This window comes from Myotis yumanensis, unplaced genomic scaffold (assembly GCF_028538775.1).
Source record: "Myotis yumanensis isolate MYYU_CA2020_CCGP unplaced genomic scaffold, mMyoYum1.0.hap1 SCAF_16, whole genome shotgun sequence".
Classification (NCBI taxonomy): Eukaryota; Metazoa; Chordata; class Mammalia; order Chiroptera; family Vespertilionidae; genus Myotis; species Myotis yumanensis.
The window spans coordinates 35,956,361-36,533,076 of NW_027223767.1; the positions used below are offsets into that span (position 1 = coordinate 35,956,361).

General features: G+C 45.7%; 4 protein-coding genes across 8 annotated transcripts in view; 2 read left to right on the plus strand and 2 right to left on the minus strand.

The window, feature by feature from the left end:
• Window positions 1-12,531: 12,531 nt before the first annotated feature.
• CACNG5 (calcium voltage-gated channel auxiliary subunit gamma 5) lies at window positions 12,532-40,572 on the minus strand. The gene is made up of 6 exons (XM_070394312.1): window positions 40,519-40,572; window positions 20,177-20,432; window positions 19,594-19,680; window positions 18,662-18,802; window positions 16,859-17,004; window positions 12,532-16,754 (listed from the first exon to the last, which is right to left on the minus strand). The coding sequence occupies exons 2-6, from the start codon at window positions 20,370-20,372 to the stop codon at window positions 16,497-16,499; spliced, it is 828 nt and encodes a 275-aa protein (XP_070250413.1). The 5' UTR covers window positions 20,373-20,432; window positions 40,519-40,572; the 3' UTR covers window positions 12,532-16,496.
• A 9,700-nt stretch (window positions 40,573-50,272) lies between these two features.
• Window positions 50,273-336,043, minus strand: PRKCA (protein kinase C alpha). Of its 2 annotated transcripts, XM_070393096.1 has the most exons (18): window positions 335,613-336,043; window positions 332,392-332,423; window positions 213,437-213,519; window positions 135,013-135,124; window positions 130,998-131,126; window positions 112,034-112,190; window positions 110,892-111,026; window positions 110,562-110,658; window positions 94,123-94,257; window positions 93,169-93,342; window positions 90,979-91,070; window positions 88,183-88,245; window positions 87,160-87,298; window positions 76,158-76,238; window positions 68,918-69,025; window positions 67,378-67,518; window positions 56,230-56,345; window positions 50,273-56,065 (listed from the first exon to the last, which is right to left on the minus strand). In XM_070393096.1, the coding sequence occupies exons 1-18, from the start codon at window positions 335,783-335,785 to the stop codon at window positions 56,035-56,037; spliced, it is 1,998 nt and encodes a 665-aa protein (XP_070249197.1). In that variant the 5' UTR covers window positions 335,786-336,043; the 3' UTR covers window positions 50,273-56,034. The 2 variants fall into 2 exon arrangements, with proteins under 2 accessions (XP_070249197.1, XP_070249196.1); XM_070393095.1 differs by having other exon boundaries at window positions 50,273-56,345.
• A 10,710-nt stretch (window positions 336,044-346,753) lies between these two features.
• APOH (apolipoprotein H) lies at window positions 346,754-377,259 on the plus strand. Its single transcript, XM_070393101.1, has 11 exons — window positions 346,754-346,922; window positions 348,611-348,718; window positions 355,862-355,919; window positions 366,432-366,535; window positions 366,909-367,085; window positions 368,705-368,801; window positions 370,066-370,142; window positions 370,253-370,441; window positions 373,483-373,662; window positions 375,318-375,515; window positions 377,116-377,259. The coding sequence occupies exons 4-11, from the start codon at window positions 366,472-366,474 to the stop codon at window positions 377,169-377,171; spliced, it is 1,038 nt and encodes a 345-aa protein (XP_070249202.1). The 5' UTR covers window positions 346,754-346,922; window positions 348,611-348,718; window positions 355,862-355,919; window positions 366,432-366,471; the 3' UTR covers window positions 377,172-377,259.
• An 11,402-nt stretch (window positions 377,260-388,661) lies between these two features.
• CEP112 (centrosomal protein 112) overlaps window positions 388,662-576,716 on the plus strand; it is a 296,853-nt gene continuing 108,798 nt past the window's right edge. Inside the window, exons 1-22 of one of the 4 annotated variants that reach the window (XM_070394174.1) lie at window positions 388,662-388,722; window positions 395,259-395,372; window positions 398,152-398,342; window positions 400,233-400,405; window positions 411,785-411,841; window positions 425,631-425,721; window positions 427,490-427,567; window positions 435,951-435,998; window positions 436,261-436,338; window positions 446,695-446,781; window positions 448,269-448,368; window positions 451,116-451,234; window positions 453,018-453,161; window positions 461,888-462,042; window positions 462,355-462,484; window positions 463,316-463,408; window positions 465,037-465,096; window positions 471,981-472,060; window positions 490,753-490,888; window positions 504,860-504,967; window positions 523,282-523,464; window positions 564,778-565,008. In XM_070394174.1, coding sequence (XP_070250275.1) covers window positions 395,267-395,372; window positions 398,152-398,342; window positions 400,233-400,405; window positions 411,785-411,841; window positions 425,631-425,721; window positions 427,490-427,567; window positions 435,951-435,998; window positions 436,261-436,338; window positions 446,695-446,781; window positions 448,269-448,368; window positions 451,116-451,234; window positions 453,018-453,161; window positions 461,888-462,042; window positions 462,355-462,484; window positions 463,316-463,408; window positions 465,037-465,096; window positions 471,981-472,060; window positions 490,753-490,888; window positions 504,860-504,967; window positions 523,282-523,464; window positions 564,778-565,008 — 2,448 coding nt within the window. In that variant the 5' untranslated portion in view covers window positions 388,662-388,722; window positions 395,259-395,266. The other 3 variants (XM_070394175.1, XM_070394176.1, XM_070394177.1) reach the window with 3 other exon arrangements.

Here is a 576,716-nt window from a genome sequence, read left to right on the forward strand (position 1 = left end):
TACTTCTTTTGTGTGTGACTTTGGACTTCCATTCACTGGATACAGCTGCAAAGATTTTTCTTTTAAGGGAAATGTATTTAAGTAAACAAGTAAGTTGGTCTATAGAAAAAACAGTTAATATTAATGTTACAAGTGGTACCGAGATGTGGCAGAAAACGTGGCATGCATATATGCACACACAGATCTATGTGAAGTTTGGGTGGTTTTATTCATTAATTTAGGGGGTAATTCTTTTCTCTCTCTGGTACCCATGGATGTTGGATGCCCGGAGTTCTCCCTGCTGCAGACTCCATTTATGCAGTTGCGGGATCTGGCCACTAGATGGGGCTTCTCCCTTTGTGTCTGAGCAGGCAGCCTTGCCAATAGCTCCGCACCACGTTTCTTGCTCAGAGTTATGCCACCATTTTCTGAACTTAATCCAAACCTTTATTATTAATAGATTCCACAAATGTTCCCCACCATTCAAGTCTCAACACAAATGTCACCTCCTCAGAGAGGCTGCCCCCATTCCCTCCCGCCTTCTCGCTGTCCTTGCACCTGAGCCTGTCTCAGGTGTGTGCGAAGTTGGTTACTGAGTTCCATCCCCAGCCCTGCCCACTGACAGGTAAATTCCCGAATGGCAGGGCCTCTGGTTAGAACAGCCCCTGGCACGCAGTCGGTACTCAATAAATATCATCCAATGGCTGAGTGACCCTTCGGTAAAAAAAACTTAGTTGAGCCCTGGCTAGTGTGTTGGGTTGGGTGTCGACCCGTGAACCAAAAGGTTGCTGGTTTGATTCTCGGTCAGGGCACATGCCCGAATTGCAGGCTCGATCCCCAGGAGTGGATGTGTAGGAGGCAGCTGACTGATGTTCTGCACTCACATCAATGTTTCTCTCTCTCTCTCGCTCTCTCTCTAAAAATCAATTTAAAAATCTTAAAAAAAAATAGTTGAAGGTGGCAGGCAATCATGGAAGGATGACAGGTGTTGGAGTCGGATAAACCTGACCTCCAATGTCAGGTTCCACCATCTTCTGGCCAAGTAAGCAGTTTGGATTCCCCAGGAGTCCCCCTTCTCGGGGACACAGTGGAGAAAATGGTCACGCCTGGGACAGGTCGTTCTGAAGATCAGGTGGGAGACAACTTATGTCCAGTGACGGGTCCAGCACCTGGCACATGGCTGGCACCTAACAAATGGGAGTGGTTCCCTGCCTTTTCCTGGGGATAATTCAGAATAAACACAAAATTCACCCTTTTCTCTGCTGTGTTCTCTGCGGTGTGCTCAGAAATAGATGACTCGCTTAGAACACCTGGCAGAGAAGAGCAGCCGCAGGCCCTTGGGAACGGGTCTCTGGCTTGAGCAGATGACATTTTAATGGAAAATGGTTCTCTAAAACGCTGTTCCTTTTCTCTCCCAAAACACCAAGTAATGTGTGCAATCAGTGTAACCTGGATGCCCAACCCTAACCTCCATCTCTTCTGTCCCTCCTGCCTCCTGCTTGCTGTCCTGGGCTCCTCTCCGGTCCTCAAACCCACAGCAGAGCCTTTGCACAGCTGGTCCCAGCCTGCAAACAATGGCTGGAGGCCTTTCCCCGGGGCACTCTTACTCATCAGGTGGGCTTGCTAGTAAATGCCACCTCCTCTGGGAAGCCTTCCCTGGTCACAGACCCTCCTGGATCAGCTGTATCCTTTAGGCCTCACTTGGATTTATTTCCTCCATGTCTAACTTTCCCATGATTTGTTGAGTGGGAACTTGTTAGGGGCCAATATGTGAAGGTTAAAGCTTTTTCGTTTTTAGCCACAGTCAGAGGATCCACGGCACCAAGACAGCTGCATCAAAACAGCAGCATGCAGTCAATGAAGGAAAAATACCACATGATCTCACTCATTCATGGATAATAAAGACCATTACAAACTTTTGAACAATAATAGATACAGAGGCAGAGCTGCCTCAAACTGATTGTCAAACTGCAGTGGGAAGGCCAGAGAGAGTTGGGGGACAGGAGGGAGGGGAGTAAGAGATCAACCGAAGGACTTGTATGCATGCATATAAGCATAACTAATGGACATAAGACACTGGGGGGTAAGGGAGGGTAGGGGTTTGTCAAGGGGGGGGGGGAAGGATACTTATGTAATACCCTTTGTAATACTTTAAGAGAAAAATTAAAAAAAAAAAAAAAAAGAAACTTAAAAAAAAAACAAAAAAAAAAAAAAAAAAACAGCAGCATGGATATGCTCTGCCAGAACCTTCCAGAACCTGCCTCTGTGTGCCAGGCGTTTCCATGCCAACCAGCTGGGGCCTGGTGAGGAGCACTTGCTTCCCGAAATGACCCCCCCCCCCCCCCGAGTTAATTACAGATGTGCCTCTATTAAGGCAGGAAACTTGCTTTAAAGTTGTAGTTTGCGAATTACAGCTGGATCCTGGCTGCTGAGAAATTCCTTCTCAATGACAGAAAGACCATAGGACCTGAGTGGTGCATTCTCAGATCCAAGGCTGGGAGCCAAAAAGGGACAGCCTGGGGCACTCACCCTCCTCTCCGCCTCCTGCCTTGCAGCCTCAGACCCGGGCTCACCCCCTGGGGGTGTCTGCCCGTCCTCTCCTCCTCCCTCTGTCACAGCCTCCCCTGTCCTCTTCATCTCTCAGTCCATCAGGGCGGGTGGAAGCTGTTGGAGGCAACTGCTAGGTTCTCCACACTGCCTTTCTCCTTGGCTGGAGAGGGTGGCATTTCAGAACATTTGCAATGCTTTGTGGCCAAAGAAGTGTCTCCCTAATGTTTGCAGCTTAATTATCCGCCTCCTGATTGCAGCGTCCTCCCAGCAGAACAAAGCTGCCTGCCTGCAGAAGCTGGGCATCCGGTGTGTGTGTGTGTGTGTGTGTGTGTGTGTGTGTCCCAGCTGTCCTTTTTTTTTTTTCTCTGCTAAAAATTTCCTGTCTGTTCAGGTAAATGCATTTGAACGGTGGTGGGCTTTGGTTCTTCTTTTTTTAAAGAAACTAATTTTAATCACCTTTGAATTGCTATCCCAACAGACTCCCCAGTGGTGGCTCCCCCAAGCCTGAACCGCAGGCCAGGAGTCCTTCCCGTCACCTCCCACTGTCCCCCGGAGGACACCAGGAACCCACGCAGGGGTCATCCATGCTCAGAGTGGATGGAGATTGTGACCTTTGGCCTAGGTGTGCCATGGAACTATTACCAGGACCCCAAGGGTGCCACTTAGCAAGAAAGTTTGGGAACCTCTAATTTAGAAAAAGATTCTTTGTTCTGGATTTGCAACTTTTCTGTACGTGTCAGATTGTTTCACAATAAAGCATGAAGCCCTGAGGTCCACTCATCGTCCTCACTCGGACTCCGTGTGGACAGGGGCGTCCCCTGCCTCCGAGGGCGTTGACACCGGCCAGGCGCTGCAGAAAGCTCCATAAACCCAGCAGCGCAGGCAGGGCTCGCGGCGGGCAAGTGGCCCTGAGGCTGCCGTCACCAGCATTCCCACGAGCGGGCGTGGGTCACTCAGAAGGAAATGCAGCCGAGGCAGCGTCCGAACCACGAAAGGAACCGACGGCTTCATTCTCTCCCAAGGCAATGCATTGAGGAGGAAAACAAGACATTGGCCACAAGAGGGCAGCATTGTTAGCTTTTTTTTCTTAGAAAATTGGGGCAGCCTTTGAAATGTGAAGGAAATAAAGCTGCTATGTGGGTGCACGTTCTAGGTTGCATGGACAAGGGCAGAATTTGATAAAGGGAGGAGGTAAAGGCAAGCCCTATTTCCAGGTACTGGCTGGCGAGGACTGGCTTAAGGGCTGCCGGCCCGGAAGGCACCTTCCCGGACAGGTTCATGGCATTTTCGTAACAAACAGACACACGACGCCCCCATCAAGGACAGGGCTGGCCTCCAGCTTGAGGCCCCGGAGTTTTGATCGATTCTGCCAATCACACTGAAAAGAGACATTTCAATCAAAGCGTGTACAGAGACCGGTGACCAGGAGGATGAAATGGCCCAGAAACACAGCGCCCACAGACTGGGAAAGGGGGATGGGCGTAGTTCCCTGGAGAAGAGGTGGCCCATCGGTGGGGACCCAGAATGACGCTCAGATGTGAGGCTGTGGAGCAGGGCTTATGTGGGGTGGTTCTTAAGGGCAGAGCAAAACCACTGGACCGAAGGGACTGGACGCGGAGACAGAACCGCGGGCAGCACAGAGCACCGGCTATGAGCTGTCCCACTCCAGAGCCACCTTGGGGGGGCGGTGTCCACATGAGGTTGGGGACACTGAGCACAGATGTTTGCACGTGAAATCGGTACCAGGCTGAGCTGCTCTCATTGAAGTGGGGTGGGGGCAGGGAGCTCCCCACCTTAGCCCATCGGTGAAAGGGACCCTAATCGGCCGCTTGAGTCCCTTGCCCACTCCTTGGGCAGATGGGGAGCCGGCTGCTGGGCAGGGGATGTGTTTTACGGCAGGTTCCCGAGGCTGCCTGCAAATCCTGTGGGCTGGGCTCACCCACAAGCACCCCCGGAAGAGGCCAGCAGCAATTACATAATCACAGCGACGCCCCGTGGCAGGCTGGGTTCCCAGGAAGCGCCATGAGAAGGAGCTGGGGTGCCCGCAGGAGGTGGGAGAGGGCCCTTGAGACCGCCCAGCACTGGGCAGAGGAGGCGCCCAGCTGTGGTCAGGCTCCACCTCTAGGGGGCGCTGGAGCCAGACCGGCCCTCCAGAGGCTGAATGGTTCGGTTACAGCCAGGCCTTCACATTCCCCAACGGAGCAGTCGTTGGATGTCCACTGGCCGGGGAAGGGCATGGCCATGGTCAGGTGGCCCTGCCGCTGAGGCAAGTCCCCAAGCAGAGGAGCTGATGGCTGAGGGTCTGCGCACAGCGCTCCCAGCAACAGTGACCGCGAGTCCTTCATTCAAGGGGGACCCTGAAGGTGCTCACAGGGTCCACCACCATTCTCCCCCTCCCCTCCCCCTCTCACTCCCCTCTTCTCCTCTTCCTCCTCATTCTCCTCCTCCTCCTCCTCTTCCTCCTCCTCCTCCTCCTCCTCCTCCTCCTCCTCCTCCTCCTCCTCCTCATCCTCCTCCTCCTCCTCACCACGACTCTGCTCACCTGTGAGCTTCTTAAGGCCAAAGGGACAAGATCTGGTCTCACCACCGCTGTCTTCATCCCCAGCTCCAGCCCAGAGCTTGGTTCTTGGGAAGGCCCTCAGGGGCCATGTGCCCCCCGGATGCATGCCACCCTTTATGTACAGCCTTTGTATAATGTTCTTATGACAAAGAACATCATGAATGCAGGTGATTACTTACACCTGATGGATGAGCTGGCGGGCAGAGCGGTGAAGCCACCTCTCGAGTCAGAGCGAGGAGCAGGCTGCTGCTGTGAGGAGCAGGCTGCGGCCTGGCGACCAGCTCTGTGCTGGAACCGCCCGCTCCTGAGCCTCTGGCCTCCCTGCCATGACCGGGGGTCCTCAGCCCCTTGCCAGGAAGGCAGCCTCTGCTTTAGCCTCAACCTTCCCCGCTCCCACCTGCTCTGTTTTCCTGCGAGAGCTCATGGCCCACACCTGGCCCCGGGCTGAGTGAAGCAGCGGCCAGGCCACGAGCAGGGAGACACGCAGCTCACTTGGGACAGAGCCGACTCTAAAAACCACGGTGCCGTGGGCGGGTACTTTGGCGTGAACTGTCTGTGGAGAGGTGGAGGAGGAGGTTGGGGACATAGTGGTCAGAGGAATATTCGGAGTAGCAAGGCAAAGAGCAAAGGGCAAAGGGCATAGGTTTTGGAGTTGTTCAAACCCAGGCTTTCATATCTACCCTTAGGTAAGCTACACCACCTCTCTTGGCCTCAGTTTGCTCATCTGTCCAATGGGAATAACAGCACTTCCTTCATTAGGTTGTTCTGAGGATTAAATGGAGTTCCATACGTAAAGGGCCTGGCACCGAAGAAATCTCAGTTCCCATCCTTGTCTTCTTTCCCAAGGAAACAAAGAGGTTCTGGGGGCTCACCTGGGGCCTCTTTCCTGTGCAGCATCCTGGAGAGAGGGGAGGAGGAAGAACCAGAGGAGCCGGAGCTGCGGCAGCCCTGGGTTGGGGGCGCAAAGATGCGCTGAAAGCTCAGCTTGAGCTACTGCATGGGAGTAATGATGGCTGCTATTTTTGCACACTCGTCTAATAACGTTAATTTGGTGACAGCCTGGTATTATAACATCCTCTCCCACACAGTGGTGTCTCTACTTCCCTCTTCACCGAATCCATTTGCATTTTTTCTTGTGGGTTTTGGGGCTCGGGAGTTGGTGGCTCACAGCCGAAGGGGGCCTCCTGGAAAGGCCCCTCTCCATGGGGGGCGGGGTAAGGGTGGGGGGCGCTCCTGGGCAATGCAGCCTTGGACGGGGACAGGGAACTCGCCCAGCCTCCCTGGGAATGGCCTTCCGGCCTTGCTCTGGGCCCCTCCACAAGATGGCAAAGAACTGGCCGTTCCTGAGCCATTTAACCAGGACAGACGCCACAGAGGAGACACTGTGTGACGTGGTTGTTTCATGGCCTTGGAGCCCAGGGAAAGCGCGGGGGCCAGAAAGAAGAATCACACGAATGCTCACGGCTTGGAGGTCTGTGTTGGACATGAAGCTGAGAACAAAGGGTGGCTTCTGAGTCAGGCCTGGCAACAGGTCACTGGGCTGTAACACGCATTGGCGACTGGGCAGGTCCACGCAACGGGGCATATGCAGCTGCGAATGGAGCGATGGCCGAGGGTCAGAAACCAGAGAGCGGGTGAGGGAGTTCCTCTGCCCGGCCGCATTCCGGCTCAGCAAAAAGCGAAGAGCGGTATTAGGACGTCAGCATTTGGCAACCACCAATGGAATAAGGGACCGAGGCCATGACCGTCGATGGCCACTCACCTCCCAATGGGAGGACAGCCAGAGGTTGCCTGCCTCCTAAGTTCAGATGGTGACACGAGGGAATGATTGTTCACATCTTACGTGTGTTCTTATTGGCACGGTGGTGTTTAAGGAGTCCTAGTGTTAGCAGATACACAGTAAAATATTTACGGAAGACATGATGTGGGGTTTGGGATCTGCTTCTGAATAATCGGGGAATGGACATGCATTCATCCCAGTTGAAACTGGGTGATGGGTGCAGGGTGGTCCGTGGGGGTGGGGACATGGGGGCCTCCATGCCTTGCCTGTGGGAGTAAAACCTGTAGCCTGCCTTCGGAGCAGCAACGAGCAGTGTTTGACCGAACAGCGTGCTCACATCCCGTGATGCTGGCACTCCCTCCTCGGTGGATCCCTCGGGAGTGGCCGCCGGTCTGGAAGGAGAGGCAGAAGGCAGTCTTGTAGCGTCGCCCTTTGTGAGCGGTGGGGACCTGGAGGCAACGTGGTCAGATCTGGGAGGTGAGCTCACAGCTCCGGCCTCTCGATCCTGTGCTCCTGGCGTCTGTCACTGGGATTTTCACCGGGATGTAGGCAAAAGGCAGTGGGTGTCCACCTTGGTGGCCTAGGCAGTGATTACCAGGTGTACCTGCCGGTTAATAATGCGGAGTTTGTCATCAAAGGAAACATGATAATTTCAAAAGAAATGTCAAAAGGGCTTTATTCAAAGTAATGTCCATCGCTAGCTACACATTTCCCCATCTTTCAGGTAATTTGTGGTTTTGAGGCAAACCATTCAGAGACCCAATTTTCCACTTCCTCGTACGTTTTGCAGTGCTGCTCAGAAAGTGCATGTGCCATCGATCGGAACGAGGGGTCATCTGCAGGAGCAGGTCTGGTGAATACGGCGGGTGGGTTACTACTTCCCAGGCAAGATCTTTTAAGGTGTCTTTAACTGGTGTTGAAGTGTGTGATGGTGCGTCATCATGAAGCAAAATTACTTTGCTGTGTCTTCTGGCCCATTCTGGTCGTTTCACGATCAAAGCCTGGTTCAAATTGACCTGGATGTTGTCTTTCACATCGAAATCATCACTTTTAAAGCGTTTAAACCAGCATTCACAAGTATGTTGAGATGGAGCATGTTCACCATAAGCTTCCTGAAGTATATTATAACTTTCAGCAGCACTTTTCTTCAAAATAAAGTAATGAATTATAACTTCCCGCAAATGCTCTTTTTTTGGCACAAAATTCGACATTTTTAAGCATAAAAATATCTATGATGTTAACACCTTCAGAAAATTTGACATATGAAGTTTTGAAGCTTGTCAATACAACAAAATAGCATACCTATCAAATCGCATATATAGCAACATATGTGTAACTCCATCTATTGAAAAAAATATGCATTATTAACTGATACACCTGGTAGGACTCATCACCTGGCCCCGCCCCCTGTTCCCCTGCCCACTTCCTGCCAATCACCTGGCCCCGCCCCCTGTTCCCCTGCCCACTTCCTGCCAATCACTTGGCCCTGCCCCCCTGTTCCCCTGCCCACTTCTGGCTGCTCAGGTGGCCCCTCCCCCTTGTCTGGCATGATCACTGGCCTTGCCCCCTTTGGGAGCTGGTGGAGCCGCCTGTGAGCTGGGCTGAGTTGAGGGGGAGGTGGGCTGAGGGTAGGGACCTCTGCTCCCCATCTCTGAGCCTCAGTTTTGGCATCTAGAATATGGGCACAACAACCCACTTGCTGGCTCCTGCCAACCCAGATGCTCCTGGAAGCAGAGGCCCAGGCTGGACGCATGGGTGGGAAGGCCTGGGCAGTAAGGGCGGGGATGTGGGGTGCCCTGCATCAACCTGTAGCCAGGGGCTTGGCAAGGCAGCCAGGAGGCCCTGAGCCACGAAGCCTGCACTTCCCACCGAGCAGCCTGCCCTGGTGTGCCCACTGCACTGTCCCTGCCGAGGAGCCCCCGGGCAGGGAGAGACAGGGCCGAGGCACAGACACAGAGATGAATCTCCCTGTGAGCCTTGCAGTGAGAGGTCTAGGGGGTCTCCTGTGCCGGGGGACAGGGCTCAGCTGTTCCCAGACCTGGTCAAAGCCCCCAAAGGAGGAACAAGCTAAGGTCTCTTTCCTGAAGCTGCTGCCCCGACGACTACAGACTGCCCGAGACAAACAGGAACGCGTGCTCTCCCCGTTCTGGGGCCAGAATGTGAAATCAGGGTGTTGGGGCTGTGGTCCCTCGAAGGGCTCCCCTCCCCAGGGAGGGTCCTTCCGGCCTATTCACTTTCTGGGGGCCCCTGGCCGTATCCCTTCAATCTCCACGTGACCCCATTTGCATCCTCCCGAGACTTCCCAGATGTACCGGTTAAGAATGTGGCTTTTTTCCAATAGATGGAGTAATAAGTGGTAGCAACAGCCAAACCAAAACAATATATTAGCATTAATGTAATTATTATTAATGGGCTAGCAGGGCAAATGTTGAGGACACTGTGACCATTTTCCTCCATCTTTTCCTTCTCCCAAGATCCAGGAAGAGAGTCCCCCGTTGTGTTTCTAGGGCCTCACTGAGGAGTCATGTGCAGTGTCTCCCCACAGGGACAGGTTGGAAGCGGTCAAGGGAGATAGTGAACCTGGGGACAGTCCCCATGCCACTTGGGCAAGAAGCGAGCCAGGAAGTGCAGTTGGCGGGTTCCCAGTGTGATGGAGACCAGAGTCCCTTGCAGGGCCCAAGGGGGGTGTAGAATGGGGCTTCTGAGGACAGTGGCCACCAGGAGTCGGGGCCCTGCCTCTGCCGGGACCCCAGGACCCACACTGCGCTGGGCTGTGGATCTCCAGGCATCTGCTAACCTATACCGTCCACTCCCCGGGGACTCCTGGGCAGCCCTTGGGGTCATTGAATTTCCACCCACCAGCTGAGCGTGGCTCACAGTTGGATTAATATGACTTAGGAGAACAAGGTGACATGTGTCGCATGTCCGTGTGGTGAAGGGGAAGTCATTCACACTCCGCATTGTTCTCTGCACCTCCCGCAGCGGCAGCACCGCAGCTCACACCCAGGCTGTCCCAGGAGGCGTTGTGTGGGACAAACATAAATACCCTTTCCCCTCCCCAGCCGATGGGCTTCCGTGTGGGGGTCTCACACCCCCAGACCTCAGTCTGTGTCTCTCTTCATCTGGCGACTCATAAAGTGGTGAGTGTGTTTCCCTGAGTCCTGGGAGCTCTTCTGGCAAATGATTGGACCTGAGGAGGGGAGTTGGACAGAGTTGTGAGTGATGGGGTGGGAGTGGGGGGCTTCTTCTGGTGACCGGCGTCTGAAGTGGGGGGAGGAGGGCAGTGTTGTGGGACTGAGCCCTTCAGCTGTGGCGTCTCCGCGAACTCTGGTTAGTGTGAGAATTGAATGGTAGGACACCCAACTGGCGTCACCGAGAATTGAGCATCACGAGCAGAGATGTGACACGAAGCCAGGACTAGCAAGCAGACAGCTTTCAGGGGAACAACACCTCACCATCCGTCCCATTACCGACACCTTTTCCTCCCATGGACACCTAGACGGGGGATGTCTCTGAGTGTGGAAGTGGGTGCTTTGGCCACGCTGGGCGTTAGAAATGAAGATGCTGACCGCGTTGAAACGGGACTGCCTGCCAGAACATTGCAATATGACCACCTGCATGGCCACGAGCGAGTCCCTAACCCTCCGTAGGTCTCAGTGTAGAGGATCAGGAGGGTTCAATGAGACAGTGCTTGCAGGGAACCTACTATGTGCCAAACACTTCCCATGCATGCTGGTGATGGTAACGTCTGGTGATGTCTCGATGCAAGACGGCACATCCATTCCCCCAAACCCGCAGCTGACCTTGCAGGACAGGCCATCCAGCCTGATCGTTCAGGGCACCGGGAATCGCTTCGGGTTTAATATGTGCTACTCACCCGGAGCCTTTTGTGGGGCTTAATTTAGGCTCTTTACCATTTTATTAAGAAAGGTCACTGAATCAGAAAAGGACTTTACACTTTGCATACATACTCCCCACCCCATGGATTCCAGCGTGTTCATTCGGATTTTATTGTATCTGAGATGGGGTGGGAGGCGGACGTGTGGATGTGGGTGGATTTAATATTACAATGGACCCAAAATCGTTCTGCAGAGAAGCCTGTAATACATGGTCTCTTTATTGCCTGATCAGAAACCTCCAGAGCCCTCAAGCCCTGTTCTTTTTATGCTCGCCGAGTGTGACATGAATTATTCAAAGACCAGTGGTGGAGATTGGTTTAAACTCTGCAGCCGGAGCCCTGAGACGGCAAGGTCATTGCTGAACATCCATCACGCCTACTCGGGGCCGGAAGCCCGTCCCTGGGCCCCGGCAGTGGGGCGAGAGCACGCCGACTCCAGAAAGCTGAGCGCTGCTGTCCTCCTTCGCAGGGGCAGGCTCTTGCTGCCCCCAGTGAAGACCAGCTCAGCAGGGAAAGGGCCCCAGAGAAAGAGGCTGGGCATGAGCCCATGGACTTGACAACTTGCCCGAGGCACAGCCTTGGTCTAGGAGGCCGAGTCTGTGGGGGCCGGGAGGTAGCAAGGAGGATGCCAGGGTCTGACGCACCCCTGGGTGCCCACCCAGCACTCTTTCCCCTTCTTTTCCTGCATTTTTGTTTGGGAAGCCACCTGACTTCCAACTCACCGCCTGAGCAGGGGCTTCAGCCCAGTCCCAAGGGATGGATCCTGGTAGATCTCACCCGGTGGTTCTCACCCTGGTAGCACCTTAGGGCCACATTGGGAGCTTTAAACAATTCCTGTGTCTGGAACCCAGTCCCTAGAGCAGCAGTTCTCAACCTGTGGGTCGCGACCCCTTTGGGGGTCGAACGACCCTTTCACAGGGGTCGCCTAAGACCATCCTGCATATCAGATATTTACATGACGATTCATAACAGTAGCAACATGACAGTTATGAAGTAGCAACGGAAATAATGTTACGGTTGGGTCACAACAGGAGGAACTGTATTTAAAGGGCCAGAAGGTTGAGAACCACTGGTCTAGAGCCAAGAGCATGGCACAGCCTTGACAGCACCTGCAAGCTCGTTGGAGAAATGCTCTTCGGCCCCCCCTGAGAACAAACTCAGGCTCTGGGCTGGGAGCACAGCTGACAAAGCCCATCTGATCTTTCACCCAAATTCCATTTTCTTTGGGTTATTGTCCAGGTGCTTCAGGTAAGAGGAAGGAGTTGGGGTGGTGGTGGCGGGGAGGGGGGGGCGAGGGGGGGGGGGGGAGGCAGGGAGTCCATCACTTGAACTCGGTTGGGTTTTGCCTGCAGAGTTGGAGACAGAACCTGGAGACAATGTTATCCAACGCCCTCATTATATGAATGAAAAAGTTAGGTCTCCAGGTCCTGGAGGGGCTACGACGGGCTTGGTGCACCACCCTCTACCCTCCGGGGACTGTCAAGCCTGCAGGCGGCGGCTGCGGAGCCTCACGGCGGCGGCTGTGCCCACACTCGCAGCTCAGGCTGGGTCCCCGCCTCTCTGGGCCTGAGCACGCGTGGCTGTGCTGACTCCCCTCTGCCCCACACTCTACACCAGTGGTTCTCAACCTTGGCTGCACATTAGAATCACCTGGGAATCTTTTTTTAAAATCCTGATTTCTGGGCCTCATCCTCCGGAAATTCTGTTTCTTTGTTATGGGGCGGGGCCACAATATTAGTAACACAGAAACAGAATTTCCGGAGGATGAGGCCCAGCAATCAGGATTTTAAGAAGATTCCCAGGTGATTCTAACGTGCAGCCAAGGTTGAGAACCGCTGCCCTACACCATCCCTGCAACAGGCAGAACCCACTTGTTCATCCACATCTGCACCCACTCAGGACGTGGAGTGTTTGTGTCCCACAGGCTAATTAACGTCCTAAGGGTCTTATTAGCATGTGAGAGGGTTGTCGGCTGAGCGTGGGATAAGAGTCAAGACTGGAGAGTGGCAATGGGCTCTGTGTACTCACGGAGCAGGTGGCCGCCAGAGGGGCAGCCTGAGGCCCAGGGCCCTGGGTGTGTAGGTACCGACCGTGCACTTCTTCAGCTGGAATGCCATGGCCCCTGCCCTCCTCTGTCCTTGATTCCTGTGTGGTGGTTAATTCTATGTGTCATCTTGGCAGGGCCTTGGTGCCCAGGTATTTGGTCAAACATTATCCTGGCTGTTTCTGTAAAGATGTTACTTTTGGGATGAGGTTAACACTGAAATCCGTGGACTGTGAGTAAAGCAGCTTGCCCTCCATAATGTGGTGGGCCTCACCCAGTCACTTGAAGGCCTGCATGGAACAAAGACTGACTTCCCCTGGGCAGACGGCCCTCAGACTTGAACTGGGAGTCTTCCCTGAGTCTCCAGTCCGCTGGCCTCCCCCGTAAGATCTTTTTCTCCCCCTAAGATTTTGGACTTGCCAAGCTCATCAGGTGAGCCAATTCCTTGAAATAAATCTCTCTATAGCACATCCTGTTGGTTCTGTTTCTCCGGAGCCCGGACACAACATGTTTACTTAGGGAGAAAGGAGAGTTACCCAAACACTGAGGAGGGGCCTCTCACCACGTGACTCTGGAACATCCCCACTAAACCGGGGACACGTGTGGATCTGCCTGTAACGCCTCCCTCAACTGGGTGCACAGCTGAAACAGACCCTTCCTCTGAAGGCCACCTCCTGGTGTTTGGGTGCTGAGGCCTCACCGGCTCACACCTGAGGCAGGAAGGAAGGTGCTGAGTTCCAGGTGGGAGGGAACCAACATCCTGATGGCTGGTAACCCTCAGTGGTTTTATTCCAAAAATTCATCAGACTTTGGTGTATGAGTCTCCCCTCCCACTTTTTGAGGGTGAAAGGAAAAGCACTCATCCATGTATTTTTTGAAGAGCTTAGGAAACAAAAGATCCGAAAGTGTACTGGGGAAGGGACCCTCATTCATGATCTCGGAGCTGAGTTTATATACTTTAATGGTTGATCAAATCCTCTTGATTGTGGAGAGGCGGCGAGTAGGGTCCCGCTCTGAGATGACGTCCTAGACCAGTGGTCGGCAAACTCATTAGTCAACAGAGCCAAATATCAACAGTGCAAGGATTGAAATTTCTTTTGAGAGCCAAATGTTTTAAACTTAAACTACATAGGTAGGTACATTGTTATTAACTTAATGAGGGTACTCCTAAGCTGGCCTTTGCTAAAAACGTCCTCAATCTGAGGGGTTGACCTCAGCGAATGTACCCCCACTTCTTCTAACGCCACTTCTTCAAAATAGACTCGCCCAGGCTGAAAACCGACTTCTGTGCATGGGCCACGAAGTTTCAATCGCACTGTACGTGCGCGCCTGCACGTGGTATTTTGTGGAAGAGTCACACTCAAGGGGCCAAAGAGCCACATGTGGCTCTCGAGCCGTGGTTTGCCGACCACTGTCCTAAACGGAAAGGCCACGGTGATGGCTGCACAGTGACTGAGGAGGCGCTCAGTTCCTAAGGTGAGCGTGAACTGCACGTTCCCAGGGTCAGAGCTGCTTCACTGAGCAGCTCAGCATCCAGGCCACGAAGGGCCCACCCTAAAGCTGGCACGGCCAACCATCATCTCCTCCCCGTGCACACAAACCAGCCTGGCGCAGTGACAGAGAAAGGGCGCTCGAGGGCGAGGAAAGTGTGTCCTGCGAGCTAATGCCACTGGCGAAAGCTGTAGGAGAGCATATCTGCACCCCGTCCGGCTGGGAAAAGCTACCTACTGGCCTCCAGGGACTCTCGCCGGTCCCTTGGGGGCAGGGAGAACTCGGTTTCCATGTTATTCCGTAAACAGTAGCCAAAGACCACAACAGCCATCACAGGTGCCAACGGAGGGAGAGTTGGGTTTAGAGTTACTACTGGTTCATAGGCAAGGGTTGAAGTCACACACGAGGGCAACCTGGGGCTTTCTCCAGGAAGCTGACTCGTGCGATCTGGGGGTGGGGTCTTTACAAAGAGGGGGTGTGGACACCACGCGTGCAGAGAAAAGACCACGGGAGGACATGGTCGAGCGGGTGGTCATCAGCAAGCCAACGGGGGCCTCAGACGAAGCCCGACCTGCTGACTCCTTGATCTCGGACTCCTGGCCTCTAGAACGTGAGAAGAGTGTATGCCCTTTGAGCCGCCCAGTCTGCGGCATTTTGTTACGGCAGCTGAGCAAAAAAACAAACAAAAAACAACAACAAAAACCCAAACCACTGCCCTTTGGAAGGCTGCACACGTCACGCGCACGTCTCTGTACACCTTCTCAGAGCCCACGAGGCGCCACCGTAGCCTTGTGCCCAGAAACAACGCCATCTCAGAGCGCGGAAGAGCGGAAAGCAGGCAGGGCAGAGACGCGCAGGCAGCCGGCAGCTTCACTAGTTAAAACCTCAGATCCAAGCCGCCTGGCTGAGACCCCCGAGAACCGAGGGGTGATGCCCGCAGAGGTGCTCCCACCGTGTTCCGCCCCGTGGGCTTCACGTCGGCGCTTCCCACGTCCTAGCCCAGGTTTCCTACCAGGAATATGGGCATCATGCCACCTTGCCTTCTGGAGGCATCTATATGCCTACACAGGTCCCCTACCCAGGAAGGAGACCCTCTGTTAGGGTTCGACGGGCAACCCCCCAATGTTCCCGGACATCCTCAGGAGAGACGCTGGAGAGTCCCAGCCTGGCTTGTTCAGACTCAAAATGCACCAGCTGTCAGCAAATGCAGCTCCAAGTCCCACGCAGCCTCCTCGCAAGCTGCCTTCTGCGGGTGGTACAGACATCTGTCCCCATGATTCGATTTTAGGGCCTTGGGCTGGAAATGAGGCCCATGTGAGCAGGGGCAGTATCCCCAGGGCCTGAAACAGCACCTGGGAATATTCACTCGGACCAGCAAAATTCTCATCATCAGAGTCACTTCTTGGGGTTAAGGCATGAAAGACCCCTGTTGAGTATGTCACGGAGGGGCCATACATAGTAAGACATCACCAGCCGTTAACACCTCTTTGTGACTTCCTCAGAGTGGCCTCAGAGCGCCCTCAGCCCCTGGGGACCAAGATGGGCAGCTGGGTTCTGGTGGGAGGAGGAGTCACAGTCTGTGGGCAGAGAGAGAGGGGACAGCACAGACCGGTGTGTTGTATGGAGGGACATGGGTGACAAAAAGAATAAAAGATTTCACAAGGACCAGCCAGACCTCCCCATCAGTCACCTTTTGTCAGATGGGCCAGATCATGGATGTGAGGGCCAGGCCCACTGGCAGACACACGTCCAGCTGGGGGTGTGGAAGGAGCTTGGCGTCCCAGAGCTGGCCTTGGCCTGGGGCCATGAAGTTGGGTGTGCAGGGATGAGTACACGGCTAGACACCCACCTGCCCCAGGAAAGGGGAGAGCGGCTGGAGTGATTGGCACTCAGGAGGCGGGGCTACACCCATGCCCTCTGCCAATCCGCTTGCCCGCTGGCTCCAGACTCCTGACACCACTGGGGGGTGGGGGGGGGGCAGTTAGAGACATTGTGGGGGAAGCAGGGAGACAACATGGTCATGTGACAACAGCAAAGCGTGGGGGCGGCCTTGGCCTGTCCACCACGGGCTGGGCCCAGGGAACACAGGCCAGCAGGGGCGAGCCCGGGAGAGGCTGTCTGACCGTCCACGGTCCCGGCGGGGGGTAGCGGGGGTGGGGAGACGGGGTCAGGGGAGGGGGGGTAGGCAGTGGGCTCAGCAGGGCGAGGACGACATCTGGTCGTAGTCGGGGCACTTGAGCAAGGCTGGGTAGTTGCTGTTCATCTGCAGCGAGGCGTCGCTGGAGATGTCGGAGGGGCTGCGGCCCCGGACCCAGGCGTCTGGGTGCAGGAACTGGCCCGAGTAGTCGGAGCAGTTGCTCAGACGCGGGCGGTAGAAGCCGGGGTGAGGCCTGTACATGTCCTCGGCGGTGTACCTCTTCATGAACAGGTACACGGACATCACGCCCGCGCTCTGCAGAGAGAGGGAGCAGAGGAGAGCTCACCGCTGGGGGCCTGGCGCCCACCGGCCTGCACGGGCAGTGCCCCGCTCCCCACCCAGCCTGCGGGGGGCGTTACCTCCGTTAAGAGGAAGGAGATGGCAGCGAAGGCGAAGGACCAGCCGTACTTGTAGCTGAAGTAGGTGTCCGCGTCCTTGGTCCTGTTGAGCATCTCGTCGTTGATGCTGGAGATGTAGAGCACCAGGCCCACCACCAGAGAGAGGCCTGGTGCAGGCGGGTGTTCAGAGAAGGGCCACCGGGTGCGGATGGGGCACCCGCCTCCCCTGGGGCTCAGGACGAAAGCCCGAAAGCCCGGGCCTTGCGGCGACAATGCGCTCATTCTGGAGGTCAGAGGGAGCAGGCGCTCTCCTCCGAGACCCTGTCCAGAGCTGCAGGAAGACAGCTCCCGCCCTGTTTTGTTTGAGAGTTGGTTTTGGGTGGTGAACACACAATACAATACACAGATGGCAGATTATGGAATTGCAGCCCTGAAACCTGTGTAATTTCATGAACCAATGTCACCCCAACAAATTCAAATAATAATAAGAAAGAAAGAAAACAAGCGCCCTGGCCGGCCGCCCCCCGAGCCGTGGTAAGCCCGAGGGTTCTCACCCCACCTGCCCGCTAGGATCCCCTGTCAGACGATGCCTGACCCGCCCCCGGACATTCTGAGTCGCCTGTGGGCGAGGGCGTCTTCACAGCTCCCCGGGGACCTCATGTGAAGGATGGGCGAGAACCACTGAGCCAGCAGGTGGCTTTTGCTAAACTGAGGAATAAGATAGGCCCCTTGAGAGAGGCAGCAGCCTCCGGTTCCTGTCTCCAGCCGGGAGGAACATCATGGAGGAGACCAAGTGGCTCACGGTCTGCCCAGCCCACCTGCCCCCTGGGTGTGGCCTGTTGAGATCGCTGGGCAGAGAGGCAAGGGGAGTGTGTCCAGATTCTGGCCATCGTTAAGTCGGCGGGGCCCAAGCTCCCGGTGCCGTTGTGCCAATGACGGCCTCAGGCACCGGTCCCATCAGTTAGTGACTGTAATCGAATCAGAACATAACTAATTGCTCTGTTTTGAGCTATTCAGGTTTAATTCCATTTATGTGATTAAACTAGGGCCTCTTGAAGGATGACTGTTCAAGGAAAATCAATGATTCAAGACTTCCTTGGCACTTAACTTGTGTTTGCATCACTGGGGGCCCAGGGGACCCTGTCCATCGCTATCGTCAAAACAACTTCCTGTGGCCCGGTTCTCATCCCTCAGCCCGGTTCCCTTCCCTCAGCCCGGTTCCCATCCCTCAGCCCGGTTCCCATCCCTCAGCCCGGTTCCCTTCCCTCAGCCCGTTTCCAATCCCTCAGCCCGGTTCCCATCCCTCAGCCCAGTTCTCATCCCTCAGCCCAGTTCCCATCCCTCAGCCCGGTTCCCATCCCTCAGCCCAGTTCCAATCCCTCAGCCCGGTTCCCTTCCCTCAGCCCGGTTCTCATCCCTCAGCCCAGTTCTAATCCCTCAGCCCAGTTCCCTTCCCTCAGCCCGGTTCTCATCCCTCAGCCCAGTTCCCATCCCTCAGCCCGGTTCCCATCCCTCAGCCCAGTTCCCATCCCTCAGCCCGCTGCTGAAACATCCCAGGTGCCTCAGAGCTACAGGGTAGCCTTAACTATCGCCAGGTTCATAAGAAAGGGAAAGAGCGTCACCCGGGTCCCTGCCTCTGGACGAGGGGGCAGTACCACCCTGCCGAGGGTGGCTGAGCTCTCTTCAGGTGCCTGATAAAGATGTGCTGGATGGATGGACAGACGGGCAGAGGAATGAATGGCTTCTCAGATGGAAGGATGGACTTCCCAGAGCAGAGCTCTGTGGGAGTCAGAAGCCCACGGTGCACGAAAACAGCACACTTACCCGAGAGGATGAAGAAGATGCCGGAGACAAAGGCCAGGATGGTCCTGTGGGGACGGATGTGCCCGATGTTGCTCAGGATAAACCCAATGAACATGAAGAAGAGACTGACCAGAGGGAACGGTGTGGCCGAGCGAATCATTTCTAATGGAGGGGACAAGAGGCCTCCGTCAGCCCCAGGGGCCTTCCTCGATGCCTACCCTTCTCAGGCGAGGCTTCCTGGCAGTGTCTGCCAGCTGTCAGGTCCCCAGAGCTGCACCTACAGGTGCTCCCCGGCCTGCACCCCCTCCTGCGGTGGCCTGGGACCTCCCAGGGCTTTGTCCCTTAGCCCTTAGCCTGTGGAGTCTGTGCTAACCCAGGGGGAATTGTACTGCAAATGCACCCCTGAGTACTATGGTCTGAATGACTGTGTCCCCCAAATTCCTATGTGATGGCATCAGGAGGTGGGGCCTTTGGGAGGTGCTTAGGTCACGAGGGTGGAGCCCTCACAAAGGGGATTAGTGCCCTTAGAGAATGAGGCCCTACAGAGCTCCCTCACTCCTCCCTCCCGCCGTATGAGGACACAGCAAGAGGCCCCTCCAGAACGGGCCATGCTAGAGCCTTGATCGTGGACTCCTAGTCTCCAGACCCGAGAGAAAGACATCTGATGTTCATATGCTCCCTGGTCTGTGGGGTTTTGCTCTAGCAGCCCAACCAGACCAAGATGCTGGGTACGGATGGCCTCTCACTCGCCTGGGTCACAGGACTGGGACATTTCCAACCCGTCACCACCCCTGGATCAATAATCGACAGTAAGTCCCGGGGAGCTCAGGCCAGCACCACCAGCTGAGTCTGAGGACGTTAGTTCCAAAGAAACAAGCGGTCACCCGTCCCTTCCCTCCGCCCTGCTCACTGCCCTGTCTGGCCAGGCCCAGGATGGAGTCTGAGGCACCTACTCAGAACGTTGACTGTGGACTCAGACGTCAGCTGGCTGTTCATGGGCATCACGTACTCTATGGTGAAGCAGCGTCCGCGCTCCTCACCTATGAAGACAAGGATCAGTCCTTCTGGAAGGTGGGTTTGAAGTATCGCCCACCCTGGAAACTGGTGGATGCAGCGACGTTAAATCAAGGGGACCCGGTCGCCTCCTGAACCTTCATTCCCTCATGTGCAGGGTGGGATCAGTAACCAGTCCTGCCTGGCAGTGCCATGGGCATGGAGATCAGTGAAGCCCTGGCTCAGGCACGGAGGGCACCTCTAGCCCTGAGCAGGGCCAGCCGCCCTCAGCCTGGAGGTGGAGCGGGGGGGAGGCATGGTCACAGTCACCTTTCCCGTGGGAGGGCCCAGGCCCCGGGAGACGAGAGGACTTGCTCAAGTGGACACTACATGCCAGGCTCCAGTCTGGGGTGGGTCCTGGTGGCCGCAGGGACAGGGCCCAGGTTCATGAGGATTGTCCAGGGGAACCGCCTCCTTCCAGCAGGGCCTCTCCCCCCAAGGTGGGGCAGGGGGCTCCTGGGCAGGCTCACCCTGTGCCCTTACCTGCGAGGAAGCAGACTCGCCACAGGCCCGAGTGCAGGGACATCCTGATCTCCGTGCTCTGGTTCTGGGGCAGGACCACGCCCTCCTCCAGGTACAGCCAGTAGTCGGTGCTGACGGCGATGCCCAGGAGGCCCAGGCCGCACACGGCAAAGACGCTGCTCAGCAGGGTCAGCGCCTTCCTCCCGCAGGCGCTCATCTTCCCGGACGGTCAGGTGGGCGGCCTGCAGCCGTGGTCCCGCCAGCAGGGGGGCAGGCTCTGGGGACAGGAGAGAGGCTGGGCACTCGGGCAGGAGCAGCCAGGGCTCCGGGGAGGCCACGATGAGGGGCTGTGGGAGGTAACTGAAGCGAACCCCACCTGGCTAACTGGTGAGTACAGACCACCAGGCCGGCCGGCTCTCTGGACACCAGGCCACTGGTCAGAGGTGCCACCCTCTTCCTCCCCCTGCCAGGAATTCACAGCTTTCTTGCCAGGCTACAAGGGGCCACCTTGTCCTCTGTGGGAGTCCCCCTGCTAGATAACGCTATTCATTCATTCATTCATTCATTCACCCAGTAATCCATGGTGCCCAACATGGGAGATAAAGAGACTGAACATGACGCTATCCTTGACCTTGAAGACGTCCCGCCTAGAAGGACCAAGGCACCCACAAAGCAGTGAGCATGCAGCTCGATGGGGGATCTGCCCGAGAGCCCAGGCCCAGGAGGAGGGGTGAGGGTGAGCTCTGCTGGGGGCTTCTCGTGTGGAGGACTCCGAGGGTCCCGTGCACCCTGGCAGAGCCGCGGCATCCGGAAGGGGAGCGGCCGCAGCCTTGGGAACAGGCAGAGGGCAGAGCAGGCTTCTGGGGAAGGGGCCTTCCTCCTGGGCTGCGATCAGTTGTAGTTCTAGGTCAACGGAAGTAAAGGAGCCACACCCCAGTCCAAGGTCAAGGGGCCTCCTGCACCCACCGCGTTAGGAGCCGTCTGACTCTTGCCTGCTCAGCACACAGTATCGGCAGGAGCCAGCTCTGAACCAGCCAGAGAGACGCGAAGGGTCTGTTCACGGTGAGCCACAAGCGCGTCTGCAGATCCCTGCCAGCGCCAGGCACTGGGCTTGGAGCTGGGAGACCCGAGGAATAGGGCAGATGGATGCTGACCACCGCCCCCCTCCCAGCCCCCGCTTTCCCCCACGGAGCCCACAGCCCAGTGCAGGGCTCTGATGGAGAATCACCAAGGAGTGCCCAGCAATCCCCACCTGGGCGCCCCTCCCAGCACCTGGTGCAGCTGGGCTTCCCGAGTGCTCCCAGTGACCCTGGTGTGCAGCCCGGGTGGAGAACGACTGGCCTTTGCTACTCGAAGTGTGAACCACAGACCACAGCATCACCTGGGAGCCTGTCAGAAATGCGGCCGCTCAGCCTCCCCCAACTTTGCAAATGGAATCCACGTCGTAACAAGATCCAGGTGAGTGTGTACCTGCTCAAGCCTGAGAACCGTCCCAAGCAACCGGTGGCAGGGAAGCCAGGACATGATGAGCCCAGAAGAGGGTCACCCAGGGGAGCTGGAGGGACAGGCAGAGGGTGGGGCCTGGCACTCGGCGCGCCTCGCCTAAGCGGCCGTGCTTGCAACATGGCCGAGGCGTCAACCCTTTGCAATAACGCACAGCCAGAAATGCTGAAACAGGACGTTAATGTGAATGTTCCGGTGAGTGTCAGGCCCCAGCACCTGTGCCGGGAGACGGAGACACCTGTGGTGACCCAGGGGTCCTACTCGGGGCTGAGGCACAGGTGGGTCCTGGCTGAGCCAGCGGGAAAGGGACAGAAGCCACGCTCACGTGGGAAGCGCTGCTCTAGGCTGTGAAGGATCTCACTGCACATTCACAGGCTAAAGCCTCGGAAAGTGCGTTTAGCTGCACTCCTTCCAGTGTTTTCCAAGCGTATCTGTCCACACAATGGCGCCTCGTCTGTGAACCCACCTTGGGAATGAGGCTCTCCCCCATGAAGAATGACAAGGCCTGCCCCGCCCCCCCCCCCCCGCCCCCCAGCTGCTGGGAGATGAAATGCCCCCCCCGCCCCCCAGCTGCTGGGAGATGAAATGGTGCAGCAGCCATGCCAGGGCTTTGGGAAGTCGCAGGCACGATGCTGGTGTAAGGACTGTTATTCAGCAGCGATGGGCAGATACTGCTAAGCTCGCGCTCCTGTAAGGCGGCCAGACCAGGGCTTCTGAAATATGACAGCTAGCGGCCGGCCGGAGCTGAACGTCGATTTTAATGATAATCTTGGCAGCGAGACAACAAAAACCCTGGGTCTTGCCGGCTTGGGAGGATGAAGGTGGAGAGGAGATTGGATCTGAATCTCCAAATGCAAGAAATAAAAGAAGCGGCCGGAGATGACCCACCGAGCTCTGTAACGGCCGAGCGTGAAGCCTGGAGGGAGCTTGGGACGAGGGGAACGTCCTTCCAGAGTGTGTGGCAAACTTACAGAACTCGGCCCTGAGTGAAAAATAACCACCCGATTCATTGCACACGTGTCATTATGCTTCTATCACAAAATCATATTTATTTACAAATAAATAATGTCAGGGCCTCACAACAGCCCCGTAGGTAGGTAGTGTTAGGCCCATTTTGTAAATCGGGAAACCAAGGCTCAGAGATGGTAAGTAGCCTACAGGACAGTCCCAGTGGGTGACAGGCTGTGGACTGAAACCGAGGTCTGGTTCCAAAGTCCATGCTCTGGCTCCACCGTCTCCCTCCTGAAGACATGCACCGTCCCAGAGGTGCTGGGGCGAAGCGAGTGGGTCACCAGGGGATCTAGAAACGAATGTGATGCAGTATTTGGAAGACTGTCTTTGTAAATGGCCACGTGCCACCTAAGGGCTGTTTCTTTCTTTTTGTTTTGTCAATCCTCATTGCTTTTCAGAGAGAGAGAGAAGAAGAGAGAGAGGGAGAAGGAGAGAGAGAGAGAGATGGAGAGAGAGAGAGAGACACATCGACTGGTTGCCTCCCGCAGGCACCCCCACTGGGGCAGGGAGTGGACCCGGAACCCAGGTATGTGCCCTTGACCGGGAATCGAACCTGAGACCCTCCAGTGCATAGGCCAACACTCTAACCACTGAGCAACACCGGCCAAAGCTAAGGGCTGTTTCTTGATCCCACTGGGCGTCCTCTGGGCAGTCCCCGGGCAGATCTCCTGCGCCTCCTGGAGGTGCTCTGACTCAGCATTCCCGATTCCGAATACCACCTTGCAGGGCAGGAAGATGGACATTTCTCCCAAACCGCATACAAGCACGTCCAGGTGCAGAGGGAAGAAGGACCGGAGGCCAGACAGCCAGGCGAATGGGGGGACAGAGTGTGAGCGGGTCATGTTTGGGTGCTAGTCCAATGCTTTCCCCCCGGGGCTGCGTGGAAAATCGTCAGGCAGCCGATGACGATGACCGGCCCGCCCCATTCTTAAAACACCGTTCGTCGCATCTTAGTTCATTGCCTTCCTGGCTTTCTTCCGATGTAACCGCATCGGTGCACCCCGTGTCTTCCGTTGGTGGGAGCAAGGACGGGGGTCCCCGGGGAGACGCCGACTGGTCTGGGATGAATTTCTAGTTCCCACGTCCCCAGGCGTCGGTCCAAGTCTTTGCTTTTACACAGTGGCTACTCTCCCCACGAACCCCATCCTCCCCCTACCAGGTTCACTTGAATCTTCTGACGGGAAGGCAGACTCTTTTATAAGCTGCTGCCACCAGGATAGATGTTTATGTTACACGTAATAATAAATGAATAAAGCCGGATGTAAAACCACGTCTCGCAGGAATCCAACTGGGGAAAAACTCATAAGCTGGGAAGAGATAAACCGAAGCGTGGACGGCGGACGCGTCCAGGTAATAAGGTTAAGTGTATTTGATTTTCTTTATCACTTTCCTGTGCTCGACAAAGCTGCTAGGAAAACGTATTATTTCTATACCCAGAGAGGAGCACAAAGACTAGAGTCATCAATTCACCACTCGCTGCCCTCGGGCGCGGGGCCCCAGCTAACCCCTGGGCGGGAGCTGCTGAAATGCGATGTTACCCTTTGGGGCGTGGGGCCCAGAAGCGGAAACATGGCAGCTTTGAGCCTTTTGCGATGATTACCCGGGTGCATTACCTCCGAGTGTTACCTTGTTAATTATCAGGAATTAACAGCTGCTAATTATCATCCGTGACTAGCAATTACGGGAAAATGTCTTGTGGAGAATTAAATCACAAACAGCACACTTCCCTGCCCAAGCCAGGAATGAAAGGACTTCAGTGACATGCTTAGGTGCTCAGTGACTGGTGAGGGTACCGGTGTGAGGGGGAGCCCAGCTACAGGACGGGACAGTAGTTTAATTGGAGAGAAGGAGAAGGTGGAAGGACAGTCCAACGCAGAACTCGGACCTCAGTTTGCTACCAACCCAGAGAAACCTGCTCCTGTGAGCTGGTCTAGGGACTCAGCATCAGCCTGGCCAGCTCCCAGCAGGACGACCGGCGACCGTCAGCCCCCAGTGGTCGTATGGCCCTGCCTGCTGTCCACCGTGCTGAATGCCATTGCATTCTCGTTGGCTAAAAAGGGACCACAGATTCCTTGCCATTCTCCCATTGAGAGGTGGGGTCCACGCACGTCCCCTCCCCTTCAGTCTAGGCAGGTTTGGGGCCGCTTCGACCAACAGCGTGCATTGAAATGCTGCCACGTGACTCCTGAGGATGGGTCATAAAAGGAGGTGCGGTTTCCGAATGCTTCTCTCCGGAGCTCCCTCACGGGGAACCCAGCCCCCATGTAGGAAGTCCGACTTCCCTGAGATTGCCGTGCCTTACAGCAGGGCTCTCAATCTCAGCCCCACTGACATCTGGGGCTGAACAGTCCTTTGTTGTGTGGGTGTCACGGGAGTGCAGGATGTCAGCAGTACTGCTGCCTCTGTCCACCGGCTGCTGGGAGCACCCCATCTATAATAAACAGAAATGTTCCTCTGGCTGCGAACACCGGCTTGGAGGCCATGCACAGGTGCTGTGGATGAAAGCCCAGCTGGGCGACCAGCCAACAGCCAGAATCAGCTGCCGGCCATGGGATCGAGCCATCCTGGACTTCCGGCCCAGTCGAGCCTTCGGATGATGGCAGCCCCAGCCAACATGTGATTGCACCTGCGTGAGAAACCCCAGCAAGAACTGCCTAGCTGAGCACTCCCAAAATTCCTGACCCACAAAATCATTTTTTTAAACGATTTAAAAAATATATTTTTATTGATTTCAGAGAGGAAGGGAGAGAGAGAGAGAGAGACAGAAACATCAATGATGAAAGAGAATCATTGATCGGTTGCCTCCTGCATGCCCCACACTGGGGATGGAGCTTGCAACCCAGGCATGTGCCCTGACTGGGAATCACACCAATGACCTCTGGGTGCATAGGTCGATGCTCAACCACTGAGCCATGCCGGCCGGGCCAGCATCCACATGCCCGTTCTGATACCCTCCCGGCCAAGTCACGTTATGATTACTCTTTTACACAGAGGAACCCGAGGATGAAGACATGGTGGCCACCCAGCTCCCAGCGGCAGGGAGTGGATCCGGCCCAGGCTCTGTGCTTCCCCTGCCTCCCGGGCAGCGATGGAGACCACCCCTGGCTTCCATTTCACTGACATTCAAAAACTCCTGCCTCCGCTCTTCCACAACGGGGAGGTGGGATTTTGATATTGAAAATTATCCTCCATCAAGGGCATACATGATGTAAAATATAACTAAATAAGGAGCCAGGAGACTATTCCATACATCTGCGAGTTTGAGCAACCATGTCTGTACCTTGAGCCTTCTGTCCTTCTGACCTGTGAAGCCCACCGATCCCTGCCCTGCTATCAGCCACGAATAGTACAGGTCACCCTCCCCTCTGCCCCGAGTCACACATCGGGGACACCCGCAGCCGGAGGCACGCAGCAGCAGATGTCCGCCCAGCCCCTGACACCAGCCCCACAGTGAGAGCAGCCGCCCCCAGTCCCACCCCAACACAGAAGGATTTTTATTCTGTAGCATTTGCTTTCGAAAAGGCAGAGCCGCACACTTCCTTCTTCCTCTCAGTCCCCTTTAAACACCGCAGCGCCGCCTTCAGTGACATGAAGTCTTAATCGCCGGCAATTAGAAGCCTCCCCTGCAGCTGCCTCTCCCGCTCCGCCTCCCGCAGCGCCCGCCCAGCCTGGACCAGCAGTGCCCCCGTGGCTCCGGGGGCCAGGAGAGCCGGCGAGAAATGGAAAACGACTTCCTACCGTGTGTCTCAATGCGTGGGCAGGAACAGTGTTCAGACCTGATCTGATTGTGGTGACTCGGGCCATCTATCAGATCCGGTGGGGAGAGCGGGCCCACGGCCCGTCCTTGCCTGGGACCCTGATTCGGGGTCTGCTGCTTCTCCATGTCCTTCTGTCTCCCCGGTTCCTGCCGGTTGATGTTTATTGGATCAGGAGGGCTCTGTGCCAAAAACGGTTCCAAGCAATTTACACGCATTAATTCACTGAATCCCTGAAACAACCCTCTGTGGGGGGCACTGTCAGTAAAGTGAGGACGGTACTGGTACCTTCTTCCAAGGGGGGTGAGGATTAAACGAACCAACACGTGTCACCAGCTTAAAATAGGGGCTCTGGCCTGGTGCACAGTGCATGCACACAGTCATCTTAACTGTGGTCATTATCTCTGCTTTACCGGTGGGGGGGTGTTCCCCACCATTTGGCCAAGGTCACCAGCTAGAAAGTGGGGCGGGGGGGGCGCTGGGCTTGGAACCCAGCAATCTGCCCCTTTCCCTGCGGAGCAGAACTGTTCCTTGTGCATCTCCTCCTGAGAAGTGGCAGTCGGTCCGACAGGGTGCTGAGCTCATCACTTGGAAACTCGCTTCCGGAGAGCGGAGATTCCTGACAGTCGAAGGGAAAACGCTGACCTAGTTCTGCTCAACCTCCGCAGCCTCTTGCTTGAGAGAAGAGGACTGAAGGCTTCGTGTGCTTGTCTGCTTGGCCCTTGGGTCACTCAGGGGGATGGACACACCAGGTACTTTTCACAGGAAACAGCGCGTGAGGAGGAGGCCTGGGAGGGAGGAGCGAGGAACCGAGCCTTCCCGCCGAACTCCCGCTGGACTCTGAGCTGGTCTTGGTTCTGCCCAAGCCACTCCTCCACGCTTGGAGTTGGTACTTGTGTTTCAAGAGAGATGTTTCTGTTGCTGCCCATCCTTCCTTCCGGGAGAAGGGATGGGGAGCCCGGGGAGGGACATGGGCCTGGCTTTGGAGGTGCCGCCTGGGAGGCGCTCCAGGCCAGCTGGGAGCCCTGCAGAGAGCACTCCCTCCCGAGAATCGCTGATACATAAGGACTGTGGGGAGCCGATCGATGGGGCCTGGCCAGGTTACAAAGCGGCGGATGTGCCTCTATAAATACCTCCTGCCTGCCCGTTCCCACCTCCAGCATATCCTGCCATAACTCAGGGCTCTAATGGTCCACAACACACGCCCAGGCCTCCCCTCTCTCCACCCCCGAACCCCTGCCCCTCTGAGCCCCGAGCCCTGGGCCAGACAGAGAGCTGGCCAGGAGGCTGTGGGTCCAGGAGCAACCGGGAATCAGACCGTGACCTCCTGCAGGTCGACGCTCAACCACGGAGCCACGCCAGCTGGGCTGCACCTCGTTGTAAAACCAGCTTGGATAACTGCCTCCCAGCTGAACAAGGCAGGTTTTCTAGTGTTAAACCACTCTGGCATGACTGGGATGAATGTTGCTTTTGTTGTGATATATAGTATCTCCCTATATAAAAGGCTAATATGCAAAGTGTCCCCTCGGGAGTTTGACCAGGAGACCAGTCGTTTGACTGCTTGCTATGACGTGCGCTGACCACCAGGGGGCAGCGCAGAACAAAGGAGGGCCTCAGCCAGCAGCCGGCAGCCGGGGAAGGAAGGCTCCGGCTGGCAGCCAGAAGGCCCCGATCGACCTGATCACCGGTCAGGCCGAGGGACCCTGTCTGTGCATGAATTTTGTGCACTGGGCCTCTAGCTATATACAAATTATAGGTCAATCTCGTTCACGAATATAAACACAAATGTCAGTTTAACATTCTATTGATGACACTTGTGTTTATGTTCATGAGTGAGATTGACCTATAAAGTTTTCCACTGTCCTGTTTAGTTTCATCATCAAGGTTATATCAGAACCACAATGAGATACCATCACACACATACCAGAATGGCTAAAAGGAAAGAGATCGACAATAGTAAGTGTTGACAAAGACTTGGAGCAACTGGAGCTCTCATACATTGCTGGAGGCAATGCAAAATGACACGACTGCTTTAGAAGGCAGTTTGCTGTTTCTTGTCAAGTTAAACAAACCCATGCAAACCCAGCCATCCCACTCTTAGGTGGGTTTCTAGCCTCCAAGAGGCGTCTCAGTGGCGACTTCTGGCCTCGCCAGGGCCCAAGGCCACATCCTCCTGTCCCTGGGCGAGCATGACCATTTCACGCTTGAGCTCCTATGGCCATATCTGGGTCCAGTACCTCCTGGTCCGCCTTGGTGGCAGTTCACCTGCTCAAGGCTCTGGGTTTGAGGAAAGACTTGCTTCAGTCTTTCTTAAGAGCCAGCTGTGGATTTTAAAACCTCCTTAAGTGTTGGTGGTTGAATGGGTGTGCATTAGCTGAGCTCACTCTGCTGCTGAATCTGGATGTGTCTAATGCAGTACCTACGTTTCAACCCTCCCTTTTCCTAGTGGTGATACCAAGAATCTCTAACGCCCCTCCCCCCAGCATTCTGGAGGGGGTGGGCAGGAAAGACTGCCTCTTTCTATGCTTCTGAATTTCCCAATGTGCCATAACCAGCACAGACTATTTCTCCAATGGGGGTGTGTGCACATATGTGTGTGTGTGTGCATGTATACACATTTATGAGCTCTAATTCAACAATTACAAAAGGTGACATATATCTATATCAAGCTTTTTGAAGCAGAGCAGCTTTAGGGAGAGGGAGGCTGCCGGTGAATTCCCTCTGCTCTCCTGGGATGGCCTCCCTGCTCCTTCCTGGGCAGACGCCAGCCTGCCCCAGGCTTTGGCCATGCTCTATTTTTATTTTCATTATTTAACTGTGTCCAATATACACGCTAAGTGGAGCGCTCGCTCCATAGCTTAATGGATGATGGCCCTCTGTCTGCAAAGATGCAAGTCACATGGAGCTCCGTAGGCTGTTAAGTGTGGGGGTGGGGGGTGTCCTCAGGGCCCCTGCCCCTGTCAATCTCAGTCCGAGGCAGAGAGGGCAGGCATGGGGCTGCCAAGGGGGGACACAGGAGTGAGTGAAGCCAGCGGCATTCAGGCCACTTGCAGTCTGCTCTCAGGAGCTGAGCGGCTCATGGGGCTGGAGGCGGGCTGTCGACTTGCTTTCTCACCCCAATTGGCTTGTTTACCCATTCACTGAACTCAGCTCCTGGCCGGACTGGCTGGGAGCTGTCCTGAGACCCGCCTCCTGGAGGACGAAGGGGTTTTATTCTTCTACCTCATCCTCTTTCTTAGACAGTCGATTCTAGACCTTCACAGTGACCTACACAGCATCTGTCCACTGACCCCACAAAGGTTGCATATCCAGGGCCTAGAAAACAATGGGGTGAGTCATCAGAAGCCCTTGCTGTTCGACTGCATTGACCTTGACCCTTGGCATTCACGATGCTTTACCTGGGGTCCTTTCATCCAGCCCAGGAGTGGCAAGACCCTATAGATGGCACGACCCTATGGATGGCACAACCCTATGGATGGCATGACCCTATGGATGGCACAACCCTATGGATGGCACGACCCTATGGATGGCACGGCCCTATGGATGGCAGGACCCCATGGATGGCATGACCCCATGTATGGCATGACCCTATGGATGGCACGGCCCCATGGATGGCACGGCCCTATGGATGGCACGACCCTATGGATGGCACGGCCCCATGGATGGCACGACCCCATGGATGGCACGACCCTATGGATGGCATGACCCTATGGATGGCATGACTCCATGGATGGCACGGCCCTATGGATGGCACGACCCTATGGATGGCACGACCCCATGGATGGCATGACCCTATGGATGGCACGACCCATTCTGCAAGTGAGAAACCGAGGCTGAGAGGCGTCCTGCCCAGGGAGCTGGGATGGGACCTGAACTTGTCTCCTGAGCAGAGTCCTGAGCCTGTTTCACCCCATTATCCCTACAGAGAGGCAGGTGCTTTCCCAGGTGCACCCCTGGGAACAGACTCCAGGGGGCCACTCAGCCAGGAAGTGTAATCCCCAGGTCTTGGGATCAGGGGGCACCCTGGGCTGATCTGTGCTGGATCTGCCCCTCCCCGGGGTAGGAGGCGAGGCGGGAGGGCTGCTGCTTTCTCTCTGCCTCCAGAGTGCAGGGCAGACTGCCCGCCTCCCTCCTTGGCTGCCTCCACCGTCCCTCCCCCGCACCCGCCCCTCCCGGCGTGTCCACAGGCCCATCAGGTGATGGTGTTCCTCATTCTTCCCACAACAACACATTCATCAGGAGGGAGACAGACCCTCCGCCCGGAGGGAAGGCAGAGGGAGCCGGGAAATCAATAACCGAGGATGATGCCTCTGTGCTGGGCCTCCTCGCACTGCTTCCCTCTGCAGAGGCAGGGCCGACGAAACAAATGTGGCTGCACTTTTTATTCTAATTGATCTTGAAGCGGGGTGAACCCAGCGGTGCCCCCTCATGGCTGCTGGCACTTGGCTTGACAACGGGCTCTCAATCAATGCGCACGGGGCCACCCATTAGCTGATGTGGGTACACGGGCTCCCCTCTGCACACAGCGCTGGGGCCTGACCAGCAGGGTCGGGGCAAAGGTCACCAACTTGGGGTGGGGGGTGTGGGAGAAGGTCAAAGGGGAAACCAGGGCCCCAACCACAGCTCCAACCTCTTGTCTCCTGTACACAAAGAGATTCCTACTTGCCTCGGGCTTAAATACCTTCAAAGCTGAGCTGAAACCCCAGGGGTGCAGACACATCAGCCAGTAGCACTTCAGTCTGAATTTACAGAGCCTTGTCCTCCCTGGGGATGTCACAGCACCTGTCTCGGGGACACGGCGAGGCGTGCATGAGGCGACTCTCGCACAGGTCCCAGCCCCCACCTGTGCTGTCACCAGCTGCTGTTCCAGCCTCGCTCTGGTGAGTGAGGTACACAGGGCTCAGCACAGCTCCTGGCACATGGCAGCTGTCCCCCTCCAGTTTCCGGAAGTGTGCTGAGGGAGGGGAGAAGGGGCACAGGGGTGCCTGGAAATCTGGAGCAATGTCCTGCAGGAAGGTTTCAGAGAGGGGCAGCGTGAGGGTGCCGAGGGCCAAGTGGGGCCCGGGCACCGCCATGCGCCTGCCACTGCGCTCGGCGCTGGGACTCGGGTGGAGGCCAAGCCCAGCCCCTGCCCTCAGCAAACCGCGTGCACAGGGGCTGAGCCCCCAGCTGGGCGCCCTCTCCTTCGTGAACTAGGGCAGCCAATGCCTGGTCCTCTGGAAGGGCGGGGCTGGCCTGGGTGTAACGTGCCTGGCAGCCCCGGAGCACCTGGCGTGCTCCTTCTGCAGAGAAGGCGAGGCTGGCAGAGGCATCTCGGGCCTCCGGGAGGAGAGGTGCAAGTGAAGGTCACCCAGCAGGGAGCAGCCAGCTATTTTGGGACCAAGTGAGATGCACACAGGAGTCACCTGCCTCCTAGGGCAAGGGCTGGGTGCCTGGATGTGTCACCCCGTGGGGAAGGCAGAGCTTCCTGCCTGCCGACACCTACTGCCCAGGAGCGCCATACGCGGTGGGGCCTCTGTCTGGAGGGGAGGCCGTGGTGGGTGGTGGAGTGCCAGGGGCAGTCGGGAGCCAGAACAGAGTGGGGCTCTGTGAGCCCCAAGCCTCTGACCCCGGAGGCTGGACGAAGAGGTCGGCAGCCTGGAGGGCAGAGCCCCTCGCTCAGGCTCTGGCTCTGCTACAACCAGCTGTGTGGTCTTGGACACGATGTTTAACTGCTCTGGGCCTCCATGGGCCCATAAAACACGGGTGACCATGGTTCAGAAGGTTTTTAGGAAACCTAAGTTTTGGTGAGAATGTGGGGAAATCGGTGCCGGGGTGTGAAAGGGTGCTGTGGGGAACAATTTGGTGGGGCCCTAATCAGTTACCCATACCACTACTACATGAGCCAGTGATTCTACTCCCAGGGATAAGCCTGAAAGACCTGGCAACAAGGGTTAAAACAAATACTCGTACTTGGATGTTCACAGCAGCATCATCTGTCATAGCCAGGAGGTGGAAATAGCACCAGTGCCTGCCCATTGACGGAAGAATGGAACACGTGTGGCACAGACACACAAGGGAATATGATTCAGCATCAAAAAGGAACGAAGTACCGATACGGGCTACAACGTGGTGAACCCGGAAAATACAAAAAAGTGAAGAAGCCCACAGGCTGTGATTCCAGTGATACGAAGTGCCCAACACAGGTAAACGCATCGAGACGGGAAGCAGATGCGTGGCTGCCAGGGCCGCAGCGAGGAAGGACTGGGGAGGGACTGCTCTCCCCTTGGGGTGAGGAACATGTCCAGGAACTAGAGCGGTGACGCTTGCACAACATCTGAATGTACCAAATGCCACTGAATTGTATACTGGATGATGGTTAAAATAGATTTTACGTTGTACTTTACCACAATCAAACCCCCAACAGATTGCATTTATTTATAGCAAAGAATATGATTCACCACAACTTAAGGAGTGCCTACAAACCATGTACTAGTATGCATGTAAGCAATTATGGGAGAGTTGGGAAGGCTGAGGCGGGGTGGGGAGGAGGGGACGGGGGGGGGCAGTTGGAGAAGTCTGGGTGTGAAGTGCTTGGACACAAAGGAACTGCTCAGTGAACTCCAGCTTCCCTCCCATCGGCTCCTCATGTTGGAGAGCTCGCCTCTGCGGACCACGCCCTTTCACACAGCACGTTGTTGTCCCCCACCCGAGAGGCAGGCGGGACCGGGGTTTAAGGGCTATGGTTTCTGCGCTCGGGCATGTGTGTGAGTCTATGTCAGGACGTCGTCCTCCATGAAGGGCTCATGGGAGTCCAGATGCCTGGAGCAGGGCCACCTCCTGCTGGACTGTGACCCGGGCAGCCTGGCCTCGAACTCTGGGGAGGCGAGGGGCCCCCGCCAGACAACCCCAACCACGCGAGCAGAGGCTTCCCTGAGCTCACACAGGGCCGCTCCTGGCCACTTCTTTTTCCTGCCAATTCATTTCCCAAACCTCCTGCCATAGCCAGGAGCTGCTTCAACATCAAGGAAATGAAAACAATAAGCAAAAAGGCTCATCAGAACTTGAGTCCCCTCCGAGCCTCTTCTCTCCCTGCCTGATGCCTGACTTCCGCCGGGGCCAGCCTTAGGGCGGCGCGGCGAAAGCTGGTTCCCTTGAGCATCAGAGAGGCCTGGTCTGCCACCTATCCACCACGTACTTATTTAGGCCTCCGAGCCTCAGTGTCCTCATCTGTGAAATGGGGATAACGCCTGCCACCCTCGTGTGGAAGTGCCAGGTATAACCCAGAAGCACAGAAGGGATGAAGCTGTCATTAGCCACCATCTTCTGGAAATGGCCCAAATCATTCTCTTTTCATTTGCCTGACACGTGGGACTCAAGACAGTACTTCAGAAAGTTACCCACGGTTGGATCCTCTGTCCCACTCACCCTGTGGCCTGTCAGCCCGCCCATGGCCCCTGCCCTTTCTCCAAGCTCTGCTCTCTCAGCCCCGGGAGTGGTCCCCACAGTCACACACAGCGGACCGGTGCAGAGGTGGACGCCTGACCTGAGCAGGTTCAACCACACTCCTCCCCCTGGGGAGGGCCCATGCTCTTCTTAAGATCAAGCCAACTGCTCGTTCCCGTGGCCTGCGGTCTGCCGAGGACGCCACCACAGGGCCCTGTGGCTGGAGAAGCTGTGAGAGACGGTTCCACCTCCTCTCGTCCTGATTCCAGGTTCTCATGAACTCGGACTTCGAGGCCCATCCTTGTGCTCCAGGACACGCCTGGGGCCTCTCTGATCAGCTCCCTCTTCTGCTTGAGCTGCGCTGAGCAGCAGGAGCTCCCAGGCGGTGGGCCCTGAGAGACCTGGGTTCGAATCTCACCTCTGCCACTTATTAACTGGGTGACTGGTTGGTTGCTCAGCCTCTCTGAGCCTCAGGCTTCTCATTTGTAAAGTTTCTTTTATTTGCCAAAAAACACCACCCAAAAACCCACTCACTAAAAAACCCCTCCGAACAATGCTATTATCATTTCCAGGTTACCAATAGGAAAGCTGAGAGAGAGAGAGCACAAGTAACTTGGTCACGGTCCCTGGCAGTAGGTGGTGACAGAAGTCCTCAAGGCCGGCCCACAGCCATCTTGCTGCCTGGCCTCGCCCTAGTGGCAGGACACTCCCAGCCCTGGAATCATTTTTATCTTTCACAGATGTCCTCTGCAGACCGCCCGCATCCCCTGTGGACCGTCAGTGATCCCTATGGACCACCAGTGTCCCCTGCAGACCGCCAGTGTCCCCTGCAGACCGCCAGCATAACCCCTTTGGCAGTGGATTGAGGGGCGCAGTAGGTGGGTGGGGGAGGGAGATTGGGGAGAAGGGTTTGAGGCTCCCCTGAAGCGCTCCAGGGAAGAGGCGCCCTCTTCTGGCCTTTGCTTGCTGTGCGATGAGACAGCCTTTGCTTTCTCGGGGAGACTTGGGTCCAGATTTACGCCCAGAGCCAGGGCCCGTCAAGCTCTAGAGCTGGGAGGGCTTCGGAGGCTGTGGCTGGACGCTCCCGACGGAAGGGGCTGTTTTAGTCCCTGAAGCACCCCTGAGCCTGGCACACAGTAGGAGCCCACGCTCCCATCCCCTCCTTTGTCTGCCAGGGGCCATTTGGATATTGATAACACCATTCACGGGCCACAGAAAATGATCAACTCAAAAATCAGCCTGCTCTATCTGGTCAAACATTTAATGAGCTCAGGGCCAGGCCACATGATTTCACGGGCCTCCCGGGGCCTGCGGGCCGGACGCTCCCCACCCCGGCCTGAGCAGATGGGAAAGAGTGCCCCGGGGAGGATGGGCCTTGCCCAGGGGTCTCCTGGCGCCCATCGTAGGCCAGGGTAACTCCTGAGGCAGCCCCCCAAGAAGATCCGCGCACAGGATGCTTTGCTGGGAGGTACAGAAGGAGGATCCACCCATTGGGCTCATCTTCAGGTGAATCAAAGATTCTGGCCCTGGGGACTTGGGCGGGGCCTGCCTGGCACAGGGAGAGGGCCTTGGGCACCCCATCATCCCATTAGATGGCAAACGTACAAGGACACACCAACGGGGCGGATACACACGCCTCCCGAGGGGCCTCAGCCGCTCTCCAGCACACACGACACACCCGTGTGCCGACAGCCCCGGGGACGTCCCTCCTGGGCGCTCCCAGCACTGCAGCCCGTCCCCAGGGCAGACTCCCGCACACGGGGGAAGGAAGGGGTTCGACTGGCCACGATCAAGGAGGTGTCTGCAGGTCTCAACTCACTGGGGTAACTTTTAAACCCACATTTCCAGTTGAGAACCTATTTCTGACGTGTATCGCTTGGAAAGTGAGAACCTGGCACTAGGTCCACTGACACCCCCTTCGAGTCTCAGGGGCTCAGGGGCCACAGGGTCTTGGTTCTGTCGGCCTCCCTGTCCTGCTCAAGCACATAGCGGTCTGTAGCTCTGCCCGCTCAGCTCCCAGGAGAGGCCGGGCCAGCCTCCTCAGACAGACGGGCAGGGAGGCAGTGACTGCAGAAGAGCGGTTCTTCCTCCTCGGCTCTGGGACCCAGAGAGGGAAGGGAGCGCTGAACTTCCCTTGACCTCCCGAGAGACTGGCCTTGAGCTCACCAGATGGCACTGTTGCCGCTCAGCGAGTAGATGCACAAATCCAGGACAGAGCCTGTGGCTGGGGGAAACGAGGGTGCTGCCCGCCCTCTAGCCTCCTGCTGGCACGAGTGTATGGAGAGGGAGGGAGGGATGGCACTGGCAGCATGAGATGGCACAGGGGGCATGAGAGATGGCACAGGCGGCATGAGAGATGGCACAGGGGGCATGAGAGATGGCACAGGCGGCATGAGAGATGGCACAGGCAGCATGAGAGATGGTACCGGCAGTATGAGAGATGGCACAGGGGGCATAAGAGATGGCACAGGCGGCATGAGAGATGGCACAGGTGGCATGGATGGCACAGGCGGCATGGATGGCACAGGCAGACAATACACCACTCCCATAAAGACCCTGTGAAAACCAAAGCCCAGAGAGGTTCTGTGACTAGTCCAGGTCACACACTGCCACTGAGCGACTGAGCTGGGACCTAACGTGCTTCTGAGTGGCTCCAAGTCCACAATTCGGGGGACGACAGTAGAGTGTGGGCGGCTCCACTTCATGTCCCACTGGTATCCCCCCAAGTGGCTTGGCCCTGTGCGCCTGGAAACAGACGTAAGGACAATGCCCACTTTACAGGACGCTGTGCGCACGTGTGGGGACACCTGGGATGGTGTCTGCACCTGGCGGGAGTGACCCTGCCTCCGGGAGAAAGCTGTGGCCTCCTGGTCACCTGATGGGGCTCTTCAAAGCCTGCTGGACTGTCCCCACCGGCCACACCCACACCCGCCTCCTGCTGGTGCCTCCTTCCTCCCCCGCTGCTGGGAGGCCCTTCCCCCAGGTCTGTGTGCGCCTCCCTCCCCTCCCGTCTCCCTCCCTCCTCCGTTCTCTGCTCAAATGTCACCTACAGAAAAGGCCCCTTTGCAAATGGCACCCACCCCCACCCGGCTTTTTCACGGTGCAGCCTCCTGTGCAGTTCCCTTCTTTCGAGTACTTATTGTTCACCTCCCGCTGGCGAATGCTTACTCCTCAGGGAAGAGCAATGGATTCTGTCTGTTTGGTTCATAGCTGCATTCCCGATGGTTCGCAGCATAGGTGACTTCACCCCCAGGGGACACTGGGCCTGTCTGGAGACATTTTCAGTTGTCGCAGTGGGAGGAGGGGTGCTGCTGACACCCCACAATGCATAGTCCAGCCCCCGCCCCAAAAGAATAATCCGGCCCCAAATGCCAACAGTGCCACAGTCGTGTGCCCTTTGCTCACCACAGTAGCCAGCACGTATACAGTAGGCGCTCATACACACTGTGAGGGAAGCACGAGGAGCTGTTGTCATGTTATCACTGTTATTATTTAAGAACGGATATGGGTGAGAATCATCTTTAAGAATGGTCGACAGTTGGGAGCTCATGGCCAGACGTGATACGGGTCTGAGCTCTGCCCTCAGCAGCACCAGGACGGGCCGCCACCTGCTCACTGCTGGGCCACCACGGGCCAGGACGAGTCCATTTTTTCAGGTCCCCCCACAGCTCCAGCCCGAGCTACACAGCCTGCCCCTCCCCTCCCACATAAAGCCTGCCTGCGGGCCCCCTGGGCAGGGCCTGTCAGTCCTCACCCCCACGACCCCCTGAGTGAGGACCCCCCCCTACACAGTCTTTTGGGGTGACCTCGGTGGCCCCTCACAGCCCAGGGAGCTACAGGTCCGAGGGAATTCGGGCGTTATTGCTCTTTTTGAGGACGGGGAGTGCAAGGGCTATGGGTGCTCAGGAAGGCACAGGTGCTGGAACCCCGCTGCACGGCTCAGCCCAGGCCTTTTGCTGACCTAACAAATCACACTGACAGCTGCCTCGGCCGGAGAACACCACCCACGGGCTCCTTTCAACTCCGCGTGGCCGCGGTCTACGGACGGGAGAGCAGCGCAGAAAGGAAGGATGCTTTGCTTTGGGCCTAGACAGCCTCCAGAAATAGGCTCTGAGGCCCCACCCGGCCACTGGACTGGAAGCCTCTGGAAGCTTCTATCAACACCTGCGCACTCAGCAGGCCACCCAGCCCACACTCCCAGCAGGAATTCCCACCCGAGGTTCACAGCTTTCCCCGCCTGCTGCCTGCCCCAGCCCCCCACGCGTTTCCTTCTCCCAGGGGCCTCCTTGGGCTCCCAGCTGGGCCCTTCTCTGTAAACTCGGAGGCTGGGAAAGTGCCCCTTTCCCGCTCTCCTGCCCTCCGCCCGCCCCTGAAAGCTTTTAAACAGGTCATCAGTGCTACGGTTTAGCAGCTGACATAACCGAGCACAAGGCCAGGAGCCGAGGGAACGAGTCTCTAATGGTGGAATATTGGGCAGCAGACGGCTAGGTTTGGGGGAACAGGATGATGCCCGGTGGGCAGGGGTTGTCCTGGGCTCCTGCAGTCACAGGCAGCTGGCCTCGATTCTGCCAGGGAAACAGGCTGACCCCAGACCCAGGATGAAATAAAACCGCACACTAGTGCCCCGTGACCACCTGGAAATGAGTGGGTAGGGGGATATAAGGGGTAGGCCCAGGCTGGAACCCTGCGGCAGAAATGCCAACTCCCCCAAAGGCAGGGCTTGGTGGAGACTGGGTTCCAAGTCGCCCACCCTCTTTCTCTGGGACTCCAAGCCCCACCCGTGAGCTACCCTGACAGACATTTCCACGCTCCTCCAGCCCTCAGGATGGCACGAGGGTCCTAGCCGCATGACCACCTCCCTCAAGTGCAATGTCGGAGTCAGGCCGGGGCAGGAGGAAGCAGAGACACCTGCCCTGGACACCCCCAGTGAGCCGGACACGACACCGTGTGCTTGCTGTCCACAACACCCCGGCCCCATGCTTCAGATGAGGTCACCAAGTCTCGCTGCTGGTGACCCAGCCGGGGTTGCAGCCTGCTTTCCACCACGACAGAAGGCCTGCCTGCAGCCAGGTGTGGGCGATTCAGCCGATTCCCCCCTCCGCCCTCCCCTCCCCCACCTCAGCCCCAGATCACAGGCCCGGACTCACAACCTTAGGATGGACCAGCTCTCACAAGCCTTGGCTGCCAGCTGGTGGGGCTGTGGGTGCAGCCCACCAGGATGCCAGGATCCTCACACACTGGACACGTGTGGACAGGGCGGCCTGGCTCCGCCCCGCCCCTCGGGGCACCCACTACCTTCCACATGTGAGACGGAGGCAGACGTTTGCGGTGGGGATGTCTCGGGCGTCACCCTTTCTAGGCACCCTAGGGACCTGGCCCTGAAACGGGATGTCCCCAGCCACCAAGTCAGCGGGAAAGCGAGGCACGGCGAGGGCGTCCCTGGCAGACTCCGGGCAGCAGGCTGGCTGTGGTGTCAGCAGAAAGATGCCACCAACCTGCCACCAAGTTGCCCGTGGTCCTGAGGTGTCCTGACCCCAGTACATCAGAGGAATCCAGGCCACAGTCACCCCTCGCCCACCTCCAGGGCGGTCTGGGATGTTCGCTCATCGAGCCCTGGGGTTTAGGGACGCGAGGGAGCGAGCCTGAGGCGGTCTGGAGGGTGGGCCCATGTGCGGTTCCCCAGATGGCGTGGGGCAGGTGCGGGCACACGGCAGGTGGAGGAAGTGTGACATGTGGGGACCCTGTCCTGAGACCTGCTCGCATGGGGCCACTGATAACCCAGTGCCAAGTGGGCGGATCCCTTCCCTTCTCTGAACATCGGCTTCTCCAACCATAAAAGGGGACAGGAGTGCCCAGCAGGCTCTAGGGGGTAGATGAGAGCGCGGCTGCACCCCACCCCGGAGCAGCACCTTGAGAGTGGCCAGGCTCAGAACACGGGCCTCTTCCCTCCCAGCCGGGTTCCCCAACTCTCAGCCCCAGAAAGTGACCATTTGATCATCAGTCCCAGCAAGTGATCGTCTGACTTCACTTACAAAATTCTACCGAACTGCATCTTCATCAAGGGCCAGATCAGGAGGAGGGCGAAGAGTCCGATCGAGTAACTAACACGGGGCTTCGGAGCCACTGGAGAAAGTAGCGCATCGGCCGCGGCTCCCCCTTGGCCGCCACCCCGGCTCGCCCGCGCGTCCCTCTCTGCTCCGTGGCCCCTGGCGGGGACCCTTATCTCCTGCCCAGCCGGACCCAGGCACCCGCCCCGTCCCCGCAGCCAGGCGGGAGGGGCGCGGGGTAGGGGGACGGCGGGGCGGTCGGACGGGCGGGCTGTGAATTCCACCTGCGTAGACAGCCCAGCTCAACAGGTGACGGGGGCGGAGGGGGGGGGTTGGGGAGGGGGGGGCAGGGCTGGCCCTCCCGCATCGCCGGTAATTCCTACAGCCCGGTTCAGCCCGCCCGGAGTCTGCCCTCAGCTTCGGAGTGGCAACAAGCACCGCCGGCGGCGTCGGCAAAGGGGCATCGCCACCTCCGCGCGCATCACTCGCACCCTCTTCCCTCCGCGCAGCCCCGGCCCGCACCGCGCGGGACCACCGGCCCCCGCCCAGGCTGCGCGGTGCAGGGGGAGCCGGGCGGCCGGCGCAGGGGACCGCGGAGCCTCCCGGTCTCCCCGGCTCCTACCTCGCTGGAGCGGCCGCGACCCGATTCTGGCGCCAGGCCCCCGCCGGTTCCGCGTCTCGGCGGGAGGGACCGCGCGAGGCTCCCCCGGCGCCCGTCCGGCCGGGTCCCCCGAACAGCTCCGCGCCCGCGACCGTGTCTGCAGCCGCCGCGCGCCAGCTGCGAACTCCGCGGGCGGTGGGCGGGCCGTGGGCGGGGCCTCCGGTCTCCGCGCCGCCGGCGACCGCGGGCTTTTGGACCCTGCGGAAGCGGGGCTCCCCGCCGCCCCCCCCCCCCCCCCCCCCCCGCCGCCCCCGGAGCTGAACACCGCTGGGGGAGGCGCCCGAGTGGGGTTGGCTCAGCCTTGGCTCCAACTTACCTTCCAATTCCAGCTGTTACTGCCACTGCTGCTTAATCATAACAACCGCCACCACAATGCCACCTAGTGTTTATCGAACACTTACTGAGCACGGGGCACTGTTCAGAGCGCTTTCCATGCATGAAGTCATTGGGCCCCCACAGCAACCCCATTTTGCAGACGGGGAAATGGAGGCACAGAGCAATGGCTGGTGCTGCAGGACACACAGCTGGGAAATGGCAGAGTCAGGATTGCCGCTCAGGTCTCTGCGGCTCCAGGAGCCGTTCTGTTGAAGCCTCACCATGTGTTCTGTCTGTGCGGTGTAAGCAAATGGCTCCTTAAAGGCAGGAGGCCTGCCACATAGTAGGTGTGCGGTTAACATTGTTGAATGAATGACTGTTGAATGAAAGCATTTCAGGTGAACCAACCAAAAAAAGAAAAAAGCGAACCCCCAAACCAAAAAACACACACAAAAAAACTGGTGAAGCTGAATCAGTGACATGAGAAGATGAAAAATGGGCATAGCAGCCAGGAGATGTATCGTCTCAAGGTCTGCATTTAATATTCCCAGCAAAGGCCAGGGACGCTGCCCTGGGATCCAGGTCAGCAGCCATGTCCTCAGGCAACAGCTGAGTGTGTTTGGGGGTGAGCAGACTGCCTGAGGGTGGGCATGAGGGAGCGGGCGGCTAGGGCAGTGGGCATCCTCCCTCGAGGGCTGATTGAGGGAAGTGAGATGCCCACCTGCTCCCCAGGCCCTCTTTGATCTGTGTGAGGCTGTTCTCCTGGGCAGGGGAGTAATGGACCCATTACCTGCGGAAGGCACCCTTTAAAAGGAAAATGGTTTCTAGGGGTGCTCACAGCGTCCTCCCCAGGCACTCTGCCCAGTGGCAAATGGGGAGGCCGCATGAGGTAGGTGGTTGAGAGAAAGGGAGTTGGGATTTGATGGACGAGGGCTTTCAACCTGATTCTGCTTCTGCCACACTGTGTGACCTTGGACAAGTTACTTAACCTCTCTGAGCTTCCGTTTCTTCCTCTACAACCAGGGCTGCCTTTATGGGCATGTGACCTGTGCACACAGCCCTGCTTTTAGAAAGGCGTTAAGCTTGGTTTCATGATCTGCTTTTGCCATCTTGAAATTTTAAATCATTTCTGAACAAGGTGCAGCATTTGCAGTTTGCACCGGACCCCACAATGTATGAAGCTGGTGTTGGTTATAACACCTACCTCACTGGGACACTTCATTGAGATGATGTCTAACCCAGGGGTCTCCACAGAAGTTGGTTTCCCGTTCTCTGATCTGGTCCTAAAGATGAATAGAAGTTTTCCAGGTAGAGAAAGGGCTGGGGAGGGTGTTTCAGGCAGAGGGGCCAGCATGGGCAAAGGTATGAGAATATGAAATTATATTCAGGGAAAGGCAAATGGTCCGGGGTAAGGTGGGGGTTGGAGAATGGAGATAAAACTGAAGAGACACATTGGGGTCAGAGCGAAAGCGTTTCTGGTTCTTTTAAAGAGTTTGGACCTCAGCTCTGAGGCCTGTGAGCAGAAAGCGCTAGGAAGGGGAGGCGGGTGGGCACTAAACATCAACCCACTTAGCCCACAGTTCGGCCTGGACTGGTTCAGGTAACGAGCCAGGCAGTGGACGGTGTGGGCAGGAGCCCTGCTTGGAGGCTGCCACTAGGGCGTGTTTGAAACCTTCCCTGTAGACATGATGGGAAAATGCTGTAGGTGTCAAAGCCGGCAGCTGCGCTCGGGGACTTGGGGACTCCGGGCCCGATGAATAATGGAATAGCCCTTCCTCCCTGGGTCTTTTCCTGTCCTTTCAATAATTCATGCATTCCACATTGGCTGAGAAGTTTCATAAAACCTCAGCTTTTGCTGAATCCCGGGCCAATCTGAGCAAATCGGATGGCTTCATGCATTAGGTCTTAATGAGGGACACACACACACGAGCACATCCAACTTTGCAAGATGTGCCTTGTGTTCAAGTGAAGGGAAATAGCCAGCTATGTCTCGGAGGGCACAGGTCCAGCCGGGCCCCCCTTGGAGGTGGAGGTGGGAGCTGCCCTGGGGGAACGGGTTGGTGGGGAAGGTCCACGTGACCTGCACCGCCCAGAAGAAACGGCATTTTGGTGCTGGGCTTCCTATGGGAGGAGCTCCCTCCTTGCCTATTGAAGTCAGGCTTGTCCGGAGGGTCTGCTTTTTGGCCAATATGAGCGGAAGGGACATGCGTCATTCGCAGGTGGAAGGTTTAGGAGCCACGGAGGTCGTTGTCACCCTATTTTCCCTGCCTCTGGGATTGTGGAGACAGGCGAGCAACCCTATGAGCTAGGACAGTGGTTGGCAAACTGCGGCCCCTTGATTGTGGCTAGTCCACAAAATACCATGTGCGGGGGTGCACGTACAGTGCGATCGAAACTTCGTGACTACACTCAAGGGGCCAAAGAGCCATCGCGAGCCACAGTTTGCCGACCACTGAGCTAGGACATTCCTGTTTCGTATTTCTAGGTGAGGAAATGGAGGTAGAAAGAAGTAATTTGCCCCAGAAATGGCCAAGTTATAGCACTCACTGGAGAGGGGCACGTTCAGGCTCCATCCGCATGGGCATCACTCATGCCTCGAGTGGGCACAGCCACCAGAATCTTCAGGCCAGGGCTCAGGACCCAGGTTCACAGGGTCTGGTCTTAGTGGGGAGCCAGGGGGCCACACACTCTGGATAACTGGGCGGACAGGAAGGCTGGGGCAACAGGGTCACTGGCCACGAGGTATCCAGGCCTCAAGGAAGACTGGACTTTAGGAAGCTAGAGAGAAGGAGCCACGGTCTTTCACCAAGGGAGGCGGGGCCACCAGGTGGTGTTTCCTGTCTGGCTGGTTGGCAGGGACCAGACGGTGGGTCTGTGCTTTGGGGTGGGTTAAACTCGCAGGTGAGATTGCTTACTCACCTGCTCTTCCCCGACTGTGGACTCAGTCCTGTACATTCCCTCTTTTCTCCTGGACTTGACCTTGCCGGTTGGGGAGGGGTCGACAGGGACACCAGCTCTACCTCACTGGTCCCATCACTCAGACCTCAGAACATCTGTCCCTTCCCATCACCTCTCAGGTCAGTCTGAGCTGTTTTCCATGCCACCAGCCGACGCCCCTCCTCCCCGCTACGTGCCTTGTCAGGCCTCCAGGTGCAGCCTGTTAACAACTGATTTCTTTTCTTCAATTAGAAGGTGCCCCTCCTCCTCAGAGTGAGAAACCTGGAGGTTTCACACGCTGTTGCTGTCTATGTCCCTGCGAGGTGACTGGGTGGCCGTTTGGATTCCCACTGGCCCTGATCCAAGCTGCCCTCCCTGCTCCCCTCTGACCAGCTGTTCAGCCTCTGCTCTGGTCATTTGTCCCCTTGGCAACGAGGTTATTGCTTATACAACAGTTCCAAGGGCAGGGAGCCCACCCACAGAATAAGACTCTCTCCATGCTGACCGCTGAGAAGTTGCAGGGTGTTCAAGAACATGACCCTGAAATGAAGGCACCGGATGGAGGGGGAAGAAAGGGACCATGGCAGGAAAGGTCTGAAGGTGGGTCAGGAAGAGGGCGCTCGACCCGGTCAGCACCTGGACAGCTCCCTGCAGGAGCAAGGAGCCTGATGCCTGGGTGAGGATCTTGGCAAAAGGTGATAGAGGCCCCACGGGCCTTCCATTGTCCTTGTTCTCTGCTGAACCCTATAAAAACTCTGTCTGGTGATTCAGGACGCAGGGAGACACCAGTCTCATCTGAAACGAGCCCATGCTGCTGTGGGCATGGATCGCAGCAGCTGAGGTGTGAATAGGTCAGGGGACACAGGACTTCCTTAGAGAACTTGCAGAACAGGACTCTGGTTGTAAGCTCAGCACCTTTCTTCATGGCGCCAAGGGAGGGCAGCTCAGCACACCTGCACCTAAGATCCAGTCAGGTGACTGGCTGCCTCCGGAGGGGCACCTGCAGTGTGGACATCAGTGGGCGGGGGGGGGGGGGGGGGGGGGAAGCTCCTATAATGAAGGCCAAGAGCCCTGGCCGGTGGTGGGGGGAGGTGGAGTGAGGAGAAAGGGAGGCCAGGAAATGGGAGCCCAGCTCCTCTTTCAGAACAAAGCCAGTAGGGCCTGGCTCCAGCCTCCCCCCGCCCCCCCCCACCCCCCACCCCATTACCTGGCTCCGGATGGAGATGACAGAAAATAGCGACTTACAGAGCCATTTCCTGGCTTTGAAGTTAATGAAAAAGGCTGGGGATGACAGGAGTGAGGGTGGTTTTCTCAGCAGCAGCGTGTAGGAAGGCAGCTGTGTGTGCCTCTGAGACAGATGTGCGCCCTCCGGCCACCACTGTCCTCCAGCCCTGGCTCAGCTGGAGAGGCCCCTGGGCTCCCCGACTGGGCTGGTAAGGCCCCCTCCCCCAGGCAGTGACTGCAGCTCGGGGACAGAGACAACCTTCAGAGGGACAGTCTGGCGGTGGGGATCAAAAGCATTGACACTGTTAGGACCCTTTGACCCAGCAACCCCGCTTCTATGGATCTAATGATCAGTCTTCATCACAGCCTTATTTGTGATGCCCAGAAATAGGAAACTCCCTAAATAGCTACTACTTGGGAGTCAATTAGGATAAGTTTGTTATACCCACAGGATGGGATACCATACAGCCATTAAAATCAGGTTTTCAATGTAAGGATACAGAAAGGTGCTCATAGTATGTAAATAGTATTAGTATTTATTATATCCTTCTATGTATTTATTAGAGAAATACATGAGAATTTGGACCCAGAAATACTTACATCATATAACCCACTTTGTGAAAAAATGAAATTATATACATAGACACACTGTGAAAAATCAAAAAGAGCAGGTGTGGCTCAGTTTGTTGGATCATTGTCCCGAATACTAAATGGTTGTGGGTTCAATTCCTGGTCAGAGGACATACGGGAAGGCAATCAATCAATGTTTTTCTCTCTCTCTTTCTTCCTCTCTCTCTCTCTCATCAATAAATAAAAATCAAAATAAAAAGAACTACAAGGAAATATACCAACATGTTCACAGTCACTAAACCCGGAAGAGAGATTATGATGATTGTGTTCTTCATACTTTTCGATATTGTTCGAAAGTTTTTATTTTTATTTTTTATTATGAACATATTTGGGAGAGCCGGTCCCAGAAGTCTGAGCACTGTTGCTTTTCCTGGGCTCTTGCAGGCCTTTCAGACCAAACCAAGGTCTGCAGATTCTTCGGAGCTTGGCATCAGGATGCGGAACTCCCTCTGGACACAACAAATCGGCCTCTCCCCAAACGAAGCAGCTCGGGTTATCTGAACGCCTCGAGCTTCTGGAAACCTTGATTAAGAAGGACAACCCCTCAGCTGTCACTCATAAAGATCATAGATTGGGCTCCTGTGGTTCCCTCCATCACTGCCATCGACTGCGGAATGTCCTGGCCGACTTGTCTGTTCCAGGAGGGAGCTTAGGTCAGCCTGTCTTTCCCACCCCTTTTCAGAACAGGGGTGATTAGGGGTGGCCCCCTGGGGTGAAAGGTCAGGGCTGTTTGCAGCTGGGGGCCCTCTGCACACCTGGAACTCATTTATCCACACTGGATTTGAGCATGTGCTCTGGAGTGGGCCTTCTCTATTATTCTGCAAATTCTTTCGAGTCTTAAGTTATTTTAAAATGAAAGGTTTTAGAACAAAAGAGAAGCTAAGATGCTAACATGGGCAGAAAAAAAAAGTCCAGCTCCCAGAGCTGCCTCAAATCCAGACGTTTCTGTGTTTATTGCAAACCAAGGAGCCCAAGCAGAACCAGCTCTTACACATGAGTCTCCGTCTGCACTTCCGGTTATTCCTTAGGGGACCCCCCACCCCCACTACTTGCTGTGTGAGCACATTTTAAAGACTTTTGTTAGTTTGTGCCAAATTGCCCTGTAGAGAGATGGTACCCATTTATATTCCCACCCTCAGTGCGTGAGCTTCCCCAGCGCTTGCCAAAATGGGTTTTAATCTTCAAACAAAGCTTAATCGTGGCCAAGTCGACAGGTAAAACATAGAGGTATCTCGTTGCTCTTTTTTCCTCCAGGAATTCTAAACTATTCTTTTGTGAGCCAAGTTGGATGACATCATCGGCTACTTACCTGGAGACTTGGCTTTAGCCAGCTGGTCGGTCACCTCCATGAAGTTGCATTTCAGTGTGATGCCCCTAACTCGGTAAAGATCACTAAAGAAAGGCCGCGTGAAAATGTATTCTTTTGCAACACCCCCTACGTCGTTGGGGACATCATTGCTCACATTGCTGTCTCTCTTCTAGGTAATGAAATCACATCCAAGAAATTTCTTCTGAAACGGAGTGCTAGGAACGGCGTTTTGTTCCCAGAGGAACGCATCTGCTTCCCTTTTACCACGGATGAGAGCCCTGTAACTGAGGATCACGATTCTCACCTTTTTTTGGCTGCCAGGAAATGCAAAGCCAAGTTTAAGGATCAGTGACAGCAATTCTGTTAACTCTCTCTCTCTCTCACACTCTCTCTCAATTCTTTCTTGTTAACTCTTGTGGGAAATATATTTATGTTTTTATGGTCTTCAGTCCTGACCTTCTATTTTTACTTTATAAATCACATGGAGTATTTTACTGGCAAACCACTCCAAATCCTGTGGAAAAAGGCAAAGGCTGAAATTTCTCATGTGATAAACTCTGGTAATTTTCATGTCCCTAATACCTAGACCAGAACTGGCAGCGAACACAGTGCTCACATCAATACCTGTTTAATACATGAATGAATGAATGCACTCCACAATGACCCACTAAGAAAGGCATTGACATCGAAAAGAAACACGAGCTACTAGCTGATCCAAGAGAGGGACAATGTTACCATGGAAAGCGGGGCTTCCGGAAGCAAGACAAAAGGAAGGAAGGACCCAGAGTCTCAAACATGCTCAGCCTTTCTATTTCTAAAAAATGACCCAGAAGGCCTTCAACTTTCTAGGCACCAAGATAACTCATCACCTAGTTGTTTAAAATAATGTAAAAGCAGGAAGCAACCTACGAGTCCCATAACCGGGGGATGAGCCACCGAAGTGTGGTGACCTGCTGAATGGGAAGTGGTGGCCATTTAGAATGTCCTGTATGCAGAGTTCTTCAGGACTGGAAGAAAAGTGTGTGCAATGACACTTCTCGAAACAGCAGGGCGAGAATTGCATCTCCATTCCGTGCCCCACCCCAGGCAATGTGCACAGAAGGCTGCTTTGTGAATATTTTGCTTCCTTTCAAATAAACTCAAATTGGAGACTTTAGGTTGAGCACTATGGGTAGAGCGTCTATGCAAGAATGCGATCCCCCGCTCAGAGGGGACATGCTTTCTGACGGTCACGCGTGTAGAGGCTTTTAGTAAGTCACATGTTTATAGCGTGTGCATGACCATGTCACGTTCCCTGCCTCAGAAGCTCAGCTTCGAGTCCCCACGGAGTTCGGTAAGAGGGTTTCACTACCCCATCATGAAAAGGTAACAAAATAATTAATAAAAATCAAGTGAAGTGAGCGAGGTACCAAGCGGTTTAAGCATGGCAGTGGGTATCTGGGAATGGGGGGCTTCCCCCCTTATCTATAGTGGCTACAAGAATCAGGTGTCATTTTTGTAAATTTTCTAAATTTCTCTCAAATGATCTAAAAGCATTCCCATAGTATCCTGCCCCAACCAAGCCCAATGGTGCCTCCCTAGGCTGCCCATTGCCAAAGACATTGGCCCTTTCACTTTGACAAGTTCTCTGGGCACTGGATGATGATACTGGCACCACCTGGCCAGCCCTCAACCCCCAAGCCCACCCCCACCTCTGCACCAAACATATTCTCCCTGGGGTTCACCTGCAGGCACATAGTTTCAATTGTTTTTGCCATCTTGGTGGGCTTCATGCCAGGGCTGTCCTGTGGTGAGAGGGTGGGCCCTGGGGCCAGACAGGCCTGCCTGCCCCTTGCTCCTTCCGCTGGGGCCTCTCAGGCAACAGTCAGCCCGGTGGGGGTGGCTGCAAAGGGACCTGCAGGTTCCGAGAATTGCGGTGCTATTTTTCTCTTCCACCCACACCCAGGCAGCTAAAAAAAAGTCAGGTGAAGGTAGGAGAGAGGGTTCCAGAAACAGTTCCAGGAGGGCATCTAGTCTCGCAGACATCAGAGTCAGCCAAGAGATGGGGTGGGTTTGAAGGAAGCCATTACGGGAGGAGGGCCCCAGGAGGGCCCCACCTCCCCGACCCAGGCTACCTCTTTGGTCTCCTGAGTGTGGCAAGGTCAAGAACATCAGAGAGACCTGGTGCCCAAGTCTCGCTGTGCTGCTGAGGAGTTATGTAACCGGAAGCCGTTAATGAACTTGGGCCTCAGTCTTCCCATCTGTAAGATGTGCACAGTGACTTCTATTCTGCAGAAGTGCCACGAGGATTACATGAGAGGATTATGTCAACATGATGCAACAGCTGTTGGATAAGGAAGACCCTCCCCTCCGCCTATTTACTGATTTCTGCCTGTGTGTGTCCTCCCCTTTCCATCCTGTCCTCCACCGGGCTGCAGCCCCAGCCTCCTCCTCCAGGGAGGCACCTGGTGTGGCCCACATCTCTGCTCTTCCAGGTGGCTCACCCAGGAATTGTTATTTGACCTCTCTGGACTCACCTTTCCTCTTCTGTAAAATGGGCACAGTAAGGAGGACCTACCTCGAGTGGTCACTGTGGACTTTAAATACATGCATGTAAAGTACCAGGAAAGTGCCTGGCATGCTCAGCAGTGTGTGTGTGTGTGTGTGTGTGTGTGTGTGCGTGTGCGCGCAGTATTCTGTTTTTTTGTGTTTTTTTTTTGTTTCTTTGCCATTTTCATCTGCTTCTGAGTCCTTGAGCCCACCACCGGCTCTTCTGTTTCTCTGGAACCATACTGTACTTTCCCCTCTCACGCCTAGAATAAGCCTCTCTGCAATATATTTATCGAATTAGCTTTTGGAAAAAAAAGAATCCTGGGGAGACATCCAGTTCTGCTTCCTCGGAGCCAAAAGCACTTCTCGCACCCTCCCTGCAGGCACGGCCTTGCTCCCTGTGGTGTGGACTCTCGGATGGGAACACGATGTGAAAACAGATAACCTTTGCCTGTGCCGTGCGCACCAGCATTTCAGCTGAACCGTGAGTCACTGTCAGAGCAGGCGAGGGGCCGGAGGGGAAGCTCGGGGCTTGCGCCACTCACTCCCGCCTGACGACAGGTGGCCACTGGCTGTAGATGCTGGGCCAACGGGCAGAGATGGGAACTTGGGTTTCCTGGGCACGAGCTCGGGAGAAGTCTTGGAGATCTGATCTTTAATTAATCCTGGTGCGTGCATCTGGTGTCCTTAATTAGTTGGTGATCACCTCGAGGGCACGGGCCGTGACACAGTAATGGTTCGGGTATCACCAATGATGCCAAGGAGACGAGGCACACTAAGGAATGATCATTATGTTTATTGATACACACTTAATAATGTATCTAACAAAGCATGTCATGCAAACAAAGGTTAGAGGTCATACGAATTGAGGAAAGCAATGCAGTAATTTGTACATTCATCTCGCCCGCTATAAACACAGCGCCATCAGGCAGCTGCTGGCCTACAGCTGTCCGTAGGTGCTAATACAGAAGAAAGAAAGCTCAACCTCCGCCTCTGTCTTCCTCCTTCACACGAACTGGGGGTCTTACGCGATGGTTTCCAATGAACACTTTACATGGCAGGTCCTCCACACACACACACACGATATTACGTAGCAAAAGCAATGATTTCAAATGTTTCTGACCATCTAGAAAAGTTATTCTGAGATACCCTAAGAGAAGGGATATGAGGTGAGTTTTTAGACCCTTTGGACCTAAAAGAATAACTGCCTTCATGGATGACTTCGCAGCGTCCACCGACCCCCTCGGGAAAAGAATCAGGTTCTCCCAGGAAGAGCGCCAACACACTGCGGACAACCCCAGGAAATGCCCACCCGAGCTACGCCGCAGCGGAGACGAAGACACCGCTGTCTAATCAGAAAGTGCGAAGCCAGCCTCCGTCTTGTTTTAGAAAAAAGGGTTCTTATAAAGTGGACTTGATACTTATTTTCTGAAAAGTGGGGCTCCGTCTACGCACATAGGAAAGGACTCTGCATGATGCCAGGGGGCGCCTGCTGCCGCCTCTTCCTTCTCAGGGATGCTGACGTGCTTCTGAGCTGCCCGGTGGGCAGCGTCCCCAGGGGACGTCTCTGAATTTCCACCGAGTGGGAGGGGCCTGGGGACCCCCGGGGACTGGAGACAGAGCTGAGGAGGCGCCCTCTCTCCCCGCCAAAGGGTGGTCACAGAGCCACGCTGAGCAAGGAGAGGGGCTCAGGGACCCCCGTGAGTGCTACCCTAGGGCTGCATCTGGAAGAGGGACAATAAAGCCATCTTTCCAGGGCCTACGAGTTCCTAGATCTTAGACAGCTGTCCCTCGTGTCTATTAAAAATACGGAGGGCGTCAGTCGGCCAAATGCTCCACCTGAACTTCCCGTCTTTCTGAGGAGGTCGCCGTACCCGACCAGCACTGGGAAACCGCCGAGGGAGCGCAGGTCGGGGCCGCCCCAGCTGACCGCCGCTGAGCCCTCCTACAGGGAGCGCGTGATGGGAATCTTATCAAATTGTCAGGGGTTTTACTTTAAAAACTCATTTTAAAAGAAGGCCGGAGTTATTAAAGTTTTCTATAAAAAAGTACAAAGAGCCCAGTATACCCAGTTGTTTTCCTGGAGTTAATTTCTCCCTTAAGGTTTAGAAAAAGGTCTTTGGGACCCGTGGGCCTTAGTGTAGGGGCATCGTAAGGCTGTTTGATGACCGAGTCCCACCTCTGGGGTTACTGACGGACACTTGCTCACGGACAGAGGCACAGGGAACCCTCCCAGAGTCCAGGACATCACAGAATTAACGGAACCGAGGTCACCATGACGACGGCCTTCATCCCTGCCTACCTCAGGGCACCTTCCCCGATGTTCTGCGTCTCCTCACAGCAGGAATAGACAGATCCCCAGACGGGAAAGGACGGACGTGTTTACGGTCGGCTGTACGTCACAAAATGTAACCCGGGGAACTCGAGGAGCATGTGTGTGAAATACTTCCCAGCACTCAGTCAGGCCAGGGCGCAGGCCCTCCACCCGTCCCTCTCCTCTGCAACCTGTCAGCCGTCGCTGCTCCCGCAGCCCTGGCGGTGCCTGGGAGGATGATGTCAGCGCCCACCGGTTTAGAGATCGCGATTATTTGGTGTGAACGGCACACACGAGAAACAGGTGACTCCATAAGACCCAAGTGAGACAATGACTGTCAGAGGGTGGTGACTTCCTGAGGCTTCTGAAAACGTAGGACTCCCGCTTTCTTCTCTCTTCAGCAGAGAAAACAAATCCCAGCAAAAACCCCTAAAAACAAAAACCCTCGAGTTTCCCTTGCAAAGTGGAATCAGGCGGGGACCACGGTTAGTTTTGGTGACTTCCCCACCCACCCTGGCTGCCGGCTGCCCTGTGCTTGACGATGGTGGGACCCGCTGGCTTCCAGGGCGGGTGGGTGGTTGGGGCTCAGCTGCTCCCACGCAGGGCGGGGCGGGGCTCTGGCAGCTGGTGAGGATGCTGCTGGCATTTGCGAGCTGCTTTGTGAGGCCGAGGCTACGTCCCTGGCAAGGGACTCGCTCTCAAGGACCAGCCGGCGGTGTTTCATCGGCACCAACGACCTTGATGGAAGCCCTGGAAACGGAACAGCTTCCCTCCCCGGGGCCCTCTCCTTCGCCTCCGTCGGCAAGCCTCCTTCCAGACACACCGAACCCGCTCTTCTCCCAACGCCTCACCCGCCTCCGCCTCCGCTGACCTCTCACCTCTCAGATCACCAGCAGGAGGCCCCCGTGGGTCTGCACCCTCACCCCAGCAGGTCCCACGCTCTGCTGGAGCTGAGCTCAGGGGTCACGTGCTGGCTGCATTCATCCTGGCCTTGCAGCGTCTCGGGTCGTTCCCAAAGAGCTCCCAACCTTCTGATTTTCCACCAAATCCCCATAAAAAGGCCTCATGAGGAAAGACAGGCAGCGGTACTGCACGAACTTGTGCCTGGTCAGGGGGATAGGAGAGGACTAGACGTGTTGACGAGCAGTCATTTATCAACCTCTGGAGTCAGTTCTTGCCTTGAGTGAACCTCCCGTGAACTCCAATGGCCGTGCTCCAGAGCCTTCCATTCAAACCAGACTCCTGGTGGCTTTCGCTGAGATGCCGAGAGAAGGGGCTGCAGCCCGCCGGTCGGCAGCCGCAGGGGGAGATCCAGCCCGGCTCAGCCGCCGTCCAAGAGAAACTACCGCAGGGCCTTGTGCCGGCCTTTCGGAGGCACGGCCGCTGCGTCCGGTGGAGGCTCAGATTCTGCTAGCTTCGGCCGGGGCCCTGGCGATTCGGGCTGGAACCTCCTAGGGCCCCCCATCACCTGTAAGGTCCTCCTCCTTCCAGCCCCCACCAGGCTGCTGGGCCTCTATTCGCACGATGCCTGCGAGCAGGCAGGTGCCATGGAATCTCATAGGCGCTGCGGCTGGCAGCTTTGGGATGGTCTCCACGTGCCTTATCTTCCCGCAGTGGCTGTCTGGGCTGCCGGAACCTTCCAAGCAGGAGTCTCTATCGGGATCCAGGACACAGCATCACACCGAGCAGGCTGGGTCGCGGGCAGCCTCCCTGCCCGTCCCCAAGCCTGCTGTCCCTCGGGCGGGCGGAGTGCCGGTCCGCAGATGGGGCCTTTTCTTTGAAAACGTCACAGGCTCGGAAAGCAGGCCAGCAGCTGGGAGGTGAGTGTGTTTCCTGGGGAAATCTGAGTGATTGGAAATGAGTCGCTGCTTCCGGAAAGCCGGAGCCCACGCGGGCTGAGCACAGGCGGGCAGCGTGGGCTCGTGGCTCAGGACAAGCGACGCCCAGTCCGAGGGCCTCTCCGGGGCCTTCCTCCCCTCAGCTCGGCGGGGCACCGTCTGTCGTGGCTCCGTTCTGGACACGAGGACGGGCTCTTTTGTTTCTTAGGCTCTTTCTATAAACTGGTCCCTTTTCTACCAGACCCAACGGAGGTGGGCCTGGCGAGGACGTGACCCCCACACGTGCACTGACCTGCAGGACCGCCGCTCTGAAGTCCACAGCCCATCCGAGGCGGCTGAGGAGTTGCCCTTCCCGGGGCTGACCTGCTCCCCACCCCGCTCGCTCCCTTCCTTCCCAGGACAGACGCCCCCCCCCTTCCCCGCTCAAAGCCCCTCAGTGGGCGTGTGTCCCACCAACATCAGGCAAACAGCGGAACCACTTCGAGGAGGCACAGCCTGGAGCTGCTCCTGGGAACCAGGAGAGACGCAGACCCTGGCAGGACGAGGTGGCTTCCATTCGGGATGTTCTTTCTGCCCAGAAGCCGGCTTCTTGAGGGCCTGGCCTGGGATGCTGCCCCCCACGGAGGGCTCCTGGCTGGTTCCAGGGCAGCTGGGGGGGCCCCTGCAGCCTCTGAAGGGGTCCGCTGGGAGCTCCAGGGACGGTCTGTCTCGGGGAGTCTGCACGTGAGGAGCAGGCGTGCGGTCCCTCCAGGGCACGAGGCGTCTGGTGTGGCCACGCACACGGATCGGCCGGGGCCCCCTCCCCCCTCCACGAGTCACACACAGCAACGCGGACTGGGGGGTGGGGGGGCTGTGATCACACCACCTCTGCTCGCACTGGAGTCCGACATCCCCACTTTCCCGGGAGGAAGAGGGACACAGCACCGCACAGAAGCTGGTGCAAGAAGCTAAGAGACAGTCTCTTCCCAAATATAATCCCCCAAAGCTTCCTTTTGCAGGTAGAATCAAATACATATATATATATAGCTAATTAATCAGGTAAAGTAGCCATTCATTTCTGAAATTAGATCTATGTTAAAAAATCAGTATGTCCGATACAGAGGCAATGCGCAGGGGGCACACGGGGTCGGGGAGGGGAGAGGAAGCAGGGCAGCAACGAATTTACTAAAACTTAATCACAGAAGCAGGTTAGAAACAAGAGCCTTCACGAGGATAGCACAATTTTCTCTTATGAAATTAGGGTAATACTCTCCTTATGCTGATACGCTTGTATCAGTGTATAGATTCGCTTGTGATGAAGGTTTATCAGACACATGCAGACTTCATTGCATGATGCATCTGCAAAACACAGGAAAACCCTTCTCGCAAGACAGCATCTCTGAGCGGATGCGCGGCCAGGTCTCCTGATTCTACAGCCTCAGGTGGGTCATTCAGCACGAGCCGGATGTGGGGGCCGAAGCCGGATTGTTTTTTATCCCTCAGGGGATGTCAGGGCCAGAGACGGGAGGGACCGAGTCTCAAGTCAACACTTTAAGTTACTGTACATCGTACTCCCCTACACGACACCGCAGCCTAGTCAATAAATAAATACAAAAGGGGCGGGGCGTACACTTCGCTCCCTAGGAAGCAGGCAGCAAAACATGGGTGTGCGTGGGGGTGCGGGGGGAGGAGGGTTGGCTAACAACACTGGTGCGTGGTGGTGTCGCGGATGGCACCCCGATCAGATCGCAGCGTAACCTCCCAGAGGTTAACACGGACGCGCACACGCACACGCACACGCACCGGCGTGTCCTGGATGGGAAGTGACGTCCTGTGCAAAGTCCTTAGAAGGTTTGGCCTCTTACAAAGAAATGCAGGCATCACGACGGGGAGCGACCGCGTGGGGACGAGACGACAGACCCACGGACACCCACCCGAGGCTTCCTTTCTCTCTTTTCTTAAAAAATCCGGTCACCGCCGGGCCGTGATGGCATTATGGCGGTCAGGGTCTGGGAACAGTGAGCTGGCAACGGGCGACTCTTTCCATGGAGAACCAAGGGCAGGTGCTCCGCGCCGGCCCACCCCCACCCGCCGGGCTCGCTCTCTGCTCTCTGGGTCCCCGTCTCCTTCCCAAGGCGCCTGGGTGGGGCCGTGTCCAGCCCACAGCTCTGGTTGGGGCGGGGGCAGGATTCTGATGGTGAGAACCGACAGACAGGACGGGGGAAAACGTATCAAATCGTACCAAAAAGGGGCAAGAGTCTGTTTGCTTTCCAGGGAGGGCTGCCCTACGCCGGAGGCAGCCTCCACATGACGGAACCGGACACTGAGCTCTGCGTTCTCTTCCTCTAAGATAAGGTTCTTGGTTGTAAGAGAAAGGCCCTGCACGGGAGGTCATGTTTGGACTAACAACCGTACGATCTTTCTGGCCTCCGTCTGGAACGAGAAACAAGGCCGCGGCCTTAAAGTGTCAGGTGAAGGATCATGTCCCACTGCGGGAGGGGCGTGGGGGAGGCGGGGGCAGGGGAGGCGTGTGTTCCGTGGGTGAGCTTCATACTGGGCTCTGTAAGATGGGGTGCACAAACTGGGGGTTGACATACGAGAACCCTTCGAAATCAGCCTGGTCGATGTTAGCGATGACCAGCTGGTCGGGAGGCGTTAGGACGGGCTGCCCGCGTGTGAAGAACTTGTCGAAGTTTTCTGCGCCTTTGCCACACTGCGGAGGAAGAGGAAAGGGGGGAGGTCAGTCGGCATGCGGAGCACGGAGCGTGGAGCACCCCGCGGGGAGGAGCCCCCGGGGTGTTGGGCAGGTTAGGCGGGAGAACTTGGAGGCTTGCAGGTCGCTGGGTTGAAAGCCAGGCACAGCCAACAAGAATGAGACTCGTTTGGGTGTACATCTTCATACCCCTCCCCCGCAGTGAACCCCTCGGCAGAAATGCGCTGTGGACAGTGAGGGGACCCCAAGGGGGCCGCTGCTTCATGTCCATCTTACAGAGCAAGCAGGGCCTGAGCATGGATAACACACACATACACACACACACACACACACACACACGCACGCACATGCACACACACGCACACACACGCGAGGCATCAGTCTTGGTTCCACGTGGAAGGCTGGGATGTGAATGGGGTACAGGCAGTGACCCCTGGACCTAGAGGTTGGGGTGACTGCTCCATATCTGGTTCTTTGCGACCGCGTTTGTAATAAAGTAAAGGCGCTGTGATTCGTGCCTTCCAACTGCTCAACCCCTAGGCCTGTCTCTAACCGGCACTGGGGGAGGGTGAAGGCATGTCGGACGGAACTGGTCCGCCAGCCCACGGGTGGACGTGGAGTTCGTGTGCAGGGGGGCCTCAGAGGGGTTTGCCCTGGCGCCCGGAGGGGGCAGAGCAAAGGCTGCTGACTGTCTGCGGGGATGTTCCTCTCCTCCAGGTCCCCCCCCGCCCCTCCCCCCAGTGCTCGGCAGACGGGGCTGCAGGCAGAGCCGCCCTGTGGAGGCTCTGAGACACATAGTGGCCATGGCAGCCCAGCCCCCAATGAGGCCAAGGGGTGTCCTCACTGTCCCCACCCCCCAGAGGGGCTGTGGGGGTTGAAGTCCCCAGGCCCCCGGGCGGCTCTGAGACAGGGAGCTGGGAGGTGCCCGGTGACCTGAACCACGACCCCCACACTCGTGAGGCCTTTTACCTGCGGGGCCATGGGCAATGGGGACAAACGCTGCATCAGCAGAGGCTGTAAACGACCCAGCATTCCCAGAGGATGGCTCTAGGGAAGCTGTGGGGGGTCCATCCCGTCCCCTCATCTGAGAAACGGGAGGAAGATGGGGCTCCCTGACTGGGTGGCGAGGAAGATGACATGTGGAGTTTCGCACACAGCCCGGCTTGTGGTGAGCGCATGGCACAGTCCAGGCCCGGGGCCACCCCTCTCGCCCTTTCCCACGTCTCTCCCATCTCCTAGAAGGCTGCCTGGGAATCTAGCCTCACTACGCTCTCCCCGCCTTCTTATCAGTGACAGAACCTGCGCCCAGGGACCCATCGCGGCAGAAGGCCGGCCATCCAGGCCAAGCCAGGCCTTCCTCACGGGGCTGGCGTTCCTTGGGGCTGGTTCTCGTTTTCACAAGTGACCACGTGCTCTTAACCGCGGAGAGTTCAGACCAGGGGCTGGTGCGTGGAAATGAGGGGCGTGTTGGTGGGAGAAAGGGGGCAGGTGGGTGGGAGATGAGGGGTTTGGGTGGGGGAGCTGTTCGGGGCCCTTCCAGCCCCTGCGGAGGCCATGCTAACTGCTAGTCCTGCTATCACGGGGTCTCCCTCCGTCTCCTTGCTCCCTGGAGGAACACTGAGCGCCTTCGGAATTAGGTCAGCGGGAGCAGAGTCTGCGGTCGGCACCTCCATACGCACAGGCCATTCTGAGCCACTCAGAGGCTCTCCCAGAAGAAGGGCACAACCATACCCCCCCGCCCCCCTGGACCCACCCTGCCTGGGGCACCCCATCCAGACATGCTGTTGTGATGACAGCTAGAGAAACAGCCCTCCTTCGGATGCTCCAGTGGTTCTCAACCAGGGACAACTTGGCACCCTACCTCCTTTCTGGGGTGACTGGGCAGTCTGAATTCGTTTTTGGTTATCAAGACTCAGGCAGGGGGTGCCTCTGGCATCTAGTGGGCAGAGGAAGGGGTGCTGTTAGACACCTGCAGTGCACAGGGAACCCCCTGCCAAGGATTGTTGGTCCAACTTGTCAACAGTGCTGATACCAAGATGGCGATGCCAGGCGGAGGCGGTCCTGAGCTCAGACAAGGAGATTAGGCAAGAACGGCCACCTGCGAGCAGAGAAGGGACAAGCCGCAGAAGCCCACGGCCCAGGTGCTGTCAGCAAGCGTTCCCGCCGCGGCAGAGCTGGCTTCAAGGAGAACGTCCTTTGGGAACCTGACTGATCGACACCATTCAAGTGAATCTGCTGGGGGTGCTCCCAGGGGCTGGGGCAGTGCTCCCGGAGGAGCAACCACTTGCATGTCTGTTGCTGTTCACGAACCAGGCAAAGATGGGCAAGAAGAACTCCTGGAACAATGGAAAAGAAGGCCAAGTCTCTAAAAGCAAGAGGGAGGCACGCGCAGTACGTGTCCCTCTGCTGGCCGGGGTCCCCCGTCTCGCTCCTGACTTGTGTGAAAAGAGCACGCGGCTCTGACCTTTCCCGCGAGGACCATCTTGGTAGCTGGGAGAACCCATCCTCTTCCAGCGGAAAGTTCCAAAGCCAGCGCTTAGCTGCCACAGAACAGGAAACGAGAAAAACCACCGGCTGGCATCGCTCAGTGGTTGGCCATTGACCCATGAACCAGGAGGTCATGGCTTGATTCCCGGTCAGGGCACATGCCTGGGTTGCAGGCTTGATCTCCAGTAGGGGACGTGCAGGAGGCAGCCGATCAATGATTCTCTCTCATCATTGCTGTCTCTCTCTCTCTCTGAAATCAACACACACACACACACACACGAAAACAACTAAAAGAAGAGCTCCTAAGATCTAAAAGGCGGCCCACGCTGAAGCCTGGGGAGGTGACGACGGTCCAGGGCATCAAGTTCTAAAGCTGTCGCCCAGAGCAGGGTGCTCCTGAGAGGGGGCCACATGCTGTCACACCGGGGCAGGAACCCCACTTCTGAAAGCCTCACGCCGGCCGCTGACCACGGCGCTAGGGGCAAGGATGAGCCCGGGCCAACCGGAGCTCTGCCCTGTGATCGCTGCCCACGGGAGTGTGCCCGCAGGTCTCAACGCTGCTCGCCACCGCAAATCGCCCCCTTTTCTTTCCAGGTCCGTCTCCGTGGACTTTTCCTGATCCGAGAGAGAGAAATAGGATGCCGGCAAATGGAAGCCTTTTGAAACCTGTTCCCTCAGGTGAGGACACCTGGGACGGGACACCTGAGCAGGATGGTGGAGGGCAACGATGAAGAACGAGCCTCTGGCTGTACCTAGCCCGCCCGCCCGGAGAAAGCCTGGAGAGCAGAGGCGGGATCTGAGGCCCGGAGGATCGAGGACACAGGAGGAACTGCTATTCTCAGGGGAGTCACACCAGAAAGACATCACGTTCTCCCACGGGGGGCGGGCGGGGGCGTGAGCACAGCTATTTTTACCAGAGGTTCCGCCCTGGGAGAAGCAGAGCTAGTTTTCCCACCTCAGAGGGGCTCTTCATGCCTGGAAAATCAGTCCTCCACAGCCCTGAAAAGTGGGGCCTGGGAACAGACACACTCTCTAATCCTATTGGAGAAGATCTTTAACTACCCGCTCTTCTTTTCTTTGTTTTCTTTAATCCTCACCCGCGGATATTTTTCCCATTGACTTCTAGAGAGTGGAAGGGAGGGAGGATAGGGAGGGCTCTGGGCTGCGATGCCCCACACAACTGATGGGTTCTCAGACGGAGGGGAGAGGCTGCGGGAGGCGGCCGGAGCTTGCCTGGGCCGGTGTGTGAGCCCAGAGGGCATCGGTGCTCACTGGGCCGCGTCTGACACCAAGGAGAAGTGGGGGTACAGTGGGGTGAAGCACCCACCAGAGTTCCAAAGCCCAGGGCAATGCTTTGGGGAACTCACTGCGCGGGTACCTTTGCAAAGGTCAGAGGAGGCTGTGAACGTCCACCCTCCACGCCCGCTGTGAGGATCCAAGGGGCTGAGGTGGGCGCCACCCTTTCTCAGTGACCGGGCGTGACACTGATGGGAGGCACCGCACGGACAGCAGGTGCCGGCGTGCAGAAGGTGTGTGATCACATGCGAGGCGAGAACGAGCACCGGGAATAATCCACCCCTCTTCCTTAGCTCTGGATTCGGGACATCACTTTTTTTGTTTTTTGTTTTGTCTTGACATTCCTACCTGTTTGGTCAAATCAGCCATTACTGAAACGAACCTAGGAGATGCCAGGCCTGGCAGAGCTGTGACAAAGCACAGAAAGATGCGACTCCGAGGGCATCTGGGAGCAAGACGCCCTGCCCAGGGCCCAGGTGGCACACGGCCCACTCGCCACCCTTTGCATTGTGTGTGAGGCCGTGGAGGTGGGCCCCTCGGCTCCGGGCCTCACCTGGGAGAGGCCACCGGGACTGAGCCACACGTGCTGGTCTCAATCCTGCCCTTTCCCTCGGTGCCCGGGCATGAGAGTGTAACCCAGGGTCACTGGCACGGGAACCAGGGGGTGTGTGAGTAGCATGAAAGACCGCCATTTCCAAGCAAATCCACACAAAACCCAGCAGAGCGGGAATAGCACGCAACCAACCGAGAGAAGAGGCGTGCAGCAACGGGAAGAAGAAAGGAGACTCATCAGGTGGGACCCTCGCTGACAATTATGAGGCAGCAGGATGTGCTTGGTCTTAGGGGAGCCGTACCCACATGTCAAGCCCCGCAGCCCTGACATGTGCCGGGTCCTAGCGCCGTGTGTTAGTAAGAACGCCGCCAACATCTGCGTGGCCCCTGCCTCCCAGCTGGGTGCTGTCTTCATTGGATTAAATAATCCGCCGCAGAGATGAGCGGACACAGTCTGCTCTGGGCCTCCTGGGAGGTCATGTCCACGCTACGGAGCCACCCAGGGAGGGCACTGGGCCACGGGGCAGCAGCCCGGTCTGCGCTCTTTTGGAAGGTCAGCATGCTCAGGGGAGGGTCTTCCGTGCACTGCCAACGCAAGCAGGTGCAGGCGCCGAGGGTTAAACGCGAGGTTAGTGCGCGCGTGGCGTCACCCGCGGGCTGGAGGTGTGCTCACCGAGGGCCTGGATGCCCACTGCAGCCAGTGTGTTTTGGTACAGAAAGTCTGGAGGATAAGAACGGACAGGGAGAGTGTTTGGAACACAGTCAGTGCCTGGCCCCGGAACCCCGGCATCGGAGCGGCGTGGACAGGATGCCACAAACCCGAGGGAGCCGGCGTGGAGACGCCTCTGAGGTCCACTGTCCTGGGAAAGCCGTAGGGTGTGAGCCAGGCTGCGTGGCACGGCCCCACGCAGGTGTAGGTGCACACGTACCACCTTCCGGAAGGTTACAGAACAGATGTGAACACTGGGGCTGGTGGCTGGGGAGGGGGAGACAGTGTCTTTTCGTTTTAGAGCCCTCTCCACTGCTGAGCTGTTTAGTTCACCACCTACAGCTAGTGTTTGGATAATGACTTTTTAAAAAGAGGGGGTTGGGACCTCCTTCATCTGTTGCCATGACCTGTGGCGAGAAAGATGAGCCAGGCTGTGGTTTCTCAGACGAAATTAAACGCTGTTCATCTCCCCCGTCGCCTCAGAGCTGCTCTCAGAAAGGCCAGTCCCGGTCCGGAGGCCGCGGTTTTGCTGATGGGTTTGCTGACAGACATGGGCTGTGAGCCACACGGTACATGAGTGGGTTCTCGTGGGTGCGAGAGCCACGTGTGTCTGAGGGCTGAGACCTCACTGACCCTGGGCTTGTCCTATGGAATGACAACATGCCCTCCATTTGGTCCTCCTTTACTATTATTATTTAAAAAATATTTTTACTGATTTCAGATAGGAAGGGAGAGGGAGAGAGAGAGAGAGAAACATCAGTGATGAGAGAGAATCATTGATCGCTGCCTCCTGCACGTCCTACACTGGGGATCGAGCCCACAACCCGGGCATGTGCCTGGGAATCAAACTGTGACCTCCTGGTTCATAGGTCGATGTTCACACATCAGCCCCGCCGGCCGGGCTGGCCTTCTCTTAACTAACGGCCAGCTCCGGCTGATCAGGCTCCTTTCCCAAGAAAGGCTGCTGCGGTGACCACTGCGTCGCAGCCTTTACTTCAGACACTGGGAGCCTGTCCGCTCGCACGACGCCAGGCACACAGGGCCCGCCGCTCCCATGGGAGCTCCTTGAGGCTTACAGACCTGCTGGCCTCTGTGGGTCTTTATTCTAAAGGCCACACTGCTCCCCGTGTCTCTTTCTAGTAGAAATGTCTCTGGGAGAGTAATTATCCAGGAAAAGGAAGCCTTCTTGCCTCTAATTAGCCAAGTAGAAGATGCTGTCGTAGGCTGGTCGAAGGCTTCCAGGCGCCCTCGGTGCGTCAGGATGTGGCTGAACCTCCGGCCCCGACGCCTGTGCGTGTTCCTACGGTGCCGGTAAAGCTTCCCGAGTCCCGGGACTCTCACCTTTAATTAGTGTCACGGCTGCTGGTTCCACGGAGAGGCCAGGACAATGCACCTCCCGCTGCCCGGGACCTGATTGGACACAGCCTAGGCTGCCTCCGTGTGATGGCTTGGACAGCCCCACGGGGGCACCCCACCGGGACAGGGGCAGGACATGGGCCTGGAGTGCCCTTCGTTTTAGGCACCAGATGTGAAGAGGCAGTAGGTTTGCCACTTACTCTCCAATGACTCAGAAAAACATATGCGTGCACACGTGTGCATGCGTGTGTGTGTGTGTGTGTGTCCCCTTCAGAAATTAAATATTCACCTTGCTTGAGTGACCTCTTTGTTAAACCTAAAAATAAAAAAGGCACCTTCCTCCGTGGGATCTTCTGATCGGGCCTGTTTTTGATGACTCTGCGTTTTTCGCTCAGAACATCAGCCAAATGCTGAGCGGACGGTCGGGTGCCTGTGGCAGAGGCTCCTCTGGGCTGGGTTCCTCGGAGGGAAATGAGAGCAGCTTGCTGTTGCCCTTTTCTATAACGAAGGAGAGTTCTGTGCGGCCTCATCTCCAGGAGGGCAGAACGGCTGTTTCTGTTCCTGCTTTTAATTTACAAAACCACCCAGGTCACAGCGATCACCCCCTCGCTCCTGAAAATCGCCTCCACCGTCACAAGTGCACGTGGGGGCCTTTCGGGGACATGGGCCTCCCCACAATGGGCCGCCGCGTGCAGGCTGTCCCTTCTGGCTGAGCCTTTCCCCACAGCCCCCAAGTGCCGGGGTGCGAGCTCCAGACCCGCCACACTCGGGGGAGATGCCACTGTCCCACACCTGACTCGGTCACTCTCCTCCCTCTGCTCCACCTTATGTGCGGCCTTAAAGAGAACCCAGGCCCTGGCTGGTGGCTCAGGCGGTTGCATGTCGTCCCATGCACAGGGAGGCGGCCAGCTCGATTCCTGGCCAGTGCACATGCCTGGGTTGCGGGCTCGGTCTTTGGTGAGGGGTGTGCAGGAGGCAGCTGATCAATGTTGCTCTCACATCTATGTTTCTCTCTCTCTCCATTCTTCCTCTCTTTCTCTCTAAAAATCAATTAAAAAACTATTTTACAAAAAAGAGAGAGAATCCAGGCCGCGGCCTCACTGAAAGTCCCGACCGTCACGTCACCGCGCCATGGAAAGTCCTGTCCGGAGCCTGCGGATGGATCCACTGCACATGTGTCCCTATCGGTGGGTCTCCGCCTTCCTGGGCCCTCAGGTCTCGTTTCAGCAATGTGACTGTGGTTGGCAGGAAGATGAAGAAAGACGGGGCACCGTGGGACCCCCGTTCCTCCGGATGAGCTCTGTGTGGTCGAGCGACAGAATCCTCTGCTCGCTTAGGGAAGTCAGGGATTTGGGGATCATCTTTCATTGGAGGTTCAAAAATAACAAATATACCAAACACCGACCCCCAGCGGCCCCCTGGGTAACGTGGGGTTGGGGTCTTACTGAGGCCTTTGCAGTACCCAAAGGCTCGAGCTCACGGGGAGCCAGGAGCGAGGTCCTTCATCCGCTCAGCCTCAGGGAAACTGAGTCGCCAGCGCTTGCTCCAAAAGCACGGGGCAAACTCCAAGACGGACGAGCTCCATCCGCCAGGGCTGCCGGCTGGACGCAGGAGAGGGGCTCTGGGAGGGGCTGGCTGCACGGGCTAAGTCAGCCTCTGGCCGCAGTGTGGCGGCGGATTGGTTTTTCCAGCAGCAACAGCGTGACTGGTATTGCCGCATCTTTGCAGGAACAAAACCGCCTGTATTTTCTCCGTAGCTCTTTGGACCTTTTAATGACAACATCGCAGGATAATAGCCTGTCTTCTCGGTCAGTTCTTTCTGCTGCCGTGTCCACCCAGTGCCCTCTGCAGCCGGGATGACACCTGTTCCCTCAGCTGCTGGGTCCACCACAGCACCCTCTGCAGCCAGGACGACACCTGTTGCCTCCGCTGCCGTGTCCACCCAGTGCATGCTGCAGCCGGGACAACACCTGGACTCAGGTGGCTCTCTCCTGTCGCTGGCGTGTGGTCTTTCTGCTCCAGGCACCACGAGGTCAGAGGTCAGCGTGGTGCTCCCTGCACCCGAGGCTCAGAGCCAACTCTGCCCGCTGAGCGCGCAGGGGGACGGAGCCGCCCAGGGACCAGCACTTTCCTCATCCACCGCTTGGTCCTCAACTGCTTTGGGACGAAGAGTTGGCTGCGCAGTCCTGCGGCCACTTCTCCTAACCCCACTGTGCTTTCCTCTCCCTAGCGGCTCCATCTCCACCCACCTGCATGCTGCTAGCTCCTTCCTTCTGCGCACAGGTCCCCTCGGGCTGCGGGCCCCTGGTGGGCTGCGGGCCTCTGCCCCAGGAATCCGGCTGTGAGCGCATGAGGTCTCTCTTCCTTCTGACCAGGGCTCTCGCTGAACAGGCCTTTCCCTCGAAGCCGTCAGTGTCAAGGTCTCGGCCGTGCTTGCTGCTCCTGCTGGTGAGTTCTGGGCCATCCTTCACAGCCATAGGTGACTGGCTTTTTATTTTAACTGGTTTTACAAACCAGACAGACAGCAGGGCCTCGGGAATAAACACACATACACACTCTGCCTGTGGCTCCACCGCCAGCGCCTAGGCCCAGTGATTCCCACGGCCCAGGGGCAACCTGCACTCCCGGCTGCCCCGCTACGTCAGGCTCTCGCTTCCCCGACGTCCGAGTCCAGGGCTGAGCACCCATGGAAGGGGGAAGCCCCTGCAAACCAGCACTCCCTTCTGAAAGCGGTGGGGACAGAGCTGTGTGTGAGAGGGGCTGGGCTGCGTCTCGGCTCGTTCTGGGAAGTGGGTTTTGCTGAACCCCTCGAGCCGGGGCAGCATGTCTCTACGTTGCTCCTGCAAGAACGAGGCTGCAGGTACCACGTCAGAGTGCATCTCTCAGGTTCCATGTCAGGAGGCTACGTAACGACGAAAGGGACAAAGGAAAATTCCCAACAGGGTTCTGTGGAGACGCCCCCAGCACCACTCATCACTGTCCTCTTCCCCCGCCCCCGTCAGACCAGGCTCTGTCGCCTGGAGCGCAGGGAGACGGGCTGAAGAGAAGGTGGGCGGCAGGTGCATCAGGCCTCCGCTGGAAAGATGATTCCGGAGAAAGGCAACTGACCTCATTAACGGTAGTGTTTCTTCAGTTCGTGCTAAAAATGCCTTCTCGCAATAAAACCCACGGGCTGACCACCCGCAGTTCTATTCTTGGAGTGGAGGACACGTAAGCACGTTCGGTGAGGAAGCCGAGTGCCCCCCAGTCAGTAACTCAGCCACCCGGGGGTCCCCTCTGCCTGTTCTGGGGCACCCCTCGGGAGGCAGATCTGGGCCGAACCAACCCAGGGACCGCTTCTGGAACCGACTGTGCAATAACTTCGCCTGTCTGCATCGCCGGCCGAGGCGCCGGCCGAGCTGCAGGCATGGACCCACCCGGCTTTCAGACATGGGTGCCGAGAACAGCCCTCTAGGAGGCACCGCCGCGCGGCAGGGGGGCGAGCGAGGAGGCTTGGAGGCAGTTTACCTCCAGAGATAGAAACATTCAGAAAGGCAAGAGCAGGCGCAGCTCACAGTCAGAGAGCTGGTGGTGGCAGCCCTCGAGGTGGAGCGATGGTGTGGTGGGTGAGGACACGGGTCCAGGAGCCAGAACAGAGTCTGAATCCTGGTTCTACCACCTGTCGGCTGTGTGTCCTCAGGCAAGTTACTCAGCCTCCCTGAGCCTCAGTTTCCTCAACTGTTATTGGGAGCGACAGTATCAACCTACAGCAGCGGTTCTCAACCTGTGGGTCGCGACCCCTTTGGCGGTCGAACGACCCTTTCACAGGGGCCGCCTAAGACCATCTTGCATATCAGATTTTTACATGACAATTCATAACAGTAGCAACATTACAGTTATGAAGCAGCAACGAAAATAATTTTATGGTTGGGTCACAACATGAGGAACTGTATTTAAAGGGCCAGAAGGTTGAGAACCACTGACCTACAGGGTTGTTGTGAGGGTTCAATGAATGACTCTGTAAAGCCCTCAGGACAGGGCCCAGTGTATAGTATTTGTTAAATAAATGAAGAGAGTGGGGCCCTATAGGAAGAGTCTGAATAAAGGTGGCGACACCAAACATGGTGGCTGACACCCACCCCCGGCAGCAGGGACAGCGGCCAAGCTGAGACCGGCGCCCAGGGCCTGGCAATGAGTTCTGCTCCGGGTGCCAGGCAAGTCTGGGACAACCGGACCCGCGGCGAAGTCCACCCAACACCTCTCAGCAAGGAACACGGACCATGAAATCCAAACCAAGCAGCCCTGCCCCGGCTCTCTAACGGTTCTGGGGGCACTCGGCCGTCGCCCCGTTGGAGTGCCTGGTGGACACAGGCTCTCCTCGCTGCCCGTCTGTCCTGACTCTCAAAGTCAGCAGGAATGCTGGTGGCCCAGACACAGAATGGAGGGCAAGGCAGGCACTGGCCTTCCCCCCTGCAGAACCCAGGGGTCACCGCCTTCCACTCTCCAGGGAAAGGGTGGGTGGGCCCCACAGGATTTGGGGAACCGGGGCCTGGGTGGGTGGGACCCACAGGATCTGGGGAACCGGGGCCCGGGTGGGTGGGATCCACAGGATCTGGGGAACCGGGCCCAGGAAGCGGCGGCGCCCTGACTCACCACTTTGGGCTTGAAGGGCGGCTGGATCTCCCTGTTCTCCAGCTTCTCCCAGTCGATCCTCCGGAAGAAGGCGTGTTCGCGCACGTCCCGCTCGCCCTCGGGCCCGCAGCCCAGCCGCTTGCCCGGGTGCTTGGTCATCAGCTGGAAGCAGGAGAGAGGATCTAATGCATAACGTGCGACTGCAGTTGATATTAATGTGTTGTACGACTTAAATGTGCCAAGAGAGAAGAATTAAGTGTTCTCTCTCCAAAGAAGAAAAACGAGTGACTCTGTGAGGTGATGGATGAGTTAGCGTGACTGTGGGGTTCCTTTCATAAGGTCCCGTCACCCCTCTGTGTTCCCGGGGATTAGCTCTAGGACCCCTCGTGGGTACCAAAACCCAAGGATGCTCATATAAAAGGCGTAGTATTTGCATATAACCTGCACACATCCTCCGGTATACTTTCAATTATCCCCAGGTTACTTATAACACCTGATACAATGCAAATGCCATCTAAATAGCAGTTATACTGTATTGTTGGGAATAATGACAAGAAAAAAAAGTCTGTCCATGTTCAGCACAGACACAGCCATCGTAGGCCTCCCTCCATGGGTACAGGTCAGCCACCATGTCACTTTTTGGGGGGAATATTTTCAATCTGTGGTTGGTTGAATCTACGGATACGGAACCGGTGGATATGAATGGCCAATGCATACATCTATCACGTCATCCTGTTGTTCACTTTAAATATATTACAATTTTATTTGTCTATTGTACCTCAATCAAATTGAAAAAGCAGAAAATTTCATTCACACGTTCCTCAAAACCCATGACCCAGAAGGCTCATGGCAGCCCCTCCCCAGAGAACAACCGACAGAGCGCCCGCCAGCAGAACGCGTACACAGAGGGTGGCACGTCCACTCGACGGAATACTGCGCGGCCGAGCGGAAGATGGGCTTCCACCACACGCAGCACCGTGGAGAGAGCTCACCATCGCAGTGTCAGGGGAAAAGCCAGGCCCAGGGCGCATCCATGGCAAGATCCGCGTGTGCAAAGTTCTAAACGGGCACAGTGAACGCACGCAGTGACGCGTGGGGGTGACTGCCGGGCGGGACAGGGGCAGCCCTCGAGGTGCTGGCACGCCTGTCCATTTTGTGACAATTTATTGGCCTGCACACTGATGATGGGCACCCTTTTCTACACGTGTATTACATCTCAAAAACAGAGGAATGGGCACAGCACTAACGGAGGTGTAGAGCAGAGGAGAACAAACATTTTCTAAGCGTCTGTGATCACTTCTGCTAAACTGTACCACAACTTCATGGGGAGTGGGGGGTGAGGGAATGGCGAACTAAAGCTACTGAATTTCCGGAGGTGTTGGGGTGTTAACCCGGGTCCCAGGCTTCGCGTTCCCCACCGCGCCCCGCAGGTCCCCAGGCCCTCGCCCGTGAAGGCGGGAGGCAGTGGCGGGGTCCCTGCGCCCTCTTGCTGGGGAGTCTGGGAAAGATCACCCGTCCACCCTTTTGGTCTGTGACCCTAAAAGGAACCCAGTGCACTCACTCCTTTGCAGATGGAGACGGCCTCCTTGGACAAGGATTTGGGGTAAGAAACGTTGTGCTCCATTATAGACTGAAAGAGTTCGTCCTCGTCCTCGCCGTCGAACGGAGGCTGTTCCGGAAAAGAGGAAGATGGAGAAATATTTAGGCAGGTCGTTGATGAAGGTGGCGCCCCAAGGGCCGCACTCGTGCGACACCGGGCCCCCCCAGGCTGCAGTCAGCCCAGATGCGTGCATGCGGGCTTCCTGGATCAGCTTTCATTTCCTCGCTCGCAGGTGGTATGCTTTCCCGTTTCCCTCTGCTCCTCTAACGATCTCTCCCTGGGCAACCCAAAACAATCTTTGAGAAAAGTGTTTCTGAGTAATGCTTTGATTTTTCAAATAAATGATAATTAACCCATTAATCTTGCAATTATGTGTTAAAATGGAATTATGACCCAGTAGGTTAGACGGCTGTGTGTTCCGAGGGTGGGGGTGGGGTGGAGGATGCTAATGCCTTTGGATTCCGAACATGGGCTGACGGGGACATCAGAACCCAGGCAAAGAGGACTTCCTTGGGTCCAGAATGCACATCAGGGCCCCTCTGACCCAACACAGAGCTGCCCCCCGTGTGGTGGCGGTGACAGGAGCTCAGCTTCCACCCGACACTTCCCATCTTTTTCGGGGGGTGGGGGGGTTTGCAGCTCCCTGTGGAGAGAGGGAGGCATGTGGCTCTGCGGAAGGCCCCGGCTTTAAAGCCAGGCAGACGTAAACCAGAATTCCAGCTCCACCTCCTCCTAGCTGGTTGTCCAGAGACAAGTGACTTGCCTCCTTAAGACATGGTTTTCCAATCTGCAAAATGGGTTCCCTGGTGAGTCTGTAAAGTGCCTGATATTGTGTCTTGTATCCAGTAAGAGCCCAGTGAAGGGTGCTTAGCGGCACTGGTGTTGTGACTCAGGTAGACGAGCTGTCGTTGGGGGCTGCTGGGGTCCTCGGGAGGAAGGGGGGGCCCAGGATGCCTCCAGCACGTCTTCAGTCCTGAGGTCAGCAAATCACCTGCCCTCTGGACAACCCACAGCACAAGGGGGCTTAGGGGAACCTGCTTACCGTCCCCTTTAACTTAGCCGTGAGCTCAGCACGCAAAAGGCAGACCAGGTCGGCCCTCGTGCAGGGAGTCCTATGTTTCATCTTTATGTTCCTTCTCGTTATAGGGAGGACTCCAGTCACTTTGGCTGACAGGGTTAGGGCTCAGATAATGACCAAGTCTGGCTTAAATTTAAATGAAACCATGGACCAAAAACAGCCGTGCGGTCCCTTCTCATCAAACATCTTCCCCCGAGTAAGAGAGTAGCTGAACGAAGCAGAGCGCTCCCCTAACCACCACTCACAAACCATCCCGAGCTGTTCATCTGGCCCCCACCTTCCTCCTCGGCCCCAAGCCCCGCCCTGAACAGGAGCTGGAAGCAAGGCCGGCACACGGGAGTCACACCCACAGAGGGAAGATGCCGAGCCTACAAAGGACCCCACTTTTGGACCAGGTATGGGGTGACTGCTGCCACTCATGCTTTTTTGGTGTGTGTGTCTAAAAATAGAAATAAATAGGCCCGTTTTCCGGTTGAAAGTGCCCAGTGTTACGAACGTCTAACTTGGGGAAGCGTGCAGGTGGGTGAGGAGAGCTGCCATCAGCCCGCCTGTGAGTGACTCAGAGCAGTGCGGGAGCAGTCTGCCCCACGCGAGGTTCCGTGGGCAGAAGTCCCATGGCCCTGGGATGCCCACCTGGCAAGCCCATTGGAGGCAGCCACCCCACTGGGCAGTGCAGGCAGCAGATGGTGGCCTGGGCCAGCAGGGGGAGGTGCTACTTCTATCGACAGAGCAGGGCAGGGCGGGTGGGGGTGAGGCTGTGGCTGCACCTGCAAGAGGGACAGTGGAGGCCAGTCCCACAGCCCATCCCACAGTCTTCTCGGCCCAATCTCACGCAGCCTACTTCTCCCGGCCGCCTGTTACATGACACCCACAGAACACCGCATCTTCCCTAAAAAGCAACCCCTACATGTGGCTGAGCTTGGGCCTAGGACAGTGGTCAGCAAACTGCGGCTCGCAAGCCACATGCGGCTCTTTGACCCCTTGAGTGTGGCTCTTCCACAAAATACCGACTTCTCCGCATGGGCCACGAAGTTTCAATTGCACTGTACGTGCACGCCCGCACGTGGTACAGTGGGGCCTTGACTTACGAGTTTAATTCGTTCCATGACGGAGCTCGTAACTCAAATTACTCGTATGTCAAATCAAAAAGTGAACGAGTGAGACACGTGATGCTGGGCTGATGTTGTGGCGTTCACTGTGACGTTCGCTCCGCCAGCTAGTGGTGGGGTATCTAAAGCTGGCTCGTAACCCGAATTTTAGCTCGCAACTCAAAGCAAAAAATTGGCCGAGAGACGGCTCATATCTCGAAAAACTCGTTAGTCGGGACACTCGTAAGTCAAGGCCCCACTGTATTTTGTGGTATTTTGTGGAAGAGCCACACTCAAGGGGCCAAAGAGCCGCATGTGGCTCTCGAGCCGCAGTTTGCCGACCACGGGCCTAGGAGATTTTCATAACTAAAACAAACATGGTGTGGTTTCTGTGGGGGCTGCGGCTTGCACACCTGCAGGGGTCCCACTTCCTCGAATTCGCTGTGAGTGGGTACCCTGCCATGTCCCAGGGCCCTGGAGGTGAGCAGGGCACAGGCTCTGCTCTGGATAACCAATCGACAACTCACACTGTGGCCCCTCAGGGCCGCTGGCCAGGACAAGCTACATCACTGTGGGTCTCAGAGCCGAGGGAAGATGGGGGCCTCGTGAGGTAATTGTTAGAACGTCAAGGTGGCGACAGCAGAGCACCAGCCCAGCTATGCAGGTGTCTTCTGAGCTTGGCCCATGCGACTGTGTAGGCCCGCCCGTGACGCTGGCCAGAGGTGGCCGGCTGGTACCTGGCTGGACAGCGACAGACAGCAGGGATTCAACCAGCCTCCTTGGGGACGTCAGCACCAGCGCAGGAACGTGGCAGGGCTGAGCCACAGATGAGCCGGGCCACAGGCCCAAGAGAAACTTCCTCCAAAGAGAATACGTGCCCTTGACTAGGAATCGAACCCAAGACCCTTTGGTCCAGGGCCGATGCTCTGTAACCTCCGAGTGAGGGCCACATATGCTAATTTGCTCTCAGGCGTTGAAGGCGGGGCAATGCTGAAAAGCTATACTTACTCATTTCCTTCCCAGACACGCCAGCCACGGAGCCTGGGGACACCGGGGGCAATGCGTGGCCCAGGGACTCAGGACATGACCGCTTGGGTATTGCTTCGTTCCCCTCTCCCTCGCATTCCCATGATTGTTTCTTAAATTTCTACAGATCTGGACTCGGTGTTTCTGGCTGAGCTAATGTCCTGGCTTGGGGGTGCCTTCCTTGGCAACAAATATGTAATTTGTGAATGTTAAACACACAAACGAGGGATGATGGATCCCTCTTTCCAAAATGATTCCGAAATCCCTCACCAGGAGGTGGTCACTGGTGACCGGGGTGGGGGTGGGGAGAACTCAAGGACAATCAGGTGGTGTCCTGGGATAAAGCACCGAGCACGGATCCGCCAGGGATGAAGGCGAGGCATGGAGGGCCCTGGCAGAGGGCAGAGCAGGAGGGCGGGGCCCTGGAGGAGGAACACCTGAGCGCCGGAGCCGCGCTGTGCTCACGAGAGCGCCAGGGAAACACCAGTTAGGCCTGTAAGTAATCGTATTTGTCAGGCAATCTGGGAACCGCAGGCAGACTCCGCGGCGTATGCTGAACGGCCCCCCAGGCTGCTGCCCATAAATAAAGCAAATGAGAAGGGAACTGCAAGGAAAGATTTTTCTGCTCATCGTCAGCTCTCTTGATTACAGAGGACAAATTTAGGCCACAATCCCACCAGCAACTTTATAATTAGTCTTACTTTTCAGTAACAGTGTGTATTCCCTTGGCTGGGTCTCCGAGTTCCGGCAGCTTTGGGGGGGTGGGTGTGGGCAATACACATGGAGCCTTTATTATCCTTTGGGCTGAGTCATAGGCCAGGAATATGTTGAAATTTGCATCGAGTCAGAGAGGAAAACTAAGAAGTGGTGGTGGTGGTGGGGGGGGTGGGGGCGGCGCTCTGGAATGAAAACACCGTGTTTGTGGCAGGAGCGGTGAAGGTCTAGGTCAGGGGTGGGGAATGTCCGTATAAGGTCTGCGAAATCACTTGGTCTGGCCCTGCCAAGGCATTAGGGTGAGGTAATTAATGTCTGACCAAACACAGCAGGCTGATTTTTAAGTTGATCCTTTTGTATGGCCCGAGAATGATGTTATAAACATCCGAATGGCCCTGGGCAGATAAAAGGGTCCCACCCCTGGCTTAGAGGGATAGTGGGGTGTCTGCCACTGGGCCTGAATGTGGGCTGCCTTGCGGCGCCATATTGAGTGTCATCATTTTCAACGGAGATTATGGAAACTTCCAGAGACCATCGAAGGCAGGTTGACTGAGAGACGGGATGGAAAACCATGAAAATGGGTCAGAATGTCTATGGAGCCGCTGGGAGTGGGAGGACCCTGTGCTCTCCGGGGGATGAGGAAGGACCAGTCTGCAGGTAAGGTGGGACCTCACAATGCACCCCAGAGGGGACCTCCCCGGGGGGAGCCAGCATTTCCCAGCTCTCCCTGCAGAGTGAAGACCCAGGAGGCCTGGAGGGGAAGGAAGACGGCCAATAAGGAGACAGCTCCGTTCATGTCCTGTAACGTGCCCTGGACCAGAGCCCATTTCCACCCTACGGTTTCCTTTGCTGGCATATGCGGACAGGCCTCTTCATGAAAGCAGACTGTGTGCTGGGCTGAGGGTCAGAACGTTTGACTGGGATCCAGGAAAGGGACTCAGGCCCTTGTGCTTTCAGGAGCAGCCCGGCTCCCAGGGGCCGAGAATCAGCCCAGTTTTACGGTCAAACTCCTAAAGGGGGAAGTTAACTTGAGGAGCAGGCGACGTGGGTTCTGCCAGCTGTTGTCTTGCTGACAGTTGTTCTGTATAACCTGCTTTTCTGTGTTTACAAATCAAAGTATTGGGCCTGAAACGAACATTATACTGGGGACAAAAACCTAAATAATACACAAACCGCTTTTTAAAATGTCAATCAAGTCTTACCATCCCTGAGAAATAATGACCACGTGAAGGCTGGTACCTTCTATCTTTTAATATCCAAAAGACTACTTTAGTATTAAGAGGTGTAAGATGCAATGAAAGAGACATAAAGGACCGATCACCAGTGGCCTCCCACCCTGAGTCTAAGCCAGTGGTCTGCAGTGGCCTTCCTGCACACACGGCCTGGTGCTCCCCTCCTCTCTGACCGAAGGCCTCCTCTCCTACTCCCTCTCCAGCCTCCCGACTCTGCTCCAACCACACTGGCGCTTCCCTTCCTTGGCTTAATAAACACGGCAACATAATCCCACCCCAGGGCCTTTGCACTTGCCATTCCAGTCCCTCTGCCTGGAGTGCTTTCCCCCAGAGATGCACACAGACAGACATTCCTCATTTCCTTCTTGTCTTAACTTTATTTGTACACAAGGCCCTCCTCGGCCACACTAGCTAAAATGTCAATCCTGCCCCAACACTGTGTTCTTGTCCTGCTTTGTTACTTTTCTTCTTAGCTTTTCAACTATTATATAGTCCTTTTTTTTTTAAACGTGTCTACTGTCTCTCTTTCTTTATACTGTAATCTTGATGAAGGTACAGGTCACGTTTGTCCATGGCTGTTACCATAGTAAGCGTGCGTTCAATAAGTATGTGTTGAATGAGTAAACGACCAAGTCCATGGATGTAACTTGTCAGAAAGGGTTGACTCCCTCCCCTATCCCCCTCGAAACAAAAATTTCTTCAGGGGTAATTTTGCTGCTCAACACAAGCATTTCTTTCCATTCTCTTACCTCGGGCTCTTAGCGACAGAGGGTCAAACTCTGTGTCACCAGTACTTGAATGTTGGCAACTATAAAAGCCGCCTCCACAGAACGGTTCTTAGGTATAATGGCAGAGACCTGGCAGATGCTCCCCGAACCTCCTTCTCCTGCCGAGCTCACAAGTACATGCCCCTCTCAGTCCTTCATCTCAGCGGGACTGTGTGGCCCGTGGGGTGCAGGCAGGAGTGACGAGTGCCACCTCTAGACCTGGCCCCTAGACGTTCCTGCCTCTGTCCTCCTGCTCTCTCCTCATTGGCCGGTTGAATAATGAGGAGTCAGTGGAAGAATTCAAGGCCCTAAAAGGTGGAACCAAGGGACGGAAGAAGCCTGGGTCCCTGAATCACCATGTGGATCTGAGTCCCCCTCCCCCACACCACGGAGGACTGTGCCAAGAATGTGAAAGAAGTTGCGCCGTGTGCTAAGCCGCTGAGGTTTTGAGGCAGCTTGTTAAAACGGTGAGTGTGACTTACTCCCATACAGACGTCGAGGCCATTATGTTAGAAGTGCCACGACAGCAGCAACGCACTCGGTTATCAGCTAGATGCACATTTCTAAGAGACCACATCTGCCTTTTCTTAGCTGGACGTCCAGCCTCATCGGACTTTTGCAGACGTTATAATGAGCTGCCGACGGTGAGATGAGCGGAGATGGGGAGGAGCCATGACACGTCTTCAGGGACAGCGGATACACATGGCAGCACCGGGTGATTTCTGCAGACAAGCCCGCAGGGACCTACCCAGCGCTGAGCCACTGAAAACTAGCCCTGGCCAGTTTGGCTCAGTGGATAGAGCCTGCAGACTGAAGTGTCCCAGGTTTGATTCCGGTCAAAGGCACATGCCCAGGTTGCAGGCTCAATCCCCAGTAGGGGGCGTGCAGGAGGCAGCCAATCAATGATTCTCTCTCATCATTGATGTTTCTATCTCTCTCTCCCTCTCCCTTCCTCTCTGAAATCAATACAAATATTAAAAAAAAAAAAAAAAAAAGAAAACTCACAGAGGCCATGTTGTCGTCAACGGGCAGGGGGCTTTGTGGATAAGGTGACAGCCGCCTGCCTATTCTCCAGGAGGAAGCTTTCAATTCAGGTTTTGTGATCGGAAGAGAATTTCTGTACAGACTGAATACAATCCACTCTCAAGGGGCGCTTCTCCACCTTTCATCCGGGTCGGGGAGCCAGCCCAGCCCTGTCCTGCCACACTGCCAGGTCCTGCTCTCTCGGCCCCCGCGGAGAAGAAGTGTTTGCATTGGATGGCGATAAACAAGCAAGAAAACACAGGGAAATGTTACCTGCCCAGCCAGCATTTCATATAACAGGACGCCATAGGCCCACCAGTCCACGGACTTCCCGTACGGCTGATAAGCGATTATCTGTGGGAAAACAAACACATCAATTACATTCGGTGGCAAATCAAAAAGCCTGCGTTCGGACAGGTGAGTCAGGCACGTTGGCATTCACACGGTTTGCAAATGAGGGGGTGATATATCTTTGATTTCTACACCCAGGGAAGAGCGCCCCTCAAATTGGGCATGCCAAGAACTGTCACCCCACGATTCACCGTCTCAAACCTATTTGGAACTTGTTTTCTGACTCCCCCCCTCAAAACGCCACAGCACTGTCTGAGGTCGATTTAATTATCCTCATTGGAGGAAAATATCTGGGCACTGAGGTGGATTTAATTTTTGGAAAAAGCAGAGGTCATTCAAAGCTTGAGTCTCATAAATAAGAGAACCAAATGAAGTAACAGAATTTCATTAAAATAAAGAAGATGATGATGATAATCATCATCATCATCATAAAAAAGAAAAAGAGGAGGAGGAATGACTGAAGTAAAATTTCTAGTTTTCCTGTGTTGCTCACAGAGGTACCATGATAGCTGCTGAATGACTGACGTTTCAAAATGCTTTAAAAGAGACATAAAATGTAATATCGGACCTTGTTCGATCTTGGTTCTAACCAACCGACTGTAAAAAAGAAAGTGGAAACATTTAAATGTGGTCTTGATACCAGGTGATCTTAAGGGGTTACTGTTGATATTGTTAGGCAGGATGAATGGTATGGTGCTTAGAGTGTCCTTTTTGGTTAGCCCGCTTGTTAAAACACTGGCTTTACTGCCTCACAGGCAGGCTTCGCACCTAACACAATCCCCAGGCCCAGGATCACCCCCCAGGATTCCAGGTGAAGACATACCAACAGGTACTCGGCAGGACCGTCCTGCCACTTTGTATACGAATTTGACTTAGAAATGTTCCAGGGCATTTTTAAACATATTTTTATTGATTTCAGAGAGGAAGGGAGAGGGAGAGAGATAGAAACATCGAAGATGAGAGAGAATCATTGATTGGCTGCCCCCTGCACGCCCCCTACTGGGGATCAAGTATGCAACCGGGGCACGTGCCCTTGACCAGAATTGAACCTGGATCCTCCAGTCCGCAGGCCGACACTCTATCCACTGAACCAAACCAGGTAGGGCCCAAGGTATTTTTTTTTAATATATATTTTATTGATTTTTTACAGAGAGGAAGGAAGAGGGATAGAGAGTTAGGAACATCGATGAGAGAGAAAGATCGATCAGCTGCCTCCTGCACACCCCCTACTGAGGATGTGCCTGCAACCAAGGTACATGCCCTTGACTGGAATCGAACCTGGGACCCTTCAGTCCGCAGGCCGACGCTCTATCCACTGAGCCAAACCAGTTAGGGCCCAAGGTATTTTTTAAAAATATATTTTTATTGATTTCAGAGAGGAATGGAGAGGAAGAGAGAGACAGAAACAGGGGCTCGGGCGGCAGACTTCCTGCAGCACGTGGGAGGCTGAACGTCAGCTGCCAGCACAGACCCAGCAGGGCAGCGGGCCTTCAGTGCACTGCTATCTGTCATCATGATCATTATGGTTATACTAACATGAGCCCACGGCTTGGGGGTGTGTCGGGATGTTATAAATGGCTGCCTGTCTTATAAAACTGATGAGAGGAATCATTGATTGGCTGCCTCCTGCACACCCCCTACTGGGGATCGAGCCTGAAACGCTGGCATGTGCCCTGACCAGGAATTGAACCGTGACCTCCTGGTTCACAGGTTGATGCTCAACCACTGAGTCACGCCTACTGGGCCCACGTATTTTTTTATTGGCCCACACTCCCTGCCTATCTGCCCATCCCTGTTGCTTTAAGGCAGCGCTGCCATTTCCCCCGATGGGATGAGAGGCACAGCCTGTGGCTCACTTCAGTGCAGGCGACGACAAGAGGGTCGGGTTTGGATTGGGTGTCTCTGTGGCTCATTCCTCGACAAGAAAATGACACACAAAGAGGCCCACAAGGAGGCCGTCACTGCTTTTTAAAATGGCATTTGTTCTTTTCTGAAAACTTGGAAAACACACACACGAAGCACTAAAAAACCCGGCCAAAATGAGTCTCTAGTCATTACCTAGTGACCCGAAATGATGTCCCTCCAGGGCCCTGACAGGAAACCCCTGGACCCCCGCCTGTCCTGGCCAAGTAGAAGCACAGAAACTGCCTTTGGGAGAATGAAAGTGCGCCCGCCGAGCACTTACCACCCGCCCGATGCTCTCCACGCGTTTTGTATAACCCGATGAGACAGCAATGACCGTTGTTCCCATTCCACAGGTGAGAAAACCGAGGGGTAAGCATTTGGGAGACTTGCCTGAAGCCCATCAGTTAACAGGTGGTGCTCAGAATAGCGACAAATTTGACTTAAAAATACGATTTGTGCCTTTCAAAGATATGTAGTCACTCCTACTGGGATTAACAAAATATTCATCAAAGGGCTTTGAGGATTAAAGAGATTTGAAATCATTATTTCACTTTAGTATCTATATTTGAAAACTACATGAATGAAATCTGTTCTTATAACTATATTAAAAGCAGTCCCTGTGATCTATTTTTAACAATCGGTGTTTTATTAGTAGTGTGTTTTTTTTTAATCTTCACCTGAGGATATGTTTATTGGTTTTAGAGAGAAGAGAAGGAGGGAAGAAGGGAAGTAGAGAGGGAGGGAGAGAGGGAGAGAGAGAGAGAAATATCGATGTGTGAGAGAAATATCAATTGGTTGCCTCCCACAACCTCGGTATGTGCCCTGACTGGGAATTGAACCGAAATATTTTGGTGTACAGGATGACACTCTAACCAGCTACTGTGGGAGGAGCCGGCCTCGGGCTCATCTGCCCCCATCGGGGCAGGTGTCTCTGGCACTTGTGGGCCAATGGAGGTTTCCAGCCAAGCCCGACGTGGGGGTGGGGAGCTGCCTGACGTCTGGAAACCCCAGGCAAGGGGCTGCCATGGCAATTTGGCTTCTCAGAGCAGAGGACCTCACGGAAGGAGAGGCTGGCTTGGCGAGAGGGGCTCAGGCGGCAGACTTCCTGCAGCACGTGGGAGGCTGAACGTCAGCTGCCAGCACAGACCCAGCAGGGCCGCGGGCCTTCAGTGTACTGCTATCTGTCATCATGATCATTATGGTTATACTAACATGAGCCCACGGCTTGGGGGTGTGTCGGATGTTATAAATGGCTGCCTGTCTTATAAAACTGAGCTATGCAGGAGCTTTCTCCCTGCCTGGGCGCAGGACCAGGAATGCAAGGGGCCGGGGGCAGCCTCGAGTCTCTTGCCCGGCCCAAGGCCCACAGTGGCGGGAAGACGGCGCTCTAAGGCCGTCCACCCTTCCCCCCTCGGCCGGGCTACACACTGGAAGGCCTCCCAGCCAGGATGGGGCTGTGAAAGCTTTCTGTTTTTTTAAAATATATTTTTATTGATTTCAGAGAGGAAGGGAGAGGGAGAGAGAGATAGAAACCTCAATGATGAGAGAGAATCATTGATTGGTTGCCTCCTGCACGCCCCACACTGGGGATTGAGCCCAAAACCTGGGCATATATCCTGACTAGGAATCCAACCATGACGTCCTGGTTCATAAGTTGATGCTCAACCAATGAGCCACACCAGTTCGACTGCAGAAGCTTTTTTCTTCTTCTTCTTTCTTTTAATTAAATCTTTATTGTTCAGATTATTACAGTTGCTCCTCTTTTTTCCCCCATAGCTCCCCTCCACCTGGTTCCCACCCCACCCCACCCTCTGCCCTTACCCCCACCCCTGTCCTCATGCATAGGTGTACGATTTTTGTCCAGTCTCTTCCTGCACCCCATACCCCTTTCCCCCCAAGAATTGTCAGTCCACTCCCTTTCTATGACCCTGATTCTATTATATTCACCAGTTTATTCTGTTCATTAGATTTTTTATTCACTTGATTTTTAGATTCACTTGTTGATAGATATGTATTTGTTGTTCATAATTTTTATCTTTACCTTTTTTTTCTTCCTCTTCTTAAAGAATACCTTTCAGCATTTCATATAATACTGGTTTGGTGGTGGTGAACTCCTTTAGCCTTTTCTTATCTGTGAAGCTCTTTATCTGACCTTCAATTCTGAATGATAGCTTTGCTGGGTAAAGTAATGTTGGTTGTAGGTTCTTGCTATTTATCACTTTGGATATTTCTTGCCACTCCCTTCTGGCCTGCATAGTTTCTGTTGAGAAATCAGCTGACAATCGTATGGCTACTCCCTTGTAGGTAACTGACTGTCTTTCTCTTGCTGCTTTTAAGATTCTCTCTTTGTCTTTTGCTCTTGGCATTTTAATTATGATGTGTCTTGGTGTGGTCCTCTTTGGATTCCTTTTGTTTGGGGTTCTCTGCGCTTCCTGGACTTGTAAGTCTATTTCTTTCACCAGGTAAGGGAAGTTTTCTATCATTATTTCTTCAAATAGGTTTTCAATATCTTGCTCTCTCTTCTTCTGGCACCCCCATAATTTGGATGTTGGTACACTTGAAGTTGTCCCAGAGGCTCCTCACACTATCTTCATATTTTTGGATTCTTTTTTCTTTTTGTTTTTCTGGTCGGGTGTTTTTTGCTTCTTCGTATTTCAAATCTTTGACTTGATTCTTGTGATCCTCTAGTCTGCTGTTGGAACTCTGTATAATATTCTTTATTTCAGTCAGTGTATGCTTAATTTCTAGTTGGTCCTTTTTCATATCCTCGAGGGTCTCACTAGATTTCTTGAGGGTCTCACTAAATTTATCGGTGGTTTCTAGAAAATTCTTGAAAAACCTTATAACTGTGGTTTTGAACTCTATATCCAGTAGTTTGCTTTCCTCCATTTCTGTCATTTGTGACCTGTTTCTTTGTCTCTGCTTTTTGGCTGCTTCCCTGTGTTGATAGAGTGGCTTTCTGTGCTAGGTGTTCTATAGGGCCCAGTGGCTCAGCCTCCCCAATTACCTGAGGTGGACACTCTTGGTGCACCCCTTTGTGGGCTTTGTGAACAGTCTTGTTGTAGTTAAGCCTTGATTGTTGTAGTTATCACTGGGAAGAATTGACCTCCAGGCCAATTGGCTGTGAGAATCAGCTGTGTCTATGGTGGGAGAACTTCTGTGCTGGAGACACCCTTATGGGGCAAGACTTGCTTCAGTGGGGATTTGGTGCTCACTGAGTCTGCCCCCTGAGTGTGTCCCTTATAGATCTGAGGAGTTGTAATCTGGATGGTCCCACTCTGACCACTGGGTACACTGGCTCTTGGATCTCTAAGGAGGTGCTAATTTAGCCTCTGCCTGAGGCTACCCAGCAGGAGCTACAGGGAGATTTGCAGATTCCTCTTCTTTGTTTGGGGTTTGGAGGTGCCCGGATGAGGCCCAGCTGGGAGGCAGTTAAAGAGCTGCGAGCAGACAACTGAGTATACGAGCTGATGGAGCTGATGCACTCGGCACAATTCCTTGAAAAGACCTGGGGAGAGTTACACAATTTAAGGGGGAACCCAAGGAAAAGCCTGTCCTCTGCCCTTTAAATATTTCTGGGTGGGTGAGCACCGCTTCATTTCTCTTGCGAAGCGGAGTCACTGGCTCGTGACCTTCATGGAGGAAACTGGCCTTTGACAGAAAGAGAGGCGCCTGTCGGTTTATCATCCTCTTTCTTCAATCAGTGCTTTCTTGGCTCGCGCCCTCGCGGGTGTGTGGGGCGTGTGGGGCCGTGATTCAGAGGCGTGGATCCCAGGGTGGCCGGAGCCGCCTGGCCTCTCTCCACCTCATTTCCCTGCTCTTCTCCGTCTGCCAAGTAATTTACTGCCTGGCTGCTTGGCTGCGGGCACCGCCTGAGTCTCTTTCTCATTTAACTTTTACTCCTTTTATCCTCTGTCCCTCTCTACAACCCTTTCCCCCACGGCCAGGAAAGGTCTCGGGATGCCAACCCTGGGGGCACCTTGGCTGTCTGGGGGACCCGGGGTGGTGTCCCGCCAACCTTCGGACACCCAGGGTCCCCAGCTGTCCTCTGCACTCCGTCCCCTGCCATGTGCCTCAGCCCCTGGCAGCCTTGGGAACCACCCTTCCAACAGCAGCTTCCAAGCCTGCAGCTCTGCTCCTGGTCTCCTGTGCCACAGCCGCACCTTGGCAGGCAGCATGCTGCATCTAGCGGTCCCAAAGGCATCTGCCTGCAGAGTGGGGCTCCAGATCCGGGGGCGGGGTTCCAGACTTGGGGGTGGAGCCTCAGACCCGGGGGCAGGGCTCGGCAAGGAAGGGGGCACAAGTTCTGCTGTGTGGAGCAGATAAGAAACAAATACCTCAGTGCATCAGCAGCTGATGAGTGCCTGGAAGGGATGCAGGACCATGGGGTCAGGGTGTGGGCGGGGCTGGAGGTTTGCAGTTTTAAACAGGATGGTCAGGAAAGGCGGCCTCCCCGAGGGGACATCTGAGCTGAGGCTGGAAGGAGGTGAGGGAGGGAGCCACGCGGACACCTAAGGTCAGGACATCCCAGGTGGACGCTACAGCCTCCTGGTTCTCTGCCTCTGTGTACACCTCTTGGTCTTCTCTTTCCCTCCCGTCCCTGATATGTGGCTCTTCCAGATGGGACCCTTGACCCTCCAGAAGAAAGGTCACAGCTGACGGTCCATTGGCTGAATCTTACCTGGAGGCCTTTCTCTTAATAGATACCAGAGTCAACTTGAACCATTAGGCAGATGTGACATAAAGATGCAGACTCCTGCAGCTGTCACGGGCAAGGCTGGGCTGGAAGGAGAGGTCGTCAGCTCTAAACTCATCCGGCCCCCACTCTCCCAGGGGTTTACACCTCTGCTCATGGCTGGCTGGCCACGGGGTGGCCAAGGTGCCTGCAGACTTCTCCTGGCCATTTCAGCCGTGTTGGAGGTGCCACCTCTTCCTGGCAAGGGGAATACTGTCTCGCCACGTCTCTAAACCCACGTGTCTCTAAACCCGGACAGTATTTCTAACTGCCCCCAGCCCCAGCCTCCTCCCAGGTCCCTTCTGGGCTCTCCTTTCCCGCCCAGCGTGCCCAGGCACTTAGGAGGCACTTGCTAAACACCCGACTAATGGATGCCACGTGAGGGAGAGGGACTTAGTGTTGCTGGTTCACCCTTGGCTTCTGAGGGACCTGCTTGGTCTTAACAGCTGCAGTGAGATCCCAAGTCACCGACCGCATTACAGGTGCCGGGGGCCGCCCCTGACTCAGGGCTCTGACTGCAGTTCAGGTGGAGGAATGTGCAACTTGGGTCACATCTGGAACTTGGCCACATGTGCAACTTGGCCTAAAGGATGTCAAAGAAAAGATGGGCTATCACATCTGAGCGCCCTGTCACTCCGGGAGTTTTCTCCTACTTCTGGAGATGGGGCAAACATCTGGAAAGACTCCATACATGGGCTCTGGGGCCAGACTGTCTTGGGCCCTAATCCCACCTTTGCATGTTACCAGCTGTGTGACCTCGGGCAGGTCACTTAACGCCTGCACATGCAGGAAATGTGACACGGCAGAAGACAGTCACTGCATCTCGGCTTACATCCTTCGTGTGTGGCCTAACGCCCCCTCCACAGGCTGCAAGGGAGCATTCCACGCGGCGCATTTTCAGAAAGCCTTGCTCCCGTCCCACGGGAGGGACACCGAGGTCCACCAGCCGGAGGCACATGCTCTTCCTGCTGCTTCTCTCTCTTCCGGAAAAGGGCGAGGGGAGGAACCAGAGTCTGGTCCGTGGCTGGGGGACAGCTGATTTGCAGCTGGCTCTCAGACACCCACATCACTAACTTCCCGGTGGGGGATGAAGTCCAGAGAGAGTGTCTGTGTGGCCTTGTCAAGGACTCTCACTGACCCGGAGAATTCTTTCCAGGTCAAAGCAAAGGGTAGACTTCAAGTTGGCTTCAGGAATCACTTGGGTTTTTATTGTTATTCTTTACCTGAGGTTATTTTTTCCATTGATTTTTACAGTGGAAGGGAGGAGAGAGAGAGAGAGAGAGAGAGAGAGACACATAGATCTGTTGGCCTCCCAGATGCGCCCTGATAAGGGCCGGGGATAGAACCTGAAACCCAGGTAGTCGCCCTTGCCCAGGAACTGGACCCGAGACCCTTCAGTGTGCGGCTGGTGCTCTAACCACTGAACACATGGGCATGGCCAGGAATTACTTTCTGATTAATGCTCCTTACTCGGGCGACCATCTCAACTCCAAAATCACACCTGTCCATGACCTTTTCCACGGTAGCTCCTCTCCCCGGTTGAGGAGATGCTATGGTACTAATCCATTTCAAGGTTTCTGAACAAACAGCCATAACTATTTAAGCCTCTGCTTTGCCTATTAAGGGAAATGCCATCTAAGATAATTATTTTGCCTCCACCTGACAGGACGATTTACACAGAGGACAGGAGAATGTTAACCTTTTACCCAATTCAGAAACCTCAACCCTAGATGGTCTTTCTCCACCCCACAGTGACCCCTGGGGGCCCTTGGGAGGAAAACGCTGGCCGGCCGAAGGGGAAACAACCTCCAGCCACTATTGACGGAGCTCCCAGAGCAGCACCGCTCGGTTCTCAATGAAGGCTGACTGGAACCTAAACCTATCTCGGTTCCTGCTCGTCTGCACGGGGCTCCCCCCCGCCTAAGCTGTAAGCACCCTGAGGTCAGGGCCCTCGTCTGATATCGCCCTGCACCCTGGTGGCACCGCTCGCCCAGGAAAGCATGCGCAGTGCTCTCTGAACACGTGACTCCCTGCGGTGTGAGCAGCATTTAGTGTGGTGGGCGTGCAAAGGTCTGGAGGCGGTCCAGGGGTGGACGCCTGACTCCAGCATCTCTTAGTAAGGAGGCCTCAGACCATTCCTGACCCTGCAGGCGCCTGCCCTGCAACCGGGGCCTGATGTTACGTCCCTTACAGGGCTGGGTATGGGATCGGGGGGAGAGTATGTAAGGTGTCTGACATGTAGTAGACACTCGATGAACAGCGGGCTGCTTTCTTTGTTCTTGCTTGCGCAGTGAGTGTAAGGAGAGGAATGAGGCTTGCGGAAACGGAGGGTACTTGGGCCAGCCCATGCTATCTACCGGGTATTACGAGGCCCAAAGTTGGTTTTCTGAGCATCCCCCTCTGAGGGTGTGTTCCCAGCATCCCTCTCTCTGAGGGCGCATTCCCAGCATCCCTCTCTCTGAGGGCACATTCCCAGCATCCCTCTCTCTCTAGGGCAGGGGTGGGCAAACTTTTTGACTCGAGGGCCACAGTGGGTTCTTAAACTGGACCGGAGGGCCGGAACAAAAGCATGGATGGAGTGTTTGTGTGAACTAATATAAATTCAAAGTAAACATTATTACATAAAAGGGTACGGTCTTTTTTTTTTAGTTTTATTCATTTCAAACGGGCCGGATCCGGCCCGCGGGCCGTAGTTTGCCCACGGCTGCTCTAGGGCAATGATGGCGAACCAATGACACGCGTGTCAGAGGTGACACGCGAACTCATTTTTTGGGTTGATTTTTCTTTGTTGAATGGCATTTAAATATATAAAATAAATATCAAAAATATAAATCTTTGTTTTACTATGGTTGCAAATATCAAAAAATTTCTATATGTGACACGGCACCAGAGTTAAGTTAGGGTTTTTCAAAATGCTGACACGCGGAGCTCAAAAGGTTCGCCATCACTGTTCTAGGGCGTAGGGTGTGTTCCCAGCATCCCTCTTTCTGAGGGCGTGTTCCCAGCATCCTTCTCTCTGCCAGGTGTCCTCAGGATCCCTCCGTCTGAAAGCTTGTTCCCAGGTTCCTAGCATGACATGGCCTGGGGGTGTGATGGGGGGGTATTTCTACTGTAAGATGTTGCTATTCATGTTTGAAAATAGGGCTATTTAAGCTCATGTTATGCCTGGGGATACTAATGTATGAGCTCTTTTGGGAGAAAAATCCCAATAAATTACTCATCAAGATAACATAATGCCTTTGCCCATGTAATTCAGAGTTTAAGTTTCTAAAAATATAGTCTAACTCTACGTTTCCACATGCTCTAGGAATATAACCAACAAGAAGCCCCTAACAAAGGAACATGCATCAGTTTCCCTTCTGGAATAATGGCTACTCCTGGGGGTTGACTAGGTGCCAAGCATCGTGTTAGGCACTGGAGCAATGCTGCACGGAGCTTATCCTTCTCCCAGCTCGCCCTGCGGAAACGGGTTCCGAGAGGGCAAGGAGCTGGCCCGAGGTCCCACAGCCTGTACATAAGAGTCAGGACGGAAGCTCACCGGGGTCTGACTTCTACGCTCATGTCCCTCCCACTGTCCCGACTGCCTCCGAGAGAAATACCGGGGACGCTATGTTGACTAAATACCACAAAGCCGTCACCAGCTGCCACGGACAGCCGAGGGCCGGCCTGACTCTGCACCACCCCCTTGCAGCTGCCGGGAAGCGACGGTCCGTCCACCCGAGGGCTGTGTGTGGGCAGAGCTGGCTGCACGGCCTGGGTACAGCCCAGGAAGAAAAGCACTCCACACGCAGCATCACGAAGACAAAGCAGCGCGGCCTCGGCTGTCGGCACACAAACCTCAGAGCCACTCTGCTCAGAGCCACACGGTGCGTCCGTCCCAGAATAAACACACGGTCAATGCCACATGCCCTTTAAGCACTAATCACTCCGATTTCACGAAAAAGCCAGGGCCGGAACCACCTTCTGACCCAGTTTTCCCACGAAGAACATGCTGACAAGCCAGAGCCCTCCTTCCCTGCCCAGCTTCTTAAGTTGTTTGGATCGTGACCACGAAACTGTGCAACTGGCTTACGCGTGCACATAGGAGAGCAAAGATCCAAACACGAGGCGTGCACTGACCAGGAGGCACGAGCGTGCGAGTCTCCACTTCCTGTTCTGCTGTGTAGTGCGTTCTGCCGTCACAGGCCCACACGGTGACTCGAGGACGGCTCCGCACCCCAGCAGGGAGCAGTGGCTGCAGTGTGAAGGCGCTGGTCTAGGAAACAGGAGAATGGGGGTCCCTACCTCCGGGGCGATGTAATCTGGGGTCCCACAGAAGGTTCTGGTCGTGACGCCGTCCATCATGTGCTCTTTGCACATCCCGAAGTCGGCGATCTTGATGTGCCCCTCCGAGTCCAGCATGACGTTGTCTAACTTCAGGTCCCTGCGGGGAAGGGCACAGCGTCAGCGCCCTGCCCACCGCGTGCGGAGCACGGTTCGCTCTGCAGCTACTGAGGCGCATATCTGACGAGCTGCCGCCTCAACGGAACATGAATTGTAAGTACCAGGGGAGTCGGGACCAGAAATTACTATTTTTTTTATCCCCAGAGCCTAATACATACAGTGCCCGGGACACAGCAAGTTCTTAATGGATGGGTGTTGAATGAACGACTAAATCACCGAACTGGTGAGTCCCCAACCATTGGCTGCACGAGGGAATCACCAGAGATTCCGAGTTAGCAGATCTGGGACAGGCCAGTTGTCCGATTTAGTTGCATCCCACGCAGAGGGGTCTGACCCAAAACCAGGTGTGCAGACCACAGGTACAGCACCACCCCATGGGTCCCACACGTGTCCCCTCTCCTGCCTCGGACCACAGGCCCTTTCCATCTCTCTCCACTCAATGCTGGAGGACATTCTTCTCCCTTTGGCACCAGACCTTCACGACAGCTGACAGCCGGAAGGATTTAACTCAGGAGCGTTTCCCTGGCCTCTCTCCCCCCTTCCCCATGTCCTCATCCATCTGAGTGTCTCACAGAAATCCTGTTTCCATGGCTCTCTGACCTCCCTCCCGCATCCAAGGCAGAGGCGGGAGCGGTCAGTGGAAAGAAAAGCATGTTTTCTTGTGGGAAGCAGAAAGGAGACGAAGATATGAGGTCCCGAGATCAGAAGGTGGTTCCAATCGCCCGGAGGGTCCCAGCAGGGGTCTGTTGCCTGGGGGGTCATGGACTCCACAAAGTCCCCATCCCAGAATTACACACCCACAGAGACCCAGGGGTCCAGCCAAATGCTCAACTGCACGGAGGGTGGGGGAGTTTCGCCACGCACCTATAAATGATTCCTCGTTTATGAAGGAAGAACAGTCCAATGGAAATCTCTGCTGCATAGAATCTGCGAGAGAAAAAGCTGGTCAGGCTCGTCTGGACTCCTGGGGACTTGGTCCCTGTCCCACCCAGTCCAGGCCCCGGGGAAGTGAGATTGTCAGAGATTAGCGTCGCCCCACACCTGCTCTTCCAGCGCCCCCCGCCCCCTTCCCTCTGCCGTTCATCGCTCCAACTGCCCCTACAGATGACACAGCTAATAAAACCAACAAGATGGGTTTAGGTCCTGCCCAGAAACAAGCACTTCTCATCTGGGGCAGGTGGACAGGTAACTTATAAGAGAATTTCCTAATACAATCTTTAATCAAAAACTTTTTAAAAATATATTTTTTATTTATTTCAGAGAGAGAGAGAGAAACATCAATGATGAGAGAGAATCATGGATCGGCTGCTTCCTGCACACCCTACTCTGAAGATTGAACTAGCAACCAACCGGGCATGCGCCCTGCCCGGGAATAGAACCCTGACCTCCCGGTTCCTGGGTTGACACTCAACCACTGAGCCACACCAGCTGGGCCCTAATACAATCTCTTAAAAAGTGGCTGTTAGTCCGGCTGGTATGACTTAGCGGTTGAGTGGCAACCCAGGAACCAGGAGGTCAGGGTTTGATTCCATTCAGGGCACATGCCTGGGTTGTGGGCTCAATCCCCAGTAGGGGGCGTGCAGGAGGCAGCCGACCCATGATTCTTTCTCATCATTGATGGTTCTCTCTTTCCCTCTCCCTTCCTTTCTCCGAAACCAATCAATATATATATATATTTTTTAAAAGAGTGGCTGTTAGACTGCTCTTTGCCAGAGCCGATTGGGACTGCAGCAGAGCCGATTTCCACGTTCCTCCTCGTGAACAGAATACATCAGTGTTAAACACACGGTTATTCCTGGAAGACGAAGCGGAGTGTGCGGTGAGCTCCTGAGCTGGATTCCTCACCCCCACCTCTACCCTGAGCGCCGGGATAAGTGGGGCACACGCCGTGACTCATGCCCGAGTTTACCCTTCTAAATAATTCATGATAGAAAGCAGCGGCTGCCGTCACTTCAGAATCATTCGTAGGTGCATGTCTAACACTCAGGATAAACGCTGAGCGATGTTTTAAATTGGTATCGTATTCAGGAATCTCTGAAGTCGGAGGAGCCACAGAACCGCCTGTGCGCACATCGACCCAGGAGGCCTAGGTGAGCACAGAGGTCTGCGTGAGCCGAGAAAACCCAACCACAAGGACCAAACCCCTCACCGGTGTGTGTGTGTGTGTGTGTGTTTGGGGGGGGGGGGAGACCACCTCTGAGGGCTGTTGGGAGAGGGGAGAGATCGGAGAGAAATAAGAGATGGATTATAGGCGGCTTGGACAATATTTTTCGGGCTTTTCCATCTTTTTAAAAATAAAACCTTCCTGGGAACACAAATACAATGAAAGGGGACTGGCCCTTTCTGTCACTTTATAACACAGGGTGGCTATTCCGCGCCATGCTCTTTAGCTCAGCTTCACTCGGCAATCCGAGCATGCTAAGGCTTTCTGACGGACAACACGAGCGAGGGGATAAGGGCAGGCGTTTCTGAAAATGGAAGAGAATGAAACCCGCCTTCACGTTTTCTACGCTTGCTAGTGGACTTCCCCCGCGGCCTGCGGCACCTTCCCCGGGGCAGGCCCTGCACACAGGCCAGCGTCTCTGACTCAACTCTCCCATGAACGTCAGCCAGAATCCCATGAACACGTGCAGACGGGCCCCCTCGGGACACACGCCACCGGCGTCCCCGTGGAGGGGAAGGAAGCACTGTGTGTTCAGCTTTGCTCCCCGGTGCTGCCTGGGACTTCCTGGCCCCGAGAAGGGGGATGGCTTCTCAGGCACCCACGCCTGCCTCTGGACGGAATTCTCTCCATCTTTCCCTGGAGCCGGTCTCTCTCCCACGTGGCTGATGCCCATCCCGGCATCCAAGGTGCGTCCCAATGAAACCTTCCAAACGGAGCTCCCGACTCTCCCCCCAAACCCCCTCCTCCTGGCTGGCTGCCCCCCCCCACCTAAAATGGGGCGTCATACGAAGAGGCTTCTCTCTGCTCACCCCCACAGTCGCCACGTCTGGTTCTCTTCCTCCAGAGACTTCTCAAACACACGAGTCCCTCCGAGTTGTTCTCTCTGCTCTCCATAGATTTCACCAGCCACACCGCCCTCCCATCTCCCCCTCCTAGTGGCCACACCAACCTTCCCATTCACCGGCCTGGCACCCACTGGGAGTGTCACCCCGAGTACCCCCTCCGCTGCCCCTCCACATCCTGAGCCTCTGGGACGGGCAATCCCCAGGATGCTCTTTCCTCACCCCCCGCTTTTTGGGGGTTTGCATGGTGTCCTGGGCCACCTTTAACATTATGGCAACTCTTAAATTGTTGAGTGAGTCCCCCCACTCCGGCCAGAGGGTGAGCTCCCAGGGCAGGGGCCGCTCACGCCTTCACCGTCCCGCTGCCTGGGGCATGGTGGGTGCGCATGACCACGAGTCCATTAACTGAGGGGCAGAGGGGCTGAGCCAACCAACAAGGGCGGACTCCGCCCACATCCCGACTTACAAGAAGCACGTAACCCTCTCCTTAGGACACACGGAGGTGGACCCCGCCAATAAACCTGCCCCCCCACCCCCGGAGGTGACAGCCCTCCCTCCCCTGAACTGGGCAGAGCCCACCTGCATCTCACCCAGTCAGGAGCTCCCAGCTGGGGCTGCTGTGTCTCAACTAAGGGACTTAAACAAAATACTCACACTGCTTGTGGCTCCTTAAATTTTCCTACTTGCTGGATGTGGTACATGAGGTCCCCGCCGTTGACGTATTCCATGACGAAGTACAGGCGATCCTGAAGGCCAAGTGCGACAGGTGAGCTGAGCAGGGGAGGGCGCCCCTCACGCTTCCCAGATCGGACGTGGCTTTCTCTTAGGGAAGCGTGGGCCAGGCTGACAGTCCGCTCAGGGCCGCCCTTCGACACGTCTCTTCCCAAGTGAAGAGTAAGTCACGGACCTACTGCGTGAGGGCCCTGGGGAGGTGGTCAGTACCTAACTCGGATGTCACGGCCCCTCTGGTCACGTACGCTCCCTGTGACAGTCATGGCCTCAAATGGTCTACCCTTTGCTCCCACACACAGAACACTGTGCTAAGTTAGGGGCGACTGAGGAATCCACAGGGGCCAATTATTTAGTTTCAACCAGTGTTTCTGCTTTGCACTGTCTAAGAGGCATGCGAGAGCAATGCAGTCATATGTTTAGCTGGGTGCTTCTGAACACAAACCCTGTGAGTCAGGTTGGGCGTATGCATTATAAATGCTCAACCACATTTACTGTGGGGGAGGGGACCGCACATGGGGAGGCAAATCAAAAGCACTCTGGCATCCATAATATGCCCGTGTGGTTCTGATGTCCTCTCTTACTGGAATGCTAAGCACTGGCCCCAGGAAGGGCACACATCATAGCACCAAATAAATGTGCATACGTATGAGGGCAGTGTGCTGGGACAGAGGGGAGACGGAGCGGGGGTCGCAGGGACAGCACGCCCAGCTGACAGCTGACCTCTGTTCCCTTCTAGAAAACATCGCCATTTCAGAGGTTATGAAACACTGAAGTGTTGCCCAGGGAAGGAGAAATGATGAAGCTGCTGCCACCAGGCAGGAAACGGCTCTGGGAGCTTCCTTCTCCAGCCTTGCCGTTATGAACTTTAATTTCATCTTTATTTCTCTGCTTTGTAGCGTTCTGGAGCCTAATCAGCGTAACCAGGGTTACAGGATCCGGGCTGGGATTCAAGACTCGGCTCTCTCTTCCTCGCACATTGTCTCTCTCTCCTCAGTGCTGCTCGGATGCTGCTGGGAGCGGGGAGCTGCCCGCCTGGGCCCTAGCGCGAGGTGGGCACAGGATGGCTGTGCCCAGCTCTGCACCCCACGTCTGATCTTGTGCGGCTGCACTGCCATTGTGAGATTTTAAAATCCATGAGCTTTAAGGGGGCGCCTCCCAACAGATTTTTAAAGGTAGACAGAAAACCGAAAGCCAATTTCTGGCTGAGGGAATTGTAACCACCACACAGTAACGTTACAGTGACGGATGATTGAGCCCTATCTTAGCGAGGAGAGCGGCTGAGCAGTGGGGATGCTGCCCTGGGTGCCACCTCTGAGTTCCTATTTCTTGCAGGCCACCTGCAAGCACCACGCCAGGGCCCGGGTCCCGCCACTAGCTGATTAGTGCTCCGGAATATTCTCTGTCCTCTGCCTAGTTCCACCATAGGACAGGGCTCAGCAAACTTTCTCCTTAAAGGGCCCGACAGTCAATACTGTAGGTTGTGTGCGTGTCTTGCCACTACCCAACCCTGCCTTCGTAGCAGGAAGGTGGCCACTGACGACGGTGACTGTCTGGGCCTGGCTGTGCACCAAGACACCTTCTCATGGCGCTGACACCTGAACTCCATCTACCTTTCACATGCCACGAAATGGAATTCTTATTGCTTCTTAAACCTTTCTTAGAGCTCATAGGCTGAAGAGCACAGGCCAGATTGCCCACCCCTGCTGTGTGCACTGAAGAGGAACACACTCTTTTACAAAACCGAGCCTCCGAAAGTCCCCAGGCAACGCTGGGCAGCTGGCTAGCTGGCCTGCTACCGAGCCAGCACTCTGAGTTATCTTACTGTTGCTCCATCTCGAAGTCCCAGCACATTGCCTGGCAGGAAGAAAACCTTTGATACAAACGTTTGCTGAATTAAATGGAACGAATGCCAACTCTCTAAGTAGGGCACCCCACCAGGAGGGGAGGCTCCGAACTGACCTCGGCACCAGGCGGAGGGGCTGTCCCCGGTCGCCTCTGCCGGGCAGAGCAGGCTCAGGGCTGAACTGTCTCCAACCTTCTCTGCAAAGTCACGTGGGTAGGACGGTGCGTGGGCTCGGGGCGGCCCGAGTGCTCGGTGTGCCGGGTCCTTACCACGGTCTGGAAGCAGGAGTGCAGCTGCGTCAGGAACGGGGGCTTGTCCAGCAGGGCCAGCACGCGTTTCTCCACCATGGTGCACTCCACGTCGTCGTCCTGGATCACCACGTCCTTCTTCAGGATTTTGATGGCGTAGAGCTCTTCTGTGCCCTTCCTGTCCGCCAGCATCACCTGAGAGCAGAGGAGGGGCCACCTGAGACCGGCCGGGGGCAGGGGGCAGCCAGGTCGGGAAGACAGTGCGTGCAACAGTGGAAGCGTGTGACGTGAAAGCATTCATAAAGTTCCACTTGATGTGCAAACTATGAAACATCGCAGGTCGCTGCCAATTAAATCCCTCCCGCACGCTGCCTTTTTTTTTTTAAGGCAGCCAGATTTGCACACTGTGCAGGCTGTCGCCACACGATGGCGCTGTTGCGGCTGCTAATAGGAACACACAACATTATCAGCGTTGGGGAGGGACTGTGCATTTCTCAGGGAGCATCCTGAGGGCAAAAAAGGGACTGACGTTCATAAGCTTCTCATGAGCCAGGAACCAAGACAAAGAAGCAGGCAGGGCAGCAATGAGTTCCTGCATGTAGGGTGAGATTTGGGGCCAGAACAGCCAAATGCGGACACACAGGCTGAAGACGCCCAGCTAGGTATCTCATAATGATTCCATTCACTTACTGAAAGTCAACGCTTCATTTTCAGGCGTGAAAGCTATTCACTCGGCCAACACCGTGGAGCACCCACTCTGCTCCGAGCACCGAGATGCACGGTGCCGCACGGCGACCCTCGGTCGCTGCTCGGATGCAGTTGTTTGTAATGAAATGAGGTGGGAAGCACCTGAGACGCAGGGACAGGGAGCAGGGGAAGCTGCAAGGCTGCTCCGGAAACGCCAGGAGGAAAGAGCCGACCCCAGCATGCGGGACGAAGGCCCGGCTGCGGCAGGGGCCGGGCCCTCCTTCTTACCTTTCCAAAACTCCCCTTCCCCAGCACCATGAGGAAATTGAAGTCGGTGAGCTTCACGCGGTCCAGGTTGTTGGAAAGCCTCCTGTCTGGCGAGGGGCCGTAGGCTCTGTTCCCAGCGGGGCCAAGCTTGGCTTTCTGAACAACAAGCAGACAGGGACACACAGTCAGACATTCCTTCCCCGGGAACAGACAGACAGGGAACACTGTAACCAGGCTTGGTGCCCCTGGGAGGTGGGAGGTGGGAGGTGGGAGGTGGGAGGGGGGAGGCGGTGAGAAGAGGGGCGAGGGGCCTGAGGAGACATACCTATTCCCACTCACTGGCTGTACTCACGCAAAAGGGCAACACTTGCCAAGCGCCCAGAAACCGCCCTGACCTATGCAGAGACAACTCTCTTGTTAACCAAGAACCAAGACAGGGGGCTCGGCCCAGAGCAGGCTGGGTCTCATCCTGGATATAAACGTAACGGCTGGGGAAGTGGGGGCTTCACACAGTTACCATGCGAGGAAAGGAATAAACTGTGTGCTGATGTTTTCCTTATTGGTAGATTTTCCAGCAGAAGGTTCCCCTGCAGAAGGAAACCATACCCCTGCCAAAAGGGAGACCACGTCCCCTGGAGAGGAACCTCCGTGGCAAGCTGTGGGGGTGATGTACTGCTCCTTTAAGAGGCACAGTAACACCCGGTGGGTGGGCTCAGTGGTTGAGCATCCACCCATAAACCAAGAGGTCACTGTTCGATTCCCGGCTACATGGGTTACATGCTTGGGTTGTGGGCTCGATCTCTGGTAGGGGGCCAGCAGGAGGCAGCCAATTGATGATTCTCTCTCATCATTGATGCTTCTATCTCTCTCTCCCTCCCACTTCCCCTCTGAAATCAATAAAAATATATTTTATAAAAAAAAACTGGTCTATATAGGGATCAAACCTCGTGGCCTGAATGCATGCTCAGAGGGGCTGAGCAGCCCAGTTAAGCAGAGATATTAAAACACGGGGGGAAAAAGTAGAAAACAACAACAACAAAACACGGGGGAAAAATGGGCCCTACTTTTCTGCTTTAAGGTCAAAAGCATTGAGTACAGCTGAACTCAACCCCTGTTGGCAGCGCACGTGGGAGGTGGGACTTAGGGGCTGCAGGGAACACGGGTGCTCTGTAACCACAGAGCCTGCGCTGCCATGACACATAGACCGGCCTCCCCTCCGACAAAGGAAGGAAGGCCATTTAAGACAGACTTGCCAGGAAAGCCAGGACTCGGGTCCCACCAGAGCCGCCCTCAACCTCAGGACCAGCCCGTCCTCCCGGCGGCTGCTCTGGGACCCGTCCCAAGTTGAGAGACCTTCTGGGTTGCGTCTAACTTTAAATGACTATCCGGGAAGTTCTAGTTTGAGAGGAGAATGCCGGCTAAGCACTCCATCATGCTCTTCTGATTTATAAAAAGAAAACGTTATCGGAAAGAGGCGCAAAGAGATGACGTGTATGCTATCAGGAGCGCCACCCGCAGCAACATCTGAAAAGACCCAAAGGCTGCAGACTCGCAGCTCCGGGTGCTCGAAGCAGCTGCGGAGCGTGCACACCTGTACTCAGGGGACACTGCGATGGGCCGGGCCAGGCCAGGCCAGGCCAGGGGTCCCGCCTCACCGGCATTCCCAACAGTCCCGCCTTCAACACTCTTCAACGCCAGGGCCGAGAAGGGGGGCACGTGGGCGGTGGGGGCGCCTCCACACTGAGACGGGCCTTTTTACCCAGGCAGATGGCGGCCGTAACAACCAGAGCTCTGGTTCCCACGGGGCGGAGAGAAAAGGCTGAGTTCTCACACAGGACGAGGAGACAGACGCTTGGCTGGGCTCTGCCTCTGACCGGAGCCCCTGTCACGCCCCTGCCCTCTGTCCCGGCCACGCCAGCTTCGCTCCTGCCGTGGGTCTTCGGTCATTCTTCCCGTCGGAGCCAGGATCCCCACAAAACCCAGGTCAAACCTTGCCTCTCAGTCTCCCCAGTGCCAGACCGGACCTGGACCTAAGCTACCAGGCCATCTTCTAAGGAACGGAAAAATCCTGGATTCTGAGTTGCTAACTCATGGCCAGTAAGCCATGCTGAGTTTTAGCCTAATTTTTAAAAAAGCATGCGAAATCTTCAGTAGTTGAAGTCATTTTATTTTACAGCACTATGTACCGTGGCTTCCGTTTTTCTTTTCTCTTTTAAAATGTCCTATGCCATTTTCATAAGCAGGGGGTTGTGGGGATGAGCAGTGTTCTCCCATCAGGAAACTCACTCCTTAATAACGGACACACACCTCCTCTTACACAAGAGCTTTTCCTGAAAAGTCACAACAGTCTGCCGCCATCGAAGGCGCTCCCACCTTAAAGGACTCCTGTGCTGCTGTTTCTGTAAAGCACATCACGACAAGTGAACCGGACGGCACCCCCTCCGCACCCCCCCCTGATTCTCGGAGGTGGGGTGGAGGCGTGCGGGTGCGTTTAAAGCCCACGTTTGGATTGCGAGAGGCTCTGCAGCTCACTGTGGGGGACTTTTCAAATTAAACGTGAGCGGTGGATGCGCCAAACTACAACGCCGGGTCGCTACGAGGGGTCGGATCTCGGGCGATGTTCGTTTTCTATTCAGTTGGGCCATTGTAACTGATGAGATGGGACTGTCTGTCTGACAGTAATGGCAATTCCAAATGGTTTCACTTAATACCATAGCTACTCTGCAACGCTGGGGTTTTGCATAATGACGATGTATTATCTGTGGGATGTGGGAAGACAGAATGAAGACCAGGGGAAAGTGTGGAGTCCTGTCACCAGCCGCTGATATGACAGCGCCCAAGAGAAAGAACTCTTCAGTAGGAACCTAACCCCAAAGATTCATTACCGTGAGAATGCAGAGACGAAGAATTCCAGGTCTCCCAGGGGTCCATCCTATGACCACAGAGCCTTTGGGTGACCCCCCGAAGAATGCCGGACTGTTCAACTCCATTCCACTATCCCTGCGTCCGTTCCTACCTATTCTGAGAATGTTTTCGGCAATGCTGTGTCCTCTTGCCTAATAGAAAACACGGCTAGGAAGAACGTATTGATCGAAGATGTCTGCAAAGTGTAGAGAGACGGACCGGGAACAATGGAAGCTTCTTTCTAAGATCCCGAGGGTGGACGGCCAACGGCGACCAACCACAGGAGCAGACGAATACTGTGGGTTTCTTCTAAACTTTTCTCCCTACAATGAAAATGCTCTGTGTTCAGGGCTCATCCCAAGAGCCCCAGCAATAGGACGTGGATGGCGTTTTGGTGCCGCTCCATGGGTAACAGAAACAGCGATGCCATGGACAACCCGGACCTCGGCACAGCGCCTTACATCTAAGGCAGCCGTTCACCTGCAGCCACGGCAGCGTTAGCTCAGGGAGTCACGTGGCTCCTGGAGCCGACAACCACAAAGGACCCGGGAGGTGTTTCAGTGGCTCCGTTAACAGAGTATAGCCGCGCCTGTGTATCTCTAACCGGCCATAAGTCCCGGGGCCTATGACCTCCTGCTTGGCCACCAGGCAACGGATTAAGATTCTGCTCCTTTACGGCCATCCTGGCCTCCTGGGGAGCACGCCTGGGTGAATAAAATGCCTGCTGGTCGCTGGCTAAGGTTTCATCTCCTGGAACACACCGAGCCTGCTTGTCGCCGAGGGCCTTCGCACTCCGTGCTTCCTCGGACCCGTGCACACCCAGGGCGTGCTCCCATCTCTGCTCGGGTGACGCTTTGAGCCTGAGCTTCCCCACCCGCCCTAGTCAGCGCAGCACCCTGTCCCCCCTCACGCTCTCCTCACGACCCGTTACATATTTCCCTTCCTCCCCCTACTGGGAGGCACGCAGGGTGCTCATCTGCGCTGTGCATGGATGTAGCGCCGGCGCCCAGCAGAGCGCCTGGGGCAGGGCCCTCAAACACTTTTAGAGCAAGTGGGAGAAGGGACACAGCGGAAGGCAGTCCCTTTTCATAGAAAGCGTTTTGAAAGGAAAAATGATTGCCCTTATGTAATTTCTACCACGACGCTGCTTTTTGTTATACGTAACAGATGCTCATTTTAGAAAACCTAACAGGCACGGATGAGGAAAAAGAGAAGACCGTTTTAAATAGCCATCATTTTATCTCCCAGATATCATCATCGTTACCATGTTGGTGGGTATTCTTCTCATTCTTGTTTTCATGTTTCCTTCTCTGACATAGGATAGTTATGTTGTGTGTGGCCCCTTTTCCCCTTCAGGGGACGTGGGCTTTTTATGTATGAGCACTCTTGTGACTGCACATGCCCCGCTGTGGGCTCCCTGCGGCTGACTGAACCACTCCCCTCCTGTTGGACAGCTCGCTTGTCCCCAGTTTTCCTGTTTTCGATCACACTGTTGTTGATGAACATGGACACCCTTGTCTCCCTGCACACCCCTGGTCTCCCCAGGACAGATTCCTGACGTGGAAACTCCGGGGCAAGAGGGGTCGGTGGTGCAAAGACTGGTGGACGAGGCCAGATCTCTTCTCCTGACCCTGCAGAGTCAAAGGGGGAAACCCCAAGGGTCGGCCTCACTCCTGAAGGCGGGACCTTGGTTCCTTTTGGGTCTCGTATCTAATCTCATGACTGGAAGTTCTAACAGGACTTCTCTTTCAGGCTGGGCGATCCAATCCACAGCTCTGACCTGGAGGCACGGGGCCCGGGGACAATGATGGCAAGACCTGTGTTTCCTCCTGGAGTGGGGTTCACAGGTGACCAGCACTTCATAGGGTGCATCCCTCATTCTCGCACCTGCCGGGGGAGGGGGGAGTTCCTCGGAACCAGACGGTCAGCATAGGAGGGTCCTTGGGAAGGTCGGACCTGCCTTTGGTGCAGGTGGAGACACGGAGGCCTAGAGAACTAGCTCCACTGCCTGCCACTGCACAGGGGCGTGGCTGTGCGGGGGGAGGAAGACCGGAGTGCGTGTCCTCTGTATCCGTCCTTGAAACAGGGCCGTGCATCTCTCTGCAGAGGACCGTGCCCCTGTGCGAAGAGCTGCTCCACCCGGGGTGTCGTCTTTAACCCACAGCACAGGGTGAGGGAGCTTTTAGTATCTGAGAGGAAGTTGGAGATAAGTTTACAGAGGAGGAGACTGAGGCCAGGGGGGCTCAGTGATGCGTCTAAACCAGCCCTCCTCCCTGGGCTCTGAATCCAGAACTCGGCTCTTTCAGTTCTGTGCTCGTTCTCCTGGCTAGAAGGTAGGTAAACATGAAAGGACAGGTAATAAATTTGGGGGGTTTTGCAAACCAAGCACTGTCCCTGTTGTCCCACGCGAACGAATGAGTGAAGGAGCGTGTCTATGTCCCAGTAAGACCTTAGATTACACAAACAGGCAGCAACCAGAATTTGCCCGGCGGACTCCAATTTGCCTACCCCGGCCCTAGGTCATGCCGGTTCTCCAGTGTATTCATCCTCATTTGCAATTAGATTTAAGTAAAACTTCTGTATTTCATTGCTAACTTATCAGAACAGCCCCAATTAAGAACCTGAAATGCACTCGAATTAAATTACGACCCAGTCTGCTCCATGAGGCGTGGTTTGCTGACGAGCCCCGGAAAAAGCTGCCTGCTGGCCAGACAGCACGGGGAGAGCAGCGCTTACTCAGTGGAGCAGGAACGGAAGGGAAACCACATTAAGTCATCTTCTTAATGAGAAAGAGTTCTATGGACACATCCATTTATGCCGTTGCCCCTGTGGAAACAAATTCACAGGAAGCCGGCGGGCCTCTGTTGTCATGGCAACCGAGCCACCCTCTGAGGAGAAAGGTGGAACCCGTGACATGTTGGTGCTTTGCCCGATGTGGAAATCAGAGTGCCTGGTTCTCTTGGACCGAGTATGATGCACCTCAACTGTCCAGCTGTGTAGTTTCCACCAGCCTCGTTTTCCCGTCGCCCGCAGAGCTGTCGGATGAACGCTGACACACGCCCTAGGCTGGCGGATTGTCATTAACATGCAGAAGCAGTGCGACCTGTCTCACCTGCTACATGGGTCCTAGGAAGCTGCCACCCCTAGTTCTGCCCAGTTGCTAAGAGTCTAGACTTACATGAGGATACAGAGACCAAAAAGACCCTATTTCTAAGTTTTCCATCTGCAAAAAGACGGCATTTTTCCTACCAGGGAGCTGAGTGCACATTCGTCTGATGGCGCCTTAGAAAGGCCTGAGTGAGCACGTTACCGTCAGAGGATTCTTGAAACTTAGTAGGTTTGGGATCCTATGTCCTTTCCCTGGAGGAATGCTCCCCGCTGGAACCAACACTGCGCAGGCTTGTGAACTGGCCGTGGCAGTATCAGAAGCCGCACGAACGCATCACAATCAACTGCCTTCCTGCCTGCCGACAGCGCTGCTCGGAACGGGGGAGTTCTCTGAACGAAGGACGAAGGACGCAGAATGGGTGTGAAATGTGCCGGAATAGCCTGCGGGAGCCGCCCAGACCTAGAGGAACCCTGATGGCTGGCCTTTTCAGCCCCCCAGAACCACAGGACAATTGGGGGCCCGAGGTAATGCCACCTCCACATCCATCAAAAGTAAAGAGACGCGGGCACAAGTTCACCGCCATCCTGCGTGCAGGCTTCCATGGGACCTTTCACTTGCAAATCTGTACTGCCCTCTTGTGGCATTTGTTTGCTGAACAGATTGCATGTGGAGAGGGATCTTCCAGCAGAACTGTGCCTAAGGGGACCGGTCTGGCCCACAGAGGTCAAGTTCCCATAAATGCTGCAAAACAGCACAAACCACGCAGAGCTTCCGTCCGCCCAGCGATCCCTTCACAGAGACGGCTCAAACCTCTCACGTGGCAGCTGGGCCTTTGCAGGAAGCCCACGGGTGTGGACTGATGCCACGGGTGTGTTTTAGGATCTCCAGGTGCTTTATTCCTAGAAAACAACCACCCCCCAACCAGACACATCTCTGTCTTCTGAATCTAACCATGGCCGGGCCCAGGCTGTGTAGGTCACGGGTACAAGAAGAGGAGAAGGGAGGCTCCGAGGTCTCCGGGGGCCCTGGAGGGGTCTGCGAGAGCCACGGGTTTATCTTTAAGGCAGAATCACAGAGCAATTTGAGAAATAATGAGAAATGATGATAGTCATATGAGGACAGAATTCAATAAAAAAGCCACCACCGGGGAAATTCAATTGGAGCTAAATGACCATGGAATGGCATCTCCTGAATTAAAAAGAAAGAAAAAAAAGCCATAACTGGCAATAAGGCCCAGGTCCCTGGGGACGGTTCCAGACACTTCTCTCTGCTTGTCCGCAGCCGCTGCAGGAGAGGTGGGCAGGACTGGGCACCTAGCCGAAGAGGTGCCCACAGAGAAAGATGATCCTCATATTTCTGCTCAATCACTCAAAGTAAGTTTTTTTTATAAATGTCTCTAATTGATGGCTGCAAGCGTTCTGAAAGCAGGGCCATGGCAATTACATTTAGCATAATCAAAATTTACATAATTGTTGATTTCATCCCATCTTCACTGAGTGTTTTGAAGCCACACCAGTTTTTTTAAAATGAGGAGCCTAATTATAGCTCAATGGGACACCTGCTTCCAGGCGGGTGGCAGCTGCATGGCTCTGGGCTGTTTCGGGGCCCCTGTGGCAGTGGGGTGACGGGGGAAGCTGGCGGGACGGGAGGGAGGTCAACTGCTGAAGTCGCAGTCCACCAGACGTGGCTGGAACTACGGTTGTGGTACGGTTGACTTGGCAGAGGCCTCAGTTTCCTCATCTGTAAAATGGACTGCAACTCCCTGCCTCCCCTGTGGGGAGCTTCTCCCCCTTACAGTGACGGGGGTGTAAGTGGAGCTCAGGAGCTGCTGCCAGCTCCTGAGAGAGATTGCTCCTCAGGGAAGCGGGCAGCGAGGAAGCAAAGGGACAGTAGGTAGGACCTCGCACAGATGAGACTGGGAGGGAGGTGCCCCCCTGCCCTGGCAAGAGGTCCTAGTGTTTGCTGTAAGGGTGGGTCTCCAGGGCGGCAGGGGATCATTGAGAAGGAGCTTTGGGGTGGGGGAGGGGTGGGGTGGAGGAGAGGGGACAGGATGTTCCCTGCCTTGGAAGTGGATGGGGGAGGATGTCAACAGGCAGAGGAAAAGCTAATGAAATTTAAAATAATTTAATTACTGTGCCCCTATGAGCACCTGCACACTGCTAGGGCCTGGGGGAACTGGGGCACAGAAGGAACACCCCTAATAGGACATGAGGCCATGCCCTGGCCTGTGTGCTCAGTTGGTTGGGCGTTGTCAGAAGGTTGCCGGTTCATTCCCGGTCAGGGCACAGTCCCAGGTTTCACCTGGTAGGGGGTGTGCAGGAGGCAGCCAATTGATGTTTCTCTCTCTCTCTTTCTCTCAAAAATCAATAAAGATGTTAAAAAAAAAAAGAAATAAAACCATGGCTGCCTCTCCTCCCCCCCCATCTCCCAAAGCCATCAGTTTTGTGCCAATCTGGCTGCCCACCCACACCACTGGCAAGAGTCAGGAAGACGTTTCTTTTCAGACGGACACCAGAGAGAAATGGTCCCTGGGGACCAGCCGTGACTGAGTACTGAGCGGGATGAAGGGTGGGTGTCGAACCAGAGGGAGCCGCACCCCTTCTCCCTTCTCCCTTGTGGCGTTCACATGCCCACACAGCTCCTCCCCCTCCAGGTGTGTTCCTTCTGCTCCTGGCCAGTCCGTGTGCTTGCTTTGGTTAATCAAGCAGCCGAGTCACCTGATCATTTCATACGTAGACGGCCATTATTCCACAAATGAGAATAAAGCCAAACCCACCGACCATGAACACTATTTGTAACGAAATTAGTCTTTCCCTGATGATTTAGGAGGCTCTGCAGTATCTCAAAGTTCCCGAGATGATGGTGAAACAGAAACTGCTCAGGCAGCTGGTGGACCAAACGCCAGGTAACCAGGTTTTGCCTTTCAGATTTACCTCTTTTTACCTTTCAACTCCTGTCTACAGTAACCCATCCTAACGTGATGACGTCACTTCCTCAGGGCCCAATGAGAGACAAGTAAGTTGAAGGCATCCTAACTGAGAATTCTCTATGAGCGGTCGTGGATTAATATCCTACAGGTTCATTTTCTGGGAGAAAACTCAGAGAGAAAGGCTGACTTTCTGAACCCAAATTCCACAGCCTGAAAGGGCCACAACCTCCCTGAGCCTGGACAGAGCGAAGATCAGAGACAAACCAATGACGTGTTGTACTCGGGAGGCTCTGACTACTCAGACAGGACTCGGGTCACCCTGTGGATTTCACATCCCTTGGAACAGGTGCGGATAGATCAGTGGTTCTCAACCTTCTGGCCCTTTAAATACAGTTCCTCATGTTGTGACCCCCAACCATAAAATTATTTTCGTTGCTACTTCATAACTGTGATGTTGCTACTGTTATGAATCGTCATGTACATTTCTGATATGCAGGATGGTCTTAGGCGACCCCTGTGAAAGGGTCGTTCGACCCCCAAAGGGGTTGCGACCCACAGGTTGAGAACCGCTGGGATAGATGGTCTTCCATTACGTCATGTAATTGTGGTCCTTTAAATCCATAATCACACATCTATTTATAATTTTTCTCAAAATAGGCTGTTTTATTCCAACCCCAAAGCTCTATTTTAGGCGAGATCTTAATCCATGTCGAGATTAAAGGGGACTAACAATAGCAGTGAAAACATCCTTGTTGGCATCTTGCTGTTGGAAAGAACCTTAGGGGAAATGCCATCTGGCATTGCTCTGGCCCCTTTCTGGCAGAAATGCCCTATATTCTTGAATACCTCCAGGTGTAGAGGACCCTGGACTGGCTGAGATGCCCTGAGAGATGCTTGGCATGGCTTGGGCCTCATTTGGGAGCCGGCGGTCTGAGGCCTCTGAGGCCTCTGTGGTCCGAGTCCTTGTGAATGCCACGCCCACCCGGCCAGGCATACTCTTTCCGCAGCCAGGCTGCATGGGCGTCTGGGGAGCTGGGGATACTAGGACCTGGACAAAGAACCTTGTCCTATTTCAGTTTGAGGTTTTGCTTCCAAGGCAGAACAGAAGTACAGAGATTAAAATCTCTCTCTCTTGCCCTGGCTGGTGTGGCTCAGTTGGGGGGTGGGGGGAGGAGGCGTTGTCCCGTGCATGGAAAGGTCAATGGTTAGATTCCTGGTCAGGACACATGCTCAGGTTGAAGGCTGGGTTCCCAGTAGGGGGCGTGCAGGAGGCAGCCAACAATGTTTCACTCTCACATCAATGTTCCTCAAAATCAATAAAAAATCTTTAAAAAAAAGAGAATTGGATGCATTTATTACCAAAAAATAAAAATCTTTCAACTGATGTGCATTTTATAGATCCCCCTCCCTGCCCTTAACATCACACAGTTTAGAAAGTAAATAAACTACTGAGGTATTACGAAAAAAAAAAAAAAAAAAAGGCAGAATCCATAGATTTTCTGTTTAGTGTTCAAAAGGTCATTGGCAAGTACTCAGTTTCCATAGTAACAGTAACAGCAGGCCTGATCAAATCAACAAATACCTACAATTTATCTGAAGGTCTCCAATAAGCTGATTAGATAAAGTCTTCAAAGCCAATGGAAGCTGTTGGAAAATCCAGTTTCCATAACGGTAAACAGAAAGATGCTTGCTGGCTCTTTCCACACATAACCTAGCGACAGTCTCCTCTATGTTAATTTAAATGTTTCAACTAGAATAGGAATGGGATCCTATTAGCTTGTTCATCAGCAATAGGGTCCGTCTCAAAATGTTTCTGTGGAGTAAGTAAAAGGAGACACGTATGTGACTGCAGACAACCTGCAGAGGCCATTGACTGGGAGGGTGGCCTTCCATCGAGTCGGGACCTCTCTCCCCTCCCACAGAGCAGCTCACGCTAATGGGCCATGAGCACCCATTGTATTCTGGCCTCTTTGGGTTTAGACCCCATGCGGTTCCGAATGGTCCCAATGGCGACAGTTACGATAAAGACAGAAAAAGGCTCTGTGTGCTTTTAGCTTATTTTGTTCCATTTTTTAAAAAATTGATCTAAAACAAATGATGACAAGGGTGAAGAGCCTGGCCCCCTGGCAGGAGGGAGGGTGTGCCTCACTGAAGGAAGCTGCTGACCTCCAGTGACTGTCAGCAACACGTGCAGCAGGCAAGCGTGCCCCGCCACCCTCCCCCACCCCCCAATGGTGGAGATGAATTCAAGTCCATTTGCAGCGAGAGAGGCATTGATAGACAAATCAGAAGCAGTCGTTGGGACGCTGGAGTAAAACGAGGGATTTCAGGTTTCATTGTGTTAAACACTGAGATAGGAAAAGTGAAGAAGAGAGGGGACTCCTGAGCGAGCCTCAGGTGCTGTGGCCCGAGGGCGCCAGGTAGGGCCATCAGCCCTTTGGCTCCATTTCTCTGCGGGAAGCAGGATGGGGGAAGGTCTGGGGGCCTGAGGAGGAAGGCTCTGCACCAGAGGAGAGAGGGGCAGAGGAGGGAACAGGACCTGGGGAGGGAGTGGCTGGGCTCCAAGGGAAGGGCCAACAAGTGGTCCTGCTACTCCCCTTGCCTTTCTCCTCCCCCAGGCCTTCTCCCATTTTCCTGATTCTAGGACAACCCCACGTCTGGAGGTAGATGTGGTCTAAACGGCCCGGGGGAAGGCTCAACTGGCTGATAAACACGACAGGGACATGCTCACGCTCGCCAACAACATGGACGCGGACACTAAGATCCTCTGGAGACGTTGGGAACAAGGAAAAGGCATGGCCAGACGATACCTTTCCTTCCACCTGGGAAGTGGGATGTCCACACTACCCGCTAGGCATAGCTCAAGAGGCGAATGGTCCAGATCCCAGATTTTATACAAGAGCAACGTGGAAACAACAGAGATTCTGAGCTTTCCGGTGAACACAATCGGAACAAATAACGGTGCCGTTTCTGTGGTTAACCTCTGGCTGCTGCTACCCTTACGCTGTGCCCTTTCTCCGTGTGGTTTATGTCAAATGCCTGTCAGATGTGCTCACTTTTGAGTCTCTACTGAGGACCCCAAAGCACTGCGTGGAGGCCAGTGCGGACGACTCCTCGGTGGGAGACTATCTACTCCCCTGACAACCGCCGAAACCCTGTTCTGTCCAGAGTAGCTGACCCATTGCCAGATACACAAAGTTCCCGATTCACAAACACATCATGTTCCAGAAACCCATCTAAATTTACATGGGGATCTATTTTCCCACAGAAACAATGTTATAAATGGTGGTAATGTTCTAATAGGCCTCGATTTCATAAAATGGCTCGACTTCAGGACAGAGAGCATGCCCATTTCTTAGAGCATACTTTCAAAATAAAAAAAAATATTTTTAGGGAAGCTTCAGAATTAAAAAAAGACACACACACACACACACACACACACACACCCCACCCTCTTTAACCCAGTTTCTGCAGTGAAACATTTTGATGATGATGATAAGAGCTAATGATTGTATATACGTTTGCTTTGAGGGCTTTTCTATTAACTAATTTAATCTTTTTAAAACACTACTACTGCCCTGGCCAGTGTGCTAAGTGGTTAGAGCGTTGGCCAGCGCACCAAAGTTCTTGGGTTCGATTCCTGGTCAAGGACACATACCTGAGTTGCAGGTTTGACCTCCGGCCCTAGTTGGGGTGTGTGAGGGAGGCAACCAACGGATGTGAGATGTGTCTCTCTCACATAGATGTTTCTCTTTTCTTCTCTTCCTCCTCCCTCCCTTCTCTTCCACTCTCTCTAAAAATCAATGGGAAAAATATCCTCCAGTGAGGATTAACAACAACAAAAAAAATCACAAACCAAAAACAAACAAACAAACCCACTCGACTATTAAGACAGCGCTGCTCATTATCCCCATTTACAGTGAAGCCACGTGCAGGGAGGTCAGATGGTTAACAAAGGGCAGGAGCCAGGATTTGACCCGAGTCCAGGGCTGAGCCAGGGGCTGGTAAACTGGCCCGCCGGCCACTCTGGTCTGCCGCCTGCTTTTGTAAATAAAGTTTTATTGGCACCTGGCCTTGTTTGTTTGCTTACATGTTGTCTGTGGCTGCTTTTGTGCTACAAAGGCAGAGCTGGGAGCTGCCACAGAGACCCCTACCTCATAAGTACTTACTCTTAACCTTAGGCCTGCAAAGCCTAAACCAGGGGTCCTCAAACTTTTTAAACAGGGGGCCAGTTCACTGTCCCTCAGACCGTTGGAGGGCCGGACTATAGTTTTAAAAAAACCTATGAACAAATTCCTATGCACACTGCACATATCTTATTTTGAAGCCAAAAAACAAAACGGGAACAAATACAATATTTGTATTTGCATGTGGCCCGCGGGCTGTAGTTTGAGGACCGCTGGCCTAAACTATTTATTACGTGACTTTTTACAGAGGTTTGCTGAGCAAGGGTTACACCATCCTGCAGCTGCCATGAAGGGAGGGCCGACCCTCCTCTCTGACTCTCGCACGCACCTCCCTGCAGGCAGTGGAGGCCTGGGACTGGAGGAAGCCCAGGCACCTGATGTCCTCGCCAGCGATGGGCAGGCCGGAGGACTGCTGACTGGCACAGGGCGCCTCATGCTCAAGCCTCAATCAGCTTCCTGCCTCATTTCCAAAAGGAATTGAAGCAGGGCCCACAGGAACCCGGCAGACAGGAGGGAGGGACTGCTTGCTTCCATTCATGGCTGAAACATTATTGAACAAAGAACAGATATGTATTTTACGTTTTTGACTCAGGGACCTCTTGTGCTTCATTTGAAGACGACCATGGAACAGGTTAAGGCCGCCGACGCACTGCCTGGGAGACAGCGGTCAAGGTCCTGGTCAGTTTTGCCTTCTGGGCGGATGAATGGCTCCCAGGGGATGATGCCTTACAGGGTAAGGTCATTTCCAGGCATCCCGGGAATTTCCCTGGCTCCTAAGAGCTTCACTCACTGATCATGCTGTTGGCCAGGATTTTTTAAAATCAACAACCAATTTGAAATTTTTTCCATGTTCTTATCAGATGAATACAAGCACAGTGGCAGAGTTATGACTGCTGGGGTGTTTTATTATTATTCTTTCTTCCATCAGACTGAATGACTTCAGATTTCTGGGGAAGGATTTGAAAACCACATTTCGGGAACTCTTTCTAGAAAACAGAGCTGGGCGTGCAAAGAATAAGCATGGCCCAGAGTAGTGATTTTCAGCTGGTGTGCCACAAAAAAGATTTTTTAAACATGTACTACCTGGCCATTTAGCTGGGGGCCCGGACCTCTTTCCCTTTAGATTGTCAAATAAAAAAAATGACAACAGCCAATACAATAGCTGTCCAATGTGAATGAATCCAAGTTATGCCTATTTTTTTTTTTTTTTTGGTCAGATCAGCAAAAGATAGAATATATTTTTTGGTGTGCCGCAGAACTTTAGTCACTAGCGTATGGGTGCCCTGAGATGGACAGGTTGAAAATCGCTGCCCTCGAGGAAGGATGCTGTTCAATGAGTGAGTCCTGCCCCTAGAAGGACCAGCTGCCAGGTGGTATTTCATTGATCTGACTCACCACTGACTTTTAAATGAAAACACATTGCACTCAGCTGAATGAAACTGCTACCAGAGGCTGGGAAAGTATCTATAAAAGAGTGGGTGGGGTGTGGGCGGACGGGTATGATGGAAAGCAAGTCTGTAATGCAGGTCCAGGGAGAGAGAGGAGCAGAGAGGGGAGGCTGGAGACAGTGGGAAGCGATCCAACTGTGACTGGGGCCTGAGCGGGAGGGCACGGGGTAAAGCCAGTCCCCCAACGTGCATCCTGAGGCCTCATGGCACCCCATTTGGGAGGGCTGGCTGTCCCCCAGCTTCTCAATAGTCTGGTCCTGGGGAAATGTTGCAACGGTCACGTTTACAAACCCCCACAAAAAGCCGCTGTCTGAGCAAACCTCTGCCTCGAGTGGGACCTGGACTTTCCCTGTAAATGCAGATGGCAGGTGTCGTAACATCCCGGGCGACTTTTGACACCATCACTCGGGGCTTCCTGCCCAGTCTCTCGCAGCGTGTTTTACAAACGCTCTAAGCAAACACGCTAACAGAATCCCAGCAGATTCTAGGAAGCACACGCTGAAAGACGATCAAAGGGAAAGCTGGGATGTGAGTTCGCACAGGCGCCCCGCCCCGTGCATGCCGCTCGGCGGACATAACCTTTCCCGTCTGGTGGGACTGGCCCGTGGCCGGTGCTCCACCGCAAAGGGCACGGCTCTCCCGGGAGGGAGGGCAGCCACCGGCAGGACGCGCACACACGGCCGCTAACCAGCCTCTGGGGAGAAACGAAACGCTGCACTCTTGGCCGCAAGCCCTCTGGTCTGTGTTGCTTTTTTTGAGTTTGGAACTCTGACCTTTATAAAAAACTGGACTCGCTGCCCAGAAAAACAGGAAGGCCACTCACCAGGAAGCCCTGGAATGAAGCACTGAAAGTGGGTTAACGTTTCTCCGCCAGCAAAGCGACGTCTCAGCCATCAACGCGGGTGCCCCCCTCGTGATGCCAGACACCGTTCCCCGCCGTGGTCCCCACCCGTGATCTCTAATGACCGCTCCACGGCGGGACAGCCAGTGAGGCTGTGTCGTCCCTCAGACGGGCCGGGCCGTGTGGCATTGGGGATGGGGCTCCTGTCCTCAGCTTGGGGTGGAGGAGGCAGTAGATAATCCAACAAGTGGAGAAAAAAGCAAACAGGAAAAGGGCTGTGCCTGGCATAGTTGCTTGAAGCTACCCCAACCCTAACGTGCATCCCTGTGTACCTCTGCTAGAAAACATTAGAAGGCAAACACAGATACCCAGTGGGGAGCAGAGAGAGCTGGTGGCCTTCCCCACAGATCTAGAGCCAACATGAAGATGCTGGCGAACCAATAGCCCACCAAAACACTCCCAAGTGAAGGCCACAGTGACCCCTGCCATCTGGAGGCACACAGCCCCTCCTCCTCACGGGAGCCCTGCCCGGCGCCCCAAGACGTGCAAACCAGTTTCTTATGCAGAGATCAGCCGTGTCCTCTTCCCAGGACATTTTGTTTCCATTCTCTAGACCAATGGTTCTCAACTGTCCTAATGCCGCGACCCTTTAATACAGTTCCTCATGTTGTGACCCAACCATAAAATGATTTTCGATGCTACTTCGTAACTGTAATTTTGCTACTGTTATGAATCGTCATGTAAATATCTGATATGCAGGATGTATTTAGGCGACCCCTGTGAAAGGGTCGTTTGACCCCCAAAGGGGTCGCGACCCACAGGTTGAGAACCGCTGCTCTAGATGCTAAGAGACACAGAAAGCCAACTGCCTGCAAAGGAAACGCGGATCAGGGAATATTCCTGGTTTCAAATGAAGAGAAGGAGCAGCATTTCAGCTGCTCTTTGCCTTTCCGCCGTGGGATGTGACCGCACCAGCCTGGCCCTGCCTGAAGCGAAGCTTTCTCAAGGAAAGGGGCCCCGGTGGGTGTGTGGGTGTCCGCACCTCGAACTTCTGCCTGAGCTCCGCGTTCCCCTCCTCGTCCCCTTCTGGAATGGGCACGTTGTAGTACTCCCCTTCTTCTTGGTTCAGCAGCTTGTACCTTTCAGAGATGGGAGGGAGAAGAGTCAGGCCCCAGGCTCAGCAACCCCTCTCCCTCACCTCGCGCCTGGCTGCTGCTGCAGGCATCCCGCGGGGAGGGGACAGCCAGGCAACCACACAGCCCCCCCGTCCTTTCAGACGGGAACCCGCTGGTTTCCAGATCTCTAAGTGCCCTGAGGTTCTGAGGCCACCAGCCCTGGGTGGACACAGACATCACCACCTGGGCTTCCTTACCATCCACTGGCCGGCATCTTCATCAGCTCCGAAACGCCGAAGGAAAGCGACCCCATGAAGTCATTCCTTGTCGTCCGGTCCCAGTCCCAGATTTCTATGGACAGCCGCCGGTCTTTATCGGAAGGTTTCAATTTGCTACAAATGAATAGACACACACACACACACGATTACCTTGATTGTGGTTTCCTGGGAGATACCCCATGCTCATGATCTGAGCTTGAGCTTAATGCAAGTATTAATCTCAATATTCAATTCTCTTCCTGTGACTCCCCACTGCCAACAAAGAACCAGCCTCCTGGCAAAACCAATGCTCTAGACTAGGGGTGAGCACAGGACAAATCCGGCCCACGGCTTGTTTTTGTAAATAAAGTTTTATTGGAACACAGCCATAACTGTTTGTTTACATATGGTCTATGGCTGCTTTGACTCTAGAACCGCAAAACTGTGTACCTGTAACAGAGACTGTATACCTGTAAAGTCTATGTTATTTACCATCCAGCCCTTTACAGAGCACAGCTTGCTGGCCTCTATTCTATACGATTGAGAGCTATCTTCTTGGCTGACCCCAGGTGAATGGCTCCCTGTGCTCTAGTCTACAAAGAGGACCGCTTGTCTGTGCCTTGTCATCCCTGACTTATTTATACCCCCTTTCCTCTACCTTCTCTATCTCTGACCCACTTTAAATGCTACCTCCTCCAAGAAGTCTTCCCTGCTTAAAGGTCAGGATGACCTTCCCATTTCGATGGCAATGGTGGCGTCGATGTTACTCATTTATTCCATGCTTCAAAAGTTATTATTCAGATTCTTACATCATACCTTGACCCTCACAAGATCCTTATGCTTTTATATCATCTGTAACGTAAGAAACTTTTTGTACAGAGTAGAGATTGATGATAATTCGGGGTCGGCATCATGAAACTCTTGGTAAACCAAGTTATTGACCATCAGACATGAGTGACGTGGTGGGGCCCCCCCCGCCCCCCCCCCCCCCGCCCCCCAGCAGCAGCCTGCGAAGCCTTCGGATTGAAGCCATGTTGAGCGACATCTATAACAAGCCCCCCTACAGGATCTCCAGCCACAAGGCGAGCGACTTTGTGGTGAGTAGGGAGGGCACTCGGTCAAGGAGGAAAGACAAAACTTACAACGTGAAGGACTCGTTCCACTGGGGGTTTAGTGTGGAGCGGATGGTTTTGGTTTTCTGTTTGCTTTCATTCTTGGGATCAGGAATGAGCTTGAGCTTCACGTACGGGTCTGAAAGTCCATTTGGATCCATGGGGATTAGATTTTTCGCATCTTGTACTGTGAAGGGAGAAAGAAGAAAGATGAAATGAGAGAGAGAGAGAGAGAGAGAGAGAGAGAGAGAGAGAGAACCGACCCCCACCCAGCAGGGAGTGGACAGGACAGCACGCGCTTGGCGGCTTGGTGGCCCTGCTTTCCAATCCTGCCTCCTTCACCAGGGAACCCCGCACGGAAACTCACCCTCACCAGCCTCTCTCCTCAGCTAGGGAAATGGACGGGGCATGTTTCCAGTGGCTTAGCGTTGTTGGGAGAATGAAATGAAATGAGGGGCTATGTGCTTCACACAGTTGGTGGTTTGGGAAACGAAGGAGGGAAAAGAGATTCACGCTGTGAGTGCCCACTCTGCCAAGCCGAGGAGGTGGGTGGTCTCCAGGGGACCTGGCTGCCTCCGGCTGCCTGTGAATGCCCCCACCCCAACCCCCCCGCAATCCCCCAGAACTCTGGCAGACGGCTTCTAATGCAATGCAGGAGCACCAGCCTCCTGCGACAGCAGCACAAGGATCACAGAAGGTTAAACACTGGAGCATAAAAGAAAGCTCCCCGACAAGGCCTGGGGATGAGCCATAGGCCCCTCCCTGCAATTAAGCACTGGGATGAATCAGAGCTGTTAAAAAGCACGAAAAGCCCGCATGCCGAGCGAGCGCTGAGCTGCATTCCAGACGGTCTCATAGGAACCGTCGAGGCTGCCAACAGCTCTTCTCCTCCTGGAACGAGTGTGGGTGCGGCTCTGCCATCAGCCCGCGCCGTGACAGTCACTTCAGGCCCATCTCTTCTGAATGGTGATGAGTTAAAATACCAACAGCATTGAAAGCTGCGGGCTTCCTATGGAGACGTTATCCTTCAAGCTGAACGTTTAAAGAGGTTATCAGTTCCCCATGTCACTGAAGTAGACGTGGGTCCAAATCCCCATTTCCAATTGCAGGGAGAACAGCGTGCTGAACACCTGAATCGGGATGGGCAGCGACCGACCCGAGGCCCCTCCTGCTCAGGACGCGGGGCCAGGCAGGCGGCCCGCGCTTGGGTTCTGGCTCTGCATTCCCGGGCGTATCACTCTGGGTGAGACGTTAGCCTCCCTGCACCTCCAGGGTCTTCCCCGGAAAACTGTCCCTCACTGATTATGCCGGTTCCACACACAAAGCGCTCAGGACAGTGACAGGCGCACAGCGAGAGCCCAATGACAATGACGACTATGATCAATGACGATGACGATCATCAGGTGTGAATCCACGTTCCTGGCACAGAACACAGCCGGAGGGACGCCCGGGACAGGCAGCGTATGCACTGGCAAGTAAACCCGTGAAGAGGAAATTTCCTAACGTGGTTGCGGCTGCACGGTGCCAGCACTGTGTTCAACCAAGCAGCAGCGTTGGCGGGTGTCCCCGGCAGGAGCAGGTGTGGGGAAGCTGGAAGAGGGGAGCTCGGGGGGGGGGGGGGGGGGGGAGGGGGGGGGCGGGGTGGGCAACACAAGCTTTGAAGTGGATGATCAAAAGGGCTAGAGGCAGGGGAGAGAAAGAAGGGCAATGCAATGGCAATGCAGTCAGAGGGGGTAAGGACGCTGCCCTCCCCTCCCCAACAGGTGCCGGCACTGGGTCCCCACCTCCATTGCACACTGGAAACAGCTGGGATGTTTCAGCGAATAGGGATGCCCTCCTGCTCCCGGCACCCAAGAGTCTCATTTAATTAGTCTGGGCTGAGGCCCAGGCATGAGCATCTGGTTGGCTTCCCAACTGAGTATCTCTAAGCGTGGTCCCTGGACTGGCATCACTGGCACCATTTGAGGATTCAGACCCTTATTCACGTTAAAAAAAAATCTACTCCCTTTTTAACATTCAAGAGTTAAAAACGCATCACTCAAAACTGACCACGGTGGTACACGGGAAACTGAGATTGTCTGCTATCCATCCAAAGTTACCAGGAAAATAAATACAACGAGAACACAACAGCCTTCCTTATTTCTGGCGGGGACAGCTGCCCGAGACCTGCTCTTGGTTACAAAGGGGGAACGTAACCAGGCTTCGAGTGTTAAGAAGATTCCAGCCCCAGAGAGAGTCTTTTTTCTAGATTGAAAGATGATTGAAAAGAGAATAACTTTCTCGCCGTGTCATTGAATGCTTTTTAATGTCAGGTCAGTACCTTCAGAAATGGTCTCAAGTCCGACCAACAGTCATCGCCCACTGGTGGCCCCGCCCCAATGGGGAAGTAGTTGGGGTGGGGCAGGGGGCTGCTCATTCTGAGGCAGTGAGGGTGTGGGGTGTTTCAGTCTATGAGCACCCGGGGCGGGGGGGGGGGGGGCAAGAATGGACACAGCGCCTCATTTCTTGGCTTTTATTTTCTATAAGAACCAAACTGCTTTGACCCACAGAATTAAGATAGAAAAAAAATCATAAACGATTGCGAATGAGACTTTTTTTGGTAAAGCTCTATTCTGCAGGTAGATGGTCTCTAAACGCAGCCGTAGAGAAGTGACGCAGGCCCCTTGCTCATTCAGCTGCCGCAGCCCTAACTGTGCTCCCAAAGGGGCTGGGCCCCACAGGGAAGGCAGGCAGGCAGGCAGGCAGGCGGGAGCGCGCTCCCCCCTCGTCCCTCAGCCTCCGTGAGGACACATCTGCGCTGGAGGAATCCGTCTGGGCTGGGCGGTGGAATTCGCAGTTTCAGAATGAAAGCCAGTTCTTGATTCCAGAACTTAAATAGGAATACAGAGCACGAACCATCTTACCATCTTTTGGGCAGAGTTGCCTGTTTTGAAATGATCAGCTGTCAAGCCTAGAAAAGCCAGCCTGGGTTGAAAGGTTATTTAACGTGCTGATAATATAAGGTATCATTCCTGGCCTAAATCCATTCAAACATCATGACGATTGGGAAACACCCTGAGGTGCCACCCAGATCCCTGATAGAGGGGGCGAGGCCAGCCCAGAGCACAGCATCACAGCTTTATGACAGTGTGCAGGCACCCATAGGCCCCGGCTTGAGGACCTTTGCTGTTTGCCCTGACAGCCCGGCCCTCCAAGGACTGAGAGCAAAGGGACAGCAGCTTCCTCCAGGCAACTCCTCCTGTGGCCGGGGAGGCGAGGAGGTCTGGGCGCTGGGGGAGGTCCTGGCAGCTGGACGGAGACCTGGCTGGGAGCTGCCCTTGGGTGGGAGGGGTGAGTAAGGTGCTCCGTCCAGGGCAACGGGGTGGGTACATGTTAGTGGCGCCCACTAGCGGCCAAGCTCAGTCTTGGAAAACTAAGGCTGCATGTTGCTATGTGAGGTGAGCGCTGGTCAGGATTCAATAAACCTGTCCACAGGGAGAAACAAAAGCTGCATTCTTCTCTCACAAACAAATGAGAACGGAGAGATTTTCAGTCCCAGCTCGAGCGACAGTGTGTCTGAGGCTCCCAAATACGGACAAGAGGCCAATCGCCCGTGTTCTCTGTTATTTTCATTAACAATCGTATCTGCATTTTAGGGACGCTCCCTCCCCTGGTCCACAGTCACCTGGTACGTGGTGGCACGACTTGGGAGCTGGCGTCGGCTCTGGCGGGTGGGTCGCTAGATACGTTAAATATTTAACTGCACGCAACCTCTCACATTTACTATTTATAGAACCCCAGAGACCCCACCCACACCTGTGAGGCCAGGCTCTTTGTTGGTAATTATTTTGAACCCACACTGCGTAGCACGGCACCTTGGCAGGCACTCAGTCACTGGCTGCAAAATTCACCCTCTCCAGGCCACCCTAGTCCTGTGCCTTTGGGGTCATGCTGCCATCCCCAGGTGCCTGGAGCACAGCTGTCCATCTGTCTCAGGGCTGCTGGCCCTTACAAGACCCATCTCCTCTGACCTTCCATCTACTGCCGGCCCAGCCCAGCCCAGCCCAGAGTGTCACCTCTATAGGCTGATAGCCACTTGGCAGTGGGGGCTGCGTCCCACTCCACACCTGGGTGTGGCGTGTCCTTCTCCTCCCCTAGCCGCCCTCCCACCCCGGCTCCAGGGTCAGCACAGGGTGAGGCAGAACCTCTGAGTGTCCCGTGGGTTCTTGTTTGGCTGAAAAGCGAGAGCAGACAGGAAAGCTTGCACACGGTTCATCTTTGGTTGCAGTACATAAAGCTTCCATGTGGAGGGACTGTCGGACAAGGAGAAACCTTGTGCTCTGGAGAAATGATCGCCGAGCCCACAAAGACTAAAGGACAGAGAACACGGCTCCAGCTTTCAGGAAAAACGTATCAGAAAGGGCAGTTTTCTCCTGGAGGAAAAAATCGCTGTGGAGAAATTCTCAGAATTTCAAGAATGAAATGCAAAGACGTCATCAACCACGAATGATTTTTGATGGGGTCACCACAGCCTGTGATTCTGTGAACAAACTGGGGCCTTGGTGCTGTTCAGTTGTTTGTTTGTTTTTTAAATATTTAAAAAATATTTTTATTGACTTCAGAAAGGGAGGAAGAGGGAGAGAGAGAGAGATAGAAATATCAGTGATGAGAGAGACTCATTGATTGGCTGCACATGCCCTGACTGGAATTAAACCATGACCTCCTGGTTCATAGGTCAATGCTCAACCACTGAGCCACACCGTCCAGGCAGTGCTGTTCAGTTTGATCCACTTGTTCTGGTTCTGCTATGCCAAGTCAGCTGACGCCGTCTGTGTTGATAAAACCCACAGAATTTTGGATTTGATGTCTTCCACACTGATACGCTATGATCCATACATCTGTAATATTTATTCCTTTTTGGCCAAAGACAAAGGCAGGAAGAATGAGATGTACTAAGAATACACCTGCTCAGCCATCCCCATCCCACTAGGCAGAATCCGTGCAAAGACCTGGGTTCAGGGACACCATCATCTCACACTTTGCACCTATCTGTGAATGTCCTGTTTCATTAGTGAGACTCACTGCTTGGTGCTAAGAATGTGTTTTCTGTCCCGGTAAATTCAGTGGCCAGTCACGTACCCAAAACCATAAGCCAGCAACGCTCCAACCCAAGTCCCATTGGGATAAAACTTATGAAAGAGAACTGAGAGGCAAGAAAGGGCAGCCCGGGGACCCTGGGAACAGATCGTTAATATTTCACCACTTTTTCTTTGACAGTTAGTGGAAAGTAAACATTTCTGCTAATGTTCCCTAAACCTGATGTTCTGAAAGGAAATCGAATCTGGGTGTGAGAGAAATAATAGTTTCTAGGTATTGAGAGACCGGTATGATTCTCCATACACAACATAGAAAGACTTTAAGAAATGTTTTTCTTACTAGAGGCCCGGTGCACGAAATTCGTGCATGGGTAGGGTCCCTAGGCCTGGCCAGCAATCAGGCCCGATTGGGGCCTTCTGGCTGCCGGCCAGGTCCTTCCATCCCTGGCTGCTGGCTGGGGCCTTCCTTCATTCCATGCCGCCCCCTGGTGGTCAGCGCACATCACAGCGAGCGATTGAACTCCCAGTCTCCCGGTCGAACTCCCGAGGGGACAATTTGCATATTAGGATTTTATATATGTATATATATATATATATATAATTATAAGACTAATAGATACACATATCATATAAAAATCTAAATACGAACCCATGTCACCCCAATAAATTCAATTTTAAAAATCTAAATGCATAAAGTACAAAGAAGAAAATTAAAATCACCCCCACTTCCGCTCTGAGTGAGAACCCCTGTTGGCATACTGGTGGTGTTTCCCGCCAGGCTCTCCACTCTGCATATATCTAGCTTGAAATACTTATTTTTTGTAGAGTTTATATCTATAAACACAATTTTTGAGGACTCAGTACTTTGTCTTACTGGGTCCACCTGTCACTTCTCAGATTTCCAAAGGAGAAGCCAAGGACCGGCCATGGGGAAGGGCTGCTCTTGGCACAGTGCGTCCTGAGGGCCCTGAGCCCTTGGATGAAGGACAAGAGGCAGGTCTGGAAGTAAGAACCTCGGGGTCGGTGGGATCTAAACGGATGCCATTGGCTCGGTGGGTGTGATCGCCATGCACGAGGGAATGGATGGGCGCCCACCTGGGTCCACAAAGACATGGTGACAATTTGCATATTAGGCTTGCACAACACCAAGCCATACGAGCCAGGGCTTGGGTGTGACACTTTTAATCCAGTGAGCTAACCAAAGTGCTTGCACAACACCAGGCCATGGGGCTAAGGCGCTCACTGTGACTCTCAATCTTTGATTTGACTCAGTACAAAGCATGCCTTTATAACATAACAAGGCATGCTATGAAAATATTTAAATGCCTAGCATCCCCTTATCCAGCTATATGATAATTGATTTAATCAACCCCTGTTGGGGGCCATCCAGCTGGCTTAAAATTCTTCACCTTCATTAATAACACAGCTGCCCTGGCCAGTTGGTTGGGTGTTATCCCAGGTACCAAAAGGTCACTGGTTGGATTCCCAGTCAGGGCACATGCCTAGGTTGCAGGTTGAATGGGAGGCAACCAATCTATGTATCTCTCTCACATAGATTTTGTTTCTCTCTCTCTCTTTTTCTCTCCATTCCTCTTTCTCCAAAATCAATAAAAGCATTAAATAAACAGCAACTGATCACATTCATGCATAAATAAATATTCACCCAAATTTCTGATTTTCCCCCCTCAGGGTACATTCTTATAAGTGGATCAAAGGGCACAAAATCATTCAAGATGCTTAACATATATTGGCAAACTATTCCCTCAAGCGTGTACCAAAGTCTTACCGAGGGTGTGGTGAGAAAAGTAAAAACTGACATTGTAATTTTGGCTTCTTTGATGACCTCTGAGGTTTAACTTGTTTTATATGGTTATTTGCCACCTGTCTTTCTTGGACTTACTCGCTCTTCCAGTTTCCTACAGGGTGTCAGCTGAGGAATTTTCTTACTGGCTCAGAAGAGCGCTTTAGAGGTAAATGAATGATAATGGCTCTTTGTCATATGCACTTAGATTTCATTTACTGCTTCCAGAAACACCGGCACTTACGTTTTTATACAGTTAAACCTGTCAAACATTTTTTAAAAGTTTCCTCCATTTATTTTAAGTTTAGAAAATCCTTGCCCTTTCTGGGATTTTTTTCTATTATTATTTTGTTTCTTTTCTATGTTTAACTTTTAAATCCATTTGGAATTTGTTTTGGTGTGCAGGGTGAGGCAAGATCGAATATCATTTTTTTCTTGCAAATGCTCAGACAACTTACCCGACGACTTTGGGGACTGAGCCCCCCCCTTCTCCACTGGACCCCGTGGCCTCTGCTTGTGTCTGTCAGGCCACAGTACACTTTGTGCCAGTTCCTGCAACAAGCCTGTGCTCCAATGTTCTCATTTCCAACAGGTTTGGAAATAGCCTTTTCCGCCCAGAGGCAATGCCACTCGGCTGCTTTGTTCTGCTCACCTGATAAATCTCTTTATACCTCTCTCTGTCATTATATATTACAAAATATCACTGTTTGCATTTCCAGTCAACCTGTTTGCTCAAATGGTCTCCTGTTCGTGTTTTATGGAGATGGTATATTCTCCCATTCTACAGAAGTTTATATGGAGTTTTCTCGAATCCCCTTTTGTAGTCTTTCACTCAGTAACCCATTTTCAAACACATTCTTCATGATATTCCCCTGCCCTTTATATATACACTAGAGGCCCAGTGCACAAAATTCGTGCATGGGTAGGTCCCTAGTGGCTGCCGGCTGCCTGCTGGGGCACCTCCCTTCCCCTGGCTGCCTGCCACTGCTGCTGCCGGCCCTGCCCCCTGTCAAACTCCCAGTGGAGGGGACAATTTGCATATTAGGCTTTTATTATATAGGATATTCATTCATGGGTCACATACTATGTGTATGTTTTCTTTGCTCATTTTTATTTAATTTTTATTATTAATTTTTAAAATATATTTTATTGATTTTTTACAGAGAGGAAGGGAGAGGAATAGAGTTAGAAACATCAATGAGAGAGAAACATCGATCAGCTGCCTCCTGCACACCCCCTACTGGGGATGTGCCCACAACCAAGGTACATGCCCTTGACCGGAATCGAACCTGGGACCCTTCAGTCCACGGGCTGGCGCTCTATCTACTGAGCCAAACCTGTTAGGGCTCTTTGCTCATTTTTAAATGAAGAAACCAAACGATGTTCCCATGGGCTCTGTCCACTGTCTACTTGGCTACTGGAGAACTTTCCTCAAATTAACCCGCACGCGCACTCCTGATCCAGTGTCACTGGGTCTTTGTGGACCCAGGTGGGCGCCCGTCCATTCCCTCGTGCATGGCAATCACACCCACCGAGCCAATGGCATCCGTTTAGATCCCACCGACCCCGAGGTTCTTACTTCCAGACCTGCCTCTTGTCCTCCATCCAAGGGCTCAGGGCCCTCAGGACACACTGTGCCAAGAGCGGCCCTTCCCCATGACCGGTTCTTGGCTTCTCCTTTGGAAACGACATTGTGCGGAATGATGCGTTCGAGACCCTCTGCAGTAAGGGGGGACCCCCCAGCTTTCCTGGCCGGAGAAGACCTGTGTCTCTGAGCCTCAGGGAGGCGTACAGACCTTTCCTGCCTTCTCCCAGCAGCTCAGGGCTTTGCTGTTTCATGAACAAAGGACGGCCAGACCACAGAGAGCTTTTTTCTGAATGCAGACCCGGGTCGGCTGAGAAATGTCTCTCAGACGGCAGTAGGTGGTTTGTCTCCATTGTGGCTTCTGTCTTTTCCTGGGTCTCCTTAATGTTTTAGGGGACACGGGAGAGGCTACATTTCAGGGGTCACCAGCTGGTTCGCCGAATTCAATGTAGAAAACCTCGGCTTATTGAAGCAGCTCTCGGAATCCCACTGCTTCTCAAAAGCCTGGTTCCTCGGAAGGCGGACCGATTCCTCTCGACCACTCAGTCCGAATGTCAGTCTCGGTTTGATCTAAGCTGCCCACCTCATTTCTCATGGCAAACACCCTGCCTGTGCGTCTTACTGTCCCCTTGCCACTGGGTGGGTAGCTCTCCGACGTGCTTCCCCTCGGGGGGGGGGGGGGGGTCTGTCCTTTAAAGGTCAAAGCTGTCTGTTTGACTCAGTCCTACATCGTCTTGTTGGTCATTTCACCTCCAGCTATGATGTTACTAAACCTTCAGATGCTCCGGGCGGGGCGTACAGGGTGGGAGAGGCCGGGGAAGTGCACAGGTGAGGAGCGTGGGTCTCCGGCCTGCTCAGCCCTCCACCCGCTGTCTTGGCAGTTTCTAGTGAACCATGTAATCTGTCTAGAAAGCAATGAGCTGCCTGGAGTAGGAAATCTCCAAAACTCCTTCCACTGTGAACACAAACTGCCTGCATGCGGACTGACAGCGTGCTCATGCCTCGGTTTTCATCGATGATTTGCCTATGTCCACAGGTGCACCTGGACACTAGGTGCTGAAAGGACCTCTACACTGTCCTTCATCCCAGAAATTATTCTCACATTTGGGGAGGGAGGGTCACAAGATGCCTGGGAGAGCTATGGCTGCTCGCCCTCCCAGGATGTAGGTACAGAACTCTGCATATAATTTTGGAGGCCTCCCTGGCCCCGGGGAGCGAGGGTAGGGTGGGGTTCTGAGCACAGAGCTGAAGCCCAGATCCTGCTCTAAGAGAAACCTTGTCATACAAACTCCAGGCTCTGCCAGCGTCTGGTCAGAGCAGAGCTTTGCCAAGTTCCCTAAGGAGACGGGCCGGAAGCTCCCCAGACTTGCAGGGCCAACCGCGTCCAGGTATCGTCCTATGGTTGCAGCTTTCTCTCGGGAGTGCTCTGTGGCTCTGAGATCGAGGGTGCCAGGGTCTCCCAGTTTGAGGGGGTCGTCTAGGTCAGTACAGCGGGCGGAAGCTCCCTCGGTGAGACCCAGAACCGAAAGGCGGGAGACCTGGAGCTGTCACCACAGCGGGGAGTCCGGGAGCGCGTTCCCAAGGCCATGTCCTCAGTCCCTGCTCCACGGGGACTGGGGGAGGTTAGGGGTCCACTTGTGCATTTGCCTTGGTACCGGTGTGACTCGGGACAGGAGCAATCTGCCCCCATTTTCTAGGCCGCCCAGGAGGTGGAACGTGGTACCCCTTGGTCTGGTCGCTTCCCCTCCATCTGTGCTTGAAACAGACGGAGCCGAACTGAACAGAGCCGGGGAGATGGAATTGAATTGAATCAGACCCGGCTCTGAGGCCGCTGCTAATACAATCACAATCATTCACCTCAGCGTGGCAGACAGAGACAAAAATGTTTGTTGGTTCTTTTTTTTTATTTTTTAAATTGGTTCTTTATTTCCTTCCCTTTGAAGTGGCTGACTCCTCAGGAGACAAAACCCGGGAGACCTGCTTCTATCACCTGTACACAAGGGGTTCAGTGCAGACACCTCAGAGGCCGGGACCCCAGGAACTTGGTCTGTGAACTCACCTGAGGGCCCCCCATGTCCTGGGGGCCTTCGCTGGGCTTTCCCGCAGGCATGTCCTGGCTGAGCATCATGCCTGATGCCTCGTTACGGGCGACAGTCCACATGCCCCATCAGTGGCAGGAGAGGAACCAGCGGTCCCACCCGGGGCTGTTCCCCCGCCTGCAGGCCCTCAGACCTGATTCTCTGAGGGACACACCTCTCAGGGGTTATTGGGGGTTCATGTGAATGAGAGACTATGAGTCTTTATCTTTGGAACATACATTCCTTGCAGAGACAGAGGAAGTTATAATGACGAGCCATTTTTCAGCCTTTCTAGCCATTCATTATACCATCGCAGTCTTTAATCTGAGAATACGAAGCTGAAGATGAACAGTAATTAAACTTAAGATGTCAAGGCTAACAGATGTTTACCTGACAAAGCCTCTGATCACCTCAACCACAGGCAAAAAGCAAAAAAAGAAAAAAAAAAATCTGGGCCATCTCATTACCTTCGGGCTCTTTGTCTTACTGGGCCCGCCTGTCACCATCTCAGACCAGCACAAGGGGATCAGGTGCACCCAACCTAGTGCGGGACTCAGTTAATTCTGCAAAGACAAGACTGGGGACTGAGTATCTCAGACGTAAAATTATTTTTAAATATGTTTTTAAAATCGATTTTAGAGAAAGAAGAAGGAGAGGGAGGGAGAGCGAAACATCGATGTGAGAGAGAAACATCAACCATCCGCCTCCTGCACGCCCCCTGCTGGGGATTGAGACCGAGAATCCAATCGGCGACCTTTTGGTGCACAGGATGACACACAACCAGCGCAGCCACACGGGCCAGGGCTTGGGTGTGACACTTTTAATCCAGTGAGCTAACCAAGGTGCTTGCACAACACCAGGCCATGGGGCTAAGGCGCTCACTGAATCAGCAGAAGTGCCAAGCAGAAGGGAGATTAACTGGCCAGTGTTCTAGGCCCCCAAGTCAAAGACGAACCACAGGATGGATGAGATGCTGGCCCCTGTGCGGCCTTACAAGGTGGGCCTGTGAGATCTAAGTGCTTTGGGGAGGACAGAGTGGAGAGGGCCCTGCTGTTCCCAGCACAATCACCCCAGTTTACAAACGAAGCAGGAGACACATCAGTTTCCTAGCTGTGGGGTGACTGGTGGTGATGACTCACAGGTAAAATGTACCTGGCTTTTCTTCTCCCTGGCTGATCGAGAGCCAGGCAGCCTGACACCCCCCCCCCCCCCCCCCCCCCCCCGGGGCAGCTGGACTTCCTCAGGAAAGCCGAGCTCCGGGGGCGAGAGGCACAGGACTGCCAGGGCCAAGCAAGCAAGCAGCCTGCGCACAAAGCTGCCCGGGGGAGAGAGTGGCTTCAGGCTCACAACGCAGGCTGCGGGCTTTGTCCAGTCCGCCCGCCCTAATCACAGGCCGGCACCTTTCCGGGGTCGTTCGGACTGTGGCCCCATTCAAAGAACTGCTTCCTGCGGGCTCGGCCATCACTAAGCCTCCTTTCCCCTGACCGTCCCGCGTGCTGCGTTTTACGGCTTCCCAACAAGAGGAGGTGATGAATGGGCCGGCGGCTGAATTGGACACATATTGCTGAATCAAAATTGTTTCTTTATCCTTGGCTGCTTTTGGACTCTGGCCAGGCCAGGAAGAGGTTCATTTGTTCGAAAGGCACTTATGAGTCACATCCAACTTTTGTACAGAAGCTCAGACCCTGCCGCTCCTCCTTAGTCATTTCATGGGCTCCAGTCCCTACCCACAAAGCCCCTTGGTGCACACCCCTGGCTCAGGGCTCATGGCTTGGGCATTACCTGTTGTTTTGTCTGCTCAGCACCCCCACCTCGAAACTCTGATGGAAGTCTGCCCGGCACCTGCTCTCGCTTCATTATTCTAGGGAAAGAAAAATGCCTGCCTTGGTTTGAAAAGGAACCCCGACTGTCTTTAATTAACCGCAAACCTTGCACTAATTACCACATGGGAGGAACGGTACAACCACTGTTCTTCTCAGCGAGGACCGTCCCCCGTGGGGAGGCTCGGGGGCAGAGCTCCGTGCGGGTGGCCCTTCCCCTCGATTCGAACGAGGGTATTTTAGAACCACCTCAGCAGCTCACAGCTCGGATTTTCTGGGTGGAAGTGCCTCGGAGCTGAGAAGCACAGAGCTGACGTCTGTCTCCCTGCTCCACGGCGACGCCATAACCAGGTCACGTGCAGACACGATAACTGGAGGCTGCTGCACAAAACACGTGACAGACAAATGCTTGGGGGCACCCGAGCGGCCTGGTGCTGGAGGGAGCCATCAGGCAGCACCGCGGCTCCCAGCGTGGTTGGATCAGAGAGGAAACGTTTCCATTGGTGAACAAATGACTCCCAAACACGGGATGTTCACGTTTTCCAACCTTTTGGTGGGGGAGCAAGAAGGGCACCCATCTGCTCTTTGTTCCACTTCCACCCCTTTAACACCTCCTCCCCGATCCAAGTTAAAAGAAAGTTTCCCAGGAAGTGGTTAAAAAAGCAGCATGTGCAAGCTTCTGAGAGGTTCCTCGCTTGGCTGACGCATTTCCTTTCCAGAAGGAGATGAAGTTCTTTGCAATAATTTCATGGCAATTAATCTTGTGCTTAAATGATAATCCTATAATTAGAAGCAATTAAAATCCTGCACCGGAATGACCTGCTCAGTCAGTGTTGCTGTCCCTGTATGCTAACGGGGTAATCTTGAAAGAGGCCCCAGAAATAATTTGTTTCTCTCTTCCTGGGGATGCAGGCATTCAAAGCCAGCTCAGCTCAAGGATGCTTCTTCCTGGCGGGAGGCACTGAAGTCCAAGTGGATGGAAGACCGAGGCCCCCGGAAAGAATCCAGGGCACCCTGGTAGCTCGGTTGGTTAGAACGTCGTTGGTTAGAACGTCGTCCTGATATGCCAAGGTTGTGGGTTTGATCCCTGGCCAGGGCACGTATAAGAATCAAGCAATAAATGCATGGATAAGTGAACCAACACATCGATGTTTCTCTCTCTCTCCCTTCCTCTCTCAAATTAACAAATAAAATTTTAAAAAATTGTAAAGAAAAAGAAAAGAATCCAGGGGCTTGGGATCCTCTTATGCAGGAGAAAGGGAAGCCACGCCACTTTGAGCTTGGATACCTGGGTAATTTAAGACGAAGGCAAACGCTGCCTTAAGGAAGTGACACCTGCGACTCTGCCCCTCACCCTCATCTTGCTGCCTCCCACGGACACCCGGTGACTAAGCGGCAGGGCGGAAACCGATGCGGGATCCGTGCACGGAGCACCGCGCAGGAATAACAACCCGGAGGAGGCACACGGCTCGTTGGTACACAGTTGACATTCAGCTCTGACAAAGCGAGGTCAGGACGAGGCACCCCGTCAGGGTGCAAGAGCGAAATGTCTCCGAGAAGAAGCAAACTTGTCTTGGTTGGCTGTGTTTCTCCGAAGGACCCCGGAAGTCACGTGGCTTCATGAATTAGGCTAAAACGGGGTCATTTAAACTTGATCCAGATATAGGGCTAAAGTGGGAAGAGCTGCCTGGACTGGGGATAGAGCAGCACAGTATAAAGCGGAGTGATTTTTTCAATGTTGTGCCTACTGGATACTTCCACCACCACCACCACCACCACCATCATCATCATTATCTGCTCAACAAACGTGTATTAGGCACACATTCAAGGTACTGGGCAGAGTACAGGGGATAAGACACGACTTCTGACCTCCAGGGGTGGAGGGAAATCAACATATAAACTAACCTAAGTGAAAGCCTGTTATAAAGAGCAGGCGGAGAAAGTGGTCATTTTGGGCGAGGCAGGAAATGTTGGGAGAGGCTGCATAAAGGTAACGAGAGCAGAACGTTGAAAAGGTACTCCTGAGGGAGCAGGGACCAGCGCGAGCAGAGGTGCGGTGTGGGGGGCACCTGCCCACGGGGAACAGCACCGGCTTTTCTTTATCATAGGAATACAGTGTCAAGGGGTGGAGGGACATGGCTGAGGAGAGTATGAGGGATAAGACTGGGGAGGCAGGCCTGGCTGGGGTGGCTCAGTGGTTGAGCATTGACCTAAGAACCAGGAGGTCACAGTTCGATTCTGGGTCAGAGCACATGCCTGGATTGCAGGCTCGTGGCCAGTAGGGGGCGTGCAGGAGGCAGCCGATCAATGATTCTTTCTCGTCATTGATGTTTCTATCTTTCTGTCTCCCTTCCTCTCTAAAATCGATAAAAATATATCTTAAAAAAAAGACTGGGGAGGCAGGCAAGGTACTGGCTGCTGGAGGGGTCCCACCGACATGTGCCACCTGATATTTGGGATGGCCAATCAAGGAAGAAGACCGAGCCAATACATCTGTTGCCAGCATTCCAGCCATCACCTGGAAGCAGGTGCGTTTGCACGGGCAACATGCACACCCTCTTCTGGTACAAGAAACTGCCACTTCTTTTTCACTTAGACTAGAGGTAGTTCCTGTTTTCTTGGCAAAGGAAGTGCTTGGGTGTTAAGCACATCCTTCGGGGGGACAATGGCTAGAGGTGGGAGCTTCCACAGACTGTGGCACTGGGAGAGCAAGGACAGGTCTGTGATGGGAAAGAACCGGGGCCAGTAAGGAAAAGCCAGAGGCGGAGGACGAGAAAGGACAACGAAGTCAAGTCACACGTCTGTCTGGCCAACACACGCCCAACCAGAGCACGTCCTGAAGGGGTACGTTTCCATCCTTGCCCGTTTAATTCTTCACGTGAAGGTAGGGGAGTTCAGCCAGATTCCCTGCTGCCATGTTATCTCCAGCGATTCCCTCAGCCTTGGGACACGCAGGCTCCGGGGGGCGGATAATGGCAGACCCTCACCCGACGGTGCCCAGGACACTGCGGTAAGGACAGGTGTCCGAGAGCCAGCACAGGGCAGCCTCAACTCCTAATCGCAGGTGGAGACGTGGAATTTCCAGCACGTTGGCAACACCCTGGGCCAGGAAAGGGAGAGGGCTGTGGACCGGCCTGTCACCCTCCCGGGGCCAGCGCCAGGAGTCAGCTGGGGAAGGGATGGGCGGGGCATGCCCGGCAGCCCTGTGATCTTGGACAGGCCAGCGGAGCTCGCCCGGCCAGTTTCCCCGGTTATAAGGGTGGTTGTGATGCAATGACAGACAGGGAAGCATCTGGTCAGGGGCCTGGTACATGGAGGGTGCTTAGCCAATGCTGGTTTCTCCTCCCGGGAGAGCGAGGCTGTCCGCTAGCAGCCGCTTCCCTGGCCTGCTCGCGCCCGTTCTCACACCCTTCCCACACCCGGCATGTGTTCTGACGGGCTGGCCTTGCGTTAGCAACCCCATTGGGAGCGCTCGCTTGGTTCACCTGGCGGCTTCCCCCCAGCTCGGAGGGACCCCTGCAGAGAGCACGTGGAGCTACGCAGTGGAAAGGGGGGGGGGGGGCGCTCCGACTTAACCTTGCCCAACTTTTTGCAGGTTTGGTTGGTTTGAAAATTTCAAAAACAGTGTTGAGAGAACAGGACCGCAACCAGCTATGTATTAGATTCACTAATTATTACCATCTTGCCACACATCTTGCCACATTTGTGTGCGTGTACACACGGCTATTTTTTTTTTTTTGGTCTTTGCTAAGATTGGAGGTCTGGGCCTTGGGGAGGTGATTAGTCATGAGGGTGTAGCCCTCAAGATGGGATTAGTGCCTTCGTAAGAGATACCAGAGAGCTTGCTTCCACTCCCTCCCTCCCTGCCAGGTGAGAACATAGCTAGAAGCCAGGAAGAGCGTTGTGGCCAGCAACCAGTGGGCGGCACCTTGATCTTGAGCTTCCCCGTCTCCAGCACTGTGAGAGGGAAACGTTAAGCCACCCAGTCTAGCGTGTTTGTTACAGCAGCCTGAACGCAGACACAGTTGCAATGGTTGTTGAGAGACGATCATTACAATATCTCTCCTTTCCTACGTGATCCCTCTCAGCATTACATTTACCATCTGTGAGGCTTCGGACAAGTGACTTAATTTCTTTGTGCCTCACTCTCCTTTTGTAGAAAGGAAGAGAAATGAGGCGAACTTCCACAGAGGTTTGGATACACGTATGTACATCTGTGCAAAGTGTCCCTGTTATGGGAAGGGCTCCATCAGTGTTGGCTGCGTGGCTGTGACTGTTATTTTTTTTTTAAAATATATTTTATTGATTTCTTACAGAGAGGAAGGGAGAGAGATAGAGAGCTAGAAACATCGATGAGAGAGAAACATCGATCAGCCGCCTCCTGCACACTCCCCACTGGGGATGTGCCCGCAACCCAGGTACATGCCCCTGACCGGAACCGAACCTGGGACCCTCCAGTCCGCAGGCCGAAGCTCTATCCACTGAGCCAAACCGGCTTCGGCTGTGACTGTTATTAAACGATTGCTGAGTTCATATTCCCAGAGCAGAGCTGTGTCTACGCAAACATCTTTAGACCAATTCTCGGGAGACACGACCTAGATTGTCGTCGTAAGCCACACTGGCTGGCTTTCATGAAAAGCCGGTGCCTACCTCCGGGAAGGGCCTGTCCCTGAGATGACTCTACGACTGTGAACCGAGGGCAGCAGTGGGGCGAGCAGCAGGGAGGCCCGAGGAGGACTTGCCTGGCCGTCCTTGCAGGATGCGACCCGACCTTTCTCTGCTACTTGGTGCCCTGTGCCCCCGGCCAGGGCACCGGCACCCTCTGTGCAGTGTCCCCGCTGCGGGCCTGCGGGGCCCACCGGAGAGACCGGAAAACTCGGCAGCGCCGGACGGTGGCTGCTTTCGTTCCAGGGCAGCCCCCAGGCCGGGTCCAGCGCTCAGGCTGTGTTTTGCTGTATTCAGAAGCACAATGAGTGGGAGCTGAGCATTTAGGAACGTTGCCTTACACTCTGGCCTTGCAGGAGCTGCGAACCGCACGGGAAGCTCTGACAGTTCGCCGTGATGGCCATTCTATTGCCAAGGGCGGTGGCTTTATAAAGCGAAGGACGAACACCCATAGGCATTCACTTTCCGCTTCTCAATCTCTTACCTCCTACTGAGATTAGTGCCTTCATAAGAAGAGATGTTTTAGGGTCATTTTCTCCTAAACTGCATGCTCCGTGCCCCCCAGACACAAGTCCAATAAGGTAGGAGCCTTAGCCACAGGGAGAGAGAAGCAGGTGTGGGGCTGAGGCGGGCAGAGCCCCCCGCCCCGCCCCCTGCATGCCTGAGATGAGTTTATTCACCATGCAGTCTGGACCGCTGGCTATATTTGGTTTGTTTCATAAGGTTATCCAGAGCCTATGAGCAATACCTCAAAGCCCTTTAATTGTCCCTGAATTCTTATCTGAGAGGACAGCTTTGGGTAGAAAATTTGCTTATTTTTCAAATAAAAAATACGAGGATGTATCCAAAGGCGAGCTTTCTCTGGAGCTCCTTCTCTCTCTTTTCCCCTTAAATAGACCCTTTTGGTCTTTTCCCCCCCCTCCCTATAGTATCTTCTGCTATTTGCAAGTCAGTAACATTAAAGTTAGTCTTTCCGTTTTTACCATCGCTTATCATTCCTACACAAATGGCCACGTGACACCTTTGCTGCTCACGTGGAGACGAGTGCCCTTGTCCGAGGAAAGGAGGTACGTGAGGGAGCCCCCCGAGCAAGGCCAGGAGGGCGACACCTGAGAGCCTAACCACAAGTCAACATGACTGGCGCGTGGAAGTACAGCAGGCATCTGAGGACATCGGACCGGTTTGGGCCAGCGAGGCTCCAGGGTCACTCAATCGAGTGTGTCGATTTGCCCAAAGTGGACGTGGGGGCCAACCAGAGGCCAAGCCAGGCTGCAGTGGAGCCCACCCAGTCACAGCCCCAGGAGGAGTGTCCTGGCCCGTGGACGGGACGGCAGCCCCGGGGCCGGGCTGTTTGTAGGAGGTGCACGTGATGTGCTCATTAGGAGCACAGGGCGTGGAGTCAAAAGGCCTTGGTTCCCAGCCTGGCTCCTTACTTCTTCGCTGACATCGCAACTTACTGAACTCTTTGTGCCTCAGTTTCCCTTTCTGGGAAATGAAGCTCCTAACCGGGTAGTCGTGAGGACTAAATAAATTAATCTACGCGGAGTTCTCAGCACGATGCCCAACGCGGGGGGAAGCATAACGCTCGGTGGCTGCTGTTGTTACTGTCACTAAGATGGACTTACCAGGTCATCTCGCCTGACGCCTCCCCTTGCCCTAGTTCTTCTCACTCACAGCATTCTGCCTGATTGCCTTCCCCGCCCCCCGTCGCCAGGGGATGCTACACTGGCCATGCTGACAGAGTACCCCCATCCACACGGCAGTGACGACTCTGAATGACATTGAGCATTTCGAATCCGCGTACAGAGCAGTCTCCTGGGAGACGCCTGATGGGGATCAGGGGCTCTGAGCGGGACCAGCTCGAGGCCACCACAAGCCCAGGTGTCTCGCCCTGCCTCGGTGTCACCCCGGCCCACATCCGAACGCCCGCCGGGAAGCTGTGCGCCCGCCACCTCCCAAGCAGGCCTTACCTGTGACGTGGAGCTTTTCGTCGGTGACCTCCGCCTTCAGGTAGATCCGGCCCCTCTTCTCCGTGTGGTCCATCCCACAGAGGCTGGGCACGTTGATCACACACTGCTTGTGCACGTTCATATCGCAGGCTGCGGGTCGAGAAAGCGGAGGGTGAGTGGGGCTGGGCATATGGACCCGAACCGTCACTTGCTCGGTGTTTTGGTTGGAGAAGCGCAAGTGAAAACGAGACACCCTTTAACTTGATACTTTGTTATAATGTTGTTGGTCACATGGAGAACTGGGAGCAGATGTTCCTCACAGCACAGGCGTCCTGTGCACCACAACAGCCTCTAAATGTCCACACCACGTTGGCTCCGTCGTAACTGAAGCAAACCCCCTGCCTGGTCTTCTGTGACGGCTTCCAAGATGTAACAGTGCCCAGCACGCACCGGGCAGTGCCTGCAGAGCCCGCACGGATCCGCACGCGACGGACACAGAGGCAAAGAACACGCACATTTTACACAGAGGCCACTTTCTGCCAGGGAATTGCTTATGCCTCCCTAGCCCACCACTTAGAAGGCGTGAGAACCTGTGGGTTGAGTGGAGGAAATTCATAACATTTTCCTTTCCCAAGCGAACTCTGTATTTTCAAGAAGGCTTAAATACATTGCTTTTGGTTTATTGTGTGTGTGTGTGTGTGTGTGTGTGTGTGTGTGTGTGTTTAAAGAACTTGTATTTGATATTTTAAACCTGACTTCAAATATTTAAATATTACTGCAAGTACAACAAATACACGCCTGGCATGATATGCCATTCCTTCCCGGCTGACATTTCGTGGGCGAGACGGGGGAGGATGGAAAAAAGACTAGTCATTGCAGCGAACCAGAGACACCCTGGGAAGAACCCTGTGCGGAGCACAGACACGAGGCTCCGTGGAGGCGCTGCGGCGCCCGGGTCCCGGCACCGTCAGGCTCCGGTCCCCCAGGGCGTGCCACGGGGCTCTTCTGTGACCTGCGAGGTGGAGCCGTCATGCCATTTCGTTGTGAGGGTTGAATTTCAATCTGGGTGAACGACATTGCAAAAAGCATGGCGGAGGATGTCTGTGTGCTGGGATGGAGCCCGGAAGGCGGCATGATGGTCGCAGGAATAAAGAACAATGGGCTGATTCACGAACGCGGATTCTGCATAGGCTTCTATTTCCAAAGTTACCTGTTCAAAGCCATGTATCTGGGTTAGAAAAGATACTGACTCTGGAAATTACCTCCAAGCGCCTGGGAAGCATTTGCAACGTAAAGGAAACAAAGGCCACAGCCTCTGCGGAGGATCCGGACAACGGGGAGGGCGAGGGAGGTGAAGGCACACGGGGCTCTGTTCTTGTCGTGGCTTCTCCCATTAGTGGCTTTTATATCTTGGGAAGCTTATCTGCTCTCTGGGATTCCATTTCTTACTCTGTAAACTAAGAGGCTGGCCCAGACAAGCGGCTGATAAGCTTCTTCCCACCATAGGATTACGACCTTACAACGTGCAGGCAGAGGGTTCTCCGCTGCAGAAGGTAAGGGAGGGGCTAGGTCATGGCACCCACCTGCCTTCTCTCCTCCTCCCTCCCGGAAGGAGCTCAGGCAGCAGCCCCAGAGGCCTCAGGACTCCAAGGAAAGGAGTTTAACACAAAACAAAACAAAAAGCACTGGTTTCCAGCCCAGCCAGTGTGGCTCAGTGGTTGAGCACTGACCTATGGACCAGGAGGTCACAGTTCGAATCCCGGTCAGGGCACATGCCTGGGTTGCGGGCTTGGTCCCCAGTGTGGGGCATCCAGGAGGCAGCCGTTCAATAATTCTCTCTCATCATTGATGTTTTTTATCTCTCTCTCCCTCTCCCTTCCTCTCTGAAATCAATAAAAATAAATATATTTTTTAAAAGCACTGGTTTTCAGATTTTTTTAAAAAAAATAACAGAACCCATTTTCCAATAAAGACTTAAGTGGAATCCTAATATGTAAACCAGATGAGTATTCTTTTATTAGCATATATTAGATTCTAATTTATACCATTTGCTTATTATAAAGACATTCATGGACAACCAACAAAGCCCTCAGATCCAAACACATTTTGAAACCAGCTGTGAGGGATGCTGGGTGAAGTCCCAGTTCCGCCTCAAGAACTTGTTTACTGATGCTTCTCGTTACAGTGATGCAGGACCAGAGCCCCGGCTCCTACAGAAGAGTGTGCACCAGCGGCAACACTGTCTAGCTCCCCGCTTCCCAGGCCTGGGGACGCTTCAGTGCAGTGGATGCAGCAGGAGAAACTTGGCTACACGTTCCTCTCAGTGAGTGACACTGGGCAACATCCAGTCTCCCACGCCACCCTCAACGCGTCAAGGTTGAGTGTGTCACACATTCAAGTGCTCCTTTTTGTTCCAACGCTGAAAGCAGTGACAAGTATACTTACAAATGCACTTCCAATGTGCACTTGCAGAGCCCTGAAAACCGTGTCTTTGGGATCCCTGGGTTACGTTAGGCTATGAAATTCCACAGCTTGGCCCGGCTGGTGTGGCTCAGCAGTTGAGTGGCGCCCTAGGACAGCAGTTCTCAACCTGTGGGTCGAGACCCCTTTGGGGGTCGAATGACCCTTTCACAGGGGTCGCCTAAGACCATCAGAAAACACATATATAATTACATATTGTTTTTGTGATTAATCACTATGCTTTAATTATGTTCAATTTGTAACAATGAAAATACATCCTGCATATCAGATATTTACATGACGATTCATAACAGTAGCAAAATTACAGTTATGAAGTAGCAATGAAAATAATTTTATGGTTGGGGGTCACCACAACATGAGGAACTGTATTAAAGGGTCGTGGCATTAGGAAGGTTGAGAACCACTGAACTAGGAGGTCACGGTTTGATTCCTGGTCAGGGCACATGCCCACTAGGGACCATGCAGGAGGCAGCCAATCAATGATTCTCTCTCATCATGGGTATTTCCATCTCTTTCTCCCTCTCCCTTCCTCTCTGAAATCAATAAAAATATATTTAAAGAAAAAGAAAAGAAAAAAAACTAATGTGATTTAAAAAATTTTTCCACAGCCTGCTGAAGGGGAGAACCCTGTGTTCTGAGAAACTGCCCATCTACTCTGTGAAGTTCATGGGTCTTTATTTTTATGTCCCGTGTTTGCTCCATTTAGGATACACATATCTCGAGCTTCTGGCCGTAATCACAGTCGTTAACGAATGGCCAGATGCTGGTATTCCCCTGACGCTTTCTTGTCTACTAGAAAGACAGACTTAGTCATTGCCTTTTGTGTCCTCAAAGTATACACTTTTACCGAAGCAAATAAATAGTCTGGGAAGCGCATCTCCACATATAGGAATTGTCAAAGCCAAGAGTTCCATAGCTGTTCCTTCCCCCTGGTCGTCGGTGGAGATACACACGGAACAGGCAAGGGGCACGGAGGTGGGTAGCTGTCACTCTGGTGACTTCATCCTAACTGGACGGATAGAAATCTGAGCCGCCCAGGGGCATGCAGGGCCAGTGAACTTCAGTGAGATGCCACCCTGTCTCTTGTTTTCACTGTGGTTTCAGTTTAAGGAGAACCTCCTGGATTTTTCCACATCCGTCCACTCATTAGAGACCCAGGAGGACAGTGACTGTGATCGCTTAGCTTACTCCGAAGCCGAACCAAACGCGCAGCGTGGAGGCGCGGAGTCTTTTTCCAATGCATGCATCTGCTTTGGGGTTTGACGCGCCTGCATTTCATAGGGACTGAAGATTTCTACCACGAAAAACTGTGACAGCACCAACGTTATGGATTGATTGGGTGCTTTCTGGGGTCCATAATGAAGCAGTGAAGTAGTTTAATAAGCCAGAACTTTGGCTGGGGAAAAATCCGACACTTTATTGGTCTGGTATACACCGGAATGAGTGCTCCTTCTCGATGAGTTGGAGCTGAAACGTTACTGCACCCGCTGCGTGCAGGGAACCCCGGGCCCAGGCTGGGACCCTGGCCATGGGCTGGAAGAGAGAAGGTACTTACTGTCGCATTTCATCCCCTGGTGGATGAGCCCGTACAGCAGCGACCCGCAGTGGTCACAGAAGGTGGGGCTTCCATAGGTGTGGATTTTGAACTTGTGCTTGCTCCGGGGGTCCTGTGGGGAGAAGCAGCAAGGTTGCTCATTTCGGTCACAAAAGGTCACCTTTGTGGGCTAAGAGCCAAGGCCAGCACCCTTCCCCTGACTCCCCATTCCCATGTCGAGGTTCCAAATGGAACCAGACTGGGATGAGGCCAAAAAAAGTCAATCTTAGTAAAGTGCTCAGATGGGCAAATCCATGAGGAGCAGTGCACACCTCTGTTTCTCAAGGCTCTGATGATCTCTCTATATAAAAGCCTAAGTGACGGTTATGACCGAATGACCAGAACGACCGGTCAACCAGTCGCTATGACGTGCACTGACCAGCAGGGGGGCAGATGCTCAATGCAGGAGCTGCCCCCTGGTGGTCAGTGCACTCCCACAGCCAACCACCTGCTGTCCCTCCCCTTGGCCGGCCACCCCTCATCGGCCCATGGCGCTAAACCATTCCTAGACGACCTGCTTCTGGGTCGGGGTTTTGTATGTAGCAGAGCAGCACCCTTGCTGTGATCTATTGAAAGTCATCCCTCAACACAAGGGTTTGTCTCGTTCCCATCTTCTCTCTTCCCTGGGGGCCACCTGCCCAGCCCCTGTGGCGATGCTGCGGCAAGGGAAGGAGGAGGGGGGAAGGTGGGGAACCGTGTGAAGACAGGGAATTGCTTGCTGGTGTAAGCACCACCCGCCTTGATAAACGTCAGCATTTCTCCCAATTTTTCGCTGTATACAGACAGTCCTCGGGTTACGCCGGACTTGATGTATGTCGTTCTGTGGTTACGTCGCCATCTCCCATTTCTTTATTAAAAAAAAAAGTTCCGTCATTTCGACGTATGTACATAAGTGCTTTATGTTTTTTATTATTTATTTACCACAAGTAAAGGTCAGGAATTGTTATCTTTCTTTTAAATTTTTTTTACTGTTTCACTTCATTACTGCTGTGTATGTGCTCCATGTGAGTGACGTAGGTGCTTATGGTGCTTATGTAGGTGGGTTCCGACTTAGGGCGAAAATCGTGTTACGACGCACCGTAGGAACGGACCTCTGACGTAACCCGAGGACCTACTGTGCTTATTACCCTCATTCGACAGAGGTGATGGTGACCTTCAGAGTCACATGGCCAGTGCATGTCGGAGATCGGGTTTGACCGCATCTGTGTCTCTAACACTGATTCCCACCCCAGGGTTTTCAGAAATCCACCCAGGATGAGGCTCTGGTCTTAACGTCTTTTAAACAAACTTCTGCATTCACAACACAATTTTTTTTGGAAATGAGACCACCACCTGCTTTGTGAATAAACATTCACTGGCACGCAGACATGCTCATCCACTGACATGTCTTCTGTGGCTGCCGCCTCAACACAAACCCAGTGAATGACCTTGGAGAGGTCATGCCCCTTATTAATAAAGCAGATAAAAGCCAGTCTGCCCAGGGGAGAGCCTGGAGCGAGGCGCAGCTTAGGGAACATCTAAGGGCTTTTCGACCTGAAAGTCCATAAGCAAATACGAGAAGAGATTATTGTGCTTGTATTTTCCTTGGAAGTGAGCCGAGGTGCCCAGGCTTCCCTCACTTCAGTGACCTGGGCCTGGATGAGAAGGGAGAGGAACACTAATAGCCCAGTCCTCCTGGGGGTCGGAGTGGACGCCAAGGTGGCAAGCAGCCAGGGGACTTCCTCCAGGTCCCGGGTCCCGGGTTCCTGCCTCTGGTGGACACGGGCTTTCCGTGGCAAACGCCCACCCTGAGGGGTAAACTGTGCCACCTCCTGCCAACCCAGCTGGCTGTGCCCGGATCGACCGTAGGATGAGGGCCTCTCCCACACACCGGAAAGAGGATGCAGGGGCATAGAGCCTCGTTTCCTGTCTCCCGATCGCAGCCAGTCTACACTGACTTATGGGATTTACCGAGAGCAACGGTACTAACCCTCCCCAGGTTCTCGTCAATCATCACCAATGAGCACTGCGTTTTACTTCTGAGGGCCCCGATCTCCCCACCTGGAGCCACAGGCGTTGGGAGGGTGATCCTCTCCGAAGGGGCCTCTCATGGAGCCCTACGTGGGCAGGAGCGCCAGGGCTGCGGAGGATGCCAGGGGCGAGGGGAGCCACTGCTACACTAGAGCTTGAAATCTACACTCGATGATCTCGTTGACTCTGTCTTGCTTTAAAAAACCCCACAAAAACAGAAAACAACAACAACAAACTTGTTTTTACTTTGGAATAATTTAAGACTCGTAAGAATGTGCAAAAATAGTACGGATGTTCCCAGACACTCCCGCAGCCAGCCTTCCGCAGTGACACAGGTTACACAACCACAGCACGTGGCAAGACCAGCGCGCCGGCACCGATGCCCTACCGTTACCTAAACGGCAGGCGTTAGGGTTTCGCCAGCTCCTACGTGCGTAATGCCAGTGCCTGCACTTTTATCAAGCAGCTTATGAGTGAAATGCACTGTTTACCGCGTGGGGAATACGGTGATATCTGCTGGGTACATGTCACTGATTCATCAAATGCACAGCCCCTGGAATCTCACACGAAGGGGTCATGGGAGGGTGAGTCTAAAGATGTGTTTGAAAAGTAGAATCAGAATGCTTTTCTCTACATCAAGGAAACACATACTCTTCCCAAAATTTTCTCATCAGTTTTTCAAAACAAAAACCATGCTGAGGCACCGGCTGCCTGAGGGCACATACACGGTGCCCGCCGGGCCAGGGGCAGGGAACGGTGTGTCAGCTCCGGTGCCGGAGGAGCAGGCGCCTCCAGGACATCACGTGGCAGGAGCCGGCCCCACTGGCTCCAATGGGCTTTGTGACAGGAGGCTCCGTGAGGCCAGGGAGGCGGGGGGAGCAGTGCTGAGTCTCAGGAGTCTCAGGGGGACAGGTCTCACTGGTCCTCAGGTTGTGAGCAGCCGCGTTTGATGGACGGGGCCTTGGAATGCCTTCCTACATCATAAACCTGGACCCCCATCCTTCGCTTGCGTGACCCCCAGGTAGCACCCAGGCTTCTCTCATCCTGCTGTGACCAACGTATGCCACGACCCCGCCCGCTGAAACACATAAAAAGGCAACAGCGAAGGTGCTTCCTCCTCTCAGGATGCCTCCCAGAGGCCTGCACCAGAGCCAACGTTCCTCTTTCCTCTGACCTCGCAGAGCACACACACACACACACACACACACACACACCTGGGGGACAGACACCTCAGTCTAAAAGACAGTTCCCAAGCATGTGGCTGAGCTCGCAACTGGACCAGAACCAAGGCTGACAATGAAGTTTTAAGTATTAAGTTGATCTCCATCTGAGCTTCCTGGGAACCAAAGCAAAAAGGGAAAAGAATCACAGCAGGTTCCTCTGGGACTGCAAAGCTCCAGGATGCAGAAATCTGTCTTAACACCCCTCCCCTCCCAGCATTGTCTCACACACGCTGGACCTTCAGTACATGTAAGGAATGACTGAATCTTTAACAAAGCATCCTTTTGTCCCTGCTCACTGGAAGGTTCTAGGTAAAGTTGCCTCACATATAAGCTAAGTTTGGCTGCACCCAAGGCCACACAGAAATGGCTGGCACACACACCCAGCCTTGACTCTTGCCAAGTAGCAACATTTCCCCCTTCAGTGCAATGCAGGCAAAGCCTCCTCGTTCCTTCCCGGGCACTGGCAGCCCCTTATTCAGTGGAGCAGGAACCCTGCTGTCACAGGGCACACGCCTGCCATCACAGCATCATGAAAGTGGAAAACGCTCAGCTCAGATGCTCCGTCATATACACGGTCAGGGGAGGAAAAAGAGATTTTCGGCTAAACCAATTTTCATAGGCACGAATGAAGTCTCACCCACAAACCCGAAGCTAGACCTTTTAGGGGGAAAAATAACACACATTTCAAGTTCTGGGAGTCTGTTGCTAAACGCAGAGGCTTCGTTAGCCTGCGTTCAGAAACATTCCTATCAGGACTTCCTAGGTCTTTCTTAATCAGCAACACCACCTCTGTCACCATCACTGTGCAGTGTGTTAAAAATAAACCCCTGGACCACGCTGCACCAAATGTTGATGCTGTGTGGGTCTTAAATTTCCTAGTCTTTTTTTTTTTTTTTTCCCCATATATCATATAGGTTTCAGGTGTAGATTTCTATGATACAAGATCTGTATATTATGCCATGTGCCCACCACCCGAAATCAAATCATCTTCCATCTTCATATATTAGGCCCCCGTCACCCCCTTCAACCTCTCCCCTCCACATGTTTCTCTTAAAGGACCCAAATGGCTGTCACTGAGGGCTGGAGTTCAGATTTTGAGTTTCTGGACAAGTCTGTTTTGAACGGCGGGGGTGGGGGGGGGGGTGGTTAGGGGGGAGCGGGTGTGCCCTGCCGTGTGACTTCCACAACCGCCCAGAGCTCCGTGGCTCCTTCAAGCTGCTCCCTCTGAACACCCAGGGAAATTTCCCCCACGTTCGCCATCTGACGTGTCCTCATGAATCACGCTTGCAAGCCAAGCCTGGGTCTAAATGTCACCCATGTGCTGACTACACAAGCAACACCAAAAAAACACTGCTCTCAGCGGAATCTGGCAACATTCCTGTGATGGTAAATTTCGTGGGAAGCAGGTTTGTATGTGTGTTTTTTTTGTTTTTGTTTTTTTAACTCTCTGCTTTTTTAAATTCCTACTTAAAATTTTTTGTTAATGTGAGACTATTACCCAAACCAGATCATATGAGCAGGGTGATTTTATGTGACTTGGGTACCATTATAGTTATTACACTGGATGGCACGCACTGAGCCAGGCGCCCACTCCCCGCCTCCGGCTCCCGAATCAGCCCGGCTGACCGTTCGGGCTCGGGGAGGGCACTTTGCCTTTGATTACACTGGTCTCATTGCATGTTGCCTGTTCTAAGAAGGAACTAAGGAACTTCCATGTGTGGTGACAGCTCATTTTTGCTCTTAATGTAGCCCTGTTTTATTCTCATGATTAACATCCACCTTCACAATTGGACCAGCTTGTCTAACCAGACTTTGCTAGTAGAAAGATTCGTATAGGTCCTCTGCCAAGCTATGCAAGGTGCTTTAATCCTTATGTCGACAAACTCTTTGAATAAAGTTCTAAATAAACCTCTACCGGCAAGGCAAAGCTAAATGAACCGTAACATATTTACACCTAGCGATACTATGTAGCAGCTAAATCGAATGAGCTCAATCTTCCTGCAGCAATATGGACAGATCTCCAAGACATAGTGTCTAATGAAAAGAGGAAGCCATAGAATGAAACAGAAAATATAATGTCACTTATGTAAAAACAGGATTAAATATAACTGCCAGGCACAGAATGGTAACAGAGCAGGATAGATATATAAGTAACATACCTCCCGGGAATGTGGGGACAGACTGGCTGTGAAGATGGCAGGGAGAGGAGCCTTTAAATAGTACCTGAAAAGGTTTAAGTTAAAAAAAAAGAAAGAATTCATACATATCTATGTAATCCAAACTACCACGACTCCCACCTGAACATATGTGGTTATATTTCAACTGGTTCATGAGATGCCATTAGAGGGACACCCCAGTATGTTGGAGAAATTGGGGCACAACTGCTGTACCTGGTGATAAACGGCTTTGCCGACAGCTTCTCTAGCCATCTGCGGAGATCACTGTGCAGATATTGGTACCACCAGCCATCAATAAAGCTGCAATCTTAATGAAAAGCTCTATCATACAAAAGCTACATCTCCCTACTTGTAAAAAAATTTATGGTGTCACCACTTCCAGATGAAAGCGTGACATGTGTCACTGTCTCATCGATTACAAAAAAAATCTTTGATGGTTTTGTCTGAAATCCTGATGTTAAAATAAGATGTTTAAAATGTGCAAATATTCAAACCACAAAGCCTATCATTTCCTAGTTAGCTAGCCAATTTCTTCATTTCATCTTAAAAATGATTCATGCCTGGCTGGCATGGCTCAGTGGTTGAGCATCGATCTATGAACCAGGAGGTCACGGTTTGATTCCCAGTCAGGCACATGCCTGGAGTTGGGGGCTCCATCCCCCGTGTGAGGGTGTACAGGAGGCAGCCGATCAATGCTTCTCTTTCATCATTGATGTTTCTATCACTCTCCCCCTCTTCCTTCCTCTCTGAAATCAATAAAAACATATAAAAATGATTCATTGTACACCTACGGTATACCAGGTGGTGTGTCCATTAGGTAAAGTTTCATAGCAATTTATTTTAGCACAAATCAGGCTTTTGCTCATTAAAGACCTTGTTAGCTCCAGGACCATAGTTTGGAAGGGAAATAAAACAGGAATACAAGAAGGATCTTCATTATGTAATGCCCTGCCAGTCCTGAACAAAGTTGTTTCCTATAAAAACCACCCAGGCCAAGTTTATGTGACTATCTAAGAACAAATCAGAGATAAATGGAGACATGTTTATTCGAGAGCATCCGAGATCCTATCAGCTTTGTTTAACTGAGTGAAGACAGAACTGGGCCGTTGTTCCTGTGAGGAGCCTGGCCTGGCATGAGGAGATGGTGTGGCACATGTTCAGAAGCCTCACATTTGCTGCAGGTGGATAATGTGCCCCAGATGCTGCCCTTATTTTTGTCACGGATTGGAAAAGTCTATCATTATTTGCAAGAAGGCTGGGAGACTGCCCAGCAGCTGGCATTTATTCAACTGATTAAAACCAACAGAGGCGGTGGAAGCTGGATCCCTGTATCTTTCTTGAATGCAAAGTCCAGAGGGGACCAGTTTTCTTCAGGTGCCTCTGATTCTTCCTGCAGGTCACTCACCACTCCCATCAATCTCTCCCAGATAGCCCCCCGCCCCGACCCCCGAGTAGCTATGTTGAGAGATATTTACTTCCTGACACCCAAGGATCTTTGCAACTATAACCTCATGCTTTATTTTAAAAAACATGCAGCCTATGGCAAAATATTCATCGCCCACTTGTTATTTTCAGTTGTTTATTCACATGTTCATGTATGCAGACATGATCATATTTTCTTTTTTTTTTTTTTAAATATATTTTATTGATTTTTTACAGAGAGGAAGGGAGAGAGATAGAGAGCTAGAAACATCGATGAGAGAGAAACATCGATCAGCCGCCTCCTGCACATCTCCTACTGGGGATGTGCCCGCAACCCAGGTACATGCCCTTGACCGGAATCGAACCTGGGACCTTTCAGTCCGCAGGCTGACGCTCTATCCACTGAGCCAAACCGGTTTTGGCGATCATATTTTCATGTATGCAGATATGATCATATTTGTTGTAACAAGATATAGTGAAGTAGAAAGGAAAATGACCTTCCTATACAATAAAGAGGTAATATGCAAATTAACCCTCACATCCTCACAAGATGGCTGCCTACGACCAGGCCAGCAGGGGGGTTAGTGAGGGACCGCCAAACGACTGAACAAGCAGGCTGCATGGGACGACCAGGTTGGCAGGGGGTTTAGTGAGGGACGACCAAACGACTGAATAGCAGGCTGTGTGGGGCGATCAGGTTGGCAGGGGGTTTAGTGAAGGATGACCAAACAACTGAATAGCAGGCTGTGTGGGGTGACCAGGCTGGCGGGGGGGGGGGGGGGGGGGTGAGGCTGGCGGAAGGTACAGTTAGGGGCAACCAGGCAGACAGGCAGGTGAGTGATTAGGAGCCATCGGTCCAGGATTGTGAGAGGGATGTCTGACTGCCGGTTTAGGCCTGATCCCTGGGATCGGGCCTAAACCGGCAGTTAGACATCCCCCAAGGGGTCCCGGATTGGAGAAGGTGCAGGCTGAGCTGAGGGGACACCCCCCACCGCCCGCACGAATTTTGTGCACCGGGCCTCTAGTATGTATATAAATGTTTTGGTTATGTTTCATTCAAGAACGATATTAGTATGTGTGTGTGTGTGTGTGTGTGTGTGTGTGTTTTCTTAGGAATCATCCTAAACTAACTCTCTAGTTTTTCCTTTTTCTTTTTTTAAGTATATTTTATTGATTTTTTTATAGAGAGGAAGGGAGAGGGATAGAGAGTTAGAAACATCGATGAGAGAGAAACATCGATCAGCTGCCTCCTTGCACACTCCCTACTGGGTATGTGCCCGCAACCCAGGTACATGCCCTTGACCGGAATCGAACCCGGGACCCTTGAGTCCTCAGGCTGACACTCTATCCACTGAGCCAAACCGGTCAGGGCTAGTTTTTTCTTAAATAAACAACAACCTAACAGCTCATCTTAAACATCTTCCCATGTTGTTAACTATAAAGTAGTATCACATTTTACTGTGTGATATTTCATCATAAGGATGCACCATATTCCTGGGCATGGAGTTGATTTCCAGTCTCCCTCGTACAGGCAACACTTCCCAACTGTCTGTGAGCCCACACTGTGCGAGGATCTCATCAGCCCTCAGGATAAAGCCAGAGTGAAGATTTGGGCCACGAAATAAACAGAAAAGACTAAATTTAAAAGTTCCCCGTCCACGACAAGCCAGGGGTCTGGTTCTGATCAAGGCCGTCCGGTTGCTCTGGAGAAGCTTGTCAGTAACCAGTTTCTATCTCGGCTAACAAGTGCCTTTTAATTCCTGGTCCGGACTTGGTTTTTGTTAGGTGCAGGCGTCTGTCTTGCAGTTGGGCTGCTCCCATGCGCTCCGTGCCTGCCGAGAGCCTCCCCCAAATGATGGCTGACACTGCCTTCCCTCCCCCGGCCTCAAGAAGTGACGGTTCTTTCTCGTCATGGCTTTTCGTTTCTTTGCTAAGACGGGGAGCTGAGAAGCAGTGAAGGTTCATTTGTCAGTGAAGGATGGCTGGGCTGAATCCACACGGCAGCAGAACATCTTCCATGTTTTTAAAAACCCATTCTTTTCGCCCGCTGTCATCTCTGGTGCTTAGTCTCACACTGATGCACTGGGCTCGGGGTGGAGATGGGACTGGGTGAGACGCTCACCTTGGCCTTCCATCATGCAAAACACGGTCACAGGTGCAACTGAACTGTCCCCTCCCACCTGCCTGTTGTGCGAACTCGCTTCCACAGTTTTCGCCAAGCAGCTCTGCGCTGGGCTGCTGTGTGCTGGAGAGTCTGGAGCACCCACAGGTGCTAGGCACACGCATGCCTCTCTCTTTCTCTCTCCCTAAACAACAGGAGGTCGTGCTAATGCGCTTTCCTCCGACTGGGACTTTCAATGCATCCTAAGCAATGCCTCCTGGAGCTCAACCTGAAGGACAAAACAGCACTTGCTCAGCTCTCTGTCCCTCTGAACCGCGTCGGACACCTCCGATCCTTCATCTTAGACCGTGGTTCTGTGAAACACGGAAGCTGGACCTTAGGGTGGCAGAAACATGCTACGCACATTTGAAATTTGTTTTACTGTTTTATTTTTTAAAAAGCAAAACAAAATCCTAACAAAAATATCACTCAGGACAGGCTCATATTTCTACTTGAAGCAAACAGCTGTGTCACAATTAGGGCGGAAATTCAGCGCTGCCTGTCCAGCCCAAGGGTTTCGTCTTCAGTGCTTCTGTCCTCTCTGCAGAGGGGGTGCCGTTAAACTGCATTTGTGCACGTACCTCTATGTGCTGTTCTTTTTTATTTGAGGACACAGAAATAATGTGAGGGCGAGTATTCTAGAAAACAACAGTATTCTTTTCTCTATTAACTGGCTTAACCTTAGAAAAGTCAACATTTAAAAGAAAAGCGGGCCCTAGCCAGTTTGGCTCAGTAGATAGAGCATTGGCCTGGGGACTGAAGGGTCCCAGGTTTGATTCCTGATCAGGGCACATGCCCGGGTTGCAGGCTTGATGCCCAGTAGGGGGCATGCAGGAGGCAGTCAATTAATGATCCCCATCATTGATGTTTCTCTCTCTCTCTCTCCCTTTCTTTCTGAAATCAATAATAAATGTGTTTAAAAAAATAAAAGGGAAGAGGAAGTGTAACAAAACCGAATGGCAGCCGTGGGCCCCTGTAACCAGTTCAAAGGCTGCTCCACAGCCCGCTGCTCCGCCTGCACGCACAGGGTTGGGAAAGGCTTCCAGTTTACCTGCTCATCCATCCTCCCTCAGAGGCGCTGTGGTGCAGGAAAGGAAGTCAGAAACACAGCTTAGCTCTCGAAGGGCTTGCGTTACTGCCTGTTACCTTGTGAAATGGCCCTGGAGGGTCAGGGAGGACAGGCCGAGGTGAACAATGAAGAAACCAAGGCCCAGGAAAGTAAGTGATTTACGCAGGATCCAAGGCTGGTAAGCGGCAAAGCCAGGATTTCAACTCTCGCCTTTTAACTCAACTGATGGGTCCGACCCTACTGAACTAACGGTGGGCAGACTCAGTAATGTACTGGGCAGAGGCTCGTTCTGGTGTCAGGATGAACTTGACCCAGAGATGCCCAAACTTACTTCTTTTAGAAGACCACTTTCCTCTGAGGACAGGACAAAAGATAACATATACAGACGCAGCCTGTATATCACGGGACAGGAATGAATGGTAGCGGCATCTCTCACCTTTAACATCTCTAGGTTTCCATTCCTACTATTGCCCACAGGTCCAAGCCGGAGCAGAAAAACAGGTACTTCTTGATTCCCACTGAGGGGAACAGGTGAGGTCAAGGGTGGCGGGTCGAAGGGCTTAAGAGGCAGAGAGGGCTCCTGCTGCCACAGCCGTGCCGACGAATGTGGGTTTTGGAGCCTGCGTTCCTCTTCTTGATACAGTCTGTTCCTGAGAAGTTAACTCAGGCCGGAATCTGACTCAGCCTCCAGGATGCGAGCCGCTCAAACAGTCTGTTCTTTCTGGAAGATCGTCTTCTATGATGCTTTATCAAGTCCGCAGCTCTTGACAGCTAAACCGGTCTAATTGGCCTCTGTTCGTGGATGCAGATGGAAACGGCGACAGGGAAGGTAGTGTGCGACATAATTCACCCTGGGAGACTTTCTCACCGGTTTTGAAAGATGAAAGGTTTGTTCATCAGAGAAATTAACGATGCAGCCCCCCAGTGTCCAATGGGACCTCTGCAGAGACAAGACTGTCTCGTATCTGCGTTGTCTTACAGAGTAACCACCAGCTACACGCAGAGCACGTGAAATATAGTGACTTCTACTAAGGAGCTGAATCTTTCCTTTTCAAATATATTTTTATTGATTTCAGAGAGGAAGTGGGGGGGGGGAGAGAGATACTAGTAAAACATCAATGATGAGAGAGAATCATTGATTGGCTGCCTCCTGCACACCCCACACTGGGGATCGAGCCCACAACCCGGCCATATGCCCAGACCGGGATAGAACCGGGACCTCCTGGTTCATAGGTTGACGCTCAACCACTGAGTCATGCTAATGGGGCAGGAGCAGAATCTTTAAATTTTCACTTACTTTCAAGTCACTTAAGTTTAAGCAGCCACCGATGGCTAGTGGCTACTGTGAGGGACAATGTCTCTTCCCAGAGATGCTGTGTTTGGACCTCCTCCTCCTCCTCCTGAAGAGGGCCACGATGGCTGAGACAGGCGGGAGGGCTTGTCGGACTCTCTGCAGCTAGTGGGCAAGCTGGGCTGCTCATCTAGATAAAAACACCTCGCTAAGGTCAAGGTTTAAGGATGGGATAATCAAGTGCTAGATACACTGTCACCTGTTCAGGAACACTGTAGAAATGTGAACTGATTTCAGTGGTGAACTTACACGGCTAAGAGGGATGACATAGGTTTTCTGGTGGGAAAGGGGAGCGCTTCACCTTCTCTTACCAAAGAAATGAGGGGGCAACGCTCTCCCCCCAGGGCAAGAGAGGAGAGAAAACCCTTCATTGTGTGTCCTTCCATTCTCATCTTGGCTGTTAAACTTTCTCACCAATGAAGTGTCCTGGGAAAGGTCAGTCCTCTCCAGTTTATGGAGCTAATCTCCCGACAGGCGTCCCTCTGACATTTCATCTCCTGGGGATGTCAGTTGCCCACGTTAATGTGTGAAAACCATGGTCCTAAGGGAAGACAACCACTGGGAGTCAAGTCTGATTACAACTCACATTAAAACGATTTGGTGACACGGCTATTTTGTCCTTGAGCTCCGATGAAAAGGAGTGAGCCATCTTCGGGGGCAGGGATCTGTTCTGCTGGGCTAACGTTTTGGTGGTAAACACATCTGTTTATAATGAGCTTTCCTCTGTTATTGTTAATTTCATTTCTTAGATTACAGATGGAGACGGCCACGTGTGCATGCAATTAACTATGAGCAGCTCACTATTCCCGAGAAGTCTGTAGGCAGGCAATTGTGACGATTGTTATTAAACCCCCCCCCCCCCTCTCTCTCTCTCTCTCTCTCTCTCTCTCTCTGTGTGTGTTTTAAGACCCTTTTCTTTCTTTCTTCTTTTTTTTTTAAAAGACCCTCTTCTTAATGTAGACTTTTTGCATTTAGTTGCAAAACCCTGCTAAGATTTAGCACTACACAGGCATCTGAGGATCAGAAGTCACTCTGACACAACCAGGCACCCTGCTTCCGACGTAATTCTCCTGGTCACATCTGGAAGCTGTATGCGGCCGGAGTGGGTATCCGCTCTTATCCTTGCTGCTCCCTGAGGTTTCCATGACATTTTCTAAGAAAACACATCAACACAAACACCAGATCGGTGACGGGTATTTGTCCTGCAAAGTGCATCCTCCTCCGTCAACGAAGCATCTATTTTTAATGTTTCCACTTAACCCTCACCCCAAGGATCAAAGGCTTTGTAAAGAAATCTGGTTCTGATGAAGAGGGGAAAAGGGTTCTACCAATTTCCCACATGGAGCCCATGATCCTCCTGCTTGAATGCTAAGCGATCACAACCGGTGATAGAGTTTAACTGATTACACTGGGCTTTGCAGCAGTAAATTTAGAGCCAAGTATGTCGGTAAACATAAAGCAAAGGGAGGAAATTGGGGTCAGTGGGTCCTTGGTGAAGAAATAATTTTGATGTAAATGCCTCAATGGATAAAAACCATGATTTCGACGCGCTTCAAAGAGAAATATTTGTGGACATAACCTGAATCGCAAAACTGTCATTAAGAAAATGCCATGTCATGCAACTCAAATACGCAGCCATTCCTTTGGGTCGACCCTGTTGGCTCTCTGCAGCCCAAGGCCCCAAGATTCCACGAGTGGGACAAATCCATTCACCCAACGTTTCAGGAGCCTCCTTTCTTGATGAACTCTGGGTCCACTGAGTCCTCTCTGTGGAGCCAGGCTATGAGGCGTCCATACGCCCGAGAAGAAGGTGCAGAGGCCAGCACTAAGCCACTGCTAGGCCCTAGCGGCACGTGGGCTGACAAACGGATAACGACTTATTTCTTCCCAATCGCCAGAGGACAACTTCATCCTGGAACTTCAGAGCTGAGTTATTTTCGGAAGCTCCATGCTAAAATGTACTCCAACCCTCAAGGCTATTTTGTTAGCTGAGAGATGGAGCTAGTTCCTCTTACAAAACATGCAGAGAATAAAGGGAAGAATTAGGAGAGAGGGTCGGCGGGAATGGTGCCTCTCCAGGGAAACAACTGCCCGCTTCCTGTGGACAGCGGCACGGGGCACACGCCATCTACAGTGTGAACGGGCTGTGGGAAACGTGCTCACTTTGACTTCTGAGAATCACTCGGTTTCCATTTACTGGGGCCTGAGTGCCCTCCCCCCCGCCCCCCACAGCAGACGTTATTAGATACCTAACCCAAATCGATTCCTTTTTCCCCTTCTTAAGCAGAGATCTTTGGTTTTTGTTGGACTGACAACATGTCTAGCTAACAGAATACGTAAGTAACCATGTGACATAGCTCTGGTCCATCAGATGTAGACACAGTCTGCGGCTCACTTCTAAACACGTCCTACTGTCCTGTTACAGGTGCTGCCCTCCCCCACCCCGTTGCTTCCCTTTTCCAACTTCCTACCAGGAGGTGGAATAGCCATTTGATGATCAGAGACAAATCCTCTTCCCTCTTTGGGCATGGAGCCTTTTGGCAACTCTCTTAAAAAGGGAGTTGGATTTTTTTTTTTTTCAGCATCTCAGGAAAACAGGCACCAGAGACTGTCCAGTGAGTCACTGAGCAGTTTTGTGGCTTTTACCCATTTCTTCACGTTCCCACCGAATCACTGCCTCTTTCTCTTGTTGTTTGCTGTTTACATGACAGTGACGAAGTTCACCAAGGGAAACCTGCTTGGAAAGCCGGGTAACCCTTCTGCATTGGTCAGGCTTATGGACCCGAGTTATCCATGACTCCATCGTGGCCACTTACGGGAACACGTGACAGTGTGGCTTACTGGGAAGAAATCTTTAATTCCTCCCCAAAGCCTGTTTTCTTCAATGCTTTGGGCTGTTCCTAAGTAACAACTACCCGTATCTCAGTCTAACCCCCTCCATTCCTGTGTAACCTCATAATGAGATAGGAAAGCAAAACCAAGGTAAAAAAAAAAAAATCATAGTTTTCTGGACATTATACAGGTAGCCTCACTCCCAGCTCCCTTCTTTCCTTCCCTCCCTTTTGGAGGGCTAAACGAGGCTACAACAAACTCCTGAGAACATCTGCTTACTGAGGTTTTGCCTTGAGACAGAGTGGGGGGAAGAGAAGGAACTGATTTCAACACAGTTGAGCTCTGCCAAACCCTGTGGCCTCAAGAAGCTTGCACAGCCTCACGACCCCTCAGAGGCCTTGGCTCTGCAGATGAAGATAATGGTATTCATTGGAGGGGCATGGTATGCCCTTCTGTTGCATATACAAAGCAGCCTTAATGGATATTTTAAAACATTTCCCACGGGGAAAATAGGCCATGTGAAAATGCCAGGCATTCAGCTGTCACTTCCTCCCAGGGAAAAAAGGAAAAAGAAAAAAAGCCAACAGGCCTCCTTAGATGGAGACGGCGATTGCTCTCGCTCTGAAAGGTCAAATGTTTCTGCCTCCACCCTGGGCTTCAGGGTTTCCTCAAATCCACGGCCACGCGGAGGGTTAGCCTCTGCCAGAGTCACACCCCAATTTAGACCAGTTCACACAGATGACCGGAAAGAGGGCCACTGAGGAGAGACTCCTATTTGTTTCCCTTTGCAACCAGCTCTGGCTTCCATGATGCCGCGGTTCAGGACGCAGACTCAGGGACAGCCATTTCCAGGAAGAACCCATCCTTTTGCCATTCTGCCATTTTGCCAAGTTATTTTCCTGACCCTTGCTCCTTCAACTACTTGGAATACCAGAGAAAACTGTCATGATTTTTTTTTAAGTTATAATAATAGGTTCAAAAAATAACCTATTTGTTTTACAAATAAAATACTTGTAACATGTATATGGAGAGTCTAGGTCAAGCAGTCAAACTCAAAGGCTAAAATGGACCAAATAAATGAGGCATGTGGCCCGTGGGCCGTGAGTTTGACATGTTTGGTCTAGGTAGAGAGCAAAGATTATAAACATAAACATTTAGGGAGGAAAAAATACATGAGAATGCATGAATGAGCAGCTAAATGATGAAGTTTTTTTTAATATATTTTTTTATTGATTTCAGGGAGGAAGGGAGAGGGAGAGAGAGATAGAAACATCAATGATGAGAGAAAATCATTTATCAGCTGCATCCCGCACTGAGGATGGAGCCCCTAACCTGGGCATGTGCCCTGATTGGGAATTGAACTGTGACCTCCTGGTTCATAGATCAATGCTCAACCACTGAGCCACCCCTGCCAGCCTAAATGATTACTAATCATGTTTAACATGTGTAGCAAGGTCAGGACTCATTCAGTGTGTACTGAAAGAATAAAGTTACCCTTGACTTAAAAATGAATGTAGCATTTCTGCACCTACGTGAACAGGTGACCACATTGGGCCAACTAAACTCTCATGACACGATATGTTTCTGCCACCAAGAAGGCCTTGAAAAATCAGTCCCGGCCTCTTAGTCTGATGAAATCTCAACGTTGGTTCAAAACAATGCCAGCTTCTCTCCCACGGTAACACAGAAGTCCCTACCATACTCGATGGTCCATCAAGGTGCCTTATTTCCAAAAGTCCTTCATGTTCTTTACAAGGACTTGACAAAGGAAGGAAGGGCTGTTGGTCCTCAGACGGTTCTATGGAGCTCTGACCCAATTTCAGTATGGATTCTAAGAGATGAGGCTGAGTGATGTGCCCATCTGTGGCCACAGTCAGGAAGTTGCCCACCGGTTTCTTCCATCTCTCGATCCCTGGGTTTTGAGAGCTGGAGGCAGAGCTGCCTAAGGTGATGGGGCTTCCCAGCCAGTTCCTGCATAATTTACCCAAATGGATGGAACAGGCCGCTGAGGGATAAACTCTGGCCTGTTTCTCCTGGTTCATCATCAGATTTGCTCTCTGTTTGATCTCAGTGGCTCTGGGATGCTCCCTCTTTGAGACCCAGGAAGCTGGTGTAAGTCAGATAATGACAGGAGACAGCTGGTGGCAGATGGAGTAGGGTCCTTCTGAAGAACAAAGTTGGGCTTTAAACCCTGCCGATGGGCCGGGAGAGGAAAAAATCCCAAACTAGATTACAAAGATGAAGAAAAACAGCCCACGCCTGGTAGGTCGGAAGACATGAAACAGCCCAGATAGTCCACGTTTAAAACCCGGCCCGTCACCCTGTCCCTGTCGGGCCCTGAGCTGACACAGCACCTGCCCCCTTTCATCTGGGGCTCCTTACAGGTGTCATTTGGAAGAGACGGAGAACGGACAGGCCGCACTGCCTTCTGTCTCGCTTTTCCAGAGCCTGTTGTTTATTAATGTTCTGTGTCGGCCAGAATTATAAATGAGGAACTTAATTTTGTTCCTTTTTTAAAAAAATATTGTGTGCTGTTCAGGCCTGTGTCCTGAACCTGGACCTCCCCTGAAGCCACGGGAAAGCTAGAACTCCTGCTCCCATCAGGAAGCGGACGGGCCCACCTTTAGACTGCGTGGAGCTCCCAGGCTCCTGAGGGCTTCTCCTGGCCCCAGGCCCCTCCCACCTCCTCACTGCCTAACCCTCCAGCCACGCTGCTCTTCTTCTCCCAGTTGGATTCCTCTGGAATATAAGCTTACGACATTTACCACAATTGTTCACTAATTAATTAATTGTGTGATCAAGGCTCAGAGCAAATCTGTCTCATTAAAGCGTAGACTCCACCCAGTGGTTTTTACCATCTTCAGTAGCTGGGGACGGATGTGCCTCTGCATGTAACAGCTCCAAGCCTGGTCTTTGCATAAGTCACCAAGGCGGATGGAACCGGCCATCAGGCCTTATTCACTTGTGCCCCCCAGTGCCGAGCACAGGGCCTGCTCAAAGTCATCTGAAAAATGAACTGAAGAGATAAACGAGTAAATCGATCTCAGTGCTCTAAGGGCTCTTCATGATTTACAGTTAGAGGATTTACATGTTTCACAGTTAAAGGATTTGCGGAAAGATCCTCAGCTACCTGGTGCCAGGGCAGAATTAGAATCCAAGCCTGATGGTTGAATGTACAATGCTTTTTCTGTCATCATGACTAGGGTGGAGGTGACGGGGCAAAGACTCATACAGCTACTTAAATGTGCTAAATTAAGTCCACATACTATGGACTGTCTACATTCCACAGAACTAAAATTCCTGGACAATTAGCAAGTAATGATTTGCTAGGGGCCAGCCAGACTTTCTGTTGGGCCCCCAGGAAGGGCTGTGAATTACAGAAAGATATGTCTATTTTTCTTGCCATCTGAAACCAGGACCCAGAGCAGTGACGGATGTCCCGTCACCTAAAACCTCGCTCGGCAGAATGGCTGAGCACTCTTCTTAGTTCTGGGTCTATAAGTAAAACACTGAAGGTTCTAACCCAAGCAGCGTACAGGGACCTGGAGCTCCAGGCCCTGCCCCGATGTGCAGGTAAGAAAGGAATTTCACATAAACCCCAGATGGGCACAGGGTCCCGACCCCTGGCGGGGGGCTCTTCTCACTGCACTGTGATGCGGGTTTCAGTAATTACAGTTTGTGGATTTGCTGTAAACTGGAGGCAGCTCTACCAAAGCGTTGCTTCATCTCCTAGAGCAGGAGTGGGGAACGGCTGGCCCTCAGGCCTTCTAAGGCCCGAGAAATCATTTGGTCTGGCCCTGCCAAGGCATTAGGGTGAGTTAATTAAATGTCTGACTAAATATCGCAGGCTAATTTTTAAGTTGATAATTTTGTATGGCCCACGAATGATGTTATCAATATCCAAATGGCCCTTGAGGTTCCCCACCCCTGTTAGAGCATACGCAGGCCTGGAAGGACCAATGGCTACTTCGGGAAATGATCAAAATGGAGATGCAAATCACTGCTTTCCTCTCAAGTGGGGAGCACAGACAGTTCTCTAACATATCAAAGGGTTGTCGTAAGAATCATTTGCAAGGCTGTTGTTCTAGAGCAGGATATTTTCACCCCAGGGCTACAAATGTAGGTCACTTCCCAGATCAGACCCTCAATCCCAAAGTGCTGTCTTCAGAGCCCCGAGAATATAACCCCGTCAGAGCAGAGAATACTGGTTACCCACCCCAACATCCATTCCCTCTCTCCTGCCTGGCAGAACCTCCGTCTTGTCTTCACCTGGCACACTGAGATCTGCAGCGAAAACATTTCCCTAGCAGCTAAGTATGGCCTTGTGACAAGTGAGATAAAAGAGGAAGTGCCATGTGGATTTCCTGAAAAGCTGCTTGAGGCAGGTCCTTCAGCGGGGAGACATGCCCTTTTGCCCACGTGTGGCATGCGGCATAAACACGAGGGCTGGAGCTCCCGCAGCCACTTTGGGGCAAAGGGGACTGTGCATGGGAGCCAGGGGCTCAGAGGATGCAGCAGAGACACAGCCTGGCTCCTGACGACGTGGCGCTGCTTCCTAATCCCTGGCCTACTTCTCTCCGTGCGCTCTTCACACGAGAGAGAAACAAAGGCTCTTATTGTATCTGCTGTTATTTGGGGCTTTTCTATTGCATACAGCTGCATGCAATTCTTAACGGATATGCCCGTGAATAACAATGTCTTTATGGAGAATTGGGATGTCTGCAATAGCTCTGCCCCTAAACCCTCTCTGGCAGGATGACAAAACAGAGCACGCACACCCCTCCAAAACAGCCAGGAAAAAACACAATAGCGGGGATGGACATTCGTGGACTGCGAGAGAAGACGTTCCTGTCCTCTTCAATCTACCAGTTTGTGGTGATTTGCTGCAGCATCCCTAGGAAACTGACAGCCTGGGAACGGATTTAGAGCATCAAAGAGCACTGACTATTGAAAGTGTTCATAATCCTGAGGTCCAGTTCTGTGCCTCTGGAAACTCTCTCTCCTGCAGATTGCTGTGCCTCTGACCTCGAGTGTCCCTTCCCACCCCGGCTGTGCTGGCCTTGATACCACTCTCAGGAGCCTGCACCTGGCCGAGGGCTCTCATTAACGGTCAATGCTCTACTTACCTTGTTGATGGTGTGCTGGTGATGGAGGTGAGAAAAGTCGGCTGTTGTATGCCAGATACACCAATAAGCAGCTGCTAATTAGATTTTTGGATAAGATTGGATCTTACCCTGGAAAGATAAGCAGTCCCTGTACACAATGGCAACTTGCGCATAAGTGCCTAATTTTAAACGCACTGTCCTATTCTTCTGAAATTAACACGATTCGGTTTAGAATACTTATGTTCAGAATAGCAAATGAACATAAGTATTCATGGCTTTATACATACCCCATAGTTTTACAGGCCTGTGGTGGAGAAAGTCAATTATGAGAATTTAAAGACAGAAACGATAATTTCCTTCAACTGCCTGCAAGAAAAAGAGGTTTTCTTCCCCTGGAAAATTTCACAATGCCACAAATGAGATACTTATCTCTTCAGTTTCCATACAACTTAGCTAAAGAAAAAAAAAAAACCCACCAAAAACCAAACTCCAACAGAATCTGTCAAATATTCTCCACCGCACATATGACTTTCAAATTTATTATGTGTGAGAACTTCGTAGATACCAAAAAGTTCTCGCTGTAAAACAGTTTATCTCCACTAGCTCAGTATTCCCCTTAGGATTGAAGATTCTATATGTGTGCTATATTTACTACGCTTATATTATCAATGTCAGATGTCTTCAACTACCAGAATGATCCCTGAAACTAGGTTACATGGAATTATAAGTCAATCAAAGTGTTCTAATCTCAGTGGTGTGTAAAATACTTGCTATTCTTCCTTTCATTTTTCTACTCACATGGTGAGACATGCATAATGCAAAATTAAGTACTCTTACGACTCCACAATGAAAAGATAAATAACCCAATTATAAAATGGGTCAAGGATTCGAACAGACATCTCTCCAAAAGAGACACATAATGACCAATGAATGGATGAAAAGAGGTTCAATTCAATATCATTAGCCATTAGGGACATGAAAACCGAAGAAACCACAATGAGGTACCACTTCACACCCATCAGGATGACAAGAATCAAGAAGATTCCCCAATTCTAAGTATCGGCAAGGACGTGGAGAAATTGGAACCCTTATCCCTTGCTGATGGGACTATAAAACAGTTCAGCCACTTCGGAAAACTGCTTGGCCGTGCCTCAATTGCTGAACACACAGTTACCATATGACCCAGCCCCATGTATAACCAAGAAAGCTGAAAATGTGTCCCCACCAAAACTGTACAGTCATGTGCATAGCAGCAGTATTCACAGAGAGTGGACACAGCCCGATATCCATCAACCGATGAATAGATTTTTGAAATGTGATGCACCATACAATGGAATATTATTTGGGCACAAAATAGGAATGAAGCCGAAACCGGTTTGGCTCAGTGGATAGAGCGTCGGCCTGCGGACTGAAAGGTCCCAGGTTCGATTCCGGTCAAGGGCATGTACCTGGGTTGCGGGCACATCCCCGGTAGGAGATGTGCAGGAGGCAGCTGATCGATGTCTCTCTCATCGATGTTTCTAACTCTCTATCTCTCTCCCTTCCTCTCTGTAAAAAATCAATAAAATATATTTAAAAAAAAAAAAAAAACAAAAAAAAAAAAAAACAAAAAACAAAAAAAAAACAACAAAAAACAAAATAGGAATGAAGTAGATACAGGCTACAACATAGATTAATCTTGAAAACATTATACTAAGTAAAAGAAGCCAGTCACAAAAGACCACTTATATTCTATTATTCCATTTATATGAGTTGGCCAGAACAGACAAGGCCATAGAGACAGAAAGCAGAATCGGTGATGCCAGGGGTAGGAAGAACAGGGTAGTAGGGAGTGACTGCTAATGAGTATGGAATTTCTTTTAGGGGTCATAAAATGTTCTGGAATTAAATTATGGTTTTATTCGCACAAATCTATGAATATACTACCAAAAATCACTGAACTATATACATTAAGTGGCTGAAATTTATGTTACATCGATTGCATGTTAACAAAACCATAAAAACAATAAATATGAAAAACTGTATTTTTTAAAAGAAATATTTAAACAAAAAAATAAAGCAATGCAATACCCATTTTCCACAATTAAAAAAAAAATCCTTGCCAAACCAAAGTAAAAACCACAGTAGCTCCTATGATAATTCTCTTCAACTTCGATTAGGCAGGGTTTCCCTTTCTCTATCCCTCCTCCTTCTCTCTCTCCCCCTTCATCTCTTGGAGCTTCTGGTCAAACCATTCAGACACTTTGACATAGTTTTACCTGAATTGGCCAGGCCAGCTGCTTAACTAAACCAATAAGATGCATCTGTATGACAGGCAACTCAACTGTATATTTTGTTGACGAGCTCTGGAAGGTTAAGCCCTATTGACGGAACTGACCAACAGGCAAACTCACAGTCCTGTCATCTTAATTCTCCAGTATGTGGCTGGTCTCTCCCACTTCTGCTTTGGATTTGGCTGTTTGGTTCACCAGATACTGCTTAAATATATCTATCTCTATCTCTATCTCTATCTCTATCTCTATCTCTATCTCTATCTCTATCTCTATATCATCTCTATCTCTATCTCTATCTCTATCTCTATCTCTATCTCTATCTATCTCTATCCATATACATATCCATATCTATATCTATTTCCACTTTTGATTCCAATTTTCTGACCATGTCTTGTTCAGAAGAAACCATCTATGTCTTTAGAGGCAGTCACATTTAAAAGCCATTTTTCCCAGCTTTCCAACTACAATACAAAGAGCCTTCTTTTTGCTCTGAGATCACAAAATCCTTAGCTCCCCAAATTCATAATGAATCTTTTCCTTTTTAAACATTGCTTTCAATTTCTTTTACTTGGAGGGTAAGTACAATCAAAATGACAGTGTCCACTGGATCCTATATAACAAAAGCATAGTATGCAAACTGTCCCCTCGACTGGGATTTCGTCCGGGAGTTCGACCAGGGGGCAGGGCCGGCCGGGGGAAGGGAGGGAGGCCCCGGCCTGGCAGCAGGCAGCCACTAGGGACCCTACCAGTGCACGAATTTTGTGCACTGGGCCTCTAGTTAAATATAAATTGAGAAGTGAAACCTGGTTGACCTTGCGGGTACCCAAACAACCCCTGTGCTTTAAGATTAGGCTGCACGTACCCGAGAGAAACTGGGCTGCATGTGAGCAGCTAGCAGGAGGTGGGACCTAGACATAGCAGCTAGAGCTCTGAGCACATCCACGTAGGAAGTACCCTGGGGTGGCCAAGGAACCAGATGTTGCTACAAAAAAGTACAATAAAAATGATGTGTATAGTCTGACATATGTTCCTTGGGATAAATACCAACACACACAGGAGGAGAAAATGACACGGTGTGTTTTCTAAGCTGGACCTCAACAATAACTCTTCTTAAAAATTAAATCAAGTGAGTTTATCTTTAAATAAACAAGACTCGGATTTTTATTTTTATGTTTTTAACAGAGGGGTTGGAATAGGCAGTGCATGCCTCCCTCCCCCAAAGGGATACACTTTTAAAGGGTAATTCGTAGCTTGCTTGCAACAAAGTCTGCACTTAACTGATTACATGTCTGAATTTTTCCACTGAACTATGCGAACTGGAAAAGCGACAGAAACATTTAACCCTAGAGTGTTTTTGCAAAAGTAGAATTAATCCATGTGTCTTAAGCACATGTTCTCATTAAGATAATACTGCCTAATTATTATTTTAATTTGAAAGCCAGTCAAGTAAGCCTGCATCTTTTAAGTTTTAGTGACTGAAATCATTTGCATGAAATAGATATCCTGGGGAACATAAACCTTAGGAATATGCTATTTATAAACATGTTTTAAAATTTTAAAAGTAACTGCATTATAAAATAAAATGAAGAAAACATTTTCAGAGTCCCATCACTCAGTCACTGGCACCTTTACCTAGCCATTCTTTCATTTATTTCATTATTTCGTTTATTCATTTTAACTAGTCATTCATTCATTCTTTGTTAACTATATTCCTTCTGTTGTGAGATCTCTTTTTGAAAACTTTTGCCCATTTATCTGCTGGAGTCCTTTAAAAATCTGCATGAGCTTTATAAACTTCCACTGGACTTCTTGAATTCTATCATTTCCTGGCTTTTCTTTGGTTTAACGTTATTATATTTAACCCCTTGATCTCTCTTAGGTTTATTAGCATGCATGGTATGAAATAAGCATCAAATGAATTATTCTCCTAAATTACTGATGAGTTTATTCCAAATAATTATTGAGTAACCTTTCACTTCCCATTGATAAGTAGCAGTTTAGATTTAAAGAACAATTAAATTTAGCAGCATTTTTTTCCAACTAAGGGAAGGACATGCTTGGAAAAATGTGGGTGGCACAGAAAGACGAGACCAGAACCTCATTAATTCATGTTACAAACTGATGACTGTACTGATACATGTATGCATGTATGTGTGAATGCAAACATAGGCACATACGTAACAGACATATAAGATATACATGTCTGTGGCTGTGTGCATATGCGTGCGTATGTATGTATATTAAACAGAAGGAAGTATCTTGAGAGTAAGAACTAGGCAACAGCACTGACAACTGGAACAGAATTCTACGGTCTGGGTCTGGTCAATAAAATAAAAACAAATTGGTGGAGAGCTGGAGAAACACAGCCGTCTGTTTCAGCATCTGCATCATGTTAATTCCCATTTGTTATTAATACCTGTCACAGATGTTTAGCTCCATACCTTAAGTATTTGTTTATCTTTTTTTAAAATATATTTTTATTGATTTCAGAGAGAAAGGGAGAGGGAGATATAGAAACATCAATGATGAGACAGAATCATTGATTGGCTGCCTCCTGCACGCCCCCTACTGGGGATCAAGTCCACAACCCCGGCATGTGCCCTTGACTGGAATCGAACCCGGGACCCTTCAGTTCGCAGGCCAATGCTCTATCCACTGAGCCAAACCAGCTAGGGCTATTTGTTCATCTTTTGCCTCAATTTCTGTCTTTCACTATCAGGGACTATATAATATTCATTCATTTGTTGATTCAACAAACACTTGTTGAGTGTCTACTATGTGTCAGGGATAGTTATAAATGGGGAAAAAAGCCCAACAAGAACCTTATTCTCACCCGGCCGGCGTGGCTCAATGATTAAGCATTGACCTACGAACCAGGAGGTCACAGTTTGATTTCTGGTCAGGGCTTGATCCTCAGTGTGGGGCGTGCAGGAGGCAGACAATCAATGACTCTCTCTCATTGATGCTTCTCTCTCTCCTGTCTCCCTTCCTCTCTGAAATCAATAAAATATACACATATATATTTTAAATACAGAACCCTGGTTTCATCGAACTTTCAGACCCGTGGCGGTCTCTCCACCCCACGTGGCGAGCATGACTTGTGTGGAAAGCCAAGGAGGATCAGAAGACCCAAGGCAGCCGCCAAGTGTCCTGAACGCAGCGGGGCAGCTTTCCTGACTCCGCCACTTCTCCACGTCCTTCCCACAGGCACTACGAGTCATAGAACATCTGTGCAGCTGTTTTGCTCTCTGTAGCTGCAGGTGTCCTCACACTGGCTCCATGACCCTGGCCTCCCCCAGCACAGTGCAGGGTGTCTGTGAGTGAGTGAGTCCCCGAACGCTGCTGACGGATTCTACTCCTCAACTGCAATCTCGCTGCACCGCACACTATCTAGGAAAGCCCACTCCTTACTCAAATGGCCTCTGGGGACAAGCTGCTCAGCTAATGACTGTCTCAGAAGAGCCCATCGCCGGAAAACTCAGTATGCTTGGGGGTGACCGAGGGCTGGGGGCAGGGGCTCTGGCGCCGCAGTCATAAAGGGGGCTGTTCCACAGGACGGACTCCTGGTGAGGCAGGGAAACCCTGAAACAGGGAGTGGGTTTTCGAGGGCTTGTGGTGGGGAAGGAAGGTCTCAGGGGCGAGAGCCCCATCCCCCACGCTGTCTGCTCAGAGGACCCGGGACGGCCTTGATGCTGCAAAGACTGAGTGTAAAGGGGGTCGTGGCAGCGGCTGGTCTGCATGACTCCTTGCTCAGGCCCCTCACTGCCCTGAGCTTTAGAATCACGGGTCCTGTCCAGTCAATGGCTCCCTCTTGCCAGAAAGGATCTCTTTATTTATTTGTTTTTTTAAATATGTTTTTATTGATTTCAGAGAAGAAGGGAGAGGGAAAGAGATAGAAACATCGATGATGAGAGAGAACCATTGATCGGCCACTTCCTGCACGCCCCTTACTGGGGATCAAGCCTGCAACCCGGGCATATGCCCTTGACCGGAATTGAATCCGGGACCCTTTAGTCCACAGGCCAATGCTCTATCCACTGAGCCAAACTGGCGAGGGCAGGATCTCTTTAAAAGGGCACATGAAACAGACCATCTGAGGGGAGTCCTCAGCACCCTTGGTGGGGGGGTGTGCAGGGGAATGAAAAGGAACATGTGAGTGACTGTGATCATTGGCATTGCTCCTGGGCTGCCTCCTTCCCACCATCAAACACTCACAGAGGAACAAGTGCCCACAGTGAAACAGAGGTTCACAAACTAGGCTCCGAAAGCACCGGGTAGACCGGGTTTCCACAGGGAATGTCAACGCTGTACCACTCCTGCGGGCTGGGGAGGAGGCACAGGTGTTCACTAATCCCTTTAAAAAATATGTACGGACACTGAGACACAATTCCTGTACCACACACAATGCAATGGTGTTTAGTACAGAGCCCTGCAACCATTACCACAATCAATTTTAGAACATTTTTATCACCTCAAAAAGAACCCCAAACTCAGTAGCAGTTACTCCCCATTCCCATTCGATCTCCCCCCCGCCCCCCGCCCCCCAGCCCTAGGCATCCATGACTTACTTTCTGTCTCTACATTTGTCTATTCTGGACATTTCACATAAATGGAATCATAAAACATGTGACCATTTGTGTCTGGCTCCTTTTACTTAGCATGATGTCATCAAGGTTTATCCATGTTGGAACACGTATCAGTATTTCATTCCTTTTTATTACCCAATAATATTCCATTGTATGACTATATCACATTCATTTATCCACTACCCACATTTACTAAGAAAACGTTATCTGAGGATATAGATAAGTGTTTAAAATTTTTACAGAGATTCCCTTTCAAATATGGTTTAAAAATAATGGGTGGACTAATTCTTCGTGACAAGCAAACATCATGTGAGCTTCACATTTCAGGGTCTGGGAATTAAGCTCTCTGGAGCCCAGCCCACTCGCGTGTACATGTCCTGTCGGCGGCTGGTTTGCGTCCCATCAGCAGAGCCGCGTGGGCACGACAGATCGTGACCATGCAGCTTGAAGCGCCGAAATTATCTATTACCTGGCCCTTTGCAAGAAAACGTTGCCGGCCGCTGATCTAGAAAATTTATTTAGAGCAATCACTCTTTTTTCTGGTGATACAAAATAAGCAAGGCAGCAATGTGCGAATAAAACAATTTACCAATAAACAGTCACTATAATTACTGAACTCTATAAATTCGAAAGGGTGGCTCTGTGCCAAATGTGTTTGATTTTAGATGGATAATCTTCCTCTAAGGAGGCTGACTTTCCACTCACCTTACTTCTATTATTTCTAGGACATAGGAAAGAGATAAATATAGAAAAGAGATAAATTGAGGACTGTGGGGAGGAAAAACATCTTTCATCTTAGATATATCGCCTCCTGCACACCGTATGATTCCATCGGTATAAAGTTCATACACAGGCAAAACGAATGCAGGCAGTGGGACGCTAGGACAGCTGTGACCTGCCCGGGGAGGGCAGGGAACAGACGGGACAAGAGGGGGCACAGGGGGGCTGTCATGCTCTGGTTTTGGATCTGGGTGCAGATCACATGGGTGTGTTCAGGTGGCGAAAACCCAGCTCGCTGCAGGCTAATGACATTGCAGTTTTTATGACGTATGTGTATCTCAGGCCCGGGCCGGGTGGCTCAGCGGGTTAGAGTGCCTGTACGCCAAGGCTGTGGCTTTCATCCCCGGTCAAGAATGAACCAACGAATGTACAAATAAGTGGAGCCTCAAACTGATGTTTTCCCTCCCTCTCTCCCTCCAAAAAAAAAAAAAACAATCCATCAATCAATAAAAAAGAGTATGGCTTTTGTTTTTCTAATCCTCACCCGAGGATATTTTCCATTGATTTTTAGAGAGAATGGAAGGGAGGGAGGAGGGAGGAGGGGGAGGGGGAGGAGGGAGGGGAGAGAAACATCGATGCAAGAGAGAGACATCGATTGGTTGCCTCCCGCATGTGCCCCAGGGCCAAGATCAAACCTGCAACCGAGGTTCACGATCTTGACCAGGAATCAAACCTGTGACCCTTCGGTCAGAGGGCCAACACTCCAGCCCCTGAGCCAAACTGGCCAGGGCAAAAAAAAACAAAAGGATGTTTGAATGTCTAAAAATGGGTGGCCTCTCTTTCACTGGGCCGTGTGGCAGCGACAGGGCTTGGTGTTTGTCCTCAGGTCTGAGGGGCTGAGATGAGTGGAACTGGAGGTCCGAGCCCAAACACTGCTTCGTGGTCTCACGCTGCACGACAGGGGTGCCAAGTCCCAGGGGAGAGCCTGGAGGGTCAGCCTGTTCCCGTCCCCGGCCCCCACCCCCGGATCCTGCTGGCTTCAGAGCCCTGGAGTCCCGGGTTTGGGGGATCAGAGCAGGAACACAGGCACACCAGCAGGCAGCGTGGGGCTGGCTGCAGCCAAGGAACCTTTTGACTCGCGAAGAATGTGAAGCTGGAGGCGTGAGCCGGAGCCTCGTGGTGGCAGGAAACGGAAAGTTCAGCTTTCCCTGCAGACCTCTGGTACCCCACAAGGAATTTATTTCCCTTGGGGTTAAGGTTAGAGAAACAACTGTTCATGACACGTGCTACAGACAGGAAGGCAGCCTTTATCCTGGGGCACGGGGACCACGGCAACTGGGTCTGTCACAGGGGAGAGACACGGGGCTCAGCTCTGAACACAATGAGGAAGAGTGGGAACTTGGTTCAAGGAGCAGGATGAGGGCCGTGGATGGAAAATCACCCAGGAAACATCGGGGGAAGGGGTTCTTGCTGAAGGCTGGCCGGGCCATCAGACATCGCCTAGAGGTCAGAGGAGGGTGAGGAACCCCATCAGATTCAGAGGTGATTGGGTATGGAGGTGGTTCTGGCTGAGCTGCCTTAGCAGGAACCTGGCTAGAACTGGACAATGTGGAGACAGACACAGAGGCCCACAGGTCAGGGCTGGGCGTGAGGGTAGTTGGGAGAAGGACTGCAGTTTGGTCAAGGAGGAACCCTCTATCATTGGGGTTTTTAAGATGACGCTGAAAAATCAAATTACTCAGGAAACCATCTGCCTTTGTAGCTCTGTAAATGTATTTCCCTGTATTTTTCAAACCTGTCGAGTGTCCGCTGTGCATGGGGGCCCTGAGAGATGCTGGACTCACCAAGAGGACACCCCCCTGATGTTGGGGAGCCCAATGCAGTGGAGGAGAGAGGACCAGTGACACCTGCTCTGGGCCTCGAGGGACCAGGAGGAAACCGTTTTTCACCTAAACTGGGAACAGGAGCCACCGCCCCAGATGTAGAGGCAAGGCCTAACTCTAAATAAAAGATGAGAAAGGCTGGAATTTGGTGACCCAGAACACCCAGGGAATTACTCTCACATACTTCTTTCTTTCTTTATACCCCACTTGGAGGAAGGAACGGTCTGTACAGACCAGGCCAACCCCCGATACTGCAGGTGGCCTCGCAGACCTGCTGTTCCCCTGGCCCGGAAGGTGAGCTTCCTGGACTGTCTTCCTTTTAAAGGTGGTGAAAACACAGGCAGACGCCTCTGCCGAATCCCTCTCCCACGTCATCCTTCTCCAAGGACTTGAAACCCCACCAAATGGAAGGATTTCTGAGACTGAACCCCACGGACAAGATAAGTGGCAGCCCCGCCCAGCCTGTGGGACCCTCCCTGCCACAGGGGGACAGTCTCACGGGTGTGCTGACCTGGGGGAGCCCTGACTCTGGGGCAGGATGAAGGCAAGTATCAAAGCAGACGATGAATGTGGGATTGTTTCTTTTCACTGTGTTTTCTTAAAAAAAAAAAAAAATCAGTCTCTTCCTTCCTCACAGATGAAAAAACACACCAGTTTCTGGATCTGGCATTTCGAAGGCAGCTGGGGGGGTGGATGGAGAGAGGTTAAAGAAAGAACTGATGGGGGTGGAGGAGGCATCCACGGAACCTCGCGTCAGGGCTGCTCTGCGCCCCAGAGCAGGTGCGCAGGCTGAGCCGGCAGTTGGGGGTGGGGGGGAGGACTGGAAGGGGGGGGTCGAGGATCGGAAGTAAAGTGCACAGGATGGAAAACAGTGACTCAAGGGGAATCAGGGGACAGGCGGGGAGCAGCCCCCTCCCCTCCCGTCACCTTCACCTCCTCCCAGAGCCATTCTCTGCTCTAAGGATAAGTGTGATGGGGACTTCTGGGTAAGATGCTATTGTAAGTTCATGCTCTGGACTTCTCCTTCAGCACCAAGTACATGGACACACACACAGAAATACTAGAAAAGAGGGCATTTGAATGAGTCCACTTCCACACACAATGAACATCTCCATGGGCTTGAGGTGGAGCAGAAACCCCGCTGCAGTTAGGGCCGCAGCTGCAGGCCGACTGAGCACCAGGCCTGAAGCAGGTGACGGGGCGGGCAGTTTCGGCTCCTGCAGCAAGAGAGGCTAACCATGGCCGAGCGAGGGAGGGGGTGCAAGGAGGCTGTGGCTGACCGCCTCCCCCATCGCCAGAGGATCCCTGGCCCTGGCCACAGGACACATCCTGGGAGGTCTTGGGCCTCAGAGACTTCATCCGCCTTCATTCTAGTCTGGAAAGGGGACTTGTACTTCCCTGGCCCCAAACCAGGAGTGGAACTCAGAAGCAGACACGGAGCAAGGAATGCGAACATCCCCGTCTCGAGAACCCTGGTGGCACCATACCCCCCCCTCCCCCCCCGCCCCGCAAGGGTTTGTTTCATCAGCTTTAACCCCCTGACTAAAGGCTGTCCAGATACAAAGTGCATCGCTGCTTTCCACCGAGAAACAACGGAGGGGTTGGAGAAGGGAGACGTGGGAGATGGAGCCCACTCACCCACCACGACCCCTTTGTGAGTGGGAATGCCGGGAGGGCTCCTCGCTCAGGAGATAGGAGGGCAGGGTGCTCCCCTGCGTGGGTGCCCCCCCACTGAAGTCTGAGTCCGCCCGTTTCTATGTGACGCGCTGAGCAAGCACATTCAATGGCATTTCGAGCCTGGTGAAGTTGTACATGGACATCAAATTTCTCTTGTTTTGTGAACCGCAGAAATGAATGCCAGCATGAAAAAAAAAGTCCTCAGGCCCCTTGCAAACATCAATAGGAAGCAAATTACACGCCCAAGTAAAGATCCACGGGCTCTGGGGCGTCAAAAGGCATTTATTGCAAATTATAGGCTGGTCTGGAATGATTCAAGCTCTTCTTTCATCTTAATGGTACATCTGTGGGAGGGGCTTACATCTCTCTGATGCTTTAAATTCATTCCAGGAGGTCAGCGTCCAAGCTTCCTCACGCTGTCAATCACCATAGAAGTTGGTACTACAGAAGTTTCTTTCAGTGTGTCTTCCTATACGCAACAACAGTGTGCACACACCTGGGCACCCTTCAGCTCACTGCTGCGTTGTGAGTGTCGGTGCTGCGCTGTGAGTGCCTGTGCTGTGTCTTAGTCACCATCTGGAACCACTATAATTTATGTTGCCTTCCCTCCAGTTACCGGATGACTAGGTGTTTCTAGTTTTAGGTACTAATATTAACACTCACACCTATTATCCATTTAATACTCACAACAATGCATACGGTGCTGTACACGGACCCTGTTTACAAGTGTGTTTTCTATGCGCCTATTAAAATTTTATTTTAATCCTCATAAAAACACTCAGAGGCAGAGATTACTGTCATCCTTATTTACAGGTACGGAAACCGAGGCTCAGAGGTTGAGTAACTTGCCCAAGGCACACAGTTGGTGGACAGCCATTTGAATTCAAGTACCACTGAGGCATGGCCCATGGGCTGGGAGGTTCGTACAAGGCAGGGGCAAATTAGGTTTACGGTCGTTCGTATGGAAAATATAAAATGAATCAATAAGAACACAAGAATAAACTCTGGGTTCTACATACTCACAACGTAAACCTACTTTTGCCCCACCCTCTAATACCATTGCTCCACTGGGTTGAGCATTTTACGATTTTTCTAACAATGTAGCTTTTAAAATATGGATCCTTTCTTCAGGTAAATGAACACAGAAGGGAAATCATCGCTAGGTCAAGGTTATAACCAGTAAGTTTATCGATACATATTTGCCAAATTCATTTCCAAAAAAGACCACATAAACTTGCAGGTCGCAGACGAGATATGCGATTGCCATTTTCATTGCAACGCCCTTGCCAACCCTGGGTGTTGTGATCGCCGTCATTAATAAGAAGGATCTAACAGAAAAAAAAAATACGAAGGATCTTGTTTCCCATTGTTTTATTACCTTTGAGACCATTTTTCTAGACATTTCTTTACTAGTGGCATTTCATCTTTTGACAGGGTGGGATATTTTTATGAGCTGGTGGGCAGATATGGCCCTTCAAAATGAGACATAACACTTAGGAGGCCAGATATAGCTCGCGGAAAACAACAGCGGAGCACGAAGTCAAAGAATGGTGTTATGTTCTATTATAAATGCTTGTCAACATTTTGCTAACAATCTAGAGCTATCAGCAATCTACAGTTATTGTTATTTCTAACAATCTACAGTTCTCTCATTGGTTCGACCCCTAAACCAAGTGTTTCTATATAAACTGCCGTGGAGGTAGGAGGATCCCAGGAAAAACATTAGCTAAAACTAGTACAAAACAAAACAAAAATTGTGTAACATATTTATATATGTAAAAGCCTAATATGCAAAGTGTCCCCTCGGGAGTTCGACTGACCGGGAGTTCGATTGCTCGCTATGACATGTGCTGACCACCAGGGGGTGGTGTGGAATGAAAGAAGGCCCCGGTCGGTGGCTGGCAGCTGCTAGGGACCCTACCTGTGCATAAATTTCGTGCACTGGGCCTCTAGTTTTTAAATATGTTAAAGTCTCATAGGAAAGTTTCAGTGGTTAAGAGGTTAAATGTAGGTTACCTGGACAATTTGATTAACTGAAATATTCCTGGAGAGCTGGTTCATGTTGGGCATTTTCTTGGAGTAATTGTTGATATTTTTCACAGCCTCATAAAGCACAGTATTCATTCTGAAAAGTGTATAAACTCAACTGAAGGGTAACCAACCAGCATCTAGAGCAGCGGCTCTCAACCTTCCTAATGCCGCGACCCTTTAATACAGTTCCTCATGTTGTGGTGACCCCCAACCATAAAATTATTTTCGTTGCTACTTCATAACTGTAATTTTGCTACTGTTATGAATCATAATGTAAATATCTGAAATGCAAGATGTATTTAGGCGATCCCTGGGAAAGGGTCATTCGACTCCCAAAGGGGTCGCGACCCACAGGTTGAGAACCTCTGATCTAGAGGGATTAGGGATCCGACTTGTTTTGTCTGGGCTCATAGCATCTCCGATTCCCAGTCACTGAATTCTATCTCCACCAGTTTGCTGAACAGACAGCACCCCGGTTAATGGGATGACACGTGGGGGCAGAATTCCAACACAACGCCATCACACGTATGGCATGTGCCCTCCACCACAGCATGGAGGAATGGTCACCCAGCTGTCCACTGTGTCTGTCAGGCCTTTCAAATCTCAGCAAATACACCTCCCCTCTGAACCCCTGCTTCCAACACGCAACCTTCATTTTATCTGCCCTATAAACTAAGGCTCAGTGGAAGGTTTTATTTGCAGAAATATACATCTGATGCTAAACAAAAGTTTTAAAACCACTGGCCTAGACCCATAGTCTATTTTCTGAGAATAACAATTTCTAAGGAATTCACTTAGAAAGGTTGTTTAATTGAAGTAAAGTTATTTAAAACATGGATTTCGTTTTGTTGAGGTTTTGTTTGTTTGGTGGTTTATTTTTTTTGGCTCTTCTTCTCAGATATATTTCTCCTGACCAATTTATTTGACTAGAAGTTCCAAATTAGCTTTCTCTCCCAAATATCAGTGATAACAGTTACAATGATTACGCAGTGTGAAAATTATTGCTCATCTGGCATATTATGATTTGTTAACAGGCTAGTAATTACACTTAAACATGTCTGTATACACTGACAAAAATTACGTTAGAAATATGGGTAACACACCAATAATTTCCAGAGCCAGCGCCTCTCCTATATACTGTTCAGCCGCCCCCTGTGGGTGACATTAACATGAACACACAGAAATAAGTACATGATATGCAGCAATATGACAGGGCACGAGGAACAAGAAAATCCTGCACATTAAGATTGCTGCAGAATTCCTCCATTGTGCTCTTTAAAACTGTGCTTTTTTTCACACCTCGCATGTCTACAGGCATTTACTAGGAAATGTAAAAAACATGCCAACGTGACTGGAATCTCACTGCAATGTGTGGTGTATGCAAGCAGACTCATCGCCCCACTGTCACAATTTGGAAAGCACGGGCATGGATGTTGCCTGGCTTTATCCTCTCAGCAATCGTCGAGTGGGCGGCAGGATTTCCATATGTAGCTTTCATGTTCCTATTTTAGGGGTGGGGAGAGTATCTGCAGAGAGCGGCTACCTCGCTTGTTCCAGGTCCAGGACTGGAAGCTGAAACTGGAACCCAAGGCCCTGGCTTCCGGCCCAGACGACAGCCCACTGGATGGCGCTGTCCATCGGCTGGTGCAAGTGTCACTCCCACCCTTGAGGTTGAGAAGTTGATAGCTATGTACATACTCGGCTCCAGATGAGCAGTTGTAGCCAGGCCTTACATGTTATTTCAACAGGAAAGCTGCCAAAGCTAGTAAGGGATGGCGGGGAAGGCAGAAAAAAGAGTGAAGGAGGCGTCTTTCACATGCAAGTGAGTGATGTGGCCGCACAGTCTCCCTCTCCACTCAGGGCACCGCCCCTCCTTTCACAATGCTCAGCCGCTCCCTGCGGACACCATCGCCACAAGTAGCCTGCGTGCTTGTTTGAAGGCACTTCTAAATTAAACTTTCTTTTTATTGATTGATTGATTTAAATGTTTGTATTGATTTTTAGAGAGAGAGGAAGGGAGAGGGAGAGAGAGAAACCTCGATGAAAGAGAAACGTTGGTTGGTTGGTTGGCTGGCTGCCTCCTGCACGACCCCTACTGGGAATTGAGCCCGAAACCCAGGCATTGTAGGGTGTGACTTGGGGAGGTTTTTTTTTTTTTTTTTTTTTTTTTTAAATGTAGATACCCTATTGGCCCAGCGTCATTTATCGAAAATACCACCCTTTCCTCCACTGATCAGCAGTTGAAGACAGAGCTTTACTATAGAAAAGTGGACCTTACAGGTACACAGGAAAAGCTCCCAACAACCCAAGTTTTCAGCCTTCCTTTCCCCTACGTATCCTTGCGTGATTCCTATGTGAACAGGAAGCATAAGTCTCAGGATAGAAGGCCTCGTACTCAACTTCACCACTTCATTAAGTGATGTAACATTATTATTTTCCCTGACTGGTAGGCTTTAGACCACAGAACATGAGGGTATGATTTTTAAATCATCTCAAAATGAAGTGATGACAATGTCATTCTGTACCAGTGTGCAAGGGACTCCTGCTGTACTTCTCAGAGCCCGTTTCTTACATTTGATTTTAGAAACATCCCTACTTCGTTAACTCCACATCAGCTATTCCGAAGAGCTGTGCTAGGGGACAGTGACTGGCTGATTGAGTGAGAAATCATCAGATTCCTGCGGTGCAAGCCTTCTTGGTCTTTGATATGCTAACGTAAGATATGCATTTCTGAGAGAGCACCTGGGCTCCCATTGGGTAAATCACGGATTCCTCCTCACTGGCAGCACCCGACAGCACCTACAGCATCACCAAGCAGGAGCTGGAGAAAATGCTAACCTCCACAGGCATGCCACCTCTGTTCTTCTGTTTTTCAAGTGGTCCAGTACATCAATCCTTTCCTTTGTGTTTGGTGCTTTTTTTGTTCTGTGTAGAATTTTTACCCAGGAAATGTGCACAGAATAGTCTTCTGGAATGTGATCGCTTTCCTTTCCCCCCCACCCATCAGCTCACGGAGACTTTGCTTATATCACAGTCGTGACATGAAATCAGATTTTGGGATTTCTTCCCATCTGATTTCCATGTCTAAGAGGAAATATTTTCAAATATTTCTTGGATGAACATCATATTGCCGTTTCAACCTCTATGTGCTGTTACGGGGGATCCGCTGCTTTATTTCCATGAAACCTTGAGATGACAGAGGGCAGGGTGGGGAGAGGGCACGGTGAGGTCCTGGATAGGAGGAGGTTAGAAACGGTGGATGGCTGGGCCAAAAAACTGTAACCTACCAGGTCCATTTCCCCTTTCACTGGGAATTCTGCCAAGGGCATCAAGAGTGGGTGCAAAGCATGGCCTCAGGGATAGACCTGCATGTGGCCTGGTAGGACCTTTGGCCGGTTTAGGGACCGACACCTGCTTCCTTAACACCCACAATTTGGTAACAGCCCACCAGCAGGGGTCAGGCTCCCCTACCACACAGATGGCCTCTCCAGCTAGGGGGCCACAGACTGGAATGCTCCGGAAGTTGACTGGTGAGGCTGCATAAAGCACCACCCAACTTGCTTTCCTACGCAGTCACCTCAGCACCCCATTTCCTATTTGCTCAACAGTGCATTTTACTAGAGAAATTCGTTGCTGATATTGAGACTGAAATGTTCATGCTGAGCTAAAGGAATGATTAGAGAAAGTTCTCTGTGTCAGAGAACTTCCCCTTGATATTTACTTACATGAGCAGAAGGGTCTGTCTTTTCCACATTTTCCACAGCAAGTACAGGATGTACTCCCACGTGCCGTGGAAAATGTTTAAACGTTTTATAACGTGACAATTGTATTTTCTAATATTTCCATGTAGGCTTCAATGATCTACGTGGTAACTTTTGTCTTTCGAAATTACAAAACATCCTTTCACTAAGCCTCTTCCCCCAAACACAGCCTCTCTGCATCCCCGGGAGGCCGGGGAGAGGCGCGCTGCCCAGACTCCCCAACCCCGAGCTCCCTGCCTTACTGCACGGAATTTACTAAACGCTAACATGTTCTAAAATATTTCATCTTAATTCAATTTCTTAGCAAAGAAAACCCGGTGTCACAGAGGAGACTGAAAAGCCTATTTGTACTTTAAGTCTGAGGGTGGCTCTCATTCAGGACACGTTGCTAAACTAAAAATAGTTCTAGTCTAATAAATGAGGATATTTCTTGTTGATGAGATACAACTATACTTGCATCAATTACCTTTTCCTTAAAAAAAAAAAAAAGATTCCCCTCATTAATCTAAGGCCCATCGAATACAAAATTCAAGAGGGAAAAGTTTTTATTACCCCAAAGTGGGGAAAGCTGTTGTTTCACAGCTGGGTGGGCCCCAAGGGCCCTTCTTGGGGCTCCCTTTCCAGCCCCTCAACTAATCTCTCACTCAAATATGGACAGATAATTCCTCAGTATATAAGCCGCCTGAGGACCAGGACTGTGACTGCTGACTTTGATTTCCCAGTCATCTATGGTCTCAAAAGAAGCATTAAAATGAAGACACACTTATAGTGGGCAGATCAGTTGGTTACAGTGGAGTCCTTAGTAGCATAGAAGACAGGTTCCAGACTTTTCCATGTACCACTATCTACCTACCAAGGTGTTGGGTGACTATCTGAAGAAGTACCACCCCAGCAGGGGTCAGCACCACCCCAGGGCGGGAAAAGGGACCTCCTGGTGCAAACCTGAGGCTGCAAGTCCTGAGGCCACTGCTGCCCTACAGCCCCAGCTCGCTGCCAGAGCAATGCCCTTTGCCTTCATTGTGCAAAGTAAATCCCACAACACAGCTCGGGATTTCATCTTCTGCTTCAAGGCTTTGAGCTGAAGCTGGGATTAAAGCTCAGGTGGGTGCCTCAGAGAACAGGCCTCCTGGGCCACTGCTGGGTGAGGCAGGGAAAGGTCAGGAAATGTAAATGGAGAAGAGACAATGGGCACTGAATTGGTGCAGCTCTCCCCACCTGAGTGCCCTGAGAACCCACGGTCTCTGCAGAGCTGGGCTGCAGACTGGAATCGGGGGGGCTGCAGAGCTCAGAGTGGAATCCGCGCTGAGTAAGAAGCACCTCCCGGGGACCCCTGCTTTACTCCCACTGGTATTTCCCCCCATTGTACAGACAGGCACCAGGGGCTTCCAGGGTAGGAAACGACTGAAAGTCACACCAGTAGTGAGTATTGGGGCCACAATCACAACGGGTTTTTTTCACTCCTAAAGACTCCATTATCTTCACTGGGGCACCAGTCTTTTTAGAGTGCTTTCTGTAGAGCAGTGGTTCTCAACCTGTGGGTCGCAACCCCTTTGGCGGTCGAATGACCCTTTCACAGCGTCCATCCTGCATATCAGATATTTACATTGAGATTCATAACAGTAGCAACATTACAGTTATGAAGTAGCAACGAAAATAATTTTATGGTTGGGTCACAACATGAGGAACTGTATTTAAAGGGCCAGAAGGTTGAGAACCACTGCGAGGGAAAAAAAAATGCCAAAGTAATTGTATGATATTCATATCTAAGATATACTAAAACCCATGAAGTCATAGGTCTTTGTTTCTTTCTGTCACTGGCTCATCTCAAGTGCTTAATAGTGCTTGCCACACAGTGGGTGCCTAATAAACAGCAGGTGAATGACAGACTTAGAGGAGCATAGTAGACAAAGGCCAACCATCACTTCTTTCGAGCAGCACTGCCCAACAGAAATATAGTGTGAGCCATGTGGATAATTTAAATTTTTTCTACTGGCCACATTTAAAAGGTAAAAAGAAACCAGTACAATTTTAATGACATATTTTATTTAATATTTCTAAAGTACTATCACTTCCGTACATAATCAATGCAAGGAATTGTTAACGGTATCTTGCACCCTTTTGTTTATGCAAAGTCTTTGAAATGCAATGCATATTTTTCATGGCAGAACCGAAACCTCCATTCAGACCGGTCACATCGCGAGTGCTCCCAAGCTCATGGGCTCTGTGGCTCCTCAACTGGACAGCACAGCCTGCCAGCATGTCAAACATGCAGCCCGCTCGCTGCCTGCAAGTTTGACATGCTTGGCCTAGAGCAGCCGTGGGCAAACTACGGCCCGCGGGCCGGATCCGGCCCGTTTGAAATGAATAAAACTAAAAAAAAAAAAAGACCGTACCCTTTTATGTAATGATGTTTACTTTGAATTTATATTAGTTCACACAAACACTCCATCCATGCTTTTGTTCCGGCCCTCCGGTCCAGTTTAAGAACCCATTGTGGCCCTTGAGTCAAAAAGTTTGCCCACCCCTAGCCTAGAGTCTTGATTAATCAGACCCTAAGTCAATGGGGCAAAGACAATAATGTTTTTCATGGCCTTTCCTATCTTATGACATCAAGGGTCAAATCTGTAGAAAATGGAAATTTTTAAGAAGCTTACAGGACTTGGAAGCAACTAATATGTCCCTAGGTAGGTGAATGGATAAACAAACTGTGGCACATCCAAATGATGGCCTATCTATATATATAAAAGGCTAATATGCTAAGTGTCCGACCTTCTGACTGGTCGCTATGATGCACACTGATCACCAGGGGGCAGACACTCAATGCAGGAGCTCACCTTACTCTGTATCCTATATAATAAAAGCCTAATATGCTAAGTGTCAGGTCATCCGGTCATCCATTCAACCAATCAAAGCATAATATGCTAATGATATTCGAAGGCACTCAACCACTCACTATGATGTGCACTGACCACCAGGGGGCAGATGCTCTGACTGGTAGGTTAGCTTGCTGCTGGGGTCCAGCCGATCGGGAATGAGTGAGCTGTACTGCATGGAAGCTGACAAGGAAGCAGGATTTCTTCATTAAAACAGGATAATGAATTCTGTACTCGACAGGTTAAACTTCCGCTCTACCAGTAAACACAAGAGCTATCATTAATCTTGACTGAATTAAACGGCATGTGAAAAAGATCATTTCTGCAGATTTAACCTGCTACCACCTTATCAGATTAATCTCATCAGTCTAATTGAACAGGCTGCAGAACCACTCAAAATGATATGCTTTGAGGAAAACAGTAGCTCTTGCTCTCCATGGGCCCACCTTTTCATGCAGTTGTCTCCTTAGTACTTCAACCCCCAGCAGGCTTTGGATGGATCAATATTTAAATGGGGGAACTTCCAGGGAAAACCTGGGAGGGTCAGGAGGTGAGCAGAGAGAAAGGAAGCACTGTTTTGAGAAGATGGCCGACAATCTCCCTGGACCGATGACTGACTTCTTGAAGATGGAGGTCCTCAAACTCCCTATAGCACCCCCTACCTATCAGGCCTCAGCCAGGTTTGCCCAGAATTAATTACCCCAAGTGCTTTGAAAACCTTCAAGACCTGGTGCCAACCCAAAACCAAGTGGAAGGAAAATATCAGAGATGGGGCTGGAGATATTTTTAAGTTCTCCAAGTACAGCCTGAATTAAAGAAGCACAGAGCTGGGAGGAAATTTAGACTTTGTCTGAATGGTGTTATATTGCTTACCAATGGCCTCATTCGACCCTCTCCACAATGCAGTGTGGTCAGATGGGCTCACGCTGTTATGCCTGTTTTGCAGACGGGGAAATGGCAACTCTGAGAGCTTGGGTGACCTGCCTGGAGTCCCACACCCAACCTGGGGCCGCACAGGGACAGCCCACTTCTTCCCTTACATCAGGATGCTTCCCAACCTGGGAAAACTCTCTGAAAAAATCAGAAATTCACCCTAGGCTGTTTGGCTCAGTGGATAGAGCGTTGGCCCATGGACTGAAGGGTCCTGGGTTCGATTCCAGTCAAGGGCACATACCTGGCCCTAGTTGGGGTGCGTGTGGAAGGCAACCAATCCATGTGTCTCTCTCACATGGATGTTTCTCTCTGCCTCTTCCCCTTCCTTCTACTCTAAAAATCAATGGAAAAATATCCTCGGGTGAAGATTAACAACAACAGAAAAATCAGAAATTCCCCCCTAAAGAACACGCTGGTGATGGGTTTGAAATGAAGACAACCTCTTCTATTTTCCTGAACCTTACAATACTTACAAAATGTTCCTATTTTTTTTTTTTTTTTTTGTAGAAATGGCTTCAACTTCAGTTTGTATTTTACATTTTAAATTGTATTCTTGTTTTCTCGATTTCCTCTGGGCTCAGCCGAGGCCCTCCCTGACAACTGCTTCCGAGTTCTGATTTAGCCGCTACACAGCTCCCCTCGGCACTCGAATGTGACGGTCCCCCGCCAGCCATTGGCGGGAGAGTCGCCCTCTGCCAAGCACACCCACATGCTCAGCTCCCCGACTGGTAAATGACTGTCACACTGTTCACATGGGAGAGGGCCTCCTCATATGTGAGGAAGAGCCCACACCCTAATCAACCTTCAACTCCAAATCCGAACCAGAGACCACGCGGCTGCGAGGCCCGCCACAATGTTTTAGAGCACTCGTTTCTATGTGCCAAGCCTCCGTGGGCCGTCTTACAGCTCAGAGCTTATTAAAACAAAAGGGGGAAAGAGACACTTAAACACACCATCAACAGTGAATTCCAAAACCTACCTGCCCCAGAGGCCAGGACTCATTCGATCTGAAACTGGTTGACTCACACGAGAGTCTGGAGCCCAATTAGCACAGTGCACGCACGAGGGAAACGGTGCTGAGAACACTGAGATCCACTTCTAAGCTGTTTACTTGAAACAATCCTGGGGTGGTTGTTTTTTTTTTTTTTTTTTGGTGCTTTTTGACTGGCTTAATCCTTAAATAAACTCATTCCAAAAGGACTTGTTAAAGTCTACCCTAGAAGGATTATAATGAAGATTTGCACAAGTATCACTCGAAATTCTCAGTAAGAGAGCTTCCGCTGACAGCGTTCCTCCAGCTCTGTCCCCACCCGGCTGCGTGTCTCTGGATGAACATTCCGGAACCTCTCTGAGCCTCCGTTTCCCAAACTTTAAGACGAGGGCGCCAGAGGGCCTCTGCGCCTCATTCCTGCTGGAACAGGCTCTGACGCGAGGACTCTGCCCCAATCCTTTATGGTCTCCTACAAAAGCTTTAATGGATTCCAATGTGTGGGTCCCTGAGCTGTGCCTCTGAGCCCAGAGGGATGCTTAACGGGGCCGTCGCAGCGAGGGAGAGCGTCTCCAGCACTGAGCCCCACCTGAGCCTCGCTCGGTTCTCGCCAGCACTGCTTCCGCTTGGCACGGGACCCATTCGCTTCCTCTAGTGAGACGACTTCGAACGATAATCGAGAGCATGCCCAGCCCGTGGTGAGCCTATCCGAGCTGCACAGTGGGATGGCCCACACCTGGTCCCTAACCTAGCCTCTGGCCGTCCTTCCTTTCCCTCCACCTTCTCGGTCCCCGCCCCAGGTGTGGGCTTTGCTGACTTTCACCTGAGCAACTGCGATGGCCCACTGCCCACTGCCGCTCTCACCTTCTCTCTTGCTCATTCTCCCTTTTCTTCTTTCTCAGGGCTGTAGTCAGGATCATCTTTTTGTTTGTTTTTAATCCTCCCCTGAAGATATATATCTATATAAAGTCTAGAGAGAGAGGAAGGGGGAGAGGGAGAGCATCCGGGACCTTGGTGCATCTGTCCGCATATGAACTCAAAACACTGCTGTCTAGCAAACGTCCCCTCACACGCCTATGGACAACCTGCCAAGGTGGGTCTCATTCATTAGGGAAACAAATACTGGGGAAAGTGTTTCCAATTTTGAAAATATGACACGAACAACCATTGTGCCTGCTGAAGAAATCTCTGTGGGCTCCACTACAATGCACCTTAAAAGAGGCATTAACCTTTGCTAAAATTGCTCAAAAAAGTCCACCCCCCCCATATAAAAGATAAACCATGTTTTGGTTTTTACTCCATGAAGAGAGCTGTTTCACCAACAATTATATTGACTATATGCATTGGAAAAATCCTAATGAATGATCTTCCCTCCTCCTCCCCAAATTTTAAGACATGCATAACACATTCAACCGCGTACATCATTTTCTGCGTCAGATTCCACATCCATTCAAAGAGTAACTATGGGAGCGGGAGTGATATGTCTAAGAAATGTCAAGCAGGAAGCTGCTATTGTAAGTAAAGTGCATGAAGAAAATCTATTACTAGCAATTTTAGAATTCCAATTTGTATTAAGTTGTCTGGCTCGGTGCAACTTGCTTCACAGGGAGGTGTCTCTGAATAATTCATTATGTATCTTCCTCAAGTCCCTTAAAACAATCAGAGACTGTAGAAAATTTTCATTTCTACAGTCCTACCCATTTCATTGAGTCCTACCCATCCCTTTCCCCCAGTTGAAGCAATGCCCCTGGAAGAATGGGGGACGGAAGTCACCCACTAACATCTGAAGAGCTTTGGAGACAGAGGCTTATGACTTGGTGAAACCACCTGGTCTGGTCCTCGAGCTGCTGGCTTCCTTCTTCCCCCGCCCTGGTCCTGCCTGGCCTTTCCCTGGGGATCACCCACTGCCTATCAAATGTCTAAAAACAGCTTTGAGCTCTTCCAACTGTCTCTTTCTTGGGTCAAATATTTCCATTTCTGAGTCCACTCTGCCATAATCTCTTTGAATAATGTATTGTGGACTACAATGGCGTTGGATAGCTTTGGTCACTAATGCCCATGAAAACTACTGTCTTTACTTTTTTTTTTTAAGATCCTTCTCGGAGCACATACATTAACTCATTGGTATCAGCTCCAGGGGCAGATGCCTACTTAATAGAGGTTTCTATTCTTCCATTTTGAAAGTGCCTTTCAGTGAAAGACCCAAATGTGTTCAAAATGGGAAGCGTCCAGGCAGCCGACAGAAACTCGAAGGTGTTCCCTGCGCAGAGGCAGCTCAGGGGAAAAGAACGCCCGTCTCCGGGGCCGGCTCCAGGGATGGCTCCCCATGCTGCGCCAAGCTGGAGCAATGCCTTCCTTTTCCCAGAACGTTGTTCTTAAGAAAAACCGGTAGCGATTGAAAACTCATTTGGCCAAACAAAGGAGAAGGCTATTTGATGACAGGAACCAAAAAATAATTAGCTGCGTCCATCGCCAAGGTGTGACAAAGGAAACACTCTATGAGTTCCTCTTGGATTCCACATGTTTTTCATCTTAAACAACCACCTGAAGGGGAAACCTAAGGACAGTCTAAAATTACTACGGAAACAGTCTGTCATCGGGCGTAGCTCCTAACAGATGTGCCAGTAACAACACTAATATAAATCCAAAGACTTCCTGTCCCCGTAACTCAAAGGAGAGCCGGGAGGAGTGGTTCCCCCGTAGTGTAATGGCTCTTACAAGTACACGAGGCGATGGGCACCACACGGCCTCGACATTTCTCAGGTAAAGTTAGAAACTAGGCTTTTTGACAAGATACACTTCCAAGGAGGAACATTTGATAAGACATCTGTAAAGAGGATCTGCCACATTGGGTGGGAAGGCAGCAATCTGGCTTCTCCGTCCAAAGGTGACCCAGTGACACGGGGGGATGAGCAACATCAAAAGAAGTTAAGGAGGAAAGCGTCGCTCCACCAGGATTCTGCAAGATGGCGGGAAAGCATGTTCTTGGTGGGGAGGGATCTGTGGGGGGCGGTTTCCATCCAGGAGGTCTTGTGTGCTGCAGCCCAGAAGTCGGCTGTCAAAGAGGGTGACACACACTCTACATGGCTCCACCCCATTCATCATGCCTCCCAATCGGAAGGAAGAGCAGCCCTTCCTGAGCACCTGTCTCACTTAAAGTGCTGAGCCCTGGCCGGGTGCTCAATGGTTAGAGCACTGGCCCTCGGACCGAAGGGTTCGATTCCCGGTCAAGGTTAGAGGCACTACCACAGGAAGTCCAAGTGGAACCTGCACAGCTACTGACTATCAATCTGTATGAAGTTTGCTGTGTCTGTCCCCTTTTTGGTGATTGAAAGTGGGTGGCTAGAACACAGTCACATCCATTGTTGCCCACCTGCTGTGGGCTGGAGAGGCATCACCCACTTCTCCCCAAGATTTCCGTTTCCTGAGAGGGGTCTGGGCCTCAAGTGAGTCCTATTCCAAAGTGGAAGGGAATGATCGGCTGGACTGTGTGGGGTCCTGGCCAGTCCTCATCCCCTGTTTTCATCAGCCACAGAAACAAATCAGCATTTTATGGACTAAGGTTTGTTTTTAGTTGGTTATTTTTTAAACCAATGTGTATACAAATATTTCTAACCTGTCTGTAAGTACCCTGCTTTCTTACACAGAATACATAAATATAATTAAACATGTTCTCAATGGTCACCATGACAACCCTGAATCACTGTTTATAGTATTCTACTCCACTGCGATGGGGTCTGTGAGCTGTACAGGGCTTTTGTTTCTATGCTATGTGGCCTTGAGCAGTCTCATTTCTTTATTGGGCTTGTTGAAATTCAGTCCTGCCCTGGCTGGTGTGGCTCAGTTGGTTGAGCATCACCTGCTACACCAGAAGGTCGCCAGTTTGATTCCGGGTCAGGGCATATGTCCAGGTTGTGGGTTCAGTCCCCAGTCAGGGCTCGTAAGGGAGGCAACCAATTGATGTTTCTCTCTCACATCCATGTTTCTCTCTCTCTCACTCTCCCTTCCCCTCTCTCTAAAATGGAAATAAAAATATATTTAGCCTAGCTGGTGTGGTTCAGTGGTTGAGCATCGACCCATGAACAGGTCATGGTTTCATTCCAGGTCAGGGTATATACCTAGGATTTTGGGCTTGATTCCCAAAATCAAGTAGGGGGCGTGCAGGAGGCAGCCAATCAATGATTCTCTTTCATCATTGATGTTTCTATCTCTCGCTCCCTCTCCCTTCCTCTCTCTGAAATCAATAAAAACATATTTTCAAAAACATATTAAAAAAAAAAAGAAATTTAGTCCTGTTCTCAATGAGTCTACTGTCTTCCTGAACAAAACCTTTGACACAGGGAGCCAGAGGATGGGCTCCTTTTGGGTAATGGGCTCTGGGCACTGGCTACTTGCATAGAGCAGGGTGCACGGGCCTCATCCCAGCACTTACGCTGCCCCGTCTGGCGTCCACAGCGCTGCACTGTGAGCCCCCAGGAATGCTGGCAAAGAAGCTGGAACGCGCTGGTTCCTTTCAAATAACATCCAAAGCCTCATCTCACAGTAACATGTTTTAGTATCTTACAGTTTCTCCTTATGTAAATGAGACATCAAGTAGGGTTTTGGCGAGAAGAGCAAGAAGGAGACACGTGGTGTTTCAAGGTTGCCAGGAAGCCACGAGACATGGGCATTCTGTGGAACATTCAATTAGTACACTTGAACTGTTGGAAAGAAAACCCCCAGTTATAGTTCACATGTCACCTTCAGCGCCATTCACCGCTCAGAAACCTGCCGCCATCGAAGAGAAAAGGCAGGTGACCATATAGGAGGCAAAGTTCACACATTGTCAGGTGCTAAGTCAAGCATATTGTGCTAAACATTTTACTGATTATCAACAAGAGTAGGAATTACAGAAGTGTGTGGCTTTGGCAACTGTGTGAAAATAATAGGATAATTCGACTTTAATTGGATGCCTACAGATGAAGCAATCATTGACTGTTTAGCAGGAACTCCAAGCTATGTTATAACTATTACATTTTCCAAGTACAGAAGGATCTTGGAAAGATCTCATTGACTCATCAAATGCTACCTTTAACATGCTGCCCCTGTTCTGAGAAATTGACGGGCACACACTAGAATAATCATGACCTGCCAAATATAATTTTAATTCAATAAAACAAAAAGAATAGGCATTAACCTGTACCTTGTCATGTAATAGCATGATGACGTTTTTCAAGGGAAGCAGACACAAGGCGTTAGTCTCTCCGAGCTGCTCCCACTGATCTTCCCAGCCTTCACCGAACACTGCCCAACCATCTGAATAGTTCTCACACTTCCTAACATGGTGCCTCTGCCCAGAATGCTCTGCCCTTGGCCGCAGTGTCCCCTCACCCAAGTCTTCCTGTAGCATCTTCCCAGGTCCTTCGTACCTGCTCTCTTTTCCAAGAAGCCTTCCTCGGGCAGAGGGAACGCCCCAGCTCTCACCTCCACAGCACTCGGCACTTCCAGTGCCCTGGCTTTCTCAGATCCCAGGGGTTTACCAGTTGCCCGTCTCCTATCTACATACGAGAAGCTCTTTAGGCTGAGTACCAGCACTGAATGTCCACGAAGCTTGTGCACGGAATGATGTGAGTAAATGTGACCTGAGTCAACTAATTGCAAACTGTGCCATGGAAATCCTAGACATAATAAACAGGAAAGAAGATCCTATTTCTAACACTGTCTGATACACCACCCTGTGATCATCTTTAAGGTTAGGAAAAGTGTTTGACTTAACTCTGTATAAACTCTTTTTTTTTTTTTAAATCTTTATTGTTCAGATTATTACATTTGTTCCTCTTTTTTCCCCCCCATAACTCCCCTCCTTCCAGCTCCCACCCCACCCTCCACCCTCACTCCCCACCCGCTGAGTTCATCCATAGGTGCATGATTTTTGTCCAGTCACTTCCCGCATCTCCCACACCCCTTTTCCCCTAAGAATAGTCAGTCCATTCCCTTTCTATGTCCCTGATTCATTATAATCACCAGTTCATTCTGTACATCAGGTTATTTATTCACTTGATTCTTAGATTCATTTGTTGATAGATGCATATTTGTTGTTCCTAATTTGTATCTTTACCTTTTTCTTCTTCTTCCTCTTCTTAAAGGATACCTTTCAGCATTTCATATAATACTGGTTTGGCGGTGATGAACTCCTTTAGTTTTTCCTTATCTGTGAAGCTCTTTATCTGACCTTCAATTCTGAATGATAGCTTTGCTGGATAAAGTAATCTTGGTTGTAGGTTCTTGGTATTCAGCACTTTGAAAATTTCTTGCCATTCCCTTCTGGCCTGCAAAGTTTCTGTTGAGAAATCAGCTGACAGTCGTATGGGTATTCCCTTGTAGGTAATTGAGCCTCTTTCTCTTGCTGCTTTTAAGATTTTCTCTTTGTCTTTTGCTCTTGGCATTTTAATGATGATGTGTCTTGGTGTGGTCCTCTTTGGATTCCTTTTGTTTGGGGTTCTCTGCACTTCTTGGACCTGTAAGTCCATTTCTTTCTCCAGGTGGGGGAAGTTTTCTGCCATTATTTCTTGAAATAGGTTTTCAATATCTTGCTGTCTCTCATCTTCTGGCACTCCAATAATTCTGATATTAGACCGCTTAAAGCTGTCCCAGAGGCTCCTTACACTATCTTCACACTTTCGGATTCTTTTTTCATTTTGCTTTTCCAATTGGGTGTTTCTTGTCGAATCTTTGATTTGATTCTTGTGCTCCTCTGGTCTGCTATTGGGTATAATATTCTTTATTTCAGTCCGTGTATGCTTACTTTCTAATTTCTTTATCGTAGCATCGAGGGTCTCATTAGTTTTCGTGAGGCTCTGCACAAATTTATGGCAAGCCCTCAAAATTGCGATTCTTAGCTCCATATCTTCCATTTCTGTCATGTTTTTTTGTCTCCGCATCTTATATGCTTTCTTGGTGCCCCCCCTTGTGGTCTCTGTGCGCAGTCTTGTTCTAGCCAAGCCTTAATTGTTGTAGTTAACACTAGAGGGATTTGACCACCAGGCCGACTGGCTGTAGGAATTAGCTGTGGAAAACGTCTGTCTTCTGGGGAGGCGTTATTCCAGCCTTTGCCTGAGGCGGTCGGCAAATGGTTGTGCGCAGGGCCTGGGCGGGGCGGGCTCAACAGGGCGGGGGGAGGGAGCAGCTATGGCCGCTCTCAGTCCGTCCCCAGGGGCTCTGCCTCTCTGTCCCAACAACCGCTGCAAACCTCGGAGGGGCCGTAGCCAGACAGTCCCGCTTCTCCCGTTTGAGTCTGGGTCCCTAGAGACTCGCCCGGATCTGTAGCCCAGAGTCTGAGACTCGCTCCTGATTGAAAACGACAATCGCGCCCTCAGCCGCCAGCCCGCTTTGCGCGCGCACCCTCACCACCGCACCGCCGTACCTTTAAATTTTCCACACTGCGCCTCCGCTGAGCGTCGGAATGCTGTTGTTTTTGCTTCTAGTTGAAGAGACTCTCCTCAGCCAGCCTTCCCGTGGTTCTGGTTGATGTCCGCTCCGACTTTTAGTTGTATTTTTGAAGTGGTTGTCCACGGTGGCAGTCTCCGGTGTTTACCTATGCCGCCATCTTCCCGGTCCTCTGTTTCTTTTTTCTCCTGTATAAACTCTTAACATGTTAGCTATTAAGTTTTAAAGGCATGGAATGACTTTTCTCTGCCCTGTGGCTTTGTACGGAACCATTAATACCTGTGACACAAGCTTAGGGCCCCTGTAAATGCCTGGCACTAAACTCCCACCATGGGATTCCACTTGGTGCCTTATTATCAGGGGCTCATGCAAGCTTAGGCCTTTGACATTTAGTTGATAACCAAGAGGCACACATGGATGGAAAATCTGAACAGACTCAGAGAGTTTTAAACAACAGAATTACACATTTCACAGGGCACATATTTTTCTGAAACCCCCAATACAGATAAGTAAATATCAACTGGCAATACTTTTCCTTGGTTTTCGGCATCACTAATCGCCTCCCTGTGTGGCTTTCGTATGTATACAGCCGGCACCAGAGTCACACGCACTGCGCTTCTGAAAGGCTAGGACACGGAGGGGGTTGGGGGGATTCAGCAGCCGGCCCTGCCTCCCACACGGACTCCTGTCTCAGAGCCGCGTGTGCCAGCTGCTGTCCCGGATGCGCCTCAGGACAGTGGGAACTAGTTCTCCTTCCACATCCACGCCCCCAGAAGGGCAAACTAGCTTTGAATCTCCGTCAACTGCTCGCCGTTGCAGAAATTAATTCAGGCCACAGAGGGAAAAAATAATGAGAGAACTACGTCTCCCAAATCTTTTGGTCTCCCTTGGCTCTGCTGAGGTTCCGCAGTCCCTCCGAAGAACCCAAAGGGGAGGAGCACATGGGACAGGCACAGCGCCTTCCCCAAGACCACACTGCACTCTCGCTCACCTCTGCAACGCAGAAACACACACGACAGATTGAAATCTCGTTAAGAAACAAACCCACCCTCGCTTCCACATCTTGGCTCAGCAAACCCTCTTACTAGAACTATTATAAGAAACAAGCCAGACTCTTTTGAGAGTCTCATCTAGACCTTGGCCTTCCCTGTCGCTGCCGTAGTCACTAACCAGCATGTGGTGACCAGAGAATAGATGCACGAGGGAAAACTTAGAACAGCCACTTCCGACCTTTGTAGAGTTTTACTAAACTCTTGCCCATGCCTCATCTTATTGGGCTCTCACGGCAGGGTGGGGTGGGACAGGGGCTGCCATTTTTCCTTGCTGAGAAAACCAAGGCTCAGAGGGTTTAGAGTGAAATGCACAAGGAAACACATCCAGTGATTGCCAGACCCAGAGGTCAAAGGCCACACTGATAACTACCCCTGACTATGCACCTGTCACATGCCATCGCAGTCAAGCGCCACAAGGGAGGCCTGCCATCCCTCTCACGGGCAGGAGGACCTATGGAGATGCAGAAGGTGGAGCCAGAGAAGCAAGGGCAGAACTGGGGATCATCGGGTACTGGTCTAACAGGCCCAAGTCCTAGAAACCGTCTGCAAACAGTCCGGGTGTTCCGGCTCAATGACTTCCATGCCGCCGCTGTGCCCCCCCCCCCCCCCCCAGACTGCTGGGGTGTCCAGAGCTCAAGGCTGCAGGCCCCACCCTCCCACCCCACTGCAGGCTCTGCTTCCGCCTGCGGCCCCCGCACTGCAGCAGCCACACGGCTGACTGCGCTGGGCTATTTATGAGACAGTCCCTGATCTCAGAAGACGTCCGTCTTTAGATTCTCCACTCCCCCCCACGAAGCTGAACCGGCACAGGCTGCCCCTTCTGCGCAGAGCCTGTCCCGGGTTTTGCAGCCAGCTGCCTCCCTCTCCACCCCCTCGCTGACAGTCAGGGCTCCCAACTGGGGCTGAACCTGCTCGGTGCTGAATGTTACCCTTTGTCTCAGGAGCCCTGGGCTGGCTCTGCGGGCTGGAGAGCCTGAACAACAATGATGAATCAGAGTATTTATTTTTGAGGTTTTTCTGCAAGCTGCCTCTTCATCAGCTCTTAAATAGCAGCATTCAAAGCTGCCACAGATGCTTCCAGAAGTTTGCTGGCCTAGGGTTTCGGGGGGGGGGGGGGCGGCGCGTTGAGGGGGATGGACTATGCCTTCCTGGCAGCAGAGGCAACGGCTCCATTAACTCCCTGTCTGAAGGAGGGACACAGACTGGATTTCTCCACAAAAAGACAGGAGGCTTCCATGTTTCAACTGATTTTTCAACTGATTTTTCAAATCCTCAGATTGCATGAGCAATGCTGAATTCCTATCTCTAAGTGTGGCGACCTTTTCTAACACTGTTTTATGCTTTTCACTCCTTTTTAACTGGTGTGACCTAGGACCACCCATGGCACGTACGTGGCTACACGTACACATACGTCTGAGTGCACCGTGGAACCCAGGGCTGGGAAACCCGGGCCTATGCTCTGAGTGACAAGAACCATCTATGGGCCCAACGTGGTTTCCGTACGTCAGCCTCTCATGTCAAGATTAACCATCTCTGTTGAAATTGAAATCTTTAGTCTCGGGAAATGTAAGAATAATTCACAAACTAGACATGTGTCCTTTCTTGTTGTACCTTTTGACTGTTAACACAACAGAAAGACAGTCTCCACCGACAGCACTCATTTATACACACACACACACACACACACACACACACCCTAGCTTGATGTTCTCAAGAATGCAAAGGAGTGTTTTTTGTGTGTGTTTTTTCTTTTTTTAAGGCAGAGGGAGTCACGGGGTTAAAACAGACTAAAAGGAAACTCAACAGTGAAAATGTGAGAATGCTACAAAGAAATATGACATTGCAAAACAAAACAGCCTTCAAAAATCACTGCGTGCATTTGCCTGTGCACAGATGAGCTCAGATGGCTGTTGGAGGGGCTGGGAGGGAGCGGAAGGTCCTTTTTCTGGCTTGGAAGATAAAAGGACATCCAGAATTCTGACCCCTGGTGCGCCTGGGACGAGGCTGCACAGACAGGATGCGAGAGATGTCACCACGGGCAAACAGTGGCTCTTCTCTCCAGGAGCCCCCGACCGCCCTCGCCCCCGTGTCCTGTGGGCACATCTACTGTCAGGCGTCTGTGACCCTGACTGCCTCCTGGCTAAGCATACAATTCTGTGTTGCTTGGCGTCCATTCCAGCCTATGACAGGTCATGCTCGAGTCCCCAATGCCGTGATGTCCACACCTGGGCCAGGACAGTACTGCCAGCCACGCAGGAGGCTGAAAAATGAACACAACAGCTGCCACTCACTCTCTGCTGGGCATTCTCCTGGGTGTACTATTCTTCCCATCTGGCAGACTAGGACACTCAGGCTGAGAGGTGAGGTGACTGAAAGACATGCACCTCCAGAGAGACCAGCTCCGCCCGCACCACTCCCCACATGAAGTCTTCGGGAGCATCAAGAAAGAGAGACACCCTGGGAAGGACCCCAAAAGTGAAGGCAAACTCTGACTCAACGGAGACAGACATACTTAAGGACTTCAGAAATTATCTCAATTTTGTTCAGAGAAACGTGTGCACTTTTCTACAGCGAAGATGAGGTGAGAAGATGATCAGTCTTACACAGAAGCAAGTTCCACCAGAATTACGTCTCGTGGCGTTTCCCAGGCTCCCACCCCTCCCCAGCTGAGGGGGCATAAACAGGCCCCCCTAGTTCCTCCCCCCGCTCACTACTGAGGTGATTAAGATTTCTTGACTCACTTCCTAATCTGCGAGATGACGACGATGAGAAAAGGTCAGTCTTGTCAAGATCACAGAAAAACAGGAAGACAAGAAACTATAAGCATGTTGGTAACATCCATATTATCTGGCACCGACCGACCAGCACCCACATTCTTCACCCAATGACTAACCACAAATAAAGAGAAAACTCGTGGCTTTAAGACATCCCTGGTCCCACAGAAAACAATGCTAAGATGACGAGATGCTGGGTTCCCTCTCTACTTGGGAATGCGGCTTATTCGCACGCAGGTGTAGCTGATCCCTCGTTCCCTCCTTGGCAGCAACCTTCCAGCTAGTTTAAGGCGCAAAGCTTCTGAGCTGGAACCTCGAATGGACCCCATTTAAGGGAAGTGTTTCTAAAACGCATCGGACTTTCCCAAACTATTTACAGAGATGTGGGGAGAGGCTGGGAGAGAGGAGGGCTCAGCCCAGGGCCTGCTGGGAGCTCAGCTGTGTGCAGAGCACTCACATGCGTTTGCCCCTTTAAGCCCCGTGATAAACCTCTGAAGGGGCAGCACTTAACTGTGTTCTCAGCCACGCCTGGGGCCCTGCAGGGACAGCTGCCACCTCGGCCGGCCCGTGGCGGCAGCGGGATCAGCACCCCCATTCCACAGCTCAGAGTGGGGAAGCAGGTGGCCCACAGACACAGAGCCCGGAACTGGAGAAGGACATCGAGCTGGTAACATCCAGATAGTTTCATTTGCATTAGCCTCCTTTGCCCAGACGGCATAATCGAATATAGGCTGTAATCTTGTAGAGCGGTCCCCGGGGGGGCTTTCTTCTCCAATCTGTGTGCTTCTCGGTGGCTCTTCTGAGAAGGAGCCTGCCTTGACCAAAGGAGGATCCATTCAGATATCAGACGAATGAATTCCGGGGGAAGGGTCTGGCCGCCCCACACAGCTCCGAGACATCACTTTCCTGTCAGGCCACCTCCATGCCCCAACAACGGTGCCCTGTCCAGGGCGGAGGTTGGCAGAGGCCGAGGGATCACAAGAAATAGATGCCAGGATTGGAAAAGTAGGGCACATGCAAAAACGGCTTTAAAAAGAAAAAGAAAATATGTCTCCCCCAAGCAATGAGCCAAAACCCTGGGAAGAAGCAGAAATCACGGGAACATAAGTCTCAGCGGGCAGGCCAACAGCTACCCAAGGAGAGGAGGGGAGAAAATAAAAGTCGACCGCCCCATATGTCCCAGGCATGACGCTGTTTTTGGCCCATGTCTTTGCTTTTGCTTAAACCAGTGGTTCTCAACCTTCCGGCCCTTTAAATACAGTTCCTCATGTTGTGACCCAACCATAAAATTATTTTCGTTGCTACTTCATAACTGTAATGTTGCTACTGTTATGAATCGTCATGGAAATATCTGATATGCAGGATGGTCTTAGGCGACCCCTGTGAAAGGGTCGTTCGACCGCCAAAGGGGTCCCGATCATAGGTGTTTGAGCATAAAGGAGAGTGAGCCAGGAAACGATGTATGGCTGGGGTGACCCAGGTGCCCAGCGCACGGACCCCTCTCTAAAACGAGGGGATGGCCTGGGAGACTCCGGTCTCCTAAGACCCTGAGAGCCTATCCCGCTCTCTTTCTCTTGTGGGAGAACCAACTGAAGATGATGGCGTGGAGGAGGCCCCTGCAAGAGCTGTGCTGCGCGCCTCCTCCCTGGTGCGAGCACTGCCCCTGAGAAGCGGGGCCAGCGCAGAGCTGAGGGGACATCTGCCCACCTCAGAGGCCTCTAGGCGGCAGGGAGAGGGGACTGAGTCCAAGTTAAAGACAGTTATGAAGCCGCCCTGACCGTTGCTGCTTCCTGAACTAACCCTGAGGACAGCGACCTATTTCTCTTTCTGCCACGCGGGCCTGATGGACACCACAGACCAACAGGTGGCTCATCTCCACTCAAGAACGTTTAGGCAGGCCTCACCCTGGGCGAGTTTCCTCCATCTGCCAACCGTGAGTGACGTGCCAGAGGCAGTGTAGACGGGCAGGGAAGAGCGGTTCCAGGTGCGAACTGGAAAGTCTGACTGCGAGGCGCCCACTGCGGCTGTCCCGTAGCAAACCTTGGATGGGCCATTAAGCCTCGCGAAGCCAGCTCCACTGAAAAGCGAAGGTCTGGGGTAAAGGCTAACGGCTCTCACGACGGGGCTGGTGTCAGTGGACGGTGACAGCCAGCGAAGCACTCCTCACACTCTGGCCGCCCTGAAATGGGAATATATCCAAATTGTTCCCCTTTGGGTCAATAAAATCCGCACAAGCTGCCTGGGCTTGCCGAGCGGTCGTCCTTTATTTCCTTGTTGGTGACAAGAATCCAGGCGTGGGTCAAACGGTGATGTCTTCGAGTCCATTGGCCCGTGTCCCTCACGCTGGAAATGTATTTATTCACACACCTTCGGCCCGAAAGTTTGGAAAAGAGCAACCTGTGACTTTTAATGTCCAGAATACAAAGCTCCAGAGGAAGTCAGACACTTAGGGCTAAAATGCAACCTTCGTCAGGTTTACCGAGAATCCACAGAAAACAGCGGAGGCTCCCTCACGCACCGGAGACCCCGACTGCGCCCTTTAGAGAGAATGGTAACGGCCGGGCCCTGCGCAGCTTCCGTCCCAGGGAGGGCGCCAAGGCGACCCTCGGGCTCTGACACCAAATCACAGTCATCTCCCCTGGAGAAGGGGCTGGTCAAGGTCAGTGTCATCAAACCAATCACTTTCAAACTGGGGTGGGGAATGAGGTCAGCCAAGGTCATGATCTGTGTACTGACTCGAAACGCAGAAAAGTGTAGATTGGAACTGCGAGCTCTGCCCCACCCCCCGGAGGGGAAGTGCTTCTGTGCTAAAGAATGCAAGGGCCACTTCTGCCACCAGCACACACCCCCAGGTGCTTGTTCACATGCCCGAGACGCCGGCCGTCTGGGCTGCGCTGTCCAACGGCCTCCTCCGGGGGACAGGCTCCTGGGCAGAGGCAGGAATGTTCCGCGCCATCCGAAGCAGCGTTCCTGAGCCGACAATGGCCCCTTTCAGCAGGCCAGAGTGGGAGGTGGCATGCAGAATGTCCTCCCATCCTTCCTGGCCGCCGTGGCTGGCCCACGGGCATCCAGTTAAATAGAGCCGTAGGGGGAAAACGATGGGCAAGACTGGCCTGTCCCTCAAGAGGAAGCAGAAGGCTGGCACTTAACGCAGCCCTCCTCTGCTCAGCCAAATGAAGACCTAATTATAAGCCAGGTGGTGAACATGCCCACTCCTAGCCTTGGATGTGACGTGTCCCAAGACACACGGCCTAATAATTAGCATGAAGCAAACCAATAGGGTCCAGGACAGGCAAGCACGGAGTCCCAGAAAGGACTCCAGAGACAAGGGGTGTGGCCAATGTGCTGGTGCCTCCTAGAGGCGGGGGAGAGGCATGTGCTGTGTGAAGTAAGGGCACACGTGGGAGCACAGGACACGTTTCTCCTCTCAGGCAAGGCACATGCAGTCACACTGGTTGAGAGAAGCTGTGAGGAAAGAAAAATGGCTAATTTCATGAAATCAGAGTCTATCCCGTCTCTGCACACATGTGGGCATCCCTTCAACGGTTCTCAACCTGTGGGTCGCGACCCCTTTGGGGGTCGAATGACCCTTTCACAGGGGTCGCCTAAGACCACCGGAAAACACATATATAATTACATATTGTTTTTGTGATTAATCACTATGCTTTAATTATGTTCAATTTGTAACAATGAAATTGGGGGTCACCACAACATGAGGAACTGTATTAAAGGGTCTCGGCATTAGGAAGGTTGAGAACCACGGCTTTAAGTGATGCTTAGTAAGGAGAGAGGAAGTCGGGGAACAAAAAGGTCACTATAGCACACGTCATGGGGAAGCCCTAATGTCTGAAGTCTCGTCGGCCTTCAAGTTCATTTCAAAGGGCGGAAGTGCTGCCGACTGCCTCCAGTTACAGCTGCGTTCAAGCGTTTCCCAGCCACGGGCTTCCCTCCAGAGCGCAGGAAAGCGAACGTGTGTTTTGTGCTGAGAAAGCACCGTTCCACACCACGGTACTGTGTGTGCAACCTGAGCCCTACCCACAGCGGCAGCTGAGTTGCTGGGAACAAGCTGAACCTCAGAGCCCTCAGGAGGGAGGCTGCGATGTTGACTTTCAGGGGGGCCACTGTGGGACTTGGCTCGGCCATGGCCACGGCCACCAATGGCGAAGTCGGGTCATTGGGGGGTGAGAACACAAGCCCAAGCCAGCCCTTGGCATTTTATCCCACACAAAGGGGAAGGGGGTATGCAGGGGGCTGTAATTCAATTAGAAGGACAAATAGAGGCTTATGGGGGCGGGGAGGGAGGGAGTGAATGGTACTTAGGGAAAAAAAGAATTGAGTCTGGTTAAAAACAACCAGAAAAAGGCTAATGAATTACCACATGGCTTTGTAAAAGACCTCTGTTGGCCCCGAAATTCCTTCTGCACAAAAGTGGTTGAGAGAGACAACCAGGACTGGAGCTGGAGCCAGATGTTTCCCAGAAGTGAGTCCCTGGGGGTGTTGAGGCGGGGGACACCCCCAAAGGCAAAGCCATCTGTAGTTCTCCTTCTTGGAAATTCACTTGGTCTGCTTAGAAGTGGAGCACGGTGCTCCGGCGGCGAAGGAGCTAAATTATGCAGAAGCAAGTGCACAGAAGCAAGGCCCAGAGATGTGGCCGGCGCCGGATGGGGACGCATGATTGCCTAGCTCCTCGGCCCAGCAGCCCAAACACGCGGCTCCTCTCGGGGGAAATCAAACTCCACCCGTGGAAATGCGGGCTCCAGACTGTGAGGTCCGGGGAGGTGAAGCCTCGGGAAAGTCATTTTAGGAAGAAAGCCCACTATCTCCGTCCGCACCGCAACCGCGAAGCAGACACTTGCGGACACCGTGCTGGGTGGTCTCTGTGGGATCCATGTGCTGGCCTGGCGGTTGGCACTGGGTGAGGGAGGAAGAGGGGGCGGGAAAAGGAAGGGTGGGGCCAGAAGGCTGAACCTGAACCTCTGCTTGCCGCTGCTCCTGCTGAGCGCAGAGGGCTGAGCCCTACAGGGAGATGGCAGGCTGGAGGCCACTGTTAAGGTGACATTGAAAGCATGGGCCAGGCCACCTCACCTGAGACAGTCACACCACCACAGCAGGACAGGCCCAGGGAGCCGACAGCCCAGAGGCAATTTCTGCCTCCGGACATCAGCCACGAAGGGAGTCTACTCTCCCCTCCAGACAAGCAAAAGAACTGAATCTAAAGCCAGGTTCTCAGCTCCTGCCGCCCATGAGGACCACCTGGGAAGCCATGGCTGCCACCGGGATTTAATTGATCCTGAGATCACCCAGGCCTGGCCCTCCTTTTAAAAACAGCTCAGATGATTGGAAGGTGCAGTCTGGGCTGAGAAGCACTGGTCTACAGGGGCCTGAGAGCGACCGCCTGGCAGGCTGCAGATGCTCCTGTAGATGGCCTGCCCCTCAGGCCTCTGCCCTGCCTTCTGATAGATCCTCCCTTCCCTCAACCGGTGGGCGGAGTATGACGCAACCTGCAGCCCGGAAATACCTGAGTGACGAACCATGTACCCTATATGGACTATACATTGGACCACCAATCCACACCTGCCAAATACCCTAAGCCCTTGTTCCTATATGGACCATACAGTAAGCCACCAATCAGTGTGCACCGAGTACACTAAGCCCCCATCCCTTCCCATTCCGCCCCTCAAAAGGAGTGCTCGCCCCTGCACGTGCTGCCGTCTTCCCATTGCGAGACAGCCCGGCAGGTCCTTCTCCTCTAATAGGGCCTGTAGTCCTGGTTTTCAGCCTCTGTCTGATTTTTCACCTTCCAGCTGTGAGTCCCTGCCCCTTCGCCGCAGGCTGTCTTGGAACCCTGCTCTAGTGTTTGCTGAGAGAACAGAAGCAGCAGAGGGTCCCACTGGGACAATGAGTGCCACTGGAAAACCCTGAACTGTCAACAAAAATCTAGGCAATCAGGTTATCAATTAAGCCACTGAGTGTTGTCAGGAGGACATAGGAGGGTCTTGGGGAAGGGAGCAGAGAGGGAGGGGGAGGAAAAGAGAAAGGGGGGAGGGAGAGAGAGAGAGAGAGAGAGAGGGAGAGAGAGGAGAGGCTTGGCTATTTATTCCACAGCCAGGGCAAGGCAGGAGCACAAAGATGATTTTTTTCTAGGTCTCCCCCTTTGCCCCAATTTTCCCACCTTTGAGAGGCAGGGGAGGCATATTAGCATTTCAAGAGCAGGCCTCACAGATTCCTGGACTCTCCTGCTGGCAGGGAGGGCGCCTGTAAGTGGGTCAGGGAGTCCTGGGCTTGAGCTACCAACAGGCCACCCCTCTAACAACAACACAGAAGCTTTGGGACTCCACGCTTCCAGAAGAGAACAAAGGTGCGGGAAGCCATCCATTTTATTCTTCATGGAAGCTGACACCACACCAAGGGCTGTCCAAAAGGCAAGAGACTGCGAAGGTCCTATTCTGCCCTTTTACATCCAGCCCTCCCTGCAGCTGGAAAACGTGGTGTTGTGTATTTTCTCTCTGCCCAAGTGGTTTTCAGGAACCTAGGTGAACGGTGAAGTTCATTCTGCCGCCCACGGCTGTATAGGTCAATAAGATGGGGCCATGGTCTTTGGCTTAATGAAAAGATAATTCGTGTGTTTATCCCTCCTTCCATCTCTCAACTCTAAAGACGATCTCATTTGGAATAAATGTACTCGGCTTACATCTCCTACTTTGAGAGTTCGAAATAGTTGATGAATGTCAAGAGCGTAAGGATTGGAATAGACGGAGCCTAGACAGGATACATTATGCAGCAGGGAGTCTGAGGGAGCTGAACTTGGGACAGGAGCCAAATTACTATCATTTACTTTCCAAGAACTTCTAAGGGTGCAGGATATTGACCGGACCCAAGCCAAGAGCATGGCTCCTCATCTGATCCACAGTGATGGAAGGAGCTCGAACTCCTCACTGACTCAGTTTCTCTTACTGCCTGTTGCAGACCTGGGCGGACAGAGGACAGAGAAGGAGCAACAAAGGAAAGGCTATGCAGTGAGTCAGCTGAAACATCAAGTCTACTTGATCCGCCTGCACACCATCAGGCGGGATCACCGTCAGCTGATAGTGAGGCTGAAGGAGAGCGTTTGGCTCTGACTTAACCAGCTAAGCCATGGACCACAATGTTCAGTACTTCACAAGAGGACTCACCCAATGAGCCCTACAGAGGACTTCCATAAGGACACTTTCATAGTGATCTCCATTTAGTTACACAATATATGTAAAACCAGCCTTGGGACACATGAAAATTTTCAAAATCTCATTTTACTTGTGGCCAAAAATGCAAAGACCAACTATGAGCTTCTGGAATTCCACCCAACAACGAGCTCATCAAATTCGGGAGGAGCTCCTTTTACTAATGAAGACCCAGTCTCTGCAAGGTCACATGACTGTGGAATCACAGAGGCAGGACTAGGAAACAGCTTCTTATACCTTGGGAATAGTGGGGCAAATAGGGATGGAGAGAAAACTGGAACATAACATAATGTCTAAGTTACAGCATGCTATGGTCGCCTTATAGAATTTGATGGAAGTTTGCAAATGTTTTTAGCTTAATGCTTGCACTCTCCAACTTCTGCAAAGATCTTAAGTACAAGGATATCAACAGTAATAAAAAAAAAATGACATCTCAGCTCAAAGAAAGTCTGTTTAAAACCAGAGAGAGGCTTAAAAAAAAAAAGAAAGAAAGAAATTGGCTTCCCTATTAAGGCTGGAGCCATTTGCCACCCTGACACAGCAAAATCCAAACTGGAGAACAATTTTGCTATGTTTATATATCATTTGCTTGATGTTGAACATCAAATTCTCCCATTTCCCCCTCCTCTAACATTGGCAGGTCACTTGCTGCCTCTAGTCTTAACCACCCAACCCAAATAAACTCAGCAACCACCCAATCAAGAAACACTAGAGCCAACTAAAACATATAAAATGACTTCCAACTATCATTTTGACATATCTTCCCTTCCAGTTATATGTGCTGGGTTCGTTTTCTATTGCTACTATGACAAAATACTACAGACTTGGTGGCTTAGAACCACACAAGTGTATTATCTGACAGTTCTACAGGTCAGAGGTCCGACATGAATCTTACAGGCTGTGATCAAGACGGTGCTGGGTCTGTGCTCCTCTGGAGGCCTCTGTTCCCATGCCTTGTCCAACCTCTCGGGGCCACTATGTTCCTTGGCTCATCCATCTTCCAAGCGCACAAACCTCCGACCTCTTCCGACTTTGACCTTCTTGCTTCACTGTCCTGGGGCCACCAAGATACTCCAGGATAATCTCTCCATCTCATGATCCGAAAGTTAGTCACACCTGCAAAGTACTTTCTGCCACGAAAGGTAACATACTGTCTACTACATACATGCACATATTGATGACATGGTTGCAACAGTGTATCAGCAGCAAGTCTGTGTGATCTTTTTTTATGGGAGACCATATCACAAGCATTTTCCATATTTCTACACAGTCATCAAGATTATCATTTTAAGACCATATAATTCCCACCTGGTTGAGAAAACCACATGTTGAGGAGGGAGTAGGTATAATACAGTGGGTTTTTTTTCTTCTTTTAACATTTCTATGTAATATTTTAACAACAAAGGAATGTTATAAAGAAAAAGAAGGAAAATAGGGTATATGCTGACCCAGGAGGCTTGGGCCTCCCACACCAGGCTGACCGAGGAGGGAGGTCTGAGCAGACAAGGGTTTCCGATGGGAGCAGAGGTGAGCAGATTGGCACTCCATTCCACACACAGCACAATCAGACTGTCTTTCTCAGCAGAACGGAACAATCACCCTATTGTCCAACCTCATGAATGACCTGCAGAACCACAAAGCAGTAACAGTCAAGGCCAGAGCAGCAAGCAACTGGCTCTCCCACTTGTCTGTCCCATAGTCTGCAATTTGTCGGCTTGTACACTTTGGTTTAAGGATTGTAGCTTGTGGACATAAATTGTATCGGCTGCCCCTGCCAAATCCAGGTGCCAGGATTACCTGGTCTCCCCACTGGCTCTGTGTTACAAAAACACACAAGAACAAGAATGCCACATACACTAGGAAAAACCTAAAAGAAACTGGGTGCTGGGGGAGTGCAGGGAGGTGGAGACTGCAAGGGAATTTGCTTCGTATAAACGATTCCATTACAGAGTATAAAACAGGGGTCGCAAGCTTTTTCTGCAGTGGGCCAGGCAGTAACTATTTTCAGCTCCCTGGGCCATTCAGTCTCTGTCACAAGCTCTCATGCTCAATTCATGGGACAGGGCCAAAGCAGCCATGCACAGTACATACATTAATGAATGAGCACGACTGTGTCCCAATGAAATTGTTTACAAAAACAGCCTTGAACAGGATACCAGCCATTCTCTCTAAAAGATCAATGGGAAAAATATCCTCATTCTGGGGTGAAGATGAAATAAATTTTTTTTTAAAAAAAGAGTGGGAGCTGTAAAACCTTGGCTCAGAACTCCCACAGGGTCATTGGTGCTGCATTCTATTGGTCAAAGGAGGGCACAAAGCTAGTGTAGAGTTGCTAGATTGGAGAAATGGACTCCACTCCTGACCAAAGGTGTGGCAAAGCCATCTTATAGGGGAGCAGGCAACAAGGATGGAGGATCTGTGGCCCTGTTTTGCAATATACCACCTGTACCTCTGAATCGTATATTCTACCATTTCTATGTAAAAGTGCATTGCAGTTTTCATGACTTAGTCTCCCTGCAGTCACATGGAAGAACCTGAAGGGTCGGGGGGAAGTGATCCTAGATCAAGAAAGACACACCCAGACACCTGTCACAGGTTGCTCCTCACCTGGGGGAACAGGGTAGGTGCATCTCCAGGCGAATACGACTGGAATATATGCCCCGTGAGCACAGGGACTAGTGTCTGTTTAGTTCAACTGGTGGACCCCAGTGCACAGAAGAGGGCCTGGCCCACAGCAGACAAGCAATGAAGATCTTGAAATGAAGGGGTGAACGCTTCCTAGGGGTTCTGAACTGCAAATTCCAGAGCAGTTCTGCAGTGGAGATGAGGACCGTGTCTGACATCCGAGACCATGGTAACTTGTGAGTATGGGCCATCGGAACTCAGCTGTTTATATGTCAGGGGCTACCAGTACTCAGGACTAGAGCAGAGAAACGACGTGCCCAGATGTTCCCAGATGAATCCTCCGAATGCCACTGAAAGCTGCTTGAAAAAAAGCAGAACGAAGTAGACTGTCCGCATCATTCCAACAGAACAAAAGATGCTTTCAGAAGTGGGAATGTCTGCCCTTGTTAACATTATAGGAATGCGAATTGTGAGCAAGAAATCTGCAAAACACACAGTCCTCCACTCAACAATGGCGCTTCCACAGCACCAGGGACTGAAAACCGGGGGTGCACAGAGGAGGTGCTTTGGACGGGAAGTGCAGTTAACGACGCTTGAATGCTGGGTGGTTAGTGTTGGAGGCCCAGGACCCCGGGAGGTTGCCTGACCCCCTTCCCACAGCGCGGAAGTGGAGGCCTCAGAATGAAGTGGCTGGTCGAAGGTCGCTCTGCTAGTGAGGGCAGAGTGGGGCCGGAATTCAGGAGGTGAGACTGAGCGCTGAGCTCCTTCCACTGCGCCCTGCTGACCATCGGCGGCGGTATAAACAAGCTTTTGAATATAAGCAACTATAAATAGCAATTAGTCAGCGTCTTGTATTAGACATGCTGACGTCACCCGAAGTTGCGAGCCCATTTGACACTCACTCTGAAACAGCTCCCGAGTCACTGCCTTCTTTCCTTCCACCAGCACCACCCTGGGCCCCCTCAGGTCCAGACCATATCCTTCTAGAACAGCGGTTCTCAACGACCTTTTCACAGCGGTCGCCTAAGACCATCGGAAAACACATATATAATTACATATTGTTTTTGTGATTAATCACTATGCTTTAATTATGTTCAATTTGTAACAATGAAATTGGGGGTCACCACAACATGAGGAACTGTATTAAAGGGTCGCGGCATTAGGAAGGTTGAGAACCACTGTTCTAGAACCTTCCAGCAATCTCAGTGCCACAACAATGTCCCCTCTTCTCCCAAAGCTCACCGAACATTCGTGTGCACGTGCTGTTCTCGGCCACCTAGACTGTATATTTGTCAGGGCAGGGAGCATGACTTTCCTAGTTCTTTTGCACATTCCCACAGTACTGAGCAGCCGTCTGACACACACACATTTTGGCTAAGTGGAGTCAGAGCTAATACTTACTGAATGATTTCCATGGGGCAGGCAGTGAGCTAAGCATTTTACGAGCGTTTCATGTCATTCGTCCCCAAAATCTATTATAAAGTATGATTATTTGTCCTTTGTCACCAGATCAAATAACTGAAGGTTGTCTAGGTTAGCTGACCTGCTCAAGGTCACACAACTAGGAAGGGTATTTGGAGCCAAGACTCAACCATAGGATTATGTGACTCTAAAGTTTATGCTAAGCCCTGGTCCTTCCCAACTAAGACCTGCTGAGTTTGGAGTGGGGCCCAGGAAATGCATTTTGGAAAATGTGCCAGGTGAGCCAGGGGCACACCAGGTTTGGGGGTTACTGCCCCACACTCTGCAGCCCTAACTGATCGGTCCTACTTATGTTTTTCTGAAACCGAATGATAGGATGACCAGAACCTGACCACCTCTCCTCGGGTGACTCGGGTCATACACACTGCAGAGTGCTGTCTTCTCCCCTGTGCTCAGGCTCTTCATGGACCCCTCCAGGGCCTGTCTGGACACCCCCAGAGACCCAGGGGCACCAGGAAGCTATTCCAGGAGCAGCACGGAGGGTCAACCAAGCCAGTCCTGAGAGCACAGCCCGGGAGGGAGCAGAGTTCAAGGCTCCATTGTTCATGGGGATCTCATGGTGATTAATGCTTTAGCCCCGCTCCTTTGGGTATGGATTTTTTTTTTTTTTAAAAAGTTTAAATATATTTTTATTGATTTTAGAAAGGAAGGGAGAGGAAGAGATAGGAACATCAGTGATGAGAGAGAATCATTGATTGGCTGCCTCCTGTATGCCCCATCCTGGGGACTGACCCCACAACCCAGGCATGTGCCTTGACCGGGAATCGAACCGCGATCTCCTGGTTCGTAGGTCAATGCTCACCCACTGAGCAACACTGGCCGGGTGCAACCATGTGCTTTTAATCCATCCCCGAGTTTCTCCTTCGTCAAGGGGTCTCTCCTGCTTCAGTTACTGTTCCCCCTCAGCCGTTCTCTCCTTCGGGCTCTGCTCAGAACCCAGAACCCCTTTCTGCCCAGCACTGCTGACTCATAAAGACAGCACTAAATACTAAAACAAAAGATACAGAAATTGCAGGAAGCCAAAGAAAAGCGGGGATGCTTTGTAATGGTAGGTGTCCCATGCCATTACAGCCAGCCTCACTGGCTTCACCCCAGTTCACAGAAAGTCTTGGGATGTCTGTCAGCTCTTCCCCAAGACCTGGTATGACCTCGCAGGCCTGCTGCCTGTGCTCCCGGCTCCCGGCTCCCAGGAGGATGTGCAGCCAGGACCCCAGCAGCTCCCGCTGGACATCTGGTGGGATTAGTGGTCCAGACCAAGAGAAAGACCCCCTGCCCTGTCACGCGGAATAGGAGACAAAATATGGCCAGGAGGGAAATGAGACTGACCAGTAGCCAAGGGGGCCATGGTTTGAGGAAGGGTTCTTTCAGAGCTAAATTTGAGTTAGCTCCTCAATTCTTTCTTCACGCGAGCATTCTGTCATTTCAGAGAACAGTATTTTGGAGACAGATCCAAAAGTAGAAACCAGGTCCCGCTATTTCCCAAGCCCGTGTTCTTGTTTTTTCAGAGTAAAGGGATGAAACAATTCTTGACCCTATTTTCTTTTCTTACGTCTACGGTAAAAACCCGTAAAACCAAAAGCATTTTGTCCTCTCCAGGAAATCGGAACTTGTCTTACACTGGCCTTCTTTCCAACATACGTGCTTCTCCTTAAAGAATACAGGCCGGGCCAGACCAGATTCACCACTCCGGAACTGGATGCTTACTCTTAGTTGTCCTAATTAGCCAACAAGAAAAAAAAAAAAAAATCACATTTCGGTTTTCCTTAGAACAAAGTTGAGCCTCACCTTGTCATTTTTCCCCACTCTCCTGGGACCCGAGAGACAGTACTTTGACTAGAAAAAGTAAGTGCGAAAAGCAACCCAGAATCGAGACAAAAAAATTCTCTGTGGTCACGCACGACCATTATCCTTACAGACGAGTTTACATCTGGAAGCTGGAGACGATGGAAAAGGAGAGGAACGAGAATGCAGACTTGGATTGTCATCACATTCTGCCTTCCCCTCACTCTAATGCGCCACTGGGACTATATTTGTACTCCCCCACCAGATAAAAACAAGCTTGCTATTGCCACATTCCCTCAACGCCTGTGAATACCCTTGTTAGAGAAACTGCAGACTGCGGCAGAAACCCTGTAAATGTCACACATTTTTAGTCCTTTTCTCTTCAGGGGGGTAATTTCCAAACCAAAATTAGTTGAAGCTACAATTTGGTTTGTGTTGAGTGGGCAGGTTCCCAAAGAGTCCTGCCGATGCTGCCTGTCACGAGGTAGCCGAAGTGCCTCCTAAATTAAGGCCCCTGGCCTCTTAACATACCCGCGATGCCCTGGTTTGAGACTTTTCAGTCACTGCAGACTTTTTTTTATATAAATATTCTGTAGCAGGTTTTAAAAAAGAAATAAAATGGGGAATGACAGACCCATTTTGCACTGAGTCTAAAATAGCAGCTGCAGGTGGTACTGGAATCCCTCGACTTTTCCTGTTAAGTCTGAGGGCAAATCTTTTGGGTATTAGGAGCCCAGCCATCAACCGTCACTCAGGAATCAGAAGGCAGGATGCTGGAGTTAGAAAAGAATGTGGTTGTCCAGCCAGCATGGCTCAGTGGTTGAGCACTGACCTATGAACCAGAAGGTCATAGGTTCAATTCCTGGTCAGGGCACATGTTCCAGGCTTGATCCCCAGTGTGGGGCTTACAGGAGGGAGCCGATCAATGATTCTCTCTCATCATTGATGCTTCTCTCTCTCTCTCCCTCCCTCTCTGAAATCAATAAAAATATATTTAAGAAAAGGAAAAGAATGTGGTCAATTGTTTCTGTACCTCAAGCAAAAAGTATAAATTAATAGTAAATAGAGACCCCCGACATTTAGGGAATTTAGGGGTGGGGAAACGGTTGCTAACTGCATTAACTGTGATAGGCTGAATCAGACGTGCTTTTTGATGGCAAGATAAATATAATAAATAGACCTTTTCATTCAAAGTCAACCTGTTCTTCTAACAGCTCAGCAGTCCAAAGCCACCTTATTCAATACCTTTCTTGTAATAGCAGAGCAAGCGAGTTCTGCCCGTGACTAGGAATGTTACAGAGCAGCAAGAACTGATCTCAACTACATACAAGGGAAAGCCAATCCCCGGTACATGGGTAGGGACTGGTTCTCTCACAGAGCAAGCCCACCTGGAGAGCTCTCCACACAGACAGCAGCCCACCCCAGAGCGCCGACTCAGCACTTCTGTGGCACCTGAGTGCTTGCCTTTCTAACGAGTTCCCAGGTAACCGTGGAGTTGCAGGTGGAGGGCTCTGAGAACCACTGCCCCCAGGAACACTGAGGGGCGTGGGAGCAGGAGACGCAGTACTTACCAAGCAGTGAGGGGCCACCACACCTTCCAGGTGCTTCGCCCCACCTCAGACCCCAATCAGTAGAGTCACATACTTGGTAAAACGCCCTGCATTAATACCTGAGTGGGCTACCTGACAACTTGCTAATAAAACATTCTAACTTGGAGACCTCGGAGCATTCGAACAATTATGCACGGCCATCTCTCGTCTAGGGAGCCAATTTCCACCTCTACACGGTCACTGAAAATTTCTGCTGGGAATTCCCAACAATCCCCTTTAACTTCTGGCTTGCTCCTTGTCCTGTCCCACTCAACAATCTCCCCAAACCCTCCTTTCTCAATAAGCCTATGGACCAAGAACTTCACTGGCGCACAGTAGTGACCTGCCCCTGACCGAGAACGGAACGCACTACCTGTGTTAAAAACAGCAGTGGCCATTGCTTGCATTTTCCAAGGCTTCTGCAGCTGAGGACCCAGATGTGTGCTTTGCGTTTGTGGGGGTCAAAGTTATGTGTTTCATGTAAGCGCCAAAAACACAGAGTTTCATGCTTTCTACAACGTGCATCGCAGCACAACACTTAATAAAGGCTCTGTGTTGATAATGACCTGCAGTAACTCTCCGTTATCAGGGAGTCCCTTACACTGTATCACAAAGCAATTCCAAGATCTGTTTCCATGACAACAGCAGCATCACACAGGCAAGAGAAGGAAGAGGGTGCAGAAAGGCTCTTTTGAAATTGTTACCAAAATGCATATCCAGTTTAGGAGACTAAAAGCAATCTTCTGGGCATGAGATTTGAGTCTGAAGTATTTTCTTTCTTGAATGTATCCTCTAATGTGGCTATTTTAAAACGCCTAATAGGAATTCATTCAGAACACTGTATATACCACCCATCTGCCAAATTTCAAATCTAAAATTAGGTTACCAGGTTCATCAATTTCCCTTAGAAAATTGTAGCAGAAATAGACCAAACCTCTCTGATGGCCAGAGCAGTGAAATGCTGCTGGTTCAAATGCTATGGTGAATATACGGCATTCCTTCAACAGCTACAAGCTTATAGGGAACTCCCCAAACCACAATTTGTTTCTGAAAAAAATTAAAATTGGAAATATTTTATGAGGCAGGAGTTCCTTCAAATGCCCGTCAAACCATTTACCAAGTCACATACTGAAAACAATGCAGAGCCGTGCCCAGTTTCACTAAATCTCGTGTTATCAACACATACGGGAGGGGAAATGGCATTTTCCCTTTCTCCTGTGTTGGCTATTCGTTCACAGATGAGGCGAAACCAAAATGAAACCCCAAACAACTCGAGTAACCTCCTCCCTGCCTAACACATTGACCAACCCTGATTCTTCATTCATTGATGATCACAGAAGAAAGGGCCCACGGACTATAAATATGCTGGAATGGCAGCCGCAACTGGGGCCTATTTTGTTTGCAGCCACTGGGAAGCAAGGTTCCTTCACCTACGTGTGTACTGGGTTATTTTTGAAACTTGCCTTGTTCTTCTCTGTTTATTCTATTTCCATAAACCACAGCGAAGCTGGCAGCTCTGTGCTCACGGTCCCTCTGAGCACCGTGCCTGCCCCGCAGTCCACGTGCTCACTGCGTGCTTCGCGCACACAGCCCCCAGGGGTGATTTTCAACCTCGTCACAAGCATGGAAGCCAGACGCTGAGAGCAGAGGGCGTGCACAAAGAACTGTGTACCATTCTTATTCTCAATGACCACCCCTTATGCTGAAAGGCTGCCGCTGGCTCGAGGGACACAGAGATGCTGTATAACATGGAGGCTGACTCGAGCAGGAGCTCGCTGATCTCTATTCATGTGCTTGTAACTCAACGGTCACTTCCTGAGAGCCCAGACTGAGAGTTAGCACTGGGGGTGGGGAGGTGAGAGACAGGTGTGCCCTTAGGTGCCACTCCAGACCATGACGGCTACAGTGGCATCATAAGTGTCTCCGAAGAGGCAGCCCAGGGAGAATGGGATGCGGGAAAGGAGTCCGGGGATGGAGAGGGTGGTCAGAGAGAAGAGAGGCCAAATGTGATTGTTTAAAAATATCCATTTTTATTGATTTCAGAGAGGAAAGGAGAGGGAGAGAGAGAGAAACATCAATGATGAGAGAAAAGTAGCCGTTTCACCATAGTTATGAACTACACGGACTAATACAAGATGCATCACGCTAATCATAGGAATAGCTTTAGGTTAAGCTTTTGCATCATAGAAGCATTTTCCCACGTCTTTATAATCATCACTCTTAATGCCTGCTCACTTTCCAACACACTGATGTATCACAATCGACTTGACAGCCCCCTGCTGAGCAGCAAGAATGTGCGTAGACGACACCGGTGGCTACGGAGGGAAATCTAACGAGGAGAACGTGCTCTCAGGCCAATATCCGGCCACGCCACACGTTCGATGCTGATCCCATTAGATGAACATTATTCTCAAGGTTTTAAAGTGACACTTGTCCCACTTATCCAGAATGGCTGCCACCCAGAACCTGGCAGTGATGAGGTCTTCCAAGGCGGATTACAGATATGCTACTTAGAAGTGAACCTTACCGGCCACATATTCTTAACATGAAGATTATGAGGAACATGAAGCCCCATTTACCAGAGTTGGTTTCTTGACACATGAACTCTTTTTTTTTTTTTTAATAGAAAAGGGACAGTACATCTCAGTTTGCTTATAAGCTAGGAGACCACTTCAGATCCTGCATTTCCTAACTGCGAACAGGGACAGCACTTATCACAGGCTATAGGTAAACTGGTTTTCAAGCATTAAGCCAGCCCCAACAATATAATCATACACTATTTACAAAAACCTAAGGCAATGAATTCCAGTTCTAATGGGAAAAAAGAACTGGGAAAACAAGCCTAAAACAACTGTGTGTGTGTGTGTGTGTGTGTGTGTATGCGCCAGTGTTATAGAATGTAGCTTTTAATAAAACCTTGACCTAAATGCCAGCAACTTCAGCCCTAGCTGGTTTGGCTCAGTGGATAGAGCATCAGCCTGCAGACTGAAGGGTCCAGGGTTCGATTCCGTTCAAGGGCACATGCTGGGGTTGCAGACTCGGTCCCCATTGCGGGGGGGTGTGCAGGAGGCAGCCAATCAATGATTCCCTCTCATCATTGATGTTTCCATCTCTCTCTCCCTTCCTCTCTGAAATCAATAAAAATATACTTTTAAAAAATAAAATAAATAGATGCCAGCAACTTCAGAAAAGAATTCGGGTGGGGGCGGGGGGGGGGGGGTAAGAAGAAAGTTATTTCATTGAGAAAAACAACCACTACCTTCTTCCTAATGTTCAACACACACATTTAAACACATACAGCTGCTGTAACACTGCAAAATTCCTATGTACTAGAGAAAAGCAAGGTCCAAATACAATGACATATTTAAACACTGGGTCAAGGCTTTACATAAAAACATCATCCTACTTTCCCCCATATGTTTCTAAAATACGACACACTTTTCCCCAACCTCCGCAGTCAATCGGGAATTTTAAGCAAACTTTTGTGCATGATCTTAATTCCTAATTCCTGCCTCTTTGGGCTCAGTGACACAAGGCCCTTTTCTGTGTTTTATCTAACTATTTTGGCTAACATGGTGATAATTAAAAGTCAACGTATATTTTAATTATTGAGGTTTCTGATTTATTGAGCTTGAACTAGGCCACGATGCTGGTGCAAAAATGACAGCGGCGCCAGGGTGGAACTAAGAAGAGTTTCTACATTTTAACAATTTTCATTTCTTCTTTCCTGGGACCTCCTTCTGTGTTGTCTCGAACCACAGCAAAAAGATACTGCATCTCTTATTACTGCAGTGCTGAGGTTACTGAAGTTATAAAACACAGTTCAGTTTCTGTTTCTTGGGAAGTCCTGCTAGCTGACCAGCAGTCTAGTGAGCAGGGAGAATGAAGAGGAATTTTGCACACAAGTGCAGAACTTGCATAACCACATGACTTCATCGCTGTGATCTCAAAAAAGGAGGAATGTCTCCTGTATCATTTTCTTGCAGCTAATGTGAGAGCTCAGAATCTCTAAGCTTTGAGGGTTAGAGGTAGAGATGGTCTAGGAGGGATGGAGTTGTAATGTTTTACCCACTGGGCAGGTGTTTATTATTCCTTATGAACTCAGGGGTGATTTATTTGTTCGGCTGAGTGATATTATGGCTGAAAAAATAATTCATTAGCAAAAGGAGAAGCAATTTCAACCTAATAAATCAGAAATGCTTATTATTTTATAGTGAACTGAAATTTGACTCTGATACTGTTCTATATACAAAACACAAGTTTCTTCATAACTGCATTACAGAGGCATTTAGGATGTCAACTACTTCTTAAAGACTTGATATTTGGCTGTAGTATCCATATGTGGGTTGATTTTCTTATGGGCCTTACAGATGAATTTGAGAAAAAAAATGAAAGATAAGACTATCAGGTTCTGTTAAATTGTACATGTATTTTGCTTAAGTTTTGTTCATTAATTTATACCCACCCAATTACATAAAGCAAATTTGGAGGGGGGGGGGAGATTATGAAGAACAACATGCTGTGGGTTTCTGTTTGTTTTGAAGATACATCCAATCACACAGCAGGCCTTGGGTTTAACTGGCACAGCCAGTTTATTAACCATATGGTATGACGTTATAATCATAGAAAACGAAAAACCTCTATGGAACCTTGGACATTTCCTTTCAGTTATATTACTTGAAGTAAACAAACAAGACCCTCATAAAAGTAACGTGCCTCTGCCCATCCACCCATCAAATATTAATTGAGCACTTACTATGTGCCAGTTCTAGGTTAAAGAGAAGAGTTAGCACAACTACGTCCCTGCTTTCATGGTGGTGGAAGAGACAGACAATCATGAAACAACAAACCAATCGTATGGTTTAGGTGGGAAGGGGCTGTGCAGGGCATGGGAGGAGAAAAGACTAATGGACAATAATGAGGGTAGGGCCATCTGAGCGGAGACTGGAGCAGTGTGAACGAGCACCTCTCTCTGGGAAGGAGTTGCAGGCAGAGGAACCCACCAGTGCCAAGGCCCTGAGATGCAAATGAGCTTGGCATGCTCGGCTCCCGGAAGTGGACGGGGACCAGGTCAGTCATGATGGGCCTTGTTGACCAAGGGAAGAAGTTCATATTTTATTCTAATGGTCAAGGAAAGCCCCTGAAGGGTTTAGACACAGCAGGGCAGTCTTATGATCTGCCTGATGCATGCAAAGAATAAAACAAAACAAAAAACACACTCTGGCTGCTGTGTAGAGGATACACGGTAGGAGACAAGAGCAGGAGGGAGCAGCAAGTTAGGAGGCAACTGGGCAAACTGTATTTTTGCAGAGGTTATTTTGTTGCAGTCTCCTATCACCTGGCTCCTGGATGAACAGGCGTTTACTACGTGAGGATACGATGGAATATAGGCCAACAGCTCCTAACCGGAAGTGGGCATGTGGACTGGCAGAGAAGGTCTGCCTCACCTAGGTATGCGATTCCTTTTTAAATTTTCGACTGACCATTGGCTTCCCCATTCTAGTTCTGCACATTAAGTTACTCTAAATTACAGATTTGTAATAAAACACACACACACAAACACGTGATTAAAGTGAATTACCTTAACCTTGGTGCATCATTCAAACTTAGCAAATGCTCAAGAGAGCAGCCTGCCTTTCTAATCTTAGGAACTGCTGTGTTCAACTCCTCTTCTTTTTCAAGCTTCCCTGGCCTTTTGTGATTAATTGTAGTAACGGGGGAACGACCTGTTTAAGAACAAATGAGTCATGATACAGCTTAATATCTAGAAACCTACAATCACCCTCCTCCACGGAGAATATCTCTTCCAAGTCTGAAACTCTCCTGCTTTAAATATTCCTACCCCGCCTTAATGCTACAAAGCTTCCTGCCCTGAAAGAGAGGTGGGGAGAGACAGGCTAGGGATCTGCAAAATGCAGAGAGCACACAACATGCAAACTGCCGTCTGAAAGGCATTTGTCTTAGGTGGGTTTATAACAAAAACCCCCCCACAAAACCTCGAGCAAACTTGTAGCTCAGGCTCCCAAGGAGTCGGGCTCCAGTGCCAGGCTCCCCAGGGGGCATTTCAGCATCGGTCCTCAGGGGCAGGCTAATTTGATTATTTGTACATCAGCTATCTGATATTCCTAAGTCACTTGTAGGGGTCAGGAAGAATAAATAAGGAAACCATCCTATCTATTTTGGATCCCAACCAGTCCAAAGGCTGTTACTGCCCAGGTCCACCTTTTTTTAAACTCCAAAGAAATAAGACAATGGCTGCTGTGAAAAGCAGGCAAGCCAGCCATGTGGATCCCGTACCATAATAAGGATGTGGATGAAACATCCACTCCCGGTGCGGGGGCAGTTCAGTGACATCTCAGGTGCAGCGAAAACTACTCAAGTAACTGGAGTCCAGATGAAAACAGCGGGCGATCAAATTAGGTTATCAGACCTTCACCCGCTCGTTCTCTTTGGTTCAACCATATGTTTCCAGCGTCCATTCTATGCCAGGCGATGGGCTGGGCTCTTTGCTTTTAAAGGGACAAGACAGGATGTGCTCACGGAGCATCCACTGCGCACGTGTCATCATTAAGCAATGCAACAACTTAAGAAAACACACAGGCATTAACTGAAAGGGCCTGAAGGCTACTGGAGGGTTCCTGTGTGCTCTGCACGCTTCATGCACAAAAGTCCCTTTCAAACCTGATGTCAGAGACAGTTCATAACTTTCATGAGAAAAATCACTTCCTGCCAAATCCTCTGACCTCCTCTTGGACCCGCAACAGCACTGCCCACCTACTCACACCCCTTTTCCAGATCTGGCTCCGCCCGACTTTTGGCTGCTTTCCCCAAACAATCCCCATGCTCTCAAAGGCTGACAATTTGCCAAGAGGGAGGTTTTGAAAAGAATGTGCTCCTGGCCTTCCGTGCTATTCTAAGAGCTGAGTTCCAAAGATGTTTGCGCAGTGACAAGCTCAACTGTGGGACTGAGCTGAAAAGCCCCCAGGGTCCCGTGAAAGCAGGCCTTTGGCTAAACTCTGAGGCCCCTGTCATCAACCACACACACTTCTCACCGGCTAAAACTTGGGAGGGAGTGAAGGGACCCTCCACTGCCCGGCTGTCTCCCCAGGCGCATCGTCAGCACTGCGGCGGACGAGGGGGGCACGTCTTTGGGGCTATTTTTAATTCCAAGCTAAATTAATTTGGTGCAAAAGTAGCAGGAGTCCCTTCCCCTTGTGGGAAATGCTTCTGCTGCTGCGAATCTGGTGCATACAAGAGCCCACCCTCCGGGGACGGAATTAGCACAGGAGATTTTGTTAGGCTTATTTCCCTGAAATAGCTTGTTTTTAAGGTTTCCCGTGGCGCCGCAGCCGGTGAGGAGTGGTACTGGTGGGCAAGCGCCGGGGTGGTTTCGGGACCTGGCGAGGGCGTCCTCGGAGGTGCCCCTGGGGGGAGCCCAGAGGACTGCGGTTTCTCTCCCAGGTGTTCTTCCCACAGGGCTTCTTGCAAAAAATGCACGCACACACACAGCCTGAACAAGTATAAAAGCAGTGTTTATTAAAATACAGTTCATTTTCAAAATTGAGCCATCAGCTTCTAAAGTGCACATACATTTTGGGGGACAACCTGTATGTGTCAACTGAGTTTGTGTGCCACTGGATCAACAGCATTTGCCGAGAGACGTAACTCCCTTAAGCAGGGGAAACACGAAAACACTGGTCTATTTGTTTGTAAAAGAAAATTTTGAAAAGAACTATAATCCATTTTAACATGTCACCACCTTCAGAAAGCCTTCCCGCATTCTCATTCTCCCATTAGATGCTCTCTCTCCCTCCAACTCAAGAGCATTTTATTTCTTCGCCACATATGCAGCTAGCAAATTCAAACTCCTTTTAAAGGATGTCCTTATTGATTTCAGAGAGAGGAAGAGAGAGAGAGAGAGAAATAGCAATGATGAGAGAGAAGAATCATTGATCAGCTGCCTCCTGCATGCCCCTCACTGGGCATTGAGCCCACAACCCGGGCATGTGCTCTGACCCAGAATGAAAACGTGGCCTCCTGGTTCATAGGTCGACATTCAACCACTGAGCCACGCCGGCCAGGCCAAATGCAATCATAATTATTTGCCTGCTTCGCTCATCCTCGTGATATAAGAGAATGTATTGGGTGGACAGGAATGAAACTGTCTTCGCCTTCACATCTTCATAGCATGAAGTCCTTAATAACTACTAAGTGATAGAATGGAATTGAGGGCTGAGAACAACTTCAAAGACCACTGAGTTCATCCTCCATATTTATTAAAAGAAAAGCAAAGCAAAGCGAGGCCTAGGGAGGTTTGTCGTGACCTACCTGGGAGGACAGAACACCCAGTTCCCACGCCAGGGCCCTCCTGAGCTCCCTCTGCTGCACTGCAAAGGTGTTTTTAGCACCTGCACCTTTTACAAGTCTCGCTTTACTTTGTCAGTTCAAGAGTATAAAAACCTTTTGGGTGTAACTGGGTTTGCTCACAAAACTGTCTTATTTCCATAGTAAAGGTAAGAGCACACTTTGAGAAAATAGATTTGCTAATTAAAATTATTTCCAGATTTGTTTTAAATGTTTTGAGTTTTGTTATAAACGAAGCTTCGAAATGTTGAATTTTAAACAATTTAGCAGCCTTTACATATTGTTATTATTTTTTTTAAATTCAATTCATTTCTAAGACACCAAAAAGACCTTGAGAGCAGAGAATCCTCAAGACTGTCGTGAAGAACAGAAAGCAATTTTGCTTTCCCGATGTGCAGCCCTCCACAGTGTCCAGCTTCACAGATATTACTTTTGCTTCGTGGCAATGTGTGTGTGTGTGTGTGTACGCGCGTGTGTGTGTGTGCATGCGTGTGTATGCACATTATGGCTTTAAGGGCAGGACTGACATTGGTATGATTCTCTGAAAGGGCCACTTTGCAGCCTTCCTCTCTTAAGGCGCACAGATGATGCTTAAAAAAAATCTTCATCTTCAGGACTCACCCCACTGCTCACCTCCACTCCTACACTCACACACAACTGTCCTCCTGATGTCCTACTTCTCAGACGAAACATGTCCAAGGTCATTCCCTTGATCCGCTTTACCCATGGGCCCCAACTAGGCTCTCCCTTTGGGCCAGAAACCCGGAAGTCTTTTTCAACAGCTCCATCTCCCTGATCCCACAAGGACCAAGAAGCGCTGATTCGGCATCCTGAGTGGGTTTACTTGTCTCTCCCTATTGCCTCCGCCAACTCCAAGCTCTGTCTTCTTTCCCTGAGAGCAAGGGCCTCTGTGCTGGTTCTCCATCCACGGATGCTTCCCCACTGTCACCTGCACATCAAGCTCACTTCCTACCCTGCTCATCTTCTACAGGCCACCAGAGCCACCTTCATAGGATGCAAACAGGAGCATGTCATTCCTAGGTTAAAACCTCTCCCTGGGTCCCCACTGTTCCCAAGACTGTGTTCAAAATGCTAACCAGGCATCTGATGCCCAGCCGCTTGGGTTCTTTCATGTACGGGAACTCCTCCCCACTTCAGGGAGTTCCCACTTGATCTTCCCTTTATCAGAAACAGGATTCTGCAAGGCTCCTTATGCCCCAGCATGCACGCATGCACACTCCCTTTTGCTGCCCATCTCCTACTTACCCTGGGAGCTTGGCTTCAATGCCATTTCCTTGGGGGAAGCCTTCTTACTACCTAGAGTAGGACCCTCAGGTAGATGCACCTGTATCCTATTTTAATTAGTGATAATTTAATCTCTATCTTCCCCCGTATTAAGTTCTCAATAAGGTATATTTAACCAAAAGAATGAAGAGGCCAGGAGGAAGGAGCAGGAGGAAGGGGGTCAGGCAAAAGCTGTGTAGAGCCCTATAGCTTGCACTCCCTCCCCAAACCCCAATTCTTGATGGGGCTGGAATGAGAAGAGACAGAGACAAATGAGCAATGGGAGATGGAGTTGAGAATAATGAGCAAGGTGACAGGACCACCTCATGATGCTTCAGGCCAACTTCCAGAAAAGCTGCTGCTCTTCATTTTGCACCCATTTTATAAAAAAGTGCCCCAAATGGGGACGTGGATGGGGAGCCTGGGAAAGGTAGGGCCGTGACACTCCATAGTTTTCTGTATGAAGGCAAGTCATTCAACATGTCCTGGCCCACGAGGACATACAACAAGACCATCTCGGAGGTCACCTCTGGCTCCCGCGTTCTGAGAGGCCTTGCGGGGACGGTGGTGGCTCAGAGCCGAGCACCCATGCTGTGCAGCCTCCACCCGCATCCTCACCGAACGCAGCAGGTTCCCACACGCTGAGGGGCTCACGGTAAGTCCCTTCAGTACATGTACTAAAACATGCCATGCTGAGCTGCGCAGAGCGCCCATGGATTCGCCTTCTTCTGGGAAGGGGAGAACCCAGCCCTGCCCCCACCGCACGTGCCCCAGGGAAATCAGTTTCCTGGCGGGCACCAAAGCCACGGGCAGAATCCCTTAGAGCACGTCATGTAAGCATCAGTGACTACAGTGACCCGGGGAAGGCAACTCAGAGTAGAACAGCCTACACGTCAGGCCTCCCACGCAACATTGTTTTCTTCAGTTACAATATTACTTTCCGTGTAACAGCCCAAGGCTCTTTCCGCTCCATATATGGGGGCCGGGGGCCGGGGGGGGGGGGGCGGTAGGGGGGTGGGGGGGCGGGCGGCGTAAAGGAGGCTTATAGTTGTAGGCGAAACGGACTTTATTCTTGTCGTGTTATTTATTCACTATTACATTATTTTCCACACGAACAACTGCAAACCTACTTTGCCCCACCCTGTTTCTGATGCCCCGCTCTCCTCGGCTGATCCTGTCTTGGGCGCACAGAGGTGCTCCCTGGAGACAGGCAGACGCACGAGGCAGATCAACACCACGGCGGGTTCACCCCCGGCAGATGCGAACTTCTTTAAATCAACAGGAGCATTTGTAACCCGTCATGAAAGGCAGCAAGGTTCTCACAATACGAACCAGAAATAGTGTGTTACGTGGGCCAAAAGCAATGACAGGCCCATCAGTTAGTAACCGGAAGGGCGATTCTCGGAAACTGTATGTGTATAATGTATCCTCGGGAAAAACCGCATTGTGTTCGGGGAAGCTACTGCTATACATTCGGTGGAGTTAGTCCATGTGGCTGCCCAGAGGGGAGGATGAAATTCTCCTCCGATCCCCACGTGGTCCAAACCGGGCTTAGAAGGACCGCACCTCTGTTCATTAGCACAAGGCAAACAGCACGAGTCTGACTGGTAAATCTTCCCATCAGGAGGATGGGCCCCCACAACAGCTGTACAGGCATTAAAAACATTCAACTTGGAAATCGCATGGACATCGAGCAATAGTTCCCAGGTTACTTACATCGGTGTCGGGTCCCTTGTCCGCACCCGGACAAGAAAAAGTAACGAATTCATGGCACCTCTTGTGAACCACAAAACAGCAAACTGGGGGAGAGAAAAGAGAGTGAGAGTTAGAATAGCCTGGATTTAGTATATACAAGCGTCCGTGTCCGACACGGGCTACGTACTGCTAGGAGTCCATTTAATTTCAGTGCAGCCAGAACCTCAGACATCAACCAGACATTTCATTCAGGACTCAGCCACATTTGGTATCAATGAGACTCGCAGATAACAGAATCATAGGACGCCAGCCCTGACCCGGCTGAGGGTTCCCAAACCACGATGCCCGCTGTTTGCAGTTGAGGACAAGAGAGCCAGAGACACTGGCACACAGTGTCTCAAGGTATAAACCACGGATCGAAATTTAAATTAATTTGCACTGTTCTATACCAACACACTCACACTCATGTACATGTTTATAAATGTCACAACCTGTAGGTGACATAAACTACAGAGCGTTTATAACTATAAATAATACATGGATACCCCCAAATGTGGGCTACAGAACTTCCTGAGCAAAATTCTGAACTGGGACACTCATGAAGACACAACCCAGTTTATGGGGACCACCCTTTGCAATGAAGAAAGGCTGGGGAACACCCTCACGCCTTCTTGTTTCTGCCTGCTGGCCACACATACATATACTGAGAGAGAGAGAGGGAGAGAGAGAGAGAGATGGATGAAGCCCAGAGGGTGAAGATATGGGTATGCAGAGCCTGGGAAGTAGGATAGGGTGGATTGTTTTCTCTTTAAATAGTTATCTTTTAGGGTTGCCATAATCCAATGCATTGTAACAGTACATTTAACAAAAAGAAAATGCAGGCCAGGCATTGAGGAGGCAGAGCTGGACCTATGAGGGAACCACCTATAGGAACACAACAATTGAAGAGCTCTTAAAAGAGCGTCACTTTAGAGCAGAGATGCCTGGATGAGGGGTTCTTATTCACTGCCTGCCATGCACATTGGTGCAGGAGGGGATGGGAGAGAGCCTCCCAACACCCCCCACCCCCACCCCATCCCCCCGCTGCCTGGGCAGCACCCAATGTGCCAGCTCCTACTGGCCCTCGATCAGGGCATTTCCACCGTGTTCCTGCTGAAAGCATGTCCACGGCCACACTCTAAGGATGAGTCATAAGGCAGCGCCGTGATGCACAAATCAGTCTCACCCGCTGCCTCTCCCCAGGCGCAAAGCCATCCTTCATGCACTGGAGCCAGGAGAAGTTACTAAAGGATGAAGCTGGCAGGAGCTTTACTGCCTCGCGGCTGTGTTTTATGGATACAGTGTTTCAAAGGGAAGAGAAACATTCTCATTCCCTACTTAATCATTCAAACATTCCGGGCCTTTCATCTCTCTTTCCCCCTTTTCTTAATCCAGCTCGGCATTCGTTAAGAAAACCCATATTTATCAAATCCCTTTGGAGGGACAGTTTGTTTCCTGTATTTGTCTTTTCTATCCCCACTAATCCAGCCGCACGATCGTATGTCTCCAGCTAACACTATTTCTACTATATGCCCCCCAAATCTCACACCCATGTTTTTTCCTAAGAAGAACCAGGCCCTCCCTGCACAGTATAATCTACAGGCAGCACGAAGCCCCACCACCGACCCCAGAATACTCCTTCCCACCTGCCTAGGAGCCCCCCTCCTTCCACGGAAGTCTCGGACCCAGACGTGCCTGGAAGGCCCATAGGGACATGGAGAGAAGACCCATTTACACGCGGGTTACCTGAGGGAGAAAGACCCTGAGGGAGGCCTGTCCAAACACCTGGGGTTCAGAACGGATGATCTGAAGGAAGATATAGAGGGAGGATGGGTGCAGGACAGTAAGAGAGTTTGCGAGAGGCCACATCCTCATAACTTTCATTAGACTGCGCTGGTATAGCTGGCCTTCGTTATTGTGTTCATCTCTTCCTATTCCTAATGTGTAAATGAAGCTTTACCACAGCCGTGTGTGTATAGGAGAAAACACATCCATCATGCAGGGTTCCGGGCTACCAGGTTTCAGGTATCCCCTGCAGGGTTTGGAACAGATCCCCCATGAATAAACAGAGACACAGTATGCATAAAAGTTCCCCGTTATCCCAAATTAATGGGGTTAAAGCCACTGCGTAGCAAATCCTGACTCCCAGAGAGAACCTACTAAATTTAATAGTTCAACTTTGCTTAGAACAGAAGACTGGCAGCTGAATGTCTGAGAGCTCCTTTTTTAGAGGCATAAATGGCTGCCTTCGCGTGAGATGGCTTTAATTAAATCTTGCTTAGCTGGAAGGGATGATGAACGGTAACGGCACATCCGAACACAATGACAGTGAAAGTCTCTAAGGCGAGTGAACTGTTTCTTGGCTACGTAGGGAAAGTAAGGAAAAGCGGAGCTCATATTATATTTGCATGTTAAAAGAAAATTATTGGTTTCACATTTGTAACAGTGAAAACAGTCTTCTCGTGGGATCCACGTTCAAGTTGTATAAAAACGAATCAAGTCCACGTGTTTTATCACAGTCTGAGGAGGGCCATTCTTCAGGCAGCACGCGGATTCGGGCTCCAGGCATTTGGTACACACACCCATCAAACTCTCCACGGAACCCCGGTCTCCCCATTTCTCCTCCCCTCCCCCGGGAGAATCATCGCTAACCTTTTTCTCAACTCCCTTTCTCTGACGTCACCAAGTCTGACGGATGCTCCCTTTTCTGCGTTTCTCCCTGGCTGGATTTGCAATACATTTTGAAGAAAAGGGATGAGGGATTAAATATGAGGTGTGAAGGAAGGGGAGTCAAGGGTGGCCCTTGGTTATTAGCCAGGGCACCTGGGCAACGCTGTCACCATCATGGACCTAAGAGGGTGAAAGTGAGAGAGTAGAAGAGTCAGGAGAGAGAAGTCAGATCTCTGCACTGGCACGTCGCTCACCTCCGGACTTTTCAGGTATGGGAACCACCAGACACCCTTTAAAATGTCATTTTCTTCACATCTATCTATGCCTTCATACATATGGCAGAAGTCAATAGTCCTCAACACGTAAGATCATATCATACATGCGTTGCATTGTTTGCGCATTGTTGACCTGACTTTTCTGTACTTGCAAGAGAAAGAACCCTAAATGTAAAGGGAGGTCTGGTAGGTTGTGGGGAATGAAGGGAAGAGACCAGGAGGTAAGAAAGAATTTACCTGGACCTGGGGACTGGCAGCCTGGGAACACGGTCCACAGGAAGGACACGGGTTGTGGGAGAAACAATCCTCTGTGTGGTGTACACGGGGGTCCATTTGGACAAGTGGAGGAGGATGTGCTGGTGGATGTGTCAGGCAAGCAAGTGGAAGGTCAAGGTAGAGGTGTAAAGACAGCTTGGGACTGCGGAGAGGTTTGGGAGGCATCTACGTGGCTGACAGCTGAAGGCAACACAGTGAATGAGGACTCGAAGCCTCCGAGTCGTGGGGAAGCCCACATTTGTGGCTGATGGTGGAGAGGAGGAGGTGGTCTGGGGGGTGAGGCAGTCAGCAGAGAGCGGGGCCTGGGGCTGAGGGCAGAAAGAATGTTCAGGGAAGCTCTGATCATCGCTGGCCGGTGATGGCCCCGAAGCCACACTCGTGGGGAAAGGCAGATCATGGTGGCAACACATATGCCAACAGGTGGTTGCTGAACAGTTTCCTTCCTTTTACTTAGTTCGACTATCCCTTTTTCTTCAACTCAGATGAAATGGAATAGACCAGGGGTCCTCAAACTACGGCCTGCGGGCCACATGCGGCCCGCCGAAAACATTTATCCGGCCCGCCGGGTGTTTTTGCTGCCGCTGCCTGTCCTGCTTAGCAGCCAACTCGTCCCGGGCCCGCAGTGCGCATGTGTGGAATGTCTGAGGGACAGTGAACTGGCCCCCTGTTTAAAAAGTTTGAGGACCTCTGGAATAGACTTTTCTGATACCAACTACCGACACACAGTAATAAAGTCTTAATGCCCCCGTAACTGTATTATAAAGGCTCATCTGCTTTATGGAAACAAACAAAAAAATCCCTTAAAGGTAAGTTGATGACAAATCAGGCAATGTGTTTGAGGGAACATCCTAAGGTTTGATTTTTAAGCTCCGATCCTGCAGTGTTTTTGTGCGGATTTCAAAATCACCTGAAGAATCCAACTTTCCTTTTACATCCGTCCCTAAGGGCATAGAGCCACGTGACTTGGCAATACGAGCTCCATGTGTGAACACCAAAACCTGTGTGCATTTTGACTCTAAAAAAATACATCGCATGCCTTCAACACAAGGGTTCATCAAGCCCCTCATACTAGACTGCAATCTTTTTTTAGAGACTATTTTTTTAAGAGCAGTCTAAGGTTCGCAGGAAAATTGCATGGAAGGTACAGAGATTTCCCGTGTATACGCCCTGTCCCCACACATGCACAGCCCGCCCCCTGGTCAACACCATCACCAGAGGGTACATTTGTTACAACTGATGAACCTACAATGATACATTGTAATCACCCAAGTCCACAGTTCACATCATTCTCACTGCATTGTTTTTAAGTCTTTTCTTTTTGCCTGGGATGACTTTTCGGGGTTTGTGAGAGACCTGCAAGGCACTAGGGCAATGGTTCTCAACCTGTGCATCACGACCCCTTTGGGGGTCGAACGACCCTTTCACAGGGGTCGCCTAAGACCATCGGAAAACACATATATAATCACATATTGTTTTTGTGATTAATCACTATGCTTTAATTATGTTCAATTTGTAACAATGAAATTGGGGGTCACCACAACATGAGGAACTGTATTAAAGGGTCGCGGCATTAGGAAGGTTGAGAACCACGGCTCTAGGGGAACAGGACTTGCTTCCTGGGCTCCCAGGTGGCTCACGTCTCAGACACAGGCCTGCCTCCAGCATGAACACCGGGCCCAAGATAATTCTCTCCTCCCCCCGAGAACTGCATGCCACTCTGAGTCCATAACACTGACCCGTACCACCCATGCAGACGGGGAGGGCCTTTCAGTCCGAAACAGCAACGTCACAAACTAAGGTTCTGTTCACACCTCCAAAGGGAAAGATAAGCGCCCACAAAGATGATGGCTGACTAAGCAAAAAAGTGATTTGAACCCGAACTGAGGGTATGAAATGGAAACTGTGAAATTTCAAATACATCCGGGGCATCTGTAAAGACTCATTTGGTCATGATTATAAATGAGTTTAATAAAGTCCAAACGCTTAAAGGGTTCAATATCGAAGTGTAACCAGAAGCCCCAAATGAAAACCACTGGCGCTTTTCTTAGTATGGCGTGTTTACCATCCTGGCTGGTACGTGCAATCACATTCATAACAAGTGTGTGCACGGCGCTTGCTGATGACAGAAAGTCCCGTCTCAGTCTTCAGGGGGGGAGGCAACGGAGGCTCCCGCACAAGCATAAACCCACCCAGAAAACACACACCTGGAACCCCCAGGAGACCAAGAGCCCGAGACGTGACCTGTAGCACTCGCCTTCACGGAGGATATCACTCATTTACGAGCAGGAAACATCGCCGAGGGCCTGACAATAACAGCATCAGACAAGACTTCGGAAAGAACCTGCCGTGGTGGTTTTCAAACGGAAAGCCTTTTGGGGGTCCGGGTAGGTGAGTAACAAGGTTACCCCCCTTCCTTGCCTCTCTTTCCTCTTGTTTAATCCCTGCTTCATGCGTAAGCCAAAGTGTTGATATCCTAGCAGCCTCACCAACAGTCAACATCCTTAGCACGTACTGGGTCAATAAACAAACCATTTGGTTACAAGCTGAAAGTCAAGGGTGAAGCCAAGAGCTGGGCCCCTCTTTACACAAGTCTCTGGGATACTCCCAGCAGAAAGCCAGGGAGGCTGGCAGACGTGCGAGGCCTTTGGGTTTCATGAAGAACGAGCCTTTGGGGCATCTGCTTAGCAGAGATGGTGGACCGAAGAAGAGACGGTGGGCACCCTGAAAGCAGTGTCTAGGAACAGGTGTGCCTGCGGGGTGAGGCCAGAAGTCAGGAGAAGAAGGGAGACAAGCCTGGGAGAGAGGCAAGGGGAGAGCGGAGAACAGAGCCTGAAACCTGAAGGCGGGAGCGTTTCCAGGAGGGAGCCGTTTCCACAGTGCCCCTCTCACAAGAAGCCCGAGGAAGGTGACTGAGGCTAGTCTGTTGGGTCAGGGACTGGAGGGTCATGTCACACAGAGGTCATGGTTTGGCAGGAAAACAGGCAGGAAAGAAACAGAGGCAACAGGTAGAAAACTTTCGGTTCAGTTCAGTTCTGGCAACAGCCCTGGCCAGTGTGGCTCCGTCGGTTGGGTGCTGTCCCCTGCACCGAAAGGCTGCTGGTTCAAGTCCCAATCAGGGCACATACCCAGGTTGCAGGCTCGATCCTGGGGGGCGGGGGGAGGTGCAGGAGGCAGCCAATCGATGTTGCGCCCTCACCTCAATTTTTTTCTCTCTCTCTCCATCCCTCCCCTCCATCCCTCCCTCCCTCCCTCCTCTCTCTCTCTCTCAAAAAAAAAAATCAATAAAAAATATTTACATTCTGGTCAACAAATAGTTACTGACAGCAGCTACATCCCACCTATGGCAATAGGCCCTGGTGATGGTCAAGATCAACTCAGCTCAGGTTGCCCCACGAGCATTGAGTCTAGTTGAGAAGAGAGTCACAAATAGATAACTTCACAGTCAAGAAGGAAGCCTGGCCTGTGGGCTGTGAGTGTCCAGGGAAGGGCTCCTACTCCAGCCTCCAGTTCACGGAAGGCCTGTGGCAGAAAGGACGCCCTTGGCCAGGCCGACGGAGGATACAAGTCCGGGGAGGTTTCCCACCTCGTTGGGACGGCCATGGGGCCGTCTGCAGCAACATCGATGTGATACAAGTCCGGGGAGGTTTCCCACCTCGTTGGGACGGCCATGGGGCCGTCTGCAGCAACATCGATGTGAAATTATGAAAACAGGCCTGGTCGCCTCATGCAAACCACGGGGCAGGTAGGAGGTCAGAGGAAAATCACGCTCTGGTGGAAAGAAATGTGATTCATATCTACCAAGAAAATACTACCTTGGGTCATGCTTCACAGAAGGAAATTATGAAGTTGTTCCAAATGTTGTCGTAAACACTCTCATTTCAGAATCCAGTGTGATGTCTATTTTATGTGTTTTAGTCACATGATTGCCAAGCTCCTGTGGGTGCGTGAGGGGAAAGGTGTTCCATCCGTAATGTCCTGGTTTGGTTTTATTTCAGTCGATGATGGGATGGGGGTGGGGACTGTCTCAGAACTGAAAGAAGGATGTTAACGCTTAGTTACAAACGCGGGGCATCCCGAAAGTGAACATGGGCCCTGGCCGGTGTGCTCAGTGGTCAGAGCATCAGCCCTCACACTGAAGGGTCGAGGGTTCAATTCCTAGTCAAGGGCACATACCTGGGTTGTAGGTTCTTCCTGCCCTGGTCGGGTCGGGGTGCATGTGGGAGACAACTGGTCAATGTGTCTCTCTCACTCTCTCTTTCTTTCCTTCCCCTCCCTCCCTTCTCTTCCACGCTCTCAAAAAAAATCAATGGAAAAAATATCCTTGGGTGAGGATTAACCAAAAAACAGTACAGCATTGCTTCTAAAATTATAGGGCGACCACAAAGCCATGGTGATTTTTAATTCTTAGCGATAAATACATGAACCAAGTTTCCATAAATAAAAGGCTTTCATTTTCTTCAGATTACATGGGGCTTAGGCGACAAAATCTGTTCACATTGTGATGTAAATTTTTACCCACGTAGCAGCATTTCCCCTCTGCTTATCTTGGAGAACAACTTAAAAGAAGCCATAATCCACTAATTACCTCCCTTTTATCCAATATGTTGGGAACCAATAAAGCATCAGGGATGTGGAACACAACATAATTACAAGGCAATGAGGCCAGAAATTTCCAGAAAGGAAATGTGAAGGTGTCCAAGGGATCCCGATGCCCACGGGGAGCACGGGGAACAAGGGGAGCCACTGGGGAGGCCTAACATAAAGGGGCCAGGAGAGTTTTCATACAAAGAAGGACACGAGGTGCGGAGAGCAGTGGGGAGGCAACGAAAAAAATCAGCCTCGCGGGACAAACACAGGGCACTTCCAATCAGCCCGCCAGGGCACCACAGGCAGAGTCAGTGCTTATAACTATGAGTTGTGATGCAGAATTTTAAGACCAAACTGCGTTTTAATCTACACTTGCACACGTGTTTTAAAAACTTAACACTTGACAATAATCGTCATGGAGAGCCACCTGCTGATTTTAAAAGATGTGCATGTGCTTTTTTTTTTGTCCCCATGGGGAAGAGTGTGCTAAGGATACAGACCAAAGCGGTGGAGAGATGGTGTCTGAGATGGTGTCTAAGAAGATTTCATTTCACTTTTCTTTCCTTTCGTTCACCTCTCTTTTCTAATCTCTTCAATCATTCGTGCATTAACTGAAAATATGACTTTAAAGATGATGTTCCTAGTAACAGGCTACAAGATCCCAAAGTGATTTCCAAATCATCACCCTAAAAAAATAACCTTAGTACATATTTAAAATTGAATGTGTTCTGTCATTCGGTACGTCCATCAGGCATTTTGTACGGATCCGAGACTCAGGCTGCTGGGTGCACAGAAATAGAAACTAGAAAACAGAACCGGCAAGCGCTTAAGGACGGTGACCGAGACCAGCAAAAGAGGGGGGAAAAGGCACACAAAAGGGAATAACATCTCATTGTTATCTGCTTAAAAACTTGTCATTTTGCACACCAGCAATTCCGCACTCAACAATTAATTAAGAGAAAATGACCAGAGATGTGCATAAAAATGCGGCACGGGAGATGTTTAAAACCGCATTATATATAATGTCAGAAAGCTGGAAGGCAGCTAAGAATCCAACAATGGGAATTATGTTACCAGGTGTCCATCCGAGACACTCCTATGCGAGCCACAAAAGCTGTAGTAAAACTATACTTAGTTGTTGAAACTACTCAAGTTGTTAATGAGGCAACCACTAAGTTGGTAGAGCTGGCTGGTTTGAACAAGACTCGCTGTGGGAAAGGCCTGCCGAGTCAGAGAGGGGGGAGGGACTGCTGACAGGTTCTTTCTGGGGCGATGACAATGCTCTGAGATGGACTGTGTTGATGGGTGCCCAGCTTTGAAAACATGTTAAATGAGTGCATTGTGTATGATGTGAATGATATCAAAGTTATTTTTGAAACGCTCAAAACAAACAGAAACAGTATCACACCCCGGATAACTCAATAACCCTTCGGTGGGCCTTGCTAAGCGACGTCCCTGAATAACGCTGACAGCTCATACCGCTCACCTTTATGCTTTCTTTCTGAATTTTAAATCATTTTCTCAACACTGAAAGGATGTATTTTTATTCCTTTGGAGATTTCTGTGTTTTCTGGGCGAAGCGTGGGCCTCTGACGTGGTGCTGTTCTGACACCCGGAGCACGTCCTCGGGGGGGTTTCTGGGCGGTGTGAGCCCAGCACAGCCTTTCGGTCGGGCAGGACCAGAGTGCAGGTCCCGTGCCATCCTCCCCCGGCCACTCACCAGCCATGTGATCTTGGGCACTTTCACTTCAAAACCTCAATTCTCTCCAACTCTATGGGGGACATGAACGCCCCCGACCTCACCAGGCTGTGAAGGGCCAGGCAGGGGGGTGTAAATTAAGCTCCAGCCCAGATCTGAGACGAGGTGGGCATCCACAGGTAACTCTTTTTGCCTTTCACCAGACTGGAGAAAAAGGAAATTTATTTTTAAAAAAATACACATCCTTTTAGGGGGTTCTAAAATAACTTGAAACTAGAGACTAGATTAAGGGAAGAGAAAAATGGGAAGACAGAATCCAGCTGACATGGAAATCAATAAATGGAAGACACAATGGTAGCCTGGGCCTCAGGCAACTGCAGCCTCCACAGGCCCATGAGAAGGTAGCTCTTCCTACTTCCTATGAAATAGAGAGACAGCCTCCCGGGGGGTGCGAACAGCCACCGAGCAGACTGGGGGGGTGACCAAAGCCAGATGCTGACAGAGCCTCAGCGCAGCCGGTGCCTTGGCTGACGTTCTCACAGCCCCTCACAGCCTCCCTCTGAGCCCAGGGCCTCCCCTCACCCAGGCCCCTCAGGAAGCCGGGCCAGGACGAGGGGAGGAGGTGCCCGGGTGCAGAGAGGCACAGGCCCCAGGGGACCAGCGAGCAGAGCCTGGGCCTGCCCCGTACTCAATCTGGACAGCTGAAGGCTGCAGAAGTGTGACCCCTGTCAGTCTCAGGAGGTCAGCTGCCAAGGTCGTCAGAAGCCCTGGCCTCTTCCAGTCCAGGCGTGGGCGGAAACTAGGCAAGATTAAACAAGGACCACCACAGCGGGGAGGAGGGTTCCTCGCCAACACGCACGCCTTTAAATCCTCGTCGAGAGCTACCCAAGTCCCCCCTTCCCCAACCCAACTCCATGCCCATTCATGTCTGCAGTGCAAACACCTGCATCTGTGACAGAAACTCCTGACCGGCAGGTGAGAGCAAATGCATCCATTCTGGACGTGTGCCGACAGGGAGACTGCCTTATGCGAGGTGAAGGCTGGTAACTGGCTTTCCCTTCCAGACTTGGGGGAACCCAGGGGAGGCAAGGTTCTCAACTGGGCAGGAAACAGGAAACTGGGAAACACAGGACACCATCTGGCCGATCAAATTAGAAACCCAAAGAAAATTCCAAAGCTAGACCAGGCTGGTTCTGAAAACCGGACCCTATCAATAAGACACTGAATAATAAGCAGGATTCAAATTCCCACATCTGGCCTCCAAACTACACAGAGTGAGAGAGAGAGAGAGCGAGATCAACCACAGTACAAATGAAAAGACGGAGGCATTTTAGCTGATACAGTTAAGCATGTGGTATGACTGCCAGAAGAACTACTGGAAGAGGCTGCATTAACAGAGGTATTACCACCTAGAATGGAGGAGGTGAGAATTCCACACAACTCCTTCTTCCTCCTGAGACATGGCTTGGGGTTTCAAGGGCTTTCGTTACTGTGGTCCCAGTCTCTCTCTGGTTTAGGATGTCCAAAGACAAGCAAGATGGTGAGACTCAGAATCACATCCTAAAATGAAGGGGCGTGAAAGGGGGGAGGGGGCTGCCTGAAAGGGAAGACAGCCTGCAACTCAGCTCTTTGCAAATACTTGAATGTCTGGTATTTGCAGGAAGGATTAAGCTTGTTCTGTTTGTCCCCAAAGGGTGGAAACTCTATAGGACTAAAGAAAGTGACTGGGTATCGCATTTCTGCTAACTATAAGAGGGGATGAGGTAAGGGCTGTATGAAAATGAAGGTGGCTTGCGGGAGGACTGGGAGGTCACAGAGCTGGTTGCTTGGGCCGAGCCTGGAAAACTGCTCTTTGTGAATACCGGGGAAAACATTCCGATACTCCACAGGCCCCAGATGACACGTAGACTTTACAGTTAGTATAGCCACCCGAAACCCTCAAACAGCCAAATTCATCCGGAGCCACTAACCGCAGCGATCCTAGTTCTCACAGTTTTACTTACTATTTACCATGTCCTTCAGTGGAAAGAAATGAGCTTCCAGTACAAGAACACCCGCCCAAAGGAGACTTGAGAAAAAGCTGCTTTGCTTTCGGGGATGGGACAAGGCCTTCAGCATGTCTGAAAGCTCAAGGCTTCGAATGTGGGCCGGGAAGCTGCCAACGTGGCCCTTTTCCGCCGGCTGTATTCCGGCTAGTAAATGCACAGCGTGGCCTCGACGCACCGCCACCCGGCCGTTTCCCAGCGGGCAGCGGAAGAGTGTCCCTTTCCGATTTGCATAGCAACGGTAGCCTTTCCATGGGCCCCACGGCCTGCTCTGCTGATCAAATGCCCATGGAGACACCTCGCTGGACCTCAGGCAGGGAGCACACTGCTGCAGGCCAGGGCGCCGAGCAATGCTTAACGCCCTCAGGCGTGCACACAAATGCACACAGACAGCACTGTCACTGGGGATCTTTGCTGATGTCGACGGCATCATGGGGGTCCCGATCTGGAGGTGCCGCTGCGGGAGGATCTCTAAATATTATCGCACGCTGTTGGGTCACTGGGCCTGGGCTGGTCACAGGAGAAAATAAGGAACAATGAGAGTAAGTCCCCATAATATGCTTACTAAATAAGTTCACGAAGGGCGAGGAGAGAGTGCGGCAGAGAAGCAAACCGCGGAGTCACACAGTTAATACCCGGGAGGCTGACTTCCCAACCCGCCGGTCTGGCTGGCAGGCTCAGGTTTCTACCAGGACACGGCAGCAGCTCCTGGGGCCCTTGTTTTTGGCGTTGCTATGGTGATTATTGGGCTCTGGTTCTCCCTCCCGTCATACTTGGGTTTGAACCATAGTAGGGCGGTAAAGGACTGCCCGGACAGAGGAACTCCATGGTTACTGAGGGTCCTGAGAGCAAGGGGTTCCCTTTCTGAAGGCGGGTGCTCCGGGGAACGTGCCAGGACCCAGGTATGAAGACAGATCCTGAGCCCAGCAGAGCAGCTCTGGCTGAGAGGAACAGATGGGTAGCAACCCGGGATGAGCCCGTGCAACGCCCCCAGGTGTGGCGAGCAGGCAAGGTGACAGGGAAATCCGAGGCCAGGGGACAATCAGAGAGGATCTGGGCCCAGGGCAGACGGCAGGCACAGGCACCAGAGCCTCAGGGACCCAGCGCCGAGGTGTAAGCACTGGGTCTCGGGTGTGTGTGTCCGTCTCACCAGTGAGGTCAGAGAGGAATCCCTGCTCTGGAACAGGAGGGAAGGAGGATGGGGGAGGAGAGGCAGGCAGTTGTCCAGCTCTGGCCAATGCGCGCCCCGGTAAGAAAGAGGAGGAGGAACCGAGTGCTAAGCCCCGACTCCAGCCTGGCAAACACAGGCTGCCCTGTTCACCACTCGAACCAGGCAAGCCCAGGTCCAAGCCTCAGACAGTGGACTTAAAAAAGCACCAGTTTCTCTGAAAATTTAAAAATGACCTACAGCTGTTGCCCATGTAACCCAATCCTCACCCTACTTTTCATCAGGGATCCATGCAGCATCCCAAAGAGGGCTGGACCTCGTTTCCAACAACCTCCTTTGCACGAGGGTGCGGGGGGGGGGGGGGGGGGGGTTGCGGGGGGCCACTGAGGTGGAGGCCCTGACCCATCTCGATCGAGTCTTGCTCATTGGAGACTTTCTCTCCCAGAGACTGACCTAAACTGCTGACTCTTCACTTCTTTTCCGCAATTGAGCACTAAACCCAGGGAGGAAATACCAGGTCAATTTTGTGGGAACACCTGATAATGGAGTTCTGTTTCTGACAAAAGAGAAGAACTTGGAGAAATGCTAACAGGGCTCATGGGCTAACAGTGATGATTTCGGCTGGTTCCACCCTGTTGCCCTCAATGAGCACTCACAGGGGTGTCTGCACCTGGCTGGGTGGGCTGTGAGCAGGGGTGCCTGCCTCCCCTGGTGACCACAGCCCCGGGAACCCGCTAGGCCAAGCTCAGGTCTTCTAGAAGCTACCACCCCACCCGGGCTCCAGGGGTGGCTTCATTGGCTGTTAACCCAGTTTCAGCTTCATCGATCACACTGCTTGATCCAATTCTGATGCTCCTGCTTCCTCATCTTTCCCCTCTGAATCCTGCAGAGGCATTCTATAGTGTTCGCCCCACCCCCACCCGAGTGGGTCACAGGGGCCCTGAAGGTGAGCCACTTTCTCTCCGAAGGTCAAGTCCAACTCTGCCACACCTTTTCACGAAACCAAGTAGGGACAGGGAGCACCGCACAGCAAGACATGTTCCCCTCCGAGGGTGTAAGAAATCAGATTGCCATTCCAGCTCCCCGTTCGTTCCAGCTTTAAAAAGTAATTTTCACTGTTCCACGTGCAGAAAAACATTCATTCGATTTGTCAAACTGGTTCAGACTCAAAGGTGTGAAAATGAGGTTTAGATTTGCTCTCCCCTATAATCACAGAGGGCTGAGGGTTCTGCTCGTGATGACAATGTTTTCCTGCGACAGTCCGGTCTATACCCATTGTTGCCACTCAATTCCGTTCAATATACCTTTACTGGGTATCTATTATGTGCCAGACACTGGCTGTGCAGGAGAGATGAATAACCTCAGGGCGCTCAGGAGCTAATTAGTAATAGACACAATGCCCACTCACCTATGATAAACACTCCCCTGGAGTACAACCTGCAATTACCCTCCATCACACCGCCTGAGAACAGAGCTGGGAATGTACCTGATACAGAGCATCCAGTCTTTCTTGGTGAGGTATGACTTAAAGATGCCACCCACGTAAAATTAACTTTGCTCTGGCAAATGCTACTTGTGGGAACAAAAACACTAGGAAAATGAACTATATCAGCAAATGCAAAATGAGTCTGAAGTTTCAGAAATTAGAGAATATGTCCAACATCAGATTGAAGTTCACTCATTCAATATTTCCTCAGGCTCCAGAACTCATAGAACAGCTTGTGCAAACGGCACCAAATAAACTAAAAAAATAAGGACCGTGTACAGGTCGGGCGTAAGATTTAGAAAAGGGTGGGCTTTCTCTCCCGCGCTGTGTAATTAACAAACACTCAGGTACAGCTGCTCCCTGCCCAATCCGCCCAGGGGGCGAGAGCTGACCAGGAGACTGCTTTTTAAGTTTTAATTCACGCCCTTTCCTCTTCTACTCGAGTATTTGACATTTCTTTCAGAGCTGCATTGCATCGCCTTTGCTGTCTCTCTGGTAATTAAACCCTAAAATATCAAGTCCTTCAAGACCGTTTCAAAAGGGCAATTGTCGGTATTGAAGTGATGAGCTCATGGTACCCTTTAAGTAAGTGTGAGCTGCGTGACGGGCGGGGAATCACCAGGTCTGCACAGAACAGGTCCCGAGAGCCAGCTGGGGCCCGGGCGGGGGAGGCTCCGCCTGTGGTTGTCTCCGCCCTGTAAAAATGCAAACTGGTTCCAGTCCGTTAAGCATCAGCTCGAAATATGTCAGGGGAATTTCTTTCTTGGCATGTGACTCTGAGGTTTCATTTTGTGGCCTCTTCCTGGGACATACAGCCAAACCTTGTCATTTTTCTCCCCTAAAACAGAACCCATTCAAACAAATAAAGAAAAAAATCAAGGGGAAAAAAAAAAAAAGAACATACATACAGCATAACGCGTCAATGGACAGATACACTTAGTGGGGATTACTATCTTTCCAAGTCATCTTTCAGATTATCAACAAGCCCTAGCCGGTTTGGCTCAGTGTGGTTAGAGAGTTGGCCTCTGGACCGAAGGGTCCCAGGTCTGATTCTGGTCAAGGGCACATACCTTGGTTGCAGGCTCGATCCCCAGCCCTGGTAGGGGTGCGTGCAGGAGGCAACCGATCGATGCGTCTCTCTCACATCGATGTTTCTCTGCCTCCTCCCTCCCTTCCACTCTCTCTAAAAATCAATGGAAAAATATTCATGAAAATATTAATAGCCATGAAAATAAATTAATCAGCCTGCAGACTGAAGGGTCCCAGGTTTGATTCCAGTCAAGGGCACCTGCCCAGATTGGGGGCTTGATCCCCAGGAGAGGGCGTGCAGGAGGAAGCTAATCAATGATTCTCTCTCATCATTGATGTTTCTATCTCTCTCCCCCACACCCTTCCTCTCTGAAATCAATAAAAAAATATTTTTTAAAAAATAGCTAAACCAACAGTTTCTCTCTAGGCCTTGAAGTTTATGGACACTCACATGGATCCTGACTCTTTGATTTCCTCCAAGACTCTGGCTATTGGGCCTTGGCCCTTAGCACCACTTCCAGAGTTTTTCTCTTTTCAAAATACCCCAGGAATTCTTGTACTTAGGGGCTGGGAGATTTAACCCAATGGGTCACACGTGTCTGTCAGAGACAGCATGGCAGCCACTTACCTGCACATGTATGTATGTGCAGGCAGCTGCTGCTTCTACTTCCAAATGCTTCATCAATAACTCAAGTGACAGAATCTGGCAGCTTGGTGAGCACATAACGTAAACTATGCTTGAAAAGGTTTAATAACCCAGTGACTCTCCAATATACAAAAGCATACCATTCCTCCGAGCCCATAAAGATGACACAGAATGATACATCCATTGCTCAACAGGTATCTGGACATAGATAGGTAGTCCAGTGCCTGTCATCCTTACGCCTAGACTGAACAGATCCTCATGCCGGCGACAGAGCAGGAAGAGAGGGGGCGATGAGTTCCAAGCAAGCCCTTTGTCTTCAGCAAATTGGCTCACAGCTAAGCACCTGAAACCCATGAAGAAAGGGAGTGCACGCCTCCTGCAGCCGGCTACCACCAGGGGGCGCTCCCAGTGGCCTGGCCCCACAAATGCAGGAGGTCCTGGCAGGGGAAGCTGGACCACGTGGGACCGGATGAAGATTCTAGAATACCATCCTTTTTGGTGCTGACTAGGACGTCTACCTTGAAAGTGAAGTTCCCAAAGAGAATGAAGCTGAGCTACTTCCCCTGCCAGGAAAGGAGAAACAAAAGCAGAACTTTCTGAACGGCAGACTAGACGGGAATGGCAATTTAGGAAGGTTGGAGGAGTGGTGAGTGGCGAGCCTGCTTCTCTCCCCTGACAACACCCAGGGGGACTTCCCTTTGTCTTTAGTCCTTCTCCCTCCCTTCTTTCCTCCCTCCCTCCCTCTTTCCTCATCTCCCTCCCTCCCTCTGAGGCCTACTCTGGGGTCTTGCTGTACTTGGGTTTCAGAGCACATCCTCCACTTGGAGAGCCAGAAGGACAACCCTGGCATTTATTCCCGGTCAGCTTCCCGGGGAAAGTGCACCACAAACACATCAGAAAACAAGCAGCAAGGACAGCAGGAAGCTTGTTTCTCAGCCAGATACGCTCTGTCACTTGCAAATGTGTCGGACCTTGGAAAAAGCATGAATTATGACTTGCCCTCAAAATATGCATCCGCAGGAACAAGTCAGTCAGCGGATTGCAAACTGCTGCACTGAGATAACAAATGTGAGCTGCTGTCAGCCTGAGACCCAACCAGCCACCCCAACAGGACACGGGCTTCCTCGGCTACAGCCAGAGAGACCCAACCAGCCACCCCAACAGGACACGGACCTCCTTGGCTGTATGGTAGACACTCACTGTGCTGTGGCTGGGAGAGTAATTGCCAGGACGTGGAGACAACGAAAAGTAGGTTGTTTCCTTCAAGTTCACTAAAAAAATAGAGGAGCTTGCTGCATATTCTTTCCCGATAGGTAACTCCATAGTATAGACCTAGTCAAGGGAAAAGTCTCTCTACAGTTTTCCTATCTGTAAACCAAAATGCACCAAATGGGAAAGATGTACATATTTGAATAACTACTACTCCAGAGACACGGCTTCACCTTGTGTTTTAGCGACCAGAAGGAAAAGAAGTGTCGACTGGAGAACACAGTTCCTGAAAGCAGCTAATAAGTGGCTATAGGAGTCAGCAAAAGGAGAACCATCTCTGGGATGCCTGCTTTCAGGGTCACAGAGCACCAGCAAGGAGACATAACTCTAAGGAAATAGATTAGCGTCACATCAACACTCACCAGAGCAAAGAGAAGTTTCACAAATAAAAGCACAAATACATTGCACACTGATGCTAAAAAGCACTAGTGCAGAATACTATTCATGACGGGGTTCTTTTTTTCTGCAAAATAACATGTTTGCCCAGCTGAAGCTAGCCATTCTTCAAGTGTTTTGCTCATGATGAAATCCAAGCTATCATTTAGTCAAAAGCCCCCAGTTATAGATGAGGAAAATGAGGCAGTCAACTCGCCATATTATAATGCAGCGGTTCTCAACCTTCTGGCCCTTTAAATACAGTTCCTCATGTTGTGACCACCAACCATAAAATTATTTTCGTTGCTACTTCATAACTGTAATGTTGCTACTGTTATGATCGTAATGTAAATATCTGATATGCAGGATGGTCTTAGGCGACCCCTGTGAAAGGGTCGTTTGACCGCCAAAGGGGTCACGACCCACAGGTTGAGAACCGCTATTAATGGGAGTGTTTATAACTCTAGGTGAGCTCCAAGAAATCTGGCTACGGAACATGAAACTAGAATACTGTTAACGTCGCCCCATTCCACACACTGGTATCCATGAGACCCACTCATCATGACAGGGTTGCACCACGCTATGGCCCAAATGCCAGCTGGTAGACCCCTCTATGAAAAGCTCTCTCCACATCCCCATCTGTGAACCAGGGCAAGACATGGTGTCAGCATCCTTCTCTAAGGTGCTCAAAGAAAGAGGAGAATAAGGAGCCACTAAATGAAGAGCCATTTCTATCGTGCATGTTTTGGGGGGAAAAGAAGCCATCAGCAAACAACTCTATTGTAGGTTCCTTCTGAACGTGGGTGTAGTTTTGCTTTTATCTAAAAAATTTCTTCTAACTTTTAGAGAACAAATACACAATGCAATAGACACACACATAAACATTTCTTGCTATGATTGAAAAATGAATCGTTCCACCATTCCACAGTATCGAATGCCAGGCTCAAACTTAAACTGAGGACATGAGTAATTTTTGGCCTTTTTTTTTTTTTTTAATGAAGGAAGAGGCCACAGTTCAAATTCCCATATTGACTTCCCTTTCTTGACCTCAGTGTGAAGGTCCTACTTGTGGTGTCCTGTACCGGAAGAGAAGGAGAAATAAGGATGGCTTAATGTCTATAATTAAGACGTCTAGATTCTATGTGCAATACTTATCAATTGTCCATAGCTGAGATTTCATCTTTGATTCATTTTTAAAGCTTCACTGTGGCCAAAACCCAGTCAATAACACACAGCAAAGGACCCTGTCTTGTTCTGAGGGGAGGAAAAAAGACATGGGGGGAAGGGAGAGAAACACTCCCCAGAATATCTCCGCGCCCCCCCCCCCCCACCTCAACTCCACAAGACAAGACCCAGAAGCCCGGGGCGGGGGGTGGGGGGCATTTGTTATTTGGCACGTGGTGTTCAAAAGTAGTTGGATGTGCTTTTCTAAAGACCGAACATATTAAGACCTAATCTCAGAGAAGGCTGCATGTTTCAGTCATCACCCTGCTTCTGCGATAAACCCCGGGGCAGGCGCCAGGGCACGCGAAGCCTTTAGCCGACGCTTCGCTGATCTGCAGCACCTCCCGCGTGTCCGATCCTGGGAATGATGTTCTGCTTCACAGCGAAGGAGACACTGGAGCCTGGTGGTGTGCCCGTCACCTGGCAGGTTGGCACAACACCAGCAGCGACACTCCAAGGTGCAGCTCAGCAGGTTCTCGGCCTCAGCAGGAGGGATCGCTGGGAGGGCAGGACGAGGTGTATGCCACTCGACCTCAGCAGGGCCAGAGGCCAGAGAGGGATGTAGGGGCTTCTCCCGCCTGCATTGCTGAATTCAGAACCAACAGGTGCCCACAGCACACGTGCACAAGGTTGAGGGGTGGGCTTAAGGGATGAAACAGGTGGGCCTGGGGGTGATGATTTGCCTTAGCTCACCAACCCTGTATGGTAATTGTGTGTATAAACATATATGTGTACATATACTTATGTGTGTATGTATATACATATATGTGGGTATACGTGTGTGTGTGAGCTTTCTTCTCATACACAAGATATTTACATACTTGAAGTGTTTAAATGAAAAATATCTCAAGGGAGCTACAGAAAAACACCCTTACATAGTAGTAAGAACCATGATGTCATGGTTAAGAACCATGACTTCAGTTATACAGATCATGAATATATACATGCATACATACACACCCACACGCCATGTTCAACTCTGCTGGGTATTTCTAAGTCCACAATCAACAGTCTTCATAGATTTCATTTATAGAATTTATTCTGTGGCATGCTCGTTGGTGCTAACAATGCCCATGCCTTTGGACTTAGATAAAAACTAATCACAATATAATACTGTGAACTTCATATTTCAAAAACCGCGTGAGAAACAGACAGAAAGGCAAAGGTTAATTAAAAAAAAAACAAACAACTTTGCAAGAAAAGCCGGCACCCAGTGAGCAGGATGGAAAGCTGCTCTCATGAATGATTTATCCATGAGACTGCGGATGGATTACTCAGGCCACTGCCGCGAGCCTCCTGCACGTGTTCCGTGTTATACTGACAACCACCACCCAGCAGGCCGCATGCGCTCTCACTTGATAGTACAGGGGGGAAAAATTGCCAGGAAACAGGTGGAGAGCAATACTTATACACCGAAAGAGAAGAAAACAAAAAACAAACAAAAAAACCCAGCAATATTCCAAGCAATTATTTGTTTAAAGCACTCCCAAGGGAATCGGATCATAAACACAGGGAAAATCAGCAGGAACACTCCCAGCCTCCGACCTTGCTTCTTAATTTCAACAAGGGAGACCTGGACGAGATGGCATTCTCATCAAAATGAGACACAGTGAAATCTCATGTATTCTGCTTCATGAAAAGGCAAGGGGTTCCACCAGAGGACTTTTCCAGAAAATCCAAACTTTCTTCTGCGCCGACCAAAACTTTTAAAATAATGCGAACCATTAATATTTCTAAAGAGTATGGTGGTGTGTACTTTATTGCCTTCTCAAACAGGAGCTGCATGACATGAACTTGACCTTTCAGGGAGTCCTGACTATGCTGGTCTTTGGTTACAATGTTGCAAGGAGCTCGTTAGTGCTTCTGAAGTCAGATTGCTTTTTGTCGCCACGTAGTGTCCGCACATGAATGGGAAAGCTACACAGACAATCAAACTTGGGTTCAAATCCCAATGGCAACCCTTGTAGCTGGGTAAACGTCAGCAGGTGACTTTTCCTCTCTGAGACTCTACTTGCCCATCTGTAAAATGGGGATAATAAACTCAAGCAGCTGGCACATAGTAGGCTTTTAATAAATGTTACTTCCCTCCTTCTACCCTTTTCCTTTGCTTTTTCTAACCTCATATAAACTAGCAAAGTCAGTAGCCAAACCTGTAAGGCAAGCGAGTTTGACATGCTTGCTGTAAGGAATATTATGACAAAGTAATTTACAGAAGATACTAAAAGAGGCCTTACAGGGGGCCCCTGGCAGGGTAGGATGGATGTTAGGGGTTTTGAGGACAGCTGTTTCCAGTACTCAGTATTTGTTTAATTTGAGTCTAGGTTCTGTTCCAGAAAGTTCTAGATCTCATTGAGCCTTACATAAATGTTATAACTTTATTCTAATGGCCTAAATAGAAAGTACATAAATTCACACACGGATCCTAACAAAAGACCCTTACTATGTGTCCTGAAAAACAGATTATTTTTCATGCTTCAATATCTCAGTTTTTAAAAATTAAAATCGATGTACCCCACCAACCGAGTAGTTTGGAGTTCTCGTCTTATGCTGCTCGTTTGGAAATCACCACCTTCAGGGCAAGACTTTGTGATGGTTATAATATTTATGTCAGGCTGCTTGTTCCAAACAGGCTTGATGAATGAGAGATGACAGGCTTGCATAGTCGCTAGGAACTCTTAAGGGCATCAGGCCTCATTTGTTCATCCTGTAAAGGTCGAGTAGGTGATTCCAGAGGCTAATCATAATAACGGAGCTCAGGAGAACCAGGTGCTGTGCTGGGGCTTGATATCGGGGTGTGGGGGGCAAATGTAGGTTTACAGTCATGAGTAGGAAAAGAGTTTATTCTTTATAGATATTGATTTCATAGAGGAAGAGAGAGAAAGAAACATCAATGATGAGAGAGAATCACTGATCTGTTGCCTCCTGCATGCCCCACACTGGGGATCGAGCCCACAAAGGGACATGTGCCCTGACCAGGAATCGAACCGTGACTTCCTGGTTCATAGGTCGATGCTCAACCACCGAGCCATGCCTGCCAGGCTTGCCTCCCATCACGTTCATAGGGGATGTCTGTTCACAGAAGCCAGGAGATGAAGATGGATTCGGAAAGCTGGGACTGCTACATGAAGCCCGTGCCCTGCCTGCACTGAGTGGTGAGCGTCCTTGCCCGCCAGCTCTAGCTCCTAATGCTTTAGGGGACCGTCTTTTTTTCCCATCGTGTCCGCAGCAACGGTGGTCCTTTCCTCCTGAACACGCGCACTCCTGGCAGTAACACGGCGTCTGTGTGGCCAGAAGAGGCACTTTATTTCCTTGAGCACATTTGTAAAATGTGTGGGGAGCCGACTAAAATTAATGAACTTTTCTTGCCAAAAAGAACTAGGCTCCAAATTCGGTCATGGACTGCCAAACAGCCAGTGTGAACAAAGTCAGTTTGTGAAGAAAATAAGAACATTCAGAGGAAGCAGACGCTGAATACAGGCCGTCCCTGACTTATTTGTGCTGAGTTAAAGATATCCCTCATCTGAGAAAAATAAGTCCATTTCTCTGCCATCTGCCTCCGCCAGCTTCCTCTCCCCTCCACAAAGCCCCCTGGTCCCTCAGCCCTTCCATCCCCTGGCCTGCACCTCTCCTCGTCTGGCCCAGCCCAGGGTCAATGGTGGACCAGATCCTTAAACCTGCCTGGACCATACTTCTTCCAGCCCTAAGTACCTGAATCTGGGTTTTCTTCTCAAAAAATAAAAGTCAGCCCTAGCTGGTTTGGCTCAGTGGATAGAGCATCAGCTTGCGGACTGAAGGGTCCCGGTTAGATTCCGGTCAAGGGCACATGCCTGGGTGGTGGGCTCCATCCCCAGTGGGGACCGTGCAGGAGGCAGCCGATTAACGATTCTCTCTCATCACTGATGTTTCTATCTTTCTCTTCCTCTCCCTTCCTCTCTGAAATCAATAAAAATATATATAAAAAATAAAAATAAAATAAAAGTCCTTCACTCTCAAAGACAATGACACTGACCTCCTTGGTCTTTACCGTATCCTGGCATTTCAGACCCACCCTGCACATGCCTGCCACTGGGCACTGCCCATCGGAGACTGTCAGCCCCAAAGTGCTGCCTGGGACGCTGGCGCGCTGACCACGGAGCACAGAGCCTCAGCGCCCGCAGTAGTTCCACGTGCAAGCAGCCACCCCACTGTGAGCGCAAGCTGTAATTTGAAGCTGAATGCCATTAATTGCATAATTTTAAGTTATTTCATATTAATTCAGCTAAAATCACATCATGCAATTAGGGCATGGGGAAGAATTGTTTTTGGAAAGAAACCAATGTCTCCACAGGGCTGGGTTCATATCCAACACTGACAGCTAAATACGCTGCCAAGTGGAGTCATCGATAAAAAAAAAATTATTTTGCTCCAATACATAAAGATCACATCTCACATTTTATAAAACCTGGAGGCCCCGGGTATTGGTCTGGAAAAAAAACCTAACTTATACTTGAAGCACAGCGGGGGTTAAAGAGACCCTGTGGTTTGCAAACCCAGCCTGACAAGTCCCATAATTTCTGGGGGACATTATGTGTGTGACTTAGTCACTACAGACATGAAGTCTAGAGCCCCTGAGAGGGTTTCAGCGTTTCAGCCAGGAGTGGAGAGGCCCATTCCTGCGGACTTCATTGCAACCCCTGGGTTCGTAGCTGGTGATGAAGAGCCCCCCATCCCTAGAATGTGGACTGTCCCAAGAGGAAATGGGAAGCTCAAGGCAGAAAGGTGGGCAGACCCTTGTCTGCTATCCTACTTCTGCTTTCCTGTGAAAGCTCAAAAAACGCACTACCCTTTCCAGAAGCGCCCAAATACTAGTAAAAGGCTGCCCTCCGGACACACCTGTGCTGCACCTGGAACTGGGCGCCCACTGCCGTCCTGTCTCAAGGCTTCAATGGTATCATCGGAGGCACCCAAAGAGAAGGCAAGGGATGGGAGACACTTCTCTAGACAAAATGAAAGCAGTGTAGGCTTTTCAATCGATAGAATCATCCAGGCCCCGAGGATAGGAAGGCTGCCCAATGCCTCCGTCCCCTGGGTCAGTCTGCAAGGGAGGGACCCTGCTACAAGGAGCGGCCATAACACGACAAGGAGCAGCCATAACACGACGTTACATAAACGAGGGGCGTGTCCTGTCACATGAACTGGCTGTTGGAGGCTGCGGCGTAGGAAGCCCTAATCACATTTACTTCCCGGCGATGTCCTGCTTTCCATCCAATTTTCTGGACAGTTAGACGGAGACCGAATCAAAAAGGCATTTGCTAACAGGAATAGAAAATTATTTCTGTCCCCTGGCCTTTGTCTTTATCACTGGTCACCCTAGAGTTAGCTGACTGCACAGGAAGCCCAAGGCCCATAACCGGCTCTGCTGGGGAGCTTATGAGTCAGGCACCGTGGCAGGATCTAGAGCTCCGTCCATGCCCCTCTGTCCACCAGGGCTTCCCTGAGCCGCTCCACTGCGAACGGAGAAGCAAACATGGGATCGAAGGACAACCACCCCTGCAAAATACCTGTGTGACCTTCTGACATTGTTAGGACATGACAATTAAAATCCTCTGCACATATTCTATTAGGAAAGTGCTCTTGCCATTCGATGAGATGGCAAAACTTAGATTGTATGTGGCCTGCATGTTGTCAGAGCAAACAAAAGCCAGGACACAAGCAAAAGCATCTTTCACTTAACTTGTTCCAGGGAAAAAAGTATTTCTTAGTCTGGGCTTTAACAATTTTTTTTTTAATTAAGAGCACTCCTTAATATTCTAATATTCTATTGTTAGAACCTCCACTTATAGATTAAGCCTGGAGGGAAAAACACACTAAATCCGTAGCTTACGCAGTAAGAGAATTTAATATGCAGCTTCACCAGGCTAGCACGTACACCGTCCATTTCCTTCTAAAGATGAATACCAATGTCTAATTTCCTAAATTTCTTTTTTTTTAAAATATATTTTATTGATTTTTTTTACAGAGAGGAAGGGAGAGAGATAGATAGTTAGAAACATCGATGGGAGAGAAACATCGATCAGCTGCCTCCTGCACATCTCCCACGGGGGAGGTGCCCGCAACCCAGGTACATGCCCTTGACAGGAATCGAACCTGGGACCCCTCAGTCCGCAGGCCGACGCTCTATCCACTGAGCCAAACCGGTTTTGGCTAATTTCCTAAATTTCATCATTTTAATCAATATGCCACTTGGTTAATGAATTGAAGAAGCAAAGAAAGAACAACAGAGGTCCTGAGACTACATCTGTTCTGTGGTTTTTCCAGCATCGATGGAAATTCATCATCTCTTCTTTTTCTTCCCATCACCAAACATTTTTATTTTTATTTTTTTTTTTTTAGGTAAAGTGACAGAGAGAGCCACAGAACAGGTCATTCTACTTTCAGCCCAGTTCTAAAAACTCCCTCCGCAGGAAACCTCCACACAGCAGTTCCAAGCAGTGCCATTTTCTTCCCAAGTTAAAATGGAGAAATCAAAATGCCTCACCAGGTGCATGAATTAGTACTTTTCATAAACAATGCAGCACAACTGACTCAAGACAGACAGATTACAGCACAGGAGCCAGTTACTGGGCAACCTAAATATCGGACCACCATTGGCCTGGAGTACCTGCTTGTGTGCTCATCGCTGTATGTGACAGCGGCAGACCCTTATGTTCCCCCAAAACTTCCAGGGCAAAGAGAGCTGAGCTGCGGGTGGAAGTCTCCGTGGGGATAACCAGTGCACGGGAGGAAAAATGCCACCTGCCCTGGGACCCCCGTCCCATTCCAAGCTCTCCATTCCTTGGGTGCCTCCTCCCTGCGGGATGTGTCTGTCCATCTCCCTCCCCACAGAGACCTGAAAAGGACATATGTTAACTGCTCCTACTGTTAACATCCTCTCTCTCTAGTTTTCCCCGTTACCTCTCAGTTCTGTCCCTGTATCCTGTACATGAATATGACACTTCCCTCGCTGTTCACACATGACCAACATTTTAAGGTTCCGGCCAAAACATTCTCAGGGAGCTAGCCATCCAAATATAGGACTTACCCTCTTCATGGCGTTTTGATGGCTTGATATCAAAATAATTCTGGAACTTAAGACTACAGCATACTAATTCTTTAATTAAATGGGAGTCATTTGGCCCTAACCGGTTTGGCTCAGTGGATGGAGCATCAGCCTGCGGACTGAAGGGTCCCAGGTTCGATTCCAGTCAAGGGCATGTACCTTAGTTACAGGCGCATCCCCAGTGGGGGGTGTGCAGGAGGCAGCTGATCGATGTTTCTTTCTCATTGATGTTTCTAACTCTCTATCCCTCTCCCCTCCTCTCTGTAAAAAAATCAATAAAATATATTTAAATAAATAAATAAATAAAAGGGAGTCATTTGCTAAGTAAAATAACTGAGAAAACCATGGTATATGAGCAATCTAATACATATATATATTCCAATGCTCATAAAGACAGAGAACAGATCGGTGGTTACCAGAGGCAGTAGGTGGCGGGGGGCAGTGAGGGAAATGGGTAAATTTTATTTTTAGTTTAATAAACTATTTTTTTAAAAGAATAGTCTTTTCAACAAGTGGTGTTGGGACAAATACACATGCAAAAGAACTACTTTGGACCCCCTACCTCACAGCATATAAAAATTAACCAAAATGGACCATCTGCCTAAATGTCAGAGCTAAACCTATAAAACTCTTAGAACACAAAGGAATGAATCTTCATGACCTTGGTTTTAGGCAAGGGTTTCCTAGCTATCACACCAAAAGTATAAGCAGCAAAAGAAAAAAATAAACGACGTCGTCAAAAGTTAAACCTTTTGTGCTTCAAAGGACACCATCAAGAATGTAAAAGGACAACCCATGAAATGGGAGAAAATATTTGCAAATCATATGTCAGATAAGGGACTCACATTCAGAATAGACGAACTCTCACAACTCAGTGAAAAAAAAACAAACCAATTAAAAATTGGGAAAAGGGTCTAAAGAACTATTTCTCCCAAGAAGGTAAGTGGCCAATACATTTATGAAAAGATGATCAATATAATTAGTCATGCGGGAAATGCAAATTCAAACGTCAATGAGATAGCTCCTCACACCCAGCAGGATCGGCGACCATAAAAAAGACAACCACAAGTGTCGCCAAGGACACGGAGGAATTGGAACTACCCAACCTCGCTGGCGGAAATGTAAAATGGAGTGGCTGTTGGGAAAATAACCTGACGGTACTTCAAGGAGGTAAACATGGAGTTGCCGTACGATTCAGCCACCCCACTCCTAGGCATATGCTCGAGAGACTGGAAAACGTGTCCGCACAGAGGCTGTGGACACCCTTCCGCTGCCACGGGACACGCTCGCCGTCTGCCTGACTCGTTTTAGCCAGCGCCTGCTTGGCTAGAAAGAACTCTGGGCTAGGAGCCAACTTAATAAAAAAAAAATGATGCTGTTAATTTAAGAATTTCATAAACATATGGATCCTATAGAGATGAAGTCTATTTCACTAAAAATAAATAAGTAAATATGAGTAGAGTGGATTCCTACGGTTGTTGGAGGGATTTCACGTGTCTTCAGAAACAACTGTGCGATGAAAGCAAAACAAGCTAGAAGTTTTCATCCTGAGATCAGAGCAAGAAGACATCCTCCCCACCCCCACCCCACATACCCTGACCAAACCCTCTATTCACGTCAGCTGTCTCTTTGTTTACAGATCTGGGGGTCGTCAGGGCCCTCAGAAGAGATATTCCTTCACGTCAGCCCCAGGAGGGACTTCTGTTCTCCAGGCTCCCAGCCCTGGGTTTCCTGGGATGAGTCACTGCAGATGCAGAGCAAGGTGCCGCTGCCTGGAGTGACCTGTGTGCAGGCCCCTGGGCATCAGAGCCCGCTCAACGCACAACCACTGACAGTGCAAACCGCAGTGAGTCACCGGCTTGTAGGGACCCCAGTGCCCAGGGCAGGCGGCGCTCCGGAGCCCTTGACCCGAATCTACATCCCTTCAAAATACAACTGCTTACGAAACCCAACCCCAGCCTCTACTTTTCAAACAGAATTAGACTGGGTCCCCGTCAGGATCAGCCGAGAGGTGCTAAACGTGTCTGGCGCCCCGTTTCTTGAGCAGAAAGGAGAGAAGGTATTTCCATGGAGAAGGCGGATACAGGTACTGTCCTGTGGCACCTGGGCAGGCCACAGTGGGAATGGCCGTCTCCACCACAGCCCGCCCCCGTCTTCTGGAAGAGGGTGGGCACTGGTGGTGGGAAGAGAGACTGTACCATTGAAGAGAGTTAGAGAGCAGCACCTCCCGCAGGGCCAAATCCTTGGAGTCACAGACAAGGCCAGGCTCAAAGGTGTAGCTTAACTCCCGCTATAAAGGTGAACCCAGCCCAAACGCAGACACTGAAACCACCGCCACAAACAAGTCCAGGCCATGCCGCTTCCTCTGCGAAGCCAGGGAACATGGGGGTGGCTGCCGTCTGCACTGCTCACCCAGCACGCTCTGCGGGCACGGAGCGCTGGGGAGCAGACGTGTCTGCGTGTCGGCTCAGCTGCCCGGCCATGTGTAAGGCCCGTGCAAGGCCACACAGGAGTGTTTCTACACGTTCAGGTCCTCTCAGGGGTCATACTCAGTCTTCTCCTCCCAGGAGGGTTTCAGTTATGCCTGTGCCCTAATAACCAGGGGTCCCTCCTCCTCTCGCCCCCAGAAGCCTTCCACTCGGAGCTCATTGTTCTGAATGGCCTCTGGCCTCCAACACCTGGACTCCCCAGTCAACAGCCCCCAGACCCGTGGTGCCCGGCCGGCCTGGACATGTCAGCGCCGAGGCTCTTCTTCGTGGAGCCGAGCTGTTTCACCCCCACTTTTCTTTCAGCCCGGCCTGGGTCTCACGCCTGGAAGCATGCCCAACACCCAGACACGCAGGGACTCAAACCCCAGGGAGAAGGGAACCGGAGACACAGGGACACGGGCTTTACTTGGAAGTCCCATCCTGGGCCAGTGCCGCAGACATGATGCTGAGAGGCGAGGCAGGTGGCAACGTCAGGGCAGGCATGTGTCACGACAAAGCCCAGGGCCCGCCAAGGCCCCGTAGGCCAGTCAGTGTGCATGCGTGTGGTGTGGTACATTGTGTGTGTGTGTGTGTGTGTGTGTGTGTGTGCTGTGTTGTGTGCGGTATGTGTCCCGAGCAGGGGGGAAAGGTGCTCAAGGACTCTGAACACTGAGTGCAATTTTCTAAAACACTAAGAAAAGGAACATGCGGGGAAGGAAATTATATTTTGCTCTTAATAGCTGCATTCTCCCCACCAGGTGCAAACAAAGGCTTCCCAGGTGGGAGTACTTTTCAACAAATAATCCGCCAGCCCAAGTGCTAAAATTAAACTCCTCCACAGGTAGACAACAGGGGAAAATCCTCCCCCAGGTTCATTGCCAACACACCTTCCCCGATGAACCCACTGAACCCCAGCCTCAACGATAAATAAGCCTCAGCCCTCTGACACTCCCCCCTTCATCAGCAACTCCAGAAACTGCACACATGATAGGCAATTCCTTCAACTCCAGGAAAAAGGGAGCCCCTGAAGCTCAGAAGGAGGAGGGCTCTGAGCTCTGAGGCCTCACCTACCAGGCGGCCAAGGACTCTCCAGAGAGTCACCTGTCGAAGGGTCACAGGGACCCCAAGATGCCATCCATTGTAAGGTGCACCTCTAAAGAAAAAATGAACGCTGCTGATTAAACTATGACATGCCAGCAATTGTAAGACACCCCGGGATTGCAGACCATGGAAATGTGAAAACGTGTGCTTTACATGCAATGAGACAGGGCGACGAGAGATGGCCCAGGCTGTACCAGGAGGTCCTGGGTCGCGGGAACCAGAACCCACAGCAGTGCGCCAGGACCACTTTTAGGGTTGCCTTCCATTCACTCCGTGAATATGCACCAGGCATGTACTAGCAACTCACACATGTGTGGCATGTGTGTCTCCCAGTGGCTCTGTGAGGTAGAGTGATCACCTTCCCATTTTACAGAATAAGAAACTGAGACCCAGAAAGGCAAAATAGCCTCCTGAGGCTAGTCAGAGGCAGGGCACAAGTTCCCACGCAGGTTGGTCTGGGTGCAAAGCCCAGGACTTCCCATCCCAGCCTGCATGTTGGACAAGTCTTTCCCCAGGTGAGGCAGGTATCCACCCACATGCCTTCCCTTCTCCCTTGGTTCTCGCAGCCCAATTCACGGCTTCTGGCAGCGAAGAAGCATTCCTTTTCGTTAGGTTGTGTGTGGTCAGGAGTTTAATATTATCTAAACCTCTCCTCCGTCCACTGTACAATGTATTCCTCTCATCCAGTGGGCCACACACGTCACAACATCAAGCCCCGTTAGCATGAGCCGGTTACCAAGGACCAGTCCTCCCATTTCGGGGAGTGGGGAGGCTCACAGGAGGCTTCGGTCGACTCAGTTTCGCGTATCCCAACAAGGACCACAATTTGTTACTCATCGTCACCAAGACGTCCACTTGCGGCCGAAGAAAAGTGTACAACCCGTTCAGTGAGTTACTTATTGAGCCAAGTTCCTCCTTCCACAAATCTCACGGGGGTTCTCTGAGCCAGAGCAAACGAGCTCTCAGTTCCACACCCGAGGACGTCTCAGAGGTCTGGCTGGATTTGTCCGTCTCCGGGACCACGGCTCCAACCACCTCATCAGAGTCGCCCCAGAGTCACTCTCACTCACTCCTTTCGAGCCTCCCGTCAGCGTACGGTTTGGGAGGGATCCGCCTGTTGGTCGTTATAAAATGTAATTGACCAGCATGGACACGATTCAGAAAGGGCAGCCCCGTCATCAAACTAGAACCAGAAGGTCTTGATTCCACACCTTTGTCCACCACTGGCAACGGAGAAGGTACTGACCTTCTCTGAGCTTCAGCTATTGACCTAATAAAATGAGTCCCCGATAACCCAGGGGGTTCCCTGAGCTCGAAGGAAACACCGTGTGTGTGACTGCTCTGTCCAAGAAGCACACTAACATGAGATGGTGGGTAGAGCTAGGCCCACGGGGACCCCGGGACTGCTCACAGCCACCCAATTCCAGAACCGTTATCCCCAAAGAGAGAAATGATAAGTATGTGCACGTGTATGTATGAAAAAGCAAAGAAATGAGTTAAAAGTGAATATTTGAGACATATATATTGGGTAGTTATATGTGCTAAGTGTTGGGGTTCAGGGTAAATAAACAGCAAGAAGGCCTCTGGCCCCACTGAGCCTGTAGCCTAATGGGAGAGACAACCATGGGTTAAATAATTATAAGACTAAATATATCCATCTAGCATGAACACTAGGAAGAAAAAATGTGGCTGATACAAGAGCAAATCAGAGAGAGACCTGAGATGGTCCTGGGTTCAAGGAAAAGGCCTGCGAGTGAAACAGTGTTTGGGGCGGGTGCTAACGGAAGAAGCAGCCCAACCAGACGGTCAGGGGGGGAGGGCATTCACAGCCAATGGAACCGCCAGGCCAAGGCCTGGGATGGGAGGGAGCAGGGCCACTCGGGCGCCTGGAGAGTAAGGGAAGGGGGTGCAGAAAGCAGCAGGGGCAGCGGGTGACACAGGGCTGGACTTCACCCTTTAGGGTGAGCCTCTCAAGGAACGTAAGCAGGAAATGGAGGGGACAGTGACCCAAGGGGGCAGGGAAGGACACGGGAGAACCGCTGAGAGGTTGGGGGCCAGACCTAGAGCAGGCGAGACTGACACCATGATGGAATAAGATGATGCCAAGCAGAAATCTCCCTTTGGCAACGTTGGGGCCACAACCTGGTATAGTCCTGGGTGGCATTTCTGGCCATTCATCTGCCCGCCCGCCAGTCACCAAAGGCTATTACACTTAGAGGGGGTGTGAGGCGGCCTCGGGTAACTAAGACCACAGGAAACTTACAATCAGCGAGCATTTCTTCTATGAAAACCATCATTCAGAGGTGACCCAGTGGTGTCTATCACAGTGTAAATAAACATACGGCCTTAGTTACCGGGATGGGGGGCAGGTCATTTCTGTGTGAATTAGGTAGATGTTCTCCATCTTCAACTGAATTAAACTCACTGTGCCGAGAATACAGACAATATGAAAACAGGCTGCGTGCAGGGAACAGCCTGGAAGCTCCATCCGACTCCGCCCCCTCTGGAGGGAGGCGCTCACGGCCTCTCACTCCCTCTCCAAGGGAGCATGACCGCAAAACCACCTGAATGAGACAGCAGCTTCCCTCCGCGAGAGGAGAGTCACATGGAGCCGTACAGAAATAACAAACATTTTCAAGGGTTTTCAAAAAAATCAGCAGACAGATGGGGCCTCGGTTCATTTTTAGATACAGAAACAGACTTTGAAGAGCAAGGGGAAGTGGGTTCCACCCTCGGGGACAGCGTTCTCCCTCTGCCAGGGGGAAAGGAGCCAGCTGGAGCGGTGAACTCGGAACACCCCGGTCTTGTGGGTGCCGTGTCCTGGGCTCCAGGGGACAGTGTCCCACGCCACCTCGTCGGCGCTTGCCAGCCCACCCGCTGTCCCGGCTGCAACGATGCCCCTGGGTCACCAGCCCCAAGCCAGGTGACAACCCGTCACCGGCACGTGACCGGCGTGCCACTCGCCGTCATTAGGACTCTGTAAATATTTGGGTTTATTGCTGAATATCCGTCTCCTCGCTGAACTCCGAAATCCGTGAGGCCAGGAGCCCCTTTTCGTATCTCCAGAATCTACCGCAGGACTTGAGAGAAGGGGAACTTGGTAAATATTTGTTCATTCTTGAAGGACCACACTAGTCAAAAGTAGCTAAATGAAATACAATCTTAAGAAAAGAATGAAAACATGTTCCAGTCACCACCCTCTTCAGCGACAGAGGACGAGGAGCCTTTCTGTCCTGTAGCTTTTGGGGGTGGGAGGAGGACTGGAGACTCGTATTATTACGGCTGTTATTTGGATTCACCTCATCAGAAACTCGAGCTTCTCGAACCCAGGCAGTCGAGATCACGCAGAAGCCAATGACTTAACGCTGTCCTAGGGCTCAATGTTCCTGGTGTTTCATAAGGAAAGGACATTTGGGGAGAGGGCAAAGACAAGCCCCTGAGCTCCGAGGGCCTACGTATCGGCCCGCGTTTCCTAGGGGAGATTTAGGAGATCCGTCAGCAGAGGCTGTTGCACCGATTTTGGGATTTCCAGGGCGTGTGGGCACGGATGGAAAAGCAACAACCCGCCCTTACTTTAGGCTCAGGCACGGCGGTGCTGCTTCCCCTTCTCTGCCTGCGGATCAGGTCCCTCCGTCAAACGAACAGAAGGTTTTCCTGTCCCGTGACGAACAGTGGGCTTCTTGCCAGGAAGCTCAGCAGAAGATAAGAGGGCCCCAGCGTGTCTCGGCCTTTGACAAAGATGCAGGTCAGCGGGGACCCCCTGCCCTGTTTTCCAACCGCGGGCTCCCACGGACCTCAAACACCAAGGGTCACCCACCTTCGAGCACCAACATAAAAGGACAACGAAAGGCCCTGCACGAACTTGGAGCCACCCCGGCGAACGCTTTCGGAACCACCAGCCTGGCCAGGCCAGCCAGTGCCACGTGTCCAAAGGCTGGGAGCAACGACTTGTTTTCCCTCTAAAGCGGGCACAATGGTATCCAGTTCATTATGGTTGTTGGGGGGTTGAATGAAATCCAATGAGACACAAACTCCATGGCTTTACTCGCGGAGGCCCTCACTAAAGGCCAGTGACTGCTGAGAATAAGGATGAGTATTCTGCTCCCTATTGGGAGGGATGCTTGGTTCCCTGTCCCCCACCCACCCTTCATGCTCTCTTCTCCGTCTGGTTTAAGTGAAGTAACTGGTGCAAAATGATCAAAGCTGAGCCGACAAAGTTCTTAAGGCAACTTGTTTCCTCTCCTAAGGGCTCCCTTGTTGAGCTTTTCATGGCCAGGAAAGAGCCCAGGAGGGTGCTACAGCCGAGGGCGGGCTCATGTTCCCACTCCAGCCGCTCATTTCACAAGACACACGTCCAGGCGGCGTCCACTGAAGTGCAGAGGCTACAGTGCGGAGGCTACGGGTGCGGAGGCTTGGAAAAGCCCGAATCCACCCTTTGCCCACAGGGCTGCGATGCTGATGGGGACACTGAACGAACACTCAGGACAGGGTCCGAGGTCACCAGGTTCTCAAAACCCTCGGGCTCTTCTCAACCCTGGTCTCGCAACAGGAGGGTAGAGGGAAGAGGACCCCAGCTCTTGCTCACTAAGCCCTCTTCTTCCAGGACACTGTTCCCTGCCCTCTCTGCGGCTGGGAATTTGCTTTCCACTCCCCCAATCCTCGTCAGCTCCTATACACAGCTCAGTACCCGCCTCACCAAGAAGCCGCCGTGGAGCTGTAAAGTCACATGACTTAGTGATCCATGCTGTCCACATAAAAAGCTATTGACAATGTGGCTCCATGGGTTTGGACTGCCTAAGGCAGCGGTTCTCAACCTGTGGGTCGCGACCCCTTTGCCGGTCAAAGACCCTTTCACAGGGGTCGCCTAAGACCATCCTGCATATCAGATATTTACATTACGATTCATAACAGTAGCAACATTACAGTTATGAAGTAGCAACAAAAATAATTTTATGGTTGGGTCACAACATGAGGAACTGTATTTAAAGGGCCAGAAGGTTGAGACCACTGGTCTAAGGCATTATCCTAATCACTGGGCTAATCTATTTGAAGCCAGAAACTGAGGAACCGTCAAAGAACCAGCCACTTACGTTTGGAACTCACAGCGTCATGACTCAAGCTCCCCAGGCCACCTTTTCCTAAACCGCATCTGCTCGGGGCCGCCCCGCAGGCAGGGCCTCTGGCTCCGAGCCACTGTTCAGGTCAATAGACTTGGGGATGTTTCCACACTTACGTTTCCTAGGAGAAATGACCTCTTTAAAATATACGCTTTCAAAACTCCCCAAGTCGCTTCTTTCTCAGCGCTTGGAAGCCTTATGAATAAGAAACACTGCCCAAGCAAAACAAAACCAACCTGGATGTCTCTTAAGGTGTAAGAAGCGTCAACATTCATACAAGTCAAAACCGTGGATCGTTTTTCCTAGAGAGAAAACCTGTGTACAGGCCTGCACCCTCCCCCACAGCCCTCCACGCCGGCATTCTCCCCCTCATCTTGCAGGGAAGGCCCTTTCCACCGGCTCTCCGTTTCTTCTTCCTCCGTGAGCACCGCACCCTGCCGCCAGCTCCCCGCCTGGCAGCCACATGTGTTCCCTCCTGCATCTGTATTTCCAATTTCCTGTTTTCCACTGGCTGCTTTTCTCATGTCTTTTAAAACGACCAACTTCCACCCTGGCTGGTGTGGCTAGAGCATCGGCCTGTGCACCGAAGGGCACATACCTGGGTTGCAGGTTCGATCCCTGGCCCTGTCCGGACCTGTGGGGGAAGCAACCAATTGATGTGTCTCTCTCACACTGATGGTTCTCTCCTGTCTCGCTTCCCCTCCTTCCCTCCATTCCACTCGCTCTGAAAAAGCCATGGAAAAAATATCCTCGGGTTAGAATTAACAACAACAACAAAAAAAAACCCCACCCAACTCTCTCCTGGGCAAGTCGGGGGTTTGCACTGGCTCTGCTGTCTCCTCTAAAACCATCTTATCTCTTGCCGTTCACCTCTCATCTTGGTTCTCATATCCCTTGAACTTGGCTTCTAAACCATCCTCAACTGAACTGATCTAGCCTCTCTAACAATCTCCAGGCCTAATCAGCGGCACATTTTTCTCTCAATTTTCACTCAGTTCTCATTATATCTGACTTGGATGACATCTTTTCAAAAAAAGGGGGAAAAAAACACTGCTCTCCTTCCTTGGTTTCCATGACAACACAGTCCCTTGATTTGCCTCCTAATTCTCTGGGTTATTCATTATCTGTGTCTTTCCTGGGTTCTTTATTGTCCTCCTACTAATCCACAGGGGTATCCCCAAGGCACCCACGGACTCAATCTCCATATGCATTGGACCCCATTTACCATCATCATCTCCCATCAGCATCTCCCAAACCTAGACTTCTCCTCAAGCATTGTTCTAAACTTTTCACAGTTGTTAGTTATCTCAGTCCTCACAACAACCTTATGAGGTAGGCCCGAGCATCATTCTCGTTTTATAGAAGAGGAAACAAAGACACACAGAGGTAACTTGGGCCAAAGTTGCACAGTTAAGTAGCTTGTGGTACTGGAGTCTGAACCAGTCTGAGGAGTTTGGAGACCAGGGTCCAAACTTCTAACCAGGGACACGTACTTCCTCTCCTCTTTCGAAAAGAGCTAACAACTTCCTCCTGCCAAGTTATGCATTTCCAGCTTTCACATGATCTTCATTCAACACCAACACCATATATCCTACCAGTTCCAAGCTTTGGAGACTTAGAAATATTTTTCTTCCCTCTTCCTTTTCCTTTACTATTCATTTTTCTTTTAACAAATCTGGTGGCGTTCACTCCATAATACCTGAACACCGGCCCCCTTTCCGCGGCCGCCTCCGGTGCAGCCGCGTCAGTCTCCTCCTGCATCCATTGCTACAGTGTCTTCAGGCTCGCTCCTGTCTGATGGAAAGTGAGCACCTGGTGCCTCTATTCGCATCACAGATCTACTCCTACCGCGGTTTCCCCGCACCTGTGATGACAAATCTGCCTTCCTCACCTTGTAACTCATCCTCTCCAAGTCCAACCTCACTACCAGGTCCAACAGAGTAGGGGACCTGCAGGGTGGTCGTGCCAAACGTACATCTTCACCCTCAGCTCTGTGCCTGCACCGACTTAACACGTGCCACCCTCTCCATCCCGAAAAGCTCTCTTCCTCTGTTCTCGCCCAGACCCAGCTCAGAATCACTGACTCCTAAAGAGTCTCCCGCCTTGCTCATTAGAACCAGTCCAGGGACTTTGTGCTTCATGTGTATTGTTTTAAATACACCAGTTCACATGTCTTGTTTCTACTGCCTGATATACTCCCCTCCCCATTTAACATATGCCCAACCCCCATCCAAGTTGCAGACTCTTTAAGTATGTACTTGTCCACCCTCCCGCTCTGGGAGCCTAATTTTGTTAATGGGACACAGTTGCCCGGTGGCGGCTTCTGTGGTCCTCCGGGAGCCCGTCTACAGCTATTCATAAGGAAGTGCACCATCCCACCAACATGCACCATCCCACCAACCTGCTCAACTGCCAGAGATAAAGAGAACCAAGCCTGATTGTCACAACATTGGGAGCTTCTTATTCGACACTAGAAACTACACTTTAAGAAGAAGTCAGAGATCTGGCTGGTGTGGTTCAGTTGGTTGAGTGTCGACCTATGAAACAGGAAGTAAGGGTTCGATTCCCCGTAAGGGCACATGCGGACTTGATCTCCAGTAGGAGATGTGCAGGAGGCAGCTGGTCAATGTTTCTCTCTCATCGAGGTTCGATGTTTCTCTCTCTCCCTACCCCTTCCTATCTCTCTTTTTAAAAAAAATCAATGAAATCATATTAAAAGAGAAAAGAAGTCAGAGTAAGAAAGAAAGAGGCTCAGTCTCTGCTGGGGTGGCAGGTGCGGTTCCAGGACGTTATGTGGGCCTGAATACAGAAGGGGCAGGACTGGGAAGGCACCAAAACTCAGGGCACAGCCCGAAGGTGGGAGGTCAGGACACAGCGCCAGCCTCCCTGTGCTGAGAAAAATCTTCCCTATCACTCGGAATCCAACCACCCTGGACTCCCTGGCAAGAGTCTGGTGTTTGAATTTTTGTTTATTTCATTTACACATGATCACAGGTTGCCCACAAGAATGCAAACAGCAAAGTACAAACATATTTGAAAAACAGCATTTGGAGAAATATGAATCAAACCGAAAGAGTCCAGTGTGGGAGATGGAATAATGCGGATGTTCAAAGCAAAGATTCCTGGTGGCGGTGGTTTTACTGGCATTGATTGAGCAGTCGCTGTGTTTGAAGAAGGCTCTGAGCACTTAACATTATGACTGTACTTTAACCCTCCCAATCACCCCAGGAGGTAGATGGCATTCTTTTATTACTGAGAAACGAGGATGACAGTTGGGCACCACGACTGTAATCAAGGCTCAGAGAAGTTAGGCAACCTGTGCAGGCCACATAGCTAGCGAGCCGTAGAGCCGCCGTCTGAAATGGACAGTCTGACTCCAAAGCCACGGCGGGGCCTGCACTTTCTGATGCCCAAAGCAAGGGGGGAAATGCCAGCGCAGACCAAAGGAAGGGGAGCCCCACGCAACAATTCCCGCAGCGGCGGCTAGAATGAATCCACAGGCCTCCGGCTTCTGCAATGCCGTTCGCCTCTGGACAGGGCCTACTCGATCAGATCGATGCGGTTACCTGCCTTTCCCAAGTCATCATTTAAAGCCATCGATTCCCTTTGACTCAGGTCCCCCACAGCACTGTGGGGTCCGTAATGGCTTAAGGAGGCCCACACAGACTGCATTTGATTATCAAGTCCAGTAGAGAGCAGCTGGCTGTCATTCACACTCACAGCCCCGCCCCTTTGTGGGGCTACCCTGACAGCCTCCTCCAGGGATGAGAGTTTGGACAGCATAGCACTGTCCGCTGGGTAAAACAAAGCTGTTGTTCATGTTAAGGATCACCTGCTGCCCTGCCTCCCATCCACGCTGCTCCAAACCTCAAGCGGAAATAGGATTCTTAGCTCTGCTGGCTCCTGACGTGCCCAGGGGGCTACGAGAACCCCAGGGAGCCTTTGGTTAAGAGAGAAAGAGTAAGCACCCCAGGAGCCCAGACACCAGGCTCCATCCTGGCCCCACTTCTCCTGGGCCAGGACATTCATCTCAGTGGGCCCCACCTGCTCCACCCACCAGCGGAGCGACTGGGCTAGAACGGAGCCCTTAAGGGGGAGTACCAGGTCCTCGGGAAAGTTCTACAGAAACAACCCAGTGCCCGGGCCTCCGCGGAGGGTCTGAGTCAGAGGCTTTGGAAACACTCCCCGGGTGCCCTGGGGGAACCTCTGGGCTGAGGAATTCAAGCCCCACCCCTGTCCCTTCAGCCCCTCTGTGCTGACAACAAACAAGTTCACTCTGTGTTTCAGAGAACAGACCAGACTAGAGAGGGCGAGGGCCAGGGAGAAGCTGCTCTAGACTGTTTATAGGAAACTTCCCTGGAGGTAATCTCATTACGCGATGTCTCGAGGGCCGAGGGGGGCTCTGGGATTTCCTCTGGCATGTGCTACTGGGAGCACTCGGACTAATTCACACACAGCCTCCCCACAGCACCCCAGGTATTGCAAGACTTGATCTCTAGAATCCTCTCTGCTTTAAAAAAACAAAAGTAAGGCAGTAAAGATCCAACCAGGTTAGGAGTTCTTAACCCCAGTCGGCCCCTCCTGTTTTCTGGGCTTCCTCCTTCCCCTGGCTGACCACACAGAGCCTTGTGCAGGACATTCCCCCTGCAGTTCCTCACGCCTGACAGCCTGCCTGGCGTGTCCAGCTGCCCTCTCACCGACTGACAGGTAGACACTATGCTGACTGTAAAGGCGTGTGTTTGAGGGTTTCCACAGTACTCAGTGGACCTGGGCTTTTAGGAATAAACCAAACCTGGCAGCCTCACTTTATTCAATCAACAAACATCAGCTGCACACCTACTGTGTGAGAAGCACTAAAAGGACCCACGTGCATAAGGCAGAGCCCGGGGCATCGTGATGCTTAAGACCTAGAGGATTTACAGTGACTGTGTGCTCCCGATGACCACCTGGGCACCTAGAAAAGCCACATCATCTCCTTCAGCCTCAGTTTTCTCGAATATTCAGTGCAAGGAAATCCAGACCTCTGCAAATGAAATATCACCAGGAAGGAAAATGAATCACGACCGGAAGACTCTCCCTGAAGGTCTCCTGCAGCTTTGTCTGAGAATGAACCACAAAGCGGGAGGGGGCAGGCCTGGGGGAAAAAAAAACCTGACCTGTAGTCATGGTAACAAGAAACCACTGTTTAAATGATCAATGGCAGCTCAGCACCAGGACACAGGCTTGGCCATCCCCATGTTCTTGTCAGGAGGCCAATCAGCAACAGGCTCACAGGCATGACCTGGACAGCGGACTCCCACTCACGCCCCCTTCCTGACACCTGCCCAGCCCTGTGCCTCATGCTTTCCCAAACCCTCCCCGGGACCAGCTCCCAGCCTGGCTCAGAGAAACTGTCTGCAAAGCGCACCTCTCCTCCTCTACTTACATGAGCAATAAAGTCACTGTATTGCTTCCCATGTGGACTAGAGGCTCCTTCTTGGACAGGAATCATGGAAATGTTTTTGCCTGCCTCTCGGGGCCCATTTCCGCCGATGGATGAAGTGAGAAATGGACTTGAAAGTGATCTGGAAAGGCTGACTCTCAGAACAGATGACTAAAGGATGCGAATGTGGGGAAAACGTATTGGCTTTTCCACAGGAGGAGTCCTGAGGTTTACCCAGTGCCAATTTGGCCTTGTTTTAGATAGAATTTAATATGCTCCATTATTGGCTTTCAGCGCTTACTGGAGAGTAAAAGCTAAAAATGAAACAGGGCAGAGCGAAGCAGCTGGCAAACGGGGGAGATAGCAAAGGGGCCTCTGAAAACTGAACTATATCCCCATCCTGCCCAGCAGCCAACTCCACTGAGTCCTCAAGTCCCAGTCTCAGAGGCACTGAATTGTAATTCCGGCGGGAGGGGTCCTTAATGAACACGGAGAGGTATGCTGGCACCCAGAGCTGCGAAGCCTCTCAGCTTCATCCAGAGCAGCGCTCCCCCTGCAGACCTCTGCAGGGCGGAGGCAGAACCTCTGCAAAATAGCTCTGATGCAGTCAGTTTCTGTTCTGACCCACTTGGGTCAGGAACCAGAGGAGGCCATGGAACTCACACCGTTTCCTGGCAGGTGGGGGAAAACGTGAGGGAACCTTGCCTGACGACCCTGATCTGTCCCATCAAGGAAAAAATGAGCCCTGGCCAGTATGCTCAGTGGTTGGAGCATCGGCCCTCAGACTAAGGGGCTGTGGATTCCATCTTCGGTTGCAGGCTCGATCCCTGGCCCTAGTTGGGGCGCATGCAGGAGGTAACCAACCAATGTGTCTCTCTCACATCGAAGTAACTCACTCTCTCTCTCTTCCTCCCTCCGTAAAAAGAAAATCAATGGAAAAAATATCCTCAGGCGAGGATAAAAGAAAGAAAAATATGAAAAGGCCCAGCTGGGTAGCTCGGTTAGAGCATCATGCCCATATGCTAAGGTTGTGGGTTCGATCCTGGTCAAGGCACATACAATGAACGCATAAATGAGTGGAACAACAAAAAAACAATATTTCTCTCTCCCTCTCCTTTCCTCTTTCTCTCTAAAAATCAATAACTAAAATCTCAAAAAAAAAAAAAAAAAAGAAGAAGAAACAATCTGGAGTATCAAAAGAAAGCAAAAACAAGGCAACAAAGTGAACTCATTCCCAGGCCTGCCATCCAGCACAGCCGCACTGAACTCAGTTCCATCTGCTATGAAATGGCCCTAATAAACATGAATGTCGCACCACATAAAGCTCCACGTTTGAAATGTCTGAAGTCTCGAAAACAATAAACTCAGCCACCCATGGAGCAGTGGTGACCAAACATATTGCGATTTCCCCTCCCGTCGGAAAGACAATGAACGGGTGGACAATTATGAGAAGAAGCTCAGCATTCTGAAAGCTGGTTACTCACGAGGCACAAACACAACGACATTTTCCAGGGTGAACGAGGAGGCCCGGCTGTGATTTGATTAAAACCCGAGGCCCGGGCCCTGCTCCACACAGCAGTCTCACCCTAGGAAGCAAATGAACACTCCGTTTCGCCACGGGTCCTGTGAGTTCCCGGGAAAGCCCGGGCCAGTCAGCAGGCTGGACTTGTCCTCTCTGCGGGAAAGGTAAAGGTTTCATGAAAAAGAACCGAAGCAGTAATCGGGGGTGCTGCTGGGAGCCTGGGCCTGAAACAGCCATCTTCCACCCTACGCCCCACCACTCGGCCATGTCCTGGTGCTCCCCGTCATCCTCACGTCTCAGCTGTGTGGGCAATGGCAACAGTGCTGGCAGAGAGCTGTGAACTAACTCGGTTCCTGCAACTTCCCTGTGAATAAAAATTGAGTTCTCCCGGAGGTAGATCTGGAGTCGGTTCTGATCCCAAGCCCTTCTCGGGGCTCAGTGCACCACAGGGAGGCCCCCCAAACCTCTGAAGACCCTCTTTCCCCTGATTCAGGCTCAGCGCTCCGAGCCCATGCGCAGCTTCTGACCACACCTGGACGATGCTGCTCATGGGCAGGACCATCTGCTGGGCCCTGAGGCATGCGGGGGGTCGCTGTCTGGCTGGGAGGCTGGGGCCACAGCAGCTGATGTCACTGGACACAGCACTCCACTCTTCACTCTTGAAATGGAACCACCCAGCCAGGGCCACTGTCCCTCTTCAGTGATCCCCTCTGCGCCGTTTCATCGAGATTAAATACTTGTGGTTAGTAGAGTAGCCTTCCTCTACAAAGTTTTCAACCTAACTTTCCTGGAACACCTGTCAACTTTTTGAAATGTCTTGTGCAGTTTCTCCTGAATGCTGATCTAGTACCAATCATTTCCACTCCCCTCCCCGCCACCCGAAGTGATTAAGTCAGTCATCCTTGGTTCAGGCTGTCTTCCTTTGACATCTCATCTGACCTGTTTGTTAGTGTTTTGAAAACAGTTCAATTTCTTTGCTAAACTCATTGCTTCCTGCAAATCATACATCCCTCCACCACATCCATCTCTCCACACCCAGTGCCGGTGAGCTCACAGCAGGTCAGGCACAGAGGGGGATCTGCTGAAGCCTATGGCATGGGTTGGGCCATTACTATAGGGACAAGGTCTTATCGACGATAAGAAAGATTATAAAAGTTAAGGGTCGTAAGTCCAATGGCCCTAAACCAAGGGTCACATGTATTCCTTAACTCTTAGGGAGCAAGAGCATGAGTCACAGAGACTGTAAAGATAATTAACTTTTTCCTTGTCTGGGACAATCAGATTAAACATTAATATCCATGTCTAAGACCATCAAGATATGTCTTCCCTTCCTGGGTGAAATTCTGGAATGTTTATCTCAATTTACAACACACTAACCTGCCCTCTGGCTTTCTCTTCCTGGTCAGTCCCTCTTTTTAACCCCTGCCGTGGAGCTCCTGTTCTTCACCATCGTATTGAAATCGCAGCCAATCGGGAGGCGATATTCTCCACCACCCACTGTTGGAAACCCTTTCCTTCTGGGTTTCAGAGACCTGCTACTGAATCCCAAATGTATATCTTCAGTCTGACTACACCTGTGACCTACAAAGCCCTTGTCTACACAACAGTCTCCAGTTACTATGTACAAAACAAGGCCAGCATCTGTACAGAAGCAACTTTGGCTGCAAATAAGTAGCATATCTAACTAGAAAACAGCTTAAACCAAGAGTCAACAAATTATTCTCCCAAGGGCCAGACGATAAATATTTTAGGCTTTGTGAGCCTTATAATCTCTTTCCCAACCACTGGCTCTGCTGTTCCAATGCAAAAGCAGCCGCGTCAGCACATGGGCAAGTGGGCATTGCTGTGTTCCAACACAACTTCATTCACCAAAAAAAACAGGTGGTGGGTGGCCCATGGCTTAAACAAAAAAGATGATTTATCTTACAAAACAAGGAAGGCCTGAGGCAGGAAAATCCCAGGATGGATTAATTCAGCCACTCAACCATACCCTAAGGTCCTGTTTCCCTCCACCTTAGCCACCGGACAACGCTAGCTCTCCTCGTGGCCACAGGGTGACTGCCACAGCTCCAGGAAACATGCACACGTGGCAACACCCAGTAGAAGCAGAAATGGCTTCTTCCTCGTGTCCCTTTCTAGGGTAAGGAAACCTGTACCGGAAGCCACCTCTCTCACTGACAATAATCACAGACTCACCCCCTGAAGGGGATTCCCACGACTGTCGTAGATCAATCAGGACTTACCACTGAGCAGTGGGTGAGCCAATACAGACCAACCCCTTAGTCTGCACAGGTGTCTGACCTTGTGCCAGCCATTTCCTCCAAACCTACACCAACCCTCCACTCCAGCAGGACTCGCTGCCCCGTGCTCAGCTCAGGAGCCCCTCTCCTAGACCGTCTCTCTTGCTGCTTTCTCAACCTGAAACGGCCGCCCTCTTCTCCAAATAACTACCTCTTTCACAGTTTCCAACGCTGGAACACACAGGAAAGCAACCCACTTAGATGTGGGAGGTCTGTGTCTGACTCCCAGGCAGCACAGCCACTTGCTGCTGCCATGTGACTCAGCTACACTGATAGCCATCGTCCTCATCCCTAAAGTCAGGGCCATCGTGAGTACTTCAGAGTCGCCGTAAAGATGGAAGGTGTAGGTGACACCGGCCAGGCTTGCAGTAATCCCCTTCTTCCTCCCGAATCACACCGCCCCTGAACATTCAAGAACTTTCAAGAACATTCCTGCTCCCACAAATTAACATCTTAAAGAGAGTTAACCTACTGCACGTACCTCAGGGCTTTCCAAGGCATAAGTTACACGCAAACAAATAATATGCCATTTTAAAAAAAATCTTTTTTTTTAATTGATTTGAGAGAGAGAGAGGAAGGAAGGGAAGGAGAGAGAAATATCAATGTGAGAGAGAAACATAAATCAGTTGCCTCCCATATGTGCCCCGACTAGGGATCGAACCCACAACCTGGGTATGTGCCCTGACCGGGAATCAAACCCACCACCCTTTCGTACATGGGATGGCCAGCGCCAAACAACTGAGCCATGCTGGCCAGGGCCATATGCCACTTTGAATGGCTGGGTTTGAAAATGACACAACGTCCTGTTTTTAAAATAAATATGCTTTTATTGATTTTTAGAGAGAGGAAGGGAGAGGGAGAGGGAAACATTAATGATGAGAGAGAACCATCCATCGGCTGCCTCCTGCACACCCCCTACTGGGGACTGAGCCTACAACCCGGGCATGTGCCCTGACTGGGAATCGAACCAGTAGCCTCTTGGTTCCTGGGTTGACGCTCAACCACTGAGCAAAACTGGCTGGGCTAAAGTGCTTTCTTTTTTTTTTTTTTCTTTTCTTTCTTTCCTTTTTCTGAGCTCCATGTAATCCATTTCCATGCCATGAAGTTTCGTTTCAGGTTCCGACAAGCAGGCCACAGAAACACCATTTCTCGCACCCCAGACGCTATTATGAATAGACCTTCAACTGTTATTTTTTCAGTGGAACTGCCAGTGAACAATCACTGACACCTTCGACGATGTAAACAGAAGGCCTCAGACAATAGGCTGATAGAGGGTTGACAAATGTCCTTCACACAATGAGCAGCAAATAGCAGTCCTCCTATCACAGCACCATGGGAAGCCCTGGCCGGGGTGAGCAGGGCAGAGAGAAGAAAACCAGACACGGACGGTGAGTACAGCAAACCTGGCTGGTAGGACGACAGCAGGAAGCAGGCTGCGTGGGTGGGCTCTGATGGGAGATGCCTGTGGATGCTGACAGAGGTGGAGGGAGGGGCATCTCACAGGGATGCCACTTTTCTGCATTGGCCAGAAAAGGGAAGACCCCGGCAGCAGTCAGCGGCAGCAAGTTTTGGCAACGCCCATTCAGCAACCGTGCGAGTTATACAGTTCCCAGGAGCAACAGGACCAGCAACCGGGGGTTGGATGTCCGCCTACGCAGGGCCCGGTGCTTGACACTTCCACGTGGAAAAGGCATCGCGGAGGCCTGTGCATGGTGTGCAGGAGCAACGAGGCAAAGTCAGGTTACTTACGGATCTTCCATAAATGGATTTCTAGATTTAGAGGACTTCTTTCCCTATCACTAATTGCTATCCAAGGGACATTACCTCAGAAATACGTGAGTTTCTAGAAGGATGGGAGTTTCTATTACATAAGCACAAAATCAGGGCCGGTATCGGGAACCTTGCTGTTCCTTCTCGCCGGGAAGGCCTGAAGGTGTGCAGAGCAAGCTGAGAGAAACAGCCACTGGCTCAGGAAAGAAATGGCCAGAATCGGCTTCTCCCAAAGTCACACCGTGAGAAAGCATCGTCCTCCTCTCCAGCCTCCCTCGGGGCTCCCAGCTCTCCTCCACTTCTGCAAAGGCAGCATTAGCATAATGCTACAAAGTGCCAAAGAGAACTGTTGCAATAAACAGGGTTTTAAGGCTCCGGCAAAACTTGCGCACAAGCACTTGATTCTATTATAGCTAAAGTGCAGGGCAGCTAGTGGAGGGCTCGCAGTGGCATGATCAGCATGCAGCGTTTTGAAAAACTGACATCGCCAGCACTTAAAAGACTGAATTCTTAAACACATTCCACTCCAGAGAGGTGCTCCCAGGCTAATTAGAGCTATCCATGTAAGATTCTGGAACTGGAGTGGGCTTTAAATATTTTTTTTTTTTAACTGCATAATATGATTGCGTTTCTCACTTGGGGGCAGGCCATTCAAGTAAACCGTAATAATCATTGCAGATTACCTGGGAAGAACACCGGGATGCATTAAAAAGCCTCAGTACCAGCCTACTTTAGAGTCCACGCAGGAGACCAGAATCGGCAGGCGGTGTCCCGTAGGAAACTGCTTGCGGAGTCAGGTTAACAATGATTGTATGTAAATGATGCCTCTAAAGGCATCCATGTGAAGCAGATCTAAGTCTTTCTTGGTGGGATCATTCCATACTATTAATTTGATCTGTAAATCCCTCATTTATAAAGGTACATTTTAGTCTAATCTCTCTGAACTCTCAAAGGTTCAAACCTGTTCATCTCGAATTATCACAAGATGTCCAAGTATGGAATCATAAAAAAGAGAAGCACAGCAATTTTCTACGGTGCAGAAAAGGTTGCATGGAGCAGGGATCTGGGCAAAAAAGAAAGTACTGCCTTGAAAACTGCAGGGACAGTATCTGCTCTGCTCTCTGGTGGACACCACCATCTGGGTATCATGAAGGAGATGATACATATAATTGATTTCAGAGAGGAAGGGAGAGGGGAAGAGAGAGAGAAACATCAATGCTGAGAGAGAATCGTTGAAGGGCTGCCTCCTGCACGCTCCACACTCTGGAACGAACCCACAACCCGAGCATGTGCCCTGACCAAGAATCGAACAGTGACCTCCAGGTTTATAGGTTGATGCTCAGCCACTGAGCCACGCCGGACAGGCCACCAAACCTTTTCCTAGGAGTCCAGCATTCTAAGGACACCCTCCCCCCTCCCCCCCAATATACTTTAATCAAATGAAGTCAGAGCACTATCTTACCTGTGTTGATTCAATAAATTTTAAGATTGCTATCCATGATCCAAGCACCGCATTTTTAATATAGTTTCATAGTGTAAAAAAAAAAAAAGACTTGACATGGGATCTCTTACGCCCTATGTTTCATGGTGCTATCAAGTGAGGGCTAAGAGAAGTCTGTCCTGCTGTCTCCAATGCAAGACTCTCTACCTTAGCATCACTGCATGGAGCCCTGTGACTGATGAAAATCAATGCTGCTTTTTTGAGTTACTTTTTAAAAAACTGGAAACTAACATGGCTTTATGGCTCTCTCCTTTAACTTTCGTACATGACACGCATCCGTCCAACATTCGATATTTACTGCGGCTTTGGTCCAGGCTTCAGTGACAGGGGCATCACTGAATGAATGAAACAGACAAAATCCCTGCCTCATGGTGTTTACCTTCTAAGTCATGACACATAAAATGATTATAAACTGAGCTCTTGAGACACACAGAATCCAGCTCCGGAGTCCCAGCACTACAGGTTCATCCCAAAGCAACAGTTAGAGGAGTAAAAAGTGAAAGGCAGGGGAAAACGAATTTAATACATATATCCCTATAAAGCTGAAAACCACTAAATAGACCCACTCTAAAAAAAAAAAAATGCCTTGGCTAAATTGTGACACATGGGTACAGACTGACATTAGAAGTGAGTAGTCAAAGGGAAAGGGGCTACCCCTTCCTTCCAGGTGGAGGAACCCTGAAATCACCTCCAACCAACGCGCTGCAGCACTTTCCATGACAGGAACCTGTGAACTTCTGTGACAAATTCCCCCAAATGCCAAAGATCTTTGTTTTTTCCCTTTCAAAATTACTCAACCAAATCCTTTCGGTTTCACTTCTCTTCCCCCTGAGTAAGAGCAGGAGGAGGTGCTTTGCATGTGGAACTCAGGGCGGGGAAGTGGTAGAAGGAGCTCGGTGGCTCCTGGGCAGATCCATCGTGTAATAATGTTCTGACCGTGACCATCAGCCATGTCCTCATTTAGAAGCTAAGAATGTTTCCATTTCAGTATAAAATGGGTGCATGACCAATAAGCGAAGACAAATTCCAATCCTTTTTGTTCAGGATTTCTCCCTGTAAAGAGGGCCTTTTTTTTTTTTTTTTTCTTTTTAAGTTTATTTTTCAATTTCAGTTTGCACTCAATATTAATTTTTTAAATATGGTTTTATTGATTTAAGAGAGGAAGGGAGAAGGAGAGAGGGATAGAAACATCAACGATGAGAGAGAAGCATTGGTTGTCTGCCTCCTGCACACACCCCAACTGCGGGTCAAGCCCGCAACCCAAGCATGTGCCCTGACCAGGAATCGAACCGTGACCTCCTGGTTCACGAGTCAATGCTCAACTGCTGAGCCACGTTGCCCAGGATCAACATTATTTTTTTATCAGCTTCAGACGTAAAGAGGATTTGGAAAAACCAGGAAAGGGAGGTGAGCAAGGCCCAAGGACATCACTGAGTTCCAGGACTCCAGGTTGAAAGGGACCATCGGAGTATTTCTTGATCCAAAACTGGCCTCAAATTATAAGACTTTGTCAAAATAGCCTGTCAGAAGTCTTGCAAATCTCTTCTCTTCCTCTTATTGTAACTATTTTGTACTTTCCCCAAAATTTAGACAAAGCCAATGCTTTGGTCTTTAGGAACAGAGTACCCAGAAAAAGGGTCAGCTTCTTTACTCATTCAACAAATACTATTTTTTTCTTTTCTTGTTTCAGGTTATTAAAACTTTAGGTATTTTTCCCAATTACAATTTGCATTCAATATTATTTTGTATTAGTTTCAGGTGTACAGCATAGTGGTTAGACAATCATATACTTTGCAGAGTGTTCCCCCAGATACTTCAAGCATCCACCTGACCCCTTATATAGTTATTACAATATTATTGACTATATTCCCTATGCTGTACTTTAAATCCTAGGACTATTATATAACTACCAATCTGTACTACTTAATCCCTTCACCTTTTTTACCCAGTCCCCAACTCCCCAGCCCTCTGGCAACCATCAGTCTGTTCTGTGTCAATGAGTCTGTTTCAATTTTGTTTGTTCATTTACTTTGTGTTCCAGATTCCACATAGAAGTAAAATCATATGGTATTTGTCTGACTTCACTTAGCACAATATCCTCTAGTCCTAGTCCGTCCACGCTGTCGCAAATGGTAAGATTTCATTCTTTGAAGGTAACATCTCTAACATCAATATAAGAAAATCTTTGAGCCCTAACCAGTTTGGCTCAGTGGATAGAGCATCGGCCTGCGGACTCAAGGGTCCCAGGTTCGATTTCGGTCAAGGGCATGTACCTTGGTTGTGGGCACATCCCCAGTGGGGGGCATGCAGGAGGCAGCTGATTGGTGTTTCTAACTCTCTATCCCTCTCCCTTCCTCTCTGTAAAAAATCAATAAAATATATATATTTTTTAAAAAGAAAATCTTTGATCTTATGACAAGAAGAATACTTTAAAATGCTCTTAGAACTATAGTAGTTTGGTTTTAAAACCTCTGGCCTCCAACAAAGGTATTTCTGAATGAATAGCTTAGGACATTCAGGGCTACCTCTGGGCCAAAAGTTAATAATTGACAGCCAAGCAGGTGTAGGTAAACTGCTTCTTAGAGCAAGCTTCTAATCTCTTATGGATCCCTGTGAAAATTACAGAGATCATTCTCTTCAAGTGTAAGTCAACCTCATGCTAATCTGATATTCTGACCTCAAAGGAAGAAAGTCCACAGGAGGTTCCCTGCTACCTTGCTATTTTCTAAATGAAAATCACACCAAAATCTAAATTAAAGGACAATATATTTTATCTTGATCACAGTTATATAATGCTGCTGAACTTAAGGTCAGCAAAGATTATATAGACTTTACTATGAAAGACCTCACTATGAGTTGGTAAAAAAAAAAAAAAGAAAGAAAGAAAGAAAGAAAGAAAGAAAGAAAGAAAGAAAGAAAGAAAGAAAGAAAGAAAAGAAAGTTTACTTGAATTACTGATGATAAAAGTAACCCAAGCTCACTTTAGAAAATTTGGAAAACGCATAAAGATATAAAGAAAAAGATATGCTAGCATGCTGGTATGTTTCCTTCCACTCTTTTTTCCTGAGTAAATGCAAATATGTTTCCTCTGGGGTTGATATATACACATTTGTACCCTGACGTTTTAAAAAATACTATGTCACTAATTAGTCTTTAAGAACAATTTTCAGTGGCTTCATATTCTGTCCCAATGTATTGAAACAGCCCCCTATGCTTTCTATTTCCTTTAGAGCATGGGTGGGGAACCTTTTTTCTGCCAAGGGCCATTTGGATACTTACAACATCATTTGCAGGCCAAACAAAATGATCAACCTAAAAATTATGCTGCTATGAAAAAAGCCCCTAAATTTATTGAATTTTGAGTCCCACCTGCAGTTGCCTTGCAAGGGCCAGACCAAATGATTCGGCCTGAGGGCCAGACGTTACCCACCCCTACCTAGAACAACACCTACCTAGTCAACGAAGTATAGCATCTGCTCCAATCACATTGTCACACATAAACAAAAACCAAACAGAATTAGTAGCAAAGACCCCAGAAGACCAGAATCGTTGTCAAGCCAGTCATCCTATTTAAGAAATGCAAACACATGTCTGGTTCTGTACACAATAGCAGGGGAAAGTGGTATATTGTTAATGAGATTATTAACCAGAACAGAACACATCCATTTTGCAGCTGAAATGAGTAAGGAGTGCTTGGGTACCTGAAAGCAGACCAAACGTGACTCAGACAGGATTTCATAGAGCCACTGGGTCGCCCGCTCCTGTGGAGTCCCCGGTTTTCCCAGAGCCGCAGTGCCCACACTTCTGGGCTCAGGACAGATACTATCAGCTGTTCTGCTTGGAGTGGAAAGCTAACTTCATGCATTGTAAAGAAAACGTCTAACAAATGCCCAAGTCTGTATAACCATGATTGGTCAGTCACTTTTAAGAGAAAATGGTGATCCATGAGAAAAGTGGCTAGTTCAGCTGATAACTCAATTTTGCACAAGTCTTTTTTTCTTAAAGCAACCACCTAACGGCAGTCTGCAGAGGCCCTTTTCACGTACTTCCCATTTTATTACAAAGAATATAAAAAGAACCATGTAACTCAACAGCCAAGGTTTAATAAAGTTAATCATTTTTAATACTTTGCTGAGGACATTAAGTGGACATTTTTACAACTGCTAGTACAGCGCAGGTCCAGGGACCAGCAGTTTTGCCTACGATTGCTTTTGCACCGTCACGGAAAATGTCAACATCACTAAAAGGCAAAGAGCAGCTGAGTGTGATTATGAAAATAAGTTTGACCTTGAAGACCCTCTGAAAGACGTTGTAGACCCCCCAGGGATCTACAGACCACGCTCTGAGGACCACTGGCCCAGAGGGCAGGAAAACTATAGGAACTTCAGTATGGTTTTCCTTTTATGTTTACAATAAGTACATAAATAATCTTTAAATGTTTAAGGCGTCAAAAAAAAAAAAAGCTTGTTGTGTTTTTTTTTTTTTAAGGATTCTGAAACAGCAAACAATAATCAAACACAGAAAATACTAATTCTCTGCAGAGGTCGGTTCACTATGGCTCAGTAAGGGGTGGATGCATCTCTGAGCCAAAGCAAGAGAAGACCTCAATCCTGTAAAGCACACATTTGAGGAAGTCGTTTGCTGGTCAAGTTCAAAAGTTCAACCACTTAAGAACCTCAATGAACTGGAACGAAATTTATACAACTGCTTTCAGAAACCAAGAATAACAATATAGCACTTTTTCTTTTAAGTCCAAGATGAAGTTTTCTTATATTAGGGTATTTACTGAGCAGTTTGATCAACTGTAAATTGTCTTTCAAACCAGGAAAACTAATAACTCAGTAGTTTCCAGTGACAAAGAAACAGGCTGGTCATTTCCAACTCTCCACTTGCAAATTCGCTCATGACTTGTTAAGATATACTGGGAGGTCTTTTTCAATGCTTACAGTCTACATGAATCACAAATATTCCTCACATAAAGAAAAGGCATCCTCAAATAATGACAGGGATATGTATATGACTTTTAGTAATAATTTTTAAAATCCCTCGTAATATCCCCTACAAAATTAAATAATTTGCTAAGGCAGAAATCCACCATTACGTATACTATGAACTTTTAAAAAAGGAACTAGGGAGATGCTGGCCATTGTCACATTCACTCTAGCCTTACATAGCACCTGGCACATTGGCAGGTGTTCCGCTAGTACCTGTTGGTTGAACAAATGAATGAATGAATGAATGAATGAATATAGCAGATGATGGTAGATAGACCAGTAGGATCTGCTAACAGTCTGATTTCTATCTGGAACTCTCAGAATAAGGAGAACTTCTTATTTCATCTATTTAAAAAGGGCTGGAGAGCATACTTCTATCTAAATATTACACTTTTCTCAAATATTTAATTTTCTGAGATGCAAATAATTGTGAACAGTTCCAGTACATCTGAAAGAGTGAGAAGATATATAGTGTAAGTCTACTGGATATATTAATGCGTTTGTTTTCCTAAGTTTTCCCTTCCTTAGAAACATGAATAATCTTTAGTATAAATTATGATTCATCAATGGAACAAACACTGTACACAGGCTATCAAGATAAGGAGGGTGTTGCCTGCCGTGAATGCAAGAGAGAGGGTACAAGACACACAGGCCAGCCCCCAACACCTGGTGGAAACAGCCAAGATTTTCAACAAGTGAAGCGGAGGAGAAAGGGAAGACAGACCCCTTAAGCCTTTTTTACCCTCTCCTCCCCCACCCTACCCTTTATTTCATGAGTGGATTTTAAAATGCTTTCTAAACTTCCTCCAGCCATCACCTAGAAGTGGTAACCAAAGGCTTCCAAAAAATTAAAGTTTTCTGTTAACTGCCAAACACTGCATCAAAAGTGCTACACTTCCCCCACATCAAAGCAACTGGTAAGCAGCAAGCACACTGGCTTGTGTTTGGCCTTCTCTTTCCCTGCCCTCATCGCTGGCGAAGGTAAAATAAAATGAATATCTGCGCTAAAATGGAGGGAGTAAGACTGAAACCGATTCTTTTAAAAAATGAGATAAACCAAAAAATGCAAAGGTAGGTAACAAATTTGGGGGTCTGAACATTCCCACGTGGACGGGCACACTCATACACACATACGGTGCTTCAACACCCAAGCTGGATTTTAAATCATGAACTCAAATGGTTAGTTGGCATAGATGAAGTATATTCTCTTTTTACAAACTTAGTTTTCCAAGTTCTGGTTATGACATTAAAATGTTCGACAACCTTCAGACTAAAATGCTGCCCTAAAATGCAACTGATGAAATATAAGCAACACAGTCTCATAGCTAGCATCTTTTTAAACATGAAATACTCAGATCAAAATTCTTTTCCTTCCAAATATTTCTTCTTTTTGCATAATTTCAGGTTATCTGCAAATAACATGTCGTAGACCTACAATTGCCTTTGACAGTCTGTTTTGATTAGAGCATGTTTTCCAGTAAATCTTCCTTATGCTGTGTATCATCCATCTACCCAAAAGAGGTAACAGAAAGTGAGTTAGTGTCAATGCCAATTCCGACAATATGCAATTGAGTGTAACCTTCTTGGAGTCCTGGGTGGTTCTAACAACAAATTACATAAAAACTCAGGCCCCGACCCATCCCATTTCAAAACTATGAATTTCGGCTTTCAAAATAATGATTTTTTAAATTGCTAATCCATCACCTATTTCTAAGAAACAAACAGGAAAGTGTGGACCCATGTGAAAGACAGACTTCGAATGCTGCTTGCAATGTTCCAGAAGGAACAACATCGTCCTTGCATGTTAAGACGTGGTAACATTCTGTTCATGGACCACAAAATGCAACACTATTGCAAATAGGCTGATTAAACTGTAAAGGAATCTTTATTTGATTTTTTCTTTACAAGAAATGTAAAATGGTTTTCAGAGTAGCAGAATCACACAAACGTCTATTGAGTCTCAGTCTAACAATTTCTGGGACATGTTTAGGTCCAAATAAATAGATGGAGAGATAAAACAAAAACAACGATGAGTCAAGACCACAATTCATACATTTAACTCCTGTTTCAACAGGATGCTTGCTGGACAAGCACAGAATCAGGGCACTGGATCCACACAGCGGGGGAAGACATCAACACCCGGGCTTTTGTTTTTCAAAGCCGGGAAGACCGATCAGGGGTCACATGCAAAAGACTTTCAGAAATGCAATCACTGTCTTGAAATTAGATTTCCTGGAAATGAAGTGTCTTCCACAGATGCGGTTGCCAAGAGTTCAGAGTCAGAAGCAGACGGGAGCTTTCTCCCCACGAGGGACACAACCCCACACAGTCCCCAGTCCTCTCACTCACAGGCAGGGCAGGGCATGCCAGGAACTGACAGAGTGAAGGTGTGGGGCCTTTATTTCGACCTCCTCGGTATCAGGCTCCAACCAGCTACAGAAATCAGTCCAGAAGATGAAATGGATTCCTTTGATTTTAGTCTTTTTAACTCCCAGACTGATATCTACCAGCGCAACAGATTCACATCTGCTGCCAGATCCTCAGAAAAACCCGGAAAAGCTCCACGATGCTTCACGAAGCTGCCCGGGCAGCACTGTCCGCCCTGCCAACAACTCCTGGCGAGAGAAGTGCCATCCTGCAGGCAGGACACCGAAGGCGGTGATTAGCGCCCCCGGAACCAATTTCGTTCTGGATTCCAACCATGCCCTTCGGTGACCCAGACAAGTCTTCTGTTCAAAGTGTTGCCAGCATCTGCACAATGCGGGTATTTTTATGAAGTAAAATATCTGAGCGTATCCGGTGAAACTTTCTGACAGCAAGTCATCCCAGGAGAGAGCCTACGCCTATCAAGAAATCACATTGTTAATTCAAAGCAGCCCTTTTTCCTTCCTTAATGAGAGCCTTCTTGTCAGCACGAGCAAGAAATCAGTGGGCAGGGAGACCTCGTTTTATTGCGCCCTGCCTTCTTGCACTTCACAGATGTTGCGTTTTTCAGGAACTGAAGGCACGACCCTCCAGCAGAAAGATTGCGACTCGCTCTGTTGCGGTGGTCTGGACCCGAACGGGCAATATCTCCGAGGTGTGCCTGGACTGAACCAGATACAAATCTCCTCTCCTGTTTTCTTAGACACCTGTAGGAAGAGGTTTGGGTGTGTTTGGCGATCACTCTAACTCAGCCACTAACTCAGTGTGTGACAGCACAAACGGGGACAGGCACGCAAATCCGACAGCTGGCTGGAAGCCACCTTTCCCCTCCCCCCCCATTCTTCCTCCAAACCAACCATCATAACTGTCCACAGGAAGCCCCTGAATCCCACTAACAGGAGCAGGACCACTGAAAACCTGGCCGAGCCCAGCAGAGCACAGTCTCCTACCCACATGCTTGATTCCGCGAGTGGAAGAGAAAGAACTGCCAATGAAGAGCACAGAGAGCCCTCTGCCAAGAATTTCCAACCACCTCCCGCTCAGGCATTCGCACCTATTGGGGGGGATTCATTCTACATGCAAAGGAACAGGGGTTGCATGATGGGATTACAAACCCTCAGAGAAATATGCTTCCCCTACCAGGAACTATGACATTTACATTGTAAAGCCAACGACATCTTTAAATGTCTGCTCTAACTGTGAAATTCACAGAGCATGTGCACAGAGGGCTGGGTATGTTGATTTTTATCCCATTATTAATGAACTAGAGGCCCGATGCACGAAATCCGTGCAAGGGGCTCGACCCTCGCACCCCGGCTTGCCCCGGCCCTCGCAGTCCCAGCTTTGTCCAGAAGGTAGTCCGGACAATTGTCCGAACTGTCGTTCTGCTGTATGGTCTAATTAGCGTATTAGCTCTTTATTATATAGGATTATTATATAGGATATGCAGTAACAGAACCCTGATGCTGGAAGATCTCGCGGTGACACTAAATACAGGCAGAAGTTTTCCATGTCAAACGACAGCTGGACCCAAGCCAGAGAGCATCACGGGAGAGAAGAGGATGGATGGTCCACAGGTAAATCCAGGGACAACAGAGGAACACGGCTCATCGCCACTGTGTCTACGGGCCATTTAGGCCAATCAGAAGTGAATGACAAAACCGGGGCTTAAGTAATGATGTCTCAGGGACTGTGCGGTGGCCAGCTGGCTATGAACCCCACCCCCCGCCCCCACCCACCACAGCCTACGGGAAGCCCTTCTCTCTCACCCCTGCCGTGTGCAGATCCCTGGGAAATGTTCATTGCATGTGTCCTTGTGACAAAGTGACAAAGGCCATCCATATGGAGGATCGAAACTCTCCAGCTTCCCTCCTGATCGGAGAAAAAAGAGACGGCTGAAATTCCAGGAAGGTGGGTTTCTGTGACACCAAGAAGGCCTTCCAAGCTCTGCAGTATCGAGGTCGTGATAGCAAAAGGAATAACATTCTTGAATGTTATTGCTGTGGAGGACCAGCCTGCAGCTCACCTCCCAGAGCCTGCAAATAGTGAGCTGCCCCAAATCAGGGGGACCAACCAGAACTGCAAGTCACGGACACTAAGACTATCATTACCCAATCGCTGTTGCCCGTTCAGCGGTGTGACGCGGCAATGCATTTGACCAAAGGCAGTTCTAAGAATTTTCTTCCTGGAGGAGTCAGGAATAGGAAGCGCCTCCTTGATTGTTTGAAAAATGATACTCGACAGGCAGAGGGGATTTTCTGCAGAGGCGTTCTGAGCAGGACAACAAAAACTACCAACGAACATTTCCTGGGAATCTCCTAGCGCAAGGTCCTAGATTGGACACTGTAACTGAGTAAGTTCATGTCCATTTTAGGCACCCAGCATGTGCGTGTGTGGAAGAGACTGGGGAGCAAATGGTGAGAATTCAGAGTGAATAACAAGCCTGGTGCTTGCCTGCAGCCTTACTCGTTTTAAAAAATAGGGAGAGAGAGAGAGAAACATCAATGACAAGAGAGAATCATCGATCGGCTACCTCCTGCACACCCCCCACTGGGGATCGAGCCTACAACCCAGGCATGTGCCCTGACTGGGAATCGAACTGTGACCTCCTGGCTCATAGATCAACGCTCAACCACTGAGCCACACCGGCCGGGCTGCAGTCTTGCTTCTTAAGATATAAAGCGAGCAGCCCTTTGACTACTGAACTCTGCTCCTCAGCATTATGAAGTGTGTGTAGCTCTGGGAAAGCCACAGCCGTCCTTAATATAAAGCGTAAGCCAAGCGCTCTTCTCTGGAATCCGCCTCGTTTTCTGTTTGAACAACCTTAATTCAACAACCTGAACAATAAATGAAACAATGATAATGGAATCGGCGGGACCCACTGAAAATTAATACCTACCGATTGAAACGTATAATGCCCCATTTCTCCATGCATTAGAGTTAAACCTCTGATTCCTTTTAATAACATTATTGAAAACTAGCATTAGGCGGCAGAGCTCTATGACTCGGATGGCTCCTAACTGGATGTAGGGCTGCCGCTGGGTTCTCTGAAAGACTGCGTGGTACACACCCGCCCTCTCATGCCGAGCGCATTCGTAACGATCTGCCCACGTCCCCACTGGCCCTCCTGCAGAGACCTGAGCACTTATACCTGGAAAACTTGCACTTAAAGTGCTTTAATGGGTTCTAAGTAAATCACTCCTCCCAGTGATTCATTTTTCCATCTGATTGGCCAAGGATCTGAATGACAGCTCACGGGGCGAGCTCATATGTAACCAGCGCCAGCACCTTCGTTGGGGGCTGTAACGCAATGTGAGTCACACCTGCGCGTGCCCATCACGGAATGAAGCACGCCCCCAGCAAGCACTCCACTGCAGAGTGCGCAGGTGTGTGTGTGGAGTGGGACCTCATCAGACACGGGCATCACTTTATTTCCCAACCGAATCAGGGTCAGGAAGAACATCTCTGTAGGCTAGATCAGAAAGCAGGTATACTTCAGGAGGTACACCAAGCCTCTTGGTATTTAGAACATGCAATACTAAACCATATTACAATGATTTCCACATGTTTCCAGCATACATTTCTTGGCACAGGTCACCAATTAAAATGTAATGCGTGCCATTATGTCACTGGGCTATTAAGAAAACCCCAGTAGGTTCTTCTTGATACAACGCTGTTCAAATTACAGAGTGCCCCATACCCAATGGCAGCTCAGTTTTGAGAGTAACGAATCGATCGATCCATAAACACACAGCGGAAGAAACCAGAACCGCTGCACCTGGGATGGGCAGAAGGTAGGCTCTGAGTCGGTGCGGGGGCCCGTGACAACGTTGAGGATGAAACAGTGGACTCATCACCAATATCATCCTTCAAGCATCTTTCCTTAGTACCCAGCCCACCTATATTCGGGAGTTTTTCTCTACCCAATGTCATTCACGTTCCCTCAATGTCTTTCCAATAAGATTAAACTTTGCATCTTTAATCTCTATTTTTCTTTTAAATGCTGACGTCACAAAGATTTTAGCCCACCCTCTCTGGCATCTTCTAGAACTCGGCTTTGTACATCATTATTTTACCCTAAATCTTCAACTTCTTCCTCAAAACCAGGGGCTTTGGGGAATTAGTTGCTGCTTAGTAGGGACAATGTTTCTGTTTTGAAAGCTGGAAAAGCTCTGGAGACCTGTGTCACAACAATGTGAGTACATGGAATGCTACGAACTGTATACTTAAAAATGGTATATTATATGTTGCTACCACAATGAAAAAATAACTGCAGACTGAAAATCTGGTAAATTCAAACAAAACATCCCAAAATTCCATTTACTGCTTTAAAGAAATTATGATTTTCTGCATGTGATAGTTATTTTCTTAAAAGAAAATTCCACAAGACCCTATGAAAATGATGTTCACCAAGTAAGTGGACCCTCACACCCATGCCATCCTTCCCCTTGCTTTCCACGGCCACGTTGCTCGTATATTTCATCTCTAAGTTGGATCTGAATCGACATGAGAAAGTGCAGAACCAGTAAACACACAAAAAAATTGAGCAGTAAATGAAATGAAGTCTTTGGAAAGAGCACAAATTTGATTCTTCAAGTGAACACAGTAACCCTGTCTGCCTCGCACACTGAAACCTCTGGAAGCTTTTAACCGCTGCAGGTGTCTGATTGCACAACCTTGCTTTAAATGAGAAGATGAGATGATGCTATAATCCTATATAATAAAAGCCTAATATGCAAATTGACCGAACGGTGGAATGACTGGTTGCTATGACATGCACTGACCACCAGGGGGCAGATAATCAACACAGGAGCTGCCCTCAGACTGCAGGCCCCAGGCCAGCCAATGCGGGTTCCAGCGGGGTCCCCCCATCGCCCCACCAGTCACCCCGCAGATCGGCCCTGATCGCTGGCCAGGCCTGGGACCCTACCCATGCACGAATTTTGTGCATCAGGCCTCTAGTGTTCCTTATTAAAAGAACATATGAGTACCATAACACCACCCACCTCCCCGTCATCCATCTGTCTTTTCCCATTCATCAATTAAATATGCTTCTGATCCTCCGGTCCTGGTTTCCTGAACACTGACAAACATCCCCCAAATTGGGGAACCTTCTCTGTCTTGCTTCCTAACCGTCTGATTGAACCATGATATTCTAGTTTCCTACAATTCCTACAGTCACTCGTGGAACTTGACCGCCACTTACTTCTTCCTTCTCTCCACAACAAATGCCTCCCTCACTCCAACCAGCTCCTCTGAGCTACTTTTCTTTTCCATTTAATCTTCCAAATTAACCCAACATCCCCTGATGTTTCTCCAACATTTCAAAGCCACCCAGAGCCACTATTCGGTTACAATGCTGCTATATGACCACCCACCTTGTTTATGGGTATAAACCGTGTCTGTGTGTGGCAGTGAGAGAGAGCGTCTGAGCTGGAATCCAAATGGTGTGAGTGTCCCTCTGGTTTGAATCTCTGCCTCACTGCCTTCCGGTTATCAAGGACATTGAGCCTGGTCTCTGTACATGGGCTTTAGAGTCAACTCAATCCCCAGGTCTGCCCATCCCTGGCTCTGTGGCTCCGAGGAAGTTACCTAACCACTCTGAGCTTCGATCATATCAACCATAAAATGACGGAAATAACAGTATTGCCATGTATGCTGTTGTGAGGATTAATCGTGAAATAAAGTGGGGAGGCTCATGGCCTGTTACAGAATCACTGAATACAGGTCAGTGAGAGTAGATGCCAGATGCCTTGAGGAATACACTAGCTATAATCCTCTGGAGTTTAAACAATGTCACGGCATTTTCCTGCTAAGCCCCTGCACTCTGCAGAGAGTAACTATTCGTTACTTCTCATTTCCCATGGGAAATGTTGCCAAACTCAGGAGTCGGACTCAAGTGGTATCTTCAGCCATCAACGTTGCATCACCAATACGGTACCATCAAGAATAACCCCTCCCCACCCGTGCCCTGGCTGGCATTTGCTCAGTGGTTAGAGCATTGGCTTGAGCATCCAAGGGCCGTGGGTTCAATTCCTGGTGAAGGGCATAGATCAGGTTGCAGGTTTGATTCCTGGCTCCTGTGGCAATCAATGTGTTTCTCTCTCTTTTTCTTTTCTTTCCCCCTCCTTCCCTTCCACTCTCTCTAAAAAAAAAAAAAATCAATGGACAAAATAAGTATCCTTGGGTGAGAATTAACAAAACAAAAGGCAATGAAAACCACCTCTGACCCCTATTCCCAGCATCTCTTAGTTAAGGCTCAGAAAGACATTGCTCCATATTGCTGTCAAAGACTAGGGCTCCAAAAGATAGGCTAAGAAACATGGAAAATGTGCCTTTAATGTAGCATCTTTTTAATGTTAAAGTCTTGCATCAAAAAGACACGCCCATCATTTATCAATTTAGTAAGTTCTTTTATAACCATAAATCCCAGCACGGGTTGGGCTGTGGGGAGAAAGGCACACACACAAGTGTAGGTAAGAATGTAGATCTGTGTGATATTTTTGGAAGATAATTTGACAGCACATATCAAAAGCCCTAGCAAATATTTATATTGTTTAACCCAATAACTTTGCTTCTTGCAACTTATACTGTAATAGTTCAATTTTCATATAAATATGTATGTAGAAGGATGTTTATCCCAGCATTGCTTGTAATAAAAATGGAAACTAACAATAGAGGGTCAATTAAATCTAAATTAATGACAGAACATAAGGTAGAGTATTTTTACAGTATTTTAGAGTATTTTGCATGGAAAATAAAATAATAATTAATAAAGAATACAAGAGTACACTCTGTTTCAAATACTCACAACTCTAAACCTACTTTTGCCCCACCCTGTATTCTTAAAATATATTTACAAATGAGAAAAATACTCATGGATACATTAACTGTAGAAAAGCAAGAAAAAAACCACACAAAAGCTCATTATAAAATAGATGTCTAGAGGTACAGAAAAAAAAGATAACGAACTATGAATGATTTATTCTTCTGTCTTTTTCAAATTGGCTCCAAAGAACATATATTACTTTTACACGTGAAGGCAGGGGAAGTTAATGTGTGAAAACTGCTTGCCTGTTTTTTTTTGCAAGTACTTTCTACCACTCCCTTCATCGCACAACCTGGTTCTCTCTCACACAACACTCTCCAGTGTTTTCCAAGACCTCCTTCATAAACTGATTCCAGACCAATTCCCTGATTGGCAGCTGACCCGGAAAAATCTCAGAAGGAAATTTTAATACCATTTGACAAACAGTATTTCACCCAGCCAAATGGCTGAGTAGGTGGAAACAAAACTGTATTCAGTAACCTTTCCCTGTTTAAGTTTAAAATGAATAGCTACAATATTCAATAAAATAACAGTTCAAACCTGCACTGAAATAATGTTAAAAATAGGCAGGCTGCCTGTGCCAAGGACTTTTCCCAGTGGGAGACTTTCCAGGTCACACATGAACGATGGTGGGATTCCTTCCCATCATTAAGGAAAGCCGTGGAGAGAACAGAACCTGCACCACCAAGTTCCCCACATGCAGAATGAGGTCTCTGGCAGAAGGTGGCCCCTGGAGGCCCCAAAGCTTTTCCTGAAGGATTGCAGCCCTCTCTCTCCACTGTCACCTCCTATAACACTGAGTGATCTCTTATTGCCTGTCCTCAGGGTATCCCTTCCAACAGTGCCCAGAGCAAGACTGCTAAAAAAAGAAAAGAAAAGCCAGCTGTTCTAATCTGCTGAAGTAAGATAAAAATAATAATGTACCATGATGTGTGGGCATATTAGCTGCAACACTCAAGATAGATGAGTTGTGCGAACTATTCCTTGTCCTCAGCTGATGGGACATTGCTTAAAAGACCACCACCCAAACTAAAGTGGGCCTGCACCCAGTGCTGAGCCTTCACTGTCCATAGCCCACAGATGCCACTGAGTACTTGAGATGCATCCAAGTCCAAATGGAGATGTCTACGTGCAAAATAAACATCAGATTTACAAGGGCTGGTGCAAAAAAATCTTGATAATTTTTATATTACACTAGAGGCCCGATGCACGAAGATTGTGCAAGAATGGGCCTTCCTTCCCTTGGCTGCCTGTACCACCTTCGCTCCAGCAGGAGCTGCTTTTCTGCCTTCGTTCCGGCCCAGAGTCGCCTTTCCACCTTTCCAAGCTGCCCAGAGGCCTGGAGCGGCTGGGGTGGTGCAGAACGCCTGCATCCCACCCCACCCCTGGCCACTCAGTGCCTGCATATGCAAATTAACCTGCCATTTTTTGGGGGTTAATTTGCATACTCACTCCTGATTGGCTGGTGGGTGTTGTGAAGGTACAGTCAATTTGCATCTTTCTTTTTTATTAGTGTAGATGTTACAATGGTAGCATTATATATATATTGGATTGAATGTGTTTTTTATTTCTCTCTACGTGGCTCCTAGAACATTTGAAATTGCATGTGGCTTATATTGTATCTCTCTTAGACAGAGTTACTCTCAGCCACGGAACTGCTTACTTTCTTTAGGGTGTGCATCAAACTGACCCTGTTCACGGATGGGGACCCCACCCACAGAACAGAAGCCCCACTAGAGCAGGACTCTTCTGTCCACTGCTAACTACCCAGCGCCTAGGACCCAGGGTGCGCACTCCACATAGCAAACGGGGAATGGATCATGAATGAGTGTGAATAAATAACCAAGACCGGCGTTCCTAGGTCTTCACACAGCCAGCTCGTCTTCTCACCTAATACTCTGGATGTGAGTTATTCCTTGAAAATCCATTCTCACTTTTTCTCTAACTGCCCCCACACCCACACAAACAGATCTGAGGGTGGGCTGGCGCTGGGAGTGAGGAGAGCACCCAGTTCCAAGAATTCTGAGGTCAGCCATGCCATAGCTTCTGCGGACCTCTGCCTTCCGGAGGCGATAATAATCATCTTTGTTCATGTGAAATGCCAAGCCAGAGCCTCCATCCCCATATATGGCCACAGTCTCCCTCGGTGCAAAGCACGCCCCCTGTGGGGCCACCTGCCCTTCTCTGAGTCCCCCTCTGCAGACGTCTGCCTGGCACTGGGAGTCTCCTCCTCCTCATCTGCTCTAGTCTCTTCTGCTCTAAAGGCCAATGACATGAGAGGACAACGCGCGCCCCCCTCCCCCCCCCCCCCCCCGGCCCCCTTTAAGGAAGCGCTGAGTCCTGACCATGCTCTATCTTGTACTCTGCACAAACCCAGGCTCTGGGGCCCAGAGCTCAAGTCTGCAACAGGAAACGGTGGCCCCTTCCTGTCCATCAGAGCTGCTCCCGCATCACTGGGGTGGGTTCCTTTGTCAGGTTTCTTTTGTGTGGGCTTTTGTTGTTTTGGGTGTTTTGTCCTTTACTGAATTGAGACGACTACGAGTTGGATTTGGGTGACAATGCGGATCGTGTGTGTGGCCGGTGCCTGAGACCCAGAGCACACCTGGAACGAAGGGAACAACCAAAAGCAGGGAGTGACTAGGAAGGACTGCCTGGCATTATCCCACATCTTCCCACTCGCCACACCTTCTAGAGATCCTCTCCCAGTGAAACACCGCCTGCTCCAATGCGAACAAAACCAAGCAGTGGTCCATCTTACTTCACCCAGAGAGAGGTCTGGAGTCCAGACCCAGGTTTGCGAAGGGTGACCTCTGCCTCTCCCCAGGGCTCCCTATGTTCCAGGTGTCCACGGGTCCAAAGTCACAACTACCTCCATTTCACTCTAGCTGTTGTTATTCCCCCTCCAAGCCAATATTGAATATTTATTTTCCGCAATTTCCCTCCTAGGTACCCAATGAAATGCCTCCCAGCCTGGAAGCGCCTCTCTCGGTGGCTCGAATCTTGTACGCCTCAAGAAATTGGCAAGTGTGCGCAGCCCCCGCAAAGTGGTCCAGAGGTGGCCCTCCAGCATCCAGAACACTTTTTTAGATTTAGCAAAGCCCTGTAGTGTATGGTGGAAATAGCAGAAGTTCTAACTACTGGCAACGGCCTGCAGTGCCTTTCATTTAGAGATGCAGAGAATTCTTAAGCATAATTACAAAATTAAGCCAGGGCGATGATTAAATGCCAGAGCCGGATTTGCCTGTGGCTCAAAGCATGTCGCACAGCAAGGAGAGCCCAGCTGACGGAACACGTCGCTGGGCGGCACAGCCCCTCGGCACAGTCACCAACCTGCCAGTAAACGCAAGCAAAACTAAAGGCACTTCAACGCCGGGCCCCCCAGAGGCGAAGGAAGTAAGTGTGGTTATTGCAAAACCACAGAGGAATTGTAAAGCGAAGGCTCCAAATATGGTAAAGGCGAAGGAGTTTTCCGAGGAGATAGCAAGCTCTTCTTCGAAAGGCTGTGCCTGTTCCCTGTCAACATGGTAGACGTGGACACTGCGAAGGGCTGGCTATGCTTGTGGCTCAGCCCAGATGTACCCAAAACAGGGGGACGGACGCTCTCCTCTCCCCACAGCCCCGCCCCAGGTCCCTCTACTCGGGTGGCCGAGGTAGAGCCATGAGCAGCCAAGGTCAGTGGTCCGAGGGGTGAAGAGTGGAAGATGCCTGCGGGCCAGTTAGTACTTTAACACCTGCTGAAAGGCTGGCTGAAGACGAGGCCACCTGACCTGTCCGATGGGAAAGCCCCTCTCACGCCCAGATCCCCCAGAAGCCTCGGGAGGTGTGATTTCGTCCCTGAAACACACAGAGGTGGCCCTGCAGGTCTGGTTCTTCGGCTCCGTGTGCGCACAGCCCCGAAGTGGTGCCTGGCTCGGTCTGACTGATCCCGGGCACAGGGGAGGCCAGCCTCCCTTCCCGAATTGGGGTGGGGGAGCAATCTACACCTCCAGCTTGGAGGATCACGGCTGCCATTCCCTAGAGAATAAGCTCCGACGGCCTTGCTTAGCTGTGCCCGAAGTTTCACGTGATGGAGAAGCCCACAGATGCCCCTGTGAAACTCCTTGCAGGGACCTCAACACAGGTTTTTACTGTAATTACACTGTGTGCCTCTTTTTAGGTAGAGGGTCACAGTTTTCCCCAAATTCTGCAAGAGAACTGTGACCAGTCAGAGGTTGTTATCACTGACTCCAATATAACCAAGGTCTAATCTGTCTCCAAAATTCTTCAATTCTACAAAAAAAAAATAAAAAAGGAAGCATGTCTACAACTCCATGGAAACCTAAACTTTTGCCTCTCCCCTTCTCACAGCCTCTCTGGGTCCTGACGCTGACTGTGAGGCAGCTCCTTCGGGGGCCTCCGCCAGACCAGGGATCCGGGTTAATATCCGCCCATCCTGCTCCAGGGTCACCTCCCCTCTCTGATCTCAGACGCAGGCTCTCTGCTCCACTACCTTAAAGCTGAGATTCCTCTTTCAACAGGAGACCAGAGCTCCACACCAAGACAGGAGACAGTCAATGTGGGAACAAAGGTCTAGACGCCATGGAGCAGGAACAGGCGGGAAGGAGCCAGGGCCAGCACAGTCAAGCCTGAGCGTTGTGGGAGGGATGTTCCCACCCAGTAACATGAGCAGCAGTCTGGAAAGTTGACAGACAGGACAAGGGGGCGGGCTTTCTCCAGCTCCTGTCCACCTCCCTCCCTCCGCCCTGCACCGCAGGGGCTGTAGGGTTCCCATGGGTGAGCAGGCAGGGTTTGAGCCAGGAGGCCCCTGCTTAGAGGGGACCAGGGGGAAGGAGGGGAGATGCTGAGGATGATGACAAAGTAAGCAGCAGCAAGGCCAGTGTGGGAGAACCTCCAAGCTCTTGTAAAGGCCCTTTGCCCGGTGACCCTTCCCTCTCAGGCCTGGAGGAGAGTCTAAAGGAACAGCTCTCTGCCTGGACCATCAGGAGTCTCTGCACAAAGGGGAGAGGGCCACCAACCCCAGGACAGGGGAGCTCTCCCAGGAGGCGGGGTCCTCCCCAGGCTTTGCCGAGAGCCCCTCGGCTGCCTCTCGCTCAGCCCTGTCTGCCTCCTCTAGCTTCCCCTCCCGCAGGGAGCGGCCAGCTATTGGACATGATGGGACCCGGTGATGGGTAACAAGGCCTGCCTCACCAGGTATTGTGGGCAGAAACCTCCATTTTCCTGCCCACACGGCTGCCCGGCATTTATTCACCAGCAGAGACGTTGCCTCTCACCGTAGCCTAGGGCCTCGCTTGTGTCTTCCCTCCGCAAAGCAAAGGAAAGCGAGTCTCAGAAAGTGTTCCTGTTTTACCAGAAGCTGATGTCAGTCATCCCAATGGATGTCAACACTTCGTCAGGCAGAAGGCGCCTGCTCACATGCAAATGTCAGGAAGTAACCTTTACTCTCAGGCGAGCACACTGTACTGAAACATGGAGGGAGACCACTGCAACCACAAGGCCAAGGACCATTGATTTCCTTCACACTTTCATCAATTCTTCCACGAGAGCCACACAACGCTCAGATTACCACGCCAGCATTTCACAAGATGTGCTGTTATGTCCTCTGAACGAGAGACAAGTACAAGGAAGTAATGCAGGAACCAGGTTGCTTCCAAACCTTCCTTACGTTTAAAAAAAATTAAAAGCTGCCCAGCCGGTGTAGCACAGAGGTTGAGCTTTGATCCATGAACCAGGAGGTCAAGGTTCGATTCCTGGTCAGGGCACATGCCAGGGTTGTAGGCTCAATCCCCAACAGGGGGCATGCAGGAGGTAGCCGATTGATGATTCTCTCTCATCACTGATGTTTCTGTCGCTCTCCCTCTCCCTTACTCTCTGAAATCAATAAAAATGAAATATATATATATATATATATATATATAATAAATCCACCCCTTAGAAAAATATGAACACTTGTAAATCCTACCCTTAGAAAACAATGGGAAATTCAGAGAAAACGAAATGCACAAAGTTGTTCATTATGGGTTGTACATAAGAGCAGTAATTTAGAATATTTACAGGAAAGAAACATGGGATACAAAGTCTGGAAGACTACAGATGAGCCCTTTTAACTAGGATATAATGCTTAGTGAAAAGATCTAGATACAAGCACTATGTGCACAGCTATATCTATGCATATACAGTAATGACAGGAAATAGCCCAACATAACCCAACTGGAGGTGGGATGAGTGTATGTTAGAGTGGGATCATCACAGCATTTCTTGACTCCAGCACTGCTGGCATTTGGGGCTGGGCCGTGCTCTGCTGTGGGGTCTGTCCCGTGCATGTAAGATGTCAAGCAGCGTCGCTGACCCAAACACACTCGATGCCACTGCATTGTCACCGCCAGCTGTGACCATCAAAACTGTCTCCAGACATTGCCAAATGCCCAACCGCAAAAGCGCGGGGGGGGTGGGGGTGGGGGGTCGCACCAGAATCACCCGACTGAGAACCACTAGGTCGAAGCTACTTTCTCTTTTCTCTGCTTTCTTATTTTTCTATGTATTATATACTAAAATAGAGTTTTAAAAATAAAAAAGGGAATAGCAGAAGCCAATAGTGAATGACTAACTCCAAGCTGAGAGCCTGGGTGGATGCATGGCCTCCAGTCCAGACCACAGGGCGGGTGTTTCTCTTTCCTCAACCTCAGCCCATGGCCTCCTGTGCTGGGGCCCATCCCTGCGGCCGCTCTGAAGGCCGAGGCTTGGAGGGACACCAGGCTTGTCTCCACCAAAGCAGCTCGGCTCTCCCAGCACTGCCCTGCCTTGCTCCGTGCGCTCCCCTCCTATGGAATTAATCCACATCTGGAAGTTTCTGTGATAGGAGTTAACAGAGGGAGATGCGCCCTGTCACCATCTCCTCCACAGCCTTTGGGATTCTGCTGCCCTCCTCCCGCAAGAACCTCACTCTCCACGGAGAAGCCATGAAATGCATCGTCACGTCCCTAGCACGCAGTTCAAAATGAGCATCAAAAACCCTTTCCCGATTACCATGGAGCTCGACAAACAAGCAGGAAGGAGCATGCTGACTGCATGCTATTGCCTTGGAGTCAAACAGATGAGCGAGAAATCACAGGATTACTTCAAAATGACAGCAAAACAAGTTAAACCATTTCTCAGAATCCGGCAAATTCCTCTGCGACCTGACTGCCCAGTCCTCCTCCCCTCAAAGTAAGCCTGGCCCTCCTTCGCACGCTGCTTCCTGGTGGTCAGGTGACCTGGATTCATCTTCTACCAGCTTCCACCTGATGAATTCATTACCTCCACAGGCCACCCACCCAAACACATCCTTACCGTGCCCCTAAACTGGGAACTCCCTGTGGACAGAGGTGGAACCCCGAGCTATAAATGCTGGCTTGTAACTGGCCTGAAGCCATCTCCAAAAAACCCTACAAGCTCCTCTTGCAAATTCATGACTTATCTCACGTCTGGGCTGGGAGAAAAAGAACGTCTCGGTAGAGAATTCTTTCCAGGAGAAATGAACAAATTGTAAGGAACAAATTCTAGAACAGGCAGCAGTTTTCCCTGTTTGGTTTTGCTCTTGCCTTCATCGGGGCCACTCATGAAAACCCTCGCAGCATTTTCCCCACGAAGCTGTTCTACAATGCTCTTCTGAGCCAGGATTATAACTAAGTAAAAAATGTTACAAATAATCTAAATGTTATTAGACGATCTCATTAAATTACTCATAAAAACTTTATTCCTTCACTGTGGGCAAAATTAATAATTAACATATATTTACACAATAATTCAAGAATATTATATTAGTATTTAACACTCAAAGCACAAATTATGCTGGCGGCTTAACTGTATACTAGACATATCTTTTAAGTAAATGATATATTTAACAATAAGCACTTGAACATTTAACTAAGCATTAGGCTCTATTCTAAGCCTTTTTTTTTTTAATTCTCACCCAAGGATATTTTTCCCATTGACTTTTCAGAGAGTGGAAGAAAGGGGAAGAGAGAGAGAAACACCCATATGAGAGAGACACATTGACTGGTTGCCTCCCACATGCGCCCCAACCTGAGATCAGGGATCGAGCCTGAAACCAAGGTATGTTCCCTTGACCAGATCAAACCCAGGACCCTTCAGTCCAAAGGCCAATGCTCTATCCACTGAGCCAAACTAGCTACGGCTATTCTAAGCCTTTTAATATATCAACTAATATTATCCTCACAACCCCATAAGGCATATATGTACTATTCATTTCCCATCTTAAAATAGTGATTATAAGGAACCTGAGTAGCTGTATCTACTCTCTTCCTGGTGAAAACTAGATGGTCTATTTACAGATCTAAAGAATATGTATAAGTATGGGCAGACCACCAAGTCACATACTCTCAAGTCTTTCCCATAAAGTCAAATACAATGCTTACCAAAAAATCCCTCAAAGCAACCCACATGAATGTTTACATTCTTATTCTTGTAACATGTGTTTCTCAAAATGGGCAATGTCAAAACACTTCCTAAATTGGATCTTGTCTTAGTAGTCAGCTCAATTTGGAATAAAATTAATTTCAGTCTGGGGCATTTACTCCTTCAAAAAACACAACCTGTAATTTTTGTATCCTGTAGCTAGTAATTTCAACAATATCAATCCTTTTTAGAAAAATCAGAGTGCTTTTTATATCTATTATATACTTCAATAACCCTAACCAAAGATTACATTGAATTAAAAAAAAAGTATAAAAGCTTCAAAACTCCACTGTAAAGGGAGCATAAGACCGAAATATAATAGCTAATACTATCAAATTCTTAGAAGAAAACAAAGAAACAAATGTTTCCAACATTACATTTGGCAATGGTTGCTTATATCTGACACCGAGAGTATAATCAACCAAAGGGAAAAATGCATCAATTAGACTTCATCAAAATTAAACATGTTTGTGCTTCAAAGAACAACATTAAGACAGTGAAAAGACCTGGGGTGGTGAGTGGGTGTAGGCTAGAAGGGTTCAGTGGGGGGGAAAAGAGACACATTTATAATACTTTCAACAATAAAGATTTTTAAAAGAGAAAAGGAAAGAAAAAAAAAGTGAAAGGAAAAAGACAACCCATAGAATGGGAGAAAATATTTACAAATGTCTTGTCAGGGACTTGTGTCTTAGACGATATGGAGAATGCACAACAATAATAGAAAGACAACCCGAGAACCTGAAGAGACATTCCTCCAGAGAAGATACGGCCAGTAAGCACATGTAAAGATGCTCAACAACAGTAGTCATTGGGAAAATAAAAACCAAAGCCATGAGACCTCACGTTAGACCTGGTAGAATGACTGAATAAAAAAGACAAGCAATCACAAGTGTTGGCAAGGACGGGCGGGGGGGGGGGGGGGGGGGGGGACTGGAACCCTTTGTTGCTGGTACAGTGGGGTGGCATCTTTGGAAAATAGTTGGGCGGATGGTTGAAACGTTAAACATAGAGATCACATGACCCTGCGGTTTCAGTCCTAGGCATATACTCAGGGGAAATGAAAAACACACCCACACAAAAACGTGTACACGAATGTTCCCAGCAGCATCATTCCTCATCGTCAAGAAGTGGAAACACCCCAAATGATGAATGGAAAACGAACCGTGGTCTATGCATACAATGAAATGCCGTGGAGCTATGGCAAGGAATGAAGCATGGTACGTGCCACAGCGTGGATGATGCTTCAAACACCCCAGACACAAAAGGCCACATCGGATATCATTGCATTTACATGAAAAGCCCAGAACAGGCAAATCCTAAGAGACGGAAAGTAGATTCCTGGTTACCGGGACCTGGAGAGTGGGGACTGGGAAGGCACTGAGTGTGGGGTTTCTTTCCAGGACGACAAAAAGATCCTAAATCAGGTGGTGTGGATAGTTGCACAATGCTGTGACTAGACTGAAAACTGCTAAATTATACATGAAAAGGATGAATTTTATGGCATGTGAATTATATCAATAAATCTGTCATTTAAAATGGAACATGTGGCTGAACAAAACAAAACAAAAGGAACCTTGACATTAAAATATGTTGTGTGCAAGTGTGTCCATTGGTGATGCTTCAGTTCCCCTTTCATCCCTTCACGCGGAACAGGGACATCAGTGACAACAGAAATAAGCAGCTGGGAACCTGGGTTCTACACCAGCTCAGCCTGGAGATGTGCCCAGCTTACAGCAGGAAGTTGGTAAATATGTACCGAGTACATAATGGGATCTTTACCTAGATCCTCAATCCTGTTTTTCAAGTGCCCAGCACTCCACTATCTGTGACCTCGGCTGATCCTGACAACTCAACACGTCAGCAAGGCAGGTGGCAACACCCCTTTCACAGCTGCCTGAGGGGCCCAGGCTCAGAAGGGTTCACAGAAATGAGTGCCCACTCCACACGGGTGGGATGGGCCGGATGAAACTGAGGAGCCAGGGACTGTGAGGTTTCCACTGGAGCTACCCTGAGCCTCTGTGTCTTTATATGTTACTCTTCATTGCATCTGCTCCTCCCCAGTTTAGCATTTCCCTGGTAGATGACCCCAGTGGTAAAACAAGCCCAGAAAAAAAAAACAAAAAACAACTGACCCTTAAAAATGGTAGAGAAGCCACACACACACACACACACACACACACGCTCTGCCCCCAAAGCTTCAATGACACATGTCCTGTTAAAGGAAGTGTGGCATACACAGAAAATCTGGAACACAACGTAAGTGGGATGCTACCCTGGCTTCACCAAGGGCTTGCAGCTAACAGGATAAGATGCAGACAGGCGAGGAGACCGGCTGAGAGCATCACTGGCTCTGTTTCTGAAACAGCAGACTAGGGGAAGACCAACCATCCATCACTAGGCGGCAGAGAATCATTACCTGTCTTCAGCTAGCTAGTCAAACGGAAAAAAGCTTCTTGTGTGGAAAGCCGTGACAGGCAATAAATATTCATTAACCGACCTAGGAACTTCCCTTTCCTCACATGCTTCCCCTTACAGCTGGAACGATTTCTAACTCAACTCTGCTCAGTCTCTTCTCCTCCCTGCCTAATCCTCCCGGAACTTCTGGCCCCAGAAATCTTCTGTAGGTACACAGGTAAGATGATAAATCCTTCCACTAGATCAGTGGTTCTCAACCTTGGCTGCACATTAGAATCACCGGGGAATTTTTTTAAAATCCTGATTTCTGGGCCTCATCCTCCAGAAATTCTGTTTTTTTTGTTATGGGGTGAGGTCACAACATCAGTAACAAAGAAACAGAATTTCCGGAGGATGAGGCCCAGAAATCAGGATTTTAAAAAGATTCCCAGGCGATTCTAATGTGCAGCCAAGGTTGAGAACCACTGCACTAGATGGTAAAGACCTCCATGAAACTAACAGCCGCCCTGAGCCCGCACGCCATGCATAGGGATAGAGATTCAACATAGAAAGATGCACCTCACAGGTGTGGGCACTCGGTAAAGCGGCAGGTGCAACGTGTCATTACTTAACCCTCCAGAAGACCAGGACCTCCGACCCTGGGACCCAGCTCCTGTCTACAATGCCAGGGAGCTGTTTGCTTGCTGAACTCATTCAGGGGCTGAGGTACAGAAGGGACAGGAGGATGAGGAAGGAAATTAGATAGCGGAGGCTCCTCTAAGCTGGATGGGTGGGTGCCATGGTAAGGAACGTGCAAGAGGCCGTGTGAACAGCAGAGGAGACCAAGGTGACACCCACACGACCTTGATAGCCTTCAACAGTCTCTCAGGAGGAAAGACACCTCAGCCCACCTTCAAAGGGACCCTACAGCCACACCAAGCACTCTGCACCACAACAGGTGACGAGGTGAACATGGGGTGGGGGGTGGGGGCGGGCTGGGTCAAATGGGGAGAGGTGGAGGTGGAGGTAAAGAGAGGACTAGGGGATCTCAGACAGGTCCCATCTCTCCCTCTTCCTGCCAGTTTCTTCATCTGTAAGACACAGATAATAGTACCACTAGCTACGTTGGCAATGCCATAGAAATTAATTCAATATAGGTGAAGTTCTTAGAATAATAGGGCCTGGCATAGAGGAGTTCTATTAACTGTTTTACCTATAATTTACATGCTGCCTTTTATTTATCTATTTTTAAATATATTTTTATTGATTTCAGAGAGGAAGGGAGAGGGAGAGAGAGAAACATCACTGATGAGAGAGAATCATTGCACACCCCCTACGGGGGAGTAAGCCCACAACCTGGGCATGTGCCACGACCGGAATCGATCTGGTGACCTCCTGGTTCATAGGTCAAATCTCAACCACTGGGCCATGCTGGCCAGGCTTCAGGGTGCCTTTTAAAGGCCATTAGGTGATACGGTAGAACAAGAAAGGTGCCATCTAATGGCCCAGTCTTTGTGACATCTGACAACACTGCCCGTTAACTGTTAACCACCCTGGTTACTAACCACCCCTGATCCTCAAGTTTACCAACTGGTTTCATTCAGTCGCTCAATGAACTAACTACACCTGTGCCGCTGTGGCTGTGGAGGCTGAGATAAACAAGGACGGTCCTTCCCACCGAGAAGGCTTCAATCAAGGACAAGCGACAAGCAGGGCGACCATATGTCTAGGTTTGCCTGGCCGGTCCTGCTTAACACCTGCTGTCTCAGCGTAAAGTCAGTGGCACTCCCCGCTTCACTGTCACAAGCGTCCTGGTTTGGATGATAAATTATACGTCCACCCTAGTGATAAGACACCTGAACAAAAAACCCCACAAAGCTATGATGTGGCAGCACTTACTAGGTCCCACAGCAGTGACACAAACAGGCTGCTGACGTTCCTGACAGAATGAAGAGCAGGAGAGACACCTGGAAGAGGCGGCCACTCTGCTGGGCCTCAAAGATCAGGTGGGGATGCCCAGCACGGGCCACGACCACCTCAAAGGGAGGGTGAAGACAGCTGAGGCTCAGTGAGCTGTCACCCCACTTCCTCCCTGTTTTTCCAGGAAAGAGGAGACTCTACAACATTCAACAGTGAAAAAAATACAGGTGGACTGTTTATGGCTCAACGCTTCCATGCATTTTGCTAGATTATTTGGGGTAGGGATGGAAAATACTGGGAAATTAAAAGGCCCCCAAGTGAAAAATTTCCAAGTTAATGAATCATTCATTTCAGCATCGGTTGCTTTCAACTGACCAACAACTAGCTGAAGTCAGGCTCAGGGAATTAATTTGAGTGAGAATGGGAGGAGAAGAAATCCCCGTCTCTCCACCCACAAACCCCTGATGCTTTCTGAGGGAATCTTGAGAGCATAGAGCAATCTTCACAGGACCCCCCCATACAAGTACAAGAGTATCTTAGGCCTCGTTAGACGGGTACAGTCACTGAAGCTCACTAAGAAGGGGGAACCCCGAGGCCCTGCCGTAGCAGGGTTTTAGGATGAGACCCAGCACTTCACATGTTTAACTTGCCCGTCCCTTGGGCAGAACTGCTTAATCAACAGAAGCTGAATTATAAACAATAGTATCTAAATTACAGATAATTCACAGCTCTGACCTCATGCCTATCAGCCACCCTTTTACTGCCCTTGGGAAGAAGGTGCCAGTCAAGGATCTTTGGGATCAACCAGAATGGAATGTTTGAGAAGAAAGGGCTCAGGGAGCCCTGGCCGGGTGGCTCAATGGGTTAGAGCCATGGTCAACAAACCGAGGCTCGCAAGCCACATGCAGCTCTTTGGCCCCTTGAGTGTGGCCGCGAAGTTTTAATCGCACTGTACGTGTGCACCCGCACATGGTATTTTGTGGAAGAGCCACACTCAAGGGGCCGCAGTTTGCCAACCACTGGGTTAGAGTGTCGTCCCGATATGCCAAGGTTGTGGGGTTGGTACCGGTCAGGGCACATACAAGACGCAACCAATGAATGCATAAATAAGTGTAACAACAAATCGATGTTTCTTTCTCTTGAAATCAATTTTAAAAATGTTAAGGGGTTCAGGGAATCAGCTAGCCAAGCTCCCTCAATTTACAGATGAGAGGTTGAGACGTCTCTGGGTCAGGAAGTAAGATCCAGGCCTTTACCTGCCCCTACAACCAATCAGGAGGCTCCATGTGAATCACAATATTTTGCACCTGTATGGAACTTAATATTTTATAAAGTTGGGCTCACATGCACCTTCCCCTGTATAAAGAAGGTATGCTTATATTATGAATGAGAAACATCAAATAAACAAGGCCAAGAGATTTGCTCCAGGCCCCAAAGTCACTGGAATAGGGGACGATTGAGCCTCGATTTGCAAAATGCCCAGTCAGCCACAGCAATTTAAATCACAGAATTATTCAAGGTAAGAAACACCAAAATTATATGAGCTTCGTTGTCTTAAACATGTTCCAACAAAAAAATGGTATTGCATGGACAGCTGGGATACTGGGGTTGGGGTGCTGAGTTCACAATGCTAACCAATCCGGACAGCTCCCCGAGCATCTCAGTACAGCGTCATATCTGCACGTCACTCATTCGTGTCACGCCCCATGGCACCTGCAGGGTGTTTCACTCACACAGGGATTCACTGTGAGGGACAGACAGTCTTACTGCTTCTTTGGGGTCAGCAGGCACAGGCATCAGGTTTGGCAACCACCCATTCTGCAGGAGGACCTTTCACAGGTACCACCTCAACATCTCACTGCAGGGGTTACAAGTCAGCGTTGTCCCCATTCCGTAAGTGAGGCGACAGGGCAAAGCTGAACACTGGCCGAGAACCAAAAGGCCAGCAAGGACGCAGCTCAGATGCAAACCTGGTCGTAGGAGACTAAGAACTAGTTGTTTCAAATGTAACAGACCTGCTTTTATTTACCCCAATTTATCTTTCACCAGGAGAGACAAATATTCTAAGACCATTTCCGTCCATTTACTAGCAAGATTGTGACAATGACAACAGCTGGACAGATTGTGAAGGACTGAGTACAGAATTCAGAACAGCATAGAAATAGCAAAGCCTCAAATTTCTGAAACTTGGCTTGGTAAATTCATTTTAGGTACGGCCAGGGCTTTTGCTCGATGCCTCTGTCACCCCTGTATTTCTACTTAACAGCCTCTGGCACTCACACCATAATTTTTCACCTGTGCTCCAAGCCTTCATTCCTCTTGTATCCACTGGTGTGACCAGGGGCTTTCTCTTTGCTCAGGTTCCAAGTCGGGGAATTCTTGGCCAACGGCCCAGCTACTTCTGCAGGGACTGAATGGCTGGCTTCTTCCTTTCTACTTCCTAACATCGATTCCACCAAGAACACTTGGATCTCTTTTGTTTCCTTTAGAGAAATCCGATTTTTCTAACTCTGGATGGTCCAGTTAAAAACTTCCAATCTTCCAAACTGTTTGCCAATGGAGACCAGACACATGTAGCTTATTTCTGGCACCCTGAATGCAATGTTTTCAAGACAGTTTAGTTGCCCTGACAAAATAATGACCTGAAAACAGGGAGGGGCGGGTCACTTGACATCACAATTATTGTCATATCACGATCACTTTGACATCACAATGATTGGTCTACAAAGGCCAACATGGAATAAAAACGCCACATGTGCTTCTCAAATCATTTAATGCATTTAAGATAACGATTTAATTAAAATTTCTTACTCATTATGAAGCGCTTTTTTTAAAATCCTCACCAGAGGATATTTTTCCCATTGATCTTTAGAGAGAGAGTGGAAGGGAGGGAGAAGGGGAAAGGAGAGAGAAAGGGGAGGGAAGGAGAGAGAAAGGGGAGGGAAGGAGAGAAGAATGGAGGAGGAGAACGGGGAGGAGGCAGAGGGAGAGAGGCAGACCGACTTTGATGTGAGAAAGACACACTGACTGGTTGCCTCCCGCACGTGCCCCAACTGGGGCCGGGGATCGAATCTGCAACCGAGGTACATGCCCTGGACCAGGAATCGAACCCGGGACCCTTCTGGCCGTGGGCCGATGCTCTAACCCAGCGGTTCTCAACCTGTGGGTCGAGACCCCTTTGGCGGTCGAACGACCCTTTCACAGGGGTCGCCTAAGGCCATCCTGCATATCAGATATTTACATGACAATTCATAACAGTAGCAACATTACAGTTATGAAGTAGCAACGAAAATAATTTTATGGTTGGGGGTCACCACAACATGAGGAACTGTATTTAAAGGGCCAGAAGGTTGAGAACCACTGCTCTAACCACTGAGAAACTTGGCCAGGGCTGAAGTGCTTTTTAAGACTGACTTTTGGATCACCCGTGTCTTTTGTTTTGATCTTCAAGCACATTGAGTCAATGGCCATTTCTTGGGTGAGGAACACGTGAGACTTACTGGAGTAGGCAAGTCCCCATCCTCTCCTTTCCAGAAAGTCAGCCGGAGCGGGCCAGCCACTTACAGGTCCTCTTCTCCACAGTGCAGCTTGCCCGCACGTCACTCCTCACTCCTCGCTTTCCCCTCCGGTCCTGCTGTTTCCCCCCTCCAACTCGAGGCTCTTACTTAACTCTGACAAACTCCCCACCACGCAGGGCCCCGATTCCGTTAGTCAGTGACTGTCTCTTCTGAATTCACGACAGAAAGAGGCGCTTCCCAATCAGCTTCTAACCTCAGTACCAGGCCCTGGGAACGAGCGCGCACAGGCCAGTTGTCTTTAATAAGCTCGTCAGGTGCATATGACTAGGGATAAGCCTCGCTGGGAAAGTCACCCAGAAAACAGAGTGAGTTTTGCTTTAAGGTACATTTTCCACCCACAGCAATCTATATTTTATTTACTGACGATCTTAGAAAACTTTTGGCTTAGGAAGGATTTTTTTTCCCCTCTTAAAGTACTACAGTTGCATCATGAATAAAATACCAAAAAAAGAAAAAAAAGGTCACCTGTGTTGACATCTAAAAGGTCACCTATGTGATAGTTGTCTTTAATGCTACAAATCAAAAAATGCAGAAAGAGAGCCTTTGTATAACAGGGAAGACCATGGCGATGCAGGGCTGGTTTCGGTGGCAGACTTGTAGCTTCCACGCTCTTAATTACAAAGCACACTTCAAAAGTACAAAAGTAGCACAGTCATGGTGTGGACACATAATAACTTAGACATCTCCATTCATACTTGGGCTGCTCAGGAAAGGAGCAGTTACCTTTTTCAAATGCTTTCTGTACCTAAACAAAAAGAACATGAACACTGCATTATTGTCAACACTCAATTCATAACAACAATGAAAAACCGAGGCTCGGATAACGTTAAACGGTGCATCATAAATCATTTATGTTAGGCTTTGGCATGGGTTCCATCCTTCTGCTTAAATAAGGGAGTCTATGATAATCGGGGAGTATGAAACATTCATAAGCCTGTTTTCTCAGCGGATATACATTGAACAAAATCAGTTTTCTGTCAAGGAGAATCGTCTTCATGTGAGCAAATATTCACAGAGCATTTAGGATGCTATGAGGCTTATTCTAGGTACCACGGAGTAGAGAAAGAGTTAATCTATTGGGGGAAAGTAAATGTAACAACAGTACCTATAAGAGAAAGGAAATGTAAATCATCAGTAAAGAAGCGAGTGGAGTGGTTAAGAGCATACATTCTTGGGTCAAATCTATCTAAGATACTCAATTTCCACTGATGAAATGGGATTAAATGAGATCACGCATGTAAAGCGCTTAGCCCCGGGCTGGGTCATCCCCTTACACGCTCCGCTTTTTTTGCTTCTGCTGCATTGGGCCGTCAGTAGCCAGCCAACCTGGAAGTCTTCCTCCCCTTCCTCCTCTCCTCTCATGCAGGATGTATTCAGTGCTAAGAAGTATCAGCCCACTGTCTGGCTCAATACATACTACATATCCAACATAGTGCTGAACCTTCACGGGGGCTCTGCCCTCCTCATTCCAGCTGGTCCCCTTCCCAAAAACTTCAAGAAAACTGCACAATAAGGGCAAGAACCTATTCTAAGGAACATCAGGACATGAAGATAAACACAGCTTTTAACAGGAGTCCCCTTTTCTTTTCTTCCAATGTTTAGGGTGTAATTGTTTCTTCCAAGAGAGTCTTACAGACAGAACACTGGGGAGTCATGAACACGTATAATGGGAATTGTTGGCCTGATGGGATTAGATTTTACATTCTTCAGTTCGGATATAGTCTGCAAGTGGGAACATATTTTAAAGGATTCATGGAGCCCATGCATGTATAGAAAGATCACACCAATGGGTCCAAAATTAGATGTTTGCAGAAGACCATGATGGGATGGAAAAGATGGAGAGAGAATACGGAAGTCACTGGCTGAGAGGCTCCATGTTGCATGTGCACGAGGAGCAATCAGCAGCCGCTCAGGGGTCTCCTGCCCTGGACCCAGCCAAGCAGCGCTCAAGGCCTCCCAGCCTTGTAAAGAACCGCCAATGAAAGCCATACAGATCCCTGGGTGCTTGTTGAAACCTAACTTTCTCTCCTTCTCTCCTTTCTATTTTTCATCACCTACCCAAAACAAAAGGGAAAGTCAAACAGCACAACACAAAGACTATCCCCTACATTCCTTCAACAGAAAAAAGGAAACTATTCCAAACTCACTCCCTAATCTCCCTTGGCACTTCACTGAGCCTCTCTCTCTCCCTCTCTCTCTCTCTCTCTTTCTCTCTCTCTCTCTCTACCACTTTGGAACCAACCACCCACCAGCTCAGTTGTTTCTAACCCTTGGATTCAACCAAGGGCCACAAAAGCTAAGTCACTGCATTTCCCAGTTCAGATCAGGAGCACACCTTTGAGACTCTCTCCTTAACAGGTGAAAAGATCCTGCAAATACACACCATGTAGCCCTCAAACCTAACCCACCCGCTGCTCCTGAACCGCCTGTCAAAGCTGATCCTTCCTCGGGATCACCCATGCTCCCTGCTGCCACACGCAATGTCTAAGAGCTCCTCGCCCACCCCGGGGCTTTGTCCAGTCCACGTCCCCACCTCCCAACTTCCGAGCAGAGGCCCGAGGAAAAGGTCCAAGACCAGGGCCGTGCTTGCTAGACACACATCAGGGAATAGATACTGTGTCAAGGCTCCAAGGAAACGACGAGCATTTTTCTTGTTAGCAACTGAGACTCCACGAAGGACGGATTCCTTCCAGTCCTTCCCCGTCCCACCCCTAAGTACTGAAGGGGCGTTCCAATCAACTAAGGGTGACCATCATTGGATGGATATCATTTCTAATACCCACTCATCTTCAGCCTGCGTGAAAGGGTCTCTTGGTTTGCTGAACCTGACAGCCGTGGAGGAAGCTCTTCCCTCCAGATTCAAATATTACGAAGAAGTAAAATACATTTAGGGTCTTGGTAACCAAGCCCAGCCATGTTTGAGTGGAAAGGCGATTCTGAAATGCTGGTCCCATTTCACAGTGACAGGAGATATTCCCAGTTCTACATATAAATGGCCTTCTCACACTCTAATTGTCTTTAAAGATGGCCTGGCCACCACGCTGTAACTCCAGTCTAGGGAACATTACATTTAAGGGATGAAACACAGACTAAATGAGAGACACTGAAGGAATGGGCATGGTTTAGGAGGAGTTAAGTAGTCAGAAGCGACAAGGAATGAATTACTTATTCCAGTTCTCTAAAAGAACTGCAACTAGCTTGCTTAAAGTACTTGGAGTTTATATGCAAGTTTATGCCTACTATAAATATTTCTATAATCCTTTTTCTGTTCCCAACTGCTTGAGAGAAGCCGAAAAAAAACTCTGAAATATTTTTGGTATTGGCCTAGAATGAATTGTTATTATTAGCATTTGGGACACAATTTATTGAGTTGTCCGTCAACACCCTTCAACCTACCCCTTGTGTTATCTGAACACATCTAGGTGTTTCTACTACATAAAACCACTGAGTCGCCTTCTCTTTAGATGACAATGAGCCCTCCAGAATTTCAAGACCCACATGGCCAGCCAGGGATTCTTCTATAAGTGAAACGTCAATCCTGTCAATTTTATAGCTACTGAGAGGTCTATGTCATTATGTGGTATGATAGCTTCCTAAGGAGACAGGGAAACCAGTTTTCTGTGCACCAAATCCAGTTCTGAACATACTAAGAAACTGCGATTTTTTTTTTTAAAGACACTTTCAGCAGATTCCAAAATCATTTATAAATTTATGATTTGTGCCCTGGCCGGCATTGCTCAGTTGTTAGAGCGTCAGCCCTCGCACCGAAAGGTTTTGGGTTCAATTCCCAGTCAAGGGCACATACCTGAGCTGCAGGTTCAATTCCCGGCCCCAGTTGGGTGCATTTGGGAGGCAACTGACCCATGTATCTCTCTCACATCAATGTTTCTCTCTCTCCCTCTCTCTCTCTCAAAGTCAATTTAAAAAAAAATTTCTTTTTCACTCCTCAGATTGACACAGACTATATAACTATGGAAATCAAGTAGAAGAACACTCTTGTTAGTATGAAAATAAGACACGCTTCGTTGTGGGAGTAGGGCCATTTGGACTTTAATCACTACATGAATCAACTGTAATGAGATCTTGAATTTATGTGAGCGGTGCAAATGTGCCAACATCGAGTGGAAAATAATTTTAAAAGAACAATCAAGGAGGTGCTGGTACGTGTTTTGTATGCCAATGAGTGAACTTGATGAGTGAATGAATAAATGAACTGATGAATGAATGAATGAAGAACTGAATACTATAGTCCCACAAATTATTAAATTGGCCGTTGCACTGTAAGGAGCTAAGTAGTTGCTTGTGTTTCTTCTTTTTCTCAGTATTAGGTTAGCTGTATAATAGCATCTATGAGAAAGGAACTGGGTGGACTGAAATAGTTTGCCATCTATTCACTACTATGTGCAAAGAATACTCTAGATACTGAAAGGACGAAAAAATGAGTCGGGCTCTCACCTCAAGGAACTTACAAGTTTTACACCCATTAATAAAGAGCATCAGCTGGGCCACCTGGTACCAAGGATGACATGGATGATTCAATTTCAGTTAAGAGTTCCTTTGCCTTCCTGGGAATAATGTTTAGATTCAGTCTTTTAAAAAACACACAAGAACTCTGCCTAAGCATTAACATTTAAATCTATTTCACCGAATTTCTGCTTTTCAAACTGCTTGAGAGATCGAATTACAAATTGTAAAATATTAAATAGAGAGCAAAACAAAAGATAATTCGATTATAACTGTCATATTAATTCTGATTAATAGCATTACACTCTCTATAATTTGCTACCCCTTTATTGGCTTCCGAGTTCACCCAGAAAGACGGTCTTACCAAGGAACTCGTCTGCAGTCATTCTGCGGTCCACTTGCACTTCCAAGGAACCATTTAGAATCTGAACCAGGTTTCTATTCTGAGCTACTGTGATACAGACTGTGTCCCCCATGACACAGCATTCAGTCGGTCTTGAAATAACAACGTTTACTTTACTGTTAGCTCATGATAACCATCATCCACCAAGTTCACAATGAATCAGACTCTCTCGTTAGAGCCTGAATGTACATGATCTCTTATTTAATAAGCTCCAAGCCCTAGGAGAAAGGTATTTTCCATCATATAGATAAGGAAACTCTGACAGGAACAAGTTGGATGACTTGTCCAAAATTCAGAGCTACTAAGCAGCAGGGCCAGGATTCAACCCCATTTAATCCCAAAGCTCTGCAGCCAGTCTACCTTCCTCAGTTACACAGAATTAGGGATATACACTTTCTATAAGGGTCATAATACATTCTAAATCTAAGTTTTATTTATTATTATTATTATTATTTGAAATTTGTTTGTTTATATCTCTGCTACCTCTCTGATCAGGACAGACCTTACTATTCTTAAGTCAAGGCTGACTTGGCAATAAAAAATATAATGGCAATAAAACAGAAAGCTGAATGCAAGACAGCTGGTCCAGACACAAGCGTGAGACCACAGTTCCTTTGGTGCCCCCTCCTACCTGCCGCAGCATCCCCTATCTGCCACAGCACCCCCACCTGCCGCAGCATCCCCCCTACCTGCTGCAGCACCCACCTGCAGCAACACCCCCTACCTGCCGCAGCACCCTCCACCTGCTGCAGCACCCTCCTACCTGCCGCAGCACCCCCCCCACCTGCTGCAGCACCCCACCTGCCACAACACCCCTTCCCTGCCGTAGCACCCTCCACCTGCCGCAGCACCCTCCCTCTCTTTCCACCAATCCCTTTCCCCTGACTTAGAGCTGCATTCAGGAGCTATATGACATATGACATACAGAGCTGTTAGTTGGAAACTCTCACCTCCTAGCAACACTGTCCCCTTGAAACTCCCTTTACAAAAGAAAAGACTTCTACACTCAAAAAAATTCATTTTAAGGGATACTTTGATTATCCAATCATCCATTTCCACCTGTTTTGTAAGCCTTATTCACTTTAAAAATATCCATCTATGTGACATTTCATTATACAAATATGTAATGTGGGTTCCCTTTTTAAAAAACTGGACAATATAGAAAATTAGAGAAAATGATGACAAGAAAACCAGTCATCATCCACCATCTCATCACGTATCACCATCACTGTTCGGGTTTTACCTACAGATTTTACCTAATCACTGTCATCATAGTGTGAATATCATCTAATGCAGTGGTTCTCAACCTATGGGTCGAGACCCCTTTGGGGGTCAAACGACCCTTTCACAGGGGTCGCCTAAATACATCCTGCATATCAGATACTTACATTACGATTCATAACAGTAGCAAAATTACAGTTATGAAGTAGCAACGAAAATAATTTTATGGTTGGGGTCACCACAACATGAGAAACTGTATTTAAAGGGCCAGAAGGTTGAGAACCACTGATAATGTCTTATAAGTGGCAGAGTATTTTCATGAGCATTTTTCTATATTTGCCCTAAACATGATTTCCAACACTTTAATAGTCAACTACTTGAATATATAGTACAATGAGAGGCATGGAAATATGGAACAGACTGAGAAATCTCAGAGGGAAGGTGGGGGTGGGGGGGCGGGAAGAGATTAACCGAAGAACTTACATGCATGTATGCATTACCCACGGACACAGACAGTAGGGTAGTAAAAGCCTGGGGCGGGCTGGGAACTGGGTGGAAGGAGACCAGGGGGAAGAGAAGGGGGGGGGGGGCATCTCTAATACTCGCAACAATAAAGATTTAAAAAAGAATATACAGCACTAATCCTCACTGAACCAGTTTCCCCAAAACTGGACATAAAGGATGTTTCCCATTTCTTGCTGTTATAAATAAACCAGCAATGGACAAGTGTCTTGTGCAAAAAGCTTCCATATTTCAGATTACTTCCTACGGGTTGATTTTCAGAAGCTGGAGCCCATCATAGAATGACTCTCGAATCAACATGAAGATGGCCGTGATGATGGTGAGAAAATATTTCAGACATACCGGAAAGTTCAGAGAACGCTGTAATAAACACTCGTGCCCTCACCACCGGGCTGAAAGTTAATGTTGCGAATTCAAGTCCCAAGAGCAGAAGCAGCTGAACATGAGGAATTCCATCACCAGTAGATACGCAGCTGCAATACTTAACTCCAAAAATCCTAGAAATTTACTAGTTAAATCGACAGGCAACAGAGGAGTCTCACCACCTCCTTTTCCTTAGCACTTTCCGGGTTTTCATTAGCACAAACAGCAGGCTTTTAAAAGATCTGGGTTGGCTGCCTGCTTATCATTGAATTAGAATGATCTCAGTTTTAATGAAGCCCTTTCTACATATGTAAGCTGGGGGGGGCGGGGGGGGGCGGGGAGTGTTCAATGAGAATTTGACCTGTAGGAATTTGGAGAATGTTGTTAATTAGCAAATACCATAAAATGTGCTTATTTCAAATTAATCTTTCAGAAAATACCACTTGCCAAAGATCATTTCCATTTTCACTGTCTTCTCCCCTCTGGCAACGAGGGTCCATAATGGGTTTGGTAAAACATAAGCACATATGAGAAAGGAAGCAGCCTGGAAGTTATGATGCTGAAAATAAGTAGAATATAGCCAGCACCAACAATAACAATAAAATTATGTCTCCCCCGACTACACTGGGAGATATAAAGAAATATCACAAAAAGACAAAAGCATAAATGAAAATTAAATCTCTGCTTAATCATCCTTTTCCAGAGGAAAAAATATAATAAGTACTTTATTTATTTATGTGCAAGGCAATGTCATTTTTGTAATAGCTACGGGACGCATTACTATTACCCTGATGCTTCTGGGCCGGAGAAATAGGATTAGCGGCCTAAGAGGGAAGAGCTTAAACTGATTAGGCAGGGAGGCAGTCCCAGGGCAAACAAGCAGGAGACAGGAACAGCCCCCCTACTTCTGGGAATCAATGTCCTGCAGAGGAAGACCTGGGCCATCCAAGGTTGGTCTGGGACTTTAGATTGTGATCTGCAGGGAGAAGATTTTTAATCTTCCATTTTCAAAGCAGACTCCAAATGACAGAGGTCAGACTCAGGTTGGCTTGACACACGGCGTGCATCCTACAGAGCAGTTTCAGGATGGCCCCATGCATCTATGCATTCATTGGCTTAACCAGCCATGTTTATGACGCAACTACCATGGTAAGCACGGTGTAGACAGTGATGTGAGACCCAGAGCCCATGTGCAGGCAGCAGGGCTAATATAACTGATGAATGAATCTGCCCAGTGAGAACTTAAATGACATAGAATTGAGTGCCTCTAACTTGAGCCCTGGCGTGTTGGGTTGGAAGTTATCTTAGAGATCACTGTAGCCACCCTCCTTCATTTTGCAAAACAAAACCGTGAAGTTCAGAGATGTGTATGGATTAACTCAAGAACACAATAGAATATGAGGGAATGCTCATGTCTACAATCCCAGCCAAGAACTCTTCCCACAAAACAGACAACACACATTTATTTTAAAGGACTCGATGCCCGAAACATAAGAAATGTTCAAGATGGGCCATTTTCAAAGGTAATGATACAGGTAAAGCAGTAATGAGCTTCTCTCTATTGGACATTCTAACTCACGACAATGAAAAGGCAACTCTTATTTAAAAAAAAAAAAAAAAGTCCCCAGTAACTGAGGATGCTCAGAGGCCTGAAGTGAGGTCCTCGCATCTGTCCCCAGGTTCTGGAAGCAGTCCACCGGGGCCACCAAACTCAAAGCCAGCCACGGAAACCCCTCGCCACTGTGCATCCTGCATTTCCAAGTATTTCCCAACGTCTTTCTGTTGGGGCCTCCTCAGTGCTTTCAGAACAGACTGAGTTTCTGAATCAAATGAGCCCATTGTATCTGCTGTGACAAGGGGGGCATACCAGCATTACCACTGAGCAAACAGCCCAAATAGGAGGTTACCAGGAGCAATCAGAAAAATAAATAAAGACTATGATACAAGTGAGTCATCGAACATGGTTAAGCTTCACCAAAATGTGCAGAAAAATCTGCCTGTGCTGCACTTAATGGAAAGGATTTCCAACGTCAAATCTAGGACACACCCCTTCAACCAGGGAATGTTATTAGTTTAATGCAATCATAGCCACCCAGCTGTTGAATAGTTCTCTTCAGAGCCTGGCATAACAACAAAACTATCTTCGCTGCAACCAGCGTAAAGTTAGTTGACAATGAACAATAATCTTGGACAGATTAAAATGTCTAACTTGTTATCAAAAACATTTCTGAACGGCCATATCTAAGAAATATTTCCAAACCATGAAGTTGGCTGATAAAATTCTTTTGTCTGAGAGAAAAACTCAAGAATGTCCTTCATACCATTCTCCACCACTTCCCTTCTCCTTAACCCCTTAAAACAACACAACTCATAAAACAGAAATTAAAAACAAAAAACCCACAAACTTGAGATGTTCTTTTCTTTCCTACCGTTCTTTCCCTTTCATTCGCTCTGGAGCTGTCCATGAAAACTCGGAGAGGTGACCTTGGTTAAAACACATGGCACTAAGGAGAGCAAACATATTAAGAACAATATGCTATATATGCCAGGTCCCTTGAAACATATGCTGTGCAGATGTTTCTTTCCTGCAGCGACTGTGTCAAGCAGCAAGGATGGACCAGCTTCTGGCACTCTACCACTTGGATAGAATGTCTGCTTCAACAACCCTAGGGCAGAGATGGTCTGCCAACGCCATGCCCAGGTCTGAAAACTCCATCTCGTTCACAAGGATGGGTCTCCAGGCAGGCACTGCGTTTCCCAAAAGAAACAGTGGGAAAGAATCGGGAGGAAAGGAATGGAGGTGCTGTCAGACCCTGTGGCCTGTTCCCCGGGGTGCAGCCCTGCTGACTATTTCCAGACTCCTGAGATAGCTGCTGGCGCTGGCATCTCACTCCAGCCCTCGAAGCTACGTTTATTCCCCAGACTCCTCCTGCCCCGGGCAGAATGCATGGGATCGGGGTGGGCACCCGACCAGGCTCTCTCCCAGGAATTTAAGCTGAGACTTGTATCTGCTTGCACTTGTACTCTGAGAATCTGACTTGGCCATTTTAGACCCTGTAAGCAGGGAAGTGGAGAAAGCCCAACTGCTCCCCTATAGAGGAATGAAGCCAATCCAGGGAGGGATGTGGGGTGGGCCCCAGGGGGCCTCAGGTTGAAAGGGCCTTGGGTCCCCATGCAGCCAGATCCCGGTTCCAAGACCCCTTGTAGCTGGGCAGCATTTCCTGTCCCTGCTCCTGTAAAGTGCCCAGTAGGTCCTTATATAAATCCTACTTTTAGGTCTTAAACTGGTTTCAGTAGGCACTTGTTTTTTTGTAACTACTAAAATGCAGTCATATGTTTAATCATTCAAAAGCTCACAGCTAATGATTTACAACCCCTAGAAGACTTTTTCTTGAGCAGCACGTACTAAAATATAATTGTCTCCAATTTCAAAATATATTTTATAATTTCCCCATAGCCCTTTCTAAAACACAGCCACATGGATAGGAGGAAGTTTAAATAAGTATTAATAGTCTCCTTGTCCTAAGGGATGAGTTGTTAAAATCTAAAGACCTTGGGTGAAAGGTTTTTCTTCCAAGTCTTCAAATTCAGAAAGAGTCTCACAGATTTAAAACACAGACCAAAGGAATTGCTATAATGTTGAGAAAGCTCCTTCAAGGCTCAGAAGCAAGAGGTACCCAAACTGTGCTGTGGGCTAGGTAATGTACAGCCTCTAGCCATCACAGCCTCTGTCCTGTTATGTTAGAGGGCATGCATCTACAGTCGGAAGGAGAAATAAAACCAGAGCAATGCTGACTGTCCATGGTTTTCCAATAAATTTGGAAAATTTGGCCAATAAATTTGGCTGTACTTATTCCACCCATTCAACAGTCACTGCATATACACCCCCACCATGTACCAGGTTCAGTACCATGTAGTGGGGAGAACAGACTCTGCCCACACAGTTTTTTCCATCAGTCATTCACACTTTAGTTAGAGAGAGAAAAAGAATACACAAGTATAATGTACTGTGGTTTGTGACGAGGTGAGAAGATAAACACAGTTATATTGCAGGACTGCAGAGAAAACACGCTCCATGTAGCTCCACACGTTGGGAGGGAGGGAGCCAGAACAAACAGGCCTCAGGTTTCAGTGAGGCCTGTGAACTTGCTATGAATTCTCATTTAACCGCAGTGACTATCAAGACCTGGCCCCAACACAAATGCTCAGCCTTCCGAAGGCGGAAAATAACAAAATTTTAAACATTTTTACTTTATTTCATCTTTCTATTTCAGGAAGGAGGAGATGAAATTGTCACCCCTATAATCAACCCCTCCCTGTCTCTTAAAGGTTCACGGACACCCACCCCAGGGAGCCCAGCTTCCTGCCTGGGTGTGCCCTGGGCTGGACGGACCACTCCATCAGCCACCCACGTGGCTCATCTGGCCGTGCCTCTCCGGAGCCCTCCCTCTCGGGTTAGAAATGCATGTCGCCTATGGGGCATCTAAGTTTTCCCCAGCACCACTTCAGCATGTGAGAAGCCAGTCCCCAGGGGGAAATAAAAAGTACTGTTTTCACAAGTGTGTCCCCTCACTTGTAAGTGGGCTGAGCTGTAAGCAGACGCCTGCCAGCACCTGAAAGGCCATAGCTCTGAGGACACTCGCCCAAGCTTTAGTTACAATATCTTTTTTCACTGCCCCTTAGGTGCGCAGCCTCCCCGCCTCCGTCCCCCACACCCGTCTACCAGCCCCTAGGATGGACTTCTTTTTAACCTCTGTAACTAAAGAACCTGATAGGGCCATGTGATAAGGGAACGGTGGCCTAAAAACCCTAAGTTTCCAATTCCAGCAGCTGTGGCTCACTTTTCATGTTTCACACACAGAAGACATTCACCAAGGCCCTAAAAATAAGAAGCAGCGGAGGCAGCCAGGGAGATACCTAACACTCAATCAAAGCCACGCAAGTGAGGAGAGCATGAGCGGTTTTGGGGAAGCGGGCCAAATGTTTTTGCTGCCGGAGGAATGAATTTGGGGTTTTGTGCGCTGTCAGCAGCAGCCCACAGAAGGTGCAAGAACACAGGAGCCGGACAACCGGGAGGCCCCGGAAAACCCTCTCTGCCCTGCCAAAGTCCACCACGTGGGCGAGCCCTTCGCAGCCAAACTGGTAGAAAAGGGTGATTCATTTCTTCCACCCCTCAGGCCAGGAGAAAAATTAAACACGGGAGGAGTGAGGACACAAAGGATGTGACAACTTATTTGCAAAGCTCTGCATAGCCCTGTCCTCACTAAGGCTGGCTTATGTAGCAGCGTTTTGTGCAAGCTACTGGTTCCCCACCCTGTTCCTGAGGCATTCACAGCACACCAAAGGCACAGGTGCCTTCAGAAACCCAGCCTCTGCAGGAATTTTAATTTTCCTCCTTTTTAAAATACAGATCTCGAGAGAAAATCCAGAGTCTCACGTTTTCAATGGCAGGCAGAAATAAAATGTTTGCTCTAGACCTGCTGCCACAGGTGTAAAATAATTTCTTTTTATTGGGCAACTCTCCAATATGCACAGGAAGAGGGTCACAGGTGCCCCGCATGATGGTGATCCGTAGAAGAGCAACCTCAGCTTTTCACATTTGTGCAGCCTCCGGTGCAGTTTGAACGCTTCGTAAGAGAAATTACTTAAGCTCTTAAGACAAAGGCTTTATGAAAATTCTCAACCCAACGCTAGATCATTCTCCGTTAAATGCTACATTGAAAGTTTGCACAGCCCGGCCTGTGTGGCTCAGTGATTGAGCATCGACCTATGAACCAGGAGGTCACAGTTCCATTGGCGGTCAGGGCACATGCCCGAGTTGCGGGCTCGATCCTGGGTAGGGAGCGTGCAGGAGACAGCCGATCGATGATTGTCTTTCATTGATGTCTCTATCTCTCTCTCCCTCTTCCTTCCTCTCTGAAATCAATAAAAACTAAATAAATAAAGCCAGTTTGCACAAAGTATCTATTTTGGAGACCTGTAATTTTTAACTGTGTATAGTTTTCACTGCTTTTTGACTAAGCAGTTGACGAAAGCGAAGAGCCATTTCCAGCTCCATTATCCATCCACCTGTGGATGATTCATTGTCCACTACTCCTAACTTCAGGCTGCCCCCTTGCTCTGTTGTCCAACCTGCTCCTGGATCCAATGTCCAGAACCTGCTGACATAGGCTAAGGGTAAGCAAACCAATTTTAATACACACAGAAGCAAAACAAGGTAGCGATGGTGAATACCTTGGAATGCACTCCTCCAAGATAAATATGAATTTTGAGTTATGTGTTGTTCTGGACAATTGGTACCACAATTTCAATTTGTGAGTATGAATTTCAATGGGCTATTCCCAAACTCTTAATGTCTGTTCCAAGCACGCTCCTCAGACCTCCCAGGGTCAGCATGATGAAACTACTCTCCTGATAATGCCAAGTCGTTATCTGCCTTCTTCCCTGTGTTGACATCGGGCCTGAAGGTGGGAAAGCCATGCTGGTAAGACCACTGGCGACTTAGCAAGAACCGAGGCAGCAGCACCATTCTGCACGGTGTGACATTCATCCCACTGTGAAATCCCAGGTCTGCGTGTTTTGTTTTGTTTTAATTTATTTTAGAGAAAGGAAGGTTGGGAGAGAGAGAAAGACAGAGAGAGAGAGAGAGAGAGACATCAATGCAAGAGAGAAACACTGACAGTTCGCCTCCTATACGCTCCTCGACCAGGAATCAAACTCAAAACCTGGGCGTGTGCCCTGACTGGGAACTGAACCCACCACCCTGTGGTGAACAGGACGACACTCCAATGAACTGAGCTGCGCGGCCAGGGCTTGTTATTTTTTTAATGCCAGTTTCATGTTTAAGAATGTCTTGAGGGCGCATCGGTTCTATGTTAATATCCTGTGTGTCGCATACAGCACTTAGGCTGTACTCCGAGCAGGGGGGCTGTCTCGCCTTCTCTTCCCACGGAACCCCGTTTTTATTTGAAAGAACTACAAACCAGGGTTCTCCAGACGAGGCTAGCTGGCAGATCCTTTCTTGCAAATGAATGAAGTGAGAGCCTGTCACTTCGTGGAAAATAACTGGCAGTATTTACTGCCAACGATAAAATTCAAGCTTCCGAGTGAAAAACAGAACTTTGGAAAACCTGTACCAGCCACGCGCCTGACAGCTTCCGGGTACTTAAAGGTCTGGTTTTTTTTTATGAGATTGATGCTGATCTTAACAACTGACTTTCTGATGTTGTATAATGAAACAGGTCAACGTTCAGAAGGCCTGTGGGGCTAAATGAAACGGTGTTTTCCAAACAAAGAATGAGATCATACGGGCATGTGGCAGAGGCACTCCAGACAGACCTATGGACACAGATGTGGTTTCATATTCTAACTAAATTTTCAACGCTCACTTGCCAACTATCATTACCAAAGAAAAATGCCTCCAATCATCTGAAAAGGCTATGAAAATACTATTCCAGTCCTGGCTGGTGTGGCTAAGTGGTCAGAGTGTCAACCTGCACACTGAAAGGTCTCAGGTTCAATTCCCCTTCAAAGGCATGTACTTGGGTTGCAGATTTGATCCCTGGCCCTGGGTCAGGGTGCATGTGGGAGGCAACCAATAGTTGTCTCTCTCTCTCATTGATGTCCCCCCCCCTCTCTCCCTCCCATCCACTCTCTCTCTAAAAAAAAAAAAAAAAAAAAAATCAATGGAAAAATATCCTCAGGTGAGGATTCAAAAGTATTTTTTAGTACTGTTCCCTCTTCTCATTACATTATCTGTGTTAGATATAAACTTCAACCAAAGCAACATATCACAACTGACTGAAAGCGAAACCAGCTGAGTCCAACAGTGTTGTATTCAAGTCAGACATCACACAGATTTTCAATACCACTCTAAATTTTGTTTTGAAAAATACCCTTTTTCATGAAATTATGTAATTTATGTTAACATGTAAAGGGCTTATTACTTTTTACTTTGATATAAAGTTAATTAATAAACCCTTCATAAATTTCCTTTTTAATAAGGTAAATATTGGTAGATAATATCTCCATAAACAAAAGCTCTTTAAAGTCCTGAATAATTTTTTAGTATAAAGGGGTCCTGAGACCTAAAAGTTTAAGAACTACAGCCTTAATATAATTTACATTAAAAATTTCAAAATGTAAGTTTTCATTTAATATTTTCAAATTTAAAAATGGGTTTCTGATATGGTAGAAAATTGGGGATATTTCTAAAAAGCTTGACTTTTCAAGCATACTTTGTTATCTCTTAGGGTCTATAGCTTATATGCAAAAAATCTTTTCCTGGCATTCATTCAGTCATCCATTCATGATCTGCTTATTGAATACTTTCTATATAACACTAGCAATACAGCAACTCTGCCCTCATGGAGTTTCTAGTCTGGCGGCATTCATCCACCCATCTCTACATAGGCATTCATTCGATAGAATTAACGAACCATCTGTTATATGCCAGGCACTACACTTGGCCATCTTCTCAGAACCAAAGTATTGATGTACTTCATTGCACTTTTCATCAGGGCTCTGAATACTTTTCAAATGTTCTCAACTTCTGCTCATTTCCACATTTCCTTGGTGTTAAGAGATTTCTTCACCCTAAATCTGAAGGCTATTGCTATAGTCATGTGTCCTGTCCACAATTTCAGGATAAAAATTCAGTTTCACGATAAGAGGAAGAGATTTGTTGACAATCAGAAAAGCTGGTACACTCACCCACCCCTGACGCTCACCTTCTCCCCTTTTCCTGGGTGAAGGACTGGTCCCCTGGCCAGGAGCTCAGGGAGAACCAGTCTTCAGTACTTGAAGGGGGACCTAGACAACACCTGTGAGGGCGAAGAGAAATGGTGGCTGCCCCAAGACTGCATGGATGTCCTTATAAAACTAATCGGGCAAGCGATGGCATATGCAAACACTACTCTGAACATCATTAAAGCAAGATTCCAGAGAAAACCAAAAGATAATTGTCCATTAGTTACACAGGCTGAACATAAATGACTCCTTCAGAAATTCAACTTCCTAACAAGGTTTTTAATTCAAATAACAACAACAAACAGCACCACCACGTACTTTAAACACTAGCTAGGAACTGGATTGGGAGCTAAGGATGGTCACAGCGAAATAAACTTGAAACTGGATTGGGAGGTAAAGATGGTCACAGCGAAATAAATTTCAAATATGTGACATGGGTATAATTATTCTGTGAATCTGAATAATTTTGCTTTTTCCAAAACAAGATAGGATATGTAAGTTGCTAAGAAAACCCAGCTATAGAGGATAAGAAAGGGCATTTTGTTTACAAATTAGAAAAGCAGAAGGGGTAATTTTTTACTCTGGGCATTGCATAAAAGAGGCTTGATCAAACTACAGTATGCTTATTCATGCTTTCAGCAAAGATCTGAGTACACAGCGCCAGCCAAGATCTAAGAACAGGCAGCGCGTCTGCCAGCCAACAGGACGTGTCTATATATTGCAAAGCCTCGAGCTTCTGGAGTCATTTAGACTGAATTCAAATCCTACTTCTGCCACTTACTACCTACCATTAACGTATGTATATGTTGTCTACACCTCAGTTTCCTCCTATGTTAAATGGGAATGCCAATACTAATCTCCCAGGGATAATTACATAAATCACCCATCACAGGGATATGCTAATCATTGCAGGCTGTTTCTATTCTAAAGGCTAAGCGATGTACTCAAAAAATATAAAAATAAGGCAGAAGTAATAAGCATAATTACTGCTAAAGAAATTGAGAGGGAGAGAGATCGCTGGTCTCAGGGAAGAACAGTTCAAATTCCGTGACCAAGCTGAACAGGAAATTCCCATTCATCAGTATTGTTTCTTGTGCTTCACGAGCCCATGACAAGTATTTACTGAATGGTAACTGTGATGAAACATACTTAGTGGTTCTTAACCTTTCTTGAGTCAGGTCCTCCCAGAGAGTCTGATGAAAGACACGGAAGGAACCTCTCCCCAGAAAATGCTGCTGACAATTACTCTAAGTTCCGGAGGGAGGGGTCCCAAAAGGCCCATTCACGGGCTATCGATTCTGAAATGAAGCCTAAGGTCACCTGGTCCGGTGTCATGAGTCAGGTGTGCCAACATCAAAGCTGTCTTGCATCACTGATGCCTCATTCTCAGGGCCTGGCACCACCATCCATCCTATTGTGCAAACTCAGAGCCTAGGAGTCACCCTGGACACTCCCTCTTTCACTCCCCCTTCTGCAACCAATCTTCCAATAGGTCTTGTCCATTTCTCTTATGTCCACCTCCTCTGCCCAAGGCCACTGTCAGCCTTGGGCAGGTTGGCTTCAGTAATACCACAGCTGGTCCACTCACATTCTCTCTGGTCTCCCTCCAGCCTGGTCTCTGTACCGCAGGCTGGGTGAAGTTCTAAAAGGCATCCTATCAAAACCATCTTCCCCCACCTCACACCCACTTAAACAAACGAGGGAAAAGCTGTCATTGAAAGGAAACCATACCGGTCTCTGAGTGGGACACACCCTGGAACGGGTTGTGGGCAGGGGGGAGAAAGTGATGTGGAAAAAAATTAAACATGGCAGAGAAGGGATGAATGAAATATCAAAGATATCCACAGGCCTTATTCTTAGTTACTTTGGAGACTTAAGCTGTATGTGTAACATAACCAATGTTCAGTAGAGTAACCAATATTCCCTCCCACTTCCCCTCCTCTCTAATTTTAGAAATTAAAAAAATAAAAAATATTTAAAAATAGTAACTCTTTATATCCCTAACACCCAAATCATCTACTTTTAAGGTCTTGGCATATTTGCCCAATTTTTAAATATTTTTAAAAGGATTTATACAGAGAAAAAAGACAAATGCAAAATTAGATAAATTTAAGCACCAAGAGACAGAAATAATATCATTAATATTAGGCAAAAGCCATTCTAGGCATCTTTTCTCATACATGGATGGACGAATGAGGACACGGGTAGACAGAAATAATTTCATGAAAATGGGATCATAGTCGACATGCTATTTCATTTGTGATATTAAATTTAAATGTGCTTGCCTGTAACAAAACAGAATTTAAGATGAAGAGATGGATATATATATATAGAAACTGGAGTAATTTTTTTATATGATGTGCTTCCATTTTAGGCAGAATTGGTTGACTCTATTTTGAAAGATGTGGCTGCCAGAATGCTAATACTTCCTCTCATTTTTTCTCTCTGCCTCCATATTTTTGTTCAGTTACAAACCTAGAGACTGTAAAAAAAAAAAAAAGATGTAATTTTCACATTCTGTCCTGTTCCCATAAATTCCTTAATTGTTTGGCATTGGTTCCACCTACATTTATTTAATTAGGTTCAGATGCTCACCCTGCCTCCTACAGTATCTCTATCTCTGAATTCCTCGTTTTGAGGCACAGCTTGGACTTGGATGGATTTCAGCACCCTTTTAAAGGTAGGGTCACACTGCTGCACCCCGAGTGTCTGTGGATAGTAGGTGCTCTGAAAACATTTGCTGAATAGGGTAATTTATAACAAACACAGTATATAAAGAGTTTTTCTATTAAACCAGCTATATTATATCTGTGGCACCTATAAGGTAATTCAAAATCTTGAATTCCTTGTAGAAGAGCTGTAAGAAAGTAATTCACTAAAAATAATTATCACAATTGTATAAGCTGCCTTCCTGTTTGAGACTTCTATTTAATACATTGCAATAAACTGAAGGTGGCTTTTTTTATATAAACGTTTAGGGCAACATGCACAAAAGATGTTTCTTCACATAAGAGAAAAACTAACATTCAGAAGATAACCAGGTCAAGTGCAATTTCAAATTCCAAGTTGCTATCACACTGTGCTAGGATCGTCCTGGCACGGTCAAATATCTAGTTAATTATTTGTGGCTGATTACCATTTATAACTCACGTCATCAGAACAGTTCCTTAGTTATAACCACTCTTCAAAAAGTCAAAGCCCTGAGGTTGCTTATAAAGTGCTTTTTTAAAAGCCTTTCAAACATCTTTCAAGGCAAGATATTCAAAATTAACAAGCAGTCACAATGCAAGTCACCCTCACACACTTCGGAACAACATGCCTCCCTCAATTCTGCACCTGTACAAGGAGACTTCACACAAAACAAAAGATATTACTTTTTTAAAAAAATACTTAATACCTATCCATTTGCACCTTAGAGGTTAAACGCAGAAGAAGTGGCCTCGATCTGATGGGACGAAACTGAATGTGAAGAGCTCACTTAATATTTACTGCCAGCAAATAGCATCACAGTGAAGAAACCAGGAGTCTTGCCATGTTTCCCTAAATGTCTATATCATAAAGTAGGGAGCTGGCAACCTTTTAGAGACAGGGGTCTGAGACCAGCAAAAAATAAAGATTCAGCAAGGTGTCATGAGGTGGGGGTTGTTGTCCTTTTTAGTCTCCCGCGCCCCGCCCCCCCCCCCCCCCCTTCAAAAAAAAGTTACCAAGATGCATGCACGTGACTTTCCAGATCTATAAGAAATTACCTGTCCTTCTTGCAGGCACAAAGGACATGAGCGCCCCCCGCCCCTGCCCTGCTCTCCTCTGACCCCCACATAACTAGCCTTGGGCTGGCTCCGACTGCTGGCATGGGCCCTTTTAACAGGAGCTTGCCCTCAAGTTCCTCCCGGGCCCTACAGGCTGCAACGGACTCCCCTCCCCTCTAGCAGAATGACTGCTCTGGCCTAACAGCGCTCACAGTTGCTCTGTCAATGATGAACAGGAATGACTTCTTAAATAAGGGATTTCTGCGATACCCCCAATCCCGATAGGCTTTGCCTGCTCGGACCAGAGGCGCCACCTAATTATGACATTTTTCTTTGCTCTCCCTCGAACATTTTCAATATCCAAACATTTATGCTCTAATTTTTCTCCCTGAACGGTTATGTTCTCTCTCCCTTCCTTAAAGAAACGAAGGAGCCACAGTTACACATGGGCCAAATTCATCCATTGGGAAAACAGTGTTTGCACGTCAGAAGCACCAAGTCTCGGCTAGAGCTTCTCGACTGTTCCCAAGCTGAGCCACACTGAGGTCTGATGCTGACAAACCACATCGGACACTCTGACACCAGCCAGGATCCCCCAGTGCCTGCCGAAGGTCAACCGCCCACCCGAGGCCTTCGAAATTGTTTTCCGTTACGAGCCTGTCTTCAAGCAGAAGTCCCTGGCTATTGTCCGCACGGTTGTCTGAGACAAACATTTCATGGTGTGCAGTTTGTTCCTAAGGCTTCAATGTCCTTTTTATCTGTTCCCCCAAAGAGTTTAATGCAGTAAGAAGATGAAGGCGCGTGTAACCCAGAACTAATCCACACCATGTTTACACACACACACACACCCCCCCCCCAAAAAAATGGTCCTCCTGTTAAGCCTGGAATAAATAAAGTACACACCAAATGTTAGGGCTTACGCTAGCTCATGCAATCCAAGTTCTAATTCAGACCGTGCACTTTCACCTCTGGTAAAAGCATTGGGAAAGCTGGTTAAGCATGCATTCGTATCAGAACTGGCAGATTTCAAGATGGGCTCTTCGTATTGGGTTATTTTGTTGCTTTCCAGTCTGAGGACCTCCTCCGTTAACATCAGGCTATTTCCATAAAACATTTCTGTCCTTTCGGGTGGCCTTCAGAGGCAAGCCGCCACCCTCCGCTCGGCAACTGGAGAAATCAGATAGGGTCTGGGGCGAGCGCAGCAAAGGAAGCAGCTTCTATTTAAAGGTCTTTGGGGAGAGAGGAGGGAGGCAAAGAAAAACAACAGATTCTGGAGTTTACAGTCCTTTCAAGTGCTCCAGAATGGCTGTCATATTTCTTTAGATCCAAGTTCCCCTCAAGTAGTAATGACAAAACAATATTAGTTAGTTAAAATGAACAGCAGCATAGAAACTTCCTTTACAGAAATGGCTTTTCAATAACTCGAGGAAAACTGTAGGAGTCATGTAAGAAATTGTTTTAGCATACACTAAAATTAAAATTAAGTTAGCTTCAAAGTGGTCTGTAAAAAAAAGAAAAATCCTTGTCCTGGCTGGGTAGCTCGGTTGGTTAGAGCTTTGTCGCCGGTAATGCCAAGGTTTCAGGGTTTGATCCCTGGTCAGGGCACATACAAGAATCAACCAATGAATGCATTAAATAAGTGGAACAAATTGATGTCCTTCCCTCCCTGCCTCCCTTCCTCCTCTATCTCTCTCTCCCCCCACTTCCTCTCTCTGAAATCAATAAATAAAAAATTTAAAAAAGAAACATCTCTGAGTGAATGAGAGGACTCTTGGTCCAAGTATAAGCTTAAGAAATGTGGGTTTTTACAAAAGAATCCATTTTCCTCTTGAGCCTCTCAGTTTTCAGAAGGCCTAATTTAAAAAAAAAAAAAAAAAAAAAAAAAAGATGGATTCAATACTATGACAAAGAAACAACAGGGCAACAAGGCCAGCTCAGAGGCAGTGATGTAAGAAGTACATTCGCATAACACCCTGGAAGGTGACAGCTCCAGATCTGAGTGCTAAGAGTCAGCTTCAACATTCAGCCATCCCCTTGTTCCAGTTGTCACTGTAACAGTAACCACTGAACTTGTGCCTATTCCACTCCTTTTAGCAGGAGAGGTATCAGAATCAAAACGATCACCCATCCCCACCACAGCCCATCTACTTCTCCTCTCAGACATACACCCATCTCTTCAATAAGTAGCTAGGGAATGCCAGCAAGACAGACCAAAGCCTTTTTTGCATTGCAGCAATTAACATCTTACAAAGGCAAAACTCAAACACAGCCAGACAAGTAGGCCTAGGTCTAGGATGACGAGTGGCCACAAGCATGCCCTCTTCACTTCCTTGTATTACCTTGAGGGTCAGGAAACATGTTTCCGAGTGGGGTAGCAATACTCCTGGTGAGTGTCTGTGGCTATCTACAACCCCTTGTACCATAAATAGTTTGTGTCAGTGGCTCTGAGAAACAGCTGTATGAAACCTCTGCCAGGAAGAGCCAATTAAAATTGCAAAAACAGCTTATTTGTCCATTCCACAAAATATGCTTCCCCCCTCCTTCTTCCCCCTGTAACCGCCTCAGAACACTGTCAGAGCCCAGATGCAGCTGCAGAGTGTTGGTTCATTTATATTTTAAAAATCCAGTCTATAAGACAGCTTGAACATTAACCCCCAGACCCCGTGTTTAAAATGCCTGGGGGAGAAGGGGGGGTGGGATGTCCTTAGCATACTAAATTTGCTTATTTAATAGTTGCGTCATGAAAATCATCCTAGAAGTCAGAAAAACCAGTGCAAGGGACACCTCCAGCCCCAGCAGATGCTCCTGCCGCCAGCCTTTGCCCGGTCTCCTCGCGACAACAATTTAGTGAAGCCCCATTAGGTACTTATGCTAATAGGCAGAGCATGGTTCACGGCCAAGGTGGGGGTTCTGCTCAGGAAGGCCAAACAGCCAGTCCTGAAAACTGGACTGAAGTCTGCAGTTCAGAGCCAGGCAGAAAGGAAAAGTGACGCGTTTGGTGAGAGACCAGAGAAAGCCCATGTTTTTTGGGGATTGCGACAGACAGACCTGGCAGCCTCAGGCGGTGCCAACTCCCAACGCTCCCTGAACAGAAGAAAGATGACGTGTGAGGCTGGGTTACCCCAGAATACCCGTGGACACCTTTCTGGAGGAATCCACAGGGTTCAAATGGCCTCACCAAGAGTAAGTCACCTATCAAAAGTGAAAAATTCCAGCCAAAAAAAAAAAAAAGTCCACACACACACACACACATATATATGCTACTTATACATTTTAGCAACAAGACTTTAAAGACTGACTTCTGGATTCATGAAGCAGTGCAAAACTGATTAATTCATCGCGGGCTAAAGCTTCAGCATTTAGGATTTCTTCAAGAATTCCACTGAATCAAGCTGTTAGCACTCAAAGTCAAAAGGCCAATGCCAAGTCTTACTTATCTAACAAAAAGCATTGAGGTGCTCTAGAAAAAGAGGAGGTGTCGTTGCCAGTCCAGCCAGGTTTCCATCGTAGGTCCGCCACCAACAATGGCTCTTTGAACTTGGGCAGGTGACTTACCTCATGGAGACTGGGCTTCCTAGTTTGTAACGTGGGAGACACTTACAATGCTGAGGCCTGAGAGAACATGAAAGGGTGCCGGGCCGGTGGCTTGTATTTTTGCCTCCACTCCCTCACCTGCCATCCTGTCCAAGCCCTCAGACGACTCAGGGTCCCCCCATCCCCTAACTCTTCCCTGCCCTCCAGCATCTTTACTTTGACTCTGTAGAGGAAGTGACAATAAGGATCTACTCTCATTAAACAGACTCTTACAAACATAAAAGAAACATGGCCATCAGCAGAAGCCTCCTAGGAAGTCAGAATAAATCCTGAAATCTCTGGTTCCGTGCAGGGATCCAGCTGGGACCTGGCACGTCCCAGAACGAGCACTTGCTGGCCCAGATCAGAGCCAGGGGGGCTCGAGCGGTCCAGAGGGTGGAGAGGGTGCTGGCCTAGCCCCCGTGCACAGACGCAGGCCTGAGACGTGGGGAAGCACAGTCCCCTCCTCTGGACTCTCTTCTGTGCCAGGTCCTTCCTGCCATAGGCTGTCATAAAAAAATCACAAGCAAAAGTTATGGGGGAGGGGGAATAAACCAAAGAAAGATACAAAACTAAGACATAGGGTGTCCCCCAAAACTGTATACACACTTTGAGTAATTATTAAAGAGAGAAACAGCAATTGAGCCATCAGCTGTTAAGGTGTGTGTATATTTTTGGGGGGAGACCCTGTATCTATGAGTGGCAAAAGAGTAATAATTTACTATATAAACGGTACTTGAAAATTAACCAGAAAAAAAGCGAATGAGTGAATAAGAAAAAAAAAAAGCAAAATATAATGAGTAGCCAAATCCTAACAAAATAAATATATTAAAAAATCTATATATAAAAAATATGTAAATATATAAATAGATATCAATAGATAAATAGATACAGATGGTCGGTTTGAGTTGCACCTCCTTTGGAAACGTTACTTCTCCTCTGGGCTCCATTTCACGCCCTGGACACCTCCTGTTCACCCTTCAGTTACAGGGGAGACTGTCTCTTGCAAGAGCCAGTAATATTTGTTTCCATGTCAGGCTTACTTCTCATTTGATAGCACCTTTCAATTTTATTATAATTGTGTAAGTGCCGCTTCGGCTAGCCTGTAAGCACAGAAAGAAAACTGTAACGGGCATAAATCTTGTTTGACAGTATGTCCGGTTTGATATTATGCCCTAAGAAAGGGCTTGGCACCTTGGAGGGACTCAAATTCACTCAGCGAATGAGGTACTCCCTGGATTTCAGGCACGATTAATGAAAGGGAGAAACCTACTTAAAGTCACTAGTAAGAAAATGGATGCAAGCGAAAACAATGATGACAAGCCATTGTTTGGCTTAATAGGCAATTTGCTTTTCATGATAATATATAGTGTCTGAAAAGATAAGATGAAATGAGCACTTGGTTGAAATGGAATTTAATAACATTTCTGAAGGCAGTATGAGGATAAGGATCCAGGGCCTTAAAAAGGTTCAGACCACCCTGGCTGGCGCTGCTCAGTGGTTAGAGTGTCGGCCCACTCACCGAAGGCTGAGGGTGGCACGGAACCTGGGCTGCCCTTATGGGCTGCCCTTATCAACAGCAACTTAAACGTGCCCCCTTGTTAACTCATGGGAGTTGCTCCAGGGATTCAAAATATGGAGCAGTTACCAATACAAACAAAATTCTTAGGAAAAAAGAACAGAAATAAACTATCTATCTGAGAGTAGAAGGAATGTACAAGCAGCCATCTGCCTTCTTCATTCCTCCCAGGATCCCCACAGTCGGAGTTCATAATCCTACCACTACCAGCCTCAGCCCCACACACAGATGAGTCCAAAATCGCTTCCCCCACTGCTGCTTTAAAGTCCATCTTAACTTACACATAAAATTCTGTAATCTAGCTAATGTCTGAGCGCATGAACCTCCAAATACCCCTTTCCCTGCAATCTCCCTGAGACCCTTTTAACAAAATACTTGAAAATGGAGTTGAGTCTCTAATAGAATATTCGAGCTTAATAAAATCTCTTCCAAACACCGACAAATGTTTGCTTGCCTACTGATCCATTTTATCTTTTCTGATACGATGAGTAGGTATTACAGCTGTGTGACTAAAAAAAAATAATTCAACAGTCCTCCTACTGATGCATACAAATGTCCTGGCTGAGTAAACACAGGCAAGGGGCAATGGTTAGGGCTGATGCCTCCCTGAGTCACATCCAAATTAATGATCTGAGAACAGCTTATCTTCCCAGCTGTTTCCTTCTGTATTAATACCCAAGAGACAAGCAGAGAGAAGGTCGAATGAGATCAGCTCAGTAAAAACTGGATGTAGCCCTGGCTGGTTTGGTTCAATGGATAGAGCGTCCGAACACAGACTGAAGGGTCGCCTGCGGGTTTTATTCTGGTCAAGGGCACGTGCCTCTGTTTGCAGGCTTGATCCCGGGCCCCATGTGGGAAGCCACCAGTCATTGTGTCTCTCTCTCATTTCGATGTTTCTCTCTCTATCTCACTAGAATGAGGACCAGTCTCAAGTCAGCTGCCCCAGACACCCTGCCCACTCCTGATTAGTTCTCCGCCTACCATCAGGCATGATCCCTTCCAAGGAAATCCTGATCAGACTACCTCCCTCCTGAAAGCCTTTCCATGGATTTCCATGGATGACAGAGGGATCTTCAACGTGGTCTAAGGCCTGCAAGGTGGTCCCTGCCTTCCTCTCCAGCCCTTGCTCGCCCTGCTCTCCTCATCCCGGGAACAGGGCTGCATCCCTTCCTAGATCACACAGCTTTGTCCTTTGTCCTATGTCCGTGCCTTGCCTGGAGGCTTTTCCTCTCTTCTTCACCTAGGTAACTGCCTATTCACCCTTCAGAGCTCATTCAGATGTTGCTTCCTTAGGTGAGATTTCCCTGACCCCCAGACTAAGTTAGGCCTCCTTGTTACCCACAGCCAGAGAGGCCCTTTCCTTTCCAATTCCATAAGCGGCCTATCATTGCTGGTCCGCATGATTACTGGATCAGTGGCTGGGTCTGTTACTGGAGGGATTATGGCATAAACAGTCTCAGTTTGGCTTATTTATAGCTCTAGCACTAGACACCAGGCCTGGCAGATATAGCTATTATATATATATATATATATATATATATATATATATATATATATATATATTAGAGGCCCAAAGCACGAAATTTGTGCAAGGGGCTTGGCCCTCGCAGCCCCTGCTGCCTCGGCCCTTGAAGCCCTGGCTGCCTCACTGCCTCGAAGCCCCACCCACTGGTTGTTCCAGAGGTCGTTACGGAAGGTCATTCTGCCATCCAGTCTAATTAGCATATTAGCTCTTTATTATATAGGATATATATATGTTTTAATAGCCATCTAAAATTTTAGACCTCATTTTTTGAAATTCTCCTCCAAAGTTGTCACACTAATATTCAAATAAAAGCTAAGTAAAAGATGACTTCAAATTTCAAATGAATAAGAAATAAAAAGATATAAAAATAGAGCTGAAAGAATAGATTGAACTAAAGAATTAAGGCCCTGGCTGGTGTGGCTCAGTTGGCTGAGTGCTGTCCCATGCACTAATAGGTAGCCGGTTCGATTCCCGGTCGGGGTCTATGTCCAGGATTCAGGCATGATCCCCAGTAGGGGGCATGCAGGAAAGATGTTTCCACCTCTCTCTGTCTCCCTTCCTCTGTCTCTAAAGTCAATTTAAAAAAAAAATAATTATTATTATTATTATTTAAAAGCAGCAAGAATTAAGTGCTATAGATGAAGAAGGACAGAAGTTTACCAAGCTGATTGAAACTATTTGGGGGTAATGGAAGTGGAAGATGACATAAAATGTTTTTAAATAAAATTATTTTTAAATAAACTGATTATCAAATGGAAAACGACGGTACCATCTGATACCACTTTCGGCAGATCTCCCCTTTATCAAACTTTAAAATATCAAGAATTCACCAACGCTGGTAAAATAGTGGCCTCTCTAAATAAAAGCCCACACCACGAACACAGGTCAGTACACACAGCGACCTCGAAGACAAGCCAAGTTTGTGATAACCAGACTCCTTCCCGACTCTGGATAAATTCAACATAATTGATCTCAACATTTCAAAAGGATGGACAGAGTAGGCACACAGCACACACACAGTTACCACGTGTCTCCCCACCTCGGGTAAGGGCAGAAAAGAGAACACTCCCAGCAAGTAAGCTGTTGGGGCTGAATGAATCTTTTTATTAAATTATAAACCCATTCCACGTGTCTCGGAAACCTCCCAGATTTAATGTTTGTGAGGCTTGACTGCACTTGTTTTATAACATCCCCATATACCAGTAACATATAACCAGGAAATTAAAGAGCGCGTTCTTGCAGACAGAGTGCCTACATTTTATTGAGTGTGATGGGTGTCGGGGGGCCGCCAGGGAGGGAAGACAACATCTGGATCCAAGCTGTCAAAGGGGGGACATTGCTTTTAAAAATATACAAATCCATGAAGAATTTACCTTTCAAAAACCACGTTTCAGATGAAATCCCCCCCAAATCAATAAAATGAATCAATAATGAAGATCTATATCCCAATACTAACCTAACCCAGACTCTTAGTTGTATGATTCAGGCAACAACCTCTGAGCCTCATCCTTAAAATAACCTGTCTTCATTTGGTTGTGAAGAGTAAACAGGACATACTAGTATATGCAAAGTGCTTAACACTGGACCATACGCAAAGGACATATTCATTTAAGCATTAGGTACTATTATTATCCCCAGCAACTAACACAACGCCTGGCAGGTAATATGCACTGAATATATAATTATAGGTAGATGGAGGGTAGCCAGCCAAACAGGCAGGTCTTAGGGCCTCAACATCAACCATAAAACCTAAAGGTTCACACAAATGGCCAGCTTTTTAAAAAAGGGAGAAAGGAGGAGAGGGTGGGAGACAGTAATGACAATTACTTTCATGTTCACAACTAGGATTTGTGCATGCAAAAGCTTGTAGTATATAAACTCCAAGTAATGCTGGGGCTCTATCTAGCTCAAAGGATCGTAAGCAAGCTTTCAAAGAAAAAAAGAATCACAGCTACCCACCCTTCAGAGCTTCTCTCCTCTCCCTTAACTCTGTTCCCAAACAGTTTGAGGAACATTGCATCCTGGCTGGCTGCTTCCAACATAATTTCCTCTCCTGTGCATTTCTGAATAGAGCAATCTGTACTCCGCTATGTACTCTGCTATCATCAGCCATCGCTGGGCTTAGGGTACCATTATTTCAGCCTTCATTATGGTTCCTACAAGATCAAACACAAAGCTCAACTCCTAGTATTTTATTTCCTCTCCAGATTAGGAGAAAAAAAGGCGGGGGAGGTGCCGGCTGCAGGAGTGATTACTTGGGTCACAGAGCTCTGTGAAACGCCACGAAACCAAAACATGACTCAAACACTGGATTTCGACTATAAGGAATTCACATAAATTGGAGAGTAAAAAACATTGTCTTGGACTCAGCAGAAGTCAGGAAAATTGAACATTTTACATGCTGCTCAAAAAGAAAAACAACATCCAGGCATGAACAGGGTGTGTGTGTGTGTGTGTGTGTGTGTGTTTTCATCCTAAACCAACTCCATTACTGGCTTACGGCCAATTCCCAGCAACTGATGGTTTGTTTTGCATGAAAGTTTCAATATTTTTAAGAGAAAAAAAAAAAGTTTCAGTACCATAGGTTGTTTTTCCAAGATATTATGCTTCTGTGGAAGAAGTACAAGGAGAGGGGGAAATACATAAAAACTGAGTAGCAAGGAGATTGAGCACTTCCATGTACGTCCGTCCTCGGGAGAACAAAAGCAGGAGGGATCTTGGAAACCAGGGAAGACAAGTAGATTTGGTCTTCCCTGTCCATTCCAGCCAAGGGATGTGCCATGGCCTCCTGGAGCACTGAGTGAAGAAGGATTCTGGAGTTGAAAAAGGACCACATTAATTAGTGTTGTCTGCCATAGCAATTGGCGAGAATGTCACGTTTACTACCCTTAACAGAGCCCAGCTCCCCCGTTACAAAGTGGACAGAGGCCTAACCTGGATTCAACGCCAGACTAGCTCACTTCCCATCTAGTGCTTATTTGCCACAGAGAAAGGTCTCTTTTGACTTTTTTTTTTACACTTACACTTATGCAGGTTGATATTTTTAAATAAAAGAACTCTTGAGTGTCTTAGTCATACTTATCCAGTTATATTTTAAACTCCCTGATGAGAGTGAACCGGCCCTCTGATTCTTAAGAAACCTTTCCTCCTCCACATCAGTAACTTGTGTAAGATTCTGTACACAGAAGGTCCCAGAGTTGTTTACCCATCTGCTTCTTCAAATAAGAACACACCAAGTTCACTCTTCGCATGCTTATTCTCTTGGCCCCTAGATATTCCAGTGTACAAAAATAACTCTGAAGCCCAAGTGGGCCTTGTGTTGGAAATTAAAAGACCAAGAACAAAAGAAGAGGGTATGTAGACCCATGTGGGTGAGGTTTAGACAGGCAAAGGACTATATTACAACTCAATTAGCAATTCTTTCCACCACCCCCAACAGGCAGACACACACCTACGCCCACACCCACACTCATACCCACCCCTCTTGCTCACAGAAGTACTTATTAAAAACTAAAATGCACATACAGGTATTATGAACACCACACATTTAGAAAGACCTCTGACAACCTCGTTTCCCACAAATAATACACAGAAGTTTTCATGTTGCAGACTGTATACTGCAAAATTTAGCATAAACCAATTTAACCAGGTCAACTGTTCCCAATCAGATACTTCCTTTGATGGAAAACACTCCATTGGTGTTCTTTCCACACTGACATACACGTAACCAACAAGTATGTGAAGTTATAAAGGCATCTCAAAAACTATCTGACCCAGCCCTAGCTGGTTTGGCTCAGTGGATAGAGCGTCGGTCTGCAGACTGAAAGGTCCCGGGTTCAATTCCAGTCAAGGACACATGCCTGGGTTGCAGGCTCAATCCCCAATAGGGGGCGTGCAGGAGGCAGCCTATCAATGATTCTCTCTCATCATTGATGTTTCTATTTCTCTCTCCCTTCTCCCTTCCTCTCTGAAATCAATAAAGATACATTTTTTAAAAAAAACAAAAAACTATCCGACCCAGACAGAACCTAAGACCAATCCGTCAAACCTCAAGACCCAGCTGCCAATTTGGAATACAGTGCCCAGCACCCGGAGTGTGCCATCAGCAAAATGCCCCGGGAAGCTCTACTGGGCCTAGCCCAGGTCCCCTCCCAGATCGGTAATAAGGGAAAGAAGGGATGGAGGACGAAGTTGTAGATTGCAAGATTCAAGGACACTTCCAATTATTTTTAAATATACAAGATTATCGTGTCTACGCATAGCCACTTGGATGATGAAACTAAAAGAAACTGCACAGAACTGATGAGTCTAAAAGTCTCAACAATGACTTTGGAGGAACAGACAGGGCTGACGGAAGACTTGACCCAGTTCTACTACTCGACCGGAGTAAGTGGTCACAGGGATGTTAGCTTTAGAATAATTCATTAAACCATGCATTTTTTGTGTGGTTTTAGACATCCATTTTATTTTACAAGGAAAGCATGACCCAATTTTACTCCCTAAGGATGCTCTAAAGTTGAACTCTCCAGTGTGGTAGCCACTTGCCACGTGTGGCCACTGAACTTTAAACTTCATTTTTAAAAAAAACACAAAAATTCAGTTTCACATTTCAAGTGCTTAATAGCCAGACAGTGCTAGTGGCTGCCATATTATATAGTGCAGATTAGAAAACGTTCCCATCATCGCACAAAATGCTATGGAACGCCAATAGCCTAGATTAGAACAAGCATGTCAAACTCAAAGGCTAACATGGGCCAAATACACAAGGTTTAAGTTTATGTGGGCCGCAAAAAAACAAAAGCTTCAATTTTCATAGAAACAGGTTTATTTCTATAGAGACATGTGAATACAAAGGGCTGAAATAAATGAGCCATCGTTAACATAAAATAATAGAACATTTTAATAAATATTAATATTCTTAACTTGAACATTAACTTACCAGACACTGAATAACTGCACAAATGAATAAGCGTAAGGCAAATAAACCTATTTTTCTTGTTCTCCGAAAGCGAAATATTTCCTGTTGCGCACAGCAAACAAGTCAGTCCAAGACTAATGACATGGCAATCGGCTGCTAAAATATTCTCGGCTAGTATTAGTAGAGAGAAATGGTACACCTGTGCGTAAGGTGCGTAAGGGAAATGAATGCAACACGATTATGGAAATCAGTCATTAGTGAATGAACGTTGTAGTTTGTTATTAATAATTATGTATAACAGGATATTGTAAAAATTAAGTTACAAAATTTTTATGAAAATGCTTCTTACATGCCGTTATGTTGGCTGGGCTGCAAAAATTTCATTGTGGGGCCGCGAGTTTGATATGCTTAGTCTAGAACAGCGGTTCTCAACCTGTGGGTCGCAACCCCTTTGGGGGTCCAACGACCCTTTCACAGGGGCCGCCTAAGACCATCAGAAAACACATATATAATTACATATTGTTTTTATGATTAATCACTATGCTTTAATTATGTTCACTTTGTAACAATGAAATTGGGGGTCACCACAACATGAGGAACTGTATGAAAGGGTCGCAGCATTAGGAAGGTTGAGAACCACTGGTCTAGAACATAAGCCTGCTTTCCAGGTCTCTGAAGCTCTGAATTCCTAGCTCATCTCTCCAGAAAAGACCAGGCAGGAGCCCCCTGACCTTCAGAATAGGCTTCCATTCCTATTATCCTGCTTGTAAGTAAGGTCCCAACAATGAGAAGCAATATATACTCATAGTGACAGCCTCCCAGCAGCCACAGTGACCACAGGCTGACCCACCCAGAAGAGCACTACTCCAATGCAACAGTATTGTTTTAAAGGAGTGGTCTGATTTATGATCCAGGAAAACATCTGATTGCCCAGATCATGATCCTATCAAACTTAGTATCACGCATGCTTTTTTTTACCCGTTTATGCTTTAAATTTAAAATAAATTACAACAAACCTCAGTATTATATGTCTCATTATCATAGTGACTAAAGAATTTAATCAGCCCAGAGCCTCGATCATGAGTGATCCTATGTTCTCTAGTACTTTATCTTTTACCTTAATTATGCTTCCACAGCATTTTATTAGATTCCTCTTAGACCACAAGGCAAGTCTTAAACATTCCAACTATTCGAGCTCCCGCCCAATAATTCATCTGTATAAAATGCAATCTTGCAAGTTAATTTGTACCACACGGGCACAGACTTGGCTCACTATCAGCAGGTGCTATGGTGCAATTAAGCACCAAAAATATCCCAGCCAGTGTGGCTCAGTGGTTGAGCATCGACCCATGAACCAAGAGGTTGCCAATTCCATTCCTAGTCAGGGCACATGCTTGGGGTTGTGGGCTCAATCCCCAGTAGGGGGCTTGCAGGAGGCAGCTGATCAATGTTTCTCTCTTTTTCCCTCTCCCTTCCTCTCTAAAATCAATAAAAACATTTTTAAATAAATATTTTGTTTTTAAAAAGGAGGGGGGTAAATAAGGATAATTCATCCCTCAGCCCTTATACCTAATCCTGAATTTGGACCTAAAAAGGAAAAGGAAAAAGAAAAAAGAAACATCAGTCGGGTCTCCTTTTGAACTATTTAAAATGAATGATCATTTGATTTTTAAAAGCACATGTGTGGTATAGAGAGAAAATGAAATCAAAACGGAAGAACGATGAAGTTTTCCACATTAATGAGTCACTCAGATCAAAGTAACTAATGTGAAACTAGAGTGACAAAAATCACTTTAGTGATCAAAAACACTCAGCATGTGAAAGAATGAGATTTACTCAAAAGAAGATTTCAAAGTTATTATTAGGCAAATGACTCACAACATGGCATTTTATAATCCACCTATGAAACGGTAAACATCCTCACACAACTTCTTATGACTACAACTGCATTTTTAAGAGCACCTTTTGTTCAGAATATGAGAAAATAAGTATGATTTAAACTACTTTCTACATTGCAAATGGTTAAGAATCAAGGTGCAATAAATGAGTTATCTCCCATGTTCACGTTTTAGGATAGTTACACAGTGACATGCATACATTCAATAGGAAAATAATGTAAGCTCATTTACTGCCACTTCAGTTCAAGACACATCCCAATGGAAGTCACCGAACGAAAACCTTCACACGCGTGAGCCTAACTTTCTTGAATCAAGGAGAGCTTTACCAATGACAACAAACAGCACCACAAATCATACTGCATTAGAAACCCTGAGGGAAGAAGAAAAAACAAAAGCAAAGATATGACTAAAAGGAATTAGCTACTTAAGTGCATGGCTTCAGATACTAAAAAACAACTGCGATGAAACACATACTACATCGGCCAGGGCTCAAAGCCGCGTGACCACAGGCTAGCTAGCTACTTCACTGGGCCGGCGTCCGCTCCTGCAGGGCGAGCACAGCCATGCCAGCTCCCCTGCAGTGGGGGCAAAGCGACAAGTCCATGTCATCACGGTAGTGCTGTTATGTGAGCTTTTCGTCTGCAAGTCTGAACTCCAGGTGAGAACCCAACCTGGGGTGCTCTGCAGCACCCCTGCACCATCCTTCACATCCTTTCTGATTAGGGTTAGACCATTCTCCTGAGTTTGGCCCCACAGAGAAGAAGGAAGGAATAACGAACCAGAAATGCAGACATGGGAACGGGTCAGGATGCAGTTTTTCAAATAGAAAGTGCTGGTTTTAAATATGTAAATGTTTTCGTTCTTTACCATTTCCCTTCTGAATGCGTACGAACATACCTAGTGTAACTCAGTGGAGCTACCCTCCCCGCTCATAATAGCCATGCTGTAAGACCCCTGGGTTCCCAACAGGATGCTGCAACCAACAGTGACAGCTTGGTCATCGTAGAGACCCCGGGTTAGTGTCCAAGCAGCACAGTTTGTAAAACAAGAAGTTATTTTCCAAGCTTCAACACCACAGATCTTTCATGGAGATACAAGCTTTAATCTCCTGTAATTGCAACATTTTTTTTCTGAAAAGGAAGCATGACGTACACATAAAAAGACAGAAAAGGAAATGACGTATCAGCGTAGAAGAACTAATACAGACTCCACATCCATTTCTGCAAGCTACTCTCCTGCTTGAGGCTCGGCACTAACATCTGAGTCTGGCCTCCCTCCTGGTCTACAGGGCTCCCTGAATGTACCAGTCTCTCCATTTCTTGTGTTATTTTTTTCTTACAGCAGAACATCTTCCCACACCTCTACAGAGGGAATTCTATGCATCCTACAGAGCCCAATTCAAAGCCACCGCCTAAGGAGCCCAGAAAACATCTTCCTCCTCCTCGCATGCTTCAACACTGTTTCATTCAGACTTAGACAACAATGAGTTGTTTCGTCGGGCTGTTCCGCTCTACGCTCCCTGACACCAGACTGTCCCAGGCCCCGTAGTGCCTGGCACAATAGATACAACGGAGGGCCTCGTGTCTGGCATAATCTCCCACGACAGGTAGTAAGCACGTCAGTGTGACCGAGCTGAGTGAATGTTACTTCATTCTTCCACACCTCCACAACCGAGGTGGTGCTGCAGGTGACGTCTGACACAAGGGGAACCGTGAGGCCACGGAGAGAGAGCACTTGGGTTACCAGCATGGAGCCTGGACCCGTGCTGCCTGGGTTTGAATCCCAGCTCAGGCGTTTCCCGACTGGGTGATCTTGGGCAAGTTACTAAACTTCTCTGTGTCTCAGTGCCTGTTTCCTCCTTTGCAAAGTGGGGATGATAACACTGCTTACCCATTTCAGAACCGTGAGGATCAAATGTGTTAGTGAAAAGTGCTTATACCCGGCTGGTGTGGCTCAGTGGTTGAGCGTCAACCTGTGAACCAGGAGTTCACGGTTCAATTCCCTGTCAGGGCACATGCCCAGGTTGGGGGGCTCGATCCCCAGTAGGGGGCGTGCAGGAGGCAGCCAATCAGTGATTCTTTCTCATCATTGACGTTTCTACCTCTCCTTCTCCCTTCCTCTCTGAAATCATTCTGTGCTTAGAACAGTGTCTAGGAATAAGCACACAGGTGATGGTTAGTGTTTCAATCGGGAAACACTAAGTACAGGCAATTATTTACATCGGACTTTGTGCGCCGCTGTCCGTGAACTACTATACACATCTCTAAACACTCACGGTCTCACCCACAGGGTCACTGATGCTGGCCGGAGTCCGAGCGGCTCTGAAACAGAATTTGGCCCTCGGGATTCAGCTGGTACCTGGACTCTCCTCTTATCCCTTTCACATACAGGTTTGTCCAAGTTGGAGCTAAGCTTGTAACACCTTCCCGTCCTGTATTTCTACCCTCATGATTTATCTCCTAAGGGCCTACTGGGGTCACCCTGAATATTATCGATGGAGCTGGTATTTCCCCAAATGCCCAAACTAGAGATACTGGACAAAAAAATATAGCCAGTAAAAGCACCAGAGATGAGCTGCCCTCAAGCCAATCTTACTTTGTGAACTCCCTCTTAAATAATTCTTATCTTGTGCTGACAATTAATCAAATCATTCCCTTCCATCCCCTTTTTTTTTATAGAAATCTATTTCCAGAAACCATTTTCCACTTTATATAATTTAACAGAGGGCTTTTTTTAAAAAAAAAAAATGTAGCCTTAGTAATCTCAATTAGATTTTACTGTTACTACTGTGCCAATACTGAGATGTTCACAGATCGGGTTCGAGTCGACCATGAGGTTTCAGTGCTTGGTAGAAAACAAGACCTCAAATAAAGGGTGTGTCATGGAAATTCTGACAGACAGTCGAGGACAGGGAAGCCTTAATTCTCTGTCACCAAGAAATGTTCCATGTTTCCCTTAACGCCATCATTCTTTCCTCTCCTAATATAAATCCAGGCTGCGTAAGCACCCAAAAAATTTCCACTTGGCTCTGAAAGATGTTTTCTGCAGAACAGTCAGAATCTGAACCCACGCCCCACCCGCCGGCCTGGTAGATTCTTCCCCACGCTCGTTTCTAAGGAGGGGATACCATCCCCTGCTTAATGGGATGCTTCTGGAACGGAACTATATACAATGTGAGAGCTCCGGAAGGTCCAGCTTACTGCACCATCTAATTCACATTACTCTGTGTTTCCTTCCGGTCAGATGCAACTTTCTAAAGTGGCTGTAATGCAGGTATAACCGCCCTCCTCTGGCATCTTACTGTGCCCTCGTCCATTCTTCTCACATCAAGGCCCAGAAACGTCTTGGGTACGTTTCTTGTTGAAGAAAACCAGAACCAGTCGTGTTGAGCTACTGCCTCTGGACCATGGCCATGTTTCAGCTATGAGCGATCTCGAAATAAAGCGGGACTCTCCAGTGGCTGCACCAGACACGTGGATGGGGGCTGCTTTTCATCCCTCCCCCGCCCTCCCCGTCCCCCAAGGCCAGGACCTTTCCCCCCTCCCGCTGAGGCCCACAACAAGCTGGTTTTATTTGTGACAATACGATTCATTTCTGACGCTTGGCTACCTCTCTAAAGATAGAAGGAGAGCGCATAAAGTGGTTTCCTCCTATGGTACTAATGCTGTAAGGTTAGCATTACATATAACTAGTTAGAGGTACAAATTAAAGTTTTCTGCTCCATGTTTTGAATAAGTAGGCTTAGCTTTGGAAAGCACATTTTCCTCAGCCACCTAAAGATCTACCCTAGCTGACATAACTTTGGGTCATAAACTAGATTTTTAAAAAATAGGCAGGCAGAAGTCACTGTAATCCTCCCGGTTATGGGCATTCTTGTCATATCTCTCCTACTGTTTACATGGAGTCCACCGAGCGCCAGGCACTGCCTTAAACACTGGAGACAGAACTAAGCCTCGGTCCTTGCTCGCTGGCTGGCGGAGGAACCGACAAGAAGCGACACAAGGTGAGGGTCCGAGGACAGGGAGGGCAGAGGACGGGAAAGGTCCCGGCCAAGACTCCCTGGGGAAACAGGCATTTCGGGGGCAAAAAGAGGGCGGGGAAAGAACTGGAGAAAGAAAACCCTTTCTGGGAAACAGTGACGTGTTCAGAATGACTGGGAGGATGGGGAGAAGGAAGCATCCTGAGAGGAGTCTGAAAGAGCAAGGCAGCAGGACTGTAGAGACAGAACCTCCCACCCAGGAGACCAGGAGACGGCCTGCAGCTGAGAGGGAAGCTCCGAAATGAATGCCGGTTTGAAATCTGAAATCCTCAGAAGGAAAATGAATGAGCAAGCTAAGGGTGAAGGTGCCTAAAAAATTTAAATTTGAATAACAACATCCGGGAGGGTGAAACACTCAGAGGGCAGTAAATCATTTCATCAAAAAATTAGAAAAGGAAACTGGAATGTCAGATTCATCCTCAAAAATGCATATTTATTAGGTTTCTACTGCCTCATAAGAAGAATAAGCACTCATATGCTACATCAGCTTATGGGTGGGGATGTGTGACCAAAACAATAAAACACTTTCACTTAATGTACTAAGTACAATTCCGAAAGCCATGCATCAGAAATCATTTCACGACAAGTATACAGCATCAAATGGAAATACCCAACACTAGTTTTGCCCATGTGTTCCATTTCTAGCAAGTATTAATGCATCTTTGTGGGGGTGGGGGTGGGAACTATTGAAAAGAAAAGCAGAGGGTTTTTTTGTGTTTCTTTTAGATTTTTTATTGAGAGAGAGAGAGAGAGAGAGAGAGAGAGAGAGAGAGAGGAAGGAGGAGGTAAGAGAGAAACATTGATGTGAGAGTGCAACATCCATTGGCTGCTTCCCGTATGGCCTCTACTGGGGATTGAGCCCAAAACCTAACCATATTCCCTGACTAGGAATTGAACGAACAACCTTTTGATGCATGAGATGATGCTCCAACCAACCTAGCCAAATGGGCCAGGGCGAAAAGCAATTTTAACTGCCCACCACCACTGCAGTTCTCCATATTTTAGGTATTATTGACAATTTCATCTTCAAATCTGAAACAATGCTTTGATCTGATCTCAGTGTAAAACGTTCAAATTACACTCACTCTTCCATGGGCCTGTCTTTTTGGCACTCTATAGATAACCCCAAGAGTTCATCTATGGTTAGCACAGCTCCTAATCCGGGGTAACCAATGAAAAGTGCGGCGCCAAGAGGCTGACCCATGTTTTGAAGATGAAGGATGGAAAATCCTGACATCAGGTGGGTACCAGACTTATGGGGGGGGGGGGGGCAGGTGTCAGAATCACTTTGTAAATTACATAAATGTCTAACCACTATGCAGTACACGTGAAACAAATAAAACATTGAATGTCAACTGTAATTGAAAATGAAAAAAAAATATTGGGATCAATTTTTAAAATCAATGGCCTATTTGAGTTCAGGGGTGGCCAACCCCATATATAGGAAGGACAAATGCGCTGTTAAAGGGGCCAACCTCATGTTCCACCCAACTTGGACCTCAGCCCATTCCTATCTCCTGGCACTGGGTGCCCGCACTTCTTGGCTCTCAGACCCTGCATTCTGATTAGAATAACTAGACATTCTTTTCTGAAAAGCTGCCAACTCAATCCCCGTTCTGTTAAAGGTCACCCTCCCTTTCACTGGCTTGATTTTTCTGGAATGCCTCAGCTTGTGTGGCCAAGGGGGACTCATTCTTTATTCTTCCTCTTCCCTCGAACATCTCATTTCATTCTTAGAGGAGGAATATAAAACACCACCCTGCTCAGGTGAGCTGATGGAAACAGCTACCCCGAAGCAGGCCTGCACAATGGAATGTCCTCAGCAAAGGTGAAGGGAAGCTGCATTTCACCCTTAACTCCTAAAAAATGCAGTTTCAGGGAGAGACACAGGTAAGTACAATGTTTGGTATAATCTTAATAGGGAAAAGGCTCAAGATTCAAAAGTGCTTCCCATGCCCGGCTGGTGTGGCTCAGTGGTTGAATGTTGACCCATGCATCACCCAAGAGGTCACCGGGTTCAATTCCCAGTCAGGGCACATGCCCGGGTTGTGGGCTTGATCCCCAGTAGGGGGTGTGCAGAAGGTAGCCAATCGATGATGCTTTCTCATCATTGATGTTCTATCCTTCTCTCCCTCTCCCTTTCTCTCTCTGAAATCAATAAAACATTTTTTTTAATTTTTAGATGTATACACACACACACTTCTATGTATCTATTGCAGAAATACCTACACAAGTATTCAAGGATATTATCAACAACAATATTTGTACTGTTAAGAACTTAGAAACAATTAAAATACCCATCAAGAGAGATATAGGTGAGTCAACCTGATTATATCTGCACATGCAATCACTACACAGAGTAAGGTAGAACTGATGTATTGACATGGAAGGGTATCCACCATATACTGCTGAGTGAAAAAACTAAGTTGCAGAATGATTAAAAATTTGATCACTTTTTAAAACACTAAATGAATGGTTGTCTTAAACAGAAGTTATCACTGAGGGTGGAAAGGGAGAAAAGAATACAATTTTATTTTTATAAAGTGTTCACAATTTTTGTGACTATCACTATCATAATTCGGGTTAAAGGGAGTTATGCTGAGACTATGAATCTGCTAAGTCACCAAAAGTTCAACAGATCCTCTGTGAGGGGAGGAGACTCAGGTTCCCCATTGTGGCCCAATAATGCAGCCATTCTTTGATTTTACCAATAAAATTTGCTCTGAAGAGCAGGTCTAAAAGAACTTGACCCAGAGTTCTTTATATGAAGTAAATCATAGTTTTTAAAATAACATACCCACTTTCCACTAGTTATTATTTAGAAAACTTAGTAAATATTTTTTCTTACAGGTTTCCACAGGTCCCCACCCAAACACATTACCAACAATAACCGATGTGATCCACCTTAGCTCACCATCACAAGTTCACGTCTTTAAGCTTCCTAACATCATGTTCCAGTGTGGGCCCAAGCACTGCCTCCGAAGCTCAGGTCCACCACTTGAGAAATGGAAAGAGTTACACCTTCATCTTTTATGAAGATACTGGTGCAACACATCTTTCTCTTTAGTCTCTTTTTTTTTTAAAGGAATATCCCTTGATTTCCTAATGTAACTCTCAAAAGGATTTATCTGATGGGGATTTTAAGCACATTGTGAAGAAAGGTCAAGTATTAAGCACACCATAAAATACCCACACCTAAAATCTTTAGAAAATGCACAGGCTGAGGCACAAGTAGACTTACAGTGACTTGTATGGAAAATACAATACTTAATAATACAAGAATAAACTGTTTCCTGTACTTACAACTGTAAACCTACTTTTGCCCTACCCTGCATATAAAAAAAAAAAAAAAGTTCACCAATTTGCAGAAGGTTTTAAATGTAATCAATTTACTAGCAGAACTTTTTGTAAAGATACAGAAAATTTGGTCTTCTCTCTCTCCTGCACTAAATATTAAACAGTGTTAGGATAATATTTTCCAGGCTAGAATGTACTTTCCACTTGCCCTAATAATAAACCTGTGCCCAGATGGGAAATGTAACCAGCACTAAATAAACATAATATAGACAGTGAGCAGGAGAGCCAGAAGGTAGGCTAATAAAACCTGGGATGCCTTCACAAACTACAAAATGCTTTTAAAAAGAAAAAGCATAAACAAATAGAATGGAGAGATTAAAAAGTTATATACTTTACGCGTGTGAAACCAGAGATTTATTTCTGTAATGGACAGTATCATATATTGTCACAGATTTAAACTGAAGGGAAAAACGTGCCATGTGTCACAGCACACAGTCATGATCCAATCATCTACCCAACTTTAAATTAACCTGCAAACTTTGTTCTAGGTGACTATCACTAATCAAATAACAAACAACTGCCTAGTAGAATGTGTGCCCTAAAATCAGGAGTCCAACTCAATGCATGGGTGAGAGATGAACAAAAACGGATGAAGAACAAAAAAAGCTACAGGATTACAAAGCGATTTCCATTTTTTTTTTTTTTTTTTTTCCTGAACACCCACACAAAGACAGCAGTTTCTGACAAGAACGTTCTTGGCGAAAGATAAAATTACAGGAAGGTTTTGGTGGCGTGTGTGTTTTTTTTTTTTTTTTTTTTTTTTTTCAGTGAGAAAAAGGCAGCTCTATCTGTAGACTACTAGGCAATACTGCATGATGTTTATTTAAGGCCCACATTTACAGCCCTCATATTCTGAATATATCTAAATAACTTTTTTTGGGTGACAAAGAAAATACAGTCCCTGTTTGGAACGCCAATTTCATGTTGTACTTGAAAAGGAAAGAAAACATGGCAGCTTACCTTGGCACTGGAAACCTTGTTTCCCAAACCCCCTGAAAAACAGAAACAAGAACAAAATATCTTAACATATTTTGTGTTGGATGCCATATTTTAAGCCAGTTATGTGACAAAGTATTCTACAGCGTTAAAGGTGTGAACATAAAACCCAATGATTTACTTGGGAAAACATGCCTACATAGCTCAAAGGACTGCGTCAATTCGACTTGGAAAAAAATCTCTCTGGCCTCTCAGGGCTCACTGAACTATTCCCATGTATCCAGATTCCCTCCAAAATTTTACACTGTTACCGACACTTACATTTCAAGACAAGCACATAACTGTACATTCAAAGCAGTTGGCCACAACATTCAAGTAACATAAAAGGACCTTATGATGAAGGAAAAAAAAAAAAAAAAGTCAAAGTGCCTTAATTTGGTCCCTAAAGACCAACTGAAAAAATTTTTTTTCCTCCCTAAAGACAGCTAAAAAGTGGTTTCTTCATTTGTTATGAATTTGTTTAAAATATTATTTGTCGCCTAACCGGTTTGGCTCAGTGGATAGAGCATCGGCCTGCGGACTCAAGGGTCCCGGGTTCGATTCCGGTCAAGGGCATGTACCTTGGTTGCGGGTGCATCCCCACTGGGGGGTGTGCAGGAGGCAGCTGATCGATGTTTCTCTCTCATCGATGTTTCTAGCTCTCTATCCCTCTCCCTTCTTCTCTGTAAAAAATCAATAAAAATATATTAAAAAAATAAATAAATAAAATAAAATAAAATATTGTTTGTCTAGAAATTACCAAACAGCACCACTCTTTTATTAAATGTTGGCTTAAAGGAGCCAGGTCTTACAAGGCATTCCTCTTGTCTGCACTTAACATTATGATCTAATTTTTACTAAGAACCAAGAGCATTTGAAACACATATGGAGGCTATGTTGTTTTTGTAAAGCATTTACTCCCCAAGTGGAGAACCTTGACTTGACATGGGCGTTAAATTACCAACAGGGTTTCAACTAGGATGAACTGAATTTTTTTTTTTTCCAGAAGGTGATTGGTCCTCATCTCTTGCTTTACGTAGCTTCAAATCACGTCACATATTTTTATAATTAACATAGTCATACCCCCCCCACCACACACGCAAAAACACTTGAAACCCAAACACTTAGTTTAAGTTACCAGTGCTTGAAGATTTAAATAAAACTCAAATCGAAGACCCAGAGAAACACTGAAAAATGAAAACCACGGCTAGACAAGCCTGGTGATCATTCTCCTGCAACCTCCACGTGGCTGCTTTACAGCTGAGTGGAGAAACATTGCTGGGGTTCCTGGGGGCGGGGGGGGGGGGGGGGGGGGGGGGGGGGGGGGGTGGAGAACAGAGGTTGACCTTCATTTTCCATTTCACCTTAGACCTGGTGACCTGACTCCCACATCAGGTCACCAGGGGCTAATTCTCCAGGGCAGCTGGTAGTGGAAAAACATTTGCTAGCCTGGGTATGTATGTTGTAGACCCTTTCCTAACTTACCTACCTATGCTGCAGAAGTCACCAGCAGCCTGGCTGTTCCCTTTTAATGGGATTTCGCATTAAATATCCTCTTTCCCCTGATGCTCCAAGAACTTATTTTAAATGGCCTTATCTACAATTACCTACACCTTTGAGAGCAATTGCTTCGTAGGCTGACTACACAATGGAAATCATTCATAGAGGTGGCTGTGCTTTTCGTAAAAGCATACTTTTGAGCAGATTTCTAAAAAGATAAAGGAGAAATGAAGCACCTCAGCACCACATTTGTGGGGTTCGCCCTTTGAGATGTTTTTCCCACATGGGATGGATTCACACAGAGCCACCCATCCTGCTCTCCAGCAAGATACACGCCACGCGGCCAGCTGGCGGCGGGGCGCACTCCGTGGCACTGTCACCTGGTGCAGCTCTCCGTCCGCTCCTTTGGGAGGGCAGAGCTAAGGAACCCCAGCCACGGCTCTGACTTGGGGGCCTTGGGAAGCTACCCATGCACAAGCCGTAGAAAGGGCAGGGTGTCCGGCAACCAACAAAAACCTGCAGCTCCCCAAACTGCAAACCTGGAGTTCCCTTAATTCCAGCTCTCTAAACTTTTGAATTTCTTTTCTTTTTTTTTTTAAGGGGGCGAGGGAGGGGGAGGGAAAGGTCACCGATCTTTCGAGAATCCGCTAAAGGAAGCTGTAATTATCTCACCAATAAAGGGCACATACAATTTCACCTAGTTTTACAGGGTTCAGAGGCCCCTCAAGCCCATCCATTTACCAGTGCCTCCCAAACCCCTCACCTCCCCCACCCTGAGTTAAGAATAGCTGAGGACACTGGAAATTACCTGCACTCTGACACCTTTAGCCCTTACAGTATTTTTCTTAAATAAGGCTGCTGTCCTCATCGACAGGGTTACGGGTCTAATCTGGTGTTGACAGGGTCTATTTTAAATGACTCCCTCTGTCCTTCTGCCTTTTGCCGGCTGTTTTCGTCCCCACCCCTCTCCTCCCCCACTGCAAGCTTTCAACAGTTTGTTGCCTCGTCTGTCTTTGGGCTCGCCCAGCAAAGTCAAAACCTTTCCGTGCCCAGTAGATACAAGCTACAGTAGGCAGCGACCCAAGGCTCCAGCGGAGTCCACGCCCGCTGGGAAACATACAATAACACGCCCCCGAGTGCGCCCCGCCACGCTCGCCAACTTGGACGGCGAGGAGCAGTCGCCGCGGCCGCCGCGGTTCCTCCCGGGCGTGCTCTCCGGCAAACTCTGCCCTCTGGATCCTGCTTCTCACTTTCCCCTTGGCTCACACACACCCGGCGCACGGCAGCCCCGCCGCCGGCACTGAAGGCGGGCGCGCCCGGGGCCGCGGGGCCACTAGGCTCGTGGAAGGGATCCCTGTCACTACCGCGCGCGGCCAGCCTCCCCCCGACCCCCGACCCGCGGCGGCAGGGGGCGTGTGATCGGGCGATGACTTCCCCGGGAGTCCTGCCCGCGTGGGCGGCCGGGGCCCGGGCGGCCGGGCGCGCGCGTGTCATTCCAGGCGGGAGTTCGGACTCCCGCCGGCTCTGCAAGTTCCCCGAGCGAGTCAGCCCTGGTGTGGGCACCCCTGGAACCCGGGCTGGGGGAGCGAGCAGGGTCCCCGGGGCGAAAGGATCCCGGACTCCTGGGGAGGGACTGGCCCCCCAGCCGTGGGCGCCGCGAGAGGGGTCCGGGGGCCGGTCCGCGCGCCCCGCCCGAGCGCACCTACCAGATGAAGTCGGTGCAGTGGCTGCAGAAGGTGGGCTGCTTGAAGAAGCGGGCGATGAATTTGTGGTCCTTCACCTCGTGCACGTTCTTCTGCCTCAGCGCCCCTTTGCGGGCGAAGCGGTTGGCCACGTCCAGAGGCGTCGTGGAGTCGTTGGCCGAGAAAACGTCAGCCATGGTCCCCCCCAACCACCTCTTGCCTCCGCCGGGGAGCAGCAGCCCGGGAGGGCCGGGTGGGCGGGGGCGGAGCAGCGGGGCGCGGGCGACCCCGGGCGAGGGACGCGGGCCGGCGGTGGAGGTCGCTGTGAGGAGGTGCGGCGGCAGCGGCGGCGGCCGGGGAGAGTCGGGCGGAGCGGCGCGGACCCGGAGCGGAGCCGCTCACTCGCTGGCTGGCCCCACGCTCACTGACAGCCGGGCGCCCGGCTCTCGCGCTTCCTTACTCTCGGCGGCAGAGGCGGCCCGGAGCGGCGCCGCCCCCTGCGCATGCCCCGACGCCAGAGCCGCGCGCGGGGCGGGGGCGCGCGGGGCGGGGGCGCGCGGGGCGGGGGGCGCGCGGGGCGGGGGCGCGCGGGGCGGGGGGCGCGCGGGGCGGGGGCGCGCGGGGCGGGGGCGCGCGGGGCTGAGCGGCGCGGCGAGGACGCGACTGCCGGGCAGTTGCAGCCTCGGCGTTTTCCGAGAGCCCAGAAACCGGACGGGGAGAGCCTGCCCGAATTTGGGAGCGGAGGCGGACGCTGGGCGGGGCGCACCCGTTCTCCTCCGCCGCCTTTTTCTTTTCCTCCCTTTTCCTCCCCTTCCTCTGCCCGCCTCTCCTCCCTCCTCTGCTTCCGCTCCTCTCGCTCTTCTCCTGTCTCCCTCCTCCCATCTCCACTCGCTCCCTCCAGCTCCTCTCCTCCTCCTCGCTTCTCTTTTCTCCTCTCCGGGTCGGAGGCCTGCGCTGCCCGTGCGAGGCCGAGAGGAGCCCTGGATCCCAGGATGGGCCGCCAGCGCCGCCCGCCTGGTCGGACCTGCTCCCACCTTTGCCCAGCTTCCTACGCACCCACCGCCGCCCCTTTTACCAACTTGTATCAATTTGAAGTTTGCCTGCCTAACACCACTCTAGTTGTGTGTGCCTTAAAATGCCTTACCCCCACACCTTCACGCAGTTTATGTATGGATGGCAGGAGAAAGGGAGCGATTCTAAATTTCACTCGTGTGGGCTATGAAACCAACTCATAGACACAGGCAACTGCATGGCGGTTACCAGAGGAAAGGAAGGTGAGCGGTAGTAAAGCGTAAAGGGGCCAAATATATGAGGACTGAAGATGATTTGACTTTGGGCGGTGTGCACACAATGCAATAAACAGATCGTGTATCCTAGAATTGCATACTTGAAACCTACATAATCTTATTAACCAAAGTCGCCCCAATACATTTAATAAAAACAAAATCATTGAATATTGACCCTTTCACTCGTCTCCAGTCGTGGTCCTATATTTCACCTGCGCCTTGTATAGCCTTCCGGTTTGCACGTAGGTTAGCTAAAGGACTTGTTCCTATCTATCCCCTTACTTGTCGCCTGCCACAGTTACAGCGTTGATCATCAGGCTTTCTTGATTTTACCAGTCCAGAACTTTAATTTAGAAATCGTTTGCATACTAAGCTAATTACTTCAGTAATGGCAGGTGTGGAGTGCAGCCAGCACATTAGTAAATTACCAAGTGGAAGTGCTTGTGAAAGGATAGCTGGCATGCATATGCAAAAGACGCACTGGGGATGCACCCACTAATCGCTTGCTGAATATTTATCAGTTCTGCCTGGAGGATGCTAAAACACACGAGGGAAACAACCCTCTCCCAGCATTTCACTAGTGTTTAATTTCATGGTCAGATTCACGAGGTTCACAAATCAACTTCATGAACTGAGGACATCAAGGAAGTGAACAGGCCATCTCACACCTGTCAGAACGGCTGTCATCAAAAAAGAAAAAAAAAACATCAACAAGCAAGTGTTGGCCAAGGATGTGGAGGAAAGGGAACCCTCGTGCACTGTTGGTGGGATTGAAAGTTGGTGCCGCCACTATGGAAATCTGTATGGAGGGTCCTCAAAAAAGTAGAGCCCTATCCCGTGTGGCTCAGTTGGTTGAGCGTCCTCTGTGCACCAAGAGAGGTAGGGGGTTTGATTCCCGGTCAGGGCATGTGCCCAGGTTGCTGCCAGATCCCCAGTAGGGGGCGTGCAGGAGGCAGCCAGAAGGTGTTTCTCACAACCATGTTTCTCAGTCATCCTCTCCCTCTCTCTCTCTCTAAAATCAATAGAAACATATTTTTAAAAATTTAAAAACAGAGCTGCCGTAGACCTAGCAATTGTACTTCTGGGAATTTATTCAAAGGAAACAAGAACACTAATTCAAAAAGACATATGCACCCTTATGTTCATTGCAGCATTATTTACAATTGCCAGGGCCAGGAGATGGAAGCAACCTGAGTTCATCAATATGAATGGATAAAGAAGATGTGACTTTGGGTGGTGGGCACACAGTGCAATATACAGATCATGTATCATAGAATTGTACACATGAAATATATCATCTTATAGGAAGACTAGAGGCCTGGTGCATGAATTTGTGCACCAGTGGGGTCCCTCGGCCTGGCCTGCAGGATCGGGCCCAAACCGGCTCTCCGACATCCTCTGAGGAGTCCCAGATTGTGAGAGGGCATAGGCCAGGCCAAGGGACCCCGCCAATGCATGATCGGGGCCAGGGAGGGGCCACGGGAGGGCTCCAGGGTGTGTCTGGCCTATCTCGCTCAGTCCCGATCAGCTGGACCCCAGCAGCAAGCTAACCTACAGGTCGGAGCATCTTCCCCCTGGTGGTCAGTGCACATCATAGCAAGCAGTTGAGCGACCATAGCATATCATTAGCATATTACGCTTTGATTGTTTGAAAGGCCAACCAGACAACTGGACACTTGGCATATTAGGCTTTTATTATATAGGATGTGTGTGAGTATATATGTACACACAGTAGAATATTACTCCACAATAAAAAAGAATAAAATCTTCGTCATTTGTGACAACATGGATGAACTTAGAGGGTATTATGCTAAGTGAAATAAGTCAGACAGAAAGACAAGTATGATTCCACTTATATGTGGAATCTTTTTTTTTTTTTTTTTAATGAGAAAACAAACCAAAAACAGACCCTTAGATACAGAGAACAAGCTGATGGTTGTCAAAGGGGAGGAGGGTGGAAGATGGGTGAAAAATAAAATAAAATGCCATTGACATCCATAACATCCAAAAGAAAGAAAGAAAACATGTTGTTTAACCCTTCAAGAAGTAAAAAAAAAAAAAAAAAAAAAAAAAATTCTAAGCTATATACTATCTTAGAGCATTTCACATAGACTAAGTCAGGTTACCATTTTTTAGCATTGCCTAATTGAATGCTAGATGATAGGAATGTCTTTTATATTTTAACATGTGCAAGTTATTGACTGGCCTTTCATGGGGCATGCACACACTACTGACCCATGTCCAATCCCTTCAGCCAGTGTAGTTGGTGCTTAAAGAGACGGCACCTGCTTGATATTCTATCTGGTTAGAAATTTCACCATACATAGTGGCCTCTCCAGTCCAAGGAGTTTAAACAAACAAAAAAAAAAGGATGGGAAAGTAGATCAAATTCTCCACCAAACACCCTAGGCATCTCAAGCCGTGGATGTTAATCTATGTATATAAAAACCTAAGCAACCATTATGATAGGTCCACTGGTCCCTATGATGACACACTGACCACCAGGGGGCAGATGCTCAATGCAGGACCTGCCCCCTGGTGGTCAGTGTACTCCCACAGCCAACCTCCCGTGGTCCCTCCCCTATTGCCCCAACTGGCCCGATCGCTGCCCAGGCCAAGGGACCCCTCCCATGCACGAATTTGTGCACTGGGCCTCTAGTTGCTTTATAATCATAAATCAAAGGGAGCACAGTAGAATGAAACAAATGATTCTTTTCTCACAGCCATTTTTTGAGACAAAGGTCCTAACACATTTTATGAAGACAAGCTTCTTTCTATTTATCTGAAGTCTTGATGTGATGGTGGAGGAAGGACATGGGGGAGTTGGAAGCTGGGGTTGCTGATAGTGGAATTCCTGAGCAAAGTAATAGGGACAATGAGCTAAGAACCAATGGGCCTTGGCAGCAGCCTGCACATCTATGTTCGGAGTGACTGATGGCAGCAGTGGGTAGACCAGATGGAGAAATACATTGCTTTTCTTTCAGGTTGTGGCTTTGCTTTCTTGCCTCATTTATTACTGTTGTTCCTTGTGGAGAGAACTAACTGGAAGTTTGTTGATTGATAGCTGGGCTGAGCTTGAGTGCTCAATTGCTTATAGCTCAGCTCAACTGGAAGGGTGGGGTGGGGTGCGCCTGGAGCAGGGAATTATCAAGCAGTGTAACACTGCCCCTGGCAAGGACTGATGGGAATGTGAACCACAGTTGGCCCTGGCCCATCCACCTGAGAAACCACTTTGGGTAGCCCTCAGATGGAAGGGATTACAGAAAGAACCCCTAGGGAGGGTGTGGAGAGTCAGTCTGGGCATTCCTGATGATTTTATTTTTTTGTTGTTAATCCTCACCCGAGTATGTTTTTCCATTGATTTTTAGGGAGAGTGGGAAAAAGAGGGAAAGACAGAGAGAAACATCAATGTGAGAGAAACATATCGATTGGTTGCCTCTTGCATGAGCCCTGACCAGGACTCCTGGCGGAGGAGGAGCCTGCAACCGAGGTACATGCCCTTGACTGGAATGGAACCCAGGACCCTTTGGTCCAAAGGCCAACACCCTATCCACTGAGCCAAACCGGCTAGGGCCCTGATTATTACCCCACCCCACCCTATCAATTATTTTACATCTGCTGTTTCATAGGGACCCTGCAGGAAAGAAAAGGGAATGGTAGAGAATGGTAGACAGAACACTGAGTTTGTAGGATCCTTCTGATCCCTCCTCTGCGACCCCTGCCTTTAGAGGAGTGAGCTTGAGACTCTCAAGAGGTGTTGCCTAGAGCAGGGGGACCCAGAGTCAGAGGCTGGGATCAAAGCCAGGTCACTACATTGATGATTCCAAACCAGAGTGGTTTATGTAAAACTGTTGTCCCTTACCCCCTCCTTAGCCACAGTCCACAGTGGACTGCCGTCGTCAGCTCCTGGTGTCCAGTATTCCAGCTTCCTCCATAAAGTGGTTTTCTCGCTTTGCTTCTGTTTTCCTGCCATAGCTGTGGCACAAGGCGTGGCTCTCAGGAGACCGGGGTTCAGGTACTAGCTCCAGCACTTACTGGATGGTGGAACTTGGATACATTAACTTCTCCAAATCTATAGTTTTCCATCTAAAAAATGGGGATAGTCTTAATTACCCTAGGAATTTCTTAAGAATTTAATCAGCCGGGCTGGTGGGGCTCCGTGGTTGAACGTCAGCCTATGAACCAGGAGGTCACAGTTCAATTCCTGGTCAGGGCACATGCCCAGGTTATGGGCTCCATCCCCAGAGTGGGGGGTACAGGAGGCAGCCAATCAATGATTCTTTCTCCTCATTGATGTTTCTATCTCTCTCTACCTCTCCCTTCCTCTCTGAAATCAATAAAAATATATACTTTTTTAAAAAAAAGAATTTAACCAGATGATGAACAGAAGAGTGTTTGTCTGGTAAGTCCTAAAGTCTTGTACAAATGCAAGGTGGGTTGGTCCTTTTCCACTTCGAGAGGAACTGAGTTGAGAGCTCCCCTCTTCCAAGCCCGATCTTCCTCCCAAACTGACAGATGCACGTCCCCGCATCCCCAGTGACTGTGAATTAGGAAGCAAGACATGACACAAGGAGGGAGTATACAAAATTTACCTTGGAGCCCACATTTCAAACTTACAACCGCACCCACCACCCTCACTTCTCAATTGCTTTTTAGCAAATGGCTAAATGCTAGTTGCACAAGGACCCAAGCAACTCCCAGAGCTTCCCATTCACTCCCATGGGAGCAGGTACTTACCAGTTCTCTCCTGACGCTTTCCCAGACCTGTCTGGGGAGAAGTGTTATCAGTGCCCGATGAGTCCTGTGTCATCTGTCCCCTACCTTACCTCTTTGGATAATAAAATCCAAAACAAAGCAAAACATCATCACCAGGAGGAAACTTTTTGTTTTAAATCTCAGAAACATTATATTGAGCAAAAGATGCCAGACACAAAAGAGTACAAATTGTATAACCCCATTTATATTAAATTGTAGAACAGACAAAACTAATCTATAGTGATAAAGATCAGAACAGTGAGTTTGGGAGAGGAGAGATTGACTGAAGGAAGGCACAAGGAAACATATTTATGTTTGTCAAGGGCTTTCTTCTTTTCCCCCCCTCTTTATTGAATTTATTGGGGGTGACACTGGTTAACAAAAGTATACAGGTTTTAGCTGCACAATTCCACAAGACATCATCTGTATACTGTATTGTGTGTTCATCACCCCAAGTCTCCTTTCATCACTATTTACCCCCCATCCTCTCCCTTCCACCTCCTCCCTTTTTCTTCCCCCAGAAATCACCACACTGTTGTCTGAGGAAACTTTTGAGCTAATGCCTAAACTCATTATTTGTTGGTGTCACAAGTATTTGTTGGTGTCACAAGTATTCACATATCAAAACTGAACCTTAGATTTCAAATACCTGTACATTTTATTGTAAGTCAATTATCCCTCAACAAAACTGTAACTTCTTTAAAAAGTCAAAGAGTTAAATACACTAAAAGAAACAGACAAGCCTGAAGACTAGTCAGAGAACCAGGTGGCCCGCCCACGTGGCATTCAGCTGCCTAGCCTGGGGGCAAAAGCCCATTCTGTCCAGTAGGAATGAGACTCCAGCTTGGTTCCATCCCAAACACGCTCGTTGAGCTCCGACTCCGCGGCAGGCTTTCCCGCTAGTCCCAGGAATCCAAAATGAAGAAGAGCTGCTCCCTGCCACCCAGGGGCTCAAGGCCTTTCTGCTATAACCCCTCAAGAGAGAGGTTCAGACCCAGAATAAAGCCTCATTTAAAGAAGCACAGACGGGCAGAAAGAGGTAAGTTTTTTTGTTTGTTTGTTTTTAATATATTTTTATTGATTTCAGAGAGGAAGGGAGAGGAAGAGAGAGACAGAAACATCAATGATGAGAGAGAATCATTGATTGGCCGCCTCCTGCACGCCCCCTACTGGGGATCGAGCCCACAACCCAGACATGTGCCCTTGACCGGAATCGAACCTGGGACCCTTTAGTCCGCAGGCCGATGCTCTATCCACTGAGTCAAACCAGCTAGGGCAAAGGAGATAAGTTAAAGATAAAAGAATGCCATGCGTTTCTCATGTCCCTCAAAGGGCCTCAAACAATATGCAGTTCATAACCTGCAACCAGACACCTTTTCTTTCTTCTTCCTTCCCCCACCCCTCACTCTGATCTCCCACACTCTCAGGAGCATCTCAGACATTCCCATCTCTCCCCCAAAATACTTCCTCCTCTACCCACAGCTAGATCAGCTTTGACGCCCTCTCCTCCCATTTATTATGATGTTTTTTGTACTCTTTATTTTACCAATTTTGACAAGACCTCTCTCTACCTCTCCCTTTAGAAAAAGGCCTTCTGTCCTCTTCCTACGGTCTTGCCTGACGAAAAGCCTAGGAACTGGTTAAGGGATAAGCTGGGCTGTGAGTGAGCATCAGGCTAGCTGAGCACAGGGAGCGTGCCGGCAATGACCAGATTCTCATCCTTCGGTTCAACAACGAACGCGAGGTCCTGGGATGCTCATCTGCTCTGTGCTTACAATATATTGATACAGTGGTGAGCCAGAGAGACATAACTTCTGCCTTTGTGTAGTGTATGTTTGTGGACACGCCCACCTAGCAAGATTCAACTCATCACCTAGGCCAGTGGTTGGCAAACTCAGTAGTCCACAGAGCCAAATATCAACAGTACAACGATTGAAATTTCTTTTGAGAGCCAAAATTTTTAAACTTAAACTATATAGGTAGGTACATTGTTATTAACTCAATTAGGGTACTCCTAAGGCTTAGGAAGAGCCACACTCAAGGGGCCAAAGAGACGCATGTGCTCGCGAGCCGCGGTTTGCCGACCACGGACCTAGGCGCACTTCTGCTTTTATGATAGCCACCATTTTAAGCAATATTTTTTTAAATTGATTTCAGAGAGGAGGGGAAAGGGAGAGAGAGAGAGAGAGAGAGAGAGAGAGAGAAACACCGATGATGAGAGAGAATCGTTGATCGGCTGGCTGCGTCCTGCACGCCCCACACTGGGGATCAAGCCCACAACCTGGGCATGTATCCTGACCGGAATCGAACTGTGACTCCCTGGATCTCCTGGTTCATAGGTCGATGCTCACAAACTGAGCCACACCATTGAATACACATGCATAACTACCTTCAAACTCCGATCTTGTTTCAGATGGATGTCTCCTGCTGTCGGTGGTAAAGGAGTGAAACTAGCACACTTCCCCCCATGATAGGGAGGGAAGACTCAGGTGCACTTGGAGAAGCAGCTCAGACGGAGTGTCTACGGGCAGGGGGGAGGGGGGGGTGGGCACACACAGGCCAATCAGCTCCCATGGCTGGAGCTGGTTCACAGAGTCACGCAGTATTGCCAACCTGTTTCTTTTGAATGCGCACTGAACATTTCCTGGCCAACTGCACAACCTGCAATTGTGTCTGTGGCTGGCATGGCCTTCGAACTGGAATAGTGACCCCTCCCAAAGCCTGGGAACCCATCCAAAGGTCATTCAGATGTCTATAGAAGGTGTGGCACTCGCAAACAGGAGACCATACCAGTGTGTTCAGAAATGCATTTTGTTCAATGGTGCTCATTGTGCATTTATCACATGCTCAGGCACTGCTATAGACATCGGAAATGAACAGTGAACAGAATGGTTTCAGGGGCGAGGTGGGGGTCGGGGGGTTGTCAGAGCTGGTTTGGAGGGCGTTTAGAGAAAAGGGAACGAGAGGAACTGAAGTTAGAGATCATAGACTGCTGCTGCCAATCAGAGTAAGGAAACGTGGAGGAGGGAGGCCTGTGAGATCTAAGTACGTTTTTATGAGAAAAATCACATTATGTTTGTATGATCATGGGAATGACCCTAGAGAGGGAATAGAAATCGATATGTCAAATAGTTTTTTGTTTTTATTTTATTTTATTTGAATTCTTTATTGTTGAAAGTATTACATATGTCTCATTGTCAAATAGTTTTGTTGACTAAGTACGGTTGACAGGTGAAGGGGAAGAAAACCTTTTCCTCTATGCACTTAGGTTCAGTGATTGGGGTGTGAGAATTAAATTGGCAAAAAACAGATTAATAGGCAAAAGGATCAACTTTAATTCACATACACAAAGGAAGCACACGGAAAAATGTGACTCAAAGGATAGTTCGACTTTGGGCCTTATATACCATCTTAATATAAGGGGATGGAAGGGAGAAAAAGGGCTCTTATATGAAATCAAATGACTTTTGCCTTGGCCAGGTGGTTTAGCTGGTTAAAGCATCATCCCATACACCATAAGGTTGTGGGTTCAATTCCCGGTCAGGGTACCTACCTGGGTTTTGAGTTCAATGCCCAGTTGGGGCTCATGCTCGAGGCTACCAATCGATGTTTCACTCTCTCATCCATGTCTCTCTTTCACTCTTTCTCTCTCTCCTCCCCCCCCACTCTCTCTCTCTAAAATCAATAAAAACATATCCTCGGGTGAGGATTAAAAAAAAATAAAGAAAAAGAAAACAAATGACTTTTTAGGAAAGATAAATGAACCCTTAGGAGAATAAATAGGAGATAATATTTTTGTGACAATATCTGCTTATGTGATCTCGGGGACTTTATCTCAGTGATTAAAGTTGTAAAAGCCTTGGGAGGGGAGTTATGACAGTTGAATTCCTTTGGAAGGCTCTGCTTTTAGACAGATAAGGGGAATTCAGAGAAAAACCTCTTCCTGCAACTTGATTTTCAAAATCATTTTTACGCCGCAGTGGCACATTCTGTGTTTTGGAGTCTCTGGCAGAGTGACTATTTAAAAAAGCTCAACTCCACAGACAGTCATTAGAAAAATAACCCTTGGTGTCATAGCTCCAGACTGCATTATTTTATTGATCAGTGGGAGAGAGAGAGAGAGAGAGAGAGAGAGAGAGAGAGAGACTGTCTTAATAACTTACAAGGTTTATTTAATAAGAGAGAAATGACAATAGAAAGCATTTAACATTTAGAGAGGACAGGAATTATATTAAGCTCTTTACAGGGCAAGTGTTAACTCACATCTTAAGAGGTAGATGTTGATATTATCCTCATTAAGCCCATGAAGAGCCCTGGCCGGTGTGTCACAGTGGGTGGAGTGTCAGCCAGCTCACTGAAGGGTCATGGGTTTGATTCCTGGTCAAGGGCATGTACCTGGGCTGCAGGTTCAATCCCCAGCCCCGATCAGGGTTTGTGCAGGAGGTAACCAATCAATACGTCTCTCTCACATCGATGTTTCTCTCTGTCTCTGTCTCTGTCTCTCTTTCCTTCTCACCCTCCCTTTCTCTCTCCCTTCCACTCTCTCTAAAAATAACCAATGGAAAAACTATCCTCAGGTGAGGATTAACAAAAATAACAATAATAAACCTGTGAAGAACAAATGGACACGGAGACACACAAGGAAGTGACAGGAATGTGCAAGATCACTGAACTGATCACTAGCAGAGCAGGTTCACCCTGGCAGCCTGACCATAGCCCATGCCCTCAACCAGTCACTCAATGGTCTGCCCTCATGGCTAGTGTCAATGTCATTCTTCATGTCAACCCTATGCCTTCCCCAGAGGAATTCTCCCAAGTTGGTCCTCTCAGGTGTAGAGTGGGATTTTTATTTTATTTTTTTTTTGTCCAGTTTCGGAGATTTTTGGTGAGGAACTAAAGCTGCTGCTGACACAATGTAAATATTGAGAGAGCCGGAGGGAAGCCAGTCTTCCATCTAGTGGTGTGGGCGTGACCTGTGGCTATTGAATGCCGAGCTTCCTTGGGCAGCTCGAGGAAGGAACAAACAGGCAAAGCAAATATTCCAACGTGTCCGAGCCACCACCTATTTGCTAGCAGCTTTTTTCCTTTTCTCGGATAGAATGTACAACGTACCTCCGAGCACTTGGACGAGGCAGGGATGATGTAAAGGAACAGAAACGCCAATGCCCGATACCTTGTTAGGCCACGACTGTATCCTCTGTAACTCCGGAGCCTAAGCAGCAAGGACTCGTCAGCGAAGAATAATGTCTTCATGCAAGTTAAGAACTGGAACCAGACGTAGGCTTTTATGATGGTACGCCTGAAGGGTTCTTTTCTAATTTGCAATCATGGACTTGATGGATAGGATATGGTAAAGAGAGGTGGTGTCTTGGACATTGCCGAAGCTGAATAGCAACACATGGCAATTTTGCTTTAGGGTGTTTATTGCTTTTCCAGCAGTTTCTTAAACACAGACTAGCAACTTCACTGTCACTGATACAGATGTCTTAAATGCAACAAAATCACAGGTACAACGAACAAGATTGTAGAAAGACACATAGTTTTATACCATCGGTGTGAGTAAAATGTTGCCAATAAAATCATTTGTTGTAAGGAGTTAGATGTCTGACCGTTAAGACAAAAATACCTCTGCAACCATCTCTGTTGGGTTTGGCCCGGATAAAGATAACCAGAAGGGCCATGGCGTCCCTCTGGGATGGCCAAGTTTGTCTTCAGTTACCCCTATCCCAAATCAGGAGCCCACTCTCCTGTTAGCCATCAAGTAGCTCTTGTCCTGCGTCCTCACTTTTTAAAATATTTTAATTCAGAGAGGAAGGGAGAGGGAGAGAGAGATAGAAACATCAATGATGAGAGAGAATCATTGATCAACTGCCCCTTGCACACCCCACACTGCGGATTGAGCCCACAACCCGGGCATGTGCCCTGACCGAGAATAGAGCTGTGACCACCTGGTTCATAGGGCGACGCTCAGCCACGGAACTACACCAGCCAGGCTGCCCTCACTTTTTAAAAAAAAAAAAAAAATTAATTTGAGAGAGAGAGAGAGAGAGACTAGTTCCTGGAAAGGCCTCAAGTGGTACATTCCAGATGTCTTATTACTGTGATAACCTTCGGTTGCTTTCTCTGCACAGACTGGAGCAGTAACAGTAGACAAGGTCTCTGTTTATTAAGAACGGTCAGTGTCAGGTTGTTATGACAGTTGCTGCTCCTTTGTCTATTGTCTGAGAGATTCTATAAACGCAGGCATGTGGCCGCTGCTCCTGCTCTCCGTCACTCCAGGCCCCCGGGCGGGGGCTGGCTCAGGGACGGGGCTCATGGCCTGCTTAGGCTCACAGGCCACAGACAGACAGCACCACGCTAGGATCCTCCAGCTCACCCTCCCAAGGGTTTCTATGAGCAGGTCAGTGGCACTTGCCAGAGACAGATCTGGACTCCGTGAAAAACACACAGGAATTCCATGTCTATTTTGTGAATTTGCCCCCAAGTAAGGAATTGGCATTTCTGTCACTCCCTCACAGCACATCTGGATCATCCAGATATTAATAAACAGAGTAAAGGTCTGGGAGTCAATGGATCTGGATGTCATTTCCCAGTGGCAATCTATGTAGCAGTTTGGTGGATTATTTAGCCTCTGTGAGCCTCAGTTTCCTCTTCTGTAAAATGGGGATGATAATGTCCATCCCCACAAAGCCCCCAGGCCCAGCACCTAGCAGATAGCAGGTGTTCAGTGAATGTGAATGAGGTAAATTCCTCATTTAAGATATAAATATAAGGGATGGAAGAAAGAAACGGTCACATAGGAAGATAAAAAGAAGAGACAGAGGAGAAAGCAAAGACCAGCAGGAGTAAGTGTAGTAAGTTAACACAAAGCTTTTTGTCATGGACAAAGTCTTCACGGCGCTGTGAGCAGCTGGGTACATGTTCCAGGGCCTCTCTTCTCCCCGCTGCGGTTCAACCTTTGGCCATTTCGTTCCTCATTAGCACCTTTCCTGGGAAGAAGAAGAGAGAAGCCAAAGCTCAACTCGGTCAATTTCTGCTGTTAGCAAGTCTTGTCGAGTCGGGAGAAGAAAGGATGTGGTCGCAGTCAAGGTTGGAAATTGTGTGTACGTTGCCGTTACCTTTCTCTCCCTCTCTTTTCTCTTTACTCACATATCTCTCTGGAGAAGTCTGGTCCTACCTCTTTACTCCCTCGCCTTTCATTCATTTCTAACCCTTGTCCATTGCCTTCTACCCCACCTCACTCCCAGCCCAGCACTACACTGAGCTTGCCTTCTCCAAGGCCGTCCGTCACCTCTCGGTTGCCAAATCGTATTGTGTGGCGGTGGCATGGCTGACCTTAAAACTTGCCATTCCTGTAGCTGGCTACTCCTAGCTTTTGAGTATACTAGTTGCCCACCAAGCTCCATTGCCCCTTCTTCCTGGTGGTCCTATTCTGGAGGCAATGTGTCCGGCTAAAATACCACATTCCCAGCCCCCTTTGCAGCTGGAAGTGTCCCGTGAGACGTAAGCAGGCTTGTGCACAGGGAAGGTCACCCGCCAAGTCTTCTGGTGGCTTACCACAGAACCCTGGCGGTAGCTCCCTTCTCACCCAGCCTTGGGAGATCATTAAGGAAACATTTCTCTAGGGCTTACAAGAATTCAGTTGCGGCGAGATTCTCCCTCTTCCCTAACATGGGGGTGCAATGAATGTCCCAGGGGATGGGGAGCTCTAGCCCCACCTCTGTGGGTCCCCAAGAAGGGAAAATCCATTTGGGAGAAGAGGGTTTCACCGTGAAGCGTTGGGAAGGACTCTAGGTTGTCCTGGCTGATGATGGGGTGACATATCCAGAGATGAAGAGCTGCAGAGGGTAGAGGAGGGAGGCCCAGAAGGAGAGGAGACCCACCCTCAGTACTAGCAAAAGTCAGGCTGGAAGAGGGGGGACCCCCTTAGCTAATGCAGGAAGGAAACGCCCAGGTTCCTGCTTGTGCCCAGAGAGTCCAAGAAGGTCTTGGAGGGCAGGATGCTCAGCAGAGGCTCCTGGATGGCCAGTCAACCTGAGACCTCAGTAGGGACGAGACCCTGGCTCAGGAGCAGGGGGACTGGAGTGGGGTGGGGCAGCATGGATGTTTGTGCAGCTTGTACAAGAGCCAGGTAGGAAAGGACCAGTAAGTTGTGTGAAGGTCACCAGGGAAGGCTCACACTCAGAGTGGGTCCCTCGGGCTCCTATGAGTCACTGTGGCACAATACACTCCCCTCGCTAGTTTTGTTTGCTGGGTAACACGTCTTCCTGACACACTGTGGTCACTGTACTGGCTGGTCCAGAAGCTGGTGCCAGATTGCTTAGTCATCTCCTGGGAAGACTGTTTCAGACATGTGATACCTCTCCCAGATAATCGCCATGTAGCCAGAAAGCACGTAGGAGCCAGGAGAATCCCGGTGGCGCGGAGCTCATGCAACTTCTCGTTGGAGCCTCCATTTTCTCAACTGTAAGATGGCAATAATCAAGCATACCTGTCATCTCTGTTGTGAGGACCAACTGAGGTCATGTATTTAAAGCAGTGCCTCTAAAACTTCAGGCACTGGGAGCATGTTAATGTTGTTAAATTGCATGAAATTGAGAATCTTTTTCATCTTCCTAAACACAGGTTATAGGACCCCATCTCCAGAGTTCCTGGTTTTTATTTTTAACTAGAGGCCCGGTGCACTAAATTCATGCACTGGGGTGGGGGGTCTCTCAGCCTGGCCTGTGCCCTCTCACAGTTCGGGACCCCTTGGGGGATGTCCAACTGCTGCGGAGGTGGGAGAGGCTCCTGCCACTGCTGCTGCGCTCACCAGCCATGAGCCTGGTTTCTGGCTGAGCGGCGCTCCCCCTGTGGGAGCACACTGACCACCAGGGGGCAGTCCTGCATTGAGTGTCTGCCCCCTAGTGGTCAGTGAGCGTCATAGCAGCCGGTCATTCCACCGTTCGATCAATTTACATATTAGCCTTTTATTATATAGGATTCTGCATTTTTCCATTGATTTTTTGAGAGAATGAAAGAGAGAGCGGTATGGGGAGAGGGAGAGAAAGAGAGAGAGAAACATGGATGTGAGACAGACACATCGATCTGTTGCCTGCTGCTCATGCCCTTACCAGGGCTGGGGATTGAACCTGCAACCTAGGTACATGCCCTTGACCTGGCATCAAACCTGGGACCCTTTGGTGCACAGGCTGACACTCTGACCACTGAGGCAACCAGCCAGGACCAGAGCTTCTGATTTAATAGATCCAGGTGGGGCCTAAGAATGTGAATTTTGGACCAATTCCTGGGTGATGCTCCTCCTGGTCCCAGGATCACACTTTGAGAACCATTGCCGTAAGGCATTCGGGTTCTTCCTGAGACTTACACGTGCATTTAATGGGTTTCCTTCCTCCCACCTGCTCATGCAGTAGGCATGTCTCACATAAGGCTTAGACTTTTGAGCCGTTTCTTTGCACAGACACTGTTCACGATGGCTCCACACTTCAGTTGTCACCCGGTTTGCAGGAAGACAGCAATCTATGGTCTGTATGGTCTTTCTAGAGATAACAGTAGCCAAGCTAATGTTTGTGTAAAAACTTTCACAAGTATAATTTCATTTGATCTTCCCCAAAACCTCATTTTGTAGAGGAGGACATTGAGGTTGAGAGAGGGTAAACGACTTGGTCAGACCCACACAGCTAAAAAGTGACAGAGCCTGGACTCAAACCCCAGGGTTTGACCCCGAAGATGGTGTTCTCTCCATCCAGTTCAGCTGACTTCACTTTTGTGGCTGTTGTTATTATAACCTGGTGGGGGAAATGCCCTCCCCACTGCCATTATCATACATCTTTAATAAGGTGCACGATTCACATTAAAGTCCATATGTTGAATGACTTTCTCATCGACAGCCCCGGGAGCAGCCACAAATCTCGGGTGCGATGGTTCCTTGCATCGTCCTTGAGGCATGCCCAGTCTACCCAGGGATAAGGCAAGCAGCTCATCACACGAGAAATGCGGCCCTGTCTTGGACTTCCCTCTTCAACAGAAATGCCCCCTGCCCTCTAGGACTACGTTGGAGGCGGTGTGTCCAGGATGAAAACGTTTAGAGCCAGGTTCAACCAATAAGAATGCCGAAAAGCAAATGGAAACTACAGGCTATCCAGTGAGAAGGGGAGCCAACCGCCTCCCAGAAATGGGAAGTTCCTGGGGCTGGAAACGGAGCCTCTGGCTTCATTTGCAGTAAGATTTGGAGCCAAAGAGGTACTCTCCCTTGGATGCAATTAGGGCACCGGGTTTTTTGCTGTGAGCAGCGCTGGAGGGATGCCAGGCTGAGTGAAAGAGGACAGCCGAGGGGACCAGACACACCTGGCTGCCAGTCTGGGCACCTCCACTTCCCGACAACCCTGGGCGAATCCCCTGAGCGAATCCCCAGCCTCTGACAGCTCCTACCGCTAGGCCTGTTGTGGGAATGAAATGGGATAATGCATCGGAGTTCATTAGCGGGATGTGCACACGCTTAGCTCTTGGTGGTGGTGGGATTGTGGTTTCCTACCTTATATCAGAAGAGCCTTCCTTTCCGGGATGAGTCTTGGGGATCTGGTCTCCCTTTACGGAAGGCGAATGGGCCACCTGCTCCTTCTCCCCGACACCTGGAGAACAGGTGTGCGAGCAGGTGTGGCCAAGGATGGGCTTTCATAGCTCAGTTTGTGTTGCTGAAAAGCAGAGTCAGAGACAAGGACTTGGGTGTGGGGGCTTGTGTTGGAGGTGAGCCAGGGAGCGAGCCTGAGGGAGGAAGCTCCAGGGAAGGGTGTGTCCCTGAGCTGCTTACAGCTCGGGCACTGGGGCTCCATCTTGCTGGGGACCGTCTGAGTAATGTAGAATGAAGCTCCCACGTGTCCTTTAAGAATGAGAGACTAGCTTGACCAGTGTGGCTCAGTGGTTGAGCATCAACCTATGAACCAGGAGGTCGAGGTTCAATTTCCAGTCAGGGCACAAGCCTGGGTTGTGGTTTGGTCCCTAGTCGGGGGGCATGCAGGAGGCAGCTGATGGATGATTCTCTCTCATCATTGATGTTTCTATCTCTCTCTCCCTCTCCCTTCCTGTCTGAAATCAATAAAAAATATATATATATTTTAAAAAGAATTAGCAAGGCAGAAGTTTCTGAGCATTTTATACTATAGCCACTGATTAATGCAAAGCCGAGGGCCTGACTTCATATAATGGACATGAACGTTTTTAGGCAAGATTTGGTCTTTCTTAAACAGCAACATGAAACAGGCACAACTGGTGATTTGGGAAAAGTATGCTTCGGGATACACCCACCCTGGTGGGGGTGGGAGCAGGTTGGAGGCCACCTAGACAGCCTTGGGAGAGGGAAGGGGTTGGAATAGAAATCGCCGATTTCAACAGCTGCTCCTGAGATGATGGCAGAATCACCCGGAAATCTTTTAAAAACAATTCCCAACCTCCCTGCAGAGAGTCTGATTTGTTGGATATGGAGAGGACAGCCTTTTGGACGAGCCTTTGGGAACCAGGATGCACGCCTGGGTTTAGAGCTACTGGACTGGATGATGGCTAAAACCTTCCCCACCCCACCCCCACCCCTACACACACCAGGTCTCTTTGACTCGACTCCAACTCATTTATCCAAGGGCCGAGGTGTGCACTAAAGTGGGCTCTAAAGACTGTCAATGTCTCCGGAAAGCAGAGGCCGTGGTAGGCGGTGTGTTTGGTAATGACTCAAGCGTGGAAGAGAAACATTAGAACGGCGAGTGAGTGCTCAAGCCCATTAACATCCGGAAGCATTGCCAGGATCGGGGAATTAGTAATAAAAGTCATTCCCATGTCTGCGGAAGTAACGGGCCCCAGCTCCTGGGACTCTGGCCTTGCCCTCCAGCTGACCGTCTGGCCCATCCCCATCCCTCCCTCCAGCACTCCCTGGTCCCCACCTGGCCCCTGGACCTGCGTGTGGACTGGGAGTGGGAGGAGAGGAGAGACTCGGCAGAGAGAAGCAGGCGAGAGCCCGCTGGCCACTCTCTGGATTTAATAAGCACCTGAATCACCCAGGTGTCTTGTTAAAGTGCAGATTCTCTTTCCATGTGGGGCGTGGCCAAGGGACTGAGGAGAAGGCGTTCCTAACAAGCTCCCTGGTCATTAGTGATCCCTGCAGCTGCTGGTGACCGCTCCCCCCACGACGCCCCCCACTCAGAGGACCAGCCTGTGAAACAAGGGCGAGGGGGTCCAGAGGGCGGTTCCGGTTCCGGAGGCAGAAGGCCTGAGTCTGAATCCCAGCTGTCTGTCATCACAGCTGCATGGCCTTAGGCGAGATTCTTACCCGGAGAGTCTCCATTTCTGCATCTGAGAAACGTGGAGATAATAGGACTTGTGTCAGAGAGTTGTGAGGATGAAAGAAGTTCAAGTGTGGAAAGCATCTCACACAGGGCCTGGCCTGTGGGAAGAACTGTGCACCGATATTAAACAGACTGAAAAAAAAAAAAAGGGGGAGTTGCTCAGGGAGGCAGAGCTGGGAGGAGGAGACCAGAGCTGAGCTGGGCTCTGGGAATGGCTGTCTGTTCTCTCACTGTGTTCCCACCCCACGAGTTAGCTAGTCCTGGAAATGGCTGCTGCTTTATCACCTGCACTCTTTATGCGGCTTGTTCCGGTAGTGCTGGGCGAAACCTATACTGAGGGAACCCCTTGAGCTTCCCTTGAATTTGGAGGCAGCGGATCTGCTCAGCACCCGTGCCTTGAAGTGCTTTAGATGAGCCATCCCTACATTGCCATCCCGTTGCTTTAGTCCAACGACAGAGAAGCTGGTAATGAGCCCAGCCCTGATGAGAGATTCAGGTAGGAACATCCTTTTCTTTCCCCTGTGAGACTTCATTGACTACCCAGGCAAAGGCCCAGCCGGAGCTCTGAATTGCCCTGGTCTTGTTAGCAGCCATGGCTTCCCACCGACTGGGCACTTGCAGCGAGTGGCAAAGGATCCTGGCGGGGCGGCAGGGGAGGGGGGGGATAACCCTCATGCTGGCCTGTTCTTTTATTATGTATTTATGTATTTATTTATTTATTGCCAATTTCCTGGATTCTCTGTACACTTCTTTGTCCTATTGAAGACATTTAATACTCTGCGTAGGCTGCTGGCTCCTCTTTTAAAATATGTTTTTATTGATTTCAGAGAGGAAGGGAGTGGGGGAGAGAGATAGAGACACCAATGATGAGACAGAATCATTGATCGGCTGCCTCCCGCATGCCCCCTACTGGGGATTAAGCCCACAACCCAGGCATGTGCCTTGACCTGGAATCGAACTGTGACCTCCTGGGAGATAGCCACACCAGCCAGGAGATTTTTCTAATTTTTTCAGTTATTCACTTTTTAATAGTTTTTGCTACCTCCTTGGAGGCTATTCACCTGTCTGTTACTTTCTGGTCCCTTTATTTATTTTTTTAAAAAATATATTTTTATTGATTTTAGAGAGGAAGGGAGAGGGAGAGATAGAAACGTTAATGATGAGAGAGAATCATTAATCGGCTGCCTCCTGCACACCCGCCCCACTAGGGATCGAGCCCACAACCCAGGCATGTGCCCTTGACCAGAATAAAACCCGGAACCCTTCAGATCTATCCACTGAGCCAAACCAGCTAGAGCACTTCCTGGTCCCTTTAAATATGCTTCTAGCAGCTTCCCTCTCATTTGTTACCTTTGATCTAGACTTAGGCTAGGAATCATATAATCCAGCTTGTTACAATTATGTGTGGAGTACCCTCAGGATATAGACTAACACTCAGCTGTTCCATATCACTATTAGGACAGAACTTTCTAGTGCAGTGGTTCTCAACCTTGGCTGCACATTAGAATCACCTGGGAATCTTTTTAAAATCCTGATTTCTGGGCCTCATCCTCCGAAAATTCTGTTTCTTTGTTACTAATGTTGTGGCCCCACCCCATAACAAAGAAACAGAATTTCCGGAGGATGAGGCTCAGAGATTAGGACTTTAAAAAGATTCCCAGGTGATTCTAATGTGCAGGCAAGGTTGAGAACCACTGTTCTAGTGGGTTATGGAAGAAGTTAGTCTGTGGAATCAGAGAAACCCTGTAATAAGACGTAAATACTGCCTGGCTGGTGTTGCTCAGTGGTTGGGCGTCAACCCATGAACCAAGAGGTCATGGTCTGATTCCCGTAGATACTGGTCCTGTAGACGTAACCCAGAAGATCAATTTCACTAACTTTCCAACTATTTACTTTTTAGGGAAATGATGGATTGATTGAAAGTTATTTCTCCCTGCTGACTGGGAAGTGTTTTACGGGTGAGTACACACAACTCAATGAATGTTTTCTCCATTGGATGTCTGGGCGGCAGACTGTGGATTGGAGGCAGCTATCCGCACTCCCATCTAAAAGTATATGTGCTCATAAATTGCTAAGCAGACACAACTCTAATTGGATATATTCTGTTCAAATGACACATTCTTCGGGGGGCGGGACTAGGGGGAATCATGTTTTTCTGCTGTGAAATTGGTTTGCTGGGGTTTTGCCAAATGGAAGCCTTATCATAGTAAATACACCAACTTTCATTATTCATTTCTATTTGCTTGAAGAAGTACTCTTATGTGACACACATATGTTCATACATTTCCCTGTTGCAGCAACATGAACTAAATAAGTCACTTTCACACATAAATGTAACTCCAAGAGTTATTGCTAACTTGTGTTTTCTATACCATTCACACATTTTCCCATTCAGCTGGAGACAGTGTGGTGTTTGGGTAATGGGGAGGAATTATGGAGCAAAGAATGAGGATCTTTTTAGTGTTCTTCCAAGTAAAGGCGGGGAAAAAGCACAGGCTACCCATCTGTTATCACTGATATATTGAAACATCTCTATCTATAGAAATTCATCCAAGTACAACTGGTTTGCCAAACTCATCTACTGAGAGCCTACATAACCAAAATGAGGCTTCAAGTGTTTGCAGCCCTAAGTCACCAAGGCACACACATCAGGGCCCATTCCGCCATCTGGTGTCCATTGGAGGAAGCGCCCGCCGAGACGAGCGATACGTGGCGTTTCTCTCACACGTTATTGGTGGCTGTGGAATTGTTACAATCTCAGTGAAAGGGAGGTCCATAATCTCTGCAAATTCTAAAAGAATGAACATTGGAAATATCTTTGAAAACTGAAAGCGCATACATACACCCTTGCTCTAGTGATTTCACTTTTATGAGTTTATCTTAGAAATATATTTACACATGTACACAAAGTAATGTATGTACAAGAATATTCCAGAAGACTGCTTGTGATAGTGGATAACCTGTAACAAGAGAAATATCCATCACTAGGCTACTGGTTAAATTAATTATGATATTCCCACACAATGGGTATATATTAGGAAGCTGTTTAAAAAAATAAACAAGGGAAGTCCATATCTACAGATACGGGATGATCACCAAGACGTATCGCTAAGTAAAATAAACATGAGCTGGCACCGTGTGCATCATCTGCCATTGGTGTAAATAGGCTGACATAGACTAACTAAATAGCACGTAATATCGCTGGAAGGATGCCCACGAGAGTGGGCACAATGTTTCACTGGGAAGGAAAGAACCACGGTGGTTAGAGATGAGAGGGTAACTTCCCTCATACAATTGACACTTTGTAGTGTAGGGTCATCTTTAACATGCGTATGTCGGTGGTGACAGCCTACAACTGTCTTTTAACTGAGGATGTCGGAGAGCCGGTTTTGGCCCATCTCGCAGGCCAAACTAAGGGACCACACCAGTGCACGAATCTGTGCACTGGGCCTCTAGTTTATATATGATCAGACTAAGTTAATTATTGTTACAATATGTATACATCCTATATTCGCAGGGGAAAAATGAACATCTGAACTTCTTCTATTTGGAAATTGCACCGATATATCTTTCTACTCTGTGAGAATTCACATGTGCAAAGGAGAAGAGAGATGATACATATATGATCCCCTTTCCTTCCTTTCCACCCCTTTTTCCTTTTTTATGTCCACCTCCATCTAGGAGTGCGAATGGGGGGTAGTTTTTGGGGGGCACAGGATTGAACCAGAGGGGCCAGATTGAACCAAGAGCCGACTGTACTAATGGGATTGAACACTTTGGAGAAGGTTGAGGTCCTTCCTTCGAGTGTTCTTGAAGGCAGTCATCAAGCTCGGGGAGTCGGCCTTCCAGGAGGGTGTATGCAGCAATGGAAGCAGAGAGTGTCTTGTTCAATGGTTTCCATGAAGGTACTCTACTCGTCCCCTCCCTGGTATTCACATGGTAGAAAGAAAAGCATTGTAGTGGTGGGGTCCAGGACCTGCTACCCCAAAGTCCAGTACCTTGACATGCTGAGTATTTTCGGCTGAAGGAATTTGACAGGTGGATTGTGTGGCGGGACTTTCTGACCTTCCCTGTGGCAGGTCATAAGAGCCTCATGCGAGACGCACCTTCCATATGCCCTCAGGATAAGAGTTTCTTTACCTCCAAGGGAGAAAGGCCACCAGCGAAATCTGAAGAAACAGCACATTCAATAGTATTTTTTATTGGCTTCAGGTGCACAGCATAGTAGTTAGGCAATCATATACTTACAGAGGGGTTCCTCTGATGTTTCAAGTACACACTGGACACCATGCATAGTTATTACAGTATTATTGACTCTATTCCCTGAGCTGTACTTTTTATATTCCTGTGACTACAAAATGCTTATTTATTGAATGCTACTCTATTATTTATGTGTGTGTATGTGTGTGTGTGTGTGTGTATGTGTGTGTGTCTGTGTATACATCCTATATAATAAAAGCCTAATATGCTAAGTGTCCAACCATTCATTCGACTGTTTTACCAGTCATTATGATGCTCACTGACCACCAGGGGGGAGACGTGCCAACCGGTAGGTTAGCTTGCTGCTGGGGTTCTGCCGATTGGGACTAGGCAAGATGGGCCGGACATGCCCTGGAGGCCTCCTGCAGTCCCTCCCCGGCCCCGATTATGCACCAGTGGGGTCCCTCAGCCTGGCCTACACCCTCTCACAATCCAGGACCCCTAGGAGGATGTCGGAGAGCCGGTTTCGGCCGATCCCACAGGCCCAGCTGAGGGACTACACCGATGTACGAATCCGTGCACTGGGCCTCTAGTTTATATATAATCAGACTAAGTTAATTATTGTTACAATATGGATGAGGCTTAGCTTTTCCAGGAAGCATTTCCATTTCCCAAAGGGTTCATTTGCAGAATCGAATCTCCAGTTGATGAGTGTTGCCAGGGAAATGGCTTTGAGCAACCACATTACTCTTCTCCTTTCTTCTCCCATCAGTGAGCTCACAGGTATTTACAGAGCATGGACTGTGTGTCAGGCACTGTTCTAGGTGCTAAGGATGCAAGAGGTAAAGACAGAGCCAGCCCCAGAGAGGCCAACTCTCCAGGTGGGGAGGCAGACAATACACGCATAAGCAAATTAAGAAAGGTATTTTTAAGTGCTGATAAATGTGATGGAGGAGATAAAAGCAGGGTGGGGTGGTGCCAGGGGAATGTGGGACAGGGCAGCATTTTAGCCAGGTTTGGAGAAGGTAAGAAGCCCCAAGTAATGACAGGAAGGGCAAAGCAAATATCCTGGGCAGACATTTTCCAGGCAGAGAGAACAAGTGCAAAGACTCTGTCATGTGTCAGGGAAAAGAAAGAAAACTGGGTTTAAATAGCATGTGTAGTCTCTCAGACTCATCTCTCTATACTTATCTCGTCAACCCCAGACTCCCATATCCACCGTGGCTCTATTAGGTATCCAAAATCTATCAGATAAAAACCTGAACTTTCAGTTACATGAGCCAATCTCAAATTCAACCTTCCCCTGGTCTCCCCATCTCAATAAATAGCATCTCTATTTCTCCAGTTGCTGATGCCTAATATTCAGGTCATTCTCGAGTCTTCTCTTTTCCTGGGATCTCACATCATACCCCAGATCACAATGACTGTTCCTTCTACATGAAATTGAATCTGACCACGGTTCACCACTTTTATTCCTCCCATCTTGGTGCAAACATGAACCATTGCAATTGCCTCAGAAGAAGTTAGGGTGTTGGCTAAGGTGCTGTAACAAAATCATCATCCTAGCTGAGATGCTGAGCTGAAAGTATAGTAGTCCAGATAAGATAGTTGCTGATTTCTCTCTAGCCAAGAGCTAGAAGGCTCTATTCTATGAGGTCATCCAGGAGCCAGATTCTTTCCATTTTGTATCTCCAGCATTTGTCAAAGTATTATTCTTTTCTTCATTTTTGAAGTAGGCTCCTTCTTTTTCCAGCCCATAGCAAAAAAGGGAAAAAGAATAACAGTGTGTGTGTGTGTGTGTGTGTGTGTGTGTGTGTGTGTGTGTAGGGGAAGGGTAGCTTCCTTTTTTAGGATACAACCTTGAACATACCAATTTCACTTACATCCTTTTGGTCGGGTCATGGTCATTATGGCATACCTAGCTGCAAGGGAGTCTGGGAATGTACCATCCAGCTGGGCAGCCATGGGCTCCTTTGGGCTGTGCCTCAGCTGAGGAGAGCTGCCTTGACTGAGGTCATGCCCTGGCTGGGCAACCTACATCCAGTGACTGAGCGAGAAGGGGACAGAAAGACCCAGCTGTTCAGGACACTCTGACAGGCGATACTTGCTCCAGAATGCCCCACTGGGTTGCCCGAGGCTTGCTGGAATTGCAACTATTTTCTCTGCCAATCTTGCTTTCTCTTCTTCCTTCACAAGTATTGGTTCCTGTTCCTAATAAACCCTTTGCATTCCAAATTCTGTCTCAGCAACTGCTTCTAGAGAGCCCAACCTATTGGTCTCCCTGATTCTACCTGTGTTTACCTACAGAATATTCCCCACACAGCCACCAGAGGGGTCCCTTGGAAATATTATTCAAATCATGGGACTTCCCATATTGTATTGCTTAGTGAAATTCATGTTCTGACCATGGCCAACATGCCCCACAAGATTTGCCTCACCTGACTGTCCCCTCTCTACCTTATCGCCAACCTCACTCACTCCTTGCTCATTTCCCTCCAGCCTCATCAGCCTCTTCCTTGGGCATGCTCACTCCCTTCCAGACCTGGAGTTTTGTCCTTGATGCTTCCTTCCTCAGGGATTGATGGGGCTCACTCCTTCTAGTCTCTATTCTAAGGTCACCTCCTCAGAGAAGCCTGTCCTGATTGTCTTATTTAAAATAGCACTTCCTTCCACCAATCTCCATTCCTTTTATCATGTTTCTTTTTCCTCATAGCACTTACCACTTCATCTATTTGTTTATTATTATTTTTTAGCCTTTCTTTCCCAACTAGAGAAATTTCAGGGTAGAGGTTTTTATCTGCTTTGATCGTAACTGTCTGGTATGCAGTCACCTTTAAAGAATAGTCATGGAATCTATAATAATAAAAGGGTAATATGCTAATTAGACTGGATGTCCTTCTGGACGTCCTTCCTTCCAGACAAAGTCACAGCGGATGGGGGCCAAGGCAGAGGTGGCAGTCTGACATCCCCCAAGGAGTCCCGGATTGTGGGAGGGCACAGGCCAGGCTGAGGGACCCCACAGGTGCACGAATCTGTGCACCGGGCCTCTAGTAAACAAATAAATGGAAAGTACAGAGTGCTGAGGATAGAGGTCAGCAGAGGCCAGGTCATGGAGGACACTGTAGACCATGCCGAGGAGATTGCAATTTGTTCTAATTTTAACGGGGAGCCATGGAGTGTCTAAGTGGGAGAGTGGCCTGGTCTCTTCGTTGGGATGATCACTCAGCTGAACTCTAAGGGCCCAGAACCTCAGAGTTACCAATGATAGGCTGCTCACCACTTCTTGAAGAAACCCCCTCCATTGCTGAAAATCTTCATTAAACATTTCTTTCATATATTCTTCCCTATAAATGCTACTCATTGCTCTAAGTTCTTGGAGTAGGAACAACTCAAAACAAGTTTAAAACTTCTTCCACATAATCGTTCTTGAAATATTTGGAGACAATTTCCTTTTTAAATTCATTTTTTTGTGTGTGCCTTTCCCCTTGTTTTATTATTATTATTATTATTTTGGAGACAGTGTTTCAAGTCTTCTACATTCCAGGGTAAACAGCCACGGTTCTTTGAATTATTATCCTATTACATGTTGTAATAGGATAATAATTCATTGTCTTTCAGAGAGTTCTGGCTTTTCAATGTGCTCCTTAAGAATGGCCAAACTTTGGTCTGACCAGCACAATACAAAGGAGCAATTGTGTCTAAGACTGGGCTGTCCATGCCTTTGAACTCAGCCTAATCCAATTACATTTCAGCCACTTGTGGTCGGCAGAAACATCTGAAATGTCTTTAAGCTAAAAGTGCCTCACCCCCTACTTAACCTATGCACTGAGGTTACATTGATCTTGTGACATTTATCCTGTGGTTTCTAGCTGCATTCTCTCAGCTGAGCAACATCTAAAAATGTGTAGAAGTTTTGTTCTATTCTTCATCTGATTTGTTGAAAATATTGAGCAGAATGAGACTGGGGACAGACTTCTGTAGTTTTCTTCTTGAAGTTTGTTTCCAAATTACAAGCTTTTCAAATAATGGACTCAGTGGATAGAGAAGTGCATTAAACATTTCTTTCAGATATTCTTCCCTATAAATGCTACTCATTACTCATTATATCTGTAGTGTGAGCATCTTGGTAGATAAATGCAAACATTTTGGAGCAGGGCAGGTGAAGGGGGACATACTATATTGAAGAAAACTAATATGTGGAAACAAAGGGCAAGTCATAAATAGCCTTGGCTGCTTAAATAATCAGTGGGATTTATTTTTTCCCTAAGAGACAAGTGTAGTCGTCTATAAAGGTCCTTGATGTATTTGTGCATGTCCATTTAATGAGATGCTTTAAGAATGTTTCTTAAAATCCATGATCTTTTTTGAAGGGTCCATACAGCTCAACACTGTTGTGTGTCCATACTCATTTAATTTTTTAAAATATATTTTATTGATTTCAGAGAGAGGAAGGGAGAGGGAGAGAGAGATAGAAACACCAATGATGAAAGAGAATCATTGACCAGCTGCCTCCTCCATGGCCCCTAATGGGGATCAAGCCCGCAACCCAGGCATATGATATGCTCTGATCAGAATCAAACCATGACCTCCCGGTTCATAGGTTGATGCTCAATCACTAAGCCATACAAGCTGGGCTCCATACTCATTCTAAATGTAAAGATTTAAATGTTTAAAAAGTAATAGGTTGTATTCAAAATAGTGATCCATTCTCTAAGTCCCCCTTTCCTTTCATATAATCTGGACCTAACAAACAGAGCTAATGAAACCACATGGGGTTTGGTTGTTTCACATTATAGCCTCTGAGCATTATAGCAGCTGCTAAATCAACTCGTAGTATGATAGTCCAATCCACCGTTCAGCACCTCACTCCTGAGGATACCATCAGAAGGTAAGTCATCAAATGCTTGGTTAAAATGGGAACACCTGTTACAATGAAAGAATTTTTCTCTTATGTACTAACCTAATAACTATGTCAAAAACACAGCTGGGCAAAACTTGTTGTAACCGGTGTGAAGAGAGTCCATGTTGTTTTTTGCGGTCATCTGATATTCATCGAAGTGCCCATAAGCCATCTTCTTTCACAACGTATATCACTGGGCTGTGGATTGAGGTCAATCTCAACCGATGCTTGGTTTTCATAATCGATTGCTTTTCCTTTAGTCTTCTTGTTTATCATTCAAAAAAATTCCTGTTTCTCCCACTGTGAAGTGATACAAATGCATTACATATAATTTGGGTTTAGGGAAAATAAGAAAAAAACCCTACAAACTGAAATGCTCTTAATATTTTGGTGCGTTAACTTTCAGAATTTTTTCTATACACATTCTTTGCAATATCACAGTGTTGTACATATGTTTTTTAAATAAAATGTTCATGTTATTAGAATGTCTTCCTTACTATCCTACATTGTGAGGATCAATGAGTGATGTGGAGGTCGCAATTACAGGCTCTCGCCACTTGGATTTGTATCCCCGAAATGCATTTGGGACAGCTAGCTGCTAATATTATTTTCTAGCTGAGCTTCAATTCCATTTTCACGATGTCCATTTCACCTTTTCAGCGTGAATACAATTTCCTTGGCTAGAAAAGCCAGAAGAAAACGAAAAACCAAATAATTGAACTCTGCCTCTGTCTGCTGTTAACATTACACGGTGTTTAGAACCTTCAAACATCGTAAAGTGGGAACATAAATTGGGCTAACCTTTCTGGATGGTGGCCAAGCAATATGTATCAAGGTCTTTAAAAATGTTCTGCCCTTTGCCCAAGTAATTCCACTTCTAGAAATAAGATCCAAAGGAAACAATCTATTCAAACACTTGGTAGAAGGATCTTCACTGTGGGGTTAGCCATCGTGGTGATAGATCCCACCGAGATGTCCTAAAGTAGGGGTATGGCTAAAATATAGGTGATGGAAGATTACTAGTATGTAGTCACGTTAAAAAGAAAAACTATGCCTTGCCCTGGCCCATAGCTCAGTGGTTAGAGCGTTGGCCCCCTGCACTTTGTAAGCACTCTGTATGCATTCTAATTTAGTCCTGATAACAGCATGTGAAGTAGGTTTTATTTTCACCTCACTTTAGAGATGAAAACTTGCCCAGAGAATGTTCCTTTCCCAAGAGACCACAGCTAGTAAGGGGCATAGTCAGGACTCAGACTCAAAGGTGCTGGGTTAAAACCTCTGCCTTAATTAACCAGAACACCACACTCCTTTTCCACTGGGAGCTTGTTGGTGGATATTGGGTTAGATTCCCAACCCAGAAAGAGACAACATTGAAAGTCTTTTTTAAAAAAACTCTCAACTATTGCTAAATGTTTAATGTCATGTTCAAAGTCTCTGCTTGTGAAGTAAATAAGAGAGTTTTTGAACATGTGATGCAATGTGATTTCAGGAATACACAACCTTGGACTCTGAGTCTAAGTCTCTATAGTTCCATTTACAAAGTAAAGTAGGAGAGGATAAAAGTAAGAGTTTTAAACACAACGTTTTATGTTTCTTGTAAAACAATTGTCATGTATTCTTCAACCTAAGTATCTACGTGTTGATGTATTCCTATTCATGGTCAATAAAATATACTAAGTGCAAGCATTAAATCCGAGAGTTGGCCAATCAACAAGACAAAACAGCCACTAGATTTGCCAAGATTTTTTGGATGTTTTTCCTTAATGATTTTTCCATTTGCTCTGCCAAATTAAACTTCAAATTAATGTGTCTTTAAAATGTCATTTAATGTCAGTCATCAGCCAGCTCCTTGGTTATTACTGTAAGTTAATCATGGGAGTGTGAATCGAACTATATGGGGGAGAATGATAGGCCAGACTACAGGTCAACCACATGGTGCTAAAGTTACAGGAAACAATAAATCACAGACCGAGAGATAAACAACTACATCGCATCTTAAGGCTCACCATAAGGGCTTTTCATTAGACCCATGTGTGTTTTTAGAAGAGTTCTGGGAGCATCGTATACTTCCCAAACATGTTCAAGAGGCAAAGCACTCAGGACAAATAATAATTATAATTTATTAACTGCACGCATTACTATCTATTATCTTTGTATTTAATTATACAAAGATAATAGATAGATCAAGCCAAGGCTATTTATTCCAAGTTTGCAATGCCCAGGGAGTCAGTCATCATCATTTGTGTCGGGCAGAGGCTCAAAGTCAGTTCGAAGAATGGGAAAACTTTAAAGTGGACCGAAAGGGAAGGTTTTTAAGTATGCCCTGGCTGAAGCTTGTTGGTTTGGGAAAGCTGGACTAACTAGAGGTCAGACAGCCTATGTGATTGGTTAGAAGAACACAGTTGGCTTTTTCTGGTTGGTCCTAAGTTGGGCCAATAGCTGCAGAGACTGTGATTTGGCTTTCTGGATGGGTTGCTACAGAGATATGGGTCAGCATGTTATTTTTATATATCGTCTGGCCATTGTCCATGTGTATATTCAGTTCCTTAGAGCAAATGAAGTATGAGATAACTGTGGAATCATGAACAGTCCCCTCAGAACCTTCCCAATCAACATCATCGCCATTCTCTCCACCCACTCAACTCCTTTTCTTCTTTGAGTCCCGGTCAACTTCCCAATCCCTAAAACCAATCTAGAAATCTGTCTAGACCGATGTAGGAAGTAGTAAGAATGGAGGAGCAAGGCTTTGTGTTGCTTTGCTGTGAGCAGATGGCCGCTTCAAGGATAGCCCCAAATAGCTAGAACTCCCAGGAGGATCTTGTTACTAACTGCAGGGAAAAGAGGAAGCTGGAAGAAATAGTCATCGTGTGAGAGAATAATGAGCTCAGTTTTTTTTAGGCATTTTAATGATAGGTACCTCGGTGGTGTTCTTTCGACTCATACATCTAGAAGCTGGAATATCATTTTAGAGGTGTGAAGACCGAAACCCAGAAAGTAAGCCATAGTCCTAAGTTTATACACCCAGGCTGTGGGTGAAGCAGCCTTTTGGTGATCCATCCACTATGAACACAGAACAGAGGATGGAGAGACCAGAGGTCTAGACCGAAGACCTGACAATCTGGGAATCACCAGATTCTGTCAGCAGCAACAATGAACTGTTTCGTGCCTAAACACAAAGTTCTGGAGACAGAAACCATCAACCAAAGATTTCACAACAGACCCACAGGAGTGGAAAGTAAATGATTAAAGGATGTAGGTCTCGGAGTCCCTTTCAAATCCTGATACTTTATCTTCTATTTACAGAGATAAAAGTACACAAAAATGGTTAATAGTTAAGCAGTTTTATATGTGCATCTTCTCTTTTTGGTAGAGGAAAGCCACTTCGGTAGTGCCAGTGAGAGTCATCCACAATGATTTCTCCAGCGCTCATCTTGTTCTCCAGTTTTCTCTGCCATGTGGCTGTTGCCGGAAAAAGTAAGTACTCTTTGCTTTTTGCAAAAATAATTGATATATCCAACCCCCTGGCATATTCTGGGGATCACTAATGATAACTTGAGTTGTCTTTAGGGTGGATTCCGGAGAAACTGGATTAATACTTATTTTTTAACGTTGCCATGTTTAAAGGTCCTCCATAAGATCCTTAGACAATTGAAGCCTCAGTGTGCTGACCTGTACAATGGGAATAACAATAGTACCCTTCAAAGGGTGGTTGAGATTAGATGAGATATGACACAGGACTTGGTAGAGTTCCTTTTGGAAAGCATTAACGAGTTTTAATTTCTATGCCAGCTGAACTTAAAAATGCACCTATAGATTTCTTAACCAACTGCTTCGTGCTCTGTTTCAGCCTGTCCCAGGCCAGATGATGTACCGTTTGCTACGGTTACCCCCTTAAAATCATCCTATGATCCAGGGGAGCAGATAATGTACTTCTGCAAGCCGGGCTATGTGTCCCGCGGAGGGATGAGACGGTTTACCTGCCCCCTCACCGGAAACTGGCCCATCAACACGCTGAGATGTACACGTAAGTCAGCGCCTTGTGCAGATTCTCTCCCCTCCCTCCAATTCTGGACATTTTGGGCAGATAACCTACCTTATCATGCTCCGTGTGTGGAAGGCCAGCAGAGCTGTGGGGGAGAGGGGAGGCTTCTCCATGGGAGATGAGACCAAGGGCTGTAGGTACTATTTAGAGAAGGAGAGACAAACTTAGCATAGAGCTAGGACAGATGTATAAAAGAGACCTGGTGTGATCAAAGGAGAGGGAGACCCTGCAGAAGTGAAAAAAGAAGTGCAGATACTCTGAAATTGAAACAGATGCCAAGGAGACTCTTGAAAATAAAACATGAAGAATCATTGTATCTCTGGACTTGGCCTCAAAATGAAAACAGAATGAATAGTTACTGAAATGTCAATAAATTTTATCTAAATTATGTATATACTAGGGGCCCAATGCACGAAATTCATGCAAGGGGCTCGGCCCCCGCCCACCGCTGTGGCCGCCTCTGCTTTGGCCCTCCTAGCCCCCGCTTCGTCCAGAAGGTCATCCGGAAGGACATCTGGTCTAATTAGCATATTATGCTTTTATTTTTATAGATTACATGTGATATTTATAGTAAAGTATAAATATATTACAGATTATACTAAATTAATAATATAACATAAATTATATACATTGATGTTTCATTGTTGCTTTATGGTAGATGGTTGCTTTTATTCATCCTCAAAATTGGGTTCTGTGATATCAAGCTGACATTATTTTTACAGTCAAATATTGAGCAATCAACCAGAGGATTTCTGGCAATTTTATGTGGAAATTAAGCACTAAAAATAACTATATGGACCTATCTAGCTTCTGGTTATTTTAATCATAGGGACTGACTTCTGTGAACATTATACATGTCCATACAAGTGGTTTTAATATACTCTTTGATGAAAAAAGACCAAACAATATATTTTTAAAAAATATGTTTTTATTGATTTTAGAGAAAGAGGAAGGGAGAGGGAGAGAGAGAAACATCAATCGATGACTGCCTCCTGCATGCCCCTTACTGGGGATTGAGCCCATACCCCGGGCATGTGCCCTGACCGGGAGTTGAACCAGCAACCTCTTGGTGCATGGAATGACAACCAACTGAGCCACACTGGCCAGGCCAAGACCAACAGAATTTTTCATGAAAAACCACTATAATATCATTTGGGAATTTTTAAATTTAAATTGGTCATAACTCTGGCACACTAACAATTTCATTTTTCAAGTTATTTTCTGTGTATATTTTTGTATTATTATAGAGAGCAGATATCATTTTGTGTTTTCCTATTTTCATTAGCATGTCAGAAACATTGACTATGCCTCTATGATCTTCATAATCAATATTTTATTGGCTACATTATATACAGTTGATTTATCATCATTCATTAACACAGTATCCTGATCATGAACTTTTAGGCTGTTTGGTTTTTGTTATTAGAGGTAGCTATGTAATGAACACATTGATGCATACATCATTTGACTTATTTTAGTTATTTTCTTAGAATAGTTACCAGTAGAGTTATTGGATCAAAGGATAGAAAGGAGTTTATATATTTTTATTTTAATATAAAATTCTATAAATAGATATTTACCTTTTTATCTTTAAATCACAGCCAGAGTGTGTCCTTTTGCTGGAATCTTAGAAAATGGAGCTGTACGCTATACAACTTTTGAATATCCCAACACAATCAGTTTTTCTTGTAACAACGGGTAAGGACTTCTGAGTGACTGAATAGCTAATAGATGAAGCACATTTCTATGCCCTTAAGTTAAACATCAAGACTGGTCCATAATTTATTTCTAGCCTTGGTGCTTGCTGAATACAAATTACTAAATACACAATGGTGTTGAGGGTAGGTAAGGGGTGGAGAATATGATAATTACTGAAATATATCCAATTTTGGGGTGCTTCTGATTAGTTATTTATCTGAGGACGTACATTGAAATTATTGAAACTAGATGGTAATTCCTTATAATTTCTGGCCCAAATCTTAGCACAAGGATTAAAATATTTTAGGAATTAGATTTGGGCTTTAGTTATGAGGCTAACTTGATTGACTGACCTGGAAGTCTCTAGAGAGAATTCTGAGGCAGAGGGTGGAAGTATGATGATGTGGGACATAATTCTCTTCATTCTCAGAACAGCACAACATCCCCAGGTAGAAAGCACTGTGGCTGGTAACATAACTCATCTGCCTTCTGAGCAAAGACACCACTGGTGATGTTGGCAATAGCATGTTGGCTGCAATGCAGTCGGGCAAAACCTTACTGAGGAAGGGGGTTGGAGATTAAGACATACTGTGTGTGAAAGAGAAATGCAGTCCTTTCTTCTGAAGCACAAGTTATTGGTAGGTCTGATGACAAGCAACATTACAAAAATTGGCTTCCAGGACAGAACGTTACATTTTCAATGAAAATAGGCTGCATTGGCATTTTGATTGTTTAATTTCTTTTTAATTTTTAAATTACAGTTGGCATACAATATTATCATAGTTTCAGGTGTAAAACAATGTGATTAGACATTTATATGACTTATGCAGTGATCACCCTATTAGATGGCATAGTTTTTACACATTCCTGTTAATATGCTCTGAGAAAAGGAATAGTAGAGATTACTCAGTTTGATTCATGTTGTGATCCTGAAAAAATAAAATGGTTTTTGTTGTTGTTTTTGTTTTTTGTTTTTCTGCTTCACATAAGAATCAGTTAGTTTATCCAGCTGGCTGAAAATGAGGGATTTGGGGTTTGGCTTCTACACTCACCAGCTATGGAACCTTCCCATTCTTTGGTGATTCACCAGCAGCGTTAGGCTGGAGACTTGAGCCTTAGATGTGTGTTAAGCTCTTCAGGAAAACCACATTATGGGAACGAAGTCAACAGTGTTCATCTGAAGCAATGCACAAGGGAGAAGACATTTGAGAAGCTCTCGATGGGTTCTTTTCTAGTTTGATGGATTACATGTTTCCTTTTGCAGGTTTTTTCTGAATGGAACTAAATCTGCTCAATGCACTGAGGAGGGAATATGGAGTCCGAACCTCCCTGTGTGTTCCCGTGAGTCTGTGGGTCCCAGTTATGGGGAGGGTGACCAGTTGGTTTGCCTGGGACTTTTCTGGTTTCAGCACTATAAGCCTCATGAAAATGATAGTTCTTTCTTTTTTCAGCTGTAACCTGCCCTCCACCACCCACACCTAAATTTGCAGTACTTAGTGCTTATGAGCCATTGGCTGCAAACAGATCAGTCTATGGAAAGCAGGCGGTCTTTAAATGCCTGCCCAACTACGCCATGTTTGGAAATGACACCGCTACCTGCACAGCACATGGAAACTGGACTGAGTTACCAGAATGCAGGGGTAAGTGCAAAGAGAAGAGAAAATGATTAGGATAATGCAATTCCCATTTTTGAAAACTACTGAACACTCTGCTATAGGTGTTTCAATGACCTTGTTTGGCATTGGTGGTAAGTGGTGAGCATAGCTGCCTTCCAGATGACCATGTTCAACAAATGCATGTTGGCCTCTACCATGTACCAGGCAGGGTGCTAGGTGCTCTTTCCCTCTGGAATTAGTGAGCAGATGCAGGAGACCTGGCTTCTGACCTCAGGGGAAATCTATATAATGCGATGAACTCTCTGGAGCTGCCTGGGAAAGCTTTCCAAGCTTGGAGGATGAGTGGATAATGAGGGGGAGGCATGCCACACAGAGCGCAGGATGTGGAAAGTCTGGAAGGCGTGAAAGAACAGGGTGTGTGCACAGACAGCAGGATATTGTGGCGAGGCTGGTGAAGAGAAGCCTGGGTTAAACTGGGGTGTCTCAGGAGATGAAGGTACAGAAAAAACACTGCGTTGCAGTCATATTGTTACCTGCTTTTACCTACATGTAAGAACCACAAAAATATTTGATTTTAAGGACTTATGCAGACTCTTCCTCCTTAAATTTGACCTCACGTCACCATCTTTACATTTGTTAGTTGTATAACCAGATAGAAGTGATCATGCTGACGAGGAGTTATACTAAGGACCGTTAACTTCTCCTGTAGTGGATATTTTAGGTATTTGTTGAATGATTCAAAACTCAAGTGCTTTTTAGCAAGGGGAAACTATTAGTAATAATACCTAGAACCTTTTGGGGGCCTTAACTCTAGGCTAGGCACTGGTCTCTTGCTTTGTATATGTCATCTCAATGAACTCTACCAAGTCCTAAGCAGTAGGTACTTAAAAAATATTTTTTCCAACCCTTTACCTAGATGTAGCAACTGTCAACGTGTTGTGACATTCTCATTCTCCGCCCCCTCCAGACACTTTTTTCCCTAAACTATCTGAAAATAAGTGGTACACATCATGACACTTACCCATAATACTGCAGCATGAATGTCCTAGGAACAAGGACATTCTCCTATATTATCACTGAACCCAAGACATTTAACATGTTTTGAAGTATTAACAACAAGCATTTAAACAATTGTAAGAATACTAGAGGCCCGGTGCACTGGTGGGGTACCTCAGCCTGGCCTGCAGGGATCAGGCCAAAAACAGCTCTCTGACATCCCCCAAGGGGTCTCAGATGATGAGAGGGTGGTTCTTGGGTGACGCACCCCAGAATCGGACTCCCCCCTCTCTGGTTCCGGGAGTGTCACCCAAGAACCACTGCTGCCAAGTCACTGCAGCTCGGCAGCTCCTGTGTTGAGCGTCTGCCCCCTGGTGGTCATTGCTAATGGGGGGTGTGGTAGATCTTTTGGTAAAGGATCTCTTTCCCTCTGGAATTAGTGAGCTACCTGTGGGTCATACTTGACAACTGTGTGGATATGCACTCTCTAGGCGTCATTTTTGCATCCACTGATGATCCAATTATGACATTGGTGGTTGCAAAATGTTGACATTCTAATTCTTTCTTTCCTTCTATATTGATTAGCTGGCATTCTTCTACAGAGAAGAGCTTTTCTCTTCCATGGACTGTTAATTTTAGTATTATTATAGACTCAGATTCTTTCTCATTTGATGTGTGGAAGAGCCAACACTGAGTCAAGCAGTCCAACTCTGAAGTCTGTCCTTTAAACTACCTCATTACTCTCCCTCCCAGGAGCTCTGTGCTCCTGGCTCTACCTTGCTCTCTTGTGTTCTGGTGACTTGGGGTACGGAGTTGGGGCTCTGCTGTTGGGGCCTTAAGAAGGCCTGGAAGCAGAGCCATTTTTCTCCTTCATATTTTGTGCTGCCTTCTTGTATAGTCTGAAGACAATCATGAGAATTAGAATTTGCCGGGAGCCGGTCCATCCTTGCTGCTTGACACAGTCGCTGCAGAGAAGAAACATCTGCACAGCGTATGTTTCGGGGGACCTGGCGTATGTGGCATACTGTTCTTGATATGTTTGTTCCCCTTAGCGCTATCTGTTTTAACCAAGGTCACCTCTCCGAGAAAGGTTGTTTCCCCAGGTAGGGATTTTCCCCTGAAGTTAGGGAGGAGATAAAACCCCTTAACTAAGTGTCAGGTGGGTAGTTAATCATGCTTAAGCTACATAATCTTTACTCCCTGGAATGGAGATAAGAAACACCCTAACCTTTGGAATAGAAGTTGATAGGATTAAAATCAACTGGTATAAATACAGATGTAACAAGACAACAAAACACAGAACCTAGAGACAGGACTTGGCTGGAGATCCTAGACAGAACCTAGAGAGACACAGAACCTAGAGACAGAACCTAGCAAGAGAACATGGCTGAAGAACCTAGAGACAGAACCTAGCAAGAAAACATGGCAAAAGATCCTGGACAGAACCTGGCTACAGAACTTGCCTGGAGGACCTAGACAGAACATGGCTGGAGACCCTGGCTAGAACCTGAGCAGAACTTGGCTGGAGATCCCGGCTAGGCTGCTGATCAACTGAAGGCTGTCTTCATGTCATTCCTTCTTCGCTGACTCCGTCCACACCTTTGGGGACCCCTGGACCTGTTGGGATTGGACCCCAACAGATTTAACATTTAAAACCCAACTAATGGTGTGCTGGTGTGCATGACGGGTGTCTTTGTGTTTTAATTTCATGGTTTGTTGATGAAAAGAAACTGTTTTTTTTTCTTCTTTCAAACTCACCATCTTAGACTGCGTAGAGATGAGATTCACAACAAATAGTGCCTTATGATTATGTGAAAGCCCAAAGAACTTGGTAACTCATTTATATACTTTCAAAGTGGTCTTGTTTCTTTAAAAAAATATCCAGGTTCCCATGAGTATAAGATAAGGGGGACAGAATTAAGCACCAAGGTACCTGGAAATTTCATTCCAGTCACAGGAACACCCAGTGATCATTGGTATAAGGGATATTAGAGTGTAACTGCATATTCCATGACTCCTGGACAACACTACTGCTTATACTAATATGTCTTGTTAAATGAACTTTTTAGAAGTAAAATGCCCGTTCCCGATAAGACCAGATAATGGATTTGTGAACTATCCTGCAAAAGAAGCACTTAGTTACAAGGACAAAGCCACCTATGGTTGCCATGATACCTATGTCTTGGATGGCCCAGAAGAAGTAGAATGCAACAAATTTGGAAACTGGTCTGCACAACCAAGTTGCAAAGGTATGAAATATGGGTAAGGTCTTAAAAATGTCTATCCAGTGGACCACCCTTACTTGCCCCTTGCTTGCTCCAATCATTTTCTACTTATTGCTCAGACTTGCTTCACAGCTATTGGTGTGTGAAAGACTCACAGGTGCATGGCCAGCTTCATGCTTAGCAAGCTCATTTGAAATTAAAGTGCATGAAATAAACAGATCTTTTATGAGCCTTGATAGTATGGTGTAAGAGTGTGTGGGCTCCCTCTAATGCTTTGAAGTCTTTGCCTATGAACATCCGTTTCTGCTTGGTTCTGGTTGAGATTCTTCTCACTGTTGCAAAAGCCAACCACACAGTCGAGCTACTTCAAGGAAAAGGGGGCTTATAAGTGGGAAACAGGCAATTAGAGGGACATTGAAGAACAGGAAATGAAACACAACCATTCCTCCTGAGAACTGGAGCTGAGATTCAGGAACAATTGTCACTTTTTTTTTTTCATCTCTCAATGGCTTTCTCGCATCTCCATGTTTCTCTGCTTACGCACCTTGAACATGCCTGGACTCTACATCAGGACCTCTCAACTAAAGGACTCATCACTAATGCATCTTTTTCCTGGGACACTCATTTGAGTTAGGTGTCTATTCTTGATATGGTCAGTGGTATGCTTATGCAAAGAACCACAACCTAGCACTATATATCTGCTCAGGTTGCTGTGGGCTGAATAGTGTAAGCAAAAAAGGGAATTAGGCAGGGCAGGCAAAATAACATATGGCTAGTGTCTTAGGTTGTGGTACTTTAGAAGCAGAACCGGAAACAGGGATTCGAGTGCAGTTGCTTTATTAAGTGAGTGTGTCAGGAGAAAGAGAGTGAGGCAGGTAGGATGGAGCAGAAGACTGGTTCTCACACTTCACTGTGCATCAGAATCCCACAGAGTTTCTGACGCGGTAGATCTGGGCTAGGAGCTGAGAATTTGCATTTCTACCAGCTTCCCAGGTGTTGCTGATACTGTGGATCCAATTAACTTTTGAAAAAGTATGTGATCTCAGCAAGAGTCTAGCTTCAGTTCCATCTCCTTGGGAGCTCTGGGCCATGAATTCTACCCCCGAGTTGATCCCACCAAGAGGCAGGAGAACCTGCTTTTTGTATCTCCTTGTCAGTTAGTCATTGGCTATAGGCTGTTCCCTTCTCTGACCCTGGGGTTGGAGACTGATTTGCATTACCTCCTGGGAAAGGTGGCGTCCTTAAGGCTGAAGGCAAATTTTCAGAAAAAGGAGCGTTTGTGAGCTGTTATCAGCCAACCCTCACAGTGGCTGATGGGTGGGTGCATTAGCTCAATAAATGGGTTCTGAGTGGGCCAGCGTGATCTCACACGCAATAGCTGTATCTGGTAAAAGCCCCTGTTCACCAAAACCTAGAATCTGCTGCTTTTGCTCTGACCTTCTTGTGTGGCTACTGCAGGGGAAGAAAAGGCCATCTTGGAACCCATGACTAATGGTTCTATGGGTAAAGAACTGCTATCAGGAATGATATTGATGTTATTCAGTGTATACAGTCTTGGACTCTTCCTGTCTTGAGCAATTCATTTCAGATGTACTCATCTACAGGCACAAATGCTACCTTCTCTTTAGGAAAGACTAATAGACTTCCTAAGTCTTAACTCCAACTATTGTCTCTTTCAGCATCTTGTAAAGTGTCTGTTAAAAAAGCTACTGTGATATTCGAAGGAGAGAGAGTGAAGATCCAAGAAAAATTTAAGAATGGGATGCTGCATGGCCAGAAGGTTTCTTTCTTCTGCAAAAATAAGGAAAAGAAGTGCAGTTACACCGAGGATGCTCAGTGCATCGACGGCACCTTCGAAGTCCCCAGCTGCTTCAAGGGTAAGTCAGACACCGGAACTTTTAGCTGGGACTCCCATTTGCCCCTCACCACAGTTACTGCTTTTATTACACAGTGACCATAGAAGCCATGTCACTATGGTCACTGAACTTTTAAAAAGAGATGGGGACAGGAGGCGTAGTGAGATGAAAGATGCATTCGGTTTCTTTACTTGAATAAACACTTTTCAATTCTTTTCCTTAATACTCAGGGTTGTGGCTTCATTTGATGAGTATTGAGGTGAATTATGCCCATCTTGTATAATTCCAAATTAAGCTTGAAGAGCTAATAATAATAATGATGATGATAATAATACTGGTAATGATAATGTAATGTTTGCCACCTCTTGGTCCCAAGTTATAAAGAACTCACCCCAATTTACAAAGTGACTTATGGCAATGGTCATTGGTTTATAGATCTTATTACATTCCCCGCCCCCCCTTCCTTCAGCAATTCCTAGAGTTTAAAAAGGATCCACGGGAGCATAGTAGTCACCAGAGCAAAATATTTTAAGGAAATAATTATGTCTGTGTGAGATAAAAACGTGTACAACGGCCAGCATTTAGAGCTGCCAACCTTGTAAGATTTCAGGTTTAGGGTTTAAATATCGTTGTTGTATGAAGGAAGGACCAGCAGAGGCTGACGCTGTCATTGGCTCTAGTCTAGAAATGGCCCAAGCACGTGGACAGCCCTGTACCAGCAGGCTGGAGAGAACAGAGTTGGGAGCAGGTGTAGGGAAGAGGAGAGAGGTCTGAGAAGTGGCCAGTTCGAGAGACAGAGGGAATGATAACTAGTAGATAATATCCACCTCATAGGTTAGATCATTAGAAACATCATGCATGACATTCAATACAAAGTGCTCAACCAATCACAGTTATTATCATTACAAAGAGTTAGAAATGCATTGAATAAATTGTTGTGTGTGTGTTTTCTAAAAAAACAATTTTTTAAATTGATTTTAGAGAGAGGAAGGGAGAGAGAAAAACATCGATTGCTGCCTCCCGCATGCCCCCTACTGGGGATTGAGCCCATAACCTGGGTATGTGCTCTGGCCGGAAATGGTCAGACCTCTTGGTGCTTGTGACAACACCCAACCAACTGAGCCACACGGGCCAGGGCAAATCATTACTCTTCACAACACAGCAGAGCGCTGGTGAGATGTTAAATACCCAACTGACAAAGCACCATAAGCCCGGTACAAATCAGTACAAAAAAATAAAGGTTAGAAGAGGAAAATTAACAAACAAACAGGGCTTTATTCAGATATTTCTTCAGGCCAGTCTCCCTTCCAGTCTTAAGACAGATGCTGCACGGTTAGTGCACTGGAGAATAAATAAAAGGATGATTCTTTTCCAAATTTTAATCTTGACTCTCAGAGCGATAGAACCTTTTATTTTCTCTCCTGGAAATGACCACCTTATCATTTCCCTGATGCTTTCTCGTGTCATGGAAACCTCACGCTCAATGGTTTTGTTCATTTTATTCAATTTATTCTGCACATTTATAAAATGTACTTGATTTGTCTTAGCCACTTAACAAATTTAAGAAATGGTTGTTTCTCACAGAATGTTTACCCCTCTCCCCCACCCCACCCCCAAACAGAACACAGTTCTCTGGCCTTCTGGAAAACAGATGCCTGGGACGTCAAGCCATGCTAAACTGGTTGTCAGATTCAAACTTCAACGTCATATCTCTGTTTGTCCAAGAAACCTAATGGAAGTGGAAAAAATAAAGTGACTGAACGTATGGCCTTAGCCATTGCATCATTTCTCCTTGTGGGCTTCGTTTTGGTTTTATTATCTGCTTCAGAACCCCAATATTTGGCATATCATCATTTCATGGCTGTGAAATGCACAGTGTAAGCAATTATGTGGGTAACCCAGTTCCTTTCCCCTAAATCTATCCTCAAATGCTTTCACCTAAAACAACTATAATTCAGTATTTTTCATAGAATGGTCCACAGACCCCTACATCAGTATCACCTGGTACTTATAACAAAGAAAAAAATGCTGTACCCCAGAATTTGTGAGGATGGTCCAAAAATCTACACTGATGACATAGTCCCCATATGATTCTTTTGAGAAACATGGCCATGAAGGAATCAGCATGGGCTACCAGTTTCGAAGAACTGGATTGGAACCTAGGAGTCTGCTTTACAAAATCCCTAGAAAAATCTCCCCTCAGCCACTAAAATTCCGTGATCCAGCACGACGTTGCTCCTTTGTTCGTATTCAATTCCCCTGCTCTCTTCTCCTTCTGTAGTACATGGTGGCAACACCTGCCCCCGGCTCTCACGGCCTTCCCTCTGCCTGTGCCAGAGCATCTGAATGTTGCTGGAAAAAAGAAAACAAAACCTCATAACCAGCTAATAGGCCCCACTTTCAATTCACCAACACACACGTTACATAAGCCCTGGGCTCTGCCCAGAAATCCTACCGTGTTTCTTTAGACTGTTCTCTCCTCTCCACCCCAAGGTGGCTGTTTCTCTTCTCAATGCTCCTCAAGCCACCTTCTCTCTCCTCACTCTCAACCGATGGCCTTGCTTCTCATTTCACTGAGAAAATAGAAAAGACCCTTTAAAAAAAAATCTTGACCCTACCAAATCCATCATCTTATCGGTATCTGTACCAGGCACTCTGGTGGACTCCATATTGTTAGGATGGATGAACCCTGAGACCCCATATCTCTCCCCCCAACCCTCTCTTCTGGATTTCCTCCTTAGCACAAAGTTTTCTTTTCTGTTGTTTTGTTAATCTTCACCCAAGGATATTTTTTCCATTAATTTTTAGAGAGACTGAAAGGGAGTGAGGAGAAAGGAGAGAGAGAGAGAGAGAGAGAGAAAGAAAGAAACATCCATGTGAGGGGGACACATTGACTGGTTGCCTCCCACATGCACCCCAAAAGGGAATGGGGAGTGAACCTGCAACCCAAGTATGTGGAATTGAACCCACGACCGTTTGGTGCGCAGGCCGACACTCTAACCACTGGGAAACACCGGCCAGGAAACAGAGTTTTCTTTAATTTGTCACATAGTCATTAAAGAACCACTGTTTTCTTTAACTTGTCACATGTTAATTTTAAAGGACCTCATCCTCATCCCCCAACATCTCTAGGAATGCAAGGACAGCAGTAAAGACTTATAGCATCTCCCCCCCTCCCCCCAGGTCCCTGGGAGGGAACCGAGGGGGCTGGTCACAGGGAGACCAGTGAAGGTAAGTAATGAAGATTTCTTTTGGCATCTGGTGGGTGGTAACTGGGAGACTCCCTAATACAGCCCGAGCTCCAGGCCTTTTGCGCAGTCTCTGCGGGCTCTTCTGTAAAAGTCCACACTGGGCTTCCCTCTTCTTTCACAATTACCATTACCTGCTCGGATCCACGGAGACATGTGAATACAGAATTTTTGAGGTCCTATAGCCCAGCTCACACCTGATGAATGAACAGGCTCAATGTGGATTTTTAAACTTATGTGTTTATTACCTATGACCTGTATTAGGGGTATAACCACCAGGGCATGGGATCAGTCAGAATGGATTGCGACCATGGACTGGAGGGTTGAGGGTCAAGAGGTCAGCGCTGGAGGCCCTCGATGTACCAGGCATTACCCTTGAGTTGTTAGATGTGGGAAAACGGAGGAGGGGGGCCTTATGGGAAGAGCCGGTAGCCTTGTTGTGGTTGGCACTCAGAGTGCCTGGGCAACAGCTACCTACCAACTGGTGCGAAAGCTTTTCAATATTTTAACTCACGGAATGCCTTGCCACACCTGCTTTCAAGAAGGATTGGGGGAAAAACAAAAAACAAAACGAGGGATTGGGGACAACATTGTTGGAAGAATATAAACATCATAAAAATAACCACACACACCCAAACCAAAATAAAACAAGCACACAGATTTTGTAATTTTATTGTTATACCATCTTTTTACGACTTAATTTTTTAAAGCAGTTTTAGGTTTACAACAAAATTGAGAGGAAGGAAGATATACTCACTGCCCAAACACATCCATAACCCCCTCCCTTCATGATCAACATCACTTTTCAGAGTGAGACTTTTTAAAATTTTTTTAACCGAAGATGAACCTACACGGACACATCATAATCATCCAAAGTCCATAGTTTACCTTAGGATTCTTTCTTGGTGTTGTACTTCCAATGGATTTGGACCAATATATGACACATACCCATCATTATAGAGAATTTTCACTGCCCTAAAAACCCTCTGTGATCTGCCTACCGCATCCCTCCTCCACCCTTGAAACCACTGGTCTTTTTACTGTCTCCGTAGTTTTGCCTTTTCCAGAATGTCATGTCCTTGGATCCAACGGCATGCAGCCTTTTCCGATGGGCTTCTTTCACTTAGGAACATGCACTTAAGTTTCCCCCACGTCTTTTCACGGCTGACAGCTCATTTCTTAGCGCAGAATAATATTCCATTGTCTGGATGTACCAGTTTGTTTATTACCCATGCACTTACTGGAGGGCATCTTGGTTGCTTCCAAGTTTGGGCAATTATGAATAAAGCTGCTATAAACATCCGCGTGCAGGTTTTTTCTCTGAACATAAGTTTCCAACTCCTTTGGGTAAATACTAAGGAGCATAATTGTGTGTCCTATGGTAAGAGTAGGCTTGTTTGTTTATTGAGCTACAGTTGACATACAGCATTGTATTAGTTCCAGGTGTACAACATAATGATTTGAGGCGTGCATGCATTGTGAAATGATCACCACAATAAGTCTAGTTAACATCCATCACCTCATATAGTTCCACTTTTTTTCCCCCTCGTAATGAGAACTTTTAGGATCCACTCTCTTAGCAACTTTTAAATATACAACAGTATTAGCTGTCGTCACCATGCCGACGTTACATCCCCAGGAGTGAGTTATTTTATAACTGGAACTTTGTACCTTTTGACCACTTTCACCCAGTGCACCCAGACTATGTTTAGTTTTGTAAGAAACCACCAAGCTGTCTTCCAAAACGGTGGGACCATTCTGCATTCCGCCACGCCTGCATCGGCGTTTGTTGTCGGCGTTCTGGTTTGGGCCATTCTAACGTGGTTGTCTCTTGTTGCTTTAATTTGCATTTTCCTGATGACCTAATGACACAGAGCATCTTTTCCGTGTTTAGTTGACACCTGTATATTTTCTTTGGTGAGGTGTCTGTTGAGACCTTTGGCCCACTTTTCAGGTCAGGTTGCTTATTTCCTTCTTAAGTTTTAGGAATCCTTCATATATTTTGAATAACAGTCCTTTACCAGGTACTGTCATTTGCAAGGATTTTCATCCAGTCTGCGGGCTTGTCTTCTCATTCTCTTGACGTTGTCGTTTGCAATGCAAAGATCGGCTGACTATATTTATGGGAGTCTTTTCTGTTCTGTTCCACTGATCTGTCTGTTCTTTTGCCAGGACCACACCATCTCGATTACTGTAGCATTATGTCTGTTGTTTGGAAATACCTGGTCTTCAGAATGCTAAAAGCTCCCAAGCCCAGCACTCCTATATTAAACCTACAGCACCCCCCCCCCCCCACCTCCTCCTCCCTCACACCCCAGCCTATTCCACAAAGAAGCTTCTGGAATATGGCAAGTCGGTTGAAGATGGCTTTTTGTACCATGTTATTCATTGGAAGGCATCTCAGGCTGCTGGATAGACTTGGATCCCTGAAAAAAATGTAATCAGAGTAGACTTTGGAGCTTAGGCCACAGTACTGATTCCTCTAATGATATTTTCACAGGAAAAAAAAAAAATCTGCTATTTTTGCAATCTGAAGAGGCAATTTGGATTAGAGGAGCCAGCCCGTTAGGAGAAACTTCCCACTTTCTGCCCCTCTATTTAGTGATTATGTGGCCCATTTAGTCCCATAAATAAACTCTCTTTTCCAAAATGTTTTTTCTTAAACTTTTAGATCACCAAGTTGACTTTTATAAAAATTCAGCTATACCCACCCTCCCTAGCCACAGGCTTCAGTGATCTGCCCTGCTGGCTGATAGTCCAGGAAGCACTAACACCCTTCTCCCTCCCCCCCATCCCCCCCCCCCCCCAAAAATGTTCCCCACCCCCAGGCAATCCACTGAAGGGAGAGTGAAACTCTAACCACAGGTTTCTAGGAATCATCCCATATTTTAGCATGGCTGAATTTCCTCTTCCCATCTGGACTGTTACTTACTAGCAGCTGCAGACCCAGTGAACCCTGTGAGCTGCATGCTGCCTCCAAGGCCAATGATCTGCTTCCACACTTGCCTTTTGGCAGGAGGGGTTCTGAATGCAAAGGGGCCGTGTTTTAACTTGTCTCTTGCACTGCAACCTAGTTCTGCAAGAAGTTTGCAGTACAGAAAATGAATTCTGCCATTTGTAAGACATTGACCAGTCTTCCAATATACAGGGCCTCATTTCTGAGCCCCCGAACACAACCGTGAGTATTCATCAGTGAAATTTCCCACCTAGTAGCCTGAAGATGATTCTTCCTAAATAAAAGACTAAAAAGACAAAAAGAAAGAAAGAAAGAAAGAAAAGGAAACAGCTTGGGATGTGTGCATATGTGTGTGAGTATGTCTCTGTGTGTGAGAGTGTGTGTGTGTGTGTGTGTGTGTGTGTGTGTGGTGTGCATGCGTGTGAACATTTGTCCCTCTTGTGTGTATGTTGTTTGAGTGTGTGCGTGTTGTCTTTGCACATGTGAGAGTATGTGTGCTTGCATGTGTGTGTGAATGTATGATGGATGAGTGTGTCTCAGAGAGAGAGAGAGAGAGAGAGAGAGAGAGAGAGAGAAACTAGTTCTTTGTGTGCTAGTGCTGCCTCCTAGTGGCATTTATTACTTTTGGAAGTGCTCACAAAAATGTTGGGAATGAAAAGAAGACAATATTGATTGAAGCTGCCTTGTGTCCGGCACTGGGTAAAATTTTCCATATATCTCACCTTTGTTAATTCTACCTTTCCAGTCCTGCCATAAGGAAGGTAAAGAAACTGAAGCTTAGGGAGGTGATGTGACTTGCTTTACCTGGTCACAGAGCTAATCAGTGACAGGACCAGATGTCCAACCGGAAGGTTGGACTCTGTCTTTTCTACCATTCGTAGACTGCTAGTTGGGCTATGAATGTTCCCAGTGGCTTCTTGGAATTCTTAGTTTAGGGAGTGGGGCTGAAACAGGTTGGTAGATGTTTTTATAGGTGATGGACGCTATGAAGTTCTCTAGTAGTTGGTTGCCAGTTTGTATGGACACTGGCTGGGGCGATATGAATGTTATTGAAGGGGAGGGAAGACAAATAGGCAGTTCATTTCTGTTCATAGCCTTGAGCATGGAGTGCCCAGGAAGGCAGGGGGTAAGGATGGTTTGGTGAGTGTGACTTTGTTCTGGCACAGAAAAGTGATCAGAACCTTTGTGCTAAAGGTAGTGGCTCTCTTTTTCCGTAGTGAAGAAAAGAATATATGCCTGTAATTCCCAGTTTGTACAGCTATTTGTGGGATAGGTCATACTTTTATGACCTGTAAATGGGAAGTTCGGAGTCATTTTCTATGCAATTTAAGGGATTTACTGGCTGCAGGATTATTCTGATATTTATCTCTAATGTGTTTATGTAATCATTATCATTCTTGATATTTACAAATTGCTTTCCATTTAGATTGCTAAGCATCACTCATGCACTTCATTCCAATGATACAAAGTATCTTAATAATGTAAATGGTGAATCACTGACTGCAATGTGATTCTTTAGAACATCAGCTTATGTATTAGTACTGTGTACAGAACCATTGCTAGTTTTGAAACAATAAATAAAAATGTGGAAGCTATGCATATCGTGTTAAATCCCAGAAAAATAAACAAAGGGCTAATGAGAAACTTTGCAGAAGAATAAAAGGAAAGGACTGACAGAGATATTAACATTTCAACTTTTTTAACAGTGGAAAATGAAAACTAAAGACATACTTTTTATGTACATACAACTAGCACAGATTAGAAAAAATTGGTAATGTGAGACAGCCACTCTCAGGGACTCCTGAGGGAGATTACAAATTTGCAAAAAACACTTTTGGAAAGCAATTTGACAGTACTGATCAAAAGCCTTTTTTGTTGTTGTTTTTCCCCCCACAGGAATATCTTTTCTGGAGATAGCTGAAACTTCAACCAAGATATATATATATATATCCTAGTATTATATATAAGAGCCAAAAATTGCTAATATCTAATCACAAGAGAATAATTAAGCAAATGATGTTGTATTCTAACGATGGAATAAGTAGGCTTTAAAATGATTTATATACTTTTTATTATTTTATATACTATAATTTCAATTATATATAAATATATGCGATTTGAGAAAAAATATATAATTATTAACAGTCATTATTTTTTAATTATAGGATTACACATCATTTTTATTTTCCTCTTTAAAACTTTTAATTTCCCTGTAATAGAGCTAAAACTTTTATAATCTGAAAAAAATGCCATTAAAAAAATCTCAGTCTAGAAAGAAAAATTTCATTTCTCTTTACAGTTAACGCTGGATTATTTTTGCTAGTAAGTGGAAATAATTGCCTGACAATTCACCACAGTGACCCAAAGTCAGTAACATTTGTTCTTATGTCTTTTTTTTATTTCTTAAAGTATTACAAAGAGTATTACACATGTCTCCTTTTTTTACACCCTTGACATTCCCCCGGCCTCCCCCACCCCCCAGTGTCTTATGTCCATTGGTTATTCTCATATGCATGCATACAAGTCCTTCGGTTGATCTCCTACCCCTCCCTACCCTCCCCAGGATTCCCACTGTAGTTTGACAGACTTCTCAATGCTGCTCTGCCTCTGTATCCATTTTTGTTCATCAGTTTATAATGGTCTTTATTATCCATAAATGAGTGAGTTCATGTGGTATTTTTCTTAGCTTCCCAGGGGCCGTCTCAGTCTCACAGGGGCCGTCTCAGCCTCACCGGGGCCCATTCAACCTCACTGGGGCCGTCCCAGCCTCACCGGGGCCATCTCAGCCTCACCAGGGCGGTCTCAGACTCACCCAGGCCGTCTCAACCTCACAGGGGCTGTTTCAACCTCACCGGGGCCGTTTCAGCCTCACCGGGTCCGTTTCGACCTCACCGGGGCTGTCTCAACCTCACCGGTGCCATCTCGACTTCATTGGTGCGTCTCAGCCTCACAGGGGCCATTGCAACCTCACACAGCAACTGTGTCAAGCAGCAAGGATGGACCGGCTTCCGGCAATAAAACAGAAAACTCAAACAATAGTGTTTTAACCAAAATGGAGGTAACCTATAGGTCTCTGCTATAGTTAATATAATTTATAGAGCAGGAGTTTAAAATATAGATATAATCAGATTTAATACTTATAACAAAATGCAGGCCTAGTTCATTCTGAATTATCTTTATAATTAGGAAAATGTCATATTTCCCATGTTTTACATAGGGAATAATTGAATTCACATTGTTCAGTATTATCTAGACTAATACTTAAGTTTACCTTTTGAAAATAAGCAGATCCTTTTCTATATGAGAAGTATAGCATAATTCATTCCCCACACAAGAATAACAATTTAACGCCAAAACCGGTTTGGCTCAGTGGATAGAGCGTCAGCCTGGGGACTTTAAGGTCCCAGGTTCGATTCCGGTCAAGGGCATGTACCTGGGTTGCGGGCACATTCCCAGTGGGAGATGTGCAGAAGGCAGCTGATTGATGTTTCTGCCGAAGCCGGTTTGGCTCAGTGGATGGAGCGTCGGCCTGCGGACTGAGAGGTCCCAGGTTCGGTTCCGGTCAGGGGCATGTACCTGGGTTGCGGGCGCATCCCCAGTGGGAGATGTGCGGGAGGCAGCTGATCGGTGTTTCTCTCTCATCGATGTTTCTGACTCTCTGTCTCTCTCCCTTCCTCTCTGTGGAAAATCAATAAAATATATTAAAAAAAAAACCAAAACTATTTATAAAGAATAACAATTTATTTTTTAGGGTGATGTTTCCATTATCAATAATTATGTTACCATTTGATTTTTAAAAATGGAAGTAAAATATTATTTGTTTATGAAACAAACCTTTTACTTTCATTGAAGTCATTTGTAGCTGATAGGAAATAATATTCTCAATGGCAATAATGTTTCAATTTTAATACCTTTTTAAAATCAAAGGAAAAAAATGGCATTCAGTATATATTTTCTGTATATATTTTCATAACTGACTTTATAATTAAGTTAGACCTATCAGATTTAGTCTCTTAGAAAGAAATTTGGATGCAGAAAAGTTAGTCTTCCAGGCCTCTTGAATGGAAGCTGTAAACTAGGAAGTGATGGGTGGCTGTATTCCACTCCAGGTGCAGAGAAAAGCACAAAAGAGCAATCTGCATTTATTCTTTGATTCAATAAACATTTATGGATTGTCTCTACATGCTGGGTACTCTGCAATGCATTGGGTCTGCAATGGTGAACCCAACATATATTGTTCCTGTCCTATGGAATCTAAAAAAGGATGGTTGATATTAATATTTTATTACAAATTTTGATAAATACAATGAAAAAAAAGAACAGGGGGTTTTGAAAGAGAATAAGGGTGGTCTGAGAATCAGTGAAGGCTTCTCTGAGGATGTGAGAGTTCAAAAAGTATATATTGAGCTTACACATTATTATCCTTCTAGACATAGAAGTCATATTAATTGGTTGCTATAGATATCTGGCCATAAAATGTCTATGCAAAACTGTATTTTTTTAGGCCACATATATTGCATCAGTTAAAAAAAGAGTATTTATATGGCTTGAGGTCCCTGAATGGAGTCTGATTCCAGCAATTTCCCCCCAAATACACCTGAAGGTCCACAGGGTGGGTCTCAGGTGTGCTCTTTATTTTACGAAATTATTATATGGTGTGCATCATTAATGTTTCTCCAAGTGTTTGTAGCAGTGAGGGTGTTACTCTTATTTTCATTTCTTGCCTTTGATGCTTGATGAAGTCATTCCAGCGCAGGCTACTTTTTATTAATGCCTGCCCCGAGGTTGTTGGAGCCCAGTGTTAAGGTCAATGATGACTGTACTGAGTTTGCTGTCTTCAGAAATTATGGATACAAATGCTACTGATGGCTTCTGTTCTCAATGTTTAAATGGGTATAAACCCACAGAGGAGGAGTTCTGAACCTAGGCTCCAGGGGTGGAGTTCAGACCTTTGGGGAACCCTTTGATTTGTACACACATTTTGGGGTATGTGGGCAGTTGGTGATGGTGGGGTAAGGGAGGTAAGTTATAGCTTTTTATGATTTCAGAGGAAGTTCTTCACCTCAAAGGACTAGGCATCACTTATTACAACAAGTGGAGGAGAGCTGGAAGTCAAACCATGGTCAGCTCTGTGCTTTATGTAGAATCACCCACCTTTCCTTCAATGTTTCTATACTGTCATTGAGCCAGATCTGTCTACCATCTCATAGGATGGCCCTTGGTTCTCACGTAAGGAGATTCCAAGTGGACACCAACCACTCCTCTAAACATGACATATAGGTTGAATGCAGCTCAGGCTCAAGCTAAATATGTAGGACATAACAATAAAAACCCTCCATGCATATCTTAATATTTTTGTTTGCACAACTATATGTATGTATGTATATATAAGTACATATGAGTGAAAAAGGGACAATCTGCTAGTTCTTGAAAATGAAAAGGGAGATTTCCTCATCTTTTTACTTTTACCTATTAGAGAAAATATTTTAAGAAATTTACTTTCTTAATATACATTTATTTACTTTTTAACTTTCAGTCATATTTTTTTTCCTGCTGCAATTATTTCCTCTCAGATGAACTTGACATCGTTGCATTTTCCTCTTGATCCTCTTTTTTTCCACTTTTCTGCTCATGTTCATTTAGACATCATTTGTCAAATTCATTTCATGTTCTTCCGGCAACGTGGTTACATATTTTAAACCTCTTCACTGAATGGTCATGTCCTGCAATTGCATGTGCGTGATTCTCAGTACAAATGATCTAGATTACTAATTATTTGTTACCTATAAACATGTTCAACTATGCTTTTAAAAAACTAAACATTCTTAAAAGCATTTCATACCTTTTCTTTTCCTTAGCCTTCATGATTTGTCATTGAAACAATGAAGAACTGTTAGCTTTTACTTGTAGTGGGATGGGTTTGAAAAAGCCCCTTGGGAAGAATATGACTCTTCTTTGGGAGTTTGAAAGTAGGTAAAAGTGAATGAATCTTCTCTTTTCTTTATGGAAAATTGAAAAGATGCCTCAAGCTGTGCTTGAGTTTGATTTGGCACCACCCTGAGTGTATTGCATAGACACAAAAGAAGGAATCCCGTTGTGAAATTAGATGAAAAACAGTGGTGAGTGTTGTCACAATTTAAATGTTGTTTCTGCCTGTATATTTAAAAAACATAGTTCAGAGTTTCCCCAGCAATGTAACAGAAGCCCACAGACCACCACGACATAGCAATGCGGACATGGAGACCGCCCTGGGGAGGTGGAGACTCTGGGAGCAGCGAAAACAATTTTCCACTAGATCTTGTTATTCTGCACAGAATTGGTAATCAAAAAGCTTTTTTATTTTATTTCAGCATTTTCAGAATTTTGGGTCAGGTTTTTCAGACCTCAGATAGTTCTGAAAGCCACCCCCGCCCCCCAAAATAACAACAACAACAAAAAAGGTAATGTCCATCTGGGTTGTGAGAAAGACACCAGGCAGTAAGTTCTCACGTTTTGACACTCATTTCATTCAATGCCTCTCTCAGACCAAACAAAGGCCAAGCCCTTCAGTGACCGTCCTCCAGTAATCCCATTTTCTTTGCCCTTTCGATGTTCTTCCTCCAAGCCCCCCGTGTCCCCAAGCTACTCTTGTGGTGCTGAGGGGCCGCATGGTCCAGGTATAGGTCCCGGGACCTGCCTAGAAGCCACCACCAGGCAGGAACACGAACTGGAACCTGCGCGCCGGGGACCCGGCCGTTGCCATGGCAACGGCGCTGTGCCCCTTGGCAACACTGGGGCCGAGGAACGCGAGCGCCGGAAGTCGCTGCCTCCGAACTGCTGGACGGTGGCTGTCGTAGGTCCCAGTGTCGCCATGGCAACGGCGCGCCGCCGGCCGCCGCCGAAGGGGTGGGAAAGGGGGCGGGGAATGCGAGCGCGGAAATCCCCGCCCCCGGCCTGCAGGGCGGCGGAGGCTGTGGCGGCCCGCAAGGATTTGAAACCGTTTGGCGGCGGCGACAGCGGCGGCGGCCCATCGGGAAGCTTGCATGTAGGGGCTCCAGGTTCTTGTTTTCCCCATTTTCCCTCCCCAGCCCCTGTCCTCGGGTTCTGGGGTGGAATTTTGCCTGGGGTGGCGGCCGCCCCGCCCGTGCGGGCTGGTGCGGGGAGGGGCGTCGCCCCGCAGGCCCCGGGCGGGTTCTCGAGGCCCGAGGGGCGCGCGCTGCGTTCGGGGGTCTCACTTGCTGAGGGCGGTCCGGGCCGGGCGCGGGCTGGGAAAGTTCTGCGTCAAGTTTGACCAGCGGTCGACCTGACGAGTCCAGGAGCCGGACCGGAGGGCTGGCGGCTCGGGAGGAAATCCGCGTGTGGGACCCGCGGGGGCAGCGGCCTCGGAGGCCCACGGCTGCCCTCTGTGGCCGGGAAGTGCCTCCCGGGCACGGCACCCTGCACTTGTCCCTCTCCTCCCACAGCGGGACCCGCGGCCCGACCCGGGATTTCGGGCCGAACCGGTGGGCTGGTTCCTTGGTGGGAACAGTTCGCCTCACAGCCCCTGGGGCAGCGGGCCCTGTCCCAGCATCAGGTGGCGGAGCTGCGGAGTGTGTCTGCGCTGGTCGATGGTTTTTAAGTGTTGCAGAGAGGAACTTCAGTAAACACGAGCAGTTCTTATTCCGATCACTGTGCGGCCATGTCTCTTACTTGTCCTGAATATTTAAAGATGAGTCCAAATGACATAGAAAAGGCACGCGCAAGGACAGGCGCCTTTTCCTAATGGTGCGTTCCCGAGCCCCGCTGAGCCTCAGTTTTCCTCCTCCGTGAAATGGCCGCGAGCTCCTGCCTGTCTCCGAGGGCGGTGACTGCCATAGGCTTGCAGAGCACACACCATGCTCCTGGCACAATCAGCCCAGGCTCTGGTAACGGTCCGCACGCCCAGATGGGTAAGCCAGGCGAACACGCACCTGGAAGACTTGGCTGCACCGAAATACGCATTTCACGTTTTCTTTAATGGCCCACCCTGTATTTGAAATATGGTTTGATTGAACAAAATTGGTGACACGCCACTTTCAGGAATATGTTGATTGTGTTTGGCAAGGGGCAGGATAGGCTGAGGTGTACCCTTTGTTTAGCAGTTGTGGCCACTTTTCCCCCAAGGGCTTTCCCTGTTTGTGACTTGCTCAAGCTTTGCTGACGTGTCGCAGCTAAGCACCTTGAGAAGGTCTTAGCCCCTTTTGTAGCTGTCCACATACAATCGGGTTTAAAAAAAGACAATACCAGTGAGTTAAATGTAAGACATGATCCAAATATGGATTATAGCTATGAGCAGGAGTCACTCAATTTACTTGTTTGCTTTTGAAGTAATTTATGTGACTGGTAAGCCTAAATCAATGATATAGCTTTATTTATTTTTTTTCAATTCTGATAATTTAAATCTGCAATTCTAATAAATAGCAACAAAACGGTTTGATTAGCTGGAACTAAGTAGATATAATTTATTTATAAGATGTAATTTGTGTAGCAAGAATTCCTTGAAGGTTTGAAATTGTAAATTAATTTTTTGTTTTTGCTCTTTGCATTTCATTATTTTGTTGGGGAATAAAAAAGGGATAAGGAGGCCGGGCTGATGTGGCTCAGTGGTTGAGCATTAATCTATGAACCAGAAGGTCATGGTTCGATTTCCGGTCAGGGCACATGCCCAGGTTGCAGGCTCCATCTCTGGTATGGGGAGTGCAAGAAGCAGCTGATCAATGAGTCTCTCTCATCATTGATGTTTTTGTCTCTCCATTCCTTTTCCTTCCTCTCTGAAATTAACTATATATATATTTTAAAAAGGGATAAGAAGATGCAGATTTTTTCCTTTTACCAAATATTACATTGACTCTTTACTCTGGTTTTTAAAAAATGTATATCCAGTATTGTATGTTATTATAGCAATTCTGATTGCCTTTCTAATTTTCAAGATTTTATTATTAGTTGGAGATAGTGCTGATGTATAGGCAAGTGGCCAAGTGGTCAGATATCATGAATCTGACAAGGATTTCAGAATTTTAATCTGAGCTTTGGGCTTAATTTCATGGCTTTAAGTGAGTCTTTTAACTTTGAATTTAAGTTTCCTCTAACATTAAACACTACCATCTTTTGCCTGTGTTAAAGGACTTATTGAGTGAATCTTATAACAAATCTTTTGGCTTTAGCCCTAACTATGGGTACTCTCAGGCAAATGTTTGAGTGCAAAGACAGGATGGTTAAGCCTGGGAGTACCCTTCTAGGCCAGAGCTGTGCTTAAAATTCTGGGTTTATGAGTTTCCATTTGTTTGTTCATCCATTTGAAAAGTTAGTTTTCAGCTTTATGATTTAACATCCAGCCGTGGTATCATAGCTTTCTGTTATCAAGTACATAACTGAAGTAGTTATGGAGGAATGCAGTTAGGAATATTATAGGAATTCGAAACAAAGCGAACGAACCAAATAACCTCAAGCCAACTAACCCATCAAAATAATATTATCTTAACCAAGTCTTGAATGTGAAAATGTGTTTCTTCTATAATGCAGAATGTAGGGTGACCAGTTTTGGTAACTAGAATTGAGGACACATAATATTTCTATTCTAGAAGACCTATTTGGTACTCAGAATGGGATCTTTTTAAAAAAAAATATATTTTTATTGATTTTAGAGAGGAAGGAAGAGGGAGAGAGAGTTAGAAACATCAATGATGAGAGAGAATCACTGATTGGCTGCCTCCTGCCTGCTCCCCACTGGGGATCGAGCCCGCAACCGGAGCATGTGCCCTTGACCGGAATCAAACCTGGGACCCTTCAGTCCGCAGGCCGACGCTCTATCCATCGAGCCAAACCGGCTAGGGCCAGAATGGGATCTTAAAAAACAAACACCCTAGTCATGTAAAAGTGGGACATTAATCCCTTACATTAACATTTATTTACCAATCAATTCTTCTTCCGTTTCTAATACACAGCATGCAATGTGCTAGGTATCTACTGAGACTTATAAGTCATGGTCCCTGCCTTCCAGGAGCATCTCGGATGTGGAATACATGCAAGTAATACACAGATGTGTTAAAAAAAAACTAGCTTGATAAATACTGCTGCACAGATGTGAGCAGTGCACACTGAGAATGGAGTAACAGTGAATCTGCGATAAGTGGGACAAGCTTTACTCAGAAGGGACACTTGCGCTGCATGTATCAGATTCCAGATGGAGGGAACAGCCAGTGAAAAGGATGTGAACACATATAAGGGCTTGGAGTGTTTGAAGAATGGCGAGCCAAAGTGTGTGTGTGTGTGTGTGTGTGTGTGTGTGTAGATGTGTAGGGAGGGGTCAGAGATGGGCTCAGGATGGAAAAGTACTTGTAGACCTAACTTTGAATTTAGAAAGCATCCTGTTGTCACAAGCAGCCAAGAGAAGTTTTTACGTGGGGAGTGATAGGGTTAGTTTTATACTTAGGAACCGTAGTCTAGTACCAGTGAGGACTAAAATAGGAAAAAATACAGTTGGCTGTAGGTAAGTGATCAGAAGGGCTTTCTCGGAGACCATGGCAGCTAGAATAGAGATACAGGCAGGGTGGGAGGTATTCCTGAGTATTTGTGGGTGTATTAGTTTATGGGGGTTTAAGGAATGGGAACAGACAGTGGGGCTGGAAAGTTCGGCACAGCGAGGAGGCTGTTGATAGGTGTTTTTAGGGTTAGAGAGACAAGTTCATGCTTCTGTTCTCTAAGAAGTAAGTTGAGAGGTGGAGGGAATAGCATTTTGTGGTGTAACCATTCGGCAGTTGCTTTTTCCATGAAGCAGGAGGTTAGATTTTTGAAATTGAGAGTGAGCGCTTTATTTAAGGGACTTGAAGATGTCTGGTGAAAGCTGCTTTGTGGAGTAGGAGACAGTAAAAGACTCCTGTGGATTGAGGTAAGATTGGAAGCCATCTGACTACAAGGCAGTGCTGTCTTTCTCCCACAAGCCCTCAGTTAGGGGACGAAGGAGGGTGTCAAGGGGTCGAAGTCTTGCTGAGTTTAGTAAAGAGAAGGTCGAGTGGAGTAAGGAGACAGTATAAGAGAATAAGAGGCTGTGATGAGATAGAAGGGTCAGGGAGGTGATGGTGATGAGAATGGAGAGTAAGGTGTAGTCAGATGGTGGGAACCTCCTAAGAGGGGACTTTCGGGTTGTGGCTGAAGAGCGGTATGCATCTTAAACTGTTTTCCTTCCTGGGCAAGGTTGCGGGAGAGAGTTTAAGACTCCAGGGAGCACATGCATGTACTTGGCAGAAGACTGAAAACCGTGGTTCATGTCTAGACGGAGGGAAGCCAGGCCAGCCACGAAAGCTTCCTTACAGAGACAGGGTAGCTAGAACTTTCTATGAAGAGGCTATTGATAAGAAGATGAAGATACCAAGGTCAATACCAGAAGCTGAATGCCTGAGGCAGAACAGAGCTTTATTCTAAATGTGTAATTTGTAAATTGAATCAATGACACTTGGAGACCTTACGTAATGTAGGGGTAGTCCACATCCCTACCAAGACAGTTCATTACATAGAGGAACATGTTGAGTGTGGATATATTTTTAACTTAAGGAACTTTGTCAAAATCTACATTTCTGATTTTTTGGGGGATTCACCCTTTTATCATCAATGTTTTCTTGCTAATTAGGAAGAAATACAAGGACCAATATTTTAAGTTTTTTTGAGGAGAGTTATAAAATTTAAATGTACATAGTTAAAATCACTGTTTTGGGGGATACAGTTCTATGAGTTCTTACACATGCATAAAGCAGGGGCTTGCAGCCTCCTCCACAGGCAGTATGCTGACCAATTCCAACACCTACATACTGCCCTGTGCCGCCTCTTCCTGTCCAGGTCTCCCCCAATGCTAAGTCCTGTGGACCACTGATCTGTTTTCCATGCTCAAAAATGTTGTCTTTTCTAGAATGTCATGCAAATGGGTTAATATAGTAGGTAGCCTTTCGGGAATGGCTTCTTTCACTCAGCATAATATGTTCGAAGTTGTTTTTTTTTTATGTTGTCATGTGGATCAGTAGCTCATTCTTTTCTGTTGCTGAGTACAGTTTCATGTTGTGTTTTTGCCATAATTTGTTTATCCAGTCCCCAGGTGAGGGACCTTTGGGTTGTTCCTAGTGTTTGCTGATTACGGAAGGAAAAAACTGCTATAAACATTACATCAGGTTTCTGTATAAATATAGATTTTGTTTCACTTGGGTAAATACCAAAGAGTGGGATTTCTGAGACATGGTAAATGTATGTTTAACTGTGTAAGCAGCTCCTAACCCAGGGGTGGGCAAACTTTTTGACTCAAGGGCCACAATGGGTTCTTAAACTGGACCGGAGGGCCGGAACAAAAGCATGGATGGAGTGTTTGTGTGAACTAATATAAATTCAAAGTAAACATCATTACATAAAAGGGTACGGTCGTTTTTTTTTTTAGTTTTATTCATTTCAAACGGCCGGATTCGGCCCGCGGGCCGTAGTTTGCCCATGGCTGTGACCTAACCTGTTTTCCAGCGTGGTTGCACCATTTTGCATTCCTACCAGCAGTGCATGAGGGTTCCGGTTCATTGTTCTTACCAGCACGTGCTATTGTTTGCATTTGTTGTTTTAGCTGTCCTACTAGGCGTGTAGTGAGATCTCATTATGGTTTTAATTTGCATTTCCCTAGTAGCTAAAAATGTTGAGCATCTTTTCATGTGCTTACTTGTCATCTGTGTATCTTCTTTGGTAAAGAGACTAGCTTTTTGCTGATTATTTTTATTGGGTTGTTTGTTTTGTAGTTTTGAGAGTTCTTTATACTAGTAAGTCCTTTGTGAGAAAATGTAATTCACAAATCTTTTCTTTGAGTCTGTGGCTTTTCATTTCAATACTTTAACAGGGCCCTTTGCAGAGCAAAAGTTTTTTGTTTTGCTGAAGTCCAATCTGTCCATTTTTTCTTATATGGTAGTGCTTTTTATGTTGTATCTAAAAAATCTTTGCCTTTTTCAGGGTCATGAAAATTGTTCCCTATATTTTCTTCTAAGAGTTTTGTAATTTGACATTTTACACTTAGGTCTGTGATTTATTTTGAGTTAATTTTTTTAAATATACTATGAGATATAGGTTGAGGTTTGTATAATTTTTTTTTTGCAGATGGATGTCCAGTTGTTATAGCATACTTTATTATAAAAACTATAGTTTCTTCATGAATTTTACCTTTGTTGAAAGTCAGTTGTCCATATTTTACTGGTCAATTTCTGGACTCTAGTCTGTTCTGTGGGTCCATGTGTCTATCCTTTCACCAATACTACATTGTCTTGACTACTGTACCTCTTAAAATTAGGTAACGTGAATCCTCCAACTTTGTTTTTCTTTTTCAGAATTCTAGTTTTTTTTTTACTTTCTAAAATTAAATTTTAGAGTCAGCTTGTTACATATACAAAGAATACTGCTGGGATTTTGTTTGGAATTGCATGAAATCTATAGATCAATTTGGGGAGAATTGGTATTTATAATGCTAATGAGTTTTCTTTGATCTCTTTAATCAGTTTTGCAGTTTTCAGCATACAGACCCTCAATATTTTCATTTTAAATCTTCTACAGACTGAATTATGGAAATGGAAAGTGAAGAAGAACAATGGGAGAAGCTGGATGCGGAATTTGATCACTTTGTGGTAGATATGAAGCCTTTTGTTTTAAAATTACCCCACAGGCCAGGTAAGATTATGTTTAAAAATTAGATTCTTAAGGTTAATTGTTTCTTATATTATTTCATGAAACCAGTGATCCATCAAAATTGAAATAAAACTGAATTCTTTTAATAGCACTTTTTATCTTAAGCTGATGTGGGATTGTTTACTTTGAGCTGTTCAAGGGTAAATAGAAATTTAGTGATAATGTCCTACTAAACCATGGAAAGGTTGTGATACCCCTTCTTATATGTCATGAACTTAAAGCCCAGGGGTCTCTAAAGTTTGCTAAAACTATTTCTTCCTGCATCTTTTTTTCTCCCACCATGGGAATGTTTCCTCTTTCAGGAGCCTACAGTCCACCTGCTCTTTGACCCTTTTGTTTATAACAGTGGAAAAGAATTTATTGGTCTTGTATGCTTTGGGTTGACGGAATAAAATGAAGTGTGAATGAGTTTTTGTTGTTATGTTGTCTCCAGTTTATGGCTTCTTATCTTTAATTATAGAATGAGAGTCTTTGTTTCAAGTCAAAGAATTTTCAAGTAACACAAGGTATGCAGAGCAATTGGAAAGAGTTTGGGGGGCCAGGGAGATTCTCGGAGTTATACTGGGCATAAGATTGGCTGTAAAGGTAAATCTGATTGGCAGCTTTTGAGTGGATCATTTGGAATGGGGCCAAGAAACTGTTTTTTACTCTGTCCAAATTTCCTATTTCCCTAAGGTGTCTGAGGGAACTCTATATTCAAAAATGAGGAACCAAGTCAGTATTAGATATTTATTGCAAGGAGCTGCACTGGGAGAAGGGAGGGTAGTGGGTGAGTTAGGCATTTTGTGGTCATCCATTGTTCTAGGCCCTGCCACTTTTTTAAAATCCTCACCCGAGGATATGTTTTTTATTGATTTATTTTTAGGGAGAGAGGAAGGGAGATGGAGATGGAGATGGAGATGGGAAGAGAGAGAGAGAGAGAGAGAGAGAGAGAGAGATCACTTGCCCCCCCCTCCCCCCCATATGCGCCCTGACTGGGGATTGAACCCACAATCTTTTGATGCTCCAACCAACTGAGCCGCCTGGCCAGGGCCAGGCCTGCGACTTTTCCTGGTCCACGATGTCTTGGCATGGGCTTCCCTCCAAGCTTCTTCCTCTATCCGCTTGCCCTTCAGACCAAAACCTCTTCTTTCTTCCTCTGCTGTTCTTCACAATGGTTATTTCATATCTCACAGCTCATTCATGATTTGTTGAGTTAGTATTTAATGATGTTTCTATACTGTTAATCATCTTTTGATATTCAGTACCTTTTTTTTCTTTTTCTCTTAGATCTGCTGATTAGGAAAAATTTTTAATTAAAATCTCCCATTATAAATGTATTTCAAATCAAACTATTGTCATATTTATCTTCTTTTAAAAATGGATTTTAGGTACAAGAATTGATTGGATTGTAATCTTTGGTTCATGATGTATTGTCTATATTGGTACATCCCTTGCCTTCTCTTCTTTAGTTAATTCTTAATGAATGCTTGGAAATCACATACCAATCAAGAATCTAAACAACTCACATCTTCTTGTAGCTAAAATCTACTTTGGGAAATGGTTTTTCCCAACATTTTAAGTAGAGGAATGAATTCTTTTGTTTAATCAAGTTGTACTGAATTCTAGCCGTTCCAAAATTAGATAGATTTCAGTTTGCTGCTGGGCATATAGAAAATAGATAGTTTGAAAAAGTGATTACTTAAGTTTATCAGTTTCACTTTTGCATTTTTTTTGGCATAAAGTATGCCCAATATTTCATGAAGTTTGCTTTGTGATTATATAATTTCAAAGCTAAAAATACAAAAGGTTTTTAGAGGCTAGCTTTCATACCTGTAGTGATAAATCCAGTATGAGCAAAGTAGTAAATCCGGCCCCAGCAATTTTTGTAGGTAAAACAATAAATGAATATGACCTTTAGAAACTAAGAGATTAAAGCAGGCTTATGATTTGTGTTAGGTATATAATCCTCAAATTGAGTTAGACTGATAAAAGATTAGTGTCAAAGTAGTTTTCATGAGACCTAAAAGCGATTCTGTGTCATGTAAGATAAGATAGTCAATAGGTCATTATATGTGGATTAAACTGTGCTATATTTTTAAGGCAGTTTCTAAAAGGATAATTATTTTACAAAATTACATGTAAATACCCTTCAATTATTTCTAGAGAGGTTGAAAGAAAACCCTAAATAAATCAACTATAAGTCCCTGAAAATTATCAGCTTTAATAAATAAAACATTTGAGATTTAATTTTAGATTAAGTTTAAAATGCTTAAATAAATAAGATTGCATTTTATCTCTCTCTTGGTTTGTATAATGAGAATTATAGAATTTCAGAACAACTACAATTATTTTAGAGATGTTTTTACAGCAAACTTTTTATCTCACCGCTTCATTTGACAGTAATCCAGATATTTTATTTTTGAGAAAATATTTTTTTGCTTATGTCTTGCCTGATTACTAATGAACTGGTGAACTCCAGACCAAGAGTTGGCAAATTGTAGCCTCTGGAGCAGATCCAGCCTGCTGCCTTTTGGTAAAGTTTTATTAGAAAACAGCCATGCCCGTTTGGTTACATGTGGTGTGTGACCGATTTCATGCTCCAGTGGCAGAGGGGAGCAGCTGTGTCGGGGGTCACTGCAGAGCCTCACTGTTTACTGTGTGTCCCTTTACGGTGAATTTGCCGACCCCTGCTCTAGGCAGGAGCAGATTTAGACAGGTCTTTCATTTAATGTTTGTTTACTGACAATTCAAGTCTCTAATATTGCCTATGTATTTCTAGAACGGCAGAGGTGTGCACTTTGGATTAGAAAGCTGTGTGAGCCTTCAGGAACAGGTGCAGGAATAATGGGCCGGAAGAATCGGAACCTGTATGCAAAACTGTTACTGCATATGCTTAAGCGGGGAGTGATTGAAGGCCCTTTTATACACCGACCTGAACCCGGGACACTAAAAACTTTACCTTCGTACATGGTAGGTGTCATTGACCAAAAGGTGAATTAGTTTAGTTTCTTAAAACTGCCAATTTAGACCAGCCGGTGTGGCTCAGTGGTTAAACCGGGAGGTTGCGGTTCAATTTCTGGTCAGGGCACATGACTGGGTTGTGGGCTTGGTCCCCAATGTGGGATGAGTAGGAAGCAGCTGAGCAGTGATTCTCTCTCATCATTGATGTTTCTATCTTTTTCTCCCTCTCTCTTCCTCTCTGAAATCAATAAAAAAATATTTTTAAAAACCTCTGCCAATTTATCATACCATTTGGGAATGGTCATATTAGTAAGTAACAAGTTCTAGATAATATGTTAGTTAAAACGAATGTGTTTTTTCTTTCTGATTCAAGTTTTTCTACCTTGAATAGAAATCAGATATTGGCCTATAAGCGGCCTATACTTACTGATTTAGTCATTCTATAATATTATACAATATTTCTAAAAATTTTAAAGTGCGATTTTAAACTTGAGCCTTACTTTTCCACTGTTTATAATAATATTTTATGTATGTCAGAAAATTTTAGTTATTAAACTCTTTCATATTTAAAAATTTATGAGAGGTCAGATTGAGTGACTTCTAAAGTTCCTTTCTACTCTAATAAAATGACAACAGTAAGTTGGAGTTTAGAAGTGATTTCCTGCACTTCATTTAATTTCATTATCAGAATCAGGTTTGTGAAAAGGCAGTTACAATTATACTTGGTTGATGAATTGTCACTGTCTTGGTTTGTATGGTGTTTGAATACTTGAGAAATCTGGCTGGAGTTCTAGGGATTGGTAATTGCTGTTAGGATATTTTAAGATTTTTTAAAATAATATTTAAAATTTTTTAAATTTTATTTTAACAGTTAATTTACACCAAAAATTTACTCAAGAGACATGTTGCACAATAGGCCATAATATGCTATCCATGGAAGAATGCCAAAAGTTTTAATGCTATTCCCAATCACATGAGAGACATACATTTTGTTTAAAATCATTAGTCTTTGGGACATAGTTATTTGACTTAATATTTGGTTAACCATTGAAGTGACTATCTCATTTAAAAAGAAATTGCTATGCATGTCTGATTGAGGATAGAGGGTCATGCCCTCCCCAGAGAGCAGCCCCCCGAGAGGACTGTTGTGTAGGATTGGGAGAATTGTTGCAGAAGTATCCAGTTAATGCAGAAGTTTCTTCACAAATGTGTCACGAAGCCTGGCTCACTTAAAGAGAAATAAATGGGCTGATGTCATTCTTCTTAATGACTGAAAGTAGAACATTTTCTGGAACAAATTCAGATGTTAAGATCTGAGTATATTATGTTTTCCCATTCACACTCAATTTCATAAAATCATAGGAAAGTGCCTTGTTTTACGAAGAATGATGAGAAGTCCTAAGACTGCCTTGGGTTTTCCACCTCATTTATGGCATGGCCAGAACTACATCCCAGGTCTTCAACTCTGTTGTTCTCATCTGATGAAGGGATTCCTGATTTTTATTTATTGTGGTTCCTGAGCCCACTGATTTTTTTGGTGGGCTGCAGAGTAGTTAATGATCACAGAAAAAAATAGAGAGCACATGATTTAAAAAGAACGTTTCATTTATGTTTACATAAAGCTAATATTCCTTTTGTAATACAATAATTATCAGGTTTATCTGGTATGTATTGTTATCATTCATCAGATTTCTTATACAGCAGAGCACAACTAAAATGTGTTATCCCATTTTATGTATTTTAATATTTCACAATTAATGTGCATTGAATGATGCATTTTTATATATTTTTGGTAGTTGAATTTGAATATTTGAATGGTTATCAAACTTGAAATCTTAACTAATTATTTCATTATAGTACATTTTGAAAGAATAATTTTTCTAATTTTTAAAAAATCAGTCCATCTATTTTGATGAACCAAATCCAGCACAAGCCAAAAGTTCAAGCCCAGAAAGATTACCGGACTGGGTAATGGGTGAGCTGGGGACGAGCGAACACAAATTAAATGAGTCATGGAAGCTTTCTTCTGGAGACAGTTATTCTTCGGTGCAGTCGCCAACCGATGGCCACAGGTATGCTATGAAAATGGGATTTGGAATGTGTTTCATTATTTAGCCTGTCTTCAGTACTGGTTCATACATTTCATTTTTCCTTGTGTGTGTTTTTTTTATGAAAAGTAGTTGATTTACTTTATATTTTTGTTAAAGTTGAAGTCTTTGAAGGATATTGGGAAGGTAAAATGACAGTTTTGCTTTTTCATTTACTGTATATTCAAAAATTATGTTATATTCTAGCCATTTTTTTTTTTGTATCTGTTATATATATACTAGAGGCCCGGTGCATGAATTCGTGCACTCGGGGTGGGAGGGGTCCCCTCAGCTCGGCCTGCGCCCTCTCGCAGTCCAGGAGCCCTCGGGGGATGTCCAACTGCCAGCTTAGGTCTGCTCCCTGTGGAGAGCCGGCCTAAGCTGGCAGTCAGACATCCTGAGCACTGCCACAGAGTCACCGCTGCACTCACCAGCCGTGAGCCTGGCTTCTGGCTGAGTGGAGCTCCCCCTGTGGGAGCACATTGACCACCAGGGAGCATCTCCTGCGTTGAGCGGGATCGGGCCAAAACTGGCTCTCCGACATCCCCTGAGGGGTCCCGGATTGTGAGAGGGTGCAGGCCAGGCTAAGGGACCCACTGGTGCACGATCAAAGCCAGGGAAGGACGTGGGAGGTTGACCAGCAGGGAGGGGTCTCTGGGAGGGCTCCAGGGCATGTCCAGCCTGTCTCACTTAGTCCTGACTGGCCAGACCCCAGCAGCAAGATCACCTACTGATCAGAGCATCTGCTCCTCCCTGGTGGTCAGTGCATGTCATAGCGACTGGCCGACTGGTTGACTTTCTACCCCTTGGTGGTCAGTGCACATCATAGGGAGCAGTTGAGCGGCCTTAGCATATCATTAGCATATTACACTTTGATTGGTTGACCGGACACTTAGCATATTAGGCTTTTATTATATAGGATGTATACATTACATATATACACACATGTATAATGTGTGTGTGTGTCTGCTCCATTGCTTGGAAAGTGGTTCCTGAAAATTTTTAAATAATACAATTCTCTGTTTCCTGTATGACAAGCACGTATTAAGAACATTATCAATGTCGACAACAAACTGTAACATCTTAAAGCTTATACTTGAATTTCTCTTCTTTTTACCCATCAAATAGTATTTGTTTTAATTTAACAAAATAATGAATATAAATGTAAACCTCATTAAACTGTGCTTTTTCACTAGAGTACTAAGCTTAAGTAGGATTTTTAGTATAAATTAAACGTCTAAGTTTTTGAAATACATGAAAAGATTATTGTTGTAGTATAACTTTTGGCCTCTAGGAGGGATAGACTTAAGTTGGACTTTTATCAAACTTTGAGTTTTACCTTTGGTGTTGTTCCCTCAAATATTAAAATATTGGACAGTGTCAGTTGACATGTACCATACTTCAAACTTCTCTTGGTAATTTTAATTTTGGGAAATTTGATTTGGTTAACAATGATCTTTCTTTTCTATACATTTTGGTTTGTTACTTACTCAGATATAAAACGTTAGTAATTTGAAATGTCTTCATAGTTGGTGTAGTCTGATTATGTTTTTCAGATGTCAGGAGTTATAGGGGGAAAGAACAGATGAACACAAAGCAAGTGCTGTAGTCCAAAGGAACTTTTTTTATTGGAAAGAGTAAACCAATTAAAATGGAGAGGCATAAGAGGGAGAGGGGAGATAATTACGGACATGTTCAGAAGAGTAAAAAGAAATGAATAGATAAGTCCTTGGGGGTTTTATAAGGTACTTATTTTTGTACTTATGGGAGATTTAAAAATAGAAGAGGTATAATTGTGGAGTTTTGTTAACCTTTTAAGCAGGTAAGTGGAGGTGTCAAGAGACTGATGGGCATACAAAGAAAAATACAGTTCTTGGTTTGGCTCTGAAATGCATCAGGTGTTTGCCAAAAGATTTGTTGAGTGTCTGACTAGGTGCTGGGTTTCTTTCTGGGTTTACAGTGTAAAAGTGAACTAAAGGAGTTTCCTATGTCTTTGAGTTAGATCAGAGGTTGAAAATTGGTGATCATTCTGAACTGAATGAATCATGTGCATAGATTTGTTTTGTTTGACTTCCATAATGTCTTTAAAGCTTTTTTAGTGAGTTGTCAAAATGAACAATTAGAGAAATTTGTACAAAAAAAATCTACATTTCTGGCTCACTTTAGAAAGTGGAGACCCAGCAATCTTTCCATAGGTTGGAGCAAAGTAACACTTGCTCACCCCGCTAATGCAGCACGCCTTCACTGTTTCCTGCTAATGCGTGACACTGAGGTTGAGGTCATTGCATCTGTTATTGAGCTTTGACTTTTTCTTTTTTAAGTATTTTATTTTTTGTTAATCCTCACATCAGGATATTTTTCCATTGATTTTTAGAGAGAGTGAAAGGGAGGGAGAGGGACACACAGAGAGAAACATTCGTATGAGAGAGACACATCAATTGGTTGCCTCCTGCATGTGCCCTGACCAGGGCCGGGATGGAGCCTGCAATTGAGGTATGTGCCCTTGACTGGAATCAAACCCGGGACCCTTCATTCCGTGGGCTGATGCTCTATCCACTGAGTCATACTGGCTTGGCGAGCTTTTTATTTTTTCAAGTAAGATTAAGAGGAAGTAAAGTATTTGTTTTTCCCTTTTGTTTTTCTGCAAAAAGCTTTATTGTTTCATTTGGTCCAATGCATGGGTGAGGGCTTCAGGATGGTTAAAAGAACGGCTAGTAGTTTCGGGGAAAGCCTCCGGTAAAAGCCAGACACCAGGGGGATGCAGAGGGTCCCCTCAAAGGCCTCTGGGCTCCACAGGCTCCTAGTCGTGCTTGAGGGGGAGCCTTTGGAAGAGATACTGGCCCAGCCCAGCCTGGGGGCCGGCAGCCTGCAAGGTGAGTCAGGTGCCGCCCATCTTCTTGATGCATTTCACCTGCTCACCCCGGAAGTGGTTCTGCAGGAAGTCACGGAGCTGAGGGTTTGTGGGTAGAACCCAGGGCCTGCAGCTCCAAGAGGGCCTGGGTGAGGTTCCTCTCCAAGGCCAGGGCGGCCTCTATGGCGTCCTGAGTTTTGCCCCCTCATCTTGGGAGGCTTCAGCACGGCCTGGAAGAGAATGCGGCCATCGCGTTGGGTTTGCAACTTTAAGACGCTCAGCGCCCTCTCGCTTCTTCGCCAACTCGCAGAAGTGGCCCACGCCCTCCAGAGCCACTTCCATCGTCCAGGTCGAAATAGAAGCCGAGAGGTATGTGTGAGAGGCCTCAGAGGCAGGCTGGCCAGGCGGTTGACCGCAGCCTTCACCTCGGTGGGTGGAATGATTCTGATGAATTTGGGAGCTCATGGTTGTTTGGCAATAAGGAGTTAAGGTAGAATAAACATCAACAGTGTGTTGGCTGGTCCCGGAGGTGGTTCTGAGGGTGGTGACTGGATAAGACAGGAGAGTGGCTGGAGGCTGGAAGAAGGGGCGTCCCCGGGTCTGTTCCGTCCAAACACTGTTGAAGCAAGAGACAGATCCGGGAGTGTCGAGGGCACTGCCTCCATTTATATTCTATGAAAAGTAGAAAGAAGAAAGGTAAATGAAGGAGGAATCACATGATTTAAGAAGAGGAGAGGAAGGGGGCGGGGGGAATGGAAGATATCTCTAGTACTATCAACAATAAAAAATATATTTAAAAAAATGAAGAGGAGAGAGAGTGTATCTTTGTAGAAGTATAGTATAATCACCCATGTGTTTACCTGTTTAGTCTTATAAACATTTGGTCTAAAACTGTGGTTTAGATGGATAGGGAAGAGAGATACATGTATGGATAATTTCAGTGCAGTGGTTCTGGGTTGTTGTGGAGGTGTTTATGAAGATTGAGGTATGTATAGGGTAGGGTTCAGGGTAGGAAATAGAACAGAGCTCCAGTTTTTTCCTCATAATAGAGGATAGAGTTAGAGAAAACAGTGAAAATATTCTTCAAATATTAAGGATTTTTCTGGAAAATGAAACCATAGTGAAAATCTGCACAAGTTTAACAAATAACTTATTTCTCTTTGTTGCTCAGCTATAATAAAATGGCATATTAATGCCAATTACTCAAGTATGAGGCTTTAGTTATCAGTTACATAAAGTAATTAATGGGACAAGCAGGCAGTCCTCTGGTCCCAGTCATTGTTCAGATCTCCTAACTTCATAAAAGCCTCCCCTGCCGGCCCAGGTCTGTTTAGGTGACTCTTATTTACACAAAGCACTCTGTGTTCTTTGTCGCACTTATCGCATGTACAGAGGTTCCATTTCTGTCCTTTTGCTAGATTGCACATTTCACGAGGGAAGAACTGTGGTTTTCCTGTTTGCACTATATTTCCAGTTAGGGACTCCATAGAGTTTGTATTTGGTGAGTGTATGCATACTTGAAGGTTGGGTTATGTTAGCCACTGCCACATAATCTTAATTTAATCTGTACAAAACCCCTCTGAGATAGGTATATTGTGGCAGAGAGAATGGCACACAGAGATTTAGAAAAGACTTAGAAAAAGTCAAGGGAAAGATCAAATTCAGAAGAAATTAAGAGAAGTACAGGTGTAGGCTATGGAGAGGCCCTTCCCACACCGTGAGGAATGTAGAGACAATGCAGGAGCCGGAGAAGGCACACTTAAGTTCCTTTCTGCTCAAGTGTCAGGATATCACTAAGGCCCAAGGCCAATTAAGGCTGCAAAACAACACAACACAGTGTATCTTTTCTCATATGTTCCTCAATTAATTTAATTTGCTTTACTGTAAAATGTTAATTTAATGAACAGATCTTTGACATTTTATTTGCATGAAGGCCTTTAGAAACTAAAACTAACATTTAGTTTAGCTAAAGGCAATACAGCTGATTTCAAGGCCAAATACATAACGTGTGAGTTGGATCAGAAGTGGTGTGAGTGGAATGATGGTCTTCCCAGTTCTTTTCTCCAGTTGCTCCTGCACCTGAGTGGTCATACGGGGCTAATGAGAGAGCGTCTGCTAGCGGGGACCCAACACATCTGATCAGTTCTGCAAGAAATTGTTTTCCAAAAGTTTAAGAGGCTTATAATATTTGACACATGTATATTTTTATAGTGAATAATTTATTGTTACTTAGAACTGAAGTTTAAGGCTGCCTCATAAATTTTACAACCACTTCAACTTGTCCTTTGAAAAACCTCTTTAATCTTAAAAGATTTTCCCCCTTAGTGTTTCTTTTTTGATCACTTTATAAAATCCTGCTTTACTTAGACCTTTTTGTATGTGAAGTATTTCTAATGGCATTTTAGATTATGCTGTTTGTGTCCTAGCCTTTTTATATTATTAAAGATGCAGAGTCCTTTTGAAGCCTCTTTGTTAGGGCTCCCTATTCAGTGGAGATGGCACCTCTCCTTTACCTTTATTCCTCCTGTGGGATGGTGTGTAGCCTGGTTCTAAACAGCTTAGAAGTGTTATGAGGTTATATTCCATCAGGCTTATTATCTGCTTTCTTTTTCCACCAGATATACATTATCCGCTGGTAAGCTTAGCATTGCACATCAAATAGCTTCAGCACTCGGCTATGTCCATCCCGGTTTTATGCTTGCTTCCTCTCCTTTCTCATAGTTTTGGTTTATTAGTCATGTTTTCTTTTAGAAAAATCACTTTCCAAATTGCATTGCTATTTTATGAGATCTCCACTTGTATTCTATATCAAAGATCTGCTTATTTTCTTCACAATGAAATATTTTAGTTATATTTGAGTTTGGAGCATGGTTTTCCAAAATGTACAGTGTTACTGTGAGACCATAGACTTAGATCTCATCCTGTACAGGTTGGTTCATCTCACTTAGTTCTACAACCATGAGCTATATTCGTATATTTTGCTTCCTGGTCATCCTCCAGATGCCTGCCATTGAGATCTGGTAAAGACCTTAATTGTCTTTGTAGCAGGCAGACTTCCAGGTGCCCCGTGATTCCCCCTCTGTGTGTTCACAGCCTTGTATACCCTCCCTCCTGAGTGGGGCAGGACCTGTGACTGGCTTCTAGTAGAATATGGCAATGATGATGGGTTGGCACCTCCGTGATTACATTATGACATCTCAGACTGCCTGGCTAGCAGACTTGCTGTAGCGTTGCACTGCCTTTTCCTGGCTGGCTTTGAAGAAGTGAGCTGCCATGAATTCTTTGGCCGAAAGGGAACTGCAGGCTGCTGACCCCTGTGCGAGTGGGAAAGTGGATCCTCCCCTTGTCCGGCCTCCAGATGAGAACCCAGCTCTGGTCAAATCCTGATTGCAGAGGCCCTGACAGAGGACCCAGCTCAGCTGCGCCTGCACTTCTGGCCACAGGAACTGGGAAAACGTATGATTGTTTAAAGCTGTACAGTTTGTGGCACTCTGCTATGCAGCAGGAGATGACTGGTAGAGTTTTTATGCTCATTTTAGAAAAGTATGCAGTCTATATGCAATACTTGCTTGTCATAAAAACCTCAGTGTAGAAATGTGTAGAGTAGAAAATCGAAGTCCTCTCCATGTCCTCCTTAGTCCACTGTCCTCACGAGAGGTACTAGTGGTCAACAATTTGGTGTGTATCCCTTTAGAGTAGACCCATTCCCACACCCCCACATATGTCATTACAGAATTACACAGTGACTTATATGTTCTGTTCTGAGACTTGTTCTTTCATCACTTACCTTTCTGTCTTAAACCTGTGACATGTAGTCTGTCCTCTTTTTTTAATTACAGATAATAACCCATAATGTGGGTTTTCTGTAATTTAACCTGTGTCTGTTGCTTTCAATTCTTTGTTGTTATAAGGAATGTCTTTATAGAATGTTAACATCCTATTACATACACCATTATGCCTCTGCATGTGTTTGGGGCCATTATTGATCCCCAGAAAAGGGTTGCTATTTCAATAGCTAGACACATTAACAAATTTAGTGGGATCATTAGTAGGCTCAACATCTTGTGCATTGGTAACAGAAATCCATATGGGCTAGTATGGGTGGATCTCTAAGATATATAAAGTTCAAAAGAAGTACATGAAAGAATAGGAAGCTTCCATTTGTGTGTTTATCTGTGTATTTTAAAGAGCATATGTGGATACATGTGTGTACATGTGCATGGAATATTTCTGGGTGCATTATACAAAACTGTTTTACCTTTATGGAATAGGACTAGCCTGGGAGAAAAGTTACAAACATTTTTTTGTACATGTGTCTATGTCAGTTTTAATCACACACTTATTTTTTTATTGCTACAGTCAATGTGCCCTCCAAAATGCCATCTTGTTTGGTATGCGCATTGCTAACATTAGTGATGCACATTAATAAATTTGCTATATATAACAAATAGACAGATCTTAACATAAGATTGACAATTTTTCCCATAAGTAACCTAAATATTTATGTATTCCACTTGTATTCCTAATTTGTTCAAACAGAAACCAGTGGCACAAGTTGTACCACTGATGGAGCACCTACTATGTGCTAGATACTATTCTAGAAGTCTTCTGTGAGTTATCTGACTATATCTTCTCTACAGTTGCGTGAGGCTGGCATGATTGCTCTTTGTGTTACAGTGAGGTAGCAGCTTCAGCAAGGTCAAGCAACTTTCCCGGTGATGGACCCAGGTTTTTATGATTTCAGACCCTGTGTTCTCTCTAGTAACCCATGTAGGCGTGAGCACTTATGCAGCAAATATGGAAATTTCACTTCAGTCGTCTTTTCCCCACTTGAACTACATCAGCAATCCTGGAGGACTGTGCCTTTGTTCTTGGTTATTTCTAGGTTCAGCTGAAATGAGGCAGCTTGCCTTCATCCAGATCTCACTTCTGACACTTGGCAACCATGTGTCCTCAGGCAAGTTACTTAGTTTCTCTAAACCCCAGTTTCATCTTTCGTAAAATGGAGATAGAGAGTCTTTGACTTGGGACTCGTGCAAGTGTTACTGTTGCTGCCACCATCCCCCATCTCTGCTGTGGTGATTGTCATTTTCCTCGTTCATACAGGGCTTGCATATTAGATTGTTTGACCTTTCTTTGGATTATCTAATTATGTAATCTTCCCAAAGGGTATTATCTTAAAACCTATTGGTCATTAATTATTTTGAGATACTAAACATTGTTTTGTGTTGCTGAGAAAAATAAATGGAATTAATGGCTATGTAAAAGGTTCTGACTATAAGTATGAACTCTGCATACTCTCAGAGCACAAAGTCGTAACAGTATTTTAAAAGAGACTTTGAAGGAATCTTTATTTGTGTAACTTAGCAAGTCCCTTTTTCCAGGAGAGATGGAATATAGTGTGGATGGCTTCCCCCCCGCCCCCATTTTGCCACAGCATGTATTAGAAGCTGCCTAAGTAATAGTAGACTTCAGTTCATGTCATCAGCTCATGCATTTCCCCAGAGACCAGAACATAAGATAATAGGTTGTATACTCGTCTTATAATTTTGTGAACAATGTTTTGAAGCTTCTTTTTAATGGCTTGTAATGATTTATGTGACTTTTTAGTGAAGTATGATATGGTCTTGTACCGTGGTCGGCAAACCGCGGCTCGCGAGCCACGTGCGGCTCTTTGGCCCCTTGAGTGTGGCTCTTCCACAAAATACCACGTGCGGGCGGACGCATACAGTGCGATTGAAACTTCGTGGCCCATGCGCAGAAGTTGGTATTTTGTGGAAGAACCGGTATTTTGTGGAAGAGCCACACTCAAGGGGCCAAAGAGCTGCATGTGACTCGTGAGCCGCGGTTTGCCAAGCCGCAGTTTGCCGACCACTGGTCTAGTAGCTTAGCTTATCACCACAATGCAGTTAGGTTGTGGGATAGTAAAAGAATGATTTAATACCACATTATATTTACTTGAAACTTTTATGAAAATGAATGAGTTAGGCGATGGTGAAAAGGAGTGAAGTTGAATCAACCCCAACCTTTAAACCCTGCTTTGCACTAGAAGAAACGCATTAATCCTACTTACTATAGAGGACTTTATTGATGAAAAAGAAGGCATTAGATGCCATTTTATAAAGAACTACTATCCACATTGCTTAAAAATTCTAGGAGTGTGCAAGCAGAATTATTATTTATTATATATTACTTTTGCCATATTAAATTTAGGTTAACTTTATATAAATTAAAGTTTTATATTTTAATTTGTGTTCTCTAAATAATAAATGTGTTCATACCTATAGGAAAAGACTTAGAGAATAATTATCCTATTTTAAATGATTATAGAGGAGTATAATTTTTGCATCTTGCTTTAATGAGATCTTTCCATGGGATATTTAATGCCAGATTTTAGTTTGGAATGAAGGATCTAATTATATTCCTGCCCTTAATGGAAAATATGATTTGCTTTACAATGATCTGCTTTATGATGTGGTTTTCTGGGAATGCATTGTAGCAAAAAGCTGGGACTATGTCCTTTACAAATGTCCCCTGATATAGCTAGTACTATTTCATTTCTTGTGCAGTTTAATAGCATGGCCAGCAGATGGTGCCCAAGTATAATGAAAATGTACTTGTGATTTTGTTGATTTATATAAAAAAACATTTTTCACTTTAAAATATTGATTTAATTTTTAGTCTGGATATTTAAAAAACTATAATATGACCTTTTTACCTTGTTAAGCTCCATTTTTATATGTAAATGACACTAACACTATAAATAGTTCCTGCTCGTAGGTTGTTGGATGAATTTATGGGTGAGCCAAGCGATACCTTTCCTTCCGAGGGGTTCTTTATGGCCATTGGTGTAAGTAAATATGGTTAGGATTACACATAGTTAAACATCCTTAAATATTATTCACAAAAGTACATTTATTTTATTTAAGAATAGTCCTGTTGTTTGGGCAAAAATATTCCACAGCAGCCCTGTCCAACAGAACTTTCTGTGATGGTGTAAATGTTCTATAGCTGTGCCATCTGATACAGTCCCACTGTTCCCATATGACTCTGGAGCACTTGAAATTCAGCTAGTGTGGCCGAGGAAGTTAATTTCATTTATTCTATTAAATTTAGTGGGGTGATATTGGTTACATAGGTTTCCAGTGTACAAGTCTATGATACATCATCTGTATATTGCATTGTGTGCTCACCACACAGTCAACTCTCCTTCCTTCACCATATATTTGACCCCTCTACCCTCTTCTACCTCCTTAAATTTTAATTGATTTGAATAGCCATAGGTGATCGGTGGCTCCGTAACCGGGCTTGGAGTTCTAGACCTGGGTCTTCTGCTGGGCCATTGCAAAACCTGACCTACCAGAGGAAGAGGTGCTGGCTAGGTGGGGAAGTGGAATGGGACTGGGGACTAGGAGTTGGGTATTGGTGCACAGGAACTGCCTCTGCCCCAGGGGAGACCTGTATTCTGTGCTTAGCTTAGTTTACGGTATCTCCCTTTTCCATGATGATCGCCCATGATCAGCTTCTAGTTGCTCCTCTGCTCAGTACAGGTTTCAGAGCAGCTGTCCCTAACAAGTCTTTTCAAAAAAAGAAAAATCATTTATATTATATTAATTTAAAAAATAATCATCTTCATCATTTTTTTTGGGCAGAACACTTTGGAATTTGATATTTTTAACACAATGGACACTGTTATTTAGACATTTAACCTTGAGCTCTAGAAATAAGATATTATTTCTTAGGATATCAATAAAACATAACTTTCACACACTTATAAAGTCACTTAGCTACTCATTAATTTTTAACATTAAACATCATTAAATTAAATGCTAATTAAACATCATTCTTAGATATTTACCAAGGCAAGGTCAAGTGGTAACAAATTGTAACTAAGAGGGAATAGGCTTGAAAATAATGGTCTTACATTTCTTTTAGGCTTTCTTTTCCCCCCGGTGAGTTGGACTTCTGACAAAATTAGTCATTTTTTCTTTTAAATATATTTTAATGAGTGGGGTTTTGTAATAGTATTTTTTTATTTCACAAGCAAGTTTCTTTTTGTGAGTTTATAATATGGGACAGTTTTAATTGTCCTTTTAATAAACAAAAAAGGATGACAGCTCATAAATATATTGTAACATTTAATTTTAAGGGAGTTAAGGTACTTTCTGAGTGCTATACTGTTAAGCCAGAGTTATATTAATAAGTGTTGATTTAAATGTGTGACTTTTAAAGGTGTTTTTATTTTTTAAATCAAATGTGTTATTTTAAAGGAGGAAATGGGAACACTATGAAGTCTTAAAATGTTTATGAATCTCTGGTCAACTTTTAGTTTTGTGAAGTTTCTTATTTTTTTGAAATTTAGTGTTTTTTTTAATAAAGTTACCGTTGAAAAATTAAAATAAATATGTGTGGGTCATTGGAAGTAACTTTCATTTTCTTATTTTCAGTATTATTTGATACTTTCCTGCATTATTGCTTGTTGCTATTTATTTTTATTTTTCATTCATATTTAGCAATGCCATAGAAGACTGTTCTGAAGATGGCATAGAACAGTATTACCTGCTGCTCAGGTGAATGCAAAGTCATGAATCTAAAGTTCTCATTTTAATGTTCTGGTCATTTTTGGTGCAGTAGTTGTATTACTCTTAAAGTGTCTTACACCTGTGAAAAGCACACCTGAAACATGTGTATGAAAATGCACAGGTACGGTTTAAAGAACAATTATAAACATCCCTTTCCCTTTAAGCCGAGAAATAGCACATTACAATACTCCAGGCGACCTTCCGTGTCCTTTCCCTACAGCCTCCACTTCCCTTCTCCCGAGAGCGCCACTGTTCTGTGTTTTGTGATTATCATTTTTTTAACTTTATATAAGTGGAATCATGCCCTGTATATTATTTTGACACTTGCTTCTTTCTCTCGTATACTTCCGATTCATCCAAGTTAATAAATGTAGCTGTAATTTATTCTTTGTTTTGTGGTAAACTTAAACTTAAAATCAATGTATAATGCGTACATCAAGACACACAAATCTTAAGTGTAAAGCTTGAAAATATAGGAGAAATGCTTTATGACAACACATTTGGCAATGATTAATTGGCTGTGACACCAAAAGCGCAGACAACAAAAGAGAAAATAGATAACCTGGACTACACCAAAATTTAAAATGTTTGTTTATTGAAGGACACAATCAGCAGAATGAAAAGGCAACCCATGGAATGGGGGAAAATATTTGCAAATCATATATCTGAAAAAGGGTTGATATCTAGAATATGTAAAGAATCCTACAACTCGGTAAGGAAACTAACAACCCAGTTGAAAAAATGGACAAAGGACTTGAATAGACATTTCTCCCAAGAAGATATTCAAACAGCAAATAGTCATATAAAAAGATGCTAAATAAACATCACTAATCATTCTGGAAATGCAAATCAAAACCATGATGAGATACCACCTACTAGGATGGCAACTATTTAAAAAACAAATAAATATTGGCAAGGATGTGGAGAAATTGGAACCCTTGTGCATTGTTAGTGGGAATGTAAAATGGTATGGCTGCTGTGGAAAATAGTATGGTAGTTCCTCAAAAAAATAAAAAAAATAGAATTATCTTATGATCAATCAATCCCACTTCTGGGTACTTATCCAAAAGAATTGAGAACAGAGACTTAAACAGATATGTGTACAACTGTGTTCATAACATCATATTCACAATAGACCAAAGACAGAATCACCCCAAATGGCCATCAATGGATGAATGGATAAACAATATGTGGTATTTACATACCATGGACTATTTTTGAGCCTTAAAAAGGGAGGAAATTCTGACATGTTACAGTATGGATGAGCCTTGAATATATTATGCTAAGGGAAATGAGCCAGTCACAAAAAGACAAATACTGTATTACTGCACTTATATGAGGTTCCTAGAATAGTCAAATTCATAGGAAGTAGAATGGTGGTTGCCAGGGGCTGGGGACAGCGGGAGTGGGGACTTAATTGTTAAAAGGTTACAGAGTTTCAGTTTGGTGAGATGAAAAAGTTCTGGAGATGGATGGTGATGATAGTTGCACAACAGTGTGAATGTAGTTACAATCACTGAACTGTATATTAAAAATGGTTAAGGTGGTACATTTTATGTTAGGTGTATTTTGCCACAACTAAAGATAAATAAGGGAAAGAAAACACAAATTAGCAATATCAGGAATGAATGAAAGAAGCTCCACACAGATCCTGCAGGCATTAATATTATAAGAAAATATTATAAATGACTATACCAGTGGAAACTTTGATGAAATAGACATATTTCTTGAAAGACACAAAAATCACTACTGACTCAAGAAAAAATTAGAAATGTAAGGGGCCCTATCTCTACCAAAGAAATTTAATTTGTAATTAACCACCTTCTCACAAATAACTTTCCAAACTCCAATGGCTTTCTTGATGAATTGTATCAGGATTTTATAGAAGAAAATTATATCATTCTGCATTTTTTTTTTGTATAATAAAGAAAGAAAGACAAAATGCTTCTCAACTCATTTGGTTAAGTCAGTATTTTTTTGTTTCTGAAAGAAGACAAAGACAATACAAGAACATAAACTGTGTACCAATATTTCCTCATGTACATAGATTTAAAAATTTGTAATTAGCATACTGTATCCAGAAAACATAAAAAGCATATTATATCATGAATAGATGGACTTATTCCAGTAGTAAGAGGTTGGTTGGCACTTGAAAATCTATTTCATTATATAAATAAGAAAGAAAAATCACATGAGTATCTCAATAGATGCAGAGAAAACATTTAACAAAATGCAACATCCATCTATGATAGAAACTCTCAGAAAATTAGGAATAGAAAGGAACTTCCTCCGCCTGATTTAAACCCAAAGCGGTTATAAAAAAAGAAAAGAGGTCTTAGCAGTCCCGATTTGTAGAGTTAAAGCTGCAGTAATAAAGACAGCAGTGTTGGTGAAGGGATAGATAGAGAGATCCATGAAATAGAATGGAAATTCTAGAAATAGGTGTATGCGTATGTATATGGTTAATTGACTTTTCACAAAGATGGCGATGGAATGAAGTGAAGGAAGGCCTTTTCATCAAATTATGTTTGAACAACTGGATACCCACATGGGGAAAATGAAGTGGGTTATAGAATGAAAATGAAAATGCTAAGAACTATAGGACTTCTAGAAGGAAACAGAAACATCTTTGTGGCCATTGCAAAGAGTTCTACAATAGGATATTAAAAAATGAAGAAAAAACTATTAACTGGACTATGAAAATTAAAAGACACCATTTGGAAAATTGCCTGGCAAGGCACAGATGCGAGAAAATATTCTGAATACATACATCTGAGAAAGCACTTGGGTCCAGAATATGTGAAGAACTCACAACTCAAGAAAAGGTAGATAACAACTCAATGTGTGAAAGATTTTACAGACACATCACAAAAGAAAACATATAAATGGCTAATACACACAAATGAAAAGGTGATCAACATCATTCTTTATTAGGAAAATGCAAATTATTAATATGTGATACATTACACACCCGTTAAAATGGCTAAAAATAAAAAGACTGAGAAGATCAATAGGATTACGATATGATGAATTGGAAGTCTATTCTGTTGACAGGAATAGAAAATAGCATGCCCACTTTGCAAATTTCCTTTAAAGTTTAAGATAATTTACCATATGATCCACAATTCTATTCCTAGGTGTTTAGTCAAGAGAAATGAAAATGCATGTCCACATAAATATTTGAGCTTGAATATTCATAGAAGATTTATTTATAATAGCCCCGATATGGAGACAATCTTAATGTCCATCAGCATATGAGTAAAAAAGCAAGTGATGGTTCATTCACATACTGGAATACTACACCAATAAAATGAAATAAACTTCTTTTTTCTTTTTTTTTTTTTTTTAATTTTTCGCTTAAAGTATTACAAAGGGTATCACATAAGTGTCCTTTTTTCCCCCCCGCCCTTGACAAACCCCTACCCTCCCTTACCCCCCAGTGTCTTATGTCCATTAGTTATGTTTATATGCATGCATACAAGTCCTTCGGTTGATCTCTTACTCCCCTCCCTCCTGCCCCCCAACTCTCTCTGGCCTTCCCACTGCAGTTTGACAATCAGTTTGAGGCAGCTCTGCCTCTGTATCTATTATTGTTCAAAAGTTTGTAATGGTCTTTATTATCCATGAATGAGTGAGATCATGTGGTATTTTTCCTTCATTGACTGGCTTGTTTCACTTAGCATAATGCTCTCCAGTTCCATCCATGATGTTGCAAATGGTAGGAGTTCCTTCTTTTTAACAGCAGCATAGTATTCCATCGTGTAGATGTACCACAGTTTTCTAATCCATTCATCTACTGATGGGCACTTAGGCTGTTTCCAGATCTTAGCTATGGTGAATTGTGCTGCTATGAACATCTGGTTACATATATCCTTTCTGATAGGTGTTTCTGGTTTCTTGGGATATATTCCTAGTAGTGGGATCACAGGGTCAAATGGGAGTTCCATTTCCAATTTTTTGAGGAACCTCCATACTGCCTTCCATAGTGGCTGCACCAGTCTGCATTCCCACCAGCAGTGCACAAGTGTTCCTTTTTCTCCACATCCTCTCCAGCACTTGTCGTTTGTTGATTTGTTGATGATGGCCATTCTGACAGGTGTGAGATGGTACCTCATTGTTGTTTTGATTTGCATCTCTCGGATGATTAGTGACTTTGAGCATGTTTTCATATGTCTCTTGGCTTTCTGAATGTCCTCTTTTGAAAGGTGTCTATTTAGATCCTTTGCCCATTTTTTGATTGGATTGTTTATCTTCTTTTTGTTAAGTTGTATGAGTTCCCTATAAATTTTGGAGATTAAGCCCTTATCAGATATAACGTTGGCAAATATGTTTTCCCAAGAGGTGGGTTTTCTTGTTGTTTTGTTGATGGTTTCTTTTGCTGTGCAGAAGCTTTTTATTTTGATGTAGTCCCATTTGTTCAGTTTCTCTTTAGTTTCAACTGCCCTAGGAGCTGTATCAGTGAAGAAATTGTTTTGGCATATGTCTGAGATTTTGTTGCCTTTGTATTCTTCTAGAATTTTTATGGTTTCCTGTCGTACATTTAAGTCCTTTATCCATTTTGAGTTTATTCTTGTGTATGGTGTAAGTTGGTGGTCTAGTTTCATTTTCTTGCATATGTCTGTCCAATTTTCCCAACACCATTTATTGAAGAGACTATCTTGGCTCCATTGTATGTTCATGCCTCCTTTGTCAAAAATTAATTGAGCATATTGGTTCGGGCTAATTTCTGGACTCTCTATTCTATTCCACTGGTCTATATGTCTGTTCTTGTGCCAGTACCAGGCAGTTTTGAGAACAGTGGCTTTGTAATACAGTTTGATATCTGGCATTGAGATCCCACCTACTTTGTTCTTTCTCAGGATCGCTGCAGCTATTCGGGGTCTTTTTTTATTCCAGATGAATTTTTGGAGAGTTCGTTCTAGATCTTTGAAGAAGGCCATTGGTATTTTAATGGGAAGTGCATTGAATTTATAGATTGCTTTGGGTAGTATGGACATTTTAATGATGTTGATTCTACCAATCCAAGAACATGGTATGTTCTTCCATCTGTTTATGTCTTCCTCTATCTCTTTTTTCAACGTCCTGTAGTTTTCTGAGTAGAGGTCTTTAACCTCTTTAGTTAAGTTTATTCCTAGGTATCTTAATTTTTTTGGTGCGATGGTAAATGGGATTGTTTTTCTAATCTCTCTTTCTGAAAGTTCACTATTGGTGTATAGAAATGCCTCAGATTTCTTGGGGTTAATTTTGTATCCTGCTACATTGCCAAATTCATGTATTAAGTCTAGTAGCTTTTTGCTGGAGTCTCTAGGGTTTTGTATGTATAATATCATGTCATCTGCAAATAAGGACAGTTTTACTTCCTCTTTTCCAATTTGGATGCCTTTTATTTCTTCTTCTTGCCTAATTGCAATGGCTAATACTTCCAGTACTATGTTGAACAGGAGTGGTGAGAGTGGGCATCCCTGTCTTGTTCCTGTTCTTAGGGGAAATGGTGTTAGTTTTTGACCATTGAGTATGATGTTGGCTGTGGGCCTGTCATATATGGCTTTTATTATGTTGAGGTATGATCCTTCTATTCCCACCTTTCTGAGAGTTTTTATCAAAAATGGGTGTTGGATTTTGTCGAATGCTTTTTCTGCATCAATTGATATGACCATGTGGTTTTTTTCTTTCAATTTGTTTATGTGATGTATCACATTTATTGATTTACGGATGTTGTACCATCCTTGCATCTCTGGGATAAATCCTACTTGGTCATGGTGTATGATCCTTCTGATGTACTGCTGGATCCGATTTGCTAAGATTTTGTTGAGGATTTTGGCATCTATGTTCATGAGGGATATTGGCCTGTAATTCTCTTTCATTGTGATGTCTTTACCTGGTTTTGGTATTAGGGTGATGCTGGCTTCATAGAATGAGCTTGGAAGTGTTCCTTCCTCTTGAATTTTTTGTAGTAGTCTGAGGAGGGTAGGTTTTAGTTCTTCCTTGAATGTTTGGTAGAACTCCCCTGTGAAGCCGTCTGGCCCTGGGCTTTTGTTTGCTGGAAGCTTTCTGATGACTGCTTCAATTTCTTCCATAGTTATTGGCCTATTGAGGTTTTTAGATTCTTCCTGATTGAGTTTTGGAATGTTGTATTTTTCTAGGAATTTGTCCATTTCCTCCAGGTTGTCTAGTTTGTTGGAGTAGAGTTGCCCGTAGTATTGTTTAACAATCATTTGTATTTCTGTGGGGTCTGTTGTTATTTCGCCTCTATCATTTCTGATTTGGTTTATTTGGGACCTTTCTCTTTGCTTCTTGGTGAGCCTGGCGAGGGGTTTTGTCAATCTTGTTTATCCTTTCAAAGAACCAGCTCTTGGTTTCATTGATTTTCTGTATTGTTTTTTTGGTCTCTATGTCATTGATTTCTGCTCTAATCTTTATTATCTCCTTCCTTCTGCTCACTCTGGGGTTTTCTTGTTGCTCTCTTTCTAATTCTTTGAGTTGTAGAGTTAGATGATTGACTACCATTTTTTCTTGTTTTTTGAGATAGGCCTGTAGAGCTATAAACTTCCCTCTCAGGACTGCTTTCCTTGTGTCCCAGAGGTTTTGGATTGTTGTGTTTTCATTGTCATTAGTGTCCAGGATGTTTTTAATTTCTTCTTTGATGTCATCGGTAACCCAATCAATATTTAATAACATGCTATTCAGCTTCCAAGTGTTTGAGTATTTTGGGTTGTTTTTATTGTAGTTTATTTCTAACATTATGCCATCATGGTCTGAGAAGATGCTTTTTATGATCTCAATCTTCTTGAATTTGTGGAGACTTTGCTTGTGACCCAATATGTGGTCTATTTTTGAATATGTCCCATGAGCACCTGAGAGGAATGTATATTCCGCAGCTGTGGGGTGTAGTGTTCTGAAGATGTCAATTAAGTCCATCTGATCTAGTGAGTCATTTAGGATTGCTGTTTCTTTGCTGATTGTTTGTCTAGCGGATTTATCCAGTGATGTCAGTGGTGTATTAAAGTCCCCTACTATGATTGTGTTATTGTCGATATCTCCCCTGATATCTTCCAGAAGTTTTCTTATGTATGTGGGTGCTCCTGCATTGGGTGCATATATGTTTACCAGGGTTATATCTTCTTGTTGTATTGATCCCTTTAGTATTATGAAGTGGCCTTCCTTATCTCTGGTTATGGCCTTCACTTTGAGATGTATTTTGTCAGATATAAGTATTGCTACCCCAGCTTTCTTTTCCTTTCCATTTGCGTGAAAGATATTTTTCCATCCCTTCACTTTCAGTCTGTGTGAGTCCTTTCCAATGAGGTGGGTCTCTTGTAGACAGCAGATGTATGGGTCATGTTTTTTTATCCATTCAGCCACTCGATGTCTTTTATTTGGAGCATTTAGTCCATTTACATTTAAAGTTATTATTGAAAGGTACTTGTTTGTAGCCATTTCTTTTTTTGTGTGTGTGTGTGGCTGTTTTCTTTCTGAGCTTGATATTTCTTCTTTTACACCAGTCCCTTTAGCGTTTCTTGCATGGCTGGCTTGGTGGTGATAAACTCCCTTAGCCCTTTTTTGTCTGTGAAGCTTCTTATTTCCCCTTCAATTTTGAATGATAGCCTTGCTGGATAGAGTATTCTTGGATTCAGTCCTTTGCTTTGCATCACTTTGTAGATTTCCGTCCATTCTTTTCTGGCCTGATGTGTTTCTGTTGAGAAATCATTTGATAATCTAATGGGAGATCCCTTGTATGTTACTTTCCGCCTCTCTCTTGCAGCCTGTAAGATTCTCTCTTTATCCTGAACATTTGCCATGGTAATTATGATGTGTCTTGGTGTGGGTCTTTTCGGGTTCACCTTGTTTGGGACTCTCTGGGCTTGTGTGACTTTTTTCTTCCCCACCTCAGGGAAGTTTTCTGATATTATTTCTTCGAATAGGTTTTCTAATCCATGTTCATCTTTCTGTTGTTCTGGCACCCCTATTATTCGTATGTTGCTTCGTTTCATGTTGTCCCAAAGTTCCCTTAGGCTCTCCTCCTGTCTTTTAATTTTTTTCTCCATTTGCAGTACAGTTTGAGTGTGTTTTGCTTCCTTGTCTTCTAATTCACTGATTCGGTCCTCCGCTTCTCCCAGTCTACTGTTGATACTTTCAATGGTGTTTTTTATTGCAGCTATGTCGCTCTTCATTTCTTCTTGGGACTTACTTAAGTTGTTGATTTTTTCATCTGTTTCTTCTAGCTTCTTGCATACGTAGTTGAGTTTTTCATCTGTTTCTTCTTGCTTCTTGAACATCCGGTGCATGTACTCTAGGAACCTTATTCTGAATTCTTTTTCCGTCATGTTGCATATCTCTGTCTCACTTAGCTGCTTTTCTGGCGAGTCCTCCTTTTCTTTCCTTTGGGGGTTTCTTTGTCTACCCATGTTTGATCTCACTGACATTACTAGTTGTTGAATCGTTCAGTGGCTGGACCCTGGGTGGCAGTGGCTGCTCCCTGGGTGGCAGTGGCTCCTCGGGCTGTGGTTGCTCCTTGGGCGGTTGTGGTAGCAGCGGCTCCTCTGTTGATAGCAGGGCCTCTGATGGGTGCTGTTCACAGTTGTGGTGGCTCTTCTGGCTGGTGGAGGGAGGCTTCAGACGCAGCAACTTTCCGTGGAGGGGTGCAGGTCTCCCCTTGGCTCTTGCAGTCACGCTGTTTGCGAATCGTTGCCTCCGGGTTAGTAGCCGATCTCTGGATGCCGGTAAACGCTGCCTGAGATGGCGCGGTCTCGCCGCTGCGCTGGCGCCCAGAGGGAGGTTTCAGCCTCAATCTCTAACCATCCGCATTTTTTAGGAGTTTTCTGTCTTTCCTGGCTGCAGACTGTCTCTCAGCTGAACCTCCCCAGCTTGATCAGGCTGATTGTTACCCGTTTCAGCTGCTCGCCCCTATCTGGTCCGGGACAAAGCACCAACACGTCCGTCTAAGCCTCCGCCATTTTCTCTCTCCTGAAATAAACTTCTGATATGTGTAACAACATGGCTGAATCTCAGAAACATTTTCCTCAGTTACATAAGCCAGACAAAAATGTACATAGTTTTGATTCCATGTATTTGAGATTCCACAAAATGCACTTGCCTGGGTTTGCAGAAGGGAGTAGATTGATTCCAAAGGAGCTCAAGAGAACTTTGGGGTGTGATAGAATCTCTCTCTTTAGTGATGGTTATACCGTATATACATTTGTCAAAACTCATCAAATTCTACATTTTAAATGGGTAAGATTTTATTGTAAGTAAATGATATCTCAATAAACTTAATAAAAATAATATCCAGCAAGGTGTAGCCAAGGCTTCTTTGGTGTGGCTTTTTCCAATCTAAACATCTGTGAACTAAAGGAGTAAGTTACTCTGCCCCCCCTCCCCCCCCCCACTGCCCCATCCACTCACATAGGCAACACAGTGGTGAGAGAGGAACTGGACCTTCACTTAGAAAACTGAAAGTGCAACACATAGACAATGACAGTTCTATAGCATTCTGAAATCTAGCCAGACATCCTATCTGTTGCCTGTTTCTTTTAAAAAAAAATTATTTGGTTTCTTTAACAATATACTTTTATTGATTTCAGAGAGGAAGGGAGAGGGAGAGAGAGAGAGAAACATCAATGATGAGAAAACCATTGATCGGCTGCCTCCTGCATGCTCCCTACTGGGGATTGAGCCTACAACCCGGGCATGTGCCCTGACTGGGAATCTAACCATGACCTCCTGGTTCATAGGTCGATGCTCAGCCACTGAGCCACGCCAGCTGTGTCTTGATTAGGGCTTAGTGCTTCTTCCTGGGTTTGTTCTTCATGGCCTGGGCTTTTCCCTCTGAATTACCTTTCCTTTACCATAAGAAGTGATTCGTTTTAAGCCTAGTAGTTTTCTTAGCCTGCTTCCCATTTGTAGAGTTTGGGGACTCAGAAGCCTCTTTTCATTCTGAATGTTCTGTCCCTTTCACATGAAGCCGGTCTGACCCCTTGTTTTTGAGGCTGCGTTTATGTTCTTTGCCCTTCTGGGGCATGTAGCTTCTTATTAAGTCATAATTTTCAAATGACCACGCGCACTGGTCTTTAGCTTCCTCTCAGAGCAAGGAACTCCATCCCTGCCTCTGGTTTCCTGGTGAGTTTGACTTTATTCCTCAACTTCAGGGGTCCTCAAACTTTTTAAACGGGGCCAGTTCACTGTCCCTCAGACCGTTGGAGGGCCGGACTATAGTTTAAAAAAAAACTATGAACAAATTCCTATGCACACTGCACATATCTTATTTTGAAGTAAAAAAAACAAAATGGGAACAAATACAATATTTGTATTTGCATGTGGCCCGCGGGCCGTAGTTTGAGGACCCCTGCCTACTTTGAGGAACTTTGATTCCCTCCTACTTCTCTGCAGTCACACTTCCTGCTGCCTCTGGTTGTTTCTGGAACCAGGGCCTGGCAGACCTTCAGTTTCCATCCTTCTCACGGCATTGCATTTTTGTTCTTGCTCACAGTGGTGTCATGGGTTACTCTTTTAGGCTCTTCTCTGGTACAGTCTTAAGTGCCACTGTCACTACTGTATCTTTAACTCTTATTCTCCAAATTTCTGTCTTATTTGCTCCTTCTGGAATTCATGTTATTTCGACATTGGAGATTTTGAATGTATCTTCCTTATCTCTTGCATTTGCTTTTATTATTATTATATTCATCCCTTTATTTTCTCCTTTGTGTTCTTAGGATACTTTTTGAACTAGTTTAATTTGCTGATTTGATTTTATGCTATATTTAGTCAGCTGTTCTTCCATTATGGTTTTACAATTTGATAATCATGTTTTTCATTTGTAAGCACATTTTTATGATCACAGATTGTTCATTTCCTTTCTACAGCTGAAATGTTCATTTGAATCACAGAGCACAGATTAAAAATACATTTTATAAGTTTCTCCCTTAAAAAATACATTTTCTTTTGTAGGAGGACATGTGATTGCTCTTTCTTTAGGCTTTTAAATCTTATATGTGTCATTGGTTATCTCTTTCTCTTTATAGGGACCAAGTCTCTGTTCCTCTAGTATTTGGAACAACAGAGGTGCTGAGTGAATGTTTCTGAATTCCTGTTGAAATATTTTAGCATTAGGGAAAAGTGAAAGGAAAAAATGGCTATTTCCTATACCCAATTTGCTATTACGAGGAGTGAAAAGGCATTTGATGTCAGGGCTTCTTATGATGTGCTGGAGCTTTTCTGGCTGTGTTAGTTCTGGCGCCCTCAGGTTAATCAAGCCATAGTCCCTCTTTTCTAATTGGCCAAGTACCATAATCATGAGCTCGCTGTAATCACGCCCCCTGTACTAATTGTAGGCTGTCTTTATGAGCACCATGGCTTGCTAGTCTGTTACCCTTCAGAAGAAGGTTTATAGGGTTGAGCTTTGCCTTCTATCCTCTGTCTTACTGTTCACCTTGACCTCCAGCCCCATCTCTGTGATTCTGAGCTACCTTTGTACCTACTTACAGTTTTAGTTAATTGTGTTACCAGCTTGAATCAGTCTCAGTGGCCAGAAATGAAATATCTAGGCCTAATGTCCTAAGTTTCTGTGCCAGCCAGATTTTAGTGCTGATACTGACCTTCCTCTTTTCCTTGGTTCAGCTGCCTCCACCTGGAGCTGGCTCCGAAGCCTCTGCTCCATTTGGCCTGCGTTGGCACGTGTTCTGGGGCAATAGAATGCATTTGGTTTTGGACATGTTGAAATCGAGGTGGGGCTATTTAACTTGTATTTGTAATGGGGTTGGAGGCAGAGAGAGCAATTGGGATGGATATGTGGATTTGGTAATCCAAGCTTCTTATTGTTTAAAAAACTAATAGCATATTGAATTGTCCAGGGAAAGCATGTAAAAGAGAAGTAGATAAGACTAGGCACAGATACCTGGGATTTTAGCTGGTATGGGATGTAGAGAGAGGAAGCTAGTGAAGGTTTCTTTGAAGATTTCCCAAGGAGAGAACCAGGGAAGAATGGTTCTGTGGAGCCAATGAACATGGCAGCTTTAAAACACTGTCCCTCATGCTTTGGTGAGATTAACTAGGGAGGATAAGGACGTTAATGCCTCATTTGCTTGAGCAACTAGGAGATCGTTGGTGACTTTACATACAGCACTTTCAGGGTGAGTGGAAGGCAAATTGCTGATGGAAGAGTACATGGCAGGTTAGGGCATGGGCCCAATAACTTATTTTGAAAATTTATTGTGATGAGAAAGAGGAAGATTGGTACAGAGGATGCTACAAGTAGGTAAAAGGCTGTGTTGTTTTATGTATGCACCCTGAGTAATAAACCAATAAATGTTTCAGTTCTTCTTTTTATTAATATTTTCTATGAGAAGAATTACCTTTAATATTTAAGCATTTTTCAATTTTTAAGTATTGCTCCTTTTTATGACTGTTTAATCTATTCTTAAAGAAGAACAGGCCACTACTTAGTTTAATATATCAGGCTGCCTCTTCCCACACTGAGTATTAAATGCTTCTGTCAGCTCTAGCACATTGGCTGATGAGATTATTTTCAAAATATTTATCTACTTTTTTTCATTTATTTTTAACTATTTGGCTATGTGGGATATTGAGTAGGGGTATACAAAATGGATAGCTCTTTTGAAAATAGCTTTCCCAGACATTCTAAATTATTTTGTAACTAGTCTAAGGAATGTTATTCTATTAGAGTTACTACCAAAAAACACATTCAGTGTAGTCTTGTCATTTTGAGTTACTATTTTATCTTTTTGGAATACTTAGTACAGCTCACTGTTTGTGAAAGAAATCCCGACATGGCTTGTGGTTGAAAGTTAGTGACTTTAATTCATTATATAATGGTTAGTTTCCATTTCACAAATATTGAAGCAGCTGTTCAGAGAACAGATATTTGTAGTCATGGAACTTTCACTGAAGCAATGTGAGTAAAAGTGTAGAGTAGAATATTGGGTAGAATACCAGGCTAGGGTAGAATATTGAGAATGGTATTTTTATATTGTGTTTTTTTGTTCAAGTTTTTTTTCCTACACATGTTGTACTTATCATATTTTACCTGAATTAACATGGTGCACTTAAATTTAATTATTATTATTATTATTATTGATTTTTAGAGATGGAGGGAGGGCGGGAGAGAAAGAGTGGGGGGGGGGGGGCGGAGAGAAAGATCGATTGGCTGCCTCCACACGAAACCCTGGCATGTGCCCTGATTAGGAATTGAACCAGTAACCTTTTGGTGCACAGGATGATGCCCACCCAACTGAGCCACATTGGCCAGGGCGACATGGTGCGTTTTTAAATTGAAGACTTTGATTTATCTTTGGTGTCTGACAAGGTTCCAAATTAATTCAGACTTTCAGCTACATAAAAGTTTCGTTATTTTATATATTTTTAGGTTTCATCTTGATATGGAACATGAATTCCACAAAACTTGCTAACCTTTTAAAATAATTATCTAAGAATATATGCTTTATTTTTTTCTCTTCCTACATTTAGGGTAAGGTGAATGGAGGAGAACATTTTAAATGCATGTAGTTATTATATTCCTACTTAAAGATCGCATTGGTTTGTAAGCAAGTATGTAGCTTTTAGGTGACATCTTATTTATAGTTTCAATGAAATGAAATGTGAGAAATATAAGTTATTTAGATTTTTTTTTCTTTGCTACTGAAACATCATTGTTAATATAAATAATCATCTCATCCCAAGAAAACTTGGTAAGCTTAGATTTGAAAATTTCCATGTCCTCCGAATGCCCCCAATTCTGATTGTTACTGTGTTGGTCTGTCCATAGGGAACAGTACACTGTGAAACTCCAAAGGACATCACATTCTAGGAGTCCAACCTACAGAGAAGACGGACAACATGTTACCCGAAAGAGTTGTGTAAGATCAGATTCTACTTCTGTTTGTTTGTTGCTTTAACTCCACAAACTTTTAGTTCCATATTATCAAAGTTCCAACGATGACTTAGAAACAGCAAATAAGTACTGAAAGTTTTGGTGACCATCCTGATGTCAAAGAAACGGTGTATTTGGAATATTCCACACTGCTCCTCCTGCTTTCTCAGTAATTCTAAGGCATCATGTTAATCAGTCTATTGTTTTTCTTGTGTATCAAAGAATAGCTTTGGAAAGCTATTCGTTTTTTAGATATATTTTTACTTTCTTATTCAGTGTATGTATAAAAATAATGAAACAGTTGTCATAAACTTAAGAAATTGGGATTAACTTGTAGTGAAATAGGAGACACTGCCTTTCTGATGAAGTGAACTGTTTATATCTTGACCTATGAATTCCTCTCTTGCATCTAATTGCAATAGATGCAATCAATTGCATAAATAACATAGATTTAGTTTGAACAAGGTACCAATGAGCATTGCAGGTAGCTGTGTGAAGGGAAGGACTTTGCTTGCCTACTAGGGTCTTTGTGTAACTCTGGCTTGTCTTGGGTTGCAAGACTTTTAGTTCCAAGAATATCCCGAGTGATGCCTGACTGTTTTAGCACATATTGCTCTGAATATAACTCCTTGCATTTTCTCCAGTGGTAATTTGGACCTTTCAAAAATATTTTAATATAAAGGGGAGCACATTTTAAATATTTTGGGTTTATTATCAAGCATTATATTTACTCAAAATAAAGCAGGTACATTTTCTTAAGACATTCTTATTCATAAAAATAAAAAGGGGACCAATTATAGAAGCAATAGTAAATTTTAATATAATATATAACAAACAACTTTTTGTTTTCATCACTTCAGATGACTTAAATGACCATAGGTAAATAGGTTTATTTGTATTAATGAGGGTTTCTGAAAGCATGAAAATACTGTATCAACAAATTTAATTTCAAAATAAATTTTTTTGACTGTATTATAGAATATACACTGTTATTTTACACAGATGAACCTTTCTAAGTTTTTAGCGCTTTCGGATCATTGTTCATTTTTGGCACTGATCTTAGGCTGTCCTCAGTAAATTACAATTTCAATCTGGTTTGATAAATATGTAATTTAATAAATTACATGGGAGGTGAAAAAAAGCATGGAATTCTACTTTTTTGAAAAAGTAAAGAATCACCGTAATTGTGTTTTTGTGATGTGAATTCAAAGCCTGTTTCTCTTTATATTCAGGGTATGAATGAGTATTAATTTAAGAACAAAGAGCTTCTTGGACATCAGCACAAACTTTCCTGTTAACTAATTTTAACGAGAGTAAATAATTCATCTTTTCAAGTGTCTCCCCATCCCCCTTTAAAGCTACTGTGGTATACCACAATTAAAACTTTCTGTAAAAGAACTTAAAGAGAAGAGTCTGGATTAATTTTTAAAATATTCTTTTGATGGTTTTTTTGAAATCTAGTTACTGTGTGAATATATTGTGAAGGCATCTCATAGCCCTAAGCAGATGTAATAAACAGTCATTACTTAGAACTGAAAACCAGCTCAATTGTAACATAACCCTTTCCTCTGAGGCAATACAGCACTACCAGAAAAGCTCACAAAGTGCTCACTGCTCTGAATGGCACGTTTTGTCCGTCTTCCTCCGCCCTTTTCCCTGCTCTCCCTCCCTTATTTACCTTCTTCCTTTTCTCTTTTATTTCTTCCCTCCTTCCCTCTTTCCTTCATCCCTTCTTTGTCTCTTTTGTATTTCAGGAAGTTCATTTGAAAAAATCTGCTGTTTCTTTGGATGACAGCGACATTGAAGCTCGCCTTAATAGTTGGAATCTTGGGGTAAAACAAGTATTTGTTTTATGTATGTATATTCATGTGGCAGAACCATAGTATTTGAAAAAACATCTGAACTAATTTAATTCTATTCAGTGACTAGTATTGGATGTTAGATGTCAAGTGCAGTGTTAACACTGAGAAGGACTGTGAGCGCAGGAAAGAGAAGTAACATTCCAAACAAGCATCACATTGTCTGCCCCTGACCAGCTGCCTTTTTTGTTTGGGAAATGAGACATACACATAAATAGTAAAATAATAATTTAAGATAGTAAATGATAAAATACCAGAATGAGTTAGATAGAAGAATATTGAGGTGGAGGGGAGGGAAGGGAGGTGTTGGAGAAGCAAGGGTACTTGGGTTGAAAAAAAAATGTCAGGGAGACTTCATTGGATGAGCCGCCATCATGAACAGCAGTTTTCAGATCCAAAGGCTGGGAGCATGAATGTACTTGGATGGGTGGGGAGGGCAGAGCATGAAGAACGAGTGCCGTGTAAGTGATCTGTCATGACTAGATCCTAGGGTGTTTGTGGGGGTTGGGGAGCAGCGTTAGCAGCTGGACTGCATGGGAGGTCTGAGTGCTAAACTGAGAAGTTTAGCATTTATATTTTAGGCAGTAGTAAGCCCAGGAGGTTTATTTTTAAAATAATATTTTTATTGATTTCAGAGAAGAAGAGAGAGAGAGAAAGAGATAGAAACATCAATGATAAGAGAGAATCATCAATCGGCTGCCTCCTGCTGGGATTGAGCCCGCAGTTTGAGCATGTGCCCTGACAGGGAATTGAACCCTGACCTCCTGGTTTATTGGTCAGTGCTCAACCACTGAGCCACACTGGCAGGAGGTTTATTTCTACCCCACCCCCTTACATTCCATTTTACATATATGCTGTTAAAATGCTTTGAGAAAATAAAAAGGAGTTTAAAACAATTTTTTTCATGCTTGGTTACTATAAAAATAATTTGTAATTTGAAAAATACAGAAAATGAGAGGAGTAAGCTGTTTTAAAATCATAACACTGAGAGATGTAACATTTTGTTTTATGTATATATCCTTTATTCTGTGTGTTTATAAAATTAAAATTTAAACAAAATTATGGTTATATTTATTTATTTATTTTTTAAAATATATTTTATTGATTTTTTATGGAGAGGAAGGGAGAGGGATAGAGAGTTAGAAACATCGATGAGAGAGAAACATCAATCAGTCGCCTCCTGCACACCCCCTACTGGGGATGTGCCTGCAACCGAGGTACATGCCCTTGGCCAGAATCGAACCTGGGACCCTTGAGTCTGCAGGCTGACGCTCTATCCACTGAGCCAAACCGGTCAGGGCAAAATTATGATTATATTTAAATGCTATTTTATTATGTGCTATTTTAAATTTGGTTTAAGTTTATAATAGTTGTGTAAACATGAATCTTAATGGTAGCACTAATTTTTCTTTTGGATGGATATTCCATAACTTATTTAAGTACTCAGTTATTTTTGGACATTCCGGTTGCTCCCTGTTTGTTGCTAATATAAGTAATACTGCACTAAAATTACTTACAAGAGTCATTTTATACATATTCAGTTGCTTTCTTAGGTCCAGAAGGGGTATACCAATTTATTTTCCAACCAGCAGTGTATGGGATTGTCTATTTCTCTCACTTCTTACTGACATTAGGGATTATTATTTTTTAAAAACCCAAACCCTTCTTTCTAATGATGGGCTTAATGTGCTTTAGGAAAATCAACTAGGTGGCATTATGAAGGTTATGGTGGATGTGAGTAGAAATGGAGAGAGGGAACCAATCATCTTGTAGGTGTTCACAATGAACTCTACGTTAGTGTGACTTCAGTGGAGATGGAAAGTGCAGGAAGGAAGCCCGTTTCACAGGAAATACAGGATGCTTAGTGACTGGTAGGCTGCACAGAAGGGCACCCAAAGGTTTCAGGAAATGGGAATGTTGGCTCTTCATCAATTAGTTGATTGTCCAATGGGAGAATCCAGTTTAGGGGTTTAAAAGCTTGTTTTAGACTCATGGAGTTGGAAAAGATGGTACGATTAATTGGGGAGTTCGAAGTTTGGAGCTTCATGAGACTCAGGGCGGGAGTCTTCTGTCTTAGTCCCTCTGTTAGAGGGGCAGTTGTACCCGGAGGCTGAACAGACCTAGTCTTTAAAGCGAGGAGGCTGGGTGGGAGCACAGGTGAGGTGCTTGGCTCAGGCAGTGGCCATGATTGGAGGGCAGGGAAAGGGATAAGAATTTAAGCTACGTGAATCTCAGTGATTTCGGAGTACATTAATGACAGAGAAGGGAGAAGCAGAATCGATCACGAGGGGAATAGTCAAAAGAAAAATATTTTCATGTTGGAGGATGTTGGAGAAGTGGTCTAAGTTACCAGCATGGGAGAAGAGCACAGGAAATCCCTCTGAAAGACAAATTCTTTTTGCCAGAAGGCAAAATCAAAGTGAAAAACAAAATTCCGAGCCTTTTAAACTTGCCTTTGCCCTCAGCTATTTGAAACTTCTGATGTACATTTCTTAGCACATGGAAGACTTTTCACGATTACTTACTAGTAACTGTTGGGAGGATTAAAATTTTCAATGTGTAATAAAATGAAAAGAAAGCATCTAAAATATTTTGAGGTAATGCCTTAAAACTAGGCCTGCCTGGGGTTTTGTTTCACATTTTTATTGTTCAAAGAATGCACTAACAGTATAAAATATGAAAGTCTTGTATTTTTATATATTTATAACATACATGCATTAATCAGGCTGAGCTATGTATCTCTTGGTCACAGTAGAATAATTCAAGTGTCCAGTGTATTAAAGGCTTAGATTTTGCTTTGGTTTTAGTTTGTATGAGAATGTGCCACGGAATGTTTTTTCCTTTCTTCTTTTGAATGATCAGTTAATAGCTGGTTAATTTTTGTGCTCTATACAAAGGTAAGTTTTTTATATATCTAGTGTGACTGCCAATACCTTCATTTTGATGCATTAGAAGTTCTGGAATTTGAATTTTCCTGTTTATGTTAAAAATACCATTATTCTTTCTTTTTCCAGGAGTGTGTTAATATTTTTTTCTAGGAATACGTATTTCAAGTAGAGATTTATATACCAAGACTAGCAATTAAATTTTCCTCCTGTATTATTTTTTCTTACTCTTTAACCTTTTTAACCTTTAGTTTTTGGAAAGCTTTCTTGCTTTGTTAATATACTTTATTATATATGTTTCATGCGTAACTCTTTTTATATAAATCTTATTTCTGAGGATGGGGTGAAGGGCCATAGGGAGGACTTTCTTGGGCTTTTCATCCCAGTTCCCATCCTGGGTCCTGCGCTGACTGCAGAGCCTCATTCCCACCAGGAGCAAAGGAACAGTGAGGACTCTGAGTAGACCCCCTAGGTCCCTGGAAGCACAGCTGAGAGACCAGGACCCAGGATGGGGGGTTTGTGCAGGGAGAGCTCTCAGGACAGGAAGTGGGGGGAAGGAGCAGGGTGAGGTCAGCAGGAGTGTCTTCTCCAGACCCCTCAGGGAGTTCTGGAAGATGGACAGCACCCCAGGGTCTATCATGAAGGGTGAACTGCCCCATTGTGGTCAAGGGAGCACCTGCATGGCATCAGCAACTGGAGATGCTCCCTTACTCTCTCTGGGAGGAATGTGGGAGGCCTGGCAATTCTACTCACTGTGTCTTTGTCACTGTGGCCCACTGAGAACTGTTCTAATTGGTCACCCAGGGCTGCTGTCACTCTAGTGAGATGAGCCGTCCAGTGGAGGGGCTGCCCAAGGTGCCGACCCACAGAATTGGGAGCTAAATCCAGTGGTTGTAGTTTGAAGCTACAAAGGTTTGAGTGATCTATTATGCGGCAAAAAGCCAATTGATACAGGAGATACTGCCAAATCGTTTCCTAGAATGCTTGTGCCACTTTGATCCTCATCAGCAGTGTGTGCCAGTTCCTGTTCAGTACTTGGTGTCATCAGTTAATTATTACTATTTTAAAAAATATATGTTTTTATTCATTTCAGAAAGGAAGGGAGAGGGAGAGAGAGAGAGAAACATCAATGATGAGAGAGAATCATTGATCGGCTGCCTCCTGCATGCCCCACACTACGGATTGAGCCAGCATCCTAGGGAATGTGCCCTGACCAGTAATCAAACCATGACCTCCTGGTTCATAGATCAATGGTCAACCACTGAGCCATGCCAGTTGGGTGTCAGTTAATTATTTTTAATTAAAAATATGTAGCTACTAGAGGCCCAGTGCATGAAATCCGTGCATGGGTACAGTCCCTAGGCCTGGCCGGTGATCAGGGCCGATCAGGGTCTTCCTTCCGGCTGCCAGCTGGGGCCTCCCTTTCCCAGCTGCCGGCTCCCGGCCAGGACCTTCCTTTGTTCCACGACACCCCCTGTTGGTCAGTGCACGTCATAGTGAGTGATAGAACTCCCAGTCGAACTCCCGCGGGGACACTTTGCATATTAGCCTTTTATATATAGACTATAGGCCTGGTGCATGAAAATTCATGCACTGGATGGGGGGTCCCTCAGCCCTGCCTGCTCACAGTCCAGGAGCCCTCAGGGGTGGGAGACAACCTGGCCATCAGGGGAAGGTGATGCCCCTATCACACCTCTGCTGCTGCCACTGCCGGCAGCGCAAGCCTTGGCCGGCCCTGGTTACCTGAGCCTCAGGCGGCCCAGGGTGGCTGGGCAGCCGACATCCGAGGCTTGCCTGCACCTCGGGCGTCAGCTGGGCAGCCGACATCTGAGGCTTGCCTGTGCCTGGGGCTGGCCCTGGGCGGCTGAGGGGCTGAGGGTGGGTCCAGCCACAACATGTGCCTGCCGCCCCCTTGGCTGCCACCTCCAGCGGGGCTGAAAGGACTGGAGGACTCTGACGGGGCTGAGGGACTGGGCGCCACTATCTTTGTGATGGTATGATGGTCAATTTGCATATTCTATCTTTATTAGATAAGATTCTCAAGAGTGATTACTGACATTGCATTGCGTGTTTTTTAACATGCATTTTCTGATGACTTAGAAAGTTAGATGCTTTTTAATATGTTTATTGACAGTTTGGATAGTCTCTCAGACTGAAGTGTCTATTTAAGGCTTTGCCAATTTTCCTATTGAGTTGTCAGCCTTTTTCTTATCAATATGTATGAACTTTGTATCTATCCTGGATTAGAGTCCTTTTGGAATATAGTGTTATAAATATTTTCTTTCACTTTGTTGCTTTCCTTCATTCTCTTTCTGGTGTCTTTGATGAATAGAAATTTTAAATTTTAATGCAGTTCATTTTCTCATCTTATCATTTTATATTTAGTGCTATTTTGGGTTCTATTTAAGATCTTTGACTATCTTAAGGTCCTGAAGATATTCTCCTATGTTTTCTTCTAGTAGCACTATTATTTTATTTTTTCTATTTAGATCTACATACCATCTGGAGATGGTATTGTATATATTGTAAGATATAGAGTTAAGATTTGTTTTTGTCACTTGGAGAGTTCCATTTATTGAGAAGACTATTCTTTTCCAGCTGCACTGCAGTATTATTTGTCTCATAAATCAGGTGACAGGACATGTCTGTTTCTATTCTGTTCTTTGGCTTATTTAGCTTTTCCTTGTGTCAATGGACTGTGTCTTGATATTTGTATTTTATTTGTGCTCATTAAGTGTTTGTTGAAATGTGAGTAAACCAATGAATGAGCCTCAATTTGTAGTATTATTTCTGTGAAAAATGTTTTTCAATTCCCAGAATATTGACTTAAAAAACATTATTTTGGAGCATAATTGATTTAACATTGAGGAATGAGCTTATTTTATGCAAGAGTTTTGGCAGCTTTTCTGACTGATGCTATGACTTAAAAACATTTATTTTAGGGGGTGTTGTATCTATTCTGTTAATGTCCTTTCCTCTAAGACAGCCAAAATACCATATAAAATGTCTTTCTATTTTTCTGGAACCATACACCATCTCTATTTAATTAACATTAGTCTATAAGGGGGAATTTGGTGAGTTTGACCAAATTGCGAATAATTTGAAGAAACAAACTGACAGAACCCTTTGTAACCAAATAAATGAATCTGCTAAAGAATTAAACAAAATAAAACGTCAAAGCCAGCTTCCATTAGAGAGCATTCAGATGTCTGCTTTTATGTTTAGTTCAACTTATTCTATATTTTATTGTGATTCTATTTGCTTCTTAAACAAGAAATGTTCGGTCACGTGGTGTACGCATGCTATTGGAACTTAATTATTTTTAGCTTTGCTTTCTGTATAATATTTTGTTAGACTTTAGTGTTTCACATAAGTCCTTTTTATCTCCCATTTTGGACATTCTTTATTGTGGTGTTCTTTCTTGAGGTATTATGAGAGAACAAGAAGTTTTGTAAAAGAGCATGAAGAAGTAAATGTTAAGACTGTTTACAGATTGCTTCAAGTCCCTGTTGCTGTGGATTACAAAGTGGGAACATTTAACTTCAAAGCACATCTGGCTGCTGTTATAAAAGTAGAGTGCTCTTTTTCCCAAATAGACTCAAGAACATGCTTTGCTATGAATAATTCTCATTACATATTAAAAGTGGTCATGAGACAAACTCAGTGTATTGTGAATGAATAACAACAACAGACGATTTGTCCTTGTTCACAGTGTTTGTTGTTGCTTTTAAATGCTAGAATAAATTTTCTCTTTTTATTTTTTTCTATTTTCTTGGTCCATTGGAAAAATGAAATTTATGATAACAGAGTGAGTCCTTAACTTCCGTGTTTAATGGCTTTTAAAGATGAAGAGCATGAACTAGGAGTTACTGCATAGTTGAAAGGCCACACTGTAGTCAGCTAACCCAGCATTTTGTATCCTGCTTGTAAATGTAGAGTGGAGTAAAAATAAGTCACAAATGGTTTTCTTGGCTTTTGGTTTTAAATTTTAAGCTTAATTAGAGCTTGAGCATCTTTGAAAATTCCCTGCTTTCCTCTTCCTTTATTTTTCCCCTTAATTTAATTCTCCTTCATGAATTAGAGGTTTATGTATTTTCAGATTTACGTGTGTCTTTGAAGAACTTACTTTCTATGCGGGTTTTCTCTATTCTGAAAATAGAGAATAGTTAGTTACTTTTCATATGTACACCTTCAAACAATAAATATTTATCGAGTGCACTTTGCTGCCTGCTGAACCTTTGCTGCCTCTATTTTTAAAACAGCCAAGTATATATAGTACAGTGTTATTTTCTAAAGAATATGCCTCTTTCTCTGGTATGATATTTAACTGGATTTTATTGTCTTAATGAATGTTCCCCAAAGTAAATATACTCATTCATACACCCACTGGAAGTGCTCCATATCTGGAACACTCTAATTGTCAAATTTTTAATGTATGCCAGTCTGGTGGTGGTAAAAATACCATCACATTGTGGTATTATTTTACATTTTTTAAAATAAACAGATTGAGCATATTTTCATGTTTGTTAGTCATTCAAATTTCTTCATCAGTGAAACGTGTCTCAAGTTTTTCCCATTTTTTTCCTAATGGGTTGTTCTTTTTAAAATTTTAAAGACCTTCTTTATACATTTGAGAGACAAAGCATTCATGCAAACATCTTCTCCTAATTTATGGCTTCTCTTTTCACTTTATGATATATTTTTTGGAGATAAGTTCTTATTTAAAATGGTCAAATTTATTAAATTTTTTGCTTATGCTTTTTTTGGTTTCTTTTTAAAGAAATCTTCTCTATGACAAGGCCATAAAGTCATTCTTCTAGATCGTCTTCTGAAAGTTCTGCTTTTAATTATAAGTATTTAATCCATTGGAAATTTATTATATATGGTATGAGGAAGGGATCTGATCTTATTTTCTTCCATTTGTTGAACACATCCTAATTTTCTCAATAATTTGCAAGCTATATCTTTCATGAATAATATGCTCATATGTATTTGAGTTTCTGGTACTTCCTAGTTCCATTGACTTATCTTCATTGTAGTTTTCTTATGTCACACCTGACCTTGATCTTTTTCTTCAGGTTCGTCTTCCTTCTTGTCCCTTTATTTATTTATGCACATTTTATAATAAGCTTCTTAAGTTTTCAAAAAACCCTACTTAGATATTGGTTTGGGCAAACTTGGTCACTACATCAAGTTAATGAGAATTGGCATTTTTTTTTTTTATATTGAGACTATTCAAAAACATAGGCTGCATGGGGATCATGAAAGTACAATTGTGTCAGCAGAGGTTATGTTTTATATTTCATTTGTTAGTGGGCCACTAAAAATGGATTATGCAATAGCCATTCTAAAAAACAAGCTAAATAATTAAGACATATAGAAAACATTTTCATAAAGCAGCTTAATTCTGTATTTTATCAAATAATAATTAAAGCTCAAAAATTGATAAGTCCTTATTTTTAAAATTTCAGATAGAAAATCCTCGGTACCTGAGACAGAAGCCTATCCCAGTTTCTCTGGTAGGTGAGAATTTCCTTGGACTTTTCCTATGGACAGATATTTTTAAATAAAATAATCAAGTCACTTACAGAAAATAGTCTAGGTCCACATTATAAAGCATAATTGTCTTATGAATCCTATCACTTGGAATTGGATAAATGATTTTTTTCTCCAGTGTTGGCATCATTTTGGCATGAACTTTAGGCAATTTAGAAGTTTAGTTGGGGGTTTAGGATAGACTATGCCTGAAAAAGTTTTGAATAACTCGTACTCATTCAACAGATGACTCCAAAATTCAGCCTGAGAAAATCCAGCAGTTTCCATGAGGATCATTTACTCTCTCGAATGCATGAGAAAGAGGTAGGACTGAGATATTTTTTATATGCCTAATTATTGACACTATTTTTATATTTTGTATAATATGAGGTTTCAGGTTTAGTTAGAATAATGATGCATGGTAGGAAGAGGTTGTCTTTGGTACACATATGAAGTAATGATGTAGGGTAGGCAGGGTTTGTCTTTCTACTTTTTTAAAAAAATAATTTTTATTGATTTCAGAGAGGAAGGGAGAGGGAGAGAGAGATAGAAACATCAACGATGAGAGAGAATCATTGATCAACTGGCTGCCTCCTGCATGCCCTCCACTGGGGACTGAGCCTGCAACCTGGGCATGTGCCATGACTGGGAATCAAACTGTGACGATTGCCGTTACAGGTTCACTAGAGGCCTGGTGCACAACATTTGTGCACTCGGTCGGGGGAGGGGGGTCCCTTAGCCCAGCCTGTGCCCTTTCAAAGTCTGGGAGCTTTCAAGGGATGTCCAACTGATAGCTTAGGCCCTCGCCCTGTGGGAAGCGGGCCTAAGCCATCAGTTGGACATCCTTACCGCTGCCACAGAGGTTGACCACTATGCTCGCCAGCCCAGCTTGTGGCTGAACGGCACTCCCCCTGTGGGAGCGCATTGACCACCAGGGGGCAGCACCTGCATTGAGCGTCTGCCCCCTGGTGGTCAGTGCGCAGCACAGTGACCAGTTATTCAGCAGTTTGGTTGATTTTCATATTACCCTTTTATTATATAGGATAGGTGGACACTCAACCACTGAGCCACTCCAGCTAGGCATGGATGCTTTTAAGAATTTCTCAAATTTAATTTCAATTTGGTTATTTTCAATTTATAAAGTTTTCTTATCACTCTATTTATAAACTATCACAAAAGGCATTGACTTTTTTCTTAGATATTTAAAACAATATCATGAACATAAAAGCTTATTTTTTTTGTTGGTGGTGGAGGAAGAGGGCTTTTTTTAAAAAAAGTCTACTTGCTATAATTATTACTGCTGATCTCAATAATATTCTTTTCTTTTCTTTTTAAACATTTATTTTATTGATTTTTTACAGAGAGGAAGGGAGAAGGATAGAGAGTAAGAAACATCCATGAGAGAGAAACATCGATCAGCTGCCTCCTGCACACCTCCTACTGGGGATGTGCCCGCAACCAAGGTACATGCCCTTAACTGGAATCGAACCTGGGACCCTTCAGTCCACAGGCTGACGCTCTAGCCACTGAGCCAAACTGGTCAGGGCAATAATATTTTTTTCTTATTGAATTTATATGGGGTGACATTGGCTAATCAAATTATATAGGTTTCAACTCAGTAATATTCTGTCTGTTGTTTGTAGCTCCAATTTAAGGCATGCAGCATGTTTTTTTCTGTAATGCAATCCTAGTGTTAAAAAAAATACACTTAAATAGAAAGAAATTATATTTTGAAAATCTTTTTTGAGGGTAATACTTCTTATAGTCAGATGCACCTCCTTTTGAGCTCTCGATATGAATTTCTTCCTTTTCAATAACTGTCAATTATTTTTGCAAGTCATTCCAAGTCATTTCCAACCATTTTTCCTTTTATTTTGTACTATTTTTTTTTTTTTACTGTTGAGGCTGTTTACCATAGAATAAATAAAATAATTGAAAGGAAGTGGTGGCTTTTTGAAATTTTTTTGGTCTTTCATGAAATACTATCTCTATGATGACATTTTGGGTCAGGGGTAAGCATACCAATGCTACCCACATATGTGTTGAAAGAAAAAATATTTACAGTTACCATGTGTTGCATCAGAGATTCTTTTTTAAATGTGTGTGGTTTTATTTTTTCCACACCCTTATGTTTTTGTTTTTCTTTTTGGCATACTATAAAAATATTTTGACATCATTGAGAAGTTTGCATGTAAACATCAACTTACTCTATATCTTAAAATACAGTCTGTGTACATTTTGGCTAAAATAACCCTTGTGCAATTACATAGTAATTTCTGACTTATTTGAAAAAATGTTTTCTTCATCCTAAAATATTTGAAAGTATATGTTGAGTGGCCCCAATGTGTGAACTATCTTAGTTTCTACTTTCTTTTAAAGTAGTATTTATGAGTTTAAAGTAGCTTATTTGGATTTTTATTGAAGAAATTTTGGGAATTATAGACATATGTAAAGAAGGGAATAAAATCACGTATAAAATTAACACCTGGAAATAAAAACAGTGGTAAAATGTTATTGTATTATCTTTTAGATTTTCATTGTGTCCTTAAAACATATTTTTTCTTAGAAATTTGATATATGTGTATATATATATGTATATATATGTGTATATATACATATATATATACACATATATATAGTTTTGTATAGTTCAATTATTTCTCATGCTATTAAATATTGTTCCCAAGCATCTATTTTTAATGTCTATATTATATTTCATACTAGAGACCTGGTGCATGAATTTCATGCACTGGTGGGGTCCCTCAGCCTGGCACGCGCCCTCTTGCAATCCGGGACCCCTCAGGGAATGTCAGATAGCTGGTTTTGGCCCGATCCCCGCAGGTCAGATCCAGATAGGAGGGAGCCTGATCCCCTCAGGCCCAATCCAGACAGGAGGAATCCTGATCCCCGCAGGCTTGATCCAGACAGGAGGGAGCCTGATCCCTGCAGGCTCGTTCCAGACAGGAGGGAGCCCGATCCTGTGCGTTGAGCATCCCCTGGTGGTCAGTGTGTGTCATAGCGACCAGTCGACTGGTCATTTGGTCGCTTAGGCTTTTATATATATAGATTATGGATATATGCCTACTTATGTGAACTTATTCCTATTGTTAGGTATTGAGATTGTTTATAATTTTCAATAACATAAATACCTCTGGGAAGAATATCTTTATATCTCTGTCTTTATGTGCATCTCCAAATATTTCTTTGGGGTATTGAATAATATCTTACAGAATTTATCTGGATCATGAAGCAGTAAAGGATTTAATTCTGTTGAAATTTTAGAGTCCTAAAATAGTTAACCTTTAGAAATCAAACTTTATAAAATACAACTTCCACTTAAAATTTATAATTGTGTGGAAAATATATAGATGTTAAATGAGTAATATTTGCAGTATTATTTTATTAGAGTTAAAGAATTATAGTAGTTTTGTTTTGGTGGCTAAAAATGCACCTACAAAATATTTTAAGATGTTCTTTACATTTTCAGTTTATTTGCGGCATTGTGAGAAAACATATGCTCAGTGATAGCCATCCTTTATTTTAACTCTAGTCTACACTCACACACGTACTTGGACTTGTTTGCCTTTGTAATTGGTGACACATTTCCTGTGATAGCCACATCACAGGATTGTGTGACACTGAGTGTCATCAAGCAGTAGGTTGGTTGTTTTTTTTTTTAGTATCCTTAAAAAGATTTCTGACGTAAATTAAGATGTTTGGAAAACTGTTGTCACTGAAAGTAAAAGAAGAGACAACACAGTGAGGGAGATAAATTTTCAGAGCAACCATCAGTTTTTAGAGAGCAGATGGTAGAAATTGCTCTTTTGTGAAATAAAATTGAACATTTCCCTTGAACCTCACGACCCATATTGAATGTTCCCACCTATTGCCTTAGAAGGGATGTTGCTTCTTTCTTGCATGTAATGCCAATTAGGCATTTTTCCCCTTTATTTTAATGCAGAATTTAAATAAATCCAAGATAATTAAATCCATAGTCATTGACATCATAAATGAAAGAACTGATATTTTAAAACAGTTGTGAATGTAGCATTCATATATACAAAATCTCACAACATATAATAAATAATTATACTAAGGAATACCATTGTAAACAGGCAAGGATTAGATCATGGCCAATATCCCAAAAGTTTGCTGTCTGGCCCTCCCCATCATAACTCTCTTCAATCTTCCCTAGAAGTGACTACAATTCTGATTTTTCTGATGATAATTTCCCTCCTTTGTTTTTAAAGTTGATTTTACCACCAATTCCTGCATTCTTAAAAATGAAAATATTTTTATTATAGTAGATTTTGAACTTCATATAACTAGAACTAAATTTTATATATTCTTTTGTGTCCTGCTTCCCTTTATAAGTTCATATTTATATAAGGGAACATTTAAGGAAGAACTAATTCCAATATTACAGATATTTTTTGAGATCATAGAGAAGGGAATGCTTCTTGACTCATTTTATGGGGGAGACCCTGACAGCAATACCAAAAGGACATTACAAGAAATAAATCCCAGTAAAAATAAAAATTTAATAACCAAGTTTATTATCAATACATTGAGAAAAGACATTTAATAAATGATGCTGGTATAACTTTTCATTTACCTGGAGAACATAAAACTGGGTCTTCATCCTCTAAAAACAAAAACAAACATGAATTTTGGATGTACTAAAAACTTACCTACAAATTCCCAATCAAAACGTTTCAAAACAACTCAAAAATCTTGCCAAAAAAAAAAAAATCTAGGAATTGGAAGACCTTTCTAAACCTCAATCTTTCCAAATCCAGAAACTATAAAGAAAATTATAGAAATATTTAACCAAGTGAAATAAAAGGCTTTGCATGGTAAAATATGTTATAAACAAGATCATTAGAAAAGTCATAGATTTGGGGGAAATATTTGGGACAGACTATGCATGTGTACAGCATACCAGGAGTTCTTACTGATTGACAGACAAAACATGGATCAAATTGTGAAAGGCCATTTCACAGAAAAACATATTCATATGGCCCCAAAACATCTGAAAGGAACTAAGACAGGGTAGTGTTCAGGGAAATGCAAATTAGAGTAGTAATGGATATCTACTCTTCTGGTAGAAGTGTGAATATACCTTTAATAGAGGGCAAAATCTATGAAGGTATATCCACCATTGACTTATCTGCTTGTCTTCTGAGAATCCATCCTGTAGAAATCAAAGCCTAGTTGTAGGATGCATGTAGACAATATTTTTGTGTGGCTTTATTTGTAGTGGAAAAGCACTGGAAATAAAGTGAATATTCATTAAGGGGAATGGTTGAATAAATTTTATTTTTTCCTCATTAAGAAATAATTGACAGCAATGAAAAAGAATGAATAAAACTATAGCAGGTATTTTTTGAGAGAGTTCCATGAGGTAGTGCGTGTTCAGAGAGAGAGCAAGATGCAGAAAATATTTTTTGCATGCAAAACATTCATAATATAAAAAATATGTATTGCTAAGGGTGTAGTGATTTGAAGAAGAGAATTTATTTAGCTCTCATATAACAACCCAGAGTGTGTAGGGAGTGTGTGCTCAGTGATGTCACTGTGGACCCGGACTAGTGGGGAAGTTCCACCGTCCTCAGCATACAGCGTCAGTCTCTGGTCTGAGGTGTAGGTTGCTCTCCAATACCTTGTCTTTAAGTGCCACCCTTCAGGAAGGAAGAGCACAGAGAGAAAGCCACTTTGTTTTTTAAAATGTCCAGAATCATTTCTACCCTATCATTCTCCTTGACCATACCTAGTCACACAGTCATGATACAACCATCTGCCCTGCTCATATTTGGTGGTGGCAATTGGGCCCCAAAGAAAGAGGAGGGCAGTAGATATCTGGGGACACTAGCGGTGTGCCGCAAAACCCCCTGCTGGTGTATGCATTCCTGCTCACGTTTGTGTATGATTCTGGGAGCATGGCAGAAGACATGAAAATATGCTAGGTTGGCCGTGGCCAGTTTGGCTAAGTAGATAGAGTGTCAGCCTGCGGGCTGAAGGATCTCAGGTTTGATTCCAGTCAGGGGCACATATCTCAGTTGCAGGCTCGATTCCTGGCCCTGGCCAGGGCACATGCAGGAGGCAGCCAATTGATGTGTCTCTCTCACATCGATGTTTCTCTCTCTCTGTCTCTCCCCCTTCCTTCCACTCTATCTAAAAATAAATGGGAAAAAATATCCTTGGGTGAGGATTAACAACAAAAAACCACCACACATGCACACGCACACAAAGAAAACATGCTAGGTTGTTGTTATGGAATACACCATGCAGGTGTTGGTGGGAGAAGTGAGAAGAGGGGAGAGAGTTAAATAAAAAAGGGAATGAACACTGGCAAGTGCAGAGAAGTTAACAAAATAAAAACTCTACATCTAATTATGTTTGTTTCATGTAAATTATGTTTGTAGATGATATTTGACAAAATTTAAAAGTTAGAAAAAAATAACAAACCAGCATGCACCATGTATATTAACTATCACTCTTACCCTTAATGTGACGAGTTTTAGGAGAGAAGCAAATACTGCTTACATCTGTAAGCCCCAGGGATACGATAACAAGAGAGATAGATGCCTTTTTTTGTGTGCTGTGTTTATAAATCAGCAAGGTGAATAACAATCGGCAGTACGAAATATTACAGGTGAACATTTTGAGAATAGGATATACTGAAGATAGAATCTTAATTACTAACATATGATAATTTCCTGTGACTAGTAACTAACAGAATTCTCCAAAAAGATGATTGTAACAGTTAGGTATCCAAGTGAGTAAAGTGAGGATGATTTTACGAAGCGTTTCTTCTGCAGTTTACTGGGGTGATTGTTGGGATATATGAAGAAAGTATGACTAAGCAAAGACATCATTTGGTTGTGTTGCTGATAATGCTTTGGAAACTGCTGGGCAGTACAGATGGCTGACATTAGTAATGACTTTGACCTTTCTATTGCTACATGGTTACAGTAAATAAAGGAAAACAAAAAAAATTTAGTAAAATTACAATGGCTACATTTTATACCTTACCAGAAAACTTACAGTTAGTAGTTATTCTCTAATCCTGCTTTTTTGGGTACATTTTGTCCCTTTTGACAAGATTGAGGTAGTTGGTCAATATTCAATCTTTGTAATAACACAAAAGGAAGTTCCTGGGTATTTAAAATGTGGAGATGATGTCCATCTAAATAACTTTAGTACATTTTCCCTTACAAAGTTATTAATGGTCATTACGCCATTATATTTTGTTTTCTGCTAAATTCAGTATCAAATGTTAAATACAATTTACACATGCAAAACTGTTATTAGTAAAAAGTAGCATTTTGGATAAGAAATCCATTTTTCTGTAGGAGTGAATGTCGAATACCCGAGTGAATAGATTGTTGTGTTCCTTAAAAACCCCAAAACCCTTTATTTAAAGTTTGTGCATATTCGGTTGAGTCAGTGACATTGGTCATAGTCCTCAAATTTAACTAGTTATCCTGTTACTTGGATATTTTTAAACCCAAGGAAATGCTTTTATAATAAGTAAGTGAGCACATTCACCAGCTTGATTCATTCTAGGAATGTCCATCCTCAGAGCTACTCTTTGAAGTGCAAACTTCAGAGAAGATGAGGCCCAGGGGACTTGGTAAATAACATTTCTTAAAGTCTTTCTAAGCAGAAATTTCAGAAATTCTAATTCTCTCAGAAATAGCTTGTGGGAATGCCCTCTAGAAAGTGAAGCTATCCAGTTTCAGTCCTTTGCTTTAGCAGTAGGCTAGTCATCGCAAGGGTTGTCATACACGCCTTTTACTCCTGTGGTGTTATCTCAGTTCTAGGAAGGAAGGAAAGAAAGCACAGTGCAAATCTACTGTAGGGCGATATTTTTAATATATTTTTATTGATTTCAGAGAGGAAGGGAGGGGGAGAGAGAGATAGAAACATCAATGATGAGAATCATTTATCGGCTGCACCCCCCACACTGGGGATTGAGCCCACAGCCCAGGCATGTCCCCTGCCTGACTAGGAATCGAACTGTGATCTCCTGATTCAACCACTGAACCATACCAGCTGAGCTGTAGGGCGATATTGACTAAGAAGTGTTATGAGGTGTATTGAGGAAGGAAGAGTTGCTTTTGTCTGCGAGTGTGAGGGAGATTTCATGGAAGAAGTGACATTTGAGCCCTTTGTGTTAAACTAAATTAAGCAAGGCTGTTTATGGTCTTTTACATAATCAGACAGGGTGGGGCAAAAGTAGGTTTAGAGTTTTTCGTATGGAAAATAATACAATAATTAATAAACAATATACAAGAAGAACCTTTTTTGCATATTCACAAGTATAAGCCTACTTTTGCCCCCAACCTTATATGTATGTGTATATAGACACACATGTGTCCATATATATTTATATCTATTTCTTATATCTTGTGTTATCTTAAATGCTGTACTATGATTGTTTCAATATTCTAATCCTGATGATTTATCATGAATAATACTTTAGAAACAAGGTAGAAACATAGAGCTACTCTGTAGTGACAGGGTTTGGGTTTGTTCCTCAAAGTAGCTAACTTGCTATCTTCATTCATATTCTTTCTCTGAATGATTATAATGATTACTTAAGTAGTAGAGGCCCGATGCACGAAATTTGTGCAAGGGGCTTGGCCTTCGCATCCCCAGAAGGTCATTAGGCTGTCCAGTCTAATTAGCATTTTATGCTTTTATTATTATAGATGTGCCAAGTGTTTATTCCTAATCTGGTAACCCAAGATTGAGGTGGGAGGTGGTGGGTGGGTTATAGCAGCAGTTACATGGTGTTTAGAGCTGACCCTCCGAGTCTGAGGTTACATTTTTAAGGTATTATGGAAAGATATGATAATAAATTCTCCTATATCTTCCCAGTTTTGTTTGATTCCTTTTTAATAGTCCCCAGAAAACTTCTATTAAGAATCTTTTCATGGACTTAGGCCACCCAGACCCCTTTCTGCTAAAATGTGGAAGAAGCATCTTGTGATTTAGAATTTTTTCCTTTTGCAGGATAAATGGATGACTGTTTCCCACTCTACCACTCATAACATTAAAAATCATGAATTGTTTATATTAATTTTTATTTGTAAAACTTTAAAATTTCACTTTAGTATATTGATGTGATCATGCATGTTTACTGTAAGTTCAAATTCATTGTATATTTGAAACGGTAATTTAAAAATATAAAGTGTATTTTAAAAATTTTTTCAAGAAAATACTTTGCTAGCATATTCCTAATATTTTAAAAGAAAACTTTTGTGAAGGTTTTGCGCCAAACATCGTACTCAGTATAGTTACTTAAATGTTTCACATTTCATAAGGATAGCTATCCTTAATTAGCAGAAGAGGAAATAAAATTTCAACAGAGTGACTTGCCCAAGATCACAGCAATTAATACATAACTAGATGTCCAGTGCATGGAATTTGTGCACTGGTGGGGAGTGTGGCCTGCAGGGATGGCCCGATGTGGGAGCGCTGCTCATCCCGGTCAGCTAAATGGCGGCTCTGATTGTGGGAGCGCACTGACCACCAGGAGGCAGCTCCTGCATTGAGCGTCTTCCCCCTGTTGGTCAGTGCACATCATAGCGACTGGTCAACTGGTCGTTCTGATAGTTTCGCCATTTGGTTGCTGGGCTTTTATTACATAGGATGGGATTAGAGCTAGAGTTATAAATGAGGTCTGTCAGACTTTAATGTGCATATTCTTTTAAAAAGTAGGAATCAGGTGGTCCAATATTTTTATAGTTGAGAAAACCAATTTTATGTTGTTCTTAAAACCAGTTACTACTATTCTTTCAATTCAAAGATACATGTATTATTATCAACAAGTATTGGTTACAGTTTCGCTGACTTTGCTGCAAACATTGTGCATTACGTATTGGTTTGAGCAGTTGGGGAGTTAATGAGTGCTTGAAAGGAGATGAAGTCACTGTCTGGAGGGCATCGGGGTCTATGACTTTAGGAGAGAGAAATGCGTTTATCAGTAATATGCCATATTTATGGACGTTAAGTCTCAAACTATCACATTGGTGAAAAGTATTTTTTTTTATTTATTTATTTATTTATTTATTTTTAAAATATATTTTATTGATTTTTCACAGAGAGGAAGGGAGAGAGATAGAGAGTTAGAAACATCGATGAGAGAGAAACATCGACCAGCTGCCTCCTGCACATCTCCTACTGGGGATGTGCCAGCAACCCAGGTACATGCCCTTGACTGGAATCGAACCCGGGACCTTTCAGTCCGAAGGCCGACGCTCTATCCACTGAGCCAAACCGGTTTCGGAGAAAAGTATTTTTAAAGGAGCACATAAATATAAGAGAAGCCAAAAGTAAAACAGTTAATAGAGACTTCCTCAGATAGGAAATAATAAACGTGAAAATACTAGCAAAATAACACTTTAAAATGACTTTTTGGGGGACCGGATAATTGATAAATTCATATTTAGTAGTGTCAGCTTACCCATCAGGTACAATTTATTTGAAAGATTTTTAATTAGTTTGGAAGTAATACCAATATATATATATATGATTTCTAGACCTTTAGCTACAAGGTAAAAGTGGAAAAATACTATTCTCTTTCATATTCAGAGTTATTTTAATTTAATTGTGTATTTTTGCCAAAGGGAAAAGCAAATTATTAACACCTTTAAAATATTTTCCTTGAAGTTGGACATGAAAACCAAAATGATAGAAGCTAAATGTCATGAAGAGAAGCTTAAACTTCAACAGAAACATGATGCTGATGTTCAGAAGGTAGGGTATATACCATTTATTCTTTTATTAATATTTGAATATTTGAAATAGTCTAGGTCTTGTGATCCTTATCTGTCCACCCACCCACCTGTTCCCCCACCCACCCACTAGTTTTAAATGCCAGGTAAAATATACAGTCCTTGACCTTATACCATATTTGGAAAGTACAGTGGGGCCTTGACTTATGAGTTTAATTCGTTCTGTGACGGAGCTTGTAACTCAAATTACTCGTATGTCAAATCAAAAGTGAACGAGTAAGACACGTGATGCTGGGCTGATGTTGTGGCATTCACTGTGATGTTCACTGCGCCAACTATTGGTGGGGTATCTGAAGCTGGCTCATAACCCGAATTTTAGCTCGCAACTCAAAGCAAAAAATCAGCGGAGAGACGGCTCGTATCTCGAAAAACTCGTTAGTCGGGACACTCGTAAGTCAAGGCCCCACTGTATAATCATCAGTTTGTTGCTTGAATGGCATTTCCTACGTGTCTGGAATTAGGGAGGAACAAAATTCAGAGTGTTTTATCTATTTGCCTACATTCTTTTCCTTTTTGGCTTCTTTACGGATGTTAGGATCAAACTAGCTCCTTTTCTTATTTACCAACCATTCTTACCACTGGGACTAAAACAATGCAAGGTAAAGTGAAATGCTGGTAATAAAAGCACTAAGAAAAAGTTGATTAGACATTGGTGAATAAACTTTTTGTGGTTTTTTTTTTTTTAGCTGATTATACACCTGCCTCAATTTTTCCCCCCATTTGGTTAGCACACATTTTTTTTTTATCCCAGCTTGCTAATGTCCCTACAATTTTATTATTTCTCTGTGTGTGTGGTGTTTTTTTTTTTTTTTTTTTTTTTTTTTGGTGTAGATGTATTTAGAAGTATATAACAATCATGATTAATTGTTGTTAAATTTTAAAACTTCTGACACAGTATCAATTCATGATGTAAAATATTCATGCAATTTTGACATATTTTGGGATGATTTTTCTGATTCACAATAGCAGAGCTAGATATAAAAGAAGCTTATTACTTCTCATCTTCCCATGCATCAGGGGATTCTTATTGTGCATGGAATTGGTAGGACACCAGTGGGACGATTCAGGGCTGTGCTCATCTGGAGGTGCCTATTCCAGTGCGGTGGGGAGGGGGGTTGTACTGTCCCACGTGTCACGTTGTGATGGCTTCTCCCTGCTACTTTATGACAGTTTAATCTCCGAGTTATATTTTAGAGAATCATCTAATTTATTATTTATAGTCTCCTTAAAGATTGATACATGAAATTTCAAAGCAGATAGCATATCTCTTTTAGTAATCATTAATTCTAGCATATTTACTACTTTCTCAATGCACTGAAATATAATTTTTACATCTTTTGTGGGATTAGCTGAGATAGACTTGCAAAAAATATTGTGCTCATTTAAAAAATTATGTGTTCTGTATGTCAAACAACATAGCATACTAAAACATTTAAAATTCATTTGCAGATTTTAGAAAGAAAGAACAGTGAAATAGACGAATTGAAAATTTTATACAAAACAAAACAAAATGAAACGGAGGAGACTGTGAGAAAACTTGAAAAGAAAGGTGATGTAGTATTCTTACATAAATCTTAATAATATTTCTGTTTTATCTTAATGGCTATACCAAGTAAAATTTTACTTCTGACCTTCTGTAGTGTGAGATGGCAATGTTTGTGTGGGCTTCCATCAGTGGATGTGTTTATGAGAGCTCTCATATGAATAGGGAAAACTGTGTGTGTGTGTGTGTGTGTGTGTGTGTGTGTGTCTGTCTGTCTGTCTGTTGTTTGGTTAAGGAACTGGAAGAGTCTGTCACTGCTACTTCCCCTTCTTAACTCTGCCTCCTTATTGGGCTGCCATAAGTGAGTCATAGGATTAGAATTTACTGGCTTTCACAAAGAGGTCTAGGGAAACCATTCCTCTTGGTCTGATGACATTCATTACATTAAGTATCTATTGATGACTGCTAGTATGTGCTAGTATTGTGATTGGCAGAACAAGCATTTAAAAAGTATTCCCCATTCACACTTTCATTAAGAAGGAAAAGAAAGCATGTGATCAAGTGTTAAATTGACTGTGATTATAGGTCAAAACGTCTAAGTGCAACAGGCAGCCCTTAGAGACCATGTTGAAAACATTTTTGTGGAAAAGAACTGTAAAAATTTCCACGTGCTGCAATAGGAATGCTGGTATTGCTATGTTTTGGAAGGATGCTGCAAAACCACGTAGCAAGAGTGGGTATCCTGTACATTAAGAGATAGATTGAAAAAGATAAAGCAGGTGACTTGGCATGACTTAGGCATGACCTTGAATTTCAGATTTAGAAGTTTCGAGTTTATCTTGTAGATACTGTGGAGACAGAGAAGATTTTTGAGAGGTGAGTTTTAGGACCTCAAGTTTCAGTAGGAGCAGCCTTGTAAGGGTGGGTGTGCCACCTGGTGAGGCCAATTCCCAGTCTATTATAGGAGGGAGGAAGGGAGGGAGGGAGAGAGAGAAGAGGAGAGGAGAGAAGAGGAGAGGGGAGGGGAGGGGAGGGGAGGGGAGGGGACGGGACGAAGAAAATGAATATCTCATTTAATAGAAACCAGGCTCCAATCCCAGGCTCCTATTCAGGGTCTGCTAATATGGCATTGGGAAGTCTCTGGCCTTGGCTTATTCATTATAAATGGCGAGGTTGGAATAAATAATGCTTGAAGTTCCTTCCACCTCCGAGAGTTTATACTTCCATGCTTCTGTCATTTTGTGTATAAGGTGATAAGGACCTGAAATTTCTGAATGATGGAAGTGGGAATACTGAGAAAGGGACTGAAGAAGAAATTTTGAAGAATTTGGTGAATAAAATACAGGTGATGAATAAGAGGAGCGAAGGTTTTCATTTAGGGGTTTCCATATGAAACTTACTCGCTCTGTAACCATCACCAGACTTGAGTATATCTAAGAGACTGGTGCCGCCTTTAAAATTTAAGATGGCACTTACACATATAAATTACTTAATGAAATAGGTTATTTTTAGGTTTATTCCCAGCCTTAAATTTTATTTAGAAATTAGTTCAGGTTCTTTCTCCAAATATCAATGACTACAAAATTATTTTAAACTTATTTCTAGGTTTTTGTTTCTTACCCTGATTTAAACCAGGCAATTTAAATATGCCAACGGTTTAAAAATAATACTTTTTAAGGCTTTTGAATTGCAAATAGATCTTAGTTTAATTTTAGAATTGTGAAATAATATGTTATAGGTGCTAAGGACTAATATTAGGTTAATTTGAATTCTTCTCTTTCTCCCCTCATTTGTTACATAGTTGAGATAGAAGAGTGAAAGAAATTGCTACATAAATGTTTTGAAAATGTTGCTATCTTTTTTTGAGGAATAATTGACATACATTATATTAGCTTCAGCTATACAACACAGTGATTTGATATCTGCATATATTGTGAAATGATCACCACAATAAGTCAGGTTAACATCCATCACCACACAGAGTTAGAGAATTAAATTTTGTTGTCTTGAAGTGAGTAAAAACATATTCAGTAAGCTAAGAAAATGCCACATTTAAGCAAACATACAGCTGACTTTATTTTACCATCCAGATGGCATAATATATTAAGCAAATTTTTGCTTAAATCAGTGACAGTTTAAATCATTTTTAAAAGATTTTATTTAAAAGAAATTTTTTAAAAGTGATTTATAAGAGGAATATTTTATATAATTAAAGCATATTTTATTTTAGTAACGTAAACCTTGGCAATGATTTTAAAGCACCTAGCAGCAGGAGAGGAGTGAGACACTGGGTTCCTTTACTTAGTCAGGACACATGTTTTTGAGCACTTGCCCACAGCACTGTTATGCTCTGTAGATAAAAGGTTGAAATATCTTTCTTCTCAGGACATAGGTAAGGAAACCTTTATAACATATACTGTAATAAGCGATTTAATGGAGAAATAGATGCGGTTCCGTGGGCACACAGAGGAGTTTCCTTCTGTCCTGCAAGATGAGGAGCCTGGGTGGGGAAGGTTCACAAAGAAGGTGATGCTGGAATTGAGACTAGGAGTGAGTAGGGCCCAGTGGAGGGAGTGAACCTGAGGCCAGCACACTGTCAAAGCCATCTAGGAGGTGAGTAATGATGGGTTCAACCAAGACTGGTGGCACAAATGGAGGAAAAGAGAGGAAAAAGTAAGATATTTTAACAAGACAGAATTGAGAAGATTGGTAAAAAATGGAATTATCTAACCGGTGCACTATATATTTTTTTATCATCAAGCTCTTATGTGGTAGGTAGAATTGGTTTAACTGTGTTTTATCATTTTTGACAGTTCAGACCCTTATACGTGACTGTCAAGTTATCAGAGAGACTAAAGAAAACCAGATTTCAGAGCTGAAAAAGATGTGTGAGCAAAGTACAGAATTTCTGAATAATGACTGGGAAAAAAAGGTAAGCTACATAAAATAAAATAGTAATAGAAAATTCAAAGTAACATTTAATTATAAAAATAATGGATATTCACAAAATATACAGAAAGTCAGAGTATAAGACCAGACACACCTGTTTTATCCTTAAGTGAATCAGCTAAGTTATAGCATACTTGTATTTCCCAGTGTCATTTTTGCCCTTGCAGTCTCAACTGTGTAAATCCCCTGGGTTTGTTTTGAAGACTTAGAGACACCCCGCCAACTTCAACAGGCACATACGCGTTATTAAGCATTGTGGGGTACACCTAAAAAATCACTCTGTATTAATGGGCTACAAAAAATAGTGGATTTTTTGATAGTCAGAAGGCATATGTCCTAGGACCTTTTAGAGACCATAAACATGAAGAAACCTCTGCAACATAAATATAACCACCAAGTTCTAAGTGACTTATTCAGAGCCCTTTATCAGAGTTACCATGCCCATCAGTCCACAGCTACGAAGCAGCACTGAAATTTAGGTGCTGTGGGTTTGGCTACATTCATGGACCGGCTAAGTGATTGACACCAGTTTAAAATGTAGACTTTGGTAAATATACAAATACAACATAGCAGGGATTTGGGGGACCACTTACAAAGAGTCAGAGCTGCATGTGTTAAATTCGTGAAACCTAAGGGTCTTTTGTGTGGCTATTACTGAGCCATCCTCTTCTTGTTTAGCTAGAAAGTAGAGGGAACGTTCTTGAGACCCTTACCAATAATTAGCATAATTATTGCCTGTATGCTGCCTCTGGTTTCCATCATCTCTCAGGGTTTCTCTGATCATTCAACGTCTTCCTAGTCAAACAGGAACTTCCATGCATCTCTCATATCCTTGTTCTGCCTCCTGCTCATAAATGGGAAATCAAATGCACCTTTCAAACTTAACCAAGTGAGCTTGGGGTTGGATGCCGGGGACGGGAGCTACACTCAGAATTCCACTCCCATTCAGATAAGGGAAGGAATGCCCACGGGCCATGAACACAGACTTTCAATTCCCTTTGGAAGCTGTCCATTAGTTCCATAGATACTTAGAGTATAATCTTTGTAAAGAAAGACCTGTAGACATGAGGACATAGGGTCTACAGTTCTTAAAGATTCTTTCTCTGTTTGATTTATAATGTCATCTTTGTGTCCGCTTTTGTGTAGGTTATGGAATGGATAAAAATAGTGTCCTGTTGGGGGTAGGGTGAAGGATAAAGATTTTAACATTACTCTTGTGCAAAATTTCATGCAGATAATATAAAACTATAGACAGTGACATAATATTCTTGATCAATAATAATATTGTAAATATTTCTATGTGATTCAGGCTAATCCTAGTGTTGTTTAGCTGAGACAGTGTATTATTTGTGTATTTATTTACTGTTGCTACCAGAAGTAGATAATTCCTTTAATATTTGTTGATCCATTAAAATCTCCAATTTAGGAAAGTAAAGAAAAAAATAATTTCTTAATCATGCTCTTTATAGCATGATTAAGCTATACTTGGACATTTATGACTTTCATACTTTTTATTGTTTGGGACAAATTCCTTTAATATTTGTTGATCCATTAAAATCTCCAATTTAGGAAAGTAAAGAAAAAAATAATTTCTTAATCATGCTCTTTATAGCATGATTAAGCATACTTGGACATTTATGACTTTCATACTTTTTATTGTTTGGGACAACATATAAGTAGAGACATATAGGAAACATGTCTTCTGAATTGCAAACTAGTCTGCTCTGCAGCAGTGATGAGAGAGCCCGGTTTTGTCTCCGGTGCAGCTGCACAACGCGGTGGCGGAGATGGAGAGGGAGAAGTTTGACCTTCAGAAGCGGCACACGGAGAGCATCCAGGAGCTGCTGGAGGACACCAACGCCCGGCTGCGCAGGATGGAGGGCGAGTACACGGCGCAGACCCAGGCCACGGCAAGTCCTTTTCCTCTTCCTGCCATTGTTAGACGCTCCTCTCTCTTCTCCATGTGCCCTGCTTCCCTGATGTGTGCTGGGAGTAAGTGAGAAGCAGAACCAGGAGAAATCCCTCCACTTTCCATAGACACAGGCTGACATGTGACGTGGACAGTCTCTTGAAGTGGCTGTGGATTTCACTCTGGATTCTTTGAGGCCCCCTTTGCTTAACTCCCAAAAACCTTTACAAATTTGTCTTCTTGTTTTTTTGCTGACTTTCCGCCTAGAGATAATTTTTTTCTTTCATTCTATTTGTTTGTTTTATTCTTTTTAAACTGAAGACTTGTTTCTCTAAAAATATTTAATGCTAGTGTGAAGGAAAGAAAATGGGGAGATAGGAATAGACTGACCACTTTAAGACCGATCTCAGTAGCTTCATCTTTTTTTAAAAAATATATTTTATTGATTTTTTACAGAGAGGAAGGGAGAGGGATAGAGAGTTAGAAACATCAATGAGAGAGAAACATCGATCAGCTGCCTCCTGTACACCCCCTACTGGGGATGTGCCCGCAACCAAGGTACATGCCCTTGACTGGATTCGAACCTGAGACCCTTCAGTCCGCAGGCCGAGGCTCTATCCACTGAGCCAAACCGGTTACGGCAGTAGCTTCATCTTGACTGAAGGACTAGACACAGTTATCACATGGGTAAACCTCCCAAGCTGCCTTCCTGTGAGGACACAGAAGGAGGTCACGCACTCAGCAGAGAGATCAGGGAGGACGCAGGGTCCCCGAAGAGCCTCCTCACAGAGCACCTAGTGGCAGGGGAGCAGTCTGAGGGAGGAAGGGAGTGTCACCAGCCTTTTAGAAGCCCAGCTGACTTCCTGAGGCACACAAGCCTGGAACAGGTAGGCTCATGGCACACAGACCAGGGCACGTCACATCCAAGGCAAGTGTGCCTCATCAGCTTTGTTCCTAACACATGACACTACCTGTGGGTTGGCAGAACCTGTGACCTAGGCATGAACCCCGTCCTCATGTACCGCAGCCCACCAGCCCAGCTAGGCTGGTCCAAGTATGTCCTTGAGCTGAAAGCTGTGGAATCTGATCAAGAGTCAGTTTCCCAGGCATCTCTCAGAGACCCTGAGATCAGCTCTAGGGTCTGGCTCACAGGGTTCAAAAGTGGGAAGCAGGGTCCACAGTGGGACAGGGAGACCAATTAGGAGGCTGCCACAGTCGTCCAGGCAAGGGAGGTGGTGGCTGGACCTGGGTGCCCATCTGGAGGTGAGGACTGGCACATGGTGATGCAGGTCGGTGAGTTGGACAACGCTGAAGGCAGAGCAGGTCTATTGGGGAAAATATCAAGAATTTATTTGCTGAATAATCAGCATCATGATGATATTCAAAGTATTGAAAAAAAACCAAATTTATATCTGAAATATGTATTTGTCATCTCAACATCCTAAATTTTCAACAAATGTGAGTTAAATATATTAAGTAATATTAGACTTTAAATCCGTGGAACATGTGATTGTTTAAAATGCTTACTGCATTGTTATATATTATTTATTAAACAATAGGAAGAGAGTGATGCCTTTCATAGTGGCATTTTTAATTTTTATGAAGTTGGGATGTAAAGAAAAGTGACACTTTGGAGCCAAGAGGTCACTGTCAGAAAAACTATTTTTAATGAAAGTTGAATTTCAAAATGAGCATTCAGACCTTGTCATTAGATAATAATAAATATAGAGGAAAATGGACAGAGTCTGTCAGCAGGATCGCATTTAGGAATCATCAAGACTAGACAGCCCTTGCCGAGCAGCTCCTGGTTAATAATTAAACAAGGTGGAGTTCAAGGCCAGGCTTCAGATGAAAGACGAGACTGTCACTGAGAATTAGGTACTGGGTTTTGTGGTTCTTCCAGGCTTTTTTCTTCTTTTGTTGAGTCTTGTTTGTTGTAAGCAGACATTGTATAGATTTTTAGGTTTATGACTTTGGGTATTGGCAGGGAATCTCTTGTGCAAAACTCATAGTTAAACATGTAAACACTGGATTTTAAAAACAATATTAGAACTATCAATATGAAAATTATAGCAAAGTTATTAGATACTTGGGGAGATGAAGGCTGGAAAACATCAGGCTCTATCTCTCTCAGGGTTGGACGCATGAAAGTTTGTGGTGGCTTCACTGAACATTTTTTGGCTTGTTTAGTAGAGTTCTTTATCTTTTTCTGTATCATGGGTCCCACTGGCAATTTTGTGAAGTCCATTCAGCCCTTCCCAGAGAATATTTTTAAATTTAATAACATATATAATATTACAAAGAAAAAAATATTGAGTTATAGTTGTCAAAATGTTAATAAAAGTTACAATAGAGCACTAGAGATGCTTCTAAATGAATGTAGAATATATCAAAATTTAGTAGTGGGCCTATTAACTCTTGGAACCTATGAATATTGCTGAGAATAAACAATACTTAGTAATTACCTAACACTGGAATGGACTATACAAATATCTGTGATTATTGGTCATAGATATTGCTAATGATGCCTTGGTTTGCTGATATACTGAAGGGATGTGCTGAAGGCCAGGTAAGGCAGTGAAAATAAAGATGAGCTCTCTTTTCCCATTCAAATTCCCACCTTAGAAAGTGTCAAAAGGCCTTCAGCACCTGAAATATTTTGTTAACCATTCTTAACTATTACTGTTAACCATTCTTAACTATTATTGTTAGTAGTGACATCAGTAATCTGTAGAGTAATTTACTGTCTGATATCGCTAGACTTTGTCATTTTATAGTCGTCACCACATTTATTCTCCCAACCTCATATTTGGAAAGAAGAAACCCCCTAATAGTGGCAGTTCATCATTTTGAATAGGGTGACCATTTTACAGGTAGACTTTATTTTGTAGAGCAGTTTTTAGATCTACAGAAAAATTGAGAAGGGAGTGCAGAGAGTTCCTATGTACTTCACACCCAATTCCTCCTCGTAGAAACATCTGGCATTATTTTGGTACATTTGTTACAATAAATCCATCAAGATGAATAAAGTCCATAGTTTATTCGGTTTTTTTTTTCTTGGATCTCGTGCAGGATATCACATTACATTTAGTGTTCATGTCTTCTTAGGTTGACACAGTTCCTCAGCTTTCCCTTGTTTTCATGACCTTGACAATTTGAGGAGTACTGGTCAGGTCGATTGTAGAATGCCCCTCTGTTGGATTTTGTCTCATGTTTTTCTCATGATTAGACTGGGGTTATGGGTTGAGGCAGTAAGATCACAAGGTTAAGTGCTCATCTCATCACATCATATCAAGGGTACGTACTGTTAATGACTTACACTGTTATATTATCCTGATCACCTGGCTGAAGTAGTATTGGTTAGACCTTCCACTGTAAAGTTACTCCCTACTTCTCCATATTGTCTTCTTCGGAAGGAAGTTCCTGTGAGCAGCCCATGCTTAACAAGTTGGGGATTCTGCTTTCCATACTTAGGTGTGACGTTTCTACGTAAGTTATTTCGAGTTTTTCTCCATGGAAGATTTGTCTCTTCTCTCCCATTTGTTCAGTCATTTATTTATATCAGTATAAACACATGGATATTTTTTATTGTATAATCTGGATTATAATGCAATACTACTTTATTTTGCTGCTCAAATTGTTCTAGTTTGGGCCATTGAGAACTCTTTTGTTAGGCTCCTGTACCGCTTTGACATCCCCCCATTGATGGGGAGCATATGGAGAATGGTGTTAGACCCTAAGATCTGTGTGGTAGGTATGCTTATTACTGTTGGGATGACATTTTTTATGCCCTCTAACCGGAAAAAGCAAGGGAGTATATGTGAATTACTAACCTGTGTGTCTGTGCATATCGATAAACAGTTCTATATGTAACCATCTGTATCTACATTAAACTAAACACAATTTCTTACTGATTTCTGTAACTCTCCTCCATTACCACATGGATTATTCCAGCCTTCTCCCTTTGTGCATATGTAAATTCTCAATCCAACCGTGGAAACTTGGCTTCCACCGCCTTTCATCCATTTACTTAATTGTTCAGTTCCAGTACATGTGTATGCTAGTGTCAGAGCTGTTCATTACTCATACTCCCATGGGAACCAACTTTGTCAACTAGAGCAGCGGTCGCCAAACTTTTGGACCTCACAGACCACCAGTGGTCCCCAGACTACCGGTTGGTGACCACTGAGCTAGTGTACAGTGTTATGGACACTTCCTTTTGCCTTTGTTCTTGGAGACTCCACTCATTTCAAACTGCTTAGGTCATCACCTTTCCCTCCATTCCTTCAATGAGGTTTTTTCCCCCATATATTTTTAATATAACTGGATTCTCTTATCACGGTCTGCATTTTTTCCTTGGATCCCCCAAACTCCAAATGTGTTTTTTTTTTATTTGCACAAAATAATATTCTTTTTATACTTTAAAATTCTATGGGTTTTGACAAATACATCTTGTCATACATCCATGATTATAGTATCATATATAATATTTTTAATGTTCTAAAAGTCACCAGTGTTCCACCCTATTTAGCCCTTGCCCCTCTCTCTGGAATCCCTGGCAACCACTGATCTTTTGTACTGACTATATAGTTTCATATTTTCCAAAATGTCATATGATTGGAATCATACAGTATGTAGCCTTCTTGGACTGGCTTCTTTCATTAAGCAATTATACATTTATGATTTCTTGATATCTTTTGTGGCTTGATAGCTCATTTTTTATTGCTGAATAATGTTCAATTATATGATATACCATAGTTTGTTTATCCATTTACCTATTGAAGAGGTACATCTTGGTTGTGTACAGTTTTTTGAAATTATGGATAAAGCTGCATTTAAATGCAGGCTTTTGCATGGACATAGTTTTCAAATTAACCATGACTCAGCAATTTCACTATAGGAAGTACAACCAAAATAAATAAGTGCATGTATATACCATAAAACATATATGAAAGTGTCCATAGCAACATTATTTTTAACAGCCAAACACTGAAAACAACCCATCAATAAAATGGATAAGTGATTTTAGGTTATTTGCACAATGGAATACTGTATATAGCCTTAAAAAGTTTAAATTACTGATATTCGCCATGACATGGATGAATCTCACAGACATATAATGAGCATGATGAAGGCTGACCCAAAAGTGTCCATACTCTGATTTCATTTACCGAAAGTTCAACAAGAGACAAAGTTACTTTTTTGTGATCAAAGTCAGAATAATGGTTACCTTGTGTAGACAATGACCAATCAGGCTTCAGAGTGACTGGTGATGTTTTTTGTATTATGTTTTAATATATTTTATTGTTTTTTTACAGAGAGAAAGTGAGAGGGATAGAGAGTTAGAAACATCAATGAGAGAGAAACATGGATTAGCTGCCTCCTGCACACTCCCCACTGGGGATGTGTCCGCAACCAAGGCATATGCCCCTGACCGGAATCAAACCCGGGACCCTTGAGTCCACAGGCTGATGCTCTATCCACTGAGCCAAACCGTCCAGGGCATGACTAGTGATGTTTACATCTTGTAGTGACTCGTGGCTGTTTTCAATTTGTAAAAAATTATAAAAATACATAGTGAAAATTTGTGCATCTCTTTGTATGTATGTCATATTTTAAGAAGAAGTTTATGAAATAAGATAAAATGTATTGTTACTTTTGCCATAGAAGTTGAACTTTGGATTCTCAATAGTTGCCAAATAGTAACCCTTTCTAATTTTTTACTCTTACAAGATTTCAAACAAAGTTTGTATATAAAACTCTTACATTTCTTAATCTATCTATTGGTTGTATAACTGAAGGCCTGTCAGATATTTTACAATTTCCTGTTACTTCTTGAAAATCATGTCTATATTTCCTATAAAAATAATACCCTTTTCTAAACTTTCTCTTAATTCTCATTGTGCCAATTCTCTCGGCATATTAGGTTTTGAACCTGGAAAATCTATGATTTTTGCCACTTCTCATTTCATTCATTTAGTATTTTACTTAATCACATTATTTGTTTCTCTGAACATTTCTTGGATCTGCTCTCTTTCCCTTCTGTTTCCACAGCTACCACTTGCGTCCAGGCCATTGTTGCCGCATTCCGGGACTCTTCCGGTAACCTGCCAGTAGCTCTCCCTGTCTCTTCTTGTTCCAGATCTCACAAATGATATTTGTCCCATTTTCCCATAACCAAGAACTTGAATTACTAATCTAATGCCCATTATCACTTCTGCTTACAAGCCATGTCCACTCAAGAACTCCAACCTAGTCTTCCGAGTGCTACCTTTGAGTTCACAATATGGGAACAGAGACTCTGTGCCCAAGGTAATGTTCGTCACTGACTGTACAGTTGCTGTTCCTTCTCTGCTGCTATTGTTACTTACCCTGAACTCCCTTCTACACTGTCTGTCACAGCCTGAAATACGTTTCTATGTCAGCATCTTATTTTCTGAATAACTTTTTACCCCATTTTGAGGCCTCCACTGTTTTTATATCTCTTTGTTCTTTGTTTTCAATTTTAAAAAGGTTATGTTGACCAAATATTGTTGTCCTTAAAGTATTTCATATATGTCTATAGGCTTTCCCTTGACAGTATGTTTTAATTTTTAAAATTTCCTTTGTACTGATTTTATTTTGTATAAGACGATATATTTAGGAAACATGGAGAATTAGAATGTATGTTTGGAAATTGACGCCATCTTTTGAAAGGAGCCCCTCAAGCAGAGGGCTCATTAGGAAAGAGGCAGAATGAATGGGATATACAGAGAAGAAATCTGAGCATCAGATATGTGTCGGGCTCTGAGCTAGAAATTGTATGTATTTCAAAAATAAATTTATATATCATGTTTTTAAGTTAGATATAATTATGTCCATTTCTCAGATTTGGAAGCTATTGCACCAAAATTTAAATTATGTACCTAATTCATATCGTAATGAAGAAAGGTCAGTAAGAAGTTGAGATTGCAATATTATGTAATGCTTAAACTTTACTTAAATGTTTATCTTAGAAAGAGTATGAAAATATACTGATTGGAACATCATTCTAACCTTTTCTAATTATTCACACTTACTGGAAATGCAATTGTTAAATGAAAATGGTTGATATTTTTTAATGTATATAAATATCAAATCACTGTGATGTATTCCTGAAATAAATAGAATAGTGTATCAAGTATACTTCAATAAAAAATCAGTTCTTTTAGCTAATGCTTGCTTATCCTAATTTTACATGGAGTACATAGTCATAAACACCTGTATTTAGTTCTATAAAGTTGAAAAATTCAAAATAACAAACATTAAATAATAGGGAAATGATTTTAATTATGTGATAATTTTGAAGACTGGAAAAATAAAGTGCTTTTGATAAAATAGTAACTAAAAGTAAAACAAAAGAAAATTAGTTTATTAACATTGCAACTGTTTAAAAATATCCCTATACACTTATATGATAACTAGAGGCCTGGTGCATGAAAATTCATGCACTGGAGGGGGGTCCCTCAGCCCGCCTGCCCCCTCTCACAGTCTGGGAGCCCTCAGGGGTGGGCTCTGCAGTGCAAGCCTCGGTTGGCCCTGGTTACCTGCGCCTCGGGCAGCCCTGGGCGGCTGGGGGGCTGAGGGGACTGGGGGACTCCAGAGGCCGGTGCATGGAGCAGCTGGGCCCACCCTGGGGGCGAGCCCAGCCTTGCCGCATGCCTGCTGCCCCAGCAGGGCTGAGGGGACTGGGCACCGCCATCTTGTGGCTGTGGACGCTGCCATCTTTGAGGGTGTGGCAGTCAGTTCACATATTCCCTCCTTTTTGGCTGTGGGCGCCGCCACCTTTGAGGGCGGGGCAGTCAATTAGTTTAGAAACTTTTTTAAATTATAAAAGCAATGTAATAATACTTTTAAAAGGTAATTCATAGCCCAAGTATTTTAATTCAGGAGTTATGTGATACATGTATCCTACCTAATAAAGAGGGACATAATTATATGTAACTTAAAAACATGATATATAAATTTATTTTTGAAATACATACAATTTCTAGCTCAGAGCCCGACACATATCTGATGCTCAGATTTCTTCTCTGTATATCCCATTCATTCTGCCTCTTTCTTAATGAGCCCTCTGCTTGAGGGGCTCCTTTCAAAAGATGGCGTCAATTTCCAAACATACATTCTAATTCCCTCCTTATTGGCTGTGGGTGTCACCACCTTTGAGGGTGGGGCAGTCAATTAGCGTATTCCCTTATTATTGGTGGTGGGAGTCACCATATTTGCGATGGCGTGAGGGTCAATTAGCATATTCCCTCTTTATTAGGTAGGATACATGTATCACATAACTCCTGAATTAAAATACTTGGGCTATGAATTACCTTTTAAAAGTATTATTACATTGCTTTTATAATTTAAAAACGTTTCTAAAACTTCAAATGAGCACAAACACTGCTAAGTGCTCAGCTAACAATATAAACTTCTTAAGTTGCATGAAGAAGATGGAACCTTCCTGAGGATAGAGACTTCAATAAAATTTGTTGAATGAATGAATGGATAAAAGCATATAAACATCATGATCTTTTATGGTAGAAAGCATTTTTTAAAGACTTGGTGAACTTAGAGGTTGGTTTAATTTTTTATGATATGGTTATGGTACATTTGTTTTCTGTACTATCTCTCATAGGGTATATATTTTCTTCAGGTTCCTCAATGATACTGACGTGTTACAAAGTCAGAGGCTTTTTTAACAATGACCTATTCTTTTAGAACCAGGTGGTGAAAGAACTGGAGTCCCGTGTCCAGCAGCTGACTGGAGAAGCAGAAAACAGTAACTTACAGAAGCAGAAATTAATTCAGGAAAAATTGGAACTTGAGAGATGTTACCAGATAACATGTAGTGAGTTGCAAGAAGTAAAGGCAAGGTACTGTCTGAAGTCAGATATCTCTCAGATGTGGCTGTAAAGTACTGATATCAACTCTGTAAAGTATATGCCAAAATCAATCACCCTGTACATTAACTTTGGGAGGTTTCTAACCTAAACACTGCCATCTGTTTATTTTTTTAAAGTCCCACTTAACATAAGAAGCATAATGCTTTTTTAAAAGTTTATAAAAATGTAGATAATTATTTGACATACTGAAAGATAATGCATTTGGATTTGGTTGACTAAAAATTCCATTCTAGGAATTGATTTCAAATGTATTGGGAGTATATTTTATTCTCTTATTTTTAGGTGCAATTCACTGCATAAAGAGAAAGATCATCTTATGAACGATTATGAGCAAAGTGTGAAGCTATTACAAAACAAGTATGAAGCTGATATAAACCTTCTGAAAAAGGAACACACACTTTCAGTTTCTAAGGTATTATATATATGCTGGTATATATACATACAAAGTAATTTACTTTACATGTATATATCATACAAAGTAGCTTTACTCAGCCTGTAGCCATAGGTAGTCATGTAGAAGCTATTTAGCGTTGGAAATTAATCTCTCCTTTGCTTTATTTTTGAAATTACTGAAGTAATATTTATTGGCATTTAAAATACTTAAAATACTAAATGTCTAATATATAACATGACATAATATTTAATAAACTGTATTCTGCCATAATAAGTTAACCCTTGTACCAACATTTTTATAAAAAGAAACATAAAAATCTGAAAAGAAATGCTCAGTTGTGTTAATAATACATTTTTAGGGTGAATATATGCATTATTATTATTTTTGACATCTTGGCTATGCTTTAGTTTTCTTAACATCCTATGCACATGTGTGAGCCCACAGACACCCCACTGGCATTCACGCATGTTGTGTCTGAGAATTGACACTTTCTGCAAAGAGAATCCCAAAGCTACAATTCTCAGGTAGTCAGTTATGTGGTATTTCATGAATTGAATGTTCCAGTGGATTTGGTTTTATAATTTGAAAAGTTTTCTGTAAAACTGTTTTTCTGTAAAACCAACTATTTCTTATTAATGTTATATTTATATAACTTCAAACACTAAACAATTTAATATATATTTTTACTTTAAACGATGAATTTTTTTAATTTCTAAAAAACATTTTAAATTCAGATTTACAGAGCATTTTAATTTTGAGTGAGCCTTCAAGGTGGAAAAGGTAAATTTATTCAACCAGAAATTGTGAAATGGTACAAATTTTTTATTTTTATTCTTAAAATCCTTCTAGGCCTCTGGTACAATTAAAGAATTAGAACAGAACGTCTGTCAATTAAAACTGCAGTTACAGGAATCAGAACTTCAAAGAAAGGAACAACTACAGGTGGGTCTTGTATTTCTTCACAGAACAATGGCTGAAACTCCCTTTCGACTTTATTGTTGAAAGTATTACAGATGTGCTCCTTTTACCCCCCATCGACTCCCATCCTCACTTTCCTTTTTCTTGATTTATATGTACAAATAAGAGTTTTAAAAAACTCCTTAAAAATGTAAGTAGCTATTTCTGAGTCTTTTATTGCACATTGTATCATTTTTTTCATCTTATTTATCTTCTTTTAACAAAAGTAGATGCTAATGGGATATAGGAAATAAAGAATAATTTTCATTTGAATAATCTTTCTTTTGAAATTAAATTTAAAAATAAATTTTATTTAAATATATTCTTTTATTTTTATATATTTATGTATTTACATATAATTGACATACAGTATCTTATTAGTTCCAGGTATACTTCATAGTGATTTGATATTTAGATACATTAGGAAATAATTCCTACCATAAGTCTACTTACCATCTGTCACCATGCAAAGTTATGCACTACTAGAGGCCCGGTGCATGAATTCATGCACCAGTGGGGTCCCTCGTCCTGACCTGCACCTTCTCACAATCCAGGACCCCTTGGGGGATGTCAGACTGCTGGTTTCGGCCCAATGCCTGCAGACCAGGCCGAGAGACCCCCACACCGGTGCACGAATCTGTGCACCGGTCCTCTAGTATGCATATAAGATCTTTGGTTAATCTCTTCCTGCCCTCTCCCCTCCCCCTTTCCCTCTAAGATTCATCAGTCTGTTCCATGTTTCCATGCCTGCTCGTTGAGCGTCTGTTCCCTGGTAGTCAGTGTGCATCATAGCTACTGGTCAAATGGTTGAACGGTCGAACGGTTGCTTAGGCTTTTTTAAATATAGATTATTGACTATATTCCCTATGCTGTACATTACATCTCCATGACTTATTTATTTTATAATTGGAAGTTTGTAGTGCCTCTTAATTTCCCTTCTTTTCATCTATTTTGTCCATTCCCCATCCCCGTTCCCCTTTGGTAACCACTAATTTGTTTCCTGTATCTATGAGTCTTTCTGTTTTCTTTTATTTATTCATTTGTTTTGTTTTTTTAGATTATGCATGTAAGTGAAATCATATGGTATTTGTCTTTCTCTACCTTATTTCACTTAGTATAATACCCTCTAGGTACAAAGAATAATTTTCTCCCTTTGAGTTATCTGCCAATTCTCATGCATTCTCTCTCCCTCTCTCCCTCTCCCCCTCTTTCCCTCTCCCTCTCTCCCCCACTCCTATTAGATTTTTCCTTTCCCCCTCATGGTCAAAAAATGCCAGGAACTAGTATATAGTATAACTTCAAATTTATTATTTCTGTATTAATTCAGTTGGTCATTATAGGTAATCTCCTAATCCTAAGGGTCAGAAAGCTTCTCTTCTACTGTAAAGTATGTACTTTTAAGAGTAGTAATATCTTTAGATAACTAAGGTTTTATGACCTCTAACATAAAGCTAATCATATTTCTGTTTAGAAAATTAGACTAGTAGGATGCTCTTACTAATATGTGAAACTCAAAGTTTGTCATCAAGTAGATTTATTTATTTCATTAGGTTACTAATTTTATTAATTCTAGTAGTAATTTTAAGTATAATAAAAATCTTTATCATTCACAGGATCAAGAAAATGAGTTTCAAATGGAGAAAAGTAATTTAAAACGCACCTATGAAAAAAAGGTAATATATTTTTTGGGAAGCTACATTTGAAATAGAAAATGAAGCAATTAAGAATGAAGGTTGATTTTTATAAAGACATGCATTCTAGCTCTTAAAGAATAATTTATTCTAAGTTTATTTCAGCTAGCCAGTAATCAAATTTTGCTTTTTTGTTTTTTATGTTTGTAAACAGCTTCAGTTCTATTATTAGTTATATCAACTTTAAAATACCACTTGTATATTTAATGAGCAAAGAGTAAAATTATATTTTCTATCATTTAAAAAATGTGATACAGTTTATGGGAGTCATTTGTATTTTATTGTATCATACATATACTAAGAACTCTAAATATTTAACCAAAAAATATAAAACAATGAAAGAGTTGTCTACTAAAAAGTTGATTAGTGATTGTTTCTTGTCAATTAGAATAGTGAATATTTCTCCTGAAATAAGCTGGTATCCCTGTCATCAGTAATAACTGGGGCTCCTTGACATACTATTAACATCTTTAGCAATAAAGTGCAGAATTAAGTTTGTGACTTAACTTTGGTTTTTTAAAAATATATTTTTTATTGATTTTAGAGGAAGGGAGAGGGATAGAGAGATAGAAACATCCATGAGAGAGAAACATTGAGCAACTGCGTCCTGCATGCCCCTTCCCGGGGATTGAGCCCATAACCCAGGCATGTACTCTGACCAGGAGTCGAGCTGTGACCTCTTGGTTCATGGACTGACACTCAACCACTGAGCCACACCAGCTAGGCCAGTGGTCGGCAAACTGTGGCTCGCGAGCCACATGCGGCTCTTTGGCCCCTTGAGTGTGGCTCTTCCACAAAATACCACGTGAGGGTGCACATGTACAGTGTGATTGAAACTTCATGACCCATGCACAGAAGTCGGTATTTTGTGGAAGAGCCACACTCAAGGGGCCAAAGAGCCATATGTGGCTTGCGAGCCGCAGTTTGCTGACCTCTGAGCTAGGCTAACTTCAGTTTTGAATTTCTTGTTTGCTATATAACATAGAAAGTAAAAGAGTAGTTGAAATAGCAAAGATTTTGTTGCTGCTTTTGTAATGATTTACTGTTCTAACATATATCAAATTAAGCCATTTGTAAAATACACACATAATAGAAAATGCAAAAAAAGGTCAACCCTTCAACTAATTAAAAATACATACAAATGAAAAATTAAACAGATTTTATAGCACAAAATTTTTTAAAAACTGTAATATCACATCTTATGTACCCATATAGTCACTCAGCTGATAGTCATTCAATGCTTTCATTGGTGAATATCATACTAGAGGCTGGTGAGAGGGTAGAGGATGAATTAGGCATAGACGCTCTTTTCCAGGAGCTTACTGTCTAGGAAGAAGACTGTTTCTGTCATTTGGAAAAGTGTATATTTCCACGGACATGTATTGGTCTGAATATGTGCTCTTTAAAATTATAATAAATTTTCTTATTGCTGAAGTTTTTTTTTCTTGCTGCAGGTGCTCTTTAAAATTATAATAAATTTTCTTATTGCTGAAGTTTTTTTTTCTTGCTGCAGTTTGAATACAACTCAATGCAAGATCTTAAATGTGCTTTATGTCTACAAAATGGCATCTGCACAGGAGAGGGAAATATTGCTTTCAGTAAAATGTAGAATTTTTCCATTTCTGCTGTTGAGCCATGCAGCTCATACATATTTTACTTACCGAAAGGCTTGCATTCTGAGAAGACTCGCTCCCCATGTAGAAGGAGCTACATCCTCTGGGTGTGCTTTTTAGTCCATTGTTCATTCTCTGGCCAGAGAGCTGGCTTCCGGTCCTTTAAGGAACACCTTCCCGGCCCCTCACTCCCAGCCTCCTCCTGAGAGATGGTATCTGGGTACCTGTGAGACAGCGCGGGCTGGGCGCCAGGAGAAAGGCACACATGAACTCATTTTAAAAGAATGTGTTTCTATCCCAAACTCCTGTAAGTCCTACTGAGGGCAGTTAGATAGAGAGATAGAGCCAGAGTCTTCCTCCTGCCGCCACCTTTGCTCGGTGTCTCTCCCACCTGCTAGGTGAACTAAAGTTATGGATCAGCCCCTCTGCCTGATGGACACAAACAAGAAACAGCATGAGAGCCCAGTTCATCCTTTGCAGTAACCTTCCCACCGTTCCTGTTCTCATTCACTGCAGGCAGCAGGCCGAACCCTTGCCATCAGGCGTCCTAGCTACAGCTCCCCCTTTCCACATGGTATCAACTGGCCTAGTTTTTTAATAACGGGACTAATTAAAGTGCATTAATTGTTTTCCGTGTAAATAAGACATGTTTAGAACAATGGCAGCCTCTAAAAGAAAAGTAAGCTTATTTGTGCATCTTGCATATGTTCCCACATTATTTATATTAGAAGAGAAAATGTTGCTCAGCATGTCCCTCTGTTTTACAATTAATTCCGTAATCTCCCCCTTTTAAATTGACATCTGTTATTCTGTCTTTATTAAACCTGCTGTGATCTCAGCCCTTGAAGATTTGATGTCTTGCACCCCCCTCAGGGAATATCCCTTCTGATGCTCAAAGAGCTGACATAAATCTTCTGTAGCCCTGGACTGTGTAACTGGAGAGTGAAGTGGGATGTGTAGGGCTTTTGTTTGCTAGACAGTGTTACAGGTGGGACAGGTGTGCGCAGCCAATAACTTTGGGTATAAAACTCCGCTCTGAGTATCTGTGCAGGAGGAGGAAATGCCATTTGAATGACACTATTTCCTCACGCCAATGAGAAAGCAGCACGAGAATCTAGCTTGTCTTTGAGGTGAGAGACACGCATCCGATGCCGTCCCTAATTTAAGCACACACATTATCTCAGGCTCTCTATTGATCTCTGGTGGCTATCCCCTGCTCTTAAGATCTTTGAACATCAAACAAATAATAGGTAGTAAAACGAAATGTCATTGTTTGATGAAGTGTCCTAATCTGTTAAGTCAGGAAATGGTGAGGCTAAATGATTTTACTAGCAAGGAAACACCTGCCTCCGACAAATAACCCATTGCTTGTTTTCCAAACAGGCACCAGAGAGAAAGAGATGGTGGTGTTTACCTAAAGCAGTTCATGAGGCAGATGTTAAGCATGGACTTTCCAGAATGTGTTCGAATGGAAATATCTACTTATAATAATTCTGATGTAACTCTCTAACAAGTGAGATATACAGTCTGATGGAGTTCAAAACCACGAAAAATAGTTATTCCAGCGTTTAGCGTGCATATATACTTCTTTTAATTAGATTAAAATAATTTAAGATTCCCACAGCTTTACACATAATAAATTGTGTAGTATTTTCTAACTACTACTGGCCTGATTCTCTTTACAAGGACACGTGCCTTGAGTGAAGTGTTTAGAAATGAATTTGTGCAGTCAAATGATTTCTAGAAGCCCTGCAGCCCAGAACCTATTTTTCATGTTGGGGAGTAGAGGTTGGAGCAATGAAAAGGAGCAGTGGAGGGACGCCGCTAGTCGATGTGTGGGGGCAGCTGCCGCTTCGTGCCCTTTGCTGTGACGTCTGCCACAGGTCGTCTGTTTCCTTATATGCAGCAGAATCCCTTTCTTGTATACACAAGTACTCACTTCCTGCTGCCTTAAATTCTTAGGTGAAAGGGAGTAAAATATACATTTGGTAAGTGTGTTTATGGCTACTTAAATCTGAAATTATTTACAACTTAAATTACTTGCCCTAACCGGTTTGGCTTAGTGGATAGAGCGTTGGCCTGCGGACTGAAAGGTCCCTGGTTCGATTCCGGTCAAGGGCATGTACCTTAGTTTCAGGCACGTTCCCAGTAGGAGGTGTGCAGGAGACGGCTGATGGATGTTTCTCTCTCATCGATGTTTCTAACTCTCTATCCCTCTCTCTTCCTCTCTGTAAAAATCAATAAAATATGTTTAAAAAAAACTTAAATTACTTAGTACAATCTCCATGTTTGAGAATATATGCTGTATCCTTGACTTTGTGGTTTGGTTTTCATTATTTAAGTTATTAAAATTCATTTTGGATATTAACAATGTATAGTGGGGGAAGGGTTACAAACAAGTTAATTCAAGCCTTATTTTTCACTGCTATCAGTACACTAAAAAGGACAGCATTCACCCTGGCCGGTTTGGCTCACTGGATAAAGCGTTGGCCTGGGGACTGAAGGGTCTCAGGTTCGATTCCAGTCAAGGGCATATACCTTGGTTGCGGGCACATCCCCATTAGGGGGTGTGTAGGAGGCAGCTGATCTATGCTTCTCTCTCATGGATGTTTCTAACTCTCTATCCCTCTCCCTTCCTCTCTGTAAGAAATCAATAAATATATATTTTTTAAAAAAGGACAGCATTATTTGTGTTACCCACAACTATCTGAGACCTGGGTAAAAGCTAGAAATTTAACCCAAAATGGCCCTTAAGTATATGATACGATTCAAATATATTCAGTTAAGCACAAACAAACAAACAAACAAACCAACCCAGAACATCATTTGTTGGCTATTCTAGTGAGAGCCAGGTATTGGTTGTGCTGAGTGCTGGGGATATAAAATAAATGAGAAACAGCTTCTGGCTTTAAGGAACCCCAGCTCAGAAGGCTGTGCTTTGACACATGTATGTATGACTCAGAGGGAAGGCTCTCCTTCTTCCGTTCAGATAGGTCCATTCCTGCCTTAGAAGCGGTACTAATAGAAGCATAGATTAGAATCAGGGGTGGGCAAACTTTTTGACTCGAGGGCCACAATGGGTTCTTAAACTGGACCGGAGGGCCGGAACAAAAGCATGGATGGAGTGTTTGTGTGAACTAATATAAATTCAAAGTAAACATCATTACATAAAAGGGTACAGTCTTTTTTTTTTTTTTTTTTTTTTTTTTTAGTTTTATTCATTTCAAACGGGCCGGATCCGGCCTGCGGGCCGTAGTTTGCCCACGGCTGGATTAGATCAAGGTGCTTGTGTTAGGGCACTGACCACACATCAGGAAGTGGCCGCTGTACACTGACAGAGATTAAGAGTGAATTGTGAAGGATAAAAAGCACTTGCAAGAACTCAGATTCTTAGCAATTCAGGGGCCATTTTCTGAAAGGACAGACAGTCCATCTAAGGGAATCACTGGATGGGGGCATGCTGTGATTTTGGGTAATCATAATGACCTTGAGTTTTCAAGAAAATGTTTGTGTATAGAGTATTTAATCTAAGAAGGTGATAATTTTTTATAGTTGTTGAGCATTTATTATGTTCTCAATGTTGTTCTAAGAGCTTTACATGGAGTAACATGAACTCCTCACATTGTCAATATACTCCCTGTTGTCCCCATTTCTCGGACGAGACAGCTGAGGCACAGTGTGCTCAGTAACTTGTGAAGGTGTGGGGACAAACCCATGCAGTCTGACTCAGAGCTTGTACTCATAATCACCTTATAATTTTAGATCCAGTTTTCTCAAAAATGATTAATATTTTGAAGCTTTCACTTAAAGGAGTCTCAATTATACTTTCATACAGGGTTCTGAGTCCCAGAAAACAATTGAGCAGCCAATACAGGGGAAACCCCTCCTAGCCCAGCACATTGGAGGCACAGTTCCAGCGTGTAAAGTACCAGTGACTCATCAGAGACTCTGATAGCGGCTCCTTGTTAGTTCCCCGTGTAGTAACGTATTGTTCAGAGGACAGGGAGAAGTAGGCTGTGGGTGTGAAGAAAAACTCCTCCTCAGTAGAAACCCCCAAACCCTCCTGGGGATTTCCTGGGAAGTGGATTTTAACCACAGCTCTGAGGAGGAGACCACACTGGGAGACATAATAGAAGCAAGGTTATGCCCCCTGCAGTTGTCAAGCACCAAATCTTAACAGAGGATACACTTCAAGAATAAGTAGGAGAAAAGCCAAAATGGGTCAAAGAATATAGGGTTTTTGAGTTAACTAGATCTCCATCCAAACTATTATAAATAGCCAACTACAGGGACTTTTGTCTATAACTGATTCAGAGTTTGGGAAGGTGTGGTGTGTGTGTGTGTGTGTGTGTGTGTGTGTGTGTGTGTGTGTGTGTGTTGGTTTTGTTCTTGTCATCCCTCTCCTATCCCCTTACCCAGCAGTTGCACGTTCAGCCTCACCTGGGCTGGTGGCAGGTGTGTAGCTGGCTGACATCTGCACCCTCTAAGTGACGAGTTCTCTTTCCTACCAGCTGCTCTGCACCCTCAATGGCTATGTATGTGGAGCCATGGCTGCTATTTACTCCTCCTGCTCCCTCCAGCTGTACCGGAGTTGCCTTCTCCTATTTTTAGATCCGTTTACGTCTGCATCTGCATATGAAGAATTTTCTGTGAAGCAAAATTTTCATTTGTTATTACTCATGCTGCCAGCCCACCTACTGAAAGGATGCCACATCTAGGAAACAGATACTCATGGTGGGGACTTCCTCCCAAACTCAGTGAATAGTTATAGGAATCGTTCCCAGCAGCAAAGACTGTTTCATCAACACCTGTGTGGGTTTGGGAGTATAGACACATTCTTACTTGCGTTCTCCTGAATCGTATGAGATTCCTTTCCTTTGGCTAATATGTAACTGTTTAAAAGATTCAAGTTATTCCTCCCATAGGTTCCCTGGTGGTCTAGTGGTTAGGATTCGGCGCTCTCAAGTTATTCCTCCCTTTTGGAGTGTTTTACATGTCAGTCTTTTTCACAGGAAATCCACATGCAGGGAGACTCAAACAGTTATTAACTTTGATCAGAAAAATGGTGTTGGAAATAGAGTATTAAAATAATTATATGCTAAATCATTATGGTTAGTCCAATTTCTATTTTGAAATAGCTAAATTTAACTTTATATGAAAATGGACTTAAGATTGCTGTGTCATTGTTTGCACCTCTCATTTGAGCAGACTTTCCTTGTCTTCTGATACATGTGCCACGTCTTGTCATGGCAGGTTCACGACTTGCAGAGTGAGCTTGATAAAGAAAAAGAAGATACTCAAAAGAAAATCTATAAATTTGAGGAAGCTTTGAAGTGAGTAAAACTGTAATATATTTAATTTAAAAAATACTCTTAGCCCTACCTGGTTTGGCTCAGTGGATAGAGTGTTGGCCTACAGACTGAAGGGTCCCAGGTTCGATTCCGGTCAAGGGCATATGCCTGGGTTGCCAGCTCAGTCCCCAGTTGCCAGCTCAATCTTTCATCATTGATGTTTCTGTCTCTCTCTCCCTTCCTCTATGAAATCAATAAAAATATATTTTTTAAAAATATGCTTAGTCTAAATTGTGAGCCAAATTAAATAGCTAGCACCTAAACACCATATTTTTATAATAGCCTTGTTGTGGTTTAGTTTGAGTCAGTTTTCATCATGAATCTCTATTTTCAGAATTTTATTGCTAGCCAGTAATTTTTTTTTAAAAAAAGGAAAAATCAGCTGTTTTTAGTGATAGGAATGTAAGAATATAGAACGTAGTAGTTTTATATGCTTTCTTCTTCTTAAGTGAAAACAGATTTTTAAAAAACAGTAAGACGTAGGTCTTAGAACATGTGGAAATTCCTCTGTAGATTTTGGAGAAATGTGGTAATGTAGTCTCCCGGTCATATCTGAAGATGAACTATGCAGGCATTGTTCAGGAAAGGCTCTGTCTCATGACACCTGCTCAGTAAAAGGTAAACATGCACATTAAAACCTTCTCTCTCACTTGTCTTCTCCATTGGTTCACAAGGTGATTAGGCCCGGCTGATCACTAGGCTTTATCTTGCAGTTTTTAGGTGGAAAACATTGATTCAGTAAGTGTTGCGTTCCCACCACATCGCAGCAATGCATAGCCCTTCCCAGAGGACCTTGTAGTCGGTCTGGTTGGGAAGATATTTGAGAACTTTGGCAGTTACACTACAGAGTGATAAGAACTTGAATGAGAGACAGGTTCATAGACCCAAGAAAGTGATTTAAGAACGGAAGCTTACTTAAGTTCAGTGTATCTAGCTAACTCCCAAAGAACCAGCTAACTCCATTTTTCTTGCTTCCAAAAACCTACAAGCAGGAATCACATACAGAAAGGCCAAAAAGAACACCCAGGATCAAACAAAATTAGTATCAGATTCTTTCTGGGAAGATTGCATAGCCATTCTTTCCCCCTCAGTTTTTGTTAAAATGTATTGGCTGAGTTCCTAATAGAACATATAAAAATAATTTGTGTATCATGGCATCATAGGCTATCAATTTTTTATCAACACAAGGACGCATTGCTTATTTGTTCACGTGTGAATTAGATAAAATCAGAAGAGAACCATAATATTCATTAAACATTAAGTCAACCATCAAGTTTGAATAATGACAAAACTAGGGCATTCTTGCTTTCTTTATAGATGGGATGGCCTTCCTTTATTCCTCATTAATTTATTTTTTCCTCCTTAAAATGTTGATTAACAACTTTTAATAGCAGTAAATGAACAAATGCATATTTGTTTAGTACTAACAATGTCTATATGTTGTAGTATCATACTAAAAGAAAGAGAAGGCTTAGAAGATATATCTCAAGACATGGACTGCTCCTAAAGATGTTAGAGTCTAGATTAGGCATTTGAAATACTTAGAGTACTAGGTTGACTGAGTTGCTAGTAGAACAGGTTGAGTTGTTTTCAGTAAGTACCATTGGAATTCAGAAAGTTTTTTTTCAGTGGGATATTGGGAGTTTGTGTAAAACAGTGTGGTACCTTTTAATGTTCACTAATAGATTATGAAAGGACCTTGAAATCTCCATAGTTTTCTATATACAGCATGATCATTTCCTGAGCTAAGTAACACTCTTTATGGCTTTAAAGGTCTTTACCAAAATACCAAATTTTACTTGGAGTTAAAAAAGCAATTTTAGATTTTTAATAAAATTCCCTTGTAGATCTGTTTCTCCCATTCCCTATGTTAGTGATGTCTTCATTTTGACTGAATGTATGATCCTCACAATACAGCACCTGGATAGCAGATGTAATCTGGTCCGAAGCAGAGTGAGTTATTGTGTGGTCTGAAATTCAAAGTAAACAGCACAAGCTGGCTATTTTCCCAAAGGAAAATATTCTTGGGATGGGGCTTGGGGGCTGCTGCTGCTTTTGAATACAAGAATAGAATTAGACTCAGTTCAGAAATAGTTCCACTTTTCTAAAAGATAGCTATATTATATAGAAATTTACATTCACACACACACACACACACACACACACACACACGAAGAATTATCAGTTTTAGAGTGCGGTGGTATTCATTCATTTAATCATTCTTTCACTCAACGAGGGTTTATTTGCATGTTGTATGTATAATGGAGGATATCAGAGAATAGTTACTATATTATTGTAATCCTTTGGTGGTGTCATGTAATATTGATTTTCCATGTTCCTTGAAGTTATGAGTTGCTATCCTCTCCTTTGGAGCAGCACTTACCTCCTAGGGGTCTTTAATAACTGCCGTTAGGAGAGAAATACCTTCCTTCAGCCCTGCTGGTTACTCTTGAGGCTTTCTCAGACATTCTAGGTTACACTTGCTCCAAGCTTCTTCCTCTTCTTGTGGCAGAATTCTTTGCTCATATGCCGTTTCTTGATCCTGCAACATATCAGGTCAAGTGGTGACAGCCTCTACTTTGTTTTAACAAAAGTGGTGTGAAAGCTCAAGTTTGTGGTTTCTCCCTGGCCCTAAGATTTGGGCCAGCTTTCTGTGGGTTCCCCCTGGCCATCTGATAGAGCTCACTCTGGCTGCCACCACTGGGAGCATGCAGAGGGAGCCCGCCACAGGTTGGGGGTATATGTGGGTAAGATGCAGAGTGCTGGGGTGGCTGTGGCCCGTTGGGGGGATCTGTGGGTAGGGCATTCCCAGCAGCTTGTGGGTGGACTTCTTGATGGAGCCCATGGTGCAGTTAGTAGGATCCGTGTCCCTGCTGTACCCTCCTGAGAATCCTTCCTACCTTTCTCACAGCCTCTTTCATTACCGTCGTTATGCAAATCAGGATCTAGTTCTCTGGATGGGGCAAGAGAGAAATGAGCCTTTTTTGCTCAGCATTTAGGTTTATGAGATATATTGTTACGTAACATTGTAGTTTATTAATTCTCACTTATTGAATAGCATTTTAAAGTGAACATACCACAGTGTATTTATCCATTCTGCTGCCACTATCCATTTTGGCAGTTTCTAGTTTGGGGTTATTATTAACTAGAGGCCTGGTGCACGGATTTGTGCACCGGTGGGGTCCCTCACCTGGCCTGCACCCTCTCGCAATCTGGGACCCCTCGGGGGATGTTGGACTGCTGGTTTCAGCCCGATCCCCACAGGCCTGGCTGAGGACCCCACCAGTGCACGAATCCATGCACCAGGCCTCTAGTATGCATATATGATCTTGGTTAATCTCTTCCCACCCTCCCCACTTCCCCCTTCCCTCTGAGATTCATCAGTCTGTTCCATGTTTCCATGCCTGTGCATTGAGCATTTGCCCCCTGGTGGTCAGTGTGCATCATAGCTACCGGTCAAACGGTTGAATGGTCACTTAGGCTTTTATATATAGTGATAGTATTGCTATGGACATTCTTACTATGTTTCTTTTGTAAATACACATACACATATCTGTTAGATATATATCTGCATCCAATGTTTATGTTGTGCCAAGTATGACACATATGGGGGAAGGCTAGACCTTTAGTCTATTCAGTGGCATTATCAAAGAACCGATTGAAGTGAATGGTAATTCAAGTTGGTTTGGGACTAAAAAGAAGAAGTTACTGGAGGCCTTTCCTCACTTTTACTTCACCCAGGTGTAGTTTTGAACCTCTAGTTCTGAGAACACAATCATTACCATTACATCAACTTTATTTACGTAGGGGGATCTGAGACATAACTGATCTGATTTGTGGACCTGCTGATTGGTGAATGGATAATCATAAACCAGTTGAGAAAGTATTGCAAGTAAAGAAAAAGTATGAAAATTTATTAAGGGTTTCTTTTTTAAAAATATATTTTATTGACTTTTTACAGAGAGGAAGGGTGAGGGGAAAGGGATAGAGAGTTAGAAACATCGATGAGAGAGAAACATCGATCAGCTGCCTCCTGCACACCCCTACTGGGGATGTGCCTGGAACCAAGGTACATGCCCCTGACCAGAATTGAACCTGGGACCTTTCAGTCCGCAGGCCAATGCTCTATCCACTGAGCCAAACCGGTTAGGGCAAGGGCTTCTTTTTACATATCCTGGTTTTCTATTTTATATTGCTCCCTCCAATAAAAATTTCTGTTATTGGCAGCTCTTTTTTATTGTTTGGAAATGTGTAATCATATTTTCATATACCATTGCTTCAATAAGTACAGTTTCACTTGCACATGGAATTTTTAAAATATATTTTTATTGATTTCAAAGAGGAAGGGAGAGACAGAAACATCAATGATGAGAGAAAATCATTAATTGACTCTCTCCTGCATGCCCCACATTGGGGATTGAGTCCACAACCCAGGCATATGCCCTGACTTGGAATTGAACTGTGACCTCCTAGTTCATGCAACCGCTGAGCCATGCTGACTGGGCTATCCATAGAATTTTTAGAAACAAGTTCTTAATGTTTTCTAAGTAATTCAGACTGTTCTTGAATTATATTTTCATTTGACCTGTTCTGAAGCCAATTTTCAATGGTAGTCATACTCAGTGAATGTTCACCATCTGGTTTGTTGAAATCATTGTGTAAAATGATTTATTTATACAAAAATTAGCAGCACCTCTTCTTTTGTCTGTCTTTATCTATAGTTTTCTTTAAAATGAGGAAATTCATGTAATAGTTTTGTAGTATTATTTTTCCAACAAACTGCCATAAGCTTTTGAAAATGTTTTTTTCTTGCTCAATATACATAGTATTTTAATCTCCCGCTACAGTGGAAAGCAGATTATTTACCCCTAAAGTTATATTTTTAAAGAAGTTATATTTTTAAACATGAGTGTTAAAAGCTTTCCTATAAGGTTCTTTTAAATTTCCTTCATTTATCTTTGGTTGCTTGTTTGCTGTTATAAATCAACATTTATATCAGTCAGAGCAGGGATTAATCTTCAAATGCAAAGGCCTTAGAGGAAAGATAATAAAACTGCAAAGTTATAACGACAGTGTTTTTGTACTTTTATTTGCTAGAAACTAATCTTAAAAGAAGATGTAAATGGAATGCTAAGCAATATTGTGATAATTCAAAGGTGTGGACTACATTTTGATTAGGTTTTTTTTATGGACCATCGAGTACTGCAGACATGTGGATGAGGTTGCAGTCAGAGCAGTAACCTTCCAGTTTACCCAGAGGCATGAATTTTGAATTTGGTAGAAAGGGAAAGCTAGGTTAAGTCAATCTTGTGTAGAGATTTTAAAGTACAGCTGAAATTCTAAATTTAGTCTTGTATAGAGCCAAAATGAGGAGCTTGGTCATTTTGTTTGTAAGGTTGGTGAAAATATCTCAAGGAATTAATAGTGACATGTACTTTAAAATGGAAAAAGATGTGAATGAAAGAGCTATCTAGAGAGAAGCTAAAGGAAACCTGCAAACTTGTAGTTAATCTAAAGATTCTATTCTTAGTAAGTGAATAAAAATACCTTATAGGGTCACCTTGATAAGAAATAAGAAATTTTATTCTGTCTAGAAAACAGATTTGTACTTTTAAAAAGTTTTTTTTGTAAGAGTAATTATAAAACTTGTTACACTACAGTACAAAAGTAGCCTGTAACTTATAATATTTATTAAAGGATATGTGGTGTTGCTTTTAACTGAGAATATATGCATTTACAGACTAATTAGTTGAGTTTATAAATTTTTAGTATATTTTTCCTATTATTATTATTATCACTAAAATTAAGAACAGATACAATTTATAATGTATTGTTCCATCAAAATATGTCAGATATTCATATCTATACTAATAAAAGCCTATGTGGTTGTCATGCCCTCATGCCATGATGCTCTCACGCCATAACAATCCATTACCAGGAGGTTGCGTGCGCATGGGATGCACATTGGTGGGCGGGGACTTGATGCTGTGTGCACAGCGCGGAGGTGGGTCACGTGGCTCCACATGGTGATTGGGCGGGTTGTGGGGGGGGGGGGAGTTCCGCATGATGCCGAGGCAGGTCCCAGCATCTTGGTGGCGACACTGGGGGCGGGACCCCTGGCTCTGGCCTACCTCTTAGGGGCAATCCATCCAGGAGCCCTGGATAGGTGGGCGGGGCCTATCTCTTTGGGGAGATTGATCGTTGGGTTCCCACACTGTGAGAGGGCACAGGTCAGGCTGGGGAACCCACCCCCCTCCCCACGAGTGCACGCATTTCATTCACCGGGCCTCTATCTAACAATCTAAATAGAGTTGGGAGCAAGAAGAAATTATTTGACATGTATGAAATCATTTTAGATTTTATATTACTAGAATTAGATTAATTATATCAAAGTAGGATTAAATGTAACCATAAATAAGTAAATTATATTATAGTTGAGTTATTTTAAAAGTTTATTATTTGTTATTGCCATTCAAGTTCTAGGTCCCTGGTGGTGTCTGAGGGCCCCCGGTTAGAGGTGAGGCTGGGCTCCTAGGCACAGCAGCTCTCCCCTTCAAGGTGGTAAAGCCAGCTGCCCTGGGAGAGATTGCAGCGGTAGCAGAGACTTCCCGGCTAGGGGAGCACGGTCTGCCAGCACCCAAAAGTCCTGTGGAATATAACTGTCACACACCCCACCCCCCCACCACATGTCCGTTCTCTCTCTCTCTCTCTGCCATCCTATCAGCTGCCATCTTGGATTCCCCTAGATCAGTGGTTCTCAACCTTCTTAATGCCACGACCCTTTAATACAGTTCCTCATATTGTGGTGAGCCCCAACCATAAAATTATTTTCGTTGCTACTTCATAACTGTAATTTTGCTACTGTTATGAATCGTAATGTAAATATCTGATATGCAGGATGTATTTTCATTGTTACAAATTGAACATAAAGCATAGTGATTAATCACAAAAACAATATGTAATTATATATGTGTTTTCCGATGGTCTTAGGCGACCCCTGTCAAAGGGTTGTTCGACCCCCAAAGGGGTCGCAACCCACAGGTTGGGAACTGCTGCCCTAGATTTACTTCTGATGGTGTCCCCAAGATACATGCTGAACAGTGTGGCTTATGTACCTGATATATTTATTCCTATATACAGTACAAGTCATCTAGGGAGTTGGAAGAGAACGGACATTAGATGTGGTGATGGAGAGTGCAGGGTGTGTGTGAAGAAACCCGTGAAGACGAGCCCAGCTGGAACAGAAAAGCACAGGAGACTAGGGGTCCAGATTGAGGGTCCCAAGCCCCCCAGAGGTGGGGCAAGGGAAGGTACCTTTCCCATTGGGAATGGGGTATGGTTGATGAATGGGTAGCAGTGTGGTATATGATGAAAATGACATTGGAGGAAGACTTACTTTCCTGAATATTTCCCTGTAATAAGCTAGGTTTTGAAGGAAAGACAGAAAATGAGCTGGTGGAGAAGAGAGAATTTCCCTGCCTGAAGGATTAAAATGTTTCAGGGACATGAATGTGCTAACATGTTAATATCCAAGCATGAGGTCAGGAGTAAAGCTAGCAGATCTGATTTTCTGGAAGAAGATAATAAACAATAGATAAGCAAAGGTCAAGCATTTCCATCCTTAAGAAAACGCGCTTTTATTTCCTCACTGAATTGCTTTTATTCCTCACCAAATGATAGTCCCTGAATTTTGGTGTCCTGAAATCTAACAAAGAAATTTAAAAATTGGTGACTTTTAAAAATTTGAATCCTCTAGTTTTTTATTATTGATATAAAATTTATTCATTTTATGTGTGTAATACAGAAATGTCAAGGAACTTTGAAGAAACTTTCAGTAATTTGAACCATATATCTCTATTCTTAGTGAAAAATGAAAACACCCCAAAGGAGGTTTAATGTGGAGTAAACCAGGTCTGGAAACGGTCTATATTGAAAGACCTCATGGCCTTTTGATGTCTGATTCTTTGATTTGGCTTTTGCTTTTTAAAGGGGTGCTATGTGATTATAATTAGAAACATTTCAAGTTCTTTACTTGGGCAGTTAATTGTTCCTTAGCTTGCTCCGTTGTGACTAATCATGTAGTTCTGAGTGGTAGTAGTGTTTGAAATTATCACTAAGGAGACTCACCTTGTTTAGTAGAGAAAGTTCCATTCCATCATAAAAGCTTTATCACACCCCTAACATGTCAGCATTCATTTTGCAGGTTGTGGCTCTGATGTGAATGTATATTTATTACATATATAAAATGTCTCATTTTAATAATTTTCTAAGTAATTAATGAGAATAGAATAGTTCACTTTTCTTGCAACTGGTACCATTATGTTTGACATTGGAAAGAATTGATAAATTACTAGAAGGCACTGCTAAAATTGACATTTTTTCTTTGAAAAGTTTTTTTTTTAAGTTTTGTTAAAAAGTATTCAGTTTTGTATTGATACAAACATTTGTATGATGTTGAGAAAAGTTATCCCTATACTTTGGAAAGTGTCTAAGAACTATGATTATAGTTTTCTTCGTAAAAACAGCTTTCTTAAGTACCAATGGTGGCGGGGATCCATGTGCTCTCCTTTCTGCAATCTGCTTGAGCATCTGAAACCATTTTAGGTGGAGGGTAGTCAAAGTTTCCAGTTTATTGTAAGCATTCCTTAGCCCCAGCAAGCACGCTGACATAACCCTCCCTCGGAGAGCGCGATGGAAAGCTTGAGGAGAGGACAGAAGTATGTGGTGACCGTGCTTCAAGTTGAAAAGGAAATTACTAGTCTTTTAGAGTTTTTCTTTGTAGCTCTGTCCTCATAGAATTCTGCTTTAATGGGTGTCAGAATCGTATGGTGCTTAAGAGACCTCTATTGACACATTTGTGACACTGTTCACACAATAAGTTGAATTTGTAGCATGAGATTTTTAGGTTTATTGGATGCTTTTTTCAGTTTAGTTTGCAAAACCCATTTTTAGAAGTAGTTTTATATGTAGCTTCTTGAGTTTTACTACCATTAAAATTTACTTTGGCAATGAAATGTGGTGAAATAAATGTAATTCTGGTGGGGAGTTGATAAACTAAGAAAATATAGCAATACTTTAAAAAAGTTTTATAGTTAACAAAATTACTTCAACATATATTCTCTTTAATTTATCTTCAGAAGAATCTTACATGGTTGTTTTTTATTGTCTGCATCTTCAAGGGAGAAATGGGTTCAAAGAAATGAATCAATTTAACCTACGCCTTCTGATTCCTATTTTCAGTCTCCCTTCCTGTTAGAATGCTGACTTCTACCTTTTGTGTCAATCAGTGGATTTCCTTTTCTCCTTTTTTTTAAAAAATATATTTTAATGGTATTTTACAGAGAGGAAGGGAGAGAGATAGAGAGTTGGAAACATCGATGAGAGAGAAACATCGATCAGCTGCCTCCTGCACACTCCCCACCAGGGATGTGCCCGCAACCAAGGTACGTGCCCTTGACTGGAATCGAACCTGGGACCCTTGAGTCCGCAGGCCGATGCTCTATCCACTGAGCCAAACCGGTTAGGGCCTTTTCTCCTTTTTAAAATGACGTGGTCCAGCACGGCCAGCGTGGCTCTGTGGTTAAGTGTCAACCTATGAACCAGGAGGTCATGATTTGATTTCCAGTCAGGGCACATGCCCTGGTTGCGGGCTCAATCCCCAGGTGCATGCAAGAGGCAGCAGAGCAATGATTCTCTCTCATCTTTGATGTTTCTATCTCTCCCTCCTTCTCCCTTCCTCTCTGAAATCAGTAAAAGTATATTTTAAAAAATAAAATAAAATGACTTGATCCAAATGATTCATAGATGGTATTTATACTAGATATGTCATTGCTTATTGCTCAGTTCCCAAGTGGGAGAATATGCCCTGTCCAGGGCACCTGCCAACCACCTGCCATGTTCTCTCCATGGGGCCACCTCCCCTTCTCTGCCACATGCCTTGGGTCAGTGGACACCTGATCCAGAGGCAGCATATTCATTTCCCTGCACAAAGAGCTGAAGGTCACACAGCTGGAAGTGGATTTGAAATGTGTGCTTAACTCCAGAGCCCTTTTTCTCAACCACTGTCCTATCCTGCACTGCCCTCCTTCCTGATCCCAGCAATTTGGAACTGGCAAACCTGGACTAACTCAATCAGTGCAGAAGCTGAAAACATGGAAAGTTACTATGATGAAGGTTGGCTGGGCAGCTGAAGTTTTGAGTAGTTATGCTGACGCCAAGAGGAGAACAGCGCATATGCACAGCGAGAAGCGGAGATCTTATGAGATATGCGGCCAGAGTGTAGAAAAGCTACGTCTCTTCCGGCCCCACTGGAGAGAAACACTCACGGAGAGCTCGCATCTTTATAGCGTACAGTCCTTTTACTTAGGCCGTGGGAGTTGGAGAATGTTTTAAAAATTTATTTAAGTAGTTATGTTTATTTTTAAAAACAGATTAACTGTGGCCTATACAATGTTATTATAATACATTTTTAAAAAGACATTTATCGTAGAACAGATAAAGGTAAACTTAAATGTCCCCTCTATCAAAATTATCACACATTCTTACTAATAAAGTCTGAATTAGTATGGGAATGGCATACTTTTATAGATTCCCTAAGAATTTTAAGGAGGGCTATTAATGAAAATAAAGTTAGTGATACTGCTTTATTAAGAACATGTAGAATTTATTGTGTATAAATAAATTCTTCATATAAACTTCTATAAAACCTGAAAAAAATTAACATTTTTTTTTATTTCAGAGGGATTAGAGACCAAAAATTAACATCATCTTTCCCTCTCAAATTTAGAACTAAGCTGAAAAAATAGAAGACTTTATTTTTCTTGTGCTTGGAGTTCTTTGAGTTTTGGGATATATAGATTTATAATTTTATTCAAATTTGAAATACTTTGGGCATTATTTTTTAAAATATTTTTATGTCCTCATCTCTCTTTTCCTTTATGGACTCTTGAATACACAAATGGGTGGGCAAAAGTATGTTTACTGTGCCATTGTGCCATTCTTTTCTGTTAATAAAGCTTTTGTGACAATTGTAGTCTGCATGTCTTTTTCCATACAGACAACTGTAAACCTACCTGTGCCCACCTCTGTATGTTAGGTTGCTGAAGGTTGTCCCTGATGACTTGTTTTCTTTTGTATCACCCTATTTTTCTTTCTATGCTTTGTTTTGGTTAGTTTCCATTGCTCTGTCTTCAAGTTCACTGATCTTTTCTTGAGCAGTGTATAATCTGCCTTTAATCCCATCCATTATATTTTTTATCTCACACATCATAGTTTTTCTACAAAACTATAAAAATTCTATTCTCTAGAGTTTCAATAGGAGAAACTCAGCCTCATCACAAACCCTTTTCTCTGTAGTTAATTGGCTCCTGTTCTCTTCCTTTATTAACTACAACTTTCCCTATCACGGTTTCTCCATTTGTTACCGTTAATGCTGGAATGCCTTTATCTTATAGTTTCTTCTACCCACTCCTCCTCATCCTTCAGTTAACTTTAACATCACTTTCTTACATCCTAACTCCTAGGTAAGGTTTCCCCTATTATACAAATACCCTACATTGTTCTTGGTTCATTGAATTGAATATTCATTGTCCTTATTAGTATTAATTCAATACCTTTCTCCCCTGTTGGACTTAAAGCTCACTTAGCATAGGAGCTGTGCGTGATTAATTTAGTGATGTTTTCTCAACATCTAGCAAGGTGCCTAGCACATAATGGGTACTTCACACATTAATGATAAATGAATGAACCAGGAGGTAGCAGTTAGCAGATGACTGAACTTATTATTAAGCACCTGGAAGATAATCACTAGAGCCTTTGGAAAACTGGAGCCTTCCTACTTTATGAAGTGGGAAGAAATGGTCTTATAACATAGATGATATATCTTTATAAATAAAGATTGGGTGTTAAAACTAACATAAATCTAGGAACTGCACTTTTATGCAGTTATCAATAGAGTGATGCCTTTTATAATCAGTAAAAATATTGTATGTTTTATTATATCTCAAAGAAAACTTTAATCCCATCTTTAGAAATTTCTTGCTCTGACTATATTTATCATCCTCTTGATGGAGATTTGCTTTTTTCATGGAAAGTGTCATGGTAAGGAAGCAAATAAAATATATTTTATAAATATCAAATATATTTTTTACAAATATATAACATATAACATATATATATGGTGAAAATATATATGGAGCATGCATGTGTGTATTATATATTTGACCACTTAAACATTCTGAGTGATGATCTTACAAAATGGTATGCCCTTCATGAAGCTTTTCTGTTTTACGCTAGGCACAGAGTTCCTTCTGGCCCTGGTTTGTTTGTGTATTGTGTTCATATCATTGTGTAGCTTTATCACACTGAAAATAGTATAGAATCTGTCTTCTTTCCCGTATTGGAAGCAGGGACAATGCCTTGATTATTCTTGTATTTCTAGACCCAAGCACAGATCCTGGCATACAAGAGACATTAAGTAAATGCTTGATGAACATTTAAACTTTCAAATGTTTTAAAAGTGGTTTGGTATGCAAATATTAATGTTGTGTAAGAATATGTTATGGTAAGAACCCAGTTGTAAGTTCAATTAACACCAGATAGTGATCTATTAACTTTATACATACACTGAGTGGCCAGATTATTATGACCACCTGAGGTTTGTAGGCAAAGTAGCTATAATTTTGCGCTGAAGTTGCTAGAGGGCCAGACCATTATAAATAGGGAAGCAGGTTGTTTACCATGACAGTAGAAGTGATTTTTTTCTGAAGATATGGGTAAACAATGCGATTTAACAGCCTTTGAACGTGGTAGATATATATATATATATATATATATATATATATATATATATATATACACATACACATATATATATACATACACACACATATATGTAAAGAAATAGCATGATGTAGTGAAACTTTAGATTTTGAAGCCAGATGGACTGGTTTAATTTTTTTCTCTGCCATTTACTGTGTAAACTTGGGCAAATCACTTAATTTTTCTAAGCTTCATTCTTTTCATTGGTGAAAAAAGTGAATATCTTTTTATAGTTATAAAAATGAAGTAAAATAATATATGAACCGCTTAAACTATGATGAGCATAGTAAGCACTCAGTAAATGTTCACTCTACTTTATTTGCATAGACATTTAAACATTATGGTTACACTTATAAATGTTACAGTTTGTAGCAGCTGTCAGTCACTAGAAGTGCTAGAAAATACCTATTGTGACTTTAAAATATATTTAACATAATTTAGGAATTATTTATGATAAACAGAAAGCTCTCATTGATAAACATTGGTAAATAAAGTTGTCCTATTTGTAATTTGATCTACTGTACATAGTAATGAATGTAAGCGAGAATATTTTCTGGCCACTTTGAAATATTGAACTGTCCAGGGACAAGGCACGGATGGTCTTTTGAAGGAAATAAATATTTCAGCTTCACATTTCAGCTTTTTTCTTTATTCCTTTGATCTGGCTTTGGTTGCTTACTTATTCTGCCTGAATGACTTCACCACTGCCTTTTCTCCCTAGTAACAAGAAGTGGTCCTGCATCCATTTCAAAATATTTAGGCTTTGTCATTTTATGGGATGAACATATATTTCCTTATTATTTATTGATATGCTAAATAAGATGGAAAATAAGATGTATTGGGGGGTATGTATGTAGCTTTGTGTGTATGATGTATAATTTATATATGGAACATTTGATCAGTACTTTCTTAAATATAGGAAACCTAAAAGGAAACATTAGATTTGGGGGTTATTTTGAAATTTAAAGATTTTAAAGGAATGTTTCTTCACTATACACTGTAGCTATTTTATCTTTAAGGATAATTCTCTCAAGGTTTTCTTATTTTATAAAAATGTCAATTGCTTTTCCATTTGCTGAGGTAGAGTTCTTCTAATTTATTTATAAACCCATATTTTAGGCTAAGTTAGTTTAGCACAAAATTATTATGGAAAACTTTAAACTGTTTAAAACTTTAGCCATGTTGCTTTATTTATACTTTACAGACAAATCTTCTATCTTCTGAGTCTTGTTTTCTTGTACGGACTCTCATGACCTCTTTCCATTTATTGATTCCTATAACACTTAGAATTTGTCACAAAATATATAATATTACATTACTCTTTGATTTTTTCCCTTGCATTTTTATCTTTCGCCTCGATCAGATTATAGTTTCCCCAGAATAAGAAACATTTCTTCATACGTCTCAGTTTTCTGCATTATCTGACCAAGTGACTCTCAGGCGTTGCTGCCAGGACCCTGTCTCAGCAACTGGAACATGCTAAGTGACTAAGAGGGCGATGCCAGGATCTTCTAAATCATGATTCAGATCCAGTTGACTTCAAAGGGTTTATGGACCTCCTCGCAACCACCAATCTGTTTTCTGTTTCTGAGTTTGGGTTTTTTAGATTCCATAAATAAGTGAGATCATACTGTATTTGTCTTTTGCTGTCAGAGTTATTTTACTTAGTATAATAAGGTCTATCCATGTTGTTGCAACTGGTAGTATTTCCTTCTTTATTGCTGAATAATATTCCATTGTGTGTGTGTTAGTGTATTTTTCTTTATCTACTCATTTGTTGATGAACACTTAAGTTGTTTTAATGTTTTAGCTATTGTAAATAATGCTGCAGTGAACATGGGGGTGGTGCAGATATCTTTTCAAAATAGTGATTTCATTATCTTCAGATATATATCCAGAAGAAGAATTACTGGAACATACCATAGTTCTATTTTTAATTCTTTGAGGGACCGTCATACTGTTTTACATAGTGGCTGTATCAATTTACATTCTCACCGATGGTGCACAAGGGTTCCTGTTTCTTCACATCTTCACCAACACTTGTTATCTTGTCTTTTTGATGACAGCCATTCTAATAGGTTTGAGATGATATCTTATTGTGGTTTTGGTTTATATTACCCCGATGAAAGCAAAACAAACAATATTTGTTATTATCTGTCCTTTGATTATAGCCAAGCTAAGTTGTATAATGGTATCTCATTGTGGTTTTAATATGTATTTTCTTGAGTGTCCTTTCATGTGCTTTTTGACTGATTGTATATCTTCTGTGGAGAAATGTCTATTCAGATTCTTCACCTATTTTTAAATTGTTATATTTTTATTATTGGTTTGTAAAAGTACTTTATTCTTGATACAAGTCTCTTTTCAGAAATATGATTTGCAAATATTTTCTCACTTTCTATGGGTTTTCTTTTCACTTGTTGATAATATCCTTAGAAGGACAATAATTTTTTAATTTGCCGAAGTCTCTTTATCTACATTTTAATTTCTTGTTTCTGCTTTTGGCGCTATATCTAAGAAGACAGTGTAGCTCAGTGTTTTCTTCTAAGAGTTTTATATTTTTAGCTCTTACAGGTCTGCGGCCCATCTGGAGTTAATTTTTGTATATGTTGTAAGGAAGGAATACAACTTTATTCTTTTGCATGTGGATATCTAGTTGTCTTAGCACTATTTGCTGTAAGGACTATTCTTTCCCCAGTAGGCTGTCTTGGCACCCTTGCTGAAAAGCTACTGATGCTCGATGATAGGGTTCACTCCTGGAATCTGAATCCTATTTCATTGATTTATAGATCTATCCTTAGGTCTGTAGCACACTGTTTTTATTACTCTAGCTTTGTAATAAGTTCTTCTTTTTAAAGATTATTTCACCCAGTCTGGGTCCCTTGCATTCAATTTGAGGAGCATTGTCATTTTTCCAATAGTAAGACCCATACTAATTTCTATTTTACCAGGTATCCCTTCCTGACTCTTTTTAAGAAATATATTTTTATTAATTTCAGAGAGGAAGAGAAAGTGAGAGAGAGAGAGAAACATCCATTATGAGAGAGAATCATTGATCGGTTGCTTCCTGCACACCCCACACTGGGGATCGAGCCTGCAACCTGGGCATGTGACCTGACCAGGAATCGAACCGTAATCTCCTGGTTCATAGATTGTCACTCAACCACTGAGCCATGCTGGCTGGGCATCCTTTTTGACTCTTAATGTTTCAAATGTTTAGATACCCATAGTGGTTACCATTTTTAAACAGAAATTTAGCAGAGACCACTAGTCTTAGCAACCATGTGAAGAAGAAGCCATTTATCATGCTTAGTGAAAGGTAATATTTTTAGTGCATTTTAAGTGATAGTTCTATCTTAGTGTTTTTTTACTAACTCACTCTAGCCAGTTTAAGGCCCAATAGTAGCCATGAACATAGATGATATAACTGTTTGGAAGTCTTGTTTACCAGCTCAGCTGGAAAGGGAATGGAGACTCTTCTAGTTGCTTTTCAAACTTGTTTGAAGTTTTTTATTTTGTTTTGTTTTTCTTGGAGTTTCCAGTGGAGATGCCAAGCAGGCAGCAAATGCAGTATACTGTAATGTGAAGCCTTATAAATGCATGCTGGATCCCTGCCATCATTATCAAAAGTGCTGGTACACAAATGTGCAAAGGGAGGATTTTCAAATTAAGGTTGGCCTGCACATATAAATGTTAGCTTGTAAAGCTCAAGAAATACTAAATGGTACTCCATTAGTCTCCTGCATTTTACTGCCTTTTTGGAATAATCATGTGCTTCAGAGCATCCTTTAATCTGAGCTGGCTCATGGTTATATAAGAATTCAGCTTCTTTTTTCTTTGTGCTTTATATATCCAGATGAGAAAAATTTACTGCATTTTATAAATAAATCAGAACTAAAAAGCAAATCTTCTTTTCACCTTTTTATCTTCATGGAGGCCCTGCATTAAGGCATTTGAGTGATGCATTTATACTCGGCCCCACAAGTTCCGCTGAAAAACTAATCTTCAAAGTCACTTTTTTTTTTTTTGCTTCTAACAGGACACTACTTGGAATTATAAAAAGGAATACTGTGCTCATGTTAGTAAGGAGCAGATTTGCTTTTTCAAATGCTGAAAGTCTTTTCTTCCATTTTGTGACTTTGATAGGGATGAAAATGGATCCCTCATTAAAATTAAAATGAATATAATCTGTTTAAATTAAGACAGATATTTTATTTATATTAAGACAGAAATTCCTAAATAATAGCAGAGCTCTGTGTTTGCCACGGTTTCACTGGACAAGAGCGTTGATTTACACTGAATGAGGCCTTCTTTGCTTTTTAGTTTTACTATTAAATTAGCTCCAGACTGTAGAGTGGAGCTAAAATTAGTTGGGAGATTTCACACATTTCCTTTTACTTGCTATTTAATATAAAATAGTATTTTCTATTTGTAAATCAGGATAGAAGTTATTAATTAAAAGCAACATGCTTTATTATACAAGGTTTTATTTCAAAACTATTTTTAATATGGTCAATAATAGGTACCTGATTATAATTACAGTTTATGACTTTGACTTATGTGGCCATAAGTTAGTTATAAAGTAAATGAACTAAACTTGGTAGGTAAGAATGAGATGACATAGAGAAAATATTGGTCCTATTAAATTGAAAGTGTTTAAATAGCTCTTGTGAATTATTGGACAAAATGGTGTAATACAACTGATTTCCAATATTCATAGAACAAAGCTGATATTTCAGCTGTAAGTCATGTATTTTATAAACTATTGTCCAATATACTTTCTTTTCCATTAATAGACAGACTGAGCAAGCAAAAGTAGACCTTTGAAAAATTGTAATCCCAATCATGAAATAGTCTTTCCAGGTGCTTTCAGGAGAACCCCTAGAATGTAAGAGTGACAGGGGACTGGTCTCTGTAGTATGGCAGAGAAGGAGCTATTGCAGCCCAGTCTCCTGCAGTGGGCTGTTATTTATGCATCAACCACAGCAGCCCTTCCTCTGTGTCTGGTCTCAGATCCTCCGACAGAGTGTTCTAAGCAGCCGCTCTCAGTTGTTTAGGTCAATAACACCAGAGCAAATGTCCATCCAACATTTGTAACAACTGTCCATCACATTTGCCAACCTAGGCCTAGGCCAGTGATGGCGAACCTATGACACGCGTGTCAGAGGTGACACGCTAACTCATTTTTTTGGTTGATTTTTCTTTGTTAAATGGCATTTAAATATATAAAATAAATATCAAAAATATAAGTCTTTGTTTTACTATGGGTGCAAATATCAAAAAATTTCTATATGTGACATGGCCCCAGAGTTAAGTTAGGGTTTTCAAAATGCTGACACGCCGAGCTCAAAAGGTTCGCCATCACTGGCCTAGGCTGAGGTACCCAAAATAATTTACACCACTTTAGGCTTTCTCCTATGCTCTTTTGATATTCAAATATTTGAGTATTCAAACAAAAGAATCCATGTATCTCAGGGATACCCTGAATAAAACTCAAGGCTTCCTGCTTCTTGTGTGGATTAATATAAGCAGGGTGAAAATGCACTTGGCCAAATTCAAGTTCCCGATGGCCATCGGAGGGCTCAGTCTGATGTGGAGATGCCTGGTTTCAATCAGTTTTGTTTTTAGGGAAATCTTTGAAAGTAGTTGTGCTTTGATCAGAACACATATTATGTGTCTATACCCTTTTCTTCCCTGAGACAAGTAATGTTATTGTCAACTTATCAAAGAGAAGTTTTATAGAATTTGGATCAAAAAATTGAAATCTGAGTTTTGTTTTAGAGAAGGTTAAATAGTGTTCTTTCAAGCCTGGTTCTTTCATATTTGGACTCTGAAGCTTCTCTGAACTTTTCCAGGGAGAAAGAGGAGCAGCTGGCTCGTGTGACTGAGGTTCAGAGGTTGCAGGCCCAGCAGGCAGACGCTGCCCTGGAGGAGTTTAAGCGGCAGGTGGAACTGAACTCGGAGAAAGTCTATGCCGAAATGAAAGACCAGGTGAGGAGGCCACCGTACTGTCCTTTTTGAAAGTCACTCTATCAGTAGCAAGGCACATTCTGATCTTACATATGACAGAAGCATATTATTTTTTTAAAAAACCTTTACCAAAATTAGCTGTGCAATTGGGTCAGGAACCCAGAATGAGAAAGGGACGTTAGCCTTGGCAGAGGACACCCACTTCCACAAGAGCCTCAAAGGAAGAGATGGCCCCTAGTGGCCAAGAACCAGAGCCCCTTGGAAAGGGGTCAGCCAGCGGCTTGCCCTGCTCCTAGCAGGGCACATGCAAGGAAAGGAGCTGTGCCTTGCTCCTCCCAGGCCACTGGGGGCGCTGTGATCAGCAGCTCCCTGTTCGGGGTGAGTGGAGGGAGACAGTGGAGAGCACCTAGAGCTGTGTGGACAAGGAGATGGGTCCTCTTTCTTCCTTCAGGATTCCTTGATTCAACCTTCCCTTCATGCCCGAATAACCATTTTAAAGTTGCGTCTACACATGTGGTACTGGCAGAACTGTATCTCACTTTGGGAGCTGGATCAGTCTACAGGCGAAATCGGGTTTTGTAGAGCAAGGATTCAGGTTGACCATGTGTGTTTGTTCATGTTCCATGAATAGTGTTTTATTGATCAGTTACGGCAGATTATTTTCAACTGGTCGTTGAGGTAGACAGAGGCTGTCTTCAATCCTTGTAAAGGGTGTCCCAAAATGCACACAAGAAGTAATTTTGATAGAAAACACAGGTTTATAATTAAAAATTGTAAATTTTTTATTGATTCAAAAAGTATACAGTATAGGGTTATGTATGGAATAGCATATCGGGTAAATGGATTATCATGTCACGATAGCGAGCACCATTAACTGTTATTGCCTGAGCAGCCGCATTTTCAAAGAAGAATGGTCCGATGATGCCTCCAGTCCAAAATCCGCACCAAACAGTGACACGTTGTGGATGCATTTGTTTCTCAACAACCACTCGTGGATTTTCTGAACCCCAAATGCGACAATTTTGTTGATTAACCAAGCCATCAAGATGAAAATGAGCCTCATCGAAATTCAGCTACATTTATGCAAAACGGTCATGGAAAATTTCAGCAAAAGAGTGTGTATGTGCCAGCAAAGTCATGGAGGCCATTTACCCGATATGCTATTCCATACATAACCCTATACTGTATACTTTATGAATCAATAAAAAATTTACAATTTTTAATTATAAACCTGTGCTTTCTATCAAAATTACTTCTTGCATGAATTTTGGGACACCCTTTACAAGTTAGTGGCATGTTTTTCAGTTTTAAGAGAAAATAAAAAATTGAAAAAGAATAAAGGGAACAAACACCAAGGTACACAATCACAAAGAATCAACAATTGTTGACACTGTTTATTTAAACTAAATCTTTTCAGATGACGTTTTAGTTTGCTTTGTTGTTCATGTCTAATCACATTACTCTCTCCACCTCAGAGAAAAACCACTATAACTGATTTAATGTGTAATATTTCAGCCTATTATTTTATGTGCATAAATCATATTGATGTATGTTGTATGCATTTTTATACTTCTATTTTTAAAAAGTTAGATAAGTACTATAGATTTTATATATTTTGTTTACTCTTTTATGTTTAATTTTATACAGTTGTGCCCTATCTATGTTGATTTAGTACAATCCCTTTAACACTAAATGTATCTTATCATATGAATATACCATACTTTATTTATCATATCCTTGATTCAAGGGTGTTTAGTTAATTTCAAGTTTTCTTTTTTTTCAAGGTATGTTTTTATTGACTTCAGAGAGAGGAGGGAGAGGGAGAAAAAGATAGAAACATCAATGATGAGAGAGAATCATTGATCAGCTACCTCCTGCACACTGTGCACTAGGGATTCAGCCTGCAATCTGGGCATGTGCCCTGGACCGGGAATTGAACTGTGACCTTCTGGTTCATGAGTTGAAGCTCAACCACTGACCCACACCAGCCAGGCCAAGTTTTATTGATCATAAAGAACGTTGCAGTACTGATTTGTGATTTGACTTTTAGCTGGAGTTATCTTCCTTAGGAACCCCACTTGCACACTGACTGGGTTGTAGGAACTTCCTGTGGGAGGTTATGACTGAGCTCTGTGGGTTTCCTAGGTTGGAAGTGGGGTTTCTTGTTGCCTTGATTCAGATTTCCCTTCATATTGAGTCCTGTGAATTTGGGTCCTGAGAGTAGTGTCTGAGATCCCATTTTCTTTCGTTCTTCACTCACTGCCTGGGACAAAAGTGAGATTCCTGCTGAGAATGTGTACTGAAGGGTGACTTTCAGTTCTGGCCACATGATGTGCCTCTCTTCCCAGCTGCCCGCTGCCATCAGAGCCCAGGCCCTGGAAGGGATATCTGGGCCCAATATGCAGGGGAGCTGCATAGGAAACTCTGATTGGCTTGACACCTAGAGCGTTATAGAAAATATTAAAGGAGGGCGCCTTCAGTAAGTTTTAAGTATACATTTAAGAAGGCTAAGAATGAGGTGTTTGAAACTACTAAGGCTTGCAGAACCACTTTCTGAGAAAAACTGAGACCATAAAGGGCACCTTTGGCTTAGTTAATGCACCTCTCGGGGCTGATGCTGCAATATTAAGGGATCACAGAATTCATGGGGAAGGAAGGAGAAAAAACAAGCAAACAACAGTAGGACTTGTGAAAGCATTCTGCAGGACAAGAAAAAGCAGCAACATTTGTATCCAGCAGTCATACAAGAAAAGCATACTTCTGAAAATGAGCTACTGTATAATTCAGAAAAATAATTCAGAAACATGGTACCTTTATAAGAAGACATGATTTATAGGAAAGAGGCCACAGATCAAGGAAAATTAATGCAGTGAAACCTGGATAAGTCTGGAGAAAGAATTGAACCTCAAATAGAGGTAAGAATAAAATGCAAATCCTGCAAATTTCTAAGCAGGATGAAACTGGCAACAATTTTAGAAAAATAATGGAGTAATGCTTCAGAGTATTGGAGGAAGGTATGACCTAACTTTCCATATAACCGAGGAGTTTTTCACTTGCAAAACCAACAGGAAAACATTTTTTTAGTACGTGCTCACATAATGTATACCACTTATTTCTTTTCTGGAAAAAAATTGTATGAGCACATCAACCAATCCAGAGAAGAAGCAAAAGACATCACACACCTGGGGAGAAAAGTCGAGAACAATGGAATTCAACAAACCAGAAACAAATTTAACTGTTAAAAATCTAGTTATAAGATTGAATGCTAATTTTACTGTTATCAAATACAAATGTTATTAAATTCAAATTTAATAATGACTTAAATTTAAATCCTTACATTACATTAACAAAGCTCAAGAAGTAGGTGGATAGTGAGAGGGTAAGAGGAGAATAATATGCTAAAACACTTTGCCATGGAGTAGTTGAGACTCAGAGGTTCTTAAAATTAGGGAAATGTAGGTTAACATAATTTTGAACTATGTAAACATGGGCATAAATAAAATGAGAAGATGTTACATTCTCATGAAAAGATTGAGAAGATCAAAGCAAAATCTGAGAGGCGATAACTGCCCAAGGAACAGAAACAGACACAGAACAAAATGTCCAAATGAAACTATTTAATTATAGTAATAAATACTAATAGGGTAAATTTTTCTAGTGAAAAAGGTATTGATTAGCTGACTCAAATCCATTTCTTCTGGGGGGGGGGGGGGGGCGGAGCGGGTGTCCAGTGTTAGTTACGTTCCAAAGCCGTTGCTCTGCTGTTTGGGGTCTGTTTCTACTCTGCCCCTCGGGAATGTATCTGAGACTGGGGTGGTGATTTAAAGGACTCCGCCTAATAACTGCAGGCACTCATGAACAGTCTTCAGGACACACCATACATTTGCCACAAAATAATTTTAAATACATTTTAAAAGGATTAAAAATCATACAAAATGTGTTCTTTAACCCCAATGATAATAAATAAATCTGGGAAAGCCCTACATATTTGGAAATTAAATAACATACTTATGAAAAACTCATGGATCAAAGAAGATATTATAAGGAAAATTAGAAAATATTTTGAACTGAATTTCAAAAATAATACAGGGTGGGGCAAAAGTAGGTTTACAGTTATGAACATGCAAAACAGAGTTTATTCTTGTAGTCATTATTGAATTATTTTTCATACAAACAATTGTAAACCTACTTTTGACTGAGACTATATGGCATATCAAAATTCATGGAATGTAGCTAAAGCAGTACTTAGAGAAATATTCATAGCTTTAAACATCTATACCCAAAAAGAAAGTTCTCAAATCAGTAACCTAAACTTCATTTTAAGAAACCAGAAAAAAAAGCAAGCTTCTGACCAATAAAGAAGAAGAAAGGAAATTATGTTAAGAAATAGAAAATAGAAAGTCACTGAAGCCAAGGTTGGTTCTTCGAAAAGATACACATAATTGACTTTCTGTATCATTAGCTTGACTTGCAGAAAAAAAAGTGACAAGAGACAAATTACCAACATTAAGAATGAAAGAGGAGAGGACATTATAAGCAGATAATTTTAAAACTTTATGCCAACAAATTATACAATTTAGGTGAAATGGACAGATTTCTAGAAAGCTGCAAATTATTGCAACTGTCTCAAGAAGAGATAGAAAATCTGAATTATCCTATAGTACCTAAAGATATTTAATTAGCAAAGAAAAGCCTAGGGCCAGATGGCTTCACTGGTTAAATTCCATCAAATATTAAGGAAAAAAATTTAGTTTTATTAAAACTCTTTCAGAAACTTGAGGGGGAAAGAACACTTCTCAATTCAGTCTTTAAGGCAGCAGTTCTCAGCCTGTGGGTCGCGACCCCTTTGGCGGTCAAACGACCCTTTCACAGGGGTCGCCTAAGACCATTCTGCATATCAGATATTTACATTACGATTCATAACAGTAGCAACATTACAGTTATGAAGTAGCAACGAAAATAATTTTATGGTTGGGTCACAACATGAGGAACTGTATTTAAAGGGCCAGAAGGTTGAGAACCACTGCTTTAAGGCACCTAATACTCTAATATCAGCCAAAGATACTCCAAGACAACCACCTAGTAGTATCTGTCATGTATGTAGACACAAAAACCCTTAATGATATTTTAGTAAACTGAATTCAGAAACAGATAAAAATCATTATACACTACCATAAAGTGCAGTTTATCCCAGGAATCCCAGGTGGTTTTAATGTTTGAAAATCAATTAATATCATATTGCTTATTAATAGATTAAAGGATAAAATCACACGTTTTTCTCACCAGAGACAGAAAAAGCATTTGAAAAAGTTCAACATTATTCATGAATTTTTAAAATTTTGACAAATTAGGTCTAGAAGTGAACTTACTCAGCATTAGCTAATAAGGACAGCTGTGAAAACCCTATGGTTAATATACTTTAATGTTGAAAGACTTAATACTTTTCCTCCTAAGTACAAGGAAAAAATGTTTGCTTTTGCCACCCCTCTTCAATATTGTATTGGAGAATTTAGACGGTGCACTAAAAGGGGAGGAGGAAGTTGCAGATTGGAAAGGAAGACGTACAGATGTCTTCAGATGACACGATCCTGTATGGTCAAAATCATCAAAGAAATACTAGAACTAATTAATAATTGGAACATGTTTGCAGGCTACAAGATCAATATACAGAATTCAGTCATACATCTATATACTGGCAATGAAATATCTAAAAATTAAGAAAACAATTTAATTCATAGTAGCATCAAAGGGAATCAAATATTTATAAACAAACTAATGAAACATTTTGAAGACTTTTGATTGAAAATGATAAAATATTGCTAAGAGAAATTTTAAGCGATCTAAATCAATGCGGGCTATGCTATGCTCATGGATTGTCAAGATGGCAGTTCTCCAAGAGTTGATGCATAAATTCTGTGCAATCGCTGTCAAAATCCCAACGCACTTTTCTGCAGAAATTGACAATAAGAAATGTTTGTTTTCACTAGTAAATTTTTTAAATTAAGTAGCAACAAGCTGTTTTCCAACTAATACATAGGAAGGAATCCATGAAGGCCAGGAAACAGGCAGTGACGTGTATTTCTGACAGGAGTGTAGGTTATATAACCCTTCTGAAGGGTTGGTTCAACATCGTGTTTATCATTTGCCTCTTCTACTTCTAGGAAGTTATCTTTTAGGACTACAAAGTGTGTTCAAGGATGTTTATTCTGGTGTTATTTATTAAGAAGAAAAATTGGAAAACTGTCCAAAAAGATGGAGAAAATGTACAAATTGATACCAAAAAAATGTTAAGATAAAGAAGTCTGGGAATTGTGTGGCAAAACTGAAAGCCCTGGAGATAATGTCATCTCAGGAACCATTAAATTAAGGACCCTACTCAGCCACAGGATGAGGCTGCCATGAAATAAGGAAAGCCAGGGATGAAAGCTAGTATTTGTGGAATTGATTCTGGAACCTCTAATTGGTCCACTTCGTATCTGTGACTCTTCTGCTCTGTGCCGGGCCTGAGGTCTGTCTTCTGTCTTCCTTCACCAATCCTGCCAGACCCTTTGGACTCTCCCACTTCTTGACGTTAAGAGTTCGTGTATGTTTAGGCATCTAGGACTCTAGGTATCGTTGCTCTCTGGGCTGGTTAAATGATCTGATGCAAAGCCCTACTTGGTGCATGCCTCTGGGTCCCCTTTCTCCCTCACTAACCCTGCACCTGTGTCCGGTCACTGTGAGCAGCCCTTACTAGGCCTGGGCTGTCCAGTGAGGCAGGATTCAGACTCCTTCAAGATAATAGTGATGGCAGCCGATAAGCAGGAAATTATTTCAATTGTCTTCTGTTAAAGAAATGCTCTTCAGCAGTGAATAGTTTTGCCAGGTGCAGTTGAGTTTCTGAAATAGAGACAGCACCTTTGTTGTGAGTATAATAATAAAAAACCACACTTATAATGGAATTCTTACAGTTAGGCTCATTCACAAATCAAATAATTCCTACAGAGCAAATTTATCGAACATTGAATAAACTATGTTGAAACATGGTAAATTATAATCCTCTATTCCAGATTATCAGTTGATTCTAAAAGAAAATCAGCAGACTCATTATTTAGAGAATCATAATGCTTTCAGATTTTCCACAATCTATATTAACAGTCTTTCTTTTCTCTTGTTGTTTTGAACTGCTGTTTTCTCTTCTAACCAAAATCTTTTGTGTAGAAGCCAGCAGAGCTTAGGGCATCTTTTCCATTTGGAAACTGCTGCAGACAGCAGACAATGGGATTTGAATTAAAAAATAAAAGCTTTGAGTTTGTTTTTGAAAGTGAATTGCTGTTTCAAAAATGAGGCCCATGAGAGAAAATGGAACAGATTTAAACTTAAAAAAAATAGCTTCACACTGTTTCTTTCATTTTGAAGAACTTTTTTTTACCTCATTTAAAATTGCTTAAATAACCTAATTTTTACTCCAATGCACAAATCCTCTGTGTTAGCTGTCAGCAATTAGTTGTGTAAAACATACATCTTTTAATTGTGAAAATTTAACACTCTGATAGAATTATTTCTGTATATATGTATATAGTCATATTTTTAAAGGAATGGTGTTCATATTTACGTATTCTCTGTGAAACAAATAAATGGCTGAAAAAGATAGCTATATGTTTGAAGTACCGGCAGCAATTCCAAAGTGAAACTTATTCATCCTGTGAACTGACTGCATGAATGTCAGCTAACTGGTTTCTCCTGGGGCTTCCTCTAGCCAACTCACTTTTGTAGTTAATTTTTCTCCTCTTGAAAATACACCCTCATTAAATGGCATTTGCTGCTAAATATCTGGCTTTCAATTTTATTCCATTCTCTTTGTAATCGTTAGCTACATGATATTAGCTTTACACTCGGAAAACCACTGGTTTGCCATGAAAACAAAATTCTAAACACCACTGTTGACTAGTGACGTTTCTTCTGGCTCTAGTAAAATTGAAACTGGTTAGCAGTTTCTTACACTCTTAGAGATTATATGTTTAGTTCATCATCCAGTTATTGCTATTGAATTAATGAAAAAAAATTCTAAAGTTATCAGGAGAGAAGAATGCCATCTGGATATTTCTGTGCCAGTAAGTATAGATGGATAACAAACAGACTTAATGAAGGAGAGAATCAGTGTACAGACCATTCACTGTGACTTAGACCTCAGTGCTCTGGTTCTTTAAGGGTCAGCTGCTTCGTGCATTTTAAATACATTTCTTAGACCAGGTTTAAGATGATAGATTCAATATAAATGCAAGCATTTTCTCTTGGCTATTTTTTTTTATGACAATGAAGAAATCTCTCTACCCTTTTAACATTTGGAATTTTATCTTTACATGAGGTTAGGTAGCAGAGGTAAAATTCAGAATTCTATTGAAACTAGAGGCCCAGTGTGCACGAAATCATGCTCGAGTAGCTCGCTTCTGCTTGCCTAAGCTGGCTGCCCTGCCCTCTGCCACTCGTAGCTCTCCGCCACTAGTAACTCACGCCCCACCCCACCTGCCTCGAGAGCCGCTGCTTGTTTGGTCAAGACGGCGTTATGGCATCATGGCCACGGGCCTTTTATATAAGAGATGTTTCAATATTGTGATAATCGATTCCAAATGACAGCATCCAGAGAATATCTACAAGTATTTAGCTTTGATAAATAAAATTAAAGAACCCCCCCCAAACACTTATTAGAAGAAATCTTAACTTTTATCCTTAAATGCTTAATAGAGTAGTAAGTGAAACTTTTTCCTAATAATATTCATTAATGACTAATCTCTTTTGCTGAAGAAAATAAGTCAAAAACATCTCTAAGAACATTGGACCAGAAAAACATGTCATTCTTTCTGTATTTTGCATATTTTAATGGTTATCAATTGTGAAAATAGTAACATTATTATTTTTTAATACCTCAGTTGTTTTAATGACTTACTGGCCAAGGATTCAACACACTTGATTTATTCTTCCTTTCATTTATCAAAAATTTATGAATGCTTGCTATACAACAACTCAGCCATTGTTGTAGATTCTGGGAATTTAAAGATTAAAACATGTTGGTGGCTTGTTGATAGACCAATGCATCAAAGTGTAATAGGTGGTATAGCTAGTGGAATAAGTAGGTCATTAAGAGATAACAGAGGAGGTATCCATGTGAGTTATGCTTTTATTCACAATTATGGCTTCTTTGTGTAACTGAATTTCTCAAATGTTTACTTGCTAAAATATGATTGGTAATTAACTTAACAAGGTCACCTATTAGATTGAATATACAATTCATTTTTATTTCTATATACAGGTAACCAACAAATAGAAAACAAACTTTGAAAAAGGCATCATAGTATCAGGAAGCTTCACTTATCTATGAATAAATCTAACAAAATAGGTGCAAGGCCTCTATTTTAGAAACTAGAAAATATTATTGAGAGAAACCAAAGGAGACCTACATAAATTGAGGGATGTGTCATGCATGTGTGGATTTGAAGAGTCAATGTTATACAAATGTCACTCCCTAAATTAATCTACAGAATCCACACAATTCTAAAAATCAAAACATTAGCAGTGCTTCTGGGGAGGGAGGGAGGGAGGGAGGGAAACTGACAAGCTGAGTCTAAAATGTGTATGAAGACCCACCCTACCCACCCTCCCCTCCCCCACACCCCCCGCCCCCTGCCCTTCCTGAGGGCAGCAGCCATGGCCTGAGATAAGCGCCACGCGGCATTTGAAGGAAGAAGGTGTGGGTCAATAATCAACCCGCACTTTCTCCTCCAAACTGCTGATGAGACTCTCAGGCTTCTCAACTCAGCCAGCTGCCTGCAGGGACGGCCAGCTCTCTGTGAGGCCTGCCAGGGAAGGGATGGCCCCGCCGAGGAATCGAGGGCAACGAGAGAAAAATCCCTCCTGTCGATGTTCCATGGCCAGAAACTACCCTTGGCTGCTGCTGTGTCCTTTCCAGGCAAATCCCGCAGCCATGCACCCGGCTCCACCAAAACCACTGAGGTTTTCTTTGCTAAGAAGACCCCATGGCTCCCCAAATTCCCCCTAGTCCCCGTGCTCCCAGCCTCCCGCCCACGGGGACCAGAAGAAACCCTTCTCTCAGCACTAGAAGAATACTTGGAACAGCGAGGGCACGCTGTGCCTTCTCAGGGGTCTTCTTATGAAGTGTCTGAGAGGCCACCGTGGCTGGGAGCGCTGGCTGGGCAGCCAGGGACCAAGGTGAGGAAGGACTGTTGGCAAGAAGAGGCATCAAAACCCCCAAATGGGGAGGACAGTTCATGAGGAAATACACTTGCCTGTGAGGGCGAGGCTGGCGCTGGGAGGGTGAAAAGGGGCTAAGCTTTCTTATAGCTACAGTTCAGCTATAGCAGTAGCTCTAGCTCTTTCCTTGGAGGAAAAGCCAACGGGTGCTCTCTGTATGTGACTGTTGGTTTCCTCTCACTGTGCACACTTTTGTACAGAACCAGCTGGAGAGTCCTCCCTTGTATATTTATTCTGCTCGCTAGTACTGAAGCAACAATAAAAAGATGCCTTTAACAAAAATAAAAAAATAAAAATGTGTATGAAAATGCAGAGGCCTAAGCACAGCTGTGGCAGTCTGGGAGAAGAACACGACTGGAGAGCTTACACACCAGGTCCCAAGACTAAGTAAGCGACAGTAATGAATGCAGTGTGGTTTGGGCAGGAGGGTGACCACTGTTACAGAAGAAAACAAACAAAAACAGACTCACATCTATGATCAATCTGATTCCTGTCAAAGAAAGTATTGCGGTGCATCAGGGAAAGAATGATCACTTAATAAACCCTGTTGATTGGATGGCCACATGGAAATATGGGGATCTTGCCCCTTATCTCACTCCATTCACAGAATGAATTCTAGGATTGTAGATATACAGAGATAGGTAAAACAATAAAACTTGCAGAAGGAAATGCAAGAGCATTTTTGATCATTGGAACTAGGCAAGGATTTTCGAAATAGAAAACAGGAAGACATAAAAATAATATTGTTAAATGTAAATTCATTAAAAAACAGGAGACCAGCCCTAACCGGTTTGGCTCTGGATAGAGCGTCGGCCTGCGGACTGAAGGTTCCCAGGTTCGATTCCGGTCAGGGGCATGTACCTTGGTTGCGGGCACATCCCCAGTGGGGGGTGTGCAGGAGGCAGCTGATCGATGTTTCTCTCTCATCCATGTTTCTAACTCTCTATCTCTCTCCCTTCCTCTGTAAAAAATCAATAAAATATATATTTAAAAAACAAACAAACAAACAAAAAGAAAACAGGAGACCAGTAGAAAATGAAAAGGCAACCTCAGAGTGGGAGAGGATATTTGCAATCCAGATATTGAACAAGAAGTTCACATCCAGAATAGTTAAAAGTGCTACAAATCAATAACAAAAGGACAGGCCTTAGACATATTGGCAGTCTTATATAAACTAATGATCTCTCACAAAAGAACTCTAGATATAATCGATTATTGTGTTCATTGATTTTCCCTGTTAAGGATATTAGTTTTCAGACTTTAAAACACAGAAATAATGATTTTTCTGCTAGCCTATCTACCTACCCACCTACCTACCTACCTACCTACCTACCTATCTACCTATCTCTACATATATCTGGAAATATTTGAAGGGCTATTTCTTATAATTTATCTAAATATGTATTAAATGCATGAAAATGTATTTTGAATTTGTATACAATTGTATATTAGTATTTGTATAATATAAATTGTATATGTCAAGTTACTCAGAATATAATAACATGGATACTGTACTAGAGAAAGAGCAATAGCTTATGACCATATTTGACAGAGACCGCCAGATGTTGGCCCAATATTCATTTGTACTTTTAGGGCAACATTAGATACAGCTTTAAAACTGCAGTCTCTGACCTTGTAGATGGAGCTTGCCTTTTATTAATATTGTTCCAGTGAATCAGATGCAAACAGCATCATTAATTTGCTACTGACAGGTCCTGCAGCAAAGCCCTTAAAAGGGTATTTGACTCAGCTGATAGGGGCCCTCGGCCCTTATCCCGCCTGCCCTTTCCTTCCCAGATGTTCAGAGCTGCAGAAGCATTTCACAATCATTACGGGAAGGTTGGATGGCAGAGACCTTAGCCCTGACATCTTTGAACTGCCAATATAGCAGCCTATTTTTGAATTTTTTGTTACGTGAGGAAAACATAAAGGGCCTGCGTTGTTTAAGCTGCGGACACTTGGGTTTTCTTTTACATGTAGCTAAAGTAATGCCTGAGTCACCCTGTAAGGAAACTGCAGCACCCTCTTTACCTCGTTGTTACTGCTTTAAACACCAGCCATTCACAGAAATGCATCCAAGCCCTTTGCTGCTCCTAATTTGACCACCACGTTTTACTCTGAGGTTTTTGGAAGCCAGAGTTACACAATAAAAGGAGTGTGGTGTTACTTGTTTTAAACACTTGGAAGTTGAATGGAATATGGAATGATGTATGATAACGCAGAATCTCTTGTATCTATGGCAACTGAGAACTCTGTGTTTCTATACAGCTTTAAGTATTTTACAAGAATTGTTTTTTATTATTTTGTTAAATTGTGGAATAAGAATGGAGTGGGCTCTTGCATTCTCGGTCAGTATAACCTAAAATAACATATTTCATTACCTTATAATATCAGTTATTTATTTTGAATTTTTCTTAATGTTTAGGTATAAAAAGTCTTTTCATGTGCTTTCAATTGTTTGCTATTTTGATTATAGAAGACTAGAGGCCGGTGCACGAATCCATGCATGGGTGGGGTCTGGCGGGCCCATCCCGATTGGGGTTTGGAGGGGCCCCTCAGGAGCAGGACCAGCCAGGGGGAGGGGCTGCAGGCAGTTGGTCGGCTGGCCCTGCCCCCTGGTTCAAATCCCAGTTGAACTCCCGGTCGAACTCCCAGTCAAGGGGACAATTGCATATCAGCCTTTTATTATATAGGATAATTCTGTTTTTTTGATAGAAGATATTCTATTGTACAAACTTTGAGTATAGAAAACTCTTCATTTTTATTTTAAGTATTTAATATTTGAAATATTTAAAAATTTATTATTTATTTTACTATTCAATCTGTGCTGAAGAAAAATAAGAACCAAAAATCAATTTCATATAAAGATCTCTCTTAAAAGTACTAAATAAACCATGTCTTCCCACCTTGATTTATCTTCTCTTTTTTCTTTCCCTCTTGCTTTTGCCTGCCCTTTCATTCATCCTTAAGAATTGAATACAGCATAACAAGGCAGTTAGTTAATAATTAAGATTCAAGAGAAAGAATTATATCCTAGTTCCTTTTACTAGGGAGCACAGGATCTAGATGAGTAAACGAAGCTCACACCTTCGAAGCATTTCCATAGTACAGAGAAAAACACAGTGTCCTAGAGGAATACAGATGTCAAGTCCTGGAGCCCAGAGAGGACGACACATTCCTATCAGTTGGAAGGATTATAGAAGAGACATGAGTCAACTTTCAAGATGGACTATTTGGAAGAGGAAACGCATGAAGGGACTCTCTTGATAGTGGGAGATCCAAGATTGCCATGGCTTGTTTGGGAAATGCCAAGGTTATTGCAGTGTAGGGAGGGTAGATTGCCAAGGCCAAATTAAGAAGCCACCTGCTTGAGGTTTAATGTGAAAAGCACTGAAGGAGAGCCTTGTAACCCACATCTTGAGTTAGAAACCAATGGAAATGAAGTGGGCTTGACTGTGCATCCTTAAACAACTTCTTAGTAAATTCATTTTTTATCACAATATTGATTATCTATGGGCCAAAAATCATAGAACTTAGTCAATTACATATTAATTTTTTATTTTCTTGACTTAAACAATTAAAATATACCAAAATAATAGGTATATCTTTTATTACTTTTATCATCTTTAAATGCATCATTATGATTGATGAGGTATTTAAAATTTGTCATTTTAGTGAATAGACAAATAAAAACATGGACTATAAATTTTTCAAAATTTGATGTTTGATTTTTTAATTTTGTAGATGGAAAAAGTGGAAGCAGATCTAACTAGATCCAAGTCTCTTCGTGAGAAACAATCAAAGGAGTTTTTATGGCAGATGGAGGATGTCAAGCAAAGATATGAACAGCAGGTAGGTCCTTCATTTTGGTGATGCCATTTAATTCTTAAGGCACGTATAAACTCTTCTAAATACCTCTTTATATCACAAAATCGCTGTACATGAAAATATTACTAGAACATTATTACCAACATATATGAAATATTTAAAATATTTGTTTCAATGAAATCCAGAAACATCTTCAGCCTTAGTGTTAATAAAAATTCAAATTAGAATTGACAGTGTACCATCGAAAGTTGGCAAAAGTTTAGAAAAATTGGTCTTTTCATAAGTTGCTAGTGGCATTATAAATTATGCAGCCTTTTGGGAAGGATTTTGGTTGTATCCTCCAAGAGTTATAAGAAATGTTTACACCTTCTGGCCTAGTTATCCTCAACCTTGAAAATCAGACAGAAGTATTTAAACAATGATGTTAATTATTTGTCAGATGATGGAATCATGGATGATTTTTTTCTACACCTCCCACTTTCCATAGTATGACAGCGTCAGCTCCTTTTTAGTGTGACAGTCGCTTTTTAGTGTACAGATACATGCATATAAATTTGTTTGAAAGAATGTTAAGCTTCAAAGGCTTTTCTCAGAATGATAAACTTAAAAATCTACCAAACTTTCATCTTTTATAGTCTTGGTCAAAAATAATTAATAAGGAAAATCAATTCCTTAAATAATTTCTACTATTAATAGAAATTAGACCCTATTGCCTCAATTTTGCTGTATTTAATTTTCATGAGAAAGAGATAAATGATATAAATGTTACACAAATGTATAACAGGAATTTAAAAAACCCACCCTGGGATCGCTCAGGTCAGTGCAAAGTGCACCCATTTTTATCCTTCCTGTGTCCAGAGGCCTGTGCATTCGAATCCATGTTGAGAATGAAGACTCCAGGCAGAAACTAACTCAGAAGACGTAAAGGCAGGAGTGTGAGCTAGTAGATTTTAGAAAAATATTTGTCCATATGATAATATACAAAACTTAAAAACTTTTTTTTAGCAGAAAATTCTGTTAACTGCAACAGTATTCCCCAATGTTAAGGTTTGTTTTATTTTTACTGTGAAAGTTTATCAGGAGAAAGGATAGGCCTGTGGTAGTGGTCCCTACAAGCCAGCACACATTCTTTAAAAATGAAGCTGATTAGTGTCCAGCTGATGTGGCTCAGTGGTTGGGCGTTGACCTTTGAACCAGGAGGTCATGGTTTGATTCCTAGTCAGGGCATATGCCCAGGTTGCGGGCTTAATTCCCAGTAGGGGGCATATAGGGGGCAGCTTATCAATTATTCTCTCTTATCATTGATGTTTCTATCTCTCACTCTCCCTTCCTCTCTGAAATAATAAAAAAATATGTATTTTTAAAATGAAGCCAATTAAGCTCATTTCCTTCTTTGATCAGGGGGGCCAGGCTGATGGAAGGGGAAAGAGGAGTAGATGTACTATATCTGGATCTCACTGAGCCACCTGACAAGCTCCTTCATGAAGGAAATATAGGAATAGGGTTTAGATGTTGGTACATGCCTGTGGTTAGGTGTGTTTGAAGGGCCATCTCTATTCAGATGTATCCATTTGAGGTGGGATTTCTTTTTTTTTTAATTTTTTTTTAAATTAAATCTTTATTGTTCAGATTATTACATTTGTTCCTCTTTTTTTCCCCCCATAACTCCCCTCCTTCCAGTTCCCACCCCACCCTCCACCCTCACTCCCCACCCACTGTCCTCATCCATAGGTGCACAATTTTTGTCCAGTCTCTTCCCGCATCTCCCACACCTCTTTACCCCCCAAGAATAGTCAGTCCATTCCCTTTCTATGTCCCTGATTCTATTATAATCACCAGTTCATTCTGTACATCAGGTTATTTATTCACTTGATTCTTAGATTCACTTGTTGATAGATGCATATTTGTTGTTCATAATTTGTATCTTTACCTTTTTCTTCTTCTCCCTCTTCTTAAAGGATACCTTTCAGCATTTCATATAATACTGGTTTGGTGGTGATGAACTCCTTTAGCTTTTCCTTATCTGTGAAGCTCTTTATCTGACCTTCAATTCTGAATGATAGCTTTGCTGGATAAAGTAATCTTGGTTGTAGGTTCTTGCTATTCATCACTTTGAATATTTCTTGCTACTCCCTTCTGGCCTGCAAAGTTTCTGTTGAGAAATCAGCTGACAGTCGTATGGGTATTCCCTTGTAGGTAACTGAGTTTCTTTCTCTTGCTGCTTTTAAGATTCTCTCTTTGTCTTTTGCTCTTGGCATTTTAATTATGATGTGTCTTGGTGTGGTCCTCTTTGGATTCCTTTTGTTTGGGGTTCTCTGCGCTTCCTGGACCTGTAAGTCTATTTCTTTCACCAGGTGGGGGAAGTTTTCTGTCATTATTTCTTCAAATAGGTTTTCAATATCTTGCTCTCTCTCATCTTCTGGTACCCCTATAATTCTGATGTTGGTACGTTTGAAGCTGTCCCAGAGGCTCCTTACACTATCTTCGTATTTTCGGATTCTTTTTTCATTTTGCTTTTCCAGTTGGGTGTTTCTTGCTTCTTCGCATTTCAAATCTTTGACTTGATTCTTGCGCTCCTCTGGTCTGCTGTTGGGAGTCTGTATAATATTCTTTATTTCAGTCAGTGTATGCTTACTTTCTAGATGGTCCTTAATCACACCATTGAGGGTCTCATTAGATTTCCTGTACATCTCATCAAGTTTATCGACAGACTCTAGAAGCCTCTTGAGAGACCTCAAAAGTGTGGTTCTGAACTCAATATCCTCCCTTGATAGTTTTGTCCTGTTTCTTTGTCTCCGAATTTTTTACGCTTTCTTGGTACACCCCCTAGTGGTCTTTGTGCGCAGTCTTGTTGTAGTTAAGCCTTGATTGTTGTAGTTAATACTAGAGGGATTTGACCTCCAGGCCAACTGGCTGTGATAATCAGCTGTGTCTGCAGTGGAAGAACTTGTGTCCTCTAGGGAGGTGCTAATCTAGCCTTTGCCTGAGGCTATCTGGCAAATGCCTCTGTGCAGGGCTTGGGCGGGGCGGGTCTCACGGGATCAACAGGGCGGAGGAGGGAGCAGTTATGGCTGCTCTCAGTCTGTCCCCAGGGGCTCTGCCTCTCTGTCCCAGCAACCGCTGCAAACCTCGGAGGGACCGAAGCCAGACAGTCCTGCTTCTCCCGTTTGAGTCTGGGTCCCTAGAGACTCGCCCGCCCGGATCTGGAGCTCAGAGTCTGAGGCTCCCTCCGGATTGAAACAGACAACCTCGCCCTCAGCCACCAGCTTGCGCCGCGCGCACTCCGCACCTTAGTATTTTACTTCAGCACTGCGCCTCCTCTGATTCTCGGTTCCTCCTAGTTGTAGAACTTCCACTCAACCAGCCTTCCTGTGGTTCTGGATGATGTCCATTCCGTCTTTTAGTTGTATTTTTGAAGTGGTTGTTCGAGGCAGCAAACTCCGGCGTTAACCTATGCCGCCATCTTGGTTTTCCTGAGGTGGGATTTCTACATGTGTCAGTCACTGGATGATGACACAGAAGTAAAGTTTCCTTCTTGGAGTTTAAACAGCTGAAATTAAGAAGATGAAATTTATTGGGGTTCAATATAAAATCCCATGCTTCAGTTTAGAAGATCATCTGCAGAAAGTATGTGGAGAGGAAGGTGTAAGGGATGTGAATGGTGTAAGCTGGGGGTGACAAAGAAGACATAAACACCTGGGACAATGGGATAAAAGAGGTGAGAGACATGGTGTCCAGGATATTAGTTATATACTAGTGACCTGGTGCACAGATTCATGCACATGGAAAGGAAATTAATTAGAAAGTGGCTAGTGGGTCAGGACTGGGCAAGGCAGGCCAGACATGCCCTAGAGCCAACCTCCCATAGTCCCTCCTGGCCAGCTGCACCTGGGGTAAGCTGTGGCTTGAAGGGCATCTGTGTAGTGAGAGGGTCCCTCTGGCAGGTGGGGTCTCTCGGCCTGGCCAGCAGGGAATGGGCTGAAACTGGCTCTCTGACATCCCCCGAGGGGTCCCATAGTGCGAGAGGGCACTCTGCAAAGTTGCTGTCGTAGAGGGTGTGGAATGCAAAGGCAAGTGTGCAGTAAACCAGATTGGGGGCTGACAATGTCCCAGCAACAACATAACCCACGGCCGAAGGTGGAATTGCGTGGCCCTGCAAGGAATCGGGCTCCCTCCTCTCTGGTTTTGGGGTACATCGCCCGAGAACTACTGCTGCCAAGTCACTGCAGCTCAGCAGCTCCTGAATTTAGTGTCTTCCCCCTGGTGGTCATTGTGTGTCATAGCTACCAGTCAGATGGACATTTAGCATATTAGCCTTTTATATATATATATTTCATATATATATTTTTTTTCATTATATATATATACATATCAGGTCATATGAAGAAGAAATCAGTTCTGGTTGTCCATTTTACAAAGGACACCTAGAAAGGTTTAGAACTATGCCAGGGGAAAATTTAAAGAAATAGGATATTTAGCTAAGAGAAGACGAGACTAAGGAGAATTGCATATTTGTTTTTAAATTCAAGTCTGTAATTGAGGAAGTGTTACATTTGGGCTGTGTATAATAATCATAACAGCTAACATTCAGTAGGACCTTCCTTATCTGGGCCAGGTACCGTTTCTACATGCTCTCCACGACCTGAGCACTTCCCATCGCACAGTAGTCTGTGGAGCAGGTGCCGCTATCTATTGTCTCCATATTCTAGTTGTAGAAACTGGAGCACATCCGGTTAGTAACCAGCCCAGGGTCCTGCACAATAAATAGATGATGAAATCTGAACCTGAACCTGAACCAGGCTCTTCATCTTCACTCATGCATCTAGGAAGCAGAGGCTGAGCCGGTGTGTAGATGGACTTTGAGGAGTATTTCTAGCGATTCTTTCCTAAGAACCACTCAAGTGGAGTTATTTGGCCCATGAGCAAGTAGGTTTCCCCACCTGAGTGTGGAAGTAGCAGTCGGAGTGTTGTGGAGGGATGTGCACATTGAAGGGGACGTCCTATGCCAGGGTCAACAACGTTCACATTCTGGGCCTTTGCCTGACCAGACCTCAGCCTCTGTGCATTTCTGACAGATGCAGACATCGCTCATTCCACCACCGACTCCCTACTTGCCCCCTTTCCAGGTGGACTGTCTTCTCTCCGGGCTTCCCACGACCTTCTCAGCTGCCGGTCAAGTGCACATGTGACCACTTTTCTGTTATCTGGTCTTCCTTTTCTCTAAAATATGAAAATCTGAAGTGGTCAAATCTTAAATGGTCATAGCATTTCCCACTGCAGGGGTATTGAGATGCTGATCCCCCAAGCTTCTCATATGGGCGCTGGTCCCTGGGGCGGTGAGCCAGTGCCCAGTGATGTGAAGCTGCATTCCTTTCCTGGAGGGTGGCATTCACATGATTATTTGTGGGAAAGCAAATAGTTTTACTATTGAGGTAACATTCTTTTTAAAACAAACATAGACTTTCCTGTTTTGTAAAATGCAAAGTTCTCATGAATTTTTCAGATAAAATAGGGCATTTCAAAGAAACTTCCAGCTTGCCCTCAGATCCCCCAGGGGGGTACCATTCATTTTCACCGCTGCTAGGGGTGCTTTGGTGGAAAAGTTTTAGAAGCACTCATCCGGTTTTATCCTCACATTTTATGAGGAAATTGACATCCAGAGAAATGAATGACTTGTGCCTTCTGGGCCTACGTTTCTTTATTCAGTTTTAATTTTTGTGCCCCTCCTCTATAGAAAGCATCATGCCAGGAATTATAATGAAGTGAAAAAAGCAAAGTGGTATTTAAAAATATTTTAGCCAAAATGCAGGCATGAAGTGTGCAGATGTGTAGAGAAAAACATCAAACACATGGGATAAACACTCACATAAATATCCTGTAAAGCCCAAGCTTTCATCAAGATTTCCTGTTTCTTTCCTGTATAACCCATTGGAACAAAAGGACAATTCTGATTGTCTTTTCACAAACCTCATTCACTTTGGAGACAAACAACAAAGCAGGCATGCTGGGATTTCCTGAGCCATGAAGGGTTTTTTGTTGTTATGTGTTGTTGTTTTTTGTTTTTTTGCAATTCCATCACTCTTTAATCTTAGATTTTATATATTCTTTTTTCACTACAGAGCCTTTAAAAGGAAATGTAGTTCAACAGATAAACAAGTGGTGAAATTCTACAGAATGAATGAATGTTTATTGTTGATTATAAAAAAACACTGAAGGGTCTACCCCTTACACATTACCATAAGGTAAAATAAATTAAAATATATAGATAAGACACATTTTTACAAAAAATGTTGAACTCTGTCTAAGAGGGTGTATTCTTAATTAATGAATTTTCTCAGTTTGAGTGGCATGAGTGAACCATCACTAAACTGAGAGGAAAAAGCTTCTTGCCTGTCTGGTGTGGCTCAGTGGTTGAATGTCGACCTGTGATCCAGGAGGTCACGGTTGAATTCCTGGTCAGGGCACATGCTAGGGTTGTGGAGGGTGTGCAGGAGGCAGCTGATCAATGATTCTCTCTCATCATTGATGTTTCTATCTCTCCCCCTCTCCCTTCCTCTCTGAAATCAATAAAAATATATTTTTTAAAAAGCTTCTTGAAGCTTTTGACTATCTGAATCCTTCCTGGGTGTATACTTGAAATCTGGCAGATAAACACACAGAAAATGTAGGAATTTTTTTTTTTAAGTTTTAAAAGCTCAGGATAAGTATTGTCACTCGTCACCTACAGGTGCTGGGTAAGCGTTTTTGCAGTGTTTACTGGGAACGGAAACATCGTTTCTCAGCTCTCCTTCGCGCTCACTGTTGCGCTCCCAGCCTTCAGCCCTCAGTGCATCCTAAGCTTCGGGGCTTCAGCAGGGTGGGCCCTGGCAGGTGATGGTTGACTAGAAAGGAAAAGGAATGGAGAAGCAGTATATGCTGGCAGGCCCTGGTTCTATCTCATAGCAGTTAGCACAGCAATATGAACTTTTAAATGAGAGAGCTTGTGTGACTAAAGCGAACTGTTGACTGACAGGTTGCATGCATGGCTCTTTGTATTGCAGCAAATATCTAACTCTAGAGCCACGTGGCCACCCACAGATGACAAATTCTATTTCTACTCTTGACACACTGCCGACTTTTTACTTTTTACTTTTTGTGTGTGTGCCTGTTCCTATGAAGAAGTTGTTCTGAACATCAGACCATACTGTGGTATTTTCTGTGCTAAGTTGTACTTTTCCTCTGACTCCAAGATCTCAAAGCAAATTGTCCATAAGTTTATCTTTAATGGAGTCCTTATCTCGCATGAAATGTAATGTCCAATAGCACATTTTACATCATATTATTGCAATAAAAAAAATATGCCAACATGTAAGGCCACAAAATCAGTAGTGAAATGCTGCTAACTTTGCAGTGGACTCTGTCCCATTGGAGCTAAATTTCTGGAGTTCTGGAGAATTTGGTAACTTATTTTGACATTTCAAAAGTGCTGTTTTGTAAATGCAGACGGGAAACTGCTCAGAGACATGACCTGATGATCTAAGTTATATTCTTACATGGAAAAGCAGGGTGGGTGTGATGCACTTGTCTTTGAGTATGGATCTTAATGAACTATGTAAAAGTAGTACTAAATTTCACAAGAAGCAAAATTTGTTCACCGGGAACCCTTGAATGGGAGGTGGGATGATGTGGAAGTATTACCTGGCAAACCCTATAGACAAGCCCTTATCTTTCAATGGCTAACACTTTAAAGCAAAGTGCCCTTGAACTGTCATTAGTCTGATGTACGTAATTGTTCACAATATTGAACTGACCTTCATCTCTTCTTTAAATATGAAACACGTTTACAATAGTTTGTGATTTCACTGGGAAGTGATCTTCTCTACTAATATAGTCATATTGATCCAAAGTGGCAATGCCAGAACTGGCTTGGCATAGTATTGAGGAAGAGCTCAAAATTCTCATGAAAATGAGAATATTAGAATGATTTTATTTTTTACTTTGGACCAGGAGGGCCTAGAGACAATACCTCCACGAAGGTGCTGAGGAATGTACTCACAGTGGGGACACCAGTATCATTGAATAACTGTGTGCTGGATTCCTCTGTATACGAGGGCCATGTGTTTGAAGGGAGCTGTTGCCATTTGACACTGTAACCTCATACAATAAAGAAAGTAAAACTTAAACCAAAAAAATCTTATAAAGCATCATGTCAGAAATTTCTGTCAGATAGATAAATAAAAGGATAATTTTTTAGAAACAGGGGCATGCTGTATTTGCCACTTATTAAAATATTTTTTATGTAAAAGTTTAAGAAACAAAGGGAGTTAAAGGAATTTCTGAAATTTACAAAATGTTTCTTTATCGTATAAGAAATTATATCTTAGCCAGAACTGGTTTGGCTCAGTGGATGGAGCGTCGGCCTGCAGACTGAAAGGTCCCAGGTTCGATTCCGGTCAAGGGCATGTACCTGAGTTGCGGGCACATCCCCAGTAGGAGGTGTGCAGGAGGCAGCTGATCGATGTTTCTCTCTCATCGATGTTTCTAACTCTCTATCTCTCTTCCTTCCTCTCTGTAAAAAAATCAATAAAATATATATTTAAAAAAAATAAAAATAAAAAAAATAGAAATTATATCTTAGAACAGTAAGAAATAAAGATTAAAAATACATTGAGGTTAGAGTCATTTTCAGATTTTATGGTTCAATTTTAAGAACATTAATTCACTCTGTACTATCTACACTAATAAAAGAGAAACATGCAAATTAACCATCACTCTATCACTCCGCCACTCTGCTACACCCACCAGCCAATCAGAGCGACTATGCAAATTAACCCAACAAAGATGGTGGTTAATTTGCATACGCAGGTGCAGAGTGAAGACTGAAGACGACTGAAGACGACTGAAGATGGTGGCGGCCACAGAGCTGGAGTGAGCAGGAGGCTTGGGTTGCTCCCAGCGACGGAGGAAGCCAAGCTTCCCACCCACCCTGGGCTCCGCTCAAGGAGGATCTGGGGGCCTTGGCTCCGCTCAAGGAGTGGCTGGAGGCCTGGGTCACCAGGGAAAACCCAGGCTTCCAGTCCACCCTGGGCTCCACTCGAGGAGTGGGGGGGAAAAGAAAGGAGCCCTAACCCGTTTGGCTCATTGGATAGAGTGTCAGCCTGCAGACTCAAGGGTCACAGGTTCGATTCCGGTCAAGGGCATGTACCTTGGTTGGGGGCACATCCCCAGTAGGGAGTGTGCAGGAGGCAGCTGATCGATGTTTCTCTCTCATTGATGTTCCCTCTCCCTTCCTCTCTGTAAAATCAATAAAATATATATAAAAAAAGGAGGGGCTGAGAGCAGCCAGAACGGAGAAGCCAAGCCTTGCTGCTGTGGCTGGACCAAAGGCCTGGGTCCCGGGTGCCGGAGGAAAACTGGTGCCGGCAGCCAGGGGAAGGAAGGCCTATTGCACGAATCTTCGTGCAATGGGCCACTAGTCTATAATAATAAAAGCATAATATGCTAATTAGACCCCAAGCTGGGGCTGTGAGGGAAGCCTGGGTCCCGGGTGCTTGCTGGAGGCCAGAGGGAAACCCGGTTCTCAGGTGCCAGAGGGAAGCCGGTGCTGGCAGCAGGGGAAGGAAGGCCTACTCTTGCACGAAATCCGTGCATCGCTCCTCTAGTAAAAAATAAAATTATTGAGGTCGACCAAGATGGCGGCGTAGGTAAACACCGGAGACCGCTGCCGCAAACAACCATTTCAAAAATACAACTAAAAGACTGAACGGACATCACCCAGAACCACAGGAAGGCTGGCTGAAGAGAGACTCTACAACTAGAAGGAAAGAGAACAGCAAATCGAGGCTCAGAGGCGGCGCAGTGTGGAAAATACAAAGGTACCGAGGTGCGCGCGAAAGCGGGCTGGTGGCTGAGGGCGCGGTTGTCGTTTTCTGTCGGGACTGAGTCTCAGACTCTGGGCTCCAGATCCGGGCGAGTCTCTAGGGACCCAGACTCAAACGGGAGAAGCGGGATTACCCGGCATCAGTTGGAACCTGAGGGCAGCTTTCTCTCCGAGGTTTGCAGCGGCTGCCGGGGTTCTGAGAAGCAGAGCCTCTGGGAACGGGACTGAGCGTGGCCATAACTGCTCCCTCCGCCCGCCCTGTTGATCCCGCCCCGCCCAAAGCCTGCGCACAGCCATTTGCTGATCGCCTCAGGCAAAGGCTGGATTAGCGCCTCCCCAGAAGACAGAGTTTTCCGCACAGCTGATTACTATAGCCAGCCGGCCTGAGGGTCAAATCCCCCTAGTGTTAACTACAACAATTAAGGCTTGGCTAGAACAAGACTGCGCACAGAGACCACAAGGGGGTGCACCAAGAAAGCATAAAAGATGCGGAGACAAAAAAACATGACAGAAATGGAGGATATGGAGCTAAGAATCGCAATTTTGAGGGCTTGCCATAAATTTGTGCAGAACCTCACGAAAACTAATGAGACCCTCGATGCTACGATAAAGAAATTAGAAAGTAAGCATACACGGACTGAAATAAAGAATATTATACCCAATAGCAGACCAGAGGAGTACAATAATCAAACCAAAGATTCGACAAAAAACACCCAATTGGAAAAGCAAAATGAAAAAAGAATCCGAAAGTGTGAAGATAGTGTAAGGAGCCTCTGGGACAGCTTTAAGCGGTCTAATATCAGAGTCATTGGAGTGCCAGAAGATGAGAGACAGCAAGATATTGAAAACCTATTTCAAGAAATAATGGCAGAAAACTTCCCCCACCTGGTGAAAGAAATGGACTTACAGGTCCAAGAAGCGCAGAGAACCCCAAACAAAAGGAATCCAAAGAGGACCACACCAAGACACATCATCATTAAAATGCCAAGAGCAAAAGACAAAGAGAAAATCTTAAAAGCAGCAAGAGAAAGAGGCTCAATTACCTACAAGGGAATACCCATATGACTGTCAGCTGATTTCTCAACAGAAACTTTGCAGGCCAGAAGGGAATGGCAAGAAATTTTCAAAGTGCTGAATACCAAGAACCTACAACCAAGATTACTTTATCCAGCAAAGCTATCATTCAGAATTGAAGGTCAGATAAAGAGCTTCACAGATAAGGAAAAGCTAAAGGAGTTCATCACCGCCAAACCAGTATTATATGAAATGCTGAAAGGTATCCTTTAAGAAGAGGAAGAAGAAGAAAAAGGTAAAGATACAAATTATGAACAACAAACATGCATCTATCAACAAATGAATCTAAGAATCAAGTGAATAAATAACCTGATGTACAGAATGAACTGGTGATTATAATAGAATCAGGGACATAGAAAGGGAATGGACTGACTATTCTTGGGGGAAAAAGGGGTGTGGGAGATGCGGGAAGTGACTGGACAAAAATCATGCACCTATGGATGAACACAGTGGGTGGGGAGTGAGGGTGGAGGGTGGGGTGGGAGCTGGAAGGAGGGGAGTTATGGGGGGAAAAAAGAGGAACAAATGTAATAATCTGAACAATAAAGATTTAATTAAAAAAAAAAAAAAAAAAAAAAAAAAAGAAAAACAAAATACCTTGTGTCAAATAAAATACATCTGCAGCCAGAAAAAAAAAAAAAAAAAAAAAAAAAATAAATAAATAAAATTATTGTGCTTACACTTCCACTCCTACCACTCTATCTTGTCAGTTAAAGTATTATTTATATATAACGGAAATTTGTAGCATTTATATTTTGGTCTAAAACCATGATCTCACAGTTACGTAGAGGTAATTTTTAAATTTAAATCAATTATATATCCACCACCAGGACTTTTAGCACAGCTTCTTTCATATCTGAGTCCTTTATTTTGATACACCTATTAACTAATGAGACATCATCATTAAATCTAGTTTTTTCAGGAAGGGCATATATTTGTTGTATTCACTGCATTTTTGTATGCTTGAGAATCACTATATTTTTGAAGGATAGTTTGGCTGGGAATAAAAGTCTCTGGTCATCTTTCTTTCCATAAAGTTTTGTACACGTTGCTCCACTGTCTTGTGGCAACTAATTGTTCTTAATACAGATTCTTTGTTTACCTCCTGGTTGCCCGAATTTCCTCAGGTGTTTTTATTTTTGTGTGTGAGGTTTTTGTTTGTTTCCTTGTTTTTTTAGTAGTTTGGGTTTTATAGTCTGAGTTTTTCCATGCTTGAGTTAGTTATAATATTTTTCAGCCATTCTTTTTCTCAATCTGACTTGGTATATCAGTACATTGTACTTCTTTGGTACACACATTCATCTCTTCATTTATTTCAGAGAAATTTTTTGACATATCTATGTATACATGGATTTCCTTTTTCTATTTTCTCTCTATATAATCTTCTGTCTGTCTCCTTCATGGGCTTTTACTATGATTAGCTCAAGTCTTTGGTCCGAGTCAGTGATTAGATTTTCAGCCACGTTTATTCAGAACTAGAGGCCTGGTGCATGAAATTCGTGAACTGGTAGGGTCCCTAGACTTAGCTGGCAATCAGGGCCTATTGGGGTCTGCTGGCTACTTGCCGGGGCCTTCCTTCTGGCTTCCGGCTGCCAGCCAGGGCCTTCCTTTGTTCTGCACCACCCCTGGTGGTCAGTGTGCATCATAGCAAGCAATTGAACTGCTGGTCTTTTGGTCGAACTCTCAAGGGGACACTTTACATATTAGCCTTTTATATATATAGATATTATTGTTTTTACTTTAGAATTAATTTTGTGATGGAGTTATTTTAATCCTTGGTTTGTTGTTTTATCTTTTTATCTTAGAGTTCTCTTTCATCGTACTCATGTTCTTAGTAAGTTATCCTATTACTCTAATTGTTTCTGATTTTTAAAGTATGTTTTTCTCCCTTCCTCCTCCTTTCTTTCCTCCTCCTTTTTAGCTCAGTTCATTTCCCCCCTCTCCCCCCCCGATATAATAAATTTATAGTTGTTTAGACACTTTTTTCCCTTCATCTTGCTTGTGCTTAATATGGGTAGCTCTATCCAAATCTACTACTTGTTCTGTTATAATGCGCATGAATTCTCTTTGATTCCTTTTCTGTCTCTATTTTTAGTCACAGTTTGAGGCCATAGGTATTTTGTTGCATTTACTTTTCTATAGTTTGAGATTATGAAAGGATAGAGGAGGAGAACTTGGTTGGAGCTTTGAGCAACTTTTGTTAGAGAAAATGAGACCTGTTCTTTTAACATTTTATTAATGTCATACACCAGGTTTTGTGCTCTGTATTGGAGGATTTTTTCTTTTCTTATGGGAACTTTGAAGCTGATGATTCTATCAGAAAGAATAAGCCCCAGTTTTTCACTTTCCTAGCTTAATTCATTTCTTTCAATCAGCCATTTCTACCCCATGCAATTACCCTCCTATTCTCCACCAGGGCACATACATGGGTATTATTTTGCAACAGGGAAAAGGAATAATTGATGTTTAGTCTATTTCTCTACAAAACTGGGGTATTAAAGAATATTCCCCAGCATTATTTCAGCTTAGCAGCTCTACCTCTGGGGGATGGAGACAAAATAGTAGATCTCACCAAACCATGTCAGAACCTTCTCTTTCCTTTCTTAACCAATACCTTCTGAAATTTATGGCAAAGGTGATATTCATGATATTCCTCTTTCCTTGTTTGACTGCTGTCAGTGAGTGTTCTTTTGTGTGTGTGTGTGTGTGTGTGTGTGTGTGTGTGTGTGTGTGTGTTTAACATTTGTTTTTCTTTTTACAGTTTTCAGCTTTTCCTGCTATCTGTACCCAGGAGTTCCAGTGCCAGGCGTGTGTAGTATGAGGCATAGGTTGCCTTGGACCACAGTTATTCCCCTAGTGCTAAAACCAGTCCAGCAGCAGCTGAGTGACCAGCTGTCAGTGTTATAGGGAAGATTCCTGGTTAAGATTAATGTTGTAGCCCAGCCTGTGTCGTTCAGGAGTTGAGCATCGACCTAGGAACCAGGAGGTCATGATTCAATTCTTGGTGAGGGCACATACCTGGGTTGCGGACTTGATCCCCTATGTGGGGTATGCAGGAGGCAGCCAATCAGTGATTCTCTGTCATCATTGATGTTTCTATCTCTTTTTCCTTCTCCCTTCCTCTCTGAAATCAATAAAAAAATGTTTTAAAAAGATGACTGTTGTACTAGGTAGCCTCTAAATCACTCCAAACTCTTCAACTTTTATATTTACATTCACTAGGGCTTTACCCCTTTATACCAAGGCTTGTAGAATACAGATTCTATCATTTAGTTACATACGAGGTTATTTTAGGTAGTATTTTGCACCATAATCTCTCCTTTTTAATGTGTTAGGTGCATTCTGGAACTTCTGTAATTTGTTTCTGGTTTTAGAATTTCCGACATTGAGGTGTATCTTTGGGATGCGTTGGTCTATGTGTTGTGTACTAAGAATTAATGACTTATTTTATCCCCTTTGTCTTTTTCTTTATAAGATTATTAAAAGGCATTCAGGTCGTATTTGCTAGTGCTAATTTATTGTAAAACAACTACCAGGACTTAAATATATATTCCAAGCCCCCCAGCAGCTTGGACATCTAGAAGTTCCCACTTGGTCTTTCTCTGGGCCTGGAATGTGCTCCTGCCGTTGGCACTCCCGGGAAGCCTTCATTGGAGTGGGAACATCATCATCATCACACTGCAGAATGATTTAGTCTGGGATAGAGAGCTGTGCTTGCAGGGATTTCAGAACTCCAACACTTTACTCTTGAATCTCGCTTTCAGAGTGTGTGATGGGTTCCATAGTAGATGGAGCAGGGCCCTTATCCATCTTCTATTTTGACCTACAAAAAGGGCAATTACATGTGAGTCAGCCTAGTAGTTTCCAGACCAGCCGTGGGCAAACTATGACCCGTTTGAAATGAATAAAACTAAAAAAAAAAAAAGACAGTACCCTTTTATGTAATGATGTTTACTTTGAATTTATATTAGTTCACACAAACACTCCATCCATGCTTTTGTTCCGGCCCTCCAGTCCAGTTTAAGAACCCATTGTGGCCCTCGAGTCAAAAAGTTTGCCCACCCCTGTTCTAGACAATAAAGCCATTTTCTCACCCAAACCCCAACCACCACGCCATCAAGCTCAGTAACTCAAGGGACTGCCAGACGCTATCAGATGCTTGCAAGTGATGGCTGATCACTTTCCTTGTCCCTGGAAGACATGCCCGTCTGTTTTAGTACCTGTAGAGTGTGCACTACACATATAATTACCTGGTCCACAGCTCAGTGCTTTTGGATTAGGGAACTTGAAGCTTTTCCTCCTGTATTACGTGGATATCTTTAGCCAGCATTCATGAAGCAGGTTCCTTGGTGATGGTGCGTCATACTTCCCCTGTAGTACATATTATAGATTTTGGACCACCTTGACTTAGAGACCACATTGACCACTCAACATCCATCCTTATGGATGCTGTGTACTTTTACATCCTCTACATTTTCGGTGATTTACCACCTCCTGCTCACCACTACCTCCATTAGAAATTGTTGTCAGTCAACCAAAAGTGGTATAGTCCAAGGTAAGGAGGTTATGCTACTTTCTGTTTACCCTTCAGATGTGCCCATAAGTAAAGGACCAAACTGGAAAATCCAAGAATCCTTTTACCATTTTCTTACCTGAAAGGGGCTAGGAACAAGTGAAACCTTGAATTTAATCATAGAGCCACCTTCATCATGGCATTTGTGATTATAAATCTATCATCAAAATGTTTCCGGAACATTAAGGTTTTTCTCCTGGACTCTGCCAGTTATCAGAAGACACACCTGCCAGAGGATACTGACAGTGAAGAAACCTAGGCAAAGATCAGGAAGGGTTCATAACATCTAGAAGTTGGCCAAGCAGTGTTGGATCAAGCAGGCAAGCCTGACTATTTCACTTTAAAAGACTCCAGCAACTTTGAGATTTATTCATTAGCATCCCTGAACAACATGTCATAACAAAATAACAAACAAATAATTTATGAACGTTTATGTTTAGGTTTGAAATTCCATTATCTATTTCATTTGCTCCTGATTTTTTAGAATGAATTCAAATTTGAATATGGGCAGGGTCATTGATCAGTCTATCAGAAAGAACTCTAAATGACTCAAAAAGTTACTCTGAAAATGCATTATTCCCAGAGCCTGGAGCAAGGTGGCACCATTACTAACAACCTCACAGTGATTTCTGGTCATGTGTCTTTTCTTGGGGGGAAAAAATTCTTCTGCCTTAATTATAGGTCAATTGTTACTTTTCCCTAGAAATTCTTCTGCCTTAATTATAGGTCAATTGTTACTTTTCCCTAGAGTATTGTAAGATGTTTTGCTATCAATTTTAAATCATACCCATTCTCATGATTTTTCTGAGGAGTTTGAGATCTCAGTGGAACTTTCCACCTCCTTCTATTTCCTTTCAGTGTATTACATACTTAAATGATTTTCAGTAAAATTTATAATTTTGTTATAATGATGCTTGATAACATAATGCTGAGTAAAAACAATGTCCAAGAACTAAAAATATCCTAACTCCATAATTCATACACTTGCCTGCCTGAAAAAAGTACAGTAATATAAATACCTTTTTAAATTCTCTCTTTTGTTGTGATTAATATTGTAGTTGTATGAACTATAGGATAAAACATGTCAATTTATTTTATTTTTTACATATTTTTATTGATTTCAGAGAGGCAGGGAGAGGGAGATAGAAACATCAATGATGAGAGAGAATCATTGATTGGCTGCCTCCTGCACGCCTCACACTGGGGATCGAGTCCATAACCTGGGCATGTGCCCTTGACGGGAATCAAACCCAGGACCCTTCAGTCTTCAGGCCAATGCTATATCCACTGAGCAAAACCAGCTAGGGCTCAATTTATTTTAAATAATCAAAGAAACATTTCTTTACTACTTGATAATAGTGTTTAAGGAAAAAAGTGCCAGAAGTAGAATAATACTGAAGATTCCTACATTTTAAATAAACAAAAATTCACTAGAATGCATCTTTATTTTCAGATACAAAATAAATTTTTTCATATTTTATACATTGTTTTGTTCTGATAAGTGTATATATTCAAGAATTTGAATACTGTTCTTTCTTCTAAATAGCATAATTTATGAGTGGTCAGAAATTTATTGTTGATTTTTCAGTTCTCTAAGAAAGATCATTATCAGAAAAAAACTTGAAACCCGTTGTTTAAGTTAAAAGCAAATTTAATTTGTGTTTTGAGTCTTAATTTGCAAGTAGAGGATGAGACTTCTAAATCTTAAAGGAAAATAACTTCTGAAATTGAGTGCACCATGCGTGCCTGGAGAAATGAATGCTATAGCTTTAAGATATGGTAGTCTGGTGATTCATTGCACGAAACAAGATCGGTTTGGAGCAGGCTCCTACTGTTAGCTTTTTGAAGATGGATTCTCACGCCGAAAATAACACAACATATTCTAGATAACAGCAGTTTTTTTCCACTGAAATCCACCAAAACTGAAGAAAAATCCAAGTGACTGTTCTTAGCAGCTGTGTGGCCTGGAGTTCACTGGGGAAGCTGGCTTCCTGCAGTCCCCTATTCATCACCTGCTTCAAAGACAGCCTGGCTGGCTATAGTTTGCAGGCCAGGTAGGGTGCCATTGTGCACAGTCTGGGAGGATTAGTATCAAAGCTGCGGCAACCAGGCCCTTGGTCTCCGGCTGCCATTCAGTCTTGCAGGGAGAGGCTCAGACTGGCCAAGGTCACAGTCTCCAGTGTGGAGTGGACTGGGAAAGGATCCTGAGAATAGAATGCTTTTTATGAAATCATGGCGCAAGCTTGCAGCACAGCAGGTGCCCTTCTGGAACACATAACATCTGTTTATGTTGGTATACCGTAGCTGACAATGAGATAATAGAGCTTTGAAATTTATCATTTTATTTTTAAAAAGACAACTGTATATGCAATAATCCAGATGCGTATTTAGCTCCGATCTTTTATTTAAAAATCATAAAGAAAACGGACCGATTTAATTGCTGCTCATACGCTTATATATTTAAGCAAAAAGCAAAGCATACGGACTATTAACCATTTATAACCATTGCTGATCAGTAATACCCAAATTCATGGGGAGGAAATACCTAGCATTCAACATAATTTTTTTTTCAATATTCAGGCATTTGTGTCAACAGATTGCAGAAGGATTTACTGAATATGCCCAACTGTCTTGAATATTAGGAGATTTGGGTAAACCTTCGCCACCCCCCACCCCCCACCAAAAAAATGAGAGTATTCAAGGGTGAGGTAATAATGACGCAAAAATAAAATTTTGAACTTGGTCAAATTAGGGAAAAATTAAGCTGTCCATGAGTTGTCATGACGACAAGGATGTTCTGTTGATGAACTGTCCTCCTCATTGTCCAATCAGATAGTAGAGCTGAAGCTGGAGCATGAACAGGAGAAGACGCACCTATTACAGCAGCATAACGCAGAGAAGGATAGCCTAGTCCGAGACCATGAACGGGACATTGAAAACCTGGAAAAACAGCTTCGCGCTGCCAATATGGAGCACGAAAATCAAATTCAAGAGTTCAAGAAACGAGATTCACAGGTAATTACCAATAATATTTGATAAAACGGGCATCTTTTTAAAAAGTCATCAGCGTTTCATGTTTTCTTATTATTCTTGTTGACGCACGCTGTTTGATCATTTGCAAAACTGACATATAAATGTGATTTTTTTTTTTTTGTTTTCTTCCTTCCACCCCCTCCCTTGTTTTAAGGATGAATAAGGCTTTAACTACAGAAACCACAGGTAGCCAGATTAAAAATCCCATGGTGTGCTATAACTTGGCCCCTTTTTTATAATCTTGTCTCAGTTCCTTTCATGATGGATTTTTTAAAGGTATCTGCCCCTTACCCCTCCCCTCAGCCTTAGCAAATCCCTATGAAATATATCAGCCTCACTCCTTGCTTTTTGTTTTAATCTCTGTAGGTAATCAAGCAGCTGTTTTAATATTTGCTTTTGCTTCCTAGTGTTGCTTTTTTCCCATTAGACTCTATATTTGATTAGATCACTCAGATGGTAATTGATAAAAATGACTCCAGTGAAAGGCTATTTCCCATCAGGTCTGTTGCTTTTTCCTTCGTGCACATACACATGCCTCCTAGCCTCCATCTCTGTCGTCCCTGTTGGAAGCCATTTGGCAGAATAACCCCCAGCTGTGGTAGCATTTGACTCTTCAAACTTACGGATGAAATGTGCACTGTCAGCATGAAAAATTATCTTTATAAATTTCAGATGAAAAAAATTCTTACTGGGCGTGTATCTTTGTAGTGCAATACATTCTATAGGGTATACAGGGTGGGGCAAAAGTAGGTTTACAGTAGTTTGTATGGGAAATAACACAGTAATTAATAAATAATAATATAGGAATAAACTGTGTTTTGTGTACTCATAACTAGAAACCTACTTGTGCCCCACCCTGTATATAATCAAAGGCCTTTAGTGTATCCTCTTGAGGTGATTGCTATGAAATTTTATTGAAGAGAAATTGATAACAATAAAGAGATCATTTTATTTTCTAATACAACCATATAATATACTAAGCTGAAATAGCTCTTTTCCCATTAAAATCTAACCATATTATCCATACCACACATAAGCTTCTTCCTAGTTATTCTTCCTCCCCAAATAATATAATTTTTGAACAATGAAGTAAACCTTCCATTTGTTTTAATATGTGTTTATATAAATTTATAATTATCTAAACATGAAAATACAACTGATTAAACATGTTAATTTCTTGAATGGAGGGTGGGGGGCAGTAAAGCAAAGAATGGGAGTTATTGGTTATTTTTCATTTGACCTTGAGTCTTTTACTTTCGGATAATGACTGGGCAATATAGATATACTCAGCACAGCCTTTTTTGTGTGTCAATAATCTACGTTTACATGAAAATTATTTTCAACTTGTTTTATGGGGTTTGCTGACTAAGTATGTAGTCATTATAGTAGCCAGAGTACGAGAATAGTCAGGCAGTTGCTAGGAAATCAATGGGTATTATATTTCTGCCACCAGCCAATTACAGCTTTTATCTATGCTGATATTTTTATTGTTAGCCATACAATTTGTTAAGAATATTTTCAAAATTCATTTCTCCTTCAGAGATGATACTAAGTCTACCATTGTCTTGTGTGATGTTAGAGTTGTGAGTCAGTGTGGTGCCTGTGTGCCAAGTAAAATTGAATAATTGATACAATAAAATCCATTAATTTATATCATTTACTAGTATTTTAGTGGTGTTGTAGAAAGCCAACACAAGTGGCAGCCAAATTTAGTGGAAATCTTTGTGACTTTGGCATGTGTCGTATCTGCCATGTATAGGGTGCGGTCCATCCAATGGTAACAAAAGGGAAATTTTAGAATTGTCCCGTATAATTAAGGGACAGTACAATAAGGTTATTAATTGAATTTCTTCTAATTGAAATATTACGTATGAGGACCATGTGACTTCTTCAAATACTATATTATACATAGGATGATGTTTCTCATATTTTGCGTCTTTCTTGAAACAATTGGAATTGCTGTCCTGGGAATGCTAAGAAGCAGTGGAAACGGGCTAAATGCATTCTTGATCAAAATGAAAAGGATTAATATATAATATAAGTTACATAATTAGTTAATTTTAGAGAATATGTTTTTTAAAAACTTTATCAATGTTATATTTTTAAAAATCTTATCATATATGCCAAAGTGATAATGCTTTGCAATTATTTTTGGTTATTCTTTGAGGCTATTGTTTCAAAGTTTCCTTCAGATAAGTCCTAAATTTCCCAAATATATCTTGTCATGATTGTGCTCTAAATAATCTCATGTATAATGCCTTTTCAGTCCTGAATTCCATTCCTAGATCTCAAAAAGACAAAGTGGGCATATATTTTTTAAAATAGGTCTTTTTTCAAGTCACTATTTTGTGGTTTGATGCAGAACAAACACAGGTGTCTTAAATATTGGATTGTCTGATTTTTAATTTTAGTTCCAGAGAGATTTGATTTTCAGTTCACGTTTGGCTGCTTCCGTTAACAATGGAGGCCATTTTGTAGAAAGGACTAGTTGAAATACTGAACCACAGAGGACCCGTGGAATAGCTACCTGGATACTATGGCTTTGTTTGCTGCTTTTCTCCCATCAGATTGTTGAGTATATACAGTATATGAAAAAATTGTATACTAAATATATGGTATACTTTTGGCCTTTCTAAAGGTTTGATATATTGCATATTGATAATCAAATCATTATTATAAAGTATAGTTACCTACCATAAGGTGAATTATATATATCAACTAAGAAGTACTTTTTGGTGAATACGCTATATATAGGTTGGTTGTTATTCAAGTAATTTCTGTTATAAAGAAATGATAAGATATAATAATGCAACTAAGGGCAATTAACCATTCCCTTCATTTTATTTGGTGCATTTAGCTAATTATTCTATGCATATATTATATTTCTGTCATATACCTTGATTTTCACTGCTGTGATTTGCTGAAATGCACATTAATTTACCACCCTCATGTTTAGTCTGATATCTACTTAAGGTCATAATGTTTAAGAAAAAGCATCTAGATTAGTAGATTTCAACACAGAAATTTACAACGTCAGTTTCTCATCTGTCAGATCCCTCTTTTTGAAATTATTTTGAAGAAGTATTGGATTGATCCAATCATGTTTTTAATACAAAGAGAACTTATTTTTTTATTAAGATTCTTCTAGGAAACTTCTAACATGATAGTTCTGCATGTAATTCTTGCTTTGCTACTGAACTGCAATGTAATAAAAGAATTTCTACAATTTACCCCTTTGAATTAGAAGAAAAACAGAACATAGGTTCCTTGATCCCTTCATTGTTCTTTTAGGACCCTGAACCATTTAGAGAATGCTTGATCTTTTATGTTTGATGCCAAAGTGTCTGAGACTGTTACAGAGAACCTTTGTGATTCGCCCCAGAGGTGGTGTCACCATCTTAGGACAGCTGTCTATGAGGTACAGACAAATCAAGGAGTCAGGAGACCACCATCAGTATAATGTAGATGAGGTACAACAGACTTGAAGGTTATAGTGACATCTGAATATATAGATTTTGTATCTAATAAAAGGGGTCCTGCCAGACATTGGCATCTCAATGCCTTTGTGGATTCCCTAAATTGAGAATTATGATTCTAAGAGGAACAACTTTTACAAAATAGTGAACAGATCACCTTGATTTTGCCATATTGGTTCACAGTAAAGTGGCTGCACCTATTACTGATTCTAAAATGTGGTGTTTTCAGAAAAGCTTTTCTTCCTCTCTTCTGTTTACCAAAAAGTTTTTCAAAAAAGTGAAAACCATTTTAATTTTTAAAATTATATCTCAATAATATTATTTCACATGAATTTGGGAATCTGGGTACAAGATCAAAGTCTCCATTAATGAACTGAGTGTGGGTGCGTGCAGTGGATTAACACTAGCTATTATTCTTTCAAGATTGCCTAAGGATGAATCTAACAAGATGGATGTTCTGAACACTGGGCTTTTTGGGGGAAGCATTTTTCTATTGAAAATACTTGATTTTAATTTCTTTATATGCCAGCTACTTTCAAAAAGTATTTGAGAGGCAACATTTTATGATAAATACATGCTTAGATAGGTAAAATATAATTGAAAATAATAAAGCAATAAATGATATTAACCACATCAGAAAATCCGTACTTAAAAAAAATTCTTCAGCTAAGTACAAGTTTGAGCTCTGAGCTTGACTAGAAGCCATAGCAAAAAGGAAAACATGATGAATTGTGTGATTCTAATTATCTACTGAAAAAAATCATACCAGTTCATGTTTTTCTTTTCCTAGCTCTCAATTTAGAGAGAAATTTTTGATATGGGACTTAAAATAAAGGACACTGACTAATATAACTGATTATGTTCTCTATGTGTTAAAACATTTGGAAATAAAACCTGGTAGGATAACCTTAGGTTCTTTAATTACTTTCAAAAATATAATTATTAGGTTTTATTTTTATATGCCAAACTTTTACTTTAATTTATTGAGAATTCAGTTATTCTCAACATCAAACAACAGCTACTTTGAAAGATCCAATTTTGTAGATACTTAAATCAAAAGAAAGCATATTTTAAGTCACAAGCCTAGCAAACTCTAGCACTATTATTATGTTACTTCCAGAAACCCTTACAAAAGGTCTGGAGGAAGAAAAAACTAGGAACATGGCTGAGCTTGGAACTGGTTTAAAAGTTAATGCCCTGATGTTAATTTCCCAGTGTGTTAGTACTCTCTCTCTCTTATCTCTGATTCTCTTGTCCTCTGGATTGATAATATGGAAAACTATATGAAATAATAAAATCAAGTGGTAATTTGGTCCAGGAGTGTAGAATATTTGTACCAGTATTGAAATGGTTCACATCCTACCTACATAACCAAAATAGTATTTCATCATCAATATTTACTCACTAATAGCATTTGTTTGGTTTTGAGGTAGTAAATATTTTTATTTCTTGGGGTCAAACTGGACTGATTGCTTGGATAAAGCAAACTATATAAACTGTATCCCCCCTCCCACCCCCCACCCCTCAATGTAATGAGGCTGTTGCTGTTAGCATAGCCCTGCTTTGTGTTCCCTGCTTCTCCCTAGCGACACCACAGTCACATCAGAGGGGTTGCCTGGCCTTCCAGCTGTGCACACACCACGCTTTGATACTCATCCCCTGGCACCCTGCGTTATTTGGAGGAGTGGAATTAAGTGGGTTTTAAGTATTAAGTGGGGTTTGCTGCAATGTACATAATTTTTCTATTTTTAATTGAATGTATTGGGGTGACATTGCTTAATAAAACCATACAGGTTTCAAGTGCACAGTTCTGTAATACATCATCTCCACACTGAATCGTGTGCTCACCACCCAAAGTCTAGTCTCCTTCCGTCACCATTTATCCCCACTTTACCCTCTTCTACCTCCCCACTCTCCGCTTTCCCTCTGGTAATCACCACCATACTGTTGTCTGGGTCTATGGGTTTGTTGTGTTTTTTGCTTAATCCCTTCACCTTTTTCATATGTTTAATGTCAGACATTAGAAGAGTTGGTGGGAAAATGTTTTGAACAATTCACTTTAGTATTTCACAAATAATGGACTTGTGGTAAAACCACACATTACAGTTTTTAATATATTTTCTTTAGATGACGTTTCAGAGCATCCTTGGGGTGCGTAGTATTAAGATAGCCCAAGAACTTTCTGTGTACATTTAACATATAGAGGTTTTCCTAACTAAACCACTTTTAAAAGCCTGTGGGGGAAATATTGTTTTTCTGACATCAAAAGCAGAGGGATACAGAATTTTCCAAATAGGACTAAAGTCCTTCTCCTGTTTAGACATAGTTGCTTGGATGGGAAGATCTCATTTTATCAGTAGTGATGTGTCTAACATTACATATGAATTCAATAATATGTTTTGTATTCATATATTATTATATGTATTACTATGTATAAGAATACTATTTCTTAGCTACATAACTAGGAGAAAATATAGGAAGATGCCCTTTCAGGTAAAGTTTACATTTTTTGTAGGTCACCAGTTTTCTTTTTCCATTATAATTCTATAATTATTTCCATCTTATAAACAGAAGATTAGCATATATACCTATAATTAAACTATTTTAAATAATTCAACTTGGTCCTCATTGTGGAGGAAATTATATTAAGTTTAAAAAGCAAAAAATAACAGGCTGAGCTCAAGAAACTGATTTCTCTAAGAATGATCCATTTGCAGAAGTATTATACAGTGTATCTTTGGTCCTGTGCATATTTTTTAAATGTGGCAGTTACCATGGAAACCACATTCTATGGCATGTGGTCCACTTTCAGATAAAGAATATTCTTTTTAAAGACAAACCTTCCAAATAACATATAAAGTATTCCCTTTGAATTAGCAACCTCATGTCAATTAATAATGCTTGCTTTAAAAATCTATCTTTTGTTCTCATTCTACTTAATAGGTTTCTTAGAAATATTAATATTGTTCTTGAAGGAGCAATAATTCAATGCTGGAGATACTGAAAATAGGGGATATAATGTGATAACTGCAGTGATGAAAATTGGTGAGACTGCAGGGGAATACCAACCTTTGTATACACTATGTTCTGCCAGACAAGGAGCTTCTAGCTACATCTAGTGTCTAAGCACCCAGCAATAAAATAGTTAGATAAGTAATCTAAAGAGATGAGCACATCCAATTATTTTCATTTTACAGATAAAGGACCTGTGGTTCAAGGACATTCTCTTGCGCAAGGTCACAGAACTAGCAAGACAGGGTGTCTTAATCTTAATTCAGTATTCTTTATCGCACAGCCTCTCTCAAGAAAGACTGTAGAGTTTTCAGAGACTCAGACATGGCAAAAAGGAACAGGGTTCTGTGTGCATCTCTGCCTCGCATGGAGGCAGACACTGGTGCTCTTTGTTCCCCATGCTGAGATTCCCATCACAGTTTGCTTTGCTTTTGGTGATTTGCCATCCTTGGTGTTGTTGCAAAGTCATAATTGAATCATGCTGCTTGCGTTCCAGTTTTAGTAAGCAGTACCTTCTAGGACCACACTGAATTTTTACACTTACGTGTTTACAGCAGCAACAACAAGTATTTAATATGCTTCCTGTGAGCCATGCTCTCTGATAGGTTTGTTACATTGCATCATCCCATTCAATCTTACCAGTACCCTATAAGGGTTGTATTTTCCATGGAAGCTCTGTTTTGACCTTCTTACATGGGTCAGAAGATGACCACATGTATTTCCAATTTATCGGAAAAAGATTCAGAAAACATAAGTAAATTGCCCAGGGTTACATAACTAGTGGTGAATGTAGCTGAGACTCAGGGCAAAGGCCCAGGCCCCATAAGCCTGCTTAAGTATGAGCTCGTTGTCTCTGAATTTCATTTATTCTGCAAAAATGCCATTACATTTTCAATTTTGGGTTGTTAATACATTGCTAGATTTATAATACTGATACCCATAACTCAGACTGTATAAATCCAAATCAAGTTGCCACCAATAGTTTGAATCTTTCTCCAAAGCCATGAGCCAGGGCTAATTAAACTCTGAAGAGTTATGTATTTCTTAACATTTGGAATAGAATTCTTTCCCACAGATTTCAGAATTTATAGATTGGAAAAACAAATATTTTGTTTTAAATGGATTTGCTTTATGTTTTCACATTATCCTTTACTAGAGGCATGGTGCACAGATTCATGCACCAGTGGGGTCCCTCGGCCTGGCCTGCGGACATTCCCCGAGGGGTCCCAGATTGCAAGAGGGCACAGGCCAGGCCAAGGGACTCCACCAGTACACGATCAGGGCAGGGAAGGGCTCCGGGGCATGTCTGGTCCATCTCGCCCAATCCCGATCAACTGAACCCCAGCAGCAAGCTAACCTACCTGTCAGAGCATCTTCCCCTCGTGGTCAGTTTGCATCATAGTGACTGGTTGAATGGTGGAACAAATGGTTGGACAAAAGCCTAAGATGCTAAATGTCTGACCATTCAACTGTTTGACAATCACGGGACCCCACTGGTGTACGAATCCGTGCACTGGGCCTCTAGTTACTGAAATAAGAAGGTATGTCCTGAACAAGACTCTAGTAATCTTTTAGGTCAATGGGAGTCTACCATACGAATCTCTATAAAAATTGCGTAGGAATTTCCATTTAGTACTGGTGAATAGGGTTTGTTGAGAATGGTTTATTATGGGTGAAGGTCTATTATAGGCACATATTAATTTGGAATATTACATATGACCCATTCATTTTATGGAATGAATCTTTAAGTCTCAAAGACATCAATGTCAGTATTTTCCCCCTAAAGAAGCCCATATATTTTGTTTCATTGCATGACAACAGATAATCAAAAAACTTTCAGAAGTGAGGTCAAGAAAGTTCAAGCATAGAGACTTTCTCAGTAGTAATACAAGGAACAATTAGAAAACATTCTTTTAGAATCCTCAAAAACAAGTTAATGTTGATGTAAATTTGGCTTAATTGTAGAGTTATTTTAGTCAAAATGGAAAGTTTTCAGTTGAATTCATTTTTTATATAAAATACCCCAGAGATGAATCTTTATTCCACAGGCTGAATGTCAGTCCCATTGACATGAGGAAGAATCCCGTCAGTTATTTTTAGCGTATCGCTCTTGCTTCTCCTCTTCACCCTGGCCTCAGTGTAATTACTAAGAATGTTGGCAGAAATTACCTTTAAGGAAATATTGGGTGAATAACTCTCCTTCCTTGATGTCTTTGAAAAGTCATCTTTGGCTTTCTGACTCAGCCAGTTCTCTAAGGGACATCTCTGATGTCTTTATTTGTATATTCGAGGTGATTTTTGTGACAGAGAGGTTGAAGCCCAAGTGCAAGAAATGATTGGCCAAATGATGATATCATCCCATGTTCAAAGGGCTGGCAAATTGAAGCTTATTACACTGTCATTCTGTCTTCCATTCAGAACTAATTGGAATCATGCCTGGTTGCATGAAACTAAAGATATTTAACACCTGAGTGTTTTTCATGAGAAAAAATGACAGGGATTGATGTCAGAGAGACCTTGAACTCCTGTTTGAGGAAGAGAGCGAGGCATTACATGAAAATAATAGTCTACATTACATGAAAATAATAGGCCGTTTTCAAACTACTTAACATTTATGTGCAAAAAACATTTGAAAAATATTGTCATCAGGAGGAAACCTTTCAGTAATAAAAATTGGCCTAGTTGATACCTAAAGCATTGAAATTGGTAGATTAATGTGAACCTTGAGATGTTTTTCAGTTGAAACAAATATTAAAATTCACTGAAAATTATTTTTCTTGTTTGAAAAATTATCTTAAATTCCTATCTGACCTCTCCAGTAATTTGGGGTATTTGTATACTGGAGGTTGGGGAGAGATTACAAGAAATCAGAAAGAAACAATGCACAATTAGACTTGCAAGGTTTGAGAATGTGCATTATTTTTCTGGCTCATTTTGATTTGTTTTGTTTAGATGTGAAATCAAGGCCTGAACTTAGTAGTTATATTTGAAAGTGAGTTAATGAATTAATTCCTTAGAGAATGAAGTTGGCTGAGGTATGTGGCATGGGTCTGGGGTCTCTTTCCTTGTTAGTGGGGCCTTGGCAATGCAGCATTAGTCTCAAGGTGTATGTGTGTGTGCGCATGTGTGCATATTATCGCTCTGTGGTCCAGAGGAGCTTTCAGTAAACATGGAACCAATAGTCCAGCCAGGCCTAGCATCTCAAAACAAGGGAATTTTCTAGTAGAAGTACTTGAAAGTGCAGGTCTTTAAAAAGGTTAAAATTAAACTAGTGATTCATTCATCTTAAGTTTGCTCTTTAAGTCAGTATTTATTAATGAAACAAACCCCAGATCCCTAAGGTCAAGTGGAACCTTATTTATTTTGTTATTTGCAAAGATGTCATTTAATGTACAAAATGCATGTGTTCACCAAATGTTTTCTGAAAACATTTTTTGTAATGTAAATGCTATCCTCACTTGTTGGGCAAATTTTATAATGGCTCCAGATAAAATAATGTTGGCGTGCGCAACAAGAGAAGTAGAGTGTGAGGGTTGAAAACTTTTTGTTCTTCAATTATTCAAAAACGACTGCCAAAGCTGTCGTAGACGAAAGCCATGAGTTGGGGAGGTACAGTGTGTTCTGCTCACTGTGGAAGTCAACCGAGAAATGCAGATGTGCAGATGCTGGTCAGACTCTGGGAAACGTGGAGACAGCACTCTTGTACTTCTCCCTCTCCAGCCTTCTCTGGTGACATGCAGTGAGCATCAAGGTCTAGTGCCATAAAGTTGGAATTTCCTAAAAAAAAAATTCTCCAATTCAAAAATGAGGATTTCAATTTGAATCTCATTGTTCCATATTGATACCGACAAAATGGAACTGTGTACTTGAACATCTGTATCATTGTGACTCCGAATAATATATAACTCAAGTTTACTTCCACATAAGTTTTCCCATCTGTAAAACTTGGGTAGAATTCTGTATGGGGTATTGCCTAAGACATAGACTTTATTCAACTAGATTTATTTATTCAATTAACACTTTTTGAGTGCTGCTTGGTGGCAGGCCCTGGGGCCAGCCGCACACCTTAGGGGGTGCTTTTCCCATCCTGGTGTGGCCCCAGAGCTGTGTAGGGCACGGCCGTTATGGCCTTACGTGGGGTTCCTGCTGTGGGGACAGCAAAGACCAAGAGAGCTTAGTCCTCTGCTCCAAAGAAACATCCGCTTGAATTGGGGAAGACAGATGAGAGCACACAAGAACCAAAGGAACCGAGAGCATCGTGAAGCAGTGCCGGTAGGTGGAGAAGTAGAGTGGAGAGATGGGACACAGGGACAGATGATTGTGCCAGCTGGCCTCAGAGATGGCTCTCCAAGGAAGCGCTGTCTAAGCTGGAGGGATTGGGGGAGAAGCCAGGAAGCCTGAGGGAACAATGGGGGCAGAGGCTCTGTAGGAGGATAAACGGGGTGTGCAGGAGAAATGAGAAAGGAGGCCTGTGTGGCATGAGTGTGGCAGGTGCAGGGCAGGGAGGGCCTTTGAGGAGTTGGGTTTGATTTTAAATGTGATTGAAAGACAGTTAGAGGCTTTTAAGCAGCAAGGTGGCATGATCTGACTCAGATGTTTAAAAGGCCATCGTGGCTGCTGCGTACCGTCCTGGATGTCTGTGTGACATGCATATTTGAGCCAGTGGGACCTGCTGCTGGGTTAAGTGTGGGGAGTGAGGCAGAGAAGAATTCTCTAAAGTTTGGGTTTGAGCAGCTTGATAGATGGTGGTATTAAATATGAGATGATTAGGAGGGAATAAAAGCAAAGGCAAGCATTCTGTTGTTGACAAGGCTAAGTTTGAGCTACATCTTAAACATCCAGATGGAGATGTGTCAGGCAGGCAGTTGGATATGCAGGTCAAGATTCCAGAAAAGTGAATTTGGACGTCATTGGCTCATAATTAAAGTATGGACCCAGTTACAATTACCCATTTCTTACCCAATGTGAAGACACAGATGCTGACTCGAGGTCAGGCTCCATCCCTTCCTGGCTCTGTCAACCCAAGTCACCCACTTTCTATCTCCTGTCATCATTTTCCACATCTGTAATATTCATTCATTCCTTGGGCATCATCGGTTGAGCTCCTAATTGTGCCAAGCACTCTGCTAGACCTTGGGATATTAAAAAGGGAGCAATCCCCCCTTCAGCTTAGAGGCTGTTGGGGACAGGCCTTGTGCATCTGTCATAAAGGAGGGCGATGTGATTTGTATCAACAGAGAGGAAAGGAGGCCTGCCTTTACCATAGACAGGGCACATCTTACCACATCAAAGGCTGTGCAGCATAAAGACAGCAGCACCCCTGATCAGAAGGGCAAGCTATCCAGGCCCTCAAGTCCCCACGAGGGCATCTTTTTGCCAATTATACCCTCTGAGTGGGTGGTGATTTAATCAGGCTTTTTAAGATACTTTCTTCACTGTTGTGTGGCAGGAGGGACATCAATACCCTCCCTTCCCCTTTCTACCCCTGGAATCTTCACCTACATGCCTGCCTGACCCACCAGATGCATAAGGAACTGTAAAACCACCAGCATGAAGTGGACATTTATAGTCCGTGCCTCCTCCAGTGGGCCCAGCGTCCAGGCCTTCTGCAGTTCCAGGCATTTATATAGCAAGTGCAGGAAAGTGATCAAGGTGCTTTGGTTCTGAGTGAAGACATGGCAGTCATGTGGTGTGGGGACATGGGGTCCGAGAAGGTGTTCAGAAAAGGTTGCATTAAAGGAGCTATCATATGCATTGAGTTTTTAAAAGAGTATATATTTGCTATGCAAATTAGGCTAGGAAAAGCATTCTTAAAGGAGGAGTGGCATGCTCAGGACCTGGGGATGCTTTATACCGTGGTGAGAGGTTTGGCCCGGGTCCCTTGAGCATGGTCTTCGTGTGCGGTTCATACTGTCCATCTCTGCTGCCACTTCTGCCTCTTCCCTTCTCCACCACAGTGTCCTGCTGGTGACACTGGTACCCACTCTGGTCATTATTTGAAATAGGATTCTCGCAAGTAGGGCCCATTAGGACAATGAAAGAAAAAAAACACACAGAACTTCTATTTATGTATGTTTGTATTAAATCTTTTAAAAACACCTGTTTGTGCAAATTTTATGTTACATAATGCATTAATAAGGTAGTGTTACAGACTTATGCATATGCACACTGGTTGCATGCCCTGATTTTTATGATACGTGGGTCTAATAAAACGTTTAGAGATCATAACTGTAAACAGTCAGAAGTCAGAAGGATTTTCAGCAGAGGATTGAGAACTGGAAGGCAGCGAGGCTGGAGGCGGGTGACTGGTGAGCAGTCATCCCAGTGAGGGATGATCAGAGACTCAGTGGAGTCGCTGACAGGGAGGGAGAGAGGAGACCTGGAGTCGCGGTTTGATGTGCCACCGGACACTTAGGTGTCGGTGTCACTTAGGCGAGTGGAAATACAGAACTAGAGTTCAAAAGAGGGCTCTCGCTTGGAAATAGAGATTTGAGGTCACCTGGATGGATGGTAATGGATACCAGCGGGGAAGATGAGCTCTCCTGAGGAGGGGGTAGAATGAGAATAGATGAGGCTCAGTGCCTGAGGGAAGATGGAGGACATAGAGCTGGACAGGAAGACTGAGAAAGTGGGTCAGGAGTGAGAGGAAGAGAACTAGGAGAAAGTGGTTTGCAGGAGCCAGGGGGGAAAGCAGCAATGATACCCAGCTCCTGGACTATTGTGAGAAATGGAAATGGGCAAATAGTTTTGAATCACCCTCTAAATGTTCGTTTATTTATCTTACTATGTGAACTATGGCCACACAACCTAGACAGACTACTGCACCAAAGAACAGTCCTCAGTTGGACATGGACTTTGCAATCAGGGAGCCCATTTCAGAGATGGGAAGCCTGAGGCCCAGGTGAATGAAGCACTCGGGCACTTAGTGGCCTAGTCAGGCATGGTTTGCAGGCAATGCTGAGCCAGGCTTCCTTAGTGATGTGGGCAGGACCAGCGACCCGCCCAGCCCAGCCCCTTGGGTCCCACTGCCATCCTTGGGAGCAGTGAGGGTCAGGGTCCCTGAGAGCCTTGTCAGGGGTACCCACAAAGGTTTCCTAGCTGAGCTGGGGTAGCAGCCGTCCATTGTCAAGTCACCCAAGGAGGCACACAGAGCCAGATATTGCCGGGGCCTGTGTAAGAGCCCAGAGTATGAGGGTCTGAGGTCAGAGGGAGAACTTATCTAGTCCAGCATCAGCCACCAGGAGAAAGATCACAGGGGCTCTGAAGCTGCCACCAGAGGCCGGATTCTCAGTGAGTCACCAGGCTGTGAGAAGCTCCCACTCTGAACAGTCTGCCACATGCCTGGATCCGTCAGCTACAATCTTGAAATACCTCTAAGTCGAATTTCTCTGGACTGACACTCTCTCTTGCTTTTTCTTTATTTGCGGCATTTGCCTTGACCAGGTGACTCATGCCTGCATTTAAAAATTTGAAATAAATATGAACAATAAAATGAATTTTGGAATCAGTAATTCATGAACACTTTTAAAGTTTAAATGATTAAAGAGGTATGGTAAGAAGAACGAATGATTTCTTTTAAGATGTAACAATATCTCCAAGGATTCCTTCATTTATCTCTTGGTTCATTCTTTATCTGTTGTATATATACCTTCATGTAGCAGTCACGGTGCTAAGAAGAGGTATAAAAACACAGGACGAAGTCCTCCCCTGGGAGAGTTCACAGCCTTGCCAGGCTGTTCAGCAAGTACCAGAGCACCGCAAATGCGACCAATCGTCACTGTCACCCGGCCACCTGCCCTGCCTCCCAGTCAGAAGGCTGCGTGAGCCTGAGGTCACCAGGGAAGCCTTCCTAGGAGGGGCTCTGAACATTGTTGCGGTGGAGAGGGGAACACCCCTCCTTGCCTCACATTGTGAAGTTAATTCTAATTAAATTGCTGTCATCAAGCTGAACTCCATTCCATTGAAGAAATGGGAGTTCTGATGGATGGAAGTGTGTACAGGAGAAGGATGAGGAGTACTATAGGAGGATAACTTCCTGGCGGGATGCCACGGGGGAGTGGTAGTCAGAAGGCTTGGACTGCTGGAGGTGGGGGAGGAGACAAGGAAAAGATTTAGGAAGTGCAGACAAGGAGGCAGGGAATGCTTAAGGCAACCTTCACCTTTGAAGTTGTGCCTTGGTAGTAATGCCCAAACTGTAGTCACTTAGACACAAGAGAGGAAACAGCCCCTCCCTTAGGAAAAGAAACCCCAGGATGCCCCTGTCCTCATGGAAAACTTGTGGGAAGGAGAAAGGATTGTAGTTCGGCTTGTGTAGGTCACTCACCTGTGAGATCTGCGCTCTGGGTTGGAGGCCTCTGCTTACCCCTCCTGTCTACTTCCCAGGTTTGTTGCCTGAACCTGCTTGAGACTGATTCCCTCTCCAGCCCAGTCCCCTCTGCCGAGCTGCCTGCCTCGGTGTCCTTGTCAGACTAGCTGAGCTCTAGCTCTCAGAAGCAAACAGGTGCTGGCTTCGTGGTGGCCAGGCCGGTTGCCACCTAAGGGAGAGGGCAGTAGGCGTGAGCTATTGGACCTGGAACGGTGGGAAACTTCAACATCCCCTTCCACAAGGACGGTCATTTTCTTTCAAAGGTGATTTTGTTGTCTAGAGCAACGTAAACATTTTCAACTAGGACTGAACTCGTTTGTGTGTGTGTGTGTGTGTGTGTGTGTGTGTGTGTGTGTGTTTGTGTTTATTTTCAGAAAGGGACTTGAGCCTTGTGTTATGTGCTAGACTTTTTTTCCTGATTTCTGGGAAGAGGTGGGTATCATCTCAGTTTTCACAAAGGGAAGACAGACCCAGGCTGCACAGCTCTTATGTGAAAGCACTAAGATTTGACTCCAAGGCTGTCTGACTTCAAAGCCCGTGACCTCTCTCTCCCCTGCACCTCGTCGTGATATAAATGACAGGCATACTGGTGGGGAAGCCTTTTTTTTCTTTCTTTTTTTTGCTACTACTCACCAGTGACTTGTGGTTAACATTCATGAATATTGTGAGGGTGGTTTCACAGAACAAATCAAATTGACATGTCAGAAGTACTTAGAAGGGCAAATAGTCTGGGGATCCTCCGAGTCCCTCCCCCAGATCCTAGCGGAGCTTCCCCAGGTCCCCAGCATTGTCCACGCAGCACCCCAGATCTCCCTTTCCAAGCAGGCACGCTTGTCAAACTGTAGTCATGGCCGCAGTTTCCCCTGAGCAGCTCTGTCTCCTCTGAACCCGACGGCAGCCCATGGCTGTTTAGATTGAGCTCAGGAATGTTTTTATACATTCATTTGGTTTGACATGAGTTGGTGCACAAATTAATTATTCAGGCACATATTGCTCCGTGTACATGAGAAGAATGGAACTGCAGTGAGTCACATCCTAACGACTATATGTGAATCACAATGTTGCTAGCAATCAGACTATTAAAGAACAAAAGCTGGCAACATACAGTAACTCTGAATGTGGGCAGCCCCACAGAAATAGCATAAATATGTGAGGCAATCAGAACAGTTTTGGACTTCCTAGGAAAGTGTCCCTATGCTTATCTAGTTCTACAAGAATGTGGACTAAACTATTCATTTAACCAAGTATAAAAATATGTCTGCTATGTAGTTATAATCATGTGCCATTAATCAGAAAATACTGCAGAAACTCTGACAAATTAAAAACACAAGGATGTGTCTGCAAGGGTTTTCTCAGCCATTAAAAAGCTGCTTCACCTCTCAGGCAAGCTCTTTTATGGCAACTTCTTGCTCAGTGTACTGACATCTTCAAAGGCTCTGACATCTGTTGGCCTTTGAACTACCATTAAAAAATATTATCCCATTTCCATTCTTTTATGCCCATTTTTTTAATTATAGCCCTTCTTTCAAGTTGGGAACATGGTTGGTTTAAATGATGCTGTCCTTTCGTTTTCAGCCACCCAGCTGCGGTTTGAATAAATTGATGTAGAATCAAAGGCGGGACTTTAAAGGAAAAAGGTTTGATGGACTTGGACTCCGAACCAGATGAGGTTTTATGATGAAAAGGGTTTAATCCCAGCACAGGCATTGCTTCTATCAGTTGAGCAGTACAAAGCAATTCATATATATAGGTTCACGCGAAATGATCTATTTTTTTTAACAGCACAGATCTCTTCAGGACTTGCAAATGTGGCATTAGCTAATATTCAGAGAGCTGACTTCCTTTCATCCACCAGGAGCTTATGATTATAGTACAGTCCTCGAATTGGAAATGAGAGCTGCAACACAGATTTAGAGCTGCGCTGTCTGATTTGTATTCAATATACATGTCACTGCGGGACAGGCTGGTCTGGGCCAAGCTGGTTCAATATAAGGAAAAACAGCTTCATCATCTGAGATCCTTAGTCATAATATCACCAGCTAATTAAGACAGCAATCTCATGACTATTAGGGAGGTGTTTGGTTGATTGGTATCTCTTAAAACTTGACAAGAAGGATTTGAAAATGCATCCTCTCTTTTGTTACATATTCTTCTTGCAGTGTTACTGTGTTCAGATGCATCGCAGGGTAATGAAGTGAAATCAGATAGCTGAAGCCACTTTTTCAAAAGGGGAAACAATATGTTTAAAGCAATTACTTAGGTTGCATTAAAATATTTTACCTCATTCGATTATTGATCTGGAAAAAAATCATTTATGAAAGCAGACTTTAACATTGTCTTTGCTCAGGATACTATTGAATAATAAATATTATCTTGAGCCAAAAAGTTAAGTAATTAGATAATTGGTTGAGGATATTATTGCTTCTCTAATGTTTTTCAGTAACTAAACAAATATTTCATGTCCACTTAGTTCCTCCCTGCAGAGGCGGCCATGTGCAAAGGAAGCAGGGACATAATCAGCAAATGTCTCTCTTTTTAGTTCTTTGCTGAAAACCTCCATAACCAGCCAAGAGTGACTTTTGCTACTGATTCTGTGGTGTTAGAACCATACTCCTACGTCGTCTAAAGTTCCTCTCCATAATTTATATTAAAATCTCCAAAAGGGAGGTCTGTATAGAGAATGTCTTTAATTGTGTTGTCTTCTGTTGCTGATCATTGAGAGACTTTCTAGGTGCTTTGGTTCATAACTGAATTCAGTGTGCAGAAATCCTATTTTCATGCCATTGAAGTGTTCCCACTAAAGGACAAATGTGGTAACTGTGTCATGATGTATGCGGTACCCAGAGCCATTGCTTGTTCTTTTTATCCGTGTCCAATGGGTATGATGTTATAATTAAGGATAGTTGGCAAAGGGAACATAGTCTGAGATCATCTTCAAGAACTTCTTTAGCTCTTTTCCAGGCAATAAATTAACATTTAAGAGATAAAATAATAAGATGATTGTTTGAAGCTATGTCTGATGGCCAATGGGAAAATGTACATACTTGCACATGTGCGCGTGTGCGCGCGCGAGGGCACACACACACACACACATACACACAGAATGATCTCTTTTTTCTGCATTGCCTCTGAAGTTAATGTGTGAACTTGGCTGCATCTGTTCTTGTAAAAATAACACAAAGGGGGAAAACCCATCAGTGATAATAAAGCAGCATTGCTCTATGCTGCAGAGGGCCTAGGCCTTATTGTTTTCACCATAATCATAAACCTTTTCATCTGAGATCAGGAGTGTGGAATTAATAAATATTGTTTGTTTATTAGGCAAAAACTCCGAGGGGGAACAACCAGGAGACTTGATCCCTTGAGTAAGAGAAGTTAAGACATTTAACTGGAATTGACAGTGGTCACATGTCTCATGTTGTGGTCAGAGGTGGGAGTCAGTCCTGCCCTCAGCACTCCTTCCACCTGAAAATTACAAGGTGGCTAATTGCTTCTATCAAGCTTGTTCTAATTCTAAATCAGTGACCTCAGGAAGCTTTTATGACTCACGCTTTCCCAAATTTTCCTTCATTTTGTCTTTTCACCTAGTGTTTATGTAGATTTTCTTTCCTTAATGCTCAAGGATCATATTTTTGGACCCTGAGATCTTTTTGTACTTTTTCTATTTATTTCTTAGAGCATCTTGTTTTTATTTTACAGATACAATAATTTTTTTTCTCTCCAAGTTTATGAATTAGAATGTTTTTAGTACCATTCTCTGAATTATCTCTTTTTTGCAGGATTGGTCTTTCTGTTTATCTTTATACTAGTGGTCCAGTGCACAAAGTTTGTGCACTCAGGGGGATCCCTCAGCTGGCCTGTGCCCTCTTGCAGTCTGGAAGCCCTTGGGAGATGTCCGACTGATGGCTTAGGCCCGCCCCATCAGTCAGACATCCTTAGCATTGCCGTGGAGGTGGGAGAGGCTCCCGCCATCACTGCTGCACTGGCCGTGAGCCCAGCTTCTAGCTGAGTGGTTCTCTCCCTGTGGGAGTGCACTGACCATCAGGAGGCAGCTCCTGCATTGAGCGTGTGCCCCCTGATGGTCAGTGCACATCATAGTGACCAGTTGTTCCATTGTTCAGTCAATTTGCATATTAGCCTTTTATTATATAGGACTAGAGGCCCGGTGCATGAAAATTCATGCACTTGGGGGGTTGGGGGGAGTGTCCCTCAGCCCAGCCTGTGCCCTCTCGCAGTCCAGGAGCCCTCAGGGGTTGTCCGACTGTGGCTTAGGCTCGCTCCCTGCGGGGAGCAGGCCTAAGCCGCAGTTGGACATGCTTAGCGCTGCCATGGAGGTGGAAGAGGCTTCTGCCACCGCCACTATGCTCGCCAGCATTCAGACCAGCTTGTGGCTGAGTGGTGCTCTCCCTGTGGGAGTGCATTGACCACTAGGGGGCAGCTCTGGCCCCACCCTCTGATCTCCCCTCTGCTGCTGTTGGTTGCCATGTTCCCTCCGCCCCCACCCCCCCCATCGCCGGCCCCTCCTCTGCCTGCTGGCACCCGCCTTGGCAGGCCTGGTCCACCCATTCACCAGCCCCACCCCTCACTGACTGTTCATCGTTTGGTCGATTTGCATATTAGGCTTTTATTATATAGCATGTCTTTTTTTTATTATTAAATCTTTATTGTTCAGATTACATTTGTTCCTCTTTCTTTCCCCCCCATAACTCCCCTCCTCCTAGTTCCCGCCCCACCCTCCGCCCTCACTCCCCACTCACTGTCCTCATCCATAGGTGCACGATTTTTGTCCAGTCTCTTCTCGCATCTCCCATTCCCCTTTCCCCCCCAAGAATAGTCAGTCCATTCCCTTTCTATGTCCCTGATTCATTATAATCACCAGTTCATTCTGTGCATCAGATTATTTATTCAGTTGATTCTTAGATTCACTTGTTGATAGATGCATGTTTGTTGTTCACAATTTGTATCTTTATCTTTTTCTTCTTCCTCTTCTTAAAGGATACCTTTCAGCATTTCGTCTAATACTGGTTTAGTGGTGATGAACTCCTTTAGCTTTTCCTTATCTATGAAGCTCTTTATCTGACCTTCAATTCTGAATGATAGCTTTGCTGGATAAAGTAATCTTGGTTGTAGGTTCTTGCTATTCATCACTTTGAATATTTCTTGCCATTCCCTTCTGGCCTGCAAAGTTTCTGTTGAGAAATCAGCTGACAGTTGTATGGGTATTCCCTTGTAGGTAATTGAGTCTCTTTCTCTTGCTGCTTTTAAGATTCTCTCTTTGTCTTTTGCTCTTGGCATTTTAATGATGATGTGTCTTGGTGTGGTCCTCTTTGGATTCCTTTTGTTTGGGGTTTTCTGCGCTTCTTGGACCTGTAAGTCCATTTCTTTCACCAGGTGGGGGAAGTTTTCTGCCATTATTTCTTCAAATAGGTTTTCAATATCTTGCTGTCTCTCATCTTCTGGCACCCCTATAATTCTGATATTAGTGCACTTGAAGCTGTCCCAGAGGCTCCTTACACTATCTTCGTATTTTCGGATTCTTTTTTCATTTTGCTTTTCCGGTTGGGTGTTTTTTGCTTCTTCGCATTTCAAATCTTTGGCTTGATTCTTGCGCTCCTCTGGTCTGCTATTGGGTATAATATTCTTTATTTCAGTCCGTGTATGCTTAATTTCTAGTTGTTTCTTTATCATAGCATCGAGGGTCTCATTAGTTTTCGTGAGGCTCTCCTCAAGTTTATTGCAAGCCCTCAAAATCGCGTTTTTTAGCTCTATATCCTCCATTTCTGTCATGTTTTTTTGTCTCCGCATTTTTTATGCTTTCTTGGTGCACCCCCTTGTGGTCTTTGTGCGCAGTCTTGTTCTAGTTAAGCCTTGATTGTTGTAGTTAATACTAGAGAGATTTGACCACCAGGCCGACTGGCTGTGAGAATCAGCTGTGGGAAAACTTCTGTCCTCTGGGGAGGTGCTAATCTAGCCTTTGCCTGAGGCGATCCAGCAAATGGCTCTGTGCAGGGCTTGGGCGGGGCGGGTCGCACGGGATCAACAGGGCGGGCGGAGGGAGCAGTTATGGCTGCTCTCAGTCCCTTCCCAGAGGCTCTGCTTCTCAGAACCCCGGCAACTGCTGCAAACCTCGGAGAGAAAGCTGCCCTCACGTTCCAACTGATTCTAGACAATCCTGCTTCTCCCGTTTGAGTCTGAGTCCCTAGAGACTCGCCCAGATCTGGAGCTCAGAGTCTGAGACTCCCTCCTGATTGAAAATGACAACCGCGCCCTCAGCCACCAGCCCGCTTTGCGCGCGCACCACCGCACCTTTATATTTTCTACACTGCGCCTCCTCTGAGCCTAGGTATGCTGTTGTCTTTCCTTCTAGTTGAAGAGTCTCTCCTCAGCCAGCCTTCCTGTGGTTCTGGGTGATATCCGTTCCGTCTTTTAGTTGTATTTTTGAAGTGGTTGTTTGCTGCAGCAGTCTCCGGTGTTTACCTATGCCGCCATCTTGGTCAATCTATAGCATTTGTCTTTATATTTATTCCTCTTATATGCTTGATGATTCTTGCTTTCGAGTCATATTCACAAAAGGTGAGTGGTGTATTAGTTTCCTATTGCTGCTGTAACAAGTTACCACAAACTCTGTGGCTTAACACAATAGAGATATATTATCTTACAGTTCTGAAGGTGAAATAACTGAAATTACTCCAACAAAACTAAAATCAAATTGTCGGTAGGGATGGTTCCTTCTGGAGGTCCAGGAGAGACTGTGTTTCCTTGTGTTTTCCAGCTTCCAGGGGCTGCCTGCACTCCTGTGTGTGGCCCTGCACCCCCACATTGCCTTTCCTCCTGGTGCTTCCATTGCATGTGCTGCCTTCACTTCAATTCTGACCCTTCTCCCTCCCTCTTAAAAGGCCTTGTGATTACATTGGGCCACAGGCAAACTGAAGGACAGTCTTGGATCTCAGGATCCTTGATCACATATGCAAAGCCCCTTTTATCATGTAAAGGAACATACTCACAGGTTCTATGGATTAGGATACGGACAGCTTTGGGTAGAGGGGGCCATTATTCCACCTGCCACAGGCAGGATTGCAAGATAGCTGATTTGTTGTATAAGTAGAGTTTTCCCCACCTACCTCCTAATATGTCTCTCCCTAAGTGGGAAGTCAGAGTGAGTTCTGGGGTGAGGAGTGACATTTAGACAGAAAGAGGTATTAGAATCCAGGCCTTTTAAAAGCTGGAATGAGCAGGCTTTATTCTGGGGTTGCAGACTTCACATTGGAAGCCATAGTCTCTCTGTTGTTGGTGGTTTTTTGTTTGTTTTGTTTTGTTTTGTTTTGTTTTTAGGGAAAAGCCTTCTGGTTTTTCCCTGGATTGCCTGCAATCTGCAAGTTGGGGTGGGGCCCAAGTCCCCTGTCCACAGACCTTCATGCGCTTGTTTGTAATTTCAGCTCTCACGGGTCTTGTCCGTCTTTACAGTATGTGAGCCCAGAGCCCTGGACAGCCTCCCCATTACTCTGTCTTCCACTACCTGTTTCCCTTCACATCTCAATATAGTTCTGTCTCCTTTCTACCTGCCAGACTTACTAAACACTCTTCTCAATTGGTGCATGTCCCTCAAACATGCCTGTTTCTGTCTCCTTGTTTGTTTGTTTTTCCCCATTCTCTTTGTTTCTAAGGCTGGCTTCATTTTGCACATCTATAGTTTCATTTTACTCAACGTTACCTCTTAGCAGTTTACTAAATTTATAAAGGTTGCCAAAAGTAGAATTCTTAGCACATCATACTATTCACTTAAAGATGTAAAAATATTTGTGCATATAATGACTGAAATACTGCATTCAAGGAATGAATTTTGGTTAAAACTCTACTAATTCACAGATTGCTGTAAAAATGTAACAATCAAAGGACAAATTATTTCATATCACATCAAATAATTTGATGCATATTATTTTTTAAGCTAATGGCCATAGAAATGGACCTGAGTGAAGGATAATTACATATTAATAGAAATCCAGCCGGCCACTTCCTTTGCCATTTTGTGTTACAGAGCACATCAGGAGCTTAATTGTTCATGGTATTGTTGTGGTTTCGATTATTCTTCAAACAGGGCCTGACACAAGAATGAGCTTGTAGTAGTTTATTGTAGAAGGGAATCCAGGAATCTGAAGTGAGGGAATGGGGAGGATGAAACAGGGAAGGGCAAAGTCAGTAAAGGGCACCATATTCATCAAGCTACTGAGAGCCAGGGGGACTCCACTCCATTGAGGGCCCTGGATAGTCTTTGGGAACACCCTACGGACCTGTCCCGTCAAAGAATGGGGTCTAGAGCATTTATCTGATGAATTCTGGCTCCTTTTGGTTGTTGGTGCCCCCAAAGGGCATCTGTCCTGCATGTCCTGCTACATGTGCTCTTTCTGGCTGCACCTGCACCTCCTGCTGCTCCTGCACTTGCTGGCCGCACCACACTTGGGCTGAGCGGCCTCCCCTGACTTTGGAGTAAGCTCAGGGTGGAAAAAGGAAGTCACACCGCAGCCCACTTGAAGTGGAGTAGAGTGAGTTGCATACCTCAGCTGGTCTGCAAGCATGTAGGTCCGACAGATGGGGCCCAGGATACCCGAAGAAGCCTCTAGAATTGAATGGAAACAGTAAAAGGAGAACAGAAATATCAATGCATATTTCTTTACACAATAGAGCCTTTCCTTCTCTGCCTTAACTGCATTAAAACATCTTCCAGAGATTTGAATTGTGTTTATTGGAAACATCCCTATAGAAGTCCCAAATAATTGGAATAATCAGACCACATGAGTTTATTTCCTGTCCCTCAGAAGGCCCTCTTAAGATGATAAGCAAAGTCATAAAACGACCACAACAAAGAGAACACAAGGGTGGCCATCAGCAGACAGGACTTAGACACGTTTCTGAAGCAGTGCTGAGGTAGCCAGCATCGAGCTACACAGGAAGAAGATTACAGCCTAGGAAAGAGCCTGTCTCCTAGTTTATGAGTAAAACTTGGCACAGGCCCCGGACTCAGGGTTACCAGGAAGGAAGGGAAGCAGAAGGGAGACCTGAGGTTAATAGCAGGACTCATTGAGCATACAGAATAGGAAATCTATTTCTACCCTGAGCCCACAATGGCCAGCAGTTGGGCGTTTTTTCCCAGGTTGGAGAGAAGTGAACGAACTGTCTGGGAAGAGCACAAGGAAGTGAGAGTGAAAAATGGCGTCTGGAGCAAAGCTTTCTGCTTTACAGCATTTTAGGGATTTGCACTGCAATCTTCATCTCCCCTTGCCCATCCTCAAGCACAGTGACCCCCTTAACATACGAACTCCAGCCCCATACAGACAGAGCTTCCAATCTGGGCTTTGCCTCCTAGATCTTGGGTATGGACAGACAACCCTGGATCATCTGACACTTGAGATGTGCCTCAGAGGCAGGCAAGAGAAAGACTGCACAAGCAGGTGACTCCAGGGTAAACAGGGACTTCAGGGAGCAAGAGGTAAATTAAGGAAGGCAAAACTGAAATACCAAGTGTGCTATTACACTAAGAAAACAACAGGCTGCTGTGAAAGTGTAACAATCAAAGGACTGCGAAAGGGCGCTGCAAACTTGTTTCAAAAGTTTGCCAAAACTAATGTCAAGAAAATCTCCCATAGTTGAGAACAGAAAACAGAGACAAAAACATGAGTATAAAATATATTTTTAGAAGGTGGGATATAAAGAATTAAGCCAAGATGCTCCATAGTTAAGCAGCAGAAAATAAAGTGGGAGAATTATTATCAGTGTAATCATAGTAGTGACGTTCACAGGGCAAAGGATATGAGGCTTCAGATGGAAACGGCTAATGAATGAGCAAGACCTACATCTGCACACATTATTGTTCAATATCAGAACAGAAGGAGTAAGAAAGATCCCAAAACCTTCCAAAGAAAAATCAGTTTCCCTACCAGGAACAAAGTACAGATTGGCATCATATTTTCAATAATCAGTGGTAAAATATACAAATGCCTTCATTAGAACTGTGATTTCTATATATAAGTCAATGTTCAGTCACAAGATTGGGAAAAGACATTGCAAACATGCAAGGATTTGGAAAAATTATCTCCTGCATTTCTTTGTAAGTTGCTTATAGATGTTCTTCAGTAAGCTAAAGGAGTACGTATAGAAGAGCAATACAAAGGATTCAAGGAACAGTGGATCCAGACAGGGGAAGAGAAAAGGAAAGTCCCAGAGAATGGATGCACAGTCCAGAAAGCGTCCAGTCCGTGTCAGAACAGATGTGAGGTGAGGGGAGGGAGGACCTAGAATGGATGCACAGTCCAGAAAGCGTCCAGTCCATATCAGAACAGATGTGGGGTGAGGGGAGGGAGGACCTAGAATGGATGCACAGTCCAGAAAGCATCCAGTCCATATCAGAACAGATGTGAGGTGAGGGGAGGGAGGATCCTAGATCCTATCCATGAGAATTCTTAATAATGTTAGGAGGCAGTAAAAGCAGAAAATGCAAGGGAGGCGGGGGGGGGGGGGGGGGGGGGGGAGGGGGAGCTAATTAGAAGCCCCAGGGAAGAGAATGGGAGGAAAAACGATCAGAAGCAAAATATAGTTATGTAATATGTTATCTGGTTGTGTTCATAACAATGATTAGACCTTTTGAACTCAGTTTATATGTAAAGCATGATTACAACATGTTACCAACCTTAACAAAAGTACAGATAATGGAAGTAAAAACTCAGATATTGAGGGTGTGAGACTAGACTCAGGTGAAGGCTAAGCAGTACTAATATAGTCATCAAATTAAGTGGAGAATTAAGGTACTATCCATAATTGCTGGAAAAGAAAAGGCACACCACCCATAGTGCAAAGCTGTTTCTTTTTCTCCGCATCAAACAATTAAAAACAACTACCACTGACCAGCAATTCCACTTCTAAGTATATCAAGGTGATAGGCCATATCACTATTCTAAAGAGATACCTGCACCCCCAAGTTCATTACAGCATTATTTATGAATTCATGCACCAGTGGGGTCCCTTGGCCTGGCCTGTGGGATCAGGCCCAAACTGGCTCTCCGCCGAGGGGTCCTGGACTGTGAGAGGGGTCAGGGAGGGACATGGGAGGTTGGCCAGCTGAGGAGGGACTGCGGGAGGGTTCCAGGGCATGTCTGGCCTGTCTCGCTCAGCCCCGATTGGCCGGACCCCAGCAGCAAGCCAATCTATTGGTTGGAGCATCTGCACCCTGGTGGTCAGTGCACATCATAGCAAGCAGTTGAGCAGCCTTAACATATTATGCTTTGATTGGTTGAACGGATGACTGGAAACTTAGTATATTAGGTTTTTATTATATAGGATGGCTGAGACATGGAAACTACCTAAGTGCCCATCAGTGGGTGAATGGATTAAGAAAATGTGACACACATACACAGTGGAATACTATTCATCCATAAAAAGAAGGAAATCCTGCCATTTGTAACAGCATGGATGGACCTTGAGGGCATTATGCCAAGTGAAATAAGTCAGAGAAAGACAAGAACAGACCATATGATCTCACTTATATGTGGAATTTTGAAAAACTTAATTCAAGGAAGCAGAGAACAGATTGGTCGTTGCCATTGTTGGGGGGTGGGGGAATGAGGTGAAGATGGTCAAAAGGAATAAATTTCAAGTTATAAAATAAATAAGTTCTAGGGGTACAATGTACAGAATGATGGCTAGTTATCAGTACTGTGTTGTATATTTGAAAGTTGCTGAGAAAGTAAATCTTAATAGTTCTTGTCATGAGAAAAATAACTGTGCAGTGATGGATGTTAGCTAAACCTACTGTGCTAATAATTTTGCAGTATATACACATATCAAGTCAGCATGTTATACACCTTAAGCGTATACAATGTCGTATGCTAATTATACCTCAATGAAACTGGAAGCAAGTTTTTTAAAAATATTTTTTCATTGATTTCAGAGAAGGAAGGAAGAGGGAGAGATAGAAACATCAATGATGAGAGAGAACCATTGATCAGCTGCCTCCTGCACACCCACTACTGGGGATCGAGCGCAAAACCCAGGCATGTGCCCTGGACAGGAATTTAACTGTGATCTCATGGTTCATAGGTCAGGTCGACTCTCAACCACTGAGCCACCTTGGCTGGTCTGGAAGCAAGTTTTAAAGGTAACCAGTAAAGGAACTAAAGATGATAAAGCAGCTGTATTTCAAAGATGGAGGTGGAGTGATGGGGGATGGTGTAAGGATGCTAAATTTTTATCTTTCATAGCAGGAAATACATGAATGGTAAATAAATTAATAATTTATGAAATATATACTGGCATGAGGCCTTTTCCAGCAGAGTTAAAGACACAACTGAAAGAGTTAAATGTGTCTACTAGGGGGAGAGGGATGGATTCGAGATGGGAAATCAAATAGTAAATAACTGTTTCATGAAGAGCACTTTTAAAATTAAGTGTATTGGGGCAGCATTGGTTAATAACATTATATAGGTTTCAAGTATACAATTCTGTAACACATCATCTACATATTACATTGTGTGCTCAGCACCCCAAGTTTAGTCCCGCCTGTCACTGTGAGTTAACCTCCTTTACCCTCTTCATCTGTCCCACCCTTTTCCTCTTTGGTAACTACCCTTCTGTGTGTCTGTGAGTCTGTTCGTTTTTTTTCATTTGTTGTTTTCTGTGTTATATCCCACATATGAGTGAAATCATAGGATTCTTATCTTTTCCCATCTGACTTATTTAGCTTAGCATGATACGATCCATCCATGTGGTCACAGATGGCAGTATTTCATTCTTTCTTATGGCTGAGTAGTTTTCCATTGCATACATGAAGAGCACTTTTATACCATTTGGTTTGTTTGACTGTGTGTATATAAAATTTTTAAAGAAACACTTGAGAAAATGTCATAAAGAAAATTTTTGTCAATGCAGTGGCCCAATTTTTCTTTTTCTATTTTCATCTACTCCAGCGGTTCTCAACATGTGGGTCGTGACCCCTTTGGGGGTCGAACGACCCTTTCCCAGGGGTCGCCTAAGACCATAGGAAAACACATATATAATTACATATTGTTTTTGTGATTAATCACTGTGCTTTAAGTATGTTCAATTTGTAACAATGAATATACATCCTGCATATCAGATATTTACATTACGATTCATAACAGTAGCAAAATTACAGTTATGAAGTAGCAACGAAAATAATTTTATGGTTGGGGGTCACCACAACATGAGGAACTGTATTAAAGGGTTACGGCATTAGGAAGGTTGAGAACCACTGATCTACTCTAATATTTGTTTTCTGAGGTGTTCCATAGAGGTGGATTTCTGAATGGATTGGAAAATTTTCCTGACTTGTAAATTCATAATGTACTTTCTCAGAGAAATTTGGAGACATTGAGAAGACTTTTCTGTTACTTTAGAGTTCAGTAATTGAGCATCCTGCAACATATCTATAAACATAATTTACTGTGTTCTTACAAGAATGCTCAGTAAGGTACTTTTGTCATTGAAACAACAAAGGGATATACTTTTTAGGCTCAGGAAGACAAGGATAAGTATTGATTGATTGATTACTGGAATGAATAACTCAGAACAACATAGGGAAGCCTTATCTATGCCCCACAGTGATGGTCACACCCGCATTAAACACGAGTGTCATGGTTTTTCTGTTGCCAAAATGAATCACAGAGCACAGGCATCATTTCATCAGTGTGGTAAGTACATCAGACAGTGCCCAAGGTATAGCAGTCGGTGTCAGTGAGTCAGGATAGAAAACCTATGTGGAAGGAGAACTTAGAAGAGTGCTTGAGAAACAGAAACTGAATGAAAAGCTGAAATATTGTTAGAAATAAATAGAAGTCTGATTGAAGCAGGACTTTCTTAGTAAATCTTGAACATCTTGTTGAAGTCAATTTCATGAAGCAATAAAACTTGAGTAAGAAACAAAATCAGTCTTTATTAAAATGGTATCTCAGATAGGTAATTCACCAATGCATGGGGAATCACTCCATGCGGAAAACTCTTAACACGTGCTTTCTCCACTGATGTTATTTTAGATTTATTTAGCATGACATGTTAGTTGAATAGATTTTATTGATCCAGCCAGCAACTCTTTGTAAAATAAATAATGGTCACTAAAGATTTTAATTAAAAAATTAAGAAAGTGCCTCAGTCACTTGGGTCTCAACCTCTGTGCCAAGTTTCTATGAGTTGTAGAGTAAGAAGCTTCAGTAAAAGCACAAGGCTGGCTAACAGAGCAGATGAGGGAAGGTAGAGGCTGGGAGCCCGTTCTGTTGCTACTTGCAAGGTTTCTGAACTAAAACAATACCTTAATCCAGCGCTTTTCAACCAGTGTGCTGCAAGACTTTTAAAGCCTGCAATACCTTACTGTTTATTCAGGCACTGACCTCTTTGCCCTTAGATTGTCAAGTTAAAAAGTGACAACAGCCAACACAATAGCCATATGATGTGAATGAATCAAATTTATACCTTTTTCTCTTTGTCAGATGAGCAAAATACCTAATAGATTTTTCGGTGTGCCGTAGAATTTTAGTAATTAGTTTATGTGTGCCCTGAGATGAAAAAGGTTGAAAATTGCTGCCTTATTATAAAAACTTTTAGAGATGCATTTTGTTATTTTTTATGGGAATACCTACATTTTTATTATAAGCACTTCAAGTAAGTCTGTGAAGCTACTTGTAAAATTGTGAAGCATATGGAACACACACACACACACACACACACACAAACACACACACGTACAATGGTTTTCTCAATAATAGTACTGAAATTCAGAGGATTATTTAAGTGATGTTGTTTGTATTATGCATAACATTTAATTAACAGCATTCACTTTATTATATACATTCGATTATAATCATACAGACCTGGGGGGAAAAATCTTTCCTTATGACTTTTGAAATTGTTATATGGTATATACCCACATTCAAGGCATCTCTTACTGAACAAACAATAAAATCAAACAAACAAAAAAACCCTTATATGATTTTCTGCTAATACTAGTAAAAGTAATATGTACTTTTTGATTTTTTTTTTTATCACATTCTTAGTTTAAGTTTCTGCCTCCTTATTGGCTACTTTACTTCGGAATTGCATAGAATAAAACTAAAGTCATAGAGTTCTGTATCCATAGCAACATGTCTTTCTGTTTCAATACTTTGCAGGTATTTATTTTCATTCATATAGTCTCTTAGGGTTTGCTGATTTGGTTTCTCTGTAAATAGCCTGAGAATAAGTCTAATATTCTCAGTACCCTAGGACATGGCAGAGGGAGGAGACCAGAAACCTAGGTAGCTAGGCATTAAAATGGACCTTTAAAATTATTAGGAGGGTCAGAAATTTAAGCCGGTCAGTTTTAGGATAATGAAGTCAGATCAAGAGGTTGGGAAAAGGACTTTATGAGTCCAAGTAGTTAAAACAAAAGATATAAAGGATGTAATTACATAAAGTCAAGGTAGTAACCTTAATTTTGGAACATGCATAGAGTCAGGAATCCAAACCCCAGATTATGAAGCAAGCAAGCATCAGATTGAGGGTGAGCCAGGCGACCCCTGTTCATGGCCCTGCACCTGTGTTGGAGGCAAGATCTTGTGTGCAAGAACTTGTTGGACGTGCCCGGCTCAGCAGGGAATGGTCCAGAGCAGGGATGGGCAAACTTTTTGACTCGAGGGCCACAATGGGTTCTTAAACTGGACCGGAGGGCCGGAACAAAAGCATGGATGGAGTGTTTGTGTGAACTAATATAAATTCAAAGTAAACATCATTACATAAAAGGGTACGGTCTTTTTTTTTTTTTTTTTTTTAGTTTTATTCATTTCAAACGGGCCGGATCCAGCCCGCAGGCCGTAGTTTGCCCACGGCTGGTCCAGAGAGTGGTGGGCGAGGGCACGCTGGTGCGTGAGGCGAAATGGAAGAAAGGGTGAAAGCAGTTTCTGAACCTTTTAGGTTAATGAAAAGGGAAATCATCTGTCTCATGAATTGTCAGGTGACTTTGTTCAGCACACAAGGTAAATGCATCAGGCGACTAGCAGGCTCCCGATAGTTTAACAGGCGTTGGCAACGTGGTGATAACCGACCAGTGGAAGTTATAGGTAGGTACGTGGACAGAGCCGTTTAACTGCAGAATGGTTGTAGAAGGGCTCTGCATTAAGTTGTTCACTATTTTTGTTAACAGAACTGTCAATCTTCAAATATATTTGATGTTTCTTAGTGTTTAGTGGGAAAAAATCAATTTGTGTTTTTATCAACAATGTTAAGCTAATTGAAACACATTAAATCTTTTTGTACATCTCTAAATTTATTGATAGCATTTTTCTCTGGATTTTAGTATCCATTTAGTATACAGGTGGCTTTTTTTCTTTAGTTTGTTTTAAACAGTTTTATAATTAGGATCTCTATGCCTGTAGCTAAGTGTTTGATTATCCAAGATGCATAACTTAGATTTCATAACTAAGAATATAATGTTGAAAAGAATTTGACATTATATTTAGTAAAATGAATCCTTAAAGTGCTTGTCTAAAATTCATCTATAAATTAATTTTAAACCTCTGTTTCTGTAGGATAACATTGCTATGTATCATGTTTCTAATGTCTATGCCAGTTATTCTAGAAGTATCTATGCATTTTGAATATACACTTGAATATATCCTGTTTTATGTTCATACAGAGCCTCAGCTAAGAATACCTCCATGAAAAGGTTCATATAATTGAAAGTAATTTTAATGTGAAAAGGCTAAATTATTAAAAATTAACATTATTTACTTTATAAGCAGAGATAAATAGCATCACCATGGATATAGTTTGTGCATTTTTTTCTAGTTATTTGCCCTGACTTTGCCCACAAAATGTCTTCTTATATTGTCATTTTATGACTAGAGAAGTAAAAGCCACAAGTAACAGATCATGTTCAAAAATACCAATTATTATAATAAATTAAGTTATTGTTACACATTCTCATGGGGCTGCTGTGTTGGTGCCAAAGTCCTCCAGGATGTTTCCACAAGTAGGGTGGATTGAGCATGAGGTGACCTCCCTCTCTCAACTGACTCTATACCCTAAACATGATACAGGGTATTCTGACCTCCAAGATAACTTGGAGAGGCCCACCTGGACAGTGAAGCTGTCCTTTCAGGTCAGGTTGGCTGGGAGCGCATGGCTACCATGCTGGAGATATTCATGCCAGTGCCTACTGGCTTTAGAGTGAATTTCCTTTAGTCTGGGTACTTGAGCTTTTCCCAGAATTCCTAGAAGTAAATCCACCAAGAATGACACTACTTTATGCACTTAGTGAAATGTTTAGTAAACTAGATATTCTCACTTGAAATCTGGTGCTTAAAAAAAAAGGTTGAAATAATAATAACATTTCAGGTTTATTTCTTTAGATAAGACTGACTTATCGTATGTTTTTAATGCACTCTTAAATTACAAATGTGATTCTGGTATTTACATGGCACCGACTTAAAACATATCACCCTTTTATATTAGTTTCTGCATATATTTAAAGAATTAATTGCATGACATGCTGTCAGAAGTAATGATAAGAGAGGAAGCACCATGTCCATCCTGAGCCAGCTTCACCTTCCATTGGCCCATCGTTAAAGAGTCAGCCACATGTGCTTCAGAGTGTTGTGGGCTTTCCCATATTTAATTAAGCAGCCAAAACTTCTGAATACTTTGCTTCGTAAAGGCATCTGGTTGTTAGCACAGTTGGAATGGTGCCAATATAACAAGTGGGCTATTGCGACCCTAGTGTGTACAGAATGTTTGCAGAGAATGGCTAATAAGAACTGGTAGAAAACCGAGGTCAAATTTTTGCTTTTTTTTTGGAAACGGGAAGTATAGTAAATCGAGAAAGTGTTGAAAATCTTCTTTCCAATTACTTGAATGTCATTCTTTACAGAAGGTTTCTAGTGAAGAAGAATTCAGCCTGAATTTTATTCTTCTTCCAAGGCCAAATAGGTTACCTGTCACTCCTGGAAACACTCTGTCAAGAAAATATCTTTAAGTGTTCCTAGATGCTGCAAATAGCATCCTCCCAACGTGTAGGCTCCTGTTCATTAGCCCTGATGTTGCACCACTGCGAACTGTGGATAATATGTCTGTGTTGGCTTTTTAATACTTATATTTGGTAATCTCAAGATGGAATTTATAAAGTGCTGTTTGGAAGCTAGTCTCTTTTAGTGTCATTATTCTCAAGTGGAATATTTCCACTTTTCTAGCCATTTGAGTCTAGAAAATTTATATATACTTATATTTTGTGCTTCTGTTAATTAGCTTCATTTCTAAAATAAATGCTTATACATAGTTCTTTTAAGTGTAGTAGACATTTATTTGCCAATTTCCAAAATAGGTCAATGTGCTATGAATCGTTTTTCCCTTTTAATTGGAACCTAATCTAAATGCAGAATGCTATGGGATTTTACTCACTTTCCTCAAGAACTACTTTCAATTAGATGATTTGGGTGGTTCTAGAATAAAACTAGAAATTTCAACATCAGTTATGAATTTTTACCAGTATTGTCATTACTCACAAAAAACACATGCAGCCCTAATGTTTGCCAGTTCATGTGACTCATTACATGTTCTGCTTCTTTTCTTCTCTAGACAGGCATACAAATTAATGAGTGTTTTTCTTCTGTACTGTTACCCTATTACTTTTTTAATACTCAACCGGGAGTACTCCCCTTTTTTGCAGGTAAAATTATTTTTTCTTTTTTGATCTAAGTCCTCTGTGGTATGTTCCAAAGTTGAACATTCATTGTTCTAAAACTTTAAACCAAATTAACATTTTTCTTGCCTTACCTATATGTTAAGCAATGTCCTCTCTTTCATCATTCAGTTTAGTAGTGTCATTGTGATCAGCGATATCACATTGTAATTTTGTGTGTAGAATTCCTTCCAGAGTTAAGTGAACCTTTTGAATTTTGGGGAAATGTAAGACCTTTCTCATCTTTACACGCGGAGGAACTGTTTTCTGTGCCACGAGGTGAGCTAATGACTGTTTTAATTCCTGAGTCTAAGAACTGTAAACAAGAGTCTGAAACACAATGTACTTTAAATATACCAAACAAGCATATTGGACCTCACAGAAAATTCTGACCACTACAAGGTAAATCTGCTTGCTCTTGGTTCTAAATATCTCTCAGTGACCTGGCTGGTGTGGCTCAGCAGTTGAGCATCGACCCAGGAACCAAGAGGTTGCAGGTTTGGTTCCCAGTCAGGGCACATGCCCAGGTTGCGGGCTCCATCCCCAGTAGCGGGTATGCAGGAGGCAGCCAATTCATGTTTCTTCCTCACATCGATGTTTATCTCTATCCCTCTACCTTCCTTTCTCTCTCTCTTAAAAAAAAATCAATAAAAAGACAACAAAATATAAATATCTCTCAGTAATTTAAGGGGTTTTAAAAATATTTTCTATTGGATAGAACACGGGCATTAGGAGTCAAGGAAGTTCCATTTGCAGCTTAGATGCAGCAAGTTAAAAATAGAACGTGCTGCCCTAAGACTCTGAAGACCTGGTTTCCTCCTGGACTTTTATGGGACTTGACTTGCATCCCTTCTGCGTCTCTTCTACTTGCATCAACCTTTTCCGTGGCATACGGGAACACACTTTAAAAGCTTTAGCCCTATAAAAATACCATAAAAATATAAATTTTTATTTTTAAATGCAGCAAAATATTACCCCCATATAAAATGATAGCACTGGGCTTCATTTGAAATCATTAATTGACAAAATATGTTAAAAGGTAGATAGTATGTTGTAGGATATGATTATACAGTAAAAATACTTTTTATTTGAACTATGTAGATGAATTTCAGTTTTGAATTTATAATAAATGTAGGATCTATGTAAGAGATACAGTTTTGTGCATGACATAATTTAATCTCTATAAATTAAGTTGACATATTAAACCTTTTCAAAATATTATTTTTTATGTCTCCAACAGTATTTCCCTAAAGTAGTCTACAATTAGCTTTTTAGTATATGTTCTGTCCTTCCTAGAAGTCTGAATATCCACTTTCACATCAATTCTATATATTTAATAAAATCTCAAAAATTCTCATTTCATTCAAGGTTTTCCTTTCATTAAAAAATAAAATGAGACATTTTATTTCAGTGGAGTGAAAGTTCTAGAAGAATAAGAGTCTAAATTTTGCTTCAAAATTAACTTTGACATAGTGATCAACAACCAAATATAACAAAGAATATCTTTTATCTTTATTTTAATTTTTAACTTACTAGTCAATGCTAAACATATATAATAATATAAACTAATAGCAAGTGTATCATATACTTAGATTATATATCAAAACTAACAAAAATCGGTAACTTCAAACCTAATCACCAGGGATTTTCTCCCTCAAAATTATTTAAAAACCAGCCATAGGTTGGTTTGCCGTTTTCCATCATAACCTGGCTGCTGCCAACACGGGCAGTCACCTCCCAATCCTTTCCCTTTGCAAAGGTCTCAGGGAAGTTTTGGGGAACTACAACTGAGGACAAATTTTGGATGTTTACATAAACAATTAAAATAGAAAATATAACATATGGCAATAAATAAAGCTAAGTTATATAATATCTCCTATTTAGAATCTAAAACAAAAAAAGAGGTAAGGAGAATATAAATGTATAAGTTCCATAAAAGTAAATAGCAGATAGCAAGGATTATTTTTCTCCAAAATTACTTATAGGCTATTCATCCAGTCACCACAGATTAACTCCAATCACTTAAACCTTATACACTTATATTACTTCAAAATGATAATTGGGGTTTATAATAATGACCTTGAATTGTTTTATGGTCCTGGAATATTTTCAAAAACTTCAAAGAAAGATTAAAGCATTATACATGGATATGCAGCCACTTGTCCTCCTCAGTACATTCATTTCTTACTATACATGACACTTACAATGAGTTAATCTCATACACAAACTAAGTGAACAAATGCCCTATATGAGGCAAAATGACAAGACCAAGTGAATAAAAGGTGAAATAAATACATAGGGAGGCCCCTTAACTGCAGGGGTGAGTATAGAAATACTCTGACCTTTTCTACATGATGTAACCAGCCAAGAAATCAGATGATCATTTCTTCAAACCTTTTCCTGTCTGTGAGGTTTTCATTCCTGTGGCGTTTAAGTATCACTTCCTTGAAATGATAAAGATGAAGACAGTGTTACACTAACTAGTTTGGCTCAGTGGATAGAGTGTTGGCCTGTGGACCAAAGGGTCCCAGGTTCGATTCCAGTCAAGGGCATGTGCCTTGGTTGCAGGCTCCTCCCCGGCCAGGGCCCTGGTCGGGGTTTGTGTAGGAGGCAGCCAGTCTGTGTGTTTCTCTCACATCAATGTTTCTCTCTGTCTTCCCCTCTTTTTTCTACTCTCCCTAAAAATCAGTGGAGGAATATCTACTGCTCTCCTGCCAGCCCGATTGCCCCTAACTGCCCTCCCCTGCTGGCCTGGTCACCCCTAACTGTCCTCCCCTGCAAGCCTGGTCACCCCCAACTGCCCTCGCCTACTGGCCCGGTCACCCCTAACTTCCCTCCCTTGACAGCCTTGTTGCCCCTAACTGTCCTCCCCTGCAGGCCTGCCCCCCCCAACTATCTTCCCCTGCAGGCCTGCCCCCCCCCCCCAACTATCTTCCCCTGCAGGCCTGGTCGCCCCCAACTGCCCTCCCCTGCAGGCCTGGGTCCCCCCCAACTGCCCTCCCCTGCAGGCCTGGTTGCCCCCAACTGCCCTCCCCTGCAGGCCTGGGTCCCCCTCAACTGCCCTCCCCTGCAGGCCTGGTTGCCCCCAACTGCCCTCCCCTGCAGGCCTGGCCCCCCCCCCCCCCCCAACTATCTTCCCCTGCAGGCCTGGGTCCCCCCCCCCCCAACTTCCCTCCCCTTCAGGCCTGGGTCCCCCCCAACTGCCCTCCCCTGCAGGCCTGATCACCCCCAACTGTCCTCCCCTGCCGGCCATCTTGTGGTGGCCATCTTGTGTCCACATGGGGGCAGCCATCTTTGACCACATGGGGGTGGCCATCTTGTGTGTTGGAGTGATGGTCAATTTGCATATTACTCTCTTATTAGATAGGATTGCCTCTACCTATAGGTCCTTCCTTTCCCGTATCCTGGGGTCCCTGTCCCAGAGGCAACTGTTGTCCTTAATCTAGTGGTATCATTGGCTCACTGTCCCCACATATGCAGAGATATGCCTATTTCCCTTGCATATATACCTATGAATGGAGAGAATGGCATTTTATCTATTGTATAAGGTAGGGATCTGATTTCATTTTTTTCATATGAATAACTTACTGTCTTGTCACAATTTGTAGACTGGTTCATCATTTACCCACTACACTGTGATGCCAGCTATGTCCATGTGAGCCAGTTTCTAGACTCGCCATTACTTTCCATTATTCAAGTTTTTCTATTCTCTATGACAGCAATTTTCAACTGGTGTGTCGTAAGAATTTTTAAAACATACAGTTCCTGACTACGTAATCAGGGGCATCACCTCTTTTCCCTTAGATTGTCAAATAAAAAAATGACAATCTAAGGCAGTGGTTCTCAACCTTCCCTCAACCTTCCTAATGCCGTGACCCTTTAATACAGTTCCCCATGTTGTGGTGACCCCCAATTTCATTGTTACAAATTGAACATAATTAAAGCATAGTGATTAATCACAAAAACAATATGTAATTATATATGTGTTTTCCAATGGTCTTAGGCGACCCCTGTGAAAGGGTTGTTTGACACCCCCCCCCCCCCCCCCCCGCAAAGGGGTCGCGGCCACAGATTGAGAACCGCTGATCTAAGGGAAACACAACAATAGCCATCCGGTGTGAATCCCCTATCTTGAACCATATATATATATATATATATATATAGGTATAGATATATATATATAGGTATATAGATAGATATAGATATATATCATATAATGGCATTGCATCTTATTGGTCACATTGCATAATAAGGTTGAATCTGATTGGTTAATTCTGAGTACCACAGATGTTATATAGGCACTTGATTTTTAAAAAAATCACATTGGAGCATAAAGGGTAGGTAATTACTATTATTATTTTTTGTAAATCAATCAAAATTACACCTATTTTTGGTCAGGTCAGCAACTGATACAGTATATTTTGATGTGCTGCAGAATTTTAGTAATTAATTTATGTATGCCATGAGATGAAAAAGGCTGAAAATCACTACTCTATGATAAAATTATACTGTGTTAATTTTAGTGACATTATTTTAGGTTCTAATATGTGGTATGGAATGTCATGCCACCTGTCTCTCCTCCTTTAGGAATCTCATGGTACTGTGTTCGTCCCTGTACACTTTAGATTCGGCTTGTCAAGTTTCTTGAAAGCTCTTGTTGAAATATTTTTTTTTAAATATATTTTATTGATTTTTTACAGAGAGGAAGGGAGGGAGATAGAGAGTCAGAAACATCGATGAGAGAGAAACATCGATCAGCCGCCTCCTGCACATCTCCTACTGGGGATGTGCCCGCAACCCAGGTACATGCCCTTGACCGGAATCGGACCCGGGACCCTTCAGTCCGCAGGCCGACGCTCTATCCACTGAGCCAAACCGGTTTCGGCTCTTGTTGAAATATTAATTGAACGTGCAGTAATTAATGCTGTCAGTCATTTTGGGAAGAACTGATAAATTGAGACTTTCCAACACCCTCACACATCTCTCAGTTATTAGATCTTCTTTAATATCTTTCTAAAAGGCCTATAGAGTACTGCACATCTTTTGGTAGACATTTCTGAGAATCCTATATTGTTATAGTTGTAAATGGTGTTTGATAATTTTTTGCTAGTGTGTAAAAATTACAAATGATTTTAACATTAATATTTTATTCAGACCCCTTTTAAACTCCTTTAGTATTTGGAATCATTTATACATACATTTTGCATTTTCTCTATAGACAGTCCTAACATCCATGATTAAAACAGTTTTGCTTTTGTATTTTTGGTCATAGAGTTATGCATATAAGTAGTGGTAGTAAGTATTCTTTTCTTCTTCCTGATTTTAAAAGAGCTATTTAAAACTTCACAATAAAGAATGAATAAAAAATGCTGAGATTTTGCTAGCTACCTTTTATGTGGTTAAGAATGGTCTCTTCTATTTCCTATTTTGCTAGGAGTTTTTGTCTTGGAATTTTATCAAATGGTTTTCTGTGTATTGAGATAATCATAAGGCTTTTTAAAAAATACTTTAATGGAGTAAATCATATTATAGGTTATTTTCTAACATTACACCAATATTATGTCCTTTCCAATTCTTTCATGATGTATTATCACTGGATTCAATTTGCTAATAATTGTTGAGGTTGACCGAAGATTTTTCTTTTTTGAAGATGTTTTTTAATTGATGTTATGCTGACCTCATAATTTGAGTTGCGGAAAAATGCTTTTTCTATTCTCTGAAAGAATTAGTATCAGAGTGAGTTATTTGTTTCTTAAATACTTGGTGGAACTGGCCAATAAAGCCATCTGGCCTTGATATTTCATTTCTGGAAAGATTTTTGACTACTATTTAAATGTTTCTAATGGTTATAGGATGACTCATGTTTTCCACTTTTTTGTAGTCAGTTTTGGTAGATTTTTATAGCTTAGAGATTTTCTTTTTCATTTAAATTCAATATTTATTGGCATTTATAGATTTCAATAAATGGTAAGCTGCCCTTATATTCTTTGCTACTTGATGATTACATATTTTTATACTTTATTGGACTTGGTTTGCTCATTTATGTCTGTGTCATGAGTGAGTTGACCTATAATTTTTACTTCTCTTTGTATTTGTCATCCTTCAGTATCAATATTATAACTTCTGAAATAGTCTGAGAGTGTATTTATCTTTCTCCATTCTTTGGAAAAGTTTGTCAAAGACTAGAATTATCTGTCTCTTGGGAGACCTTTTTTAGAACTCACCTGTAAAATTATTTGAGTTTAATGTTTACTTTGTGGGGATATTTTAAACTATTTTTTCAGTTTCTTCAATTTGTTTAGTCGTTCTACTTCTTTTGACATTTTATATTTTCATAGGGATCTATTTCACTTAGGTTCTTCAATTATTGGCATAATATTTCTATGGTACTATCTTATTATCTTTTTAATCTATGATGGATCCATAGTATGCCCTTTTTAAAATTTAATATTAAAATTTTATTTTAATTTATTTTACTTTGTCATTATATTACTTTTCTAGATAATACTGTCATAAGTTTGTTTTTATCCCTAATATTAATTTGTGTTTTCTTTCTTGTTTTTAACAGTCTTACCAGAAATTGTTCTATATTACCAATGTTTTAAAGTGGTTGCCTACTTTTTAAAAAATTAAACTTTTAAAAGCACATAACATGTTAGGGCTACATATTTCCTTTGCTTGGCTCCATCCTTCAGGATTTGATAAGTTATATTGTTTGCTTGATAATTATTCTGCTCACTATTTCTGTGTATTCTTGCTTCTCCTCAGTTCTGGAAAATTCTCAGTCGCTATAGTTTTATATCTTCCCTCTGTCTTTTCTCCTTCTGGGACTCTAGACATGTAATAGATCTTCTTATTTTACCTTTCATAACTTTCAACATCTCATAGTTTTTATCCTCTGATATTACTGTGCTGCATTATGGGTGGTTTATAAAAACCTCTCTTCTGTTTCACCACTTCTTGCTTCTGCAACATTGAAACTTAACTCATTTATTCTACCTTTTATATAAAAAATTCTTTGCTGCAAATTGTGTTTGGTTCTTTCTCAAATCTGGCCATATTTGCTTAATCTCTCCTGGTTTATTCACTTATGATTCCATCCTTTGTTTCTTTAAATATTTAACACATGTTTATTTTATGTGCTTTTTCTGATAATTCTGATATCTGAAGTGCTGGCCAGGGGAATCTGTCTGTGTTGACTCTTATCAGTGGTGGTTTTCTTCTGGGTTTAGTAATTTTTGAATATGATCTCATTTTTGGTTTATCTTAATTTATGGGAAACTTGGAGACATTCAACTGCAGGAACTTTTCTGAGAAGGGCATTTGTTTTAGCTTCAGGTGGGCATTGATAACACTACTGATCTGGAACCACTTTGGCCTATTACGGGCTCTCTGACCTAATCCATGGCATCATGTTCAGCCCCATATTCCTTCCCCCTGAAGGTGCAATGCAAGTAAGGGCATTTGCCCTCAGATACCTTGCCTTCTGACTGTGCTTACTGCTCTTCTTATTTTTGGCACGTGCAGTTGTACATATGTGTGATTTTTGTTTTGTTTTTCCCTTTGGATATTTCTCTTTCTATGAGCAGAGGAAGAGGAGAAAATATATTTATATGGAATCTAGTTATTTCATATCATGAGGGCCTCTCAGAATATCTGGCCTGCCGAACTGCTTGACTTTTATGACTTTCCTATTCATAGCCTCTGCCCATTTTTTCATTTTTCACAACAAGGTTATTGCTGACATGGAGGCCCAAGTTCACAAGCTGAGAGAAGAGCTGATTAATGTGAACACACAGCGGAAGCAGCAGCTGGTAGAGCTCGGTCTTCTCCGTGAAGAGGAGAAGCAAAGGGCTGCCAGGGACCATGAGGCTACTGTCAGCAAACTGAAGGCTGAATCAGAGAAGATGAAAATAGAGCTGAGAAAGACTCATGCAGCTGAGACGGAGATGACGCTGGAAAAGGTAAGGTATCCACCTCGACGTTTTATAGACAAGGAAACCCATGGCTGCTACCCTCACTTTTCATCTCTGGAAGGTGGGGGACAGAGAATTACTCTTCAGATTGTTCAAATGAGCAATTTAAGTATCTTTTTGTATTTCTAAGCACCACTAAAATCATAGAGAGAATTTCCTAACTTTTTGTTGACTTTCTTTGAAGTAATTGCATAGAATATCCCATTATGTATCAATTAAATACACACTGTGATACAACAATGTTATAATATTGTCAAATATTATATTATATTATTCTTGCTGTTCCATTAGGAATGCTGGGGCTGTCGCCCTGAATTTTCTTGAGACTAAGTGTCAGATATTTTCCAGAGTGTTTAATAATTATTTCTAAATGTTACAGTTTTTAGAAGTGTAACATACATGATGGCATATTTTCTCAGATTGATATTTCAGATTGGGAAAAGATTTAAAATTATATATTTTTGAAATAAATGTCAGTATAATATTGACATATTTGGGGTTGACTTATCTTCCAGGAACAATCTCAAATATTCTTTCTTTTGATGTTTTGGAAAAGTGTAAATCTTTTATTGGGTAGTAAATGTGAATGGTTCTAAGCATAACAAATGTAAATCGTCCCTTGAGTTTCTTAAGGCCAATCTATACCTTGGGATAAAGAACTTGAAAAGTGTAGCTGAAGAATCTTCTAATTCTGTTTAATTTTCCTCTCTTCTTTGTCTTTAAATAATTTTAAACCTTCATAGCGTATACAACACCGTGCTAGGCACTACTCCATTGATGTTACATGGAGCAAGAACCCAAGGTGCTTACTTTGTAGTAGCTAATTTTATCTGAGAGTCACATTTCAGCCAGCTTTGCCCTTAGCAGCATAGCTCAGAGCCAAGAAATATATAGGAAAATGTCCCTAAAGAGGTGGGAGGGAGCCTGGCTTCTTGGAGGAACAGCAAGGAGGCCACTGTGGCTGGAAATGATGATGGAGGAGGAGGATGAGGTGGAGGTGGAAAAGGACGGAGGAGGAGATGAGATTAAGGACAAAACCTCAGAGGTGGACCAGGCCCTGTAGGTGTGTCTGGGCCTTTAAAAGGGCTTTGCTTTGACTCTCCTTGAGTAGAGGAGGCTTGACAGGTTTTGAGCAGAGGTGTGACATCTGATTCACCTTTGAAAGGATCTCTCTGCCTGCTAACGCTGAGAATAGACTGAATTGAGGGCAAAGAAGGAAGTAGAGAGACTAGTTTAAAAGATATTGCAAGAATTTAGACAAGAGATGATAGAGGATTGGGCCTCAGGCAGTAGCAGTGACGGTGGTAAAAACTGATCAGATTTGGGTAATGTTCTGAAGGTACATCTGGCCAGATTTCTTGTTGGTTCAGGTAGAAACAGGGGGAGAGAGAGAGCAGTTAAGAATGTTTCCAAGGTGACTGGCTAGAGCCAGTGGACACAAGGAGTGACCCTTCGCTGATGGGAGGAAGGCTGCATGAACGACAGGTTGGGCTGTTTGGGATGTGTTCCAGTTGAGATGCCTTTTATATATCCGAGGGAGGATGTTAGTGGTGATTCCATCAAAGCAGTACAAAATGATAGTACTTTGATGCTAAAATATACAGTTTCAGGAAGTAGGGATATTTGCCTATATGGAATAGCTTTAGTCCTCTGACAGTAGCAAATAAAAGAGGGACTAATGGAGAGTGAAAGTGATGTTGCAGGGACCTTTCTGGTAATTCTTACACACACCTCTCCTTGACTTCAGTCATATCTGCCATCAGTTCAAAATAATTCTAAGTAAATGGTCTTGAATGGCACAGATACCAGTGCAGCTCAGTTTAAGAAATTTGGACATACCAAAGCCAGACTCATAAAACATAAAATTTAGCCCTGATGGTGGGGCTCAGTGGTTGAGCATCAACCTATGGACCAGGAAATCAAGGTTCGATTCCCAGTCAGGGCACACGTCCTGGTTTTGGTCTTGATCCCCAGAGTGGGGCGTGTAGGAGGCAGCCAATCAATGATTCTCTATCATCATTGATGTTTCTCTCTCTCTCTCTCTCCCCCTCCCCCTCCCCCTCCCCCTCCCCCTCCCCCTCCCCCTCCCCCTCCCCCTCCCCCTCCCCCTCTTCCTTTTCCTCTCCCTCTTCCCTCCTCTCTGAAATCAATAAAAATATATTTTTTGAAAAGCATACAATTTAGGCCTTGATTTTTCTGTATTGTATATTCACATTTTAAATGTTTTAAATGTTTCTTTTTAATAGATAAAATTTCTCAAGTATAAGTTTATATGTATTACTACTTGATAACAAAAACATAGCATTAGAAACCCTGGGTAATTCATTTGGCAAATATTTCTGGAAGATTTCCTATATCTCAGAAAGGCATTATCCCAAGCACTGTGGGGACACACAGAAAAAAGGAAAAAGTGGCACTGTCTTCAAGTAGATTCTAAAAAGCAGCGACTGCAAGACACATACACACAATTGTAATGTGAGGTAGAGTATGGATTGGGGGAGAATTCTTTTCTGTTAAGGCAATCAGGGAAGATTAACTGGAAGAGATGTCACTTGAACTAAACATAAGTAGATATGTAAGATGGCATTCTAAGCCAAAGGAACAACAGTAGGAGCAAACAGAAGTGTGCACGTGTCATAGAGGTCAGTCAAGCAGAGTGGTTGTGATGAGGCTAAGAGACAGCTAGAAATCATTGCAAGTCTCCAAAGCTGTGATAAGCCTATGGCTTCACTGTGGAAACAGTATGAAGCTACTGAAGATTTTGAGGAAATGAAGTGTCAATAGCCAAGTGATTATTAGGAAAATCTGTCAGTGTTGGCAAGCTGCCATAGCAGGGAAGTAGTTGGTGGGGACCTGATTAATTCAGGTCCCTGAGGACACACTAGAGGTGTATGAAGGTCGTGAACATACAGCAGTGAGGATGAGGAGACATGCTTGAGAAGCATCTCAGAGATGGCATTGATTAGAATGGTTAAGTATAAATCAATCCTTAATCATTTGGGAATGTAGGAGGACTTTCTGATTTCAGGAAGAAAAGATGATTCAGTTATGGACATGTTGAGTTGGAATTGCCATTACTACATCTAGCTGTGATGTTCATTTGCTATTGAAGGAACATTTGTGGGGAATCATAGGAGAAGGCAGGGCCAGAAAACCCTCTCTGTAGGAGTCACCTACAAAGAGGGCCTTCAGGAGGGGAAATAGAAAACAGTGGTGAAGAAAGAGCTTCAGTTAAGAGTCTGGGAGAAAATAGTCAAGGAAGGGTCATCAAGGTAAAAGGAATATGAGAAGAATGAGTTTTCATGGAAATAAAGGAAGAGAATATTTAGAAAGGAATATTTTCAAGAATGTGACAGAGAATCAGGAGGGATAAAGGTGGAGGAAAGGTCACAGGATTGGAAACTGAGAAGTCATTGATGATCTTGGACAAAGCACTGAAAATGATAGTGTGGACAGAAACACGGTTGCAAAAGGTAAGTGAGAGAGTAGGGAGGAAGTGGGGATTCATGAATACTCTATTGTTTTTGGTGGTTTTTTTTGAAAATCTGATATTAAAAGGGAGGTGGAGTCCCAAAGAGCAGCAGGAGTTAAGGATAATGTCTTTTTAGGCTGAAAATGTCTTGAAATACAGGAGAAAGAACTGATGGAGAGGAAGAGCATAATGATTCAAAGAACCAGGGGTAATTGATCTGAGAGATGAGGGTGTGAATGAAATTACCTGCTCAGGTCGACCCTCTTCCCTTGGCTACCAGTATCCAGCCACAGAAGACATTGGTCTGTTTCTGGACCCACCTTGCTCTCTCCTGCCTCCAGGTCTTTGCACCTGCCACCCCTCTGCCTAGAATGTTCTTCTCCATGATTTTCCATGGCCACCCACCCTCCTCATCATCAGCCTGCACTTCTCAGTGTCCTTCCCTCACCTCTGTATCTCAAGTCTTGCCTACTTCTACCATCTTGCCTTTTCCCATTGTCTTCAAGGCTCATCTCACTATCTGAAATAATCTTTTAATTTTTTCACATATTTATTTTCTATTTATCCCATTGGGACTAAGCTCCATTAGCAGGACCTTGTCTATCTTGTTCATTTCTGTCCTGCTAGTGTCTAGCCCTGGCAGTGTAAGCCTGCAAGGATGGAGTGCTCCTGAATTGAACAGAGAACAGAAGTCATACAAGAAGCTAGAGATGAGGTTGAGCATAGTAATTTTAACTGACGTAGATAAAGGTTTATCAGAGTGTGGGGGCTTGGCAGAGAAAGTCTAGAGCCCTACGTGGGCTGGTGGTTACCACCGTGAGTTTTGTTCTTGCTGGATTGATGAAATGAGCCAACCCCAAAGTCCATATGACAAAATTGTAAGTGCTGGCTTCTTGATATGAAGATTAATTTGTACTTTGGATGATAAATGGTTTTACTTAACTAATAAAAGGAGTTTAGCCATTTCTAAATGCAGTGAAGACCTGGACATGGGTGCCCTGAAAACAGTCCTTGTTAAATATTTGTTTCTAAAGCTCCAGGATCATGGGTGGGGCCTGGTTTAAAGTAGGCATTCATAAATGCTGTGTGTGAATGAAAGAAGGATGCTGCACTGAGAAATCCAGTATAGCCTCTGTGAATGATAATACGGATAAATAAAAATATTGTATTGATTTACTCAAATTTGATTTTAACCATTATAAATATTTTAGGTAGGATAAAATTTATCTTTATAGTCAAATATTTATTTGTTTTTTAATGTTGTAATTTCCTCCATCTTACGTAATAAATTAAACACATAGCATCAATTTTTTTCCCATGTGGTTTGAATTTTTGGTACACAAACTAGACATTTGAGTTCTTACTATAAAAATTTAAATTAGCACTAATAAGTGGTAGGTAATTCTGTTGCTAGACTATTTTGTAATTGTGCGTCTTACTTGAATTCTTATTGTACCTTATAGAAGACTTAATGTTTTACCACGTTTAAATAAATCTGAAAGTTAAAGTATTTGCTAGCAGTTCAAAAGCCAATCCGAATCAAGGGGGTTCTATTATTTATATATGTAAAAGGCTAATATGCAAAGTGTCCCCTCAGGAGTTTAACCAGGAGACCGGGAGTTTGATCGCTCGCTATGACATGTGCTGACCACCAGGGGGCAGCGCAGAATGAAGGAGGGCCCCAGCCAGCAGCCAGCAGCCAGGGAAGGAAAGCCCCGGTCCGCAGCTGGAAGGCCCCGATCGACCCTGATCGCAGGCCAGACCTAGGAACCAGACCTGTACACAAATTTTGTGCACCGGGCCTCTGGTTAAGTATAAAATTAAGGTTCAAAGAGGAGAGGAGAATGACGTCAGAATAATAAATAATCTAATTAACACCCCCTATGGTATGGGCTGTTTCAGCAGCCTTGCAGTGTTCAGGTTATAAAAGATTTCCTAAGCCCAGGTCCTCTGTAGGTTCTGCCAGTGGCGATTTAGCCCGAGATGATATGTTTCGTAGCTCTGAGGTAAGAGAAACATGAAATACCTCCCCAAGGTAGAAATTCTGAAATAGGGAATCCCAGAGAATAAATGATTGACATTTGCATCACTAACGCTGCTTTTCTAGTCTTTTCAAATCTTTTTCAACCAAATCAAAACAAGATCCATAAAATATGAACCTTTGAAAAATTAAAGAACAGTACTGAGTGTTGGTAGTGGATAGTTTTCAGAAGACTGATGAAAACATTGGTATTTAAAATGTGCCATTGTTTAAGAAATATATTCAGCTATTTTAAAAATAAATTTTCTTGAAATAGAAGATATTTTAGAACACATGGAAGAGAAGACTGTAAAAGTCTCTTGTTATTACCATCTCCCAGAGAAAACCGGTAGTAACCATTTGACGTGAATGTAAAATAGCTGTGTTAACTGAGATCATAATAACTAAACTGTTGTGTCTTTTACTTTTTTAAAAGTTATGCTAAGAATATACCTATGCCATTTGAAATTTTTTGAAAATATAGTCTTCATTGTTTCATGATATTCCATTTTATTAATGTAGCATACTTGATTGAGGTGTTCCTTTATTTTTAAGAGTGAAGTTGAACATTTATAACAGATTTGGTTTTCACATTTCATTTTCTGGAGTTGCCAGTTTTCATTCTTGGTCAGTTTCTCTTCTGTTGTGTGCTAATGTTTTTCTCATCACCTTTCTATAAACTCATTTTATATTTAGAATAAAAGTCTTATCTTTGTGGCAATTATTTTTTGATATTTGCCTTTTAATTTTATCATTTTTTTATGATACACACAAAAATTTCCATTTAGTGTAATCCTTTGCTAGTTCTTTATTATAAGTAGTAGTGTGGAGCCTCACAATTTGATATTTAAAAACATGAATACATCAAACATTTTCTACCCTGTGCTTTACTAAGTAAAAAGCTTTTATGAAACTGACATAGCATTTACCGGCTTGGGTTCCCGGTCTGTAATTTGAATGGCTTGAAGGGGCTCTGCCAGCCTAAAGTCGTTGGAAGGCTTTGAGCAACAACTCAGCATCTTTTTCAAATGTAAGGAAAGCTCCACACGGCATAATTATTCACAGCTAAGGTCATAGGAACTGCTCAAACCTTTGAAATTTATAATTAAAGGATTAATATGAAGACATTGTCATTTTGGCTTAAAATGGATTTTTAATCTCAATTCTGTTCTTTTTACTTTGATTTTTCCCTTTGCTAAAAATATAAAATGTTGTATCTTTAAACATTTTAAGTTAAATGTTGTCCTCAAAGAGTTTAGATTTATACAAATTGATTGACAAACAACATCCAGTATAGTTTTACAATATTCCGCACAAAACTTCAAATGGTCATTCTCCTCCGGGTGTATAAGCCTCAGCTTGATATAATGGACTATAATGATACCTCTAAACATAAAAACAAATTAACTGACAATAGGAAAAACATGCACAAATGACAACTTGGGAAAGTTTGGGTGTGTACCACGTTTTATACCAAGGAGTGGTACGATCTGACTTGGGCTGAGATCATTCTAGTTGTGTGAGAACAAAGGAGGAAGCCCAGGAAGGGCATTGCAGGGATCCGAGTGCGAGGTGCCGGTGGCGTCGACCAGAATGGCACCGGTGGAAGTGGTCAGATTCTGGATATATTTTAAAGTTGGAGCCAACTTGGCTTTTGGATGGGTTTTGACATGGGATGTGAGATCAAGAAAAAGCAAGCCAGGGAGAAGCTCAGACACGGGGAGATATGAAAATCCGCGACTTCATTTCTCTGTGGGATGGGATTATATGTGACTTTTGCACTGTATTGTTCAGTCCCTTCTAAATGTTCTATATTTTAACCACTTTGTAAACTAAACAGGAATGTACAAAAGTCACCATCTAGTTATATTGTTGTCCTGGCCCTGAGCCCTGAGCATCTTCAACTTCTCTCCCCTTTTCTATCCCTGGAGGATCAGAGATGCAGAGAAAAGGATGTGCATTGGCTGACATCAGAAACTGAGCAGCGTGATTGTGATGTCATCTGTCCCTGCTCATCCCTACTTGAGGTGGGAGGGCCCTCAAATACCCTGCCCCTGGCCCTAGGCACTTTTCTATCAGGGCAGGGAGGCTGAGCCCTCATGAGCATCCCAGAGAAGCAGGTCTCACTGGCCGCAGCCAGCTCAGGGGCTCTCATCCTTGCTTCTGCCACCTCTATGGGGGCCAGAGGGCATGTGGACCCCGCTGACTTTAGACTACTCCTCTCACACGGAAAGCCAAGCCCCAGGTCTGACGAGAACGAGAGGAGAAAATAGTAATGACCTCGAAACACAGCAGGCTGGTAGTCTGGGGCCCCTGAGGGACACAGGACCATCTGGCCTCACAGAGAAGGTAAGACTGAGACCCCTGTGTGCTCTTGAGACAGGGGTCTTTCTAAACATCTCGTCTCATTGCTGGGCTGGAGTCAGCACTGGCAGTGTGAAAACAGCCTCTACCCTCAAAGAGGTTTATGTTGGCGGTCAGGGATAATGGAACAAACGAAACTGATTGCATTGAACTGAAATTAGAGTTCATTGTCTCCATCTGGACCTCATGCCCTGGGAAACACCCAGGAAGTATGTGGAAAGGGGTAGAATCAGGCACAGCTTTCTGGACAAGGTAGATTGTAAGCTAATCGCATTGCCCTCCCTTGCTTAGGAACTTACAAAGTGCCATTGCCCACAACAAAGTGAGGTTGCCCAGCTCTCTAGCTTTCTGGCCAAGCATTTGCACAATCCCATTTCTCCTCTTCTGCCTTTCCTTTTTTCTCCTTACTTATTTTAATTAATATTTTAGTTTATAGTTTAGTGGCATTAAGTACATTTAAATTGTGCAACCATCACCACCATCCATCTCCAGAACTTCTTTCATCTTGCAAAACCTAAGCTGTGCCCATTAACGCTAACTCCCTATTTCCTCCTCCTCCCAGCCCTGGGCAACCACCATTCTTTCTATCACTATGTATTTGATTACTCTAGGTACGTCATATGAGTGGACTCAAACAAGATTTGTCTTTCTGTGACTGTATTATTTCACTTAGCGTAATGTCTTCAAGGTTCATCCATATTGTAGCATGTGTCAGCATTTCCTTTTTAAAAAGGCTGAATAACATTTCATGATGTGTATGTAAGACGTTGTTTATCCATGCATCCCATCAATGGGTGCTTGGGTTGCTCTCACCTTTCGACTATTGTGAGTAATGCAGATATGAACATGGGTATGCAAATACCTCTTTGAATTCCTGCTTTATACCCAGAAGTGAAATTGCTGGATCACATGGTAATTCTATTTTTACATTTTTGAGGAACCCGCCCTACTGTATTCCATGCCGCTGTGCCATTTATATTCCCACCATCAGTGCACCAGGGTTCCAATTTCTCCACATCATCGCCGACCGTCATTTCAGTTTCAACCATTGTTTCAGTTTGCTTTGTTTGTAGAATAACCATCATAATGAGCATGAAGTTTATCTTCTGCCTGTCTTAAGTGTCCCCCTCCCGCCCCCCCCAGGTACCGTCTGTGCTGTGCCCACTCTGGAGGCTCCTTTTCCTTGTACAGGCCTTAAACACTCCGTTTAGGGCTTCACGTGTTTCCTCTCTGCCTGGAAGATGTGAGCTCATCCCCGTCAAAGAAATCATGCTCTTTCCTGTGCTCTGTAACTTTTCATTCATCTCTCTCTTTTTAAAACATTTTTTGCATATAATTTGCATATAGATTATATATAGTTCTGTAAATGTTGACAAACTGTCACCACAATCAAGAATAAGAAGTGTCCCATCACCACAGATATGTCTTCACTCCTCTGTTGTCAGCCCCATTTACCCCCCTGGCTCTAACTCCTGGCGGCTACTCGTCCATTTTCTGTGACTGTAGATTTGCCTTTTCTGGAATATATATGAAATGAATCATTCAGTATATGACCTTTTGAGTCTGTTTTCTTCCCCTTAGCATCATGCATTTAAATTCATCCATTGTTGTGGGCATGAGTAGTCCATTATTTTTTATTGCTAATAATATTTCATTGCATGGATGTACCAAAGTTTATCCATTCTCCAGCTGGAAATATTTGGGTTGTTAAACATTCATATAAAGGCTTGGTGTGAACATAAATATTTTTATTTCACTTGAGTAAATAGCAAAGAGTGGGGTTGCTGAATTGTATGCTAAGTATATTTTGACATTTATTAGAAATTGCCAAACTTTTTCCAAAGTGGCTGTATCGTTTTCCATTCCCATCAGCAACGTATGAGCCCCAGGTGCTCTGCATCCTCATTGGCACTTTATATTGTCGTGTCTAGTGTTATTGTAGCCACCTTAATAGGTTGTATTTAATTGCATGTGCATTTCCCTAATAACTAAGAATGTGGAGCATCTTTTCATATGTGTATTTGTCATCTGAATATCTTTGTTGGCATAGTGTTTATTTAAATGTCTTCCAATTTTATATTTAGTTGTTTATTGTTATTGAATTTTGAGGGTTCTTTATATATTCTAGATACAAGTCCTTTAAAAGATAGCTGATTTGCAAACACTTTCACAGTCAGTGGCTTAACTTTATTCTTTTAACAATATCTTTCAAAATGCAAAGGTTCTTAATTTTTATGTTTAGTTTATGTGTCTCATGACATATAAATGATTTTTAAAAATAATAATATACACAAATATATGATAGCAAAGTGATAGATATTTTTAAATGCCTTTTTTAAGATACATTCTTTATTCTAGGCTCCATATTAATCATTCTTTCTAAAAATCAAAATTATTTTAAATGTTTTAAAATAATATAGCTTATGCATATATTCTAAATATTGCATTGAATCAAGAGCCTCTAGTACTTAAGTATTGCAAAATTTTTGCAATTACGACAGTATTGAGATCAGGCCAAAAATATACAAAAGCACGTGTGCAGTTGTCTGTATGGAAAATGCAATAATTAATAAATAATAATCCAAGAATTAACTCTGTGTTTCACGTACTCACAACTATCAACCTACTTTTGCTCCATCCTGTATTTCTCCCACACACATATTAAAAACTTGGTAAAAAAAATTAAACTATTGTTTATGATGTCATTTGCAGTTAATGAATGACCTTTTAAAAATACATAATATTTTGATAGTTGAGTAGTTTTTATTAAAAAGTATTAGAATCCTTATATTGTGTAGAAAAAAATATCTTTAACTCCCATGATTTAAATTATATTCCTCCTAAAATATTTTATTTCCTTTGATTCATTACATCTTTATAGTATATTTTGAACTTTTTATTCTGATTTGTAACTGTTTCTCTCTTCCCCTGTGTATGTGTATTTAAAGCCTGAGATATATGCCCCAAAATGTTACTAATATGTATACATATACATATATCCACAATTTAGAGTATGCTATTCAATTTCAATAATAGTATAGGCTCTATCATTGCACGGATGGCTAAAACACCAGTTAAGCACCCAGGTGTTGAGTACTAATATTTTTTTTTTGTAATTTTTCAGAATGTATTACAAATTATTATTGAAAAAAAAGAAAAGCTAGATTTTTAAGTGTGTGCAGATGTGAATTTTGGCTAACAAAACTGTTGTTAATATTCATCTATGGTATTTTCTTGGCAAAGAAAATGGACATTTGTTCCCACTGCATGAGTCTAACATCGCTGGACATCCTAGAGCACTCTAAGGAGGCAACCCTGGGTCATGGAAAATAGCTCATGAAATATCAAAATCTTTGACTCTTACTTGTGACAGTTGCTTTGTTATACATTTCATATTATTATCAAATAAGGAATTTTAACAGATTTTAAATGAGCTTTTAAAGATTTATAATTTAGGCCTATGTTTTTATTAATTATTATAATTCTAATATGTTTATTCAACCCAGATGACTTTATTAAATTGAAGGCTGTATCATATTTTAGAGACTTCCTAAGAATAAGAAATTACTAGAATTGTCACACCTAGATCATAACTAATGGTCCATTTGGTGTCTAATAACACAAAGGAGGAATAAATGGGGGATGAGAACTTCCAAGTCTAGTTTCCTTAATAATTTGTGGGTGTATGAGTCAACATCAATGCAATAAGCATTTACTCTATACTTAACTCAGTGCTGGTCACAAAATGGAATGTAACTTTGTCCCTGCCTTCTGGAAACTTTTATTATTGTGGTGATAATGAGAAATACAAGCATAAAGGAACTTTTAAAACTACATAAC

Bases quoted from the DNA above. Each gene is read 5' to 3' on its own strand.
- CACNG5 (XM_070394312.1), bottom strand. From the start codon at position 20,372: ATGAGCGCCTGCGGGAGGAAGGCGCTGACCCTGCTGAGCAGCGTCTTT. The intron at 17,005-18,661 runs GTAAGTGTGCTG...CGCCTGCACCAG, and splicing joins CATCTTCTTCATCCTCTCGG to GCCTCTCTCTGGTGGTGGGC. The intron at 16,755-16,858 runs GTAACGCCCCCC...CTCTCTCTGCAG, and splicing joins TCTCCTTCCTCTTAACGGAG to AGCGCGGGCGTGATGTCCGT.
- PRKCA (XM_070393095.1), bottom strand. From the start codon at position 335,785: ATGGCTGACGTTTTCTCGGCCAACGACTCCACGACGCCTCTGGACGTG. The intron at 332,424-335,612 runs GTAGGTGCGCTC...TCTGTTTTTCAG, and splicing joins CACTGCACCGACTTCATCTG to GGGGTTTGGGAAACAAGGTT. The intron at 213,520-332,391 runs GTAAGCTGCCAT...TCTCTCCCCCAG, and splicing joins ACAAGGTTTCCAGTGCCAAG to TTTGCTGTTTTGTGGTTCAC.
- APOH (XM_070393101.1), top strand. From the start codon at position 366,472: ATGATTTCTCCAGCGCTCATCTTGTTCTCCAGTTTTCTCTGCCATGTG. The intron at 368,802-370,065 runs GTAAGGACTTCT...TTCCTTTTGCAG, and splicing joins AGTTTTTCTTGTAACAACGG to GTTTTTTCTGAATGGAACTA. The intron at 373,663-375,317 runs GTATGAAATATG...TGTCTCTTTCAG, and splicing joins TGCACAACCAAGTTGCAAAG to CATCTTGTAAAGTGTCTGTT.